This window comes from Ranitomeya imitator, chromosome 2 (genome assembly GCF_032444005.1).
Source record: "Ranitomeya imitator isolate aRanImi1 chromosome 2, aRanImi1.pri, whole genome shotgun sequence".
NCBI lineage: Eukaryota > Metazoa > Chordata > Amphibia > Anura > Dendrobatidae > Ranitomeya > Ranitomeya imitator.
In genome coordinates, this window is record NC_091283.1 from 521,788,645 (window position 1) to 522,365,360 (window position 576,716).

At 43.7% G+C, this 576,716-nt stretch overlaps 5 protein-coding genes across 8 annotated transcripts; 2 read left to right on the forward strand and 3 right to left on the reverse strand.

Annotated features, from left to right (window-relative positions):
* The first annotated feature begins 8,838 nt into the window (after positions 1-8,838).
* Positions 8,839-21,337, forward strand: CNP (2',3'-cyclic nucleotide 3' phosphodiesterase). Its single transcript, XM_069751787.1, has 4 exons — positions 8,839-8,961; positions 11,458-12,133; positions 13,429-13,559; positions 16,787-21,337. The coding sequence occupies exons 1-4, from the start codon at positions 8,860-8,862 to the stop codon at positions 17,246-17,248; spliced, it is 1,371 nt and encodes a 456-aa protein (XP_069607888.1). The 5' UTR covers positions 8,839-8,859; the 3' UTR covers positions 17,249-21,337.
* Positions 21,338-30,472: 9,135 nt separating this feature from the next.
* Positions 30,473-81,796, reverse strand: DNAJC7 (DnaJ heat shock protein family (Hsp40) member C7). Its single transcript, XM_069751788.1, has 14 exons — positions 81,656-81,796; positions 73,658-73,746; positions 65,654-65,778; positions 57,557-57,670; positions 57,393-57,467; positions 46,921-47,039; positions 45,125-45,278; positions 44,353-44,517; positions 42,454-42,545; positions 39,879-39,952; positions 38,012-38,158; positions 37,769-37,921; positions 37,575-37,637; positions 30,473-32,670 (listed from the first exon to the last, which is right to left on the reverse strand). Exons 1-14 carry the CDS (start codon positions 81,727-81,729, stop codon positions 32,633-32,635), a joined length of 1,482 nt encoding a protein of 493 aa, XP_069607889.1. The 5' UTR covers positions 81,730-81,796; the 3' UTR covers positions 30,473-32,632.
* A 155-nt stretch (positions 81,797-81,951) lies between these two features.
* Positions 81,952-148,583, forward strand: NKIRAS2 (NFKB inhibitor interacting Ras like 2). 3 transcript variants are annotated; one of them, XM_069751792.1, is made up of 4 exons: positions 81,952-81,970; positions 139,497-139,594; positions 140,079-140,320; positions 144,310-148,583. In XM_069751792.1, exons 2-4 carry the CDS (start codon positions 139,501-139,503, stop codon positions 144,547-144,549), a joined length of 576 nt encoding a protein of 191 aa, XP_069607893.1. In that variant the 5' UTR covers positions 81,952-81,970; positions 139,497-139,500; the 3' UTR covers positions 144,550-148,583. The 3 variants fall into 3 exon arrangements, with proteins under 3 accessions (XP_069607893.1, XP_069607891.1, XP_069607892.1); XM_069751790.1 differs by lacking the exon at positions 81,952-81,970 and adding an exon at positions 134,258-134,309; XM_069751791.1 differs by lacking the exon at positions 81,952-81,970 and adding an exon at positions 134,353-134,566.
* A 29,452-nt stretch (positions 148,584-178,035) lies between these two features.
* ZNF385C (zinc finger protein 385C) lies at positions 178,036-463,765 on the reverse strand. 2 transcript variants are annotated; one of them, XM_069751794.1, is made up of 8 exons: positions 463,516-463,765; positions 285,596-285,738; positions 269,945-270,055; positions 226,280-226,433; positions 195,017-195,334; positions 187,814-188,001; positions 181,033-181,131; positions 178,036-179,166 (listed from the first exon to the last, which is right to left on the reverse strand). In XM_069751794.1, exons 1-8 carry the CDS (start codon positions 463,763-463,765, stop codon positions 178,942-178,944), a joined length of 1,488 nt encoding a protein of 495 aa, XP_069607895.1. In that variant the 3' UTR covers positions 178,036-178,941. The 2 variants fall into 2 exon arrangements, with proteins under 2 accessions (XP_069607895.1, XP_069607896.1); XM_069751795.1 differs by lacking the exon at positions 463,516-463,765 and adding an exon at positions 406,552-406,805.
* Positions 350,859-378,830, reverse strand: C2H17orf113 (chromosome 2 C17orf113 homolog). The gene is made up of 3 exons (XM_069751793.1): positions 378,551-378,830; positions 375,570-376,169; positions 350,859-353,865 (listed from the first exon to the last, which is right to left on the reverse strand). The coding sequence occupies exons 2-3, from the start codon at positions 376,137-376,139 to the stop codon at positions 352,321-352,323; spliced, it is 2,115 nt and encodes a 704-aa protein (XP_069607894.1). The 5' UTR covers positions 376,140-376,169; positions 378,551-378,830; the 3' UTR covers positions 350,859-352,320.
* Positions 463,766-576,716: the final 112,951 nt, after the last annotated feature.

Here is a 576,716-nt window from a genome sequence, read left to right on the forward strand (position 1 = left end):
AAGAGGACACACACTGAGGCACACACTGAGGCTCTGGCTGCTCCAGTACAGACACAAAGTGCGCGTCGGGGCTCTAGCAGGAGCAGCCAGGGCCAACCAAGAACCTCGCAAAGGCTTGTGTTGCCTCCTCCCTCCTCTACAGAGGTGGCGGTTTCTTCCCCAGTATACCCTGCGGAGGGTTTGGACCTGCCATCGAGCCTCCTGGACTATAGGTCATCATCCTCCTCTTCGTCATCATCCTCCTCTTCCCCTCCCCATTCCAAACAAGAGACATACCATTCCCCCATGGTGGCAGAGGTTGATACCCCCTAAGTTTATTTCCCCCTTTTTTTTTTGTGTTTCCCCCCAATAAAAAAAAGTTTGTTTTAAAACAACAATATTTGTTCTTATTTTCCAGTATACTTCTCGGCAAGTCACGCCGTGCACTGTCTACACATATTTTGTGCTTCAAACACCTCATATATACAATGTCAGACACTATTTTTACAATTGTTATTTTGCCTTTTTTTGGGTGTCTCTCATTGCTGTATGAGGTGTTTACAAACACTAAAGTGTATGAGGTACAAACACTAAAGTGTATGAGGTGTTTTCAAACACTTAGGGTACCGTCACACAGTGCAATTTTCATCGCTACAACGGTACGATCCGTGACGCTCCAGCATCGTAACAATATCGCTCCAGCGTCGTAGACTGCTGTCACACTTCGCAATCTACGACGCTGGAGCGATAATTTCATGACGTATGTGCAATGTAGAAGCCGTTGGTTACTATGCGCACATCGTATACGATATATGTTACACCATGCGATCATGCCGCCACAGCGGGACACTAGACGACGAAAGAAAGTTTCAAACGATCTGCTACGACGTACGATTCTCAGCGGGGTCCCTGATCGCAGGAGCGTGTCAGACACTGCGATATCGTAACTATATCGCTCGAACGTCACGAATCGTGCCGTCGTAGCGATCAAAATTGCACTGTGTGACGGTACCCTAAGGGTATGTGTCCACGCTCAGGATTGCATCAGGATTTGGTCAGGATTTTACATAAGTATTTGTAACCCAAAACCAGGAGTGGGTGATAAATACAGAAGTGGAGCAGATGTTTATATTCTACTTTTCCTCTAATTGTTCCACTCCTGGTTTTGGCTTACAAATACTGATTAAAAATACTGACAAAATCCTGATGCAATCCTGAACGTGGACACATACCGTAAAGGTACCTTCACACTTAACAATGCTGCAGCGAAACAGACAATGATGCAGATCACTGCAGCATCGCTATTTGGTCGCTGGAGAGCTGTCTGTGTGACAGCTCTCCAGCGACCAACGATGCCGAGGTCCCCGGGTAACCAGGGTAAACATCAGGTTGCTAAGCGCAGGGCCACGCTTCCGATGTTTACCCTGGTTACCAGTGTTAAATATAAAAAAAAAAAAAACAGTACATATACTCCCAATCGCGTCCCCCGGCGTCCGCTTCCCTGCACTGACTGAGTGACGGCCCTAACAGCAGAGCGGTCACATCACCGCTGTGCTGTGCATTCACTTTACGGCCGGCGCTCAGTCAGTGCAGGAAGGACGGGGGACGCGAAGGTGAGTATATGTACGGTATTTTTTTTTTTTTTTTACATTTAACACTGGTAACCAGGGTAAATATCAGGTTACTAAGCGCCGCCCTACGCTTAGTAACCCGATATTTACCCTGGTTACCATTGTAAAACATCGCTGGTATCGTTGCTTTTGCTGTCAAACACAACGATACACGGCGATCTGACAAACAAATAAATATGTTATATGGTATGGTATAAAAATGTTATTTGAAGCAGGGTAGAAAAATTAGAAAAATGTTTTATTAAACAACAACATTTTAAAAACAAAGGGTTCCAATTTTTTATATAAGGCACATTACATTTGTGAACTATAGGTAGACGCCAAATTTGACATAACCAAACCAACCTAAACGGATAACATTTATTGCACATTTACTGGAGAATTAGTTTATCATATTATATTTTTAGCACAGTCACAGTAGAGGTATTTATTGGTGTAGTTAAAACCAGAATACAGTCCAACAGTAACATTATTACTACACCATTTGATCTTGCCATGACACACGGCCAACATCTGACACAAAATAGGCCGCAAAACGATCCCTCATCTGCGCAATTTCCACACTTGTCCTCAGAGGATGATCATGGTAATCGGGCAATGGGTTGGCTATGGGTTCATCGAGTTCCACATTCAGTCTCTCTGTGGCCATAATGTAATTGTGGAGAACCACACAAGCCTTCACCACCTCATCCACTGTTTCAATTTTAAGATTAATGGCGGATCCTAATATCCGCCATTTGGAGACAAGGATGCCAAAGGCGCACTCCACAGTCCTTCTGGCCCTGGACAGTCTGTAATTGAAATCCCTTTTTGTATGGTTCAAGCCCCGACTGGAGTATGGTTTCAATAGGTTGGCAGACATTTGGAATGCCTCATCCCCAACCACAACAAATGGCATCGCAGGGCCTTCGGTGTGGGGAAGAGGTTGTGGCTGCGGGAAATTAAAATTGTTGCCATATAATTTTTGGCCCATATCCGACTCTTTAAATGTGCGTGAGTCATTTGCACGCCCAAACGAACCAATGTCCACTGCGAGAAAACGGCAGTCCGCACCGGCAATTGCCATGAGCACAGTTGAAAAGTATTTTTTGTAATTGTAGAAAAGGGATCCACTTTTCGCAGGCTTGGTAATCCGAATGTGCTTTCCATCCACTGCGCCAATACAGTTTGGAAAAGAACACACTTGCTCAAATTTCTGTGCGTTGGCCTCCCAGATTTCGCTTGTAGGGATGGGTAAAAATTCCTCCCGGAGATTATCCCACAATGCGCGGCATGTCTCAGCAATAATTCCGGAAAGAGTGGAGACTCCAATCCGGAATTGAAAATGAAGTGATCTCAAGGTCTCTCCGGTAGCCAGGAAACTGCCAAGAAGATAAAGAAATTTACATTAAAGTACATTGTAATTTATAAAAGTACATTGACCATACCAAACCCAAAAAAAAAAAGGGAAGAACATATCACAGTCATTCAAACAGCTACGTACCGTAGAGTCACCAGCAGCCGTTCCTCTGCGGAAATAGCTCTCCGGAGCTGCGTGTCCTGCCTGCTAATGGATCCTTCCACCCGACGCAGAAGATAGCGGAAGCTGTCCTGAGACATCCTGGTATATTCGAAATATTTCTCCAGGTTGTCATTCAGTTCGCCAAACAAGCAATGGTATGCTCCACGGCTCTCCCGGACTTCCACAATAGGGTGTATCCAAAAGCGGCGACGACTCCATCTCCGTTTTTCCCTTTCCCTTTGATGAAAACAGGCGACAGCATAGGCATGAGCCAAGGCAAATTCCATCTCCATATCCATGTAGATACTGTCCATGGGACGCTCCATCATGAATACCAGCAAAATGGGAGGAATTCATCTCTGCCAGGGTATATACACAATTTTACATAACACCAACCCTCTTCTAGCCATTGGTGGTCCTTATCTATTGCGTAGACACTTTTTTTGGGGGGGGGGGGATGAAGAATGGCTCACTGCACAAAAAACGCATGCGTCAAAAAACGCTGCGTTTTTTGGTCAAAACGCAACTGCGTTTCCAAAAAACGCTGCGTTTTGCGCCGCATGCGTTGAACGCATGTGGCGCAAAACGCAGCGTTGTGCATGCGTTTTGCTGCGTTTTTGTTTGCGTTGTGCGTTGCGGCGACATCCAAAAACTGCATATTTAATCGTGACAAAACTAAAGTGAATTTAATTGTTTGATTTATTTCATTTACATATTGTTGGAAGTCCTCTATTTCCTCCTGAGTGCCTGTTCATAGAAGGAAGACATTGTCTATGTACCTCCACCACACCAATGCATGTCGGAAGTGGTTGGACACATAGACAAGGTCTTCCTCCAAGGCACCAGTAACCAGGTTTGTGTACACCGATGCCATATTGGCCCCCATATCGGTGCCACGCGTTGAAAATAATACTCATCTCCAAATAAGTAATTCTGTCTCAAAATTATATTTAGAATTTTTGTAATAAATTTCTTCCCCTCTACTGATATGTTTTCAGACCTCGTTTTTTCTCCACTGCTTCAAGGCCCCTATCATGGTCTTTTGATGTGTATAGGGAAACAACATCAAATAATGCTAATATTACTTCCCCATAAAGACGTACCCCTTGTAGTTTATTTATGAAATCGGTGGTATCTTGAATACATGATATCATATTTATTGCAATTGGATTCAGGATTTTGGCAAGGAATGTTCCCATTCTACTGAATATCGAATCCACCCCAGAAATTATTGAAGGTCCTGGTGGATTTTCCAAAGACTTGTGGATCTTTGGGATGGTATGCAGTACTGGTGTCCTAGGGGTCTCCACTAATAAGTAACCATAAAGATTTTGGTCTATGATTTGCATATTCAATGCTTCCTGTAAGCAGATTTTTATTTAGTTCATAATCCAAAATTTCGGATCCCCTTCCAGTTTGTGATAAACATCCCTGTCACATAATTGTCGGTTAATTTCTGAAATGTATTTGACCTTGTCCATGACGTTGACAGCCCCACCCTTATCAGCGGGTTTATTTATAATGTTGTCGTCATGGAGAAGTTCATTCAATACCATATATTCGATCTAAGTGATGTTAGGACTTTTGGAATTACTGGTAACATTTCAAGGTTCCTATATCCTGCCTAACAGCCTTTATAAATGCATCAGTAGATGCTTTTGTAGGGGGAACAAAATTACTCTTGGTTCTCAGTGCTACCTGTGACAGATTAAATTCACTGCTTTCTAACCTTCTCAACAGATTTAACATTATGAAACCATTCTTTGATCTTAATAGATCTGAATTTTTTTTCCAGATCAATTTGTAGTTGAAACCAGTCAACATGGGTACAAGGACTAAAAGAGACACCCTTGCGCAATATAGATATTTGTGAATCAGTCAGTACCTTTCTTGAAATGTTTACTACTAACTCTGTTCCTGTTTCTTCAATGTTGCTTGTCTCTGTGGCTGGGATCTGTTTTTCCCTTGCTTGGCTTTTCTGCTGCTGGTGGTGACGTCTGCCTCCTCTCCTTTTGCCTTCCCATGATCTTTTATTCGATTCTCCAAGTCTGTAATAAACAAAGTTATTAGCAACAGCTAATTTATCCTTTATATCCTTTTACTAGCCAGTCATATAACCTCTTCTCTTCCATATAGGTTTTGTACTTTCTTTCTAAGTATACACATGTCCATTCCTATAGTCCTCTTTGTTTCTGTTCCACTTTATCCTCCAGGTCACTACGCAATTTATTCACATTGACATTAAACCCTTCCCAACATGTGCCATACATATACTGCTCTGCGAGAGGTGCTTTCTCCCAAAGAGAAGTTTATGTACAGTGCAGAGATCGAGAGGCCTGACGCTGAGCACCGCGGCGATTGCGTGAGGGTGTCAGCACCGATCACAGGCATTTAACCCCTCTGATGCCGCTGTCAGTGGCATAGAGGAGCATCACGCAAGGAATCGGTTCCCTGCATGCTTCCATCAGGACAATGCGATGCGATTGCATTGTCCTGATGGTCTTCATGGAGACCTCGGCACCAAGGTAGCCGCGGGATCCTTTTGGGTCCTGCAGGTAAGGTGGTTTGTGAGCGCCTGCTGAGAGCAGGCACCGGCATGTCTCCTTCCCTGCCAGTCAGATTCTGATTTGATACTCTGAGGGGCATGAGCTGGGCATAATGTACTGGTGACTGCAATGTACTGGTCACTACAGCGTACTGGTCACTACAATTGCAGTTTGCAATTTTCACTTTACAACATCCACTGCTGCCTGTTTCTGGAAAACACCCATGGAGTCAAAATTGTCACTACATAAGTAGATAAATTCCCCAAGGGTTATAATTTCCAAAATGTGGAAGGGGGATTGAGGGGGATTCTGCTTTTCTAGCACTTAGGGGCTCTTTATATGGAATCCGCAAACTAGTCTAAGAAAATCTGCATTCCAGGAGGCAAATAGTGCTCCCAACTCTCTCCATATGGTGAAGTAGTACTGTACATCCACATATCGGGTATTTCTACATTCGACAGAAATTGTGGGATGAATTTTGGTGCCATTTTTACCCATTGCCCAGTGTGAAAATGTAAAACTTGGGGCTAACACACAATCTTGGTGGTAAAAATGTAAATTATTTTTTCTTCACTGCCCAATGGTATAAAATTCTATGACACACCTGTGGTGTCAATATACTCACTGCACCCCTAGATGAATTCATTGAAAGGTTTAATTGGTAAAATGGCGTCACTTATAGGGGTTCTGCTGCTCTGGCACCTCAGGGGCTCTGCCAATGTAACATGGCACCCTTAAACAAGTGCAGCCAAATCTGCACTGTAATATGGCGCTACTTCCTTTCTGAGCTTTTCACTGTGCTTCAAAAGTAGTTTTCAACCACATGTGGGGTACTCAAGAGAACTCAAGAGAAATTGCACAACAAACTTTGAGGTCCATTTTTTCCTTTTACCTTTGTGAAAATGCAAAATTTGTAGCTAAAAATTTTTTGTGTGAAAAATTAGATTTTTTTTTTTTCTCGGCTTAACATTATAAACTTCTGTGAAGCACCTGGGGGTTCAAGGTGCTCAATACACATCTAAATAAGGTCCCAAAAGGGGATAGTTTCCAAAATGGTGTCATTTGGGGGGGATTTCTCTTGTTTAGGCACATCAGGGGCTCTCCAAACACGACATGGCGTCCGCTAATTATCCATCAAATTTTGCATTCAAAAAGTCAAATGTGCTGCTTCCCTTTCAAGCCCAACCGTGGGCCCAAACTGTAGTATTCCCCCACATGTGAGGTATCGGTGTACTCAGGAGAAATTGCACAACAAATTGTATGGATCAATTTCTCCTGTTACCCTTATGAAATTGCAAAATTTGGTGCTAAAAAAGATTTAGCAAGAAATATGTGATTTTTTTTTTTTTTTTCACAGCTTAACATTATAAACTTCTGTGAAACACCTGTGGGTTCAAGGTGCTCAATACACATCTAGATAAGTTCCCTAAGGGTATGTGTCCACGGGCCAGATTACATCTGCATTAGCTTTGGATTGAACTCTACGGTCAACCGCAGCGTTAAACTCGCAGAGTCCAGATGATACACCATAGTGGAGGGGATTTTATGAAATGCCATCTCCACTATGCGTGCGAACACGCATCCGGCGGCCCTGCGTTTATGGACATGCGGCGTATCTTTTTAGAACACAGCATGTCTGTTTACCTTGTGTCGCCGCTCCGTCACTGCAAGGTAAATAACAGGGTCCTATGTATGGGGTGCGGAGATTCCGGATGTGTGCAGTGAACACATCCGGAATCACCGCGCGCACAGAGCGCGCACAGAAGGGGGCAGCGCTTTGGACGGAGCGAGTTTTCCGCTCCGTCTAAAGTGCCGGCAATCCGGACCGTGGACACGCACCCATAGGGGTCTAGTTTCCAAAATGGGGTCGCTTGTGGGAGTTTCCACTGTTTAGGTACATCAGGAGCTCTGCAAATGGGACATAATGTCCACTAATTATGCCAGCAAATTTTACATTCAAAAAGTGAAATTACGCTCCTTCCCTTTCGAGCCCTGCTGTGTGCCCAAACAGTAGAATTCCCCACATATGGGGTATCTGCATACTTAGGAGAAATCGCACGACAAATTGTATGGTCAATTTTCTATTGTTACCCTTGCGAAAGTAAAAAAACAAATTAAGTCTAAAGGAATTTTTTGTGAAAGAAAAGTTAAATGTTCATTTTTTCCTCCACATTCCAAAAATTCCTGTGAAGCACCTGAAGGGTTAATAAACTTCTTCAGTGTGGTTTTGAGCACCTTGAGGGGTGCAGTTTTTAGATTGCTGTCACTTTTGGGTATTTTCTTTCATACAGGCCCCTCAAAGTCACTTCAAATGTGATGTGGTCCCTAAAAAAATGGTTTTGCAAATTTTGTTGTAAAAATGAGAAATTTCTGGTCAACTTTTAACCCTTATAGCGATATAGAAGTGCGCATGCGCAGATAGGAATCATGCCACACAGATGCTATGATTGGCTGGCTGCTTGTGACAGATCTATGACGCGCAGTAAGGCAACGTTCACACTAGCGTTGTGCTAGTGCGCGTCGGGTTAGCGTCGGGCGACGCTGCGGCGACGCACGCGTCATGCGCCCCTTTGTTTAACATGGGGGACGCATGCGTTTTTCGCGTTGCGTTTTCCGACATGTGCGTCGTTTTTAACGCTAGCGTCGGACGCAAGAAAATGCAACAAGTTGCATTTTTCTTGCGTCCGATTTTCGTCAAAAAACGACGCACGCGTCGCAAAACGCAGCGTTTTTGCGTGCGTTTGCACGCGTTTTTGCGTGCGTCGTGCGTTGCGTCGCCGACGCAGCGGCGCGCAACGCTAATGTGAACGTAGCCTAAGCTCTCAGGGACGCCGGACAATGCGTTCTCGGTGTCCTCCATGTGGAATATAGCAATGCATAGCCGGTGAGGTCATCTAATAATTTTTTACACAGCTGTATCATCTAATCTTATCTACCTGTCTCGCCTTCTATCCTTTCTCTCTCTAGGTGTCTGTATGCATGCACACTGTATATTAATGGGTCTCTCCTGCATGTGTTATGTAACGCTATGGCAGCTCTTGGTATCACACGCTGCCTCTGCTGTGGTGATGCAGTGTATGAAGATGATAAGCAGCACATTGTGTGCCCAGTACAATGCCCAGTGTGAGTGTATGGGCTGTGCAGGGGGCGTGGATGGTGGCAGGAGAGGAGTGCCCATACAGGAGGGAGGAGCGGGACAGATATGGCCACCTCCCGGCAGCTCTTCACTGGCTCGCGCTTGCCATTCCAGTCATTTGGACTTCACAGCACGCTGTGGCAGCTGACAGGGGGCACCTGCTGGAAGGTAGGTTGTTCACTGCCCCGTGTGGTGCCCGGTGCTCGGGCAGTGCTGGCAGCAGCTTTTGTCATATCGATAAGAGAGTGAAAGCTTCATGTGTGGGAGGAAGAGGCGGGCAGTGGCGGCTGACGACCAGCAGGGATGAATTGGGCAGCTGGTGCCTGTCTGATGGGAAGGTGGCAGAGGCTGCAGTGTATTAGGAGAGGACTCGCATGTGCCCGGTGTCTGTGTATTAGGAGTAGACTGGCACATGCCCTGGTGTCTATGTATTAGAAGACTGGTACATGCTCCAGTGTCTGTGTATCAGAAGATTGGCTAATGCCCCTGTGTCTGTGTATTAGGAGAAGGCTGGCACATGCCTCTGTGTATTAGGAGAAGGCTGGCACATGCCCCTGTGTCTGTGTATTAGGAGAAGACTGCCTAATGCCCCGGTGTCTGTGTATTAGGAGAAGACTGCCTAATGCCCCGGTGTCTGTGTATTAGGAGAGGACTGGCACATGCCCCGGTGTCTGTGTATTAGGAGTAGACTGGCACATGCCCCGGTGTCTGTGTATTAGGAGTAGACTGGCACATGCCCCTGTGTTTGTGTATTAGGAGTAGACTGGCGTATGCCCCGGTGGTGTCTTTGTATTAGGAGAGGACTGGCACATGCCCCGGTGTCTGTGTATTAGAAGTAGACTGGCACATGCCCCAGTGTTTGTGTATTGGGAGAGGACTGGCACATGCCCCAGTGTCTGTGTATTAGGAGATGACTGGCACATACCCCAGTGCCTGTGTATTAGGATATTAGGAGATGACTGGCACATGCCCAGGTTTCTGTGTATTAGGAGATGACTGGCACTTACCCTGGTGTCTGTGTATTAGGAGAGGACTTGCATGTGCCCGGTGTCTGTGTATTAGGAGTAGACTGGCACATGCCCTGTATTAAGAGAGGACTCGCACTTACCCTGGTGTCTGTGTATTAGGAGAGGACTCGCATGTGCCCTGTGTCTGTGTATTAGGAGTAGACTGGCACATGCCCTGGTGTCTGTGTATTAGAAGACTGGCACATGCTCCAGTGTCTGTGTATCAGAAGATTGGCTAATGCCCCTGTGTCTGTCTATTAGGAGAAGGCTGGCACATGCCCCTGTGTCTGTGTATTAGGAGAAGACTGCCTAATGCCCCGGTGTCTGTGTATTAGGAGAAGGCTTGCACATGTCCTGGTGTCTGTGTATGAGGAGAAGACTGGCACATGCCCCGGTGTCTGTGTATTAGAAGGCTGGCACATGCCCTGGTGTCTGTGTATGAGGAGAAGACTGGCACATGCCCCGGTGTCTGTGTATTAGGAGAACGCTGGCACATGCCCCGGTGTCTGTGCATTAGGAGAGGACTCGCACGTGCCCGGTGTCTGTGTATTAGGAAAGGACTCGCATGTGCCCGGTGTCTGTGTATTAGGAGAAGTCTGGCACTTGCCCCGGTGTCTGTGTATTAGGAGAAGGCTGGCACATGCCCGGTGTCTGTGTATTAGGAGAAGACATGCCCTGGTGTCTGTGTATTAGGAGAAGACTGTCACGTGCCCCCGGGTCTGTGTATTAGGAAAGGACTCGCACGTGCCCGGTGTCTGTGTATTAGCAGAAGGCTGGCACATGCCCCGGTGTCTGTGTATTAGGAGAAGGCTAGCACATGCCCCGATGTCTGTGTATTAGGAGAAGACTGGCACATGCCCCCGGGTCTGTATATGCCTGGATGACTATATTTAGAGTTCTGGGGTGGTAAATGCCCTATTTGTGTTGTATTAGAAGACTGCCAGATGGTGTTTCCTCCTGCACCAACTGTGTATTAGCTGCAGACTGGCCAATCTTATGTACAGGAGGCAAATTCTGTATAATCCATTGTTTTATTGCAATGATATAAAGTATTATATGGTGCCATCTGTCCTGGAGCCAGTGGGCCTCACAATCTTATTTCCTTTAATCTTACATATTGGGGTTAGATAGACTATATACATCAAAGTAATCCCTTACTTTCCACCCTGGGGAATATTAGGGTTGAGTATTTATTTTATTGTATATCTGCTGCATAATGTGATATGACGAAGGATATCATTTGGAGGAAAGTCCAGGTTATTGTTATTTTTTAGTCATAATTTTGGGATGAGTCTTGTAGACTTGGGTTCTTTCCCATCTTCTCAACAAGAAGATAAAGTGTTAACTCTCCCGACAATGGGCAGCCTGTTGGTCTATGTGGAGATGTCAGTGGGTAGCAGTGAATGGTATTGACCATTGTGTGCCGCTGGGCTTACATACTACACTCATGTTTTGTTTATAGGGGGAAGCTACCGGTTGGGTTATTGGGCTGAACAATGGCCACTTTACTAAACAGAACTGATAACATTCCTCTGCCTCCCAAAAAGAATACAAGATAATATTAATATAGTAGTCGAGAGCTAAAAATGTGTTTAGTCAAATTAGAAATATGTACTGTACTGTAGATTAATAACACATCTTATATTATTCTCATTAGGTTGGATCCATTTTGAATAGGTTTATACCAGAAAGAGCCAAGGTTCTCCACCGCAGGATGTCCTCACAAGCCTCTAAAGATCATCCAGATAGCCAGAAGCCCCCACTTCTAGTGGATGACCACACCGTGGCTACAATTAGAGATTCCAAAATATTAGTTATTTTGAGGGGTCTTCCTGGGAGTGGTAAGACCACCCTAGCAAGAGATATTGAACAAAAATACAAGGACACCTCTCGACTGATCTCTGCTGACCAATATGAAATCAAGCCGGTGTTGAGGAGCTCTGGCGCAGCAGATTACTCTAAACTGGATGATGAGCTGTCAACTTGCTTAGATAAACGTGAAGCTAGGGTGGTCATCCTAGATGACACCCACCATGACCGGGAACGACTTGAAAAGCTCTTTGATATGGCCAACACCTATCATTTCGCAGTAGTTGTCCTGGAACCTAAGACACCATGGAGACTGGACTGTGCTCAGCTGAAAGACCGAAACCATTGGAAGCTATCATTGGAGGAGTTGAAGAACCTGAGGCCCACGCTGGAGAAGGAGCTCCTGCCTCTGTACTTTGGTTGGTTCCTTGCAAAGAGGGATGAGGATTTCCTGAGAAAGACCAGCCATGATTTCTTGGAGCAGCTGGGAAACCTTAAGGCCTTCAAGAAGCGTCTGCCAGCATGTATGTGTTACTTTTATAGTGTTGCAATGAGGTGGCTGTTGTTGTTTTTTCTCCTGGTGTGTTTGGTTGCAATAACAAGTCATGATGAAATGTAGTAACTGCTTCATTATCTGGACTATGATTCCAGATATTTCAACACTGCATTTAATATCTGTGAAGAGGCTTGACCTGGTGGCCCAATCTTTCCTGTAAAAGTAGATAGCTAGAAAAATATGGTCTTCGTTGTTTAGACTTGTCACCACAAGTTAACATTTGTGCTATTTGTACTTTTTTTTTCAGTTGTATTCTATCTGCTAAGAGTACTTAATTTTGTTTCCAATCTAGAAAACTAAGACCTTTATTCATCAAGCAGTTTTACCGAATTCTTCGGCAACGTGTAGACGTTTACAATTTTTGATGATATTAAGCCAGCTCCACCATCTTTTTTGGAAAGTCCTTAGTTGGTAGGGGGCATGGTCAAACATGACTGACAAATTCATCAAAATGTAAGCCCCCCCTAAAAAAAAAAATATTGTTAGTTATGACAGAAACATACAGAGGAACATGGCAGATGAAAGATTCGCCAAAGTTACACATGCCTCTCAATGAATGTGATCTTACTCCTGCGCACCATTTATCAAGGGGACAAAATATCAGTCTTGGTGTATAGTAGCCTAAGTCTGTTTCTGATCCCTAAAATGAAATTCATGAGTCCAAAAGTTTGTGAAATAGGTCTTCCTTTAGCTAGTTGGAGAGAATGTGTTTCTAGAAAAGACAACCACTAATCTTTTGTAGAAATGTGCTCTGGTTAATTGTTGAGTTCCTTCCTGCCCCTCAACAGCAGTAATGAAAACTGTAATCTTTCTGGTTGGGCAGGAGATACAGGAGATGTTTAATGTCAGTGCACGCCGTATAGTGTATATTGTAGCTTCAATAAGAACATAAGACTGTATAACAACCTATAGCACATGGTAATGAGTCCATCTTGCACATTCCATTTTTGTACAACTATAAAACTTGAATGGAACTTTGTAAAGTCCAATCAGTGAGGAACTCAAGAACAAGATGGTCCCATTCTTAGGAGAGACGGCCTTGCCAACAGTATTCTCCATTGCAGAATGGGAGTTATGGAGACCCTCCTGGAGAACAGTAAGATTTTAACCATCTTATCCTAAAGACATAACCTTCAACGGGTTCTACATCTGCCCGCTTCTCGTACAGTTTGCAGGCAATAGGGGGTAGCACCAGGAAGTGTAGAAGACATCTAATTTAGTTTTTGTACTTATACTTATTTTTGATACTATTTTCTCTTCCAGTTGGCTATGAAGACAAGCAAAAATTGGATCTTCTGAAGCATTTTGCCAAATCTCCCAACATTCTACACTGCACTGCCAAATTCTGTGATTATGGGAAGGTTTTGGGGTCAGAAGAATATGCCCAACAAGAGGTGAGTGGTTATTGGTTGCATCAGAGATATCAGCACTCCTATGCAAAAATTTTCAGTTTCAAGGTAAACTGTGAAATGCTGCTGATTTTCATGAAAAGTCATTAGTTCAAACTTATAAAACTATTTTTTTAAATCATTTTTTAAATAAAAACTGGTTTGTGCCAAGCAGAATGCAGGAATATTACTGTTTGACAACTACAGGTGCTTCTCACAAAATTAGAATATCATCAAAAAGATTTATTTCAGTTCTTCAATACAAAAAGTGAAACTCGTATATTAGATAGATCACTCTGTCTGCAATGACTTTATGTCAAGTGTTTATTTCTGTTAATGTTGATGATTGTGGCTTACAGCAAATGAAAACCCAAAAGTCATTATCTCAGTAAATTAGAATAATTAACAAAAAACACCTGCAAAGGCTTCCTAAGCGTTTAAAAAGGTCCCTTAGTCTGTTTCTGTAGGCTCCACAATCATGGGGAAGACTGCCGACTTGACAGATGTCCAGAAGGCAGTCATTGACACACTCCAAGGAAAGTAAATTTTGCATTTCATTTGGAAATCAAGGTCCCAGAGTCTGGAGGAAGAGTGGAGAGGCCACAATCCAAGCTACATGAGGTCTAGTGTGAAGTTTCCACAATCAGTGATGGTTTGGGGAACCATGTCATCTGCTGGTGTAGGTCCACTGTGTTTTATCAAAACCAAAGTCAGCGCAGCCGTCTACCAGGAAATTTTAGAGCACTTCATGCTTTCCTCTGTCGACAAGCTTTTTGGAGGTGGAAATTTCATTCTCCAGCAGGACTTGTCACCTGTCCACACTGCCAAAAGTACCAATGCCTGGTTTAAAAACATCAGTATCACTGTGCTTGATTGGCCAGCAAACTCGCCTGACCTTAACCCCATAGAGAATCTATGGGGTATTGTCAAGAGGAAGATGAGACACCAGACTCAACAACGCAGATGAGCTGAAGGCTGCTATCAAAGCAACCTGGGCTTCCATAACACCTCAGCAGTGCCACAGGCTGATCACCTCCACGCCACGCTGCCTTGATGCACTAAATGATGCAAAAGGAGCCCGACAAAGTATTCAGGGCATTTACTGAACATACATGTCAGTAGGCCAACATTTCGGATTTTATAATAATTTTTCAATCTGGTATTATAATTTACTGAGATAATGACTTTTGGGTTTTCATTGGTTGTAAGCCATAATCATCAACATTAGCAGAAATAACCACTTGAAATTGATAACTCTGTTTGTAATAACTCTATATAATGAGTTTCACTTTTTGTATTGAAGAACTGAAATAAATTAACTTTTTGATGATATTCTAATTTTATTAGAAGCACCTGTATCTGATGTATGTTGAAAGTTCTAAAGCGTAATTACAGTATTGCTTTAATTTTTTTCCATAAATCAGTAGTACTTGTGAAACTAAGAATCTATTGTAGTAATTCTTATTAGGGAAATCTGCTTCTTTCTCCTCTTGGACTGATCTTTTTGTTCTCAAAATTCTTAATTTTCAGATATACGGTAATCCATCTTCAGTGACTACAGACTTTCCCATTACTGAGATTAGAGATGACAATTGGTGCTAGTAAAGTTCTCACTGTCCTTTCAGGAGAACATGCAGTGGATTGTCTGTCTGCCTCTAGCATTTCCCCCTCATATATGATGACTAGATTGTGGCCCGATTCTAACGCATCGGGTATTCTAGAATATGCATGCCCCGTAGTATATGGACAATGATGATTCCAGAATTCTCGGCAGACTGTGCCCGTCGCTGATTGGTCGAAGCAACCTTTATGACATCATCGTCGCCATGGCAACCATTATGACATCAACGTCGATACTGTGCCCGTCGCTGATTGGTCGAGGTGAATTCGCGGCAGACTGTGCCCGTCGCTGATTGGTCGAGGCAACCTTTATGACATCATCATCGCCATGGCAACCATTATGACATCTACGTCGATACTGTGCCCGTTGCTGATTGGTCGAGGCCTGGCAGCATCGACCAATCAGACACGGGATGTCTACGTCTTTTATGACATCATCGTCGCTGTGCCCGTCGCTGGCGGCCTCGACCAATCAGAGGATTTCCAGGACAGACAGACAGACGGAAAAACCCTTAGGCAATTATATATATAGATAGTTGGTGCTGTTAAAATTTTATCTGTTCTGTGAAAATTTGTCTTTACTGAATACAGATTTTACAAATTCTACCCATGAATTGAATGAATGATCAATCCAGAAGCAGATTTTTTTGATAAGATATATTACAAAGTTGCTTCTTTTTATCTGTTCTGCTGATTTATGAAATGAAGGTTACTCTTTAAAGGGAACTTGACAGCTGATACATGCTGCCCGATCCATGAGCAGCATGTATCAGGCTGTGTGATCTCAGTAAAGTATGTGTGACTCTGAAACTTTGCGACATATCAGAGAAAAACATACTTAAAAAGCCACAGGAGACCTAACTTCTTGGGAGGCTAGTCAGGCAGGCAGATCCCTAACAGCTCCCTCCCACCAGCTACCCTGGAGTGATAGGTCCCTCCCTATACACTTGCGCAGGGACCCGACTGTCCGACTAGTCTCCTGTGCGGCTCGGCTCCTGACAGCTTATAAAGTACATTTTTCTTTAAACCGCCGCATCGTTTCAGAGTCAGACATACCTCGCTGAGATCATACAGCCAGTGCGTGATACATACTGCCTGGTTCACTTTGTTAGTGTTATACATTAGATCAATATTTGCCAAAGCTGGCGATTTTGTTGGAATGACCAAAGATGTAATGTGTTTGGAGGCCTCCAATAGTCCGCCGACGGCATTTGCTGCTGTAAAGGAATCCCGCATATTGGGTTCCAGTTGCCAAAGGCAGTGACTTATTCACCTATAAAATTGACATATGTGCAAATGGTGTAGCTGCTGGCTGATTACCTTTTTAATCATCACCTCTGCTCCCATGACATCGTGGCCTCATGACACGACTGCTGGGCCAGTGATTGGCTGCAGCCGCAATGTGACCTATGGATGTGATGTCATCACTGCAGTTCCTGTGGGTTGGCAACTTTTTTTAACACCTTGGCTACCCATCAGTCCTGGTTGGAGATGCTCAGCCTTTCTCCTATTCAGGAATTGTTTTCTGGTTCATTCAAGAACTTAAAATGTTTAATCCTGATATTGTGCCAGTGATACAACGAAGTCTGATGTGTCCTACATTGTCTTTACAGGCCGTGAAGAAGGCTTACTCCAGGGGCTACACTCTGCACATCTCCGCTTTATTCGCCACCCCCAGAACAGTTGGAGCACAAGTAGATCTCACAGCAGACCAACTGCTGGTATGGCCTCTGGATGCTGAGAAAGAAGTGATGCCCAGGGATAACTTACCTAGGGGAAGCCGTGCCCATATCACCCTGGGCACCGCAGCGGAGGTGCAGGATGTGCAAACTGGTATTGACCTTTTGGAGTTTGTAAAATTGCAGCAATCGAGGAGCGATGGGGAAAATTTGGGGGAGCTGACCGGACTGGTCGCTGGTAAAGTCTCTTACTGTGATAATGGTATGTGGATGCTGAACCTGTCTAGAAAGATTGAAGTGAAATCCATCTATTCAGGTTACTATGGGAAGCCTGGTGTTAACGTCCCTTTACGGGGCAGCAAAAAGGGTTTGTTAAATCAATGTCAAATTATGTGAGTGATGACAACAAAATAGTTGGTCCAAACTTTTTTTTTTCTTTGTAACTTTTTGAAGTAGCACTTATTTTTCTAACCTGTATCTAAATCCTCCATCTTGTGAAAATTGAAATGATGGCACAATTCACCAAAAATTGTGTTTTTGGACTTTCTTTCTCATATAGTATGTAAAACCTAACAGCAGTAACTGCTTTACACATACGTTATGTAGTATTAAGTCCCTTTCAGGGGCGTAACTATAGTAGGTGCAGGGGTTGCAATCACACCTGGACCCTGGAGCCAAGGGGGGTCCGAAAGGTCCTTTTAACCCATATGAAAAGACTATTGCTATTTATGACCTGTGATAGTTTGGGGCCCTGTTGGAGACTACGCATCGGCATCATGAGCTCCAAGTAATGCCACCGCTCCCTTTAGTGACTAGATTGTCTAGTAGGCACATGGCTTCTTGTCTTCACTTGTAGTACTCCAGTAGTAAGGAAAGTTTTATTTGCTATATAATACACTGCTTCTTCATGCTCCACAGACTTGTTTTAGACCCTCACCTTCAGTCAAGTGGAAACAAAATGATACCACAATGAATCAGGAGGCTTCAGAATGGTGGCAAGTGTGAAATGTGTAATAGGAAAGATTCTTGGTAATTTGCCCCTTTTTTTTCTACTATTATTGAGTTTTTGATGGTATATATTTTTGCAAATGAAAATTGGTTTTAAATATGTAATGTTAGAGTTGTTATAAATGGCCGCATTGAGATCAGTAGTAGTAGTACCAAGTTAAATATCTTGGTTGCTTACAGCATTTTATTGTCGTGTTTCTTTTTTTTTTTTCTGGTGGACGGTCTTGATCGTTTGGATAGTAAAGGTAGAAATCTGAAGCCAAACTTGTATTAGAAATCTACATCCTGGTATACTAGTGATGATACACACATAATATTGATTATTTTTGCTCTCGTGGGCAACTTCTGAGGTGTGTGGCTACCACTTCACTGTCTCTACCATGGGCCAAAAACTTGCTTCACAAATTAGAGGTACCGACTTCAGGGTAGAAGTTCTTTTTAGCTCCCTGGTCAAACACATTAGGTCAGCCCAAAGTATGGACTTTAATATTCTAGAGAACTGGAGTGCACCCAACATTTGTCTTGAGGAGGTGCTATGAGACCGGGGAACTATTCTCCCCCCACACCTCAAATAATCATAACAAATTAAGAAGGTTCAGTACACATTCTGGAATTGATGCAAGGGACCAATTGGGTCTACAGAGTTTTGACCCTCCTGGGTCGCACATATGGTTGAATGAAAGGAGTGGAGGTTGTTGGAACTGTCGTACATTGTCCCATCTCATTCTATTGGGATGTCGGGTGATGGAAATGACGTTCTTCTACTTGCTACTGAATGTCCTGTGTTCCTTGCACAATTGAGTTCTGGAAGCGTTTTCCATCATGGCTTAGTCCGATGTACCTATTTTGTATTCTTTAACTTTCATAACTAGACACTGCTTCATGACCAGAAGTAAAAAGTTTTTAGAACCTCATAAATTGTATTAGAGCCTTAAAATTACTCTTAATATAATATGGTCTACAGAGGTCACGAAGATAAAAAAAGACCGCTTCAGGAAAATATAAACAACTCAAAAACTCCCTCCCAAAAAGCATCTTTTGTACAGTAGCTTTAGCATAAAAAACCCTTGGTTTTGACCTCCTCAAAAAATCCTCCATCTGATTAAAGCCTGATGATTATCAGCTCATATATGGTATATAATTTCAGTGGTCATGTTAATAGTTTCTCACTATTTATAAAGTCTTACAAGCTATTTCTGGCGGTAAGCCCATTATAAAGCCCATGGGGCTGGAAAGTTTTGCATTACTTTTTGTAGGGAAAACTGGTTTCCATACCAGACAAGAAATAATGTTTTGCTATTTCTTATTTTTGATTCTTTTATTACTTTTTTGCTTTGTGTGCTACTGATTTATTACAAACATTAATTTACTTCTAAAATTGCCACCTCTTCATTTTTGTGCCTTAGAAAAAAAAACAATGCAAAAAGATATTTCCATCGATCACTGCAATGAAAATGTAAACAACTTTTCAGATAAAACAGTATGATCCAGTTAGCAATCATCTGTGCACAATGTGGAGGAGGGTTGTGGAGCGCCTACATGTTCCTGCCTTCTATTCCGGAATCGGAATGTGAGCAATGTAAATGCCTGGGAAGAAGGATTCACAGCGTTCCAGTACTTACCATAAACTTATACATTAACTTGGACATGACTATTTATAATGTGCCCATGTCAGACGCAGTTGGGCAGGCAGCTTATTTTAGGCGTAGTGAAAAGAAAAATGTAATGGGGCAATAGATGCAGTTGATTCACAGGAGACCAGCTTCACTCACTAATGGATCATTCTTCCTTTTATAAACTAAAAAGGTCCATACACAAGAACAAACTTGGCCAACCCCTCCCCCACCATCTAATGTGTATTTGGCCACCGAAAACTCTCCTGACTACAAATATAAGGGGAAAGAATCATCAGGCAAGGTAAAGGACCACTCCTGTAGTTTGTTAGCAATCAGTAATGTGAGCATAATGAGTGCATTAAAATACTTACTATTTGCTGTCTTCTGCCGTTCCCAGCTCAGCTCCAGTCCTCTCCTTGATCATGTGACCAACATCTTCTTTGTAGGCTTAAAGCTACTTTCGCAATGTAAGGCCGGGGTCACACTTACGAGTGTGATGTGAGAAACTCACATCAATACCCGGCACTGCCACCGACACTTGGGACCGGAGCGTTCAGCTGCATAGAAATACATGCAGCCGCATACTCCGTTCCCAAGTGCCGGCAGCAGTGCGAGGTACTGATGCGAGAGACTCATGCGAGTTTCTCGCATCACACTTGCAAGTGTGACCCCGGCCTGAGTCTGTGAGACTTAAAATACGGATCTACTAGGCTCACACTTAGGCCACATTCACACGGTCAGTATTTGGAAGCCAAAACCAGGAGTGGAACAATCAGAGGAAGAGTATAATCGAAACACGTCAGCACTTCTGTATTTATCACCCACTGCTGGTTTTGGCTTCCAAATACTGAACATGGCCTAAGACATGAACTGATGGTCCACGGTGTGAGCCGACAAGAGAGCTGCAGGAGAGGAATGGAGCAGCGCTGGAAACGGCAGAAAACAGCGATTGATAAGTGTTTAATTACACACAAATTCCTGGTGGATAATGGAGGGGGTAATCAAAAACTGCTTAAGTGGTCCTTTAATCTTTGACATACCCGATCCCTTGTTCTGACAGGAGATAGGTAACTGGAGTTGTCTGGCAATGGCTTATTGCTCTCTCCTCTTTAAGGGAACATGTAGGAGAGACCTGGGAAATAATGAGCTTGTTCAGGAGACATATTTAATGTGTATGACTGCCATTAGCGGCACTCCAAAACTGGTATTCTCCCATTAGAGTAAAAAACACATCTATACATTAAATGAACCTATTTTTCTTAACCACAAATGGATATTGTGGAGATTTTGTAGGACTAATCGATTTGTTTCAATCCTCTATGCTTGTATTGTTTTTGCTTTCTTTTGTCTTAAAGGGTACCTGTGATTGGACTTTCATTGAGCTATAATGTTATAATGCTTGATCAAACCTGTATTAAAAGAAATTGCAACACATTGTACTTTTTATGTAAACCGCTCATCAAGAATCATCTTGACGGTGTTGGTGTGGTGCAGTCACTGTGTCGAAAAAAGGCAGAATGGACGCGCTGACAGCAAGGACACTGCCTCCTTCATCACCACAATACCGCCATGATGACTCGAGGCGCTATATATGCACAGGGCACACTATTGTATAACTTCTTGCATAGTAAACTTTTTGATTATAAAATGGCCAGGTTTAGAAAGGACCAAGCACTAGAACAGTGGGATATTGGTTTGCCCAAAGAAACACTAGTGACAGGTTCCCTTTTTACTTATTGTTTACTTTCTGACTTACGACTGTTTAACTGTTAATAATAAATGTTTGTCAGAAACAAAAGAAATGTAAATTAAACATGTCTTATAAATATTACCAAGTTGTTTAATAAAAAATAAAAATAAATTGTAGTGTGTGATGAAATTCTGGGCACCAAAGGGAGATATACAACAATTCATATTGAAATATTGGAGGAAGAGCAACTTCTCAGGCAAAACTCACTAAACTAAAAACTTGCAAGAACGTAAGCAGAAATCAGCCAACATCATTGATGAAACTTTGGACCTCTCTAGATTCTTACAGAATGGTGGACAATGTCAGTTTTACAAATGAAGAACAAAACCTGGCACTTAAGACAGAATAGTAAGAAACCTTGTAAAATCTTGATATATTGGTGTTAGCAGAAGTGAAATAATGTGCAGCCATTTGTGAGAAATAAACAAAGCTTTTGAGTCATTGGAAAGTACCTCTCTCTATGGAGCTATGGTGGATTGTACAGCTGCCTGTCACCGACACTAAATCAGGCTACATGACATGGAGAGAAACTATTTTCCAGTCTCATATCTATCATACCCCTTCCTCCACCCCACCAAGGAGAGAGAAACAACTATATGCAGTAGAGTTGAGCAACGTTTACTTTTTTAGGATCGTTTCGGGTTTCGCAAAACCCGACTTTCTCAAAAGTTGGGTCGGGTGAAATTGGCCGATTATTGCGAAAAGTCGGGGGTCGGCCGAAACACGAAACCCAATGCAAGTCAATGGGGAATCAAAGTCGGCAGTGAGTGGAGGACAGGAAAACACCTACAGTGCCCATTTTAATGCCAAAAACATCAATTCGTATTACTGAAGCTTGTCAATCTTAATTTACTTTATAATAATAGTTAGGCATTGAAAACAGGGGCTCATTTGGCTAAAGTTGTAGGGGGGTAGGGCTGGCTCAAGATTTTCGTGGGCCCGGGAAACGCGGAATACGTCACGGCGGTGAAGCAGGGAGAGGTAAGTATTTCAACTTTGCAAGTGCTGCGATCCTGAGCAAGCAGGGGGGGCCCACTAATTGGCACTGGCACAGGGCCCCTCATAGTACGGTGGTGTGTTTGACGGTGGGCGGCGCCTCCCACTGCCAGATACCCTTTTGCGTACTATGAGGGGCCCTGTGCCAGTGCCAACGAGTATGCCCCCCCACCTGATGAAGGAACCTGCACTTTCATCTGCACCTTCCTCTTTGTCCCCGTGTAAGGTAGTATAGTATGCGGGAACGGGAACCTGACTTTCAGCAGGGTCAGATTCTGGCTGTGTAGAGTGCAAGGGGAATGTAGTGGTCTGGGTCAATGTACCAGCAGACTCATCTAGCAGTGGCTGGCCAATGGGCAGGATGAGGAGGAAACACAGATATAGGCCCAAATAAGAAAGTAGACTAAATGCAGTTCAAAATTGCTAACAGGACTAAACTGGCGGCATTGCTTTGTTCAGCAGAGGACAACTGTAATGAGGGGCAGACACAGTTAGTAGGCCCAAATAAGAAAGTAGGCTAAATGCAGTTCAAAATTGGTAACAGGAGTACACAGGCGGCATTGCTTTGTTCAGTGGAGGACAACTGTAATAAGTGGCTGAGACAGTTAGTAGGCCAAAATAATAAAGTGGGCTAAATGTCAGCCAAAAAAATGTTCATAAATAAACTGGTGGCATAGCTAGGTACAGGGGTGGGCTCCTCTGCTGAGTAGCAGACAGTGGTAGTTGGCGCAAAGTATTAACTGGTCTAAATGGAGGCCAGGGTCCCTGTATATTTTTACTATCATCTATCATTTCAACAAATTTGTATTGGCAGTGCCATTGAAGGATTTAACAGCACAGACTACACAGTGGTGGAGCAGGGAGAGGTAAGTTTTGCAAGTGGTAGAGCACTGTTCGAGCTGGGGGGAAACACTCTCTCGTGGGTGGCGGTACTGACACAGGGCCCCTCATATTACGATGGTGTGTCTGACGTTGGTTGTGCACCACAACCATCAGAGACACTTCATTGTACAATGAGGGACCCTGTGCCAGTGCCGTCAGTAAGAGAAGGCCAAAAGCAAGACATTTTTCAGGCAAGCTACGTGTCAGCAGGGGAGGGTGGGGCAAAATAATTTGAAATCCATGATTGGTTCATTTTAATGAAGGTTAGATCATCAACATTCTGGGTAGCCAGACGTGTCCTTTTTTCGGTCAGTATTGAACCAGCAGCACTGAAGACTCTTTCTGATAGCACACTAGCAGCTGGGCAAGCGAGCTCCTGTAATGCATATTCTGCCAATTCAGGCCAGGTGTCTATTTTAGATGCCCAGTAATCAAAGGGGAATGACCAGTGAGGGAGAACATCAATAAGGGAGGAAAAATAGTTGGTAACCATACTGGACAAATGCTGTCTCCTGTCACTTTGAATTGATGCAGCAGTACCTGTCGTGTCTGCGGTCATTGCGAAATCACTCCACAACCTGGTCATAAAACCCCTCTGTCCAACGCCACTTCTGATTTGTGCACCTCTAACACCTCTGCCACGTTGCCCCCTATAGCTCGTGTGAGAACCATCACCGCCTCTGTGTGCTGGGAATGCCTGAACCAAACGGTCTACAAGAGTTGCTTGTTTGGTAGCCAATATTTGCTCAAGGTTCTCATGTGGCATGATATTTTGTAATTTTCCTTTGTATCGTGGATCCAGGAGGCAGGTCAACCAGTAATCGTCATCGGTCAACATTTTGATAATGCGGGGGTCCCTTTTTAGGATACGCAAGCCATACTCTGCCATGTGGGCCAATGTTCCAGGTGTCAATTCACTGCTTGTGCTGGGTTGAGGAGCACTTTCTTGCAAATCAACATTACTTGTGGCCCGCAAAAACCCTGTACCTGACCTTGCAACGCCACCAGTTTCTATTGCCCCCTGAGAAGCATCCTCCTCCCATAAATATTCATCCCCATCATCCTCCTCTTCGTCCACCACCTCGTCCAGGAGACTTTCCTGACCAGACAATGGATGACTGTCATCAAGGCTTCCCTCCTCCTCGGCTGCAGACGCCTGCTCCTTGATGTGCGTCAAACTTTGCATCAGCAGACGCATTAGTGGGATGCTCATGCTTATGATGGCGTCATCTGCACTTACCAGCCGTGTGCATTCCTCAAAACACTGAAGGACTTGACAGAAGTTTTGGAGCTTCGACCACTGCACACCAGACAACTCCATGTCTGCCATCCAACTGCCTGCCCGTGTATGTGTATCCTCCCACAAATAAATGACAGCACGCCTCTGTTGGCACAGCCTCTGAAGCATGTGCAGTGTGGAGTTCCACCTTGTTGCAACGTCGATTATTAGGCGGTGCTGGGGAAGATTCAGCGATCGCTGATGGTTCTGCATACGGCTGGAGTGTACGGGCGACCGGCGGATGTGCGAGCAAAGTCTTCGCACTTTCAGGAGCAGGACTGGTAACTCAGGATAATTTTTGAGGAAGCATTGCACCCCCAGGTTCAAGGTGTGAGCCAGGCAAGAATGTGTTTCAGTTCTGAAAGGGCTATGGCAGCCATAAAATTCCTTCCGTTATCACTGACTACCTTGCCTGCCTCAAGATGTACACTGCCCAGCCATGACTGTGTTTCTTGCTGCAAGTACTCGGCCAGTACTTCCGCGGTGTGGCTGTTGTCGCCCAAACACTTCATTTGTAGCACAGCCTGCTGACGCTTACCACTAGCTGTTCCATAATGGGACACCTCGTGTGCAACACTGGCAGCTGCGGATGGAGTGGTCGTGCGACCGCTCTGTGGACGAGCTTTCACTTCTGGAGGAGGAGGGATGGCGAACGCCTACAGCAAACTGTTTCCTAGACCGTGGGCTAGGCAGAACTGTCCCACTATGGCTGTCCCCTGTGGACCCTGCATCCACCACATTAACCCAGTGCACCGTGATGGACACGTAACGTCCCTGGCCATGCCTACTGGTCCATGCATCTGTTGTGAGGTGCACCTTTCTACTGACTGATTGCCTCAGTGCATGGACAATGCAGTCTTTGACATGCTGGTGGAGGGCTGGGATGGCTTTTCTCGCAAAGAAGTGTCGTCTGGGTAGGTCAAAGCGTGGTACTGCATAGGCCATCAGGGTTCTGAAAGCTTCACTTTCAACCAACCGGTAGGGCATCATCTCTAACGAGATTAGTCTAGCAATGTGGGCGTTCAAACCCTGTGTACGCGGATGACAAGATGAGTACTTTCTTTTCCTAACGCGAGTATCTTGTAGGGTGAGCTGGACTGGAGAGCTGCATATGGTGGAACTAGCGGGGGTGGTAGTGGACATTGCAGATTAAGAGAGGGTTGGTGATGGTATTCTTGATGTTGGCCAACCTACAGTGTTTCCTACCAAGAACCTTGTGATTCCCTGACTGCTTTGGCCTTGCGACGATACCTCCACATTTGCTACTGGTGGTGTCCTAACCGGTGGGCTTACAGTGAGGGAAGCAATGTAGCTTTGCTGTCTACCTTCATTCTGAGCAGGTGCACCAATGGTACTGGACGTTTGGTAGTTAGTCCAGGCTTGCAAGTGCATGCTGGTTAAATGTCTACGCATGCACGTTGTATTTACATTTAGGAGCTTCTTCCCTCTGCTAAAGGTCTTTGAGCACTTCTTACAGATAACGTTGCACTGATCATTCGGATCTTGCTTACAAAAAATGCCCACACTGCACTCTTCCTACTATGGATTACCTTTTCAGGCATTGCACGCTGTGCTACTTTCACCGGATGGCCACGCTGTCCTAAAACCGTTTTTGGTTTTGACAAACATTTTTGGCCAGGTACGGGCCTGCCAGATGAAAGCTGTTGCGATGTAGATGGCTGCTGCAGATCATCCTCCACCGCTACTGGCAGCGGCACCCTCTTCCCCCAATCTGGGTCAATAACTGGGTCACCTATCACCTCCTCTTCAATTTCATGTGCACCTTCCTCTGTGTCACCGTGTAAGGTGTTATAGCATTCGTGACGGGGCACCATAGTCTCATCAGGGTCAGATTCTGGCTCAGTACACTGCGAGGGCAATGTAGTGATCTGAGTCAATAGAACAGCATAATAATCTAGCTGTGGCTTTGCATCTGTGCACTCCATGTCCGATTCATCTTGTAATGGGCTTTTAACAATTTCCATCTCTAACCCCGGCACAGTATCTGTAAAGAGCTCCATGGAATAAACTGTAGTTTCGCCAGCCACATCCTTCACTTTTGGTTTGGGTGAAGGACACAAGGAAGCGACTTGTTCCTGACCGGGAGCATCCACTGATGACTCGCTGCTTTTAGATTTTGAACTTTCTGAAGAGGAGGCGAAAGAGCTAGAGCCTGAGTCAGCAAGGAAAGCCAAAACTTTTTCCTGCTGCTCCGGCTTTAAAACCGGTTTTCCTACTCCCAGATAAGGGAGCCTTCGAGGCCTTGTGTAGCCAGACGATGACGCTGGCTCAACACCTCGAGCCTTTGGTGCTATTTTGCTTTTCCCACTACCACCAGATGCTCCACCACCATCAGTACCAGCTGGCAACGGCTGCCCATGGCCTATTCCACCAGACTTCCTCATTTTTGGAAAAATCTAACCAAAATAACAACCATTATATGGTACTGTGAAACAAGGTAGAAGGTGTATATAAACTTGTGGAGAATTTAAATCTCCCTTTTTTTTTTGGGGTGGGGGAAGAGACTGCAAAAAAAAAAAAAAACTCAGGCCCAGTGTATTACACTACACAATGTAAGTGGCAGAACGTGGCTGGAAGATGTACGACAAACCAACAGAACTGTGACGTAGATCCACTTAGTGCCAATTTAAATCTCCCTTTTTTTTGGGGGGGGGGATGGGAGGGGGGAGAGACGGCAACAAAACACAGGCCCTGTGTATTACACTACACAATGTAAGGCCGGTTTCACACGTCAGTGGCTCCGGTACATGAGGTGACAGTTTCCTCACATACCGGAGACACTGATTCACGTACACACATTAAAATCAATGTGTTTCTGCACATGTCAGCGTGTTTTCACGGACCATGTGTCCGTTTGGAAAACACGGAGACATGTCAGTGTTCGTGGAAGCGCACAGTGATGAATATGCGGCTCCACCTCCCATAAGGGTGGAGCCGCTTATTCATTACTGTAATAAGCGGCACCACGTGACCGCTCATACAGGAAGAGCTGCGACGCTGAGAGGATGTAAGTGCCAAGGGAGCTGGGTAAGTATTTTAATGCCAGCAGGATGGGGGCGCACAGGGGGCAGATTACCGGCAACTTTATTTTAAAAACAAAAATTAAAAAAAAAAGAAAAAAAAAAAAAAAGATTATTCATTCCTTTTTTCCAGCGAACGCTGCTGGGAAGAAGGGATGAATACCAGCTTCAGAACCACACGCAGGGGACAGCGCTTAACTCTAGCACTGTCTCCTGCACGGTCCGTGTGGTCCTCAGTTGGCACACGGGCGGCACACGGCTGCCGCATGTGTGCCACACTGATGTTCAACGTAAGCACATGGACACGGATAATTCCGTTAACGATTTTTCCGGTACCGGAATTATCTGGACGTGCGAGACTGGCCTAAGTGGCAGAACGTGGCTGGAAGATGTATAAAAAAAAATACAAGGACTGTAGTACAATTTCAATCTCCCTACAATGATCTCAGGACAAGTATGACAGCAATAAAAAGGACTGCTGCACACAAAAGTGTGGAAAATAAACAAGAGAACTGTGCAGAAAGGAGCAACAGGATTTTTGCTTTTTAAAAAGCAGTTGGTTTGCACAGCGGCGTACAAACAGCAATGCAGCTATCAGGGAGCCTTACAAGGCAGCCTAATAAGCTACAGAGCTGATGCACAAAAATATAAACTCCACTATCCGTGCAAAGAAAAGGTGGTGTTGGGACAGTGGAAAACGTTACAGCACAAGCAGTTTCGGGGGTTAATCTTCCCTCCCTAACTATATCCCTTCTGATAAAGCTGCAGCAACCTCTCCCTATGCTAAGATCGGCAGAAGATGGTGGTCGGCGTGCACGCCCCTTTATAGCCCCTGTGACGCCGCAGAAAGCAAGCCAATCACTGTCATGCCCTTCTCTAAGATGGTGGGGACCGAGAACTATGTCATCACGCTGCCCACACTCTGCGTCCTCCTTCATTGGCTGAGAAATGGCGCTTAAAGCGTCATACGAAACGCGACTTTGGCGCGCAGATTGCCGACCTCATGGCCGATCCCACAGTGGGATCGGGTTTCACGAAACCCGACTTTGCCAAAAGTCTGTGATTTTTGAATGTGCCCGATCCGTTTCGCTCAACCCTAATATGTAGATTACAAAATTGGCAGGTACTGAATATTGGGTGTATAAAATGGGCCACTCAACAAAGAAAATGCTCGGTTGTGTTAAGGGAATTGGTCCCCTCCAAAAAATACTAACTACCTGCAGATATAGGGGTAATGTGCAGGTAAATGGCGTTTGTATCCTGCTTCCCAGGATTCATGTATGCCAGCCAGATAATAGAGCACTACAGGCTCATGTAGCATTTCTGTTGGGGGCATTCCTGGCGTACTACACACTCGGCAGAAGGAGAGCCTTGCTCTGAACATGGCAGTGGTTATTTGTAAAATGTCATTCTTTTAGAATATTATCCCTGAGATTTCAAATGCGGTTTTTATTTTTTAATTGTAAGACTAAGCTTAATGCTGTTACAGGTCCTGCTCATATACACTAAATACTGAAAAGACAATTTAATCTACTCTTAAGTAATTCAATGGAACCATTTATTTAAAAGATCAACCATAAATCACTCAACTTCTTGCTGTTAGGCTGCGTTCACACCAGTGCATAAAAAAACATCCAGAGAACTTGGGAGGATTTTCATCCATAGTTATTCATATGAAATCTCTGTGCCATCCGTGTGTCTGTTTTTATACATCACTTTAAAACATACATATAAATACCGATATGTTAAAGGGGTTGTCCTCTCCTACGGGGTGACTGCAGATCTGTGAATCACGCACGCTGCGTGCTGTAAGCATTCCCTTGTGTCGGTAGTCATGTGACCACAAACACGCAATATGCATACTCCCGGCCACATTCCAACTAGATGATCGTGCCCGTAAACAGTCTAGTCAGAATGTGGCCGGGAGTATACATATCAGACTTGTCACATGACCACCATTTTCGGCTCAGACACCAGAGAACGCGTGCAATGTGAGGATTTACAAGTCTGCAGTCACCTAGGTATTACCATGAATATTGGCAACATATTCGTAAAAATCGGACGCTGCACAGATGATCCGTATGGAATCTGATTTTTTTTTGTGCACCCACAAATTTGAAGAAGATTCTCATATGGAAGAAACAATATACTCACCTGAACAGCCCAATTGAATAACATTGGTCATAGTGAGCCCATGCAATGTTGTTTCATGGACAGCACTTGGACCGAAATACAGTCATGTGAACATAGTCTTACAGGAGAGCTGCACAGGGAGAAATGTGCCCACTCAGGATTATACATGTGCCCCACCCACTGCTTTCTGTGCCAACATGTCAGACTCACCTCTACGAGGAAATGAAACTAAAGCAAAGACAGAAACAGAATAGCAGGTGTGAATACCCGAGAGGAAAGCATTGAGGCATGTCAGCAACAAGCGTTTTCGGCCGATCTAGAAGACAAGCTCTGTAAGGAAGACCCTTCAGCGGCAAACCAATTCTCCTGCTCTTCACATACCCCATAAAACGTAACTTTTGAACTCTAGAAACAAAACACAGAACATGGTCCGCAAAAGTTTTTTCTGAACACCACAAAGGCTGCGTTAAGTTTTTGTTGCCAGATGATGTTACTTGTGATCATCAGCCCAAAAATGTCCAACATACCCACTTGGTGTTCTAGCAGTCATTCATCAGTCAGGAATTAGTCATAGCAAATAATCAATAGTTTGACCGAAATATCGGAAAATCGTTCATTAAGGTGGAAGTCAGCCATTTAGGGCGATTTATAGTTTAGTAACAGACACTGTTATATGTTCTTCCCCCCCATAAAAAACAAATGTGGCTGCAATTTTGTAGGATGAGTCGACATCCTGACCTGGCAGAATATGCCGCAACCTTTTCCCGTTTCTGGCTTCAAAATGACTCCTGTTAAAAGACCCCCAACAATTACAAACCATCTTCTTTTTAACCTTTAGAATCAGCATTTTAGGTATAAAATGTATAAAAACACTAGAATAGTGGGATATTGTATGCACTACATGTAAGGCAAAGCTGTGGTTTAAAATGCTTTTTATTGAAATCCTTCATATTTACAATGGTAACTCTGCAGTGAATGGAGCTTTCAATGGATACACATTATGGCCCACATTGATCAAAAAAATTGGGTTATTTGCACCAAATCTTAAGTTCCAACTCTGCCACTCCATATTTATCAAAAGCGGCCCTTTAAAAGATAAATTGGAGCCAATTACGCCAATGAAAATGTAAACATGGTGGTATACTTCCCAATGTTACAGTATGGGGTAAACGTCACACTTCTATGCCGAAATTGTGTGTTAAAATAGTGCAATTCCCAATGATAAAATAAAAAAATCTGGAGACCCATGTGTGAGATGTCGAACGTTAATATATAAAAATCACAAACAAGTCACAAATTGCGATTTTGAACGCGTGTTTAAAATAGTTGCAATAAATGTATTTGCTTCACGTCTTTTTTAAAGACTGCTATACACTGTCTAGAATGTGTGACTTTTTTGCAACTTTTATATAGAAATGCAACCGTAGAAATGTTGCATTTCACACCAAAACTTTTTCAAGTCATTTTAAGCTTTGGCATAAGAACTTAAAAATTAATTCATAAATGGCATAAAAATCGATAAATTTAGGGTAGGCATTTATGAAAAGTCACAGTTTGCGTAAAATTTTTGTGCAAACGCAATGATTAATGTCCCATTATAAGTTTATTTATTAAAGTAGCACTCCGGGATTTTTCTGCACATATAATGCTTACTCATTAGCATCCATCACTCCACATCAAGACTGCTAGTCTTGGTGAATCGGGCTCATACTCTTCTCACTATGTTCAGTTTCCCTGCATGTCATTTCATGTAGCTGTCATAATTCCTGCTATATAAAAGGGAAGTAATAAAGTAGGGGAGTTCACACAGTGATTAGCTGCAGCTCCCCTAATACATACACCGACAGTCGATATCGGAATACTGTGTGAAGAATCTTTCCCCTGCCTCCAGATTGTTTGAGCTGACAGAGAAACTTATCACAAGCAGATGACAGGGGGTGACATTACTGACCTATAACTTACTGCTCTTAGATAGTACTTAGAGTAGAGCAGCTGCAGCGATGAGATACCGCCAGCGTTATCATGCAAAGAGTAGTTTGCATTAGGGGAACCACATCAGAGGAAAACAATGGATAAATATGGCAGCCAAAAATATACTGGAGTGCTGCTTTAAGTAGAACATATACTACTTCTTGCAGATTTGGGCCTTATCTACTAATTCACTACCCAAGTGTTGGCATTTCAAAGTACAAAGAAACGTGCAGCTATTTTAAAAAGTGTTTTTTTTCTTGCAGCCCACATACTTATGTTCAATTTATACATAGAACACAAAAAAACTAAGCCGAATAAAACATTGAAAGAGTCCAGGTTGGTTTACTTATTATCACTGTCTTATGCCGCAATGTGAACCAGCTGGATAACATGGCAACTGCATGGGCAAGGGCTAATGGAAACCAGGCTTACGATGTTCGGAACCATTCCAAATGTTGTGTGTCAAAACTCAAGTAGATTTCCAGCGATCCCATTCTGATCAGCAGCAGCAATAAGAGATCCAGTTCTGCTACAGGTAAAACCATATGCAACTTCCAAGTTTGTCTGAACTAGGATCAGATTAATCCAGAGACGTGTAGGTGGGGATAACAGAGTCTATACACGAGAGGTTCTGATGCATGATAAAGGAATCCAAATATACGTATACAGGCAATTCCGGAGAATTACAGAACCTTCCGCGTAGGAGCTTTGACGTAGGCAAAAGGGGATGAGGAACAAGTGTACTCCCCTACCCAAAGACACCAAACACTCTGCAGGCAGTGCGATGGACGAAGTTATACTTATTAGGCTCTGACATTTTATTTAAGAATTTCATTCATGCCTTGTTCAGTTTTTCCTTCACACATGAGCACACAAAGAGGTATTTAAACCGAGATGGAGTCAAAATAATATTAATTAAAAAAAAAATACACTTCTCTAATAAACAGAGACATAAGATGCTGCTGATGTTGAGAAGTCTGATTAAATATTGTCCTTATTCCAGGTTAAAACACTTGTACAGAGAAGGAAGGGATTGGAGGGCAGGAGGAAAGGCAGGTGGGATACAAGACTTTTTGAGAGTGGAGGTTCAGGGACGCGGGCTCGTTAACCGAACTGGAAAAAGAAGTTTCCGGGTCCAGATGCTGTAAGAGATAAGAGACTTTATTAATAAACCGCTTCTATTGTACACATGTATCAGACAGAAGAAGCATTACAGAGTATACAATATTCAGAGGGTCACAAGATTTTTAGCTACCCCATCTGAGGGCAGCATGATATAGAGGCAGAGACCCAGAATCCAGTCATTTGTTACTTACTTTACTGCGTGCTGCCGTTTTGATTAAGGCTATGTGCACACGTTGCGGAATTGCAGGGGAAGTTTCCGCGGCAATTCTGCAACTCCCTGCCGCGGGAAATACACATGCAGAATTGGCATGTGTATTCCCGCTAAACACTAGCGGTTTCCAAGCGATCTGTAGCTTGGAAAAATGATTGATAGGTTGGTCACACTTGTCAAACAGTGATTGAGAAGTGAGACCAACTTTTTACTATTGATGCTGCCTATGCAGCATCAATAGTAAAAGATAGAATGTTAAAAATAATAATAATAAAAAAAAAAAAAGAATCCTGATGGTTTCACCTTCCGGCGGCCCCACAGCCTTCCTGATCCTTCCGTTCCCAGTGATGCTTTGCGACAATGACCCCAGATGACGTAGCATCACGCGAGACCGCTACGTAAACACAGGTCATTGTCGCAAAGCATCACTGGGAACAGGAGCATCGCGAGGAGCGGGAAGGCTGCCGGAGACGCCGGAAGGTGAGAATCACGATTTTTTATTTTAATTCTTTTTTTTTTTTTTTTAACAGGGATATGGTACCCAGTCTCCTCTCCTCCACCCTGGGTACCAACTGCACATTATCTGCTTACTTCCCACACGGTGGGCATAGCCACATGCGGGAAGTAAGCGGATCAATGCATTCCTATGTGTGCGGAATCCCCGCGATTCTGCACAAAGAATGAACATGCTGCATATTTGTCCGCAATGTGATTCCGCCGCTAAAAAACACACAGCATTGCGGAATCCCATTGAATTCAATGGGCTGTGTTGTAGGTGCGATTTTGCGGTGAAAAAACGCGGCAAAAACGCATACAATCTGCAACGTGTGCACATAGCCTAAAAATGGTTTTGTGTGCTGCAGATCTCACAGTGTGCTGCAGATCTCACAGTTCTCGGATCACTGATTGGCAGCTTTCTGTTTACGCACAGCAGAGAAAGGAGTAAATCAATGGTGGGGTAAGGGTTGGACTACATGGTAACATGCCAAATAAGCCCTAGAGTGAATCTCCTGCTGATAACTTTATGAAAACTACACCAAGCAGCCCTGTAAGAGATACATCACTGGAATCAGGGTCTTTGTCTCTACATCATGCTACTCTGAGATGAGATGGCAAACACCTGGTGATAGATCAGTTAAAGCAGTCAGTATTTAAAAGGGATAGCCTCATGAGGACAGCCACAAACCATGTGTCTTATTAGGGTATACAACCAGAAGTCATGTATCTGAATGGCCACCAAGTAGAACAACAATGGCATTAAGTGACTAACCTCAACTTACTCCAGCTATATTATTTTGTCATAAGGTATGTGAACTTTTGCAACCAATTATCTTTCATTGTTCCAATGCGTCAAAGATGGCATCCTGCACAGGGGCTGCATGCAGTTTACGTGCTTTCACCATACTACTTCCAAAATTTGCTTTATTTGTATTTTTAATATGTTTGACCAATAAAATGGTTGCAAAAGTGTGCATTACCTTAAAGGGAACCTGTCATGCCCACCGGCATCAGGGGCTTATCTACAGCATTCTATAATGCTGTAGATAAGCCCCCGATGTATCCTGAAAGAGGAGAAAAAGAGGTTAGATTATACTCACCCAGGGGCGGTCCCGCTGCTGGTCCGGTCAGATGGGTGTCTCTGGTCCGCTGCGGCACCTCCCATCTTCATTACAAGACGTCCTCTTCTGATCTTCAGCCACGGCTCCGGTGCAGGCGTACTTTGCTCTGCCCTGTTGAGGGCAGACAAAGTACTGCAGTGCGCAGGCGCCGAGCCTCTGACCTTTCCGGCGCCTGCGCACTGCAGTACTATCCTCTGCCCTCAAGAGGGCAGAGCAAAGTACGCCTGCGCCGGAGCTGAAGATCAGAAGAGGACGTCTTGTAATGAAGATGGAAGGCGCCGCAGCGGACCGGAGACGCCCATCCGACCTGACCAGCAGCGGGACCGCCCCTGGGTGAGTATAATATAACGTCTTTTTCTCCTCTTTCAGGTAACATCGGGGGCTTATCTACAGCATTACAGAATGCTGTAGATAAGCCCCTGATGCCGGTGGGCTTACCTCACCCGCGATTTTCGGGGTGACAGGTTCCCTTTAAAGAAAAAAAAAAAACACACAAAAAAAAAACTAAATGCATCTATACACTGTTACCACTTTGGCTCGGCAGCATCAGCCCTACCCAGCTCTGTGCATATATGACAGCCGTGTATTTAACAAAGAATACAAGAGGCATAGGACAGGGCGAGCACAGCATGTGTATTGTCTATATAATGGTGTCAAGAGAAGGGTCTCCCGAGCAGCTGCACATTACATAGATAGATGTACAGTGTCCATTAGTGTACACTGAATCCCCTTCTCCTTACATAATGTGCACAATACGGTCAATTCACATCACATCGTTCTTAGCCATTCATTTGCATCAAGTCTCTATTGATATGAAGTGGAAGAAACGAGAGAACGTGAGACAAAACTGTGTGTTATCAGGGCCTCATAGAACGTTAAATAGTAGCAGCATTTTATCTTTTTCACCAGGATAAGAAACTGTGTAGTATATATTAAATATGCTTCTTTCAGCATCTAATCAACCACTTTTTCTCTGCAGTGGTCATTCATGCTAAAAACTGCTCAAATCTGTTTACAGATCTGTCTTCAGTGGGACAATCAAATTATACATTTGCCTGTAAATCCATAGTGAGGGAAGCTGGTGAGAGACAGGAACAGAGAGACGCAGAGGGGAGAACTGCTTAAAATAATACAAAATACAATTCATAAATTGGCCAGAATTAATGGTACACATCATGTACTCACTCGAAAGGTCATTCTGAAAAGTCATCGGAAAGTGCAATTACACTTTACCTGGTCAGAAAATAACCCTATAATCACATATATAATTTTTTGTTGTGGAGATTGTTTTAGGCAAATTTTAATTATTTAGAACAGGAAATATAAAAAGGACTGACAATTTCTACTTTTTCTTACTGCTGGATCAGAAAATGGCCCCAAAACACTGTTTCCAACCTTAAAAAGAGAAACTGTCAGTAGGTTCACCCTGCCTAAGGCTAGGTTCACATTGCGTTAGTGCAATCCGTTTAGCGCATACGTTAACGGAATGCGCTAACGCAATGTCCAAAAAGGGATTGCGTTTGGCGATCCCGCTAGCGCAGATGCCCGATCTGCACTAGCGAAGAACGTACCCTGAACGCTGCAAGCAGCGTCCGCGATCCGTCCGAATATAACGGGACATCGCTGACGCATGCCAAAAATGGCATACGTTAGCGATGCGTTAGCACATTGCGGTCAATGGGTGCGCTAACGGATCCATTACATAGGGTTAATTGCAACAATTGCACCATGTAACGGATTCCGTTAGCGGACACCCACTAACGCAATGTGAACCCAGCCCAAGCCATCTATATGGGCATGCAGGTCAAAGAGAGTTGAAAATTATACCTTGATATCTGCGATTTGATGTTTTATTCCTAAGAAATCTACATTTTTCTTAATAACTAAATGAGTTGTTAAGGTCTATGGGCCAGACTTAGCTCTCCCTGAGAATCTGCCTCCAGAGCTTTTTATAGATGTAAGGGAGTGTTACCAGTATAAAGCATGTAGATCAGACGAGAAGACTGTCAGTCATTAAATGTCTCATACTGGTGTCGCCCCCTTTCATTTTAAAATAAGCTCTGGAGGCAGATTCTCAAGGATATGTGTCCCGCCCATAGATCTTAACAGCTCATTTACATATTAGGAAAAGTGTGGATTTCTCTGGAATAAGACATCGGATCGCATATATCAAGGTATCATTTTACTGACCTTTCTATGATCTGCATGCCCATACAGACAGTTTAGGAGGATTGATCCTACTGACAAATTCCCTTTAAGGTCTCTATACACACACTAGAAATCCAATGGACTAATCTGCCAATTTTGGCGGATCAGCCTAGCATCTATTGTGTAGGGGGGGGAACTTCCAACTCTCGGATCAGCAAGCCGAATTCCAACAACTAGTCTCAATTTGCCTCCGGAGATATGCCCATGCCAGACGTGTCTGTCAGCAGATTTCTCCACCCTCCCCAGAAAAGACAAGTACTCAGCCTCACCAAACATTCATGTGTACAATGGAGTTGGGAGAGACAGATGCCGGCTGAGTGAGTGGTCAGGTGACCTAACATAAGATGAATGGGAACTTGAAGGGGTAAAAGGCCATATTAAGACACTAAGTAATAAGATAATGCAGCCATTACTGATGGCAATATGGATGTCATGTCCTACAACTGAATGGCTTACAAAATTAAATGCCACAGCTTGTAGATCCCCGCTTGGCATAGGAGGGAACCAGGTTTTTTTTTACCATCAAACCTGTAGATTTATAAATCGTGGTGGTGCTGGAGAATATTTGATTACATAAATTCCTAATAAGATGGAGATTCACTTATTAATAGCAGGTTATGTGTAGGGCGTCAACTTCCCGACAAGGCCCTGAATGTGGCCTGAGGAAGGTAGCCTGGAATACCAACGCTCCATAAGCGAATAACTGGCTTGACCATTCTGAAGAGAGTATCTACAGGAAGAGCAGACATCTTCTTAACATATCCTTTCCATATAGAGCAGATATCAGACATGTCCAATTACTGCTCAGGGGTCACTTATTAATGTATTAACCCTTCATACCCAAATGGCTGAATCTGTTTTTCTATGTTCTCCATAAACTCACCCTCAAAGCTGAAGCCTCCGGGACTACTGAAAAATGCCTTAAATATATTGTTGGCATCAAAATCTGAAAAAGAATAATAAAACATATTTTAATTTGATGAAGTAATGACTAGCTCCATAATTATAGTTGTAGATATCTTGTCTGTGCATGGATTGGGTAATGGTACATAGTTTGGCCACCATACAATGTCTCACCTCCCATGTTCATTCCATCCTCCTCCAAGTCCTGCCCACTGTCATAACGAGCTTTTTTCTTGGGGTCTGACAATATTGTAAAGGCCTCACCAACTTCTTTAAATTTCTTCTCCTCCTCCTTCTGAACTTCTGTCGCTGCACCACTGTGTCTGTCTGAAGAGGAAAAAAAAACAGAAGAAATGTAGGTAAAGATCTACGAAAAGTCAAGATCAGATCATTAGTGAAGGTGGAGAATCCCATCACCTGGATGATGCATAAGCGCTCGTTTTCTGTACGCTTTCTTGATCTCATCCTCTGACGCGCTCTTGTCCACCCCTAGAATCTTGTAGTAATCTTTCCGCTTGCTCTTCTTTAATTCCAGCTGTGCGTTCTTGAGGAATTGCTTGTGTTCTGGTGCGAAAAGGGTGGAAGGAGAAAAATGTCCAATGAAAGCCTCATTGTTTCCCCATACACTATTGTCTGCTCACAAACGTGGAGAACCCAGTGAGGGCTCTTCTTGGTACAGTGGCACGCCATCTGCCATTCCCACCCCCACAACACATAATGACACACAAACACTGGGGTATGTATTCGACAAATGTTGGGCTTCTGCCCAAACCACCAACTTCCCTGAAGTATGCGCTTACTATGGCATTGTCCATGGAAATCTAAGCTATGCGAACATGTGTACTGCCTGACTGCTATTATTCACCATGCATCTCAACTCCTCTGGCATGCCAAAGAAAATTATTTAATTTGTCATCATTTCATCAGGGCTGTGCAGGATATTAATAGGCTCAAAACAACGCAGAATATTATGAATTTAAAAAAAAAAAAAAAAGTCTTGTGCAACTTACTGATCTCACAATGCTCTGGTTCCAACGATTCCTTTTCTCCCCGTTACAGCTGAATCTGGCACAGGTGTTGTCTAGCCACATGACCGCTGTAGCCAGTGATTGGCTGCAGTAGTCATGTGACTACCCGGTACTTGATTAGTGTAGTGAAGCGTGAATACCAGAGGTGAATCGGTAAGGCAAATACGATCTCTTTTTGTGAATAAGCACTTTAAAAGATCTTTCACAAGACTTTTGCTACCCCATCTGAAAGCAGCATGATGTAGGGGCTGAGACCCTGATTCCCATAATGTATCACTTACTTGGCTGCTTGCTGCAGTTTTGATAAAATCATTGCCTAATCTGCAGCAGATTAACAAATTGTCTGGATGCTGAGCTGTGTATTACCCCACGCAAACCACCGATTTGCAGCTTTCTGTGTTCACTGTGCATAGGCAGAAAGCTGCCAATCAGTGGTGTGGACGGGATTATACAGAGCTCATGTCTACGGAATACTACGTGGCAGGATGTTTACTAGTCCTCTGGTGGTGATCTGCTGCTGATAAAACCACTGTGTTATCAAAACCGCAGCAAGCAGCCCCATAACTGACACATCGCTCTAATCAGGGTCTCTGTCTCTACATTATGCTACTCTCAGATGAAAACAGCAACTGAATTGATCACCAGGTTTTTAACAAACAGGTCTTTAAAAAAAAAATGTGTTCCGGGACTTTCAATTTCTTGGTACAAGCAAAAAGTCCATAATAAGCATCCAGCAACAGAGACAAGCAACGGAGCAAATGTATCATGGTTATTACCAGCTGAGGCGCAGTACAAGCTACATTTCAGTGGATGTCACTGTTCCAAAAAACAAAACAAAAAAAAAAACAAAAAACTGTGGACTGCTGCAGATCAATGGTGATCACAAGGTCGGATCAGAGTATCGCTGCCATAATACAAACACTAACATATGACTACATGCCGCCATCTTGAGTTCTTTCAAAAATTCTGAAGTGGCTATTCTCTGAAGAAAATCGGGGCACCGATGGCGCAGGACTGGACACTGGTGTAAAATATATTCAGGAAGGCTCCCCCATTACAGGCACCCGCTGCTTTACCCGGTCTTTCAGGTTTTTGCAGATGCATTCTATGACTACAATTGTGACAGCAGGTAAGAAAAATCCACAGTGGGGAAGGAAAGTAAAAGACGTAGATTCTAAAATTCTGTGTCAGAAATATTTCACACTGCACAGAGTAAGAACGTGCACGAGAGCTCTGCTGCACAACGGGGAACCCACCTTTTGTATTTTCTGTCTGGTAAACCTTCTCATAGTCTCGAACGGCTTCTTCATATTGTTCTGTGTCTGTGTAACTGAACACAAATACAAGGTTTGTTATGTCTGACGTTATCGAGGCTTGGGCTAAGAAAGATCACGAAAATGACGGATTTACAGCTGCTAACAGCCGGTCAGGTAAAAAATGGCAAAGACCATTCGTCCAATCATCTATGGCCTCGTCTTCGCGGAGCTCTTATCCCTTCAAAACCGACTGACTGGAGGAGAGTGATCGCATGGTCAGCATACTACATTAGATCAGGACAGGGGCGGTAGACTGGCACACTCATCCTACCTATGGCATTCTTACTCAGGTCACTTCTACATTAGATCAGGACAGGGGCGGTAGACTGGCACTCTCATCCTATCTATGGCATTCTTACTCAGGTCACTTCTACATTAGATCAGGACAGGGGCGGTAGACTGGCACTCTCATCCTATCTATGGCATTCTTACTCAGGTCACTTCTACATTAGATCAGGACAGGGGCGGTAGACTGGCACTCTCATCCTACCTATGGCATTCTTACTCAGGTCACTTCTACATTAGATCAGGACAGGGGTGGTAGACTGGCGCTCTCATCCTATCTATGGCATTCTTACTCAGGTCACTTCTACATTAGATCAGGACAGGGGCGGTAGACTGGCACTCTCATCCTACCTATGGCATTCTTACTCAGGTCACTTCTACATTAGATCAGGACAGGGGTGGTAGACTGGCGCTCTCATCCTACCTATGGCATTCTTACTCAGGTCACTTCTACATTAGATCAGGACAGGGGTGGTAGACTGGCGCTCTCATCCTACCTATGGCATTCTTACTCAGGTCACTTCTACATTAGATCAGGACAGGGGTGGTAGACTGGCACTCTCATCCTATCTATGGCATTCTTACTCAGGTCACTTCTACATTAGATCAGGACAGGGGCGGTAGACTGGCACTCTCATCCTACCTATGGCATTCTTACTCAGGTCACTTCTACATTAGATCAGGACAGGGGCGGTAGACTGGCACTCTCATCCTACCTATGGCATTCTTACTCAGGTCACTTCTACATTAGATCAGGACAGGGGTGGTAGACTGGCACTCTCATCCTATCTATGGCATTCTTACTCAGGTCACTTCTACATTAGATCAGGACAGGGGTGGTAGACTGGCACTCTCATCCTATCTATGGCATTCTTACTCAGGTCACTTCTACATTAGATCAGGACAGGGGCGGTAGACTGGCACTCTCATCCTACCTATGGCATTCTTACTCAGGTCACTTCTACATTAGATCAGGACAGGGGCGGTAGACTGGCGCTCTCATCCTATCTATGGCATTCTCACGCCGGTCACTTCTACATTAGATCAGGACAGGGGTGGTAGACTGGCACTCTCATCCTATCTATGGCATTCTTACTCAGGTCACTTCTACATTAGATCAGGACAGGGGCGGTAGACTGGCGCTCTCATCCTATCTATGGCATTCTCACGCCGGTCACTTCTACATTAGATCAGGACAGGGGCGGTAGACTGGCACTCTCATCCTATCTATGGCATTCTCACGCCGGTCACTTCTACATTAGATCAGGACAGGGGCGGTAGACTGGCACTCTCATCCTATCTATGGCATTCTCACGCCGGTCACTTCTACATTAGATCAGGACAGGGGCGGTAGACTGGCACTCTCATCCTATCTATGGCATTCTCACGCCGGTCACTTCTACATTAGATCAGGACAGGATAAGAGCGCCAGTCTACCACCCCTATCTATGGCATTTTTACTCCAGTCACTCTACATTAGATCAGGACAGGGGTGGTAGACTGGCACTCTCATCCTATCTATGGCATTCTCACGCCGGTCACTTCTACATTAGATCAGGACAGGGGCGGTAGACTGGCACTCTCATCCTATCTATGGCATTCTCACGCCGGTCACTTCTACATTAGATCAGGACAGGATAAGAGCGCCAGTCTACCACCCCTATCTATGGCATTTTTACTCCAGTCACTCTACATTAGATCAGGACAGGGGTGGTAGACTGGCGCTCTAATCCTATCTATGGCATTCTTACTCCCGCCACTTCTGCATTAGATCAGGACATTGGTGGTAGACTGGCGCTCTCATCCCATCTATGGCATTCTTACTCAGGTCACTTATACATTAGATCAGGACAGGGGTGGTAGACTGGCGCTCTAAATCCTACCTATGGCATTCTTACTCCGGTCACTTCAACATTAGATCAGGACAGGATGAGAGTGCCAGTCTACCACCCCTATCTGTGGCATTTTTACTCCGGTCACTCTACATTAGATCAGGACAGGGGTGGTAGACTGGCGCTCTAACCCAATCTATGGCATTCTTACTTCGGTCACTTCTGCATCAGATCAGGTGCCCAATACCTGCCACTCATGCACATGGCCCGGCAGTTACCTGTAGGCCTAATGTCACCAACCCAGCTACCCTCAATGCGAAGGGAGAGAACACAGTTCCCACATCAATACCAGAACCAGTCACATCAGTACGTTTACATAGCGCATTCTAGTTCCTTACCATTGTGCTCTCCGTAAATACGCCTTGATATACGTTTCGTCCAGTTTTATTGCATTTGTACAATCATCTATGGCCTCGTCCAGTTTCTTGAGCTGCAGAGATCACATCATATTGAATTATATTAGGTGTAATAATTGGATTTAGGATTAAACAATAAACGGGTATTTCCAATGTTAATTTTAATCAATAAATCTTGTAATAATAATAATTTCCACAATTGGATGTGTTAAAAAAATGTACCTGTGCTGAGATAATCTTATAAGTGTGCCCTTTCTGTGTACTGTGTAATGGCCGTGTCTGATCAAAAGACAGCTCCATGGGTGGAAGCAAAAGAGTACATAGACAGGACAGCATAGGATAACAGCTGTTTTTTATGTGAGGGAAAACATTTCACTACCTGTTTAAGCAATATTTTACCTCACACAATCAGCTGTGATCTCATGATGTCCTGATTTCTGTGTAATCTCTTTTCCCTCCTCCCCTGCCCAGACCGAGTTACTGTACAGTCAGACTCTGCCATTGCACAGTAGGGGCACATTTATAAGATTCTCTCAGCACAGGAACATTTAAAAAAAAAAAACACATCCAATCAGATTTTTTTTATCCAAAATCTATTAATAATAATAATAATTTTTATTTATATAGCGCCAACATATTCCGCAGCGCTTTACAAATTATAGAGGGGACTTGTACAGACAATAGACATTACAGCATAACAGAAATACAGTTCAAAACAGATACCAGGAGGAGTGAGGGCCCTGCTCGCAAGCTTACAGACTATGAGGAAAAGGGAAGACACGAGAGGTGGATGGTGGTTGATTTAAATGTATATTATTTTGTGGAACAGCCCCTTTACCTCCATCACCACTACTTAAAGGGGACCCCCTTGAGAAAGCAGTATTATTCAATAGGCAAAACGTGTCAGTTATTCTTCATGCGGTTAAGTCTGCGGTGTATTCTGGCACGATGGGTAGCAATTTATACCTTTGACTATACTTTTTTGGGAACAGGCTGTCAGTTGTTGAGGAACGCGTCTTTTTAGCGATATTAACATATACACCCACCTGTACATGTTTACCTCACCTTTATAGATGTATACACTGCTGGTTACCCCACTACATGTCTTTTTTATGTGATGTTTTCTAATTGTTCACTTAAATGTAACTAAAAAAAATGTACTCTTTAGCCATAAAACTCCAGTTTTCCTCCATTTTTATGCCATGCTTTAAGGAATGGCCTTTTCAATATATTTTTTGCATAGTTGAGGCCTAATTCCACGGCTGAACTTGCAATATCAAAAAAAAAAAAAAAAAAAAAAAAAAAAGAACCTGATTAAATGTTTTTTCCCCATTTAAAAGGGGATGTCCAGATGGGTGGGGGTCCAATATCGGGCACTCCAGTTATCAACTGCTTTAGGCTCCTATTGAATGGCTTCATGATGTTTTCCGGCTCTGTTAACCATTTACATCCAAGCCAGCACTGAAACTAGCTGATGGGTGGGAGTCCTGGGTGTCGGACCCCCCACCAATCTGATATTGATATCAGTATCATAACGCCAGACAACTTTGTAGGCAAAGGAACAGTGGCAGACAGAAGGAACACGGCATTTCCTTGGTTGGTTGCCTATGTAGTGTAGTGGCGTACTGTTATACACCGGTGGGATAATTGGGGTACTTTACCCAGTGCCCATAGCAAGGACAATGCAGCCAGAAGCAACACATCATTGCAGCAGCAGTGCTAACATACTAGCAGGTAATTAGGCAACTTTTCTGCTATTTTAACAGATATTTAGAAGAGATAATACCGAGTATATTCCTAGATATGTGGGCAGTTGTGCGTAATGACACAATCCAGCAGACATGGACCACGTTGGCAGCATGCGCCCGGTCTACATCTTACCTTCGCATTGACAGTGCCACGATTACAGTATAATTTGGCATTTGTTTTGATATTATTGGGGTCTATGCTGAGAGCTTCTGAGTAAAGTCTGTAGGCCATTTCATAGTTTCCTTCTTTAAACGCCTGGTTGCCTTCTTCTTTCTTGGCTTTTAAGGCCTTGGCATTCTGAAACAAGCAAAGACAACGCTACGTTACCACATGAAAAGCTTTTTGCAGAGCGCAGTCTCACGGCCGTGCTAATGGCCCACAACCCTGCTGGTATGCATTTTTCCCCTAAAACAGGCCGGGATCCCAAGAGGGGGCATCCAATGAGCAGTTCTCCTTCTCTACACCAACATCCAATCCACATAGACATGAACAAAGATCATGAATGCGGCCGTGTAATTCCTGACTCCGAAATGGCTGCAGATGGGCAGTGAAATGCATGCAGATTCTGGTGAGGATTTCACCCTTTGCATTGCAGAGGGTGAAATCAATTGTGAAAATCTATAAAACATCCAAAAATGACAAAGCAACTTAGTGAGCGCCCTCATTATAGGTTTGATTGAGTGGATTGTTCTATGAAAATCTACAGCATTCTGCAGCACACATACACACCCCCCCCCAAACAGAATTCTGTGTAGTCAGCTTAAAAATAAATATACACCGAGATTATATTTTTCTGCTTCTCCAATGTGAAGGCAACATTTGCATCCTGCCCAAGTAGAGAGGGTGCAACTGAAAGCAGAAGAATGTAAAGCCTAAAAAAAGTCTACATTATCCCCGCACATACCCTGCAGGCTAGTCGCGCTTTCTGGTGATCCGGGAACATCTTTAAAGCCTGCACAAAAAACTGTACAGCCTTCTCAATACAGTCTTCATAGTATAGACATAGACCCCGCACATACAGCGCATCCGCATTCGTAGAGTCCATCCGTAAGATGTCGCTAAAAAAGAAAAAAAAAGTAAAATTACTGGCTAACATGGTACCAAGATATATACCGTACCTTTCCTGTAATCTTAGAAATAATCATTTTACGGTACTTTGTGTTCAACTAAACCTACTGTAATTTGTGACATCAGATGCACTTTATTAAAGGGGTTGTTGGGTCCAAATCGATAAGTCTGCAGTCACTGTGTGCAGCAAGGAGTTGCCGGTTTCCGAGCGGAGACTGGAGGTGGCTCAGTGTTTAGCACAGCAGTCTTGCAGCGCTGGGGTCCTGGGTTCAAATCCCACCAAGGACACCATCTGCAAGCAGTTTGTATGTTCTCTCCGTGTTTGCGTGGGTTTCCTCTGGGCACTCCGGTTTCCTCCCACATTCCAAAGACATACTGATAGGCAATTTAGATTTTGAGCCCCAATGGGGACAGCGATGATAATGTGTGCAAACTGTAAAGCGCTGCGGAATATGTTAATCTTTATTTTTTATATAGCACTATTATTATTTATGAGTTCTACATACTCCTGACCAGTGGGTGTGGCCTCACTTCCATACACTAGTATTAAGTGAGGCCTTACCCTCTGGATGGCTGCATTACTAGACGGGGGAACGGCCTCACAACACAATGGATCAAGGCCATGCCCACTAGATGTGCTCTGGCTGGGAAAATGTATAACCTGCGTGCACTGGGGGGGGATTCATAAGTTCGAAGGCACGCAGAGTGGCTGCAGACTTATTGATTTGGACCGGACAACCCCTTTAAGGTAAAGATTTTGTAGAGGATTGGTGGTAGGACATGGTAAGTCACTTCAGTGAAGCCCAGTTGAATTCCTAACAATACACACACTTGCCCATTTGTATCTGTCTTTCTGTATAACTCCCTCTAATGTTGTCCTTTCACACTGCAGGTGGCCAGTGCAGCCTCCATGCATTCTAGTGATAAGCCTGGTCCTTCCGTTTACTACTGCAGTGCTAAAGTTGTGGTTTTAAAGAGTCTGTCAGTAGTGATACGAACAAGCTCAGATAACGTGTCAGCTGAGTATCTTGGGCGTGCTCAAATAATATGTTCCAGTCTCTGTGGCTGCATGTTTTGTGGCTGTTAGACAGCCTGAACACGTGGGGATTGCCTGCTTGTCTAACAGCCGCAAAACATGCAGCCACAGGGACTCAAACATATCTCAGCACGCCGAAGATACTCAGAAAACACGTTATCTGAACGTTCGCTCAGGACATCGTTGGGCTTTCAGTCACTCGCTGCCCAGGACACAGTGAGCGGCGGCTGTAACTGCGCCATCGCACTGACTGACAGCCGCTTCAGCACTGATGCAGTGTACAGCCGGCTGTCAGTCAGCGCCGGGGCGCAGCTACACTGCTCACTATGTACCTAGTGGTGCCTTAAGTCGCTCAGGTCGCACCTCTAAGACTGAAAGCCCGAGGCTGATGTGAGGATAACAGATGACCTCCGCCTGGCAGCCAGGTTTTCAGTATGGCAGACGCACGGTGACAGAACGCTATCCCCATATCTGCAAGTTAATAGGATTTATTGACATGACATGTTCCCTTTATCTTGCAATGATTGAAAACCAGTCTACACATGTAATTCAAGCTTAAAAAAAAAAAAAAGCAAAACTAAGAAGCATATACACACCTAGCAACGGACTGGGCATCTGGGTAGCGGCCAAGCAGCGCCAGGCACTCTGCTTTTAGGATTTTGAAGCGATGGCAGGCAGGGGCCAGATCTAAGGCTCGATCCATGCAGAACACAACCTAACATAAGACAGAGTGAGCAAATGACTAGAGTACAGCCGAGCTTGGAAAAAATACAAATTCGGCATTTTATGATGAGAACCCTGCAGAGAACTTTCCGTGTTCTCCTAGAACATATGTGAGCATTTTAGGAAGATAGAGTAACGGGAGGACTAAGAGAGCTCTGAACATAGACTTTCTAGATCACTGCAGTCTGGACACTTTCCGTCACTGCCTGATCTGTGCAATGTAAGAAAAGAGGAATGAGAAAACAGTGTATAGATTTAGGGCGCCTTCTAACACAATGTTTTTCAGTAAAACACTGCATTTTTAGTGGCGTTTTGTTTTTTTTTTAAGCAAAAACACTGCAGATCAATATTTGCAAGGGAATAGCGAAATATCAAGGGTAAGTTCACACTGAGCGTTTTTGCTGTTTTTTTCTGCAGCAAAACCTGATTCCTTGGCAGGAAGAAGCTGTGGCAAAAAAAAGCAGGTTTAGGTACTTTTTTGGTGCGGTTTTTGTGTCTCTTTGTCCATGCTAATGTCCATGACTTTTCAGCAGAAAAAAACGCTGCAAATGATACATGCGTTTAACACCCATTCAAGCCAATGGGTGAAAAACGCTGCAAAAACGCTGAAAGTAGTGACATGCTCTATGTCCAAAAACAAAAACGCTGGAAAGCACAAAATCCTGATGACACAAAAAACCAATGTGTGTGCGCATGTGATTTCTGAACTTTCATAGGCTTTGCTGGTACTGTAAAAAACAGCTGAAAACTAGCATAAAAAAGCAGCAAAAAAACGCAGCAAAAGCGCCCAGTGTGAACATACCCTTAAGGAGTTTTTCTGGTATCAGAAAATCCATTTTCCTTGCTACAATTTATTTATTTTTTTTTAAAACCACATAACTGGCTTTACTCACTTTTCCCTGGTCCAGTGCCAAGTCTCTGCCGCTGCACTTAATGTCTGCTACTGTCGACAGGGCTAATGTCACATTAACAGCGCTGCCGCCAATCAGTGAGCTCAGCGACTCATGCCATCAATGCGAGCAGAGCTGCCCAGTTCAGTGATTGTCTGCAGACCTGTTGATGTGACGTTAGTGCTGCAAACAATAGTTGACAACAAGAATAGGCACAAAAACTCAGCGTCAGACCCACAATAGCCAATATTCAATATATACACTGGGTAAGAAGAAAAGAGCACTAATATAACAGGATTTTTGGTAGCTTACAGTTTTTTGGAGCCTCCATTGGGGGACACAGGAACCATGGGGTGTATGCTGCTGCCACTAGGAGGCTGACACTATGCAAATAAAAAGATAGCTCCTCCTCTGCAGTGTACACCCCACCGCCTCGCATTATACTCTTCAGTTAGTGAGAAAGCAGTAGGAGATAAATAACGTTGAAAAACCATAACCACAAACATGAGAACTGTAAACGTGAGAACAGTCATAGAACATAAAACAACAGAAACTGAGAAACATTGGGAGGGAGCTGTGTTCCCCAATGGAGGCTCCAAGAAACAGATTTTACGGTAAGCAACCAAAAATCCTGCTTTCTTAATCGCCTCTCATTGGGGGACACAGGAACCATGGGACATCCCAAAGCAGTCCCTGGGGTGGAAAAAACAGACTTCCATCAGGTCAGAGGACTCACCACTGCCGCCTGCGAGATCCTTCTGCCTAGGCTGGCGTCCGCCGAAGCGGAGGTATGGACCTTGTAAAATTTGGCGAACGTGTGGATGGAAAACCAAGTTGCCGCTGTGGTGCACCGCCCAGGAGGCGCCAACTTCCCGGGTAGAGTGGGCCTTGATCCCAGGAGGGGGCACTCTGTTCTTGACCCGGTAAGCCTCCAGAATTGCCGTTCTGATCCAGCGAGCAATAGTCGCCTTAGAAGCCGGTTGGCCTCTGCGTGTGCCATCAGGAATGACGAAAAAAGAATCCGTCTTCCGGAAAGTGGACGTTCTATCCAGGTAGATCCTTACTGCCCTGACTAGGTCCAGCTTGTTCAACGATCGCTCCAGAGAATGAGTCGGAGCTAGCCAAAAGGAAGGTAGAACAATGTCCTCATTGAGGTGGAAGGTGGAAACCACCTTAGGAAGGAAGGAAGGCGGGGGTCTGAGGACCACCTTGTCCTGGTGAATGACCAAGAACGGAGGCCGGCAAGACAGGGCCGCCAACTCGGAAACGCGGTGGATAGACGTGATGGCCACAAGAAAGGCCACCTTCCAAGAAAGAACTGACAGGGGAATCTCCCTGAGAGGCTCAAAGGGGGAAACCCTCAGAACGTCTAGTACAAGATTTAAATCTCATGGATCCACAGGGGCCCTATATGGAGGGACAGCATGGGCTGCTCCTTGAAGGAAGGTCTTAACCTGTGGCCGAGAAGCTAAAGACTTCTGAAAAAGGATGGCAGAATTCGGGTGGCAGGTCGGACCCTCAGACAGCAGATCGGGCCTGTCAGGAAGGCGCCAGGGAGCGTCCGCGAGAAGGTTGACGAGCTCCACGAACCAAGCTCTCCTGGGCCAATCCGGGGCGATCAGGATGACCGGCACCCCTTCCGCTTTGATCTTTTTCAACAGTTTAGGAAGTAATGGAAGGGGTGGGAACAGGTAGGGTAGCGCGAACTGTGACCAAGGAATGGCCAAAGCGTCGACGCCCACTGCAAGAGGGTCGCGAGACCTGGAGACGAACTGCGGGACCTTCCTGTTCATTCGAGACGCCGTGAGGTCCACGACCGGAGTCCCCATCGAAGACAAATCTGATGGAAGACCTCCTGATGCAAGGACCATTCCCCTGCCGCGAGGCCCTCGCGGCTGAGGAAGTCGGAGGCCCAATTGTCTACGCCGGGGATATGCACCGCGGATATCACCTAAACCGTTGCCTCTTCCCAGAGGAGGATCTTGGATACCTCGGACAGGGCCAAGGAGCTCAGAGTTCCCCCTGATGGTTGACATACGCAACCGCCGTGGCGTTGTCCATCTGGATCCAGATTGGTAGGCCCCTGAGAATCCTTTCCCAGTGGCGGAGGGACAGGAAGATGGCCCAAATCTCGAGGACATTGATCGGCAGAGATGACTCCAGCGCCGACCAACGGCCCTGAACCGTCAGGTGGCGAAAGACCGCACCCCAGCCGAGCAGGCTGGCATCAGTCGTCACCACCTGCCAGTGAACTGGAAGGAAGGACCTGCCCTGGGAGATGAGAGGTGACGTCAGCCACCAGTTGAGAGACCGTTTGACCCGAGAAGAGAGTCGGTTCGGACAATCCAGGGAGAAGACAGACCTGTCCCACTGAGACAGAATGGCTTGCTGAAGGGGTCGCGAATGAAATTGGGCGAAGCGAATCGCTTCTAATGTTGCTACCATCCTCCCCAGAACCTTCATGTCCGATCGGAGGGATGGAGGCCGAGGACCCTGGAGCAAGTGTATGTCCCGACAGAGAGTGGATGTCTTGTCTTTGGGAAGGAAGGCCTCGGTCTGACGAGTGTCGAAGAGCATGCCCAGAAAGATGAGGCGCTGAGAGGGAATAAGGCAGGACTTCTTCCGGTTGACCAGCCACCCGAGCTGGAGGAACGCGGTGAAGCAAGGTGCTGGCTGCAGGTGCCGCAGGAAAGGTAGCGCGGCTGGCAGAAAAAGCTGCCGCGCCAGACAGGACCACCGCGCAGGGAACGGGGAAAGTGCTGCAAATGCAGCGATGACCCCGTGCTGAATCCTGGGAACCCCTTTAGGAATACTCACCTAGGAACATCCCACGTCGTCCGCTACTAACCCCTTGGGGAAGATATCAGACGTCCATAGGAGCTGGTGATGGACGTCCTCGTCTCCTCCGACCGACTGGCTCTGGTGGGCGAGTGGGTGAGGGACAGGGCCAGGACCGGACTTCTGAGCAAGCTTGTGTGCTAGGCTCTTGGCCTTGGAGAGGGATCTATGAGGTGGCAGTACACACCGTACTCATAGTCCGCCTTGTGGGAATACAGGTGTGACTGTTCACCCTGTATCCCTCCGGAAAAAACCTGAAAAGAAACGACGCACATTGAGGTAGATAATGGTCTAATGAAAGACCCGTTTCCACCTCCTACTGACACTAAGCTAAACTGAAGAGTATAATGCCAGTCGGTGGGGTGTACACTGCAGAGGAGGAGCTAACTTTTTATTTGCATAGTGTCAGCCTCCTAGTGGCAGCAGCATACACCCATGGTTCCTGTGTCCCCCAATGAGAGGCGATAAAGAAAATAGGATTTATTGCTGCAGTCGTCAAAACGTCAACTTTTGAAACTTTTAAGATAAAATTTACTTTATAATTTCATAGTAGTCAGATTAGTGTTTCTGATGCAGAACTTCATATTTAAAAGAATAAGTAAACTTTTGGTTAACTTTTTACATGCTCTAGGCCCTTTAAATTCTGTGCAGATCAGTGGAGGGTCCGGATTCTGAGACATTCAACTAATCGCCCAAAGATCTTTTAGACATGTACAGCTCAGAAGTCAGAACTACAGCTCCTACCACTCAAATTACTAAACTGATGGGAAAAAAATTATTTAGACGAATAGGAGGAAAAGAATTTGCAGATTAGAAATGAAAAATTGTCAGATCTGAAGGTATTACAATCCATGTCCATGAAGGAGCTCTGTGTGCTCTGAAGATCCTAGATATCACTGACTGAAATATTCCAGTTGCAAATCTTTATTCATTACATAGTGGAATTCGTTGAGAATATAAAAATGAGCTATGCAAGTCAAAATTAAAATCCCATGGAGGTCTGGATTTGGAATGATACTCAAAATCAAAGTGGAAAATAAAAATTACAGGCTGATCCGTCAGTGGAAATGCCACAAGACAAGGAAATGATGCTCAGTAGTGTGTGTGGCTTCCAAGTGCCTGTACGACCTCAATACAACGCTTGGGCATGCTCCTGATGAGGCGGCGGATGTTCTCCTGGGGGATCTCCTCCCAGACCTGGAGTAAAGCACCAGTCGACTCCTGGACAGTCTGTGGTGCAATGTAACGTTGGTGGATGGGATGAGACATGATGTCCCAGATGGGCTCAACTGGATTCAGGTCTGGGGAATGGGCAGGCCAGTCCACAGCATCAATGCCTTCATCATGCAGGATCTGCTGACACTTCAGAAACATGAGGACTAGCACTGTCATGCTTCAGAAGGAGCCCAGGGCCCAGTGCTCCTTTATATGGTCTCACAATGGGTCTGAGGTTCTCATCCAGTACCTAAGGGCAGTCAGGGTCCCTCTGGCTAGTACATGGAGGGCTGTGCGGCCCTCCAGAGAAATGCCTCCCCACACCATTACTGACCCACTGCCAAACTGGCAGTGCTGTAGGATGCTGCAAGCAGAAGAATGTTCTTCACGGTGTCTCCAGACTGTCACATGGGCTCAGTGTGAACCTACACTCACCTGTGAAGTGCACAGAGAGCCAATATTGAATCTACCAATCTTGATGTTCTATGGCAAATACCCAGCATGGTGTCAGGCTGTAAGCAAAACACCCACTTGGGGACATCGGGCCCTCATACCACCCTCATGGAGTCTATGTGACAGTTTGAGCAGACACATGGATGTTAGTGGCCTGCTGGAGGTCATTTTCAGGGCTCTGGAAATGCTCCTCCTGTTCCTCCTTGCGAAAAGGAGGAGATAATGGTTCTGCTGCTGGGTTGATACCCTCCTACGGCCCCCTCCACCTCTCCTGTTATCTGTTCAACGCTCTGGACACTGTTGACATACACCGCTATAGGTACCGTCACACTGAACGATATCGCTAGCAATCCATGATGTTGCAGCGTCCTGGATAGCGATATCGTTCAGTTTGACAGGCAGCAGCGATCTGGATCCTGCTGTGACATCGTTGGTCGGCGCAGAAAGTCCAGAACTTTATTTCGTCGCTGGACCTCCCACAGACATCGCTGAATCGGCGTGTGTGACGCCGATTCAGCGATGTCTTCACTGGTAACCAGGGTAAGCATCGGGTTACTATGCGCAGGGCCGCGCTTAGTAACCCAATGTTTACCCTGGTTACCAGTGTAAATGTAAAAAAACAAACAAAACAAAACACTTCATACTTACATTCCGGTGTCTGTCCCCCGAGTTGTGCTTCTCTGCACTGTGTAAGCGCAGCGGTCGGAAAGCACAGCGGCTCTGCTTTGCGGCCGGCGCTGAGTGCAGAGCAGCAGAGCGCCGGAGAGGACAGACGCCGGAATGTAAGTATGTAGTGTTTGTTTTTTTTTAACGTTTACGCTGGTAACCAGGGTAAACATCGGGTTTCTACGTGCGGCCCATACGCTTAGTAACCCGATGTTTACCCTGATTACCAGGGGACTTCGGCATCGTTGGTCGCTGGAGCTCCAGCGACCACACAGCGATGCTGCCGCGATCGGGATCGTTGTCTAGATCGCTGCAGCGTCGCTTAATGTGATTGTACCTTAACCTTCTTGCCACAGATCGCATTGAAGTGCCATCCTGGATGAGGTGCACTACCTGAGCTACCTGAACTACTGTTCCTCTTGGGGTGAGACCAATGACAAAATGCAAAAGTGACCAAAAGAATAGCCAAAAAGGATGAGAACAGAGAAATGGTTTGTGGTCACTACCTGCAGAACCACTACTTTATAGGGTGTGTCTTGATAATTGCCTATCATTTCTACCTATTGTCTGCTCCATTTACACAACAGCAGGAGAAATTGATTCACAATCAGTGTTGCTTCATAACTGGACAATTTGATTTCAGAGAAGTGTGATTGACATGGAGTTACATTGTGTTTAAGTGTTCCCTTTATTTTTTGTGTGCAGTGTTGTCAGGAAATATGAAGAATTTCTTATTATTTCAATTACACATACAGAGCTCTCAGCTGCAGTTTCCTCTGCCTGCATGTGCCTGTGTGCGATTTCACTCCCCCCTCCCTCTCCCCTGCTATACAGCTGTAATGTGAGACCAGCATGCCAGCAGCCCTCACTGAGGAGTTTTATGGCCTTAAACTGAAAGTACAAGTAAAAGCACATGGAAAAACCAAGGTTTCTTTGTCCTTGCAAACGTAAAATATCATAGCACTGATTAATGATAGAAGTGGGACAAATACATTTTTGGCACGTGCCTCGGTAGAACTACTAGCCAGTGAGTTTTCTAGGTTCCAGAACCAGCACAATTGGGAAACGGACTACTACTTAACCGGGTCACCCAGCTACCCCATGTTTATACTTAAATGAACACCCATGTCATGCTGAGCATAACCACACAGGTATCGTCTTTCTACGAGGTTCATGTGCTGAGATATGTGGGATGATGTTTTTTCATTTACTCAAGAAAGAGGAGTGCAATCCATTGCTCTGCCCACCCTATGAGGTCATCCGGGTGGGGGTGGGGGGTGTGTGTGTGTGGGGGGGGGGGGGTTGAGAGACCCTTAGATTTGGGCAAAGGTATAAAACTCAGAGGCCCAGACAAGGGGGGGTGGGGGGGGGGTCTTTTGCCGGGGGATTCATCTGACCTGATGATTTTGGGAGGGTGCCCTCCCCCGCCACCACATGGCGTACCATTGAATGATATGAAAGGACTGTAAGTTGATTTTCACCTTTAATCCCTGTAATTTTTGTAATGGTCTGTACATACGATACTTGTCTTTTATAATATCTTTTCACCCTTTTGTAAACACTGCCTATCTTTTGGAGTAAAATATATAAAATTACTAGCTTCATTTCTCCTTGCTCTATAACGTACTGTCATGTCCTCTGAAGTAAAATTACGGTACTAATTGGGTTGGCTCTTGACCCATTATTAAGAGATAGGAGCTGGTGGCAGCGGAATTGTCCTGTGCTTTTGGGGAAACTGGCAGCGACGGATGGCGTTGATAATTATTGCTGCCACCTGAGTGGGAGTAGTTTTATCGCCCTTGCTGCAGTGTGCCCATTAGCCAGTACATAGTAAGGCATCCTTTCTGGAAACTAATTATCTTAGGTGCAGTACCCTGTCTGACCAGAGGGTAAGGGGGCGCCAGAGAGCTGCAAGATCCAAACCGGAACTGGGAAGTGGGATATAGATAAAACCCCTTAAGAAAAGAATCGGGGCCAACCAAGCACCCCCGGTTCATGACTTATTGCTGTCAGCGGTGGGATAAAAATATCCCCCGTGATTCGTGACATTTTGGTGGCAGAGCGGTGGGATAATAGAGCATTAGTGATCTGGTTTGAGCAATCATTCCTCTCACTAAAAGCTTGCACAGTTCTAGGAAGGACTCTGCGCAAAAGTTTTGGAGAACGAACTAGTGTTTACTAGTCCTGACACAATAATGCATATAGCGATTACCCCCTAACCTTCTCTTCGTTTTTTTTTGTCCTATCTTTTATTTGGCAACCATGGCTATGCTGGGAGAGGCCTTTTATAAGAAGCAGACCAAGGACACTCTTACTGTCTTGTGCATGTTGAAGCAGATTGACTCTGCGGGCAAAAACAAAAGCCAACCGGTCACAGATCTGGTACAATGGGAAGCCACTCAAGACCGCTCTCAGAGCCCAGTGGATGCAGACGCCAGCACCTGCGCAGGTGGTGCTGCAGATTAGTTCCAGCCACTGAATGCTGGCCCTACTGGCAACCAGAGCGGAATGGACCCCCACCTGCCGATGGCCTTGGAACAACTCCCCACCGAAGACCGTGATGGACGTCTGAGGCTGATCCAGCAAATACCAAGTGAAAGCGGGGGCCCAGCGGGAGGCGGAGAGAGCCGAGCAGCAAGCGGGAGCACAAGCACCAGCTGGAGTTAGCCTGACTTCAGGGGCCGAGGTCGTCCCAGTCCAGCGGCGAGCCCAACAGCGCTCAGATCCCTAAACCCCGGCCGGAGCACTTTCCTGTGATGGAAAAGGACGGGAACTTGGACACTTTTCTACGGGCATTTGAGAAAGCCTGCAGACAGTACCGGCTGCCTGGAAACCAATGGGCCCGATACCTGACCCCAGGGCTAAAAGGCAAAGCTATGGAGGCGTTTGCTTCTCTCCCTCAAGACCAAGATGAAGACTGAGGCCATCAAGCAGGCCTTGATAAAAGTACCAGCTTACACCTGAGGTTTACCGTAGAAAGTTCCGGAACCTCCAACGTGGCCCACACGACAGTTACAGCGATGTGGCACATGGACTCAGGACCTAGTTTGTCCAGTGGACCCAAGGACTGTCAGTGACCACCTTTGCACAGCTGCAAGACCTGATGATCAAAGACCAGTTCCTACATCTTTGCCCTGCTGAGGAGCGACAGTTCGTCATGGACAGAAGCCTGTCTGACCTGAAGGTAAGGGGGCGCCAGAGAGCTGCAAGTTCCAAACCGGAACTGGGATATAGATTAATCCTCTTCAGAAAAGAACCGGGGCCAACCAAACACCCCCGATTCATGACATATTGGTGTCAGCGGTGGGATGATAAAAATATCCTCCCTGTGATTCATGACAAGTGTGCATTAAGGCTGCATTTACACATCAGTTTTTTGCAGTCAGGCACAATCCGTCAGATGGTGAAAAAAACGAATCCGTAGCAGATTGTGAAAAACTGATGCGACGGATCCGTTTTTTTTTTTACGGATCTGACTAGCTGATACAGCTAATTGGATAAAAAAAAAAATAAATAAAAATCGAAGCATGCTCAGGTAAAAAAAAAACCAGAATCTGTCACCGGATACCGGCATTTGACGGATCCGGTGCCATAGGGTTTCATTGTAGCAAACGACGGACGGCGACAGATCATAACAGCGCTGCAGCCAATCAATGAGCTCAGCAGCTCATGCTGTCTACTTGCCTGGGAGCTAAAGTTTTCTGAAACTTGTAAAACCCTTTTAAAGGGAAACTGTCACTTAATTTTGTCCCTATAAACTGCGGCCTCCACCATCAGGGGCCAAATGCGGTCCAAGGCCTCCTGTGCAGGCATAATTCTGCAGTGTGCAGGCCCCGGGAAAGGTCAGAGTGGCCTGACGCCTGCGCACTGCAGTACTTTGCAGGGCAGAGAATTACGCCTGCGCAGGAGCCGCAACAGAAGCAAGGAGGATGACAAAATCGTATGAAGATAGGAGGCACTGCCCCCCCCTCACCCCCAGGTGAGTATAATCTAACCTCTTTTACTCATCTTTCAGGATACTTCGGGGGCTTATCTACAGCATTACAGAAAGCTGTAGATAAGCCCCTGAAGGTGGTGGCCGAAGTTTATAGGGCCAAAATTAGGTGACAGATTCCCTTTAATTTGAAGCTGCCAAATACTGGACATTAGTAGCATTGCTAAAAATGTTGCAATTGTTCACAGTCATGAGTCATTACATGAGCAAGCCCACCCTTCTTTATACTGCAGGGTCCAGGCGAGCCTGTGCGGTTTTTATAGAAATACCCATACATAAGTCAGCTAACCTTCCGGAAATCCCGCTTTTCAAAGTCGGCTTCCCCAATCCTTTCATACTCTAATACAGCTGCTGCGTTCTTCAACTAAAAGGAAAAGACAAAAAAAGGGTGAAGATGTGGAGCAGTAGTTCTCTTCTGTGTGCACACACCTTCCATGAGGACATTACTCTTACCTCCTGCCGGGTCTGCTCGTTATTTGGCTCCAGTTCTAATACCTTCCGAAAACACCGGGTAGCAGCCATAGCATTTCCCAGGGTCAAGTGACACTTCCCCTCTCGTTGATGGCCCTAGAAAAGTATAAATTATGTAATCACTAGCGATGGGCGCAAGTGCTCGTTACTCGAGTTTGCCGCGGGTGCTCGTGTATGCACAGAGTATCGCGGGTGCTCGAGTGAAATGCTTGTGTCCCCGTGGCCGCATGTTTCGCGGATGTTAGACAGCCACAAAAGATGCAGGGATTGACTGGTTTGTCATGCAATCCCTGCATGTCTTGTGGCAGGTCACTCTAGCAGCCGCGACACTGTGCACACCAAAGCACCCTCAGCAAACTTGAGTAACGAGCACTTACACTCATCACTAGTAATCATTAGAGTACACTGCAAAGGGTGAAAAACAGGAAAAATTTGCAAAAAGTATATATAATATAATATATAATATCATTCCCCCCCTCCAATCAACATAGTAAAATGAATGGTGTCACTCACAAAGCTTTAAAAATTGTATAAAAAGAAAAGTAAAGTGAAACAGTGAAAAAAAAAAAGTGAAAAAAAAGAAGCAATTCCACTATTTTGGGGTTTTGGAATTCCAGCGCACATTATGAAGTCAAACAAACTGGCAATAGTATTTTGCAGATCGATACGATTACAGCGATATCAAACTTTCAAAGTCTTTTCTTTTATATTATAATAGTTTAAAAAATTGATGACTTTCCAGAAAAAAAACTAAATTTGGTTTACATTTGGAGATACCTACGACTTTTTTCTCTGTTTCTTCCTTTCTTGGGAAAGAGGAAGGGCAGTGATTAAAAAAAAAAAAAAAAAAAAAAGGGGATTTTTGTGTACCCGTAAAATCCTTTTCTCCGAGCCATTCATTGGGGGACACAGACCGTGGGGTGTATGCTGCTGCCAATAGGAGGCTGACACTAAGTGATACAAAAAAAGTTAGCTCCTCCCCTGCAGTATAAACCCTCCTGCTGGCTCTCAGCTAACCAGTTCGGTGCAAAAGCAGTAGGAGATCAATAACAATATATGAGCATATAGCATGTCATATTATATATGAGAGTATAGCATGTCAGATTATAAAAAACAATCATAAGCTAATAACAGGGTGGGAGCTGTGTCCCCCAATGAATGGCTCGGAGAAAAGGATTTTACGGTGAGTACACAAAAATCCCTATTTCTCCTTCGCCTCATTGGGGGACACAGACCGTGGGACGTCCCAAAGCAGTCCCTGGGTGGGGACAACAACAGATCAGGCCCTGTGTAACCGCTACTTACAAGTGCGCCACCGCGGCCTCCAGAGTCCGCCTGCCCAGACTCACATCTGTGGAAGTGTGGGAATTATAGTGCTTCAAGAATGCATGCGGACTGGACGAATCCACAAGCTTGCAGGCGTGCCTTGCTGACGCCTGGTGCCTAGAACCCTTGATAGACAGGGAGATAGGCTGACATCTAGCACGGAAGGACTCCTGGATGGTGAAAAGAATTCACCATGTTATCATGGTCGATGAAACGGCTAAACCCTTCCTGAAAATGTCAGGAAGCCTTCCTCTACCGTCAGGAAGCCCAAATAAAACGTCCAACCTTCAGAAGGACGCCGTCCTCAAGACGTACCTACTCAGAGCACTCACTTCGTCCAGAATATGGGGGATCTTATTCCATTTTGTGGACTGGAGCCAAAGGAGATGAGGGAAGAACTATGCCCTCATAACAGTGGTAATACAGTACCACCTTGGTAACAAGGGATGGAGATGGCCTGAGGACAACCTTGCCTCGAAGGAAATAAGGGAAAAAAGTCTGAAAGAGCAGAGAAGCTAGCTCCGAAGACTCGTCAGAGTGAGAATATCGCAGAGGAGAACGGGACGACTTTCCCTGATAGTAAAGTCTGCCCGGATGAAAAAGGAGCCTACTGTAAGGCTCCTAGGAATAATAAGGTCCCAATGATCTAACGGTATGCGATAGGGAAGAACTACGTGTGAAAACTCCCTGTGAGAAAGTCCCTACTTGCGGTTGTGCTGCGATAAGGCGAGAAGATACTAGCTCCGCAAACAAAAAAACGGACGTGGTCAGTGCGGATCTCTGAGGATCACTGGGGCCCCTTTCTGCTTCCGAAAGGCTTTCGGAAGCAGTGGAAGGGGAGTTATGGAAACTGGTACCACGGCAGAACCAGAGCATGGAGAGCGATGGCTCTTGGATCTCGAGGCCGAACCACGAACTCGAGTACATTGGCCTTCAGTCTGGATGTCATCCCACCTACAACTGGAGAGCTCCAGTAAGGACAGATCTGATGGAAGACTTCGGGGTGAAGTTTTCACTGATTTGAGGCGGAACCCTGACGGCTTAATTTGTTTGCCGTTCAGAGTTCTACTTCTGGGATATATACTGCCGAGATCACCGAATAATAGACTTCGGCCCATCAGAGAAAGTGAGGTACCTCGGTCATGGCGCCTGACCGTGGGTACCTGCTAGATGACTGACGTAAGGCACCGCCGTGGCATTATCCAATTGAATTCGGATAGGGAGACCCGCCAGAAGGCAGTGGACCTGCTGTAAGACTACCATTCGGATCTCCAGAACAATGATGGGGAGAAGAAGACTGGCATTGGAAGTTACTAATAACCATTGAACCGGGAGAAAGGCCCTGGATGAAGAAGGAGCTCAGAGACTATTGTCTGAAAGTCTGCTTTGACCGCTTCCATTGTCATCACCATTTTTGCTCAGAACTCTCTTAGCAAATCGAATGAAATGAGGGGGTGAGTAATCAAGTCCTCAGAACTCTCCTTGCGCGAGCTCCCTGTTGAAGGGCCATGACCTTGTCTCGAGGAAGAATTACCATCCTTCTAGAAGTGTGCAGGATCATCCTCAAAAAGGATATCTGCTGGGCTGGAAATGAGGAGAACTTGTCTAAGTGTAGCTGCCAGCCCAGGAGAGAAGGTATCGCAAGAGATATAGACGACTCAGCGTAGTCCTGGAAGGGCAGCTAGACAGACCAAACAGGGCAGGACGAGCACACCTCTAGAGTGCAAGAGAAACAGGACATCCGCCATGACCCGAGCGAACACTCTGGGTGCGGAAGCAAGGCCGAAGGACAAGGTTGTGACTTGAAAATGCTGTTGACGAATGGAAAGGCGAAGGAATTTTTGCAGAGGGCAAGCAACCCGAATGTCGATGGATGCCGGAAACTGCACCTTTTTCTGTTGAAGTAATGACTGAGCGGAGGGACTCCATCCAAAGAAGGAGGACCATGTCAAAGGTTGTTAGAAGTTTGAGGTCCAGGGTCGATCTTACTTTTCGTTCCCCTGTTTGGAACCAAGATCCCTTAGATCTAGACTGTGCTGGACAATCCTTATACAATCCTTTGTCAGTCTCCCGCTCAAAAGATTTGATTGGCCAGTTGTTGCTGGTGTGAATCAAGGCAGTTAAGGTCTCCAGCCAGGGGACCATTGCTCTAGCAATCCATGCGGCCGCTAGGGAGGATAGAGCGCTGGACCCGAAGCCGCAAGACGGAACGAACCAGATTTGCTATCTGACAGTCCGTGGTATTTTTAATTGATGACCCATCAGGTAGGGATACTGGTAGGTATACCACAGGAGATTCTACCCGGTTAAACTGCCCTATGGCAGAATGTGCGGCTGCATCCAGCAGGTCATAGTCTCTTGCCATCTCCTCTTTTCACGGTGCAGAGATAAAAATTAGGAACCCTCGATCCATCAACCTCTTAACAGGGAAGTGGAGAGGAATTGTCCGCCCTCTTGCATCATCCACTAAATAGTGGTGATGCAGAGGGGGGAGCTCGTACGCCAAAAAGGGTGCCTCTATATGTCCACAGAGTTCAGGTCTCCGGGTGGACAGGACAGGTTGTCTGGCGTTAGGCCTGGATGCAGAAGAGGAAACATGGAGACGACACTCCGTGTGCTCGTCTGTTGATGGTGTGGGGAGATCGGTGCCCTTTAAAGGACCCGTCGCCCTTAAAAAACAGGCCAGGCATGGCATCCCACGTAGAGGCTTCTGTCCAGTGAATCGCTTATCCGAATTGAATGGCAAATGCTCTCGAGGGAGTTTAGTCTCTGAAGCTCTGGCAAGCTCAGGCAATATCCAATCCATATTCAGAGCCTTGTTGTCATCAAATCATTGGTGAGGGAGCAGGAAACGAAAAACTTCCGTTTTCTAGATGCCTGTATGTTTCTAGACGCCTGCGCGTTTCTAGAATACTTGCGACCCCTGCTAGCCGATGGCTCCCATGTAGGATAGGGACCATGTATATTGGTCCTGCGAGCACTCCAAACACAGAGGGTACACAGAGGGATTCAATCTCTTGGTCCGAGAACCATGGACTGGTCAGTGAAGAAGTCCACTGAGGGGAACTAGAGGATAAAGCTGGGGTCGGCGGTGGAGGGCTCCTCGGACTGATCAAGCGCCTTTAAGACCAGGGAATACTGGTCATGCGCCTTTAAGACCAGGAAATACTGGTCATGCGCCTTTAAGACCGGGGAATACTGGTCATGCGCCTTTAAGACCAGAGAATACTGGTCATGCGCCTTTAAGACCAGAGAATACTGGTCATGCACCTTTAAGACCAGAGAATACTGGTCATGCGCCTTTAAGACCAGAGAATACTGGTCATGCACCTTTAAGACCAGAGAATACTGGTCATGCACCTTTAAGACCAGAGAATACTGGTCATGCACCTTTAAGACCAGAGAATACTGGTCATGCGCCTTTAAGACCAGAGAATACTGGTCATGCACCTTTAAGACCAGAGAATACTGGTCATGCACCTTTAAGACCAGAGAATACTGGTCATGCACCTTTAAGACCAGGGAATACTGGTCATGCGCCTTTAACACTGGGAATCCTGGCCACATGCCTTTAAGACCAGGGAATACTGGTCATGTGCTTTTAAGACCAGGAAATACTGGTCATGTGCCTTTAAGACCAGGTACTTCCTTACCCGGGTACTGATGTAGAGTGGATGTGCCCCTTTAATGCAAAAATACTGTCACCCCAGTGTGAGCTGGCCGGGTGGACCAAGATGGCCACCGGGAGCTGCAGAGTTGATAAAATCTCGCAGAGAGCGAGAAGCGCCAATTTGGGGGGCGGAGCCACAGACACGATGTTGAATAGGCCTAAGCCGGGGCCTAAATTTCTGTAGCCGGCGGACGTCACCAGTGGGTCGTTCCAGGCAAGACTTCCAGGATGCGGCCTACAAATCGGCCGAAGCCAGGGGCTAAATTTTTGCAGCCATCCAGAGCGTTACCTCAGAGAGGTGGGCCACAGGGAAGTGGCTGAGGCTGCCTGTCAGCATGTGGATATCCCTCTGCAGATGGATCCACTCACTATTGGTGCGCGTCCCGGCATGGAGCCGCTGCGGATGTGGGTTTCAGCGCTGTTCTGTGCAGCGTGGACAGTGCAGGGATAAACCTCAATCCATCATCCGTTTGTTAGGGAGGTGGAGAGGAACCGTCCGCCTCCTTGTGCCATCCGCTTTCACAGTGGTGGGACAGTGGGGGCTGCTCGGACGCCATAGAGAGGGGCCTCTGTACAGCCACGGAGTTCAGTCCGGGTGAACAGGGTCAGTTGTCCGGCATTAGGCCTGGCTCCAGGAGAGGAAACATGGAGGCGACACTCCATGTGGTCACCTGCTGCTGGTGTGGGGAGATCGGGACCATGAAAGGAACCGTCGCCCCTGAAGTGAGCTCAGGCATGGCTTCCCACGTCGCAGGAGAGGGTACGGGGAGGTATACTCGCCGTGCTCGCCTGTTGATGGTTCGGGGGAGATCGGAACCTTGAAAGGAACCGTCGCCCCCTTCACTCCGTTAATTAAAAAATAATAATTTACAGAAAAGTAAACAAAATAAAAACGTTGGGGTCTGAAACAGACCCATGTGCCTCCTACAGACACTAAGCAAGAACTGGTTAGCTGAGAGCCAGCAGGAGGGTGTATACTGCAGGGGAGGAGCTGAGAGCCAGCAGGAGGTGTATACTGCAGGGGAGGAGCCGAGAGCCAGCAGGAGGGTGTATACTGCAGGGGAGGAGCCGAGAGCCAGCAGGAGGTGTATACTGCAGGGGAGGAGCCGAGAGCCAGCAGGAGGTGTATACTGCAGGGGAGGAGCCGAGAGCCAGCAGGGGGGTGTATACTGCAGGGGAGGAGATCACTTTTTTGTATCACTTAGTGTCAGCCTCCTATTGGCAGCAGCATACACCCACGGTCTGTGTCCCCCAATGAGGCGAAGGAGAAATGCTAATTCTGGTGGTTTAATTTTTTTTTAAAGGGAACCTGTCACCCCGTTTTTTCAGTACGAGATAAAAATACCGTTAAATAGGGCCTGAGCTGTGCGTTACTATAGTGTATTTTGTGTACCCTGATTCCCCACCTATGCTGCCGAAATAACTTACCAAAGTCGCCGTTTTCGCCTGTCAATCAGGTTGGTCAGGTCATATGGGCGTGGCGACATCGCTGTTTCTTCCCCCACATCTTGCATATCTTTCCGTTGGTGGCGTAGTGGTTTGCGCATGCCCATCTTCTGAATCCACTGGGCAGGAGAAGAAAAAACGTGTGATCTGCGCCATTTCCCTGGTGATCTGTGGGGGCGGCCATCTTCCTGAGGCCGCGCGTGCGCATATAGAGTCCTCTGCTGCCCGGGGCTTCAGGAAAATGGCCGCGGGATGCCGCGCGTGCGCAGATGGAGATCGCGGAGGCCATTTTCCTGAAGCATAGGTGGGGAATCAGGGAACACAAAATACACTATAGCAACGCACAGCTCAGGCCCTATTTAACAGTATTTTTATCTCGTACTGAAAAAACGGGGTGACAGGTTCCCTTTAATTACATTTATCAGATAATGTTTTTTTTTTTACATTTTCATGTAAAGTCCCCTTAAGGGACCTGAACCTGCGATGCCTTGATTGCCTATTTAATACACTGCAATGGTGAAGTCTATTGTGAATTTGATGATCTCCTCTGATGTTCTTTAGCAGGCAACAGGCTGACGAGACCCCATGACCGCATCGTGCAGTGGACCAATGGCTGGCACCCTAACATACTGAAAGCCATTCATATGTCACCGACATGCCTGACAGTTGCACCTAAAGGTTAAATAAATAGGGCAGCACACTGCAGCGCTAGAACATACAAACTTGAAATACAAAATTTGAACTGCATTACTGCACTAGAAATATGAAAAATTAGAGCTTTTAGCGCATAAAAATGGCCAATTTTATGTGTACCTGGTAGCCACTTTACGGCATCTCTCTTATACCAGGTCCTACGCTTGCCTTACCTCGCTGAGAATAAACGTCTCCATCTGAATGGGTACATGTGAAACCTCTTCCTAGACTAAAATTCTCTTTCTGTGGAGGGGTATTGGACCTGTTGTAATTAAAACACCTGAAGTTGCACTTAAAGGGGTATTCCCATCTCCAAGATCCTATCCCAGTATGTAGTAGGTGTAATAATAATAATATTAGTAAATACCTCTAATTAGAAATGTTGTATATTTTTCCTGTTTCGCTAGGTCTTTCCTCATTTGCAGGCATTGCAGGATTTTAGATATCCATGGTCACGGCCACTAATATAGTGACAGTTAGTTAGTTGCTAGTGGTCATAACCATGGATACCTAAGGTCCTGCAATGCCTGCAACTGAGGGAAGAGACATAGCGAATCAGAAAAACTATTCCAATTCTAATTGGAGGCATTTGCTAATATTATTATTACTACACCTACTACATATTGGGATGGGAACTTGAAGATGGGACTACCCCTTTAAGAAGTTAAACTGATGCGATCGGAGTCAGTTGCTCAAGTGCCTGCAATGTAACACAGCCGGCACCCAACCTACAGTATATGTCACAGGCTCAGTTTTTGAGCCCGTTTTTAAATTAATAATGTATGGCAGCTGTTGCAAAAGGGGTTAAAATCCCCAGGTCATTTTAGGTACAGGTACATTTCTGCAGTGAGTGGATGAGATTTGCATCTGTATTCTCCTGCGAAGAGGTGTCCACAAACCCCAAAATAACTCCTCCAGAAAACAGCAGAGCCCGTAGGACCTACCTTCACGAAGGAGTCGTCTAGCCGAACAGCTTGCTGGGCGTCTTCCAGAGCCTCCCGAAACTTCCCGAGCATTATCAGTGTAGCTGCTCGATTTCCGTAGTAACTAGCATTTTTGCTTGAGCAATCTGTAAAAAAATAAAATCATAAAATCTGCATCAATAGAAAATAAAATTGGACTAACACAAACTAGAGAAAAGTCTGCAATTCCACTTAGCATCCTTAGATGGCGCCATTCTCCTGTCAGTGGAAGAAACACTTCCATGAAAATGAGCGCAGAATTTACCTTTGAGTAAAAAAAAAAAAAATATTCAGTTTTCAACCTTACAACTAGATTACAAAAAATGTTGTAATGACAGAAGCGGCCTATTAAGGACCCGATTATAGAGATTTTAGACGTTTGCAAGTAATTTTATATTACAACCCCTGAGGAATCTTCAATTCAATTTTCCTGTTGTAAATGGATATAAAATGGTTTAATCCGAGAGCACTTAAGAAAGCACTGAAAATTAAAGCTGGAAACAGTCATTATGTACATATACAATACTTAGGATAGTAGTAAATGGGCTGTCAGCAGTAGACAATCCTTTCATTAGCAGGTCATGCAATGATGAGCTGATCGGCGCCCCCAGCAGTCACGGAGAGGAATCTGCAGTAAGCGTTCGCTGTCCTATACTGCCTCTGCAGGGGAAACCAAGCATTACATGAAATGTAATGAAACCGATGGGCTGTCAAACTAATGTAGGGACCCCCGGCGCTTCACAGGAAGTGTCGTGAAAGGGGGATTGTACCATGTACAGCAAAGACACTCATTTTGTCACCTAGACCTTGTGACAGTACTAGGTCTGGGCTAAAAGGCGGCTTCTGCCCCATAATGATTGGCATAAAAGGGTCTAATGCGGAAAACAAGGAAGTTGGGCGAGTACTGTACTTGTAGAAAGCATGGAAGAAGCCAGTGTCACATGGTTTAGGACTAGCCGGTGTAGTAAGCGCAGGTCACCGGCCATCACACTACTGCGGAGGCCTCCTCTCCCCGCGGATCACTGCCAGGTAACCAGTATTGGTGATCGCACGTCTGCTCCCCGGCGAATAGATTCTACATTACACCCCTCTCCAGACCCGGGGCTACAACAAGCAGGAGCGGCAGCTGCTCGGTCATCCCGCCTGTTTGTAGAGATCATCCATATGAAGCAGCTGGAAGCCAGGACACCTGCTGACGTTACAGACTAGTGTGAGGTCAAAGAGGTGGGACAGGTCCAGGGTGTGTGACGGGGGCCGTGTACGGAAATCCATGCAATCAAAGGGCACAGAATGTGCAAGTATCAATCACATAGCACGGAGCTACATTTACAGACTCCCCTTGACACTAACCACTTAAGCACCAGGCCCAGTTTGTCATAAAATGTCAACAACCTGTCTGCAGTACAGTACCGAGAGGCAGAGACAGGAAGCAGCAGTGTCTCTACGGGAGTGTGGCTGCAGCGTTTATACAGAGCGAACACTGTCAGCTCTGCTGTGCCACCCCGGCTCTGACCTCACTGCAGCTGTGTCATTATAACAGACTGTCAGTCATTACATGTCTCACACTGGTTACACCCCCTTCATTTACAATAAGCTCTGGAGGCAGATTATCCGTGAGATCTATGCCCCGCCCACAGATCTTACCAGTTCATTTACATATAAAACGTGGATTTCTCTGGAATAAGACATTGGCTCACAGATATCAAGGTATCATTTTATTCAGACTCCTATTATCTACATGCCCATATAGACGGCTTATTATTTTATTTTTTGATAAGTAGAGATGCACTAAAACAACAGTTGTGACCTTTCTGGCGTTTACCAAGAAGGACAACAACAACAAAAAATACATATATAGTTCACAGAACAGGTTGATGATTAACCCCTTCTCGACCAGCAAATGTTTATCTTTCGGCGCTTTTGTCATTTCCAGCTCTTCTTTCAAGAGCCATAACTTTTATATCGTAACAACAGTCATATGAGAGCTTCATTTTTGCAGGATGAATACAATTTGGAGTCGCACAATTCATTTTAATATACTAAAAAAATGGGGGAAAATATTTAAGTGCGCGGTGAAGTTGTGAGGAAAAAAAAAAACTGCAATTGTTTTTTGGGGTTTTAATTAGTGATGAGCAAAAGTGCTCAGATAAGGCTACTTTCACACTAGCGTCGGATTCGGCCCGTCGCAATGCGTCGGGCAGAGATTCCGACGCTAGCGTTTAACGCACTGCACAACGGAGGCAGCGGATGCATTTCTCCGGCGCATCCGATGCCCCATTGTAAGGTGCGGGGAGGTGGGGGCGGAGTTCCGGCATGTAGCGTTTTTTGCTCCCGACGGTCCGCCAAAGCACGACGCATCAGTCACACGACGGATGCGACGTGTGGCAATCCGTCGCAATGCGTCGTCAATACAAGTCTATGGGGAAAAAACGCATCCTGCAAGCACTTTTGCAGGATGCGTTTTTTCTGCTAAACGACACATTGTGACGGATTGCAGTTAACGCTAGTGTGAAAGTAGCCTTAGGATGTTTTAATTATACAGCGTCTTTTCATGGTAAAAAGGAGCTCGTTATATGGTTTTCCGAGTCAGTTCAATTACAGCAATGTTAAAGTTATGTATATACGGTAGTTTAAATGGTGAAAAAAAAAACCGAACATTTGAAAAAAAACAAACAAACAAAAAACAAACAAACAGAAAAACAACAACAAAAGTAAAATTTGGTTGGTGTAGCCGTTCTCTCCAACTTGTGGTGTTTACTTTTTTTTTTAACATTGATAGAGCTGGGTGGGGGCTTTTTATTTTCGCCTAGCAAGCTGATTGTATACGTATGTGTATGTATATATATATATATATATATATATATATATATATATATATATATATATATATATATATATATATATATATATATATATATATATGTGTATATATATATATATATATATATATATATATATATGTGTATATATATATATATATATATATATATATATATGTGTATATATATATATATATATATATATATGTGTATATATATATATATATATATATATATATATATATATATATATATATATATATATATGTGTATATATATATATATATATATATATATATATATATATATATATATATATATATATATATATGTGTATATATATATATATATATATATATATATATATATATATATATATATATATATATATATATATATATATATATATATATATATATATATATATATATATATATATATATATATATATATATATATATATATATACACACACACACACACATCTGAAGCCCGCAGATAACGCTCTAAGTGCAGCGGCCAGATTGAGAAGCATGATGCACGGACAGAGACCATGATTCTAGTAGTGTATCCCTTAGGTCGGGGTCACACTAGCGAGTTTTACGGACGTATGAGCACATAAAATACGTCCGTAAAACTCGCCTAACAAACGTCCCAATTATTCTCTATGCCCCTGCTCCTATCTGCCGTATTTTACTGATCAGTATTATACGGCTTTCTACGGCTGTAGAAAATCGCAGCATGCTGCGTTTGTCACCGTATTGCGCAAAAAAAACGCCAATGAAAGTCTATGGAAGCCCAAAAAAGACGGATTACACACGGACCAGCAGTGTGACTTGCGAGAAATACGCAGCGGTGTTAGAGAGAAAAGCCGGTAATTCAGTGCGGTGTACAGTAAAATCACACTAACAATTGCCGGCTTTTGCTATCTCCTTCCTAATCCCGACATGATTTGAGACATGGTTTACATACAGTAAACCATCTCATATCCCCATTTTTTTTGCATATTCCACACTACTAATGTTAGTAGTGTGTATATGCAAAATTTGGCCGTTCTAGCTATTAAATTAAAGGGTTAAATGGCGGAAAAAATTGGCATGGGCTCCCGCGCAATTTTCTCCGCCAGAGTAGTAAAGCCAGTGACTGAGGGCAGATATTAATAGCCTGGAGAGGGTCCACGGTTATTGCCCCCCCCCCCCCCCTGGCTAAAAACATCTGCCCCCAGCCAACCCAGAAAAGGCACCCAGGCTTGAGTTCATATGAGGACAACCAGCAGAGGGCGCTGTCATATGAACTCGAGCCTGGGAGCTTTCTAGGAAAGTTCCCACGCTCCAGGAACAGCCAGCAGAGGGCGCCTCACCGCAAATGAAGGTAAATATAGGTCATTGACCTACTTTACCTTCATTCCCCGGGGTTTTGCAGCAAGGAGCAGCGCTGCATTAGCAGAGCTCCTGGCTGCAAAATTTTTTAACCCCTTCAGATGGATTTACATCGTGGGACCTTACAGATCTTCGGAAGGTATGTATATTGTTGGTTTATTATTTTTACTTTGTTACAGAGCGAGGGTCTTCGGGTGGATTGAGCGTAGAATAAATTATTACAACAACCTTTGTTTTTATTTCATTAAAATAATTTTTAATAATGTGTGTGTTTTTTTAACCCTTTACTAGTATTGGATTAATAATGGATAGGTGTCATAATTGACACCTATCCATTATTAATCTGGCTTAATGTCACCTTACAATAGCAAGGTGGCATTAACCCTTCATTACCCCATATCCCACCGCTACACGGGAATGGGAAGAGAGTGGCCAAGTGCCAGAATAGGCGCATCTTACAGGGGACTTTTCAGCGTATTACGGCCGTAATATACAGACCGTATGGTCTTACGCTGAGTGTGACTCCAGCCTTACTGGGCTGCCTGCTGCAGATTTGATCAAGTTTTATTTGCAGCAGATCTCTGAATCCAGAGTTACCCGCACCAATAGCCCTGATTGGCAGCTTTCTTTGTGAACGGTGCATACTGAGAAGAGAATGGTATGGAAAGATGGACCTTTTTTGCGCTGCCGAAGACACCAATAGTGAGTTCCACAGATAGTGATGGAAGAATCCAGGAGGCGAGATACAGAGAACTGAAGTTTTATTGACTACGTGTTTCAAAATTTACAGACTTCTTCATTAGGACAAACTCTCTGTATTTCACCTCCTGGATTCTTCCATCAGTCTGTGGAACCCAGTATTGGTGTCTTCAGCAGCGCAGAAAAGGTCCATCTTTCTGTGTTAGCCTCCTCCTAGAATTCACAAAGTGGATCTGCAGCAGACGTTGTTTTGATTTTTTATGTTGTTGTGTTCTCAATCACAACCCTGCCAGGTGAGCACATCCCTGCACCTCCTGTTTATCCATTATCTACCAGGTAAGATCATATATTGCACTATTGTTTTCCAGCTCGCCCATTGACTACACTGTGCATAGGCAGAAAGCTGCCAATCGGTGGGGGCGAGGTTATACAGAGCTAATGAATATGTAGGACTATGTTGCAGTAGGTTTACTAGTCTTCTACTGATAAAACAAGGATTTTATTAAAATTGCAACAAGCAGCTCGCTAAGTGACCCATGGCTGGAATCAGCTTCTCTAGCCCTACACCATGCTGTTCTCAGACACCTGCTGACAGATTTCATTTAAAGGGGGGTTACTAGCAGCAGAGCACAGCTACATTAGTTACTGTTCAAGGCAAATGCTGACACACACATCCATCTTACAGGGTAAGATGCAAGCTAGGCTCCTCAGCTCACATTATAGATATCAGTATGTCCAATGTCTGGAAGGGGTTAATATTATACCCAATTTGAAATATTTACACTTGTTACTTTTGCAAAAGAAAATTAAAAAAATCTTATTATAGTACTCTGGGAATTTTTTGATTTTTTCTTTCTTATGGAGCAAAGTGAGGGAAGCCTTTAAAGTGGCTGCCCAAGATTTTTGAAAAAAAAAACAAAAAAAAAACCCTGGCTAGAATGTAGGAAATGCATTAAGATAACCTTTAGGCTATGTGCACACGTTGCAGATTTGGGTGCAGAATTTTCTGCACAAAATCTGCATCTCCTGGCAGAAAACGCAGCTGCGTTTTTTATGCGTTTTTATGATGCTTTTTCATGCGATTTTGGATTTTTTAAATGCTTTTTTGTGCATTTTTTATGCATTTTTGTAAGCTAAATAAAGATGTATAATTGAACAAAAAAAGAAAAGATTTGTGATGTCATTTCTGTCCAACCTCCTCTTTTACATTTGTCCAACCCACACTCCATTACACACAGAGATAGATAGGATAGATAGATAGATAGATAAATAGATAGACAGATAGATATAAATATAGATAGATAGATATATAGATGGATAGAAGGAATGAAATGGATAGATAGAAGAAATTAGATAGATGGTAGACTAGACAGATAGAAGGAATGAGCTGAATAGATAGATCTATAGATATATACATAGATCGATATTATCTATCTATAGATCTATCATCTATCTATCTTATTCCTTCTATCTATCATCTATCTAATTCCTTCTATCTATCCATCTCATTCCTTCTATATCTATCTATAGATAGAAGGAATGAGATGGATACATAGATCTACATATACATAGATCTATAGATACATAGATCTATCTATTCATATATCCATCTATAGATATATCTGGATATATGTAGATAGATATATGGATAGATATGTATCTATAGATATCTCGGCCGATGTTTATTAATGAACATGTTAAAAAAAAAAAAAAAAAAAAAAACCACAGGAAAAAAATGGCGTGGGCTCCCGCGCAATTTTCTGCGTCAGAGGAGGAAAGCCGACAGCCGGGGGCTAATATTTGTAGCCTGGGAAGGGGGTAATATCCATGGCCCCTTCCCAGGCTATGAATATCAGCACACAGACAGATCCGGGCTGATATTCATAGCCTAGAGAGGGGCCATGGAAATTTACCCTCCCCCCCGGTACAAATACCAGCCCCCAGTGGCCCCAGAAATGGTGCACTTAGCCCCTCTCTTCCCACTCCCCTGTAGCCGTGGGATATGGGGAATAAGGGGTTAATGTCACCTTGTAAGGTGACATTTAGCCCGGTTAATAATGGAAAGGCGTCAATAAGAAGCCTATCCATTATTAATCGGACAGCCCACTCGCACACACATACACGCACACAGTCACCGCCCACACTTCCCTTCTCCCGATCTGCAGTGTTTCTCGCACCCACATCCACAGCAAAACTGCAGATCTTTTTTACATCTGCGGTTTTGCTGCGGATGTGCCCGACTCAATGCAAGTCTATAAGTGCAGAAACGCTGCAGTTCCGCACAAAAGTAGTGACGTGCTGCGGAAAAAAAAAAGCTGTGTTTCGTTGCGGATTTTTCTGCAGCATGTTCACATCAAGTCTGCGGTTACCATAGACTGACATTGGTTGTGCACTACACTGCGGATTTGATGCAATTCCGTGCGGCAAAAAAACGCTGGGGATCCGGAATCAAATCCGCAACGTGTGCACACAGCCTTAAATCAATGAGCAAATCCCCACCACCGCCGTTCTGTTGGCCCATCAGTCCTATAGTGGTGACGCTGTGTACCCTCAGCTGTGATGGATGAACATCACGCACGTGATTGCTGAGGATAGTGACTGACTGCAGCAGTCATGTGAGCGTAAACAGAAAGTCACACAAACGTACAGAACATGGAGGCGCCACGTTGTTGGCGCTGGAGTATATGGAAAGATACCACATGAGTATAATTTGTTATATTAATGCATCTGCTACTTTGTTGGCCTTAAAAAAATAAAAATGTAACCAACCCTTCAATGACTGGTGCGTAGCAGGAAGTAAGGAAGTGTACACGCAACTGAAATCAGTGGCTGAAATTAACAGCTGTAAAGGTTTTATTACAGATGTGGAATGATTAACGCCTTGTGATAAATCTGACTTTGAACTGTATGATTGAGTGCCGCAACTTTCTTCTGGATGTAATATACAGTATGTGATCTAGCAGGACAGGAAAAGACATGTATAAAGAAACTGGTACCTTCCATGCTTCTCAGTGCCACGGCTATCCTACAAGAGCGGGCAAGCTGGGCGATGGAATGGCAACAATCCTAAGCACGCCAGCAGTACTCACCAATGGCCTTCGTATAGTAGTTGCAAGCTTCAATGTACTCCTTCTGCACATAGAACGCATTGCCCTTCTCTTTGTAAGCCTCGGCCTCCCTGTAACAGCGAAAGAACAAAAAAATCAGGCTATCTTGTAATAATCCCTGCACATACTCATGGGAGAAATGGGTAACCAAAGTTATTTGCCCTAATCATGAACAACCCCTTTAAAAAGCTCTACGTAAACATGGAACGGTTCGAACATTGTCCTCTAAAGCTTGACTCTTTCTCTCAAAGGGTGTCAGAAACACTTGTCCGGCCGTAGGCTATTCCCAACAACTCCCCTTTTACAAGTGTTTTGTATGGGGAGAATAAAGACCCCAACATACATTAGATGGCTGTCGGCTGAATGATAGCTAGACGATAGTTCGGCAGGCAGCATCTCTCCAGATTCTTCCATACACAGGACGGCACCTTCTGCCGAGCGCTCCTAGGTTCTCTACGGAAGAGATGCTGCCAGACATCTCTGGCGGCTTATCTCAGGGAGAACAAAAGGATTGAGAGTTCGAAATCGGGCATGCTGGATCTTTAACAATCTCGACAATCATGTGTCCAGAGGCCTCATACACAGACTGTCTGCCAAACGCAACAATAATGGAAGGTTCGACCAATGTTAATCTATTGTGTATGGGGGGTTTAAAAGGCCAGACCCTCCGACAGTGGTTTATTTCCCCTGCTAGGAGGATTGAACACTAAAACGTAACATGTTCGGTCCTGCTTTCAAATTGTTGGATCTGGTTGGCCCAAGTCTAAATGTATATGGGCATCAAAGTTAAAGGGAAGGTGCCACCAGTCTTCTTGTAGTTTGTTTTTTTGTGAAATTAAGCTTAAAATAGTAATTAAAATGTATTAATGCAATGTATTCAAGCATTTCTATATGAAAAATATATATTTTTGTACAAATATATTTACCACTGGGGGAGCATTTTCCATTTTAGACCTCAAGCAGCTATAGTAAGACTTACCAGCTTTACTGTTAGCTGGAAAATTGGGGCAGTAACTGCTGACATCACCATTTCCCTCCCCTTTTGGGTGGTCTCATATCCCTGGGGCAGAATGAAAAGTAGCATCACAGGCAATGGCAGAGCCATTTTGTGGGTGACTGCCCTGTGATCTGCTATCACCAGCAGTTATGGTCTCTCTCTCACCCAGATTACATGATTCTCTCTCCCCCCTCCACAATGTCTGGCCATTCACTGCAGCTCCTTATCTTACTGAGGGATAAATCACAACTCCTGTGGGGCAGCTGACAGCCCCAATAATGCTAATGGTACACTGTTCCTCCTTGATGTCTCTGCTAATCTGCCAGTGCTTTTCTCCTGCATTTTACTCCCATCAGCCTTCAATTTAGGATCTGTTCTGCTTGAAGTTGTACTGCTTATGTTAGCAGATCCTAGGGCTCCATGAATATGGCAGCAGAACACTCCCACTACTGTGAGTTGTGCAGCCCACAGAGGTGTGCCCAGTTCACAGCAGTGACAGTTCTATTGCAATAGATAGGGTCGGTCTCCGTCTGTTATCTCCTATGACTATGAGGTGCCGTATTATGACACTGATAGTGTCGTGCTGCTACTGTGAAGCCAAGATGACTCACCTTCATCACCGCACTTCTCATGATGTTGCCTCATTCGCGCCACCAGGCCTTGCATCTCTTTGTTGCATCGTTTGCATTTTGCACGCATGCCTGCCTTACCGGTAGGCGAAGGAGCTTCATTAAAATATTCCCAAACTGGGTCTCTTTTACGGCCTGCTGCCATTATAAGGAAAGAATGTAATAAACCTCAGATCGTACACACAAACAGATCCAGACTTGTCTGTCTGTGGCTATGCTGCAGTATTGTGCTCAAAGTTTCACTTTCATTTTCTTGTCTGCTTGCCCTTCCTCCTCCTCACACTTAGATTCACATTCTTCTTGTGTTGTGCAGATCTATTCCACTCCAAACAATCAGAAACATATTGTCTAACTTCTTGGACTTGGCACTGAAGGGGTTGATTCTGTATTCATAGGTTTGTAGAACAATAGGTTTAAGGTCTTTTTCTCAACTCTGTTCATGTTGTAACATTTTTGCCGTGAAGAAGAGGCTGGGACCTCTGCGGAGTCAAATTCAGTTAGGTAGAAACTTTGATTTAAATCACCGATTCAAATCAAGCCTTACTGACTAGTGATTTAAATCAGTTAGATTTAAATCAAATCCACCCTGGTTATAACAGCATGTTATGCTACATTACATTGATTTATTAATGATTTACAAACGTGGTACCTTCCCTTTAAAAACCAAGTCAACTCCAAAAGTGTAAACCACAGGGACTTATGTTCCCCACGCTCTTTACGGCAATTTTTCCTGTCATATATTCCAACCTGGAAAGGTTTTGCTTTGTCACACTATTGATCTTACTCATGCTCCCGGTGAAAAAAATTTAAAAAAAGTATGAGATTTGGACCAGAGTTTAAGTACATTATAGATGTCTGAGGTTCTGATTTTTTTATTCTTTCTTTGGTTACTTACATAACTTTCTAATATATTATTGGAAATTATTCCTTTAATCACACGAGTAACAGGTTCCAAAGAACAACTATTGGGAATCAAAAACTACTCAGTTTATCATGAAAAAGTTCCCACTGCAATCGAAGAACATCCGAAAACTAAAGTGAATAACTAGAATAACACCAAGGATCATAAAGCAGACATCAATACAGAACAAAAAGATGGGCCCCAGCAGCATATTGTGTGCTCCGGCTACCCGGGACTTGTCTTGTCCTGTAAGGGGAATCCTTTATAATGTAACCGAGCAGTAAACAGTCGCCCCCCACCCCTGGCTGGTAACTAGGAGTTTTGTACCATGAGGGTGGGGGCTGAAATCATACTAACAGGACATGGGTGGGGGACGTCTTCACCCACAAATACCTGCAGTATGAGCTCATACATACAAGCTGCTTCCACGCTCCACTACAACAGGGGCTTACGGACCCCACTGGGCCTCAATGTAATGAAAGCTTGATATGAAATTGACACACAGACGGAGATGCTGCCCTCATGCTATAGAAAGGTCCATGGAGAAAGGGTTCAGCATGCACTGTTGACATGAATTACTACATATCCTAGCAGACCCTTCACTGCTCAGTGTAGGGGGCACAGGTGATGGAGAGCAGGACACACAACATTTATTATGAACATTTGCAATCTGACAAACCGCACTTCATCAAGAAGTCATCTCCTAGTTATCTATGGCCACCATGTGATGAGCTTAGTTTAGTAAGGTGATGGGGCTCTATCTTGGGAAACAGACTTCAATGGGCTAAAAAGAGCAAATATTGGATTACTGAGCAATGGAAGATAATTGCTGGGTCAGCTGAATCCAGATTCCTGTTGCGGCATCCTGATTTGAATCAATGAACTATTGGGTGTCAGTAGATCAGGATGATGGAGGTGGACAATGTTTTCTTGGCAAACGCTGGATTCTCTGATGGGCAGTAGGACTTACTGAAAACATTGGCTGACCGAGCCTATCCCTTAATAACAGTGACTTCCCCAACGACAGAAGGTAACTTTCAGCCTGGGCTGTGGAGTCGGTAAGCCAAACCTCTGACTCCTCAATTTCCATGACACCGACTTCACGACTGGACTCCACAGCCCTGCTTCCAGAAGGACAATGTTACTTGCTACAAGGGTCGTGGAGTTGTAAATTGGTTCCAGAAACAAGGCAGCTGGCTTTCCTTCCTTCCACAGTTTCTACAGTCCTCAGATCTTGATCATAAAGATCATCTCTGGGGCAAGGTAGACCAGGTTGTCCAGAATAAGTCAGTACCTCCATCTAATTTGAGTCGACCAATGTATACGGCCATGATTGTCCCATAAACATATTACCGACTCCTAAATCTACAGTTCTTTGTCCACCTCTGGTCTTTATTACCCGACTGCGGACTTGGCAATGTCTGTATCATGCAGTGACCTTGGAATATTTTTTGTCCTGCTGGCACCGGGCACCCTGCTAACAGGGTAAGCTGGGACTTCTAGCGTAATGCACATGCTATGCACAGACACTGCTCCAGCAGGGGTGCAAGGACAAATTCATGGAGCAGGGACTGAATGCAGCTCATCACCATCACAACTGTCAGGCCGGAATTAATCAATTTTATCTGCAGATGTAAACTGGCAGTGTGGGTGACATTTATTCAGCGGTGATAAGACTCTGCTGTAATCACCCTCGTGTGCCGGGCATCCGCTCCAGCAATCACTGCGCAGTGCAGGGGTGAATGAGCTGGAAATCCACAGCAAATCTGGGCTCTGCAGCGGGAAACGTGATGCCATCAGCGTGCAGAACGCCGGCCCTGCCATCTGAAGCCCGGGCTATAAATAAGAGCTGGTTACGTCGGAAGGAAAACTTTGCTGCGCTCCACACAGACGCACACGGCGGAGGAATCAGAGCTTTACTCAATCACATAACATCGTCCTACACATCCGAGAACGCTGTCAGAAAAACGGAGCGTGGGAAGATGCTACTTATAACACTCCTGTCATTTCCATCAGAACATCCTGAAAAAAGGGGACGGAGCGGCAGGAGAAACGCTAGGAAAATGCACTCAATTTATGTAGGATGGTGGGAACATGGAGGCCATAGCGCTCTCTTAAAGGGAAGGTTCATGCTCAGCTCCAGTGGACTGCAGACGTAACACGCTACCAGTTCCTCGCAGAGAGAAGAGCCATTTCCTTCTCTCTTTACTATAGTGTATGAATCTCTATGTCTACCGCTCATCCGGAGCGGAACCGTAGCCCCCCATGCTCAGCCGAGGTCACCGAGCCCAGCACTGCGGGCCACGATCACATCTAGGAGAAAGGTTTAACCCTTCAGGGCCCTATTCTGATTTGTCCTCTGTGTTAAAAGGGTTTTCGCACACGATAAATGGTTAAAATAGCAAAGTGCGTGTTAAAACAACTTTGCAGGTTACTGATCAAAACTCCTCTCTATTCTAAAGAGCAGGGGGATTTTTAATGATGGCGTTTACTGCTCATTGCCAAGGTTACTGGCCGTCTCTGCGGTCTATCAGCAGTGGCCGGTCTCCCAAGTAAGAAGAATAAACTTACAAAAGCTAGGGATAGCAAGTGCTGCTCTGAGCGCCCAGGGACTGGATCAGTCCCTGGGCTACTCTGATGCTGCAGAGGTAACGTTACCTCTGTCAGTAGCCTGCCAGCGTGCACAGCTCACGCCAGCGGCCTAAATAAGTCAGGAAGGCCTGACCCTTCAGCACAGGAGCAGTACACTCCTGAAGATTGAGCTCACGGAAACTCAGTTACAGCTACACTATGGGTCCCGTAGAAGCGCACACCTGTGCGAAACGGCCACCGTCCCGACGTTCTGTCCATATCGTTCCCTCCGGCCTCTGCGGTTTTACGTAAATCCAGAATAAGGCCATGTGCCCTTGTTGCAGAATCTAAGCAGAATTTTCCTCATCAAACCAGGACACCCTTGCCAGGAAATCCGCTTGCGCTTTTCGCCGAGTTTTTCATGCGTCCCAATACAATTCTATAGTGACAAAATCGCCACGATTCCGCAAAATTATTGAAGATGCTGCGTATTTTTCCGCAATGCGTTTCCGCTGCGGAAAAAAAACGCAGCATGGGCACAACTTCGGACTGCCATTAAAATGGGATGTGTTTTGTAAGCGTTCCCGCAGCGGAAAAATGCGGAAAAAAAGCAACGTGGGCACATAGCATAAAGGATTGCTTTAAAAGGGACGGTGAGTGAAGCCACTTTTCTGACTATATATTATGAATTTTAGGGCTTACGCTCATGAGCGTATAACTCGGATGAGTACGATCGGATGTTTTATCGGACGGCACTCGGACCAATGTTATACTTATGGGGCAGTGCAGATCTGTGTTTTTTTTCTACAGACTGAATCGGTCTATGGAGGGAGGGGAAAAAAAAGTAAAAAAAATAATCGCACCATGCTGCGAGTGGCTCCGCAAATCGGATCATGAACACCCATTCAAGTTTATAGGTGCGTGGAAAAGATAGGACTGCATTCAGATGTCATACAAGTGCAGTGTAATTTAAGTGGACCTGGACAATGGAGAAATTACTTTCTCCATCTCCTCCGCTGCGATTCTCTCATGCAAGAACAGACCACAGTGAACTCACACTCGGCTCTCTGACAGAGTCTGAGCAGAATGTCATTAGCAAAACCAGCCCCATTCTCTGGGAAGAGAAAAATCATGGCTCGTGTGACCCCGGCTGTCAGTCACTATTTTACAGGGGGATTTTGCAGCACAGAGACTGCAGGAAGCGTACATCGGTCCGCAGACATGGTTGCTGGTGGCAGACTGCACTCACTACAGGACGGGAAGCAGAATATAACCGACAACCTATTGCTCTGTCATTAGCCTAATATTGGGGTATGTGCCCTCAGGTGACCTCATGGGGGCACATAATGCCCTGTATACAATGTATGTCCATCTACATCAGTCCTGATGCTGAATAGCACCATCTGCCATGCTGAAGCCCCCAATGGGATATCCAGATGTGAGGACAAAACGCGCAGACTGAATCCACACTTCCGGGTCTTACAGGCCATTCACGGACCACCCGCGGGTCTCCTGAGGAAACAGCCTCACACATGCCGACAATGCTGCTAGTTCTGGTCAGCAGACCCCCGGTGGCTCCGAGCATTGTGGTCCATATACAATCCATTGGATGTGAATTCAGACTAAAGTGAATCGGTGATCCCCAACCTGTGACTTTCCAGCTGGTGCAAAACTACAGCTCCCAGCAAGTCTGCAGCCTGTGGACACATCTTAGGAGCTGTCATTCCGACTGAAGAGCACAGCCTTGATTAGTAGAGGTATGTAATGCCACGTACCTGTCCGCCCAAATAATGATCCATATTATTACAGAAGGACCATCCACAGCTCAGATACACTATGTAACTGCCATCATACAGTATCTGTCACCATAAATACAGTGTGTCCAGACAAGAGGTGCAGTCTGCTGAAACTAATGGGGCGACTGGCGCCTCAGTACCCGGGATCTGCCCCAACAATCAGACAATCCCTCCAAACTGATAGGAATGTGGACATTAAGCTGTAAGACATTAAAAATGGTCTCTCCAGAAAGGAAGACTAGAACTCTAGTGCCACCTAGAGGAAGTAACAATCCTAACAGTCACATGACTCAGGGTACAAGCCAAACCACAATCTCAATTTGCAGACAGTTTCGGGGTACTGCCCCTCATCAGTGCAAAGTGTGAGATCTGGTTTGGCTGGTCTTCTTCCTCTCTGAAGAGCAATTTCATTTCCCAGAGGAGTATGCCTGGCTCAAAAGTCTCCTCACTTTCCATAAGGAGAAAGATTACCCCTTAGAAACCCGTAAGACACAAACTATGTCCAGGCCGAGCGCCCTTATAGTAACATAAGGGGCACTGTTGCCATAGAAACCAGTATATGACTCTTATTTACTAGACTTTAGCTGATCGATGGCTCTGGGCAATGAGACGGAGTACACGACCTCACACCAGCGCTCTACCATCAATACAGGGGTGGTCTAGTGTGTACGGGGTCCGGTCCTGCTGGATGAAGCCCACATAGGCTCAGGTGGGCCTTTACTACACGGCTGCCACCAGGCAGGAACCAGTCCCCGGCATTTCTCCCCATGCAGCGCTGTTGGGATGTCTCCGCCCTAGTGGCCATTCTATACCATTGCACATCCCATTATGGATGGATGACACGAATGATTCCAGGACTGAGCCACCACACACAGCGCCATCAGCTTCCTATATCAGTGGGAGGAGCAGGTGGCATTCCCAGTAATGGGGGCTGCATGTGGCAGGGCACACAGATGCCCCCAGGACGGTCACACTGGCTGGTGAGGAGCCCCAGCGAGGCCTCCGGCTGCACGTCACCCCTCCCCCCATCCCCACAGCCGACACTATCAGCCCCATCCAAGAAGCAGACACATTCACCTCACATACCTATCCCGCTCCTCCGCACTCCTCTCCGGCTCTGCAGGCGCCATCATCACATCGCAGTCCGCGGTTGCCGCCATCTTACCGCCGGCTTAGAAGGGAAGGAGAAAGGGAAGCGACTTCCGGGTCCTCCACACCGACATGAGTGCCAATGAGACCCAGCATCTACCATAGAGATGCAGCAAGAAGTCAGTCAACCGCACCGGAAGTTTGTGAGCGTCCATCTTAGAAGAGGGCACCGGCAAAGAGGAAGTCATGTTGTCATGGAGACTGAGACGCCTTCAATGCACAAGCACCTGATTACACGGCTGCATTCATCAGGTAACTACCGCCTCATCAGGAGAGGCTGCGGTCACACTAACCGTATTTGGTCAGTATTTTACCTAAGTATTTGTAAGCCTAAACCAGGACTCCATATACACAACCCCCTAATTGCTAGAAGAGCAGAATCCCCCCTCAAGTGACCCCATTTTGGAAACTATACCCCTTGGGGAATTTATCTATAGGTGTAGTGATGATTTTGACTCCATGAGTATTTTCCAGAAACAGCAGCAATGAATGTTGCCGAGTGAAAATTGCAAACTGCTGCTGTAGTGACCAGTACGTTATGCCCAGCCCGTACTTCTGGAGGCATGCACCCTCTCTTATCACTGCAGAAATGCCAAATGTGGGCACTATATGTGGTTTAGGTACACTGTGGGGCTCAGATGGTGGAGGGGGCATTCGGAATTGGGAGCGGAGAATTTGCTGAATTTCGTTTGGAGGGTGAGTGCCATTTCGCTTTTCCAGAGCCTTTGCATAGCAGTAACGTGGAAGCCCCTTATATTTCCGTTAACAGTTGATGGACCTGAGTGGGGACTTGCTTTTTTTCTGGATTGAGTTGAAGCTTTTATTCGGGACATTTTACATGACGATTGGGATCACATTTATCCAGCGCTCTATGCTGAGCACTTACATTGGGGTTTCTAGCTAAATCTCTGCGTGACGTGATTCAGATGAAACCTCGAGGGATCCATTCACTATAATGAGGCAGCAGAGTTACTCTGGACTCCGTCTGGCCTCTGTTCGGCGGTGTCCTTTTCAGAAGTGCACAAAACTGTGGCCGACGGCACTTTTATGCAATCCTAAAAAGACGGACACAGCCGGATCACAGGTCCTATGGCGTCCACAGTGTCTCCATCTGCCTCATCATAGTTAATCTTCCGCCATGGGTTCTGTCTGAATCACGTACTTCAGAGATTTACACGGTAACCCAGATGTAAGCGCTCAGTCAGGATAAATGTGCTCCGAGCCTTACTTTTATCTTTGGGAAGCAGAATGAAAAAATCAACAGCATGTGAAGAATTGGTTTAAGTACGGTATAAGTGATTAGGAGACTTTATTCTTCGGGTTGGTGCAATCACAGCGATACCAGATTTATATTGGGTTTTTATGTTAGTTTTTGCATCATCATATTTTGAGAGCTGTAATATTTTGGCCAATAGTCATGTGAGGGCTTGTTTTTTGCGGGACGAGTTCTAATGTTTATTGGTTCCACATGACATTTTTTGATCGCTTTCTATTCCGATCTTTGGGAGGCAGGATGAACAAAAACCAGCCATTCAGGAATTTCTTTTGGGGGGTGCAGTGTTTTATGCCTTCCGTGTGTGATAAAATTGATAAGGCAGTTTTATTCTTCGGGTCAGTACGATTACAGCGATACCTCATTTATATCATTTTTTATGTTTTGTCGCTTTTATACAATAAAAACTATTTTATCGAAAAATAATTTATTGTTGCATTATTCTGAGAGCTATAACTTTTATTTTTCCGCTGATGATGCTGTATGGCGGCTCGTTTTTTGCAGGACAAGATGACGCTTTCAGTGATACCATGATTATTTATATCTGTCTTTTTGATCGCGTTTTATTCTACTTTTTGTTCGGCGGTATAAAGCATTGTTTTTTGCCTTATTTTTTTTTTTATGGTGTTCACTAAAGGGGTTATCTAGTGGGACAGTTTTACAGGTCCGGTCATTGTGGACCCGGAAATACTAAATATGTGTACTTACATTGTTTATATATTTTTTTCATACAAATGTTTATAGATGCAAAATTTTAGATTTTTTATTATATATATATATATATATACAGTGCCTACAAGTAGTATTCAACCCCCTGCAGATTTAGCAGGTTTAATAAGATGCAAATAAGTTAGAGCCTTCAAACTTCAAACAAGAGCAGGATTTATTAACAGATGCATAAATCTTACAAACCAAAAGGTTTTGTTGCTCAGTTAAATTTTTATAAATTTTAAACATAAAAGTGTGGGTCAATTATTATTCAACCCCTAGGTTTAATATTTTGTGGAATAACCTTTGTTTGCAATTACAGCTAATAATCGTCTTTTATAAGACCTGATCAGGCCGGCACAGGTGTCTGGAGTTATCTTGGCCCACTCCTCCATGCAGATCTTCTCCAAGTTATCTAGGTTCTTTGGGTGTCTCTTGTGGACTTTAATCTTGAGCTCCTTCCACAAGTTTTCAATTGGGTTAAGGTCAGGAGGCTGACTAGGCCACTGCAACACCTTGATTTTTTGCCTCTTGAACCAGGCCTTGGTTTTCTTGGCTGTGTGCTTTGGGTCGTTGTCTTGTTGGAAGATGAAATGACGACCCATCTTAAGATCCTTGATGGAGGAGCGGAGGTTCTTGGCCAAAATCTCCAGGTAGGCCGTGCTATCCATCTTCCCATGGATGCGGACCAGATGGCCAGGCCCCTTGGCTGAGAAACAGCCCCACAGCATGATGCTGCCACCACCATGCTTGACTGTAGGGATGGTATTCTTGGGGTCATATGCAGTGCCATCCAGTCTCCAAACGTCACGTGTGTGGTTGGCACCAAAGATCTCGATCTTGGTCTCATCAGACCAGAGAACCTTGAACCAGTCAGTCTCAGAGTCCTCCAAGTGATCATGAGCAAACTGTAGACGAGCCTTGACATGACGCTTTGAAAGTAAAGGTACCTTACGGGCTCGTCTGGAACGGAGACCATTGCGGTGGAGTATGTTACTTATGGTATTGACTGAAACCAATGTGCCCACTGCCATGAGATCTTCCCGGAGCTCCTTCCTTGTTGTCCTTGGGTTAGCCTTGACTCTTCGGACAAGCCTGGCCTCGGCACGGGAGGAAACTTTCAAAGGCTGTCCAGGCCGTGGAAGGCTAACAGTAGTTCCATAAGCCTTCCACTTCCGGATGATGCTCCCAACAGTGGAGACAGGTAGGCCCAACTCCTTGGAAAGGGTTTTGTACCCCTTGCCAGCCTTGTGACCCTCCACGATCTTGTCTCTGATGGCCTTGGAATGCTCCTTTGTCTTTCCTATGTTGACCATGTATGAGTGCTGTTCACAAGTTTGGGGAGGGTCTTAAATAGTCAGAAAAGGCTGGAAAAAGAGATAATTAATCCAAACATGTGAAGCTCATTGTTCTTTGTGCCTGAACTACTTCTTAATACTTTAGGGGAACCAAACAGAATTCTGGTGGGTTGAGGGGTTGAATAATAAATGACCCTCTGAAAAGACTTTTCACAATTTAAAAAAAAAAACAAAAACAAAGAAATAACATTCTTTTTTGCTGCAGTGCATTTCACACTTCCAGGCTGATCTACAGTCCAAATGTCACAATGCCAAGTTAATTCCAAATGTGTAAACCTGCTAAATCTGCAGGGGGTTGAATACTACTTGTAGGCACTGTATACCGTATATACTTGAGTATAAGCCGACCCGAGTATAAGCCGACCCCCCCTAATTTTGCCACAAAAAACTGGGAAAACTTATTGACTCGTGTATAAGCCTAGGGTGGAAAATGCAGCAGCTACTGGTGAATTTCAAAAATAAAAATAGATGCTCCATACTGTTCATTATGGCCCCATAGCTGTGCCATATAGTGCTCTGCAACGTTCATTGTTTCCCCATAGATGTACCATAGAAAGCTGTGCCATATAGTGCTCTGCACCGTTCATTATTGCCCCATAGCTGTGCCATATAGTGCTCTGCACCGTTCATTATTGCCCCATAGCTGTGCCATATAGTGCTCTGCACCGTTCATTATTGCCCCATAGCTGTGCCATATAGTGCTCTGCACCGTTCATTATTGCCCCATAGCTGTGCCATATAGTGCTCTGCACCGTTCATTATTGCCCCATAGCTGCCATATAGTGCTCTGCGCCGTTCATTATTGCCCCATAGCTGTGCCATATAGTGCTCTGCACCGTTCATTATTGCCCCATAGCTGTGCCATATAGTGCTCTGCGCCGTTCATTATTGCCCCATAGCTGTGCCATATAGTGCTCTGCGCCGTTCATTATTACCCCATAGCTGCCATATAGTGCTCTGCGCCGTTCATTATTGCCCCATAGCTGCCATATAGTGCTCTGCGCCGTTCATTGTTGCCCCATAGCTGTGCCATATAGTGCTCTGCACCGTTCATTATTGCCCCATAGCTGCCATATAGTACTCTGCGCCGTTCATTATTGCCCCATAGCTGCCATATAGTGCTCTGCGCCGTTCATTATTGCCCCATAGCTGCCATATAGTGCTCTGCACTGTTCATTATTGCCAAATCCTCCCAAAAAAATAGTGCAAAAAGACGGTATAAAATTAATTATTTTATTGAAAATAAAGTAAATATATATTTAATTATAAAAATTATTCAATATCACAGCTGATGGAAGCACATACAATAATAAGTATAAAGGTATAAGAACATATAACTAATGTATAATTATTGCCAGGCAATGCAGAAAATATATAAAACGTTATAGGTAGCAAAACACTAAGCCCTCAAGAACATATATTAAAAATAAAATATTCGATAAATTTATATATGTATATATCTCCACAGCAGCACAAAATTATTATTACCCAAAAATAGATATAAAACAAAGTGCATAAGTGCTGTGCAAAAACATCAGACATATAGCAATGAAGAATAAGTATATCCAGAAAAATCAATTAAAGTGCCACAAAAATAGAAAAAAATAAATAAATATATGAAAATTTATATAAGAAAAGATTTTTTGGACATAAAGTGCAATAGCATGTGCAATGTTGCAAAATCTAGAAAACCGCAAAACGATGCTAAAGTGCAAAAGGTGCTAAAAGCTATTCCATTGAAGGGAGATATATAAAATGTAACACAATCACTGTTACTTGTTGCATCACAGAGACCATCTATGTACGGTACTCCAAGGGGCTATATAAAGTGTTAAAATGCTAAGTGTGATAAAACTACAAGTGTCTGGCAAATAATAAAGTCACAAATATGTATAGTCACTCATACCTAAATGCTCCTCGTTCCCTACGTACGTTTCGGCGTTTAGCCTTCTTCCGGGGGCGTGTACAATTTGGCCCAGGGCGTGCGTATTTAAGATCATCTGACTAAGAGTTTTTATCCAGTCAATACCCAATCTACATTGTTTCCCTCTCTATTTCCCATCGTTTTGCGGTTTTCTAGATTTTGCAACATTGCACATGCTATTGCACTTTATGTCCAAAAAATCTTTTCTTATATAAATTTTCATATATTTATTTATTTTTTTCTATTTTTGTGGCACTTTAATTGATTTTTCTGGATATACTTATTCTTCATTGCTATATGTCTGATGTTTTTGCACAGCACTTATGCACTTTGTTTTATATCTATTTTTGGGTAATAATAATTTTGTGCTGCTGTGGAGATATATACATATATAAATTTATCGAATATTTTATTTTTAATATATGTTCTTGAGGGTTTAGTGTTTTGCTACCTATAACGTTTTATATATTTTCTGCATTGCCTGGCAATAATTATACATTAGTTATATGTTCTTATACCTTTATACTTATTATTGTATGTGCTTCCATCAGCTGTGATATTGAATAATTTTTATAATTAAATATATATTTACTTTATTTTCAATAAAATAATTAATTTTATACCGTCTTTTTGCACTATTTTTTTGGGAGGATTTGTTTGTCAACAGTGCTAGACAAAGTATATTTTGCATACAATTGGTTGCTTATCTGATTGAACTGTTCATTATTGCCCCATAGCTCTGCCATATAGTGCTCTGCGCCGTTCATTATTGCCCCATAGCTGCCATATAAAGCTGTGCCATTGCTGCTGCAATAAAAAAAAAAGGCCATACTCACCTCTCTTGCTTGCAGCTCCCGGCGTCCCGTCTCAGCGTCTCTCTGCACTGACTGATCAGGCAGAGGGCGGCGCGCACACTATATGCGTCATCGCGCCCTCTGACCTGAACAGTCAGAGCAAGAGGACGCGAAGACAGAGCGGCGCCCGGCGTGTGGAACGCAGACAGGTGAATATGACATACTTACCTGCTCCCTCTGCCTGTCACACGGTCTTCGGTGCCGCAGCCTCTTCCTCTATCAGCGGTCACCGGCACCGCTGATTAGAGAAATGAATATGCGGCTCCACCCCTATGGGAGGTGGAGCCGCATATTCATTTCTCTAATCAGCGGTCCCACGTGACCGCTGAACAGGGAAAGAGCTGCAGCACCGAAGACCGTGTGACAGGCAGGGGGAGCGTCAGGACCGCCGGGACTAGGTGAGTATGCCTCAGCGCCCTCACCCCCTCACCCGCCGACTCTGCCACCCACCGTGACTCAAGTATAAGCCGAGAGGGGCACTTTCAGCCCAAAATTTTGGGCTGAAAATCTCGGCTTATACTCGAGTATATACGGTATATATATAAAATTATGGAAAAAAAATGTTACTTTTTATTTTTTTACTTTGTCCCACTATGGGACTATCATTTTATGCAGACTGATCGCTTGTGAAGCATGGGGATGCAGCAGTGATCGCGGCATTTCGGTGGTTCAAGTGTCGGGTGTCAGTTGTCAAAATCAGCTGACACCCGGTGGGGATCGTGACAATGTAAAAATCCATCACTAGTCAATTAGGCCCAGGGCACATGGACGGATTATTACGTCAGATGCCAGAAAGGGGTTAATTCATTAATCACATCCTCATCTTCTAACAATCTTACATTCATCTTCCATACCCCCCACCATACACAGGGTCATCAATCGCACTAAAAACACCTCTCAAACTCTCATGATATGAAAAAGGTACAACATTTCGTTCAAAATTCATGCAGAACATATTTTTGGAAAATGACATTTAATCTATTCTGGATACAATACCACCCTTATCAGCATGGTATGTTGGCGGTGGTGGGATACCAAGATCAAGAACATCAGCAGCATCTATAAGGGAGAAATCAGAAATAAGATCAATAGTGACTTATGGGTTTGTTGTTTCCAACAAGAGGTGTTATAGAGTTCAAGTCTTCTTCTTCTTCTCTGAAGAGGCAATTTGCATATTTAATTTCCCAGAGGGGCATTGCACTGCAAATAAGCCTCCTTACCTTGGCATGCCAGAGCTGGTATGTCACTCTCCACAAGGAGAAACGTTACCCCTTAGACCAGGGATGGGGAACCTCAGGGCCGTAACCTCGATGACCTTTTATCAGGCCCCCCGAGCAGATTCTCAGGGTCCGCATTCTTGGGCAGGGAGGTGTATTTTGATTACAACCAGCTCATTAATTTCTTCTTGCTCTGTTAGCGCATACACAGAGTTCACTACTGAACAGTGAAGGGCATGCAATGAAAGATTACGTCCTGACACCAGTGCCAGAGTCAGAATGCACTTTGTGGGCCGAGTTTGTACGGTCCCCGCAGGATGGTATAAATATCCAAATGGTCCTTGGCAGAAAAAAGATTCCCCACCCTTGCCTTAGAGACCATAGAGGATGACATTCAAAAAGTCTGGGATGAAAGCTATCCACTTTTAACGTTGTATTGCCAGCACAAGGTTTTCCATAAATGGTGCCATGAATTTTATGCTATATAGTATGCCCCCCAATAAAAAAAACAACTCCTTTTTTTCTTTTAGTTTGCCTTAATTAATATAAATAAGATCATTCTGATAATTAAGACAGAAAGGTGACCTAGTGTTTCATTTCGTTATCTATGATGCCTAATTTTTTATTTCATTATTTTTTGTTTGCTATTTCAAACATTGTTTACATTTTGAAATATTGTGTACTAGCTATTGAACCCGTTCTACACCCGGGTGGCGAGCATTTCTATTGGTATATGGTCTCCATCCTGTCATGTGCTGCTCCATCCTGCACCCCCATCCTGTCATGTGCTGCTCCATCCTGCGTCCCCATCCTGTCATGTGCTGCTCCATCCTGCGTCCCCATCCTGTCATGAGCTGCTCCCATCTTGCGCCCCCGTTCTGTCATGTGCTGCTCCATCCTGCGTCCCCATCCTGTCATGTGCTGCTCCATCCTATGCCCCCATCCTGTCATGTGCTGCTCCCATCCTGCGCCCCCATTCTGACATGTGCTGCTCCATCCTGCATCCTCATCCTGTCATGTGCTGCTCCATCCTGCGTCCTCATCCTGTCATGTGCTGCTCCATCCTATGCCCCCATCCTGTCATGTGCTGCTCCCATCCTGCGCCCCCATTCTGACATGTGCTGCACCCATCCTGCGCCTCCATTCTGACATGTGCTGCACCCATCCTGCGCCTCCATTCTGACATGTGCTGCACCCATCCTGCGCCTCCATTCTGACATGTGCTGCACCCATCCTGCGCCTCCATTCTGACATGTGCTGCACCCATCCTGCGCCCCCATCCTGTCATGTGCTGCTCCCATCCTGCGCCCCCGTTCTGTCATGTGCTGCTCCCATCCTGCGCCCCCGTTCTGTCATGTGCTGCCCTATTCTGTCATGTGCTGCTCCCATCCTGCGCCCCCGTTCTGTCATGTGCTGCTCCCATCCTGCGCCACCATTCTTTAATTTGCTGCTCCCATCCATATGCCCCATACGCTGCTCCATAAAGGTTCCCACTGTCACTTTATGTGGTTACAACTCTGGAACGCTTCAACGGATCCCACTGATCCTGAGAATGTTTTTTCGCGACATATTGTACTTCATGTTTGTGGTAAAATTTCTTCAATATGACTTTAGGAAAAAAACGGAAACATGGTGAAAATTTAGCAATTTTCAAACTTTGAATTTTTATGCCCTTAAATGAGAGATATGTCACACAAAATACTTAATACATAACATTTCCCACAAGTCTACTTTACATCAGAACAATTTTGGAAACATTTTTTTTTTTTGTTAGGACGTTATAAGGGTTAAAAGTTGACCAGCGATTTCTAATTTTTCCAACAAAATTTACAAAACCATTTTTTTAGGGACCACCTCACAATTGAAGCGAGTTTGGGGGGGGTCAATATAACAGAAAATACCCAAAGTGACACCATTCTAAAAACTGCACCCCTCAAGGTGCGCAAAACAACATTCAAAAGGTTTATTAACCCTTCAGGTGCTTCACGAGAACTAAAGCAACGTGGAAGGAAACAATGAACATTTTACTTTTTTCACGAAAAAATTACTTTGGAACTTAATTTTTATTATTTTCACAAGGGTATAAGGAGAAAATGGACCACAAAATTTGTCGAGCAATTTCTCATGAGTACGCCGATACCCCGTATGTGGGGGAAAGCCACTGTTTGGGTGCATGTTAGGGCTCAGAAGGGAGGGAGCACCATTTGACATTTTGAACGCAAAATTGGCTGGAATCAATGATGGCGCCATGTCGTGTTTGGAGACCCCCTGATGTACCTAAACAGTGGAAACCCCCCAATTCTAACTCCAACCCTAACCCCAACACACCCCTAACCCTAATCCCAACCATAACCTTAACCACAAATCTAACCCTAACACATTCCTAACCCTAATCCCAACCCTAACCTTAGCCCTAACACTAACCCTAGCCCTAACTTTAGCCCAACTCGCTTTAGCCCAACTCTAACCCTAATGGAAAAATGGAAATGCATTTTTTTAATGTAGTTATTTTTCCCTATCTAAGGGGGTGATAAATGGGAGTTTTATTTACTATTTTTTCTTTGATCACTGTGATAGTGTCTATCACAGTGATCAAAATCAACCAATAGGAAAATTTTCCTATTGTTGCCGGGTGCCGATCGGCAGATGTCGGCAGGCGCACTACGCATGCGCCCGCCATTTTCACCCGATAGAAGATGCTGGGGGACATCATAGGGAGATTCCTGGACTCCAGAGGTACTGGGGGAAGGGACTGGGGGAGCCTATTTCTCTCTCCTCTGACCCCGGAGAAATTCTGACTCTGGGGGGCACTATACACTTTTTCCACAGCGTTGTTAATAAACGGTGCTGTGGTTTAACCCCTTTCTGCCATTGGACGTAATATTCCGTCCATGTGGGGTGGGCCTTAATTCCCAAGGACGGAATATTACCTCCAGCGCGATCGGCCGCGCTCACGGGGGAGCGCCGCCGATCGCGGCCGGGTGTCAGCTGCTTATCGCAGCTGACATCCGGCACTATGTGCCAGGAGCGGTCACGGACCGCCCCCGGCACATTAACCCCCGGCACACCGCGATCAAAGATGATCGCGATGTGCCGGCGGTGCAGGGAAGCACCGCGCAGGGAGGGGGCTCCCTGCGGGCTTCCCTGAGACCCCCGCAGCAACGCGATGTGATCGCGTTGCTCCGGGGGTCTCCCACCTCCTTCCTGCAGCAAGTCCTGGATCCAAAATGGCCGCGGATCCGGGTCCTGCAGGGAAGGAGTTGGCTTACCAAGTGCCTGCTCAGAGCTGCACTGCACGCTGCACTGCTCTCAGACAGATCGGTGATCTGTTCAGAGTGCTGTGCAAACTGGCAGATCACCGATCTGTATTGTCCCAAATTTCCAAGTGTGTAAAAAAAAAAAAAAATCCTAAATAATGAAAAAAAAATATATATTATTCCCATAAATACATTTCTTTATCTAAATAAAAAAAAAAACAATAAAAGTACACATATTTAGTATCGTCGCGTCCGTAACAACCCGACCTATAAAGCTGTCCCACTAGTTAACCCCTTCAGTAAACACCGTAAGAAAAAAAAAAAAAACGAGGCAAAAAACAACGCTTTATTATCGTACTGCCAAACAAAAAGTGGAATAACACGCGATCAAAAAGATGGATATAAATAAGCAAGGTACCGCTGAAAGCGTCATCTTGTCCCGCAAAAAACGAGCCGCCATACAGCAACATCAGCAAAAAAATAAAAAAGTTATAGTCCTCAGAATAAAGCGATGCAAAAATAATTATTTTTTCTATAAAATAGTTTTTATCGTATAAAAGCGCCAAAACATAAAAAAAATGATATAAATGAGGTGTCGCTGTAATTGTACTGACCCGAAGAATAAAACTGCTTTATCAATTTTACCAAACGCGGAGCGGTATAAACGCCTCCCCCAAAAGAAATTCATGAATAGCTGGTTTTTGGTCATTCTGCCTCACAAAAATCGGAATAAAAAGCGATCAAAAATGTCACGTGCCCGAAAATGTTACCAATTAAAACGTCAACTCGTGCCGCAAAAAACAAGACCTCACATGACTCTGTGGACCAAAATATGGAAAAATTATAGCTCTCAAAATGTGGTAACGCAAAAAATATTTTTTGCAATAAAAAGCGTCTTTCAGTGTGTGACGGCTGCTAATCATAAAAATCCGCTAAAAAACCCGCTATAAAAGTAAATCAAACCCCCCTTCATCACCCCCTTAGTTAGGGAAAAATTAAAAAATTAAAAAAATGTATTTATTTCCATTTTGCCATTAGGGTTAGGGCTAGGGTTAGGGCTAGGGTTAGGGCTAGGGTTAGGGCAAGGGTTAGGGCTAGGGTTAGGGTTGGGGCTAGGGTTAGGGCTAGGGTTAGGGCTAGGGTTAGGGTTAGGGCTAGGGTTAGGGTTAAGGCTAGGGTTAGGGTTGGGGCTAGGGTTAGGGTTAGGGCTAGGGTTGGGGCTAGGGTTAGGGTTAAGGCTACAGTTAGGGTTGGGGCTAAAGTTAGGGTTAGGGTTTGGATTACATTTGCGGTTGGGATTAGGATTAGGGGTGTGTCTGGGTTAGAGGTGTGGTTAGGGTTACCGTTGGGGTTAGGGTTAGGGGTGTGTTTGGATTAGGGTTTCAATTATAATTGGGGGGTTTCCACTGTTTAGACACATCAGGGGCTCTCCAAACGCGACATGGCGACCGATCTCAATTCCATCCAATTCTGCATTGAAAAAGTAAAACAGTGCTCCTTCCCTTCCGAGCTCTCCCGTGTGCCCAAACAGGAGTTTACCCCAACATATGGGGTATCAGCGTACTCAGGACATATTGGACAACAACTTTTGGGGTCCAATTTCTCCTGTTACCCTTGGGAAAATACAAAACTGGGGGCTAAAAAAATAATTTTTGTGGGAAAAAAAGAAATTTTTTATTTTCACGGCTCTGCGTTATAAACTGTAGTGAAATACTTGGGGGCTCAAAGTTCTCACAACACATCTAGATAAGTTCCTTGGGGGGTCTAGTTTCCAATATGGGGTCACTTGTGGGGGGTTTGTACTGTTTAGGTACATTAGGGGCTCTGCAAACACAATGTGACGCCTGCAGACCATTCCATCTAAGTCTGTATTCCAAATGGCGCTCCTTCCCTTCCGAGCCCTCCCATGCGCCCAAACGCTGGTTCTCCCCCACATATAGGGTATCAGCGCACTCAGGACAAATTGCACAACAACTTTTGGGGTCCAATTTCTCCTGTTACCCTCAGGAAAATACAAAACTGGGGGCTAAAAAATTATTTTTGTGGGAAAAAATTTTTGTTTTATTTTTACGGCTCTGCATTATAAACTTCTGTGAAGCTCTTATTGGGTCAAAGTGCTCACCACACATCCTTAGGGGGTCTACTTTTTAAAATGGTGTCACTTGTGGGGGGTTTCAATGTTTAGGCACATCAGTGGCTCTCCAAACGCAACATGGCGTCCCATCTCAATTCCTGTCAATTTTGCATTGAAAGGTCAAACGGCGCTCCTTCCCTTCCGAGCTCTCCCATGCGCCCAAACAATGGTTTACCCCCACATATGGGGTATCAGAGTACTCAGGACAAATTGTACCACAACTTTTGTCGTCCAATTTCTTCTCTTACCATTGGGAAAATAAAAAATTGGGGGCGAAAAGATAATTTTTGTGAAAAAAAAATGATTTTTTATTTTTACGGTTCTGCATTATAAACTTCTGTGAAGCACTTGGTGGGTCAAACTGCTCACCATACCTCTAGATAAGTTCCTTAGGGGGTCTACTTTCCAAAATGGTGTCACTTGTGGGGGGTTTCAATGTTTAGGCACATCAGTGGCTCTCCAAACGCAACATGGCGTCCCATCTCAATTCCAGTCAATTTTGCATTGAAAAGTCAAATGGCGCTCCTTCCCTTCCGAGCTCTGCCATGCGCCCAAACTGTGGTTAACCGCCACATATGGGGTATCAGCGTACTCAGGACAAATTGTACAACAACTTTTGGGGTCCATTTTCTCCTGTTACCCTTGGTAAAAAAAAACAAATTGGAGCTGAAGTAAATTTTTTGTTTAAACATTCCAAAAATTCCTGTGAAGCACCTGAAGGGTTAATAAACTTCTTAAATGTGGTTTTGAGAACCTTGACGGGTGCAGTTTTTAGAATGGTGTCACACTTGGGTATTTTCTATCATATAGACCCCTCAAAATGACTTCAAATGAGATGTGGTCCCTAAAATAAAATGGTGTTGTAAAAATTAGAAATTGCTGGTCAACTTTTAACCCTTATAACTCCCTAACACAAAAAAATTTGGGTTCCAAAATTGTGCTGATGTAAAGTAGACATGTGGGAAATGTTACTTATTAAGTATTTTGTGTGACATATCTCTGTGATTTAATTGCATAAAAATTCAAAGTTGGAAAATTGCGAAATTTTCAAAATTTTCGCCAAATTTCCGTTTTTTTCACAAATAAACGCAGGTGATATCAAAGAAATTTTACCACTATCATGAAGTACAATATGTCACGAGAAAACAATGTCAGAATCACCGGGATCCGTTGAAGCGTTCCAGAGTTATAACCTCATAAAGGGACAGTGGTCAGAATTGTAAAAATTGGCCCGGTCCATAACGTGCAAACCACCCTTGGGGGTAAAGGGGTTAAAGGGACACTGTCACCTGAATTTGGAGGGAACAATCTTCAGCCATGGAGGCGGGGTTTTCGGGTGTTTGATTCACCCTTTCATTTCCAGCTGGCTGCATGCTGGCTGCAATATTGGATTGAAGTTCATTCTCTGTCCTCCGTAGTACATCTCTGCACAAGACAAGATTGCACCTTGCGCAGGCATGTACTATGGAGGACAGAGAATGAACTTCAATCCAATATTGCAGCCAGCATGCAGCCAGCGGGTAAGGAAAGGGTGAATCAAACACCCAAAAACCCCGCCTCCATGGCTGAAGATTGTTCCCTCCAAATTCAGGTGACAGTGTCCCTTTAAGTACCCTTAATTGCCAACGTGAAAAGGCGTATCGACGGTCATTAAGGAGTTAATTCTAGTGATGTCACTGTGGAGGGAGAGTGTTAATGTTATTAAATAAAGAAAGCAATATACAAGGGACATGTTATGATTAAGTGGAAATCCGTCAACACCAGAACACTGTACTGTTTGTGACCTGATTTTATGAAAATGTAATAAAGCTGCCAAGATTTTATCGGAGACGCCAGCTTTTTTGTTGTTATATTGGACCACTTTAACCCCTTCACCCCGAAGCCTGTTTTCACCTTCCTGACCAGGCCAATTTTTATAATTCTGGCCACTGTCACTTTAAGTGATCATAACTCTGGAAGGCTTCAATGGATCCTGATGATTCTGAGAATGTTTTCACATGACATATTGTACTTTATGATAGTGGTAACATTTCTTTGATATGATTTGCGTTTATTTGTAATGAAAAATGGAAATTTGGCCAAATTTTGATAATTTCGCAATTTTCACATTTTTAATTTTTATGCCCTTAAATCAGAGAGTCATATCGCACAAAATAGTTAATAAATAACATTTCCCACATGTCTACTTTACATCATAATTTTGGAAACAAATTTTTTTTTGTTAAGAAAAGTTATAAGGTTAAAAGTTGACCAGGAATTTCTCATTTTTACAGCAAATTTGCAAAACCATTTTTTTGGGGACCACCTCACATTTGAGGTGACTTTGAGTGGCCTATATGACAGAAAATACCCAAAAATGACACCATTCTAAAAACTGCACCCCTCGAGGTACTCAAAACCACCTTCAAGAAGTTTATTAACCCTTCAGGTGCTTCACAGGAATTTTTGGAATGTGGAAGAAAAAAATAAACATTTACTTTACTTTACCAAAATTTTCCTTAAAGGTACCGTCACATTAAGCGACGCTGCAGCGATATAGACAACGATGCCGATCGCTGCAGCGTCGCTGTTTAGTCGTTGTGTGGTCGCTGGAGAGCTGTCACACAGACAGCTCTCCAGTGACCAACGATGCCGAAGTCCCCGGGTAACCAGGGTAAACATCAGGTTACTAAGCGCAGGGCCGCGCTAAGTAACCCGATGTTTACCCTGGTTACCATTGTAAATGTAAAAAAAAAACCACTACATACTTACATTCTGGTGTCTGTCGCATCCCCCGGCGTCAGCTTCCCTGCACTGTGTAAGCGCCGGCCCTAAAGCAGAGCGGTGACGTCACCGCTGTGCTCAGCTTTACGGCCGGCCGGCGCTGACACAGTGCAGGGAAGCTGACGCCGGGGGAAGCGACAGACACCGGAATGTAAGTATGTAGTGTTTTGGTTTTTTTACATTTACAATGGTAACCAGGGTAAATATCGGGTTACTAAGCGCGGCCCTGCGCTTAGTAACCCAATGTTTACCCTGGTTACAAGTGAACACATCGCTGGATCGGCGTCACACATGCCGATTCAGCGATGTCAGCGGGTGATCCAGCGACGAAATAAAGTTCTGGCCTTCTAGCTCCGACCAGCGATGTCACAGCAGGATCCTGATCGCTGCTGCGTGTCAAACACAACGATATCGCTATCCAGGACGCTGCAACGTCACGGATCGCTATCGTTATCATTCTAAAGTTGCTCAGTGTGAAGGTACCTTTAGACCTAATTTCTCTAGTCACCTTCCACGACAGCAGTATCGGAGGATGTCTCCCCGCCCTAAGGGGGGACAGGAAGCAAAGAGGTTAAATATCCCTCCCCTTCCTACAACCAGCAGTGTTTTCCTGTCCCCTATGGTTCATGAAGAGGTCTCCTGATGGTGCTGCCGTGGCCGTTGATCTAGAGCACCCAGAACTACTTACTGTTGGTCAAGTGAGGTCGGGGGCTCTGCTCTCCTCCATGTGCTGCTCCCGTCTCCATGCTCTACATGTGACTCTGGACCTTTTCCTGCCCCTCCTGCGCCTCCTCGGGGGGTAAAGCAGGGCGGCCGGGGTCCTCTTGCAGCTTCCCAGCGTCCTCCTCTCCTCATGCCAGCGGAATTCGGATGCCACATGTACCAGAAGTGACCAGAGCCCAGCGTCCACCCTCTTACTGTAAGTAGTGGATGAAGGTCCCTTGCTATCTGGAAATGTCCTAATGGGAGACTTAGTCCACCTTTCTCTCTCTTTTTAGGGAGATGGGGTCCCTGCCCCTAAGAAGGGTAAAGTGCCCAGCCGCAAGTGTGGTGTATGCGCTACCAAGCTTCCCTCAGCATATAGGAAGAAGTTTTGGCAGCCCTGAACTGGTGATGTGTTGCGTGCCGAACAGCCATCCCTGGTGGACAGCATGAAAACCCTCATTAAACAAGAGGTTCAGTCCTCTATGTCCACCTTTTTCCAGGCTCCAGTACTACAGCCCCCTCCTCGTAAGAAAAGGAAAATGGCATTTGTGGAGTCTGATCCTGACTCAGGCGTAGTCCGTCTGGTTCGGAGGATGGGAGAATGAGGGTTCCACTTCCACTCTAAGTCTGATAATAAAAAATATTATTTTTCCTCCGAGGTTATGGAGGAATTGATTAGTATGGTGAGAAGCACCATGGGGGTTGAGGAGGGGGAAGAGAAGCAGTCAGTACAGGACGAGATGTTTGGGGGCTGAAACCTAGAAAACACAAGGATTTCCCAATACAGGAATATGCAAATTGCCTCTTCTGAGAAAAAGAGGACTTAAACTCTATAGCGCCACCTGTTGGAAGTAGCGATCCTACAAGTCACAATCAACCCTTTAAAGAGTCGTGTGTCTGCGAATTGAGATACTGATTTGGCTTTTATCCTAAGTCATATTGCACGACTCGTTAAAGGGTTGATTGTGACTTGTAGGATCGCTACTTCCAACAGGTGGTGCTATATAGTTTAAGTCCTCTTTTTCTCACTAGAGGCAATTTGCATATTTAATTTCCCATTGGAGCATTGCACGGCGAATAAGCCTCTTTACCTTGACAAGCCAGCTGGTATGTCACTCTCCATAAGGAGAAACGTTACCCCTTAGACCCAGTCCAACACAGGAAAACATCCAGAGCTTTATCCTTCATGAATGGCACCTCCCTGAGAAAGGGCTTAGCGTCCTGTCCGATTTAAAAATTCAGTTTCCCCTAGACGGAGACTGTTCTCTATGGGAGACTCCCAAAGTAGATGTGCAGGTATCCAGGGTGGCAAAAAAGACGCCTCTCCCGTGTGAAGACTCTTCTCAGCTCAAAGATCCCATGGACCTCTTTATCAATAACAAACTCTCCTTCCTCGGTATCACTGAAACCTGGCTCACCCCCTCTGACTCAGCCTCTCTAGCTGCGCTTTCCTATGGTGGATTCCACCTCTCTCACACCCCTCACCCCAGCGGCAAGCATGGCGGAGGAGTTGGTTTTCTCCTGTCAGATAACTGCTCCTTCACCCCAATCCCACTGCCCCCCTCTGTTACCCTCCCTTCCTTTGAGGTGCATTCCGTGCGCATCTACTCCCCCTCCAACCTCCAACTGGCTGTCATCTACCGCCCCCCAGGGCCAGCCACCACCTTCTTTGACCACTTCACCACCTGGCTACTCCATTTCCTCACCGCTGACATCCCCACTATCATCATGGGCGACTTCAACATCCCCATTGACACTTCCCTCTCAGCTGCCACTAAACTTCTATCCCTCACTTCCTCCTTTGGCCTTGCTCAATGGTCTTCTACAGCCACCCACAAGGATGGTCACACATTGGACCTCATCTTCACCCGCCTCTGCTCCCTATCTAACCTCTCGAACTCACCTCTTCCTCTTTCCGACCACAACCTACTCACATTCTCTTCCCTCTCCACTCCTTGTCTACAACCCCCACCCCACAATCTCTCACACCCTCGCAGAAATCTTAAACACCTTGATCTTCACTCACTCTCGGAATCCCTCCTCCCTCTCGCAGACATAGGCTCCTTACACAATGCGGATGATGCTGCCGCTCTATATAACACCACAATAGCTGCAACTTTGGAATCTCTTGCCTCTCTCACACATACCAAAGCTCGCAAAATCAACAGACAGCCCTGGCACACCAGACTGACCAAAGAACTGAGGCGAGCTTCCAGGGCTGCTGAGCGCAGATGGAAAAGATCCCACTCCAATGAGCACTTCATCGCATTCAAACAGTCCCTCAATACTTTCAAAACCACACTCGCCACAGCAAAACAAACCTACTTCTCATCTCTCATATCCTCCCTGTCTCACAACCCCAAACAGTTATTCAACACCTTCAATTCTCTCCTCAGCCCCCCAGCACCTCCTCCCTCCCCACTCATCTCAGCTGAAGACTTTGCCTCATTTTTCAAGCAGAAGATTGAGAACATCAGAGACAGTTTTAGTAAACAACCCCTAGAACCCTTCCTCCCAACTACCCAGCCCTCCACCTCCAAAACCAACTTCTCCACCATTACAGAAGACGGACTCTCCACTCTACTCTCAAGATCGCATCTCACCACCTGTGCACTTGACCCACTCCCATCCCACTTCATCCCAAACCTCACCACAGTCTTCATCCCAACCCTAACCCATCTCTTCAACCTATCACTAACAACTGGTGTTTTCCCCTCAAGCTTTAAACATGCCTCCATCACACCTACCCTCAATAAGCCCTCCCCTGACCCATCCTCTGTATCTAGCTATCACCCTATATCACTTCTCCCCTTTGCCTCAAAACTACTGGAACAACATGTCCATCTCGAACTGTCCTCCTATCTATCTTCCCGCTCCTTCTTCGACCGCTTTCAATCAGGCTTCCGGTCACACCACTCCACTGAAACTGCCCTAACTAAGGTCACCAATGACCTATTAACTGCCAAGAGCAAGCGACACTACTCTATCCTCCTCCTCCTGGACTTGTCCTCTGCTTTTGACACAGTGGACCATTCCCTGCTGCTGCAGACCCTCTCATCCCTTGGCATCACAGACTTGGCCCTATCCTGGATCTCGTCATACCTAACTGACAGGACATTCAGCGTCTTCCACTCACACGCCGCCACCTCCTCACCTCGACCTCTATCTGTCGGAGTCCCTCAAGGTTCAGTTCTAGGACCCGTGCTCTTCTCCATTTACACCTTTGGCCTGGGACAGCTCATAGAATCTCACGGCTTTCAGTATCATCTCTATGCTGATGACACAGATCTACATCTCTGGACCAGATATCACCTCCCTACTAACCAGAATCCCTCAATGTCTGTCTGCTATTTCATCCTTCTTCTCCACTAGATTTCTAAAACCTAACATGGACAAAACAGAATTCATCATCTTTCCCCCATCTCACACGACCTCCCCAACGAACCTATCCATTGCAGTAAACGGCTGCCCACTCTCCCCAGTCCCACAAGCCCGCTGTCTTGGGGTAATCCTTGACACTGATCTCTCCTTCAAACCACATATCCAAACCCTTTCTACTTCCTGCCTCCTCCAACTTAAAAATATTTCACGGATCCGTACATTCCTAAACCAAGAATCTGCAAAAACCCTAGTCCATGCCCTCATCATCTCCCGCCTCGACTACTGTAACCTCCTGCTCTGTGGCCTCCCCTCTAACACTCTTGCACCCCTCCAATCTATTCTAAACTCTGCTGCCAGACTAATCCACCTGTCCCCCCGCTATTCCCCGGCCTCTCCCCTCTGTCAATCCTTGCACTGGCTCCCCATCACCCGGAGACTCCAGTACAAAAGCCTAACCATGACATACAAAGCCATCCACAACCTGTCTCCTCCATACATCTGTGACCTCGTCTCCCGGTACTCTCCTGCACGCAACCTCCGATCCTCACAAGATCTCCTTCTCTACTCCCCTCTTATCTCCTCTTCCCACAATCACATACAAGATTTCTCTCGTGCATCCCCCCTACTCTGGAACTCTCTACCACAACATATCAGACTCTCGCCTACCATCGAAACCTTCAAAAAGAACCTGAAGACGCACCTCTTCCGACAAGCCTACAACCTGCAGTAACCACCGATCGACCAAACCGCTGCATGACCAGCTCTACCCTCACCCACTGTATCCTCACCCATCCCTTGTAGATTGTGAGCCCTCGCGGGCAGGGTCCTCTCTCCTCCTGTACCAGTTGTGACTTGTATTGTTCAAGATTATTGTACTTGTTTTATTATGTATACCCCTCCTCACATGTAAAGCGCCATGGAATAAATGGCGCTATAATAATAAATAATAATAATCATAAAATCGAGGGCTTATTAAGAAATCCTGGGATACCTCCACTAATGTGCTTAGAGCAAACGTGGCTTCCACATCTGTTACCAGATCTCTATTTCGCGGGTTCCATAAATTAGAAGATAACCTCACTCATGGAATTTCTAGGGAGAAGATTCTTGATTCTCTTCCCCTCCTTCAGAAAGCAACAGGGTTCTTTGCCGATACTTCTGTGGAATCTGTACATGTAGCTTCTATGTCCGCAGTCCTCTCCAACTCATCTAGGAGGGCTCTGTGTTACTGAAATCATGGAGTGGTGACGTTACCTCTAAGACTAAGCTTTGCTCCATTCCCTCTCAGGGACACTACGTTTTCGGTGGCTCTCAATGAGACCTTGGAGAAAGCTATGGACAAATAGAGAGCGCTCCCTGAACAGAAAAACCCTAGGAAACGTTTTTTCATCCCTCCCGAGATCAGTATTCTCAGAGGGAATATAAGGGGAAAGGCAAATCAGGCCGTTGGAGCTATCCAAAAGGTGGTAAGGGCAAAAATATCCTTGTCCCCCACTACCAGCAGGCTCCTGACAAGCAATGACTGCTCCCCTGTCGGGAGTTGACTCTCGGGCCTCCTCACTCAGTGACCGTCCATCTCCATGAACCAGTGGGTCCTCCATACCATTCGGGACAGATTAAAACTAGAGTTCGAGAGTTTTCCAATAATGGCTGAGAATTTACACCTTCAAGACTCCTTACTGTTAGGTCTTCAAGGTTTGCTTAAAGCAAAGGCGATCTCTCGAGTACCCCGACAAGAGATAGGCAGGGGCCACTATTCTCTCCTCTTCTTATTCGAGAAACCCTCAAGGAAGCACGGATGTCATGATCCCAATGGCAGGGGATCACAAAAGGACAAGCACAAAAAACAAAACAAGCTCTAGGGTGATGGAAACTGAGCTGACCGCGATCCTGAACCTAACACACAACTAGCTGTAGCCGGGGAACGTGCCTACGATGATTCCTAGACGTCTCGCGCCAGCCGAAGGACTAACTTCCCCTATTAGAAGAAACACAGACCTCTCTTGCCTCCAGAGAAACACCCCACAGAAATAGCAGCCCCCCACATGTAATGACGGTGAAATGAGAGGAAAGCACATACGTAGTTATGAAAACAGATTCAGCAAAATGAGGCCCACTAAAGCTAGATAGCAGAGGATACAAAAGTGAACTGCGCGGTCAGCGAAAAACCCTACAAAAAAACCATCCTGAAATTACTTGAACTCATGTGCCAACTCATGGAACATGAGGAGTAATATCAGCCCACTAGAGCAACCAGCAAAAAGGAATCACATATCTGCAAGCTGGACTAAGACAAAAATTAAGCAAAACGTGGAACAGGAAAATCAAAAACTTAGCTTGTCCTGAAGATTACAGAAGCGGGAAGCAGAGGTAACAAGACACACTGATTACATTGATAGCCGGCGAGGAAATGACAAGAAAGCCAGGTTAAATAGGAAACTCCCATATCCTGATAGAACAGGTGGACACCAGAGACCGCAGAAAACACAAGTCACCCAGTACCATCTGTAACCACCAGAGGGAGCCCAAAAACAGAATCCACAACAGTAACCCCCCTTGAGGAGGGGTCACCGAACCCTCACGAGAACCACCAGGGCGACCAGGATGAGCCCTATGAAATGCACGGACCAAATCAGCAGCATGAACATCAGAGGCAACCACCCAAGAATTATCCTCCTGACCATAACCCTTCCACTTGACCAAATATTGGAGTTTCCATCTGGAAACACGAGAATCCAAGATCTTCTCCACAACATACTCCAATTCTCCCTCCACCAGCACCGGAGCAGGAGGTTCAAGCGAAGGAACAACAGGTACCTCATACCTCCGCAACAACGACCGATGGAACACATTATGAATAGCAAACGATGCCGGGAGATCCAAACGAAACGACACAGGGTTAAGAATTTCCAAGATCCTATAGGGACCGATGAACCGAGGCTTGAACTTAGGAGAAGAGACCTTCATAGGAACAAAACGAGAAGACAACCACACCAAGTCCCCAACATGAAGTCGAGGACCCACGCGGCGACGGCGATTAGCAAACTGCTGAGCCCTCTCCTGGGACAACTTCAAATTGTCCACCACATGACTCCAAATCTGATGCAACCTATCCACCACCATGTCCACTCCAGGACAATCAGAAGGCTCCACCTGACCAGAGGAAAAACGAAGATGAAACCCCGAATTACAAAAGAAAGGAGAAACCAAGGTAGCAGAACTAGCCCGATTATTAAGGGCAAATTCGGCAAGCGGCAAAAAGGTAACCCAGTCATCTTGATCAGCAGAAACAAAACACCTTAAATAAGTTTCCAAGGTCTGATTAGTTCGTTCCGTCTGGCCATTCGTCTGAGGATGGAATGCAGACGAAAAGGACAAATCAATGCCCATCTTAGCACAGAACGTCCGCCAAAATCTAGACACAAACTGGGATCCCCTGTCAGAAACAATGTTCTCCGGAATCCCATGCAAACGAACCACGTTCTGAAAAAACAGAGGGACCAACTCAGAGGAGGAAGGTAACTTAGGCAAGGGTACCAGATGAACCATCTTAGAAAAGCGGTCACACACAACCCAGATGACGGACATTTTTTGAGAGACAAGGAGATCCGAAATAAAGTCCATGGAAATGTGCGTCCAAGGCCTCTTCGGGATAGGCAAAGGTGACAACAATCCACTGGCCCGAGAACAGCAAGGCTTAGCCCGAGCGCAAACTTCACAAGACTGCACAAAAGAACGCACATCCCTCGACAAGGAAGGCCACCAAAAAGACCTGGCCACCAAGTCTCTAGTACCAAATATTCCAGGATGACCTGCCAACACAGAAGAATGGACCTCTGAGATGACTCTACTGGTCCAATTATCCGGAACAAACAGTCTTTCAGGCGGACAACGATCAGGTTTATCCGCCTGAAACTCCTGCAAAGCACGTCGCAAGTCTGGGGAGACAGCCGACAAAATCACCCCATCCCTAAGGATACCAGTGGGCTCAGAATTTCCAGGGGAGTCAGGCACAAAACTCCTAGAAAGAGCATCCGCCTTCACATTCTTTGAACCTGGCAGGTATGAAACCACAAAATCGAAACGGGAGAAAAACAGTGACCAACGAGCCTGTCTAGGATTCAGACGCTTGGCAGACTCAAGGTAAATCAGATTTTTGTGATCAGTCAAGACCACCACACGATGTCTAGCACCCTCAAGCCAATGACGCCACTCCTAAAATGCCCACTTCATGGCCAAAAGCTCCCGATTACCAACATCATAATTCCGCTCAGTGGGCGAAAACTTTCTAGAAAAGAACGCACATGGCTTCATCACTGAGCAATCGGAGCTTCTCTGCGACAAAACAGCCCCCGCTCCAATCTCGGAAGCATCAACCTCAACCTGAAAAGGAAGCGAAACATCTGGCTGACGCAACACAGGAGCAGAAGAAAACCGGCGCTTAAGTTCCTGAAAGGCCTCCACAGCCGCAGGAGTCCAATCAGTAACATCAGCACCCTTCTTAGTCAAATCCGTCAAAGGCTTAACAACACTAGAAAAATTAGTTATGAAACGACGATAAAAATTAGCAAAGCCCAAGAACTTCTGTAGACTCTTAAGAGATGTAGGCTGCGTCCAGTCACAAATAGCCTGAACCTTGACGGGATCCATCTCAATAGTAGAAGGGGAAAAAATATACCCCAAAAAAGAAATCTTCTGGACTCCAAAGAGACACTTTGAACCTTTTACAAACAAAGAATTGGCCCGCAGGACCTGAAACACCTTCCTGACCTGCTGAACATGGGACTCCCAGTCATCAGAAAAAACCAAAACATCATCCAAATACACAATCATAAATTTATCCAGATATTCACGGAAAATATTGTGCATAAAGGACTGGAAGACAGAAGGAGCATTAGAAAGTCCAAAAGGCATCACCAAATACTCAAAATGGCCCTCAGGCGTATTAAATGCGGTTTTCCACTCATCACCCTGCATTATCCGCACAAGATTATACGCACCCCGAAGATCAATCTTAGTGAACCATTTAGCCCCCTTAATGCGAGCAAACAAATCAGTCAACAATGGCAAAGGATACTGATATTTGACTGTAATCTTATTCAAAAGACGGTAATCTATACAAGGCCTCAAGGAACCATCTTTTTTTGGCCACGAAAAAAAAACCTGCTCCCAAAGGGGACGAAGATGGACGGATATGTCCCTTTTCCAAGGACTCCTTAACATAATCCCGCATAGCAGTATGCTCTGGCACTGACAGATTGAACAAACGTCCTTTAGGAAATTTACTGCCAGGAATCAAATCTATAGCACAATCGCAATCCCTGTGAGGAGGAAGCGAATTGAGCTTAGGCTCCTCAAAAACATCCCGATAATCAGACAAAAATACAGGAACCTCAGAAGGAGTAGATGAAGCGATAGAAATCGGAGGTGCATCATCATGAACCCCCTGACATCCCCAGCTTAACACAGACATTGTTTTCCAGTCCAAGACTGGGTTATGAGTTTGTAACCATGGCAGACCAAGCACTAAGACATCATGTAAATTATACAGTACCAGGAAGCGAATCACCTCCTGATGAACGGGAGTCATACGCATGGTCACTTGTGTCCAGTACTGAGGTTTGTTCATAGCCAAAGGTGTAGAGTCAATTCCTTTCAAAGGAATATGGACTTCCAGAGGCTCCAGACTAAACCCACAGCGGTTGGCAAATGACCAATCCATAAGACTCAGGGCAGCGCCTGAATCCACATAGGCATCGACGGAAATGGCTGATAATGAACAAATCAGAGTCACAGACAGAATGAACTTAGACTGTAAAGTACTAATGGCAACAGACTTATCAACCTTTTTTGTGCGTTTAGAGCATGCTGATATAACATGAGCTGAATCACCACAATAAAAACACAACCCATTTTTCCGCCTATAGTTTTGCCGTTCACTTCTGGACTGAATTCTATCACATTGCATTGTCTCAGGTGCCTGTTCAGAAGACACCGCCAAATGGTGCACAGGTTTGCGCTCCCGTAAACGCTGATCAATCTGAATAGCCATAGTCATAGACTCATTCAGACCTGTAGGCGCAGGGAACCCCACCATAACATCTTTAATGGCCTCAGAAAGGCCATCTCTGAATCTTGCAGCCAGGGCGCACTCATTCCACTGAGTAAGCACTGACCATTTCCGAAATTTCTGACAATATATTTCTGCTTCATCTTGCCCCTGAGAGAGAGCCAATAAAGCTTTTTCAGCCTGAATCTCTAGGTTAGGTTCCTCATAGAGCAAACCCAATGCCAGAAAAAACGCATCCACATTGAGCAACGCAGGATCCCCTGGTGCCAATGCAAATGCCCAATTCTGAGGGTCACCCCGCAGGAAAGATATAACAATTTTGACTTGCTGAGCAGGGTCTCCAGAGGAGCGAGATTTTAAAGAAAGAAACAACTTGCAATTGTTCCTTAAATTCAGAAAACTAGATCTATCTCCAGAAAAAAACTCTGGGATAGGAATTCTAGGTTCAGACATAGGAGCATGTACAACAAAATCTTGTATATTTTGAACCTTAGCAGCAAGATTATTCAGGCTGGAAGCCAAACTCTGGACGTCCATGATAAACAGCTGAGGTCAGAGCCATTCAGGGATTAAGAGGAGGTAAGACGCAGCCAGGCTGCAATTAAGGCTAGGCAGCAAACTCTGAGGGGAAAAAAAAAAAAACTTCCTCAGACTACTTTTCCTCCTACTTCAGCCAATACGATTACCACTTTTTGGGCCGGCTATACTGTCATGATCCCAATGGCAGGGGATCACAAAAGGACAAGCACATAAAACAAAACAAGCTCTAGGGTGATGGAAACTGAGCTGACCGCGATCCTGAACCTAACACACAACTAGCTGTAGCCGGGGAACGTGCCTACGATGATTCCTAGACGTCTCGCGCCAGCCGAAGGACTAACTTCCCCTATTAGAAGAAACACAGACCTCTCTTGCCTCCAGAGAAACACCCCACAGAAATAGCAGCCCCCCACATGTAATGACGGTGAAATGAGAGGAAAGCACATACGTAGTTATGAAAACAGATTCAGCAAAATGAGGCCCACTAAAGCTAGATAGCAGAGGATACAAAAGTGAACTGCGCGGTCAGCGAAAAACCCTACAAAAAAACCATCCTGAAATTACTTGAACTCATGTGCCAACTCATGGAACATGAGGAGTAATATCAGCCCACTAGAGCAACCAGCAAAAAGGAATCACATATCTGCAAGCTGGACTAAGACAAAAATTAAGCAAAACGTGGAACAGGAAAATCAAAAACTTAGCTTGTCCTGAAGATTACAGAAGCGGGAAGCAGAGGTAACAAGACACACTGATTACATTGATAGCCGGCGAGGAAATGACAAGAAAGCCAGGTTAAATAGGAAACTCCCATATCCTGATAGAACAGGTGGACACCAGAGACCGCAGAAAACACAAGTCACCCAGTACCATCTGTAACCACCAGAGGGAGCCCAAAAACAGAATCCACAACACACGGAATTATCAATCTGAAACCCCTGAATCGAGTGATCAAATACAGACTGTTCAAGATGGAATCGATCAAATCAGCAATCCCACTTATTGGACAGGATTGAGTAATGGCTACAGTAGATCTGAAGGATGCCTATTACCATGTGCCAATCCACCCATACCGTCGGAGGTTCCTCAAATTCGCAGTTTCCCATGGTCACCGGGTCAGCCATTACCAATTCAGTGTCCTCTTATTTGGCATTTCATCAGCACCGCGGGTATTCACCAAGAATATCACAGAAGCTGTAGTCTTCATTTGTCATCAGGGGATTTGCATCATTCCATATTTAGACAACGTCCTCATCGTCACACCATCTATTCCCCGTCTAAATCTAGATGTGGCGAAGACTTTGGAAATTCTGGAATGCCTGGGCTGGATGCCAAGTCTGGAGAAGTCGGATTTTCATCCTTCACCAAGGAATGAATCCTGGATTCAGAAAAAAGAGTATCCTTCTTGCCCAGAGACCATCAACTCGATCTTTTTCAGGGGATCTCAATGTTCAGAGACCAGAGGGCTCCCACCCTAAGGGACTCAATGTCCATCCTGGGATCGCTGACATTATGTATCCAGGCAGTGCCCTGGGCCCAAGCCCATACACGAGTCCTACAGACTTATGTTCTCTTGTCTTGGGACAGGCATCAAAATTCTCTGACCAGGAGAGTTCCCCCTCCCGGTCATGTGAAGTCTTCCCTTGCATGGTGGCTAAACTACCGGAACCTCCAGCGGGGGGTCTGCTGTTATCAGCTTCCCCTGAAGATACTCACTTCAGATGCCAGTCAGAGGGGCTGGGGCACTGTGGTAGAGGAAACCCACTTCTAAGGTTTATGGTCCCCAGACATAAGGTCTAGTTCACCTCAGAGAACTGAAAGCGCTAGAGGAAGTGTTGAAAGCCGCATCTGCCCTTGTCCAAGGTCATCATGTATGTGTCTATTCCGACAATATGACCACAGTGGCATACCTCTTTCACCAGGGGGTCACGACGAACATCAGATTGAAATGAGTCGCTGCAAGAATTTTTTCCTGGGCAGAGAAACATCTTCTGTCCATTAAAGCAGTCCATCTGAAGGGGTCCGCCAAAGCTCAGGCGGACTTCCTCAGCAGAAGGGACGTACATCCAGGGGAGTGGTGCCTCGATCAAGCAATCATTCTATCCCTAGTGACAAGGCGGGGAATTCCAGATGTGGATCTATTTGCCAATGGCCAGAACGCAAAGGTGAAGACGTTCTTCTCTCTGAATCCCGCAGACGGAGTATTGGGCATAGATGCCTTTTCTCACCCTTGGAGGCTCAACCTGGCCTATGCCTTCCCACCGATCCCGATTCTGGCAAAGACATTACAGAAGATACGGTTCGATCAGATCACCACAATTTTAATTGCTCCTATGTGGCCGGGAAGAAGTTGATACAGAGCTCTAATGGATATGGCCCAGGAAGGTCCGCTACCGATATCCCAGAAAGACGACCTCCTTCACCAAGGTCCCCCTGTTACATCCGGACCTTCACAGATTGAACCTTGCGGCCTGGCTACTGAAACCAGAATCCTAAGAGCAAAAGGGCTTTCAGATGAAGTGATACCAACTCTCCAGAAGAGCAGGAAGCCAGTGACCAACACCATTTATGGCAAGGTTTGGAAGAAATTCTTGTCCTGGTGTTCTCCAAACATTCTTGATCCCTTCCATCCTAACAGTGCTCAGATTCAGGACTTTCTTCAAAAGGGCTTGATCTAGGTCTTACGCCTAGTACCTTGAAGGTGCAGGTGTCAGCTCTTAGTTCTTTCTTTGACCAGAGCTTAGCTAATCATCCCTGGTTAAAGCGTTTCATGACCTCAGCAGCTAGAATCCGGCCTAAACTTCATAGCCATATTCCCACTTGGGATTTAAATCTCATGCTTATAGCTTAACCAGAGACCTTTTTTAACCTTTGTCATCTATCAGTTTAACCCTTTAACCCCCAAGGGTGGTTTGCACGTTAATGACCGGGCCAATTTTTACAATTCTGACCACTGTCCCTTTATGAGGTTATAACTCTGGAACGCTTCAACGGATCCTGATTATTCTGAGACGGTTTTCTTGGGACATATTGTGCTTCATGATAGTGGTAAAATTTCTTTGATATTACCTGCGTTTATTTGTGGAAAAAAAAGGAAATTTGGCGTAAATATTGAAAATTTCGCAATTTTTCAACTTTGAATTTTTATGCCCTTAAATCACAGAGTTATGTCACACAAAATACTTAATAAGTAACATTTCCCACATGTCTACTTTACATCAGCACAATTTTGGAACCCAAATTTTTTTGTTAGGGAGTTATAAGGGTTAAAAGTTGACCAGCAATTTCTCATTTTTACAACCACATTTTTTTTAGGGACTACATCACATTTGAAGTCACTTTGAGGGGTCTGTATGATAGAAAATACCCAAGTGTGACACCATTCTAAAAACTGCACCCCTCAATGTGCTCAAAACCACATTCAAGAAGTTTATTAACCCATCAGGTATTTCACAGGAATTTTTGGAATATTTAAAAAAAAATGAACATTTAACTTTTTTTCACAAAAAAATTACTTTACCTCCAATTTGTTTTATTTTACCAAGGGTAACAGGAGAAATTGGACCCCAAAAGTTGTTGTACAATTTGTTCTGAGTATGCTGATACCCCATATGTTGGGGTAAACCACTGTTTTGGCACATGGCAGATCTCGGAAGGGAAGGAGCGCCATTTGACTTTTTAATGCAAAATTGACTGGAATTGAAATGGGACGCCATGTCGCATTTGGAGAGCCCCTGATGTGCCTAAATATTGACCCCCCCACAAGTGACACCATTTTGGAAAGTAGACCCCCTAAGGAACTTATCTAGATGTGTGGTGAGCACTTTGACCCACCAAGTGCTTCACAGAAGTTTATAATGTAGAGCTGTAAAAATAAAAAATCATATTTTTTCACAAAAATGATTTTTTGCCCCCAATTATTTATTTTCCCAAGGGTAACAGAAGAAATTGGACAACAAAAGTTGTTGTCCAATTTGTCCTGAGTACGCTGATACCCCATTTGTTGGGGTAAACCCATGTTTTGGCGCACGGGAGAGCTCGAAAGGGAAGGAGCACTGTTTTACTTTTTCAACGCAGAATTGGCTAGAATTGAGATCGGACACCATGTCGCTTTGGAGAGCCCCTGATGTGCCTAAACAGTGGAAACCCCCCAATTCTAACTGAAACCATAACCCAAACACACCCCTAACCCTAATCCCAACCACGCCCCAAACCCCAACACACCCCTAATTCCAACCCTAACCACACCCCTAACCCTGACACACCCCTAACCCTAATCCCAACCCTAATCCCAACCGTAAATGTAGTCTAAATCCTAACCCTAACTTTATCCCCAACCCTAACTTTAGCCCCAACCCTATCCCTAACTTTAGCCCCAACCCTATATACTATGTGGGCTGTGTTATATGCTACGTGGGCTGTGAGACTCTTTCGCCCGGGGCCCTCAAAAACCTGGAGCCGGCCCTGGCTTCACTGATTGTCGCACCCGGCCGGACGTGAAAAATCAGTGACAGACGCAGTCCAGCCACGAATTGGTGCGGTATTTGAACCACGCTTCGCTAATTGGTCGCGCCCGGACGGCTGACTCGTATTCATTGCATTATTCTGAAATCTTCATAAATAAACTACATACATATTCTAGAATACCCGATGCGTTAGAATCGGGCCACCACCTAGTTAGTAATATATTCCATCTGGTACTTGGGGACGGGGACACCATGGGCCTCTGTGATTTCAAATGCCAGGGCTGAATTTCAGTCTCAGTCGATACCTGAACAATACTAATGTTTTAACTCAGGAAGAGTTCAGAAATCAATATTTTGTGGAATAACCATGATTTTTAATCACAGCTTTCATGCGTCTTGGCATGCTTTCCACCAGTCTTTCACACTTCACTAGCGCAAAAATGTAAGCAGTTCTTCTTTGATGGCTTGTGACTATCCATCATCCTCTTGATTACATGTCAGAGGTTTTTAATGGGGTTCAGGTCTGGAGATTGGGCTGCCCATGACAGGGTTTGATGTGGTGGGCTCTTAATTTTTGCCAGAGCTGCCAGAATGTTTTAAAAGCACAAACACTTCTATGTATTTTTTTTTACAAAATTCATAGTGCAGTTTGATAAATACAAGAGAATCTCAATCAATAAAAAAAATTTTTAATCAAGAATAGGATAGAGGGATAAAAGATGAACAGAATCAGTAGACAAAATCATAGTGAGGAAACAGCCAGAGTCAGATACCAGGTGATCAGTAAAAGCCAAGTCAGGCGAGCAGTATGGATACAGTGGAGCCTGGTGACGGAGGCATTACCGAAACATATCCAGGTAAAGAAATTACAGTCAGAAGGCCACAGATAGATGGTGATGGTTCTTCTATACAGGTCCAGCAGTGATGGTGGGTCAGCTGAACTTCAGGGTGCTAGATATTGAGGCTTTACGTCCTTTAGATGACACTAGGGCAACAGTGACAACATGCAAATAAGCGAGCAGCCCGATAAGATCCAGCAGAAGATGGAACCTAAGAGACGAGAAATAGATATAATGTAAGTGATGGGACTCCATATTACATGATTCTACTGGGAATCTTATTCACACAGATGTCAGGAACAACTGTCAGCCATCAGACGTGCGACAATCCCATCACTGACATGACAACTGCTCTATATGAATTATTCTCACTGACTGACATACATCATACAACATGGAGCTGATTCTCACACTTACCTTGTCTCTTTTTCCCCTTTTTTACATTTTCTGAGTATTCTTCCTTTATACTCAGATTTATTGCAGATTTTACTTCCTCCTCACCTGGAATTTCTGATTGGGAAGGAAAATAACTCCGTAAGAACATATTCTTATAGGATCTGCTTTGTCTCCTGTATATAGTAGACTTGTTCTAGTCCTGTCCCCTATAGTCCTGATAATCTGGCATTACATCATAATAGAGCAGAATAAATTCTATGTACCGTACATGACCTAATCTGAGGGGCATTAGATGTATCACTGATCTGGAGCAGTAAATGCCACGTGGTGCATCACTAATGAGCAATATTCTACTACAGGCCTTATAATGAGATAGATTCCAGGATGATAAATCATAACTCACAGAATCCATAAAAAAACCTCCTGGACAAAATTAGGACAATAGAGATTCAATATGGACCTATGGGCAACATAATTGGGATAAATGTATCACGGATAACATAGGAGTCCTATTACAGAAAAACCACGTGGCGATATTTGAGCATTACAGTTAACATTCACATGTTTGATGCTGTAGACATATACATACCTGACAATGAGGAGGAGAATGGCAAGCTGCTTATAGGATCGTCTCTCTCAGGTGCACAAAAAGATTCTTTCTGTCTGTTTGGGAGAAGAAAAACATGTAAATCACAAGAAAAGGTTGTTTCACTAGAAGAACCCCGACTATAGGGCCTAATAGGACATATGACAGTCACAGTGGGTAAGGTTTTGTGCTCATATCTACCTTCCATAGATCAGAGTGAAAGACAACTACCAATACTCTCTCCTACAGCGTGGACAGCTGTAAAAACGAATGACTGGCTGCTATTTTAGGTAGTTATCACCATGATTTTGGAAACCAAAAGCCCAATGAACGCCAATCATTGATTTTGTATTTTATGTTATGGTATTTCTGCCCTATATTTGGTGCTGTGCACATACATCAGCCTGGAACTCCCAGTTATGACCCCATATTCTACTCACGTTTCTGATATATTTTTGCTGGATGCTGGAGAACACTGTGGAGGGGACTTCATTGTTCTAGGAGTGATGGTACAGAGCTAAATAAGGACAAAAACAAAATATGATTTTTCTTTTTTACTTTTAAATGTTTATTTTTTACGTATTTTGGTTTTCTTGATCACATACTTTAGAAAGCCTTTCAGAAGATGATGTAATATTTTGAAACTCAAAACTCTTGTTGTCCTCATTTGTGCCCCATTCCTCATCCTCGGAGACCAGATGTTCTTCTATATCATGGCGATCTACACAGATAGTGAAGGTTGTCAGTATTAGGCTATGTGCACACGTACAGGTTTTTTCGCGCTAAAAACGCTATAAAAACGCATACATTATGCATTCTATCATTTAGAATGCATTCTGCATGTTTTGTGCACATGGATGCGTTTTTTTCCGCGAAAAAACGCATCGCGGTAAAAAAATGAGCATGTTCATTATTTTTGCGGATTTTCTGCATTTTTCCCGCAATTCTATGCATTTGGGAAAAAACGCAACAAAAACGCGTAAAAACGCATGAGGATTTCTGGCAGAAATGTCCGTTTTTTTTGTCAGGAAAATTTCTGCAAGAAATCTTGACGTGTGCACATACCGTAACACAGGAATGGATGACCTTTGATCTCAAATGCTCCTCCTTGAAAAAATTAAACAAAAGTGATGCGGACGTTGTCAGAGATTGCTTCATATCTGAACAGTTTAACTTAATCTGAACTAATGACACAACTGAGTCAACATGAAGGAACATGACTGAAACTCATAGGCCGGCCTCACACTCAGCATATAAAAATACAGTCCGTAATTTACGGCCGTAATACGCTGAAAAGTCCCCAAAATAGTGGTCCGTATCTCCTCCATAGGCAGAGTGTGTCAGCGTATTTTGCGCATGGCATCCTCCGTATGTAATCTGTATGGCATCCGTACTGCGAGATTTTCTCGCAGGCTTGCAAAACCGACATACGGATATACAAGGGATCCATGTGCTCAAAAAATAATAAAAACATATATACTGTGTATATATATATATATATATATATATATATATATATATATATGTTAGTGAGACACACATATTATATATATATATATATATATATATATATTAATATTTCATCCAGCGCGAGATAGCTTAAAAGCCGGTAATTCAATTGCCGGCTTTTCCTATCTCCTTCAAAAACCCGACATGATTTGAGACATGGTTTACATACAGTAAACCATGTCATATTCCCATTTTTTTTGCATATTCCACACTACTAATGTCAGTAGTGTGTATGTGCAAAATTTGGCCGTTCTAGCTATTAAATTAAAGGGTTAAATGGCGGAACAAATTGGCGTGGGCTCCCGCACAATTTTCTCCGCCAGAGTAGTAAAGCCAGTGACTGAGGGCAGATATTAATAGCCTGGAGAGGGTCCATGGTTATTGGCCCCCCCCTGGCTAAAAACGCCTGCCCCCAGCCACCCCAGAAAAGGCACATCTGGAAAATGTGCCTATTCTGGCACTTGGCCACTCTCTTTCCATTCCCGTGTAGCGGTGGGATATGGGGTAATGAAGGGTTAATGCCACCTTGCTATTGTAAGGTGACATTAAGCCAGATTAACAATGGAGAGGCGTCAATTCTGACACCTATCCATTATTAATCCAATTGTATGAAAGAGTTAAAAAAAAACACACACAATATTAAAAAGTATTTTAATGAAATGAACACACCGTTTGTTGTAATATTTTATTGTACGCTCAATCCACTGGCTAAAGACCCTCGCTCTGTGACATAGAAAAAATAAACCAACAATATACATACCTTCCGTTGATCTGTAACGTCCCACGTTGTAAATCCATCTGAAGGGGTTAATTTTTTTTACAGCCAGGAGCTCTGCTGTAATGGCCGCTAAACGGATTGCACTAACGCAATGTGAACCTAGCCTAACACGTGAATATTAATAGTATTATATTAGTTACCTGTCCCAAGTCTGTCTGCAGGATTTTTTCTGAGCAACTCAGTAATTAGGTTCTGCGCATCGAGGGGAGGAGCGAAATCGCAATCCCAAATTATGCCTCCTGTAATACAGAAAATGACAGAAAATACAGAAAATAAAACCTCTTTACAGGACTGTAAAATAAAGTACAGGAAATAATTAAGCCAATGTAACCAATAACAGCAATGGTCAGAATATTCTTCTTACCATTGGTAACACTTTCATAAAGCTCAGTTAGGGAATCTCCATCAAATGGCACGACTCCCACGAGAAATTCATATAAGATGATCCCCATTGACCACCAGTCAACGGGTCTTCCATATCCTTCTTTCAGGATGATCTCTGGGGTGAAGTAATACGGGGTCCCACACATCTGGAAACCGACAGAAGAAAGAGATGATATTAATTAAACGTTTATCACGCCAAGTTTTCGCCATAAACACACAATGACAGAAGATAAAATATCAGTGGAAAAGTTCTCTAGAAATGAAGAACATAGAGAAGAGACAATAGTGTGAAGAGATTGGTAAAGAGCAAGTTGAGTTCCTGTAAGTGCTACCAACCTCATGGTCCATGAACTCTCTGGTGATGTCCTCCGCTAATTCCTTGTATATGTTGCTTTTTGGTATCATGATACCAACTTTTGAAAGTCCGAAGTCGGTAACTTTAATGTATCCAGCAGATGTAATCAGGAGCCTGTGAAAGAGAAGATGCTTTTAGCCTCACAGACTGTGAATATAGTGATTACTTCCCCTCTTTATTATAGTAAGGGGCACTTTTCCGGCTTCAGGTCCCTGTGCACAACACCATAGCTATGGAGGTATTCTACAGCAAGAACCGCTTCTGCAAAGTACAAGCGGGCCAAGGGGACAGATAGAGGACCCATCTACTATATAATTGTCTAAAGGTCACTTCCGTCTGTCCTTCTGTCTGTCACGGTTATTCATTCGCTGATTGGTCTCGCCAGCTGCCTGTCATGGCTGCCGGGACCAATCAGCGACGGGCACAGTCCGGAAGAAAATGGCCGCTCCTTACTCCCCACAGTCAGTACCTGTCGCCCGCATACTCCCCTCCGGTCACCGCTAACACAGGGTTAATGCCGGCGGTATCGGACCGCGTTATGCCGTGGATAGCGCACTCCGTTACCGCCGCTATTAACCCTGTGTGTCACCAACTTTTTACTATTGGCGCTGCCTATGCGGCATCAATAGTAAAAAATGTAATGTTAAAAATAATTACAAAAAATAAACCTGCTATACTCACCCTCCGTAGTCCGCTGAGCCACTCCCGCCGGCTGCCATCTTCCGCTGCAGTTTCCGGTAGCAAAGATGGTATGGCAGAAGGACCTGCCATGACGTCACGGTCATGTGACCGCGACGTCATCACAGGCCCTGCGTGACAAGGACCTGCCATGACGTCAAGGTCATGTGACCGCGACGTCATCACAGGCCCTGCGCGCCTGCGCTAGAAAGACCTGCCATGACGTCATGGTCATGTGACCGTGACGTCATCACAGGTCCTGCGCCCATACCAACGCTGGGACCGGAAGCTGCCGTAGACTACAAGGGGCCTTCGGAAAGGTGAGTATATGTTTATTTTTTATTTTTTCACCTGTGACAAACCTGCCTGGGCAATATACTACGTAGCTGGGCAATATACTACGTGACTGGCCAATATACTACGTGGCTCTGTGCTGTATACTACTTTGTTGTGCAATATACTACGTGGCTCTGTGCTGTATACTACGTCACTGGGCAATATACTACGTGGCTCTGTGCTGTATACTACATCACTCAGCAATATACTACGTTACTGGCCAATATATTACGTGGCTCTGTGCTGTATAATACGTCGCTGGGCAATATACTACGTAACTGGGCAATGCAATATACTACGTGACTGGGCAATATACTATGTAACTGGGCAATATACTACCCCATAGCAAAAGTTCTAATTGCTCACCTCTTAAAAAAACAAAACCTTATTGTTCTCAACAGCAGCAATGTACTTTTCATCATCATTTTAGAGTATGATGCTCCCAAACATTCCCCAACCGATCACACAATGTGTTAGGTATCCCCACAGTTAATCCTCCTTTATACAGTTTCACCTTACACATACAGTGTAACACCTGTCAGTCTGATGCCCCCCTCAGTATGAGACCAGTCACAGCCACCTACTCAGTATAATGGTGCCCACAGCTTCCCCCACTCAATATAATGTCCCCCACAGGCCCTCACACAATATAATGGCCTCCACAACTCCCCACTCAGTATGATGGCCCCCACAGCCAATCAAACAATGAGGACCCCCACAACACATCACTCAATATGAGGACCACCACTCAGTGTAGGGGCATTCAGTCAGCAACTCAATATGGGGACATACATAGTCCATCATAGCCCCTCACGCAGCACACCATTCAATATTGTTGGCCCATCCATCCCCACCTTTCAGGAATTATGGCCTCTGCAAACCCCACTACTTAGTACTATGGCCCTCACCAACCCCACTACTTAGTACTATGGCCCCACCAGCCACATCTCTCAGCATTATGGCCCCCATAACCACCACTACTTAGTATTATGGCCACCACTAGCCTCACCACTCAGTATGATGGCACCTACCAGCCTCACCACTCAGTGTTATGGCCCCTACCAGTCTCACCCCACTCAGTATTATGGCCTACAGTCCCACAAATTAGTGTGATAACCCCATCAGTCCCTCCTGTGCAGTGTAAGTACAGAGGCTCCACACTACAGGTATAATTCAATAGTGTGATATTATCGCACCTGCAGTGCATGGAGTCTCGAACCCATCTGAGCAGGCTGAATCATGGATCAAGGAGCCTTTGGCTCTGAAATTGTGATGACAGGTGAAGAAATTGGGTCCAGTGCCCCTGCACACAGATCAATTAATTTCCAGTCATCTTGGTAATAGATAACCTCTAGTCAATGCTCTTTGGGGATGTAACCATCCTAATTATCCTAATTTTATAAGCAGTGATAAGATATAATTAGCCATAGGCTGAATACAATACAATATACCGTATATACTCGAGTATAAGCCGACCCGAGTATAAGCCGACCCCCCTAATTTTGCCACAAAAAACTGGGAAAACTTATTGACTCGAGTATAAGCCTAGGGTGGAAATGCAGCATTTACCGGTGAATTTCAAAAATAAAAATAGATCATTATTTCCCCATAGCTGTGCCATATAGTGCTCTACACCATTCATATTTCCCCATAGCTGTGCCCCATATAGTGCTCTGCACCGTTCACTGTGCCCCCTAGCTGTGCCATATACAGTGCTCTGCACCGTTCACTGTGCCCCATAGCTGTGCCATATACGGTGCTCTGCACCGTTCATTGTGCCCCCTAGCTGTGCCATATACAGTGCTCTGCACCGTTCATTGTGCCCCATAGATGTGCCATATACGGTGCTCTGCACCGTTCACTGTGCCCCCTAGCTGTGCCTTATACGGTGCTCTGCACCGTTCATTGTGCCCCCTAGCTGTGCCTTATACGGTGCTCTGCACCGTTCATTGTGCCCCCTAGCTGTGCCTTATACGGTGCTCTGCACCGTTCATTGTGCCCCCTAGCTGTGCCTTATACGGTGCTCTGCACCGTTCATTGTGCCCCCTAGCTGTGCCTTATACGGTGCTCTGCACCGTTCATTGTGCCCCCTAGCTGTGCCTTATACGGTGCTCTGCACCGTTCATTGTGCCCCCTAGCTGTGCCTTATACGGTGCTCTGCACCGTTCATTGTGCCCCCTAGCTGTGCCTTATACGGTGCTCTGCACCGTTCACTGTGCCCCATAGATGCTCCACATTAATCTGTGCTGCCGCTGCTACTGCTGCAATAAAAAAAAAAAAACACATACTCACCTCCCTTGATTGCAGCTCCCAGCGTCTCGTTCCGGCGCCTCCATCTTCCCGGCGTCTCTGCTCTGACTGATCAGGCAGAGGGCGCCGCGCACACTGTATGCGTCATCGCGCCCTCTGCCTGATCAGTCAGAGAGCGCAGACGCCGGGAAGATGGAGGCGCCGGCCGGGAAGATGGATCGGCGCCCGGCGGCTGGAACGAGGACAGGTGAATATAACATACTCACCTAGTCCTGGCGATCCTCGCGCTGTCCCCTCCTGTCTTCGGCGCTGCAGCTTCTTTCTCTATCAGCGGTCACCGGCACCGCTGATTAGAGAAATGAATAAGCGGCTCCGCCCCTATGGGAGGTGGAGCCGCTTATTCATTTCTGTAATGAGCGGTCCCACGTGACCGCTGAAGAGAGGAAGAAGCTGCAGCGCCGAAGCCCGTGGGACGGCAGGGACAGCGCGAGGATCGCTGGGACTAGGTAAGTATACCCCAGCGCCCTCAGCCCCTCACCTGCCGACCCCACCGCTACCGTGACTCGAGTATAAGCCGAGGGGGGCACTTTCAGCCCTAAAATTTGGGCTGAAAATCTCGGCTTATACTCGAGTATATACGGTACATATACTTAAGCGGCGATCCCGCACCCTGCTTGGTGTACGGGAGGCGCCGCTTAACAGTCTCAGCCACAACGCCACTAGCAGCTTCTGGATTCTAGACACCAAGGGTCCCTCTTTACATTCTTCACCCTCTACTCTTGCACCAAAAACCAAGTAACCCCATGACTAAGACCCGGGAAGGTCGAAACGTTGGGTTTTGAATCAGACTATATTACTTCACCGCTTGTGGCTTGTAATTTTATTTTTTTAAATTATCTTTGGAATAAATTTTGTAAACACGCTTGCAAACTATCAAAGAGAGTGTGCGGTGAATCTCTACTACTACTTTTTGGGACTATCATACTCCGTTCCACCTGCACCTCATATTCTAGACCAGAGTGCACACCATTTTCTCATATCGTTATACTATATAGAGTCTGCCTATGGGGAGTGCATTATATTACAGGTGCTTCTCACAAAATTAGAATATCATCAAAAAGTTAGTTTATTTCAGTTCTTTAATACAATAAGTGAAACTCGTATTATATAGAGTCATTACAAACAGAGTGATCTATTCCAAGTGTTTATTTCTGTTAATGTTGATGATTATGGCTTACAGCCAATGAAAACCCAAGTCATTATCTCAGTAAATTGGAATACTTTATAACACCAGCTTGAAAAAGGATTTTAAAATTCCAAATGTTGGCCTACTGAAATGTATGTTCAGTAAATGCACTCAATACTTGGTTGGGCTCCTTTTGCATCAACTACTGCATCAATGCGGCGTGGCATGGAGGTGATCAGCCTGTGGCACTGCTGAGATGTTATGGAAGCGCATAACATACGGAGGTCTAATTATATGGGGTCTAATGCTGGACATGGAGAGGCTATGGGGGTCTCTGTTATGATCTGGTGATTCAGAACCACAATGGACCTGGTGGTTAAGAGCACTGAAAATGACCTGATAGTTACTAATAACATAGGACGAGCTCTGAGACGTGGGAACTCTGCTGACTGCAATCCCTAATCCTATCATACCACACTAGAGGTAGCCGTGGAGCGCTCCTGACTAGACCTAGGCGCCTCTGGCACAGCCTGAGAAACTAGCTATCCCTGAAGATAGAAAAATAAGCCTACCTTGCCTCAGAGAAATTCCCCAAAGGAAAAGGCAGCCCCCCACATATAATGACTGTGAGTAAAGATGAAAATACAAACACAGAGATGAAATAGATTTTAGCAAAGTGAGGCCCGACTTACTGAATAGACCGAGGATAGGAAAGATAGCTTTGCGGTCAGCACAAAAACCTACAAACAACCACGCAGAGGGCGCAAAAAGACCCTCCGCACCGACTAACGGTACGGAGGTGCTCCCTCTGCGTCCCAGAACTTCCAGCAAGCAAGACAAACCAATATAGCAAGCTGGACAGAAAAAATAGCAAACAAAAGAAACACAAGCAGAACTTAGCTTATGCAGGGCAGACAGGCCACAAGAACGATCCAGGAGAGAGCAAGACCAATACTGGAACATTGACTGGAGGCTAGGAACAAAGAACTAGGTGGAGTTAAATAGAGCAGCACCTAACGACTTAACCTCGTCACCTGAGGAAGGAAACTCAGAAGCCGCAGCCCCAGTCACATCCACCAAAGGAAGCTCATGGACAGAACCAGCCGAAGTACCACTCATGACCACAAGAGGGAGCTTGACCACAGAATTCACAACAGTACCCCCCCCCCTTGAGGAGGGGTCACCGAACCCTCACCAGAGCCCCCAGGCCGACCAGGATGAGCCAAATGAAATAATAAACAAAACACGGCACTCTGCTAGTTGGTGAGAGATGGTGCTCAAGTAGGGTCTCCAACCCGTCAGTCAATGTATACAATAAACTTGGCACTCAAAACGGTAGTAAGGTGAAGTTAATTAGCTTTATTGCAAGTCCCAGATACAGTTTCGACAGTTAAACGTTGTCGGTCCCACCGGACCTTCTTCAGAACAATTTCCAATTTATCTGGTTAAGCTGGTTACAACGTGTGGAAGGAAAAATCACCTTCTTACGCGAAACTGTGGAGTAATGCAATAAATGAGAAAACGAAAGGGCTCTAGGCGAACTAAGTCGCTAATGGAGTCTGTGGCCCATAATCAGGGTGAGGAGCTCAGATATGCGTGGCACCGGATCGCCTGACTTAGTTCGCCTAGAGCCCTTTCGTTTTCTCATTTATTGCATTACTCCACAGTTTCGCGTAAGAAGGTGATTTTTCCTTCCACACGTTGTAACCAGCTTAACCAGATAAATTGGAAATTGTTCTGAAGAAGGTCCGGTGGGACTGAAAACGTTTAACTGTCGAAACTGTATCTGGGACTTGCAATAAAGCTGATTAACTTCACCTTACTACCGTTTTGAGTGCCAAGTTTATTGTATACAGAGCCAAATGAAAGGCACGAACCAGATCGGCAGCATGAACATCAGAGGCAAAGACCCAGGAATTATCTTCCTGACCATAACCCTTCCACTTAACCAGGTACTGGAGTTTCCATCTCGAAATACGAGAATCCAAAATCTTCTCCACTATATACTCCAACTCCCCCTCAACCAAAACCGGGGCAGGAGGATCAACGGATGGAACCACAGGTTCCACATATCTCCGCAACAATGACCTATGGAATACATTATGGATGAAAAAAGAAGCTGGAAGGGTCAAACGAAAAGACACAGGATTAAGAACCTCAGAAATCCTATACGGACCAATAAAACGAGGCTTAAACTTAGGAGAGGAAACTTTCATAGGAATATAACGAGACGACAACCAAACCAAATCCCCAACACAAAGTCGGGGACCCACACAGCGCCTGCGGTTAGCGAAACGTTGAGCCTTCTCCTGAGACAATGTCAAATTGTCCACTACATGAGTCCATATCTGCTGCAACCTATCCACCACAGTATCCACACCAGGACAGTCCGAAGACTCAACCTGCCCTGAAGAGAAACGAGGATGGAAACCAGAATTGCAGAAAAACGGAGAAACCAAAGTAGCCGAGCTGGCCCGATTATTAAGGGCGAACTCAGCCAAAGGCAAAAAGGACACCCAATCATCCTGATCAGCCGAAACAAAACATCTCAGATATGTTTCCAAGGTCTGATTGGTTCGTTCAGTTTGGCCATTTGTCTGAGGATGGAAAGCCGAGGAAAAAGACAAATCAATGCCCATCCTAGCACAAAAGGCTCGCCAAAACCTCGAAACAAACTGGGAACCTCTGTCCGAAACGATGTTCTCCGGAATGCCATGTAAGCGAACCACATGCTGGAAAAACAATGGCACCAAATCAGAGGAGGAAGGCAATTTAGACAAGGGTACCAAATGGACCATCTTAGAGAAGCGATCACAAACCACCCAAATGACCGACATCTTTTGCGAGACAGGGAGATCCGAAATAAAATCCATAGAGATATGTGTCCAGGGCCTCTTCGGAACCGGCAAGGGCAAAAGCAACCCACTGGCATGAGAACAGCAGGCCTTAGCCCGAGCACAAGTCCCACAGGACTGCACAAACGAACACACATCCCGCGACAGAGATGGCCACCAAAAGGATCTAGCCACCAAATCTCTGGTACCAAAGATTCCAGGATGACCAGCCAACACCGAACAATGAACCTCAGAGATAACTTTACTCGTCCATTTATCAGGGACAAACAGTTTCTCCACTGGGCAACGGTCAGGTCTATTAGCCTGAAATTTTTGCAGCACCTGCCGCAAATCAGGGGAAATGGCAGACAAAATTACCCCCTCTTTGAGAATACCCGCTGGCTCAGGCAAACCCGGAGAGTCGGGCACAAAACTCCTAGACAAGGCATGCGCCTTCACATTCTTAGAGCCCGGAAGGTACGAAACCACAAAGTCAAAACGGGAGAAAAACAGCGACCAACGAGCCTGTCTAGGATTCAACCGTTTGGCAGACTCGAGATAAGTCAAGTTCTTGTGATCAGTCAAGACCACCACGCGATTCTTAGCTCCTTCAAGCCAATAACGCCACTCCTCGAATGCCCACTTCATGGCCAGCAACTCTCGATTGCCAACATCATAATTACGCTCAGCAGGCGAAAACTTCCTGGAAAAGAAGGCACACGGTTTCATCACTGAGCCATCAGAACTTCTTTGCGACAAAACAGCCCCTGCTCCAATCTCAGAAGCATCAACCTCGACCTGGAACGGGAGCGAAACATCTGGCTGGCACAATACAGGGGCAGAAGAAAAACGACGCTTCAACTCCTGAAAAGCTTCCACAGCAGCAGAAGACCAATTGACCACATCAGCACCCTTCTTGGTTAAATCAGTCAACGGTTTAGCAATACTAGAAAAGTTATTGATGAAGCGACGATAAAAATTAGCAAAGCCCAGGAACTTTTGTAGACTCTTCAGAGATGTCGGCTGAGTCCAATCATAAATGGCCTGAACTTTAACAGGATCCATCTCGATAGTAGAAGGGGAAAAAATGAACCCCAAAAATGAAACCTTCTGAACACCAAAGAGACACTTTGACCCCTTCACAAACAAAGAATTCGCACGCAGGACCTGGAACACCATTCTGACCTGCTTCACGTGAGACTCCCAATCATCCGAGAAGACCAAAATATCATCCAAGTATACAATCAGGAATTTATCCAGGTACTCTCGGAAGATGTCATGCATAAAGGACTGAAATACTGATGGAGCATTGGAAAGCCCGAATGGCATAACCAGGTACTCAAAATGGCCCTCGGGCGTATTAAATGCTGTTTTCCATTCATCGCCCTGTTTAATACGCACAAGATTATACGCACCACGAAGATCTATCTTGGTGAACCAACTAGCCCCCTTAATCCGAGCAAACAAATCAGACAGCAGCGGCAAGGGGTACTGAAATTTGACCGTGATTTTATTTAGAAGGCGGTAATCAATACAAGGTCTCAACGAACCATCCTTCTTGGCCACAAAAAAGAACCCTGCTCCCAATGGCGACGATGACGGGCGAATATGACCCTTCTCCAAGGATTCCTTTACGTAACTCCGCATAGCGGCGTGCTCAGGCACAGACAAATTAAACAGTCGACCTTTAGGAAACTTACTACCAGGAATCAAATCGATAGCACAATCGCAATCCCTATGCGGAGGTAGGGCATTGGACTTGGGCTCATCAAATACATCCCGGTAATCCGACAAGAACTCTGGGACCTCAGAAGGGGTGGATGATGAAATAGACAGAAATGGAACATCACCATGTACCCCCTGACAACCCCAGCTGGACACAGACATAGATTTCCAATCCAATACTGGGTTATGGACTTGTAGCCATGGCAACCCCAACACGACCACATCATGCAGATTATGCAACACCAAAAAGCGAATATCCTCCTGATGCGCAGGAGCCATGCACATGGTCAATTGGGTCCAATACTGGGGCTTATTCTTGGCCAAAGGCGTAGCATCAATTCCTCTCAATGGAATAGGATACTGCAAGGGCTCCAAGAAAAACCCACAGTGCCTAGCAAACTCCAAGTCCATCAAATTCAGGGCAGCGCCTGAATCCACAAATGCCATGACAGAATAGGATGACAAAGAGCAGATCAAAGTAACGGACCAAAGAAATTTCGACTGTACCGTACCAATGGTGGCAGACCTAGCGAACCGCTTAGTGCGCTTAGGACAATCGGAGATAGCATGAGTGGAATCACCACAGTAAAAACACAGCCCATTCCGACGTCTGTGTTCTTGCCGTTCAGCTCTGGTCAAAGTCCTATCACATTGCATAGGTTCAGGTTTATGCTCAGATAATACCGCCAAACGGTGCACAGTTTTACGCTCACGTAAGTGTCGATCGATCTGAATGGCCAAAGACAGACTCATTCAGACCAGCAGGCATAGGAAATCCAACCATGACATCCTTAAGGGCTTCAGAGAGACCCTTTCTGAAAATTGCTGCCAGCGCACATTCATTCCATTGAGTGAGCACAGACCACTTCCTAAACTTCTGACAATATATCTCCACCTCATCCTGACCCTGACACAGAGCCAGCAGATTTTTCTCTGCCTGATCCACTGAATTAGGTTCATCATAAAGCAATCCGAGCGCCAGAAAAAACGCTTCAATATCACATAATGCAGGATCTCCTGGCGCAAGGGAAAATGCCCAGTCTTGAGGGTCGCCACGTAATAAAGAAATAATGATCTTAACTTGTTGAACTGGGTCACCAGAGGAGCGGGGTTTCAAAGCCAGAAACAGTCTGCAATTATTTTTGAAATTCAGAAACTTAGCTCTATCTCCAGAAAACAAATCAGGAATAGGAATTCTAGGTTCTAACATAGATTTCTGAACCACAATGTCTTGAATTTTCTGTACTCTTGCAGTGAGATGATCCACACAAGAAGACAGACCTTTAATGTCCATCACTACACCTGTGTCCTGAACCACCCAAATGTCTAGGGGAAAGGAAAGACAAAACACAGTGCAGAGAAAAAAAAATGGTCTCAGAACTTCTCCTTTCCCTCTATTGAGAAGCATTAGTACTTTTGGGCCTCCAGTACTGTTATGATCTGGTGATTCAGAACCACAATGGACCTGGTGGTTAAGAGCACTGAAAATGACCTGATAGTTACTAATAACATAGGACGAGCTCTGAGACGTGGGAACTCTGCTGACCGCAATCCCTAATCCTATCATACCACACTAGAGGTAGCCGTGGAGCGCTCCTGACCAGACCTAGGCGCCTCGGGCACAGCCTGAGAAACTAGCTATCCCTGAAGATAGAAAAATAAGCCTACCTTGCCTCAGAGAAATTCCCCAAAGGAAAAGGCAGCCCCCCACATATAATGACTGTGAGTAAAGATGAAAATACAAACACAGAGATGAAATAGATTTTAGCAAAGTGAGGCCCGACTTACTGAATAGACCGAGGATAGGAAAGATAGCTTTGCGGTCAGCACAAAAACCTACAAACAACCACGCAGAGGGCGCAAAAAGACCCTCCGCACCGACTAACGGTACGGAGGTGCTCCCTCTGCGTCCCAGAGGTTCCAGCAAGCAAGACAAACCAATATAGCAAGCTGGACAGAAAAAATAGCAAACAAAAGAAACACAAGCAGAACTTAGCTTATGCAGGGCAGACAGGCCACAAGAACGATCCAGGAGAGAGCAAGACCAATACTGGAACATTGACTGGAGGCTAGGAACAAAGAACTAGGTGGAGTTAAATAGAGCAGCACCTAACGACTTAACCTCGTCACCTGAGGAAGGAAACTCAGAAGCCGCAGCACCACTCACATCCACCAAAGGAAGCTCATAGACAGAACCAGCCGAAGTACCACTCATGACCACAAGAGGGAGCTTGACCACAGAATTCACAACAGGTCTCATGCTGGATATAGGGAGGCTATAGGGGTCTCATGCTGGATATTTGGAGGCTATGGGGGTCTCAGGCTGGATATAGGATGACTATGGGGGTCTCATGCTGGATATGGGGAGACTATGGGGGTCTCATGCTAGATATGGGGAGACTAGGGGGGTCTCATGCTGGATAAGGGGAGGCCAGTGAAAATTCATATTATAAGGTAAAGGAAGAAAATCAAAATGTGTAACATATAATCCCTTAAAAAATAATAAACTTTTAATGAAAACTTTTTAAAAAATACCTTCCCATTGCAGACATAACAATAAATTCATTAAGATATAGGTCTTATTACAATAACCTGTCAATTCCCTACGCTTGCCTGCTATCCCTTCCTAGCAGTGGGGGTTGGCACCCTATTAGGCACGATTGTTTGGCACCCCCACTCCACGACGGCTGTCCATGACTAGCCCTAGTACATACTATTATGCTAAAGGTTGGAAAACAATGAGCAATAAAAGAAATTAAGGGATAGAGCTTATCAATTTGCAGAGAACAGGTTATTTGAAGTGTTGTGCACCCTCATATAGTCACCCTGCAATAGTCAGGTTTATGTTAGCAAACATGTCCTGTTAAGACCATGTACAATGGAAGCCTGTGGCACTGCTGAGGTGTTATGGAAACCCATAACATACGGTGGTGTAATTATATGGGGGTCTAATGCTGGACATGGAGAGGCTATGGGGGTCTCATGCTGGATATAGGGAGGCTATAGGGGTCTCATGCTGGATATTTGGAGGCTATGGGGGTCTCATGCTGGATATAGGGAGACTATGGGGGTCTCATGCTGGATATGGGGAGACTATGGGGGGTCTCATGCTAGATATGGTGAGACTATGGGGGTCTCATGCTAGATATGGGGAGACTATGGGGGTCTCATGCTGGATATGGGGAGGCTATGCATGCCTCATGCAGTAGATGGGGTGTTTATGGGAGCTCTGTCTGTGGGGATCATGCTGTATATAGAGAAGCTGTGTAGGTCTCATGCTCTATATGGGGAGGCTGTGTGGGGGATCTTACAGTATATAAGAGGCTGTGGGGGGCTCATGCGATATAGAGAAGTGGCTGTCATGTGGTTCAAATGATATATAGGTGGATGTCAACATACTTAATTCTGCTCAATATTAAGTGATACAATTAATATTAACCCCTTCACCCCCGGACTTTTTTCCTTTTTCCAGAGCCATAACTTTTTTATTTTTCCATCAATATGACCATGTGAGGGCTTATTTTTTGCGGGACGGGTTGTACTTTTAAATGATACCATTGGTTTTACCATGTGGTGTAAAAGAAAATGGAAAACGGAAAAAAAATTCCAAGTACAATGAAATTACAAAAAAATGCAATCCCACACTTGTTTTTTGTTTGGCTTTTTTTTTTTGCTAGGTTCACTAAATGCTAAAACAGACCTTCCATTACGATTCTCCAGGTCATTATGAATTCATAGACACCAAATATGTCTAGGTTCTCTTTTATCTAAGTGGTAAAAAAAAAATCCAAAGTTTGTAAAAAAAAAAAATTGCGCAATTTTCCGATACCCGTATGGTCTCCATTTTTCAAGATATGGGGTTGGGTGGGGGCTTATTTTTTGCATGCGAAACTGATGTTTTTAATTATACCATGTTTGTGCTGATATGTTCTTTTGATCACCCGTTACTGCATTTTAATGCAATCTCGCGGCGACCAAAAAAACGTAATTTAGATTTTTTTATTTTTTTCTCGCTCAGTCATTTTGTGATCAGGTTAATCCTTTTTTTATTGATAGATCGGGCAATTCTGAACACGGCGATACCAAATATGTGTAGGTTTGATTTTTTTTTATTGTTTTATTTTGAATGGGGCGAAAGGGGGGTGAATTGAACTTTTATATTTTTTTTATTTATTTTATATTTTTTAAACACTTTTTTTTTTAATTTTGGCATGCTTCAATAGCCTCCATGCTCCATCACCTCTGCTACATAGAGGTGATGCACAGAACTTTTCAGAATATTTTCCCACACTCGAGTTCATATGAGGACATCCAGCAGAGGGCGCATCACCGCGACTGAAGGTAACTACAGGTCATTGACCTACATTCCATTCATTCCCCGGGATTTTTACAGGCAGGGGCGGCTGCATTAGCAGAGCTTCTGCTTGTCAAATTAGTTAACCCTTTCAGATGGATTTACATCGTGGGACATGACAGAACGACGGAAGGTATGGGATATTGTTGTTTTTTAATTTTACCTTTTTTACAGAATGAGGGTCTTCAGGTGGATTACCAGCATAATAAAATATGACAAAATCATGTGTATTTATTTCATTAAAATACTTTGTAATAATGTGTGTGTGTGTTTTTTAACCATTTCATACTATTGGATTAATAATGGGTAGGTGTCATAATTGACGCCTCTCCATTATTAACCTGGCTTAATGTCACCTTACAACAGCAAGGTGACATTAACCCTTCATTACCCCATATCCCACCACTACAGGGGAATGGAAGAGAGTGGCCAAGTGCCAGAATAGGCGCATCTTCCAGATGTGCCTTTTCTGGGGTGGCTGGAGGGCAGATGTTTTTAGCCAGGGGGGGGCCAATAACCATGGACCCTCTCCAGGCTATTAATATCTGCCCTCAGTCACTGGCTTTACCATTCTGGCTGAGAAAACTGCGCGGGAGCCCACGCCAATTTTTTCAGCGATTTAACCCTTTAATTTAATAGCTAGAGCGCCCAAATTTTGCACATACACACTACTAACATTAGTAGTGTGGAATATGCAAAAAAAAGGGATGTGAGATGGTTTACTGTATGTAAACCATATCTCATATCATGTCGGGTTTGGGAAGGAGATAGGAAAAGCCGGCAATTGAATTACCGGCTTTTAAGCTATCTAGCGCTGTATGATATATTAATATATATATGTGTGTGTCTCACTGACTATATATATATATATATATATATATATATATATATATATATATGTAGACAGTATATATGTTTTTACGATTTTTTGAGCACATGGATCCATTGTATGTCCGTATGTCGGTTTTGCAAGCCTGCGAGAAAATCTCGCAGTACGGATGCCATACGGATTACATACGGAGGATGCCATGCGCAAAATACGCTGACACACTCTGCCTACGGAGGAGATACGGATCACCATTTTTTGAATTTTGTGGCGTATTACGGACGTAAAATACGGACCGTATTTTTATACACTGAGTGTGAGGCCGGCCTTAGAGGACACACAGTAGGTGCAGTAATAGGGACACATACGGCATCATTGACTCCGCATTGGGGTATCAGCAGGATAAGGCGTTTGTGAAGGTTGGGAATAGATTGGGACGGTGCAGGAAATGTGAGAATTCAAATGTGTCTTTGTTGTAATCTCTGCAGCCAAGTCCTGGCAGGAGAAGTTGTTGTGTCGGTCTGGACTAGAGATGAGCGAATATGTTTGGAAAATGAACGCCAAACATAAATTCGGCACGAATATGGTGCATTCAGATTTGTGATTGGTAGCACAGGCATTTTTCTTAAAATCAGAAAAAGTCGGTAACATTCAGTAAAAGTGCAGGAAAATAATTGCGTTGCCACTAAAGTATTTTAAAGTAGATGATAGAATAAAAGTCGTCAATTCATTTGCTGAGTACAGTAATATCACAGCGTGACAGGTTAGAATACATTAGATAGAATAGATACCTACACATAGAATATATATATATAGATGTCAGTGACACGCATATGTACTGTATATGTATATATTTTACATACATAGATAGAAGAAAAGCTGGCAATTCGGCAGCCGTGTAGTGTAAAATTACAGCAGGAGCCGATGGTGTAGAAGAGACAAATTACATACAGTAAATACACAAAGAATAGGTAGATATACAGATGTATGTGATAAATACAATTAGCACAGTGTGTGTGTGTGCAGCTTACTTTAAATGTATTTAATTAATAAAAGATTATTTTTCTGAAAAAAATGGCATAGGCTCCCGCTTAATTTTCATAGCTAGCAGAGGGAAAGCTGATGGCTGTGGGCAAATGTTTATAGCCTTGGAAGGGGTAATACCCATGGAGCTTCCCACGCCATTAATATCACCTCACAACTGTATACTTAGCCTTTACTGGCTATTAAAATGGGGGACCCTAAAAAAATGGTGTGGGGTCCCCTATAATTAATAACTAGCTAAGGCTATGCAGACAGCTGTGGGCTCATATTAAGAGCCTAGGAAGGGGTCATGGATTCTGGCTCCTCCAGACTAAAAACATCAGCTCTCAGCCAGGCCCAAAAAGGTTCATCTCTTAGATGTACCAATTCTGGCACTTAGCGTCGCTCTTCCCACTTGCCTTGTAGCAGTGACAAGTGGAGTGATAGTTGGGGGGGTTGATGTCACCTTTGTATTGTCAGGTGACATCAAGCCCCGAAGTTAGTAATGGAGAGGCGTCAATAAGGCACCCCCATTACTAACCTCATAGTCATATTGTATAAAAATACAGACACCCAGAATAAAGTCCTTTAATTAAAAGAATGACACACTCCTTTACTAATCTTAATTAAACCATACTTACAATCTCACCCATTCCCCTGATGCCCTTATCATCTGCAAAAGAGGTAAAAAAAAACCAACAATATTCCGCACCTCAATTATCCATGTGGGCAATTTTCCATGTGGGCAATTTTCCGTGTTGGCATTTTTCTTGTGGGCAATTTTCCTGTAGACAGTTTTCCTGTGGGCAATTTTCTGGTCACCGCTTATTGAGGAACGGTGAATTCCTGGTGACCCCATCAGTGCACCGAGGGGCCTCACTTACATAGGTAATGTAACCGATCCACGGGCAGCATGTATCACACCGGAACTACATGATTTCAGCCACATATGTTTAATGCTGAAACGTTTCATAGAAAAAACCTAGTTTAATAGTCGTTGAGGACCGAGCCGCATGGGAGACCAGTCAGACAGGCGGGTCCCCGGCAGCTTCTCCGCCTGTTGTCCTGGAGTGACCGGTCTGTCTCTACAAGTGCACCCAGGGAGAGACCTCTCAGTCACTGGCAGCGGATGGCATAATCCCCCGGGGACCCGCCTGTCTGACTGATCTCCCATGCGGCTCGGTCCTCGGCGCCTATTAAACTATGTTCTTCTCTGAAACGCGACAGCGCGTGTGTCCATCACTGCACCAGCCTGGAGCTGAGACGTGTGGGGGGTCCTAGGGTCTACACCTACAGTCTGGCCCAGCTAGCCTCAGGGCTCACATAGCACTGCCAGCCACAGGATTTCCATAACTCTCATAGGAGGCAGTCAGAACAATGCTGAAGTTGGTTTCTTATTTGTCCAGTTTCTTATTATAGATGAGGAGCATCACTATCTGTGTGTCTGCAGTGTGAGAGCAGTGGCCCAAGGTCATTTAACCCTTTCACCCCTTCAGTGCCCACTTTGATGCCCATTTTTATGCCAGTTTTATAATTTTTGTAGCTGTTTTTAAGCATATTCACATCGGGGTACCTCAACGCATTGTATTTTATTTTTTTGTCATTAAACCTGTAAAAGGCAGAAAAAAAGAAATTGCCGAATAAGAAACCGACTTCAGTCATATGGCAATGCAGAAAGTGCCAGTTCTCTGTGCCTAGAGGGAGACCTATAATAGGAAATGGTGGTGGCCAGTAATGAATGAGGGAACCCAGCCACAGCCTGCACATGCACACCCCACTATCGGCACTAGGTGGCGCTGTGTCCGCCCCGCTCTCCTGTTTCCTCTGTTTGGCAGGAAGCAGGAAATGTCCGCTGCTTCCTCCTGATTATTACCGAGCGCAGGTACGTGACGCCTGTGGTGATGGCGATGTCCTCCGGTACTCCTGGCACCGAGCCGCGTGTGGTGACCTGTATCATCATGTGGAGGGGCAGATCTCAGGCTGCGGTTGTTCTCCCTGCTATATGAGGGAGTGGGGTAGTGCCGTTAGGAAAGTGTGTTGTCGTACAGGCGGATATTATTTAAGCCCCCATTAATTTGGTTGAGCCCCATGAGTGTGCAGTGCCCGCAGGGCGCCTGTAGTTCCTAATTTAATGCAATGGTAAGTTCTGCCTCCCCTGGGCCCCATAGATGTGATCCCTGCTGGGCCCCCATACTGCCTCAGAATCATTATGCAAAGTTCCACCTTCGCCAGTCCCCAAAGGTGCTGCGACTCCGCCGTTCCCCACAGGTGCTGCGCCCCCGCCGGTCCCCACAGGTGCTGGGCCCCCGCCAGTCCCCACAGGTGCTGCACCCCCGCCGATCCCCACAGGTGCTGCGCCCCCTCCGGTCCCCACAGGTGCTGCGCCCCCGCCGATCCCCACAGGTGCTGCGCCCCCGCCGATCCCCACAGGTGCTGCGCCCCCGCCGGTCCCCACAGGTGCTGCGCCCCCTCCGGTCCCCACAGGTGCTGCGCCCCCGCCGATCCCCACAGGTGCTGCGCCCCCTCCGGTCCCCACAGGTGCTGCGCCCCCTCCGGTCCCCACAGGTGCTGCGCCCCCTCCGGTCCCCACAGGTGCTGCGCCCCCGCCGATCCCCACAGGTGCTGCGCCCCCGCCGATCCCCACAGGTGCTGCGCCCCCTCCGATCCCCACAGGTGCTGCGCCCCCTCCGGTCCCCACAGGTGCTGCGCCCCCTCCGGTCCCCACAGGTGCTGCGCCCCCTCCGGTCCCCACAGGTGCTGCGCCCCCGCCGGTCCCCACAGGTGCTGCGCCCCCGCCGGTCCCCACAGGTGCTGCGCCCCCTCCGGTCCCCACAGGTGCTGCGCCCCCTCCGGTCCCCACAGGTGCTGCGCCCCCTCCGGTCCCCACAGGTGCTGCGCCCCCGCCGGTCCCCACAGGTGCTGCGCCCCCGCCGGTCCCCACAGGTGCTGCGCCCCCGCCGGTCCCCACAGGTGCTGCGCCGCCGCCGGTCCCCACAGGTGCTGCGCCCCCGCCGGTCCCCACAGGTGCTGCGCCCCCTCCGGTCCCCACAGGTGCTGCGCCCCCGCCGATCCCCACAGGTGCTGCGCCCCCTCCGGTCCCCACAGGTGCTGCGCCCCCTCCGGTCCCCACAGGTGCTGCGCCCCCTCCGGTCCCCACAGGTGCTGCGCCCCCGCCGATCCCCACAGGTGCTGCGCCCCCGCCGATCCCCACAGGTGCTGCGCCCCCTCCGATCCCCACAGGTGCTGCGCCCCCTCCGGTCCCCACAGGTGCTGCGCCCCCTCCGGTCCCCACAGGTGCTGCGCCCCCTCCGGTCCCCACAGGTGCTGCGCCCCCGCCGGTCCCCACAGGTGCTGCGCCCCCGCCGGTCCCCACAGGTGCTGCGCCCCCTCCGGTCCCCACAGGTGCTGCGCCCCCTCCGGTCCCCACAGGTGCTGCGCCCCCTCCGGTCCCCACAGGTGCTGCGCCCCCGCCGGTCCCCACAGGTGCTGCGCCCCCGCCGGTCCCCACAGGTGCTGCGCCCCCGCCGGTCCCCACAGGTGCTGCGCCCCCGCCGGTCCCCACAGGTGCTGCGCCCCCGCCGGTCCCCACAGGTGCTGCGCCCCCGCCGGTCCCCACAGGTGCTGCGCCCCCGCCGGTCCCCACAGGTGCTGCGCCCCCGCCGGTCCCCACAGGTGCTGCGCCCCCGCCGGTCCCCACAGGTGCTGCGCCCCCGCCGGTCCCCACAGGTGCTGCGCCCCCGCCGGTCCCCACAGGTGCTGCGCCCCCGCCGGTCCCCACAGGTGCTGCGCCCCCGCCGGTCCCCACAGGTGCTGCGCCCCCGCCGGTCCCCACAGGTGCTGCGCCCCCGCCGGTCCCCACAGGTGCTGCGCCCCCTCCGGTCCCCACAGGTGCTGCGCCCCCTCCGGTCCCCACAGGTGCTGCGCCCCCTCCGGTCCCCACAGGTGCTGCGCCCCCGCCGGTCCCCACAGGTGCTGCGCCCCCGCCGGTCCCCACAGGTGCTGCGCCCCCGCCGGTCCCCACAGGTGCTGCGCCCCCGCCGGTCCCCACAGGTGCTGCGCCCCCGCCGGTCCCCACAGGTGCTGCGCCCCCTCCGGTCCCCACAGGTGCTGCGCCCCCGCCGATCCCCACAGGTGCTGCGCCCCCTCCGGTCCCCACAGGTGCTGCGCCCCCTCCGGTCCCCACAGGTGCTGCGCCCCCTCCGGTCCCCACAGGTGCTGCGCCCCCGCCGATCCCCACAGGTGCTGCGCCCCCGCCGATCCCCACAGGTGCTGCGCCCCCTCCGATCCCCACAGGTGCTGCGCCCCCTCCGGTCCCCACAGGTGCTGCGCCCCCTCCGGTCCCCACAGGTGCTGCGCCCCCTCCGGTCCCCACAGGTGCTGCGCCCCCGCCGGTCCCCACAGGTGCTGCGCCCCCGCCGGTCCCCACAGGTGCTGCGCCCCCTCCGGTCCCCACAGGTGCTGCGCCCCCTCCGGTCCCCACAGGTGCTGCGCCCCCTCCGGTCCCCACAGGTGCTGCGCCCCCGCCGGTCCCCACAGGTGCTGCGCCCCCGCCGGTCCCCACAGGTGCTGCGCCCCCGCCGGTCCCCACAGGTGCTGCGCCCCCGCCGGTCCCCACAGGTGCTGCGCCCCCGCCGGTCCCCACAGGTGCTGCGCCCCCGCCGGTCCCCACAGGTGCTGCGCCCCCGCCGGTCCCCACAGGTGCTGCGCCCCCGCCGGTCCCCACAGGTGCTGCGCCCCCGCCGGTCCCCACAGGTGCTGCGCCCCCGCCGGTCCCCACAGGTGCTGCGCCCCCGCCGGTCCCCACAGGTGCTGCGCCCCCGCCGGTCCCCACAGGTGCTGCGCCCCCGCCGGTCCCCACAGGTGCTGCGCCCCCGCTGTGGTGCCTCATATACGTTATGGTCAGTTCTGCCTCTGCTGGGCCCCATAAGTGCACTGCCCATAGTGACACAGAGGTGGTAGCTATACCCATTATGCACCCCACATCACCCATCATCCTGCTTTGCCCAAAGCAGGAAGTTACTGTAAGCGGCAGTACACAGGTAACGTCCTCCTCCTGGGGCAGAGAGGGCAGCTGCCGGCACAGACTGCACTCCAGGAGTGTAATGTGGCGTCCCGGACCCTTGGTCACTGTAGGGCCGCCGCTAGTGGAGATGTTGGGACCCTCACTTGATCTCATGTATGATACAGCGGTGTGGATATGTTACCAATAGCAACCAATCTAATATCACGATGAACACACTATTTTTTTTGCAAAAGAAATGTGTTCTTATGATTGTTTCTTTGCAAGTTAATGTATTTGCATATTTTAAAGAGTTTGTCAAGTTTCAGGAATTTTTGGTCCTTGGCTGCAATTTGTTATAAAAAAACAAACCGCACTTTATTCATCATCGCCGAGTCTGGTAAAAGGGGGGTGATTTGAACTTTTATGTTTTTAAACACTTTTTACTTGCTTCATTAGTGTCCTTAGGAGACTTGAAGCTGCGATCCTCGGATCGCCTGTGGTACACATAAGGGCTTCAGCCTTGCTGTGTAGCAGAAATGATCATCTGCTATGAACTCCGGCCACCGGCGGCGCTCATAGCAGATAGGCAATGACAACAACAAGGGTCTCCTGCAGACCCCTATATGCGCTTCCTTTCTCATAGAAACAGTTTGTGCAGACCCCAGGTTGTAATCCTAACTCATAGGCGCCCCGTGATCATGTGACCGACACTGATGGGCGTGGTTGGTGACGCGCTTCTGGCGCACTCATTTTAAATGCCGCTGTCAAAGATTGACAGTGGAATTTAACATGTTAGGGGCACATGAAAGCCAATCAGTCCAGCTGTCGTGCTTGAAAAGGTGCGGGCTCAGCACCGGAGCCTACATCAAAAAGAGGTAACCTATGACGTACATATATGTCATGGGTCATAAAGGGGAGTAAAACTTCAAACAAAGATTACACAAGAAACTCAAAATGGATTTCTTCACCGCAGGTATCATTTTAATCAGTGCAACAGCGCGAACATGACAATGTCTGTAGTTTCCTTGACAACATCCTGCCTTCAGGTTCTCTTTAAAGGGGATGTAACTGCAGACTTATGAATCCCCCCCAGGTCACGCGCTGTGTGCTGCGAGGTTTCGTGGCTTCTGAGCTGGGACCAGAGGGTATGTATGCATTCACACAGAGTGACTGCAGGCTTATCAGTTTGGACCGGACAACCCCGGTGGAGTAGGGGAGGACCTCGGAATGGTTCACTGGTGTGTTCATAATTTTAGACCAATAGCAACCAGTCAGATGATTTTGATTTTCTAACCTGCCCTCACAGATGGCACCTGGTTGCTATGGTAAGAGCTCAGCGGGGGTGCCCCGCGTCGTACCCCAACAAATCAGATATTGATGGCCTGTACTAAGGCTAGGTCATGATTAAACAGAAAGAGTAGTGCCTAATTCCTTTAAATATTCCCATATTATGCTTATGTGAAAATGGTCTTTACTTTCAGTAAACCTTTATCTACATCAGTTGTCAATACTCTGTGTGCTATTAAAATCCCAACCTGATGTTCTCCTTCATCTGCCTATTACCCCTCACACCTCTTCCTGGGTGAGTGACTGTGGCCTGGACAGTGCACATGGTCAATACAGAAGCAAAACATGGCCCCGGAGCACACTATCAGGTCCGGGCATAATCCGGCCATGTGACGAAGGCTGAGGGTATGTGCACACGATGCGGAAATATGCTGCGGATCCGCAGCAGTTTCCCATGAGTTTACATTACAGTGTAAACCTATGGGAAACAAAAAACGCTGTACACATGCTGCAGAAAAAACCGCGCGGAAACGCAGCGGTTTACATTCCACAGCATGTCACTTTCTGCGGATTCTGCAGCGGTTTTACAGCTGCTCCTATAGAAAACCGCAGTTGTAAAACCGCAGCGGAATCCGCAGAAAAACCACGATAAATCTGCAGCAAAAACGCAGCGTTTCTGCCCTGCAGATTTATCAAATCCGCAGTGGACCATTATACATGTGCACATAGCCTTAGGGTTCTAGTACTGTGCTGTGATCCTTTTTCTACTTTCTCATTTAGAATAATGGGGAAAAGCTGCAAGGTCGTATTGTGTGGACAACAATCAGTAGGGAAAACCTCCATCTTGGAGCAGCTGCTCTACGGCAATCATGTGGTTGGTAAGTTCAGTTTGGCATGGCTGCTTCTGAAGTATGAGAGATGGCATTGATGCGGGCATAGTCACCGTTTATGAGAGTGGAGCTTCATGCTCTCCTTGTGATTCTCTCTGGTACATTCTCTTCCTTCCATCCTTCAAAGCTGGTAGAATAGTTGGCATTTGTGCACACCTGGCATTACATACCTATAGACATTAAGTTAGCTGCCATACACAGTGGGATCTACTGGTGGTCTAGTGGAGGATGAACATATAATTACAAAAGCGGGTTTCTGCAGAGTTAGAAAAGCATGGCTGCCTTCTTCCAGATGCCTCTGCTATCCACAGCGCCCGGGGTGTGTGATATTTCAGTTCAGCCCCATTGAAGTAAATGTGGCTGGCTTCCGGACAGCTTTCTGGAAGGAAGGCAGCCATTATTTTCCACTGTTGTCTTTTACATATGTTATCGTTCCTTTGTTTCAGGTAATGTATCTCTTAATGTCTTACAGGATCAGACATGATGGAGACGCAGGAGGATATATACATTGGATCCATTGAGACGGACCGGGGCGTGCGGGAGCAGGTTCGCTTCTATGATACACGAGGCCTAAGGGAAGGAGCTGAGCTCCCCAAACATTGCTTCTCAGGAACTGACGGATACGTTCTGGTGTACAGTGTGGATAACAAGGACTCCTTCAAACGGGTAGAGGCTCTGAAGAAGGAGATTGATAGATCCAAGGATAAGAAGGAGGTAAAGTGATTTCCGTCTGAGAAGATTCTTCTCGATGAAGCAGAAATTTGCAATAAAGTCTCTGAATGTTCTTTATTTTTATCAAAGGTGTTACCAACCTTTAGTACTGATCACCAGGGTAGATATGTGTTTGATCGTTGGAGGTTTAAAGGGGTTGACCAGGTTTGGGTTGGAAGTCTGAAGTTACTCTATGTGACTGCAGACTAATGAATCCATAAAGTCCGTGCATTGCACACTGTCAGGATTCTCCGGTGTTGGCGGTCACATGACTGCAAGTATGTTACATGAAGTCATGTGACGATTATATTTGCGTGGGCTTGCTCAATTCACTTGTATTGAGCGAATCAGTGTCCTCTAGTTGTAATGTGGCAGGAAGCATGCACATCGTATACTTGCGGTCATGGGATTGCCCATTCTTATCGCCAGCACCAGAGATTCCCGACGGCGTGCTGTGCGCACTGTAAGGATTCATGAGGCTGTGTGCACACGTTCAGGATTTTTTGCGTTTTTATTCACGGTTTTTCGCTATAAAAATGTGATAAAACCGCAAAAACGCATACATTAAGCATCTTATTATTAGAATGCAATCCGCAATTTTTGTGTACATGTTGCGTTTTTTCCCGCGGCTGAATCACATTCCAGAAAAAAAACAGCATGTTTATTCATTGTGCGGAATCGCGGGGATTCCGCACACATAGGAATGCATTGATCCGCTTACTTCCCGCATGTGGCTATGCCCACCATGCGGGAAGTAAGCAGATCGTGTGCGGATGGTACCCAGGGTGGAGGAGAGGAGACTTTCCTCCAGGCCCTGGGAACCATATACCTGTAAAAAGAAACACTACGTTTGACAAGTGTGACCAACCTGTCAATCAGTTTTCCAAGCGATGCTACAGATCGCATGGAAAACGCTAGCATTCTGCAAGTTAATTACACTTGTAAAACGCTAGTGTTTAGCGGGAAAACGCATGCCAATTCCGCATGTGATATACCCACGGCACAGTTGCGGAACTTTCAGCGGCAATTCCGGACGTGTGCACATAGCCTAAGTCTGTAATCACATAGTGACTGCAGACTCTCATCAGAAGACGGGACAAATCCTTTAACCACTGAGAATGCCATCGATCATGGCACTTTTACATTTTCTTTTGGGTTAACAGGAATCTCACTAGAATTTCACCTGAACTATTTATTTGTGCATGTAGCTCTTTCAAAGGTCAGTCCAGCAATATCTTTACATAGCCAGTCCGTTCCCCAGTTACTGAGAAATTGTTTGAATTGATATGTAAATGAGAATGTCGTTTTGAAGTCTCTGTCACTCCAGCTCTATTCTGTGCCTAGCACCGTGTCTTTTTATTTACTGACAGCTTCAGTGGTGTGTGATTTCAGACAAATGAGGCAGCGGTGCTTGGCGAAGAATAGAGCTGGAGTGACACAAGCTTCCTATTTACAAAGAGTTCTTCAGTTCATTTGTATATTAATTCAGATGCTGACTTCTCAGTAACTGAGGAACAAACTGGCAATGTAAAGATACTGCTGGACTCTTTGAGAGAGCTTCATCTGCATATAAATACTTTTGGGGCGTGAAATCCTGCTGACAGATTCCCTTTAATTGAAGCCAGAGTTGAGCCTGTGTCCTGCCTCTAGGGAGTAACCAGAATTAATCTGAGTTACTACAAGTTCACATTCTTTTCTGCTGCCTTACAGGTGATGTAAATGGCTGGTTGACATGGAAATACCTGTCTGTTCAGCAGTGGTAGCTACGATAACAGATTAAAACAGTGTCCATGTTTCCATAACTCCCATTCACTTGTATGGCAGATCCAGAAGCAGCATTGTGCAGCTATTTCTGTAGTCCTGACCACCTCTGGACGATAAATAAACATAGATTTTTCCATCAAAATTATAAACGGCTTAGATTACCACTTTAATACAGCAGCCTGTCAATGCCAGCAGACAGTCACATAACATTTTATGGAAAGGCCAACTGAGACTGATCTGTCAGTATTGGATCTTCCATACGGTGCTGAGACTGATCTGTCAGTATTGGATCTTCCATACGGTGCTGAGACTGATCTGTCAGTATTGGATCTTACATACGGTGCTGAGACTGATCTGTCAGTATTGGATCTTCCATACGATGCTAAGACTAATCTGTCAGTATTGGATCTTACATACGGTGCTGAGACTGATCTGTCAGTATTGGATCTTACATACGGTGCTGAGACTGATCTGTCAGTATTGGATCATAGATTTTTCCATCGAAATCATAAATGGCCTAGATTACCACTTTAATACAGCAGCCTGTCAATGCCAGCAGACAGTCACATAACATTTTATGGAAAGGCCAACTGAGACTGATCTGTCAGTATTGGATCTTCCATACGATACTGAGACTGATCTGTCGGTATTGGATCTTCCATACGATACTGAGACTGATCTGTCGGTATTGGATCTTACATACTGTGCTGAGACTGATCTGTCGGTATTGGATCTTACATACGGTGCTGAGACTGATCTGTCAGTATTGGATCTTCCATACGGTGCATAGACTGATCTGTCAGTATTGGATCTTACATACGGTGCTGAGACTGATCTGTCAGTATTGGATCTTACATACGGTGCATAGACTGATCTGTCAGTATTGGATCTTCCATACGGTGCTTAGACTGATCTGTCAGTATTGGATCTTACATACGGTGCATAGACTGATCTGTCAGTATTGGATCTTACATACGGTGCTGAGACTGATCTGTCAGTATTGGATCTTACATACGGTGCATAGACTGATCTGTCAGTATTGGATCTTCCATACGGTGCTTAGACTGATCTGTCAGTATTGGATCTTACATACGGTGCATAGACTGATCTGTCAGTATTGGATCTTACATACGGTGCTGAGACTGATCTGTCGGTATTGGATCTTACATACGGTGCTGAGACTGATCTGTCAGTATTGGATCTTACATACGGTGCATAGACTGATCTGTCAGTATTGGATCTTACATACGGTGCATAGACTGATCTGTCAGTATTGGATCTTACATACGGTGCATAGACTGATCTGTCAGTATTGGATCTTCCATACGGTGCTGAGACTGATCTGTCGGTATTGGATCTTACATACGGTGCTGAGACTGATCTGTCGGTATTGGATCTTACATACGGTGCTGAGACTGATCTGTCGGTATTGGATCTTACATACGGTGCATAGACTGATCTGTCAGTATTGGATCTTACATACGGTGCATAGACTGATCTGTCAGTATTGGATCTTACATACGGTGCTGAGACTGATCTGTCGGTATTGGATCTTACATACGGTGCTGAGACTGATCTGTCAGTATTGGATCTTACATACGGTGCATAGACTGATCTGTCAGTATTGGATCTTACATACGGTGCATAGACTGATCTGTCAGTATTGGATCTTACATACGGTGCATAGACTGATCTGTCAGTATTGGATCTTACATACGGTGCTGAGACTGATCTGTCGGTATTGGATCTTACATACGGTGCTGAGACTGATCTGTCAGTATTGGATCTTACATACGGTGCATAGACTGATCTGTCAGTATTGGATCTTACATACGGTGCATAGACTGATCTGTCAGTATTGGATCTTACATACGGTGCATAGACTGATCTGTCAGTATTGGATCTTACATACGGTGCTGAGACTGATCTGTCGGTATTGGATCTTACATACGGTGCATAGACTGATCTGTCAGTATTGGATCTTACATACGGTGCATAGACTGATCTGTCAGTATTGGATCTTACATACGGTGCATAGACTGATCTGTCAGTATTGGATCTTCCATACGGTGTTTCTTATGTACAGTTAGTGTGGTTACTGTTAGTGATCTCTTCGGGAGGATGAACAGCATGCAGGATATATAATGTTGTGGTGCCGTTAACATTTCCTCTCTATATGCCACTTTACATTTTACAGCGTGTTCACATATTTTCTTTTCTCTTGTTAGGTCACGATTGTAGTCTTGGGGAACAAATGTGACCTCCAGGAGCAGAGGGGCGTGGAGCATGATGCCGCTCAGCAATGGGCCAAGGGCGAAAAGGTGAAACTGTGGGAAGTGTCAGTGGGCGAGAGGCGTACCCTGATTGAGCCTTTTGTGTTCCTGGCTAGTAAAATGACACAGCCCCAGAACAAATCTGCCTTCCCTCTAAGCCGGAGGAACAAAGGCAGCGGCTCTTTGGACAACTAGCTGTGAATGGCCTCTTGGAGAGAAGGTTACACTGGAGACCCAGCATCACTGCATGCAGCACCGTCACACATTCACCTCCAGCCTCCATCTATTGTTGGGTGCAACATTGAGGATTTGCCCCAGATGGTTATCTCATTAGAGCATGTATGGCACGACTACTGATGGCTAATTTCTGGGAAGAATCCTTTAAGACTTGTGTGTAACATTTACTGACACGTGCTCTACCTTTGTGAACCTCGCTGTGTCAGTGCTTAGGATATAGAACAGAGCCAATCGTTTATGAATTGTGGCTAAAAGATCGATGTGAATGATCTTGAAAACTTGCGGTTTCAGTATAAAATGATTATAAAGAAGACATGCAGAAGTGGGCAACAGCCCTGATTCAATGCTATTTCTTATATTTCTTTACATTCTGTAATGCTTTTCAATATCTTTTACTTCACTTTTATATCTTCAATGACACTGCGATGGATAAGACTTAGGCTACGTTCACATTAGCGTTACGCTAATGTGCGTCGCTGTTGCGTCGGCGACGCAGCGGCGACGCGCCCCTATGTTTAACATAGGGGACGCGTGCGGTTTTTTGTTTGCGTTTTCCGACATGTGCGTCGTTTTCGACGCTAGCGTCGGACGCACGAAAATGCAACAAGTTGCATTTTTCGTGCGTCCGATTTTCGTCAAAAAACGACGCACGCGTCGCAAAACGCAGCGTTTTTGCGCGCGTTTTTGGTGCGTCGCGCGTTGCGTCGCCGACGCACCGGCGCGCAACGCTAATGTGAACGTAGCCTTACAGGGGTTCATTAGTCAGTTTTAAATAGTACACCCTTTAAATGGAATCTGTCACTGGATTTTTTGCTATGTAGTCTGAGAGCCCCATTATGTCACTTACCGGACTCCCATTTTTCTGTTTCCATACAATAAGTGTTTTATTAACATGAGATTATCACTACAGGACAAATGGCCTTGTGCCTACTAATCCAACCCAATCCCCAGCACTAATTAGATGCTGTTAGATGGGTGGGGTAATACACCCCTCAACAACTGAGCTCTACTAGATCTGCAGCATAGATAACTCTGATTCTTTCATAACTGCTGCACACCGTAAACTAAGTGACACATCACTGGAATCAGAGTCTCTGTACTACCTCATGCTGCTTCAGATTTCAAAGCAAAAGTCTGCTAAAAGATTCCGTTTAAACAGCCTATATGCTATTACAGAGCTGTAATCCCAATCGTGTTGTCGTGGAAAACATTGCATTTCCCTCCCTATTATATATATACACACACATACACACATATATATATGTATATATATATATATATTTTTTTTTTTTTAACCTGAACATTTTTCTTTAATATCTTGTTAATATTATTCCCGTTTTTTGAGGGGGGGGGGTTTTTAGCCTCTTCTAATTTTTTTTCTTGGACAGATTTCAGATGCTTTGACATGTGTTAGGCAATGAATATAACTCTAGCTCTTCTTTTTTTTTTTTTTTTTTTTAAAGTGAAAACCTTTACAAAATGCTTAAAAAAAATGCCCAGGCGTTATTGTGGTGGGAATCCTCAGCTACAAAAGGATATAGAGGGTATTGAGACGTCTGTAGTCTTTGGTCATGGGCAGACCATAACCCTCAATAGTTTGTGGATGCAATTTTTCTGGTTATTATTCAAGTCCCTAATGTATTTTCTTGTGCACAGCGCAGCCCGTAAATACATTTATTACTTGTCCACATTCCAGTATATACATTTCAGCTATTCCATGTATCTTTTTTTAAATTCTACAGAATGGACAAAATGAAGTAGATTTTAAAGCTATGTGCACACGTTGCGGATTTTGCAGCGGATCCGCAGCAGTTTTCCATGAGTTTGCAGTACCATGTAAACCTATGGAAAACCGAAACCGCTGTGCCCATGCTGCAGAAAAAACCACGCGGAAATGCAGCGGTGTACATTCCGCAGCATGTCAATTCTTTGTGCGGATTCCGCAGCGGTTTACACCTGCTCCATAATAGGAATCCGCAGGTGTAAAACCGCAGGTGGAATCCGCACAATATCCGCAGGTAAAACACAGTGCCTATTACCTGCGGATTTCTCAAATACGCTGCGGAAAAATCCGCAGACCTCAAGAATCCGTGTGCCCATAGCCTTAAAGTATATTATCCAGGTTTTTAGAACTTCTGGCCTCCAATTAGATGGTGTAGGTCTGATTCTCGTCATCGCTGCTCATCTGCTGTTTAAAGAGGCTTTGTCGAGCCTGCGAGTGCTGTGGACTATTATTGATGACCTATCATAAGGATAGGAAATACGTTTAACAAAAGCCTGGACCCGTGAAACCACCTATGTATGAAAGTATCAAGTATCATTGCATGTGTATGTAAAGAGACTGTTTAGTTGGCGCTCTGCTATTCCACTCTGTGCCTTACATGTGTTTTATTTTGTGATGTTCATGACTTCTGCTCTATAATGCATGACGGACTCTTGCAATATAATTCAAATAATATAAATAGTGCTTCCTTTAAAAGGTACCTGTCTTCATGTTTGAGCGATATGAGATACGGCCACCACCTTTCAGGGCTTATATACAATATTCTAAAATGCTGTGTATCTGCCCCGAACCCGACCTGCAAGACAAGAAAAAGAGCTTGTATTCTACTCACCTGCAGGGTGGTCCACTCTGAGCGATGTCGCTGGTCTTGGTCCGGCACCTTCCTCCTTCATTCAATGCCATCCTCCTTTTTGCTTCTTGTGGATGACGCCTCACATGTCATCCACACGGTCTCCCCGGCATCTTGCTCCTGTGCAGGCGTACTTCTTTGACCTGTTGAGAGCAGAGAAAAGTACTGCAGTGCTCAGGCGCGGAGACAGGTGAAAGAGCCCCGGCGCATGTGCACTGCAGTACTGTACTCTTCCCAGGGCGGAGAATACGCCTGCACAGGAGCGTAATGCCGGGAGAGTGTGTGGATGATGTAGACCGTGTCATCCACACGAAGCAAGGAGGACGACATCGAAAGAAGGGAGGCGCCGGATCAGCGACATCCCTCAGACCGCCCGTCCCGCAGGTGAGCATAATAAAAGCTCTATTTCTTCTCTTGCAGGTCGGGTTGGGGGCTTATATACAGCATTATAGAATCAGTATATCAGCCCTGAAAGGTGGAGGCTATATCGCATATCAGCCAAACCTTGAGACAAGTTCACTATAAAGAAAACCGCAATGCTTTCCTCAGCAGCTGTAGATTTAGATGTTGTTCCTAACCTGCATATTTTAATGATGCTGGTTTTCTTCTTTCTATGCTTGCCATATTTATTGAAGTGTTTCTTTCTTTTTGATAAATCTGTCTTGCATCACATTATTAGTTGGCTTACTTTGTGCCAAAAATGTCTAAAACAATTTTGGCTCATTTTTTTGTAACATTGTGTCGCACCATAAGCCACTTGACTTTGCTGGTAAGACAGTCTTTTTTATCAGCGAGGCCATGTCTTCTAGTCAGACAAGTCATAAGTGTCTAAAACACATCACAAATATGATTCAAGTCACGAAAGACAGGCAATGCCAAAATTCAGACTCATTTAGCTTGATAAAAATGCCCCGTTGTGAGAGACTGCAGCTACATCTCCCTCCTCTCTCACCATCTTTTCCTTTATTTACTGTTTTACGCTAAACTGTTTTTTGGGTCTTTGAGCAGGATTCTAAATATTACAGGGGTGCTAGAGGCTGCTGCAAGGTAAGAAAGATATATTACAAAGCTTGATGAATTCATGTGTATTCCTGATTTATGCAAAGTAACATTCAACAGCAGGTTCTCTGGCGAGTTGGGCTTGTTATGAAGACCATCAATTAATTAACTGATGTTAGTCGGTTGTGAGCACTCACTACCGATAATCGGCTTGTCTATGAGAATATGGAGAGATACACAAGACAGTGCTCTGCTGATTTTTGTCCATTTTACCTTTTTTTGTGTATAAATTTTACTGATGTTTTATTTTGAAACATATGTTATAGAAGATATATTGATAAAATCCATTCCACATACTGATTTTATTGTTCTGTTTTATTTTAACCCTACCCTGAATTGTGTATATGACAATCATATCCTGAGGAATTGAGTCCACTCCATACTGTGAGAGTTCCAACTGTATTACACACCTGGCATCTGTCTCTAACAGCAGCGACCGGAGCTAGGTCTGATTGCTGCAATTTAACCATTTTGAGGACACTGATGGCTGAATTTAAATGGCTTCTTATTTACCACCTGCCCAGGGGTATGGATAGTTTTGCTATGTTACAATATTGAAGTATTGCGGTATATAGCACAAATTCAGTTCTCCAAGGGGAACAAAAAACATAAGTGAATTGTATTTAAAAAGTTTATAAAAATTTTGCATAAGAAAAAAAAATTAAAATAACATTTAAATTACCCGTTTTTTCCAACCTGAGAATAAAGAGATTCAAAAATAAATGTATCTGGTATTGCCACACCTGCAAAAGTCTGATCTATGAAAATATAACATTAACCCATACAGTAAATTGTGTAAAAGAAAGAAAAGAAAATCAAAATTGCTGTTTGTCTATTATTTTCATGACTGCACTTCTTAGCTCATCTTCCATTTTGGGGGGGTGACAGGTTCCCTTTAAACAGGGTTTGTTTCCCCAGACTATTCAGCCCTTTTAGCATAACACATCCCTATGGGTGTGATAACATGATTTGCAATAGGCAGGCTCATTGCCAGCTCCCTGCAAATCTCCCATGGCTCTATTCGGCAGCGTCATTGAGCCTCTGAAGCCGGGTGTACGGTTCCCGTATTCATAGGTGCACTGCGCATGACCAGAGGTGCAGAAGACGGCTCGTGTATATTTTCTGCACTTTCGGTTAGTCGCAGTGCGCTTCTGAAGCTCAATGACCCTTAATAGAGCCGCACGCATGTGTGAGATTTGCAGGGAGCAGGCGATGACTAGTCTGGGGAAACAAACGCTCTGACTAGTTAAAGGCCTAATTTGCATTAGAAAAGCAGAGGTTATAAATACTTGGATGTAAGAAATATGAATATTATACAGGGCTGGTTAGGCAGGGAATTCAGTGATACATATGTGAAGTCTGCTGGATTGGAGTGCATGGGGGACCTGATAGGATCCCTTTAAAGAGAATATGTCATGAAAAACATTTGTTTTCAACTATTGAAAAAATGTAAAGCATTAGGCCGCCGTCACACATGCGAGTTTTACGGACGTAAGAGCGCAGAATCTACGTCCGTAAAACTCGCAAAAAATACGGCACAATTATTCTCTATGCCCCTGCTCCTATTTGCCGTATTTTACTGATCAGTATTATACGGCTTTCTACGGCCGTACAAAATCGCAGCATGCTGCGTTTGTCACCGTACTGCGCAAGAAATACGCCAATGAAAGTCTATGGAAGCGTGAAAAATACGGATTACACACGGACAAGCAGTGTGACTTGCGAGAAATACGCAGCGCTGTTAGAGAGAAAAGCCGGTAATTCAGTGCGGTGTACAGTAAAATCACACTGACAGCTTCCAGTCCAATAGATATAATAAATGTGTACACATAGAATAGGTATATATATATATATATATATGTCAGTGAGACACATATATGTATATATATTAATATTTATTCCAGCGCTATACAGCTTGAAAGCCGGTAATTCAATTACCGGCTTTTTCTTTCTCCTTCATAAAACCCGACATGATTTGAGACATGGTTTACATACAGTAAACCATGTCTTCTCTCCATTTTTTTTGCAGATTCCACACTACTAATGTCAGTAGTGTGTATCTGCAAAATTTGGCCGTTCTAGCTCTTAAAATAAAGGGTTAACTGGCGGAAAAAATTGGCGTGGGCTCCCGCGCAATTTTCTCCGCCAGAGTAGTAAAGCCAGTGACTGAGGGCAGATATTAATAGCCTGGAGAGGGTCCACGGTTATTGGCCCCCCCCTGGCTAAAAATATCTGCCCCCAGCCACCCCAGAACAGGCACATCTGGAAGATGCGCCTATTCTGGCACTTGGCCACTCTCTTCCCATTCCCGTGTAGCAGTGGGATATGGGGTAATGAAGGGTTAATGCCACCTTGCTATTGTAAGGTGACATTAAGCCTAATTAATAATGGAGAGGCGTCAATTATGACACCTATCCATTATTAATCCAATTGTAGTGAAGGGTTAAATAAAACACAAACACATTCTTTAAAATTATTTTAATGAAATAAAAACAATGGTTGTTGTAGTATTTTATTCAACGCCCAATCCAGTCACTGAAGACCCTCGTTCTGTGAGTAAAGAAACATAATAAACCAACAATATACTTACCCTCCGCAGATCTGTAACGTCCAACGATGTAAATCCTTCTGAAGGGGTTAAAACATTTTGCAGCAAGGAGCTGTGCTAATGCAGGCTGCTCCTCGCTGCAAAACCCCAGGGAATGAGGCTAAAAATAGATCAATGATCTATATTTAGCATCATTTGCGGTGAGGCGCCCTCTGCTGGCTGTTCATAGATCGTGGGAAATTACCTAGAAAGCCAGGGAGCCAGGGAGCTTTCTAGGTAATTTCCCACGATCTATGAACAGCCAGCAGAGGGCGCCTCACCGCAAATGATGCTAAATATAGATCATTGATCTATTTTTAGCCTCATTCCCTGGGGTTTTGCAGCGAGGAGCAGCCTGCATTAGCACAGCTCCTTGCTGCAAAATGTTTTAACCCCTTCAGAAGGATTTACATCGTTGGACGTTACAGATCTGCGGAGGGTAAGTATATTGTTGGTTTATTATGTTTCTTTACTCACAGAACGAGGGTCTTCAGTGACTGGATTGGGCGTTGAATAAAATACTACAACAACCATTGTTTTTATTTCATTAAAATAATTTTAAAGAATGTGTTTGTGTTTTATTTAACCCTTCACTACAATTGGATTAATAATGGATAGGTGTCATAATTGACGCCTCTCCATTATTAATTAGGCTTAATGTCACCTTACAATAGCAAGGTGGCATTAACCCTTCATTACCCCATATCCCACTGCTACACGGGAATGGGAAGAGAGTGGCCAAGTGCCAGAATAGGCGCATCTTCCAGATGTGCCTGTTCTGGGGTGGCTGGGGGCAGATATTTTTAGCCAGGGGGGGGCCAATAACCGTGGACCCTCTCCAGGCTATTAATATCTGCCCTCAGTCACTGGCTTTACTACTCTGGCGGAGAAAATTGCGCGGGAGCCCACGCCAATTTTTTCCGCCAGTTAACCCTTTATTTTAAGAGCTAGAACGGCCAAATTTTGCAGATACACACTACTGACATTAGTAGTGTGGAATCTGCAAAAAAAATGGAGAGAAGACATGGTTTACTGTATGTAAACCATGTCTCAAATCATGTCGGGTTTTATGAAGGAGAAAGAAAAAGCCGGTAATTGAATTACCGGCTTTCAAGCTGTATAGCGCTGGAATAAGTATTAATATATATACATATATGTGTCTACTGACATATATATATATATATATATATATATATTCTTTTCTTTTTGGGACACATGGATCACTTCTATAGCGGTATGTTGGTTTTGCAAGCCTGCGAGAAAACCACGCAGTTCGGATGCCATACGGATTACATACGGAGGATGCCATGCGCAAAAAACGCTGACACAGCCTGCCTACGGAGGAGCAACGGACCATTTTTTTGGGGACTTTTCAGCGTATTACGGCCGTAATATACGGACCGTATTGTTTTACGCTGTGTGTGACGCCGGCCTTACTGTTTTACATTTTATTTAACTAGTTCTAGATCGCTTATAGATATTAAACATCATGGTGATCCAGCTCAGAACGTGCCATGACATTATAGCAGTGCAAATACATGCATTTATGTAGTTGAGGCAGCAGAGACAATCAGATCCCCCCATAGAGAAGGCACAGACTGTTTTATTACCGTCTGTGTCTTGTTCATCACTGTATACGCAGTGCTAAAGGAGCTGATGGCGCTTCCTCCGCCATACACAGTGGTCATTTGAGCGCTATGTATGGGAGAGCTCAACAACTGCTGGGACATAGGAGACTTAGGCTTCTTTCACACTAGCGTCGGAATCTCCCCGTCGCAATGCGTCGGGGAGAGATTCCGATGCTAGCGTTTAGCGCATTGCACAATGGAGGCAGCGGATGCATTTCTCCGGCGCATCCGCTGCCCCATTGTAAGGTGCGGGGAGGTGGGGGTGGAGTTCCGGCCGCGCATGCGCGGTCGGAAAAAGCGGTCCGTCAGGAGCAAAAAACGTTACATGTATCGTTTTTTGCTCCCGACGGTCCGCAGAAGCACGACGCATCCGTCGCTCGACGGATGCGACATGTGGCAATCCGTCGCAAATGCGTCGTCAATGCAAGTCTATGGGGAAAAAACGCATCCTGCAAGCACTTTTGCAGGATGCGTTTTTTCTGCAAAATGACGCATTGTGACGGATTGCAGAAAACGCTAGTGTGAAAGTAGCCTTAGACAGCTTTGTTATGCAGCCAAGAAACTGCATTTCCTTTATATCTGGGGCTAATATACCAGACCCAGTTACAGGTGAAATAAGATGAAAATAAAAATATTTCAAGACTTAAATTCCCCACAGAGGTGTTTTATGACCTTATGAGGGGTACAATGTGTAAAATATAGAAAAAATAACAGGTAAAAAATAAATAAGGGAATTTAAAAAAAAAAGTGACACTGTCAATTCAAATCACTGTTACGAGCTTGCCCCCGGAAAAAAAAAAAAGTCTAGAAAGGAGAACATAATTTTAAGTGTATTGTAATGTTGAGATCATAAAAATGGGAAAGACACTTCTTTCCCTTTATTTTTCCTTCGATATCTGTCGATCTAAAAAAAAAAGTATGACCGTGGCCTAAAGGTAAGCCCCATATATTATGAGAAAATATGCAAAAATTACTTGAATATACAAAAGATATATATTTTTTCATAGATATTTAAACTGCATGTACAAAAAAAGCCTGAAACTGTGCCCTGTCATGAACGGGATTAAATGGTGCGGTCATGAAGTGGTTAAATATCTAAATATTTTTAATAATAGTAAAAATTTTAGAAGTTTAGATTTTTTTTTTTTTACTTTTATTGGCACTATGTAAGTAAAATACCGTATATACTCGTGTATAAGCTGAGTTTTTCAGCACCATTTTTTTTATGAAAAAGACCCCCCTCGGCTTATACACGAGTCACGGTCCCACTTATCTGTTCTCTGATGCAGTGCGGAGGTCCCTGGTGTCTCCGGATCGTCTGCACGCTCACCATTCTGTAATGTTGTAGATAAGCCCCCGATGTAACCTGAAAGATAAGAAAAACAAGTTAGGTTATACTCACCCAGGGGCGGTCCCGCTGCGGTCCGGTCCGATGGGCGTCGCAGGTCCGGGTCTGGCGCCTCCCATCTTCATGCGATGACGTCCTCTTATTTGCTTCCTGTCGTGGCTCCTGCGCAGGCGTACTTTATCTGTCCTGTTGAAGGCAGAGCAAAGTACTGCAGTGCGCAGGCGCTGGGCCTCTCTGACCTTTCCCGGCGCCTGCGCCCTGCAGTACTTTACACTGCCCTCAACAGGACAGATAAAGTACGCCTGCGCCGAAGCCGCGACAGGAAGCAAAGAAGAGGATGTCATCGTATGAAGATGGGAGGCGCCGGACCGGGACATGTGACGCCCATCGGATTGGACCGCCCCTGGGTGAGTATAATATAACCTGTTTTTCTTATCTTTCAGGTTACCCTGATAGCTGTGGCCATATTTTATAGGGCCAGAATGAGGTGACAGATTCCCTTTAAGGAGCATTATAGGGTCATATTTTCTATGGAGCATCTTATGGGGCCATCATCAACTTTATGGAGCATTATATTCGCTCTTATTCATTTTCGTCTGGACTACTGCAACTCTCTTCTGATCGGTCTCCCTCTTACCAAACTTTCTCCTCTCCAATCCATCTTGAATGCGGCAGCCAGGGTCGTATTTCTGTCCAGCCGCTTCACCGATGCCTCCATCTTGTGCCAGTCATTACACTGGCTACCCATTCGCTACAGCAGGCATGTCAAACTCAGGGTACCCCGAGGGCCACATGAGTAACAAGAGGTTGTTGCGAGGGCCGCACACAGCAGTTTTTAAATGCAAATGTGAAACCAGCCTGAGTTGGTGACTCTACAGGTCCTTCTCAAAAAATTAGCATATAGTGTTAAATTTCATTATTTACCATAATGTAATGATTACAATTAAACTTTCATATATTATAGATTCATTATCCACCAACTGAAATTTGTCAGGTCTTTTATTGTTTTAATACTGATGATTTTGGCATACAACTCCTGATAACCCAAAAAACCTGTCTCAATAAATTAGCATATCAAGAAAAGGTTCTCTAAACGACCTATTACCCTAATCTTCTGAATCAACTAATTAACTCTAAACACATGCAAAAGATACCTGAGGCTTTTATAAACTCCCTGCCTGGTTCATTACTCAAAACCCCCATCATGGGTAAGACTAGCGACCTGACAGATGTCAAGAAGGCCATCATTGACACCCTCAAGCAAGAGGGTAAGACCCAGAAAGAAATTTCTCAACAAATAGGCTGTTCCCAGAGTGCTGTATCAAGGCACCTCAATGGTAAGTCTGTTGGAAGGAAACAATGTGGCAGAAAACGCTGTACAACGAGAAGAGGAGACCGGACCCTGAGGAAGATTGTGGAGAAGGACCGATTCCAGACCTTGGGGAACCTGAGGAAGCAGTGGACTGAGTCTGGTGTGGAAACATCCAGAGCCACCGTGCACAGGCGTGTGCAGGAAATGGGCTACAGGTGCCGCATTCCCCAGGTAAAGCCACTTTTGAACCATAAACAGCGGCAGAGGCGCCTGACCTGGGCTACAGAGAAGCAGCACTGGACTGTTGCTAAGTGGTCCCAAGTACTTTTTTCTGATGAAAGCAAATTTTTCATGTCATTCGGAAATCAAGGTGCCAGAGTCTGGAGGAAGACTGGGGAGAAGGAAATGCCAAAATGCCTGAAGTCCAGTGTCAAGTACCCACAGTCAGTGATGGTGTGGGGTGCCATGTCAGCTGCTGGTGTTGGTCCACTGTGTTTCATCAAGGGCAGGGTCAATGCAGCTAGCTATCAGGAGATTTTGGAGCACTTTATGCTTCCATCGGCTGAAATGCTTTATGGAGATGAAGATTTCATTTTTCAGCACGGCCTGGCACCTGCTCACAGTGCCAAAACCACTGGTAAATGGTTTACTGACCATGGTATTACTGTGCTCAATTGGCCTGCCAACTCTCCTGACCTGAACCCCATAGAGAATCTGTGGGATATTGTGAAGAGAAAGTTGAGAGACGCAAGACCCAACACTCTGGATGAGCTTAAGGCCGCTATTGAAGCATCCTGGGCCTCCATAACATCTCAGCAGTGTCACAGGCTGATTGCCTCCATGCCACGCCGCATTGAAGCAGTCATTTCTGCCAAAGGATTCCCGACCAAGTATTGAGTGCATAACTGAACATTATTATTTGATGGTTTTTTTGTTTGTTATTAAAAAACACTTTTATTTGATTGGATGGGTGAAATATGCTAATTTATTGAGACAGGTTTTTTGGGTTATCAGGAGTTGTATGCCAAAATCATCAGTATTAAAACAATAAAAGACCTGACAAATTTCAGTTGGTGGATAATGAATCTATAATATATGAAAGTTTAATTGTAATCATTACATTATGGTAAATAATGAAATTTAACACTATATGCTAATTTTTTGAGAAGGACCTGTAGGTTCACACCTGTTGACACTTAGTCTGTTTGGATGTGACGTTCAGTTTTTTTGAAGTTTACTTATCCAAAGTGACTTGCAGGTGTAATTGCCGTAAAAGGAGGCTCTGCAAAATACTGACTTTAGGGGGGTGAATAGTTATGCACACTTGAAGTTTTCAGTTAGTTTGTTTTCTTGTTGTTTCCTTCATAATAAAAAGAAAACCAAATGTTCACAGTTGTAGGCATGTGCTTTACATGAACTGATACAAACCCTCAAAAAGAAAAAGTGAGATTCCAGGTTTTCAACAAGGAAAATGCCAAGGGGTGGGGGAAATATTTTCGCAAGCCACTGTAAATGTCGCTGTCAATTGTGAAAGCAACATTTAGGATGATGGGATTAAAGGGGAGAGGTGTCCCTTCTGGTACCTAACCTCCTCCCTTCCCCAGCAATGCAATTGCAGAGTACCAATAACACGCTTATGACAAATAGTGACCTACCTAAGACCCCCAACCTCTTGATTCTCTACTTCTAAGAAATTCTGCCGGTAGATCAGTACTTTTACAATGCACTGTAATATTACAGTATTGCAGTGCACTGTACTAGTGATTGCAGGGATTTAATACAAAAAAAAATATAAAAATGTTCATAATGACCTTTTCCCAGAACGTAAATTAAAAAAAACACAAAAAAAAATTGTGTTGCCATGTGCGTAACTAAACTAATAAAATATCAGAATATTAATCCCATACTGTGAATGCTGAAACACACAAAAAACCCTGAAAGCGCATTATCGCTGTTTTTATCATTTTGCAAAGCAAAAAAATGGAAGCAAAAGAAACAAGACAGTAATATGGATCACAAAGTTGTAATGATAAGCTACCTGGCACTGCCCACTGTTGCGGGAAAAAATCCTGGATCATTGGGATCAGAGATATTTCTAATATTTCAGATCTCACTTACTATGTTCTGCAGGATTCCGCATAGGGTGCTGCTGGGAAAGAGGAAGCTGTACAGCAGCAGGAATGGACGTACCGAACAGATCCACTACACTCGAGGGAACGAAGGAGGACTGAAAAAGAGTACAATAAAGTTACGATACATATCCCTGCATATGACCTGCTTACGTCATCAGCAGCCGACCAAAGTACACACATCATGGATTGACACGGAGCTAGTTGGTCGGCTGCTGATGACGTAAGCAGGTCATATGCAGGGATATCGGCCAATGAATGAAGAGCCGGAAGTGCTGATCGCACGTTTTGTACATCTGTGGCTTGCATGGCTGCTGATCTCCGTCGTAAGTCAGGAAGGCTGAGAGTGACTGAGAGCATCTGTGGCCCGCACAAAAGTCTCAAACTTTGTGTTTACAGACAAACTTTGAGACTTTTGTGCGGGCCGCAGATATGCCTGTAAAGGGCCGCATGCGGCCCGCGGGACGCGTGTTTGACATGCCTGCGCTACAGGGTCCAATATAAACTCATCTCTCTCACCCACAAAGCTCTCCACAGTTCTGCACCGCCTTATATCTCCTCTCTCATCTCTGTCTATCGCCCTACACGTGCCCTCCGTTCTCAAAATGACCTAAGACTAACATCCCCCGTAATCTGAACCTCGCACCTCCATTTCCAAGACTTCTCTCGTGCTGCGCCAGCTCTCTGGAATGCACTTCCCCAGACGATCAGACTGATACCTAGCCCCGACCTATTCAAGCACGATTTGAAAACCCATCTCTTCAAACAAGCCTACCAAATCAACTACTCATTAAACTGACTTTGTCCTGTTCCCTCCTTCCAAATGTTATCTGCATGTGAATCTGCACCCTACTACTCATCTGTCTCCACACCCTCCATGCACATGATAATTGCACTTGATACTTGACTATTGCACTTAAACACACGGGCTGATGACCGGATCATGCAGCTTTATATGAAAATCCCTATTTATTATAATTGCCAGACCTGAAATATCAAGCACTTTTCACCTATTGTGTCCCCCCATTTCCTTGTAGATTGTAAGCTTGCGAGCAGTGACCTCACCCCTAATGTCACTGTTTAAATTGTCTTAACGTGTATTCAATTTATTGTCTGTACATGTCCCCGCTTAATTGTAAACTGCTGCGGAATATGTTGGCGATATATAAATAAAAAATATTATTATTATATGGGGCATATATTTGTATGGAGCATCTTATGGGGCCCATCAACTGTATGGAGCATTATATGGGACATATTTTTGTATGGAGCATCTTATGGGGCCATCATCAATTTTATGGAGCATTATATGGGGCATATTTTTGTATAGCCCATAGCATAGTACATTGCCAGTAAGTATAAAAAAAAAACAATAGATATTGAAAGATGTAAACATGTATATTACTATGGCATGTATCAAAGCTGATAGATCACAACTAGTGCGGTCTGGATCTTTTGTCTAAGAATATATAATCTAAGCATTAAAAATATATAATCTAAGGAATATGGAAAGACTCTTAAAATACAATTTATAGTAAATAGTATAAAATAGGTATTTTCCCAGGGAAAGAAACACACAGAAAAGTACATATACTGCTACTGCAAGTGGATAAGGAACCTGTATTGGTAAGTAACATGTTGAGAAAAAAATCAGGTCAATGTAATATATAAGGTGCCATAGTGCATAAGAAGATGGTTTAGATCTCGCCCATTTCAAATGTGAAGATGTAGAAGTTCTTGGAGTTCCATGGTTAGCAGAGGTCAGGTGTAACACTTGTATACCCTGTCATGCCCCATGCATTATCTCCCGCCCTGACAAGGGCAGTACCGTAGTGTAGTACTGATTACAGTAAGTACCCCAAAATAAATAATTCCCTCCTGACTTCTTTCTCAATAATGAGGTGACATCAGGGGAGTGTATATTTAGGAGAAGAAAAAAATAAGGCATATATTGCCTAAGATACACTGATTGTGAATCACTGTCTCTTGTTGTTGTGCAAATGGAACAGACAACAGGTAGAAATTATAGGCAATTAGTAAGACAACTAGAAAGGAGTGGTTCTGTAGGAGTCAACCACAGACCATTTCTCTGTTCTCATCCTTTTTGGCTGTTTTTTGGTCACTTTTGCATTTTGTCATTGCTCTAACCCTTAGAGGTAGTGTAGCATGAGGAGGTATCTACTGTACAATCCACAGAAGTTGCTCTTGTGGTGCAGCTCATCCAGGATGGCACATTAATGCGAGCTATGGCAAAAAGGGTAGCTGTGTCTATCAGCACAGTGTCCAGGGCATGGAGCAGATACCAGGGGACAGGCCAGTACTCCAGGAGATGTGGAGGGGGCCGTAGGGAGGCAACAACCCAGCAGCAGGACCACTACCTCATTTGTACAAGAAGGAGCAGTGCCAAAGCCCTGCAGAAGTGGCCCGCTGGAGGTCATAAGATCAATGTGTCTGACTGACTGTCAGAAACAGGCTCCATGAGGGCCCCACGTCCACAAGCAGGTGTTATGCTTACAGCCCAGCACCATGCAGGGTGATTGGCATTTGCCAGAGAACACCAACATTGGCACATTTGACATTGGTGCCCTGTGCTCTTCATGGATGAGAGCAGGTTTACACTGAGCATATGTGACAGTCTGGAAACATCGTGGAGAACGTTCTGCTGCCTGCAACATCCTCCAGCATGACCGGATTTTATTATTATTTTTATAGCACCATTAGTTCCATGGTGCTGTACATGAGAAAGGGGTTACATACAGAGTTATAGATATTGTTTACAGTAAACTAATTTACAATGACAGGCTGGTACAGAAGGGAGAGGACCCTTTCCTTGTGGACTCACATTCTACGGGTTGGCTGTGGGTCAGTAATGGTGTGGAGAGGCAGTTGTTTGAAGGGCCGCAGGCCCCTCCATGTGCTAGCCAGAGGTACCCTGACTGCCATTAGGCATCGGGATGAGATCCTCAGACCCATTGTGAGACTATATGTAGTTGCACTGGGCCATGGGTTCCTTTTGTCAGTGCTAGGCCCCATGTGGTTGAAATGTCAGCGGTTCCTGCATGATGAAGACATTGATGCTATGGACTGGCCTGCCCGTTCCCCAGACCTGAATCCAATCGAGCAAATCTGGGACATCGTGTCTCATTTCATCCAACACCATGTTGCACCACAGACTGCCTAGGAGTTGACTGATGCTTCAATCCAGGTCTGGGAAGAGTTCCCTCAAACATCTACTGCCTTATCAGTACCATGCCCAGTCATTGTTGGGAGGTCATACAGGCACGTGGAGGCCACACACACTACTGAGCATCATTTCCTTGCCTTGAAGTTGGATCAGCCTGTAATTTGATTTTCCACTTTGATTTTCAGTATCATTCCAAATCCAGACCTCTGAGGGATATTAGTTGTGATTTTCATTGATCATTTTTATGTTTTATTGTTCTCAACACATTCCACTATGTAATGAATAAATATTTTTAACTGGGATATTTAATTCAGTGATATCTAGGATGTGGTATTTTAGTGTTCCCTTTATTTTTTTGAGCAGTGTATAAAGAATTGTATATCAGACTATGGCCTCTTCCCATTAAGAATGATTTACCTAATTTCCAGGGTTGGGGCTATGATCCTAGTCCCCATGTAGGTTTTATCCCCTGTAATGTAAGTTGTCACCCAATACAGTGCAAAGAACCAAGACAATTAAAATATGTTAGGAAGGCAAATATATAGCTCATGAAATCTATATTATACATAGAGCCTGGTGCAATGATACTGTTAGAGGTGCAAGTAGAGGGAACATGTCAAAATCTAAAGAAAAGGGGGGGGGTGTATTTTTCTTAGTTGAAAGTGAGGAGGTTGAGATAGGTCCATTTATGTGGCTCTATGTATAATACAGATTACATGAGCTATACATGTGTCTTCCTAGAGTATATTTTAACTAGCTATTGAACCCGTTCTACGCCCGGGTGGCGAGCATTTATATTGGTATATGGTCTCCATCCTGGTATGTGCTGCTCCATCCTGCGTCCCCATCCTGTCATGTGCTGCTCCATCCTGCGCCCCCATTCTGTCATGTGCTGCTCCATCCTGCATCCCCATCCTGTCATGTGCTGCTCCCATCCTGCGCCCCCGTTCTGTCATGTGCTGCTCCCATCCTGCGCCCCGTTCTGTCATGTGCTGCTCCCATCCTGCGCCTCCATTCTGTCATTTGCTGCTCCCATCCTGTCATGTGCTGCTCCCATCCTGCGCCCCCGTTCTGTCATGTGCTGCTCCCATCCTGCACCCCCGTTCTGTCATGTGCTGCTCCCATCCTGCGCCCCCGTTCTGTCATGTGCTGCTCCCATCCTGCTCCCCTGTTCTGTCATGTGCTGCTGCCATCCTGCGCCCGTTCTGTCATGTGCTGCTCCCATCCTGCTCCCCTGTTCTGTCATGTGCTGCTGCCATCCTGCGCCCGTTCTGTCATGTGCTGCTGCCATCCTGCGCCCGTTCTGTCATGTGCTGCTCCCATCCTGCTCCCCTGATCTGTCATGTGCTGCTCCCATCCTGCGCCCGTTCTGTCATGTGCTGCTGCCATCCTGCGCCCGTTCTGTCATGTGCTGCTGCCATCCTGCGCCCGTTCTGTCATGTGCTGCTGTCATCCTGCGCCCGTTCTGTCATGTGCTGCTGCCATCCTGCGCCCGTTCTGTCATGTGCTGCTCCCATCCTGCGCCCGTTCTGTCATGTGCTGCTGCCATCCTGCGCCCGTTCTGTCATGTGCTGCTGCCATCCTGCGCCCGTTTTGTCATGTGCTGCTGCCATCCTGCGCCACCATTGTATTATATGCCCCCCGTATGCTGCTGCCATATATATAAAAAAAAAATACCATACTCACCTATCGTCCGGCTCCACTGCAGGTGTGTCTTCAATAAAATGGCGCCGGAAAGCACGGACTGCGCAGGCGCCGATTCCGGCAGCAGGAATCGGCGCCTGCGCAGTCCGCGCTTTCCGTCGCCATTTTCTTGAAGACACACCTGCAGTGGAGCCGGAGTGTGTCTTCAAGAAAATGGCGCCGGAAAGCGCGGACTGCTCAGGCGCCGATTCCGGCAGCAGGAATCGGCGCCTGCGCAGTCCGCGCTTTCCGGCGCCGGCGTCACAGCAGAGGAGCCGGGAGCCGGAGCCGCACGCAGCGCTGGAACGGAGGACAGGTGAATATAATACTCACCCTCCTGGCGCGTCCACGGTCCCTGACTCTCCGGTGAAGATCGCGGTATGCGTTCAGTGTTTACGCATACCGCGATCTCCTGGGAGCGTCACTCTGTGGGGGCCAGACTGCGCCGGCGCTTGCGCCTGCGCAGTCTATATAGGCTTCGGACAGAGTGACGCTCCCAGCGTTATATTATAGATTTTCTTGGTTCACAATATTGGGTTCACTTTTTAGATTACTGCCCACAAATCTGGCTTCTCTATGACACGTCTGAGTGACGGTAAGTTTATATCAGTTGCTTCATCATTGGGACTCTACCTCTTTGACGAAGATCATTGCCGAAACTTGTGTTGGGGTGGATGCCACGCAGGAGTGGGAGTCTCCAGCTACCTTATTGTATTGCAGTATTATAAGTTCAGCCTTTACAGTTCCCATCGTGACTTTTGCACAGGCACTTTTTATGTGGCACTCTGCATTTTGGCACGTGATACATGAAGGGTTCATAGAAAAACAGCCGCACACAAATATTTGGAGTTTTTTTCAAATGCAAAGAAAGAGAGTAGTTTATTGAATTCACCACAGAAGTATAGTAGCGTAGAGGTAACGTTTCGGCCCCAAGGCGGGCCTTTGTCAAACCTCACTTGTTGTAGAGAAAGGTATGGTAAAGAAGGACCCCACAGAGACATGTACCCCTACAACCCGGACCCGCAGCCCTGACTGGGATCACTTTTCTTGCCTTAGCCTCCAAGCATTCCACGCATCGTCCAGTGTTCTCTCCTGTTGGAGCCTGCTTATCTCCATTGTCTGTCCCATCTCTGCGGGGTCCTTCTTTACCATACCTTTCTCTACAACAAGTGAGGTTTGACAAAGGCCCGTCTTGGGGCCGAAACGTTACCTCTACGCTACTATACTTCTGTGGTGAATTCAATAAACTACTCTCTTTCTTTGCATTGAAAAAAACTCCCAATATTTGTGTGCGGCTGTTTTTCTATGAATCGATTGGTCTACTGGATGGTATCCAGGTTCAGCCTGCACCTGTCTCTTTTGATTTAAGAGTGCACGCCATCTCTATTTATAATACATGAAGGGTTGACACCAGGAATTTCGGGGCCCCATACTGGCAAAATATTCAAGCCCCCTTGAGACTCCACCCAGGCTCCACTATAGCTCTGCCTCCACACCTGGAACCTTCCACTACAGTCCCACCGCCCACTCCTGCAGTTTCCATCGAAGACCATATCATGTACATAGCCATCGGCTTTTGTTTTCGCAAAAAGATTTTGTAGCCTGCCACCACCACAAGGTAGACTTTTTGGCAATGCCCTATTCTACTATAACCTATTAAACATTTAATAAACTACCCAATTGTCTTTTTACATATATCTCTCTTTAAGGGAATGTGTCACACACATTTTTTAAAATGACCAATAATACCACCTACAAGGGACAGATACCGTCACATGACCAGATCACATATTACCACCACATAGTAACCGAATACTACAACACTGATCATTTATAAAAAAAACCCACAATACTATTATTACCTTAAATGCCATTATACACATTAGCTCTTTCCTTAGATTACTCTTTCCTTAGTGTATAGCAGCTGTGGCAAACTTATGGCACGCGTGCCATCGCTGTTCCGCATCAGTGGACCAGAGTCAGTGGGTGAAGAGCCCCTTGACGCCAGGCCTTCAGCTAGATCTGCGTCTTCGGACACATATCCAGTTGACGTATATTGCAGCACACGAACTTGCTGGGTCTGTGCGCCGCAATACATATTGCTGGCCAATTAGAGGCCAGCAGCTGACGATGTACATGTGACTGGTCGCATAGCACTGATATTATGCGCCTCCCGTCACTTAGGCACTGAAATCAGCTGCTAGCTTCAAATACAAGGATGGGGGCATGTACCAGGATGGGGTGCATATACCAGGATGAGGGGCATATACCAGGATGAGGAGAGCATATTCCTTTATATCTGCAGTCTGGTACCCCTGCTCCTGTCTGTGGCTGCTCTCTTTTGCCCCGCCTCTTCCCTGCTGCCCCCGCCTGCTTACTGCTGCCCCGCCTGCTCTCTGCATGAGTTGTTTTTCTAAACAAACACTTCAGTATTCAGGTTAAATTGCTGGCTACTTGATGCAAATAAGTGGATTTTGGGGTGCAGTTTGAGCACTCGGTCTCTAAAGGGTTCGCCATCACTGGTGTATAGTTCAAGTATACAAGTTAATACAGTGACTCACCAGTGACTTTATACACAGGAGCTTTGTATATAGTGTCAGTGTACAGGTAACACACTGACTCAGTGTCATCTCTAGTTGAAGATATTCATGTTTGCATTTCTTCATCCAGCGCAGACCGCCATCACTTCTTCCTGCCAGGACTCATCTCTGCAGAAAATAACACAGTTATCTAGAGCATCACTTCCAGAGCACATTCCCCAATTTTTTCCCATCTTCTACACTACGCCAGATGAAGGAAAAAAGCGACTTAGTGTCACTCTGCACAGTAACAGCTTCCACTCCCCTCCACTGAAAACAGTGTCCTCAAAAATAAAATGCATCAATGCAGTAATATCTCTTAATTTGCCCCCTACAGTAATAGTGTCCCACGTCCTGGCCCCTTCCTGCAATAATGTCACCCTTCCTGGCCCCATGTACAGTATCTCATTCTTGGCCCATGTTTCTCCATCCTGCCCCTATATGTTATGCTATCCTGCCCACATATGTTCTCACATACTGCACCCATATGTCCTCATTTCCTGGCCCCATTTATTTCTCCCATCCTGGCTGCATGTGTATCCATCTTGCCCCCATAATTTCTCCCATTCTGCCCCCATGTTGCAGCTTTCAGTTAAGAAAAAAAGTTTCCTTACGTGACCGTGATTCAGTGGTGCCCTCTTCCCCATCCATTTGACAGTGACATCATACTTCGGCGACGTGCGTGCCGACGTCAGTTGCCTCTGATTGGCTAGCGGCCATGTAATGCATGGCTGATGTAAGTTCACGGGCAGCGCGCATGGCGAATGCCCGAGAAATGTTGGCAGAGCGCAGGTGTCGGGCATGTAACAGAAACACAGGAGGTGGCGCTCAGACTCCGGGGGAGAAGACACCTCCAGGACACAATAGAGGTATTGTGGGCAATTTATAAAAGTGATTATTTCAGCATTCCTAGGGATACTAAGCATAAGAGCCACCTTCACAGAATGCAGCCTTAGTGCTGCTGAAGGTGGCTCTTTTCCTTAAAAACGCCTTGGGGGGGTGACAGGTTCCCTGTAAGTCACACAGCATAGAGGCTGTCAGACAATCAGAGGAGATGGCTCTTGGGGGGAATAGAGCTGGAGTGGCAGAGTCTTTAGGTCTTCAAATACATCCATCAGCCTCATTTACATATAAATTCAAACTCTTATTTCTCAGTAACAGGGGAAGTAACTTGTCATGTAATGGTGTTACTGGATTTGTCTTTGATAGATATACATGTACACATAAATAGCATGGGGTGAAATCCTGCTGACGGTTTACCTTTAAATAACCCAACATGATGGGGACATTTTTTGTGGTTTAGTTTTTTCCTCCCATTTTCTCCAAAACCATCACTTTTTAACTTTGTCATACGAGAGCTTGATTTTTTAATTGTGAATGACATAATTTCTTTTGAAAACATCAAAATGATTTTCAGTAACAATTCAAAAAATATTCTACAGTTTTCCTGACCTTTGTAGTAGGATCATGTATGGGCACGTGCTGGGATTTGCAGTTATATAATGGCTCAAGAGCAGAACGCTTAAAGTTGATAGACCAATGCTATATAGAATGAAGGTGTCTGGGCAGGATGTGTGCACGAGAAACGAGGCAGATTATTTCAGTACTGAAGTGACCACCATATAGACTTGAATCTAAGAGCAGGAAGACAGAATGTGGGGGGAGGGGTACCTGACAGAGCAAATAAAGGATTCTCCAGCTTTCATCTAAGGAAATATTTTGCTTAGAACATTATTTATGGTGGAATAAAATCTAGAAGTAAAGGAGAAATAAAAACAGACTACAAGTAACTACTAAAGAGAGCAATTATTCACATAGATGATCAAGAAAAGCTCTGATATTCCATCACCACGGGAAGAAAATATTGGGGGTGGAAGACTATATCATAATAAAGGGAATCTGTGAGCAGGTTTTTGCTATGTAATCTGAGGACAGCATGGGGTAGGGGTTAAAGCACAGAATTGAACCATGTGTCACATGCCAAGCTGTGTGCGATTGTTTACTAACACTGAAGGTTTTATCACCTGGTGATTAACATTGCTGTGACTAGCTGTTGAGCGGGCACTGGTCCGACTCCGCCCCTCCTCTGATAAGCAGCTCACTGTCTGTAGACTACGTATATTCAGATTAAGACCAACACAAATGAGCATATTAGTGTACAGAATATTTCAACGTGAGACACACCTTATTACAATAATTACCAACAAAGAAAAAATATATATATGGTGCACCGCAGTCTCATAACAAAGCTTATATAAAGCTAGCTTATATTTAAATAATGAATTTCAAAATACTAAAGGTAAATAAGCAGAGTATCACAATGGAGGAGCACATGTATAGAAATAGATGTACACTAAAGAATATACAGTGGGGCAAAAAAGTATTTAGTCAGTCAGCAATAGTGCAAGTTCCACCACTTAAAAAGATGAGAGGCGTCTGTAATTTACATCATAGGTAGACCTCAACTATGGGAGACAAACTGAGAAAAAAAAATCCAGAAAATCACATTGTCTGTTTTTTAAACATTTTATTTGCATATTATGGTGGAAAATAAGTATTTGGTCAGAAACAAAATTTAATCTCAATACTTTGTAATATATCCTTTGTTGGCAATGACAGAGGTCAAACGTTTTCTGTAAGTCTTCACAAGATTGCCACACACTGTTGTTGGTATGTTGGCCCATTTCTCCATGCAGATCTCCTCTAGAGCAGTGATGTTTTTGGCTTTTCGCTTGGCAACATGGACTTTCAACTCCCTCCAAAGGTTTTCTATAGGGTTGAGATCTGGAGACTGGCTAGGCCACTCCAGGACCTTGAAATGCTTCTTACGAAGCCACTCCTTCGTTGCCCTTGCGGTGTGCTTTGGATCATTGTCATGTTGAAAGACCCAGCCACGTTTCATCTTCAATGCCCTTGCTGATGGAAGGAGGTTTGCACTCAAAATCTCACAATACATGGCCCCATTCATTCTTTCATGTACCCAGATCAGTCGTCCTGGCCCCTTTGCAGAGAAACAGCCCCAAAGCATGATGTTTCCACCACCATGCTTTACAGTAGGTATGGTGTTTGATGGATGCAACTCAGTATTCTTTTTCCTCCAAACACGACAAGTTGTGTTTCTACCAAACAGTTCCAGTTTGGTTTCATCAGACCATAGGACATTCTCCCAAAACTCCTCTGGATCATCCAAATGCTCTCTAGCAAACTTCAGACGGGCCCGGACATGTACTGGCTTAAGCAGTGGGACACGTCTGGCACTGCAGGATCTGAGTCCATGGTGGCGTAGTGTGTTACTTATGGTAGGCCTTGTTACATTGGTCCCAGCTCTCTACAGTTCATTCACTAGGTCCCCCCGCGTGGTTCTGGGATTTTTGCTCACCGTTCTTGTGATCATTCTGACCCCACGGGGTGGGATTTTGCGTGGAGCCCCAGATCGAGGGAGATTATCAGTGGTCTTGTATGTCTTCCATTTTCTAATTATTGCTCCCACTGTTGATTTTTTCACTCCAAGCTGGTTGGCTATTGCAGATTCAGTCTTCCCAGCATGGTGCAGGGCTACAATTTTGTTTCTGGTGTCCTTTGACAGCTCTTTGGTCTTCACCATAGTGGAGTTTGGAGTCAGACTGTTTGAGGGTGTGCACAGGTGTCTTTTTATACTGATAACAAGTTTAAACAGGTGCCATTACTACAGGTAATGAGTGGAGGAAAGAGGAGACTCTTAAAGAAGAAGTTACAGGTCTGTGAGAGCCTGAAATCTTGATTGTTTGTTTCTGACCAAATACTTATTTTCCACCATAATATGCAAATAAAATGTTAAAAAAACAGACAATGTGATTTTCTGGATTTTTTTTCTCAGTTTGTCTCCCATAGTTGAGGTCTACCTATGATGTAAATTACAGACGCCTCTCATCTTTTTAAGTGGTGGAACTTGCACTATTGCTGACTGACTAAATACTTTTTTGCCCCACTGTATATTGCTTGGGAACATAATATGCGTTCCAGTGCCTACACAATTGTATATCTATATATATAATTGTCTAAGGGGTACTTCCGTCTGTCTGTCTTTCTGTCTGTCGGCAACTTCTGTCACGGAAATCCCGCGTCGCTGATTGGTCCCGCCAGCTGCCTGTCATGGCTGCCGCGACCAATCAGAGACGGGCACAGTCCAATTAGTCCCTCCCTACTCCCCTGCAGTCAGTGCCCGGCGCCCGCATACGCCCCTTCCACTCACCGCTCACACAGGGTTAATGCCAGCGGTAACGGGCCGTGGGTACCGCACTCCGTAACCGCTGCTATTAACCCTGTGTGACCAAGTTTTTACTATTGATGCTGCGTATGCAGCATCAATAGTAAAAAGATCTAATGTTACAAAAAAAACCTTTATTCTAACCCTAATCCCAACCCTATTCCCAACCGTAAATGTAATCCAAACCCTAATCGTAACTTTAGCCCCAACCCTAACTTTAGCCCCAACCCTAACCCTAACCCTAACTTTAGCCCCAACCCTTACTGTAGCCCTAACCCCAACCCTAACCCTAGCCCTAATCCTAATGGGAAAATGGAAATAAATACATTTTTTACATTTTTTAATTTTCCCTTACTAAGTGGGTGATGAAAGGGGGTTTGATTTACTCTTTATAGCGGGTTTTCTAGCGGATTTTTATGATTGGCAGCGATACCTCATTTATATTTTTTTATGTTTTTGCGCTTTTATACGATAACTTATAGAAAAAAATTATTTTTGCATCGCTTTATTCTGAGGACTATAACTTTTTAATTTTTTTGCGGATGATGCTGTGGGACAAGATGATGTTTTCAGCGGTACCATGTTTATTTATATCCGTCTTTTTGATCGCGTGTTATTCCACTTTTTGTTTGGCGGTATGATAATAAAGCGTTTTTTGCCTCGTTTTTTTTTTTTTTTTTTTACGGTGTTCACTGAAGGGGTTAACCAGTGTGACAGTTTTTATAGGTCGGGTCGTTACGGATGCGGCGATACTAAATATGTGTACTTTTATTGTTTTGTTTTTTTTATTTAGATAAAGAAATGTATTTATGGGAACAATATATATATATTTTTTTAGGAATTTTTTTTACACATCTATATATATATATTTTTACACTATAACATTACCCCGGGGGGCATCATGTTATAGTGTAAGATCGCTGATCTGACACTTTGCTGTGCACTGTGTCAGATCAGCGATCTGACATGCACTCCTGGAGGCTTCCCGGTGCCTGCTATGAGCAGGCGCTGGTAAGCCACCTCCCTGCAGGACCCGGATGCAGCCCCGTGGCCATTTTGGATCCGGGCCTGCAGGGAGGAGGAGGTAAGAGACCCTTGTAGCAACGCGATCACATCGCGTTGCTCTGAGGGTCTCAGGGAAGCATGCAGGGAGCCCCGTCCCTGCGCGATGCTTCCCTATACCGCCGGAACACTGCGATCATGTTTGATCGCAGTGTGCCGGGGTTAATGTGCTGGGGGCAGTCCGTGACCGCACCTGGCACATAGTGCCGGATGTCAGCTGTGATAGTCAGCTGACACCCGGCCGCGATCGGCCGCGCTTCCCCCGTGAGCGCGGACGATCGCTATGATGTACTATCCCGTCAGTGGGCATACGGGCCTACCCCACCTCGACAGGATAGTACGTCTAATGTCAGAAAGGGATTAAAATTGTGGTGTCATTATGATCACTGCACCCTTAGATGAATTAATTGAGATGTGTAGTTTGTAAATGGGATCACTTATGGGGAGTTCTGCTATTCTGGCACCTCAGGGGCTCTCCCAGTGGGTCATGGCACCTGGAAACCATATGTCACATAGTGACTAGCGATGATAGGTGCCTACCTGATCCCTCAAACTAGGGGGCACCCTAGTCTATCCCTGTCTCCCTGATATACTCGGAAGGTGGAGATGCTCGTATCTTAAACCACTCCAAACGCGACATGGTGTCCACTCTTGATTCCAGCCATTTTTGCGTTCAAAAAGTTAAATGGTGCCCCTTCACTTCCGAGCCCAGCCATACATCCGAACAGTAGTTTCCTCCACATATGGAGTATAGGCATACTCAGGAGAATTTGCACAATACATTTTGGGGTCAATTTTCTCATGTTACTGTTGGGAAAATACAAAATTGGGGCTAAAGTAAAATTTTTGTGACAAAAAGTAAAATGTTTTTTTTTCCCTTTCCACATTGCATGAACTCCTGTGAAGCACCTGTAGGGCTAATAAACTTCTTGAATGTGGTTTTGAGGGATTCAATGGGTGCAGTTTTTAGAATGGTGTATTGTTTGGAATATTTTCTGTCATATAGGCCCTCCAAAGTCATTTTAAATATGATGTGGTCACTAAAAAAATGGTCCAACTTTTAATACCTTATAACTTCCTAAAAATAAAAATTCAGTTTCAAAAATTGTGTAGATGTAAAGTAGATATGTGGAAAATGTTATTTATTAACTATCTTATGTGACATAATTCTCTGGTTTAAGGGCATAGAAATTAAAAATTTGAAAATTGGGAAATTTTCTAACTTTTTGCCAAATGTTCATTTTTTTCACAATTAAATGCAGGTCATATCAAACAAATTTTACCACTATCATGACAATATGTCACAAAAAATAATCTCAGAATTAGTGGGATCCGTTGAAGTGTTACAGTTTTTACCACATACATTGACACCGGTCAGAATTGTAAAATTTGGCCTGGTCATGAAGGTGAAAACAGGGTTTGGGGTTGAAGGGGTTAAAGAAAAACTATAATTCTGAGCTATGCACAGAGTTTCGCTTTAATGGTTCTTGTAATTTGCAGTGTTACCCCTATGTCATGAATATGTTTGTTGCATATAGGAAAAATGTAATACAGAACATAACACAGACTTATTATATACTCCATTAACATATCAACTTCAATAGGAATGTTTTTATTTATTTTACTCACTTCATAGCGCCATTAGTTCCACAGAACTTTACAGACATTATCCCATCTGTCTAGCCTCAAAGTCCTATAAATGGCCAAGTGAATTCCCAATTATCACATTTAAACTTCATGTCAAGTTCAGGCGGTCCAGAACTGCAGTGGTCAAAATAAAACTGGGACTTAAAAGGAAGCCTTGATGAAGCTGCATTCGGTCCAAAGTATTATATTCTGTACATCAAGCAGTTTGAGTTGCAGATTTGCTTGTGCAAAATAATCTGCATGGAAGCATAGCCATTGCAGCTGCTAAATACAACATCCCACTGTGACTCAGCAGTCAGTCGTTGCCTACACTATAGGGTGACTTGATGACGTAGACAAAAGCCATCATTACCATTAATTCTGTCATTCCCACTGCAGGACACAGATGAAAGAGACAGCTGTTTCTTGTGGATGCTCATTCTTCCTTAAAGCCAAACTGAGTCATTCCGATAAAGTAGCAATCAAAAGTAAGAAGCTCACTTTCCAATATGAAAGCTGGCTGATTGACCAGCTGTGAAGGAACATCTCAAGCATCATGTTGACAGATTGTATCTTCTAGGAAATAATACTCTACCACAGATTTCTTATCAAATATTTATTTTATTTATATCTTCATTTGTCTGGGTACATCCAAAAATATTCAATAAACAGTCGCCTAAGTCTGGAAGGAAAAGGAGGAAAAATGGGTCTCTCATACAGCATTGCTGTATGATATAGACAGCAGAGCTAGGTAACCTTTCCATTGGGAACAACTGCTATGGATAGCCACCTGAAGCAAGACATGATGATATCATGACTCCCACTGTCCTAGTGCTGAGCAAAGCCCAAACCACCAGGAAGCCAATACTGGACTTACTGAGGCTCTACATTGTGATAGGTTTGGTTGATGAACATGACCCACACATCTTGGAAGCATTATTTACCCTACTGATAGTAGGTGTTACAGTTCAGGGACTCATTGTGCTTACATAGAACAATCTAGATCACAGACAAAACTACACAAAACCAAAAAATGCCCAGCGAAGTGTAGGGACGACCACTTGGCTCATGGAAAGGCTCTGAGGTGTGACATAAGCACAAGGGAAAGTCTACTTTCACGTTTTAGTCCACAACTTGACTTTCAAAGTTGATTGCATATAAACAAACCCTATTTGGTATCAGTGAACTAGTGATTTCACTGCTGGGCCATTTCAGGCGAAAACTCAACCAGTCAACTACAATACAGAACTTTTCCACATGTCGGAATATGTTTACATATATTCAATCTGTGAGACACCACACTATGAATAAACAGGACTGGACAATCTCCTGGATGACAATATCATGCTATAAAGTGCTCCACTTGGATCAACGACTTGCCTTATCCCATTTAGTATTAAAGCTAATAAAATGGCAATTAAATCGAAAATGGATTTTTATACTGTTGTGTGGCATGAAACCTATGGTTAAATGGACAACTATTTACCTTGGTGTGAAACAGGTTTTTTGCCAATCTTAGTTTATGTTCACATTGAGTTTTTACGAGTGAATTCTCTACAAAATCCTCCTTAAAAACTGGTTTTAAAAAGTACTTCATTTCTTTTGGGAAATTCATTTTGCTGTTCATATGAGAATTTTTTCCGGAACTGGTTTTGAAAAACACATGGTGGAAATAAGGGAACAAAAAAGAAGGAAATAGGTGGTATTCACCATTCCATAAAAGTCCTTTTATTTAATTAGGCATAAAAACATGGATGCGGGAGAATGTGAGCAACGTTGTGGATGACGGCCATTTTGCATAAAACCATGCTGATATAGGTCCTAGTAGTAGGAGTGCCACCTATTTCCTTCTTTTCTGACGTTACCTCTCGGCAGGTTGAGCACCACGATGTTCCTCTGACTTTGTGGTGCTCGTGTCTACCATCAGTGCTTTTTTCCTGGGAAGGTCTTTTGATGCTTCCGAGTTGACTTTTTCTTTGTGTTTTCATTGGAAAAAAAGGGAATGCATGACATTTGTTTGAAATTAATCCTTAATTCTTCATGTAGCAGCCACTTTAAATTTTTTAGTTTTTTCCTCCACTTCTTCCAAGAGCCATAGCTTTTTTATTTTTCCGTCCACATAGCCGTATGAGGGCTAGTTTTCCGTTCCACCTGTGGCTGTTAGAGAAACATGATGGCTGATTAAATCATCCATCATCTACTGGGAAATATGCAGGCTTGATTTGTGAGCCCGCATCAAAGGCAGGGACACAATATACAGTATGACGTAACTAAATGTCATATGTTATGAAGGGTTTAAGGAAACCTCTCCAAACGATGCACTGCCTAATCAAAAGGCTATAAAGACTGCTTCATGAAAAGAGACTCTTCCAAATCACTTTAAAACCTTTTCAAAAGCACTTTGTGAAAATAGATACTTTCCCAAAAATGAAGCAGTTTGTCATTGAAAAACTCTTAGATTTGAACACCTCAAAAAACTCAGTGTGAATAAAGCCTAAGTCTCTTGGATTGCTAAAATTGTAGTGTCTATTTAAAGTATAATTAAAGAGTAACCGTCATTTTATATTTTTTATACGTCAATAGTACAAGTGAAATAAGAAAATGTGTAATATATCTTATCAGAGAAATCTGCTTATTTCTCTTCCTAGACTGATCTTTCATTTCAAAATTCTCAATTCATAGGTAAGATCTATCTTTTGTGAATACAGACTTTCCCATTAATGAGCTAGTAGATGGCAGTTGGTATACATAAAGTTATATGGAAAATTGTAACTTGTTTATTGAGAATTTTCAGAAAAATGACTGCATTTAGCTCCTCCCTTCTCCTCCTCCCTCCCCTTTCCATAGAACCTTATAAGCACCAACTGCCATCTCCTATCTCAGTTATGGTACAATCGGACTTCACTAAGTACAGATTTTGCCCATGAATTTGGAGTGAAAGATCAGCCCAGGGAGGAAAAAGAAGTACGGTAGATTTCTCTGATAAGATATACCACAAAGTTGATTATTTTTATGGATACTATAGATTTATAAAATAAAAATTTGAATGGAGGTTACTTTTTAACACCTCCAGTTAAAATGCTAAGTTTTTGGATTGAATCAATTAAAAACTCCCTAACATTTCATGATAACTTATATTTGTATATATAGGCCCCAAATGAAGTCAATACATATTAGAATTCATAGGCTGTGTTCTAATGAATACCAGCCTATATCACAAAGTAAATGCCCATATGAATATGACATTTGTGCATAGCAGTAAACTTTTATTATGAGGCTTGCCTTATCTTTATCACAATAAAATGCACATAAAAACTGCAAAATCTGTCAAAACAAAAAGCAAGTCTTCTGGTGTGTATAGGTCTTTGACAACTGGCCTCTTGTCAGCAAATGTACCCAGACTGCATAGTGTCCTAAGTCAAAATGAGGTCTGGCATCTCTCCAAGCTGCCCTGGTGCTAGCTTAGATAGAGATAGGTTTGTACTGGACAATGAAGCAGCACAATAAAATGACACATAAAATAAAGACCATGCCATAAGGTACCTTCACACATAACGATATCGTTAACGATATCGTTGCAACGTCACGCTTTTTGAGACGTAGCAACGATCTCCCTAACGATCTCCTTATGTGTGACAGCGACCAACGATCAGGCCCCTGCTGGGAGATCGTTGGTCGTGGGGAATGATCAGGACCTTTTTTTGGTCGCTGATCACCTGCTGTCATCGCTGGATCAGCGTGTGTGACGCCGATCCAGCGATGTGTTCACTTGTAACCAGGGTAAATATCGGGTTACTAAGCGCAGGGCCGCGCTTAATAACCCGATATTTACCCTGGTTACCATTGTAAAGGTTAAAAAAAAAAAACACTACATACTCACATTCTGATGTCTTGTCACGTCCCCCGGCGTCAGCTTCCCTGCACTGACTGTGTCAGCGCCGGCCGTAAAGCAGAGCACAGAGGTGACGTCACCACTGTGCTCCGCTTTACGGCCGATGCCGCTGAGACAGTCTGCGGGAAGCTGACGGCGGGAGACGTGACAGACATCAGAATGTGAGTATGTACTGTTTTTTTTTTTTTAACTTTTACAATGGTAACCAGGGTAAATATCGGGTTACTAAGCACGGCCCTGCACTTAGTAACCCGATGTTTACCCTGGTTACCCGGGTGCTGCAGGGGGACTTCGTCATCGTTGAAGACAGTTTCAACGATGCCGAAGTCTTTCCCCTGATCGTTGGTCGCTGGAGAGAGCTGTCTGTGTGACAGCTCCCCAGCGACCACACAACGACTTACCAACGATCACGGCCAGGTCGTATCGCTGGTCGTGATCGTTGGTAAGTCGCTTAGTGTAACGGTACCTATAGTTTCTCTAGCTAGAATTTAAAAAAATTAATTAAATTATATAGAGCAATCTGAAAACTAGACGAAAAAAAGAGCTCAAAAACTAACACTTCAATCTTTATATCATCATTTGCTGCCAGAGCTTAAAGGGAACCTGTCACCCCCAAAAATCAAAGATGAGCTGCGGCCACCGGCATCAGGGGCTTATCTACATCATTCTGTCATGCTGTAGTTAAGCCCCTGATGTATGATGAAAGATACTCACCCAGGGATGGTCCCGCTGCGGTCCGGTCCGATGGGCGTCACGTCCGGTCCGGCGCCTCCTATCTTCTTACAATGACGTCCTCCTCTTGTCTTCACGCCTGCGCACTGCAGTACTATGCTCTGCCCTCAACAGGGCAGACAAAGTACACCTGCGCCAGAGCTGCGGCATGAAGACAAGAAGAGGATGACATCGTATGAAGATAGGAGGCATCGGACCGGACCACGACGCCCATCGGACCAGAACCGGACCTGGACCGACCCCTGGGTGAGTATAATATAACCACTTTTTCTCATCTTTCAGGTTACATCGGGGGCTTATCTACAGCATGACAGGTTCTCTTTAAAGAATCTCCATTACTATGGTGTGAAACAGATGGGTAACTTTTGGAATTTTGGATCAACATATTTTGCAGTTTTTGTCAATAAACCAATGGATTTTAAAAGCTTTTAATTCACCAGGACAAGAAAATATATAAATTTAAAGGGGTTTCATCAAGATATCAACTTTCTCGTATCAACAGTTTAGGACATAAGTATGTGATTGCTGGGGTCTGATTATTGGGACCTCAACCGATCACTAGTACAGGGTGATGCGGTGGTTGAGCTTTGCGCAATGCCACTTAATTCATTGTCTTAAAGACTGACTGAGACCTACTTGGGACCTCCTTTCTTGTAGTCAATTTGGCTCCCAGCTGTAGGAGCCCCAGTCAGACATTATTAACCTATTCAGTGGAGAGGTGATGAGTTGCAATCTTGGTACAATTCCTTTAATGTAAAATGGTGTTTTATGGTGTGTGGTACTACAAGCTTCTCCAAGAAGGTCCCCATACCTACACATATAATATACTTTATGATTCTTCTTAAATATTTGGAAATCCTCTATTTTATTACAGCATAAATATAACTCAGAATATTATATTGCACGCGTTTTCTGCTCCGGCCCTGAAACATTTGCAGAATTGTTGGGCCACCTAAAGAGATTAATTTGTCTTGGTTTAGATGTATAATTACTATAATCTGTACAGCAGCAAACCCAACAAAAGGTAAAATGATTGATCCCCATGGCTTGTGTTATAAACTTTTCACCCTCCCCCCAACCTCTACACACGGAGAGAGCCAAATGGCTTTCAGTAAAGCAGCTTATATTGTTCTACACAAAAGCACTTCGGACTTAAAATATGCAAAATTCTAAAACTAAGTGAGACTCCTGTTGGGAATCAATGTGAGGTACCCAAGACTAGTTTCTTATCAGAGTTAGAGGGCAGCAGAATCAATGGCACAAGAGAACAAGAATGAACTTCCCAATTCTGGACTTTTCCCCTATATAGTGTCGGGAAGGTTTTAGGGATCTACCATCCATTTTGTACTGTTGATAGATTGGACCTTTTTTTAATATAATTTATGTCAGAATGTAATTTTTTGCTTCCACCAGGCCTAGGCTGGTAATAGTTTTGGATAATTCTATATTATTATCTACGTTCGGTTCAGTAGAAACAAGGAAGGTCCGGTTGCTGCCGCTGTAATACGAGTTAAATTGGCCTTTTAGTTACTTTTATCCTTGTTCTTACGTTAGACATGAAAAGCTTGGATTTTTTTATTTACACCCTGTGTTTTCCACCAAAGCCTTTATATCATATCTTAGATCATTGCACAAATATGGAGGCACCATGATGAAACATAGGAAATGAAGAGTAGGTTTTCCTTCTTTCTTAGTTCCATGGCTTTGAAAGGTATGTGTTGTTAAATGACTCTATGAGACGAAATTAGTACTATGTTTAATACAATGAGCTTCGTCTTGTAATGACCTACATTGTGATAAACCATTTTTTATATCACACCATATGATGAATGAGCAAATACTGATATTTATTCAGGGTTTATCCTTATATTGATGACTTAGCTCATTTGGATCACAGTTTGGTATCAATCGAGGGCATAGTATTTGACTATATATAGAGCCTTTGAAGCTAGTGCAAAAGTGTTTACTATAAACTAAAATGAAAACCTTTCAAACCATTAATATTGGGCCTTTCTGCTGACATTTTGTACCTTTGACTTCTCTTAAATATGTAGTATTTAGTACAGAGTTATTAGATTTACCAAACTTATGGACTACTTTGAATGTGAAGGCAGTTCTGTTTATCTGCTATCTATATCTGGGTGTAAGGATGGTATGAGGCGCCCAACTTGGGAATACGTGAAAAAAATCACAGTGTGGGCCTTCTGGAACTGTGACATCTTCACCTTGGTTAAACTCCTATAAGTTTGTTCTAGGCCTTACTGGCAGATTAAATATTGACATCGTTAACCAAACCAATGTTATTGCTATTAGTTCCTAATGTGTTCACTCTTCTGACCCATCAGAGAGATTCAGGACGATTTCTCCCAAACAACTGCCTATTGGCCCCAGTGCAATGGAAGGTAGACCACTTCCTCTGCCACCATCAACAGAAACAGTCTGACATGGGCAACTATGGCTGTCCGTCCTAGTCTGTTAGCGGTATGGCTTGGATAGCTAACTCCAGTGTCCAAGATGGTGGATGTGCTTTGGATTATGAGCGAAGCAACAATGATATATATTTTGATGCCTCTTGGGAGAGGCCGACTTGCGATCATTACGGCTTCACGTTTGTAATGTTCTCTTTGTAGTCCTGCAAGTTTATGGCAGGTTAATAAGGAGCAAACATAATAGGTGCTGGAGAAGGCCGCAAAGCAGGTGGAGGGCTTCGGAAAAAAGCTGGTCCCAGAAAGGGGGTTTGGAAAAGAGCAGCAGCTGTGGCAGGACGAAGAGTAAGAGGGCTTGGAAGCGTGCAAACAGCTGTCGGTGTAAGGGGGCTTGGAAGAAATCGAGCAGCCAACGTCTTGGTCAACTGTTTATGTAGAGCAAGTCTTGTCTGTAAAAACATAAAACAATATTCTTAAGTGAAGCACAACTGCAATACTAAAGGTTACTTCTTATTTTACATTGTGACATGCCTAATATTGACATATTGATATTTAAATTTGATTATTGAGGTGAATGCTGCCCCTCTACTGCCCAAAAGCCAATTTGTCAAATGCAAGGGGCTCTTCATAGAAGGGTTTACTAGAAAAACAAAACGGAGTATTTCTATGTGCCAATATCTCTGAAGGGTTGCAGAACACCGGAAGAGCCATTGGAGCCACTAACATGTTTTTCATATTGTTTGAAAGGGAAGTATTAAGCATTTTAATTTCTTTCTAAGCTAGTGTTCTGTTCTCTCAACTTGAAGACCCCTGTGCAGCCTCATTGGGTGCGCATACAATATACAGTACAGACCAAAAGTTTGGACACACCTTCTCATTTAAAGATTTTCTGTATTTTCATGACTATGAAAATTGTAAATTCACACTGAAGGCATCAAAACTTTGAATTAACACATGAGGAATTATATACTTAACAAAAAAAGTTTGAAACAACTGAAATTATGTCTAATGTTCTAGGTTCTTCAAAGTAGCCACCTTTTGCTGTGATGACTGCTTTGCACACTCTTGGCATTCTCTTGATGAGCTTTAAGAGGTAGTCACCGGAAGTGGTTTTCACTTCACAGGTGTGTCAGGTTTATTAAGTGGGATTTCTTGCCTTATAAATGGGGTTGGAACAATCAGTTGTGTTGTGCAGAAGTCTGGTGGATACACAGCTGATAGTCCTACTGAATAGACTGTTAGAATTTGTATTATGGCAAGAAAAAGCAGCTAAGTAAAGAAAAATGAGTGGCCATCATTACTTTAAAAATGTAGGTAAGTCAGTCTGAAAAATTGGGAAAATTTTGAAAGTGTCCCCAAGTGCAGTGGCAAAAACCATCAAGCGCTACAAAGAAACTGGCTCACATGAGGACCGCCACAGGAAAGGAAGACCAAGAGTCACCTCTGCTTCTGAGGATAAGTTTATCCGAGTCACCAGCCTCAGAAATCGCAGGTTAACAGCAGCTCAGATTAGAGACCAGGTCAATGCCACACAGAGTTCTTGCAGCAGACACATCTCTACAACAACTGTTAATAGGAAACTTTGTGCAGCAGGCCTTCATGGTAAAATAGCTGCTATGAAACCACTGCTAAGGACAGGCAACAAGCAGAAGAGACTTGTTTGGGCTAAAGAACACAGGGAATGGACATTAGACCAGTGGAAATCTGTGCTTTGGTCTGATGAGTCCAAATTTGATATCTTTGGTTCCAACCACCGTGTTTTTGTGCGACACAGAAAAGGTGAATGGATGAACTCTACATGCCTGGATCCCACCGTGTAGCATGGAGGAGGAGGAGGTGTGATGGTGTGAGGGTGCTTTGCTGGTGACACTGTTGGGATGACCTGGTCTCCACAGTCACCAGACCTGAACCCAATCGAGATGGTTTGAGGTGAGCTGGACCGCAGAGTGAAGGCAAAAGGGCCAACAAGTGCTAAGCATCTCTGGGAACTCCTTCAAGATTGTTGGAAGACCATTCCTGATGACTACCTCTTGAAGCTCATCAAGAGAATGCCAAGAGTATGCAAAGAAGTCATCAAAGCAAAAGGTGGCTACTTTTAAGAACCTAGAATATAAGACATAATTTCAGTTGTTTCACACTTAAGTATATAATTCCACATGTGTTAATTCATAGTTTTGATGCCTTCAGTGTGAATGTACAATTTTCATAGTCATGAAAATACAGAAAGATCTTTAAATGAGAAGGTGTGTCCAAACTTTTAGTCTGTACTGTATTCTCATTATTCTATAATCTAGATTAACTTTAGCCATACTCACCACCAATGCAGCATTCTTCTGCAACTTGCTAAATGGGCTATATTTAGGTTTTGGAGGTTTTCCAGCTAGTCTGTCTTTATGTCGTCTGCTGCTCATGTGCTGAGAAAATATAAGAAAGGGCTTGTATGAGTCTAACACAAACTCCAAGAGATTACAACAATTAATGACTGTCCTTAAGAATCATAGCTGCAATTTAGCTGAAATGAATTGTCTGGTTTAGAAAATCCAATTTCACATATTTTTAAGGATTTCTACAATAATAAACAGTTATTAGTGATTCTCCACTTATCAGCTTGTAGTCACACAATCAGGTAGAAAATACAAACAAGACAAAGTAGAAAAAGCAAAGACAATACAATTGTTCAGTCACCATATCTTCTACTGTATGTCCCAATTGTGCAGACACCAAAACAATAGATGTAGGGGTGCTTTCACACTGCGTTTTGTCACACATTCGTTGGTTCTTACATCTGAATCCCCCAGCAGAATGGGATTTAGGCGTACGCGCCGACGGGGCCATAGACTATAATGGTAGAAAAAGATCATTAGTAGTGATGAGCGAATATACTCAATACTTGAGACTTCCCGAGAACACTCGGGTGTCCTCCGAGTATTTTTTAGTGCTCGGAGATTTAGTTTTCTTTGACGCAGCTGGATGATTTACAGCTACTAGCCAGCTTGATTACATGTGGGGAATCCCTAGCAACCAGGCAACCCCCACATGTACTTAGCCTGGCTAATAGCTGTAAATCATTCAGCTAAATCTCCGAGCACTAAAAAATACTCAGACGACACCCGAGCATGCTTGGGAAATCTCGAGTAACGAGTATATTCGCTCATCACTAATCATTAGCACAACTGAAAAAAAGGTGCACAAGTAGGTTCCCAAACCTTAATCTATACAATAGACTGTAATGGAGCTGACAGACGTATACTCCAGTACTAACCAGAAAAGAAGAAAAAGATCATGCCCACAAATATGGGAGCACCTCAACATATGGAAAACGCATAATTTTATTGATGAGCATTCAAAAGTACAAAAAACATATACAAGAGCAATTCACACAGAAAAAGATTAAAAACATTTAAAAGTGCAACATGCGGCACAAGCCTATGCATAAGTCATACCCTAATATGGGGGAAATGACATCCCACCCCCATATCCCCACAGAGATAATAGTAACATACAATGAATCAGAAGATATAGGATTCCTATAGTCAATATGGCAGCATATAGAGTTTTTCAACCAGAACAAAAAATGCAGTATACATATATAGCCTTACCAGTATCACAGTACCATATGGGCCTGAAAAAAGGGACCAAGATGAGTCTTAGTAAATAGCAAATAGACAGTCCCTAAAAGGCTACAAGGATTAGAGCCTTAGAGATCGAGAAGCCGAATATAATGAGGTCCATGCATACCCGGGACCAAAACCCACATGCGCCATTAGGCTACAAGTGCTGGTATTAGGCTAAAGCCTTATGTGTAATGGTAGGCTCCCACGCGTATCGCCGCGCAATTCGCGGCTAAAAGTAGCATGTTGTGTGAAGTACCCAATGAATATACAATATATACATATTTACAATAAACTAATAGTATTCACCTGTTAGGAGACAGCGGCACGGAAAATACATGGAACAGAACCGTCGCGGCCATTTTCTTAGTATCCTTAGTCGGCGTACTATCAAAGTTGTGCGCTAGCGAGACCCACGCATGCGCATTAGGGAGAGCAGTACAGCGCAAGCGCACAGACGGCTATTCGCAAGAGGCTGGTGCCACATACAGCTTCGCCTGCGCACAGGATAGAAGAGCGAATCATGAGCGAATCATAGGCGAATGATAGCGCCAGTGGCCACTGATGTGCGCTATACCACACAAAAGAGGGCGGGAGCAAGTCAGAGATAAAGCTAACAAATAATGAGTCCCAGATATGGCCGTATAAACAGAAAAAGGCGAAGCACGCAAAAGGACGATGGCCCGGAGCATCCCTATAGTAGCTGTTATAACATACTCCTTTTAGCACATAAACAACTACCCAGTGTGTATTGGCTGTACATGCATATTTATATACATACATACACCTATGCAAAGGTACATCCATAGAATATAGTTGTCCCAAATATAATATGAATATTCGCTCCAAAACCAAGTGCACGGATAGCTATTCTCAGAGGGCAAGTGCTACATACAAATGCTCTTGCGCACTGACTGAGAGAGCGCATAATAGGCAGATGATAACACCAGATGCCACTCATATGTGCTACGCCACACAGAGGAAGAAAGGCAACCAAAAAATGAAAAATAAAAAATGAATATATAGAGATAAAGCCACCAAAAGGTGAGGGGCAAACGTGTGTCCCAAATGTGCCTGCATAAGAAGAAATTTTTGCAGCACATAAATACACATACGGGCCACAGTCCATCCAGTGTAGAATGGAGGGTCCAAGCTTAAGTATGAGGGTCAATCTCCCAACATGGAAACTATGATGGTCTCAACATCATGCACAGACACACTATTGGTGACAGCTAGAGAAAGGCAAAAAAGAACAAAAAAGGGAAGATGTACTATGACAACCTGAGCAAAAAATTCCAGGTGTGCCCATGAGCACCATGTGATACACACAAAAGGTATATATATAGATATATGTCTAGTTGTGGCTACCTTTTGGTTCTATACTCTGTCTGCCGGTATATACACATTGTATCATGGCTCTGCTAATTCAAAAATCAATAACATCGGTAATTAAATGGATATATATGTATGACTTTATTTGAGCTTAGATCAAGAATACCAACCAAGTGTATTATAGTTCTTAAGGTATGTGTGTACATCATGCATGGTTTGTATAGTGTATTCTACTATCATAGTACCATTTGGTACATAATCGGCCGTCTCTTGGCATTGAATGTTTATGCCATATGACGGGCCTACACATCCATGTTGGACATTTGTTGGTGCATTTAGCACGGGGCCGTACATCACAGTACCATATTGGTGAATTCAGGTTCCCCCTTTGGCATTAAGTTTTTCATGCCGCATGATCAGGTATATATATACATATTTATCTATTTCGAATGCCTGCTTAGGCAGGGAGAAAAGGATCTCTCCTGCTCATTTTACCTTTTGTGTATATCACATGGTGCTCATGGGCACACCTGGAATTTTTTGCTCAGGTTGTCATAGTACATCTTCCCTTTTTTGTTCTTTTTTGCCTTTCTCTAGCTGTCACCAATAGTGTGTCTGTGCATGATGTTGAGACCATCATGGTTTCCATGTTGGGAGATTGACCCTCATACTTAAGCTTGGACCCTCCATTCTACACTGGATGGATTGTGGTCCATATGTGTATTTATGTGCTGCAAATATTTCTTTCTTCTTATGCAGGCGCATTTGGGACACACGTTTGCCCCTCACCTTTTGGTGGCTTTATCTCTATATATTCATTTTTTATTTTTATTTTTTGGTTGCCTTTCTTCCTCTGTGTGGCATAGCGCATATGAGTGGCATCTGGTGTTATCATCTGCCTATTATGCGCTCTCTCAGTCAGTGCGCAAGCGCATTTGTATGTAGCACTTGTCCTCTGAGAATAGCTGTCCGTGCGCTTGGTTTTGGAGCGAATATTCATATTATATTTAGGACAACTATATTCTATGGATGTACCTTTGCATAGGTGTATGTATGTATATAAATATGCATGTACAGCCAATACACACTGGGTAGTTGTTTATATGCTAAAAGGAGTATCTTATAACAGCTACTATTGGGATGCTCCGGGCCATCGTCCTTTTGCGTGCTTCACCTTTTTCTGTTTATACAGGCATATCTGGGACTCATTTGTTAGCTTTATCTCTGTGACTTGCTCCCGCCCTCTTTTGTGTGATATAGCGCACATCAGTGGCCACTGGTGCTATCATTCGCCTATGATTTGCTCATGATTCGCTCTTCTAGCCTGTGCACAGGCGCAGCTCCTTGCGAATAGCCATCTGTGCACTTGCGCTGTACTGCTCTCTCTAATGCGCATGCGTGGGTCTCGCTAGTGCCCAACTTTATTGATAGTACGCCGACTAAGGATACTAACAAAATGGCCGCGACGGTTCTGTTCCATGTGTTTTCTGTGCCACTGTCTCCTAACAGGTGAATACCATTAGTTTATTGTAAATATGTATATATATACTCATTGGGTACTTCACACAACATGCTACTTTTCCCTGAGGAAGCCGCGAATTCTGCGGCGATACGCGTGGGAGCCTATCCCACATCCTCTCCTTTTCCCCCTTCTTTTTCTACCATTGCACATATGGCTTTAGCCTAATACCAGCACTTGTAGCTTAATGGCGCATGTGGGTTTTGGTCCCAGCTATGCATGGACCTCATATTTGGCTTCTCGATCTCTAAGGCTCTAATCCTTGTAGCCTTTTAGGGACTGTCTATTTGCTGTTTACTAAGACTCATCTTGGTCCTTTTTTTCAGGCCCATATGGTACTGTGATACTGGTAAGGCTATATATGTATACTGCATTTTTTGTTCTGGTTGAAAAACTCTATATGCTGCCATATTGACTATAGGAATCATATATGGATATATTCTGATTCATTGTATCTTATAATTATCTCTGTGGGGATATGGGGGTGGGATGTCATTTCCCTTATATTAGGGTATGACTTATGCATAGGCTTGTGCCGCATGTTGCACTTTTAAATGTTTTTAATCTTTTTCTTTGTGAATTGCTCTTGTATATGTTTTTTGTACTTTTGAATGCTCGTCATCAATAAAATTATGCGTTTTCCATATGTTAAGGTGCTCCCATATTTGTGGGCATGATCTTTTTCTTCTTTTCTGGTTAGTATGTGGATTTTCAAGTCCATGGTGAGCCCTCATATTTCTGAACATTTAGCGGTGCCCTCCGCCTCTTTAAATCTATACGTATACTCCAGTAAGCATATATGTCAGAGAGCACTTTCACTCTGTCAGCCTGTACGCACGAATCCTGCTTTGCGTTTTTGAGAGGGGGTTTCGGACGAAAGCCCAGGCGGAATCAACAAAGAGTGTGTGACAAAGGGTGCATTCACATTGGCTAATTATCATGAATGTGCATTCCATATAATGATTTCCTGATAATCAAGACAGTTTGAGAAAAAAGACGATGATCTGACAAACTAGCGTCCGACACACTTGCTTGTTTGGTGAGTTTGTAGAGGGATGGGCATGTTGCTCATGCCCCTTGAGAAGCCTTTAGGTAATGTTGTACAGTGTAATGTGTAATGTCTACTGTGTGATTCTCAATGTTATGTGATGTTAAGGATAATGGCCACAAGATGGCAATAACGTTGTTATAGCCTGCCCAGCACCAGACAGTGAGTAGAGTAAAATAGAGTTAAGTCCAGAATTTTGCCCAGAGAGGGAGGGGCTTTGCAGCAGGATCACAAAGGACTATCTGGTAGTTATTCAGAAAGAGCCCAGAGTGTGCAGAATAAAGACCTCAGGTCTAGTGTGAGCAGTGCTGCATGCAGTGTGTGTCCCTGTGGCAAGGGAGGAACTAACAGAGCAGACAGTAAGAGCCTGAGAGAAGAGACAGCAGAGAAGAGAAGCTAGTAGCAGTCCGTAATCAGGACAGAGAGGGAAAGAACGAATATTGGGGCCTGGGGCAAGAAGCCCAGCAGGCCGGTACGGAGTCTTGGTCAGAGAGGTAATAGAAGGCAAAAGTATAGGGAAGCAAAAGAAAGAGAATACATACATCATTATAGCTATTAAGCGTCTACAGCAGGGGTCTCAAACTCTATTCCTCGAGGGCCGCAAACCGTGCGTGTTTTCAAGATTTCCTTAGCATTGCACAAGGTGCTGGAATCATTCTCTGCAGGTGATTAAACTATCACCTGTGCAGTACAGGGAAATCCGGAAAACATGACCTGTTCACGGCCCTTGAGGAATGCAGTTTGATACCTCTGGTCTACAGCAAAGAAAGTCAAGTATCACCATATTGGGACGCATCCTCTTCTACGGAGAAATCACAGGATGCGTTGCTACAGGATGGAGTCTATGACTCTTGTGTACTGCAGCTGTGAGGGGCTGTAGCATAACACCTCAACCAGTGCGGTCCCCACAGAGGAAAAGGAGCTATAGCGTTACACCTCGACCCAAGATAGTGTGCCGGGCTGTGCAAAAAGCAGAGGAAGTAAGCGAAGAAGAGTGTTTTCAGGGAAGAAAGATATGTGTGTGTTCATGTCGCTTGTGGTGAAATAAACATTAAAGATAAATTCCTACTAACTGCTTTATATAGTTCATGTCAAGTTATTCTTCAGTAAGAAGAAGTTTAATTTTAAATGATGGTCTTTTTTCCTTAACTGGTCAACATCTGGTACTGGCAAACCAGCGTCATTGGTTTCATAGAACATGCGGCCTGCACGGCCCCAAGTCCACACACGCAGCCAGGACCCTCACTTTCTTGAAACGTGTCGGGGCGGCAGGAGTAGAGTGCCTCACCCATGGCTAACGTCCAGTGCCCCATTAATGGTTAAATAACTTTTAAGCTTTCTTAAAAATCAACTTTCTTGGCAGCACATTATCCAGTGTAATCAGGATGTGCAGCCAAGAAGATTAACTGTCTATGTGCACAGAATTATCTATTAATGACGCACAGAACTATCTATTAATGATTGTTCTGTGCGCATCAGAAGTGTAGTCAGCTATTCAATTTGCTGAATTGAATCTTGGCTATTTATTGTTTTTAAAAATTACATGTATGTGATTTAGTCTCCAGAAGAAATACTGTGGACCTTACCTGTTTGAGCTGAGTTTCAGAGTTGACATGGATCTCACACACAGGACAGTGAAATGCTTTATTCTGGATGCCAATGCTGGTCTTGTTGCCAATCCGTTTAGGCTTTCGGGTAGCACGGCTCAGTGTTTTTCCTCTTCCTCTTCTCGGGTGAGTGCTCTGTCCTTCTAGGATGGATTTGTGCTTGGCACCTTCAAAGAGACATGTTATTTTATACGTATATATATATATATATATATATATATATACACACACACACACACACACACACACAGACAGAGAGACATATATTATGTATGCATATACAGCTCTCAGTAGGAGTACAGCGCTTTTGAAACGTAAGATTTTAATCACTATCTCACTGAACATAAGAGCAATTTCCAAAATTTTGACAAGATTGTGTTTCATAGAACAATTTTTTTAACCCATAAAATGAAAGCAAGGTTAATCATATGACTTTCATTATAGAATCTTTATTTTTATTTAAATGAACTGATGTAAAAATTATTACTAGAGATGGGCGAACCCAAACAGTAAAGTTCGGCATTCGCACAGAACACCTTTTATTCAGGCACGGACACCAAACACGTACATTACCAGGAAGTCTGTGTTACTTTTCGAGTTCTGCCCCCCCGAACACTGGGTGTTTGCTGAGCTGTCATGCGCAAGATAGTGCGGCAAACACTGCTTGTAATTGGTGGTAAAATCATTACCACCGGTCATACAGCAGCTGCTGTTCCCACGCTGTCAAATGACAGCATGAGCCCACAGCTGTGATTGGAGGTAAAAAAGTTTACCTCTGATCACTGGCGTCGGCTGATGGGACTACTGCTCCCATCAGCCTTTGCCTTTTGCCGCTAATAACAGCCAGACAGGAGGACCAGAGAATGGCGCTGTCTTTGCCACCAAGAGAAATCAAGGTGCAGAAATTTCATGTTGCTTATAGGTAAAATTGTATTCAAACTGATAAAAAAAACAAGGAAAAACTATATACACAACATGTTTCGGCTGTTTGTAGTATTCATCGGCCAGTGCCTACGCTCTAAATATATATATTTTTTTTAAATGGCATGGGTTTCCATGTATTTTTGATAACCAGCCAGGCAAAACTGACAGCTGGGGGCTGCAACCCTCAGCTCTCAGCATTAGAAAGGTTGGTTATCTAGAGTAGAGGGGTTCCCACTCTGCTATTTTTAAATTATTTAAATAAATTTAAGAAAACTACGTGGGGTCGCCCCCATTTTAGACAATGAGCACTGCTAAAGCAGACAGCTGGGAGCTGGTATTCTCAGACTGGTAAGGGGCCATTGATATTGCCCGACCCCCCAGCCTAAAAACAGCAGCCTGCAGCCACCCAGAAAAGGTGCATTAGATGCACCAATTCTGGTGCTTTACTTGGCTCTTCCCACTTGCCCTGTAGCGGTGGCAAGTGGGGTTAACACCTATCCATTACTATTCCTATAATGATATTGTAAAAAAACACACAGAATAAAGTCCCTTAAGTGAAAGAATGACACTGACTCCTTTAATGATTCTAAATTAAACCATACTCATGTCAACGCCCATTCCATTGAAGCCATTGTCTCCTGTAATAAAACAAAAATAAAAAACAACTATAGGCCTCACCTGTCTGTCATTATATCCCATGCCGTAATCTATATTTGGGAGATAAACAGTTTTCAACCTGGATGGTGCCAAGACGCGACTGTCCAGGCTGAGAACCACCGATGAATGAGCAGCATCAGTGAGCACCGGTGACGTTATTGAGGTTACCTCCAGTCACTGAGGCTGCGTTTCCAGCTGGGCCCATGAACTGGGGGGACCTCAGTGAGATCACTGCTCATACAGCGAGAAACAGTGGATGTTTGGGCCCCCCATTCAAGTGAATGGGTTCCGGTTTCAGGTGCGGGTACTGTTCTGGTACCCGAACCTAAACTTTTTTTTAAACTCTTTGGCTGAACCCGCAAGACCTAAACATCCAGAGGTCTGCCCATCTCGAATTACTACATGTCAGATCGAAAACGACTATATCTAGTATATTGTAGGAGCTCCAAGATTTTTAAGGACAGCACCAAGTCTTCTAGGCATGGAATAAACATGTTAGCTACAAATTGCAAACTCTTTTTTCAATCTTCGAGAACAACCTTTTAGAGCCTTTTTGATCATTATGTTGAAAAAGTGCACGCCTACCAAGGGAACGAAAGGGATGGTAGCAACTTTTCATTCAATATAGAGTAGTACACCTGCGAATTCGTGATACCATCAATGAAATGTGGCGGACCAAAACCAGGAGCACTCATGGTCTTTTCTTTAATTTTTCTCATCAGAAAACGCTCTTGTTTAGGTGTTAACTTTCCTGGTCAGCCTAGACGGTTGCTGTTCCATCTTTGAGTTCTGGCTAATAAGTACGGCCTTGCTTTTTGTAGCCTTCACCTTTCTTGTGTAAAGAAATTATTGTCTTTCATAGGTCTGGTGATATTTCTCTTCCATATGGTGCCATTCCTAATGCAATGAATGGGAAGGGGATTTCTTTTTTTAAGTAACGCTTTTTATAGTAAACGGTCTGATGAACACCTTTTTATTGAACAATTAACTGCGGTTGAATTCTTGTTAATTAGAACTTTGAAGTCTAAACTTTAGCTTTGCTCTTAAGGCTATACTCACACGATGCATTTTTGCTGCATTTTCTTGAATTTTTTTTATGCAAACTAAGAGTTGCTTTTTACAGTATGAGCATAAGCTATGAGTTTTCAGAAATATCATGCATACACGTTTTTTTCCTGATTGAATTAAAAAAACTGCTGCATTTTGAAAATTGCAGCATGTCAATTCTTTCAGCATTTTTGTACCCATAGAAAGCAATTAATAACTGTAAAAAGCAGCAAAAAAGCTGTCAGTTTTTGCAGAGTCTTTGGTGAAAAAAACACTTTTACAGCAGCATGTGAACCCATTTATTTTTGTGATTTTATTAAGTTTAAATTTTACCATAATGTCTTGGTATCCTCACATGAGCATGGATGTATTAATACAGTTTAATTAAATTTGTGATGTGTTAAAGTAAACAATGCCCTACCAATGTATAAAAGCAAACAATGTCCTACCAATGTGGGAAAGTAAACAATGCCCTACCAATGTGTTAAAGTGAACAATGCCCTTCCAACTCAATGCCCAACCAATGTGTTAAGTAAAGAATACCCTACTACCCTACTATTTCACCTTCTCCCACTGTGAACATAGCCTTATTGGGTAGTATTCATTCTTCCTACTTGGTCCTGAATTAATTTGTTAGGAAAATTACTTATCTGGGTGTGCAAAATAACAAATCTCATTTACAATCAATGACCCACACTTGTGAGAGTATTTTGCAGTATGGTATGCCACAGAAAATGTTGAATCTGAAAGGAAACCAAAAGTTTTCTGACAAATCTGTTGAGGTGTACTCATTTATGCTGAGCACTGTATGCAGTACTGGGCAAAAGTTTTATGTAGTTGTAGAAAAAATGCTGCAAGGTAAGAATGCATACAAACATAGAAGTGTTAATAGCTTATTTTTATCAATTAAAATGCAAAGTTAATGAACAAATGAGAAATCTAAATCAAAACAATTTGGTTTGAAGACCATTTGCCTTCAGAACAGCATCTGTTCTTATCGGTACACTTATACACAGCTTTAGAAGGAACTTGGCATAGAGGTTGTTCCATCCAGACATCTTGGGAGAGCTAATCACAGATCTGTGGATTTAGTAATGTGCAAATTCTTCTGTCTCTTCATGTAATTCCAGACAGACTCACGAGGTTGATATCCAAGCTTTTTGGTGGCCATATTATCACTTCAAGGTTCTTTACGCTAAAGACTTTACGCTTCTTTACGCTTAATACCATTGCTGCATGTTCACTGTGACCGTAATTGGGACAATGCTAACTCTAATATTAAAAACCTTACCTTTTGTCAAGTGACATGCATGTGTATAAGGGCTGAGACAGACTGGACCCAACTAGTGGACACATAGACATGGGACCCCACATCAATATAATGCCCATCTCAAAGGAAAGGCAGTCCACACATTTCTATGCACATGATGCAATCAGACAGCAAAAAACCCACAGGTATGAACTGGGATATAAAATGGCGTGCATGCAGCGTGTAAGAGCACGTTCACAGTTGGCCACTGAACAGAAAAAAAAAGATAGAAACATAATGATCAAATACTCTAGAGTAAATAAATACGTAGAATTGGGCATGAAAATAATATACGGTATTTGGTTAACATGTTTTTTGATAAAAAAAAAATGTGAAAGCCATCCCACCTCTTCACGATGACCGTAATTGGGACAGTCCTAACCCTAATATTAAAACCTTACCGTTTGTAAGGTGGGCGAAACGTGCGCATCGGGGCAGAGGGACTGTACTTTACCACCGCCAATACTTGCTGATAACTTGGGTGATAACTTCATTTATATCACCTTCTTTTCATCTTACAATTCTGAATGCTTCTTTTCTACCAATATCTTTATAATGGGTTTGTGATTAGGTCGGTTATGATCTGTACCTACAGCAACACCAGATACAAAATTTCCCCTGTCACTACCATATGAACTCCAACAGCACTCTATGCATTCAGCTATACACCTTAAGGCCGGGATCACACTCGCGAGAAACTCGCACGAGTTTTGCATCTCAATACCTGGCACTGCCGCCGGCACTTGGGACTGCATGTATTTGTATGCAGCTGAGTGCTCCGGTCCAAGTGCCGAGGGCAGAGCCAGGTATTGAGATGCGAGACTAGTGCGAGTTTCTCGCAAGTGTCATCCCGGCCTAATAGGTCAGATTTTCTTTCTGGATAAAAAATGGTGAAAAAAAGACAGACAATATAGTGCATATAATCACTTTATAGCGATATATTTATCTATTATAATAAGGTCTTGTGTAACATATACAATAGATTAGAAGTACTTCAATTTGTATTATACTTTTTTTGCACTATCTATGCACTTTAAACTTTGGACCTTTCTTTATAATATTATATATTCTTAATAAGATACTATTTTGTCTTAAAAATATGCCACTTCCACAGTTATTGAAGTCTATACTAATTACCATATTTTGCAATCTTCACTTTTAAGTCTCAGTCCCTCTTTTTTATTCTGCACCTTACTTATTTTAAAACATCTATTTTTTATCAATAATTTTCAACAAAAATATATATATTTTTAAAAATAAACATTTGCAACGCTCCTTTTCTACCCATGGCTAACACATGCCTGGGTTGTTGAATGATATGGTTTACTTTTGGGAAGTGTTTTACCCATTGAAATGGGTTCATTGAATCATTAGGACATTATGCTATATAAATAGGGTATTTAACGATTACCGTATGTTCCTGTCATTGTTTTTTTCTTTTCAGTGGAATAATGTGAGCGTGCGCTTACATGCTGCATGCACACCAGTTTATATCCCAGTTCATACCTTTAGGGTTATTCTCTGTCTGTTTGTATCATGTGCATGTAACGATGTGGCCTGCTTTTCTTTGAGCATTATATTGATCTCCCTCATCTGTGTTTCCGCTAGTTGGGCCCACCCAGTCCATCTCAGCCCTTATACACATGCATGTCACTTGACAAATAGTAAGGTTTTTAATATTGGAGTTAGGACTGTCCCAATTACGGTCACCGTGAACAGATGAGATGGTTTTCCCATTTTGTTGATCAAAAACATGTTAACTAAGTATCATAAATTATTTTCATGCACTATGCTATTTATTTATTTACTGCAGGGTATTTAATCACTATGTTCTTGTCTCTTTTTTTTGGGGTCAGTGGCCAAGTGTGAATGTGCGCTTCCACGCTGCATGCACACCGGGTTATATCCCAGTTTAACACATAGAAAGAAACCTTTGGGTTTCTTTCTATGTGTTAAAGGGGCCCAATGAGACTCTTTGTCCCATGGCCCACGAAAACCTGTAGCCATCCCTGGTCTCCAGTCACATCATCCATAAACACTAGTGACCCAGTGCCATCGGAAGCCATGCATTCCCATGCCATCACACAGCCTCCCCCATGTTTTAGGGAGGATGTGGTATGTATTGGCTCATGAACCGAGCCAAGCCTTCTCCATACTGTATTATTCAAATTATTTTGGTACAGGTTGATCTTCGTTTCATCTGTCTAAAGAATGCTTTTCAGGAACTGGTTTGGCTTCTTCATATGTTTTTTGGCACAGTCTAATCTGGCCTATTTTTAAGGCTGAGTAATGTTTGCACCTTGTGGTGAACACTCTGCATTTCATCTCATGAAGTTTTCTCTTTAGGGTAGACTTAGAAACTGAAGCACCTACTTCCTGGAGAGTGTTCTTCACTTAGGTGGATGTTATGAAGGGGTTTTTCTTCATCATGGAAAAGATTTTGCAATCATCCACCACTATTGTCTCCGAAGAACGTCCAGGCCTTTTTAAGTTCCCAAGCTCACAAGTGCACTCTTTTTTCCAAAATGTACAAAACTGTTGTTGTGGCCACTCCAAAACTTTCTGCCATCTCTCTGTTTGATTTCTTATTTTTTTTATATCAGCATAATGATGGTCTGTTTCTATGCCATTGAGAACTCTGTTTACTATGTGTCATGGGTTCACAGCAACAGCTTCTGAATGCAAATGCCACACCTGAAATCAGCTCCAGACCTTTTACTTGCTTAACTGATGATGGATTAATGAGGGAAAAGCCAGTGCAGTCCATTAAAGAGCTTTTTATATAATTGTCCAATTACTTTTGGTATCTTTAAAAAGAGGCGGCTACATATTAAAGAATTGTAATTCCTAAACCTGTACTCCAATTAGCACGTGAATACCGTCAAATTAAATCTGAGCTTCTGGGCTTTAAACCCATATTGAGTATATAACTATAACTTGAATGTTTTCATAAACAGCTAAAATTGCCAAAGCTTGTGTCCCTGTGTAAATATCTCTGGACCTAACTGTATATATACTTTTTTGTAAGAATAGCCAACTCTATCTTTATTTTGTGGCTAAAGTTGGGACTTAGGCTGTTAGAAACGTCTTTGACTTCAAAAGCCTAACACAGTGCCTTAAAGACATACGCCATTTTAGTCATGGACTGTAGGATGAAAGTCATGCTACTAAGGCAGTTCCCATTAATGTGGGATATCTGTAAACCTCTATAATAGAGCATATCACAATGTTATGAACCCACTCACCAGCATTATGAGCCTCAAGTTGAGATGCTGAGTTCACAGTAACTTTGCATGTGGCGCAGTACAAATGTTCCCGAGTCTTACGACCTTTCTCATTGTCTTGTGCCAAAGCACAGCTGTCCTCTGAACCCTTCTCAGAATTGTCTGGCACATCAGGGACCAAGGACCCAGCGTCCAATAGTTCAGTAGAGCTGTCCGAATTCTCGGGAGAGTCACATTCCTCCTCATGGTCTGCGCTGGTCGGCTCTCTGGTTGGTGTGTGTGGACGGTCTTCTGCTACAACTTCCCTGAGCCTGCCAATTTCACTCTGTGATTCTACATCTACAAAAACAAAGCAATAATTATGTGACTAATAATATAATATTATAATTAAAATTCAAATTGTATCTAAGATCTGATTGTTACTGTATCACACTATCGGTGATTAAAGTTAAAGACCTCTGGTGATAAATGAACAAGAAGTTGGATGTGGACATTGATTTGGATAGAGTTTTGGATCCAATTTGTCTCTGTGAGTTTTAAAATTGCAAAAGCACTGGAATAGAAGTGTTGTTAAGGGATTTTGTAGATACAAAATCCCTTCTGTATGACTGTGCAATACAATAGATGTCAATTACTAAGTCTGATCACTGGATTCTTTAGAATAGGAAGAGTAGGAAAAAAAATAAAAGTCATACAAAATAACTTTCCCACAAATGTACGCTGTTCAATGTTGAAATTGCAAATTTGTAAAGTCACGGCATTATGGAAATTACAGGATGCACAGACATATTAATGATATGCAAATGTTGAAAAGATGGAACAAAAATGTTCAAAGCATCTCAATTTATTTAGTATCGATCATGAGGTCCATGTGCAGAAACACACGAACTTACACGTCTTTGCTAATAAAGTTGTCTAAGAGGTTAAAGAAGCACTCATCCAATCAAACAAAGTTTTTATCCTCTTAATATATTGCAATTATCATATTATAGCACTGTGTACTTAAAATTTCTTATTTTGCCTTTCTACCAAGCTAATTCTTCTCTTTTCTCTGCTTTATGTAGAAACAGGAAGTCTCTTTTCCCTGCATAAACACTAGTGTCCTAATCGAGTATTTTTTAGTTGAGATACAATGTATAAAGCCCGAAGCTGCACTACTTGCAGATCCTGATGTAAATCCTTCTGTAAATTGAAATCCTAGAATTTGTCCATACCGTCACACATATAATAGCTTGCAAAAGTATTCACCCCCTTAGCATTTTTCATGTTTTGCTACCTCAGATCCTGGAATTTAATAAGGTTTTTTAGGGTTTACATAATTTCATGTATAGAACATGTCTACAACTGTGAAGATATGGTTTTCTTTTTTATTGTGAAGCAAACAACAAAAAGGACAAAATAACTGATAACTTCAGTATGCATAACTATTCGCCCTCCTAAAGTCAGTATTTGTAGAGCCTTCTTTTGCAGCAATTAAAGCTGCAAGTTGCATTGGATAAGTCTCTATGTGCTTTCCTAATCTTGCCACTGGGATTTGTGCCCATTTCTCAAGGTAAAACTGCTCCAGCTCCTTCAAGTTAGATGGTTTCCTCTGGTGAACAGCAATCTTCAAGTCTGACCATAGATTTTCAACTGGATTAACGTCTGGACTTTGAATAGGCCACTTCAAAACATTTTCACGTTTCCAGTTAAACGACTGTTGCTTTAGCTGGCAGACTGAAACAGGTTTTGCTCAATAATATCCCTGTATTTCGCCCCATCCATCTTCCCCTCAATTCAGACCATTTTCCCTGTCCCTACTACCGAAAAACATCCCAACATGATGCTGCCACCAACATGATTCACTGTGGGGATGATGTTCTTAGGGAGATGAGCTGTTTTCATTTGGTGCCAGACATTGCGTTTACCTTGGTGGCCAAAAAGTAGAATTTTGGTCTCATGGGACCGCAGTACCTTCCTCCTTACAGTGAGATAGTGCTTACTGAGTGTGATGGGGGATTCTCACTTGGTTGCGATATTCAGGCACACAGGAACAGGTTTCTCACACAAACAGTCCATGTGGTTTATTTTTATGCAGCATAAACCGGGTCATGCACAATTCATTATATACATTTTAACTCCGATACTTCATATATGGCTTCAACTCACAGTTCAGACACTACACCCGCCAGTCCTTCTTTGACTAGTTCCCGGGGGTGTCTGTGTGCCGTACTAATATCTAGTCACATAGCATCACGACATGAGATTGCAGTCTCTAAACACACTGATCCTCCTCTGACCAGTTACCGTGGGTGACCGCACAGTTCATAGAAAACCCCTTTATCTGGAGTTACCTTTCTGGAGCTCCTGCTCCACTCGCTGACTCCTTGTTAGTCCACAGTCCTAGGAAGCAGCCTAATGGGGAAAACTGTCCTTGTGACCAGGGCACTTATGACAGTCCAGACCCTCCGAAGGTCGGTAGCCCCCAACGCAGTGCAACGCTGACCCTGCACATTCGGCCTTTTCATGTGCTATTCAGGATGTCCGTCCCCACCTGGGACCGTCCAACACACAGGCCACGGCCTCTCCGTGTGCTATTCAGGACGTCCGTCCCCACTTAGGACCATCCATCACACAGGCCACCAGGCCTTAAAGCCTCACCACGTGCTCTTCAGGGATATAGCACTCCCGACACATAGGCTTTTTCAGGACCTTGCACACAGATCATACAGATCCAAACACTCTCCACCATGTGACCACACCATGGTCACATTATGTACCTGTTACCCCTCCCCTGGGTGGGCGGTGTGTGTGGTTAGTCAGACCCGCCCAGCTCTCCAACTAACCCTTTAAGGATCCCTTTACAACTATACAAACACTTGAGGGACTACAGGTCCCAGAACAACAACATTACTGGCTTACAGTGCACATTCCCTGTGCAACACATACCGGCCATTTAAAATCATGCCTGACACTGTTTCATTATCACCATTACAGTTATGCCTCCATGCGTATCCTGAGGAGCACATACAGCACCCCCTAGTTGTAACAGGGTCACTGCATCACATTACATTTGGGGAATCTGCCATGTCTTTTGGCAAACTCAAAACGAGCCTTACAATTTTTGTGTGTAAAGTAAAGGCTTTTTTCTGCCCACTCTTCCAGGGTCGCCTCTATGGAGTGTATGGCTTATTGTGATTGAATGGACAGATACTCCAGTCTCTGTTTGGGAACTCAGCAGTTCCTTCAGGGTTACCTTTGGTATCTGTGCTGCCTCTTTGATTAATGCCCACCTTGTCAGGGCTGAGAGTTTTGGTGGGCGGCCCTCTCTTTGCAGGTTTGTTGTGGTACTATGTTCTTTCCATTTGATGATAATTGATTTGATGGTGCTCTGGAGGATCATCAGAGATTGGGATATTTGGAGATCTCCTTGGTCTTCATGGTGTTTGGTTAGTGGTGCCTCTTGCTTAATGGTGTTGCAGCCTCCGTGGCCTTTCAGAAAGGGTGTGTGTGTGTATACTGACAGACCATGTGACACTTAGATTGCACACAGGTGGACTTCCTGTCACTAAGTATGTGACTTATGAAGGCAAATATTTGCACCACAATTTTTTAGGGGCTTCATAGCAAAAGGGGTGAATACATATGCACATGCCCATTTTTATATTTTTTATCCCATAAATTTAATTTTTGCCTATATTTTTCTCACATACTGTCACCAGCTTAGAGTATTTAGTGCTGATGCATCACACACAAATTGAATTACAAAAATATTTAAGCACAGGTTGCAATGTTACAAAATAGGTAAAAAGCCCAAAATAAATACTTTGCAGGCCACTGTACATACTAATTATTGTCATTTCAGCTGACTTACACCCATATAGGGCCTCCCCGTAGAATGAAAGTCCTAAAGGACAGGGTCCTCAACCCCCTGTACCAGTCTGTCATTGTAAATTTGTTTACTGTAAATGATATCTATAACCCTGTATGTAACCCCTTTCTCATGTACAGCACCATGGAATTAATGGTGCTATATAAATTATTAATAATAATAATAATAATAATAATAATGACAACAATGTGCCTGACCTGAATAGTATATTGAATTAGAGGGGGGTTTTGTAGTGTAAGTCCAAGTAATTTTATATCTGAGAACACAAAATATTTTTAATTTTGTTCTAGCACTCACTTAACTCAGTATTCATTTTACATGTTTTCTGGCCAAAGTCTCTATTATAGTGAACTTGTGGATGAGAGGGGGGTCACCATTAAATGGTTACATTTGCTCTCCTTTTACCTTTCGTCTGCAGCGACATTTACCAGTTCCGTTAGTAAAAGCCGAAGCTGGGAAAGAGAATTTGTGACATTTTCTGAAAGCTTCCTTCAAGTACGTAGAAACAACAGGGACTGGATCCCTGCTGGGACAATCAAGCAATTATCTCCACCACCAAGTTCAAAAGCAATTAACAAATACTTCTCTGGGCTAATCTCCATCCTCCGACATGGGGTATGTTAACTTCCATGACGGACATCAAAGAGGATTCTCTCCCTTGTATTACCATAAAGCTTGATATTTTTTATATTAGACTCACTGAATGAGCGAGAGGGAGAATTCAAGTTATGCAAGAAAGATTTGGAGATTGGAATTAATGTAACTGTTAAATATTCAGCAATTCTTTATTAAACCTCGTACAACCAGCTATGGCTGATTCTTCAGTGGTTTCCGCGCTGGAGGCTCTTTTTGTTTATTGTGTTTTGCGGACCATTTTTAGGGAATCTTGATATAAACTCCTAGCAATGAAGCATATAGAGCTTATTTGCTTTCAAAAGCCCCATTTCAGATTGCAGATGGCCAGGGGCGGACTGGGCCGGGTGGCAGGAATGCATATGCCCCCCGGGCCGGTGCCTGAGCAGCTGCACAGGGCCGCTGGAGGACTGGCAGCGATTTTAATACATAGCGCATCCCGCCAGCCGGCCCTTTAAACCTTGCAGTCACTAGTCAGGTCCTGTGTGTGCGTATTGCCCGCGCTAAGAAGTGCCGAGGTGGCCCGTGCTGGTGCACGAGCACGGCCGCGTTCCTAGGTCCTGCGCATGCTCGTCTGCTGCCTGTGCTGTGTGCTAGCGTGGGCAAGCAGGAGACCACGCGCGCACATGGAGAGATTTAATAAATCCGGTGCACAGGCTCCAGCTGACTGTCTGTATCTGACGCTGGCCGGCCTGCACCAGCGTCAGGGAAGAGCGCTCTCCTCACCAATGCCTGGGATGAATCTGACCAGCAGGCTCCAGCTGACTGTCTGTATCTGACGCTGGCCGGCCTGCACCAGCGTCAGAGAAGAGCGCTCTCCTCACCAATGCCTGGGATGAATCTGATCGTCTCCTCTTCACTGCCTATGCTGGCCAGGGCCCGACCCACTTCTGCTCTTCATTCTCCCGACCTCCCCCCAGCTCAGGGACCTGGGTGAGTCCCAAGATGAATTTTTTAATGTATATACAGCAGTTGCATCTATATAATGTGTATAGACTGCTATATATACATTATATAGGTGATACTGCTGTATATAATCACTATACCACCTATATAATGTACGTATAGCAGTCTATATGTTATATAGGTGACACGGCTACTGATGTGTATATACCTTATATAGGTGACACTTTGTTTATATCACACCACTGTATACACAGCAGTATCACCTATATAACGTATATACACATCAGTAGCAGTATTGCCCATATATATAAGATACAAACTGCTATACATACATTATATAGGTGATACTGGCTGCTACTGCTGTATATAATCACAGTATCACCTATATAATGTACAGTGGGGCAAAAAAGTATTTAGTCAGTCAGCAATAGTGCAAGTTCCACCACTTAAAAAGATGAGAGGTGTCTGTAATTTACATCATAGGTAGACCTCAACTATGGGAGACAAACTGAGAAAAAAAAATCCAGAAAATCACATTGTCTGTTTTTTTTAACATTTTATTTGCATATTATGGTGGAAAATAAGTATTTGGTCAGAAACAAAATTTCATCTCAATACTTTGTAATAAATCCTTTGTTGGCAATGACAGAGGTCAAACGTTTTCTGTAAGTCCTCACAAGGTTGCCACACACTGTTGTTGCTATGTTGGCCCATTCCTCCATGCAGATCTCCTCTAGAGCAGTGATGTTTTTGGCTTTTCGCTTGGCAACACGGACTTTCAACTCCCTCCAAAGGTTTTCTAAAGGGTTGAGATCTGGAGACTGGCTAGGCCACTCCAGGACCTTGAAATGCTTCTTACGAAGCCACTCCTTCGTTGCCCTGGCGGTGTGCTTTGGATCATTGTCATGTTGAAAGACCCAGCCACGTTTCATCTTCAATGCCCTTGCTGATGGAAGGAGGTTTGCACTCAAAATCTCACAATACATGGCCCCATTCATTCTTTCATGTACACGGATCAGTCGTCCTGGTCCCTTTGCAGAGAAACAGCCCAAAAGCATGATGTTTCCACCACCATGCTTTACAGTAGGTATGGTGTTTGATGGATGCAACTCAGTATTCTTTTTCCTCCAAACACGACAAGTTGTGTTTCTACCAAACAGTTCCAGTTTGGTTTCATCAGACCATAGGACATTCTCCCAAAACTCCTCTGGATCATCCAAATGCTCTCTAGCAAACTTCAGACGGACCCGGACATGTACTGGCTTAAGCAGTGGGACACGTCTGGCACTGCAGGATCTGAGTCCATGGTGGCCTAGTGTGTTACTTATGGTAGGCCTTGTTACATTGGTCCCAGCTCTCTGCAGTTCATTCACTAGGTCCCCCCGCGTGGTTCTGGGATTTTTGCTCACCGTTCTTGTGATCATTCTGACCCCACGGGGTGGGATTTTGCGTGGAGCCCCAGATCGAGGGAGATTATCAGTGGTCTTGTATGTCTTCCATTTTCTAATTATTGCTCCCACTGTTGATTTCTTCACTCTAAGCTGGTTGGCTATTGCAGATTCAGTCTTCCCAGCCTGGTGCAGGGCTACAATTTTGTTTCTGGTGTCCTTTGACAGCTCTTTGGTCTTCACCATAGTGGAGTTTGGAGTTAGACTGTTTGAGGGTGTGCACAGGTGTCTTTTTATACTGATAACAAGTTTAAACAGGTGCCATTACTACAGGTAATGAGTGGAGGAAAGAGGAGACTCTTAAAGAAGAAGTTACAGGTCTGTGAGAGCCAGAAATCTTGATTGTTTGTTTCTGACCAAATACTTATTTTCCACCATAATATGCAAATAAAATGTTAAAAAAACAGACAATGTGATTTTCTGGATTTTTTTTTCTCAGTTTGTCTCCCATAGTTGAGGTCTACCTATGATGTAAATTACGGACGCCTCTCATCTTTTTAAGTGGTGGAACTTGCACTATTGCTGACTGACTAAATACTTTTTTGCCCCACTGTATATACACACACATACATATACACAGCAGTATCACCTATATATAACGTATATACACACCAGTAGCAGTATTGCCTATATAATGTATATAGACTGATGTATATACACTGTATAGGTGATACTATCATATACAGCAGTATCGCCTATATAATGTGTATCCAACATTTGCAGTATCACCTGTATAATGTAGACTACTGCATATACGTTATATAGGTGATACTGCTATGTATAGTCGCACTATGTGTGTGTGTGTGTGTATGTATATATATATATATATATATATATATATATATACACACACACATATATACACACACATATATACACACACACATATATACATACACACACACATATATACACATATATACACCACGTCTCTGATTGGTCGGCGACGGGCACAGTCTGCCGCGAATTCTGGAATCATCATTGTCCATATACTACGGGGACATGCGTATTCTAGAATACCCGATGCGTAAGAATCGGGCCACAATCTAGTACTGTATATACTCGTGTATAAAGCAGAGTTTTTCAGCATATTTTTTTGTGTGCTGAAAACGCCCCCCTCGGCTTATACATGAGTCATTGTCACAGAAAGACGGAGGGGGAGCAGCGGGTCACATAGGCAGGAGCCGGCGGCTGAGGCTAAAGACTGTGCCGCTGCTAAAGAGAAATGAATATTCACTGCGCTGGCAGTGAATATTAATTTCTCTTACAGTGTGCACAGCCGCCGGCTTCCAGCACACATCCTACTTACCTTCCCTGCGTGCCCTCGCTGAATCTCGTTCCGGGGCCAGCAGCTCTTCAGGCCGAGCGATCACATGTCCTCCACTCATTAAGGTAATAAGTATTCACCCCTCTCCACTCCCATAGGTGTGGGTAAATATTCATTACCTTAATGAGTGGGGGACACGTGATCACGCAGCCATAGGAGCTGCTGGCACCAGAACGAGATGCTGCGAGGGCATGCTGGGAAGGTAAGTATGATGTGTTTTGTTTTTTTTAATAGCAACCATGCATACAAGAACAGGGATAAGGAGCCATGCATACAAGGACGGGGATAAGGAGCCATGCATACAAGGACGGGGATCAGGAGCCATGCATACAAGGATGGGGATAAAGAGCCATTCATACAAGGGCGGGGATAAGGAGCCATGCAGACAAGGATGGGGATAAGGAGCCATGCAAAGAAGGACAGGGTTAATTAGCCATGCATACAAGGACGGGGATAAGGAGCCATGCATACAAGAATGGTAATAAGAAGCCCATACATACAAGGACGGGGATGAGGAGCCATGCAGACAAGGATGGGGATGAGGAGCCATGCATACAAGGATGGGGATAAGGAGCAAGGTATACAAGGATGGGGATAAGGAGCAATGTATACAATGATGGGGATAAAGAGCCATGCATACAAGGACGGGGATAAGGAGCCATGCATACAAGAATGGTAATAAGAAGCCCATACATACAAGGACGGGGATGAGGAGCCATGCAGACAAGGATGGGGATGAGGAGCCATGCATACAAGGATGGGGATAAGGAGCAATGTATACAAGGATGGGGATAAAGAGCCATGCATACAAGGATGGGGATAAGGAGCCATGCATACAAGAATGGTAATAAGAAGCCCATACATACAAGGACGGGGATGAGGAGCCATGCAGACAAGGATGGGGATGAGGAGCCATGCATACAAGGACGGGGATGTGGGGACAATGTATACAAGGACGGGGATAAGGAGCCATGCATACAAGGACGGGGACGTGGGGACAATGTATACCCGGCTTATATTCGAGTCAATAAGTTTTCCCAGTTTTTTGTGGTCAAATTAGGTGCCTCTGCTTATACTCGGGTCGACTTATACTCGAGTATATACGGTATGTTGTGGAGCTGTGTATACTTCTACTGTCCTGCATAAATGGTGTAATTCTCAGTATCTATTCTTATTATGTATGTGTGTATCTATATATCTAGCTATCATTCCGATTAATTGTGAGAAAACTAGCGGACTCTTTATTAGTCCATGTGGCAACGTTTTCGATCCATAACTGAACATTTCTCTGATATGGAAGTGAAATGTTGCCACATGGGCTAATAAAGAGTATAAAAAAAAAATCTGTTCCATTTTCTTCCACAAAAGTGGTATGATTTTCTTCTCACATCCGATGCCATATTCTACTGTGATTCCACCCTAATGAGTACCTGTATTAAGCCCACGTTCACACGATCAATATTTGGTCAGTATTTTACATCAGTATTTGTAGCCAAAACCAGGAGTGGAACAATTAGAGGAAAAGTATATATATGCACCACTTCTGCATTTATCACCCACTCCTGGTTTTGGCTACAAATACTGATGTAAAATACTGACCGAATACTGAACATGTGACCGTGACCTTATTCTGCATATATACACTGCACAGTACCACTCCTCCTGTCCTGTATATATACACTGCACAGTATCACTCCTCCTGTCCTGTATATATACAATGCACAGTACCACTCCTCCTGTCCTGTATATATACACTGCACAGCACCACTCCTCCTGTCCTGTATATATACACTGCACAGCACCACTCCTCCTGTCCTGTATACAGTGGGGCAAAAAAGTATTTAGTCAGTCAGCAATAGTGCAAGTTCCACCACTTAAAAAGATGAGAGGCGTCTGTAATTTACATCATAGGTAGACCTCAACTATGGGAGACAAACTGAGAAAAAAAAATCCAGAAAATCACATTGTCTGTTTTTTTAACATTTTATTTGCATATTATGGTGGAAAATAAGTATTTGGTCAGAAACAAAATTTCATCTCAATACTTTGTAATATATTCTTTGTTGGCAATGACAGAGGTCAAACGTTTTCTGTAAGTCTTCACAAGGTTGCCACACACTGTTGTTGGTATGTTGGCCCATTCCTCCATGCAGATCTCCTCTAGAGCAGTGATGTTTTTGGCTTTTCGCTTGGCAACACGGACTTTCAACTCCCTCCAAAGGTTTTCTATAGGGTTGAGATCTGGAGACTGGCTAGGCCACTCCAGGACCTTGAAATGCTTCTTACGAAGCCAATCCTTCGTTGCCCTGGCGGTGTGCTTTGGATCATTGTCATGTTGAAAGACCCAGCCACGTTTCATCTTCAATGCCCTTGCTGATGGAAGGAGGTTTGCACTCAAAATCTCACGATACATGGCCCCATTCATTCTTTCATGTACCCGGATCAGTCGTCCTGGCCCCTTTGCAGAGAAACAGCCCCAAAGCATGATGTTTCCACCACCATGCTTTACAGTAGGTATGGTGTTTGATGGATGCAACTCAGTATTCTTTTTCCTCCAAACACGACAAGTTGTGTTTCTACCAAACAGTTCCAGTTTGGTTTCATCAGACCATAGGACATTCTCCCAAAACTCCTCTGGATCATCCAAATGCTCTCTAGCAAACTTCAGACAGGCCCGGACATGTACTGGCTTAAGCAGTGGGACACGTCTGGCACTGCAGGATCTGAGTCCATGGTGGCGTAGTGTGTTACTTATGGTAGGCCTTGTTACATTGGTCCCAGCTCTCTGCAGTTCATTCACTAGGCCCCCCCGCATGGTTCTGGGATTTTTGCTCACCGTTCTTGTGATCATTCTGACTCCACGGGGTGGGATTTTGCGTGGAGCCCCAGATCGAGGGAGATTATCAGTGGTCTTGTATGTCTTCCATTTTCTAATTATTGCTCCCACTTTTGATTTCTTCACTCCAAGCTGGTTGGCTATTGCAGATTCAGTCTTCCCTGCCTGGTGCAGGGCTACAATTTTGTTTCTGGTGTCCTTTGACAGCTCTTTGGTCTTCACCATAGTGGATTTTGGAGTCAGACTGTTTGAGGGTGTGCACAGGTGTCTTTTTATACTGATAACAAGTTTAAACAGGTGCCATTACTACAGGTAATGAGTGGAGGAAAGAGGAGACTCTTAAAGAAGAAGTTACAGGTCTGTGAGAGCCAGAAATCTTGATTGTTTGTTTCTGACCAAATACTTATTTTCCACCATAATATGCAAAAAAAATGATAAAAAAAACAGACAATGTGATTTTCTGGATTTTTTTTTCTCAGTTTGTCTCCCATAGTTGAGGCCTACCTATAATGTAAATTACAGACGCCTCTCATCTTTTTAAGTGGTGGAACTTGCACTATTGCTGACTGACTAAATACTTTTTTGCCCCACTGTATATACACTGCACAGTACCACTCCTCCTGTCCTGTATATATACACTGCACAGTACCACTCCTCCTGTCCTGTATATATACACTGCACAGTACCACTCCTCCTGTCCTGTATATATACACTGCACAGCACCACTGCTCCTGTCCTGTATATATACACTGCACAGCACCACTCCTCCTGTCCTGTATATATACACTGCACAGTACCACTCCTCCTGTCCTGTATATATACACTGCACAGTACCACTCCTCCTGTCCTGTATATATACACTGCACAGCACCACTGCTCCTGTCCTGTATATATACACTGCACAGTACCACTCCTCCTGTCCTGTATATATACACTGCACAGTACCACTCCCCCTGTCCTGTATATATACACTGCACAGTACCACTCCACCTGTCCTGTATATATACACTGCACAGTACCACTCCTCCTGTCCTGTATATACACTGCACAGTACCACTCCTCCTGTCCTGTATATATACACTGCACAGTACCACTCCTCCTGTTCTGTATATATACACTGCACAGTACCACTCCTCCTGTCCTGTGTATATACACTGCACAGTACCACTCCTCCTCTCCTGTATATATACACTGCACAGCACCGCTCCTCCTCTCCTGCATATATACACTGCACAGTACCACTCCTCCTGTCCTGTATATATACACTGCACAGTACCACTCCTCCTGTTCTGTATATACACTGCACAGTACCACTCCTCCTGTTCTGTATATATACACTGCACAGTACCACTCCTCCTGTCCTGTATATATACACTGCACAGTACCACTCCTCCTGTATATATACACTGCACAGTACCACTCCTCCTGTCCTGTATATATACACTGCACAGTACCACTGCTCCTGTCCTGTATATATACACTGCACAGTACCACTCCTCCTGTCCTGTATATATACACTGCACAGCACCACTGCTCCTGTCCTGTATATATACACTGCACAGTACCACTCCTCCTGTCCTGTATATATACACTGCACAGTACCACTCCTCCTGTCCTGTATATATACACTGCACAGCACCACTGCTCCTGTCCTGTATATATACACTGCACAGTACCACTCCTCCTGTCCTGTATATATACACTGCACAGCACCACTGCTCCTGTCCTGTATATATAGACTGCACAGTACCACTCCTCCTGTCCTGTATATATACACTGCACAGCACCACTGCTCCTGTCCTGTATATATACACTGCACAGTACCACTCCTCCTGTCCTGTATATATACACTGCACAGCACCACTGCTCCTGTCCTGTATATATACACTTCACAGCACCACTCCTCCTGTCCTGTATATATACACTGCACAGTACCACTCCTCCTGTCCTGTATATATACACTGCACAGCACCACTCCTACTGTCCTGTATATATACACTGCACAGCACCACTCCTCCTGTCCTGTATATATACACTACACAGTACCACTCCTCCTGTCCTGTATATATACACTGCACAGTACCACTCCTCCTGTCCTGTATATATACACTGCACAGCACCACTGCTCCTGTCCTGTATATATACACTTCACAGCACCACTGCTCCTGTCCTGTATATATACACTTCACAGTACCACTCCTCCTGTCCTGTATATATACACTGCACAGCACCACTGCTCCTGTCCTGTATATATACACTTCACAGCACCACTGCTCCTGTCCTGTATATATACAATGCACAGTACCACTCCTCCTGTCCTGTATATATACACTGCACAGCACCACTCCTCCTGTCCTGTATATATACACTGCACAGCACCACTCCTCCTGTCCTGTATATATACACTGCACAGTACCACTCCTCCTGTCCTGTATATATACACTGCACAGAACCACTGCTCCTGTCCTGTATATATACACTGCACAGTACCACTCCTCCTGTCCTGTATATATACACTGCACAGCACCACTGCTCCTGTCCTGTATATATACACTGCACAGTACCACTCCTCCTGTCCTGTATATATACACTGCACAGTACCGCTCCTCCTGTCCTCTATATATACACTGCACAGTACCACTCCTCCTGTCCTGTATATATACACTGCACAGTACCACTCCTCCTGTCCTGTATATATACACTGCACAGTACCACTCCTACTGTCCTGTATATATACACTGCACAGCACCACTCCTCCTGTCCTGTATATATACACTGCACAGTACCACTGCTCCTGTCCTGTATATATACACTGCACAGCACCACTGCTCCTGTCCTGTATATATACACTTCACAGCACCACTCCTCCTGTCCTGTATATATACACTGCACAGTACCACTCCTACTGTCCTGTATATATACACTGCACAGCACCACTCCTCCTGTCCTGTATATATACACTGCACAGCACCACTCCTCCTGTCCTGTATATATACACTGCACAGTACCACTCCTCCTGTCCTGTATATACACTGCACAGTACCACTCCTCCTGTCCTGTATATACACATTGCACAGCATCACTCCTCCTGTCCTGTATATATACACTGCACAGTACCACTCCTCCTGTATATATACACTGCACAGTACCACTCCTCCTGTCCTGTATATATACACTGCACAGTACCACTCCTCCTGTCCTGTATATATACACTGCACAGTACCACTCCTACTGTCCTGTATATATACACTGCACAGCACCACTCCTCCTGTCCTGTATATATACACTGCACAGCACCACTCCTCCTGTCCTGTATATATACACTGCACAGTACCACTCCTCCTGTCCTGTATATATACACTGCACAGCACCACTGCTCCTGTCCTGTATATATACACTTCACAGCACCACTCCTCCTGTCCTGTATATATACACTGCACAGTACCACTCCTCCTGTCCTGTATATATACACTGCACAGTACCACTCCTACTGTCCTGTATATATACACTGCACAGTACCGCTCCTCCTGTCCTGTATATATACACTGCACAGTACCACTCCTCCTGTCCTGTATATACACTGCACAGTACCACTCCTCCTGTCCTGTATATACACATTGCACAGCACCACTCCTCCTGTCCTGTATATATACACTGCACTTTACCACTCCTCCTGTATATATACACTGCACAGTACCACTCCTCCTGTCCTGTATATATACACTGCACAGTACCACTCCTCCTGTCCTGTATATATACACTGCACAGTACCACTCCTCCTGTCCTGTATATATACACTGCACAGCACCACTGCTCCTGTCCTGTATATATACACTGCACAGTACCACTCCTCCTGTCCTGTATATATACACTGCACAGAACCACTGCTCCTGTCCTGTATATATACACTCCACAGTACCACTCCTCCTGTCCTGTATATATACACTGCACAGCACGACTGCTCCTGTCCTGTATATATACACTGCACAGTACCGCTCCTCCTGTCCTGTATATATACACTGCACAGTACCACTCCTCTTGTCCTGTGTATATACACTGCACAGTACCACTCCTCCTGTCCTGTATATATACACTGCACAGTACCACTCCTCTTGTCCTGTATATACACTGCACAGTACCACTCCTCCTGTCCTGTATATATACACTGCACAGCACCACTCCTCCTGTCCTGTATATATACACTGCACAGCACCACTCCTCCTGTCCTGTATATATACACTGCACAGTACCACTCCTCCTGTCCTGTATATATACACTGCACAGCACCACTGCTCCTGTCCTGTATATATACACTGCACAGTACCACTCCTCCTGTCCTGTATATATACACTGCACAGTACCACTCCTCTTGTCCTGTATATACACTGCACAGTACCACTCCTCCTGTCCTGTATATATACACTGCACAGCACCACTCCTCCTGTCCTGTATATATACACTGCACAGCACCACTCCTCCTGTCCTGTATATATACACTGCACAGTACCACTCCTCCTGTCCTGTATATATACACTGCACAGCACCACTGCTCCTGTCCTGTATATATACACTGCACAGTACCACTGCTCCTGTCCTGTATATATACACTGCACAGTACCACTCCTCCTGTCCTGTATATATACACTGCACAGTACCACTCCTCCTGTCCTGTATATATACACTGCACAGCATCACTCCTCCTGTCCTGTATATATACACTGCACAGTACCACTCCTCCTGTCCTGTATATATACACTGCACAGCACCACTGCTCCTGTCCTGTATATAGACACTGCACAGTACCGCTTCTCCTGTCCTGTATACAGTGGGGCAAAAAAGTATTTAGTCAGTCAGCAATAGTGCAAGTTCCACCACTTAAAAAGATGAGAGGCGTCTGTAATTTACATCATAGGTAGACCTCAACTATGGGAGACAAACTGAGAAAAAAAATTCCAGAAAATCACATTGTCTGTTTTTTTATCATTTTTTTTGCATATTATGGTGGAAAATAAGTATTTGGTCAGAAACAAACAATCAAGATTTCAGGCTCTCACAGACCTGTAACTTCTTCTTTAACCCCTTCATGACCCAGCCTATTTTGACCTTAAAGACCTTGCCGTTTTTTGCAATTCTGACCAGTGTCCCTTTATGAGGTAATAACTCAGGAACGCTTCAATGGATCCTAGCGGTTCTGAGATTGTTTTTTCGTGACATATTGGGCTTCATGATAGTGGTAAATTTAGGTCAATAAATTCTGTGTTTATTTGTGATAAAAACGGAAATTTGGCGAAAATTTTGAAAATTTCGCAATTTTCACATTTTGAATTTTTATTCTGTTAAACCAGAGAGGTATGTGACACAAAATAGTTAATAAATAACATTTCCCACATGTTTACTTTACATCAGCACAATTTTGGAAACAAAATTTTTTTTTGCCAGGAAGTTATAAGGGTTAAAATTTGACCAGCGATTTCTCATTTTTACAACGAAATTTACAAAACCATTTTTTTTAGGGACCACCTCACATTTGAAGTCAGTTTGAGAGGTCTATATGGCTGAAAATACCCAAAAGTGACACCATTCTAAAAAATGCACCCCTCAAGGTGCTCAAAACCACATTCAAGAAGTTTATTAACCCTTCAGGTGCTTCACAGCAGCAGAAGCAACATGGAAGGAAAAAATGAACATTTAACTTTTTAGTCACAAAAATGATTTTTCAGCAACAATTTTTGTATTTTCCCAATGGTAAAAGGAGAAACTGAACCACGAAAGTTGTTGTCCAATTTGTCCTGAGTACGCTGATACCTCATATGTGGGGGTAAACCACTGTTTGGGCACACGGCAGGGCTTGGAAGGGAAGGAGCGCCATTTGACTTTTTGAATGAAAAATTGGCTGCACTCTTTAGCGGACACCATGTCAAGTTTGGAGAGCCCCCGTGTGCCTAAAAATTGGAGCTCCCCCACAAGTGACCCCATTTTGGAAACTAGACGCCCCAAGGAACTTATCTAGATGCATAGTGAGCGCTTTAAACCCCCAGCTGCTTCACAAATTGATCCGTAAAAATGAAAAAGTACTATTTTTTCACAAAAAAAATTCTTTTAGCCTCAATTTTTTCATTTTCACATGGACAACAGGATAAAATGGATCCTAAAATTTGTTTGGCAATTTCTCCTGAGCACACCGATACCTCACATGTGGGGGTAAACCACTGTTTGGGCACATGGTAAGGCTCGGAAGGGAAGGAGCGCCATTTGACTTTTTGAATGAAAAATTATCTCCATCGTTAGCGGACACCATGTCGCGTTTGGAGAGACCCTGTGTGCTTAAACATTGGAGCTCCCCCACAAGTGACCCCATTTTGGAAACTGGACCCCCCAAGGAACTTATCTAGATGCCTAGTGAGCACTTTAAACCCTCAGGTGCTTCACAAATTGTTCCGTAAAAATGAAAAAGTGCTTTTTTTTTCACAAAAAATTTCTTTTCGCCTCAATTTTTTCATTTTCACATGGGCAATAGGATAAAATGGATCCTAAAATTTGTTGAGCAATTTCTCCCGAGTACGCCGATACCTCATATGTGGGGGTAAACCACTGTTTGGGCACACGGCAGGGCTCGGAAGGGAAGGCGCGCCTTTTGACTTTTTGAATGGAGAATTAGCTCCATTTGTTAGCGGACACCATGTCGCATTTGGAGAGCCCCTGTGTGCCTATGCAATGGAGCTCCCCCACAAGTGACCCCATTTTGGAAACTAGACCCCCCAAGGAACTTATCTAGATGCATACTGAGCACTTTAAACCCCCAAGTGCTTCACAGAAGTTTATAATGCAGGGCCATGAAAATAAAAAATAATTTTTCTTTTCTCAAAAATGATTTTTTAGCCTGGAATTTCCTATTTTGCCAATGGTAATAGGAGAAATTGGACCACAAATGTTGTTGTCCAGTTTGTCCTGAGTATGCTGATACCCCATACGTGGGGGTAAACCACTGTTTGGGCGCACGGGAGGGCTCCGAAGGGAAGGCACGCCATTTGGCTTTTTAAATGGAAAATTAGCTCCAATCATTAGCGGACACCATGTCGCGTTTGGAGAGCCCCTGTGTGCCTAAACATTAGAGATCCCCCACAAATGACCCCATTTTGGAAACTAGACCCCCAAAGGAACTAATCTAGATGTGTGGTGAGCACTTTTAACCCTCAAGTGCTTCACAGAAGTTTATAACGCAGAGCCATGAAAAAAAAAAAATCTTTTCTCAAAAATGATTTTTTAGCCCGCAATTTTTTATTTTCCCAAGGGTAACAGGAGAAATTTGACCCCAAAAGTTGTTGTCCAGTTTCTCCTGAGTACGCTGATACCCAATATGTGGGGGTAAACCACTGTTTAGGCACATGTTGGGGCTCGGAAGTGAAGAAGTGACGTTATGAAATGCAGACTTTGATGGAATGCTCTTCGGGCGTCACGTTGCGTTTGCAGAGCCCCTGATGTTGCTAAACAGTAGAAACCCCCCACAAGTGACCCCATTTTGGAAACTAGACCCCGAAAGGAACTTATCTAGATATGTGGTGAGCACTTTCAACCCCCAAGTGCTTTACAGAAGTTTATAACACAGAGCCGTGAAAATAATAAATACGTTTTCTTTACTCAAAAATAATTTTTTAGCCCAGAATTTTTTATTTTCCTAAGGGTTACAGGAGAAATTGGACCCCAAAAGTTGTTGTCCAGTTTCTCCTGAGTACGCTGATACCCCATGTGTGGGGGTAAACCACTGTTTGGGCACACGTCGGGGCTCAGAAGGGAAGTAGTGACTTTTGAAATGCAGACTTTGATGGAATGGTCTGCGGGCGTCACGTTGCGTTTGCAGAGCCCCTGGTGTGCCTAAACAGTAGAAACCCCACACAAGTGACCCCATTTTGGAAACTAGACCCCCCAAGGAACTTATCTAGATATGTGGTGAGCACTTTGAACCCCCAAGTGCTTCACAGACGTTTACAACGCAGAGCCGTGAAAATAAAAAATCATTTTTCTTTCCTCAAAAATGATGTTTTAGCAAGCAATTTTTTATTTTCTCAAGGGTAACAGTAGAAATTGGACCCCAGTAATTGTTGCGCAGTTTGTCCTGAGTATGCTGGTACCCCATATGTGGGGGTGAACCACTGTTTGGGCACACGTCGGGGCTCGGAATTGAGGGAGCACCATTTGACTTTTTGAATACAAGATTGGCTGGAATCAATGGTGGCGCCATGTTGCGTTTGGAGACCCCTGATGTGCCTAAACAGTGGAAACCCCTCAATTCTAACTCCAACACACCCCTAACCCTTATCCCAACTGTAGCCGTAACCCTAATCACAACCCTAACCCCAACACACCCGTAACCCCAACACACCCCTAACCCTAACCACAACCCTAATTCCAACCCAACCCTAGCCCTAAGGCTATGTGCCCCCGTTGTGGATTCGTGTGAGATATTTCCGCACCATTTTTGAAAAATCCGCGGGTAAAAGGCACTGCGTTTTACCTGCGGATTTACCGCGGATTTACCGCGGATTTCCAGTGTTTTTTGTCCGGATTTCACCTGCGGATTCCTATTGAGGAACAGGTGTAAAACGCTGCGGAATCCGCACAAAGAATTGACATGCTGCGGGAAATACAACGCAGCGTTTCCGCGCGGTATTTTCCGCAACATGGGCACAGCGGATTTGGTTTTCCATATGTTTACATGGTACTGTAAACCTGATGGAACACTGCTGCGAATCCGCAGTGGCGAATCCGCAGCGGCCAATCCGCAGCCAAATCCGCACCGTGTGCACATGGCCTAATTCTAAAGGTATGTGCACACGCTGCGGAAAACGCTGCGGATCCGCAGCATTTTCCCATGAGTTTACAGTTCAATGCAAACCTACGGGAAACAAAAATCGCTGTACACATGCTGCAGAAAAACTGCACGGAAACGCAGCGGTTTACATTCCGCAGCATGTCGCTTCTTTCTGCGGATTCCGCAGCGGTTTTACAACTGCTCAAATAGAAAATCGCAGTTGTAAAACCGCATTGAAATGCGCAGAAAAAACATGGTAAATCCGCCATAAATCCGCAGCGGTTTAGCACTGCGGATTTATCAAATCCGCAGCGGAAAAATCCGCAGAGGACCAGAATACGTGTGCACATACCGAAACCCTAACCCTACCCCTACCCCTAACCCTAACCCTACCCCTAACCCTACCCCTAACCCTAACCCTACCCCTAACCCTACCCCTAACCCTACCCCTACCCCTACCCCTAGTTCTTACCCCAACCTTAGTGGAAAAAAAAAAAAAAAAAAAAATTTATTGTCCCTACCTATGGGGGTGACAAAGGGGATGGTGTCATTTACTTTTTTTTTTATTTTGATCACTGAGATAGATTATATCTCAGTGATCAAAATTCACTCTGGAATGAATCTGCCGGCCGGCAGATTCGGCGGGCGCACTGCACATGCGCCCGCCATTTTGGAAGATGACGGCGCCCAGGCAGAAGACGGACGGGACCCCGGCTGGATCGGTAAGTATGATGGGGTGGGGGGGGACCACGGGGGGGGCGTCGGAGCACGGGGGGGTGGATCGGAACACGGGGGGGGGGTGGATTGGAGCACGGACTGGGGGAACGCTGTGCGGGCAGGCGGATCGGAGCACGGGGGGGGGATCGCTGTGCGGGGGGGGTGATCGCTGTGCGGGGGGGGTGATCGGAGTGCGGGGGGGTTTGATTAGAGCACGGGGGGTGTGATTGGAGCACGGGGGGAGCGGGCAGGAGGACGGGGGAGCGGAGCACAGGACCGAGGAGAGCGGACCACAGATCGGGGGGCTGGGGGGGCGATCGGAGGAGTGGGGTGGGTGCACATTAGTGTGTCCAGCCATGGCCGATGATATTGCAGCATCGGCCATGGCTGGATTGTAATATTTCACCATTTTTTTAGGTGAAATATTACAAATCGCTCTGATTGGCAGTTTCACTTTCAACAGCCAATCAGAGCGATCGTAGCCACGAGGGGGTGAAGCCACCCCCCCTGGGCTAAACTACCACTCCCCCTGTCCCTGCAGATCGGGTGAAATGGGAGTTAACCCTTTCACCCGATCTGCAGGGACGCGATCATTCCATGACGCATATGCTGCGTCATGGGTCGGAATGGCACCGACTTTCATGACGCAGCGTATGCGTCAAAGGTCGGGAAGGGGTTAAGAGTCTCCTCTTTCCTCCACTCATTACTTGTAGTAATGGCACCTGTTTAAACTTGTTATCAGTATAAAAAGACACCTGTGCACACCCTCAAACATTCTGACTCCAAACTCCACTATGGTGAAGACCAAAGAGCTGTCAAAGGACACCAGAAACAAAATTGTAGCCCTGCACCAGGCTGGGAAGACTGAATCTGCAATAGCCAACCAGCTTGGAGTGAAGAAATCAACAGTGGGAGCAATAATTAGAAAATGGAAGACATACAAGACCACTGATAATCTCCCTCGATCTGGGGCTCCACGCAAAATCCCACCCCATGGGGTCAGAATGATCACAAGAACGGTGAGCAAAAATCCCAGAACCACGCGGGGGGACCTAGTGAATGAACTGCAGAGAGCTGGGACCAATGTAACAAGGCCTACCATAAGTAACACACTACGCCACCATGGACTCAGATCCTGCAGTGCCAGACGTGTCCCACTGCTTAAGCCAGTACATGTCCGGGCCCGTCTGAAGTTTGCTAGAGAGCATTTGGATGATCCAGAGGAGTTTTGGGAGAATGTCCTATGGTCTGATGAAACCAAACTGGAACTGTTTGGTAGAAACACAACTTGTCGTGTTTGGAGGAAAAAGAATACTGAGTTGCATCCATCAAACACCATACCTACTGTAAAGCATAGTGGTGGAAACATCATGCTTTGGGGCTGTTTCTCTGCAAAGGGGCCAGGACGACTGATCCGGTTACATGAAAGAATGAATGGGGCCATGTATCGTGAGATTTTGAGTGCAAACCTCCTTCCATCAGCAAGGGCATTGAAGATGAAACGTGGCTGGGTCTTTCAACATGACAATGATCCAAAGCACACCGCCAGGGCAACGAAGGAGTGGCTTCGTAAGAAGCATTTCAAGGTCCTGGAGTGGCCTAGCCAGTCTCCAGATCTCAACCCTATAGAAAACCTTTGGAGGGAGTTGAAAGTCCGTGTTGCCAAGCGAAAAGCCAAAAACATCACTGCTCAAGAGGAGATCTGCATGGAGGAATGGGCCAACATACCAACAACAGTGTGTGGCAACCTTGTGAAGACTTACAGAAAACGTTTGACCTCTGTCATTGCCAACAAAGGATATATTACAAAGTATTGAGATGAAATTTTGTTTCTGACCAAATACTTATTTTCCACCATAATATGCAAATAAAATGTTAAAAAAACAGACAATGTGATTTTCTGGATTTTTTTTCTCAGTTTGTCTCCCATAGTTGAGGTCTACCTATGATGTAAATTACAGACGCCTCTCATCTTTTTAAGTGGTGGAACCTGCACTATTGCTGACTGACTAAATACTTTTTTGCCCCACTGTATATACACTGCACAGCACCACTCCTCCTGTCCTGTGTATATATACACTGCACAGTACCACTCCTCCTGTCCTGTATATATACACTGCACAGTACCACTCCTCCTGTCCTGTATATATACACTGCACAGTACCACTCCTCTTGTCCTGTATATATACACTGCACAGTACCACTCCTCCTCTCCTGTATATATACACTGCACAGTACCACTCCTCCTGTCCTGTATATATACACTGCACAGTATCACTCCTCCTGTCCTGTATATATACACTGAACAGTACCACTCCTCCTGTCCTGTATATATACACTGCACAGCACCACTGCTCCTGTCCTGTATATATACACTGCACAGCACCACTCCTCCTGTCCTGTATATATACACTGCACAGTACCACTCCTCCTGTCCTGTATATATACACTGCACAGTACCACTCCTCCTGTCCTGTATATATACACTGCACAGTACCACTCCTCCTGTCCTGTATATATACACTGAACAGTACCACTCCTCCTGTCCTGTATATATACACTGCACAGCACCACTGCTCCTGTCCTGTATATATACACTGCACAGTACCACTCCTCCTGTCCTGTATATATACACTGCACAGTACCACTCCTCCTGTCCTGTATATATATATATACACTGCACAGTACCACTCCTCCTGTCCTGTATATATACACTGCACAGTACCACTCCTACTGTCCTGTATATATACACTGCACAGTACCACTCCTCCTGTCCTGTATATATACACTGCACAGTACCACTCCTCCTGTTCTGTATATATACACTGCACAGTACCACTCCTCCTGTCCTGTATATATACACTGCACAGCACCACTGCTCCTGTCCTGTATATATACACTGCACAGTACCACTCCTCCTGTCCTGTATATATACACTGCACAGAACCATTGCTCCTGTCCTGTATATATACACTGCACAGTACCACTCCTCCTGTCCTGTATATATACACTGCACAGTACCACTCCTCTTGTCCTGTATATACACTGCACAGTACCACTACTCCTGTCCTGTATATATACACTGCACAGTACCACTCCTCCTGTCCTGTATATATACACTGCACAGTACCACTCCTCCTGTCCTGTATATATATATATACACTGCACAGTACCACTGCTCCTGTCCTGTATATATACACTGCACAGTACCACTCCTCCTGTTCTGTATATATACACTGCACAGTACCACTCCTTCTGTCCTGTATATATACACTGCACAGTACCACTCCTCCTGTCCTGTATATATATATATACACTGCACAGTACCACTGCTCCTGTCCTGTATATATACACTGCACAGTACCACTCCTCCTGTCCTGTATATATACACTGCACAGTACCACTCCTCCTGTCCTGTATATATATATATATACACTGCACAGTACCACTGCTCCTGTCCTGTATATATACACTGCACAGTACCACTGCTCCTGTCCTGTATATATACACTGCACAGTACCACTCCTCCTGTTCTGTATATATACAGTGCACAGCACCACTCCTCCTGTCCTGTATATATACACTGCACAGTACCACTCCTCCTGTCCTGTATATATACACTGCACAGCACCTCTCCTATCCTGTATATACACACTGCACAGTACCACTCCTCCTGTCCTGTATATATACACTGCACAGCACCACTGCTCCTGTCCTGTATATATACACTGCACAGCACCACTCCTCCTGTCCTGTATATATACACTGCACAGCACCACTCCTCCTGTCCTGTATATATACACTGCACAGTACCACTCCTCCTGTCCTGTATATATACACTGCACAGCACCACTCCTCCTGTCCTGTATATATACTGTACACTGCACGGTACCATTTCTCCTGTTCTGTTGTCAGAGAGGCGACATTGGTCTTTGGGAAGGTCAATACTGGTTTATTGTTTTTAGTTTTTTTATGGGAAAATTTAAAAAAATATTGGAAAATCCGTTTAAATGGATTATCCCAAGTAATCTCCTATGCCGAGAACTTGGAATCGCCAGGGTCCAACCGCTGAGACCCCCCATGATCCCGAGAGCTGGAGCTCTAAAGAGCACCATGTAAATGGACCTGTGGTCGATCATGCGCACTTCGGCGCCATTCACATGTGGCTCTTCAAATAATGCCTTTAAGAGGAGTGTTGAAGGGCAGGACAAAGTATAGCAAATGCTTGCAGTCACAAGACCACCTGTTCCCGGCGCAGGCACTGGAGAATCCTCACAGCGCACAGTGCGTGCGATATGAGGATTCACACATAGTGACTGTAGACATGTATCTAAAGATCCGACAACCCCTTTAAGGATGGGCCGCTACTCATGGGCCACTGCTGTGTGCTTGCTCCCCAGGCTTAAATTTGCCAGTCAGCCCCTGCAGATGGCACACAATGGTACCAATGAAAACTGCATCTTGCCTTGAAAAAAAACTACACATTGACATAAAGCTGTTAAACGTATTACTTTCAGAACATGGCGACACATAAATGATTTTATTTTTCAAACAGTGTAATTAAAGTAAGAAAGGAATGAAACACAAATAAAACAATATAAATTTGGTATCACAATAACTGTACTTACCCACCTAATGGAGATAATATGTTGCATGTGCCACAATGTGTACAGTGTCAAATTTAATCTATAAAAAAAATGGTGCGGCTGATTTTTTCTATGCCTTCCCATACAGAATTAATAAAAGTTGAGTAATAAGTTATATTTAACCAAAATAACATCACTAGTAAATACAGCTTATTCCACACAAAAAAACCCTGATATACTGTAGTTACATCAAAGAAAAATTACCGTAAGTGTGTTCTTTGAATATATCACAGCAAAAAAAAAGTTTCATCCTGAAGATTCAGTGACGGTCAGTCCTGAAGGGGTGAATGTGCCTTGTGCTGTATGGTGATTACAGTCCGGCATTGCTATTCTAAATAGTCACACAGGCCGGTCTTCAGACCCTTGCCGCTTATGTGACTTCCCCTTTCCTCCTCTAGGTCTCAGATACGTTGTTGCTTTGTATTCCCCATCCGTTTAGTGCGTACTCTGCTCGCCTCTATTGCTGTATCTGTTTACATGTTATTTCTGTATGTTTCTGCTTATATTATTATTATTATTTATATAGCACCATTGATTCCATAGTGCTGTACATGAGACGGGGTTACATACAAATTACAGATATCACTTACAGTAAGCAAACTAACAATAACAGACTGATACAGAGGGGCGAGGACCCTGCCCTTGCGGGCTTACATTCTACAGGATGGTGGGGAAGGAGACAGTAGGTTGGGGGTTGTAGGAGCTCCGGTGGTGGTGAGGTGGCAGCGTGGTCATTGCAGGTTGTCACTTAAAAATCTACACTTTATGAAGCTGAACCAGGGACCATATTGTTGTATCTTAGTATGGATACATTAAAGGGAATCTGTCACCCCCAAAATCGAAGGTGAGCTAAGCTCGCCGGCATCAGGGGCTTATCTACAGCATTCTGTAATGCTGTAGCTAAGCCCCCAATGTACCCTGAAAGATGAGAAAAAGAGGTTAGATTATACTCACCCAGGGGCGGTCCCGCTGCGGTCCGGTCCGATGGGTGTCGCGGTCCGGTGCCTTCCATCTTTATACGATGACGTCCTCTTCTTGTATTCATGCTGCGGCACCGGCGCAGGCGTACTTTGTCTGCCCTGTTGAGGGCAGAGCAAAGTAGTGCAGTGCGCAGGCACCGAGAAAGGTCAGAGAGGCCCAGCACCTGCGTACTGCAGTACTTTGCTCTGCCCTCAACAGGGCAGACAAAGTACGCCTGCGCCGGAGCCGCAGCGTGAAGACAAGAAGAGGACGTCATCGTAAGAAGATGGGAGGCCCCGGACCGCGACGCCCATCGGATCGGACCGCCCCTGGGTGAGTATAATCTAACGTCTTTTTCTCATCTTTCAGGTTACATCGGTTACATCCAGAATGCTGTAGATAAGCCCCTGATGCCGGTGGGCTTAGCTTACCGTCAATTTTGGGGGTGACAGGTTCCCTTTAACTCCATGTATTACTAGTATTAGCAGCCATTTTGTTTTCTTTTTTTTTCATTCTTGTTTTCAGTGAGCCATCTTTTTTTATTTTTCCATCGACATGGGCAGTATGAGTTATCGTTTTTTGTTGGATCAGTTGTAGGTTTGGATGCCACAATTTAAAGGAATCTGGTGGTAGAGTTTACTCCTAGAAGGGGTTAGGATTGCCTTAAAGTGACCAGCTTAACAGCAATTACTGTACTAACAAAGTAAATATATGCCCAGAAAATGAACTTTAACCCCCAAAACACATTTCAACATCATTGCAGTCCTGCCTTAAAAGGAGCAGCTAACATCGTTTTAGTGATTGATCCATTAACACAGGTGTGGGTGTTGATGAGGACAGGGCTGGCGATCAATCAGTCATGATTAAGTAAGAATGACATCACTGGACACTTTAAAAGGAGGCTGGTGCTTGGTATCATTGTTTCTCTTCAGTTAACCATGGTTTTCTCTAAAGAAACACGTGCAGCCATCATTGCACTGCACAAAAATGGCCTAACAGGGAAGAGTATCGCAGCTACAAAGATTGCACCTCAGTCAACAATCCACCAGGATGGTGACCGGACTGCAATGTACATCCTGCAAGGAAAGGTTAAAGGATCTGGGAATGTTTAGCTTGCAAAAAAGAAGGCTAAGAGGAGACTTAATAGCTGTCTACAAATATCTGAAGGGATGTCAGTGTAGAGGGATCATCCTTTTTCTCATTTGCACATGGAAACACGAGAAGAAATGGAATGAAACTGAAAAGGAGAAGACACCGATTAGATATTAGAAAAAAAACTGACAGTGAGGGTGATCAATGTGTGGAACAGGCTGCCACGAGAAGTGGTGAGCTCTCCGTCAATGGAAGTCTTCAAACAGAGGCTGGACAGATATCTTTCTGAGATGTTTTAGTGAATCCTGCATTGAGCAGGGGGTTGGGCACAACGACCCATGACATTCTTTCCATTTATAACATTCTATGATCTATGTGGAAAGTGTTCTGGTCAGATGAGACTAAATGAGAACTTTTTGGGCTGAATGGGCTGACCACTTCACCACCTGGCTACTCCATTTCCTCGCCGCTGACATCCCCACTATCATCATGGGAGACTTCAACATCCCCATTGACACTTCCCTCTCAGCTGCCACTAAACTTCTATCCCTCACTTCCTCCTTTGGCCTCACTCAATGGTCTTCTACAGCCACCCACAAAGATGGTCACACACTGGACCTCATCTTCACCCGCCTCTGCTCCCTATATAACCTCTCAAACTCACCTCTTCCTCTTTCTGACCACAACCTACTCACATTCTCTTACCTTTCCTCTCCTTGTCTACAACCCCCACCCCACAAACTCTCACACCCTCGCAGAAATCTTAAACACCTTGATCTTCACTCACTCTCTGAATCCCTCCTCCCTCTCACAGACATAAGCTCCCTACACAATGTGGATGATGCTGCCGCTCTATATAACACCACAATAGCTGCAGCTTTGGAATCTCTTGCCCCTCTCACACATACCAAAGCTCGCAAAATCAACAGACAACCCTGACACACCAGCATGACCAAAGAACTGAGGCGAGCTTCCAGAGCTGCTGAGTGCAGATGGAAAAGATCCCACTCCAATGAGCACTTCATCGCATTCAAACAGTCCCTCACTACTTTCAAGACCACACTCACCACAGCTAAACAAACCTACTTCTCATCTCTCATATCCTCCCTGTCTCACAACCCCAAACAGTTATTCAACACCTTCAACTCTCTCCTCCGTCCCCCAGCACCTCCTCCCTCCCCACTCATCTCAGCTGAAGACTTTGCCTCATTTTTCAAGCAGAAAATTGAGAACATCAGAGACAGTTTTAGTAAACAACCCCCAGAACCCTTCCTCCCAACTACCCAACCCTCGACCTCCAAAACCAATTTCTCCACCATTACAGAAGACGGACTCTCCACTCTACTCTCAAGATCGCATCTCTCCACCTGTGCACTTGACCCACTCCCATCCCACTTCATCCCAAACCTCACCACAGTCTTCATCCCAACCCTAACCCATCTCTTCAACCTATCACTAACAACTGGCATTTTCCCCTCAAGCTTTAAACATGCCTCAATCACACCTATCCTCAAAAAGCCCTCTCTTGACCCATCCTCTGTATCTAGCTATCGCCCTATATCACTTCTCCCCTTTGCCTCAAAACTACTGGAACAACATGTCCATCTTGAACTGTCCTCCCATCTATCTTCCTGCTGCTTCGACCACTTTCAATCAGGCTTCCGGTCACACCACTCCACTGAAACTGCCCTAACTAAGGTCACCAATGACCTACTAACCGCCAAGAGCAAGCGACACTACTCTATCCTCCTCCTCCTGGACCTGTCCTCTGCCTTTGACACAGTGGACGATTCCCTGCTGCTGCAGACCCTCTCATCCCTTGGAATCACAGACTTGGCCCTATCCTGGATCTCGTCATACCTAACTGACCGTACATTCAGCGTCTCCCACTCACACACCACCTCCTCACCTCGCCCCCTATCTGTCGGAGTCCCGCAAGGTTCAGTTCTAGGACCCCTGCTCTTCTCCATTTACACCTTTGGCCTGGGACAGCTCATAGAATCTCATGGCTTTCAATATCATCTCTATGCTGACGACACACAGATCTACATCTCTGGACCAGATATTACCACCCTACTAACCAGAATCCCTCAATGTCTGTCTGCTATTTCATCCTTCTTCTCCACTAGATTTCTAAAACTTAACATGGACAAAACAGAATTCATCATCTTTCCCCCATCTCACACGACCTCCTTAACGAACCTATCCATTACAGTAAACGGCTGCCCACTCTCCCCAGTCCCACAAGCCCGCTGTCTTGGGGTAATCCTTGACACTGATCTCTCCTTCAAACCACATATCCAAACCCTTTCCACTTCCTGCCGCCTCCAACTCAAAAATATTTCACGGATCCGCACATTCCTAAACCAAGAATCCGCCAAGACCCTAGTCCATGCCCTCATCATCTCCCGCCTTGACTACTGTAACCTCCTGCTCTGTGGCCTCCCCTCTATCACTCTTGCACCCCTCCAATCTATTCTAAACTCTGCTGCCCGACTAATTCACCTGTCCCCCCGCTATTCCCTGGCCTCTCCCCTCTGTCAATCCCTGCACTGGCTCCCCATCACCCAGAGACTCCAGTACAAAAGCCTAACATACAAAGCCATCCACAACCTGACTCCTCCATACATCTGCGACCTCGTCTCCCGGTACTCTTCTGCACGCAACCTCCGATCCTCACAAGATCTCCTTCTCTACTCCCCTATTATCTCCTCTTCCCACAATCGCATACAAGATTTCTCTCGTGCATCCCCCCTACTCTGGAATTCTCTACCACAACATATCAGACTCTCGCCTACCATCGAAACCTTCAAAAAGAACCTGAAGACCCACCTCTTCCGACAAGCCTACAACCTGCAGTAACCACCGATCGACCAAACCGCTGCATGGCCAGCTCTACCCTACCTACTGTATCCTCACCCATCCCTTGTAGATTGTGAGCCCTCGCGGGCAGGGTCCTCTCTCCTCATGTACCAGTTGTGACTTGTATTGTTCAAGATTATTGTACTTGTTTTATTATGTATTGTATACCCCTCCTCACATGTAAAGCGCCATGGAATAAATGGCGCTATAATAATAAATAATAATAATAATAATAATAATAATAATAATGCAAAACACCATGTGTGGCGGAAAACAAACACTGCACATCACCCAAAAAAACACCAACACCACTGTCAAATATGGTGGTGACAGCATGATGTTGTGGGGATGCGTTTCTTCAGCAGGGACATGGAAGGTGGTCAAAGTTGATGGGAGAATGGATGTAGCTAAATATGGGGAAATCCAGGTGGAAAGCCTATTATTGGCTGTAAAAACTTGAAACTGGGACGAAGGTTAATCTTCCAGCAGGACAATAACCCTAACTTTCCTTCCAGAGTTACAATGGATGGTTTAGATCAAAGCATATTCATGTGTGTGAATGGCCCAGTAAAAGCCCAGACCTAAATCCCATTGATAATCTGTGACAAGACTTGAAAATTACTGTTCACAGACACCTCCATCCAATGTCACTGAGCTAGAGCTAGATTGCAAAGAAAAATATACAAAAAAAAAAATCAGACTACAGATGTGCAATGGTGATAGAGATATACCCCAAAACACTTGCTGCACTATCTGCAACGATATGTGGTCCTACAAAGTATTGATTCAGTGGGCTGAATACAAATGCATGTCATCATTTTCAGATTTCTATTTTTAAAATATTTAGAAAACCATGTATCATTTCCTTTACACTTCACAAATACTTGCAACTTTTGTGTTGGAATATCACATAAAATCAAATAAAATACATTTAAGTTTGTTGGTGTAACGTGAAAAAAATGTGGACAGGTTCACGGAGTATGAATATTTTTTCAAGGCACTGTAAATGACAGCAATCAGAAAGCACATTCAAAGTGGGGAAAACGAGAATCAGAGGGGGTAACTCATTTATTCATCTACAGTCTGCACTGATGGCAATCATATTTTAGAATTATTCATCATCAAAAAACAAAAATGCTAAAGAAGGGATGTGGATGAGCAAAAAAGAAAATCTTACTTTCATTGAGATGATCTGTGTTTCTTTTGCTGTCCACGGGAGGCAGTGCCGTCCTTTCTCGACTACCGTGCTGCTTCTGCTTGTGCCTTGCATTCTCTAAGGCTCTGAGCTTCCTTGCATGTTTGTGACCCTTGTAATGAGCTTCAGCTTGGTTCTGCGAGGCAGAAGATCAGAGAGACATGGTGATTACTGACTGCCGCTTGAATTATCCTCTTCAGAACTTCTGCTTAGTAGGAACATTTCACAGTGTTCTCTTTGATATAGTAAAGTATTTTTAGAAATAATAAACCTAGCTTCAGAGGAATCGCCATTTCAATATTAGGTAACCAGTGTGTGAACCTCTAATAAATTCATTAAATTATAACATGTGAACAGATGATATTGATGACATCTTCCATTTATGGAAAGAAAGGTCTGAGGAATCTTTTTACCCATGTTCAAGTTATTAATTTATGTGTTCATATGATTACATAGATTTATTATTCAGGAGAAAAGTGGTTTCTCATTATCTTTGGTAGTAGGTTCTAGACTCAGGGACCATCAAAGCCTACTAGAGAACCAGATAATCCTCTGGTGGGCCCAAGGATGAAATAGTAGTAAAGCCAGTTGCACAAATTAGATGGAGGTTGGTCAAACGATAGTTTGGCCGATCACTCAGTCGGCAGCCTTCTCAGTCATCTCTCCCATATACAGATGTGCTAGTATGGCTGAGAGTTCCAGACCTGTGGTCATGATGATTGACCCATCTGCAAACATGTTTGGCGGCAGCTCATCTCCAGGAGACAATAAGATTGGCAGTAAAAAATCATATGCCGGATCAATATTTTCCCCAACAATCAATTGTCTAGAGCTCCTATACATAAGACTGTTGGCCGAACCTGTCAATATTGGCTGGTTCGGCCGACATAAGTCTAATGAGTGCGCATGTTAGATGGGTAAGGCGTAAGACCGATGTGTAGCAGAGTATCTCTCCTACAAATGTAAAACACGATTTACACGGAGAGATTAATCCGATCACACTCGATTTCCTAGGAACGCTAGTCTCACGATAATCTTCTAGTGTAGACATACTGCCCAATGAACAATAAAAATACTCATTCGTAGGGTATAGCACCATCACCCCTATTGCATGTTAATCCAATGAGGTAGAGAGTTTTTTCCAAAATATCAATATTTTATTTATACAAAAAAATTGGTTTATACAAGATCAGAGTACCACAAACCAAACAGGTTAAGGGAATTATAACCAGGTCTGTTAACAAGTAACATTTATACCATAACACCAGGAGGCCTCCTGAAGAAGAGAAACAGCAAAACGCGCGTCGGGGCGACAGGTGGGGATACCAGGCTCCGAACTTTAAGTAAGTTACCTCTGACATGGGTCTCCCAAATTTAGGGTTAAATATATATATATTATTTTTTTGCTTCTGGTAGCACTGTTCTGTATGGCACTTGCCGATCTTGAGTAGATCTAATACCAGCCCTAATGACTATCCAGGATAAATTAGTGCCCTATATATTGGCCCTAGTCAGTCTTTACTTGCTCTCTGCTTAGAGGACCAGATACCGTTGTATAGTTTAGTATCTTATATACAGCAACTTTTTTAATGATTTGATATAATACAATTAGGATGTATTTGGTATCCGTTATGGCAGCTTGCACATTTATGTGGTGTTATGGTATAAATGTTACTTGTTAACAGACCTGGTTATAATTCCCTTAACCTGTTTGGTTTGCGGTACTCTGATCTTGTATAAACCAATTTTTTTGTATAAATAAAATATTGATATTTTGGAAAAAACTCTCTACCTCATTGGATTAACATGCAATAGGGGTGATGGTGTTATAGTGAATCTAGAGTTGTATTACTAAGTATTGGATCCTGTGGTGTTTAATTCATAGGGTAAAACGTTTTTTAAGCTTGCTTAACAATTATCATTCATGGCAGCGCATTGTCCTGTGTAAACAGCGCTTGCGATTTCTATAAAAATGGCTGCCGATGCACACTGAAAGATCTATTAAAGATCGTTCAGTCCATGTTGCTAAGTATGGTCTGCCTGTGTAAACAGGATATCAAGAAACTGTCAACTGATTCATGTAAACAGAGCCTTACATAGATGTCTCTCTAGTGCCCCCTATGGGAGGCATGTTACATGGCTCATTCATTGGTCAAGCACTTACTCACAGGATTGGTACCTCCAATGGGTGGCACTAGATAGACAACTTTTTTTCTGGTGAAGAGTTTAATTGCATATGTTTTTGTTCCCAGGGAACATTGCCTAGTCTTAAAGAAGAACCCAATTGCAATTTTTTTTAGCTAAAATACTAGACATAGCCCATGGATTGAAGTGGTGCTCCCATAAGCCTTTAGCAAGAATGGAGTTGAAGGTCAGGGATTCTATAATCTGATCACTACCTCTAGCAAGAAGCGCAATGAAAAGCACAAAAAGCTATACTAAAAGTCTCGTCATATTGGACGCATTCCCTAAATAGAGAGCACAACAAAAAAAATGACATCTTGAAGAAAGCTAGTGAAGCTTGTAAGGAAGCTATGAAAAGTCTATTTTTCCCCGATAATGACACAAATGGTTTGGCCAACGCCATTGTGGAGTGGTATAATCCATCCACAGAAAACAATAAACCTAAACGTGGTGTTTCTCAGTACAGGCAGCCGGTTCGCGAAAAAAAAACAGTCACGGTTATGTCCATACAGCTAACCAAGGAGATGAGTATGTCATTCTCGTTGGCGCTGGCTTTATCGTAGCTACTGGTGATGAATATATATTACAATGTGACAGATATTCTTATCTGAACAGTAAGGATCCGACAGTTAGACAACCCAAAAACCAAGCAGGTGCTTCAACAAAATCCTGTTTCCTAAACCAAGATAGAGGAACCCTATGAAAATCACACACAGATGCTGAACATGATCTACTACAGCAAGAACTAACTACAGGGAGGTGGGGGAATTAGAGAGAGCTGAGCATCAGGAAAATTTGTACATCCAGTCAACTGCATGGGGGGCTCCATGCCGGCTGCCGATCTATTTGCATTCAGAGGACATTATTGTAGGGATAATGAGGTGCATACTGATGGCAAGCCTGCGAGATGCTGATAAGACTCAGCCACAATGAGAGATGGGGAGGGGGAAATTCTCAGCCTGGGCAGAGACTGACAATGCAGTAGAGAAAAGCCAGTCTGGCAGTCCTGGGCGCTGCAGCATGCCTTCTGTAACCCCTGCTTTTAACCCATGACAAGCAAACGTTATTTTGAATACAAAAATGGAGTATGACCTTCAAATATGAACAAAGGACAAATATGTTTTACTAAATTACATATTTTAAACGATCATAAAAATTATAAAATACAATACAACTGTCTAGATGACATTTAGAAAGGTGACATCTGTCTTCTATACACAGATCTGAAAACGTTACAAGGTCCCACCATCACATCACATGACATTTGTCATCAGATCCTCTCAGTAGAGCAGCCCCAAGCTCTGAGACTCAATTACCGTATTTTGTAGCATGAAGAAGATAAGGAGGTGCATTTACGAATATAACGCGTATTTGTGCCAATTTTTGTCCCCCGCAATTTTTTGTGCCATAGTTTGTCCATTTTGTTTAGTTTAAATAGGCCTGGCTAAACATGACCTTCAAGAACTGCAACTTTTTATATAAAAAGAAGCAACTTTTTGCGTAATCAACTTTGGAACAAAAAACTATCAATAAGTGCAAAAATAGTTTTACAGAATAAAATAATTATTGATACATTTTGGCAACCGTTTTTAATGTACAATGTACAGTTTTAATGATTTTTTTAATATAATTTGCAAGAATGCTAAATTTTCTCCAGTACCTTGTGTACTACTAGCAACATTAATACAGAGTTGCTGATGTGACACTTGTTCAGATCATAAGGCCGAGGCAATAAATTTTTCAGCCTCCAGGTTTTGCTGAAACTAATGTTTAATCACAATATTTCAGTCATTGCTTACATCTTCATAGCTTTGCTATGGCAAGGGTCAGATGAAATAGCCTAAAGGTAGGGAGGGCAGAAGTACTGCAAAGAGGAGCAAACACGCAGTGGAAACACTTGACAATGGGTGTGAAGTTATGGGTCACATGACCATATTTTCTCTTATCCAGGAGAATCAAGCTGATTTAGCTAATGACATTCTGCAGAGGCGTATCTACAAGGGGACAGTTGGGGCATCTGCCATGGGCGCAGCTGGCAGGGGGAGAGTTTAGGCGGGGTCATACATTATACAGGGAATATAGTAAGGGACAATTATTTATTCAGGGGCTCAGTGTAGGGCAGATATTTTAATCAGAAGCATTATAATGACACTGCCATCTTTAAGGGCATCGTGTGGGGATGTGATGTAGAAGACCGGAGAAGATGGAAGTCTGCAGAGACAAGATGTGGATGGGAAAAGTCATCATGGAGTCTGAACAAGATGAAGACAAAAAGAAAGAGAATGACTACAGAGACAGCATCATCTATCAGGTACCTGGATGTAAATGTTTTTTGTGATACTGACTAATGCTCATGTTTTAATTTATGTTAGGAATATTAAAGTGGTAGTCCAAGTTTGTGATGAGTTTAGAGTCATTCTTTGTGACTGCAGACTTCTGAATTCTCACAGCGCGCACTGCCCGTTGTCAGGATTCTCTCGTGGTGGCGATTTGCATACATGCGGTCATGTTCCGATTAGACATGAGTGGCCTTACTCAATTAAAAGAATCTGAGTGAATCCGGACACGTCTAGTCGGAATGTGGCCAGAAGTATGCTGACTTGACTGTCCATTCTTGCCACTGGCAAGGTAGAATCCTAAGGCTATGTGCACACGTTGCAGATTTTGATGCATTTCCGCAGCATTTTTGGACTTGCAAAATTGCATCAAATCCGCAGTGTAGTGCACCACCAATGTTAGTCAATGGGAAATTGAGAATTGGTGTGCACATGCTGCAGAAAAATCCGTGCGGATTTGCAGCGTTTTATTTTCCCCAGCGTGTCAATTCTTTTTGTGGATCTGCAGCGTTTCTGCACCCATTGACTTCCATTGAGTCAGGTAAATCCGCAGCAAAACCACAGGTTTAAAAAGATCTGCAGTTTTGCTGCGGAGTTGGTGCAAGAAACACTGCAGATCGGGAGGAGGAAGAGTGTGTGGGCGGAGACTATGTGTGTGCAGTGAATATGTGCGGGTTTCTGTGCATCTGTGTGTGTGTATGTGCGGGTGTCTGCGGGGCTGTGTGTGTGTGTGTGTGCTGGTCTGTATGTAGGCAGGCATCGTCCGATGGGACTACTAGTCCCATCTGGCTATGCCTGTTACAGTGACAGCTAGCTGATGTCATCCGACTACTGTGTTCAAGTGTAAAAAAAATAAACCACATGCACACATATACACATACATTACATGTAACATACAGTATATACTCACCATACAGCTAATCACCGACGCCCTCGATCACCTGTAAAAACAATAATAATAAACCAACAGTATACTCCCTGTTCTGACGTTATCCATTTAATAACGAGTGTCCCACGACGATCTCCAGTGTAGAGCTGTCACAACGGCAGGGGCCTCCGGTGATACAATGATGGCAGGTATCCTCCCACAGTGGATCACTCCGCCTTTAGAGGTCACTGGAGTTCATGCTGTCACCGGCAACGCTGTGTGAGAAAATTGTCATGCGGCAGACAAGTAAAGTGAGAGCATGAACTCTAGAGAACCCTCAGTGATAACACTGCAGGAGCCATTATCTCCTGTCAATGTGTCACTGGAGCCCCTGTAGAGCGGTCACATCTCCTGATGTGGCAGATCTATAGGGGAGATCATCGTGGGACAGTCGTTATTAAATGGATTACGTCGGATCAGGGAGTATTTGTGTTGGTTTATTATTTTATTTTTTTTGCAGGAGATCGAGGGTGTCGCATGGATTAGGTGTATAATAAAGATGGCAAACTGTGTAGTGTTTTATTTCATTAAAATACTTTATTCTGGCTGTGTGTTTATATAACCTCTTAACAACTATAGGATTAGTAATGGATAGGTATCTTATTGATGCCTCTCCATTACTAAGCAGGCTTGATGTCACCTTACAATACAAAGGTGACATCAACTCCACAAATATTACCCCACATGCCACCGCTAAAGGGCAGTGGGAAGAGCAAGGGTAAGTGCCAGAATTGGAGCCATTTCTGGGGCGGCTGAGAGCTGGTGTTTGTAGCCGGGGGGAGCAATATCCATGGCCCCTTCCTAGGCTATTAATATCAGCCCGCAGCTGTCTGCATAGCCTTTTCTGGCTATTAATTATAGAGGACCCCACGTCATTTTATTTGGGGGGGTCCCCCTATTTTAATAGCCAGTAAAGGCTAAATATACAGCTGCGGGCTGATATTCATAGCCTGGGAAGATCCATGGGTATTAACCCCTTCCTAGGCTAACAACATTGGCCCTCAGTCACTGACTTTCCCTCTCTCCCTCTCTGGCGCAGAAAATTGAGCAGGAGCGCACGTCATTTTTTTTCAATTTTTTTTCAATTGAACAGATATAGCGTTTAAGGCAGAGGTCACACTTGCGAGAAACTCCCGATGGGATGTTCCATCTCATGTCACTATTTCGAGCTATTCAGCACCTTCCTAGATTGGGTAGTTCGATACGAGATGGGCAGTAAATCCCTAATTCACTACTTCGACGATTTCCTGTTCGTCGGCCCCAGAAATTCTAAACTCTGCTCCGATCTACTAGAAAAATTCAAATCTATCTCACTCAAATTCGGCGTGCCATTGTCACCGGAGAAAACGGAGGGACCATGTAATGTATTGCCCTTTTTGGGCATCGAAATAGATACCAACTTGGTGTTCCGCTTACCGGAGGATAAAATACAAAAAACCCTGCAAATGTTGAAAGGCTTCCGCGAAGTTAAAAAGGTAACCCTTCAGCAAATGCAGGCATTATTGGGTCTTCTGACGTTCGCCTGCCGCGTAATGCCGGTCAGCAGAGCATTCTCGCGCAGACTATCTCTGGCGACAAAAGGCGCTTCTCAGCCCGGCCATACAATTAGGCTCACTCGTTCGCCAAAAGCAGATCTGCTAGTATGGCAGACGTTCCTACAATCGTACAACGGCCACACGTGCGTCATGGCTAGAGAGATCACAAGCAAGGAATTAGGGCTGACAATAGGGTGGAACAAAAAAGAGGGTTTCGCAGCAATCTATAAAAACCAATGGTGCAAATCTGGTTGGCCAGAGAAATGGACGACAACAAAGTGGGGGCAAGACCCAGCCCTATGGGAATTGTTTGCGGTAGTAGCAGCGATAGAGTTATGGGCTAATCAGTTGAGGAACATGAACATTGGGTTTCCAAACTAAAAATACGAAAACAGCGAAGAGTTTAAATCACAGGTCTTCTTCATCCTTGCCCATAATCGCTCTCTTGCGACGGCTTGCGCTGATATGCCTAGGAAACAATATTTGGTATAGAGCCACCGTGGTGGCAGAAGTCGACGAGAATATCATTAACCCATTGTTATTTTCCAATTGGCAGGCTTTCAGAATCCAGCAGCCCAACGCGCAACCTCGGGGTATTCCGTGTCCACTGTCCCTGTGGGACACAGTGGCCAATCATTGATGCCCTTAATTAAAAAAAACAAACAAAAAAAACAAACATTTTTTTTCGGAGCACTGCGTATCAGCGAATTGCTACCGCGGTCAAAAAACGCGTCAGAAGGAGGCCTAATTAATAAGGACATAGTTATATGCAGCGACGCCCTGCGCATCAGGGTTAGAAAATCCAAATGCGATCCCACCGGTAGGCGCACATGGGTCCTGGTTAACTCCACAGATGGCCCAGCTTGCCCACTAAGAATGGTTAGAAGATACGCCGTGATAAGACACGCTGGTAGATTTTTCTTCACTCATCCAGACGGGTCCCCTCTGACCAAGTACCAATTCCAGGCAATGTTCAAGCTATGCTTGGAAAAAACCGGCGCAAATCCAAAGGAGTACGGGACACATTCGTTCCGGATAGGGGCGGCCACCGAAGCAGCTAGGGCAGGAGTGTCAGAGGCCGAAGTGCAGAGAATGGGTCGTTGGAAGTCCGCATGCTTCGCCAGATACATAAGACCTGACTTGCTTAATTAACATGTGTTGTCTCTTACAGGGGTTGAAGTTTGGGTTGTAGGAGATTCCTACATTTGCTGGGCCGAAAAGAGGGCCAAACTGCGACCAGGAGGAACAAATCTTTACCTCCCGGGCATAAAAGTTAACTGGAGGGGTATCAGAGGCCTCCAGTGGAAACAGGTGTTCAAAGAGATGGTTGGCATAGCAAGGATGGCGGAACACCCGGTGATAATGGTGGTACATGCAGGCGGCAATGACCTTGGCAAACAAAAGGTGGCCGAATTGTACAAATGGGTGACAACGGATATGGAAAGTTCAGCTGTCTATTCAGGAACATAATACTGGTGTGGTTGGATATAACACCATAGGCCGTTTGGCGAGGAGCAAGAGATAAAAAAGCCATAGAGCGGACAAGGGGTAAATTCAACACGCGGATTGGAAAATATGTGAGAGGAAGAGGCGGTATCGTGATTCGTCACCATCAGCTACAAGGGGATAACACGCCACAATTAAGACCGGACGGAGTTCACCTAATGGACATTGGCCTCGATATTTTTCTGTCTGGTTTACAGGATGGGGTTGAACAGGCCCTAACATTGAGGGGTGGGGTCGGAGTAGGTAATACACGGGATACTCCATGGCGGAAGAAGCGGAGGAGGGCAAAGGTCGTAACCGCTCGTTGGGCCAATTCCCCTGTCGATCACGGACAGGAGCTCGGCGCAAGCCGCTCGTTACGATATGTAATTGCCTTTCTCTGCTTATTTAATTAATAAACTGTGACCTACCTGTTCAACCCACCTAGGACTGTGTGTGTTTCATTACGGGATTGATGGGAGGGGGGAAGGCACTGGTTACGACACCCAGGTCTCCACAGTCTCAGGGTTCTGTTTGAAGCACAGAGAGCATCATGAAGACCAAGGAACGCAACAGGCAGATCCGTGATACTGTTGTGGAGAAGTTTAAAGCTGGATTTGGATACAAAATGATTTCCAAAACTTTAAACATCCCAAGGAGCACTGTGCAAGCAATCATATAGAAATGGAAGGAGTATCATACCACTGCAAATCTACCAAGACCCGGCCGTCCCTCTAAACTTTCATCTCAAAGAAGGAGAACACTGATCAGAGATGCAGCAAAGAGGCCTATGATCACTCTAGATGAACTGCAGAGATCTACAGCTGAGGTGGGACAGTCTGTCCATAGGACAACAATCAGTCGTACACTGCACAAATCTGACTTTTATGGAAGAGTGGCAAGAAGAAAGTAATTTCTCAAAGATATCCATAAAAAGTGTTGTTTAAAGTTTGCAACAAGCCACCTGGGAGACACACCAAGCCTGTGGAAGAAGGTGCTCTGGTCAGATGAAACCAAAATCGAACTTTTTGGTAACAATGCCAAACGATATGTTTGGCGTAAAGGCAACACAGCTCATCACCCTGAACACACCATCCCCACTGTCAAACATAGTGATGACAGCATCATGGTTTGGGCCTGCTTTTCTTCAGCAGGGACAGGGAAGATGGTTAAAATTGATGGGAAGATGGATGGAGCCAAATACAGGACTATTCTTGAAGAAAACCTGTTGGAGTCTGCAAAAGACCTGAGACTGGGATGGAGATTTGTCTTCCAACAAGACAATGATCCCAAAGCAAAATCTACAATGGAATGGTTCACAAATAAATATATCCAGGTGTTAGAATGGCCAAGTCAAAGTCCAGACCTCGATCTAATCGAGAACCTGTGGAAAGAGCTGAAAACTGCTGTTCACAAACGATCTCCATCAGACCTCACTGAGCTCGAGCTGTTTGCCAAGAAAGAATGGGCAAGAATTTCAGTCTCTCGATGTACAAATCTGATAGAGACATATAAGCAACTACCAGTTAGATAATTTCTGTAAGTTTCTCCTGTTTACTTTATACTGTTTTGCATAAGTTGTATGTCTTTTTATTATCATATTTTTATACATTTTTCTTATTGTAAGCACTGAACCTTTTTCGTATTAAAGTATAAAACTTTAACAAGTTGAACCTTGCATGGTCTAAAAGAATCCATAGCCTAAGGTGTGTGAGCCTTATGACTGATAGACAATATTATTATTAATAGTCCGGGACTCATCGCCCGTGTATTTGGTGAGTGGTGGCAACGTGTATGAGCGGGTGTGTGGCCTGGGTCGGTGTGTGATTTATGCTCCCATTACAGCATAGGATTTATAAACAATTGGTCTGCACTCTTTTAAGGAGTAGATTAGTGGTACTGGTATAGTGGATCAAAGTCCCAAATACTAGTAATTTTGAAAATACACCGCACTCACAAGTGGAATATCATGCAAAATTATGAACAATTTATTTTGTACAAACACAAATGAAGCATCTCCAAACAAATGTAACAAAAAGCGATATGAATAAAGACGTTTCGAACCCACCGGGTCCTTAATCATATATCGCTTTAATCAAAGAATGAGTGGTATACGTACACACCCAAAAGGGAGAAAATAATGTATTTAGTTCGTTTGCTAGAGAAGTGGTTTGCAGCGCTTGTATAAGGAATATGACACTAAGGCGGAACCTTTTGCTGCAGCCAGGAAAAGCGGCGCTCCCGCGCCCTGCTAGTGCTGTGTGTCACACATTATTTTCTCCCTTTTGGGTGTGTACGTATACCACTCATTCTCTGATTAAAGCGATATATGATTAAGGACCCGGTGGGTTCGAAACGTCTTTATTCATAACGCTTTTTGTTACATTTGTTTGGAGATGCTTCATTTGTGTTTGTACACAATAAATTGTTCATTATTTTGCATGATATTCCACTTGTGAGTGTGGTGTATTTTCAAAATTCCGATTACAGCATAGGACAGAGGTTGAATGCTGGACTGAGAGAGGGGAGATAGAAAACCCTTGCGGGCGCAACCCCAAGTCACGTGTGAGAGCGGACATGTGACGAATTAGTGACACCACGGAGTAGGGATCCGTGACAATTGGTGGCAGCGGTGGGATAAAATTATTTCTGTTAGATCATTAGTGCATGGTTTAAGCAATTATTCTCTGAACTAAACAATTGGTATACTTGCAAGGAGTGCACCAGTTCTACAAGGTTCAACTCAGTGCTTACTTAGACACACTTGCAAACAGTTTCCCCTCCCCGTTTTTCTTTTCTATCTTTTATTTGGCAGAGGCTGTTCACCGATATGGCAGCCCAGTACAACAAGCAGAGCAAAGAGGCTCTGACCGGCCTTTGTGAGCAGAGAGGAATAGAGACAGCCGACAGATCCAGCGAGTGGCTGATATATGTGCCTTGTTCGAGCAAAACATGGAGCAAAGTGCTGAAGCATCTGGCCAAGGAGAGAGTTCACCTCACAGAGAGCCAGCAATGCCAGCTCTTGCGCCGCAGATACCTGATGGAAATGCCAGTGCTGAGGAGCCTATGGACTATACTTTACAAATGGACTTACAACGGCTGGGAACAAGTGATCCCAATCTGTGCATGCAGCTTATTCTACAGTACCAACAGGCTGCAGAACGCCAGGCTGAGAAAGAGGGAGAGAGGCTGAAGAACGCCGGGACCGGTAGGTGAGAGAGGCTGCAGAACGCCGGGACCAGGCCGAGAGAGAGGCTGCAGAACGCCGGGAGGACAGAGGTTTCCAGCTTCAGATGGCTCAAATAGAGCAGGGTATCAGTCCTCAGATAATCCCCTCCCAGGACATAAATCCAAGGAGACCACGTCTGGAAAACTTCCCTGTGGTGGAGAAAGATACGGACTTAGATGCTTTCCTTCGGGGGTTTGAAAAAACCTGCAGGCAATACCATCTCTCCCGTGAGCAGTGGGCGCAGTATCTAACCCCAGGGTTGAGAGGAAAAGCCCTGGAAGTTTTTGCTGGCATCTCACCAGAGCTAGATGGGAACTATGAGGCCATAAAATAGGCCCTGATCAGGAAATACAACCTAACACCAGAAGTGTATCGGAGAAGGTTCCGGAACCTACAACGTGGATCAACTGACAGCTATGCAGATGCTGTGAGCACCTTGATGACCACATTCCACCAATGAATCAGGGGACTTTCTGCTAACAGTTTTGAGGACTTAACGGATCTTATGGTCAAGGATCAATATCTTCACATGTGCCCCACAGATGTACGACAATTTGTGTGTGATCGGGAGCCACAAACTGAGGATCAGGCTGCAAGGATTGTGGACTGCTATGTGGATAACAGGATGCCTGAGGTGCGGAAGCCATTGGGATTTAGCTGGAAGGGAGGAAAGCCAAATGGGGACACTTCTCCCTCTGCTGGCCGATCACCAGTGCTGTCCAAGCCCAACTTCTATGGGGCCCGGGTAATAGACATTCTCTAGGCGATGCATGCCGGTGCTTCTCCTGCCACAAAGTGGGACATGTTAGCGCTGTCTGCCCTGATAGGGAGAAACGCCCAACTACAACCACAAAGCTGTCTGTGTCCCCACCAACTGTCCTCTTTGTGGCCGGCTCTGATGCAAGGGCGAATGAGAATTGTCAATCTGTCACTGTTGGCAATAAAGTCACCATTGGTCTCAGGGACACTGGGGCAGAGATGACCCTGGTGCGTCCAGCCATGATAACCCTTGCCGATATCACTCCAGGAAAGACTATGTCTATAAACGGGATTGGAGGGGTCAACCCTGCCGTGCCCATGGCCCATATGTACCTGGACTGGGGAACAGGGAAAGGATTGAGGGAAGTGGGAGTATCAGAGGCTATTCCCACCAATGTGTTGCTAGGCACGGACCTGGGGAGGATGGTGTCCCACTATGTTCCTCCCTTGCAAGTAAATGATACAGAGAAGGTGGAAGAAAGTGACCCACCTGAGATCCCGTGCGAGGAAGGAAAATGTCCCAAAACACAGGACTGTAAATATGTGGCAGCTGTGACCCGGAGTCAGGCTACGGCTCAGACTCAGGCCCAGAGATTAGAGGATGAATCTCAGGCAGAACTGCCAGGACAGGAGGCCCATAATGTGTTCCCGGAGCCTCCTCACATGGCAGACCCAAAAAGGTCCCTAATAACAGACACTGAAGACTCAGCTTCAGACCAGGGCCTGGCAGTCACCCTAGGCCAGGGCCTACAAGCTGACAGTCAGAGCTTCCAGGAGGCCCTGCGGACAGATGTCAGTCTGGATGAGCTCAGATGTCTTGCAGACCAACCCCCTGCTGCTTCTGGAAAGGATAGAGTATACTGGGACCAGGGCAGACTGTATACAGAGACTATCCCCATGGATACTACAGAATCTTGGGACTCTGAAAGGTGGCTGATCGTCCCTTATCCATTTAGGGAACAATTATTGAGAATTGCCCATGAAATTCCTTTGGCCGGACACCTTGGAATACAAAACAATAAAGCTCGCCTGACACATAGCTTCCATTGGCCCAAGATTGGGACAGATATTGCCAATTACTGTCGATCATGTGTAGTTTGTCAGAGAGTTGGAAAGTCCGGGAATATACAGAAAGCGCCATTGATACCACTGCCTGTGATCGATGAGCCTTTCCAATGAGTGGCTGTGGATATCATAGGGCCACTTGCAATCCCTAGCAGCTCTGGTAAAAAGTACATCCTCACAGTGGCAGACTATGCTACACGATACCCGGAAGCTGTGGCACTGTCTTCCATCCGAGCAGACAAAGTGGCGGATGCTTTACTGACTGTGTTCTCTCATGTGGGTTTCCCCAGGGAAATGTTGAACGATCAGGGAACCCAGTTCATGTCCGAGCTGATGGAAAGCCTCTGTGAAAGAATATAAGTGCAGCATTTTGTGGCCAGCGCCTATCATCCCCAAACCAACGGACTCTGCGAGCGATTTAATGGAACATTAAAGCAAATGCATTTTGATGCTGGTGGAGACTGAAGCAGCGTCGGACTGGGGTGTCTGGGGCCCACAGGAGGAATTGACCCTAGGGGCCCATTCTACAGCTATATCCAAATACCTATATAGTTACAGATACAAGAAATGTCATAGGGATCTATGACTGGCACTACCTGGTCATCACGGCAGATAACTCATCACATATGTCGTTTTATGAGGTTGGCATCAGTTATGGAGCTGTTGTGATATCACAGCCCATTGTGGTCAGGGGAGATGCTGTAATATTTCGGGTGAGTGACATTACAAGGGGAGTCATTGAGACACACAGCTTCTGACAGTACAACCTTTCCAAACATGTAAAACGCTGTATAATCACAATTATGTATCACTCAGTTGAAAGGGATTGCCCAAGACCAAAGCCGCCCATCAGTGCTCATAACAATGAGATCCAGCCCCAACATCACTGGAAAGCTGCCAGTGCGGGAGGTGAATATATATTTACTAGATGGTGGCCCGATTCTAACGCATTGGGTATTCTGAATATGCATGTCCACGTAGTATATTGCCCAGCCACGTAGTATATTGCCCAGGCACGTAGTATATTGCCCAGCCACGTAGTATATTGCCCAGGCACGTAGTATATTGCCCAGCCACGTAGTATATTGCTCAGCCACGTAGTATATTGCCCAGTCACGTAGTATATTGCCCAGTCACGTAGTATATTGCCCAGCCAAGTAGTATATTGCCCAGCCAAATAGTATATTTCCCAGCCACGTAGTATATTGCCCAGCCACGTAGTATATTGCCCAGCCACATAGTATATAGCAGAGCCATGTAGTATATTGCCCAGTTACGGAGTATATTGTCCAGCCACATAGTATATTGCCCAGTCACGTAGTATATTGCCCAGTCACGTAGTATATTGCCCAGTCACATAGTATATTGCCTAGCCACATAGTATATTGCCCAGTCACATAGTATATTGCCCAGCCACGTAGTATATAGCAGAGGCACGTAGTACGGTAAATTGCTCAGTCACGTAGTATACTGCCCAGCCACATAGTATATAGCAGAGCCATGTAGTATATTGCCCAGTTACGGAGTATATTGTCCAGCCACATAGTATATTGCCCAGTCACGTAGTATATAGCAGAGGCACGTAGTACAGTATATTGCTCAGTCACGTAGTATACAGCACAGAGCCCCGTAGTATATTGCCCAGCCACGTAGTATATTGCCCAGTGACGTAGTATATTGCCCAGCCACGTTGTATACAGCACAGAGCCATGTAGTATATACAGCACAGAGCCACGTAGTATATACAGCACAGAGCCACATAGTATATTGCACAGCGACGTAGTATATTGCCCAGCTACGTAGTATACAGCACAGAGCCACGTAGTATATACAGCAGAGCCTCGTAGTATATACAGCACAGAGCCACGTAGTATATTGCACAGTGACGTAGTATATTGCACAGCGACGTAGTATATTGCCCAGCCACGTAGTATACAGCACAGAGCCACGTAGTATATACAGCACAGAGCCACGTTGTATATTGCACAGAGCCACATAGTATATTGCACAGCGACATAGTATATTGCCCAGCCACGTAGTATATACAGCACAGAGCCACGTAGTATATACAGCACAGAGCCACGTAGTATATACAGCACAGAGCCACGTTGTATATTGCGCAGCCACATAGTATATTGCCCAGCCACGTAGTATATACAGCACAGAGCCACGTTGTATATTGCACAGCCACATAGTATATTGCACAGCGACATAGTATATTGCCCAGCCACGTAGTATATACAGCACAGAGCCACGTAGTATATTGCCCAGTCACGTAGTATATTGCCTTCCCCACTGTGTCACCTAATTTCTTGAGGGCCCCCTGTGTGCCCCTTTGGGGCCCTTCCCCAGAGGTGAAATGGTGGGAGAGGTGACCGGGCCCCACAGCAAATTAGGAGACAGTGGGGAAGGGGGACCACAGAAAATTAGAAATTTTATATGGGGGCCCCCCAGACCCACACCTTGTGTCACCGCTTTAGATTGCAGGGGCCGGGGGGGGGCCTCCCATAACTGTCTCAGTGGCTGTCTACTGCTGCAGGCTGCAGGCATATTTTACTCACATACTGTCTTACATACATTAGTACATTGATTTATTACAATAGTAGTGACTCACTAACTAAGACAGGAAATTCCTGGACTGTCTCTGAACCATCAGTTACAGGCAGCACTGCAGCCTCTCCGACTCCGACTATGAATGATCGTGCAGGACTCAGTGCGCCTGTGCAGGCTCTGTGCTGCTTGGGCAGGAGGACAGTCGACCAATCACAGCACAGCTCACTCTGTGCTGTGACCTGTGAGGTCACACAAAGCAAAACTAATGCTGATTGGCTGCATGTCAGCCAGTCAGCATTAGAATACCGTAGTCCAACCAGACCACAGAACTAGAAGAGGAGGCGGAGTTGAGAAGATCATGAATGATGCTCATGCAAATCAAATGTATGCAATGGTATGTGACTGAGACTGAGTGACTCCTGACTGGTGCTGGTGGGGTGAGGAGGAGGGGTGGTGCCGTGGCCGGGTCTGCTGAGCGGCGAATCGCTGCGCACGGGCTGCCTGCTCTCTCAATAGCATGATAGCAGCCAGGCAGCCAGTAGCGCACAGTCGGCACTGCAGCGGCTGCAGACAGTACTAGCCACTGCACTGTCTGCACCAGCACTGAGCGCGGCGCGCGGTAATGAATGGTCCACTAGTGTGGTGATGTGATGTCATGTGATGTGGAGAAGGAGCTGCAGCGCGGCTGCACTTCTCACACAGGACATGAGATGATCACACTATGCGAGCGTGAATGAGGCAGCCTGGGTACTGCAGGGACAAATGAAGGAGGCAGGCAGGCAGGGCCAGGGGGCGGGGCCCACCGGAGGATTCTCCGGTGTCCCGGTGCCCCAGTCCGACGCTGAACTGAAGGGAAGGACTGGGAGCGGTACCTTCCCCATCTGTTGTTTGCATACAGAGAGGTACCCCAGGCGTCTACTGGATTCTCCCCCTTTGATCTGGTTTATGTGAGGAGGGTCAGGGGGCCACTTGATTTGATTAAGGACTGTTGTGAGGACAACCCCAGAACTACTGGAGTCTCAGTGGTCGAATATGTACTGCGGCTCAGAGAGAGAATGCAAAAACTGAGCAACCTGGCCCATGAGAACGTGACCCAGGCCCAAATCAACTAGAGGGTCTGGTACGACCGTAATGCCAGACTGAGGGCCTATGAGGAAGGACAGAAGGTTTGGGTGTTGGTTCCTATGTTACAGGCTAAATTGCAGGCCGCCTGAGTGGGACCATACACTGTACATAAGCGGCTAAATGATGTTAATTATGTGGTGACACTAGATGAGCATGCAAAGTGTCAGAAAGTGTTTCATGTGAATATGCTGAAGACTTATCATGCCAGGGAGATCTGTGTCTTACCTGTCTGTAGCCTGCCTGAAGAGGGGGAGGCTTATCTGTTACTAGATTTGGGGGCTGGGACTCAGTACATGGAGTCCCTGGAGTCAGCAGAGTTTAACCCTGAGCTATCCCACAGTCAGAGGTCTGAGCTGATGGGGGCGCTCAGTGAGCTCACCGAAGTCTTCACAGGGGAGCCCGGGAGGACGCACTTAGCAGCTCACCATGTGGACACTGGTACTATCTTCCCAGTACGGCAGTCTGCATACCGTGTGTCAGCAGAGGTGAAGACACACATGAGGGAACAGGTAGAGGAGATGCTAAACCTCAAGGTGATACAGAAATCCCAGAGTACCTGGGCCTCGCCTGTGGTTCTTGTCCCAAAAAAGGACCGTACTACCTGGTTCTGTGTATTCTACAGGAAATTAAATGTACTGACTACATGTGAGGTCTACCCCATGTCAAGGATAGATGAGCTGTTAGAGCAGCTAGCTAAAGCATCGTACCTCACCATCATGGACCTAAGTAGGGGATACTGGCAGATACCCCTGACCAGAGAAGCTCAGGAGAGGTCTGCCTTTATAACGCCATTTGGGCTGTTTGAGTTTCTGGTGATGCCATTTGGTATGAAGCATGCCCCTGCCACCTTCCAGAGGTTGGTCAACCGCTTATTAAAAGGATGTGATGGTTTTGCCGTCGCTTATCTTGATGATATAGCCATTTTTAGTGATTCTTGGGAGGAACACCTCGTACATCTTTCTCAGGTGTTGCAAAGGCTTAATTTTGCAAGTCTGACTGTTAAGCCAGGGAAATGTCAGGTAGCCATGCGGGAGGTAAAATACCTAGGACACCGGGTGGGGGGAGGACTGCTAAAACCTGAGCCAGGGAAGGTAGAAGCCATTACATCCTGGGCCACCCCACGAACCAAGAAGCAGGTACTGTCTTTCCTGGGTATGGCTGGCTACTATAGGAGGTTCGTACCAAACTACAGTGCTCTGGCCAAACCATTAACTGATCTGACCAGGAAGAAACTTCCCAAAATTGTCTCCTGGAGTCCTCCGTGTAAGGAATCATTTTCTGCCCTAAAGTCGGCATTGGTTAGTTCACCCGTCCTGCAGGCCCAGATTTCACTCGCCGGTTTGTAGTGCAGACAGATGCCACCCCATGAACCAAGAAGCAGGTACTGTCTTTCCTGGGTACAGCTGGCTACTATAGGAGGTTGGTACCAAACTACAGTGCTCTGGCCAAACCGTTAACTGATTTGACCATGAAGAAACTTCCCAAAATTGTCTCCTGGAATCCTCAGTGTGAGGAATCATTTTCTGCCATAAAGTTGGCATTGGTTAGTTCACCCTTTCTGCAGGCCCCAGATTTCACTCACCGGTTTGTAGTGCAGACAGATGCCAGCACCTATGGGCTAAGTGCGGTTCTCAGCCACGTGAACCAACAAGGAGAGAAGCACCCAATTCTTTACCTAAGCAGGAAACTTCTGCCCAGAGAAGTGGCTTATGCCATCATTGAAAAGGAATGTTTTGCAATTGTGTGGGCTCTGCAGAAGTGCAACTTCACTGTGATCACAGATCATAACCCATTGAGTTGGCTCAACAGAGTAGTTAGGGACAAAGGGAAATTATTTAGATGGAGTTTGATACTCAGCAATATGATTTCACAATTCAGCATAAGAAGGGAGTCGATCATGGCAATGCTGATGGCCTATCTCACCAAGGTGGGGCAGAACCAGATGCGTGCTCTGGAGTTGACCTGTAAGTCAACCCCCACGCATGTTCATAAGGAGGGAGGTGTGGTGAAATATGTGTATATATATATATATATGTGTGTGCAGTGGACTATGTATAGATTTATTGTGTCACTGGCAATAATGTAACATCTGTCTTGAAAAGTTGCATGTCACACCCAGGTGTTAATATGTACTTCCCTGGGACAAGTAGACCTCTGTCTCCAAATCTCACCAGGGGGTCTAGCTAGGGCCAAGAAGAAAGGGAACATTTGGCACCTCCTAGGTCTTGGACGGGAGATGTTAATTGCGGCCTGATGGTATATATCCGGGAGAACCTTTACACAGGGTGTCTCAAGAGAAAAATAATATATTCATTAGTAGCGCGGCCGTGGCCCATTCAAATAGCCAGCAATTATGATATTAACCTGAGGGGGTGGTCTAGAAACCTGACCTCCAGACCAAGCTATAAATTACGGCTGTATACAGAGAATTGTGTTCAAATAATGGGGCAGCCTGAGAAGCTGGTGTGATCCAATCTACATTCGTCCTACCCTCAGGGAGCAGAAAGCAACTACCAGTTAGATAATTTCTGTAAGTTTCTCCTGTTTACTTTATACTGATTTGCATAAGCTGCATGTCTTTTTAGTATCATATTTTTATACCTTTTTCTTATTGTAAGCACCGAACCTTTTTCGTATTAAAGTATAAAACTTTAACAAGTTGAACCTTGCGTGTTCTAAAAGAATCCTTAGCCCAAGGTGTGTGAGCCTTATGACTGATATTATGACAATATTATTAATAGTCCGGGACTCATCGCCCATGTATTCGGTGAGTGGTGGAAGCGTGTATGAGCGGATGTGTGGCCTAGGTCTGTGTGTGATTTATGCTCCCATTACAGAATAGGATAGAGGTTGAATGCTGGACTGAGAGAGGGAAGATAGATAACCCTTGCAGGCGCAACCCCAAGTCATGTGTGAGAGCGGACACGTGACGAATTAGTGACACCACGGAGTAGGGATCCGTGACAAGGCCCATTTCCAGCAACCATCATTCCAGTGTTCTTATGGTACTTTGTGTTTGCTAACTGTGTAAGAAGGCTAATGGATGGTTAGAATACCCTTGAAAACCCTTGTGCAAGTATGTTAGCACAGCTGAAAACAGTTTGGCTGATTAGAGAACCTATGAACTTGAACGTCCTTTGAGCTATTTGAGAATCTGGAGCATTACATTTGATGGTTCCATTAAACTCTCAAAATGGCCAGAAAAAAATAACTTTCATGTGAAACTCGACAGTCTATTCTTGTTCTTAGAAATGAGGGCTATCCCATGTGAGAAATTGCCAAGAAACTGAAGATTTCCTACAAAGGTGTGTACTACTCCCTTCAGAGGAGAATACAAACAGGCTCTAACCAGAATAGAAAGAGAAGTAGGAGGCCCCGCTGCACAACTGAGCAACAAGACAAGTACATTAGTGTCTGTAGTTTGAGAAATCGCCGCCTCACAGGTCCTCCACTGGCAGCTTCATTAATTAGTACCCCCAAAACGCCAGTGTCAAAGTCTACAGTGAAGAGGCGACTCCAGGATGAGGCCTTCAGGGCAGAGTGGAAAAAAAAAAACATATCTGAGACTGTCTAATAAAAGGAATAGATTACTATGGGCAAAAGAACACAGACATTGGACAGAGGAAGATTGGAAAAAAGTGTTATGGACAGACGGATCCAAGTTTGAGGTGTTTGGATCACACAGAAGAACATTTGTGAGAGGCAGAACAAATGAAAAGATGCTGGAAGAGTGCTTGATGCCATCTGTCAAGCATGGTGGAGGTAATGTGATGGTTTGGGTTTGCTTTGGTGCTGGTAAAGTGGGAGATTTGTAAAAGATAAAAATGATTTTGAATAAGGAAGGCTATCATTCCATTTTGCAACGCCATGCCATACCCTGTAGACAGCGATTGATTGGAACGAATTTCATCCTACAACAGGACAATGACCCAAAGCACACCTCCAAATTATGCAAGAACTATTTAGGGGAGAAGCAGGCAGCTGGTATTCTATCTGTAATGGAGTGGCCAGCGCAGTCACCAGATCTCAACCCCATTGAGATGTCATGGGAGCAGCTTGACCGTATGGTACGCAAAAAGTGCCCATCAAGCTAAACCAACTTGTCGGAGGGGCTTCTGGAAGCATGGGGTGAAATTTCTCCAGATTACCTCAGCAAATTAACTGCTAGAATGCCAAAGGTCTGCAATGCTGTGATTGCTGCAAAGGGAGCATTCTTTGACGAAAGCAAAGTTTGAAGGAGAAAATTATTATTTCAAATAAAACTCTTTTTTTCGAAACATTGTCAATGTCTGGATTAGATTTTTAATTCATTTGGCAATTCATTTGATTAATAAAAGTATGAGTTTTCATGGAAAACACAAAATTGTCTGGGTGACCCTAAACATTTTAATGGTTGTGTACATTTATGGAATACAATTTGTAAAAATTGTCATGTGCATATGTATTCACCTCTTTTGCTATGAAACCCCTAAACATTTCTGGTGCAAGCAATTACAGTGGGGAAATAAGTATTTAGTCAGCCACCAATTGTGCAAGTTCTCCCACTGAGAGAGGCATGTAATTGACATCATAGGTAGACCACAACTATGAGAGTCAAAATGAGAAAACAAATCCAGAAAATCACCTTGTCTGATTTGGCAAGATTTATTTTGAAAATTATAGTGGAAAATAAGTATTTGGTCATTAACAAAAGTTCATCTCAATATTTTGTTACATATCCTTTGTTGGCAATGACAGAGGTCAAACATTTTCTGTAAGTCTACACAAGATTGGCACACACTGTTGGTGGTATGTTGGCCCATTCCTCCATGCAGATCTCCTCTAGAGCAGTGATGTTTTGGGTCTATCGCTTGGCAACACAGACTTTCAACTCCCTCCAAAGGTTTTCTATGGGGTTGAGATCTGGAGACTGGCTAGGCCACTCCAGGGCCTTCATATGCTTCTCATGAAGCCACTCCTTTCTAGCTTGGAGGTGTGCTTGGGATCATTATCATGCTGAAAGACCCATCCACGTTTCATCTTCAATGCTCCTGCTGATGGAAGGAGGTTTACATTCAAAATCTCAAGATACATGGCCCCATTCATTCTTTCATGTACATGGATCAGTCATCCTGGTCCCTTTGGAGAGAAACAGCCTCAAAGCATGATGCTGCCACCCCCATGCTTCACAGTAGGTATGGTGTTCTTTAGATGCAACTCAGCATTCTGTCTCCTCCAAACACAACGAGTTTTGTTTCTACCAAACAGTTCTACTTTGGTTTCAGCAGACCATATGACATTCTTCCAATACTCTTCTTGATAATACAAATACTCTCTGGCAAACTTCAGACAGGCCCGGACATGTACTGGCTTAAGCAGGGGGACACGTCTGGCACTACAGGACCTGATTTCCTGGTGGCGTACTGTGTTACTGATCGCAGCCTTTGTTATGGTGGTCCCCCCATGTGGTTATCGGATATTTGCTCACCGTTCTTGTGATTATTTTGACCCCACGGGGTGAGATCTTGCTTGGAGCCTCAGATCGATGGAGATTATCAGTGGTCTTGTATGTCTTCCATTTTCTTATTATTGCTCCCACAGTTGATTTCATCACACCAAGCTGCTTGCCTATTGCAGATTCAGTCTTCCTAGCCTGGTGCAGGGCTACAATTTTGTTTCTGGTGTCCTTTTCCGGTGTCCTTCGACAGCTCTTTGGTCTTCACCATAGTGGAGTTTGGAGTGTGACTGTTTGAGGTTGTGGACAAGTGTCTTTTATACTGATAACAAGTTCAAACAGGTGCCATTACTACAAGTAATGAGTTGGCGACAGAGGAGTCTCTTAAAGAAGAAGTTACAAGTCTGTGAGAGCCAGAAATCTTGCATATTTTTAGGTGATCAAATACTTATTTTCCACCATAATTTGCAAAATAAATCTTGCCAAATCAGACAAGGTGATTTTCTGGATTTGTTTTCTCATAGTTGTGGTCTACCTATTATTATTATTTATAGAGAGGAGAGAGGACCCTGCCCACGAGGTACAAGGTACCTATGATGTCAATTACAGGCCTCTCTCATCTTTTTAAGTGGGAGAACTTGCAAAATTGATGGCTGACTAAATAATTGTTTACCGCATTGTACCTTTATAAGTCTCAAGTCTAGTTAAAGGAAGTCCACCTGTGTGCAATCTAAGTGTCACATGGTCAGTATATTCATACCTTTTTTGAAAGGCCACAGAGGCTGCATCACAATTAAGCAAGCAGTACCAATAACCAAACAAAATCATGAAGACCAAGAAGATCTCTAAACCAGTCAAGGACAAAGTTGTTGAGAAATAGAAGTCAGGGTTGGGTTATAAAAAATATCCCAATCTCTGATGATCCTTCAGAGCACCATCAAATCCATTATCCCCAAATGGAAAGAACATGGTACCACAACAAATCTTTTAAAGAGAGGGCCACCCACCAAAACTCTCAGCCTGGGCAAGGAGGGCATTAATCAGAGAGGCAGCACAGAGACCAAAGGTAACCCTGAAGGAGCTGCAGAGGTCTAAAACAGAGACTGGAGTATCTGTCCATGCAACTACAATAAGCCATACATTCTATAAAGGTAGTCTTTTTGGAAGAGTGAGCAGAAAAAGTCTTTACTTGCACACAATAAATGTAAGGCTCATTTTGAGTTTGCTAAGAGACATATGGAGACTCCCCAAATGTATGAATGAAGGTGCTGTGGTAAGATGAGACCAAAATGTAAATTTTTGTCTACCAAGATAAATGCTATGTCTATATAAAATGAGATTGTTAGCTCACCTCCTCCTCTGGTAAATATGTCCTCCAGGCTGCACGGATCCACTGGGTGAAGGTTGATATGCATCAAATGGTTAAAACATCTATTTATTTCTTCATATTGAAGGTCGATACATGTTGGTCTCTATGCCTTTTTTTTAATCATAAGTGTATCCAAACTGCCTGACCTTTTTTGTTACCTTTTTTTTGTATAAATCATGTTTATTGAGTGAAGCAAAAAGAATAAATGTGAAAGGTACAATCAAGTAAAGTAACAGAATACCAAATAGAATTACATATTAATCAAGATATGCGTTACAACAACACCATGCATCTTGCACTTGAACGTTCTGGTAAATAATATTACTGATTGGTATTATAAAATATTAACAATTAACAATTAAGAACAACTGGAGTGGTTAATAACCAATATAATTCTCATTATGATTATTCAACAATCACAATGTTTTTTCAGACTAAAGGAGGGGAGGGAGACAAACAAAAAGATTAAGATAGAGAAGAGAAAGGGGTGTAGAAAGAAGAGGATTGGGTAGGGTAATGGGGTAGGTTGGGGAGAAGTATGGCTATCGTCCCATCCCAGCAGTCAGAGCGCGAGCCGAAGAATGAACTAGTAATAAACGAGAGCGAGTCGTGCATTGCATCAGGCTCCAGAAATCCAGAGATCCAGGTCAGGGGTTTCCCTGAAAGCTATCCAGGGGGCCCATGTAGTATAGGTTTTATCTACACTACCTGGGGATTGGTTTATTAATTGTTCCATTCTATAGATGTCATTGAGTTCTGCCACGAACTCTGCACGTGAGGGAAATTTTTCTTGTTTCCAAAATCGTGGGATCAAGTTCCTAACCGCGGTAAGAAAGTGTCTGAGGATGCCCTTTTTATATCGAGAAATCGACAAATCACATAAGGATAGTAATGCTAGGCTTGAAGAGGGTTGAATCTGTGGAATAGACATCTTGTTGTGGAGCTCAAAGACGGCCAACCATAAGGCTTTTATGGGGGGGCAGTCCCACCAAATGTGGATATAAGAACCTGTCTCCTTTAAGCATCTCCAACAAGTGTCAGGAGTCGTGGGGAACACCGCATGCACCATAGAGGGACATCTGTACCATCTTGTCAAGATCTTGTAGCTCCTCTCCTGCGACACCGCACATAGTGACGATCTAAACGTGAAGAGAAGTATTTTTTCTCTATCCTCAGGCATTAGTTGCCTTCCCAGGTCGCCCTCCCACTTCGAAAAGAATGCTGGTGAACCCTGCAGTGGAGCCCTTCCCCCCTGGAATATTTTGTATAACAGCGAGACAGTATGATCCGGAGGGTTCGGTGATGTACAAAGCGTCTCAAAAGGGGTTAATGGTCTGCCAATATTGGTTTGTTTAGAGATCGTGTAAATAAAGCTTTTAAGTTGTTCATAGAAAAAACAATCGGCAGAGGGTGCTTCCTCCTCCGGAAATAGTTCCTGGAGGGATTTCATCCCGGTCTCTTTTAAATAATCATGAAGAATGGGTTTGGAATCTTTTCTTTTGTTTAAGTACATCTCTCTATTTATCCCTGCAGGGAAGGCGGGGTTGTCATAGATTGGGATCAATGGGCCTGGGAGAGTTGTGATCTTAAGGTCTGAGTTTCTATTTTTAATGAGAAGCAATATGTTTCGTGTGAGGAAGGGCAAGTCGGTGCCAGACCCCATCCTCCTACCCCCTGACCAGAGAACAACCTGAGAGTCACAACCATTCAGATCGTTCTCTAGCTTTACCCATTTCTTACTATTTTTGTTATGGCAGACGTCCAGTATGCATGTTCCAATTGATGCGTAACTATATATCGCAAGATCTGGGAGGCCTAGACCACCTGTCAGCTTTGATCTGCTTAATGACGTATAGGAAATGCGCGCCCGACTGCCAGACCATATGAACCGGGTGATTATCTGTTTGAGGCGGGAAAAGAAGGAGGCCGGCAGATATAGAGGTATTGTTTGGAATAAGTATAAAAGGCGCGGTAGGAGGTCCATTTAACTGCGTTGATCCTACTTAGCCACGACAACTGGAGCCTATGCCATTTCTCTAGGTCCAAATTGACCTTTCGTAGGGCTGTTGTAAAATTGGTCTCGAACAGTTTGGAAGTCTGGTTGGTAATTTTGATACCTAGGTAGGTGAGGAAGTCAAAGCGCCATTTAAATGGAAAGGTCGTCTTTAGTTGTTCGACCAAGGGGAGTTGTAATGAGATGTTTAAGATTTCGGATTTGTGGGAGTTCATTTTAAAATTACTTAGGAGGCCAAATGTGTGTAGTTCCGAAATAATGCTGGGCAGGCTTGTAGATGGAGACGTGATATATAGCAGAATATCATCTGCTAAAAGTGCTATCTTGTGTTCTTCGGAACGCAGTTTTATCCCTTTGATTGAGGGGTTATTTCTTAATGCCACGGCCAAATGCTCCATTGTTAGTATATATAAGAGGGGAGAGAGTGGGCACCCCTGCCTTGTACCATTTCTGACCGGGAACACATTTGACAGTGCGCCGTTGACCTTGACCTGAGCACTAGGAGAAGTATATAGAGCAGAGATCCTGCGTATCATATTTTCCTTTAAGCCAATTTCCTCTAGGGTTTGAAAAATAAATTCCCAATGAACCCGGTCAAAAGCTTTTTCGGCGTCAATTGACATGATACATAGGGGGTCCCCCTCCCCACTCGCCCTGTCCAGCAGAGAAATAGTTCTGATTGTGTTGTCCCTCGCCTCCCTTCCCGGAACAAATCCCACCTGGTCCTGATTTATTAGTTTAGGTAAGAGGGGGCATAACCTGTTTGCTAACATTTTAGCGTAAATTTTTATATCTACGTTTATCAGAGAAATCGGTCGATAATTGTTACATGTAGAAAGGTCTTTACCAGGTTTGGGATGTTACCTTTTTTTTAATATGAAGAAATAAATAGATGTTTCAAGAACTCTTGGATTTCCCGGGATCATTCATCCAAAGAGGCGCTGGATGTTAACCATAAAATGCTATGTCTGACGCCAAACCAACACGGCTGATCACCCCAAGAACACCATTCTCACACTGAAACATGGTGGTGGCAGCATCATGCTGTGGGGATGTTTTTAGGCAGCCGGGACAGGGAAATTGATCCAGGGCAAGGGGAAAATGGATGGCGCGAAATACAAGGGATATTCTTGAGCAAAACCTGTTTCAGTCCGTCAGTGATTTGTGAACTGGGACGGAGGTTCACCTTACAACTAGACAATGACCCAAAGCATACTGCTAAAGCAACACTCGTGTGGCTTAAGGGGAAATGTGTAAATGCTTTGGAGTGGCCTAGTCAAAGCCCAGATCTTAATCCAATTGAGAATCTGTGGTCAGACTTTAAGATTGCTGTATACCAGAGGAAACCATCTAACTTGAAGGAGCTGGAGCAGTTCATAGAGACTTATCCAAAGCGACTTGCTGCTGTAATTGCCACAAAAGGAGGCTCTAAAAAGTACTGACTTTAGGGTGGGGAATAGTTATGCACACTGAAGTTTTCTGTTATTTTGTCCTATTTGTTATTTGCTTCACAATAAAAAGAAAACCGAATGTTCACAGTTGTAGACATTTTCTTTATATGAACTGATGCAAACCCTAAACATAAAAAAACAGTGAAATTCCAGGTTGTGAGGTAACAAAACACGAAAAATACCAAGGTAGTGAATACTTTGGTAAGCCACTGTATATTTGTCCCAGTGTGACATTTATTTAACCGATTCTTTATGAAAACATATTATAGCTTGACTGCCACTTCCGACATAGAATTAGACCTTGATTACCAATATTTATTCTTGGACAGGCCTAACACATTTTGCTCTGACCATATTCATCTAAATCTCATAGGTAGGATGGCAGCAACGTTGTTGTACACTGAACTAAACAAGATGGCCAGTCCGCTGACACTTTGCAGATCAGTCCTCTGTTTTTAACCCTTAAAAATAGACTGTGTTTCTACAAGGCTACAAAGAACAGGAGTAAATGCCGCAGGGAAGAAAAGACACAGCTCTTCTCTGCGGGAGAGGTAGCCTGCGGGTAGACATCAAATCAGCATGTTGATTGGAGACCACGGGGAGTCGGGGTTCACACTGGGACAGAAGGAAAATGCCACCAACCATGGCTCTGAACACAACACCGAACACAGATAATCTGAGGTTGGAGAAGCATCTTCACTGCAGGGAAATCTATGAAGGGATCAGCCAGGAATCATGTATAGATGATGGGAAAGAAAGGGAAAAGTGATGACATTTTTGTGTGTACTACTCTTTCCATCATATTAATAGTATACATTTATGGCATCATCCAATTGCCGCCATTAGTACATAGTTACATGTCTGGCGAAATGAAAAATTATGCAGTTGCAGAACTGCCTATAACAACTTTGTCACTGTGGCACCATCCTGTAGGTTTGATGGCAATGTTTTTTCTTCACAGACCTATTAGGGCAAACAGAGGAAGGTCAGCCAACAATGCCGAGATGCTCAATGTAACAGTCAGCATCAGCAAGGGCAACAAGACAGAGAAGATTATGCTTCTCTCACTGCAAACCAATGATCTGCCAATATTGGAAAAGGATTAGAAATGAAAAAAAAGCTTGACCATCCATATATCTTGTTCTTGTTAGTCTGCTAAAATCTATTAAAGGGTTGGTACTGGCCAGCGTGGCCAAGCTCTTAATATTTCTCATCCTATTCATAATTTACAGATCTAGTGCTAAGTAGACAAATAACAGACCCTGCTTGTATCCAAATGTCTCCACAGGAGTCTAATGACTTCTGCTTCACTAAGAGCTTTTAACTGGCACAGTTAGTAATCTCAGACCAAATAAGAATTAGCCTGGAAAGTAAATGCCTATAGGTCCAGCATCTCTCAGATGTCCACATGATCACTGACCCATTGCCATCACAACTGGATGGTTAACTGCTACAAGAAAATTGCAGCCTAATACTATTAGTTTCATTTCCAGCTTTAGGCTTGATTTATGCAAATGCAACATAAAGAAAAACTGGAATATAGTGTCTGGATTTGCTTCTTATGGTGTTCTTAAAGTGTACCTGTCATTTCAGGTAAAATTCAGAATAACCAGTTGAGTGAAACAATACTATTTGTTGACAATCATAAGACTTGTATTCTACCTTTTTTATATCAGTTTTACCCTCTGCTGGTTCCTTCTTTATTTCTCAGTTCTCTCTGAACTAGTGGGTTGAAACTAGCTTTTATAATACCTCCCATACACAATACATAGAGAACGTAGCAGCGGCAGCATGGAAGACATTATACAGCAGTACTGAACTGTTTGGCTGTGAATCTAGCACTGAAGTGAAATACATTTGTGAAAGCTGCAGAATGATCTGTCTGTATACTGTACCTTCCAACTTTGAAAAATAAGAGAGAAATATACTGCGGCATTTATAGTGCAGTGCAGCACTTTTTATTTTATGCTAAACCACTTCCCTAAGCTCGCTCAGTTCAAAATGTGTACACAGAAATAGCATTCCTAGTTGAAGCCCCCACACAATATGCTGCCCCTACATTATGACACCCCTGCAACAGCATTTTCCTACAGACAGTAAGGTTGCTCCTTTTAGCCACCAAAACAATATGATGTCCAAGCAGGCACCCACACACAGTCCGACACCCACAATCAAACCCCACAAGATATGATGTCCCGACAGCTTCACACACAGTATGATGCCCACATTCCTCCCCACATAGTATAATACCTTCATTCTTCCCACACATGTTGATGCTCCCAATTAGATATGGACAAACCTGAACAGTAAAGTTCGGCGTCTGTACCGAACACCTACTGTTCGGGCACAGACACCGAACACGGATTTCATCAGGAAGCGGTGTTACTGTTCGGGTTCGGCTGCCAGAGCACCGTGTGTTTGTCATGCTGTAATGTGTATGACAGCACGGCAAACACCGCTTCTGATCAGCGGTGAAATCATCCCTGCCGGTCAGAGAGCCGCGATTCCCATGCTTTCAAAAGACAGCGTGAGCGCTCAACTGTGATCGGAGGTATAAAGTTTCAATGAACATGTGAATAAAGAAAAAAAATAAATCGACACTGCTGCACCCCTCTAGTCCATTATATGAAATTATACCAGGGGAGTTTTTTCATTTATGAATATACCTTCTCTGGGGTCCTGAGTGCCAACCCGTGCAGAAAATCACAGTAACAAAGTCTATATCCAGAAAATAGAAATGAGGGTGGCACTCACTGTCCCATTAAAACGTCCTTTATTTGGAATCACATTAAAAAACAGAGGCAGGAGAATCTTGTGTGGAAACACATTGGACAATGGCCGTTTCGTGCTTGTGTGCGCTTCTACGGGTCCAGAAACACAGACATATCAATCTTATCGTTGAATCCTGTTACACCCTGTGCTCATGTGGGCAGGATCCACTTAGCCTCTCTCCTGAGCAGCAACCTATGTAGATCCCCACCCTGGACAGGTAGCTTAACCTTGATTGGATTAACCCTTTCAACCCCTCCAAAGCCCAGGTCCAGACAGCCCCAGAGTACCCCTTACACACGTTTCAATAATCTCTTCCTCAAGGAAAAAAAAAGATGCACCCCTTCAGAGGTAGAGATTATTGAAATGCGCGCGTAAAGGGACCCATTACTTTGAGCTATAGTGTGCAAAGAAACCTTTTTTGTTTCTGGATTCTCCGATGAATTGAACTTTTTCACTCAGCTTCCTATACCTTTTGTTTAATTTTTTAAAGGAGTTTCAAGAAACAAATCCCAGCTATGTCCAGCTTATTTATTTATGTCCTTGTTTACATCTAGCTATTTGCACCTTTCACTTTATTCCTCTTTATTTAAGCATACCTGTCTTTATACACTAATTCAGGGTTTATTATTGCAAGCTGCTGTATTTTTTATACATAACTTTGGACATACTTTACTATTTGCTCAGTGTTGGCTTGTTTTCCATTCCTGTTCTGTGTGTTTGCATCTTCATTTTTTAAACCTTTTAATCATGTGTTTCAATAAAATGTTTTACTTTTCATATAAAATTTGATTGGAGGACTATTTCTTTGTATAGGTTGTCTCTTGTGTCATGGTCCTCCGTGTTTATTTTGTAGGGCACTTTTGTGTTCTAGATTTCTGGGAATTAAATCAGATTACTATCCGAGATCCATGCCCTCTTCCTCTGATTCCCGATCTGTTCAGCCAGGTTGTGGGAGCCAAGGTGTTCTCCAAGTTGGAATTAAAGGGGACTGTTACGTGTTACAGAACCACTCAGGACCCAGAATATGTTGTGCAGTTATATGTATGTATAATAGGTTCCATGTGAGATACATGTCCGTAATGCATCAGCCCACAGGCTGCGCCCCTGGGCAGAGGGGACATGATATTCCCCTTTTGTCCGCCCCCCACCTTTGTAATTCCCACAGTAAATATAGGCAGGCTCCGGCCACCTGCGGCTATTTTAATGTATGTCTGGCCTGCCGCTTTTCTATTGGCCTGCCCTCTGTATCTGTGTGATATATTCTGTGTCCTGTGAGTAAAGTGTTGTGAGACTGGAAATACTTGGAGAAGCAGTGATCTTTTTTGCCCATGTAACCAAGCAATTCCAGCCAGCGTCCTTCATTCAGACTCCAGCCAAAGCAGAGTGGACCTCCTGAAACACGGGGTCGTACTGAAAGAGGTACCCCAGCTTGGTAGACCCTGTTACAGGGACCTACAACCTCGTTAGATTCAGAGAACCCTGATTCTGAGAGACAACCCTGATACCCAAGGGTCATTTCGAGAGTCTGGTCATGTCTTTCAGTCTGACCAATACACCCGCGGTATTCCAACATTTCATTAATGATATTTTCCATCATTAGGTGGGCAGGTTTGTGGTGGTCTATCTGGATGATATTTTGGGTTACTCACCTGATTTTGAGACACATTGGGGGCATGTTAAACAGGTGCTACAATTATTAAGGGATAACAAACTATATGCCAAACTAGAAAAATGTGTTTTTGCCATCCAGGAGGTGCAGTTTTTGGGGCATCTGTTGTCATCTTCGGGTTTTCGGATGGATCCTGAGAAGGTCCGTGATGTCCTTGTTTGGGACCGTCCAGAGAACCTGAAGGCTCTACAATGTTTTCTGGGCTTTACTAATTTTTACCGGAAATTTATCCAAAATTATTCAATAATTGTGAAATCCCTTACTGACATGACAAGGAAGGGGTCTGTTTTTTCCAATTGGTCAGATGAAGCCCTGCAGGCTTTTTCCTCCCTAGATAGCTTTTTTGCCACGTCCCCTATACTCAGTCAACCCGATGGTTCCCAACCCTTTGTTGTGGTGGTTGATGTGTCGGAGGTAGGGGTTGTGTTCTGAATTCTGTTGTCGAACTCCCTCCTGTGGTCGTGAATGGTACTTCAGCGAGTTCTGTCTATGGGCTCCCTCTGGTGGCTATGAGTGAAGCTGCTGCTTCTGAGGTTTCTTACAGAGGTGACGTGGTTTATCCTTTGGTTGGCTGCTCTATTTAACTCCTCTCAGATCGTTACTCCATGCCAGCTGTCAATGTTTTTGCATTGGTTCAGTTCGCTCCTGGATCTCTCTGGTGACCTACCTTCTCCTGCAGAAGCTAAGTTCCTGATAGTCATTATTTGTTCACTGTTTTCTTGTCCAGCTGGTTATCATGATTTTGTCTTGCTAGCTGGAAGCTCTGGGATGCAGAGTGGCCCCTCCGCATCGTGAGTCGGTGCGGAGGTCCTTTTTGCACACTCTGCGTGGTCTTTTGTAGGTTTTTGTGCTGATCGCAAAGTTACCTTTCCTATCCTCTGTCTATTTAGTAAGTCTGGCCTCCCTTTGCTGAAACCTGTTTCATTTCTGCGTTTGTGACTTTCATCTTTACTCACAGTCAATATATGTGGGGGGCTTCCTTTACCTTTGGGGAATTTCTCTGAGGCAAGGTAGGCTTTATTTTATATCTCTAGGGCTAGATAGTTCTTAGGCTGTGACGAGGTGCCTAGGTCTGGTCAGGAGCGCTCCACGGCTATTTCTAGTGTGTGTGATAGGATTAGGGCTTGCGGTCAGCAAAGCTCCCACATCCCAGAGCTCGTCCTGTATGAGGTTTAACTATCAGGTCATTCCGGGTGCTCCTAACCACCAGGTCATAACAGGGTTGTGTCTGTGTTGTCTTAGAGTCCGTTACCTAGTAAATGGCATACATGCACTTTCTTTTCTAAAAAAATTGTCTTCAGCTGAGAGAAATTATTACGTGGGTAATAGGGAGCTTTGTCGATTAGATTGGCATTTGATAAATGGCGACACTGGTTGGAGGGGGCTGTCCATCCTGATACTATTATCACTGACCATAAGAACATCTCATGCCTTCAATCGGCTAAACATCTTAAAGGGAACCTGTCACCCCGTTTTTTGAGATTGAGATATAAATACTGTTAAATAGGGCCTGCGCTGTGTGTTACTATAGTTTATGTAGTGTACCCCGATTCCCCACCTATGCTGAGAAATAACTTACCAAAGTCGCCGTTTTTGCCTGTCAATCATGCTGGTCAGGTCGGGAGGGCGTGTTCACAGCGCTGTTTCTTCCTCAGCTTTACGTTGGTGGCATAGTGGTGGAGATGCAAACTCGGCTTTGGGAAAATGGCCGCCGCGATCTCTAATGCGCACGCGCGGCATCCCGCGGCCATTTTCCTGAAGCCCCGTGCAGCAGAGCACTCGATCTGCGCACGCGCGGCCCCAGGAAGATGGCCGCCCCCACCGACGAAAGGGATGACAGCGCAGATCGCGCGCTGCTTGTTCACGTGCCCACAGTGGATTAGTCACTTCAACAGGCGGACACCACTACGCCACCAACGTAAAGCTGAGGAAGAACCAGCGCTGTGAACACGCCCTCCCGACCTGACCAGCCTGATTGACAGGCGAAAACGGCGACTTTGGTAAGTTATTTCTCAGCATAGGTGGGGAATCGGGGTACACTACATACACTATAGTAACACACAGCGCAGGCCCTATTTAACAGTATTTATATCTCAATCTCAAAAAACGGGGTGACAGGTTCCCTTTAACCCTAGGCAAGCTAGATGGTCCCTGTTTATTACTAGGATCGATTTTGTTGTTACTTTCTGTCCAGGGGTCAAAATGTCAAGGCTGATGCTTTGTCCCAGAGCTTCCCTTGTGGTGGTGACCATGAGAGCCATGCTCCAAGATTGCAGAAGGGGGTAGTCATTTCGGCATTGTACCCTGAGCTGGAGGGTGAGGTATTGGAGGACCAGGGGGACACCCCGGCCTCCTGCCCTTCAGGAAGGCTATTTGTACCATCTAATCTGTGCCGCAAAGTAATTAAGGAACATCACAACTCTGTGCTTGCTTGTCATCTAGGTGGTAAGACAACTGCGGACCTCATTTCTCATTGTTTTTGGTGGCCTGGGTTGCATCAGGATGCGGTTGAACACATACTCACTTGTAGTATCTGCATCTGTATTGCATACCCATCCGTATGGTACTCTTCTTCTGCTACCTATTCCTAGCAGGCCATGGAAACACTTGTCCATGGATTTTATTATTCACCTACCGGTATCTGCAGGCAGGACTGTGGTTTTGGTGGTTGTAGATGTGAATAATTTATCTGAATCTTTCGTCACATTACTGGCACTTCCGAATGCCAAGGCTCTTGCTCAGGTGTTTATAAATGAGATTGTGAAGCTTCATGGGGTTCCCTCCGATGTGGTGTCAGATCAGGAGACTCAGTTTTTTTCCAAAACCAGAAAAGCCTTGGCACTCTGAAGGAAATTTTGGCGTGCAATGAAAATGTTTATTGATGTGCATCCATAAAGGCAAGTTGAACGTTTTCGGTCCATATCCGGACCTTCATCAGAACAAATATACTGGCTGACAGAAAGCACTTCCATGTCTGGACCTGAATGTGAATGACTTTGTGTGGTTGTCTACCAGGAATATCAGATTGAAGGTTCCTTCCTGGAAGTTGGGACCTTGATTTATTGGTCCCTATAAAACCGCCATCATTATCCCCGAAGTGTTTTGTCCTGAGCTACCTCAGGCCCTTAAGATCCACAATGTCTTTCACAGGACTCTGCTCAAGAAATATGTGGAACCTCTTAAGTCCCCACCCATACCGTCACCTCCAATAATGATTGATGGTAATCTGGAGTTTCAGATTTCAAGGATTGTAGATTCTCATCTCCAACATCGTTCCTTACAGTACTTGGTGCACTGGAAGGGTTATGGTTCAGAGGAGAGAATGTAAGTTTCAGCATCAGAGGTGAATGCCCCCAGGCTGGTTCGCCCACTCCACACCTCTTATCCTGAGAAACCTGGTCCCGAGTGTCCAGAGGCCACTCATAGAAGGGGGTACTGTCACGGGTGTGTCAGAGGCAACAGACTGTCTCTCTGCATCTTGCTACAGAAGGTCTCTTTGTTTAGCATCACAGATGCTTCCTTAATCCTTCTGACTCTTGGAACCAGCAGCAACCTCCCTCCTGTTCCAGTTGACACATCTGACCTGGGTGTTTATAAATCCCCAGTCTGCTGCAGAGAGCTTCCAGTGATATTCACATATTTCACATATATATATTGTGAAGGCTTGGAACTATAGCAGTCGGCTAACTTCCTCTCTGAAGCTGTTTGAGGACGTTTGGTGTTACCTCTCCGAGTCTGCTAAAGCTAAGTTCATTCCTCTTGTCTGTCTACCGTTTTGTCTTAAAGGGAACCTGTCACCCCGTTTTTTCAGATTGAGCTATAAATACTGTTAAATAGGGCCTGCGCTGTGCGTTACTATAGTGTATGTAGTGTACCCTGATTCCCCATGTATGCTGAGAAATACATTACCAAAGTCGCCGTTTTCGCCTGTCAATCAGGCTGGTCTGGTCAGGTGGGCATGTTCACAGCGCTCTTTTCTTCCCCAGCTTTCCGTTGGTGGCGTAGTGGTGTGCGCATGTCCAGAGTTCCGAATTCCCTGCGCCCACGTGAAGACACAGCGCGCGATCTGCGCTGTAATCCCTTGCATCGGTGGGGGCGGCCATCTTCCTGGGGCCGCGCGTGCGCAGATTTAGTACTCTGCTGCACGGGGCTTCAGGAAAATGGCCGCGGGATGCCGCGCGTCCGCATTAGAGATCGCGGCGGCCATTTTCCCAAAGCCGAGATGCAAACTCGGCTTTGGGAAAATGGCTGCCGCGATCTCTAATGTGCACGAGCGGCATCCCGCGGCCATTTTCCTGAAGCCCCGTACAGCAGAGCACTCCATCTGCGCACGCGCGGCCCCAGGAAGATGGCCGCCCCCACCGATGCAAGGGATTACAGCGCAGATCGCGCGCTGTGTCTTCACGTGGGCGCAGGGAATTCGGAACTCTGGACATGCGCACACCACTACGCCACCAACGGAAAGCTGGGGAAGAAAAGAGCGCTGTGAACACGCCTACCTGACCAGACCAGCCTGATTGACAGGCGAAAACGGCGACTTTGGTAATGTATTTCTCAGCATACATGGGGAATCAGGGTACACTACATACACTATAGTAACGCACAGCGCAGGCCCTATTTAACAGTATTTATAGCTCAATCTGAAAAAACGGGGTGACAGGTTCCCTTTAAGTTTACAGTGGGGATTGACCAGTGCTCATCCCCTCCCTCTCCCTATCTGGGGCTTAGCTCTAGGGAGATACAGGGCTTAGGTTCTTGCTCAGAACCAAATTAGGGATGGTAGGGCAGGTAGGGTGTTATCAGATCTGCCTAAGGGTCTCCACTCACCCTTTCCCTAGTGTCTGGACCTCCTTCTCTTCATCCCTTCGTGTTACACTTATTCTTTCCACACTGTGCATGACACTGAATCTAAAAATTGTGGAACAATTTCAGAAAAATGTTCCTTAATATAAAATTGCAAAGACGATAAATATCCAACCATCTATAGTATATCATATCATCAAAAGATTCAGAGATTCCAGAGAAATCCTTTTGCACTAGGGACAAGGCCGATGCTCAATATTGTATGCTCATGATCTACGGGTTCTCAAGTGGCACTGCATTAAAAACAAGCATGACTCAGTTGTGCAAATCACTGCAAGGGCTCATAAATACTTCCAGAAACCATCGTCTATGAACACAGTTCACGGTGCAATCCACAAATGCAAGAGAAAGCTCTTATTATGGAAAGAAGAAGCCGTATATCAACACAATCCATCTTCTCTGGGCTAAAGCTCATTTTAAATGGACTGAGGCAAAATAGAAAACAATTCTGTGGTCAGATGAGTCAAAACGTGAAATTCTTTATGGAAACTACAGATGTCATGTCCTGCAAATTTAAGAAGAGAGGGACCATCCAGCTTGTTATCAGCTCACAGTTCAAAAGCCAGCATCTCTGATGAAATAGGGCTGCATTAGTACCTATGGTATTGGCAGCTTACACATCTAGAAAGACACTATCAATGCAGAGCATTATATACTGTACAGGTTTTAGAACAACATATGGTCACATTCAGACAATGTCAATTTCAGGAAAGGTCTTGCATATTTAAGCAAGACAATGCTAAACCATATCCTGCATCCATCGTAACACCATGGCTTTGCAGAAGAGGTTGAGTGATGAACCGGCTGCCTGCAGTCCAGACCTTTCCCCAATAGAAAACATTTGGCACATTATGAAAGGAAAACTATGCCAAAGATGACCCAGGACTGTGGAGCAATTAGCATTCTACATCAGAAAAGAATGTGACAATATTGTTCTCCCGAACCTCAATAATAGACATGGACCAGTCTAAACTTTTTGATATGTGTTAACGTTATACATTTCTAAATTAGTTATTCTTTTCAAATGAAATGGAAAAATTTCTAACTTTCAACTGCTGATCTGTGTTCTGTTGTGAATAATATCTGGCTATAAGAGATTTACAATCTCTGAATTCTTGTTTTCTTTACATTCTACAGTGTCCCAACTTTTTTTTTAGGAATAAGGCTGTGTATATACAGTATATATAAAACTACCCCTAACATGACCCTGACTTCAGGGTATAAAATGGGTTCAGTCAAAGGGTTTCCATGGTAGACTGGGGCCTGCTGAAGGAGATTAGTAGATTGACAATATTCTGCGATACTAAAGTATAACAGGTTTAACCCCTTCCTGACACATATACTGCTCTGTAGGTGAGTTCCCGCAAAGAGAAGTATATGAATGGCGCTGCAATCGCGCTTCACGCTGAGCGCCGTGGCGATTTTGTGTGGGTGTCAGCTCTGTATGAGAGCCGACACCCTGCAGCAACACCCATGATCGGTGCTAGCACCGATCATGGGCATTTAACCCCTCTGATGCTGCTGTCATACCCTGGCACCAAGATGGCCACAGGGTCCTTGCAGGGTCCTGCTGGGAAGGTGGCTTATGAGCACCTGATGAGAGCAGGCGCTGGCATGCCTCCTTCCCTGCCTGTCAGATGCTGCTCTGATACTCTGTTCTTTTTTTTCTTTATTTAGGGATTTATTTATTTTTTTTTTTTAAAGGAAATAACTATTTTACCAATAAATACATTTATTTATGGAAAATAAATAAAAGTACATATCTTTGGTATCGCCGCGTCGGTAACGACCCGCTCTATAAAACTGTTCCACTAGTTAACCCCTTCAATGAACACCATAAAAAAAGCGGCAAAAAACAATGCTTTATCATCATACCGCCGAACAAAAAGTGCAATAAAATGCGATCAAGAAGACTTGCTAGCTGGAAGCTCTGGGATGCAGAGTGGCATCTCCGCACCGTTAGTCGGTGTGGAGTTCTTTTTGCACACTCTGCGTGGTCTTTTGTAGTTTTTTGTGCTGACCGCAAAGATACCTTTCCTATCCTCTGTCTGTTTAGTAAGTCTGGCCTCCCTTTGCTGAAACCTGTTTCATTTCTGCGTTTGTGACTTTCATCTTTACTCACAGTCAATATATGTGGGGGGCTGCCTTTTCCTTTGGGGAATTTCTCTGAGGCAAGGTAGGCTTTATTTTCTATCTCTAGGGCTAGCTAGCTCTTAGGCTGTGAAGAGGCGTCTAGGGAGAGTCAGGAACGCTCCACGGCTATTTCTAGTGTGTTGGATAGGATTAGGGTCTGCGGTCAGCAGAGCTCCCACATCCCAGAGCTTGTCCTGTGTGAGTTTAACTATCAGATCGTGCCGGGTGCTCCTAACCACCAGGTCCATAACACTAAACCACATTTAACGCCCACATGTTTGGCATTTCTGTAGTGATGAGAGCCTGCCTAATTTACAGGTGTGTGTATCCAGAAGCACGGGCTGGGCATAATGTACTGGTCAGTGCAATGCACTGGTCACTACAGCTTACTGGTCACTACAACGGCAGTTTACAGTTTTCACTCAGCAACATCCACTGCTGCCTGTTTCTGGAAAACACCCATGGAGTCAAAATCATCACTACATTTGTAGATAAAAAGGGTTATAATTTCCAAAATGTGGTCACTTGAGGGGGGATTCTGCTTTTCTAGCACTTAGTGGCTCTTTATATGGAATCCGCAAACTAGTCTAGGAAAATCTGTGCTCCAGGAGGCAAATAGCGCTCCGTCCCTCCCGACTCTCTCCATATGGCAAAGCAGTATTGTACATCCACATATGGGATATTTCCACATTCAGCAGAAATTGTTGGACAAATTTTGGTGCCATTTTTACCCATTTCCCAGTGTGAAAATATAAAACTTGGGGCTAACACACAATCTTGGTGGTAAAAATGTAAATTATTTTTTCTTCACTTCCCAATGATATAAAAGTCTGTGACACACCTGTGGTGTCAATATAATCACTGCACCCTTAGATGAATTAATTGAGAGGTTTAATTGGTAAAATGGGGTCACTTATGGGGGGACTCTGCTGTTCTGGCACCTCAGGGGCTCTGCCAATGTATCATAACATTCTGAAACAAATGCAGCAAATCTGCACTGTAATATGGAGCTACTTCTCTTCTGAGCTTTGCACTGTGCCTCAAAAGTAGTTTTCGACCACATGTGGGGTATCAGTGAACTCATGAGAAATTGCACAACAAACTTTGGGGTCCATTTTCTCCTTTTGCAATTGTGAAAAAACAAAATTTATAGCTATAAACGTTATAGACTTCTGGGGGTTCAAAGTGCTCAATACACATCTAAATAAAGTCCCAAGGGGGTCTAGTTTCCAAAATGGTGTCATTTATGGTAGGTTTCCACTGTTTAGGCACATCAGATGCTCTCCAAACACGAAATGGCTTCCGCTAATTATTCCGTCAAATTTGCATTCAAAAAGTCAAATGCGCTCCTTCCCTTCCAAGCCCTGCCATGCACCCAAACAGTAACATTTCCCCACATATGGGGTATCAGCAAACTCAGAAGAAATTGCACAACAAATTGTATGGAGCAATTTCTCCTGTTACCCTTCTGAAAATGCAAACTATGGAGCTAAAAAAGATTTTGGGGAAAATGTGATTTTTTTTTAATTTCCACTGCTCTACGTTATAAACTTCTGTGAAGCACATGTTGGTTCAAGTTGCTCAATACAAATCTAGATAAGTTCCCTAAGGGGTCTAGTTTCCAAAATGGGGTCACTTGTTGGGGGTTTCCACTGTTTAGGCACATCAGCGGCTCTCCAAACGTGACACGGCAACAGCTAATTATTCCAGCAAATTTTACATTCAAAAAGTCAAATGGCGCTCCTTTCCTTCCAAGCCCTGCCATGCACCCAAACAAATTTCCCCCACATGTGGGGCATCGGCATGCTCAGGAGAAATTTCACAACAAATTGTATGGTCTGTTTCCTCCTGTTAGCCTTGGAAAAGTTAAAAAAAAATGATGTCTACACAAAAATTTTTGTGAAAGAAGTATATGTTTGATATTTTCCATCATCATTCCAAAAGTTCCTGTGAAGCAACTGAAGGGTTAATAAGCTTCTTGAATGTGGTTTTGAGCACCTTAAGGGGTGCAGTTCTTAGAATGGTGTTACTTTTGTTATTTCTGTAATATAGGCCCCTCAAAGTCACTTCAAATGTGAGATGGTCCCTAAAAAAATGGTTTTGCAAATATTTTTGTAAAAATGAGAAATTGCTGATCAAATTTTAACCCTTATAACTTCCTAACTAAAAAAAAAAAAAAAAGTTTCAAAAATTGTGCTGGTGTAAAGTAGACATGTGGGAAATGTTGTTTATTAACTATTTTGTGCGATATGACTCTGATTTAAGGGCATACAAAGTAAACCTTTGAAAATTGAGACATTTTTAACATTTTCGCCAAATTTCCTTTTTTTTCACAAATAAACGCAAGCTATATCAAAGAAATCCAATCGAGATAAAGAAAGGCAGCACTCACCGATCCATCCGAGACAGGTATCTTTATTGTTACAGATTAAAAGTCTTCACGGCCGGGGGTACAGATTCAAAAGAGTGCGGCAGGCCTGACTCAGGCTTGCCGCACTCTTTTGAATCTGTACCCCCGGCCGTGAAGACTTTTAATCTGTAACAATAAAGATACCTGTCTCGGATGGATCGGTGAGTGCTGCCTTTCTTTATCTCGATTGGATTTATTGGCATGTGTTGTCGGCAGAAGCACCCGAGGTCCGGCGGCTACATCTCTGTTCACAGGCGTGAGAACTCAGCTGTGTCATTAGGAGGTGGTGCGGGCTACTGCGTTCCCGAGACTGACTTATATCAAAGAAATGTTACCACTATCATAAAGTACAATATGTCACGAGAAAACAGTCTCAGAATCAGTGGTATCCATTGAAGCATTCCAGAGTTATGACCTCAAAGTGACACTGGTCAGAATAGTAAAAATTGGCTTGGTCAGGAACGTAACAACAGGCTTCATGGGTGAAGGGGTTGAAGGGTTTTTTCCACAACCAAAGTTAATTTTAATCAACATTTGAATCAATAGATCTTGGAATAATAATAAGTTCCACAATTGGATGTGTTTAAATAAAATGTTTCTATGCTTACTGCATCAATGCAGTGTGGGATGGAGACGATCAGCCTGTGGCACTGCTGAGGTGTTATGGAAGCCCAGGTTGCTCTGATAGCAGCCTTCAGCTCATCTGCATTGTTGGCTCTGGTCTTCCTCTTTACAATACCCCAGAAAACCAGGTATTGGTACTTTTGGCAGTGTGGACAGGTGCCATATCCTGCTGGAGAATTAAATTTCCATCTCCAAAAAGCTTGTCGGCAGAGGAAAGCATGAAGTGCTCTAAAATTTCCTGGTAGACGGCTGCGCTGACTTTGGTCTTGATATAACACAGTGGACCTACACCAGCAGATGACATGGCTCCCCAAACCATCACTGATTGTGGAAACTTCACACTAGACCTCAAGCAGCTTGGATTGTGTGCCTCTTTCATCTGAAAACAACACCTTGGACCACTGAGGTAACAATTCAGTTATTTTTCTCCTTGGCCCAAATAAGACCCTTCTGGCGTTGTCTATTGGTCATGAGTGGCTTGACACAAGGAATGTGACACTTGTAGCCCATGTCCTGGATACATCTGTGTGTGGTGGCTCTTGAAGCAGACTCCAGTAGCAGACCACTCCTTGTGAATCTCCCCCAAATTTGTGAATGTCCTTTTCCTAACAATCATTTCAAGGCTGCGGTTGTCCCGGTTGCTTGTGCACCTTTTCCTACCACACGTTTTCCTTACACTCAACTTTCCATTAATATTCTTGGATACAGCACTCTGTGAACAGCCAGCTTCTTTAGCAATGACCTTTTGTGGCTTACCCATAGGATCAAAACACCAGAATTATGTTTTTTTGGCCCCCACAACATTGCAATTAAATGCAACAAAAGGAGATATAAACATAGTATCTACCTCAAAATGGTATCATTAAAAATGTCAGCTCAAGGCACAAAAAATAACTCCTCACACAGCCACAGATCCCGAAAAATTAAAACGCTATGGGTCTCAAAATATGGCAACAAAAGCAACAATTTTTTTTCTTTTTTACAAATTTCGACATTTTTTTCCACCATCTAAATAAACTATATATGCTTGGTATCTGCATAATTGTACTGACCTGGAGCATCATATTGTCAATCTTGTTATTAAGGGGAAACTGTCCGTAATTAACCATGCTAAGCCGTCTTTAGGGGCATGTGAATCATAGGAAGCTAAATAAAATGATATCATAATACCTGATATCTTATCTTATTCCAGAGAATTCTATGTTTTTTTTTTTAATATGTAAAAAAGCTGTTAGGATCTATGGGCAGGATATAGATCCTCTCTAGAATCTGCCTCCAGAGCTTATTTTAAATGAATAGGTGCTTTACTAGTGTGAGACATGTAGATCAGGGGAGCAGACTGTCAGTCATTACATATCACTCTGGTAAGGCCCCTTGTAATTTAAAATAAGCCCTGGAGGCATATTTCCTAGGAGATCTATGCCCCACCCATAGATCTTAACAGCTCATTTACATATTAAGAAAAAAGTTAATATCTCTGGAAGAAGACATCAGATCGCAGATATCAAACAATAAATTTATTGAGCTTCCTATGACCTGCATTCTTACATAGACGGCTTAGAAGGGTTGATCCTACTGACAGATTCCCTTTAAAATATATAACACACTATATTGTTAGTGACTGAGTGCTAGTATCAATAACTGGACGATGTGCATATGATTAAAATCCCAAATACTTTGCATTGAAAAAAATTGCAGTATGTTCTTACCAGAGAGTTGAACCTGAGATGGCAAATATTGCAGGATATGAAAGGTTTTCTCCTTGGAGGAGAAGGCCCACCAAAGGTATGATTAATGACTGCTTTTTGCACTGGGTCCATCTGAAAAAATAAAGTTTTACATTTAATCATTACTGTAAACCTTTTGTAGAATTAAAGAGTACTTACTGATGAGACATGTATCTATACTGAACAAAAATATAAATGTAACACTTTTGTTCTTGCTCCCATTTTTCATGAGCTGAACTCAAAGCTCTAAGACTTTTTCTATGTATGCAAAAGACCTTTTCGTCTCAACTACTGTTCATAAATGTGTCTAAATCTGTGTTAGGCTATGTGCACACGTTGCAGATTATTTGCGGTTTTTTAGCGTTTTTGCGTTATAAAAACGCTATAAAACCGCAAATAATCTGCATACATTAAGCATCCCATCATTTATAATGGAATCCGCAATTTCTGCGCACATGATGTGCGTTTATCCGCATGAAAAACGCATTGCGGAAAAATAATGAACCTGTTAATTAATTTAGCGTTTTTTTCGCGGTTTTCCCACTGTCTAATGCATTGGGAAATGTCCGGGAAAAAACGCGCAAAAATCGCGTCAAAACCGCGCAAAAAAAGCGCAAAAAAAACGCATGCGGATTTCATGCGGAAATCTGGCAGAAATGTCCGGATTTCCACAGGAATTTTCTGCATGAATTCCTGAACGTGTGCACATAGCCTAAATGAGCACTTCTCCTTTGCCAAGATAATTCATCCACCTCACAGGTGCGGCATATCAAGATGCTTATTAGATACTCTTTCTGCCCCTGACGAAGCTACCTGTGTGTAGCGATACGCGTTGGGCTTCGGCCCCCCTCCTCTCTCCTGACTGACACCCTGGCTTCAGCTCCGTCACACCTCCTGGCTGCCTGCGGCTCTGCAGCACCTGTGTAACGTATATACCCTCTGTATCTCTTATTTGTCTCCCACTTGCTCTGATTTAGACATTGGTCGTGCTCACTGTTCATTATTTATGTGTGCAGGTAGCAGACATTATACTATCAGTGTGAGATAGGGTTATTTACATTTCATTAGTCCGATGGACTCTCAGGTGGTATGTGTTTGACCGCTTCATGTTAGATTACTGCATATTGGGGATAGGAGCTTTAGTTTAGTGGTTATGCACTCAGCACCTGCATGTACAGGTCCTTCTCAAAAAATTAGCATATAGTGTTAAATTTCATTATTTACCATAATGTAATGATTACAATTAAACTTTCATATATTATAGATTCATTATCCACCAACTGAAATTTGTCAGGTCTTTTATTGTTTTAATACTGATGATTTTGGCATACAACTCCTGATAACCCAAAAAACCTGTCTCAATAAATTAGCATATCAAGAAAAGGTTCTCTAAACGACCTATTACCCTAATCTTCTGAATCAACTAATTAACTCTAAACACATGGAAAAGATACCTGAGGCTTTTATAAACTCCCTGCCTGGTTCATTACTCAAAACCCCCATCATGGGTAAGACTAGCGACCTGACAGATGTCAAGAAGGCCATCATTGACACCCTCAAGCAAGAGGGTAAGACCCAGAAAGAAATTTCTCAACAAATAGGCTGTTCCCAGAGTGCTGTATCAAGGCACCTCAATGGTAAGTCTGTTGGAAGGAAACAATGTGGCAGAAAACGCTGTACAACGAGAAGAGGAGACCGGACCCTGAGGAAGATTGTGGAGAAGGACCGATTCCAGACCTTGGGGAACCTGAGGAAGCAGTGGACTGAGTCTGGTGTGGAAACATCCAAAGCCACCGTGCACAGGCGTGTGCAGGAAATGGGCTACAGGTGCCGCATTCCCCAGGTAAAGCCACTTTTGAGCTACAGAGAAGCAGCACTGGACTGTTGCTAAGTGGTCCCAAGTACTTTTTTCTGATGAAAGCAAATTTTGCATGTCATTCGGAAATCAAGGTGCCAGAGTCTGGAGGAAGACTGGGGAGAAGGAAATGCCAAAATGCCTGAAGTCCAGTGTCAAGTACCCACAGTCAGTGATGGTGTGGGGTGCCATGTCAGCTGCTGGTGTTGGTCCACTGTGTTTCATCAAGGGCAGGGTCAATGCAGCTAGCTATCAGGAGATTTTGGAGCACTTCATGCTTCCATCGGCTGAAATGCTTTATGGAGATGAAGATTTCATTTTTCAGCACGACCTGGCACCTGCTCACAGTGCCAAAACCACTGGTAAATGGTTTACTGACCATGGTATTACTGTGCTCAATTGGCCTGCCAACTCTCCTGACCTGAACCCCATAGAGAATCTGTGAGATATTGTGAAGAGAAAGTTGAGAGACGCAAGACCCAACACTCTGGATGAGCTTAAGGCCGCTATTGAAGCATCCTGGGCCTCCATAACATCTCAGCAGTGTCACAGGCTGATTGCCTCCATGCCACGCCGCATTGAAGCAGTCATTTCTGCCAAAGGATTCCCGACCAAGTATTGAGTGCATAACTGAACATTATTATTTGTTGGTTTTTTTGTTTGTTATTAAAAAACACTTTTATTTGATTGGATGGGTGAAATATGCTAATTTATTGAGACAGGTTTTTTGGGTTATCAGGAGTTGTATGCCAAAATCATCAGTATTAAAACAATAAAAGACCTGACAAATTTCAGTTGGTGGATAATGAATCTATAATGTATGAAAGTTTAATTGTAATCATTACATTATGGTAAATAATTAAATTTAACACTATATGCTAATTTTTTGAGAAGGACCTGTATACCTTCCTGGGTTGTACCTTTTGCCAGATCAGCGGGAGTGTTCAGTTTGGATGGGGGGAGGAGGGGGAGTTCTTACTATCTACGGGGCATTGTTTTCATGTATGTGTTTTTTAAGTGGTTTTATTGTACTGTTTTTCTGTGTGCACTTTTCTAATAAAAGCCATATTTTGTAATTGTTTGGTGATCTCCCTATCAGCGTATTCTTTTCTCTTTGCGTATTGGTTTACTGTTTTTGTACGCTGTGGGATCGATCCCATTGTCTATATTTTTATATTTCTATGGTGCCCTCCATACTATTCATATAGATGCTTATTAGATACCGTTATTGTTGCCTCCGGTTGGCCACAATAAAAGGCTACTCGAAAATGTGCATTTTTACAGTATTAGTGGTCAGGGGGTGGAGGTTAGGCTCAGAAAACAAAACCAGTCAGCATCTGCGGTGACCTGACCACCATTTGCCTCATGCAGTGCAACACATCTCCTTCGTGTAGAGTTGATCAGGTTGTTGATTGTGGCCTGTGGAATGATGGTCCACTCCTCTTCAATAGCTGCAAAGTTTCTGGTTATTGGCAGGAACGTGAACACACTGTTATATATGCTGATCCAAAGCATCCTAAATATTGTAACGCTCGCGCCAAGACTGGTTGGCGCTGGCGCCTGGGGGTGTGGCCCCACTGGACCACAGACCGAACTTCCCTGGAAGGGGCGTAACTAAGTAGCTTCCTAGGTGTTCGCTGGAGCCTCTGATGGTGAGGTCAGACTTGTGCAATAGGAAGCTACCAGGTACCACTCCAGGGTGGAGTCGGACTGTGGATGCTGTACCCACCGGGGACAAGACATGGGCAGGCAGGCACGGCTGTGACAATGGCTGACAGACAGGTATGGTGGAGGCCCAGACGGGCGGACTGGCTTGATGGAGATACAGGCAGGCAGACGGGCGCGGCTGGCACTCAGGCAGACAGGCGGGCACTGGCAGACAGGACTGATACTCTGGTAGGAACTGGTATTCAGATGGATGTATGGAAACAGGTAAGAACCTGTTCAGACTGGAGAATATAAAGAAACAGGTAGAGACCAGTATGGAAGTTGCAGAGTGAAGATAGAGCAAGAGTAGAAGCAAAGCTGAATCACAGGAGGCGGAGTAAGAGTAGGAGGTGGAGCTATGAGCAAAGAAGGAGAAGGCAGAGCCAAGGACGGAGCCACAGGGGGCGGAGCCAAGAGCGGAGACGCTGGAGGCGGAGCCAAGAGCAGATACGCTGGAGGTGGAGCCAAGAGCGGAGACGCTGGAGGCGGAGCCAAGAGCGGACACGCTGGAGGCGGAGCCAAGAGCGGACACGCTGGAGGCGGAGCCAAGAGCGGACACGCTGGAGGCGGAGCCAAGAGCGGACACGCTGGAGGCGGAGCCAAGAGCGGACACGCTGGAGGCAGAGCCAAGAGCGGACATGCTGGAGGCGGAGCCAAGAGCGGACATGCTGGAGGCAGAGCCAGGAGCCAGAAGCACAGGAGGTAACGCCAAGAGCTAAAGATGTAGAACCGCAAGGAGCGGAGCCAGGTAGAACCGCAAGGAGCGGAGCCAGGTAGAACCGCAAGGAGCGGAGCCGCAGAGCGAGAGCAGGGCCGCAGAGCAAAGCCACAGAGTGCAGAGCAAGGTCAGAGTGCAGAGCTGAGAGCAAAGCCACAGAGTGTAAAGCAAGGTCAGAGTGCAGAGTAAAGTTACAGAGAGCAGAGCTGAGAGAAAAGCTGAAAGACACAGAACCACAGGTTGTGGTAGAACTGAGCAGAGAGAAGCAGAACCACAGACAGTGGCGAATAGAGCAGAAAGATAAGGCGGAGGTACACACAGCAGAGTGGGAAATGACAAATGGCAAAGGAGAAACAGGAACGGATATAGACCAGAGTTCAGACAGGAACGGACACGGATACGGATACACAAACAGAACACAGATGAAGGCCTGCAGTATTGCAGCCCTCTGAGACAGGAAACAGACACGACCTGGCAGCTCAGTAGCAAGTGCTAACTGAGGGGAATAGTTTGCTCAGGCATCCTCCAATGGGTGAGGATGCCTTAAGTATCAGAGGCCTCAAGGCTATTGGCCAGAAGTACCTTAGGGCGGTGCATACAGTCTCAATAAGAATCCGGAGTGGCTGACGCCGCCCCCCTATGCACACAGCCAGGAAGTGTACACAGAGCAAGCCGCCATGAAGCACATGGCATGGAACCGGCAGCAAACAGATCTCACAGCATGGTACTAGGTGAGTGAGTTGATGTAAAAGGCAGGTGGGGAATGGAAGGCCATGCAGTGATGCCGGCAGGGTTGTTACAAACATGTTCAATGCGTGACATGTTCGGTGAGTATGCTGCCATGCAAGACCTGGGATGTTTTGAGCTTCCAGGAATTGTGTACAGATCCTTGCAGCATGGGGCCTTGCATTATCATGCTGCAACATGAGGCAATGGTCGCTGATGAATGGCACTACCTGGGCCTGACTAATAATTGTGCACACAGTGTCTAGTATACATTTTTTTTTACATATAAATCCATTTGCATTGTACATTAAATTAACCTACATATTGTGCCAGTTGATACTCCTTCCATTGCATTCTGATATAAACCGCTATCAAGTGCAGTATTACTTGTTGTATGCCTTTTGTGCACAAACATGGAATAACTCATTTTGTGATGCATTGGTTGATGTGATGGTGGAAAAGTTGGAATTGTAGGCAGCCCATTAATCATCACATATTGTCATGTGGCTCACATCTCTGAATGGATTTTGGGGCCCTGATAACACCTCTCAGCCTCCCAGCTTTGTGCCTCGAAGACAGATGCACCTGTCTCCTTGGCTAAATAGTTTTGCAAAGAAATACGATCAGCCTTAAAATGCAGCCTCTTGCCTGACAGTCATACTAGAGATAAGATAATCTTGCTAAGCCTCGGGCCAGGAGCGAGGACAATGCTGGCATTATAGATTGGGAAAAGTCATCCAACAAAGACTTGATTCTCCGTCTATTTTTTTCTTTTAACAGAACTCTATCTCCAGAAATTATTTCTGTCCACGGGGCTTATAGATATACACTGTTTAGGGACTCTCAAAAAGTAGATTTACTTTTCTTCTTTCTAGACCAAAAATAACGAGCTTCAAGATCATTGTTAAATATGACGAAGAAGATGACCATACACCTAGCAACACTTAGATTGCATGACCGTGTATGGCCAATATAGCTCCTTCTTACCCATAAAAACCATCACCCACAACCCCGTGTACACAAAACACCACACTTTAAATAAAAACGAAACACAATAGCTTCTTTGGATAATTTTGGCCACAGCGGCCAGTTTATTAACAAACAATAACAAACATTTTCTTTAAGCATTAACATAATTTATGCAAAAATTCGAGGGGAGGGTTCTTGGAGCCCACCGGGAAAAATTCTGGCTTAAAATATTTTGGCAAAACCAAAAAACAGAACTTAAACACCTCAACTTACTCTCAGCCGTACCACCAGCTCTAGGGCACCATAATTCCCGTTTTGGGAAAAATTAACCACCACCAGCTGCCAGGGTAAAAACCCCGTCCAGAGCCTGTAACCAAAATGCCAGAACAACAAACCCATTTAACTGTCCGGAATTTCCTTCAAATTCCTTCGCCGCTGAATCTGCATCAACTCCAAGAACCCCACCCCCGCCAACAGCCACTGTGACAAATCAATCACCGACCCTCAAAAAACTGTCCACCACCATCTAGTCCTAAACCCAACCTATGGTTAACGCTGCCAACTAAATATGTATATCTACATATAAATACATCTAACCACATGACTTAAAGGGACACTGTCACCTGAATTTGGAGGGAACAATCTTCAGCCATGGAGGCGGGGTTTTTGGGTGTTTGATTCACCCTTTCCTTACCCGCTGGCTGCATGCTGGCTGCAATATTGGATTGAAGTTCATTCTCTGTTCTCCATAGTACACGCCTGCACAAGGCAAGATTGAACTACTTGAACCCAATCCACATTTCCTTTTATTTTGCCTTGTGATTCACAGGCATTCTGCTGTAAACACAAGGGGCTCCAGAGGGTTTAATATGACTCCGTCCCCATCCTGGGGCACACATATCGACCCTCGTATATGATCCCCCTCACTACCTCTCAGTCCTAAAAGGTCTTTCAGTAACTACTAGCTGGTAAAATCTCTGTTGGGGCTGGTATAACCTCTGGGTCTAGAAAGACCTCCTATTTCTCTCCTCTGCATACTTTCCCATACTTTGTGATTTGCTATCCCAACACATAAGACTTTCTTCGACCATCAAACGCTTTAAATACAATCTGAAAACCTTCCTCTTCAGAAAAGATAGATAACGTTGCTGCCATTACACTACCATGTGACCAGCTTCTTTCCTCACCTACTGCACACATAGGGCCATCCCTCGTTCTGTAAAGGGGATTCTAAACATAGTCAGTGATTTACTATCCTCAGTGTTAGGACACCAAGCGAACAAGATAACCCCAATGTGAATGGAACAGAGGATGAGCATGAACACTTCTGCTTTATTCATTGCATATGGGAATTGTTATGATCTGGTGGCCTAGGAGCAGCATGAGACGTACTCTGGAGAAGGTGGTACCTGTACTGACCGCAAACCCTGAACTTAGCAGCGCAACTAGAAGTAGCCGTGGGGGGGTACCTAACACTCCCTAGACCCCTCGACACAGCCTAAGGACTAACTTCCCCTAAAGACAGAAACGGGAAAACTATCTTGCCTCAGAGAAAATCCCCAAAGGATAGACAGCCCCCCACAAATATTGACTGTGAGAGGAGGGAAATAACATACGCAGACATGAAATCAGGATTTAGCATAGGAGGCCATACTAGCTAAAAAGAAAGAATAGGACAGAGTACTATGCGGTCAGTATTAAAACACTAGAAAATATCCACCACAGAAAATACAAATCACCACATCTGACTAAAGACATGGAGGGTATATCTGCATCTCAAGAGACACAGCTTGGCTGCAAAAATCCTTCACAGACAAAGCTGGACAAGACAAAACATGAAAATGCACTGAACTATAAGGCCCACAGCATGTGGACAGCAAAAACAAAGCCACGACTTATCTTTGTTGAAAAGCACAGCAAACAGGAGAGACCAGTAAGGGATGTGAATCCTACAAAAACAATGGGCAACTGGCACTGACTAAAGGATCAAGCAGGACTAAATAGCTGAGTCCAAATTGCAAAAAGTGAACACACCTGGTAAATGCTGCGATCCAAAGACAGCAGCACTACCACTCATAACCACCGGAGGGAGCCCAAGAGCAGAATTCACAACAGTACCCCCCCCCCTTGAGGAGGGGTCACCGAACCCTCACTAGAGCCCCCAGGCCGATCAGTACGAGCCAAATGAAAGGCACGAACCAAATCGTCAGCATGAACATCGGAGGCAGCAACCCAAGAATTATCCTCCTGGCCATAACCCTTCCTTTTGACCAGATACTGAAGCTTCCGCCTCGAAAAACGAGAATCCAAAATCTTTTCAACCACATACTCCAACTCCCCATCAATCAACACCGGGGCCGGAGGATCAACAGAGGGAACAACGGGCACCACATACTTCCGCAACAAAGATCTATGGAAAACATTATGGATGGAAAAAGAGGCTGGAAGGGCCAAACGAAAAGAAACTGGATTGATAATCTCAGAAATCCTATTAGGATCAATAAACCGAGGTTTGAACTTAGGGGAAGAAACCTTCATAGGAACATGACGGGAAGACAACCAGACCAAATCCCCAACCCGAAGCCGGGAACCAACACACCGGTTAGCAAAACGCTGAGCCTCCTCATGAGACAACACCAAATTGTCCACCACATGAGCCCAAATCCGCTGCAGCCTGTCAACCACAGAATCCACACCAGGACAATCAGAAGGCTCAACCTGCCCTGAAGAAAAACGAGGATGAAAACCAAAATTACAAAAAAAAGGCGAAACCAAGGTAGCAGAACTAGCCCGATTATTAAGGGCAAACTCGGCCAATGGCAAGAAAGCCACCCAATCATCCTGATCAGCAGACACAAAGCATCTCAAATAAGTTTACAAAGTCTGATTAGTTCGCTCGGTTTGGCCATTTGTCTGAGGATGAAATGCGGAAGAAAAAGACAAATCAATGCCCAGCCTAGCACAAAAGGCCCGCCAAAACCTAGAAACAAACTGGGAACCTCTATCGGACACAATATTCTCCGGAATGCCATGCAAACGAACCACATGCTGAAAAAACAACGGAACCAAATCAGAAGAGGAAGGCAATTTAGGCAAAGGTACCAAACGAACCATCTTAGAAAACCGGTCACAAACCACCCAGATAACAGACATCCTCTGGGAAACCGGAAGCTCTGAAATAAAATCTATAGAAATATGCATCCAAGGTCTCTCAGGGACCGGCAAAGGCAGAAGCAACCCACTAGTGCGGGAACAGCAAGGCTTAGCCCGCGCACAAATCCCACAGGGCTGCACAAAAGAACGCACATCCTGCGACAAAGAAGGCCACCAAAAGGACCTACCAACCAAATCTCTGGTACCAAAAATCTCAGGATGGCCAGCCAATACAGAACAATGAACCTCAGAAATCACTTTACTAGTCCATCTATCAGGAACAAACAGTTTCCCCACTGGACAGCGGTCAGGTTTATTAGCCTGAAATTCCTGAAGAACCCTTCGTAAATCAGGGGAGAAGGCAGAAAGAATCACCCCTTCCTTCAGAATGCCGACCGGCTCAAGAATCCCAGGGGAATCAGGAAAAAAACTCCTAGAGAGGGCATCCGCCTTAACATTCTTAGTACCAGGAATGTACGAGACCACAAAATCAAAACGGGAGAAAAACAGGGACCATCGAGCCTGTCTAGGATTCAGCCGTTTAGCAGACTCGAGGTAAATCAGATTCTTATGATCGGTCAGGACCACAATACGGTGCTTGGCCCCCTCAAGCCAATGTCGCCACTCCTCAAATGCCCACTTCATAGCCAACAACTCCCGATTGCCGACATCATAATTGCGTTCCGCAGGCAAAAACTTCCGAGAAAAGAAGGCACATGGTTTCATCAAGGAACCATCAGAATTCCTCTGAGACAAAACGGCCCCTGCCCCAATCTCAGACGCGTCAACCTCAACCTGAAATGGAAGAGAAACATCCGGCTGACGCAACACAGGGGCAGAAGTAAATCGGCGTTTAAGCTCCTGAAAGGCAGAAACAGCCGCGGAGGACCAATTCGTCACATCAGCGCCTTTCTTCGTCAAATCGGTCAGAGGTTTAACCACACTGGAGAAGTTGGCAATGAAACGACGATAAAAATTAGCAAAGCCCAAGAATTTCTGAAGGCTCTTCACAGATGTGGGCTGAATCCAATCATGAATGGCCTGAACCTTAACCGGATCCATTTCTATAGATGAGGGAGAAAAAATTAAGCCCAAAAATGAAACCTTCTGCACTCCAAAGAGGCACTTCGACCCCTTCACAAATAAAGGATTATTACGGAGGATCTGAAATACCCTCTTGACGTCTTTCACATGAGACTCCCAATCATCAGAAAAAATCAAAATATCATCCAAATATACAACCATGAATTTATCAAGATAACTCCAAAAGATATCATGCATGAAGGATTGGAACACAGATGGGGCATTAGAGAGTCCGAATGGCATCACAAGGTATTCAAAATGGCCTTCGGGCGTATTAAATGCAGTTTTCCATTCGTCACCCTGCTTAATATGAATAAGATTATATGCCCCTCGAAGGTCAATCTTAGTAAACCAGCTAGCCCCCTTAATCATAGCAAACAAATCAGTAAGCAAAGGCAAAGGGTATTAAAATTTGACCGTGATCTTATTCAAGAGGCGATAATCAATACAGGGTCTCAAGGAGCCATCCTTCTTGGCAACAAAAAAAAAAACCTGCTCCCAATGGTGAAGAAGATGGCCGAATATGACCCTTCTCCAAAGACTCCTTAATATAGCTCTGCATGGCGGCATGTTCTGGCACAGACAGGTTGAAAAGTCGGCCCTTAGGGAACTTACAACCTGGAATCAAGTCAATAGCACAATCAGAGTCCCTATGCGGTGGAAGGGAACTGGATTTGGGCTCATCGAATACATCCTGGAAATCTGACAAAAACTCAGGAATTTCAGGAGAGGGGGAAGAGGAAATTGACATCAAAGGAACGTGACCATGAACCCCCTGACAACCCCAACTAGTCACAGACATAGATCTCCAATCTAACACCGGATTATGTACCTGTAACCATGGAAAACCCAGCACAATATCATCATGCAAATTATGCAACACCAGAAAACGACAATCTTCCTGATGGGCTGGCGCCATGCGCATGGTCAGCTGTGTCCAAAACTGAGGTTTATTTATAGCCAACGGTGTAGCATCAATGCCCCTTAAAGGAATAGGGTTCTGCAAAGGCTGCAAGGGGAAACCACAACGTCTGGCAAATTCTAAGTCCATTAAGTTCAGAGCGGCGCCTGAATCCACAAATGCCATGACAGAAAATGATGATAATGAGCAGATCAAGGTCACAGACAATAGAAATTTAGGTTGTACAGTACTGATGGTAACAGAACTAGCGATTCTCTTTGTACACTTAGGGCAATCAGAAATAACATGAGCAGAATCGCCGCAGTAAAAACACAACCTATTCTGACGCCTGAATCTTTGACGTTCCGCTCTAGACAAAATCCTATCACACTGCATAGGCTCAGGGCTCCGCTCAGAGGACAACGCCACAGTGTGCACAACTCTGCGCTCGCGCAAGCGCCGATCAATCTGAATGGCCAGAGACATAGAATCACTCAGACCAGCAGGCGTGGGGAACCCCACCATAACATCTTTAACGGATTCAGAAAGACCCTTTCTGAAAATTGCTGCCAAGGCATCCTCATTCCATTTAGTCAGTACAGACCATTTTCTAAATTTCTGATAATACGATTCTGCCGCTTCTTGACCCTGACACAGGGCCAACAAGATCTTCTCAGCTTGATCCACAGAATTAGGCTCATCATACAATAACCCCAATGCTTGAAAGAAAGAATCGACATTAAGCAAAGCAAGATTGCCAGTTTCCAGGGAAAATGCCCAATCCTGTTGGTCACCACGCAGCAGGGATATGATGATTTTAACCTGCTGAATAGGATCACCAGAGGACCGGGGTCTCAATGCAAAAAAACAGTTTACAGTTATTTTTGAAACTCAAAAATTTGGATCTGTCACCAAAGAATAAATCAGGAGTGGGAATCTTAGGTTCTAAGGCAGGAGTCTGAACAATATAATCTGAAATACCCTGTACCCTAGCAGCAAGCTGATCCACACGAGAAACTAACTCCTAAACATTCATGTTATTACTAGGTTCCGTAGCCACCCAGAGATTAAGAGGGAGGAAAAGACAAAACAGGCTAAGGAAAAAAAATGGCTCAAAACCTTTCATCCCTTCTTCTGAGATGCAATTAACTCATTGTTGGCCAGTTGTACTGTTATGATCTGGTGGCCTGTACTGACCGCAAACCCTGAACTTAGCAGCGCAACTAGAAGTAGCCATGGGGGGTACCTAACACTCCCTAGACCTCTCGACACAGCCTAAGAACTAACTTCCCCTAAAGACAGAAACGGGAAAACTATCTTGCCTCAGAGAAAATCCCCAAAGGATAGACAAAACATGAAAATGCACTGAACTATAAGGCCCACAGCATGTGGAGAGCAAAAACAAAGCCACGACTTATCTTTGTTGAAAAGCACAGCAAACAGGAGAGACCAGTAAGGGATGTGAATCCTACAAAAACAATGGGCAACTGGCACTGACTAAAGGATCAAGCAGGACTAAATAGCTGAGTCCAAATTGCAAAAAGTGAACACACCTGATAAATGCTGCGATATAAAGACAGCAGCACTACCACTCATAACCACCGGAGGGAGCCCAAGAGCAGAATTCACAACAGGGAATGCCAGAAAACAGTCGTTGTACTGACTATCTCCAACAATGAATCTTCAATATAATTGTCTAAGGGTCACTTCCATCTGTCTGTCTGTCTTTCTGTCTGTCTGTCTGTCACGGATATTCATTGGTCGCGGCCTCTGTCTGTCATGGAAATCCAAGTCGCTGATTGGTTGCGGCAAAACAGCCACGACCAATCAGCGACGGGCACAGTCCGGAAGAAAATGGCGGCTCCTTACTCCCCGCAGTCAGTGCCTGGCGCCCGCATACTCCCCTCCGGTCACCGCTCACGCAGGGTTAATGCCGGTGGTAACGGACCGTGTTATGCCGCGGGTAACGCACTCCAGAACCGCTGCTATTAACCCTGTGTGTCCCCAACTTTTTACTATTGATGCTGCCTATGCGGCATCAATAGTAAAAAGATCTAATGTTAAAAAAAACAACCTGCTATACTCACCCTCTGTTGTCCGACGATCCGCTTGCGCCGGCCGCCATCTTCTGTTCCCGGCGATGCATTGCGAAATTACCCAGAAGACTTAGCGGTCTCGCGAGACCGCTAAGTCATCTGGGTAATTTCGCAATGCATCCTGGGAACGGAAGATGGCGTCAGCCACGTGTATATCGCCGGAGCTTCGGTGGATCCCATGGGTGAATATATGACTATTTTTTATTTTAATTATTTTTTTATATATAATATAAATATAATATGGTGCCCACACTGCTGTATACTACGTGGGCTGTGTTAGATACCGCGTGGCTGCTATATACTACATAGGCAGTGTTATATACTATGTGGGCTGTGTGATATACTGCGTGGGCAGTGTTATATACTATGTGGGCTGTGTGATTTACTCCGTGGGCTGTGCTATTTATTACGTTGCCAACGTTATATACTGCATGGGCAGTGTTATATACTACGTGACTAGGCAATATACTACGTGGCTGGGCAATATGCTATGTGACTGGGCAATATACTACGTGACTGAACAATATACTACGTGGCTGGGCAAGATACTACGTGACTGGGCAATATACTACGTGGGCTGTGCAATATACTACGTGGACATGCATATTCTAGAATACCCGATGCGTTAGAATCGGGCCACCATCTAGTAGAGCATAGGCACACATGCTTTAACCACACTTTATTCAGGTATGGCTCTGTATAGGCCTCTTCTTGAGATCACTGGGGTTAGGATATGATTGACTATCTTGCGAATACCTCTTAAAGAGCATGTGTTTTGTACTTGTATTTATTGGTTAGCACTGCAGCGCTGGAGTCCTGGGTTCAAATCCCAGCAAAGACAACATCTGCAAGGAGTTTGTATGTTCTCCCCATGTTTGCATGGGTTTCCTCTGGGCACTCCGTTTTCCTCCCACATTCCAAAGACATACAGATAAGGAATTTAGATTGTGAGCCCCTTCGGGGACGGCGATGATAATGTCTGTAACGCGCTGCGGAATATGTTAGCGCTATTTAAAAATAAACATTATTATTATTATTATTATTGTCTCTGGTTAGTAACCAGAACCCATTTTCATGTGTACAGCACCCTAGAGTTTATGTTGCTATAACATAAAAAAACAAAAGCTGTCCAATTGGAAGGTAACAAGGATTATAATACCTATCGAGAATACATGTTATACTAAAGAGATCTGTAAAATTGGTAAATTAAAGAGTCCAAATGTACAAATCTTAGGTATGTTTTATTCTCAGAGGGAAAAACAAATATCTTACTACTACATTACTTGTCATGCACATTGCTTTTTGCTCAGTCTCTTGTCTAAATCTACATAAACGGCATGACTAGCATGAGTGCAGATATTCTTCATCTCAAAAACATGGTGTTGGTAAATATGTAATGAGGATTTCCAGGGGAAAAAAATATTCATGGAATTTGATTCAAGGAGGAATAAATGCTACTTTTTTTTTATCATCAATGTATTGATGTGTAACCTTTCAGTACATCTCATGTTGTAACTGTGGGTGGCTATGTAGACAATTATATTACAGATCGGTGATTAGAAGGATATGTAATATGATACTCAGACTTAGGCTGCCGTCACACTCGCAGTGTTTGGTTTGTATTTTACCTCAGTATTTGTAAGCCAAAACCAGGAGTGGGTGATAAATACAGAAGTGGTTCATATGTTTCTATTATACTTTTCCTCTATTTGTTCCACTCCTGGTTTTGGCTTACAAATACTGATGTAAAATACTGACCAAATACTGCTAGTGTGACGGCAGCCTTAGATAAACCAATCCTGATCCTCCATATATCTGCACTTATACAGTATTGCCAGACTTCAGATGTACAGCTGCCTTCCATTGTGCACAGACATTTTAGGGGAAAATCATGTATATCTCTGACAATCAGAAGGATAGGTTTTAGGAAAAATACCTGACAGACTTAAAGCTAGCAGAAAATGAGCTGTTGTTTTAAATCAGGTGTTTATTTTTACTGTCTTTCATTTTATAGTTTTTTTTATCTTTTTTTCATGTTATTATCTGTATAAAAAAATTCATTAATATTTAAAATTTCACACTGGCCACAATGCATCAAACTTCCTGTCAAAAAAGATGACTTTTCAGCAGTCTCATTATCATCACAGACAGGATTAGTATGAAAAGTCACACTATTTTGATCCACCATTCACAATAGGTAATGGCACAGCTACCATCTTCCGTTCACAATGGCCTTTGCCCAGATTAAAGCATGCTTCGTTACAACCATAAAAATACATTTAACATAAAAACATGATTTAAACGATAGGTCATTTTCTGATGACACGTTCCCTTTAAGAGGAAGTTTTTTGGTGACAGAGATAGTAGCTTTGTGCTTTCATATATTTCAGAATGGAAAAAAGAGATGAACGAAGAATATACCTACAGCATTAAAGTTTGGGAAGAGGGTGAGTGGAGAGACCCCATTGATCCTGAATGTTAGAAGATGCTTGATGTCCAAATGTGTTTGGATTGGTCGGCTGGGTATCCCGAGAGATGCCAACAATGGACCACCAGGAGTATGGGTACCTAGAAAAGAAGAAGCTTATCACAAATTTGACTACAAAAAACTCTACTTACAGACTCATAATGGTTATGAGGTTTCTAAAGATGCAAGACATAACCAGGGAATATAGGTATAAACATGTAACATCTCAAGGACACCTCTTGTGGTTCCTCACAGCAGTAAAAACATGTGAGATGACAGTCCTGAATAAGGCTGCTTTGATGGTATTGCCGTATAGAGTGTTTTGACCCTGAACATGTGTCTTTGACCTGATGAAGTCCCTTGTTTGGGGTTGAAACGTGATATACATCAATACCAACAAAACATCTTGTGCTGCCATAGTCTTGGATGGTTGTACTGTTCTCTGGGCCCAGAAGTTATGACCACAAACACATTTCTGAAACAAACTTCTACAAGACAATTCATGAAATGTTTGAATGGATGTTGGTAACTGGGAACAAGGCTAGACACTCGTACATCCTTACCTGACTGCGCTGAAAGTCACGTGCACCACAGAGGTGTTCCTATTGTGTACACAACTTTTTCAGGTGAGAGATAATTGTTTATTGCTCGTGATAAATATGTAGACTAAATCCATGTCATCTAGATAGAACCCTCTTCTCTTAATTCTTGCAGGAAGGTTCGGATCAGATCTTCCAAGACATAATCAGGGACTACACATATTTCTTTTTTTTCCAAACTGTTCAAAGGATTCATGAGATTTCCTTTAATTTACACTGAATTCACAGATATTTATGTGTTTAACAAGCCACATTCAACTAATGGGAAAGTCGGACAACCAGTTTGCTGGACAGATACTGGTGGGTATAAACTTAAGTGGATTGTCCACTACTTAGACAATGACTATGTTCATAAGTGACATCCGGAGCAAGTGAGAACTGCAGCTGCTCTCTGGTTTCCTCTGGATTTTTGGCTTATCCGAAGTAGGGGAGAGTGAAGCGCAGGGATTGTGTGACATAACAATGTCACGAGAGCCCCGGAGAGCCAGTGTCTATACTGCTGTAACGGCGCCAGCAATGGAGGTGAATATAAGTGTTATTATTTTATAAGGGGCATACAGTGGTTGTCAGAGCAGTGGACACGTGCTTTCAAGGGAATCTGTCATCAGGTTGTTTTCTATGTAACCTGAGAGCAGCATAATCTAGGGGCAGAGAGCCTGATTCCAATGATGTGTCACTTACCTGGCTGTTGCAGTTTCAATAACATGAGTGTTTTATCAGCAGGAGATTAACATTACAGGACTAGTTGTCTTGTGCTTCCTAGTCCTTCTGCTCAGAGGAACCCTACCCTCACTACTGATTAGTACCTTTCTGTCAATGTACAGTGTACAGAGAAAGATGCCCATCAATGGTGTGGGCATGGTTATACTGAGCTCAGCATTCAGAGAACTGCTAGATCTGCATCAGAGAAAACAAGGATTGTATCTTAATGACAGCATGCAGACCAGTAAGGGACACTTTACTGGAATCAAGATCTCATCCCCTACACCCATCTATCCATACCCTGGTTGTAATAATTCTTGGGGGATCCTAACAGCTTTCAGTGATTTAACATTACATAGTAACATAGTAACATAGTTAGTAAGGCCGAAAAAAGACATTTGTCCATCCAGTTCAGCCTATATTCCATCATAATAAGTCCCCAGATCTACGTCCTTCTACAGAACCTAATTGTATGACACAATATTGTTCTGCTCCAGGAAGACATCCAGGCCTCTCTTGAACCCCCCGACTGAGTTCGCCATCACCACCTCCTCAGGCAAGCAATTCCAGATTCTCACTGCCCTAACAGTAAAGAATCCTCTTCTATGTTGGTGGAAAAACCTTCTCTCCTCCAGACGCAAAGAATGCCCCCTTGTGCCCGTCACCTTCCTTGGTATAAACAGATCCTCAGCGAGATATTTGTATTGTCCCCTTATATACTTATACATGGTTATTAGATCGCCCTCCAGTCGTCTTTTTTCTAGACTAAATAATCCTAATTTCGCTAATCTATCTGGGTATTGTAGTTCTCCCATCCCCTTTATTAATTTTGTTGCCCTCCTTTGTACTCTCTCTAGTTCCATTATATCCTTCCTGAGCACCGGTGCCCAAAACTGGACACAGTACTCCATGTGCGGTCTAACTAGGGATTTGTACAGAGGCAGTATAATGCTCTCATCATGTGTATCCAGACCTCTTTTAATGCACCCCATGATCCTGTTTGCCTTGGCAGCTGCTGCCTGGCACTGGCTGCTCCAGGTAAGTTTATCATTAACTAGGATCCCCAAGTCCTTCTCACTGTCAGATTTACCCAGTGGTTTCCCATTCAGTGTGTAATGGTGACATTGATTCCTTCTTCCCATGTGTATAACCTTACATTTATCATTGTTAAACCTCATCTGCCACCTTTCAGCCCAAGTTTCCAACTTATCCAGATCCATCTGTAGCAGAATACTATCTTCTCTTGTATTAACTGCTTTACATAGTTTTGTATCATCTGCAAATATCGATATTTTACTGTGTAAACCTTCTACCAGATCATTAATGAATATGTTGAAGAGAACAGGTCCCAATACTGACCCCTGCGGTACCCCACTGGTCACAGTGACCCAGTTGGAGACTATACCATTTATAACCACCCTCTGCTTTCTATCACTAAGCCAGTTACTAACCCATTTACACACATTTTCCCCCAGACCAAGCATTCTCATTTTGTGTACCAACCTCTTGTGCGGCACGGTATCAAACGCTTTGGAAAAATCGAGATATACCACGTCCAATGACTCACCGTGGTCCAGCCTATAGCTTACCTCTTCATAAAAACTGATTAGATTGGTTTGACAGGAGCGATTTCTCATAAACCCATGCTGATATGGAGTTAAACAGTTATTCTCATTGAGATAATCCAGAATAACATCCCTCAGAAACCCTTCAAATATTTTACCAACAATAGAGGTTAGACTTACTGGCCTATAATTTCCAGGTTCACTTTTAGAGCCCTTTTTGAATATTGGCACCACATTTGCTATGCGCCAATCCTGCGGAACAGACCCTGTCGCTATAGAGTTCCTAAAAATAAGAAATAATGGTTTATCTATTACATTACTTAGTTCTCTTATTTATATTTACATTTATAACCATTGTTCCAAGGTCTGAGTCAACAAACAAATCCTTCAAGTTTAACAACGCCTAGACTGCCTATTTCATAATATACTTGATAATACTGCTGATGGGTGAATCGATGCGCAGGGCTAAGGTTTTTCGACCAGGTCAGTAATCTGTGACTGCAGAATGAGAGGCCTGCGAATCTCCCAGCAGTCCCAACTCTTCTTTTGATTAGCCGGGCTGGTGAAACGTTATCATTGCAGCGTGATGCAGGCACAATATAGCGCCCGGCTAACCAAAAGAACAGCCAGTAATGCCAGCGGGTAATTGATTACAAGTCTCATAACCACAAGTCACTGGTCAAAAGAACAGATTCCTGTTGATTCTCCCATCTCTACAAAATACTGATTTTAAAAATCAATATTCAGGTTGTCACATAATATTACTTAAAAAAACAATATCAAAGATTTCAGTAGTTTCTAACTCATCCTTGTAATGTATTTGCATCTGACACTGACAGAAGACAACCTTTCTATTGGGGTATAAAGCCGGTGTGTTTGAAGAAAGGAAAGATCTTAAAAAACAACTTTGTCAGCAGCAGGTCTATCACCCAGATTCAATTACACTGATGTCCTATCCTCAGGGCAGTTCTGTACTTGGGTTTATACATTTCCATGAAATTTCATCCTCTGGGTATATAACGGACGTGGCAGAGGAAAATTGACTATGTTGCCTTTTTATTAGGTAAAGCCATAAATGCGACTTGCACCCATTATTTCACCCATTGCTTTCCTTTTTGTGGGTGCCTAACCCATCTCTCAGGCCTTTATGCTTTTCTTTTCTGGATCCTCGCTTTACACTAGTCAGAGTCATGTCTTCTCCTGATATTTTTCTATTGTCTAAGTGTTCTGGAGAACATAAAATAATGATTCAACATCAAGATGAGGGAAAAGGCATCTTTTCTGTCATAAAAACACAGAGTGCTGCATCCTGGCAGAGATAAAATGACCTCTTTCTGGGAAAAACGGCCCTATTGAAATCCTTATCAGTGTCCCCAAACTGCTTCTAACTACAGGCAGAGAAAATGCAGCAAGCCCTCTCAAGCGTGGCATTGTTCAAATTAATTCACAAATCCCCCCTGAGGGGAAATCTGGGAATCGTTTATAAAAAGAAAGACTAAATTAAATCTATATTTATAGAAAGAATAAAAAGGAAAAAAAAACAGGGAAGAAAATCAAATGGAGAACAATACAGATCAAGATTGGTGTATTCCTCTGGGGTTTTAGCGGTTTAGGGGGCAAAGATGGCCGGACACAGCCTGCTGAGTTGTGTTAATAGCTAATTAGGTGACATTCAATGGCTCCTGCTCCATATCAAGATCAACCCTTAAACTTATAGAGAAAAGATGAACAAAGGAAGCCTCAATAAAAATTAAAAAAGTAATCATGTAATGCTAAGAAATAAAAACAAATACACTGCTCAAAAAAGTAAGGGAAACACTAAAATCCCACATCCTAGATATCACTGAATTGAATATTCCAATTGCAAATCTTTATTCATTACATAGTGGAATGTGTTGAGAAGAATAAAACCTGAAAAAATGATCAATGTAAATCACAACTAATATCCCATGGAGGTCTGAATTTTGGAATGATACTGAAAATCAAAGTGGAAAATCAAATTGCAGGCTGATCCAACTTCAGTGGATATGCCTCAAGACAAGGAAATTATGCTCAGTAGTGTGTGTGCCCTCCACGTGCCTGTATGATCTCCCTACAACAACTGGACATGCTCCTGATGAGGCGGCAGATAGTCTCCTGAGGGATCTCCTCCCAGACCTGGACTAAAGCATCCGCCAACTCCTGGACAGTCTGTGGTGCAACATGACGTTGGTGGATGGTGCGAGACATGATGTCCCAGATGTGTTCAATCGGATTCAGGTATGGGGAACGGGCAGGCCAATCCATAGCTTCAATGCCTTCATCTTGCAGGAACTGCTGACACACTCCAGCCACATAAGGTCTGGCATTGTCCTGCATTAGGAGGAACCCAGGGCCAACCGCACCAGCATATGGTCTCACAAGGGGTCGGAGGATCTCATCTCGGTACCTAATGGCAGCCAGGCTACCTCTAGTGAGCACATGGAGGGTTATGCGGCCCTCCAAAGAAATGCCACCCCACACCATTACTGACCCACTGCCAAACTGGTCATGCTGAAGGATGTGGCAGGCAGCAGATTGCTCTCCACGGCGTCTCCAGACTCTGTCACATCTGTCTCATGTGCTCAGTGTGAACCTGCTTTCATCTGTGATGAGCACAGAGCGCCAGTGGTGAATTTGCCAATCCTGGTGTTCTGTGGCAAATGCCATGCATCCTCCACGGTGTTGGACGGTGAGCACATCCCCCGTCTGTGGACGTTGGGCACTCAGACCATCCTCATGGAGTCGGTTTCTAAAAATTTGTGTAGGCACATGCACATTTGTGGCCTGCTGGAGGTCATTTTGCAGGGCTCTGGCAGTGCTCCTCTTGTTCCTCCTTGCACAAAGGCTGAGGTAGCGGTCCTGCTGCTGGGTTGTTGCCCTCCTAAGGCCCCCTCCACATCTCCTATTATACTGGCCTGTCTCCTGGTAGTGCCTCCAGCCTCTGGACACTACGCTGACAGACACAGCACACCTTCTTGCCACAGCTCGCATTGATGTGCCATCCTGGATGAGCTGCACTACCTGAGCCACTTGTGTGGATTGTAGAGTATGTCTCATGCTACCACGAGTGTGAAAGCACAACCAACATTCAAGAGTGACCAAAACATCAGCCAGAAAGCATTGGTACTGAAATGTGGTCTGTGGTCCCCACCTGCAGAACCACTCCTTGATTGAGTGTGTCTTGATAATTTCCAATAATTTCCATCTGTTATCGATTCCATTAGCACAACAGGATGTGAAATTGATTGTCAAACAGTATTGCTTCCTCGCGAGACCGCTACGTCATCATCTCGCAAGACTGCAATGCATTCTTGGGACCAGAGCGTCGCGAGGAGCATCGCTAAGCGCCTCGCCTGGATCCGGGGGGCGAGTATATAACTATTTTTTATTTTAATTCTTTTTTTCAACAGGGATATGGTGCCCAAATTGCTATATACTACGTGGGCTGTGTTATATACTATGTGGGCTGTGCTATATACTGCGTGGGCTGTGTTATATACTACGTCTCTGTGCTATATACTACCTGGGCTATGCTATATACTACATCGCTGTGCTATACACTACGTGGGCTGTGTTATATACTGCGTGAGCTGTGTTATATACTGCGTCTCTGGGCAATATACATGGCTGGGCTATATACTACGTGGCTGTGTTATATACTATGTGGGCTGTGCTATATACTACATGGGCTGTGCTATACACTGCATGGGTTGTGCTATATGCTACGTGGGCTGTGTTATACACTGCGTGAGCTGTGTTATATACTATGTGGGCTGTGTTATACACTGCGTGAGCTGTGCTATATACTACGTGGGCTGTGTTATACACTGTGTGGGCTGTGCTATATACTACGTGGCTGCTTTACATACTATATGGCTGTGTTATATACTGCGTGAGCTGTGCTATATACTACGTGGGCTGTGTTATATACTACGTGGGCTGTGCTATATACTGCGTGGGCTGTGTTATACACTTCGTGGGCTGTGCTATATACTATGTGGGCTGTTATACAGTACACTGCGTGGGCTGTGTTATACAGTATACTACATGGGCTGTGCTATATACTACGTGGGCTGTGTTATACACTGCGTGGGCTGTGCTATATACTACGTGAGCTGTGCTATATACTACGTGGGCTGTGCTATATACTACATGGCTGTGCTATATGCTACGTGGCTGTGTTATATGCTACGTGGCTGTGCTATATGCTATGTGGCTGTGCTATATGCTACGTGGGCTGTGCTATATGTTACGTGGGCTGTGTTATATACTACATGGGTGTTGTGAATTCTGCTCTTGGGTTCCCTCCAGTGGTTGTAGGTGGGAATGCAGTTGTCTCTGAGTCACAGTCCTGGCCAGGTGTATCTGCTGATTGCTGTTATGACTGGGATATTTAAGTGTGCAGGATTCATTGCCCTTGCCAGTTGTCAATGTTTCTTCTGAAGTGTTGGATTACTTTCTGGCTTCTGCTGCTCAGCTGTCAATTCAGCAAAGATAAGTGTCTGGTTTTTGTTTCTGTGGCACACATGCAGTGTGCTTATATTCTGTGCTATTCATTTGTTTTTCTCTTGTCCAGCTTAGACTGTGTCAGTGTTTTCTCGGTCTTGTTGGATTCTCTGGAGATGCAGATATACGCTCCACATCTTTAGTTAGATGGTGGAGTTTTTGTATTTTCTGCTGTGGATATTTTGGAAGGATTTTTTGTATAAATCATTTTTATTGGTCACAGCAATAAAGAACAAAGGCAAACGTTACAAACTGGTAAATCTGTGCAATGATAGGCAGTAATTTTAAGTCGAACAAGGGGAGCATAGTTACAGCATTTATGTCTTATGATTTAACTTTTCTGATCAACAATGCTCCTGGCTATCACGAAATCATGAGCTGATAACAATAAAAACAGCTGGGATAATTGGTACCAATTGTTAGATTTCTTTGTGAATATTCAAAATACGATATGTATAATTGAACTAGTTATGAGGAGGACAAACATAGAAAGTAAGGAAGGGGAAAGAAAAGAGGGTGGGAAGAAGAAAAGAAGGATGGATGAGGGTGTGGGGGGTTCAGGGAAGGAGTGTGGCTGCCCCCATATCCCAGCGGACAGAACGCATGCCGAGGAACGGCTCGGAAGCATACGAGAATAGGCTATGTAGTGTGTCGGGTTCTGGAAACCCAGAGATCTAGTTGGAAGGATTTTTTAATACTGACCGCTTAGTATCCTGTCCTATCCTTTCCTATTTAGCTAGTGTGTGCCTCATTTGCTAAATCCTGTTTTCTGCCTACGTGTCTTTTCCTCTACTACTCACAGTCAATATTTGTGGGGGGCTGCCTATCCTTTGGGGTTCTGCTCTGAGGCAAGGTAGTAATTCCTATTTCCATCTATAGGGATATTTAGTCCTCCGGCTGTGTCGAGGTGTCTAGGTTTTGTTAGGCACACCCCACGGCTACTTCTAGTTGCGGTGATAAGATCAGGGTTTGCGGTCAGTATAGTTACCACCTACTCCAGTGAAAGTTTTCATGCTGCTCCAAGGTCACCTGATCATAACACATGGGCTGTGCTATATATTACGTGGCCTGTGCTATATGCTACTTGGCTGTGCTATATGCTACGTGGGCTGTGTAATATGCTACGTGGGCTGTGTTATATGCTACTTGGCTGTGGTTTATTTCTCTGCTGTATCTGTACATTATGAATCATGGTATGTGTTAAAGAGGGGGGCGCACTGAGACTCTTTCACTCGGGGCCCTGAAAAACCTGGAGCCGACCCTGGCTTCACTGATTGGTCACGCCCAGCCGAGAACAATCAGCGACAGGCGCAGTCCAGCTGCAAATTGGCGTGGAATTTGAAATCACACTTCGTTAATTGGTCGCGCCCGGCTGGCCAAATCCTGTGTATAAATTGCATTATTCCGAAAACTTCCTAAATAAACTACATACATATTCTAGAATACCTGATGCGTTAACCTCGGGCCACCATCTAGTGAGCATATAAACAGTTTTGGGGGAAAAATCCTGCTGATAGATTCCCTTTAACTCCTTCACAACATTTGATGTAATTTTATGTTATGATTGGGAAGGGGTTCCTGCAAAATGGTGTAAATTTACGCCATTTGGGGCTCATGCAAGCACAGGAGCAGTGCTCTCATGATTGCAGCTGCAGCGCTTGACTTAAAGGGTTTTCTCACAAACAAAGTTGAATTTAATCAATAGATCTTGGAATAATAATAATTTCCACAATTGGATGTATTTAAATAAAATGTTCCTGTGCTGAGATAATCTTATAAATGTGCCCCTGCTGTGTACTGTGTAATGGCTGTGTCTGATCATGCAGGAACATGGTCTGATCAAACCATCATATCATACTACAGCTCCTGGGTAGGGAAGGGGGGAATATACAGATATTACAGCACGGCATCGCAAATTATTCTTTTTTTTTAAGTAAAAGGTTGTTTACCACAAAAAAAGAATCAGTTGTGATGTCCTGCTGTAATGTCTGTATACACTTTTGCTTCCCTCTGCCCAGGAGAGGTGGTATGATCAGACCATATTCCTGCATGATCAGACACAGACATTACACAGTACAGAGCAGGGGCACATTTATAAGATTATCTCAGCACAGGAACATTTTATTTAATGACATCTAATTGTGGAAGTTATTATTATTCCAAGATCTATTGATTAAAATCAACTTTTGTACATGGGAAAACCACTTCAAGTGAAAGCTGAGCCTCGGCTGTAACTGTCAGCAGCGGTGCCTGCCCTGAGCCATTCCAAACCCTAAATGCCACGATTGATAGCGTTCACAGCACTTAGAAGGCAGGGAGAGGGAGCTGGCTCCCTCTCCCATCAGATTGGCGCCCCCACAATGTCCCAGTTGTGGCCATAGTAACCCGAGGTCGTCATGATGACAACCGGGTTAATCAGCTACGGCAAGCCTGTTAGACCATGTTCAGAGCATGGTCTAAGAGGCTTCTGTCAGTGCAGCACTGACATGCATAATGTATTGTAATGCTGATGCATTGTAATGCACTGTAACGTATTGTTGTAATGCATTATACCAGCAATCAGATTAATAAAAGTTAAAGTCCTATAGAGGGACTAAGAAACCAAGTTAAAATAAAGTAAACAAAATTGTAAAAATATTTTTAAAAAATCATAACATAAATGAATAAAAATGGAAAAAAATATTAAACTAATAAATAGTCATAGTTACTGTATGTACAAGAAAAAAACAAAAAAATTACACATATTTTGACCCAACACATAAAACTGTCACACCATTTAACCCCATCAGTAAACTCTGCAAAAAAACTATGATTTTTTATTGTACCGTCAAAAAAAGTGTAATAAAATGTGTCTTATCACTTTTACCATACGCTGTACTGCATAAAAAAAAAAAATAAATTCCTGAATTGCTTGTTTTTGTTAATTCTGCCACACAAAAATCAGAATAGAAATCGATCAAAAAATGTTATGTGCCCGAAAATGGTACCAATAAAAATGTCAACTCGTCCTGCAAAGAACAAGCCCTCACATGATTCAGGAAGCAGAAATAGAGAAAATTATAGCTCTCAAAATATGGCGATGCAAAAAAAAACGTTTTTAATGTGTGATAGAAGCTGTGAAGGAACAAATTATGAAAGATTCTCCATTTTGTGCTAGATTCTCCATTTTGTGCTTTGACTCCATTTTCTTGTTGGTTAAAGATAAATTCTGTTATTTACTTAGGTAGAAGGTTACAGCTGCTATGAAGTAACTCTGTCCTGTTTCTCACGAAGATAACATTTTGTTATTCAACTAGGCTATGATTTATAATTGGTATAAAGACCTTGAGTGTTCTAACTCGAGCCAGATAAGAGACTCGTGGGTGTATCACTATACAAGACTGAGGCATCTGTTAATATCTTTTTTATGCCAAAAAGACACGACCATATCTGTAGTTTCCATTTTTCCTGTATCCTCATGGGTTAAGTTTTTCCTGTATTCTTATAGGTTAAGAACTGTGAGCGTGTTCTTATGCTGATTGGTTGAAGTATAATTTCCATGACTATGAAAACTCATACACAATAAACGGGGGCCCAGAGATCTGCTCGATCCCCCATACAGAGGCACGAGTCTCCGTCTGGTCATTTTCAGTTGCCGGCAACACCCTGTAGATTAATCTGGAAATCACTGAGTCAACCGTGAAGGATCACTTTAGATCCTCCCTCAACAGCTTGGCGCCCATAACGTGGGGCCCCAAACAGGAACGCCTCTGCCCCCCGGAGGACAACCAGACAAAGGACCCTCGGAGCGGACATAGGCACTGGAAAATTGGGACTGATCATCCCCCACAACAACCACGGTAAGTTGGCAGTTATACTGTCCAGACTGACCGTTTGGTGTGGTTTTCCTGTGTTTGTGCTGCAAAGAGGATCTGAGGTTTGTCCCCGATGGTGGGTGATTTTTGGGTGGAATCATATAGAGGTGTAGTTCCGTTGGGAGCCCAGTGCTCGAACCGTACCTCAAAAGGCACGGACACCCCGGATTGACCAGTGATGTAATTCTCTTTATAGTATCCTGAATTCCTGATCATTGTTAGAATCAGGCATGGTGAGGTGATCGAAGATTGGGTAGAATACGTAACTCAGGAATATATAGAAGTATACAGTATATATATCCAGAGGTGTCCGGAGGGAAGTTTAAGACGCCCTCCTCCTTTCACTGAGTACCGCGTTTTTGGGTTGTCCCAGTGGGGGACAGAGAGACCCGTGAAACAAACCGTAAGGCCGCTCGGTATTGTGCACGACAAAGTAAGGAAATTTAGCTCTAAAGGAGAATCATGTTTCCATGGAAGTAAGAGAAGACTTTAAATTTGTGTGATGAATCTGATATTGTTAGAACAAGCGCAAGCTCATCTGCGAGTTGCGCGAGGCTTAAAGAACGAGGGATGGAAAGAGGTTGATGGAGAGGGAGGATCAGAGGATGCAGAGCCCGTGTTTGGTTATAAAATGCCTCAATCATTGGTTTTTCTAAGGTGTTCTGGCATATGAATTGTGTGAAGGTTTTGTAGAAATTAATTAAGTCTGAGAACTGCTGTATTCCGTTACTGTGTGTAGATTTCCAAGACACCCGATGGGAGGGGTAGGTCAAACAGCTGCGCTATTGTTTTTCTTCTTTCTGTGTTGAGGAATGCTGTGATGTTCTTATCTGTCTCTGTCTCTGGTATGGAGGGGGCACAATGCTGCGTTCTCTCGGAATTTTCTATCCTTGTGTAGTATGTGCTGGGAGATCTGTGTTTTGTTTAAAGCAATAGTACAATATTGTATTGAATTAGAAAGAATTATTGTAAGTTTAAAGTAAAATATGGTGTCTTGTTTTAGAAGAAAACTTGTAAGTGATAGTTTGGTTATCAGTGTAATTGAAAGATTGGTAAAAGATTCATCTGCTTCAAGTTGAGTGGTTAATATATAGCAAATTAAGGATTAACAGAGGACGTGAATTTGGATTTGTTTTTGTTACGTTGAAAAAGTTGTCTATTACTATGACAAAAACTGAATGTGGTGCAAGAAGGAACTGAGAAAGTGATTGACGGTAATGTGTTAGAAAGACAAATAATTAAAAAAATAATAATCTGGAACAGGGGGGCTCCCCTTTAGGTAATATTGTCCCTCCCCAGGAAATTAAGCCTCTTCTCCCGACTGTAAGCCCTATGCCCCTTAACCCCAAGGCACCAATATATCCTGGACTGCTGAGAAGTTCTATGGGCGTCTTATGGTAGTGTTTCAAGATTTGGGGTTTTCACTGTATAATAAAGCCCATTCACACCTTTTTGTGGCAGCTTTGATGTCCGAGCCTTAAATCTGAATTGAAAGAGGCAATAATGTCAGTCAGATCCGATATTGAGATTTCCATTCCGGACGATGCATTAAAAAAAGTAGTACAAAGTTTCCAGAAGAACTTAACCCGCTCTGTATCAACAGTGAGATCAAGGGTTAAATCAGTAGCTGCAGCGATTTCTGCTCCAATCTCAGCCCCCCCCCCCACAGCTGCAAGGACGCAGCTCCATTCCTTATCAGTGGCCCAGACTCCAGCTCCTGACCTCCTCCCACCTTACACAAATCCAGTCCCATACTCCAATATCCCTTTTTAACCCTTTGTCTGGGAATCTCCCTCCCAAGCCCCGCCATGTCAATTCTCAGATCAAGAGCTTGTTTTAATTAGAGTAGATGGCAGACCCAATAAACATACTCTCACAAAACCCATCCCTGTGGGACCTTTCCCTGAAGTTACTGCTCAGTTTGTAAGCTCTCCCTCATGTCCGGTAAATTTACTGGGGGCAGATTTATTATCACAGTTCCGCTCCAGAATATAATTCCAAGATGATGGTCAGATGGTATTTACGTTATATAACCCCTATGCAGATGAACATAATGAGATCTGTATTTTACACGTCCTTTCCACGGTTATGATGGCCCTGATAGGCCCAGATCCACCCCCAATAATGCCTGTAAAACCAGTAAAAGTGTTTCTCAAACCTGGTGCCCCTTTTCCCAAAGTCCATCAGTACCCTTTGAAATATGATCAGGAGCAGGGCCTCAAGGGGCAAATACAAACGTTACTCGATAATGGTGCCCTGGTACCCTGTGTTTCCCCATGTAACACGCCCTTGTTTCCCGTTAAGAAAAAGACCCCACCCGGCCAACCCCCTGTGTACCGGCTGGTACAAGACCTATGGGCAGTTAATGCAGCTACTGTTCTGGAAACTCCGGTGCCTAATCCATATACTCTCTTGTCACAGATATTTCAGGATGCTGCTTGGTTCACAGTCATCGATCTCGCCAATGCCTTCTTCAGCATTCCTTTACACCCAGATTGCCAGTTTCTGTTTACATTCACTTATCAGGGACGACAATTGATGTGGACAGTTATGCCACAAGGGGCCCAAAACAGTCCCAATCAGTTTGCAAAAAATATGGGCGAGTGTCTTTTACCCTGGCAGTTAGAATATCCTTATGTCACACTGCTTCAGTATGTGGCTAATCTTTTGTTGTGTGGACGAACAGAGCGGGAAGCCATTGTTGCCACTGTTAGCCTCCTCAAGTATCTGGCAGATCTGAACTGTCGGGTTTCGGCCTTGAAACTTCAGTTCTGCCTTGGTCAAGTGATATTTTTGGGTCACTGTCTCCTTCAGGGTGCCAGACACCTCACAGAAGAAAGAAAAATAGCAGTCAGCTCCCTTCCTTTCCCAAAAGATGAGACTGAACTCCAGCGTTTTATTGGACCATGTACTTATTGTCGTCAGTGAATACCGGACGCATCCCGCATAATGCTACCCCTCTACAATGCCCTGAAAGACGGTTCAAGATATGCTGATGATTTTGGCAGATTCCACACCGGATACACTGTTACTACGGAAGACACTGTAGTGCACGGAGCTGCACTCCCTCCCTCACAGTCAGTATAAGAAGCAGAACTTCAGGCTCTGTCTACTGCATGTGTTCTGGCCAAAGACAGGCGGGCTAATATATACACAGACTCACAGTACGCATTTGGTATTGCTCATGATTTTGGAGCTCTATGGGCCAATCGAGGGTTTATTACCACCGCCGGGACTCCAGTGAAGAATGCTGAAGCTGTTAAAACCCTCATGGACTCAATCAAATTACCTACCCAGGTGGCCATTATCAAAGTTAAGGAGCACGGTCCTAGGAACAGTCCACAGACTGTTGGTAACACCTTTGCGGATATGCAAGCAAAAGCTGCTGCTCTCCTACCCGTTGAACAGACCATACCAGCTATGGTGACCACACGCTCTCAGCGTAAATAGTTACAAGAAACACTGACTCTACAGGAACCTGATGATCTATGCCAGACTGAGGTTTTCTGCCGGACCCCGCGAGACCGCTTAATGACGATGCAGAGAATGTCTCCAAAGGAAGAAATGAAGCAGTGGAAAGCTGATGGGGCATGTATGGACAATTGTCTCTGAAAAAAGGACCAACTTGTGTGTTTCCCTAAGCGGATGTACCCTGCTATTGCCACGTGGGCATATGGGCCCACACATCGAGGAAAAAAAAAAAAGGCCCTAGCCCTGGTACAAATATACTACTGGGCTCCAGGTGTTTCTACAGTCCTGACAGCACTCAACCGTATATGTAATATCTGTCAGACCTGCAATCCCAGTCAACTTCAACGTGTACCCCCGAAGCACCTTGCTAAGCCCGACTATCCTTTCCAAAGGCTCCAGGTGGACCACATCACGTTGCCTAAGTCTGGAAGGTATGAATATTGTCTGGTGGTTGTCGACATGTTCTCCAGTTGGCCAGAAGCATTCCCCGTTACCAACATGACTGCAAAGACCACAGCGAAGAGTTATATGCAGATATGGTGTTCCAGAAGTTGTCGAAAGTGACCAAGGCCCGGCCTTTTCTTCTCATGTGTATCAGGAGGTTCTGACAATGCTTGGATCCACTGTAGCCCTCCATACTCCGTACCATCCACAATCCAGTGGGAAAGTTGAGAGGCTGAATGGCACACTGAGGGGACAATTGACCAAAATGATGTAGGAGACTACGGCTCCATGGCCAGAGCTCCTACCCATTGTACTGTACCACATTTGTACTGCCCCTATTGCAAAACATGGCCTGTCCCCATATGAGATATTGTTTGGTGCTAGGCCCTCAGTTACAAATTTCCAGCCTCAGTAGTTATCAGAAGAAACTGACCGTGCTGTTCAATATGTTATTCAGCTTAGTAAAAATTTTGCTAACACCTATGTTTTAGTTTATTCTTCCCTTCCAGATTCAGCAGAAACCGACACTTGTCACAATTTGAAGCCTGGTGGTTTTATGGTCGTGAAACGCTATGTCAGAAAACACAGACTAGAACCCTTGTATGACGGTCCCTACCAAGTCCTCCTCATTACTCCTATGTCAGTAAAGCTGGAAGGAAGGCCGATGTGGATCAACGTATCGCACTGCAAGCTGGTCAAACAGACTAGTAGCAAATAAGGGAATATAATGTTTTTTTTTTTTAACCCCTTCATGACCCAGCCTATTTTGACCTTAAAGACCTTGCCGTTTTTTGCAATTCTGACCAGTGTCCCTTCATGAGGTAATAACTCAGGAACGCTTCAATGGATCCTAGCGGTTCTGAGATTGTTTTTTCGTGACATATTGGGCTTCATGTTAGTGGTAAATTTAGGTCAATAAATTCTGTGTTTATTTGTGATAAAAACGGAAATTTGGCGAAAATTTTGAAAATTTCGCAATTTTCACATTTTGAATTTTTATTCTGTTAAACCAGAGAGTTATGTGACACAAAATAGTTAATAAATAACATTTCCCACACGTCTACTTTACATCAGCACAATTTTGGAAACAAAATTTTTTTTTGCTAGGAAGTTATAAGGGTTAAAATTTGACCAGCGATTTCTCATTTTTACAACGAAATTTACAAAACCATTTTTTTTAGGGACCACCTCACATTTGAAGTCAGTTTGAGGGGTCTATATGGCTGAAAATACCCAAAAGTGACACCATTCTAAAAACTGCACCCCTCAAGGTGCACAAAACCACATTCAAGAAGTTTATTAACCCTTCAGGTGCTTCACAGCAGCAGAAGCAACATGGAAGGAAAAAATGAACATTTAACTTTTTAGTCACAAAAATGATTTTTCAGCAACAATTTTTTTATTTTCCCAATGGTAAAAGGAGAAACTGAACCACGTACGTTGTTGTCCAATTTGTCCTGAGTACGCTGATACCTCATATGTGGGGGTAAACCACTGTTTGGGCGCACGGCAGGGCTTGGAAGGGAAGGAGCGCCATTTGACTTTTTGAATGAAAAATTGGCTGCACTCTTTAGCGGACACCATGTCACATTTGGAGAGCCCCCGTGTGCCTAAAAATTGGAGCTCCCCCACAAGTGACCCCATTTTGGAAACTAGACGCCCCAAGGAACTTATCTAGATGCATAGTGAGCCCTTTAAACCCCCAGGTGCTTCACAAATTGATCCGTAAAAATGAAAAAGTACTTTTTTTTCACAAAAAAATTCTTTTAGCCTCAATTTTTTCATTTTCACATGGACAACAGGATAAAATGGATCCTAAAATTTGTTTGGCAATTTATCCTGAGTACACCGATACTTCACATGTGGGGGTAAACCACTGTTTGGGCACATGGTAAGGCTCGGAAGGGAAGGAGCGCCATTTGACTTTTTGAATGAAAAATTATCTCCATCGATAGCGGACACCATGTCGCGTTTGGAGAGACCCTGTGTGCTTAAACATTGGAGCTCCCCCACAAGTGACCCCATTTTGGAAACTGGACCCCCCAAGGAACTTATCTAGATGCCTAGTGAGCACTTTAAACCCTCAGGTGCTTCACAAATTGATCCGTAAAAATGAAAAAGTACTTTTTTTTCACAAAAAATTTATTTTCGCCTCAATTTTTTCATTTTCACATGGGCAATAGGATAAAATGGATCCTAAAATTTGTTGAGCAATTTCTCCCGAGTACGCCGATACCTCATATGTGGGGGTAAACCACTGTTTGGGCACACGGCAGGGCTCGGAAGGGAAGGCGCGCCTTTTAACTTTTTGAATGGAAAATTAGCTCCAATTGTTAGCGGACACCATGTCGCATTTGGAGAGCCCCTGTGTGCCTATGCAATGGAGCTCCCCCACAAGTGACCCCATTTTGGAAACTAGACCCCCCAAGGAACTTATCTAGATGCATACTGAGCACTTTAAACCCCCAGGTGCTTCACAGAAGTTTATAATGCAGAGCCATGAAAATAAAAAATAATTTTTCTTTTCTCAAAAATGATTTTTTAGCCTGGAATTTCCTATTTTGCCAATGGTAATAGGAGAAATTGGACCACAAATGTTGTTGTCCAGTTTGTCCTGAGTATGCAGATACCCCATATGTGGGGGTAAACCACTGTTTGGGCGCACGGCAGGGCTCAGAAGGGAAGGCACGCCATTTGGCTTTTTAAATGGAAAATTATCTCCAATCATTAGCGGACACCATGTCGCGTTTGGAGAGCCACTGTGTGCCTAAACATTGGAGATCCCCCACAAATTACCCCATTTTGGAAACTAGACCCCCAAAGGAACTAATCTAGATGTGTGGTGAGCACTTTGAACCCTCAAGTGCTTCACAGAAGTTTATAACGCAGAGCCATGAAAATAAAAAAAAAAAATTATTTTCTCAAAAATGAATTTTAGCCCGCAATTTTTTATTTTCCCAAGGGTAACAGGAGAAATTTGACCCCAAAAGTTGTTGTCCAGTTTCTCCTGAGTACGCTGATACCCCATATGTGGGGGTAAACCACTGTTTAGGCACATGCTGGGGCTCGGAAGTGAAGTAGTGACGTTTTGAAATGCAGACTTTGATGGAATGCTCTGCGGGCGTCACGTTGCGTTTGCAGAGCCCCTGATGTGGCTAAACAGTAGAAACCCCCCACAAGTGACCCCATTTTGGAAACTAGACCCCGAAAGGAACTTATCTAGATGTGAGGTGAGCACTTTGAACCCCCAAGTGCTTCACAGAAGTTCATAACACAGAGCAGTGAAAATAATAAATACGTTTTCTTTCCTCAAAAATAATTTTTTAGCCCAGAATTTTTTATTTTACCAAGGGTTACAGGAGAAATTGGACCACAAAAGTTGTTGTCCAGTTTCTCCTGAGTACGCTGATACCCCATGTGTGGGGGTAAACCACTGTTTGGGCACACGTGGGGGCTCAGAAGGGAAGTAGTGACTTTTGAAATGCAGACTTTGATGGAATGGTCTGCGGGCGTCACGTTGCGTTTGCAGAGCCCCTGGTGTGCCTAAACAGTAGAAACCCCCCACAAGTGAGCCCATTTTGGAAACTAGACCCCCCAAGGAACTTATCTAGATATGTGGTGAGCACTTTGAACCCCCAAGTGCTTCACAGACGTTTACAACGCAGAGCCGTGAAAATAAAAAATCATTTTTCTTTCCTCAAAAATGATGTTTTAGCAAGCAATTTTTTATTTTCTCAAGGGTAACAGGAGAAATTGGACCCCAGTAATTGTTGCGCAGTTTGTCCTGAGTATGCTGGTACCCCATATGTGGGGGTAAACCACTGTTTGGGCACACGTCGGGGTTCGGAAGTGAGGGAGCACCATTTGAATTTTTGAATACAAGATTGGCTGGAATCAATGGTGGCGCCATGTTGCGTTTGGAGACCCCCTGAAGTGCCTAAACAGTGGAAACCCCTCAATTCTACCTCCAACACACCCCTAACCCTTATCCCAACTGTAGCCGTAACCCTAATCACAACCCTAACCCCAACACACCCCTAACCACAACCCTAACCCCAACACACCCCTAACCCTAACCACAACCCTAATTCCAACCCAACTCTAAGGCTATGTGCCAACGTTGCGGATTCGTATGAGATTTTTCAGCATCATTTTTGAAAAATCCGCGGGTAAAAGGCACTGCGTTTTACCTGTGGATTTACCGTGGATTTCCAGTGTTTTTTGTGCGGATTTCACCTGTGGATTCCTATTGAGGAACAGGTGTAAAACGCTGCGGAATCCGCACAAAGAATTGGCATGCTGCGGAAAATACAACGCAGCGTTCCCGCGCGGTATTTTCTGCACCATGGGCACAGCGGATTTGGTTTTCCATATGTTTACATGGTACTGTAAACCCGATGGAACACTGCTGCGAATCCGCAGCGGCCAATCCGCACCGTGTGCACATAGCCTAATTCTAAAGGTATGTGCACACGCTGCGGAAAACGCTGCGGATCCGCAGCAGTTTCCCATGAGTGTACAGTTCAATGTGAACCTATGGGAACCAAAAATCGCTGTACACATGCTGCGGAAAAACTGCACGGAAACGCAGCGGTTTACATTCCGCAGCATGTCACTTCTTTCTGCGGATTCCGCAGCGGTTTTAGAACTGCTCCAATAGAAAATCGCAGTTGTAAAACCGCAGTGAAATGCGCAGAAAAACCGCGGTAAATCCACGATAAATCGGCAGCGGTTTAGCACTGTGGATTTTTCAAATCCGCTGCGGAAAAATCCGCATAGGACCAGAATACGTGTGCACATACCGAAACCCTAACCCTAGCCCTAACCCTACCCCTAACCCTAGCCCTAACCCTACCCCTACCCCTAACCCTAGCCCTAACCCTACCCCTAACCCTAACCCTACCCCTAACCCTAACCCTACCCCTAACCCTACCCCTAACCCTAACCCTAGTTCTTACCCCAACCTTAGTGAAAAAAAAAAAAATTCTTTATTTTTTTTATTGTCCCTATCTATGGGGGTGACAAAGGGGGGGGTCATTTACTATTTTTTTTATTTTGATCACTGAGATAGGATATATCTCAGTGATCAAAATTCACTCTGGAACGAATCTGCCGGCCGGCAGATTCGGCGGGCGCACTGCACATGCGCCCGCCATTTTGGAAGATGGCGGCGCCCAGGAAAGAAGACGGACGGACCTCGGGCGGCCAGGTAAGTATAAGGGGGGGGAGATCAGGGCACGGGGGGGGCGTCGGAGCACGGGGGGGTGGATCGGATCATGGGGGGGGGTGGATCGGAACACGGGAGGGAGGATTGGAGCAAGGGGAAGGATTGGAGCACGGGGTGAGGGATCGCTGTGCGGGGGGGGTGGATCGGAGCACGGGGGGGGGGGTCGCTGTGTGCGGGGGGGGGATCGGAGTGCGGGGGGGTTTGATTGCAGCACAGGGGGTGTGATTGGTGCACGGGGAAGCGGACAGGAGGACGGGGGAGCGGAGCACAGGACGGAGGGGAGCGGACCACAGATCGGGGGGCTGGGGGGGCGATCGGAGGGGTGGGGTGGGTGCACATAAGTGTTTCCAGCCATGGCCGATGATATTGCAGCATCGGCCATGGCTGGATTGTAATATTTCACCAGTTTTTTAGGTGAAATATTACAAATCGCTCTGATTGGCAGTTTCACTTTCAACAGCCAATCAGAGCGATCGTAGCCACGAGGGGGTGAAGCCACCCCCCCTGGGCTAAACTACCACTCCCCCTGTCCCTGCAGATCGGGTGAAATGGGAGTTAACCCTTTCACCCGGCCTGCAGGGACGCGATCTTTCCATGACGCATATGCTGCGTCATGGGTCGGAATGGCACCGACTTTCATGACGCAGCGTATGCGTCAAAGGTCGGGAAGGGGTTAATCAAATGTTTTTATTAAACAGTGAGAAAAATATATGCAGATTACATTACTGCAAACAGTACACATCTATGTTTTGCATTTTCAATAAACTTTCAGCCCCAAACCAACCTCCCTCCCCCCCCTCACCCCCACCCCTGGAGACCTAACAAGAACCACTCCGATCTACCCGAATGTCCATTATTAACCAGGAACAAGAAGGCGTCGTATCAATACTGCTCCCACGGGGATATATGTTCCAAAAGCACGAGCAAGGTCTCCAGATCACGTCGACTCGATCCAGGGATTCCATAACCTGTTGAAAAGGTCCATCTTGTTTCTTTTAGAATAGATGCTCCTCTCCAATGCAACAATATGGTCTACTTGCATCATGAAATCTCTTCTCGTTGGTGGCTCAACCCTAATCCAGAACTTAGCGATCAACTTTCGTGCAATAAACAGCAATCTAGCAATAACTGTTTTATACAAGTTATCAGTTACAATTTCCTCCACGTAACCTAATATGCATACCAGAGGGTCCCGTGGTACCGAACAATTGTATGTTAGTCCCACTTTGTTTATCACTACAATCCAAAACGAGGCCAGCCTAGGGCACTGCCACATCATATAGAAGATACCCGCCTCGGATTGCGAGCACCTAGGGCACTCAGAATTAGGTCTTAAACCTGCCCTGAACAGCATATCCGGAGTTCTATAGGCCCTATGAATAACAAACAATTGTGACAACCTCCCAGGCTCACTCATCGAGATCTTGGGCACGTATTCCAATATTGAGTCCCACCGATCGCCGTCAATCGCCCCCAAATCGGCCTCCCACTTCGCCCTGGCTCTGATAGGATGTTTCTCTAAAAAGGAAAATAGCAGGAACTCATATATTCCCGAGATCACCCCCCTTGTGCTTTCCCCCATAAGGATAAAGTCTAGCATCAGGTCCACCTGAATCTCTATAAGCCCCCTCCTACATTGTGCCCGATATGCATGAGAGATGCGATTATACTGATACAGTTCAGAGCTTGGCAGCAGAAATTCCTCCTGTAATGTCTTGAAATCCTTAATTCTACCTTGGTGCAAAACCTGGCTCATCCGAGAGATTCCCGCTCCCTTCCAAACCTGAAATCCCTCCATCTGTCTAAACTCCTGTAGGAGACAATTATTCCACAAGGGCGAGAACCTAGTAAGTGCCCTCACTCCCCTAATTCCCTTAACTTTGTCCCAAACCTTTTGGATAAGCCTAATAGTGCAGAATTTAGTACCCTTCTCTCGAAAATGCCCACCCTCCAGGCCCTCACTCAGTACCCTTGACCCAATCAAATTCCTCAGACTGCAGGGTGTCCGCTCCCAACCCGATTCCTCACCCCATCCCCTAAAATGTTGACATTGTGCAGCCAAAAAGTATAACCATGGGTTGGGCAATGCCACTCCTCCTTCCGTCTTTGGTCTTTGTAGAATTTCTTGTTTAAATCTAGAACTTTTCCCATCCCAAATCAGCTCGCCAAATAGAGATTTAATCCTCCTAAATCTATTCTGCGATATCCACATAGGGGAGTTGTGTAGCACGTAAAGAAGTTGCGGCATCACAATCATCTTTATTAGATTTATTCTACCAATAACCGATAAATGTAGCTTTTTCCACGCCTGAACCTTAGTGCGTATCTTCCGCAAAAGTGGCGCCAAATTTAGTTCCTCAAAGCTAGTCAGAGGCAACGCGATCTGGATCCCCAGGTATTTAAATTTATCTACTAACCTCAGCTTTGTAGGAGAGTCCCGTATTTCACTATTCTCATAGTCCCCATCTACTAACATCATATTGGACTTTTCCCAGTTGATTCTCAAACCAGAGTAACTCCCAAATTCCTTAATAATGGCCTCCGCCCCTGCCAGGGTCTCCCCCGAATCCTCCAAGAATAGCAAAATATCATCTGCGTATAACGCAATCTTTTCTTCCGAAACCCCATACATAAATCCTTTCACCTCCCGGGAGCCTCTAATTTTCGCAGCAAGGGGCTCCACCGCCAGGGCAAATAGCAGTGGGGACAAAGGACATCCCTGTCTAGTTCCCCTAGACAGAGAGAAAGTCTCAGAAAGGACATTATTCACTCTAATTTTGGCCACTGGGGAAGAGTACAACAGCCGCACCCATGACATGAATTTAGGTCCAAATCCCAAACGTTCCAACACTGACCACAAATAGCCCCACTCCACACAGTCAAAGGCCTTGTGGGCGTCCAATGATACCACAACCCTTTTGCCAACATTGTCCGAAGGGATTTGTAAATTTAAAAACAGCCTTCTCAGATTGAGTGCCGTTGATTTGTTTGGCATGAAGCCTGACTGATCAGGGTGTACCAATTTGTCTATCACCCTACTTAACCTATTTGCCAAGGTTTTTGCCAAAATCTTAATATCGGCAGTCAGGAGTGAAATTGGTCTATAGGATTCTGGCATCAGTGGATCTTTGTCGGCCTTAGGGATAACCACCACAATAGCCTCTCTCATCGACAAAGGCAACTCCCCTCTTTCCAACGAGCTATTATACACCCCTACCAATTTGGCCAACAGAGTTTCTTTCAGGGTCTTATAAATCTCAGCTGGAATGCCGTCCGCTCCCGGAGCCTTACCCCCCGCAACGCCCGCCAATGCAGCCCCCAATTCTTCCTCCCCAATCGGTTCTTCCAACAATTCACACTCCTCTCTACTCAACCGGGGCAAATCAATTTCTTCCAAATATTTTGCCATATCTTCGGGTCCCCTCTCCACACTGGACGCGTATAATTTGTCATAGAATTTCCTGAACACTTCCAAGATCTGCACCCCCTGAGTGACCACCGTTCCCTCCTCCGTCTTAATAGAGTAGACATGTGAAGATTCTCTTTGCGCGGACGCCACTACCGAGAGCAAGTGCCCCACTTTTTCCCCCTCTGAGTAAAAGGTTTCTTTCTGGAAGGCCCTCAACCTCTCCGCCTTTTTCAAAAATAGCTGGTCAACCTCCCTCTGAGCTGCCCTCATACGATTCCGAGATTCCACAGTACGATGTTCCCCCAATGCCGCCTCTGCTGCCTTCAATTCCTCTAGGACACCCTGATCCCGCTCTCTGGTCCTTGTCTTATGTCTTGAGATGTCCCTAAACAAAATTCCCCTTAGATACGCTTTCATGGTGTCCCACACTACATGGCATTCTGCGCTCCCTTCATTGATCTTAAAAAACTCCTCTATCTCTGCCCCCACCTTTTCCATGTCCAAAATTTGTAACCAAACTGGGTGAATTTTCCATCCCGCCTTCCCCAAACCATCCTGACTTGACAACTTTAAAGAGACCTGAACAGGGCTGTGATCTGATAAAATCCTAGGATTATATTCCACCCCGTTTAACAGTTCGTTCATCCTATCGTTTCCCAAGGTGACATCAATTCTTGACATCGAGCCATATGTAGTCGAGTAACAGGAATAGGAATATGTGTTGACATTGCGGACCCTCCACAGATCAGCCCAGCCTATTTCTCTGAGATAATTACCAAAGGGAGTGTCATTACCGTCCCTACGCTTAGGTGCATGGTTACTCTTGTCCCAGTGGTCATTTGCTATATTATTTACATCCCCCACCACCAAAAGAGGGATCCCATCCCAACCTCTTATAGACTCCAATATGTCCTGGATCTTCCTTCCAGAGTATGGCGGAGGTATATACAATGATACTATGCATATTAAACGATTAAAGAGTTTACACACCAACAAAACATATTGACCATCCGTGTCAATTTTGACCTCAACTTCCTCAAATGGGGTATTAGTATGAATCAATACTGACACACCTCTCGCATAACTAGAGAACGTCGAATGATACGCCTTGCGCACCCATCTTTTCTGTAACATATCAACTTTTTCCTTCACTAGATGGGTCTCTTGCAGGCAAATCACCGAGGGCCTCTGTTTCAGTAAATACTGAAATATTGCTGCGCGTTTAGTGGCGTCCGCTAATCCCCTAACATTCCAGCTTATAATGTTAACATCCCCTCCCATTTCCTAGAAACAAAATGATTAGTTAGAGCAGTCTCCTTCAGGTCTCCCCCGATACCCACCTCCCCCCTCCCCGCCCCTTTCCTCGACTCCCCCATCTAAAACTCAATGGAGTTCAACTAGAACAAACTTTCTTTCTCTGTATGAGAACTGAGAGCTCTTGATACAACCTAGAACTAAGCCCTTTGCAGTCCATCTCTCCCCCTCCCACCGCTAACAGCATGAAGTATTCTTTACGCCGCCGAGCACACTGTTTTATCCTTTTGAGAACATTCTGTCTAAAGACACAAGACAATTTCAAAAATCACAGTCATGGGGTATAACCAGATGAGTGGCGAAGTCACAGCGTCAGTCTCATCGGTTCCGATCCACGCCAGTTTTCTTGGTATTGGTATCCAGCCACTGCATAGCCTCCTCCGGGTTCTGGAAAAAATGAACCCGGTCCAGCGCTACCACCCTGAGCTTAGCCGGGTATAGCATTGAATATTTTAGATCCAGGTCTCGGAGCCGCCGCTTGACTTCCCCGAACTTCATTCTCAGTTTTTGCACCGATGCCGAATAGTCCGGATAAATGGAGATCCGATTTCCGTCTATACTCAGTCCATCACTGATCCTGGCCTTCCTTAGTAGGGTTTCCCGATCCCGATAGTCCAAAATTTTTGCCATCAAGGCTCGAGGGGGGGATCCAGGCGGCAGGGGTCGGGTGGGGACTCTATGGGCCCTTTCCACGGAGAAGTGGTTAGTAAGATCTGCTCCTCCCACCGAGTTTTTAAGCCATGCCTCAATGTATTCAGCAGGATTATTCCCCTCCACCTTCTCCGGCACCCCAATTATTCTTAGATTGTTCCTTCGGGAACGGTTTTCCAGGTCATCTGTTTTAAATTCCAGTTCCGCAATGCGCTGAATGTATCTCTTTTCTCTTTTTAACAGTTCATTTGTCTGATCCTCCACACTGCCCACGCGCTCCTCCACTCTTTTCTCCACTTTACGCATAGCAGAATTAACGGACTTCATTTCAACTGTTAAATCGTCCACTCTTAGATTCAGTGCGGCCAGGGCAGATTTACAGTGTATAACGACTGAGAAAATGTCCTGCAGTGTAGGCTCCCCCACATTTGATTGCTGCGCACCCTCAGAGTCCTTAGCCTGTACTGGGCTGGCGGCAGGTGTCATGTTATTTGCACCATGCATCTCCTGCATCCTCCCTGGAGAAAGCTGCTCCTCCACCACACTGAGGGTATCTTCCCCCCCTCTCTTCTGCCTCTGCAGGGGTTCCCTCTCTTCCGGCCCTTCTGGGCCCAGCAGCAGGGCACCCCCCTCTTCCGTTCGAGCAAACCTTTCCAGCCGGGAGATTACCTCCAGCCTCCGGCGGTATTCAGTACTGGCTCTGGCCACCTCCTCCTCTGCCACGGCGCCATCTTGGATTTTCGCGCCAGTCGCGGGCGCCGACTGTTTTCGGCGCGGCATCGCCGCTTTACTCCTCTCCCTGCCTCCGGCCCTCTCCCCCGTGCCCAGGGGTCTTGCGGAGCGTCTCCGTCCGGTTTTCGGCGCTCGGCGACGCCTTCAAAGGTCGAATATAATGTTTTAGTTTTTTGTATTTCCATTTAATAATATTGGTAACAGCATGGGACAGCCTAAATTCCCGAACATCCTTGAATAATAAGTTTGTACAATATCATGAAAGATTAGTAGTACAGATGGGTATAGCCAATAAAATTGTCAGTTCTATTTTCATTTACCCTATGATTACACAAATGTGGGATAAATTGCTTAGGGCCACAGACTATCTAGATGATCAAATTTGGGATATATTGGATATACTATACTTAATACTACTGTCGCTGTCCAAAACCAACTTATCATAGTCGCTAATCAACACACTGTAGTACTGGATTACTTAACAGCAGCACAGGGTGGTATGTGTCAGATTATTGGAGCCGCATGCTGTCATTATACAGATCCCAATAGTACTTTAAAGTTAAAGTTAGAAGATAATAAAAAACTCAGATCAATATGATAAAGACAATGACTGTAATAAGGACAGTTGGTGGGCAGACACCTTCTCCTTTCTTAATCCAGCCAATTGGTTTGAGGGACTTGTGGCTGGATAGCTGGAATCTTGCAAAGTTGGTTACATATCGCTGCCTTTATCCTTGTCATGTATGTAATACTAAAACTTGTTCTTTGGTGTATTTCTGTATGTATTAGGAAATTCTGCACTAAGACAACCAATGATGAAACCAAAAGCGTTGCCACCCCTGCTCTTCTCTACACCGATTTCACAAAGTTACCAGATGAAGATGTTGAAGCCAAGCGTATGGCTATCTTCAAAAGATCCACCACTGTTATCAATAATTGTTATTCGTAAATTCTAGTATACAGGGGGGACGGGTACGCCGCAACAGCCATGGCTGGTAACATGGCACCAGTCATGTGAAGACCAGTACCCCTAGAGCTTATAGCTTGGGATAGTACCTCTGATGCTGGACATTAATTAACAAAATTTATCTAGGGGGGAATATGAAGGAACAAATTATGAAAGATTCTCCATTTTGTGCTAGATTCTCCATTTTGTGCTTTGACTCCATTTTCTTGTTGGTTAAAGATAAATTTTGTTATTTACTTAGGTAGAAGGTTACAGCTGCTAAGAAGTAACTCTGTCCTGTTTCTCACGAAGATAACATTTTGTTATTCAACTAGGCTATGATTTATAATTGGTATAAAGACCTTGAGTGTTCTAACTCGAGCCAGATAAGAGACTCATGGGTGTATCGCTATACAAGACTGAGGCATCTGTTAATATCTTTTTTATGCCAAAAAGACACGACCATATCTGTAGTTTCCATTTTTCCTGTATCCTCATGGGTTAAGTTTTTCCTGTATTCTTATAGGTTAAGAACTGTGAGCGTGTTCTTATGCTGATTGGTTGAAGTATAATTTCTATGACTATGAAAACTCATACACAATAAACGGGGGCCCAGAGATCTGCTCGATTCCCCATACAGAGGCACGAGTCTCCGTCTGGTCATTTTCAGTTGCCGGCAACGCCCTGTAGATTAATCTGGAAATCACTGAGTCAACCGTGAAGGATCACTTTAGATCCTCTCTCAACAAAGCCACATACAGTACAGACCAAAAGTTTGGACACATGTTCTCATTTAAGGATTTTTCTGTATTTTCATCACTTTGAAAATTGTACATTCACACTGAAGGCATCAAAACTATGAATTACCACATGTGGAATTATATACTTAACAGCAAAGTGTGAAACAACTGAAATTATGTCTTATATTCTAGGTTCTTCAAAGTAGCCACCTTTTGCTTTTATGACTGCTTTGCACACTCTTGGCATTCTCTTGATGAGATTCAAGAGGTAGTCACCGGAAATGGTTTTCACTTCACAGGTGTGCCCTGTCAGGTTTAATAAGTGGGATTTCTTGCCTTATAAATGGGGTTGGGACCATCAGTTGTATTGTACAGAAGTCTGGTGGATACACAGCTGATAGTCCTACTGAATAGGCTGTTAGAATTTGTATTACGGCAAGAAAAAAGCAGCTAAGTAAAGAAAAACGAGTGGCCATCATTACTTTAAGAAATTAAGGTCAGTGAATCCGAAAAAATTGGGAAAACTTTGAAAGTGTCCCCAAGTGCAGTTGCAAAAACCATCAAGCACTACAAAGAAACTGGCTCACATGAGGACCGCCCCAGGAAAGGAAGAACAACAGTCACCTGTGCTTCTGAGGATAAGTTTATCCGAGTCACCAGCCTCAGAAATCGCAGGTTAACAGCAGCTCAGATTAGAGACCAGGTCAATGCCACACAGAGTTCTAGTAGCAGACACATCTCTACAACAACTGTTAAGAGGAGACTTTGTGCAGCAGGCCTTTATGGTAAAATAGCTGCTAGGAAACCACTGCTAAGGACAGGCAACAAGCAGAAGAGACTTATTTTGGCTAAAGAACACAAGGAATGGACATTAGACCAGTGGAAATCTGTGCTTTGGTCTGATGAGTCCAAATTTGAGATCTTTGGTTCCAACCACCATGTCTTTGTGTGATGTAGAAAAGGTGAACGGATGGACTCTATATGCCTGGTTCCCACCTTGAAGCATGGATGAGGAGGTGTGATGGTGTGGGGGTGCTTTGCTGGTGACACTGTTGGGGATTTATTCAAAATTGAAGGCATACTGAACAGCATGGCTACCACAGCATCTTGCAGCGGCATGCTATTCCATCCAGTTTGCATTTAGTTGGACCATCATTTATTTATTAACAGGACAATGACCACAAACACACCTCCAGGCTGTGTAAGGGCTATTTGACCAAGAAGGAGAGTAATGGGGTGCTACGCCAGATGACCTGGCCTCCACAGTCACCAGACCTGAACCCAATCGAGATGGTTTGGTGTGAGCTGGACCGCAGAGTCAAGGCAAAAGGGCCAACAAGTGCTAAGCATCTCTGGGAACTCCTTCAAGATTGTTGAAAGACCATTCCCAGTGAAGCCCATCAAGAGAATGCCAAGAGTGTGCAAAGCAGTCATCAAAGCAAAAGGTGGCTACCTTGAAGAACCTAAAAGATAAGACATAATTTCAGTTGTTTCACACTTTTTTGTTAAGTATATAATTCCACATGTGTTAATTCATAGTTTTGATGCCTTCAGTGTGAATGTACAATTTTCATAGTCATGAAAATACAGAAAAATCTTTAAATGAAAAGATGTGTCCAAACTTTTGGTCTGTACTGTATAAATAACCGATATAAATTTAGTATTGCTGTAATCACACCAACTCGAAGAATAAAATTGTCTAATCACTTGTACCTCATGAGAAATGGTGTAAAACAATAAATAAAACCAATTCTTGACCTTCTATCTCCCAAAGAGTGAGGCTCGTCTAACATTTATCCTGCACTCTACGCTGAGCGCTTACACTGGGCTTTCTGTATAAATGTCTGAAATATGTCATTCAGAAGGAACCCCTGGAGAAAGATTCCTTATGAGGCAAATGGAGACCCTGTGGACGTTGTCTGGCCTATGAACAAGTGGATAATATCTTTTTAAGCGTGCAAAAAAAGTTGACGGCCACAGTTTTATGCACCTCTGAAAATAAGGACACCACTGAACAGAGGCTAGATGGACGTGAGAGAAACTCTGCTGCCTCATTATAGTGGCTGGATCCCTTGGGGGTTTCGTGTGAATCATGACATTCGAAGATTTAGATAGAAACCCGATGTAAGTGCAGAGCATTGAGCACATGATAAATGTGATCCAAAATTTTATGTAAAATGTACCCAATAAAAGATTCATCTCAATCCACAAAAAAAGCAAGTTCTCTTTCAGGTCTGTCATCTGTCAATAGAAATATTGGGGGCTTCCACGTTACTGGTAGCACAAAGGCTCTGGAAAAGTGCTGTGGCTCCTTGCTCCCCAAAAGAAATCTAGGGAATTCTGCTCTTCCAAATTCAAATGCCCTTCTCCCTAATGAGCCCCAGTGTACCTAAACCACATATAGCATCCACATGTTTGACATGTCTATAGCGATGAGAGCCTGCTAAATTTATGGGTGAATGTCTCAAGAAGCACGATCTGGGCATAATGTATGGGTAATACAATGTACTTGCGCACTATAGTATACTGGAAACTACACTGGCAGATTTTCAATTTTCACTCGACAACATCTGCTGCTGCTTGTTTCTGGAAAACACCATGGAATCAAAATTGTCACTACACCTGTAGATAAATTCCTAGAGGGGTGTAATATCCAAAATGGAATCATTAGAGAGGGGATTCCTTCTGGCATTTAAGAGGCTCTGTATATGGAGTCCGCAAAGTTTTGTATGATAATTTGTTCTCCAAGAGTCAAATCGTGCTCCTTCCTGCCCTATTCTCGCCGGGTAGATAAGCAGTACTGTACAGCCACAAATGGGGTATTGCCACGTTCAGCAGTGACAACTTTTGGTGCCATTTTCACAATTTTCCCTTGGGCCTAAAACAACATTTTTGTGGTACAAATATGATTATTGTTTTTTACTGCCCAATGTTCTAAAACTTTGTGACATACTAGTGTCAATACAATCACTGCACCCCTAGATGAATTAATTGAGAAGTTTAGTTTGTAAAATGTAACTTATGCCCAAAAAACTGTGACGTGCATTTTTTCCTATTAGCCCATATAAAAATTAAACACTTGCGGCTAAAACAACATTTTAGTGGTAAAAATGTAAGTATTCTTTCTTCATCACCCAATGGTATAAAATTCTGTTAGGCACATGTGGTATTATATGATCACTAGTGTTGAGCACTCCGATACCGCAAGTATCGGGTATCGGCCGATACTTGCGGTATCGGAATTCCGATACCGAGATCAGATACTTTTGTGGTATCGGGTATCGGTATCGGATCAATAGGGATGTGTAAAATAAAGAATTAAAATAAAAAATATTGATATGCTCACCTCTCCGGCGGCCCCTGGACATCACGCTGGTAACCGGCTGGCTTCTTTGTTTAAAATGAGCGTGTTTAGGACCTGCGAATGACGTCGCGGCTTCTGATTGGTCGCGTGCCGCTCATGTGACTGCCACGCGACCAATCAGAAGCCGCGACGTCATTCTCATTCACTAAATTCCTAATTCTAGGAATTAAGGACCTGCGAATGACGTCACGGCTTCTGATTGGTCGCATGGCGGTCACATGAGCGGCACGCGACCAATCAGAAGCCGCGACGTCATTCGCAGGTCCTAAAGGCGCTCATTTTAAACAAAGAAGCCGGCCGGTTACCAGCGTGATGTCCAGGGGCCGCCGGAGAGGTGAGCATATCAATATTTTTTATTTTAATTCTTTATTTTACACCTCACTATGGATCCCAGGGCCTGAAGGAGAGTTTCCTCTCCTTCAGACCCTGGGAACCATCAGGATACATTCCAATACTTGATGTCCCATTGACTTGTATTGGTATCGGATATCGGTATCGGCGATATCCGATATTTTTCAGGTATCGGCCGATACTATCCGATACCGATACTTTCAAGTATCGGACGGTATCGCTCAACACTAATGATCACTGCACCCCTAGATGTAGTTTGTAAAATTGGGTCTCTTATGGGGATTTTTGCTTTTCTGGTACCTCAGGGTCTCTGCATGGCACGCTCAAACCATCTCAGAAAAATCTGAACATCAATATGGTGTTTCTTCCCTTCTGAGCGTTGCACTGTCCCACAAAAGTAGTTTGTCAACCATATATGGTGTATTGGTGTGTACTCTAGATTAATTGTCTAACAAATTGTACCATTGGTTATCTCAAAATATCCTTTTTGAAAATAAAAAATTTGGGGCCAAAGCATCATTTTAGTGCAAAAAAAAAAGGCGATTTTCCATTTACTCAGCCTAATATTAAATAATTCTGTGAACCACCTGAAAGTTAAAAATGCTCACTACATCCCTAGGTGAATTCCTCAAGAGGTGTAGTTTCCAAAATGAGGTCACTTGTGGGGGTTTCTGCTGTTTGACATGTTAGGGACTCTTCAAATGTGACATGGCATCCACAATCTATTTCAGCCAAAATTGAGCTCCAGAATTAAATTGGCGCTCCTTCCGTTCCGAGCCCTACCGTGTGCACAAACAGTAGTTTTCCACCATTTATGGTGTATCCGTGTACTCAGGAGAAATTGCACATCAAATTGTGATCCATTTTCTCCTGTTACCTTTGTGAACATGAAAATTTATTTTTTCATTTTCACGGCTCAACGTTAAAAAATTCTGTGAAGCACTTGTATGTCCAGGTGCTCAAGACACCTCTAGATAAGCTCCTTGAGTGTTATACTTTCCAAAATGGGGTTACTTCTGGGGGTTTCTTTCCACTGTTTAGGCACATCAGGGACTTTGCAAATGCAACATGGTATCCATTATCCATTTAACCCTGCTGTTCTGTTGGTCAAAAATGACCGACTTTGAACTTCAATATTCTTTAAAATATTCAAGATGCGGCTCTGAAACCCGTGGCCGACCGACCCATCCTCATTTAAGTCAATCAACCACAAGTTTCAGAACCGCATCTTGAACACCCCAAAAAATACCAAAGTTCAAAATAGGTCTCCCCAGACCGAACAGAACAGCAGGGTTAAGCCAATTTTGTGCTCCAAAAGTCAATTGTCTCTCTTCCCCTTCTGAGCCCTCTTGTGCATCCAAACAGTATTTTTCCACCACAAATGGGGTATCGGCACACTAAGAAGAAATTGCTCAACAAATTATACAGTCCATTTTTCCTGTTACCCTTGTAAAAATTAAGCAGTTTGTGCAAAAGCAACATTTTTGGGGGGAAAATTAATTTTTTTAATTTTCACGGCTCAATGTTACAAAATTCTGTGAAGCATCTGCAGGTTCAATGTGCTCACTACATGTCTAAATAAGTTCCTTGAGGGGTGTAATTTCAAAATGGGGTCAATTGGGGGGATTTCCCTTGTTTAAGCACTTCAGGGACTCTGCAAATGGTATCTATTCTAGCAAATTTTGCGCTGCAAACGTCAAGTGGCGCTCCTTCCTTTTTGAGCCCTGCCATGTGCCTAAACTATAGTTTTCCACCACATTTATGATATAGGTGTACTCAGAAGAACTTGTACAGTCCATTTCTCCTGTTAGCCTTGTGAAAATGCAAAACCAAAACTTGGGGCCCATTCACATTTTTGAGGGAAAAAGTCAAATTTTCATTTTTTCCTTACTCGTTGCTTTAATTCCTGTGAAGAACCTGAAGGGTTGATAAACCTCTTGAATGTGGTGTTGAGAACTTTGAGGGGCGCAGTTTTTAAAATTGTGTCACGATTGGGTATTTTCTGCAATACAGGCCCCTGATTTAGTACATTTTTTGAGAAAATTTAGAAATTGCTGATCAAATTTTTACCCTTCTAAATTCCTAACTAAAAAAAATAATGTTTCAAAAATGACGCAGATATAAAGAAGACATGTGCTAAATGGTATTTATTAACTATTTTGTGTGGTATAACTATCTGGTTTATGGGCATAAATTTTCAAACATTCTGCCAAAATTCCGATATTTTCTCAAATAAAAACATAAAATATCGGCCTAAATTTACCACCAACATGAAGTACAATATGTCACAAAAAAATCTCAGAATCTCTGGGGTACATTAAAGCTAGAGTTATTACCACATAAACTGACACTGGTCAATATTGTAACATTTGGCCTGGTCAGGAAGGTGAAAACAGTCTTGGGGTGAAGAAGTTAAAGGAAGTAACACGTGACAAATGTAGGTGATTCCCTATGTAACAAGAATAACTAACTAAAAATGGTAAGAGAACAGTTAAGAGGTCAAAAAGTAACTCAGTAATTTCTCAATATGACTTATAAGATCACATCATGAATATAGAGAACAGTTATGGACACCAATGCAACAATATTTTAGGGTGCAAAATGCAAATAAAAATAGACTGAAAATGGGACTGGATGTTATTACAAAGTGAGGCTGAGAAAACTGTTTAATTTGATATATATAAGTGTAAAATGTAATATGTAAAGGATTTGTAAAAAAAAAACCCTTGTCCATTTGGACAATTGGGGCATATGGATGTTATAGAACAGGACCCTAATCAAGACTTAGAGCAAAGACTGGCTCCTACTATAAGGCTACTTTCCGACTATGAGCTTTTGGCGAGTTTTTGATGTTGTAGATTTTCTGCAGTATTTCTGCACCCATTAAGTAAAATAGGTTACTTGCAATTTTTTGGAAAATATGCAGTGTCAAAAACTCATCAAAAGCTCATTGTGGGACCATAGCCTAAGGGTCTCAAAGCAACCAGAAATTACATGTTTCAATTAAATCATTCCCAATGGATTCCTATTCATTTATCTTTTAAAATTACATGTTTTGAGGGTGAATTTATTTTTAAACTAATTGAACACTTTATTCAAATTGTAGTAAAATTATTCTTATTAAATTAGTTGTCCCAAATTTAATAGCCAACGTAATACTTAGACTCCGATTCATCAAAGCAACTATGCCGGAATTCTAGTGTAAAATGCTCTTTAAATTTGCAAAAATTTTGAGTAAGGCTGAGTTCCGCAACAACCTTGTGACTTTTAGCATTTTCCTTCTCAGTTTTTCTCAACACCACCAAAATGGACGAAGATGGGGCAAAACACCATAGCTTATTTAATTCTTGATGAGCTGTGGCATTTCTTAAGCTATAAATCTTACGACTGGAGTGAGCTTTGTGGCAAGGTACACAGAGGAGCCACTTTTCAGACACTCCTATGTTCCTCTTAATGAATCAGGAGGGTGTCATGATCCGTTCCAGGGTTTATTAGTGTCTGCCATTTTTTGGACGGATCATATCAAGGGTTAACTTTGCTCTGCCTCATTCTGGGTTCGGGTTTGCTATTTAGCTCCCATGAATCTTGCTGGCAGTGTCAGTTATAGTTTGTCTTCAGGTTGTGAACCTGACTCAGGAAACCCTTTGTTTGTCCTGCTGTGAACCCTGACTTGTCCTGTGTTTGTTATCCCCCTCTGTCTGCCCTTTCCCTGCGTTGGTCTGTGCTGATTGATTCTTTGATTCTGATCTCCTGGCTTGGCTATTGACTCTGTCTTGATTTGTCCCTATTGTACCGTATTTTGCTCGCCCTGGTTTACTGATCTCTTGCTACGTCCTGACTATCCTTTCTGTTTTAATCCTTTTTGTACTGACGTGTTATCTTGTGCCCTGACTCGGCTTTTTCTGACTACTCTCTTGCCACTAGGTGGCATCTGTTCAGCTGCTCGGTGTGTGCAGTCTCGCGTCCCTATTAAACTCCCCCTGGTGAAGGTTGCGCTGTATTGCACTGCAGCTTCATGACAGAGGGTCTCACTTCAACATGCCTGCTTCACACCAGTCTTGATGAATTGGGGCCTTTTTGTCTATTTCTAAAAAATAAGTATTTTTACAATTAGCAAGAATTAAAAATTTACGGCTATTCCCTCTACGATTATTTCCTGATTTTACACTTCCAATGACTTTTCAGTTGAGTTATGTAATCCTTCTGATCTCTTTTGTTAATTGATGATACTTAGAAAAATCATTAATCTGGGGCTGCCCACTCTTATCAAATACAAAGGCAGCCCCAGATTGATTATAGGTAATTTCTAAAGTCACTGTAAACATCAGACTAAAGTAGGCCAAATCTGCTGCTATTGGAGGGGTCTATAAGCAGTCTAATATATAGGGGCCTCCTGAGAGATGCTGTAGGAGGTGAGAATCCTGGCTCGGGGATTCTAACAGCTGATCTTTTTGTTCTGACAGAAGAGTGTGGCAGTAGGTCTCTCGTAGTAAACATAGGAGTGATCAGCAAAGCTGAGAGTAACTTCAGCGGGGAAAATAAGTATTTGAAACACTTCCGAATCAGCAAGTTTTCCAATCTACAAAGAATGGAGAGATCTGTAAGTTTTATCATAGATACACATCAAATCAACAGAAAATCACATTATATGATTTTTAAATAAATTAATTGCATTTTATTGAAAGAAATAAGTATGTCATCACCTACCAACCAGCAGTAATACTGGCTCTTCCAAATCTGTTAGTTTTTCTTTAAGAAGCCCTCCTACTCTGAACTCATTATCTGTATTAATTGCACATGTTTGAACTCATTACCTGTATAAAAGAAATCTGCCCATACATTAAATCTATCACACTCCAACCTCTCCACCATGGCCAAGACTAAAGCGATGTCTAAGAACACCAGGGAAATGATTGTAGACCTGCACAAGGCTGAGATGGGCTATAGGACAATAGGCAAGCAGGATGATTCCGAGAAAGATCAGGAATCAGCCCATAACTACATGGGAGGACCTGGTCAATGACCTTAAGAGAGCTGAGACCACATTCTCAAACATTATCATTAGTAATACACTATGCCATCATGGATTAAAATCCTGCAGGGCATGCAAGGTCCCCCTTCTCACGCCAGCACATGTCCAGGCCTGTTTGAACTTCGCCAATAACCATCTGGATGATCCAGAGGCTTTTCTGCAAAGGGGACAGGACAACTGCACCGTATTGAAGGGAGGATGGATGGGGTCATGTATAGCGAGATTTTGGTCAACAACCTCTTTCCCTCAGTAAGAGTATTGAAGATGGGTCGTGGTTGGGTTTCCCAGCTTGATAATAATTCGAAACACACAGGAACTAAGGAGTGGCTCAGTAAGAAGCACTTCAAGGTCCTGGAATGGTCTAGCCAGTTTCCAGACCTGAACCCAGTAGAAAATCTTTGGAGGGAACTGAAAGTCAATGTTGCTCAGTGACAGCCCTGAAACCTGAAACATCTGGAGGAGGAGTGGGCCAAAATCCCTGCTGCAGTATGTGCAAACTTGGTCAAGAACTACAGGAAACATCTGACCTCTGTAATTGCAAACAAAGGTTTCTGTACCAAATATTAAGTTCTGTTTTTCCATTGTATCAAATACTTTTTTCATGCAATGAAATGCAAATTAGTTATGTAAAAATAATTCAATGTGATTTTCTGGATTTTATTTTTAGGCTATGTCTCTTACAAACAAATGAAAAAGAAAAAGGGAAGTCCACCGGCACATCCAACAGGAAATAACTAAAATAACTTTTTATTGTAAAAACTTTTAAAACATGTTAAAATTGATGAAACCTCAGAAACCTAGAATTTGTTCGTCCGACTCTGAGTTTGAGAAACAAGAGACTGAACTCAAAGATTTTATGATCGGAGGTACAGTTGCCGTATGAGGAAATGTAGGGTTTTGGGTTGTCATTATGATTTAAAAAGAGAAAACACAGTAGTTTGACAATAAATGGCTTCACCCAACCACTAACCATAAGTGGAGAAAAAGTTTTGGTGTTATCATTCATATTCTCTGAAAAAAGGCCAAGAAAGCAAAAATTCTGCTGGGGTATGTAAACTTTTGAGCACAACTGTGTGTGTGTGTGTGTGTATATATATATATATATATATATATATATATATATATACAGTTAGGTCCATATATAATTGGACAGAGACAACATTTTTCTAATTTTGGTTATAGACATTACCACAATGAATTTTAAACAAAACAATTCAGATGCAGTTGAAGTTCAGACTTTCAGCTTTCATTTGAGGATATCCACATTAAAATTGGATGAAGGGTTTAGGAGTTTCAGCTCCTTAACATGTGCCACTCTGTTTTTAAAGGGACCAAAAGTAATTGGACAATTGACTCCAAGGCTATTTCATGGACAGGTGTGGACAATCCCTTCCTTATGTCATTCTTAATTAATCAGATAAAAGGCCTAGAGTTGATTTGAGGTGTGGTGCTTGCATTTGGAAGGTTTTGCTGTGAAGTAAACATGCGGTCAAAGAAGTTCTCCATGCAGGTGAAACAAGCCATCCTTAAGCTGCAAAAACAGAAAAAACCCATCCGAGAAATTGCTACAATATTAGGAGTGGCAAAATCTACAGTTTGGTACATCCTGAGAAAGAAAGAAAGCACTGGTGAACTCATCAATGCAAAAAGACCTGGGCGCCCACGGAAGACAACAGTGATGGATGATCGCAGAATAATCTCCATGGTGAAGAGAAACCCCTTCACAACAGCCAACCAAGTGAACAACACTCTCCTGGAGGTCGGCATATCAATATTCAAATCTACCATAAAGAGAAGACTGCATGAAAGTTAATACAGAGGGTTCACTGCACGGTGCAAGCCACTCATAAGCATCAAGAATAAAAAGGTTAGACTGGACTTTGCTAAAAAAAAAAATCTAAAAAAGCCAGCACAGTTCTGGAAGAACATTCTTTGGACAGATGAAACCAAGATCAACCTCTATGACAATGATGGAAAGAGAAAAGTATGGTGAAGGCGTGGTACAGCTCATGATCCAAAGCATACCACATCATCTGTAGAACACGGCGGAGGCAGTGTGATGGCTTGGGCATGCATGGCTGCCAGTGGCACTGGGTCACTAGTGTTTATTGATGATGTGACACAGGACAGAAGTAGCCGAATTAATTCTGAGGTATTCAGAGCCATACTGTGTGCTCAGATCCAGCCAAATGCAGCCAAACTGATTGGTCGTCATTTCATACTACAGATGGACAATGACCCAAAACATAAAGCCAAAGCGACCCAGGAGTTCATTAAAGCAAAGAAGTGGAATATTCTTGAATGGCCAAGTCAGTCACCTGATCTCAACCCAATTGAGCAGCATTTCACTTGTTAAAGACTAAACTTCAGACAGAAAGGCCCACGAACAAACAGCAACCGAAAACCACCGCAGTGAAGGCCTGGAAGAGCATCAAAAAGGAGTAAACACAGGGTCTAGTGATGTCCATGAGTTCAAGACTTCAGGCAGTCATTGCCAACAAAGGGTTTTCAACCAAGTACTAAAAATGAACATTTTATTTAAAATTATTGAATCTGTCCAATTACTTTTGGTCCCTTTAATAACAGGCTGGCACATGTTAAGGAGCTGAAACTCCTAAACCCTTCATCCAATTTTAATGTGGATACCCTCAAATGAAAGCTGAAAGTCTGAACTTCAACCGCATCTGAATTGTTTTGTTTAAAATTCATTGTGGTAATGTCTATAACCAAAATTAGAAAAATGTTGTCTCTGTCCAAATATATATGGACCTAACTGTATATACTGCTCAAAAAAATAAAGGGAACACTAAAATAGATGTCACTGAATGAAATATTCCAGTTGCAATTCTTTATTCATTGCATAGTTTAATGTGTTTAGAATAATAAAACATAAAAAGGATCAATGTAAATCATAACTAATATCCCATGGAGGTCTGGATTTGGAATGATGCTCAAAATCAAAGTGAAAAATCAAATTACAGGCTGACCCAACTTCAGTAGAAATGCCTCAAGACAATGAAATGACGCTCAGTAGTGTGTGTGTGGCCTCCACATGCCTGTATGACCTCCCTACAACACCTGGGCATGCTCCTGAAGAGACGGTGGATGTCTCCTGAGGGATCTCCTTCACGACCTGGTTTAAAACATCAGTGAACTCTTGGCCAGTCTGTGGTGCAATGTGGCATTGGTGGATGGAATGAGATATGGTCTCCCAGATGTGCTCGATTGGATTCAGGTTTGGGGAACGGGCAGGCCAGTCCATAGCATCAATGCCTTCATCATACAGGAACTGCTGACACACTTCGGCCACATAAGGTCTAGCATTGTCATGTATCAGAAGGAACCCAGGGCCCAGTGCTCCTACATATGGTCTCACAATAGGTCTGATGATCTCATCCCGATACCTAATGGCAGTCAGGATACCTTTGGTTAGCACACGGATGGCTGTGCGGCCCTCCAAAGAAATGCCACTCCACATCATTACTGACCCACTGCCAAACCGGTCATGCTGAAGGATGATGCAGGCAGCAGATTGCTCTCCACGGCATCTCCAGACTCTGTCACGTCTGTCACATGTGCTCATTGTGAACCTGCTTTCATCTGTGAAGAGCACCGGGTGCCAGTGGTGAATTTGCCAATCCTGGTGTTCTGCGGCAAATGCCAAGCATCCTGCATGGTGTTGGGCTGTGAGCACAACCCCCATCTGTGGACGTCGGGCACTCATGCCATCCTCATGGAGTCGGTTTCTAACCGTTTTGCAGACACATGCACATTTGTGGCCTGCTGGAGGTCATTTTGCAGGGTTCTGGCAGTGCTCCTTCTGTCCCTCCTCACAAAGGCTGAGGTAGCGGCCCTGCTGCTGTGTTGTTGCCCTCCTACAGCCCCCTTCACATTTCTTGGTGTATGTACTGGCCTATCTCCTGGCAGCACCTCCAGCCTCTGGACACTACACTGACAGACACAGCAAACCTTCTTGCAACAGATCGCATTGATGTACCATCCTGGATGAGTTGCACTTCCTGAGCCACTTGTGTGGGTTGTAGAGCCCGTCTTGTGCTACCGCGAGTGTGAAAGCACAACCAACATTCTAAAGTGACCAAAATATCAGCCAGAAAGCATTGGTACTGAGAGGTGGACTGCTGTCCCCACCTGCAGAACCACTCCTTTATTGAGTTGATAATTTCCAATAATTTCCATCTGTTGCCTATTCCATTTGTACAACAGCATGTGAAATTGTCAAACAGTGTTGCTTCCTAAGTGGACAGTTTGATTTCACAAAAGTTTGATTTAATTGGAGTTATATTCTGTTGTTTAAGTGTCCACTTTATTTTTTTGAGCATTGTGTGTATATATATTGAGCATTGTGTATATATATATATATATATATATATATATATTGTAGGGATTTCACTCACTCAGCTGCGACGGCTGACACTCAGGAGACGTGTTCCTTTAAAGTTCACTGGGTTTATTGCTTCATAAACCATGTGGCAAACAACAGAAAACAAATAGCCTTTGGTTCAGGTAAAGAAAAACAAGTGTCCAGTTCATCCGGCTCAGTCCTGAAGCCGTAACACACTCAGGAGGGTTTCACCTCCACACATACCTACCTGTGTTAAGCATTAGGCTTTCTTTTATATGTCTAACCACACCCAGAACCCATCACATGACCAGACATGTGGTTGTGACATCACCACAGGTCCTGAAACACATATAGGTAGCCATGGTTACATCACAGCAACAAGCCATCTATAAGACACATATCTCCCATCGACTAGACATCCTTTAGCCACGCTACAATATATATATATACATATATATATATACACAGTCATGGCCAAAAGTATTGACATCCCTGCAGTTCTGTCAGCTAATACTCATTTTCTTCCTGAAAATGATTGCAATCACAAATTCTTTGGTATTATTATCTTCATTTAATTTGTCTTAAATGAAAAAACACAAAAGAGAATGAAGCAAAAGCAAAACATTGATCATTTCACACAAAACTCCAAAAATGGGCCAGACAAAAGTATTGGCTCCCTCAGCCTAATACTTGGTTGCACAACCTTTAGCCAAAATAACTGCGACCAACCGCTTCCGGTAACCATCAATGAGTTTCTTATTCTTATCCATTTTTAGATCTCTCCACAGGTGTTCTATGGGATTCAGGTCTGGACTCATTGCTGGCCACCTTAGAAGTCTCCAGTGCTTTCTCTCAAACCATTTTCTAGTGCTTTTTGAAGTGTGTTTTGGGTCATTGTCCTGCTGGAAGACCCATGATCTCTGAGGGAGACCCAGCTTTCTCACACTGGGCCCTACATTATGCTGCAAAATTTGTTGGTAGTCTTCAGGGTATGTGCACATGTCAGGATTTCTTGCAGAAATTTTCCAGACAAAAACCGGACATTTCTGCCAGAAATCCGCATCCGTTTTTACCGTGAATTTACCGCGATTTTGACGCGTTTTTTGTGCGTTTTTTGTGCGTTTTTTCCCAAATGCATAGAATTGCGGGAAAAAAGCAGAAAATGCTCATTTTTTTACCGCGATGCGTTTTGTTTCGCGGAAAAAAACGCATCCATGTGCACAAAACATGCAGAATGCATTCTAAATGATAGAATGCATAATGTATGCGTTTTTAATGAGTTTTTATAGCGTTTTTAGCGCGAAAAAACCTGAACATGTGCACATGGCCTCAGATTTCATAATTCCATGCACATGGTCAAGCAGTCCAGTGCCAGAGGCAGCAAAGCAACCCCAAAACATCAGGGAACCTCCGCCATGTTTGACTGTAGGGACCGTGTTCTTTTCTTTGAATGCCTCTTTTTTTCTCCTGTAAACTCTATGTTGATGCCTTTGCCCAAAAAGCTCTACTTTTGTCTCATCTGACCAGAGAACATTCTTCCAAAACGTTTTAGGCTTTTTCAGGTAATTTTTGCAAAATCCAGCCTGGCTTTTTTATGTCTCGGGGTAAGAAGTGGGGTCTTCCTGGGTCTCCTACCATACAGTCCCTTTTCATTCAGATGCCAACAGATAGTACGGGTTGACACTGTTGTACCCTCGGACTGCAGGGCAGCTTGAACTTGTTTGGATGTTAGTCAAGGTTCTTTATCCAACATCCGCACAATCTTGCGTTGAAATCTCTTGTCAATTTTTCTTTTCCGTCCACATCTAGGGAAGTTAGCCACAGTGCCATGGGCTTTAAACTTCTTGATGACACTGCGCACGGTAGACACAGAAACATTCAGGTCTTTGGAGATGGACTTGTAGCCTTGAGATTGCTCATGCTTCCTCACAATTTGGTTTATCAAGTCCTCAGACAGTTCTTTGGTCTTCTTTCTTTTCTCCATGCTCAATGTGGTACACACAAGGACATAGGACAGAGGTTGAGTCAACTTTAATCCATGTCAACTGGCTGCAAGTGTGATTTAGTTATTGCCAACACCTGTTAGGTGCCATAGGTAAGCTAATGGTGCTGTTAATTACACAAATTAGAGAAGCATCCCATGATTTTTTGAACAGTGCCAATACTTTTGTCTACCCCCTTTTTTATGTTTGGTGTGGAATTATATCCAATTTTGCTTTAAGACAATACTTTTTGTGTTTTTTCATTTAAGACAAATTAAATGAAGATAATAATACCAAATAATTTGCGTTTGCAATCATTTTCAGGAAGAAAATGAGTATTATCTGACAGAATTGCAGGGGTGTCAATACTTTTGGCCATGACTGTATATACAGTACAGTAAGAATACGAAGAAGGACAGCGCCACACCAGGAAGTGACAAGCAGTAACACACTTTATTCTGCCTCCTGCGGCGACGTTTCGGTCCGTGGACCTTTATCAATCGTGCTTGATAAAGGTCCACGGACCGAAACGTCGCCGCAGGAGGCAGAATAAAGTGTGTTACTGCTTGTCACTTCCTGGTATGGCGCTGTCCTTCTTCGTATTCTTACTGTGGATTCTTCTACTGGGATGGACCCCCTGGTGTGGACGAGCGCCCTGATGTCCATAGAGACAATGTCAGTATTGGGTGCGGTCTAACTTATTTTTTGTTGGATATTTGTATATACAGTACAGACCAAAAGTTTGGACACACCTAATGACAGCCAATATGTCTTTTAACTGACCTGAGATATAAGAGAATAGCCTCCCCATACAGGTGACAATCCAGCAGCTGTCTGCTGTACACTATAGCTGACACCTTGCTGTATCACCCACGATCAGTGTTTGCACCGACCAAATCTGTTTAACCCCTTAGATGCTGCTGTCAATAGTGACTACATCATTATAAATGGCTAACAGAGTGCGGGGGCTTCTTCTTTATCCCAATTGGTGCCCTCAGATCACGATTTTGTGGTCCTGATGTTTGCCATGGCAATTCACGACCAAATAGCGGCCTTCGAGTCTGTCGGCTGTTGTAATCTGTTTAGAAGTTAGCGACATTTAGGTGGTAAAAATACACTTCTTCATTTCTGTCATGCCACATTGCATTAATTCCTGAAAAGCACCTGAAGGGTTAATAAACTACCCGACAGCAGTTTTCAGTATGTCAGGAGGTGCTGTTTTTAAAATGGTATAACTTTTGGGGGTTTCCCAATATATGGAACCCCTAAAGGCACTTCAAATATGGATAAGTCCTAAAAAAATAAATTTTGTACATTTTCTTGAAAAAATGAAAAATTACTGCTACATTTTTAAACCTCCTAAAATGCTAACAAAATAAAATAACATTTTACAAATGATGCTGATGTAAAGCAGACATGTGGGAAATGTTATTTTGCTGTGGTATGACTATCTAGATTAAAGGGATAATCATCCAAAGTTTAAAAACTGCTATTTTTTAACATTTTTCTCAAATTTCTGATATTTTTTATAAATAAACACAAGACATATCGACCTAACTTTACCATTATCATAAAGTATGATGTGTCCTGTAAAAACAATCTCAAAATCACTGGGATTTGTTGAAGCGTTACAGAGTTATTACCACATAAAGTGACACTGGTCAGATTTCAAAAATTTGGCTCCGTCACTAAGGGGTTAAAGATTTTTCTGTATTTTCATGACTATGAAAATTGTAAATTCACGCTGAAGGCATCAAAACTATGAATTAACACATGTGGAATTTTATACTTAACAAAAAAGTGTGAAATAACTGAAAATAATATTTTTGGTGTTAGGGCTAGCGGAACGCACCAAATAAGTAAATAGATATAATAAGGTGCATTCGCAGCCCGGGGTCCACCGTGCAGAGAAAAACCTGCTGCTAAGTAATGACGGACTATATGGCGGTACTGTGATAGAAATATGTATATCATGTAGATCTCACTTGCATGTATACTCCTTTAAATCATATATATATTCCTTTAAACCACATATACTTACACAAAAACAAATATATATCTATCTACTCAGCTACTTTATAATCAATTGCTCAATTTTACCACATGAGCTAGGCCAGATTGTGCTCGGTACTTTCCGCTATGTCTCAAACACCTTAAAAAATGGGAAGTTGGACCAGATGTTCGGGACTGATACCGCTGAGTTTTCTGAAATGGCAGATCAACAGTGCCAAATGTACTAAGTCCTGGTCAGATGCCTCAACTTTGCCCTACATACCGAGAGCTACATTTTAGTTGCATAATCAGCAGTCATATGTGCATTAATCACAATATTCCATATATATCAGATAACCAATAACTGAATTGTATGTTAATTAACTAACCGCCCCAACCACACCTTTCTATATGCTATTATAAAAACTATGTATCAGGAAATAAATGGCCAGTCTTTGATTGAATGTCAAGCTGTCACCACGTGTCAGACTCATTCTTTAAGGGCTCAGAAATAATAATTGGGAGCGGCCGCAGCACACACAGGTAGATTTATCCAACCCAAATTTCCATAACAAGTGGCGCCCAACGTGGGGCCGGACGAAGATATCACAGGAGGGGATCCGGCTGACCGCACAGACGAGGGTGCGGGCCACGGCCTTGGCCCACGGGACGGAGACTGCAGCTCCATCAGAGTAAGGTAAGAAAATTCTATCATCTTACCTGAATGTCCCCTGTGCCTAGTCCGGGTCTGTACCTTTAGCCGGTCAGGTGTGGTCACCACCGCATTCCCAGGTAGTGTAAAAAGTCCGAGCCTGAACCTAAACCCTGGGATATAAGTCAAGGTGTCTGCTGTGTGCCGTGTATATGTTCTGTGTTTGTGTAACATCCGGGAGAAGCAAGGAACAGTGACTGTTTGTGGTTTCTGGGTAACAGACTGCAGGAAGTCAAATCGCTCGATAAGTTATTGCAGGATTCCCGTGCATAGGAGGGACAGGTAGTCCCGGAGCAGGTGGTCCCAGGCTCCAGGCACGGGTAGTGATAACTTAGAGGGCTACTGCAGATTCCCGTAGTGACGACTATCTAGTTAGATAGGTCGGACCGGGGTGGTAGAATTCCCACCTGTTGTGTTTCTCACTCAGGTGGCCCGGGCATAGGTGTGCTCAGTGCGATTGGCAGTAGTCTGTTTCCCAGCGCTTCTTGCACCTGTCACAAAATAATAAAGAGGGTGTCAAATCTCCTAGATGTCAATGTTCTTTGTCTGTTAATGTCATGTATTGTTGCTTAGCTGCGTAGAATTGAAAAAGAAGTTTTTTTTTTCTTCTCTCTCCCCGTCTGTTCTCTATTTAGAACTTCCCCTCCTCCATGCAGTTAGGAGAAATATATGCATTGTAAATCACACGGTCACCACCGTTTTTTTGTCTTTTTTTCCCTCTTCTTTTTGTTGCTAAGTTTTCTGTTTTTGTATATATATGACATTTATTTGAAGAGGTGAAACTAAATGATATCTATCATTTTTGCTGTGACATACGTGATTTTTGGGTAAAACTGCAGCTGCTGATTAAAAGGGGGAAGTGTGTCTCTGACTGCATTTGAGCGCAGAGTACGGAGAAAAAGGAAAAAAGGGGGGGGGGAGAGGAGAAGCCGTTTTAATTTAATTTTATTTTCTGTTGTTTTGTTGCATTTTTTTAAGTTTTTAGACTTTTAAGTTTTTCAAAGTTTCTTTTCTTTTCTGCCTCTTCATTTTTTTTTGCTTAAAAGGGGTTTTTATTTATTTATTTTTCTTCCTTCTCTGTGAAAATCCTGAGTTTTGGATCGTGTACCCAGTTTTTTTATGGTTCTTTTATGTTTTGATTTCAACATCTTGCATCAATTTTTTGAAAGCTCCCTTTTTCTTCTACTTTTCGTGTTTTTATATACTTACCTACTTGAGATTTTTATTGTTGTGTTTTTTATTTCTCTTTTTGCAATGGGGAATAATTTGGCCAAGCAACAGGAGAGCCTTTTGCTTCCTGATGAGAAAACGGCTACTCAAATAGTAGCAGAGCACGAAGGTGTCAGATATGTGAAGAATTACAGGCAGCTCATGAAAGTATGTGAAATCCATCAGGGAGGTAGGCTTAGAGCTGCAGAGTGGCATGATGTCTTAAAAAGAAAGAAAGGAAAGCTAGTTGATACTAACTTGCTGCCCACTGCAACAGCATGGTATAAGGTGGCTACAGACTTACAACGTTTAGGGAGCACCGAAAGATATGTGAAGGAGTCAGGAAGTGATTTTTATGTGTACAAAGTAGGGAAAGGTGTTAAACCATCAGCACCTCCCCCATATGGAGATGAAAAATATTGGGTGTGTGCAGTCTGCACCCAGCAGAATCCATTGTACAGGGAGACTTGCTCAGCATGTGGTGCGCCGCGTCCAAACTTGGTACAGGGAGATGGCACTGTTACTCTGACGATGCCGGCACGGGCTGCATCAAAGAAGAAGGAATTCTCTTCTTGTCTTTCTCCTCCATCTTTTTCCTCTATGTCTTCTGCACTGCCCTCTCCTCCTCCTCTTTCTTCTCCACCTCTTTCTCCTCCTCTTTCTCTTCCTCACCCTTCTCATTATTCCGCACCTCCTCCTCCTACACCACCCACCTCCTTCTTCTTCTTCACCTCCTCCTCCTACACCACACCCACCTCCTTCTTCTTCTTCATCTCCTCCTCCTATACCACACCCACCTCCTTCACACTTTTCATCTCCTCCTCTCTCTCTCTCTCTGAAGCACTCTCCCCCTCCTCTAAATCACCCCTCTTTTCCTCACTCAGTTAATCCCTCCCACCCTTCATCTCCGCTTTCTGCACACCTCATATCTCATTCTGTGCCACACTCTCCTTCTCCTGATCTGCTGCCTGTCAGGCAGGTGCCGAGTCCAGGCAGTGTGGTGTCTCTGTATCCAGTGCTCACAGCACAAGGCACATTCTATGTTCCCAATACAGCCCAGCCTCTGACAGTCATGGTATCGGGGGAGGAAGGTGGAGATCCCCCAGTAGAAGGCACCCCCCAAGCCGCGGCAGGCTTCCCCCAGGCAAACCCAGCAGCAGGCAGCTCAGGTCCGGGGACAGGGGGGGGGAGACAGGCATCACCATCAGATGGTGATCAGTATCCCTGGTCAGAGCAGCCAACATTCACACCACAATGGAACTATAATCCTCCACAGCCTCAGCAGGGTGGGGACACATCCTCTCACAAAAAGACAATATCCAAGACCGCTTATCAGCCACTGCATGACCCCAGTGCACTCTATCACAACTATTCCTCTGATGAGGATGAAGAGGGGACTTCATACATGCTACCCAGTACTAGAAAGAAAAACCCACGGGCACCTAGGAGACAGGGGCAGATAGAAGCACCACCATTACACTATGTGCACTTCACCCCAAGTCAGGTGACCAGTATCCTCAACAATCTTCCAGATCCAGAGATGCACCCCATGCCATTCTACAGAAGAATGCAGCAGAACCAGCGCACATATGCAGCCATCTGGAATGATCTGTGGGCAGTGATGGAGATAAAGGCAGGTGATGCCTTCTGACCAATCATGAAAGAACACTTCAAGCTTTCAGCAGACTTAGACGTACATGCCTGGGAGTCAGGGCCGAAGCTGATTGAACAACTCAGAGAGTGGGCCAAAGGCAGGCTGGCCGGACAGGCCCTCAGCTTACATGACATGAGTCAGGAGAAGACAGAGACTGTGGAGAAGTTTCATGGCAGAGTAATGCAGGTTTTCCAGGACCTGGACTTCACCATTCATGATCAGATACACAGGCAGATGTTGGCACAGGCCTTTGTGCATGGACTCAGAGAACCAATCAAGAAGCCACTGATAGTGGCTAGACCCGAGTACAGGTCAATAGCAATGGACACCCTGCTCACCGTAGCCAAAGGGATCGAGTCCCAACCAGGAGTGCGGAAGACAACACCCCTTATGGCGGCCATAGACTCTGAAGAGCCACCGCAATACCGAGACAGAAGGAACGTCAGATGTTTCAACTGCGGCAAATTGGGTCATTACCAGAGCCGGTGCAGAGCTCCATCACAACCCAAGACCCTGCCCAGAGGAACAAGCCGAGGAGCAGACAAGGTGGACAGTGAAGCGCCCCATCCATAGGACAGGGGCAAGCCAGGTCCGCAAGACACCACGCTCCTGACATGCAAAACCCCTTCAGCAGGACCAACCCCTCAAATTACCCTGAAAGTGGATGGCGTTGTCAGGTCTTTTCTTTTGGACACTGGTGCAGCCAGAAGTGTGATGAGACATGTGGAACTCCCTGACCCTACCTGCCTATCAGAATCCTCTGTGTCTTGCGTAGGCATCGACGGTCAAGTCAGAAATTCTCAGCTTACAAAGCCTCTGAGCGTGTGCACTCAGCCAGGACACTCTATCCTGTCCCAGTTTGTGGTGTCAAGAACCTGGGGGCAGACCTTCTACAGAAACTAAAAGCAACCATAGTGTTCCAGGAAGATGGGACCGTGACCCTTTCTTCACCTCTGACCCAGGAAGAGTCAGTCATGCTGGCAGCCTTACAGGAACCTCAAACAACCCATGAAGGCCTACCCAAGGAGGTACTGGACGTAGTACCAGAAAGTCTATTGTCTAAGGGACCCCAAGATGTGGGAAAACTCCAGGTTGCCCCGGTGCGGGTATCGCTCAAGCCAGGTACTCCATATCCTCGTAAGGCCCAGTATCCCTCGTCCATTGCACAGAGTCAAGCCGTCTCAGACCAATTGAAGGTGTTCCTGGAAATAGGGGTCGTTGTCCCCTGCACCTCTCCTTGCAATACCCCGCTTTTCCCTGTCAAGAAAAAGACTGTAAAAGGAGAGCCAGCCAAGTTCAGAATGGTACATGACCTAAGAGCGGTGAATGACACTACAGTATTTGAAACTCCAATTGTGCCGAATCCACACACCCTGCTCTCAAATGTGCCTTCCACAGCAACAGTGTTCATGGTGATCGACCTGGCAAATGCTTTCTTCAGTGTTCCCCTCCATCCAGACGACCAATTCCTGTTTGCCTTCACGCATCAGGGGGCACAGTACACATGGGCAGTGATGCCCCAGGGGGCCCAGAACAGCCCCTCGCAATTCACCAAAGCAATGTCCACAGTTCTCACCAACTGGATCACAGAACATGCAGAATTGACCCTGCTACAATACGTGGACGATCTACTCCTTTGTGCAGTTGACTTTGACACGTGTAAAGCACATTCCGTGTCTCTCCTACTCTACCTGGCGAAACAACACTGCAAGGTCTCAAAGAACAAAGTCCAGTGGTGTCTGAAGCGAGTTACATTCCTTGGGCACTGCATTGCTCACCAGACTAAACACCTGACAGATGACCGGAAGACCACAGTGGAGAAGATGGCTCCCCCAACAACTCCAAAGGCACTACAAGCTTTTCTTGGTCTAGTTTCGTATTGCAGAGCCTGGATCCCTGATGCCTCAGTCCTAATGCAACCTCTGTATGACTGCGTTAACGTAACCCCGTTCCTGCTAACAGATGTGGCCTTCAGTTCGTTCAAGAAGCTAAAAGACTCAGTAGTCTCAGCGCCAGCGCTAGGCCTACCTGACTACGGGAAGCCATTCCGTCTCTACCTGATGGAGAAAGAAGGCCATGCTACTGGAGTCCTGACACAGACTCACGGGGGAAGACAGAGACCTCTAGGCTATTTTTCAGCTCGCCTGGATCCAGTTGCAAGGGGAGCCCCTTCCTGCATGAGAGCAGTATTTGCAGCACACGCCCTCCTGGACAAAACAGCTGACATCATTCTTGGACATCCACTGGAAATCCTGGCTCCACATGACATCTCAGCAATTCTCAATCAAACCCAGCCAAAACATCTCTCCACAGCAAGACATCTTCGTCTACAGTGCTCCCTACTACTGCCTGACAACGTCACCATCTCCAGATGTACAGTCCTCAATCCAGCCACTCTACTCCCACTTCCAAGGGGGGATACAGATATGGACCCTCCAGATCAAAATCTGCATGATACCTTCCACAAGGATCTGGATTTGCTCCGACCAGATGATCATGATTGCTTCAGCATCATGCAACAGGAAACAGCAGGACTACCCAATGTGGCAGAAGAGCCACTGGCCAACCCAGAGTTGATCCTCTATGTAGATGGCTCCAGATTTGCAGATGATGAAGGAAGATTTCACACGGGATGTGCAGTGACCAGCAATCAAGAAATCCTGTGGTCCAGGAGTCTGCCACCTAGCCTGTCAGCCCAAGAAGCAGAACTGATAGCGCTGACGAAGGCTTGCCAGATTGCAGAAGGCAAAACTGCGACCATTTACACCGATTCAAGGTATTCGCATGGCATAGCACACGACTTTGGACCCATCTGGGCTGCAAGAGACTTCATCACAGCAAGCGGAACAACCATAAAGCATCATGGAGCTATTAAAGACCTACTGAGCGCACTCCAACTCCCAAAAATGGTGGCAGTACTGAAGGTCAAAGCACATGGAAAACTGAACACAGTAGAGGCACGGGGCAACAACATGGCAGATATGGCAGCCAAAGAAGCCGCCAAAGGAAGACAGTATGGAGAAATGGGAGAGGTCGTAGAGCCGGACGGCTACCAGGACTGTTTTTTCTGGTCTTATGTGACTGAGTGCAGTAGATTTGCTGTGTCCACATATAAACATTGGTGGCACAGCTTTGTCATATTCACTGCCTCAGCAATCAGGATTCTGGCTGTTGTTATTGCAGTCGAGTTCTGTTTTATCCTATAGAGGGCTCACTAGTCTCTATGGACCATCACGTTATATGGTAGAGACATAGCCCCTGTTATGGTTTATTTTTCACATGGGTGATTTGTGTTTTTTTTTTTTTTAGGTTACTTTTTGAGTATTAAAAGTTACGTTTTATTAGTCCTTTTTGCTGTATTGGGATTATTTATAGGATTATTTATTGTATTTATTACACAGATTTTGCTTTGTTATCATTTATTTTGGCTTGGGACATGGCTGGCTTCTTGACTGTGGGTCTAAATACTGAGAGTTGGCTATCGGAGGCCAAGGAAGTATTTTCGGATCAGGCATTTGTTCAAAAAAAGTATCTCCCTACCTTCAATGTGGCCTTCAAGGAACTCCAACAGGTTTACCGTGACCAAATTACTTCCTGGTGGGAAGTTCAGAGTTTAGAAAGTTACCTGAAGGCCAAAATTGTTCCCCGTGGTTTACGCATTAATCTTTCAGCGGGTAATCGCCACAAAAGTCCTTCCTTTACACATAAATGGGAGAAAGAGGCAACAGATAGTTCTCTTCGCTTTATGCAGTTATTACTCGAGGAAGAAAAACTAGCTCTTGCCTCATTAAATGAGAAATTAAAGGAGCAGTTGGAAATTACGAGAAAATTTTCCTCTGAGACTGATTTTGCATTAAAAGAGACCAAATTACAGACACATATCGAGAGGTTTCAGTACCACTTAAAGGAAAGGAAACATCGTCAGTACATGCGTGACATACAGGACTTCAAAGACAATAAGGCTTATCTTGTTTTGACTCCTAGACCAACCCCTTCTGACCGGGACGTAGATTTATCTTCCACAGATACTGATTTTTCTGAGTCTGAAGGTAGATATAAAACCAATAGAAGTAGAAATCGGGGGAGAGGAAGAGGTCGAGGGGCACGGGGTGCTTCAGCTAGAACAGACATCACCCCTAGTGGGAGTTTTTTGGACCAGGTCTATACTCTCAGAAACAGACCAGTCCAACCGAGGAAATAATAATGGAGTCCCCCATGACTGGAGTAAGAGATGGCCCTTCTGTATCTGGGACTAACCAGAACATCCAAATTGTTAATCTTTCAACCAGGAATATAGATTCTGATGAGATGTCGGTCCTTAAAAAGGGGCTCTCTTTTGTGCCCAATAGTGATTTTGACCTGTTTAGGACAGTTAAGGACCTTAACCTTTTCCTGCGTAAAATCAGATGGAAGAAATTCTTCCATAAGCAAGACTCACGCACTTGTGCTGAACTGGGTATTCCAACTGATATGTTGGCTGATGTTAGGTTGTTACACAGTATTGGTGATTTGGACCCTAATCTACAAGGTTTAGGCCCATTCACCGATTTAAAGAGCAAGAGCCATAGAATGCCACCCTCTACTGGTGACCTTTCGGCCATTGATATTTTTTCCAACTTGGTTACATCTGATTTGATTGGTCTCTCACAGTCCCATGTGTCTTGCAAATTTAATTGTACCAAAAAGGAAATGGAAGCGATTAACCGTTTGGAACGTGACGACACCATTGTCATTAAGCCCTCAGACAAGGGTGGCAATGTTGTCGTCCTTGACGTTGCCCACTATCAACAGTTATGTGAAACTATACTGGCAGATAGGAATTCTTATGAGGTTCTTGCACATGATCCCTTGACAGAATATCGGGAGGACCTCCGTTTGATTTTACAGGAAGGTCTGGAGAGTGGTGTAATCAATAAAACTGAGTTTGATTTTATCTTTCCTCAGAATCTGATTACAGCCACCTTCTACTGCCTCCCCAAGGTACATAAGGGCCTTAGCCCACTCAAGGGCAGGCCCATTGTATCGGGGGTGGGCAGTCTCTGCCAAAATGCTGGGGTCTATCTGGATCGTATTCTATGTCAATTTGTGTCCTCATTACAATCTTTCGTTAAGGACACCCCAGACTTGCTTCGACGTCTGGAGGGCCTCACCATCGAACCAGAGGCATATTTGGCTAGTATCGATGTGGAGGCCCTGTATTCCTCCATTCCTCACGACAAAGGTCTGGAGGCAATTGACTACTTTTTACAAATGCGAGGATGCCAGTTCCAGGAACACAATCAGTTTGTTCTCAAACTGCTCCGATTCTGTCTCACGCATAACTCCTTTGTCTTCAACCGCAGGATCTACCACCAGCTGAGGGGGACGGCCATGGGGAGTCCGTGTGCCCCGGCCTATGCAAACCTCTTCCTCGGCTGGTGGGAGGAGACTGTGGTTTGGAAAGATGAGCCTGATGGCAGTGATTTTTCTATGTTTCGTGTCTCAGAGATCTGGACACGTTACATAGATGATGTTTTCTTGGTTTGGAATAGTTCTGTGGGGAATTTTGAGAACTTTGTTAACAAGCTCAATCACAATAATATTGGGCTCTTTTTTACATCTGTGATAGATTTCTCTTCTCTGCCTTTCTTGGACATACTTATCACCAAGGGAGCTGACGGAGGTCTAGTCACATGTAATTACAAAAAGCCTACAGCTACTAATGCTCTCCTTCATTGGAGTAGTCACCATCCGGAGCATCTCAAAAGAGGGATTCCTAAGGGGCAGTACCTCAGGATCCGGAGAAATTGCTCGGATGAAGAAACCTTTGAATCTCATGCTAAGGAACTAAGGAAAAACTTCCAAGATAGAGGATATCCGTCTCAAATTTTGAAACAAGCATATCAGGATGCTAAAAGCAGAGACAGAACAACATTGCTGAACCCCACGGCGAAAATAAAGGAGCAGGATTCAGTACGTTTCATCACCACTTTTGATAATGGGGCCTCCTATGTTAGACAAATCATTCAAAAACACTGGGCCGTCTTGCAGATGGACTCAGATGTCTCTCAATATCTGAATGATATCCCTGCCATCACTTATAGAAAGTCCCGTTCACTGCAGGATAGATTGGTACATAGCCATTTTGTCAGTCCCACAAATGACACTTGGCTGAGAAGTAATGTCACTGGCTGCCACAAATGTGGACATTGCTCTGTGTGCCAATATGTTGACACAGGGAACAATTTTGTGAGTGGTGTAACTGGTAAAAATTACAGTATTAAACAATTTATGAACTGTAGTACCAAAGGGGTAATCTACAGAGCCTCGTGTTCCTGTGGTATTGAATATATTGGAAAGACCATCAGAGAATTCAAGCGGAGAATTGGGGAACACATTGGTGATGTACAACATAGGAGAGACACTTCGATCTCTCGTCATATTCATCAAATGCATGATGGCCAACCCAAACATCTAAAGTTTATTGCCATCGAAAAAGTTAATAAACCACCACGAGGAGGTGACTGGGACCAACTGCTACTCCAGCGGGAAGCCAAATGGATTTTCTATCTCAACACCACTAGTCCAAATGGCTTGAATGACCAAATAAATTACAGTTGCTTTATCTGAGGGTCCCTTTGGCTTTTCCCTTTTCTAGTCATAGTCCGGTATAACACAGTCTTTTTTGATTAATATCTGCCTAAGTCCTTTTATTTTGTCACCCAATTCTTGGGATTTGCTAAGACCTATGAGTATTTATATACTTGGCTTTTTCAAGTGATATATATTTCCTTTGGGCATTTTATCTGCATTGTCATATGTAATGCTGTTACATTTCTACCTTGCAGTAATGATATTTGTGTGGGTTATAGTCTACATGGATTTATACTAGTATGTTATGGTCTTCTGTCATTTTTAACCATTTACATCACGTCCGTCTTCCCATGTAGTTTTTCTTTCATCATTAACCTTTTCTTTATGTTAGAGCGCTGGATTTGTTTGCCTGTTATTATACATAGTCTTATTGGTTTACAGCCATGGCCTTTTTTTTTTTTTTTTTTTTTTTTTTTTTCCCCCCCTGTACAAGCGCTATATGAGAGGTTATGACATTAGATACACTCTATTTGTTATGGTATTTCCCGGGTGTGTTTTTCCTGCTAAATGTGGATGATCCTTCCTGGTAAATTTGTGTTTGCTATCATACGTATATCTATAGCTCAGGCTTCCACAGAGATCACCTTTAGTGCTATTCAAGCATTGTTAGGGCTGCTTAGTTATGGTCATTTTTGGTGCAGCATTCCTGTTTATCTACGCTGTTAGACATGTACGGTGATAATTCCCTTTATTTATGATAGGTGGGGTTTGACTCATTGAATCCAGCTATTTGCCGGCGCCGCTGTCTGTTTATTTATAGCCACAACCATTCAGCCGTTCATGCATCTCCCTGGCATTATAGGGTTGCTGGGTTACAGACATTTCCGGTACAGCGTCAGGTCACTAAGTTAATGGGCAGTATTGTGCTGTGCTATTTAAGCCATTATATATGTTTAGTCATCCCTTATCACTGTTCAGCTGTCATTCTGGTGATGTATGCCGGACTTTGTTTATCTAAGGCTGAGCGTTTATCTAAGGCTGAGCATTCATCTCGCTTTGTGGTTTCCTGACAGCGGCAACCTCCTGTTTCACTGCGCAAGACAGGAAGCTCTTGTATTGTTTCTGGAATCAGGCGTCCCACGTGGAGTCTGGCATACGCTATGGTGTCTGAGTAAGTGTTACCCCTCCTCTGTATTTTTATACCAACATGGCATTATCTACCTTTGCATTATGCATTATACAGAGTGTATCTGCAGTGTGTATTCGCTGCCTTCCGTAACAGTTTGTTATGCTAATGTGGACTAATTGTCTGCCCTATGGGAGGTCAGTAGATGCTTTTTTTCACATCCTGGCTCCTTTAATAAGGCCCTTCTCTCGCCCCACTCTCTGCTTGACAGCATAGAGGGCGGCAGGACTTTATGTCCCTCTACTTTAATATTTAGGCACTCCTTCTCTACAAGCAAGCATGTCCCCTGAAGAGTTGTCTTGGACGAAACGCGTAGGGACGAATTTATAAGGGAGAGTGCAGGGCTTCTTATGTATAGGGGTAGTTGTGGACTGCCCTTGTAAGGGCAGGAGCTTTGGGGGATAGACTATTTATAGCCCCATAGGGATTGATATAGGGACTGTCATCCCTTCGTATCCTGGATGTCTACCTAACAGGGGATTATCTGGTGCTCCGTTGCCCTCGCTTTGGAATTGGTGAGACCGTTCCTTATTTATTTATATGTACATTTATTAAACACCAGCAAGTATTTTTTTATAATATAAGCTAGGACTGTTTTTTCTGGTCTTATGTGACTGAGTGCAGTAGATTTGCTGTGTCCACATATAAACATTGGTGGCACAGCTTTGTCATATTCACTGCCTCAGCAATCAGGATTCTGGCTGTTGTTATTGCAGTCGAGTTCTGTTTTATCCTATAGAGGGCTCACTAGTCTCTATGGACCATCACGTTATATGGTAGAGACATAGCCCCTGTTATGGTTTATTTTTCACATGGGTGATTTGTGTTTTTTTTTTTTTTAGGTTACTTTTTGAGTATTAAAAGTTACGTTTTATTAGTCCTTTTTGCTGTATTGGCAGTACTGAAGGTCAAAGCACATGGAAAACTGAACACAGTAGAGGCACGGGGCAACAACATGGCAGATATGGCAGCCAAAGAAGCCGCCAAAGGAAGACAGTATGGAGAAATGGGAGAGGTCGTAGAGCCGGACGGCTACCACGTGGCAACTGAGGACAAGACACCAGATGAGATGACGTCTTGGGATCTATTCAAGAAGTTGCAAGAACAAGCCCCAAAGGAGGAGAAGGAGAATTGGATGCGGAAGGGTGCAACACATCAAGAAGGAAGAGTATACTCAATGGACTACAAACCCTGTTTACCCCGAAGCATGTACCCTATGGTGGTCCAGTGGGCACATGGGCCCACGCACAGATCAAAGACACAGATGAATTATCTGATTGGTGCTTACTGGTTCGCTCCAGGGATCTCCACCCTAACAGCCAAGTTCACTAGCAGCTGTCTGACCTGCGGCAAATGCAACCCTGGAAGAATGGAGAAAGTTCCCACACATCATCTCGCCAGACCGCTGTACCCCTTCCAGAGGATCCAGATAGACCACATCCAGATACCGCCAAGTGGAGGATTCGAATATGCCCTTGTGGTCGTGGACGTATTTTCAGGATGGCCAGAAGCTTTCCCAGTGAGGAATTAGTCAGCAAAGACTACTGCAAAGAAGCTACTCTCAGAGATCGTGTGCAGATACGGGGTCCCAGAAGTGATAGAGAGTGATCAGGGGCCCGCATTCACAGCAAACCTCACAAGGGAGATCTGGTCAGCAGTAGGGTCAGACTTAGGCCTACACACTCCCTACCACCCCCAGAGTAGCGGGAAAGTAGAAAGACTGAATGGGACACTCAAAAACAGGATGTTAAAAGTTGCCCAAGAGACACGCAAACCATGGCATGAAACACTCCCCATCGCACTGTTTAGTGTCAGGCCCAGAAAAGTTGTCACCTCATGAGATTCTGTTTGGGTCCAGCCCTCGGTTAGGGGTATTCTTCCCCCAGCAGTTGACAATGCAATATGATACTTTGTCTGCTTACGTAATTCAGTTGACCAAAAAACTAGCTGATGTCCATTCTCGAGTTTTCTCTTCATTACCAGATCCAGGATCGGTACTCGGTTCGCACTCCCTGAAACCAGGAGACTGGGTGTTGGTGAAGAAGTTTGTGAGGAGAACGCTCGACCCCAGATTTGACGGTCCCTTCCAAGTGCTGCTGACGACACCCTCTGTGAAACTAGAGGGAAGGCCCACTTGGATCCACGCATCACACTGCAAGAAGGCTCCCGTACCAGAAGATACGCCTAAGCCAGAATGATCCTGTACATCCTCTGTGTGATACATATTCTGGGGGCAGAAGCTCCACGTGCCCCCCCCCCCTGGGAGGGGAGATCACCAAAGATGGGGACTACACCATTTTCTGGTTCGATACATCAGCCCACATAATTACATACCTGTTTGATTACTGCGATGTGGTACACTGCCCATCCGCACTGCTGGACAGCTTGGGGCGTGGGACTCAGTATATTTGTGTTGCAGATGAATATTGGGGGGACAAATGTGAATATTGGGGAGCAGCAGCCTGGAACACTGGTGACAGTTGGGGATACAAACCCTCATTAGCCCTAAACAAGAAAGATAAAGATGGCAAATCACTAATTGACCGTATGCGCCTTACAAAGCAGGCTTTCAGGAAGGGGTGCATCACCAGGGGAGAATGCAATAGACTCATACTTAGCATTGAAAACCCCTCCCCAGGTGATGCCGGTACTTATATAATGAGCAGCACACCCCCAAGTGGTGAGCGCAAACCCCCCGTACAGTACACAGGAAAATTCAAACTGGCAAATGTAGCTGACAAGCCCAATGTGACTCAGGAGATCCCTAGTAACTTAATGGTACTGACAGACCCAACCTATGAGGAGACTTTAGCAGTAGAGACTGGGTTTTCTGAAACCAATTACTGGCTGGAATGGGTAAGATACACAGCCCAACAGCATAATGGGAGTGGCTGTTATGCATGTGCCGGAGCCAGACCCCACCTGGGCACAGTGCCACTCGACATCCCAGAATCCCAGCGGGCCTGTTTCCTCAGCATATACACTAACTCATCTCATTCCGCATCCTGTGAAGATTGGAAGTCTAAATACCCACTCATGACTAAAGACACACCCTCAGGGACTGGAATAACAATATACCCTGGTAATTACACCTGTTACACACGCACAGGGACTGGCAGGGATGTAAAAAACTTCACCGAGGGGTTCTGCTCAGAGTACAGTACCATCACTGACAACCTAGTTAATCATGTGGTTTCCCTGGGTGACATATACTGGATCTGTGGTGACATGAAAATACGTAGTAGACTGGAAGGTGTTTGGGTAGGCCAATGTGCTCTGGCAAAAGTTCTGATGCCCTTCCACCTTTTTCCCTACACCCATGAGTTCACACCCAGTACTGCAAAGAACAGGACAAAAAGGGCAAGTTCTCCAAAAGGCAGCTTCGATCCACATGTTTATATAGACACCATAGGTGTACCTAGGGGGGTACCTGATGAATTCAAGGCCAGAGACCAGGTTAAGGCAGGATTTGAATCATTATTGCCAATAATAACTGTGAACAAAAATGTTGATTGGATAAATTATGTGTATTACAACCAGCAGAGATTTGTTAACTACACCCGAGATGCTCTGAAAGGTCTGGCAGACCAGTTGGGCACCACTTCCATCATGGCATTCCAGAATAGAATGGCCTTAGACATGATACTAGCTGAAAAAGGAGGTGTTTGTAAGATGATCAAAGACACCTGTTGCACCTACATCCCAGACAATACTGGCCCCAATGGTAAAGTCACAGTGGCAATACAGAAGCTCACTGAGCTGTCTGAGGAATTGAAACAGAATTCAGGAGTGAAAGATCCTTGGGACCAGTACTTTGGGTGGATGAGTGGGTGGCAAAGGATGCTAGCACAGATTGGGGCAGCCATACTTGTTATTTTTGTTCTTGTGATAATTTCTGGTTGCTGCGTAATCCCTTGTATCCGCAGGATGATGGAAAAGACAGTAAAGGAAACAAACCTGATGCCGCATCTCCTCCTGGATGAACCTATCCGAATTCAGATTCACCCACCTGATGGCTCCTCCAATCCTGATGACAACGAATATGTGGAACTGATCGCACAGAGTCGCCAATATGAGACCATGCATGTTTCTACCCCCGTTTAGGGACAGATCTCCTGATCGCCCATTGCGAAAGTCTGTACGGTGTAGGGCGTAAGCATTAGGCTTTCGTTAGTTCGCCGGCAGCACAAAAGAGTTGCAGCGCTTTGGGACAGGAGGCTAGGCTTAGGGCAAGTGATATCTAAGGGGGGCTTGTGATAGAAATATGTATATCATGTAGATCTCACTTGCATGTATACTCCTTTAAATCATATATATATTCCTTTAAATCACATATACTTACACAAAAGCAAATATATATCTATCTACTCAGCTACTTTATAATCAATTGCTCAATTTTACCACATGAGCTAGGCCAGATTGTGCTCGGTACTTTCCGCTATGTCTCAAACACCTTAAAAAACGGGAAGTTGGACCAGATGTTCGGGACTGATACCGCTGAGTCTTCTGAAATGGCAGATCAACAGTGCCAAATGTACTAAGTCCTGGTCAGATGCCTCAACTTTGCCCTACATACCGAGAGCTACATTTTAGTTGCATAATCAGCAGTCATATGCGCATTAATCACAATATTCCAAATATATCAGATAACCAATAACTGAATTGTATGTTAATTAACTAACCGCCCCAACCACACCTTTCTATATGCTATTATAAAAACTATGTATCAGGAAATAAATGGCCAGTCTTTGATTGAATGTCAAGCTGTCACCACGTGTCAGACTCATTCTTTAAGGGCTCAGAAATAATAATTGGGAGCGGCCGCAGCACACACGGGTAGATTTATCCAACCCAAATTTCCATAACAGTACAATGAGGATACACACATGGGTTAACTTCAACCTGTATGAAGAAAGCGATCCCTGTTAAGTCACAGGGTCGCGGTACCGCACAGAGAGCGCAAGCAAGGAACCACAGAACTCTATCCCAGGACACAGGATTAGAGTTAGTCTAGACCTCTTGCGATCGACACAAATGGGGTATCAGAGGTAACTAATATGCACAGAAGTGCATGCTGTGCCACAGTAGCGGACACCACTAACCACCCAGACTTGGGTAAGGTAAGCGCTCTAATAGCGCACGGCGCTGCACTGGCGGTCACACCAGTTAGACGCAGTTTCATGTGTTAAAGCTGGGGAACAGTGCTAACTGTACCGCTGCTTCTCAGGCACCGATGCGTGTGGAACTGATGTGGCACGCGGTTGCCACATGGGTACCACAAGTATTACACTCATGGACACATGCACACTGACTTCTCCGGTATCTTTTTTCCAGTACCTGAAATATCAGGACATATGAAACTGGCCTTATATTGTATCTATTATACAATTTGTGATAAAGTCACTGTCAGGGTGCTGGAGGCTTCGCTGAGGCTAATGGCTTCAGTGATGCAAAACTCAGAAGCTTTTCCTCCAGTACATTAAGTGGTGTGAGGGGTTAAGTAGCCATTTTGTAAAGGGCTGCGTTTTTGTGACCAACCCTAGAGCGGGTGGGAGGTTGTCCACCTTGTCTCCACCTCAGGGTGTGGTTTGGAGCTTAAATAGTTGGCCTCCAGAAGAATTCAGTGTGACTGGAGAGGCCAACTCCAGAGAAGTGTTTGTGCTGGGATTAACCTGAACCATATGTGTTTTGCTAACTGTGAGTGGGATGATCCCTGCTACCATAAGGACTGTGCTTTGTGCTACCATTTTGTTTTGTTTTCCTGTTTTACCCAGAGGGCCGCATTTGTTTTTACTTCACCTTGGTTTGTGCCACACATAATAAGCCAAAGGAAGTTCTTAAAGAGACAGTGTTCTCGTGTGTGGAGACACAGCATTTTAACATAATTAGCCAGATGGTTATGTTTAGCAAAACAAGAAGCATAGACTGTTATCTGTATGTTGACTTTTGAATTTATGTGTTGGACAAGAACACAGACTTTTGCTTGTGTAAGTCTATAATACTGACATTTCATATAACATATTGTGCTCTTATCCTTGATGACTAGTGATGTTTACTGAAATGCTATTTAAGAATTGTGCAGGCCAGATAGTTTGGTGACTTCGAAACAGAGGAAAAACTATGCAAATAGATTAAATAATCAAGTAATGCTTCTTGATCTCGTCTCCATTCTTACCCTTTATGTAAATACTTAATGAAGGACACGTTAAGTATAAAATAGGTTACATGCCCCCTGTATAGAGAGACAGAGAGAGAAAGCCAGAGATTCTGCCAAGACATCCAAACATCCAGGGAACCCTACAGGACTGCTGTCAATACATCAATGCTCCATCAGGAGGGAAACAGATATATCATTCTACAGGAAACAACCTAGGGGACCTTCGCCCTTGTTGGAAAAATACAGATCTGTTCCATTGACCATCGCTGAACTATGGATACGTTTGGAGAAAGCCAGGATTGAGACCCGCCAGTCGCCTGGTTCCATGGACATGATTAAAGAAGCCAGGTTGTGACCCACGGGTCAACTGGCCTTGTACCTCAATGGACGGTCATCTTGCTGAGCTTGTCGTTACCTCCTCTCTGTGTGTGTGCCACAAGTGGAGTAGTTGACCCTGGAAGATGAAGCCAGGTTGTGACCCCCCGGTCAACTGGCCTTGTACCTCAATGGATGGTCATCTTCCTACACTTGTCATTACCTTCTCTCTGTGTGTGTGCCACAGGTGTGGTAGTTGACCCTGGGAGATCTGAAGTAACAGCTGCCATTATGCTGACGAGACAGCAGAAGGGTGAGACTCTGTAATTGTGCATCATCTTGGGATATTTTGCTGGGACTGTTTGTGTTATCTGCCTGCCTTGTGATTCAATAAAGCATTTCCACATGGTTTTACCCCCACCCTGTTGGCTGAGTAGCGTTATGCCCACGTTAAAAGGAGAGCGGACATCGGCGGGAAGATCCCTGGTCCATGCGGTTCCAGCTAGCAGACTGGGCGCTCCCCCCCTCGTGTCTCCACACCATGTCTACCTCTGTGTACCACTGAGTGAGCCGATCTGCCTCAAATTATATATAGGAATTTTGGTCAATTGCTGGTGTCACTATGATACTAACACAGGTGCTTCTTACAAAATTAGAATATCATCAAAAAGTTAGTTTATTTCAGTTCTTCAATACAAAAAGTGAAACTCTTGTATTATATAGAGTCATTACAAAGAGAGTGATCTATTTCAAGTGTTTATTTCTGTTAATGTTGATGATTATGGCTTACAGCCAATGAAAACTCAAAAGTCATTATCTCAGTAAATTAGAATAATTAACAAAAACGTCTGCAAAGGCAACCTATGCGTTTAAAAACATCCCTTAGTCTGTTTCAGTAGGCTCCACAATCATAGACAAGACTGCTGACTTGACAGATGTCCAGAAGGCATTGTCATTGACATCCTCCACAAGGAAAGTAAATTTTGCATTTCATTTGGAAATAAATGTCCCAGAGTCTGGAGGAAGAGTAGAGAGGCACACAATCCAAGCTACATGAGGTCTAGTGTGAAGTTTCCACAATCAGTGATGTTTGGGGAGCCATGTCATCAGCTAGTGTAGGTCCACTTTGTTTTATCTAGACCAAAGTCAGCGCAGCCATCTTCCAGTATATTTTTTTGGAGCACTTCACGCTTCCTTTGCCGACAAGCTTTTTGGAGACAGAAATTTCATTCTCCAGCAGGACTTGGCACCTGTCCACACTGGCAAAAGTACCAATACCTGGTTTAAAAACAACAGTATCACTGTGCTTGATTGGCCAACAAACTCGCCTAACCTTAACCCCATAGAGAACCTATGGGGTATTGTCAAGAGGAAGATGAGAGACACCAGACCCAACAATGCAGATGAGCTGAAGGCTGCTACCAAAGCAACCTGGCCTTCCATAACACATCAGCAGTGCCACAGGCTGATCGCCTCCATGCCATGCCGCATTTATGTAGTAATTGATGCAAAAGGAGACTCGACCAAGTATTGAGTGCATTTACTGAACATACATTTCAGTAGACCAACATTTCGGATTTTAAAATTATTTTTCAAGCTGGTGTTATAAAGTATTCTAATTTACTGAGATAATGACGTTTGAGTTTTCATTGGCTGTAAGCCATAATCATCAACATTAACAGAAATAAACACTTAAAATAGATCACTGTTTGTAATGACTCTATATATGTTTTACTTTTTGCATTTAAGAACTGAAATAAATTAACTTTTTGATGATATTCTAATTTTGTGTGAAGCACCTGTATGTCCATATATTTTGTATAAAGTCACACTATCACCCTATATCCTACATAAGTGACCAGTATGTGTGCTTATCTGTATACAGTCTTATATGTACCTGCAGGTATCTATTTTTTTGTGGTCCCAGCTTCTCAATACAATAATTGTGATTCAAATAATGATATGAGTTTCATCTTGGGTGGCAGTCTTTTTTCTTTTATATACCTATCACATTTTGGTTGTTTTTTTATTTCTTCTTTTACAACATATAATCACAAATGTTCCTAATGTACCAAATTATCAATGATCACTAATTGCAATAGAGGCAATATTCCTTCTATACAAAAAAGTCTGAAGAATAAAGGACAATTATAGGAACTTTATCTTTATTGTAAAATACTTTTCAGATCAGCAGCATTTTGGGGATATCTGTAAATCCCCTCTCACATATAACAGTCTCCAGGCGCTGTTGCAGCAGAGCTAAGTAAGTGCTTGATGTTCTGTTAGACCCTAGTACCCTGTAAACTCAGCACTTTGGTAGGTTTTGGAATAAACATGTTGCATCTTCATTTTTTCTACAATCCATCTTGTTTTAAGCTAATACCTAAGAGTTAACAACCATGTGTGTAAGAAACCTCCTTTCATTGCATATATTCATGCCTTAACGAGTGGAAGTTGCCATGTTGTATGTGTTCTGTTGGTGCATCGCTTTATAAGACGCAGTGCACCTATTGTACCAGTATGTCTATTGGACAGGTTAATTTTCTCAAACTGGTGGCATTAACTTTGACATTGTAGAAAATCAATTTACTGATATGAATGGGTCAAAATTTGATAAACCCACTTCTTATGAATATTGATTTCCCAAAGAAATCATTTGTAGTTTACACAGACAGAAACATGTTATGAAAGCCTTTTATTTTAATGTTTCCACTCTTCTAGAGTATATGGACACAGGCTAAGATTGTCAAAGTTGGAATTGAATACTGTAAAATGATATCATGAATTCTATTCTAATCTGTATGGTGATAAAGCGGATTTAAAAACTGTAATAAAAAGTGGAAAGACGTTTAGTGGAGAAAGGATACCTTGGCGCTTTATGCCCAACCAGGATATGGTTATGACAAGAACTAGGAACTAACTGACTTAAGTCATACAAACTTTGGTAAGAACATCAACTTATTAGTAAATTATATGTAAAGAAGAACATGTCCATGTGAATATAAAAAAAAGTTCACGTGATTGGAAATATATAACATACTCAGGTTTTCTTTTCACTTTCTGAGTTTTCTAAAAAATTAAGTTGGTCACATCTCACACCACAACATAATAACATGGAAATGGACATTATATTACAGATGTTAAAGATAATTTCCATAAAGCAAATTTGGAGTATAACGTCAGATCCTTATCAGGATAAGAGTCTTGCTTTTTGGAATGTTGAATAAAAATACTGAAACCAATATAGAATGTTTCCTATTTTTAAAGGGAACCTGTCAGCAAAATTTTACTAGTCAAGCTAGTGGTACGGATGTACATGTCCTAGCAGAACAAAGGGGATCCCTGCTTTGTAATAATACAATATGCCAGCATGGAGAAACCAGGCTTTGAAACCAAATGCAAATTAGCCTGCAATTTGCATGTGGTATCAAAGTTTGTTTTTTCATTGTCTTACTACAAATGGGTATCGTTTTTATCCCTGTGCTAGGTCATATAGAGCCATCTTGGTACAATCATCCTTCAAGTTCTCTCAACCTCTAGGATAAAAATCAAATAAAAGTTATAACCCGTTTTTTTTCTAGAAACGTGTGTAATCACATTGTGACTACTACTTCATACACTTTGGGCTCCCCACCTTCCATCTGAGACAAAGGACTCCGATTCCCTTCTTTTTTCAAAGTAATGAATTGCTTTAGAAACGTCTAGCTCATTAAGTACTGGTCCATCAATAGCAATTTTAAGAACATTGTTAAGGTCACCAGCCATTATTTCCCAATCACGTCTTTGCTTCTGCAGCTCTTTCACCTGACTTATTTTATCGAAGAGTACAGTCCCAAGAGGCATGACTAGAACAACAGCAGCTAAGACAGTAAAGTCAGGAAAAAGTTCATGCATCTCAGAGCTGGAATAGACCAGCTTCACACAAAGATCTCGAAAACTCAAGTGGCTAAGGCTGAACACAATACGCTTGAAGAGGGCAAAGTCATTTGATGCTCTTTCAGGAACCAAAACATGGGAGAAATACTGTAGAAGGAGCCGTAATTCCATTTCACCATAAGAACCAATGTCATCCAGGGAGGATGGGTAACTCTCTGGGTTGAAGACAACTGAAAAAGAGCTGATAACCTTCAGTACACTACTAGGAAATCGGTCCTGTAGGTTCTTGCACACGTTTTCAAGACAAGATTCTTTTATAAGTTCAAAGTCTTTCAATTGGGCTTGGGAGCAGTCAATCAATTCTACTCCTTTGTAGTAAAACCTGCTCTCACTGTCTTCATCAGGATACTCATTCAGCTCATTAAGGAACTCTTGAAAGTTCTGTCCATTTGTAGATTTTTGAGCTTGCAGGGTTGCATGTGATGCTGTTACTATTGGATTTATCATGGAGATATCAAGATCCTCGATCTGGAATAGCTGGTTCAGTTTTTGGAAGATGGGAAGTATATCAAGTAAAACCTTGGTAAAAGCCACAAACCAGAACTTTCTTAGCTCAAAGCACAGTCCACTGGCTATGGGAGACTTGGCAGATTCACTTTCAAGTAAAAGAACAAGAGTTGGCCAAGAAGAGTCAATGGCTTCGACAGCAGGCAATATGGACATCCATTGAACCATTCTTGCACTATTTAAGTCTATGCCACAGATGTTGAGAATATTATGCAACTCATTAAAGCTTTGATTTTCCCCATTTTTATTTCCATACAGTCTGTATACTGCATCTATAACACTTTCATATTTTCTTGCATATTCTACACTGGTAAAACTCTCACTCGGAAGCAAAGACCTTCTGTGTGAAATATTGTGAAACTCTGATACAAGTGGACAAAAAGATTTCAGCTGTTCACCAATACCATTTTGGCTATCTGCCATTAATGATGTACCATCAGTACTAAACCACGATACTTTCTTAGGTGGGATCTGAAAATCATTCAATATGTCTTTCACTTTGTCTAATATAGAAATGGCATTTCCTGAACGCAGCTCAAACTTGCCCAGGAATGAGATATACAGTTTTCCATCACATGGCGAGATGGATGTAGTGAGCACTACAAGACTTCGATGTTCTGTGATATCCATGGTCTCATCAAACACAAGCCCAATGAATGGAGAGTCTTTCAATCTCTTTCGATCTTCACTGTGCAGAACTTTAACAATGGCTGCCTGAATTGATCAAACATAAGAGTACGTCAATTTTAACCACTCAAACATCTACATGCTAAAAGTTAGAAACTTCACCAATTACAACACACATCTGTGTAATTACTATGTTAGGTACACATCCCTTTTTATATATAGTAATATAGGGCATCAAAAAGAATATGTACGGTACTTGTTGCGTTCTTTCTGGTTGCACATAAGTCACTAAGTAATATATCTCCCATTTATAGTCTTTATATAACTGATCATGCAATTTCATTTTAGTAAGGTTTCTTTTCATTAAACTTTAACCCCTTATTGACCAGGCCAAATTTTTTCAATCTGACCAGTGTCACTTTATGAGGTAATAACTCTGGATCGCTCCAATAAATCTCAGTGATTCTGAGACAGTTATTTCATGGCATATTATAATTTATGATAATGGTAAATTTAGGTCGATATGTTTTGTGTTTATTTGTGAAAAATGTCAGAAGTTTGACAAAAATGTAAAACATTTGACATTTTCAAACTGAATGATTATCCCTTTACACCAGATAGTCATACCACACAAAAACATTAATGAATAACATTTCCTACATGTCTGCTTTACATCAGCACCATTTGTAAAATGTTATTTTATTTCATTAGCATTTTAGGAGGTTTAAAAATGTAGCAGTAATATTTCATTTTTTCAAGGAAACTTTAAAAATTTATTTTTTTAGGGACCTATCCAGGTTTGAAGTGTCTTTGGGGGTCTTATATATTAGAAATCCTCCAAAAGTGATGCCATTTTAAAAACAGCACCCCCTAACATATTGAAAACTGCTGTCAGGTAGATTAACCCTTCAGGTGATTTTCAGGAATTAATGCAAAGTGACATGACAGGAATTAAAAAGTGTATTTTTACCTTCTAAATGTTGCTAACTTATGAACAGGTCCACATGATTAGCGACAGACTCTAAGGCCGCTGTTTGGTCGTGAATTGCAATGGCAAACATCAGGACCACACAGTCATGATTTAAGGGTACCGATGGAGATAAAGAAGAAGCCCCCACACTCTTAACCATTTATATGATGTAGTCACTATTGACAGCAGCATCTAAGGGGTTAAACAGATGTGGACGGTGCCAACAGTGATCGTGGCTGATGCAGCAAGTTGTCAGCTATAGTGTACAGCCGACAGCTACTGGATTGTCACCTGTATGGGGAGGCTATTCTCTTATATCTCAGATCAGTAAAACAATGTATTGGTGGTCACTAATTAATGGACCAGACCCAACCCGATCATATTCAATACTGTGCAAAAGTTTTAAGCAAGTGTGGAAAAGTGCTGCAAAGAAAAAATGCTTTAAAAATAGAATTGTTAATTGTTTATTTTTATTAATTAGCAAAATGCTAAGTGAATGAACAAAACAGACATTTAGATCACACATTTTGGCATAACCATTCTTTGCTTTCAAAACAGTATCAATTCTTCTATTTACACTTGTACAATGTCAGAGATTTTGCAGAATTTTAATACAGAATAAATTTGTAGCCAATCAGATGCCTCCATGATGGTATTGCATGAAGGGTGAGTATCTGCCTTTATTTCTCAGCATTGAGAACACCATTAATCCTGAACAAATCCCCAGGTCAATTGGCTTAAATACAGCATCAAATGAGCTAGGGCTTCACTGCTGCCTGTAGACACTTATAACTGTAAAACTCTCCAGACATTCGGGTGAACCAACTTGAAATCGTTTATAGCCAATTATTTCAAATTATGAATCCATCAGTCCAGAGCACCAGCTGCCATGTTTTTTTTTCTTCCATGAAGACCATATTTGGCCAGACTTTTCTGAAAAGTAGATGGGTATAATTAAGTCCCACCGGTTGTGACAGTTCTAAGGTGATGGCACTGCTGGACATCTTGTGATTTCAAAGGGAAGTAAGCATGTTTCCATGGTTGACCACTGTATCTACGGTCCTCAACGTTGCCCATTTCAAAAGAGCTTGAACAACGCATCTTGAACGCCCCAGTCTGCTTTGAAATCTTTGCTTGGGACTTTGATGATACAGTATAACTAGTTTGCCTCTTGTTGCTGTGCTCAGTCTTCACATGGTGTACGAACTGTGACATGAAACTGTCTCCCAAAACCTACCCTTTATTGAACAGACTCAGGGTATGTGCACACGTCAGGATTTCTTGCAGGAATTTTCCTGACAAAAACCGGACATTTCTGCCAGAAATCCGCATGCGTTTTTACCGCGATTTTACTGCGATTTTGATGCGGTTCTGACGCGTTTTTGGTGCGTTTTTCCCAAATGCATAGAATTGCGGGAAAAACGCAGAAAATCCGCAAAAATAATGAACATGCTCATTTTTTTACCGCAATGCGTTTTTTTTGCGGAAAAAAATGCATCCATGTGCACAAAACATGCAGAATGCATTCTAAATGATAGAATGCATAATGTATGCGTTTTTAATGAGTTTTTATAGCGTTTTTAGCGCGCAAAAAATGCGGAAAAAAACGCGAAAAAACCTGTACGTGTGCACATAGCCTCACCCAACTTTAAACCTCTTACATAGTGGTTTTTATTTCAGTTAATTACTGTGATGATCATTATCAACTATTTGGTACAATTAGTTAATTATACACCTAACTAAAATCCTGACTTTGTACAAGTGTACCTAGAAGAATTGATGCTGCTATGAAGAGAAACAGCGATCACACCAAATATTGATTTAATTATGATTTCTCTTTTGCTCATTCACTTTGCACTTTATTCTTTGATAAAAATAAACTACCAAAACTTCTATTTTTCAAAGCATTCTTACTGTGGAGCATTTTTCTACATCTCCCTAAAACTTTTGCACATTACCGTACATTTCCTATAGATAAAACCAGCCATACATACTACACTGCAGAATGAATTCTAGCAACTCTGACTATAATCACTAAGATAAGAAGAGCATTTCAAATAGATTTTTTAGTTAAATGAGAACTTCATTCCTTTATCTCTGCTCTTGCAAAAAAATTTTTTTTTCTTTTTAACTATTGACAACAAATCAACACTGTACTTGACCTATTTAAAGCCGCAGAGACGAGAGGAGTCTCAGATCTTTGCCTTGTTCTCTTTCCCATTACTGGGCATGCAAATCTCCAGCTGGCTGCCAGATTTAACTGGGCTCAGACAATGGCTCATGGCATCAGTACTGTTCTTTTTCATTTTGGTGCATGTGCTTTTCCTACAGAAAAAAAACCTGTCGGCAATGATGTGTGCTATGGCTTGAGGTGGCTTAGTGAGCTGGGCAATGATTAATTAAAGGCTATGGCCATTCCAAGAGAGTTTTCTTTTCTTTTATATAAAGGGCAAACATCCAAAACCCAATGACCTTTGAATTTGCCCTTCATTTTTATTGCATTACTGTGTCTTTCAGATATGTCCTGCGGAAAATTTATCTGAGCAGATGAGAGCTAGGCTACTGTACAAAATATAACCTTCCCAATGAATCCAATAATGACTTAGATAACCGGACCAATAAATCAAAATCTCTGAAAATGGAAGCCAATCGGGCTCAGATTGAATGTGAACACTCTAAAACGATCATATAGCTATACGCTCAACCCAGTGTTTAATGATTCCATATCTAGGGAAGACCAAAGTGTTTTTGTATGCTTTCTTAAATATAGGATAGCCCCATATTTATATAGGTTGTAGGGTCTTAAGGTACCGTCACACATAACGATATCGTTAACGATATCGTTGCTTTTTGTGACGTAGCAACAATATCGTTAAGGAAATCGTTATGTGTGACAGCGACCAACGATCAGGCCCCTGCTGGGAGATCGTTGGTCGCTGGGGAAAGTCCAGAGCTTTATTTTGTCGCTTGACCTCCCGCAGACATCGCTGAATCGGCGTGTGTGACGCCGATCCAGCGATGTCTTCACTGGTAACCAGGGTAAACATCGGGTTACTAAGCGCAGGGCCGCGCTTAGTAACCCGATGTTTACCCTGGTTACCAGCATAAACGTAAAAAAACAAACATAACATACTTACCTTCCGTGTCTGTCCCCGGCGCTGTGCTTCCCTGCACTGGCTGTGAACGCCGGCCAGCCGGAAAGCACAGCGGTGACGTCACCGCTCTGCTTTCCGGCTGGCCGGCGCTGACAGTGCAGAGGAAAGCAGAGCGCTGGAGGACAGACACGGAAGGTAAGTATGTAGTGTTTGTTTTTTTACGTTTACGCTGGTAACCAGGGTAAACATCGGGTTACTAAGCGCGGCCCTGCGCTTAGTAACCCGATGTTTACCCTGGTTACCCGGGGACTTCGGCATCGTTGGTCGCTGTAGAGCTGTCTGTGTGACAGCTCTCCAGCGACCAAACAGCGATGCTGCAGCGATCGACATCGTTGTCGGTATCGCTGCAGCGTCGCTTAGTGTGACGGTACCTTTAAGCTACAAGTCTGCAGTCACTTACTGTGCACTGTTAGGATTCTCCTGAGCTAGAAGCGGGTGGTAATGTGACTGCAAGTATGTGATATGCATACTCTCGGCCACATTCCAACTAGCCTGTTCCCAGCCTCGCTTAATACACATGCATTGAGTCGGAATGTGGTCGGGACTATGCATATTGTATACTTCCAGTCACATGATGTCCCGCTCCCGGCACCAGCGAATCCCCACAGCGTGCAATATACATGATGTGAGCATTCACAAGTCTGCAGTCACTTGTAGTTTAAGACCGGACAGCCCATTTGAGGCTGCTTTCACACATCAGTTTTTTGGTTTCAGGCTAAAACCGGCAAATTTGCAAAAAAACCGGATCCGGCGTAAATTGTGAAAAACTGATGCACCGGATCCGTTTTTTAGCTGGATCCGACTCTCTTTACTGGAGAGAGAGAGAGAGAGAGAGAGATTGATTTTCCCATGCCATAATCAAAAACAAAGCTTCTGGGCATGCTCAATATGTAAAAAACGGATTCAGAAGCCGGAAACGTTCATTCACACATCCGTTCCATGCGTTTATTGCCGGAAACGTCCCTTCAGGCTTTTTCGCCGCACAGAAAAAATGTTGCAGTGAACGTTTTTTGTGTCCGGCAAAAAAGCCTGAAGGGACGGATCCGGCACAAAACGGATGAAACGCATGTCCTTCAGGCACAATCCGGCCCTAATACAACTCTATGGGGAAAAAAATGGATCCGGCGTAAGAAAAAAAACGGATCCGTTTTTTTCAAAAACTGCCAGATTGTGCCTGAAACAAAAAACCTGATGTGTGAAAGCAGCCTAAGAATCTCATCAATAAATCAAAGCAGGGAGGAGATACAAAAAGCATCTCCCACTCTAGAAGAACTTGAATATCCATCTGCATTATGGTCACAGGCCAGTGATTTCAATGGAAACTCTTCTGCTAAGGTGATGCTTGAAAGAAACTGCCTGATTTGTCTACAGATGCTTGATGGGGCTGGGAGTGCTCTGGCAGTGGCCCCTCCACCCGCCCTGCCCTGTGTTTAGCTCAATGTTGGCAGACCCCTCAAACAAAACAGGATTTTAGTACCGTAAGTTGCAAACCATTTAAATTTGACACTTGGAAAACATGGAGTACATTTTAATAGCGGTTGCATGGGCATCAAACAATAAAGTGGAAGTTTGCATAAAAGTATAATTTCCATAATGAGGGCTGGAGAATACACATTTAAAGGACCTATTACTTGCCATAAATATGTCATTTTTTACCATGTGTAAATGCCGCTGTTCTCTCTAACATAGTTTTTCTTTTTTTACGGCGCCTCTCCCTTCCAGAGTTACAGAGAATACTGAGATTTGTATGATCTCACCCACACCACGGATTGTCAGCTTTCCCTGTATAAACTCACCCACATCACTGATTGGCAAATTTCTCTACATAAACCTGTTTACATCCATCTGCCAATGTATAGTGTACACAGAAAGTGACCAATCAGTGGTGGGGGCGGGGTTATGAATATACTTGACTACCTGGCAGCAGTTTACTACTCCTCTCATGATAATCTCCTGCTGATAAAACTGTGATTTTATAAAAACTACATCAAGCAGCACAGTAAGTAATATATATGATATACATTGTGCTGTTACTGGTGACATAGCACAAACCTGTTGACAGAGTCTCTTTAAACTCATGTTAAATAGTAGTCAGTACGCAGCCGTGATCATTCTGATTAACCCCATATAACGTTTAGCTGTTCTAGGAGGATGGCAAAAGCCATTGTCTGAAAACAGTTTACAACACAGCAAAGAAATCTCATTGTTGAAAATTTAATCGGGGGAAGGGTAAAAAAAAATTCTAAGACGTTAGCTATATCATGGAGAACTGTGAAGACAGACATCAAAAAGTGGCTTAAATTTGACACAACAGTGATATTACCTAGATGTGGACGTCCCTCAAAAATTGGAAAAAATGAAAAGACAAGAAGGAAATTGGTATTGGAGGCTACAAAAAGCCCATAGCAACATTAAATGAGTTGCAGGAATTTTTGGCAAGTATTCGTTGTGTACGGCTTGTGACAACAATCTCTAGTATTCTTCATAAGTCTGGCCTGAGGAGTAGGGTGGAAGACAGAAGGCTTAACTTAATAAGATAAACATCCAAGGCCTGCTATGTTTTGCCAAAACCTACATCAAGTCTGTCAAATGCATGTGGAAAAATGTGTTATGGTCTGATAAGAGCAAGAGTTTTGGGTATAATTCCAAAAGGTATGTTTGGCGTGAAAAAGAACAAAAACCCCCCCAAAAGAACACTATGCCCATAGTGAAGAATGCTGGACATGTAGCATTATGCTTTGGGGATGTTTTTCGACAGCTGGAACTGGGACTTTAGTCAAGCTGGAGGGATTTATGAACGGTTCCAAATATCAGGCAATTTTGCAACAAAACCTTCAGGCCACTGCTGAAAAGCGGAAGATGAATACAAATTTCACCTTTCAGTGATACAACGATCCTAAGAATGCCTCCAAATCAGCAAAAGAATGGCTTCACCAGAAGAGGATCAAAGTTGTGGAATGGTCAAGCCAGAGCCCAGATCGATATCCAATAGAAAATCTATGGTTGACCTGAATAGGGCGCTGTACACAAGGGTTTGCCTTGTCATCTGACAGATTTGGACAGCTACTGCAAGGAAGAATCGGCCAAGATTGCCAATTCTAGATGTGCCATGCTAATGAACTTCTATCCAAGAAGACTGAGTGCGGTAATAAATTCAAAGGGCAGTTCAAGAAAGTATTAGTTTATGGGTGTGCATATTTATGCAACCACATTATTTTAGTTCTTTATTTTTCTTTTCCCACTCGAAAAGATTTCAGTTTATTTTTCAATGGATTTGTACAGGTTATGGGTGACATTAAAGGTGGAAAAAGTTCTAAAATGATTCCCTTTGTATGATTTTCTTTACATGAGAAAAAGCTGGTGTTTTAACAGAGGTGTGTAGGATTTTTATATCCACTGTATACACAGGATAGCGGGGCCATAAATCAAGAACGGCTGAGGAACCCCTAAAAAATTGATACAATCAGGATAACAGAAGGAATTACATCAGATATGAAAACCTACATGTTTATGGCAAGTGACATCACTGGTCTTTCTGGGAGGCCTGACACTTAGGCCAGTCTCACACGTCCAGATAATTCCGGTACCGGAAAAATCGGTACCGGAATTATCCGTGTCTGTGTGTCAGTGTGCTTACGTTGAACATCAGTGTGGCACACGTGCGGCAGCCGTGTGCCGACTGAGGACCACACGGACCGTGCAGGAGACAGCGCTAGAGTTAAGCGCTGTCCCCTGCGTGCGGTACTGAAGCCGGTATTCATCCCTTCTTCCCAGCAGCGTTTGCTGGAAAGAAGGAATGAATAATCTTTTTTTTAAATTTATTTTTGTTTTTAAAATAAAGTTGCCGGTAATCTGTCCCCTCCCACCCCCTGTGCGCCCCCCCCGCTGGCATTAAAATACTTACCCAGCTCCCTCGGCGCTTACTTATTACAGTAATGAATATGCGGCTCCACCACTATGGGAGGTGGAGCCGCATATTCATCACTGTAATGTGCGGCACCACATGACCGCTCATACAGGACAAGCAGCGACGCTGAGAGGATGTAAGCGCCGAGGGAGCTGGGTAAGTATGTTAATGCCAGCGGGAGCGCACGGATCACACGGGCACTGACTGCGGGGAGTAAGGAGCGGCCATTTTCTTCCAGACTGTGCCCGTCGCTGATTGGTCGTGGCTGTTTTGCCGCGACCAATCAGCGACTTGGATTTCCATGACAGACAGAGGCCGCGACCAATGAATATCCGTGACAGAAGGACAGACAGAAAGACGGAAGTGACCCTTAGACAATTATATACAGTAGTAGATGTATATGTTTTGAAGAATACTTGGTTTTAAAACGATGTGTACAGTTGTATATTACAATGTGATTTTAACATGAGCTTTTACATAGAGAGACCTGCTGTATATAAAAGCTTATGTTAAAATCGCATTGCATATGGATGCCATACGGATGTCACACGGTTACTTGATGCGAGGAAATTGCATCATCCCTTAGCAAACGGATTACATATGGATCACTGGTCAGAGAACATTGGTGCAATTCTTGTCCATCAAAATGGGACCAATTTTTTTATACGTTAAGTGTGACCCCAGTCTTATAAGAACGTCTGTTCACCTAACCCCTTAATGACCAGGGATATTTCAGTTTTTGAATTTCCATTTTTTCTCCCCTTCTTCCCAGAGCCATAACTTTTTTATCTTTCAATCTATATGGCCATGTGAGGGTTTGTTTTTTACGGGACAAGTTGTACTTTTGAGCGACACCATTGGTTTTAACATATCGTGTTCTGGAAAAGTGCTGTGAAATTGCAAAAAAAAGTGCAATTGTACAGTTGCTTTTTGTTTTGCTTTACCATGTTCACAAAACTGACCTGCCATTATGATTCTCCAGGTCATTACAAGTTCATAGACACCAAACATACATGGGTTCTTTTTTATTTAAGTGATGAAAAAAAATTCCAAAATTTGCTAAAAAAAAATTTGCGCCATTTTCCGAGACCTGTAGAACCTCCTTTTCAGGATATCAGATTGGGTGAGGGCTTACTTTTTGTGCGACGAGCTGACGTTTTATTGATACCACTTCGGTGGAGATACGATCATTTTATTGCAATGTAACAGCGACCCCCAAAAATGTAATTTTGGCATTTTTAACTTTTTTCTCCTTACGCCATTTAGCGATCAGGTTATTTATCAGATCGGGCGATTCTGAACGCAGCGATACCAAATATGTGTAAATTATTTTTTTATTGTTTCATTTTGAATGGGGCGAAAGGGGAGTGATTTGAACTTTTATTTATTTGTAAAAACATTTTTTTTTACTTTTTGAATGCTTCAATAGTCTCTATGGGAGACTAGAAGCTGCAGTACTTTGATGGCCTCTGCTACACACAGGCGATGATCAGATCACCTGTGTGTAGATGAAATGCACACTTATTACGAGCACCGACCATGGGGCGGCGCTCATAGCAATCTGGCAATAACAACCATAGAGGTCTGCTGCAGACCTTTGGTTCTCATGCCAACCCATCGATCATGTGACGGCGTCACCGATGGGCGGGATTAGTGACACGTTTCCTGTAAGCACAAGTTAAATGCCGCTGTGAGAGATTGACGGTGGCATTTAGTTACCAGCTGCAGGTGGATTGCGATTCCACCCGCGGCTGTTGCGGCACATTTCAGTTATATAGATCAGTTGTCATATGTCCGGCGCTGAGCCCGCACCTTTCCAAACAGGGGGATTCCGACATGCACGCACTATTACGCCACGTGTCGGAAAGGGGTGAAAGAGAAGCTGTCATCAGCTTTTTGCTACCCCATCTGAGAGCAATATGAAGTATGGACAGATTCCATACCGATTCAAGTGATGTATACCTTAATTGGATTCTTGCTGTAATTTTGATAAAATCACTTTTTTATCTGCTGTAGATCTAATGAACTCTGTATAACCCCAACCACATCACTGACAGCTTTCCGTGAACACTGTGCATAGGCAGAAATCTTACAATCAGTTGTGTGGTTGCACAAAGCTCATGAATATGAAGGACTACATGACAGCAGGTTTACTAGTCCTCTTCTGATAATCTCCTGCTAATAAAACAGTGATTTTATCAAAAGTACAGCAAGCAGACCAGTAAGTGACACATCACAGAAATCAGGGACTCTGTCTCTACATTATCTCTACATTATCCTGCTCTTAGATTATGTGGCAAAAATTAGTGACAGATTCACTTTAAAGCAAAAAATGCCCTTCGTCTACTAGGTCTCACCGTAATTTTTCCTTTAGAGACGTCCTTTGAAGGTAATAAATTCTGCAGACTGCCTTTTTATGGAGATTTACTTTATGACTCTCCATGGGGAGCTAATTTATATCCCACAAGCTGTGATAAATAGCAAATCAAGATAGCATTTCATTTCTCTCAACACTTAAGGTAAGAATCTTATAATACCATCTTAACTCTTCAAGTATTTTCAGGAGACTCCTTAAAATTTAAAGCCTTATTCCTCCAGGTGGCTTGAATAGTAGTAATGCACATTAACCAACAAAGCCCGAGTGGAAATGAGCTTTATTACTATTACAGAGGCTAAAACTCAGATTGTATGATTGGAAAGCGCAGAAAATTTGCGCTAACACTATTCACATACATTTTAATGCTGCGGCCAATTTCTGTTTTTGTGTTTCCGGTTTTTCCTCCCCTTATTCCCAGAGCCATAACGCTTTTATTTTTCTGTTCATATAGACATATGAGGGCTTGTTTTTTGCTAAACGAGTTGTACTTTTGAATGACACCATTCATTTTACCACATAGCGTAGTGGCAAAATGAGAAAAATAAATCTAAGTGCAGAAAAATTGTGAAAAAAAAATGCAATTCTGACATTGTTTTTTGGGAATTGTTTCTATGATGTACATTTTGTGGGAAAAGTGACCTTGCAGTATGATTCTCCTCATCTCTACAATTAGGGTGATACCCAACTTTCCAATTTTTGCATTATTTTAGTGGTGAAAAAATATCAGAATTCACCTTCAAATTTTTTTTTTGTTGTTTCGCCATTTTCAGAGACCCGTAACTTTTTTTATTTTTCAGCCAAAGGAGCTCTGTGATGGCTTATTTTTTTGTGGAGCGAGACAGTGTTTTTATTAATACCATTTTGGGTAGATGTCACATTTTGATCGCTTGCCACAGGCTTTTTTGTGAAATTGCGGAGACCAAAAAAGGTGACTATGGCGCTTTATTTTTTTTTTTATAGTTTACGGTGGTTACAGATCGGGTTAATTGTTTTTATATTTTTATAGATTGGACATTTCTGAACACAGCGACACCACACATGATTGTATTATTTTTCCCCTTTTCCTCATAGTTTGTAAGCTTACGAGCAGGGCCCTCACTCCTCTTGGTATCTGTTTTGAACTGTATTTCTGTTATGCTGTAATGTCTATTGTATGTACAAGTCCCCTCTATAATTTGTAAAGCGCTGCGGAATATGTTGGCGCTATATAAATAAAAATTATTATTATTATTATTATTATTATTATTTTTATAATATCAGTATTTTCAATGGGGAAAACAATGGGGTGATTTGAACTTTCAGGTTTATTTTTTTTTTATATTTCTTAAAACTTTTTTTTACTAAATACTAAATGATGCGATTGTCCGATCGCGTGTGCATTGCTGCATAAAGCAGAAATCATGGTCTACTTTGAAGCCTGGCCACAGGTAGGATTTCATAAGAAATGGAAATGTTAGCAGCAGGTCCTGGCTGTAATACACACCCAGTTCCATACACCAGCTTCCGACATGCGCTGTACATGTACGGAAGATGAAGTGAAGGGGTTTTCATCTTTAAACTTTTACTTTTTTTCTGCCTTTGATTTGAAATATAACCTTGGTGGACACACTGCTGCAGTTTCTTAAAACACTGCTCCAGGGTTTCTTTTTATTTCAGAGCTGGAGTGGTGCCCCTATTATACTTACCAGCTGCTACTATAGGTTATCAGCGCCGCTCCGATTCCGTGCCGCCATCTTGTGACTGTAACTTCTGGCTGACAGCAAGTCAGAGGTAACAGTCACAAGCTCTCAATGTCAGTCTATGGGAACCTCATTCTGTCCTTGTTCTGGCTCTCATAGACTGACAGTAGGTATGGAAAGTATTCGGACCCCTTTAAATTTTTCACTCTGTTTCATTGAGCCATTTGGTAAATTCAAAAAAGTTCATTTTTTTCTCATTAATGTACACTCTGCACCCCATCTTGACTGAAAAAAAAACAGAAATTTAGAAATTTTTGAAAATTTAATAAAAGAGAAAAACTGAAATATCACATGGTCATAAGTATTCACACCCTTTGCTCAGACACTCATATTTAAGTCACATGCTGTCCATTTCCTTGTGATCCTCCATGAGATGGTTTGACTCCTTCATTGGAGTCCAGCTGTGTTTAATTAAACTGATAGGACTTAATTTGGAAAGGCATACACCTGTTTATACACTGTGTTCCAAATTATTATGCAAATTGGATTTAAGTGTCATAAAGATTTAATTGTTTTGTTTTTTGTTTGTCAAATAAACTCATGGATGGTATTGTGTCTCAGGGCTCAAGGGATCACTGAAATCAATCCTAAACACATGTGATAATTAGTTTTCCAGGTGATTCTAATTAAAAGAAAACTACTTAAAAATGATGAACCACATTACTAAATCAGGCCACAGTTCCCAAGTAACATGGGAAAGAAAAAGGATCTCTCTGCTGCCAAAAAGCATAAAATAGCGCAATGCGTTGGTCAAGGGATTAAAACATTAGATATGTCCGGATAACGTAAGCGTGATCATCATACTGTTAAGAGATTTGTGGCTGAATCTGAGCACAGATGTGTTCGTGCTGATAAAGGCATAATGAGGAAGGTTTCTGCCAGGCAAGTTGATCGGATTAAGAGAGCAGCTGCTAAAAATCCATTACAAACCAGCAAACAGATATTTGAAGCTGCTGGTGCCTCTGGAGTCCCTCGAACCTCAAGTGTAGGATCCTTCAAAAGCTTGCATTGGTTCATAAACCTACTATTCGGCCACCCCTAAACAGTGTTCACAAACAGAAATGGTTGCAGTGGGCCCAGACATACATGAAGACTAATTTTCAAACAGTCTTGTTTACTGATGAGTGTCGAGCAACCCTGGATGATCCACATGGATGGAGTAGTGGATGGTTGGTGTATGGCCACCATGTCCCATCAAGGCTGCGACATCAGCAAGGAGGTGGAGGAGTCAGGTTTTGGGCCGGAATCATGGGAAAACAGCTGGTAGGGCCCATTAAGGTTCCTGAAGGTGTGAAAATGACCTCTGCAAAGTATATAGATTTTCTGACTGGCAACTTTCTTCAATGGTATAAAAAAACAGAAACGTGCCTTCAGGAGCAAAATCATCTTCATGCATGACAATGCACCATCTCATGCTGCAAAGAATACCTCTGAGTCATTGGCTGCTATGGGGATAAAAGGAGATAAACTCATGGTGTGGCCACCATCTTCCCCTGACCTCAACCCTATAGAGAACCTTTGGCGTACAATCAAGCAAAAGATCTATGAGGGTGGGAGGCAGTTCACATCAAAACAGCGGCTCTGGGAGGCTATTCTGACTTCATGCAAAGAGATACAAGCAGGAACTCTCCAAAAACTCACAAGTTCAATGGATGCGAGAATTGTGAAGGTGATATCAAAGAAGAGTTCCTATATTGTAACTTGGCCTGTTAGGATGTTTGGGAGTTAAATAGGTTTTTTGTTCAGTGAATGTGACTTCCTAAGGCTTCTTTCACGTTTCTGTCTTTCTGCTACCGTCGCAATACGTCAATTTTTGAAAATGCAGGATCTTGCAAAAAAATTTGCAGGATCCTGCATTTTCCCATAGACTTGTATTGCCGACAGATCGCGCCATATGGCCACACGTTGCGTCCCTCGTGCACTGGTTGGGTCGGGTTTTGGCGGACCGTTGTCACAGAAAAATGTTCAAGGGAACGTTTTTCTGTACGTCACATCCAGTGTTTCAGACTGCGCATGCCCAGCAGGAAATATCGCTCTCACAATCTTTCCTCACCCTGCAGTCTGACGGGAATGTGAAAGCACACACTTCCGTCAGTACATCACGCCGACACTTTGTGACGGCCCCGTACCGACGGAAATGTGAAAGAAGCCTAACGCTGCAAATTCCACAAATGAGCATTTTCAGTTCTTTAAAACATATCAAATGTTTAGAAATTCTACTGTGCCTAATAATTTGGAACAGTGCATTTTGAGTTTTTATTCATTTTGGAGATTATACTATTATCATAGGGAGGTTTCTTAAATAAAATTTGATGTATACTCTAACGGGTGATGACTTTTATTAGACTGACTGTCATTTGCACCAACCATTTAGGAAAATCCGAGAAAAATGTCATTTGCATAATAATTTAAGACATGGTGTATAAGACCACTCAGCTCACAGTGCATATCAGACCAAACGAGGATCATGAAGTCAAAGGAACTGGCCAAGGAGCTCAGAGACAGAAATGTGGCCAAGACAGATCTGGCCAAGGTTGCAACAGAATTTCAGCAGTACTTAAGGTTCCTAAGAGCACAGTGGCCTCCATAATCCTTAAATGGAAGAAGTTTGGGACCACCAGAGGTCTTCCTAGACCCAACCGTCCAGCCAAACTGAGCAATCGTGGGAGAAGAGCATTGGTGAGAAAGGTAAAGAAGAACCCCAAGATCACTGTGGCTGAGCTCCAGAGATGAAGTAGGGAGATGGGAGAAAGTTCCACAAAGTAAACTATCACTGAAGCCCTCCACCAGTCAGACATTTATGCAGAGTGAAAACACAAAAATTGAGCTTGACTTAAGTTGGTACACATGCAGCACATAAACGCATGTTCACAGTGGCCACAAAACATATAAAACCTACAAGAGAAAAAATTAGCAAAAACCCTGCTGTAAATAAGTAAAAAGCAAAAAGTGCATCTAAATAACAGTTCTAAAAAAAGCAGTGTTTTTGCTCATTTTTTCTCTTGTAGGTCTTTATGGCAGAGTGGCCCGACAGAAGCCTCTCCTCAGTGCAAGACATGAAAGCCTGCATAGAGTTTGCTAGAAAACACTTGAAGGACTCTCAGACTGGGAGAAATAAGATTCACTGGTCTGGTGAGACGAAGTTAGACCTTTTTTGTGATAATTCTAAGTGGTATGTGTGGAGAAAACCGGGCACTGCTCATCAGCTGTCCAATACAATCCCAACAGTGAAACATGATGGTGGCAGCATCATGCTATGGGGTGTTTTTCAGCTGCAGGAACAGGATGACTGGTTTTTATTGAAGGAGACATGAATGAGGCCAAGTACAGAGATATCCTTGATGAAAACCTCTTCCAGGGTGCTCTGGACCTCAGACTTGGCCACAATGACCCTAAGCACACAGCTAAAATAACAAAGGAGTGGCTTCAGAACAACTCTGTGACTATTCTTGCCTGGCCCAGCCAGAGCCCTGACCTAAACCCAATTGAGCATCTCTGGAGAGACCTGAAAATGGCTGTCCACCAACTTTCACCATCCAACCTGACGGAACTGGAGAGGATCTGCAAGGAAGAATGGCAGAGGATCCCCAAATCCAGGGGTGAAAACTTGTTGCATCATTCCCAAGAAGACTCATGGCTGTACTAGCTCAAAAGGTGCTTCTACTCAATACTGAGCAAATGGTCTGAATACTTATGACCATGTGATATTTCAGTTTATCTTTTTTAATAAATTTGCAAAAATTTCTACATTTCTGTTTTATTCAGTCAAGATGGGGTGCAGAGTGTACATTAATGAGAAAAAAATTAACTTTTTTTGTATTTACCAAATGGCTGCAATGAAATAAAGAGTGAAAAATGTAAAGGAGTCTGAATATTTTCCATACCCACTGTACATTGAATAGTAATCTCCGGCTCACCCAGCAAACACTGGAGGGATCCGGCAGGTCACAACCTGCAGAAGACGGAAGTAGCGCTGATAAAAAGATCAAGATGGTGGCTTGTAAATATATTACTAGGGGCAGGGAACTTACATTTGTGACACTACTCCACCATAAAAACATACATAAATAAAAAGCTGGAGTGGTGCTTTGAAGTGTACATCTTTGCAACCAACTGTTAAAGGCATTGTCCAGGACTGAAGTATGGATGGCCTACCTACGAGCTCACTGCCAAAAACTGCGCTTTAACTTGCATTCAACTGAATGTGAGATAAAGAGTAAGGCCTCTTTCACATTTCCGTTTTTTACAATAAGTCACAATCCGTCAAAATGTTGAAAAGACGGATCCTGTGCAGATTGTAAAAAACTGATGCACTGGATCTGTCTTCTTGACGGATCTGTAGCGTTTTCCCAGCGATCTGTAGCATAGCTTGGAAAACTGATTGACAGGTTGGTCACACTTGTCAAACATAGTGTTTGACAAGTGTGATCAACATTTTACTATTGATGCTGCCTATGCAGTAAAAAGATATAATGTTAAAAATAATAAAAAAAATTAAAAATCTTGATATTCTCACCTTCCGGCAGCCCCCGCAGCGTTCCCGATGCTCGCGATGCTCCCGTTCCCAGAAATGCCTTGCGAGAATGACCCGATGATGTAGCGGTCTCGCAGCATCAATAGTAAAAAGAGAGAGAGCGAGAGAGAATTTCCCTGACGGGAAATTCTTCCACGCATGCTCAGTTTCAAAAGACGGAACCCGTCGCTGGATTCCTGCTTTTGACACACAGCGACGGATCCTGCATCCATAGGCTTCCATTATAGCCAATGACGGACGGTGCAGTGCGATTTTCTGACGTGCACAACAAACTTTTCTATGTGCGTTGTCTCCGCCCGACGAACAGCAATTTTACGACGGATCCAGTGCACGACGGATGAAAAGTGTGGCCACCCGTCACAATCCGTCGCTAATACAAGTCTATGAGAAAAAAACGGATCCAGCAGAAACATTTGCTGGATCCGTTTTTTTTTTTCACAAAACGACGCATTGTGACGGAAAAAGAAAGACGGAAATGTGAAAGAGGCCTAATACTTAGCGGTAGCCATTAAGCAATGTAAGGAGCCACTATGATCCTCCATGTACATTGCTCAGTTCCAGCTGCTATTGCTGCACTTTTCAGCTGATCTGTGGGGGCGCTGAGTGGTGAACCCCCATCGATCTTATAAAAGTGACCTATGCATTGGAATGGAGAGATCATCAGTACTTCAGTCCTGGACAACCCCTTTAATATTCCAGAGCATTCTGCTAATTTGTGTCTGGTTACAGGTTACAAACACATGTAGTCTCATCCTGCAATCATAAGCTCTTTTCCATCATCTACAATCTCTAGGTTAGAAAAATAGTGGTTAGAGTGATTAGAGTACATACAGGTTGGTTTGCAGTCTGTTACCATACAGACCCTCACGTCGGTATAGGAGGGGTCGACACAAACTGATAGGATATTTTTAAAATGAAAATTATTTACCATGTTGATTTTTTTTTTATTTTAGATGGCTGCAAAAGTATACACCTTTTTACTAGAGCAAAAATGTCCTCTGGTCATTGAACGAGGGCCTAAAAGGTACAACAACCACTTATCTGGGAAGATCCAAACAAATGTTTCTTGCAAGACAATGAACAACCAGATTGCATATACATTATTTGCACAATTTGGCTGTCCACTGAAGGGAACCAGTCAGCACATTTTAGTACCCCACACTGATCTAATCTGTGTCAGGTCGCTTAAACGCAGATCATTTCCGTACCTTTGTTGTTTACAATCTTTGACTTCATTCCCGTGCAATCACTTTTCCAATTTTTGTGTAAATACGCTGCAAGTGCAGATGACATTGCCATACACCTACAATTCTTCAGCCTCTCTTTTTCCCCACCCACCACCGTCATCTGGTCACTGAATGATAGGTCACTCTTATCTGGGTGACCTGCCACCTCCGCTGACAAACTTGCGCAGCCACTGTCATGCCATGAGGTGACGTATGCACAGCCAAATCCTGGTTTTCAAGTCCAGACTATGCATTATTCAGACAAGAGTGACTTGACATTCAGTGAAAGGAGACCGGTGGCGGACGAGGAAAGAGGGAGAGGCCGGTGAGCTATAAGTGCAGGGCCAACCCACCCGCACCTGTAGCTCATTTACATAAATATTAGAAAAGTTATTAATCAGCAATGGAACAAAGGACTGAAGAAACAAAGGTATGGAAATAATCTGCATTGTAGCGACCTAACACATAATTAATCAGTTGGGGTACTAAAACATGCGGACTGGTCCCCTATGTGTTATAGTGGCAACGCTACGCAATGAGTACCATGGTATGTAATCAACCTTGGTTTAGCACAACTAACATTAATGTGGTGCTTATTACATCTGTATAAGCTGTCATGTTATGCGTCTGTAGAGATGATCACTCCTCTTATCCTAGATTAGGAGTCAATTGTAGGAAGAGAGCGCCTGGCCTTTTACAATTCTTTCCAATGCCAGTTGTTTAAAACTGATATCTTGCCAAACTAATGCTACTTCCCTGGTGTGGGATCGTTAGATTACTCGAAAAATAGTTATCAAGAGTGTGGAAAAGCTTTACACCTTAAGGCCTCTTTCAGAGGTCAATGTGTCAGGTGTGTGTGTTGACAGGTTTCATACGTAGTGGAAACATTTACACATACAATTGAATGGGTCTGTGCACATGTCAGTGTGTTTCCACGGACCGTGTGTCCGTGGGCAAAATACAATGACATGTCAGTTTTTTTACAGCAGCACAGGCCGCAAAACGTCACACACACATATGACACACAGGGATGTCATCAGTGACACATATCGGTGCCTGAGAAACGGCGGTACAGTCAGTGCTGTTCCCCGATGTCGGGTGCAGAACAGTCAGCCCGTTCTGCTGGTGAACTTTGCGAGCAGGGGAGAATGTTAAGCGTTATATTCAACTAATAACAGCAAGAGCAGGCGGCAGCTGAAGGGACTACTACTCCCATCAGCCTAGATCTGCTGCCGCTAATAACAGTGAGAGCAGGCGGCGGTATTCATCAGCCACCGCTTGCGCTATAAGTAAATAAAAAAACTGGTTGGGTAACCCTGTATTTTTGATAACCAGCCAGGCAAAACTGAAAGCTGCGGGTTGTAACCCTCAACGGTCAGCTTTAGCAAAACTGTTAATCAAGAATAGAGGGGTCCCTCATGCTGTTTTTTTTTTAATTATTTAAATAAATAATTTAAAAGAATTGCATGGGGTCCCCCCCTCACCTTAGTATTGTCTGGTGACATCAAGCCCATGGCTTAGTAATGGAGAGACAGAGGTGAACTCACTGAGCTGAAATGTGGTGAACTCAAGTGACTTTCTCACGGTGCTGAGGTTACCGTAGTTCAGCTCGGCTGGGAACGCAGCCTCAGTGACCCGCGGTAACCTTGATGAGGTCACCGCTGTTCACTGATACTACTCGCAGCAGTTCATTCATCAGTGGTTCTAAGCCTGGAGGGTCGCATCTTGGCACTGTCCAGGTTGAAAACTATTTATCCCCAGACATGGGTTACAACGTGGGGCAGAACGTCGAACAGTTGAGGGATATTGTTGTTTTTTTATTTTTGTTTTATTACAGGAGACGTTGGCTTCAATGGAATGGGTGTTAGGTGAGTATAACTGTGTTTGCTATTTGTGATTTCAAATAAAAAACTTTATTCTGGCTGTGTCTTTATTTACTATGTAACGATAGGATTACTAATGGATAGGTGTTTTATAGACGTCTCTTCATTACGAAGTCGTGGGCTTGATGTCACCAGACAATACAAAGGTAACATCAACCCCACAAATATTACCCCACTTGCCACCGCTACAGGGCAAGTGGGAAGAGCCGGGTAAAGCACCAGAATTGGCACATCTAATAAATGTTTCTGGACAGCTGCGGGTTGTTCCTGTTTTTAGGCTGAGGGGGGCAATATCCATGGCCCCTTGCCAGCCTGCGAATACCAGTCCCCAGCTGTCTGCTCTAGCAAGGCTAGTTGTCAAAAATGGAAACCCCAAGCCATTTATTTTATTATTTAATTAAAAAAACAGCGTGGGGACCCCTCTCTTCTTGATATGCAACATTCCTGAAGCTGACTGCTGAGAGTTGCAGCATGCAGCTGTGAGTTTTGCCTGGCTGGTTATACAAAATACAGGGGAACTCATGCCGTTTTTTAAATTTATTAAAAGAGCAGGCGGCAGCTGATGAATACTTCCACCAACCACTGCCTGCTGTCACTTATGAGCAACAGCAAGTGTAGGCTGATGGGTGTAGAAGTCCCATCACCCGCCACCTGCTATCAGTTGAATATAACTAACATTCTCACCTGCTAGTTTTGATCGCAGCGAGGGCAGGGGAGAATGATGAGAGCCATCTTCAGCACCCGGCGCCAGGGAACAGCGCTAAGTGTACTGCTGCTTCCCAGGCATGTACATGTGCCTCAAGTATTACATACACGTACACACAGACACAGATCTCCGGTACTGGAAATATCTGGATGTGTGAAACCGGCCTAAAGCAGTGTTCCCCAATTCCAGTCCTCAAGAGCCACCCACAAATCATGTTTTCAGGATTTTCTTAGAAATTGCAGGTGTAATAAGGAAATCCTGAAAACATGATCTTTTGGTCGCTCTTGAGGACTGGAGTTGGAGGACACTGTCTTAAAGAAAGCCTTGTCACCAGGTTTTCCTACCTCATCTGAGAGCTGCATAATGTAGGGGCGGAGACCCTAATTCCAGCAATGTATTACTTACTGGACTGCTTAATGTCATTTTTATAAAATCCCTGTTATGTGAATGTTGAGCTCTGTATAACCCAACCCTATCACTGATTGGCAGATTTCTATGCAATATACACAATGCCACCAATCAGTGGTGGGGTGGGATTATACAGAGCTCATAAAAAATAATGCTCGACTACCTGGCATCAGGTTTACTAGTCCTCCAGTGATAATCTCCTGCTGATAAAGCAGTGAGTTTGTCAAAACTACCACAAGCAGCCCAGTACGTCGCACATTGCTGTGATCAGGATCTCTGCCTCTACATTATGCTGCTCTCAGATTAGGTGACAAAAGCTTAGTGACAGATTTCAGTTAATATTATTAGTTCCTGATAAATTGTATTGTCACTGATAATGGATATCTATTTTTCAAATTATTTGGGTATGTTCACATGGGGCGTAAGTGCAGGGCAATTGCTGCAGAAGAGTATTCGGGGCAAAATTGGTGGATTTTTCAGTGGATCATGCAATGGAAATGATGTGACTTCTCTCTTTGCATTGGGTCAAAAATTTGAATTTGAGCATAACAGTTTTATATACCCGAAAATGAATGTTCTAGTTTAATTGCCACTGTAAGAGCTCAAGCACTGGCAGACACAGATAGGAGATGGCCCCTGTGTAAGAACAATGAGTGGGCCCTTTGCAGTCCAATAGCCCATCATAATGCACATTTCCACCTGCTTTGGAGGTGGAAATGGGTCCAGTTTTCTCTTTGGCCCCTGTACGGTTGCACAGGTTGCACCAATGATTGCCCCCGAATTCAAGCCTTCTATGCAATTATGTGTGGATACATCATTTTTAACAGGCCAACTAGTCCTGGAGACTTCTACTATGCTAACATGCTGTGGATCTAACTGTACACACCTGCATTTCTCTTACACTGCTTGGATGGTAATATTCATTTTGCTCAGAAGACAACAGAGCCTCACAAAGATTAAATTTCTGCAGCTCCAGCAGGGACGGAAGCTTATCACTCGAGATACCATCCTTTGCCATGGTGTAGACAGTGGTCAGAATAGATATCTTAGACGGATCCATCTCAGCTTTGATGACGGACTTTAATTCTTGGTGGTACTGCATTTCCATGGCTAGCTGCTCACTGTTCACAGCGAGCGCCTGTCTATGGGCACCGGACGTCACATGACGTAGAAGTGCATGCCTCTGGAAATTGTCCGTTCCTACAGTGAAGGCATTCTCTGCTTTGCCATGCTTGTTCTTTACAAGAGCCTGTCGACACTCCATACAAAACATTAACTTTCGTTCATAATCAAATTCCAGCCATGTGAACTCTTCCTTCCAGTGCTCGTTGAAATACCTTTTACATTTCTTATTGGAGTTTGAAGTCTCCCCTGCTGGCTTTTTTCCAGGGGTCACCATGCTCCCGCCGCTGCCCATTGTGAAATCAAACATTAAGGGAGGGTTGAGGTTGTCCATTCTGCATTACACTTAGCAAGTAGCTCAAGACTGGTGGATGAAAGAGATAAGGGGAAAGATATTAGGGATCGAGTATAACGGTCTCCTACAGCAGGTGTTGATGGACATTTTGCTCTACATTATTTTGACCTGCTTTGAAAAGGTCAACATTCTCCTCCAGAAATGCCGGTAATCCTGATTCTACCACTAATGCATTCAAGTAGACGTTCTCATTAATTCCTTCGAATATTGAGGCAAATCTTAGCACTAACGAACCTGATCTATGAGGATCTACAAAATGGTTCCTCACTTGTTCACAAATTACATTATTATCTTAGTCTAGCACATACCCTTGCCTAGTACAAACCATTTCTATAAGTGTGGTCATATACAGTAGACAAATGACCGTAGAACATATAAGTATGAAAGTGTTCTGACTCTCCCCCGACAGTAGATGTCATGGCACAGAAGAGATGGGCATGTTGGATTTTAACATGCCCAATCCTTTTCTTCCCAGAGGAAATATGCTGCTGTCAGGTGTGTAGCAGCAGCTTACAAATGAGAACACATGCACGCTCAGACAATTCCAATGTTAGGAGGAACAGCTATTGGCTGAATGATTGCTTGACCAAAAGCTATGTTCGGGGTATGTGCACATGACGTCTTTTATATGTGGGTGAACCCGTTGTGTTTTCCAAAAGGGAGGCGCATCAGGAAACGCTCACTTTTTTTTCTCCTAAAGTGCCTTTTTTTTCATTGTTGTTGTTTCTTGAGTGCTTTTATTTATTTTTTTGCTTTAGGCTTTTTTTTTAGCTATTCTATTGCTTTGTATTAAAAATAAGGTTGAGCGGACACTTGGAAGTTCGGGTTCTGGTAAGCACTGGACCCGAACTTTATTCCAAAGTTTGGATCGGGTACCAGAGCTGTACCCAAAGTTTTGATTTGTCTAGTCCGCGTTCGGCGATTAGCACTGGACAGAACCCCTAACGTTTAAGTTTGGGTTCGCTCATCTCTAAGTGTAAACTATAGAGTGTCCACAGTCTAAAAAACGCCTGACGAATGGCTAGCCCACAACATTTAATCAATTGACATCTTTGGAAATGTTAAGTGGTTAAAAGATGTTGAAAATACTGAACATATAAACAGCAACTCTTTACATATAATATGCATTTGTTCATTCTTTTGAGTGTTTTTTTCAGGCGGGTTTTGGAGCAGTCCCACCAGAAAAAGACGTTGTCTGCACATATCCAAATGTGTTTGCGCATCTTAACATCTGACTAAACTATTATATTAAACGTTACAAATTATCAGCACATTATATACACAATCCAATTACGTGCCTACAATTCCAGTCTGCACTTCTAGCGAGTAGCAACTTATTACAGGACTAATTTACTCTTCTCAATGTCACTTACGGCAATTCTATACAGAGACGACACACTCACTATATATGGTCAATAGTAGAATGGGATATACGGAGAAATCTGCTGAACTGCTGGCCAAGGAGATAGTCATTGGATAGTGTTTTTTTCCTGATGTAGTTTGTTCAACTCTGCAAAGTGTAGATGAATAAAACTACTCTTTGCTCATCACCATCATCGCCATTGGATATCTTCTCGACCAGCAGATTTATCCCTATATCCCTTTCTACTATTTCATTTACTGCTGGTTTTATTCCAGCATATGGAACAGCAGCAGCCTGTATCTATAGCTACATAGGATTTGTGCCAGGTGGGCAATACCATACTAACTATGCTTATTGCCCAGGTCATGCCCTATTGTGCGCTTTCTGTTACTTTTTAGCTATACAAGTACGTATGGTCGGCATTGTAAGCTTCTACGTGGAAATGTGAAGTATTTAGGGTCCCTAGCGACAAGACTAATGCTACAGACATTATCAAAACTCCAGACCCTTAACAGCTATACAATATGAACCTAAATAATAAAAACCCATCCCTTTTCTCTATTGTCTCAAGAATCGGGTCGATGTTTTGATGATTTGTGCCACCTATTGCCCGACATCAAAGGTCGATATTTGGTGGCACCGAGAATGACCGTTGATAGACGAGATCAGGTTGTACAGTGAGTGGCACCAATTGGGGCATATTACAATGCAATTGTGTTAATTTCTACAAAATGTGGGCTGAGTGGCTCATTTATCACTTGTGAACGGTCAGAGATAGGGAGTGAGGCATGCAACTGCATCAAACTCAGTAGCCGCAGCACCCTATTTATTAAGACGGGTGCTACTGTTGGGATATTTAGTCGCCTGGCATCTCCTATTTGCCCCGTTATGTGTTCTCATGAGATGGAACAGCTGTCCTACAGACATCATGCAAAATACCCATTAATCTAGTAATGTCAGAAGCCATTCATCCTGCAGATTGTAGACAAGTGCACGATGCTGCCATATTCCTGCTGCACATACGTACCCTGCTGACAGAGCTGATGCTGGAGGAACTTTGCAGGCGGCAGCAGATTACTGAGCACACTGTCCGCTACTCCATCTCACACACAAAGAGGTCATGTCTCTGCCAGCCACAGCTGCTCCTCTTCCCTCACAGCCCCAGAGCCACTGTTCAGCAAGCACAGACGCTTTACCACTACACACAGCAGCCAGCATTGGGGAAACAATGCTCTACAGGCGCTGCAGGGAGACCCAGAGACATGGGAGCAGCCATGATGTCTGTGTCCGTCTGTGCCCACTATTACTATGCGTCATTGTCAGTGCTGCCACCTACTGTCTGGAGATGTGCGCGGTTCTGCTCGCCATCCCTCACCACTGACTAGAGATGAATGTAATAATTTGTGACGGACTCTATGATACCGTACTTGGTTCCCAACTAAGGCCACATTCACACATTCAGTATTTGGTCAGTATTTTACCTCAGTATTTGTAAGCCAAAACCAGGAGTGAGACAATCGGAGGGAAAGTGGCGAGGCTGTACCCAGCTCAGCCTTCTTACACAGAGAAAACAGGAATTCTATCCAAACTGCACCAAGCAGGCCAGGAAGCGATACATTGCTGGAATCAGGGTCCCTGCCCCTACTTCATGCAGCGCTCAGAATAAATAGCAAAAACCTGCTGGCAGATTCCATTAAGTGGTAACTTTGAAAACAGGGTTATATCTGTATCGCACAAGTCCTGGTGAGGGTGATTTCATGTAAAACTGGGTGAGCTGCCTAACAGATGTATTATTCTGTTTATCTCCTACTTTTCATTCTTCCTGACGGCTGTTGCGCCAAATCTAACTTTAGACAATGAAAGTCAAGAGCGAGAGATGAGGCATAATTAAGGAAATATTCAAGTGAAATAAGAGACAGCAGCCAATTTGATTTTTTTTTTCTGGAAGAAATACATTATTCAAAACTCCTGAACAGCCAGCACTTTTTATTGAAAAATTGGAAATAGTGTTTGGCTTCCACTTTTTTAATGATGGCCCATCCTTAGGAGTTCTGGGATGTTGCCGGAACACAGCAGCTCGGACATTTCTATGGTGTGCCATCATTTCTATGAATAAGGGGTGGATCTGCAGAACCTGGAGGTGGCTACTATAGTTTTGACAGCACTGTTGTGTTCCGGTGGCATCCGAGAACTTCTGGCCAACACTGGCACCTGTAACAGATAATCGGCGGTGGTGCCAGGCATCGCACACCCACTTTATCAGATATTAATAGCCTACCCTAAGTGAAGGCCAACCTCTTTAATGACAAAGATTATAAATTATACCAATAGCTCAATGTACTAATATAACCATTAACAATACTTTCTGTAAGTTATAAAATGAAGAAATTATTATCATAATGCCCTAAACTATCGCACCCAATTTTGTCTTCTTGAAAAATGGAAAAAAATGTCAACTATTTTATGGATGTTAACAACCCTAGTATAGGTAACCAGGGTACACATACACTATATGGACAAATGTAGTTTGACCCCTCGAGTTCATTGAAATCAGGTTCTTCATTCAGTCCCATTGTGTATAAAGTCTTGCCCCTCACAATCAGTCTGTGATACCAGTGTGGTACTGTAATGGGACGGTACCAAATCAGTTCATGAAATTTTTTCCCGCTTACATTTTCCACCTTTAACTGTGAGTGTTACTATTGAAAAACGGAAATGTTTAGGAACCACAGTTTCTCAGCTACAAAGTGGAGTCTATGTAAAGTTACAGAACCGGGTCGGAGAAGTCAGCCACGCAGTGCTAAGAATCAGTGCCACCTGGGGCACAGAGCTATGTAAGCGTCCCTCGCTTCAGCCAGCAGCAGCGCCAGGGATGCCCAACCTCCATTGTCATTAGCCTCCCTCAGTGCCCTTGGGTTAATGAATACAATAAAAAGAGGGAGTTTCTGAAGGAAAACCCACTGCAGTCTGACGGGAAATGTTAACCTCCTGATATATCTTCTAGCAACTCCATATTCCATTGTGGACGTACAATCTCAGAAAACCCAGTTATTGTTATTTATGCATTTCAATATTTTGCTTCTAAGGATTATAATTAATAAAATTCACCTTGTCAATACTGTGAAAGGGAATTTTAAGAATTAGCATATCTTTCCCATCCACAGGACAGGTGATAAATATCTGGTCACCTGCAGGGCCACACTCTTTGGCCTCCACAATCACTAGATCCCAGTGCATCTTGAGCCCCCTATTTGAATGGATCAGTGTTTGAACATGCACCCTGATGTTCAAGTACGGACTAGGACTGAAATTCAGCCCTGGCATTTGAAATCACACAAGGCCCATGCTGTCCCCGTCCCCAAGCACCAGATGTGATATATTACTAGTATTACCCTGGATGGAGGAAAGGAAGATTTACTACAAGACCAATATTTCTAATGATACTGGAGTCAGCGACTTTGTGTTTCATCACAACTCTTAACAGTATGGGTGCTTTGAGAACACCAATTTTGTTAACAACGTAGCAGACAAAGCAGCCCACAATCAGACAGGCCTTTCTGGCAATTGCCAGAATTGCCAGATGGCCACTCCGGCCATGCTGATGTTCCATTTCATATCTAGAGGAGGGAAGAAGATAGTGGAGCAATGTCTTAATCTCTTTCCATCAACCCTCATAGCCGCTGATTACCATGGCAGGGGGCATGTTTGAATGTCACTGTCTTTAAGCTTCACCTTTCTGTGGTTGTGCAGTGAAAAGAAATGGGGGTTTCAGGGTCCACCACATTCATGAATTTATCAACTATCTTGAGACAGGTGATAAATGTTTATGATTAAAAATTCCATTTAGATTGGTTGATGGACAAGCCCTTTATGTTAGAAGGGTCTTGAACAATAAGCAGGCCACAAAGTGTTCTATATTTGAGAATTCTAGAAATCAGAGGTAATTTGTGGGGAAACCAAGTCTCTACAGGGGAGATAAAGCATGGCACTATTCTTATTCAAATAGGTGAATACATAAATGCGTGGATGGTCCTCCACCATGAAAGACAATCTTTGTAGCTGCTTTCTAGTCTGAAAAATAATGATACATGGGGCATTCCTCAAGTGAGGATACCCTAAAGGGAATAAAAAGAAAAAAACAGATTGTCTATTAAAGGGAACCTGTCACCCCCAAAATCGATGGTGGTAAGCTCACCGTCATCAGGGCCTTATCTATAGCATTCTGTAATGCTGTAGATAAGCCCCCGATGTAACCTGAAAGATGAGAAAAAGAGGTTAGATTATACTCACCCAGGGGCGGTCCCGCTCCGATGGGTGTCTCAGGTCCGGTACAGCACCTCCCATCTTCATTCCATGACGTCCTCTTCTGGTCTTCACGCCGCGGCTCCGGCGCAGGCGTACTTTGTCTGCCCTGTTGAGGGCAAAGCAAAGTACTGCAGTGCGCAGGCGCTGGGCCTCTCTGACCTTTCCGGCGCCTGTGCACTGCAGTACTTTCCTCTGCCCTCAACAGGGCAGACAAAGTACGCCTGCGCCGTAGCCGCGGTGTGAAGACCAGAAGAGGACGTCATGGAATGAAGATGGGAGGCGCCGGAGCGGACCTGAGACACCTATTTGACCAGACCGCAGTGGGACTGCCCCTGGGTGAGTATAATATAACGTCTTTTTCTCCTCTTTCAGGTAACATTGGCAGCTTATCTACAGCATTACAGAATGCTGTAGATAAGCCCCTGATGCCGGTGGGCTTACCTCACCATCGATTTTGGTTTAATATTGTTTAAAGAGGCACTCCAATCAAAATGTTGATCCTCTTAAAATATTGCAGTCATCATATTATATGTTACTGAGTACTTACAGTACAATTACACATTTTGCCTTTCTACCCAGCCCTTCTACTGTATATTTTCCATTAGGTATATGACATCATGTGGTTAGAGACAGAGTAGCTGAATCCTTCTAAGCTCTATTTAGAAATAGTAGGCCTTTTTTTCTGCATGGGTCATCACTGCAAAGGTCCCTGACAGGGAGGAGGAGGATGACTCATGCAGGAAAGAGAGACTTTCTGATCCTACATAGAGCAGAGAAAAGAGAAGAATTAACTGGGTAGAGAAAACTGGGGAGAAACTGAGCAATTGTAAGCACAATTAATTGTGCTAACAATTGTATAATATGATGATTGCGCTATAATAAGAAGACAAAAACATAGATGGGAGGACTTCTTTATGTTGCCTCCAAAAAACAGACAGACATTCTCAAGCTTAAGTGGGTTATAAAAAAGAAACAGTGCCAATCCTGATTTTAAATTTTAAGTAAAAGAGTAGCATTTCTAACCATTCAGGGGTTGTGCAAGGCAAGACAAAATAATTACAAAATGTTTGGATATACAGTGTTTAAACTATACAAAAATCTTATGATTTTTCCCTTAATGCTTTAGCAGCATTGAATGACAGTAGGTTATGAAGTGAAAGGACATGCAGGAATACACTATGAATAAAGCTGAGGTATCAGACATAGCAGATGAGGAGCATTGAATGAAAGCTTTAAAATGTTAGAGACAGCTATAGGTATTTTGTAACCAACTCACGTAATCTATACAACCACCCAATCTATACAACCATTATCCACCACCCTCGGATCCTTCAGACGGAACCTGAAAACCCATCTCTTCAGGAAAGCGTACAGCATGAAATAACCGTTCTGCCACCTCACCACCCCCCAAGGTGCCGCTTCACCACCACCCGAGGTGCCGCCTCACCACAACCAGAGCTGCCGCATCACCACCACCAGAGGTGCCGCCTCACCACCACCAGAGCTGCCGCCTCACTACCACCCGAGCTGCCGCCTCACCACCAGAGCTGCCGCGTCACCACCACCAATGCTGCCGCCTCACCACCACCAGAGCTGCCGCGCCCCCGACCTTCTGTCTCTTCCCCCATTACCCCATAGAATGTAAGTCCGCAAGGACAGGGTCCTCTTCCCTCTATACCAGCCTGTCATTGTAAATTTGTTTACTGTAAATGATGTCTATAACTCTGTACGTAACCCTTTCTCATGTACAGCACCATGGAATTAATGGTGCTGTATAAATAATAGTAATAATAACCATAATAAACCATAATAAAAGATTACTTGCTGCAGCATTACTTTGACATTCGGAATAACCCTTAACAAACGCATTTATGTAATGCAGCCCCATTAATAAGCTACATTCCTGCAGTGCGCACATCCCAAACAAGGTGACATGAGGTAGAAGCTAACAATTTTGCTCCAAGGCTTTGATTAAACTGGAAGCTGACCTCAATATGGCGAGAAAGATTTGTCTCCAACAGCCTCGGGACTAGAGATGACATTTGGAATAACCTACTGCTGAGTGTTATCAAAGCAAGAATAGTCAATAGGAAATTAGCTTAAAAGATCCTCAAGTCACAACATTTGAGTCTGAAGAGAAAACCGCTAAACCTCAGAGAAAGGAAGTTGTACGCGTGGCCATAACACAAAGACCTTTCTGGCTTGGAAAGGGTGAACAGAACCACAAGGCTCAGGGCCATGTACTTTCTTCGTCCTGTGATAGGTCAACAAGAAAGCTTTAACACAAGGTGACAGAGCCGGAGAAAGTGGAGAAGGGGGGGCTGCGTGAAGGAGTTTGGGTAACATTGCGCACTCATGATGGATTATCAGATGATCGCTGACATACTGCATCAGCTTTGACATTTGCTAGAGGAAACCACAGAAATGTCAGGTCTCGATGAAAGAGCCTCACTCATTTATTTCAACTGAATCCCAATAATTAAAGTCTATCCTACAAACATTGCAAACATACTGTTCATGGACTTCCCCACTACCCATATGAACAGCTTATTAATTTAATGAGACCTTGTGATGTTATTATGAAATGGAGTAACTATGGCTTACACATGGGTGATTGGCTCATAATGAGAAGAAGCTAAATGTTTCCTACATGTACAAATCCATAAGTACATTGTACTTACAAATCAAGTTAATGGTGGAGAAGTTGGGATACTATGAATGATTCCTTGATTAAATCAAGCCTAACTTACTAGTTAGCAAAATAATAAATTGCTGTGACGTGGTCCCCAAGTTATAGACTTTAAAAATATGTGCGGCTAATGGCGCTGTAGAACATTTGTAAGAACAGCATAGGGCCTGTCACATAGATATGTCGTAGCATGTAGGGATGAGCGAATAGCTTCGGATAACTCCTTATACGAGTAGCAATAGCGCTTACCGAATAGCTGCATCTGGAGCAGGAGCTGGAGCGCTCTCGATAATCAGGTGTCCGGCGCTGCAGCTGCATGTGTCACGGCTGTGTGACAGTCCCAACACATACATGGAGAGCCTGTTTGTAGTGACTGTCACACAGATGCGACACATGCAGCTGCCGCGCCGGACACCTGATTATCGGGAGCGCTCCAGGTTCCCAGGTTCCCGATGCAGCTATTCGATAAGCGCTATAGCTATTCATTCAAGGAGTTATCTGAAGCTATTCGCTCATCCCTAGTAGAATGCACATGTCTAAATGTGTGAAGGGATTTGAAAAATATGCATTGTAAATGCAAACATCCTACAGAGTTGACCTTCAAGAATCTTGATTGTAGAGATGGTGATTATGGGTACATTTGGAAAATCCTGCCTCGGGTGACGAAAGAGCTTTCCCCAAACCTAAGCCTAATCTTCTACTTACAAGTGACTCAGACCCCAACTATATCTTGCCTTGGACACATTAGAAGACATCCAGTTGAAAAGACAGTTATACTGAGCAGAGTTTTTGGAACAGATGAGTGGTTATAATTCTTACCACATCAGCAAAGAGCCTGGAGAGAATATTAGGTTCAGAATAGAAGCCCTTTGCATATGGTTGACAAAAACAAATCTGATCAGTTGAAAATTGCTGCTACTATTACTACTTCTAGTAATAGTTGTGCACGTAAAAGAGGTGGTGCAATATAAAAGGGAAACTGTCACCAAGTTTTTCCCAAATAAAGTAGGACCAGCAACTGTAAATGCATAACACACAAATTAACTTTTACTATACTCACCTACGGCGTAGTCCGGTCTGATGAGCGCTGCTGGTCTTGATCCCCTCTTCTTACAATCGCCGTTCTCCTTCTTGCTTTGCTTTGCCACACAGTGTTCTCCATCATGCTTCTTCGCAGGCGTACTTTTCTCTACCTCTGTACTTCTCTCTGCCCTGTACAGTAATGCGCATGTACTGACCTTTCTTCACACGTGCATTACAGTACTTTGCTCTGCCCTCTAAGGGAGGAGCACAGTACGCCTGTGCAGGAGAACGATGGAGGACACTGTGTGGATGGCGTAGGATGCGTCATCCACACTAAGCAAGGAGGACAGTGTTCGCAATATTACAGTTGGCACTGGATTAAGACCAGGGACTGCCGGACAGTGCAGTATATGAGAATGATAAAATGATAAAAGTTCTTTTTTCTGTTATGCAGAGTGCATTGGGGACATATATACTGTATTTTACAATTCTGTATATGAGGGCTTACAGGTGCTGGCCCTATTTTATATGGGAAAAAGCCAGTGATAGATTCCCTTTAAGTTGACCCCCCACCTAATTATGGTGCTGGGTTTTACCACTAAGGACAAAAGGAACATTTGTCTCCCCATTTCTCAACATCTCCTTGGTTGTTGAGGTTCTAATCTGCCCTTTGCGAACAATGTGGTTCCTCTGGAGAAGGAAGTCCTATTCAAGTGGCAAGAGAGATATGACCAACCAGGGCTAGACGCCCTCTCTATGACATGGTCTGCCTCTATGATGTGAACATAGTAAGATATAATATACTGTACAGTAAAACCTCTTTGAGACCAACTGAAATTGCATCAAAATTTGTCTTCTCAGAGGGTGGTCCTCTCAAGAAACATACAATATATATATGGAAGAACTAAAAATCTGTCACAGGATATCCAGTCTGCATAAAGTGATGGTCTGTTGGGGAGATTTTACTGTATAATATGATCTATTCAACATATTACTGTGTGGACTTTGCCAAACACTTTAAAAATAAGATTGACCAGACAAGGCAAGTCTTCGTTGTTCAACCACCACAACCCCTTTGTATACCAGACCAATGCCCAAACCCCATAACCTCCCTATCCAACATCACTGAAGGGGGGCTTAATTGTCTCCTCTCCAAATCGCACCTCATCACCTGTGTGCTCGACCCCATCCCATCCCACCTCCTCCCCAACCTCACCACCACACTTATCCCATCCCTAACCCACCTCTTCAACCTATCACTAACTTCTGGCACCTTCCCTTCTGCTTTCAAACATGCCACAAAAACGCCTATCCTTAAAAAGCCAACCCTCGATTCAACTGCTATGTCCAGCTATCGCCCAATATCGCTGCTCCCATTCGCTTCCAAACTCCTGGAGCAGCACATCCACGCTGAACTTTCCTCCCACCTCTCATCTAACTTGCTCTTTGACAATCTACAATCTGGTTTCCGCCCCCATCACTCAACTGAGACAGCCCTGACCAAAATCACTAGCGACCTACTTACCGCCAAAGCTAATAGACAATACTCTGTACTCCTTCTTCTAGACGTGTCCTCTGCTTTCGACACAGTTGAACACTGCCTCCTACTACAGATCCTCACCTCCTTTGGCATCAAAGACCTCGCCCTATCCTGGATCTCCTCGTACCTTTCCAATCGCACATTCAGCGCCTCCCACACTACCTCCTCATCCCACCCTCTCTCTGTTGGAGTCCCTCAAGGCTCTGTTCTAGGACCCCTACTCTTCTCAATCTATACACTTGGCTTGGGACAACTCATAAAGTCCCATGGATTCCAGTACCACCTCTATGCTGATGACACTCAGATCTACCTCTCTGGCCCAGACGTCACCGCTCTGCTGTCCAGAATCCCAGAGTGTCTATCAGCCATATCCTCCTTCTTCTCCTCTCGCTTCCTCAAACTCAATGTGTACAAATCTGAACTCCTCATCTTTCCTCCATCCTATAGATCTTCCTTACCTGACCTATCTATCGCAATCAATGACATCATGCTTTCCCCGTACCGGAAGTCCGCTGCCTCGGAGTAACCTTCGACTCTGCCCTGTCCTTCAAACCGCACGTCCAAGCCCTTTCCACCTCCTGTGGCCTCCAGCTCAAAAATATCTCCAGAATCCGTCCTTTCCTCCACCGTCAATCTACTAAAATGCTTGTGCATGCCCTCATCATCTCCCGCCTTGACTACTGCGACATCCTTTTCTGCGGCCTCCCTGCTAACACCCTTGCACCTCTCCAGTCCATCCTTAACTCTGCTGCCCGACTAATTCATCTCTCTCCTCCGCTTCCCCCTCTGCAAGTCACTTCACCAGCTCCCATTCCCTCAGCATATCCAGTTCAAATTACTAATACTAACCTACAAAGCCATCCATAACCTGTCCCCTCCACATATCTCTGAACTAATCTCCCGATATCTTCCCTCATGTAATCTCCGGTCCTCCCAAGACCTCCTTCTCTCCTCCACACTTATTCGCTCCTCATCCAATCCCCTCCAAGACTTCTCCCGAATATCCCCCATCCTCTGGAATTCTCTGCCCCAACACATCTGACTATCTACCACATTCGGATCCTTCAGATGGAACCTGAAAACCACCTCTTCAGGAAAGCCTACAGCCTGCAATGACCCCGCTGCATCCTCACCACTACCGAAGCTACCGCCTCACCAACACCGGAGCTCCTGCAACCCTCAACCTACAGTCTCCTTCCCCATAATCCTGTAGAATGTAAGCCCGCAAGGTCAGGGTCCTCGCCCCTCTGTATCAGTCTGTCATTGTTAGTTTGTTTACTGTAAGTGATATCTGTAACTTGTATGTAAAGCACCATGGAATCAATGGTGCTATACAAATAATACAAATAAATAATATTACACATACATAACAAAAAAGGATAATACCATCATCACTATCATCAGAGTCTATAGCTATACTATAGATTTTCCTAGAGAAATATCTCGAGGTTCACATGTCACAGAATAAGGTCAGTGGTCTGTGAATTTACTCAATTTATTTTCTCAATTGAATAGATTTATTGAGCTGTCAAAAGCGAGATTAAAGCCGATCTACGGCACTACACACTACTTGCCTACACAACTGTTTTTACATTCAGAAATATATATATTTTTCATTTTGGCTAATTATTTCTAATTTTACATACTCCACTGTGCTCGCCGCCATTTACATTTGGTTCATTTGTAAGACCACAGCTTAACAATATCTTATGCTTTCACTCTACATTTTAGAAAATTTCCAAGAAAAAACGTTAATAATGGGAATTAGGAAAATGTGACAACAATGATTTCAATCTAATTACTATTAGGACCTGGGGAAATCTTCTGGAGAAATGACTGAATTAATGGGTCTACCTTCACGGCTGAGAATAGAAACCCATCAGAGCACGAAAGCAGTAATAATGGCACAGTGGTTCGCACATAAACACGGCTGTATATTACAGTGGACATGTAGATGTAGTAAAGGAATCCATTTTATATGCTGAAAAACAATACACTCTCTTTCTATGGCTTTACTGTATATAGGATCGCCACCTTCACGATAGTACATATTTACTGATCTGATAAGATGCAAACTCATATTGTCTGTATGTAGCTGGTAAGTGCGGAAAATGTGGAAAAATGTATCCTTTGTTGTCTACTGAAAGAACATCGGGAAGAACTGGTACATGGAGAAAAAGGAGCAATAGCCTGTAGCAACCAAGCCAATTGGTAGCCATGGACAACTGCTCTACTTTTCTCACTAACCCTCATTTATAAACTATTGTAAATAAACGTGAAGCGGTTGTATGTTTCAGACCCCACCAACCAGAGTCAATTTTATTTTATTCTAGGAGCTGTAATCTGGTTATGGGTACATGTTCTGCTTTTTGAGGACTATTACAATTTCTTAAAGTTATACTCAACAGCGCACTAGGAGGATGACTGTCTGATTGTTGGGCATTCCTGACTGACCAACGACATTGCTGACCGATGCTGATCTATGAGATAACTTTGTCTCAGCAGCACTGGAAGCACAGTGGCACTGTAAAGAGCTTGTAAGCACTGTTCGGAAGCATGTTTGGACACTGTGGATAGACTGCAGCGGTGACCAGTCACCTAGGTAACAGGCTGTAAATGATAAAAAAAGAAAAAGGGAAAAGAGCAAATTTGTAGCACATTTTAAATTACAAAAGTGCTCATATTCAAAAGACCTATTCAAAAATATCTATCAATTAAGACACTGGCAGACACAGACTTTAGAAAAGGGCCCCTCTGCATGAACAACATATGGGCCCTTTGCAGCCCAACAGCTCCTAAAAATGCAAAATTTCACATCCTTTGAGGTATAAATGGGCCCACTTACCTCTTGGGCCCCTGTGCGGCCACAGAGGTTGCATCAATTATATATCCGCCCCTGAATTAACAAGGTTAAAACCCTTTAACCCCTTCATGACCGGGGGATTTTTCATTTTTCCGTGTTCGTTTTTCACTCCCCTCCTTCCCAGAGCCATAACTTTTTTATTTTTCCGTCAATTTGGCCATGTGAGGGCTTATTTTTTGCGGGACGAGTTGTACTTTTGAACGACATCATTGGTTTTAGCATGTCGTGTACTAGAAAACGGGAAAAAAATTCCAAGTGCGGTGAAATTGCAAAAAAAGTGCAATCCCACATTGGTTTTTTGTTTGGCTTTTTTGCTAGGTTCAATAAATGCTAAAACTGACCTGCCATTATGATTCTCCAGGACAGTACGAGTTCATAGACACCAAACATGACTAGGTTATTTTTTATCTAAGTGGTGAAAAAAAATTCCAAACTTTGCTAAAAAAAAAAAAAAATTGCGCCATTTTCCGATACTCGTAGCGTCTCCATTTTTCGTGCTCTGGGGTCGGTTGAGGGCTTATTTTTTGCGTGCCGAGATGACGTTTTTAATGATAGCATTTCGGTGCAGATAAGTTCTTTTGATCGCCCGTTATTGCATTTTAATGCAATGTCGCGGTGACCAAAAAAACGTAATTCTGGCGTTTCGAGTTTTTTTCCCGCTACGCTGTTTAGCGATCAGGTTAATACTTTTTTTTATTTGATAGATCGGGCGATTCTGAGCGCGGCGATACCAAATATGCGTACATTTGATATTTTTTTTATTGATTTATTTTGATTGGGGCGAAAGGGGGGTGATTTAAACTTTTATGTTTTTTTTATTTTTTTCACATTTTTTTAAACTTTTTTTTTTAACTTTTGCCATGCTTCAATAGCCTCCATGAGAGGCTAGAAGGAGGCACAACCCGATCGGCTCTGCTACATAGCAGCGATCTGCTGATCGCTGCTATGTAGCAGAATTGCACGTGTGCTGTGAGCGCCGACCACAGGGTGGCGCTCACAGCGACGGGCAATCAGTAACCATAGAGATCTCAAGGACCTCTATGGTTACAATATACAAGCATCGCCGACCCCCGATCATGTGACGGGGGTCGGCGATGACGTCATTTCCGGCCGCCCGGCCGGAAGCGGTAGTTAAATGCCGCTGTCTGCGTTTGACAGCGGCATTTAACTAGTTAATAGGTGCGGGCAGATCACGATTCTGCCCGCGCCTATTACGGGCACATGTCAGCTGTTCAAAACAGCTGACATGTCCCGGCTTTGGTGCGGGCTCACCGCGGAGCCCTGCATCAAAGCAGGGGAGCCGGCATCGGACGGTATAGTACGTCCGATGCCGGTAAGGGGTTAAAGAATCATTTTGACAAATCTACTGTGTAGTACTATGTAGAACATGAATAAGGAAATGTTGGATGATAATACTTCATATTAAATCTAACAGAGGAAGCATTCGACTATAGTTTATTATTATTATTATTATTTATTTATATAGCACCATTAATTCCATGGTGCTGTACATGAGAAAGGAGTTACATACAGGGTTATAGATATCGATTACAGTAAGCAGGTTTACAGTGACAGACTGGTACAGAGGGTAGAGGACCCGGTCCTTGCGGACTTACATTCTATGGGATAGTGGGGAAGAGACAGAAGGTAGGGGCGAGGCGGCGGCTCTGGCGATGGCGAGGCGGTGGCTCTGGCGATGGTGAGGCGGCAGAATGGTTATTGCAGGCTGTAGGTTTATTACTGCATTAACTTAAATAGACGGAGTTTTCTGATATTTGGGCATGCGGAATGTACAGTGGGTACGGAAAATATTCAGACCCCTTTAAATTTGAACACTTTGTTTCATTGTAGCCATTTGGTAAATTCAAAAAAGTTCATTTTTTCACCTTAATGTACATTCTGCACCCCATCTTGACTGGAAAAAAAAACAGAAATGTAGAAATTTTTGCAAATTTATTAAAAAAAGAAAAACTGAAATATCACATGGTCATAAGTATTCAGACCCTTTGCTCACTCATATTTAAGTCACATGCTGTCCATTTCCTTGTGATCCTCCTTGAGATGGTTCTACTCCTTCATTGGAGTCCAGTTTTATTTAATTAAACTGATAGGACTTGATTTGGAAAGGCACACACTTGTCTATATAAGACCTCAAAGCTCACAGTGCATGTCAGACCAACTGAGAATCATGAGGTCAAAGGAACTGGCCAAGGAGCTCAGAGACAAAATTGTGGCAAGGCACAGATCTTGCCAAGGTTGCAACACAATTTTTGCAGTACTCAAGGTTCCTAAGAGCCCAGTGGCCTCCATAATCCTTAAATGGAAGACGTTTGGGACCACCTGAAGTCTTCCTAGACTTGGCTGTCCAGCCAAACTGAGCAATCATGGGAAAAGAGCCTTGGTGACAGAGGTAAAGAAGAACCCCAAGATCACTGTGGCTGAGCTCCAGAGATGCAGTAGAGAGATGGGAGAAAGTTCTACAAAGTCAATTATCACTTTATGGGCGAGTGGCCTGATGGAAGCCTCTCCTCAGTGCAAGACATATGAAAGCCCGCATAGAGTTTGCTAAAAAAAAACACATGAAGGACTCCCAGACTATGAGAAATAAGATTCTCTGGTCTGATGAGATGAAGATAGACCTTTTTGGTAATAATTCTAAGTGGTATGTGTGGAGAAAACCAGGCACTGCTCATCACCTGCCCAATACAATCCCAACAGTGAAACATGGTGGTGGCAGCATCATGCTATGGGGGTGTTTTTTAGCTACAGGGAGAGGATGACTGGTTGTCATTGAAGGAAACATGAATGCGGCCAAGTACAGAGATATCCTGGATGAAAACCTCTTCCAGAGTGCTCTGCACCTCAGACTTGGCTGAAGATTCACCTTCCAAATAGACAATGACCCTAAGCACACAGTTAAAATAACAAAGGAGTGGCTTCAGAACAACTCTGTGACTATTCTTGACTGGCCCAGCCAGAGCCCTGACCTAAACCCAATTGAGCATCTTTGGAGAGACCGTAAAATGGCTGTCCACCAACTGTCATCTTCCAACCTGATGGAACTGGAGAGGATCTGCAAGGAAGAATGGCAGCGGATCCCCAAATCCAGGTGTGAAAAATTTGTTACATCATTCCCAAGAAGACTCATGGCTGTACTAGCTCAAAAGGTTGCTTCTACTCAATACTGAGCAAAGGGTCTGAATACTTATGACCATGTGATATTTCAGTTTTTATTTTTTAATAAATTTGCAAAAATTACTACATTTCTGGGGTTTTTTTCAGTCAAGATGGGGTGCCGAGTGTACATTAATGAGAAAAAAATGAACTTTTTTGAATTTAACAAATGGCTTCAATGAAACAAAAGTGAAAAATTTAAAGGGGTATGAATACTTTCCGTATCCACTGTATCATGGGATAAAGACAATAATTGTTATCACGTAATGTAAAACAGACTGAACACCTTTAGATTTACACTTTTATTTGCTTTATATAATGCCAAAATTGTTAATGTACAAATACATTACAGAAAAATTTCATGTAGCGTTTTTCTGTTTTGAGGATAAACAGGAAAAATCTTGTAATGAACGTCCATATCACATCCTCGTAGTAATAGTATACCAGTTACAACCAGCATAGACTCACACCATTACAGGCTTTATGGGCATCATTAAAAAAGCAGTAACACAGGTTGAAGTCTTTGCGTGAACATCGCGATTAGTAACATATGTACAATATACCCTACGAAGATTTCTATATCTATCCTATCCATGCCTGCTGACATGATATGCCTCTTTTTATATGGCTTTTTATATACCGTAATTGTGATCTATGTTTTATGCTAAAATTCAGTGCCCAAAAACTACATAAAGACTAAAGTCCCCCACATACACATAGAAAAATCACTCAGCCAACAACTATCTCTGCCGACTAGTGATGAGCGAGTGAACTCGTTGCTCGGGTTTTCCCAAGCACGCTCAGGGGTCCTCCCAGTATTTGTTAGTACTCGGAGATTTAGTTTGCATCGCCTCAGCTGAATGATTTATAGCTATTAGCCAGGCTGAGTACATGTGGGGGTTGCCTGGTTGCTAGGGAATCCCCACATGTAATCAAGCAGGCTAGTAGCTGTAAATCATTCAGCTGCCGCGATGAAAATGTAATCTCCGAACACTAACAAATACTCGGAGATCACCCGAGCGTGCTGAGGAAAACCCGAGCACCGAGTATACTCGCTCATCACTACTGCCGACTTCTCCATACACGGGAATGCTTAGCAGAGGGCTACTGTGGGGGAGTCGTCACTAGTCTCGTTTTGCTGTGGCTAATTTTCCAGAAAACAATAAGATTCTAAGTAAGAAATTTAACAGGCCGGATCCTTCTCTCCCCCAATATTATCTTTTGGGGTAGAGTTGGGAGACCCCCAAACGTGTGTTTGGGAGTCTTAGAAAGCCAGTATTATCTTGTGTATTGGGGTCTTTTGACTCTTTCCCCATAGATGATGTTGAAGAAAAGAAGGATCAATCATGTTAAATTTCAATGTCAGTACTTATGGAAGTTAATGCCATCACCAGAGGTGTCTCAAAGCAACAGTATGAGCGAGTGAGGAGGAGTAGATTTTGGCCAACCACTGGTTGAAGGTGTATGGGTGTCTTAAATTTTGCCACTATTAGCAAGATAACAACATGACCCCCACAGCTGTTGGCAGAATGTTGGTTGAAGACAGGGCCGGCTCCAGGTTTTCGAGGGCCCCGGGCGAAAGAGTCTCAGTGGCCCCCCCCCTTTAACACATACCCCGATTTATGATGCACAGATACGGCAGAGAAATGTATAGTACAATGCCAGATTTCACTCTTACATGAGTGACAGCTATTGTAAATTCTGCAGTGTATATATACAGGACAGGAGGAGTGGTACTGTGCAGTGTATATATACAGGAGGAAAGGTGCTGTGCAGTGTATATATACAGGAGAGGTGCTGTGCAGTGTATACATACAGGAGGAAATGTACTGGGCAGTGTATAAATAGGACAGGAGGAAAGGTGCAGTGTATATATACAGGAGAGGTGCTGTGCAGTGTATATATACAGGAGGAAAGGTGCTGTGCAGTGTATATATACAGGGGGAGAGGTGCTGTGCAGTGTATATATACAGGAGGAGTGGTACTGTGCAGTGTATATATACAGGAGGAGCTGTACTGTGCAGTGTATATATACAGGGGGAGAGGTGCTGTGCAGTGTATATATACAGGAGGAAAGGTGCTGTGCAGTGTATATATACAGGAGGAAAGGTGCTGTGCAGTGTATATATACAGGAGGAAAGGTGCTGTGCAGTGTAAATATACAGGAGGAAAGGTGCTGTACAGTATACATATACAGGAGGAGCAGTTCTATGCAGTGTATATATACAGGGGGAGAGGTGCTGTGCAGTGTATATATACAGGAGAGGTGCTGTGCAGTGTCGTGAGCAGGGCGTTGTTGTATCAGAAAATCTTTTCTGTTTTGAGTTTTTCTATGAAACAAAGACTTTTCTACATAAACAACGTTGTTTGGTTTTGCGGCCCTAACAGATCTGTGCTACAAAGTAACAGGCAGCTCGGCATTAATGAGGGACCTGATGCTGAATCCTTTCCACAAACCCTAATGACCCAATTAGTGCCCCGCCATTAGAAGCTCATTAAACGCCTCCCTGTCCCGAGCAGTCATGTACAGTATGGGGGGATCCTGCAGCCCACCCTGACTGCTCCATACCATACACTGCCCTCTGTCGCGCTCACTATTATCCTGTGCATTTCTCCTTCATCGTTACCCCATGTTACACTTGTCACCCCCCACTACAGAGTAGCAGGGCAGCCAATGTCACAGGTCACCCCCTCCCGGACCCTAATGGCAGCAGGAAATGTCTGCTCCTCTATTGGGTTGGAACCTGATTTAATCAAGGAATAATGTGGATTTGTTGCCGGTGGCTGCAGGGGAAGGGTTAAGTGATGCCATGTCCGTGGTGGGAGCAGTGGCAGCTGCTGGGACCTGGACAGAGACAACCAATGTTGCTGTGACTGCACAGTGTGACCTGGAGGAGAGAAGCTGAGACGCAGAAATCACCCACATGCCAGCACTGGGCAGAGTCCCTCCAGTCTCCAGCCTGGGGCCACAGGGCCCCAACATACAGCCCACAGCTCAGTTTTATCCATGGCAGCAGCTCCCCTTCCTCCTGGCATCTGGTTAACCCCATTTATGCGGGTCAGATTGTTATCTTTAAGGTTTAGCAATAACCTTCATACAAATGGGAAGGGGTTAAGCTTCTTCCTACCCCACTGGTGCAGGTTTGGTGCAGCATGCATGTATTCTGGGAGAGCTGGGTGGCTGCAGGTTGCAGGCTGCACCCCACCAGCTGCTCCTCCAGACATCACCCACATTTTTAGGCAGCGGAGACAGACAGCAGCAGACTGAGCCATAAGACCAACTGCAACCACTGCTGGATACCTTTGCACTCACTCAGGCACTGATAGGAGCTCCTCCAGAATCTGCCTGATAAGTTCAGCTCAGCACTGCAGCCAGCCAGGGGCGGAGATCAGAGCAGAGAACGCGCTCTCTCCGCCCACAAACAGTCACACTGGCTGCCTTCTCTTAACCCCTATGTGTGCCTGCCTGGCTGCACTGACTGAGTGAGAAGATGCTTGTGTCAGAGCTGGCACATAGGGGTTAAGAGAACGCAGCCAGCAGTGACTTTGTGGGCAGAGAGAGCATGTTCTCCTGCTCTGCTCTCCCAGCTGTATCTATGACAGCGTGAGTGGGCCCCCCTCTCTCTCTAGGGCCCCGGCATTTGCCCAGGTGCGCCGGGTGCTGACGCCGGCCCTGGTTGAAGATATATGGGCAACTTAAGTTTTTCCTCTATGGACAGGATAGCAATATAAACCTCGATTAAGACATTTTACTTCCATAAAAAAGAAGATGTAAAATAGCAAGCATTGACTATTAAGTGTTCTACTATTACGTCAAAGCAAGACATACAGGGAATAATAATTGAGATTCAACTTTGTTCTGTCCCCCTGTATAATCCACCATACTAATATTTTTGAAAAAGGGAATACAATGGAGAAATTTACTATGAAAAATGTGCAAGGCCAGGGGTATAACCTAATCTGCTATACCATGTGCCAATAATATATGTGTGTAAATTTCCACGCAAAGTAAGCCAACTAATAGGTAGCGTAACCGTAGACAAAACAAAGATGCATCACATTTAGCAACCAGCACAATGTGATGAATCTAAAATTCTAAAACTGACTGTGTTAATAGCTATATCCACTAATGGTCAAATTTTTTTTTCAATAAAAGAAAATAATTTACTGGTGTTTTTACTAATTTACTCCAGATAGGTGGCGCTATGCAATCAATGAACAAGCCATTCACTAATTGATGATATTTCTGTTCTTTCAGTAGACTACAAGACTACAGCCATTTGTAGATAATAATGGTTGAAAAATAAACCACGTGAATGGGATACAGTTTATATCTGACCAGCAAGGTTCTTCATGGCCTTGTTCTGCTAAACACCTGTCCCTCCTATTCCTTCCATATAAAAACCTACAGCATATTAATGACTTCTTTATGATGTGAAATGATTGAGAAGACAATGTGGATAGAGCTTCTGTGAATGGCTTATGCTATAAACCAAGTTCCACCTCTATTGCTCGGCTATTACACAGACAGGCACTATGCGGAAAATGGGCTCTGCAACCTCCAATTATGTACAATTTATTTAAATGGTGTCTAATAACAAAGTATCAACATCTGCCAGAATCAAAAGAACCAGACAGTGTGTTGTTTCATGTATGCAAACATGAGGCTGCCCAAACACAGATTTATTTCATCCATTTTATTATTGTATCTATAGATTTCAATTATTGCACAATGTCACATTCAAAGTCAAATCATTCATCATTCAAAATCCAATTCACATGTACAATAAGAAGTAAGCGGTTCATATTACCATTGTGTATGCTGGGAAAGCCGAAAGTATGACCCGTGTACACATTTTATTTCTGTATGTCGATAGATAGAACATAGATAGAAATGAGATAGATAGATAGATAGATAATAGATAGATAGATATGAGATAGACAGATAGATAATAGATAGATAAACAGACAGAGATAGATAGATAGATAGATAGATAGATAGAGAGAGGATAGATAGATAGATAGATAGATAGATAGATAGATAGATAGATAGATGGATAGAGGATAGATAGATAGATAGATAGATAGATAGATAGATATGGGATAGATAGAGAGATAGATAGATAGATAGATAGATAGATAGATAGATAGATAGATAGATAGATATGGGATAGATAGAGAGATAGATAGATAGATAGATAGATGGATGATACATATATGGGTTGTTATTTGCTGTGACGATGTGAGTTCTCTCAGTGCGAGCTTTCCAGCAACCAACATGGTGCTGGTTCTGTAAATTGTCTTCCACGCATGCGCGGGCTGATGGTGATTTCCTGTAGCACATTTTTGTTTTTTTTTCCTTTTGGACATGCGCAGTTCAGGCAGCAGGACGCCGAACACGGCGTGTACACATGATTACAGAATGGGGTGAGCCATGAAATGATTTATGAAATCCCGCTGTGTGTAGATTAACGTTGAAACAGCTATTGCATGTTGTTTTTATGTATATATGTCACTGTACTGCACTTTATTATACTTGCACCTATATTGTTCACTGTATGCACTTTATATATATTGCCTCTTAAGATTTGTTATATCTTTTTTGCACAAATGACATTAAGTATGTTTAATTGGTTGTATAACATAAATACCATGTCTGTACACTGTCACTTTGCTTGAGAAGGGCTCTCCACGGGCCGAAACGTTGCCATGATGGGCTATTAAATTTGAATACCTTCATAACCTTATCCAGAATGGTGTGCTGCCTCTGATTTTTGGACTTCTATGACAAGGTTTGGTACATGCCTGAGGGGCCCTGCACCCTGATTTTTGTTTTTCTTTTCTGCGCTGCTCTCGCTTTTTTTGCGATAGACAGATGGATAGATAGATAGATAGATAGATAGATAGATAGATAGATAGATAGATAGATAGATAGATAGATATGGGATAGACAGATGGATAGATAGATAAATATGGGATAGATAGATAGATCGGTAGATAGCTAAAGTACATTAACAAGGAAAATTGAAGAAAAAGGATAAAGTAAAAGATATAGATTTCAGAAAGAAATCAAAAAGATATACATTTGAACCTGTAGAGATAAATACATGTATGTATATTTCAACTCCATGGAGGAAGAGAAAACATCTATTTTGCTGGCAGAAGACAAGAGGGCAGTGGAGTTAGCAGCACAGTATGTGAGCGCATGCCATAAGCTGCGAGAAAGACAACTATGATATGTCATGGACTTCCTTAGCCCCTCCTTGGATGTGCCCCCATCCATCGTTCCTACAGTCCCTACTCATCATCCCCACAGTCCCTATCCCTATTCCCTACTATACACGTGCTTTGGCAAAACTAATGTTTATTTGGTCCTGCCAATAAAGATCATTTTAATATCTATATATATATAATTGTCTAAGGGGCACTTCCGTCTTTCTGTCTCGGATATTCATTGGTATAGGCCAGCCAGTGGGCGTAGACAAAAGGGCAGGGGAAGCCAGGAAGTATGCAGAGCGAGTCCCCGCCCACTCTGTACAGGCCCGGCCAAAAGCGCTGTAAAGGGGGCGGAGTCGGCTGGGACCATGGGCGCTGTTGGGCCCACCGTGGCAAAAAGCCGGGGACTAAATTAGCGGCTGCGGGTCGCGGCCAGCCAATACAGGCCCGGCCAGAAGTGCTGCAAAGGGGGCGGAGTCGCTGTGAGGAAGACGAAGCCGCCCAGGACCATGGGCGCCGATATGCCTACCGCCGCCAAAAGCCGGGGACTAAATTTGCGGCCGCGGTCAGTGATGATGGCCGCGGTTATCCATGACGACTGCGACTGCAGGAAACAGCGCAGCACATGCGGTGGTGACAGCTGCGGACGGAAGGTGAACATATACTCTGTGCCTGTGTTATATACTACATCGCTGTGCAATATACTACTTGGCTGTTCAATATACTACATGTCTGTGCTATATACTACGTGGCTCTGTGCTGTATACTATGTGGCTGTGCAATATACTACATGTCTGTGCTATATACTACGTGGGCTGTGCTGTATACTATGTGGCTGGGCAATATACTACATGTCTGTGATATATACTTCGTGGGCTGTGCTGTATACTATGTGGCTGGGCAATATACTACATGTCTGTGCTATATACTACGTGGGCTGTGCTGTATACTATGTGGCTGGGCAATATACTACGTGACTGGGCAATATACTATGTGGCTGGGCAATATACTACGTGGCTGGGCAATATACTACGTGGCTCTGTGCTGTATACTACGTGGCTGGGCAATATACTACGTGGCTGGGCAATATACCAAGTGGCTGGGCAATATATATATATATATATATATATATATATACAGTGGGGCAAAAAAGTATTTAGTCAGTCAGCAATAGTGCAAGTTCCACCACTTAAAAAGATGAGAGGCGTCTGTAATTTACATCATAGGTAGACCTCAACTATGGGAGACAAACTGAGAAAAAAAAATCCAGAAAATCACATTGTCTGTTTTTTTATCATTTTTTTTGCATATTATGGTGGAAAATAAGTATTTGGTCAGAAACAAACAATCAAGATTTCTGGCTCTCACAGACCTGTAACTTCTTCTTTAAGAGTCTCCTGTTTCCTCCACTCATTACCTGTAGTAATGGCACCTGTTTAAACTTGTTATCAGTATAAAAAGACACCTGTGCACACCCTCAAACAGTCTGACTCCAAACTCCACTATGGTGAAGACCAAAGAGCTGTCAAAGGACACCAGAAACAAAATTGTAGCCCTGCACCAGGCTGGGAAGACTGAATCTGCAATAGCCAACCAGCTTGGAGTGAAGAAATCAACAGTGGGAGCAATAATTAGAAAATGGAAGACATATAAGACCACTGATAATCTCCCTCGATCTGGGGTTCCACGCAAAATCCCACTCCGTGGGGTCAGAATGATCACAAGAACGGTGAGCAAAAATCCCAGAACCACGCGGGGGGACCTAGTGAATGAACTGCAGAGAGCTGGGACCAATGTAACAAGGCCTACCATAAGTAACACACTACGCCACCATGGACTCAGATCCTGCAGTGCCAGACATGTCCCACTGCTTAAGCCAGTACATGTCCGGGCCCATCTGAAGTTTGCTAGAGAGCATTTGGATGATCCAGAGGAGTTTTGGGAGAATGTCCTATGGTCTGATGAAACCAAACTGGAACTGTTTGGTAGAAACACAACTTGTCGTGTTTGGAGGATAAAGAATACTGAGTTGCATCCATCAAACACCATACCTACTGTAAAGCATGGTGGTGGAAACATCATGCTTTGGGGCTGTTTCTCTGCAAAGGGGCCAGGACGACTGATCCGGGTACATGAAAGAATGAATGGGGCCATGTATTGTGAGATTTTGAGTGCAAACCTCCTTCCATCAGCGAGGGCATTGAAGATGAAACGTGGCTGGGTCTTTCAACATGACAATGATCCAAAGCACACCGCCAGGGCAACGAAGGAGTGCCTTCGTAAGAAGCATTTCAAGGTCCTGGAGTGGCCTAGCCAGTCTCCAGATCTCAACCCTATAGAAAACCTTTGGAGGGAGTTGAAAGTCCGTGTTGCCAAGCGAAAAGCCAAAAACATCACTGCTCTAGAGGAGATCTGCATGGAGAAATGGGCCAACATACCAACAACAGTGTGTGGCAACCTTGTGAAGACTTACAGAAAACATTTGACCTCTGTCATTGCCAACAAAGGATATATTACAAAGTATTGAGATGAAATTTTGTTTCTGACCAAATACTTATTTTCCACCATAATATGCAAATAAAATGTTAAAAAAACAGACAATGTGATTTTCTGGATTTTTTTTTTCTCAGTTTGTCTTCCATAGTTGAGGTCTACCTATGATGTAAATTACAGACGCCTCTCACCTTTTTAAGTGGTGGAACTTGCACTATTGCTGACTGACTAAATACTTTTTTGCCCCACTGTATATACACACACACACACACATATATATATATATATTTATATATATATATATATATAGTGAGTAGATACATGGATAGCTCAGAGAGAAAAAAAATAGAATGAAGAAAGATACAAATACGATAGACAGATATGAGACAGTGAGACAGCTAGATAGATAGAGACATAAACAGATATCAGATACATAGATGATAGATACGAGAGAAGAAAAAGAACAATGAAAAAAGTGAAGAAAAATGATACATTAAAAGATATATAGATTTCAGAAATAAATCAGAAATATATACACTTGAAGTTGTATAGATAAATACACACATATATAAATATATATATATATGTATATATATATATATATATATATATATATATATATATATATATATATATGATACATGGATATTTCTGAGAGAAAAAGAAAGAGAATGAATAAATAAATGCAACAAATAGATATGAGATATATTTCAACTAGATAGATCATTAAGAATCAATCAAGACGTAGTGTAATTTGTAGAAATTGGCAGTGCTCAGCAGTCAGCACCACTCACATTGCTCTCTCTATTCATGTCAAATAAGTTAATCTGCTATTTTTTAGGCCCTTTAAAGAAACACAGGTTACACCTCTTTTATACGATCACTTGTTTAGTAACAGAAGAGAAGAACAATGTTTGATCTGTGGTATTTATTACATTGTGAATTGCCTGAGGTATATTTCTTAATTAAATTTGCAATAATCACATAACTCTATAATCTGTCCTATCTATATCTATCTATGTCTGTCTATATCTATATATACACATATATACATACACACAGTAAGGCTCCTTTATTCACCATCACCAGCTACGTTTCGGTATTTCAGCTCTCTTTATGGAGCCTTTCTCAAGCTGGAGAAAGGCTTCATAGAGAGAGCAGAAATATAGCAGTGCTGGTGAATAAGGGAGACTTACTGTTTCACTATTCTGGATATGCTGCCTCTGTTTTTGTATAAATATATATATACACACTGCTCAAAAAAATAAAGAGAACACTAAAATCCCACATCCTAGATTTCACTGAATGAAATTTTCCAGTTGTAAATCTTTATTCATTACATAGTGGAATGTGTTGAGAACAATAAAACCTAAAAATGATCAACGTAAATCACAACTAATATCCCACGGAGGTCTGGAGCTGGAATGATGCTCAAAATCAAAGTGTAAAATGAAGTTACAGGCTGATCCAACTTCAGTGGAAATGCCTCAAGACAAGGAAATGATGCTCAGTAGTGTGTGTGGCCTCCACGTGCCTGTATGATCTCCCTACAATGGCTGGGCATGCTCCTAATGAGGCGGTGGATGTTATCCTGAGAGATCTCCTCTCAGACCTGGAATAAAGCATCAGTCAACTCCTGGACAGTCTGTGGTGCAACGTGGCATTGGTGGATGGTGCGAGACATGATGTCCCAGATGTGTTCAATCGGATTCAGGTCTGGGGAATGGGAGGAACAGTCCATAGCTTCAATACCTTCATCTTGCAGGAACTGCTGATGTACCCCAGCCACATGAGGTCTATCATTGTCATGCATCAGAGGGAACTCAGGGCCTACTGCACCTGCATATGGTCTCACAAGGGGTCTGAAGATCTCATCTCTGAACCTTATGGCAGTCAGGCTAACTCTGGGAGCACATGGAGGGCTGTGTGGCCCTCCAAAGAAATGCCACCCCACACCATTACTGACCCACTGCCAAACTGGTCATGCTGAAGGATGCTGCAGGCAGCAGATCGCTCTCCACGGCGTCTCCAGACTCTGTCACGTCTGTCACATGTGCTCAGCGTGAACCTGCTTTCATCTATGAAGAGGACGCCAGTGGCGAATTTGCCAATCCTATGGCAAATGCCAAGCGTCCTGCACGATGTTGGGCTGTGAGCACAACCCTCATCTGTGGACGTCAAGCACTAAGACCATCCTCATGGAGTCGGTTTCTAACCGTTTGTGCAGACACATACACATTTGTGGCCTGCTGGAGGTCATTTTGCAGGGCTCTGGCAGTGCTCCTCCTGTTCTTCCTTGCACAAAGGCTGAGGTAGCGGTCCTGCTGCAGGGTTGTTGCCCTCCTACGGCCCCCTCCACATCTCCTGGTGTACTGGCCTGTCTCCTGGTAGCGCCTCCAGCCTCTGGACACTATGCTGACAGACACAGCAAACCTTCTTGCCACAGCTCACATTGATGTGACATCGTGGATGAGCTGCACTACCTGAGCCACTTGTGTGGGTTATAGAGTCCGCCTCATGCTACCACGAGTGTGAAAGCACAACCAACATTCAAAAGTGACCAAAACATCAGCCAGAAAACATTGGTACTGAGATGTGGTCTGTGGTCCCCACCTGCAGAACCACTCCTTTATTGAGGGTGTCTTGATAATTGCCAAAAATTTCCATCTGTTGTCTATTCCATTTGCACAACAGCATGTGAAATTGATTGTCAAACAGTGTTGCTTCCTAAGTGGACAGTTTCCCATTATTTTTCTGAACACTGTATTATATATATATATATATATATATATATATATATATATATATATATATATATATATATATATATAAAAATAAATAATATGTCTGTTTATCTCTTTATCTATCTATCCATCTACTTAGTATCTTCGAAAATTTATCGTAATTTATTGTTAGTCTACTTAAAACCTGACCGTCCAACTCCACCCATGTCACCATGTTGTTCCAGGAAGATAATCTCTGCTGCCCACCTTCGGTCCAGTGTTACGGCTCTGCCATGCAGCGCTTTATCCCTTGCTTCCTAGACCATCATGAATGTTTTATGGCTGATACTGGAGTTTACTGAAATCGTACCTGAACTGTTTAGTTTTGAGAAGAGTTATACAGTCATGGTTTATTAACAAATATTTTCATAATTAAACAATGTTATATCTATATATTATATCTATATATCCTATTTATCTATCTGTCCAATATATAGAGAATATTTATCAATATATCTACCTTGCTATCCATATAATATTTATTTATCTATCCATCTATCTATTTTGCTATCCATTTAATATTTATTAATCTATCCATCCATCTATTTATCTATCTATCCTGCTGGATCAGTAACTGGGGATGACATAAAACCTATAATTATGTTTTTGATAAGGTGGAGTGTATTGTAATTGAGGGGTGTCACCAATAAGGCAACTACATACTGGTATAGGTACAGGATAATGACCTTCCATGAAGCTTCTCCTGATGACCTTGTCACGCATTCCAAATTCAGCTGATTACCCATATGCACCGATATCAGATCTTACATCTTCAAATAAAAGGATGCAAGCTTACAACATTATATATCTGTATTTGAGTTTTTTCCTCTTTGTCCTTCACCAACTGTAACCTTCATTCCCAAGAAACCAGTGAGACTGCAAGCTCTTGAGCACTAGAAAATCTATTGAAGGTGATTTGGTCCTGACACAGCATCTTTCAACGTATGTTGTATGTTCAATGTATATCCAATATATCTGAAATAGAAGTGCCCTCAGTGGCTAATCCCATTGCCCAAGCCACCCGTTACTAGTCTTTAACAGTCTTCATGTTTTTTTGGCAATGGAAATATATGGTCTCTTGAAAAGACACAAGGACAGAATAGAGGATTCTCTGAATCATAGTCTGAGAGCGTACAGCCCCCCGGTATGCCATCACAGTGATCATCATTTATCGTGCACTTTGTCCGTTGTTGGATTTCTAATGAAGAATATTTCATGCATTTTACCTTTCACCTCATCAGCATTGTGTCATGTGATATACGAGGCGCTCCTTATTCCAACGCCAAGTCACCTTGGAACCATATGTAAACATCTGAGACACTAATGTGGCATTATTATCTCCCACTTGTATACATAACACATAAACATATATGATAATCTTGTCCAATCTTGTCCAACTAACGTTTCCAAAGAAAAACAGGTCTTGTTAATTGACATACCAAGGGTACACATTGATAAGCCGCTATAACCATGGTGATATAAACCCCTTTCCTCTTTTGAAGACCTTCCAAACCGAGCATCTTCCTTCAACCATTTTGGATATATACCTCTCATTTCCATTCTTCTGCAAAAACATCGACCCTATACATTATCCAAAAACGTACCAAGGTCACACGTCCGATCTACCACCAGCCACACATATCAATAGTCATTGTCGAGCTGAGCACCAACCTTCAAAATGATAGGTGACCACCATAAGAAATGAAAGCCAATAATAATTAAAAAAGACTATAAGATTGTCCAAGCGTTCAGGCTCAGCAATTTTTATTCAGCGTCCTAACCTTCTTGTCATCCATTTCCACAGCATTCCAGTCCTCCACACTGGCATTATGCGCTTAGCCAGAAACCTCATCTTGGCAGCAGAAACCAAGGATTTCGCGAACATTTAGACACGCAGAGAGGGTGAGTACGATGGCATTACACCAAAGTTGCGTTCACTTACCTAGCAGCATTCTTGATTACGTCTTATTGTTCCGTCTTCCCTTTCGAAATCGCTATCAGATTTTGCAGAGCGGCTGCATTCGCACGCAGATCTTTCTGGCTGCCCCTGATAGAGAGGCGACTGGCCTCCAATTTGTTCACCTTCCCAAATGATACACTTATACCTCAATTAAAAGCTTAATGCTCCACTGATCTCTGCCTGTAGGAGGTAAACAAGCGGCACTCTCTCCGCAGCCACTGGCCCTCGCTTTAACCCAATCACCAAGCACAGATGCAGAAATTACCTAGTGTAGCCTCTCCCAACTGAGAGCTCTGCAAACCAAAAGATACTGTATTAACATACAAATCGGATGGGAGGTCTAAGGAGTTGGTAAGGAGGGGTGGGTAGAGGGAGAGAAGTCAGAATGTACTTCTCATCTCCTCTCACATTGAGGACATGCCAGTCTCCATCACACACATTTCCTTGGCACACTTTAGAAGATGGGTTACCACCGCATCATGCGCCATTCTGTGTCCTAGGAGCTAGGGATGCAAAGGTGAGAGAACTTCAACCCATCCATAGACTGTCAGCTTGGCCGATCGCTGGTAGACTTCTGCTATTGACTTTTTGTATATTTATCTGTATGAAACATATCCATCTTTTGTAAACTGTTATGCAAACACAGAGTTAAAAGAAAGGAACAAAGTGTGTTTCAGGCAAAGGCTGTTTGAAGTCTGATAAGATCCAATTATCTCGTCAGTCGAGCTTTTCGCTATCAATAGAGAAAGCTCAGGTTTTATCTGATCATCATCCTCCGGGATAATAAAGTGTACAGATTAGCTTTGAAATATTTTACATATTATAGCCGTTACCACTTTTGCTGGGGGGATCTGTCCTGTAATCCACTACTCATTCTGTCAAATGTGATCAAACAAATCCCTCTGCAGACTGTGACGCTCGCCTCTTAGATTACAAGATCCTCCTAAAATAGTTTGCTGCCGTTAATATATGTAAAAATCCAATTTCTATGCTGGATGTTGTATATATGGAATGGAAAAGGTCTAGAAATGTCTGCCACAGGGCGTAAATGTAAATTGAGTGCAGACATATATTTGTATGGTCCCTGGAGCAGCAGAAGTAGTGATAAAAGGTTAGAAGTTAAGGGTCAGACGACAGTATAGACTGAAAAATAACTGGGTATATTATAGATTACATTCCACTGTGAATATTTGTCTATGGTGGTAAAAATGACATATTTTCATCTCTTCCTCTACGTAGCTCATAATTCGTCTTAGATAGCGGCAAATGCATTATTCACCTTATATGTGTGGTACCTTAGAACAGGGGTCCCCAACTCCAGTCCTCAAGGCCCACCAACAGGTCATGTTTTCAGGATTTCCTTTGCATTGCACAGGTGATGCAATTATTACCTGGGCAAGACTAAGGAAATCCTGAAAACATGACATGTCGGTGGGCCTTGAGGACTGGAGTTGGGGACCCCTGCCTTAGAAGGTTATGATATTTCCTGTACTATGTTTAAAAAAAATCAATACATCTATCCGTTTCACTGAAAAAAAAATCTTAATGCTCACTTTCACAGTTTCTCGTAGTTTCCAAGATCTCTGCTTGCTGTCATTCAAAAGAAACCCTTATTCGGTATGATATTTTCTATGTTTGGAAAAAAAATCTTTATTTTGATATAAAAAGAAATAGTCAAATCTTTATGCTTTCATTTTTCTGCTTTCTGTCATTTAAAAGAAATCCTCATTGTTCACGTCCTGGTGATGTACTGGACGTAGATTGGCTTCCATTCATTTATCTGAGCTGTTTCTTGCTATGAGCCGGGGCATCAGTATGATTATTACATAGCGCGAACAGTTTTTATTTGCAGAAATAAACAGTCAAGGTCCGTACTGAATGACAGCAAGCAGAGATCTTGAAAACACAAGAAAATTAATTAGAAGATTCTATGATTCTTCAGTAAAGAATAGATGGGCTTTATTTGCAGAAAGGGTTAGCATCTAGGGATTCCCATAACTTACAATACACTCCACGATTAACTAAAAAACATAATAAGCAAATGCCATTGTTAATTTACTAGCATTGCACCACTAGAAACTGGGATAAAATGCAAAAAAAATAAAATTAAATAAAAACACTGCCCTATGTGTCCCTTGCCAAACAGACAAATACATGTTTAACAGATAAAACTTTACATTGAGAGAATCTGGTTTAACACAACATAACATAAATTGGTTTAACATAATAATTTTAATGTAATAATTTATTCTTTATAAAGATAAAAGCTGCTGAACACTTTCCTAGGACTTTCCTTCTTCTCTATCTGAAGCTCTGCGTCCAATGAGATACTACTTTTCTTTATTCTAGTAAAACTTGGCACCTGTATGAGACGTGTCCACTGATTTGCTGCTTGTGAGCCTATCACTGTGAATATCCATGCGCGCGATTTATAAAAAAATCAAATCTACATTTTTGGGGGTTTTTTTTAAATGAAAACCAATTTACCCAATGGAATAGGATAAACTGTAAATAATACTTTTTAATCCTTAAGAAAAAATATATGAATAAAATATATTACAGAATGTGTAATAAATAATATGTAAGAGAAAAATATGATTTATATTCTATATATTATTGCAATAAATTTATAACGAATCCAATTTTCAATCCACATTTTGTACATTTTAGGAAAACATTTGGTTTGCAAATCGTTGTTAATATCTAAAATATTTAGTATGATATATAGAATATTTGAATGTACAAAAATAGGATTAGAGGAAAAACCAGGAAAAAAATACATATAGGATTTTTGTTTTGCTTTTTTTTAATAAACACAAGAAAGATCTACCTGATTTTTTTTTCCTTTCTCCCTTTAAGAAAAAAAATACAAAACGAACCGTACATCTGTCCCCATCTTTCTAGCAATAATTAATTGTAATAACCCCTCATCATCGCCACGACTGGGAGGCAATTCAGTCTATTCAGTCTCCTGTCTGTGTTCTCCAGCCTTCCTTCATCCCGTATTATCTTTTCCCCCCTCCCCAAAGTGCCTGATTGATATCATTTTCTAAAATGATGGTCATTAATAACATGTGACAAAACTTACGGAAAAAAAAGGGGAAATAAACATCAGATTTGTGAGATTTTTCTTAATAAAAAGAAGTAATCTCTTACATTGTAATGTATTGTGTGTAGGCAAGGAAAGCCATGATTGTCATAAGGGGATATGAAATGTAATGTGCATCATACATTTTAGTAATCATTTATCTTACCAGGATCTGGAGAGAATAGGAATATTTTTTGTTTATATATATATATATATATATATATATATATATATATATATATATATATAGTAATGTGGCAGTATTATCTCCCACTTGTATGTATATATATATATATATATACTGTATATATATATATATATATATATATATATATATATATATATAAATAAATAAGGTTATTTTATTACCATTGTCACAATATGCTATCTTGATTTTATTTTGCAGATAGATATCATGATACTATATATTTCATGTAAATTACCAATGTATATCTGTCTGGACTCTATCTCGTCACTTTAGACCATTCTGATGGCATGAGATCGGATGTAGGCATCGCTTGCAGCCCTCATCTACTGAGAGATGCACCCAGGTGCCAAGTGCATCCAGCATGTAGTAAACCCTTTAAATTGACTCCATCCCATGCATGTTACCCTCATTTCCATAAGAATGACCCCATTCACATGGCCCTGTCCCAGCAGACTACTGCTGGGGTCACCTTGCAAAGCGTCATGATCATCCTATTATATGCACCACTTGTTTTCACAGGATCCCATTCACTATGGGACAATGGACATTACAGATCATTAAATACTATTAAAGTGAATCATTGGACTATAATGGATTTCGCAGCTTGATGAGTAAACCCCTAAGATGAAGGAGAAAGTCTAGGGGAGAAGTGGAATCTACCGGTTCCTATACATAAAGCCACATCAGCCCCGTTTTGGCACCTAGCTGCTGCTCATTTTGCTTTTACATACACCATGGAAGCAATTATTTTCACGTTGTGGGTTTTTGGTCACAAATTCTGTTTTCGTTGTAATACTTCCATCTAGTTAGAGTTTCCCCCCAGCCTGTAATGGCAGATAACAGGGAACAATAGAATGGAATCAGCTGGAGACAAATTAGCAATAGATGTAACATTTTCTCCAGTAATTTGTTAGTCGCTGCAGGATTGTTACAAATCGTCCGAGCATGCTGAAAACTGAAAAATTAACTAGAACAATGCAAATTGTTTTGTGCTGCTCCACCGTGGATTTCGGCTCCATAGTCTTGGTCTCCATATATGTGCTACCAAATACATGTCATAATTACACAATTAAATGGATTATCCAAGTTCTAAACAAAATATAAAAATGCTACAAATGTTATAAAAACTAAAAAAAGAAACAAAACTCAACTTCTCCTTAATCTTTCCCCCAGCAATCCAGCATGCTTTGGTCGTCCCCCAGTTTGTTATTTAAAGGGAACCTGTCACCATGAAAATGCAGTCCAATCGGTAGGTGCCATGTTACAGAGCAGGTGAGCTAAGCAGATACATATATATATATATCTATCTATCTATCTATCTATCTATCTATCTATATATATATATATATATATACTGTATATATACATATATATATATAATAGTTTTGTGAGACAAGATTCAATATTACCTGTGTTGTTACCATTTAAGCCTTTGCTTCTGAGTTTCTGGTCCAGTGGGCGGTCCCATCAGTTATTGTAACTACCTCTGTATGCGGTCAGTCACTGCTAGCACCGCCCACTGGACCAGAAACCCAGAAGAAAAGGCTTAAATGATTAAAACACAAATTATATTGAATCTTGTCTCACAAAATGTTATATAATTCTACTCAACCCCCCCTGCTCTGTAACACAATGCCTGAAGATTGAACTGCATTTTCATTTTGATTGGCTCCCTTTAAGCGACAAGTATGTGACTGCTGCAGCCAATCATTGCCCACAGCAGTCACATGCCATACTGTTTCCTTTTCATCTTGAAGCTTGTTTTTCCAAATAAGTTGGATAACCATAAAAGGTAACCTGTGATGTTCTGAAATACAATGTACCTAAAGATATAGGATTAATAGCATTAAAATAATGTCTACCTGACTTACTGGAGCAGCAGCTGTAGGGTGAAAATGAACTTATATCCTCCCAGTGGCTGCTCTCTTCCACTCATAGAGGTGATGCAGGCAACAGATATGGTTATAGTCACTGCTAACCCAATCATTCCCCCGACTCATTGATTGACAGCCCGCTTTGTACACACACGCTGCAAAGTGCGCTGTCAATTAATGTGCAGGGGAGTGATTATAGCCATACCCACATTACAGTCAGTGGTAACTGATCCCTGTACTATGCCTATAACTAAAAGCTAGTGGCTGCAGGAAAGTAGGATTTTATCACTAATTACCAGAAGATTAACCCTATATTTGAAGGTAAAAAGCATTTCCGGCTATAACAAGTTCCCTTTTTGATATATATCATAGCAGTATAAAGTTTCTTAACAATGCAATTATTTTAATAGATAGTAAAAAATCATTTGACTTAGAGCTTACATTTTGTTTCAGATGAATTTTCAGAATAGCTGTCCTATGTGTGTATGTGAGCAATTGCACTATATTTGGCCTTTACATAACTTGTGACTTGCTTTTTCTCCGGATTTCCTCTCTGTAGGCTTTATCTGTGATTTTCAGTTGTCTCAGAGCTAGTGGGTGTAGACTAGGTGCTATGAGGTCTGCCATACACAGTACACAGTTTCGTGAGGGATTGCTACTCTCCTGTCCCTATGTAGCACATGTTCAAAAGAAGCAGCAGCATAGAGAATCTTATACAGCAGTACTGAGCAGTGTAGCTGTTAATCTACCACTTCTCAGAAGCTGCAGCACTGTGTGTCAGTATCTCACTCTGCTCGCTTGATAAACTCCAATAAGCATCTGTAATCTGATTTCCCAGTGTAATGACAGTCTGTCTTGAACAATATGTACTTTAGTTATATTTCTAGCTGTTTTCTAACTTCAGGCACCGATAAAGCAATAAGGAAAATGTTACGCAAACCAAATATTTGTTTTCATTACAACTATGTAAAAAAGCATGCCAGTGGGTATTTATTATATTTATACATAAGAGTCCAGTAGGTGGTCTTAGTAGTGACTGACAGCTATGCCTGAATGCAGTCATACAGGGAAGGTTGTCAATCATTGAATAGGACCGCCCACTGGACTCATGTACAAACAAACACCAAGGATTTCAATGAATAAAATGCAAGGTTTGCTGAAAAAATTTCCCCAAAAATTTATAATTTGGACACACCTTCTCATTTAAAGATTTTTCTGTATTTTCATCACTATGAAAATTGTAAATTCACACTGAAGGCATCAAAACTATGAATTAACACATGTGGAATTATATACTTAACAAAAAAGTGTGAAACAACTGAAATTATGTCTTATATTCTAGGTTCTTCAAAGTATCCACCTTTTGCTTTGATGACTGCTTTGCACACTCTTGGCATTCTCTTGATGAGCTTCAAAAGGTAGTAACCGGAAATGGTCTTCCAACAATCTTGAAGGAGTTCCCAGAGATGCTTAGCACTTGTTGGCCCTTTTACCTTCACTCTGCGGTCCAGCTCACCTCAAACCATCTCGATTGGGTTCAGGCAGGTACGGACTGGGAATGAAATTCAGTCCTGGCATTTGAAATCACACAGGCCCACGGTGTCCCCGTCCCCAATAACCAGATGGGATATACAGTATTACTAATATTACCCTGGATGGAGGAAAGGAAGATTTACTACAAGACTAATATTTCTAATTATACCCACGGCATGCTGGGGTAAGTGACGGAGTGACCGGCTTTGTGCTCCATCACAACTTTTAACAGTATGGGTGTCTTGAGTACAATGATTCTGTTAACAACGTAGCATACAAGGCAGCCCACAACCAGACCGGCCCTTCTGGCATTTGTCAGAATAGCCAAATGGCCAGTCCGGCCCTGGGTTCAGGTTTGGTGACTGGAGGCCAGGTCATCTGGCATAGCACCCCATCACTCTCCTTCTTGGTCAAATAACCCTTACACAGTCTGCAGGTGTGTTTGGGGTCATTGCCCTGTTGAAAAATAAATGATGGTCCAACTAAACGCCAACCGGATGGAATAGCATTCCGCTGCAAGATGCTGTGGTAGCCATGCTGGTTCAGTATGCCTTCAATTTTGAATAAATCCCGAACAGTGTCACCAGCAAAGCACCCCCACACCATCACACCTCCTCCATGCTTCATGGTGGGAACCAGGCATGTAGAGTGCATCCGTTCACCTATTCTGCTTCGGACAAAGACACGGTGGTTGGAACCAATGATCTCAAATTTGGACTCATCAGACCAAAGCACAGATTTCCACTGGTCCAATTTCCATTCCTTGTGTTCTTTAGCCCAAACAAGTCTCTTTTGCTTGTTGCCTGTCCTTAGCAGTGGTTTTCTAGCAGCTATTTTACCATGAAGGCCTGCTGCACAAAGTCTCCTCTTAACAGTTGTTGTAGAGATGTGTCTGCTGCTAGAACTCTGTTTGGTATTGACCTGGTCTCTAATCTGAGCTGCTGTTAACCTGCGATTTCTGAGGCTGGTGACTCAGATAAACTTATCCTCAGAAGCAGAGGTGACTCTTGGTCTTCCTTTCCTGGGGCGGTACTCATGTGAGCCAGTTTCTTTGTAGCGCTTGATGGTTTTTGCAACTGCACTTGGGGACACTTTCAAAGTTTTCCCAATTTTTCGGACTGACTGACCTTCATTTCTTAAAGTAATGATGGTCACTCGTTTTGCTTTACTTAGCTGCTTTTCTCTTGCCATAATACAAATTCTAACAGTCTATTCAGTAGGACTATCGGCTGTGTATCCACCAGACTTCTGCACAACACAACTGATGGTCCCAACACCATTTATAAGACAAGAAATCCCACTTATTAAACCGGGCACAGGGGACAGGGCACACATGTGAAGTGAAAACCATTCCCGGTGACTACCTCTTGAAGCTCATCAAGAGAATGGCAAGAGTGTGCAAATACAAATTCTAAAAGTCTATTCAGAAGGACTATCAGCTGTGTATCCACCAGACTTCTGCTCAACACAACTGATGGTCCTAACCCCATTTATAAGGCAAGAAATCCCACTTATTAAACCTGACAGGGCACTCCTGTGAAGTGAAAACCATTTCTGGTGACTACCTCTTGAAGCTCATCAAGAGAATGCCAAGAGTGTGCAAAGCAGTCATTAAAGCAAAAGGTGGCTACTTTGAAGAACCTAGAATATAAGACATATTTTCAGTTGTTTCACACTTTTTTGTTAAGTATATATTCCCACATGTGTTAACCCATTATTTACCAATGTCCTTTTATTGGGACGCCTAATCTTTAGCTTCTAGCAACTAAGATTTTATAATTTTTATAATTAGGCCCAATTTTTTGTGTTGTGTTTGTAAAATTAATGTTTTCAAAATAGGAAATCATATCATTGTCATTTTTAATTGAATATTGGGACGCCCTTTCCTGAAAAATATGTAGTTGTAAAAATTTTAATTTGGCAAGTAATGGGTTAATTCATAGCTTTGATGCCTTCAATGTGAATGTACAATTTTCATAGTCATGGAAATACAGAAAAATCTTTAAATGAGAAGGTGTGTCCAAAATTTTGGTCTGTATTGTATATCAATCTGATCAGCTACTCCTGCTCTATAACAGCCTGCTTGTAGATCAGTTACCATTTTCATCATGACAGGTTCCCTTTAGGCAATCTACGTTCAGCATTTGGTCACTATTTTACACCAGTATTTGTAAGCCAAAACCAGGAGTGGGGTGAAAAATACAGAAGTGGTGACGTGTTTCTATTATACTGATCCTCTGACTGTTCCCCTTCTGGTTTTGGATTACACATACTGTAGTAAAACACTGACCAAATACTGAACGTGTGACATTGGCCTTACGGTACTGTTAAATCTATACTGTGATGTACACTGAGGACTGCATTTGGGCTTTCCCTATAAATCCCAGAAACACAAGCTTTAGGTGGAGCAGGACGGAACTATTCAGTATTATGAGGCCTATGGAATTTAAAACTTTAGACGCTGTCTGGGCTCTGTTCTTAAAGCTAAAATCTATTTAGACAGTCTACTACACTTTTGTATCTCCCCACAAAAGAGGGTCCTTCCTCTCCAAACTTCCACTCCCACTCAAACATGTGACTTAACAGAAAAGATCTTAACAGCTCTCAAAAACCAAAAGTATTCTGAACTTGGTCAAAAGTTTGAATGGAGAAGTATAAATTATGTGAACACAAATTATGATAGTATGTATTCCAGCTTTGCTCACTTCCGCATTTGGAGGTGATTGTTCCTGCAAATTCACATAATAACAATATACACAGAGTTCCTGTTGCAATGCCCAAGATCTTTGAAAACTATGATCCCAGGGATAAGAACTTAGAGAGAGTAGGTTAACCTACTGCTAGGCAATTGAAGCGATGATGTAGTGCTTATGGGCTATAAAAATGGCTCCCAGGCAGGGGTGTAACTACAACAGGTGCAGGGGTTGCAATCGCACCCGGGCCCTGGAGCCTAGGGGGCCCTAAAAGTCCCTTTGGCCTATAGGAAAAGACTATCGCTATTAAAGATTTAAAATATTTGGGGGCCCCGTTGGAGCTTTTGCTTTGGGGCCCATGAGTTTCACGTTTTGCCACTGCTCCTAGGTCTGCCATCTGGTTAGACCTGTTAAGTACTGTTAAGGGCTGGGCAAAAAAAAGTGCTCGGCATTGACTGCAATGCAAAAATAACTTAGAATTTTAAAGGAGCAGACTCATACATGTTCACATAAATAAAAAAAACTGTGTAAAAATCATTTTCATAATATTAAAAATGGCAAAATATAAAAAGTACACTTTGTTTGTATAGTGCTGGGTCTGTAAGGCTCTACAAAAAAATATAAAGAAGAGTGGCACTATTTTTGTTCACCCCTTCTTCCAAAACATGACAGCCAAAAAATCTTATATATCCCAAAATGCTACTAAAAGAAAATGTCAAGTTATCCCACAAAAACAAACCCTCACATATGTATAAAATGCATTATATGTAATACAAAATGATGTCAAAAGCAATCTATATTTAAAAAAAAAGTCCTCCTACAGTTATGTCAAGGAAAAATAAGAACTTTATGGCTCTCTTGTATGGGTGATAAAAAATATATTGTTGCATCCTGATAAATAAAATGTCCTTATTGGGTTGAGCGACTTTAGATATATCACTCAAAAATCTTAGATGTCTCGGTTGTGGCCTATGCCTCACTAAATGTTAGAAAAATCTGATTACCATGCCCCTGCACTTTCTGACTGCAAGATTTTTAGATCTTAGAACCTGTGACTGGAATTGTCCCATTCACTTCAAAGGGACTGTAACACATACCTATTCTTAATATGTTCATACTTGCTAAATACAGAATTTTCTCACCACGTTGGAGGAGTGAGGACTTCAGTATTACAATAGGAATGTTTTAATGGTTAATAAAGAAAATGAAAAGCTGGTATGGTTAGATCTGGCCACAGAAAGTCGGATGTGGCAGCAGATGGATGAGCAGCTATCTCTGAAAGGCATCCATGTGCTTAGCACTATGATGGTGATGGAGCTGTCCTGTGTGATTGTCCACAGGGGAGCTATCTACACTCATTTACCCGAGAGAGATCTATTGACTGCTCCCTGTGCTTTCTCAGATTTCATTTTCAATTAGCCACAAGGCAATCTCACCGTGAAACAATGCTAATATTGTTTAAGCCACCCTGGCTGAAAAATCAATGCAACTTTCAAAGATGCTGCCACGATGAGGTCCCTCAAAAAGAAATCTGATGGAAGAGATTTCTTCAGGACCTTATGCTTATCACAGAAACAAAGATATAAATGTCTGTTATTGAGTTTTTATGGCACCCTTACTATGGGTATAAAAAGTTAAGGGGGACCAAAACCGTACATGTACATGTCTTAAACCCTAATATTTGATTGCAAAATCAGTGAGCTCACCATTCTTTCTTCTGTTCTGTCCACCAGAACTCAAAACATGAGTAATCTGCAGCTAGCTGGTAGACATTTCTAAGAGACCAACCTTCCAAGATGTAAAACCAAAGGAAAGTAATGGAAGCAGTATCCATATACACGGTCCATTAATGCACACATTGCAACGTTTCAGCCATAATAAGAGAGCTGGAACGTTCCCATGAATTCATAAATGGATTGTTTACACCGAGTGCTGCTTTCGTTAACCATTCAGCCTTGTCTCTGTAAAAAGTTGAAGGATTACTATTATTTACTAGTTACAATTTAATGAGCAATCAATTTTTATTTTATGCCGATGATTGATTTACATGGTTTATTATTGTTATTAGAGACAAGAGATAATCCCATCTAACATTTAGCTAATGAGCACATTTTGTATTATGCAGTCATAGATATTTGATGCATATAAAACAGAAGAGACAGATACACAGATTCATATTTTAATGATTTTGAGGGTTTAGGAGAGATTATTAGGGTATGACATGTGCTCAATAGAACATACACACATAGCACACAAACCAATTTTAGTCTATGTGCAAATGCACATGGGAGATTTTCTACACAGATCCCAGGTTCACGTTGAAAAAATCTCAGCATATGCTAATCAAGGTCTGGTTTACAGACCAAACCAGTGCATATAAATAGTAGCCAGCTCCTGTATTGTCTATCATATGGACAAATGCATGCAGCTGCATTCGTGTGTGCAATTTGCAGACGTGATTGGTCTGTGGCATTCAGTGTTTGTGTAAGAGGAAGCAGTGATACCCCTGAAGAGCCCTTGAGGGATGTGACCATAGTGAGGAAAGATAGCCATCTGCTGACCGGATGCAATCAGATGGAACCAATTTGCACTGGAAAAATTGCAGGAGGATTCGCTCCGTGTGCTGGACCTGGTCAGGTGACTCACAGGACAGAGTCAAGGGATATAAAAGCCATGCGTGCCAAACCGCAGTCAGATTTGGCGCAGAGAGAGAGAAGATCAAATGAAGACCACGCTATGTCTGGGAAGACTGCGCCGGTCAAGACCAGGACCTGTGCACTATGCCGGCAAGACCTAGAGACCAGACGTTGTTAGTCAAGAACCAAGCCCCAGTCCTCGCCACTCCACGCCCAGCAGACTTTCGTCGACGGTCAAGCAGCGAAGATCCATGAGGAGACGACAACTAGACATTGCAGAGGGACACCGTGAGAGAGCAAGGCCGCCGCTTCCAGTTTTAACATACGGTACCGAAGTTGGTCGGGATCAGGACAACAGGTTAGGAGGGGGCTGGTTAGTTGCATGGAAGGCTCAACATGCTTTAATAGACTTCGTCAGAATGACTTGTGGCTTAGCGGCAAACCCGGTGACCCCCCGCTAGGGTCAGAGTTAAAGAGAGAGCCTACATGTAACTCCCGCCAATTGACGTACCATTGTCGTGAAGAGGACATTAGTATTATAAAATGAAGAACTTTTGTTGCTATTTTACTCATATTGTTATTTGGTTATTGTTTGATTTGCCTTGTTATTATCAACAACTGTTTAGGATTACTGTAAATTACTATTGCATTTAAACAGAATTATATCATTCACTGACTGTTGTTGCCTTTTCGCGGCATCCAGTCAGCTGCATTACACTTGTCTGAATTCAACATTAGTTTGGAGCGTTAAATTCATGATGCTGAAACAGTCAGTCTTGTAGAGGTCCTGCAGAAAACAAAGGTGTTATTCTGCTGCTGAAGATTTCCATCTTCAGCTCCTGACATGCAGAAGCTGCCTCCAACTCACCACCCACTAAGTAAAGCAAGCAGATCTTAGCAAACTTTTGTCCTATTGCAGACACAGTAGAGTAGTCTTCTGGTGTAGCCAGTCGTATTACAGCCGCACATATAGAGTGAGGAGGCAGAGGGGGCATGACTGAGTTCTGGAGACACACAGACAAGATGTCTTAAGTTTAATTGTAGTATAAGACAAATCATCATCAAATAAGATGAAGGAGGGATGTCTGGGATGTTTTTATACTTTTCTTCTGTTTGGAATGCTTTAAAATGGCCACAGCTGTTTTAAAAACCTATGCCCAAATTAATAGTACAGGTAAATATATAAAACAGAGAAATATGCTCTTTCTGCACTTATGAGCTGCTTCTTCCCCTCCCTCCTTTACTTCCGAATTCATCATCAGTTCTCATCAGTAGTGATGAGCGAATATACTCGTTACTCGAGATTTCCGGAGCACGCACGGGTGTCCTCCGAGTGCTTGGAAATTTAGTTTTTATTGCCGCAGCTGAATGATTTACATCTGTTAGCCAGCACAAGTACATGTGGGGGTTGCCTGGTAGCTAGGGAATCCCCACATGTACTTATGCTGGCTAACAGATGTAAATCATTCAGCTGCGGCAATAAAAACTACATTTCCGAGCACTAAAAAAGGCTCAGAGGACACCCGAGCATGCTCGAGAAATCTCAAGTAATGAGTATATTCGCTCATCACTAATAACGAACACTCAGGTCAGTGAGAGGCCAAGTAGACACAAGCAGATTGTGCTGCAGCTTTTAGCACATCTATTTCAGTTCAGTGCTGAATTTACAGTCGCATAGCTCAGTATTGCCGTATAATGTCCTCCATGCTGCTGCTGGTTTTATCTATGTGCTACTGGAGAAATAAAAGCAGTATGGAAGACATAGCATCTAGTCTTCACATACTAATAGGGATGAGCGAATATACTCGTTACTCGAGATTTCACGAGCACGCTCGGGTGTCCTCCGAGTATTTTTTAGTGTCTCGAAGATTTAGTTTTCATCGCCTCAGCTGAATGATTTACAGCTATTAGCCAGGCTAAGTATATGTGGAGGTTGCCTGGTTTCTAGGGAATCCCCACATGTAATCAAGCAGGCTAGTAGCTGTAAATCATTCAGCAGGGGCGAAGAAAACTAAATCTCCGAGCACTAAAAAATAATCGGAGGACACGAGAGGAAAGCTTGAGTAACAAGTATATTCGCTCATCACTACATACTAACTTACAATCACACTTCTGTGAAATCAATCTATCCAGTTATGAAGCAACACCGATTGTGAATCAATTTCTCTTGCTGTTGTGCAAGACAACCGCTATAATGGAGTGGTTCTGCAGGAGGTGACCACAGACCATTTCTCTGTTCTCATTCTTTTTTGCTGTTGTTTTGGTCACTTTGCTCTCACCCCTAGAGATACTGTACAGTAGCATAAGGCGGTGACTACAACCCACAGAAGTTGCTCAGGTAGTGCAGCTCATCCAGGATGGTACATCAATGCAAGCTGTGGCAAGAAGGGTAGCTCTGTCTGTCAGTAGAGTGTCCAGAGAATGGAGCAGATGCCAGGAGACAAGCCAGTACATCAAGAGAGTTGGAGTGGCCGTAGGAGGGCCACAATCCAGCAGAAGGACCGCTACCCCCTCCTTTGTGCAAGAAGGAACAGGAGGAGCAGTGCCAGACCCCGGCAAAATGACCTCCAGTAGGCCATTAACCCCTTCATGACCGTGGGATTTTTTGTTTTTCCGTGTTCGTTTTTCACTCCCCTCCTTCCCAGAGCCATAACTTTTTTATTTTTCCGTCAGTTTGGCCATGTGAGGGCTTATTTTTTGCGGAACGAGTTGTACTTTTGAACGACATCATTGGTTTTACCATGTCGTGTATTAGAAAACGGGAAAAAAATTCCAAGTGCGGTGAAATTGCAAAAAAAGTGCAATCCCACACTTGTTTTTTGCTTGGCTTTTTTGCTAGGTTCACTAAATGCTAAAACTGACCTGCCATTATGATTCTCCAGGTCATTAAGAGATCATAGACACCTAACATGACTAGGTTATTTTTTACCTAAGTGGTGAAAAAAAATTCCAAACTTTGCTAAAAAAAAAAAAATTGCGCCATTTTCCAATACTCGTAGCGTCTCCATTTTTCATGATCTGGGGTCGGTTGAGGGCTTATTTTTTGCGTGCCGAGCTGGCGTTTTTAATGATTCCAATTCGGTGCAGATACGTGCTTTTGATCGCCCGTTATTGCATTTTAATGCAATGTCGCGGCGACCAAAAAAACGTAATTCTGGCGTTTCGATTTTTTTTTTCATTACGCCGTTTAGCGATCAGGTTAATGCTTTTTTTTTATTGATAGATCGGGCGATTCTGAACGTGGCGATACCAAATATGTGTAGATTTGATTTTTTTTTAATTGATTTATTTTGATTGGGGCGAAAGGGGGGTGATTTAAACTTTTATATATTTTTTATTTTTTTCACATTTTTTTTAACTTTTTTTTTTTTTAGTTTTGCCATGCTTCAATAGCCTCCATGGGAGGCTAGAAGCAGGCACAGCACGATCGCCTCTGCTACATAGCAGCGATCTGCTGATCGTTGCTATGTAGCAGAAATGGAGGTGTGCTGTGAGCGCCGACCACAGGGTGGCGCTCACAGCCACCGGTGATCAGTAACCATAGAGGTCTCTAAGACCTCTATGGTTACCATCCTGACGCATCGCCGACCCCCGATCATGTGACGGGGGTCGGCGATGACGTCATTTCCGGCCGCCCGGCCGGATGCGGTAGTTAAATGCCGCTGTCTGCATTTGACAGCGGCATTTAACTAGTTAATAGCGACGGGTGAATCACGATTTCACCCGCCGCTATTGCGGGCACATGTCAGCTGTTCAAAACAGCTGACATGTCCCGGCTTTGATGCGGGCTCACCGCGGAGCCCTGCATCAAAGCAGGGGAGCTGACATCGGACGTACTATACCGTCCGATGTCAGTAAGGGGTTAATATCCATGGGTCTGCTCAAACTGTCAGATAAAGACTCCATGAGGGTGGTATGAGGGCCCGACATCCACAAGTGGATGTTCTGCTAACAGCCCAACACCATGCAGGGTGATTGGCATTTGCAGGGAGCACTAAGATTGACAGATTGAACATTGGTACCCTGTGTTCTTCACAGCTGAGAGCAGATTCACACTGAGAACATGTGACAGACGTGATAGAGTTTGGAGACACCGTGGAGAACGTTCTGCTGCAGGCAACATACTCCAGCATGACCAGTTTGCCAGTGGGTCAGTAATGGGGTGGGGAGGCATTTCTTTAGAGGGCCACAGCGCCCTCCATGTGCTAGCCTTGGGTACCCTGACTGCCATTAGGTACCGGGATGAGATCCTCAGATCCATTGTGAGACAATATGAAGGTGCACTGTGCCCTTCGTTCCTTCTGATGCATGACAATGCAAGGCCTCATGTGGCTGAAGTGTCAGCAGTTCCTGCATGAAGAAGGCAATGATGCTATGACCTCTTTCTGCCCATTTCCCAGGTCCTGCAGAAAACAAAGGTGTTATTCTCCTGCTCAAGAGTTCCATCTTCAGCTCCTGACATGCAGAAGCTGCCTCCTATTCAAGTAAAGGAGGCAGATCTTAGCAAACTGAATCCAACTGAGCACATCTGGAACATCATGTCCCGTTCCATCCACCAATGCAATATTTCATCACAGGCTGTCCAGGAGTTGATTGATGTTTTAATCCAGATCTGGGAGGAAATCCCTCAGGAAAACATCAGCCGCCTCATCAGGATTATGCCAAGCATTGTAGGGAGTTCATACAGGCATGTGGAGGCCACACACACTATTGAGCATCATTTCTTTGTCTTGAGGCATTTCCACTGAAGTTGGATCAGCCTGTAATTTGATTTTTCACTTTGATTTTGAGCATCATTCCAAATCCAGAGCTTCATGGGATATTTGATTTACATTGATCATTTTCATGTTTGATTGTTCTCAATGCATTCCTCTATGTAATGAATAAAGATTTGCAGCTGGAATATTTCATTCAGTGATATCTAGGAAGTGGTATTTCATTGTTCTCTTTATTTTTTGAGCAGTATAGAACCTACCAATGCGAAAAATGATTAAAAAAAGTATGATTTTTTTAAAATCTTAACCAGAAATTGTGTTATTCCCCAGGTACACACACAACAGCTTATTTGAGAGGTACCTAATATGTACACTTTAGATTCAAACTGATGAAATGATAGATGTCTTTAGTGTTGTAGCTTTAATATGGTCACTAAAATGTGTTATACTTCCAACAGACCAAAATGGATCTTCATTTAGTAAAAATAGAAAGATTCACGCTTCCATTTTTTTACGGAACTCAGCTATGAATGCAAAATAAGGAGCAAATTTGCAGTGTCACAGCAGACTTGGCATGTAAGTGAATTCCACTAAGTTTCCACACCTTAAACAAACACTGTGGCTAATCCAATCAATAACACCCTCTTCGTATAGAAAATGAATTACCAAGAGCCTCTCTATTTGTCTTCTAGTGAACGGTAACATTATTTAGATAATAGTGAACCACTTTGACAGCGGACTCCCGCAGAAGTTATGCATGCGAACTATGGAAAGATATGACTTTTACAGACCATCAGGAACAAGCACTGGATCTTACAACCCACAAATTCACCAGAAGAAAATGATTCCCCATTTCATGACACAATAAATAGCACAGATCAACTTCTTACAAGACATGCTTATATTGCTTATGATTTACTGTCTTTGTGCATAAGATAGCTTAGCTGAGCAAGAGCAAATCAAGATGACAGGTCTCTGCCAGACGAACAGATATATCCACCCAATCCAAACTAATTCACTGTCTGTAGACGATATTTATAAAACACCTTTACCTTTCTGCCTATCTATTCAAAGGAATATATCATACAGGCAATAGCATGGAGTCCGGGGAGCATAGGAGCTGACGTGTAAATGTGTCATTATGGCATGTACTAGAAGGTAAAGATAGATATGTGCAGCAATTACGTAAATGAATGAAAAACATTTTAATTACATCTTGTGATGTTTATTATATTAAGGGCTCAAACTCATTTGTTTGAGAAATGGACGAGTGCAATTTGATAAAAAAATCAGATTGCACTCGGACCAATGTTATTCTATAGGTGACATATCATTTGCAAGTTTTCTCTCAGCTGAAATCGGACTGAGAAAAAAAATCACAGCATGCTGCGAATTGCTGTGATTCTCGGACGAGACTCGCCAATATAAGTCAATGGGTGCGAGAAAAAAAAAAATCGCACAGCACTCGCACCGGTGTCCCCATATGCCACCACTACAGGGCAGTGGGAAGAAAAAGGCTAAGTGCCAGAATAGGCGCATCTTACAGATGCGCCTTTTCTGGGGTGGCTGGGGGCAGATGTTTTTAGCCAGGGGGGCCAATAACCATGGTCCCTCTCTAGGCTATTATTTGCCCTCAGTCACTGGCTTTCCCTCTCTGGCGGAGAAAATTGCGCGGGGCCCATGCCAGTTTTTCCCGTGAATTAATCCTTTAATTTAAAAGCTACAGCTCCCAAATTTTACACACAGACATACACACACACACTACTAACATTATTAGAGAGGCACATATAAAAATCTAATGGATATGCAATGGTTTACTGTATGTAAACCATGTCTCATATCCTGTCGGCTTCTGCAATGATTATGCAGAAGCGACTATTGAATTACTTCTAACTCTCTATGAAATATTAAGATATTATACAGTGCCTTGCGAAAGTATTCGGCCCCCTGGAACTTTTCAACCTTTTCCCACATATCATGCTTCAAAGATAAAGATACCAAATGTAAATTTTTGGTGACCAATCAACAAGTGGAACACAATTATGAAGTTGAATGAAATGTATTGGTTATTTTAAATTTTTGAGGAAATTCAAAAACTGAAAATTGGGGCGTGCAATATTATTCGGCCTCTTTAACTTTATACTTTGTTGCGCCACCTTTTGCTGCGATTACTGCAAGTCGCTTGGGGTATGTCTCTATCAGTTTTGTACATCGAGAGACTGAAGTTCTTGCCCATTCTACCTTGGCAAACATCTCGAGCTCAGTGAGGTTTGATGGAGATTGTTTGTGAACAGCAGTTTTCAGCTCTTTCCACAAATTCTCGATTGGATTGAGGTCTGGACTTTGACTTAAGGTACCTTCACACTGAACAACTTAACAACGATAACGATAGCGATCCGTGACATTGCAGCGTCCTGGATAGCGATATCGTTGTGTTTGACACGCAGCAGCGATCAGGATCCTGCTGTGACATCGCTGGTCGGATCTAGAAGGCCAGCACCTTATTTCGTCGCTGGATCACCCGCTGACATCGCTGAATCGGCGTGTGTGACGCCGATCCAGCGATGTCTTCACTGGTAACCAGGGTAAACATCGGGTTACTAAGTGCAGGGCCACGCTTAGAAACCCGATATTTACCCTGGTTACCTAAAAAAAAAACACTACAAACTTACATTCCGGTGTCTGTCGCGTCCCTCGCAGTCAGCTTCCTGCACTGACTGTGAGCACTGGCCATAAAGCACAACGGTGACGTCACCGCTGTGCTCTGCTTTACGGTCGGCCCTGCGCTTAGTAACCCGATGTTTACCCTAGTTACCCGGGGACCTCGGCATCGTTGGTCGCTGGAGAGCTGTCTGTGTGACAGCTCTCCAGTGACCACACAGCGTCGCTGCTGCGATCGGCATTGTTGTCTATATCGCTGCAGCGTTGCTTAATGTGACAGTACCCTTAGCCATTCTAACACCTGGATACGTTTATTTGTGAACCATTCCATTGTAGATTTTGCTTTATGTTTGGGATCATTGTCTTGTTGGAAGACAAATCTCTGTCCCAGTCTCAGGTCTTTTACAGACTCCAACAGGTTTTCTTCAAGAATAGTCCTGTATTTGGCTCCATCCATCTTCCCATCAATTTAAACCATCTTCCCTGTCCCTGCTGAAGAAAAGCAGGCCAAACCATGATGCAGCCACCACCATGTTTGACAGTGGGGATGCTGTGTTCAGGGTGATGAGCTGTGTTGCCTTTACGCCAAACATATCATTTGGCATTGTTGCCAAAAAGATCGATTTTGGTTTCATCTGACCAGAGCACCTTCTTCCACATGTTTGGTGTGTCTCCCAGGTGGCTTGTTGGAAACTTTAAATAACACTTTTTATGGATATCTTTGAGAAATGGCTTTCTTTTTGCCACTCTTCCATAAAGGCCAGATTTGTGCAGTGTACGACTGATTGTTGTCATATGGACAGACTGTCCCACCTCAGCTGTAGATCTCTACAGTTCATCCAGAGTGTTCATGGGCCTCTTGGCTGCATCTCTGATCAGTCTTCTCCTTGTTTGAGATGAAGGTTTAGAGGGACGGCCGGGTCTTGGTAGATTTGCAGTGGTATGATACTCCTTCCATTTCAATATCATCGCTTGCACAGTGCTCCTTGGGATTTTTAAAGTTTTGGAAATCATTTTGTATAAAGTTCTGGCTTTAAACTTCTCCACAACAGTATCACGGACCTGCCTGTTGTGTTCCTTGGTCTTCATGATGCTCTCTGTGCTTCAAATAGAACCCTGAGACTATCACAGAGCAGGTGCATTTATACGGAGGCTTGATTACACACAGGTGGATTATATTTATCATCATTATGCATTTAGGACAACATTGGATCATTCAGAGATCCACAAAAAACTTCTGGAGTGAGTTTGCTGCACTAAAAGTAAAGGGGCCGAATAATATTGCACGCCCCACTTTTCAGTTTTTGAATTTCCACAAAAATGTAAAATAACCAATAAATTTCATTCAACTTCACAATTGTGTTCCACTTGTTGTTGATTCTTCACCAAAAATGTACATTTGGTATCTTTATGTTTGAAGCATGATATGTGGGAAAAGTTTGAAAAGTTCCAGGGGCCGAATACTTTCGCAAGGCACTGTATATGTGTGTCACTAATATATATATATATACTAAATGGTGGCCCGATTCTAACGCATCGGGTATTCTAGAATATGTATGTATGTATGTACGTCGCGCTTAGCACAGCCACGTAGTATATAACACAGCCATGCAGTAAATAACACAAACAGCCACGTAGTATATAGCACAGCCACGTAGTATATAGCAGCCACATAGTATATAACACAGCCCACGTAATATATAGCACAGCCTACGTAATATATAGCACAGCCCACGCAGTATATAAAACAGCCCACATAATATATAGCACAGTTCACATAGTATATAACACAGCCCACATAGTATATAACACAGGCCACGTAGTATATAACACAGCCCACGCAGCATATAACACAGCCCTCGTAGTATATAGCAGCCAGGCAGTATATAACACAGCCCACGTAATATATAACACAGCCCACGCAGTATATAACACAGCCCATGTAGTATATAGCAGTGTGGGCACCATATCCCTGTTAAAAAAAATTAAAATAAAAAATAGTTATATACTCACCCTACGGCGTCCAGCGAAGCAGTCCGGATGCGCGCGGTGCTGCCGCCAGCTTGCGTTCCCAGTGATGCATTGTGAAATTACCCAGATGACTTAGCGGTCTCGCGAGACCGTTAAGTCATCTGGGTAATTTCGCAATGCATCACTGGGAACGGAAGCTGGCGGCAGCATCGCGAGCATCGGTGGACGGCGGAAGGTGAGAATAGCACAATTTTTTGTTTTTTTAATTATTTTTAACATTATATCTTTTTACTATTGATGCTGCATGGGCAGCATCAAAAGTAAAAAGTTGGTCTGGGATGGGGCGACACACTGGCACTGACTGGAGGGAAGTAGGGAGTGGGCACTGACTGGAGGAGAGTAGGGAGAGGCCAATTCGCGGCCAGACTAAGCATGTTGCCGCGACCAATCAGCGATGCGGGATTTCCGTTACAGACAGACAGACAAACAGACGGAAGTACCCCTTAGACGATTATATAGATAGATAGATATATACACCTATACTATGTGTATATTTCAATTCTATCTATTCTATTCTAACCTATTCTATTCTATACTGCACGCGGCATCTGCTGGCTTTTAAAATGGCATTGCATATGCATGCCATACGGATGTTCAAGGGAAAAATTGCACGGAAATCACATTATACTCACATGAAAATTGCATGATACTCACATAGTACTCGTCCGTTTTTTCTGTCCAGAAATCAGACCATTTTTTTTCTCACAAATGAGTATGAGCCCTAAGGGTGAAGAACATACTTAGAATGTATGTGCTTAACATTGTCTTCGGGTCCAATTCATCAAGACCAGCGTTGATGAGATGTGTTGGACTCAGACACTCCTGATTCATGAAGAAGTGCATGAATCAGGAGCATCAGACAAATGTCATACAACTCTTTGTGCGCCTTGCCACAAATCCTACGCCAGTCCATGCTGGAGTAAGATTTGCCGCTTGTCATGAATTTAACGAGTAGCTGTCACCACTCCCACTTCTTGCCAAGCTGGGCGAAAATGGTGTGAGAATGTCAAAAGTCGTATAATTTTAGCATAACTGCTAGTTGCGCCAAAATTATGTGACATTTCAAAGCTTTTTATGCAGCTTTGAAGTATCGGGCACTTACATTTTTCTAAAGATGGCACAGATCTGGGTTTGCCAAAATTACACACAGACTACATGGGCTTGTTAATCTATTCTTGTACCACTGCCTTCTCCAGGATCACCACTCTTTAAACTATCTGGCTCTCTATGCATGAGCCGGAAGCCTCATTCTGAGGTTCCATAGACTTACATTGTAAAAGCCACATCCAGGTTACGCAGAGCGCAGCATGACCCAGTGGTGACGTCACTAAGATACCGGAGAAGGCAGCGGTAGTGAAGTATAATAACACAATGATAAATGATACTACACTACATACAGATATTCATAGGTTTATAAAACAAATCTTAATGGGACGGCTTCTTTTAACATGCGTATTCTATATATAAAATAACAAATGTAGCACGTTCTGCATTTAAAAAAACAGACTTATAAAAAGCTTGCGAGCCTTTTTGGATTCCATTTACAATTGCACCATATTTCAATTGTAAAAAAAATGGATGAAATATGGATTACAAATATACTCATAAGATAGAGGACGTAAGTCAATCACTTGCTGATATTTGTACATGTACTGCTTTGTATATTAGCACAGCATCACCTTCTGCACCAGATTAACAATACATCAACAAATAAATGTCTTCATTTTCAATGAAGTTTACAGACATCATTTTCCTACAAGTACAGAATTAACATTGTCAAGGTCATAGTTATACTGATGGTATATTGGATATTGTGGGGTGTCAGTCATGAATCAGTCCAAACGTTCAGCTGTAGCAAATTCACTGGTGTAACGCCTGATACACAAGACCGTATTCCTGTTCCCTACAACCTTTGATTTCTGTAGAGAAAAGATACGGCCCACTTGAAAGACACTACACAGCGGCTCCTAGAGTCCTTTTATATCTGTACTACTCTACGCAATATTTTACTGGCTGCCAATAAAACCTGTGTTCTAGGCTACTATGGTAATAGTTCCTGTCTTGCTTCCTATTATGCCATGTTTGTCTTTCATACACTGCTCAAAAAAATAAAGGGAACACTTAAACAACAGAATATAACTCCAAGTAAATCAAACGTATGTGAAATCAAACTTTCCACTTAGGAAGCAACACTGTTTGACAATCAATTTCACATGCTGTTGTGCAAATGGAATAGACAACAGATGGAAATTATTGGCAATTATCAAGACACACTCAATAAAGGAGTGGTTCTGCAGGTGGAGACCACAGACCACATCTCAGTACCAATGCTTTCTGGCTGATGTTTTGGTTACTTTTGAAATTTGGTTGTGCTTTCACCCTCGTGGTAGCATGAGACGGACTCTACAACCCACACAAGTGGCTCAGGTAGTACAGCTCATCCAGGATGGCACATCAAGGCGAGCTGTGGCAAGGAGGTTTGCTGTGTCTGTCAGCATAGTGTCCAGAGGCTGGAGGTGCTACCAGGAGACAGGCCAGTACACCAGGAGACGTGGAGGGGGCCATAGGAGGGCAACAACCCAGCAGCAGGACCGTTACTTCAGCCTTTGTGCAAGGAAGAACATGAGGAGCACTGCCAGAGCCCTTCAAAATGAGTCTGCACAAATGGTTAGAAACAGACTCCATGAGGATGGTATGAGTGCCCGATGTCCACAGATGGGGATTGTGCTCACAGCCCAACACCGAGCAGGACAATTGGCATTTGCCACAGAACACAAGCATTGGCAAATTCGCCACTGGTGCCCTGTGTTCTTCACAGATGAAAGCAGGTTCACACTGAGCACATGTGACAGAGTCTGGAGACGCCATGGAGAGCGATCTGCTGCCTGCAACATCCTTCAGTATGACCGGTTTGGCAGTGGGTCAGTAATGGTGTGGGGTGACATTTCTTTGGAGGGCCGCACAGCCCTCCATGTGCTCACCAGAGGTGGCCTGACTGCCATTAGGTACCGAGATGAGATCCTCAGACCCCTTGTGAGACCATATGCTGGTGCCGTTGGCCCTGCGTTCCTCCTAATGCAGAACAATGCCAGACCTCATGTGGCTGGAGTGTGTCAGCAGTTCCTGCAAGATGAAGGCATTGAAGCTATGGACTGGCCCGCCCGTTCCCCAGACCTGAATCCGATGGAACATATCTGGGACATCATGTCTCGCACCATCCACCAACGTCACGTTGCACCACAGACTGTCCAGGAGTTGGCGGATGCTTTAGTCCAGGTCTGAGAGGAGATCCCGCAGGAGACCATCCGAAGCCTCATCAGGAGCATGCCCAAGCATTGTAGGGAAGTCATACAGACATGTGGAGGCCAAACACACTACTGAGCATCATTTAATTGTCTTGAAGCATTTCCACTGAAGTTGGATCAGCCTGTAACTTCATTTTCCACTTTGATTTTGAGCATAATTCCAACTCCAGACCTCCATGGGATATTAGTTGTGAATTACGTTGATCATTTTTAGGTTTTATTGTTCTCAACACATTCCACTATGTAATGAATAAATAAAGATTTACAACTGGAATATTTCATTCAGTGATATCTAGGATGTGGGATTTTAGTGTTCCCTTTTTTTTTTTGAGCAGTGTAAATAAACTACCTCTTGCACCATGTTGGCAGCACAATCTCTTGCACCAACCATGGCCAAGCAATAATTCTGTGTCACTGGATAATGAAAATCATTATTGATTGCTCCTGTCTTCGGCCTAGGTTCAATCTGGTGAGTTTTAGAAACGATTGGCAAGTAGAAGTAATAGCACTCTGTAACATAGTAACATAGTTAGTAAGGCCGAAAAAAGACATTTGTCCATCCAGTTCAGCCTATATTCCATCATAATAAATCCCCAGATCTACGTCCTTCTACAGAACCTAATAATTGTATGATACAATATTGTTCTGCTCCAGGAAGACATCCAGGCCTCTCTTGAACCCCTCGATTGAGTTCGCCATCACCAACTCCTCAGGCAAGCAATTCCAGATTCTCACTGCCCTAACAGTAAAGAATCCTCTTCTCTGTTGGTGAAAAAACCTTCTCTCCTCCAGACGCAAAGAATGCCCCCTTGTGCCCGTCACCTTCCTTGGCATAAACAGATCCTCAGCGAGATATTTGTATTGTCCCCTTATATACTTATACATGGTTATTAGATCGCTCCTCAGTCGTCTTTTTTCTAGACTAAATAATCCTAATTTCGCTAATCTATCTGGGTATTGTAGATCTCCCATCCCCTTTATTAATTTTGTTGCCCTCCTTTGTACTCTCTCTAGTTCCATTATATCCTTCCTGAGTACCGGTGCCCAAAACTGGACACAGTACTCCATGTGCGGTCTAACTAGGGATTTGTACAGAGGCAGTATAATGCTCTCATCATGTGTATCCAGACCTCTTTTAATGCACCCCATGATCCTGTTTGCCTTGGCAGCTGCTGCCTGGCACTGGCTGCTCCAGGTAAGTTTATCATTAACTAGGATCCCCAAGTCCTTCTCCCTGTCAGATTTACCCAGTGGTTTCCCGTTCAGTGTGTAATGGTGATATTGATTCCTTCTTCCCATGTGTATAACCTTACATTTATCATTGTTAAACCTCATCTGCCACCTTTCAGCCCAAGTTTCCAACTTATCCAGATCCATCTGTAGCAGAATACTATCTTCTCTTGTATTAACTGCTTTACATAGTTTTGTATCATCTGCAAATATCGATATTTTACTGTGTAAACCTTCTACCAGATCATTAATGAATATGTTGAAGAGAACAGGTCCCAATACTGACCCCTGCGGTACCCCACTGGTCACAGCGACCCAGTTAGAGACTATACCATTTATAACCACCCTCTGCTTTCTATCACTAAGCCAGTTACTAACCCATTTACACACATTTTCCCCCAAACCAAGCATTCTCATTTTGTGTACCAACCTCTTGTGCGGCACGGTATCAAACGCTTTGGAAAAATCGAGATATACCACGTCCAATGACTCACCGTGGTCCAGCCTATAGCTTACCTCTTCATAAAAACTGATTAGATAGGTTTGACAGGAGCGATTTCTCATAAACTCATGCTGATATGGAATTAAACAGTTATTCTCATTGAGATAATCCAGAATAACATCCCTCAGAAACCCTTCAAATATTTTACCAACAATAGAGGTTAGACTTACTGGCCTATAATTTCCAGGTTCACTTTTAGAGCCCTTTTTGAATATTGGCACCACATTTGCTCTGCGCCAGTCCTGCGGAACAGACCCCGTCGCTATAGAGTCCCTAAAAATAAGAAATAATGGTTTATCTATTACATTACTTAGTTCTCTTAGTACTCGTGGGTGTATGCCATCCGGACCCGGAGATTTATCTATTTTAATCTTATTTAGCCGGTTTCGCACCTCTTCTTGGGTTAGATTGGTGACCCTTAATATAGGGTTTTCATTGTTTCTTGGGATTTCACCTAGCATTTCATTTTCCACCGTGAATACCGTGGAGAAGAAGGTGTTTAATATGTTAGCTTTTTCCTCGTCATCTACAACCATTCTTTCCTCACTATTTTTAAGGGGCCTACATTTTCAGTTTTTATTCTTTTACTATTGATATAGTTGAAGAACAGTTTGGGATTAGTTTTACTCTCCTTAGCAATGTGCTTCTCTGTTTCCTTTTTGGCAGCTTTAATTAGTTTTTTAGATAAAGTATTTTTCTCCCTATAGTTTTTTAGAGCTTCAATGGTGCCACACACACACATATATATATATATATATATACATATATATATATACACACTGTATACTGCACGTGTGTAAATGTCACCATATACTTGGCAACACAGCAGTTGTGGACAATGAGAAGAAAAATGAATGACGGGAAGAGGAAAAAAGGAAAAAAAATAGCTTGGAAGCCATGATCTAAAATCAATACCTTTTATTTAAACACAGAACAGCCGCTACCAGTTAATTTGAGACCAGAACAAGCAGCTTAAATGGGAATTCGTGAATTCGTGAAATTAATGCAAAGAAGAATGAGACACAAAGCAAGTTGCACTTCACAGGTTATATGTCATACAGACAGGGAGAGAATCACACAAATCAAGATTAACACTGAGCAGGTAACATCTCCTTGCAGATACATAAGCAACTATCCCTGGACAAATTAAAATGAAACAGGGATTAACGATTTAATTAAAGATTTACTTTATGGAAAACATCCGAAAATTACAATTACTCAGCCGTTCTCTACTATATTGTTAAAAACAAAGTATCTCCTGTTACTTGTGGAAATAATGTGAAATCATAGCAAGAAAGTCTTAAGTATTAAAGTGTGACAGAAATCATTACAGAAGATTTACTAAACTAAATGTAGAATAATTCTGGTGCAATCAGTCCTAAACAACTGTCTAATGTTCCTTGTACTAGATTTATTACATGTTAGGCTACTGTTAGGACTGGCGGAACGCACCGAGTAAAAAGTAATATGTTATTAGGCGCGTTCGCAGTGCGGGGTCCACCGTGCAGGTGAGAACCTGCTGCTAGCAAATGGCAGCGCTATATGGCGGTAGACGCAAACCCTGTTAAGTCACAGGGCCGCGGTACCGCACAAAAGAGCGCAAGCAAGGAGTCACCAAACTCAGTCCCAAGACTCGGGATTTGAGTCCGTCTAGACTACTTGGGCTCAGCACCGCTACTGGGTGTAAGAGGTAAACGGAAATAATAATTTTGAGCACAAGAGTGCGAGCTGTGCCGTACTGGCGGATGCCACTAACCACCCAGACTTGGGCTAAAGAAGCGCTCTAATGGCGCGTGGCGCCGTACTGGTGGTCACAGCAGTAGACGCTGTTTCGTGTGTTAACGCTGTGAGTTCAGCCAGGCGCTAGATAGCAGCCATACACCTTACGCGAACAGTCATACACAAGGGATGGGTTATTTAAGGAACGACTTGCACTCATCAACACACACACGACTACAAATGTACACTAGCGCATGGTCGTGCGGTCATGCGAACCTTTTATAGCTGCAGCATGTACATGACCTTCCCAGAAGGACCAATGGGAGGCTGCCACAGAAGTTGAGCACCTTCAGGACCTTCCTGGAGGACCAATGGAATCTGCTGCAGTATCTGAGCATGTGACCCTTGATCTCCAATGGGAGATCTTGCCCTGAGCATGCTCAGAAGAGGAAAAGCAGGACATAGTCCCAAAAGCGTCTGCTTGCCGCTGCCCAGCATTGGCCTCAATAGCAGAAGCTGGAAAAGCAACAGTAACCGTTTGCACAGAGTGAGACTGAGCAAGACGCTGGGACCGACGTATCCGCTGAGCAGGCTCCACTGCGGCAGAAGAAGAATGGGAGATGTGTTGTGAATTCTGTGGCAGAGCTCCCTCCTGTGGTCACAAGTGGTACTTCGGCTGATTCTCTCTGGGAGCTTCCGTTTGTGGAGGAAAGTGGTACTGCGGCTTCTGAGTTTCCTCCCTCAGGTGATCTGGTGAGGTCGTTAGGTGCTTCTCTACTTAACTCCACCTAATGCTTTGATCCATGCTTCCTGTCAATGTTCCAGTGTTGGACTTGTTTTTCCCTGGATCATTCCTGTGGCCTGCTGCTCTGCATAGCTAAGTTCTTCTTTGCTATTTGTTTGCTATTTTTTCTGTCCAGCTTGTCTAATTGTTTTGCTGGAAGCTCTGGGACGCAAAGGGTGTACCTCCGTGCCGTTAGTTCGGTACGGAGGGTCTTTTTGCCCCCTTTGCGTGGTTTTCTTTAGGGTTTTGTGTAGACCGCAAAGTTATCTTTCCTATCCTCGCTCTGTTAAGAAAGTCGGGCCTCACTTTGCTGAATCTATTTCATCCCTACGTTTGTCTTTTCATCTTAACTCACAGTCATTATATGTGGGGGGCTGCCTTTTCCTTTGGGGTATTTCTCTGAGGCAAGGTAGGCTTATTTTCTATCTTCAGGCTAGTTAGTTTCTCAGGCTGTGCCGAGTTGCATAGGCAGAGTTAGGCGCAATCCACGGCTGCCTCTAGTGTTGTTTGGAGAGGATTAGGGATTGCGGTCTGCAGAGTTCCCACGTCTCAGAGCTCGTTCTATTATTTTGGGTTATTGTCAGATCACTGTATGTGCTCTGACCGCTATGTCCATTGTGATACTGAATTGCCTATCACAACAGAGATGGCCCGAGATTCCCCCTGTGCAGAGGCGGGAACTCGACCCCTAACATTATTTTCACATGAGGAAAATCCTCTGAATTTCACAGTACTATCAATACTTATAGTATTATCAAAGTTTGTGGGATTTAAAAAAACATCTCATACACATGGTACGAAAAGTACATGCAGCGTAAATTGACAAGAGCTGCGGGCATAGGATCTGCAGAATTTGAATTTATGTTGCAGATGTTAGGGCTCATTCCCACTTGCGATGAAATCGGGCTAATGCAATCTGATTAAAAAAAAAATCGGATTGCATTCGGACCAATGTTATTCTATCATCATATGTTCATCTGCATTTTTTCTCCAGCTTGGATCAGATCACGATTAGAGTGGAAAAAAGTCACAGCATGCTGCGATTGTAATCGGAAATCGGATTGCATCCCGCGATAGACGTCAACGGGTGCGAGAAAAAAATCACAGCACTCGGACCATGCGAGTGCTGTCCGATTTTTACACACTGATCGCATTTGACACACATATATAGTTAGGTCCATATATATTTGGACAGAGACAACATTTTTCTAATTTTGGTTATAGAAATTACCACAATGAATTTTAAACAAAACAATTCAGATGCAGTTGAAGTTCAGATTTTCAGCATTCATTTGAGGGTATCCACATTAAAATTGGATGAAAGGTTTAGGAGTTTCAGCGCCTTAACATGTGTCACCCTGTTTTTAAAGGGACCAAAAGTAATTGGACAATTGACTCCAAGGCTATTTCATGGACAGGTGTGTGCAATCCCTTCCTTATGTCATTCTCAATTAAGCAGATAAAAGGCCTGGAGTTGATTTGAGGTGTGGTGCTTGCATTTGGAAGGTTTTGCTGTGAAGTAAACATGCGGTCAAAGGAGCTCTCCATGCAGGTGAAACAAGCCATCCTTAAGCTGCGAAAACAGAAAAAAACCCATCCGAGAAATTGCTACAATATTAGGAGTAGCAAAATCTACAGTTTATTACATCCTGAGAAAGAAAGCACTGGTGAACTCATCAATGAAAAAAGACCTGGGCACCCACGGAAGACAACAGTGGTGGATGATCGCAGAATAATCTCCATGGTGAAGAGAAGCCCCTTCACAACAGCCAACCATGTGAACAACACTCTCCAGGAGGTAGGCATATCAATATCCAAATCTACCATAAAGAGAAGACTGCATGAAAGTAAATACAGAGGGTTCACTGCACGGTGCAAGCCACTCATAAGCATCAAGAATAAAAAGGCTAGACTGGACTTTGCTAAAAAACATCTAAAAAAGCCAGCACAGTTCTGGAAGAACATTCTTTGGACAGATGAAACCAATATCAACCTCTACCAGAATGATGGAAAGAGAAAAGTATGGTGAAGGCGTGGTACAGCTCATGATCCAAAGCATACCACATCATCTGTAAAACACGGCGGAGGCCCTGTGATGGCTTGGGCATGCATGGTTGCCAGTGGCACTGGGTCACTAGTGTTTATTGATGATGTGACACAGGACAGAAGCAGCCGAATGAATTCTGAGGTATTCAGAGACATACTGTGTACTCAGATCCAGCCAAATGCAGCAAAACTGATTGGTCGTCGTTTCATACTACAGATGGACAATGACCGAAAACATAAAGCCAAAGCAACCCAGGAGTTTATTAAGGCAAAGAAGTGGAATATTTTTGAATTGCCAAGTCAGTCACCTGATCTCAACCCAATTGAGCATGCATTTCACTTGTTAAAGACTAAACTGCAGACAGAAAGGCCCACAAACAAACAGCAACTGAAAACCACCGCAGTGAAGGCCTGGCACAGCGCCAAAAAGGAGGAAACACAGCGTCTGGTGATGTTCATGAGTTCAAGACTTCAGACAGTCATTGCCAACAAAGGGTTTTCAACCAAGTACTAGAAATGAACATTTTATTTAAAATTATTTAATCTGTCCAATTACTTTTGGTCCCTTTACCAACAGGGTTGCACATGTTAAGGAGCTGAAACTCCTAAACCCTTCATCCAATTTTAATGTGGATACCCTCAAATGAAAGCTGAAAGTCTGAACTTCAACTTCATCTGAATTGTTTTGTTAAAAATTCATTGTGGTAATGTCTATAACCAAAATTAGAAAAATGTTGTCTCTGTCCAAATATATATGGACCTAACTGTATATATGTATTTATATTACATAGATAGATAGAAAAAAAGCCGGCAACTCATCTGCTATGTAATGTAAAATCACTGCAGGAGCCGACAGGATAGAAGAGATGGATTACATATATGTCATTATGATTTAAAAAGAGAAAACACAGTAGTTTGACAATAAATGGCTTCACTCAACCACTAACCATGAGTGGAGAAAAAGTTTGGTGTTATCATTCATATTCTCTGAAAAAAAGGCCAAGAAAGCAAAAATGCTGCCGGGGTATGTAAACTTTTGAGCACAACTGTAGAATAGATAAATATATAGATGTCAGTGACATATACAATTAGTACAGTGTGTTCAGCTTACTGTACATGTATTTAATAAAAAAAATTTCTGAAAAAATGGCATGGGCTCCCACGCAATTTTCTTAACCAGCCGCGGGAAAGCCGATAGCTGGAGCCAGATGTTTATAGCCTGGGAAGGGGGTAGTACCCATTGAGCTTCCCAGGCTATTAATATCAGCTCACAACTGTATACTTAGCCTTTACTGGCTATTAAAATGGGGTACCCTAAAAAAAAGATGACGTAGGGTCTCCCTATATTTAATAACCAGCAAAGGCTATGCAGACAGCTGCGGGCTGATATTAATAGCCTAGGAAGGGGCCTAATCATCAACTACAAAAACCATCTGACTGCTGTGTTTGCCGACAACAGTTTTGCCACCAAGTATTAAGTCTTGCTTGCCAGAGGAATCAAATACTTACTTCTCACTGCAAAATGCAAATAAATTTATATAATTTATACAATGTGATTTTCTGGATTTTATTTTTGATATCCTATCTCTCAATGTTAAAAATAACCAACCCTTAAAATTATAGACTGTTCATGTCTCTGTCGAATCATGACAGCATGACACTTGCATTACACTCGTCCAACTTTGCAGGAACAAAATCGGACTGATTTTAAAATTGCTAGTGTGACTCCAACCTTAGTGTGAATTTCACCGTTTGCAGCACAAAGGGTGAAGTGTGCAGCTTCCTTGCATCATCATCATTGTGATATGCAGGTATCATTGTGGGACCTCTAGCTGCAGGAGGTGTAGAGTACATATATTCCATGGGAACATAGACTTAGTCCAAGTTTTATAAAATGTGTTGCAAAGTTAGACATCTGAATGCCGGCTATTTAGGAAATCATTTTTTTATTTAAGAAATCAAAATTGTTTTCATTCTTTTTGGTGCATTTAGCTTAAACACATGTCTAAAACTGCTTAAATAAAGGCACAATTTAGGCACAAAGACAATAATTAATTTGTCCCATTATGTGTAACGCCAAGAAATACCTTTCTGGGAAGGAATAATATTTATACTCTCAACTGTAAATGTCATCAGCTGACCTAAAGATCACTATCTAGTTTGACTCAAGAAGGTAAGGTAAAGAGGACCTATCACTTACTGAAAAAAATGCATTATATACCTAGTAAAAATCTCCAAGTCCTCTTTTGTTACTTTTGTTTTTTTAGTTGTGTAGCTCTATCTATTGCATCACATTTGTTTCTTCTGGAGCGCACTGTGAGATCTCTGCTTGTTGTGTAAATGGGCATTTCTTCAGAGCCTTTTCTGGGGTAAGCATATGCTTTCACCCCTCCCTCCGAGATACAGTCACAAGTCAGCAGTTTGTCAACCAGTCTTAGATGCCGTGATTGGTAGCATTAGGGAGGAAGGGATGAAAGTGAACAATCCCATAAAAGACTGAACAAACACTAATTACATTACAAGCAGAGATTTCACATACTGCTCCAAAAGAAACAAATGTGAACACCTCTGCAATTAAACAATGCAGTGCAAAAAGGAGAAAAGCGGCAGAATCAGGAGGACTAAGGGATTTTATAAAGCATTAAACTCGATTTTTTGGAGCAAGTGACGGGTTCTCTTTAAGGGTTTGTTCTCTTTATTGATGTTCAGGAGCGCACTGCTTCATGCCTCTCATCTTCCTGCTTATTTCAGAGTAGTGCACGACTGAATGATGAACAGTTCAGAGCAGTGGCTGGCTACACCATTGCCTAAACTGGGTATGCTCCAATGCCGCAAGAGGCACTCAAGCTTGCAGTTGTCAATTTCTGACTGAAGCATTTAAATTACATAATTGCGTGGGCACACTGGCTCCCATCAGCTACACGTGGCGCGATCAAGGGTAACCGATGGATGCAGCCATTCTCCATAACTGCCATGCTAGCCCTCTTGTGAAACTCAGCCACAGGCTAGGCTTCATAGAACCGTGATTTTACTATATACTACAATTCTGTGTTATTGCAATATATTGTATTAGCGAACAAGAAATCACTGGTTCAAGAATAAAAAATAAAGTAAAGATAACAAAAGTTTAAAAAAAATACAAAAATGTATATAAACATTTTAATTATCCCACCTTTTTCTCCTTTAACCCCTTCGCGACACGCGCCGTACTAGTACTGCGCTGCCGGCACTGCATTAGTGCCAGCAGCAGTACTAGTACGGCGCACCGTTCACCGCGGTCTCGCGCTGAGCACCGCGGTAATCGGGTGCGGGTGTCAGCTGTATATGACAGCTGACACCCCGCAGCAATGCCCACGATCGGCGCTATCGCCGATCGCGGGCATTTAACCCCTCTGATGCCGCTGTCAGTAGTGACAGCGGCATAGAGGGGGATCGCGCAGGGATGGGGGCTCCCTGCGCTCTCCCACCGGAGCAACGCAATGAGATCGCGTTGCTCCGGTGACCCGGAAGGAGTCCCCGGATCCAAGATGGCCGCCGGACTCCTTCCGGGTCATGAAGTGACCTGGCTAGCCGGCGCCTGCTGAGAGCAGGCGCTGGAAAGCCAGCTAAGCTGCCTGTCAGATCGTTGATCTGACAGTGTGCTATGCACAGTGTCAGATCAACGATCTGATCTAATACAGTGATGTCCCACCCTGGGACAATGTTAGAAAGTAAAAAAAAAAAAATAGAATGTGTAAAAAAAAAAAAAAAATCCCCAAATTAAAAAAAAAACATTTCCCAATAAATCCATTTATTTATGTAAAAAAAAAAAAAAACAATAAGTGTACACATATTTGGTATCACCGCGTCCGTAACGACCCGCTCTATAAAACTATCCCACTAGTTAACCCCTTCAGTGAACACCGCAAAAAAAAAAAAAAAACAAGGCAAAAAACAACGCTTTATTATCATACAGGCGAACAAAAAGTGGAATAACACGCGATCAAAACGACGGATATAAATAACCATGGTACCGCTGAAAACGTCATCTTGTCCCGCAAAAAAAAAGCCGCCATACAGCATCATCAGCAGAAAAATAAAAAAGTTATAGCTCTCAGAATAATGCGATGCAAAAACAATTATTTTTTTATATAAAATAGTTTTTATTGTGTAAAAGCGCCAAAACATAAAAAAATTACATAAATGAGGTATCGCTGTAATCGTACTGACCCGAAGAATAAAACTGCTTTATCCATTTTACCACACGTGGAACGGTATAAACGCCCCCCCTAAAAGAAATTCAGGAATTGCTGGTTTTTGTTCATTCCGCCTCCCAAAAATCGGAATAAAAAGCGATCAAAAAATGTCATCTGCCCGAAAATGTTACCAATAAAAACGACAACTCGTCCCGCAAAAAACAAGATCTCACATGACTCTGTGGGCCAAAATATGGATAAATTATAGCTCTCAAAATGTGGTGATGCAAAAACTATTTTTTGCAATAAAAAGCGTCTTTTAGTGTGTGACGGCTGCCAATCATAAAAATCCGCCAAAAAAACGCTATAAAAGTAAATCAAACCCCCCTTCATCACCCCCTTAGTTAGGGAAAAATAATAAAATGTAAAAAAATGTATTTATTTCCATTTTCCCATTAGTACTAGGGTTAGGGCTAGGGTTAGGGCTAGGGTTAGGGCTAGGGCTAGGGTTAGGGCTAGGGTTAGGGCTAGGGTTAGGGCTAGGGCTAGGGTTAGGGTTAGGGTTAGGGTTGGGGTTAGGGTTTCAGTTATAATTGGGGGTTTCCACTGTTTAGGCACATCAGGGGCTCTCCAAACGCGACATGGCGTCCGATCTCAATTCCAGCCAATTCTGCTTTGAAAAAGTAAAACAGGGCTCCTTCCCTTCCGAGTTCTCCTGTGTGCCCAAACAGTGGTTCCCCCCAACATATGGGGTATCAGCGTTCTCAGGACAAATTGGACAACAACTTTTGGGGTCCAATTTGTCCTGTTACCCTTGGGAAAATAAGAACATAGGGGATAAAATATCATTTTCGTGGAAAAAAAAATATTTTTTATTTTCACGACTCTGCGTTATAAACTGTAGTGAAACACTTGTTGGTTCAAAGCTCTCACAACACATCTAGATAAGTTCCTTGGGGGGTCTAGTTTCCAATATGGGGTCACTTGTGGTGGGTTTCTACTGTTTAGGTACATCAGGGGCTCTGCAAATGCAACATGACACCTGCAGTCCATTCCATCTAAGTCTGCATTTCAAACGGTGCTCCTTCCCTTCCGAGCTCTGCCATGCACTCAAACGGTGGTTCCCCCCCCACATGTGGGGTATCAGCGTACTCAGGACAAATTGGACAATAACATTTGTGGTCCAATTTCTCCTGTTACCCTTGGGAAAAAAAATTGCGGGCTAAAACATCATTTTGTGGAAAGAAAAAATGATTTTTTAATTTTCACAATGCTACATTCTAAACTTTAGTGAAACAATTGGGGGTTAAAAGTGCTCACCACATATCTAGATAAGTTCCTTAGGGGGTCTTCTTTCCAAAATGGGGTCACTTGTGGGGGGTTTCCACTGTTAAGGCACGTCTCCAAATGCGACATGGCGTCCGATCTCAATTCCAGCCAATTTTGCATTGAAAAGTCAAATGGCACTCCTTCCCTTCCGAGCTCTGCCATGCGCTCAAACAGTGGTTTATCCCCATATATGAAGTATCGACGTACTCAGGACAAATTGCACAACAACTTTTGGGGTACAATTTATCCTTTTACCCTTGGGAAAATAAAAAATTTGGGGCAAAAAGATCATTTTTTGTGAAAATTAATAAAAAATTTTTTTTTACGGCTCTACATTATAAACTTCTGTGAAGCACTTGGAGGTTCAAAGTGCTCACCACACATCTAGATTAGTTCCTTAGGGGGTCTACTTTCCAAAATTGTGTCACCTGTGGGGGTTTCCACTGTTTAGGCACATCAGGGGCTCTCCAATCGTGACGTGGGCTCCGATCTCAATTCCAGCAAATCTTGCATTGAAAAGTCAAATAGCGCTCCTTCCCTTCCGAGCTCTGCCATGTGCCCAAACAGTGGTTTACCCCCACATATGGGGTATCGGCGTACTCAGGACAAATTGTACAACGACTTTTGTGGTCCAATTTCTCCTGTTACCCTTGGTAAAATGAAACAAATTGGACCTGAAGTAAAAATTTTGTGAAAAAAAAGTTAAATGTTCAATTTTTTTAAACATTCAAAAAATTCCTGTGAAGCACCTGAAGGGTTAATAAACTTTTTGAATGTGGTTTTGAGTACCTTGAGGGGTGCAGTTTTTAGAATGGTGTCACTTTTGGGCATTTTCTGTCATATAGACCCCTCAAAGTCACTTCAAGTGTGAGGTGGTCCGTAAAAAAATGGTTTTGCAAATTTTGTTGCAAAAATGAGAAATCGCTGGTCAACTTTTAACCCTTATAACGTCCTAACAAAAAAAAATTATGTTTCCAAAATTGTGCTGATGTAAAGCAGACATGTGGGAAATGTTGTTTATTAACTATTTTATGTGATATAACTCTCTAATTTAAGGGCATAAAAACTAAGTTTGAAAATTGCTAAATTTTCATAATTTCCGACAAATTTTTGTTTTTTTCACAAATAAATGCAAGTCATATGGAAGAAGTTTTACCACTATCATGAAGTACAATATGTCACGAGAAAACAGTGTCAGAATCACCAGGATCCGTTGAAGCGTTTCAGAGTTATAACCTCATAAAGTGACAGTGGTCAGAATTGTAAAAATTGGCCCTGTCACTTAGGTGAAAACAGGCTTTGGGGTGAAGGGGTTAAACATAAATTAAAAAATAAACATATTTGGTATCGTTGTGTCCAAAAAGCCTGAGCTAAGAAAATATAAATGTATTCAATTTGCACTTTAAGTGGCAAAAAGAAAAAAATTTAATTCCAGAAATGAAAAAAATCCAAAATAAATGCAATAAGAAACTATCAAAATGTGATATGCAACCCAAAATAGTATCAATAAAAATGTCAGATTACGGCCTAAGAAACAAATTCTCACACTAAAATAACAAGGGCTCGCTCGCAGGCGTATATTCTCTAGTGCAAGAGAATCGGGGCCGACTATGCTAATGACCCTCGGCTCAAACTCTGTTAGAATTTGATCCGACATCCTAGTAGGATCCGATTCTCTCGCATGAGAGAATCGTATCATAGGTGCGGAGAAGATGTAAAACTTAATTTCTCCATCGACTCTGTGCAAGAACATCGGACTGCACTCAGATATACCCATAGTCTTGTACGGGTGCGTGTGAGCCTAGTCTCGCAGCTACTTGCAGCATGCTGTGTTTGCTTTCTCCTGTTGAATCGGCATGAGAAAATCGCAGGTCTGCACTGCCCCATAGTATAACACTGGACTGAGTGCTTTCCAACAAAACATCTGATAGCATTCGGCTATGTTATACGGCAGTGTGAGTGAGCCCTAAAAGTTACAGGTCCCAGAAAATGGCAACATAAACTATTTTTTTCAGGTTTCAGAATATGTTGCACCCCTTTATGTGCAGGGCCACCATCAGGGCATGACGGCCGTGACTGGCGTATGGGGCCCGGTGAGCAGAGGGGGCCCGCATCGGGCCCCGTCTTATCTGCTCACCGGGCCCCTACCGGCAGCCGCAGGCTAAACCGGGCCCTTAGCGCCGCCGCCGAGTCGCCGACGCTGCAGCTGTTTAAAGCTATTGACGTGCGGGCGCTTCACAACTATTAGTCTTCTTGTTTTGATGCTTAGCAGGACTAAACATGGATGGTGTGATGAAAAGCACTTTGTACGCGTGGTATACCTCAGGCAAGAGATGGTGACAGCAAGATTGTTCACTGCCATGTGCAGCCTTATAGATGTATCCGCCATGTACAAGGATAATGTGCTGCTGTTCTGATAAATTATTAATATCATACATAGATATGATTAGAGATGGTCAGGACAAGCAGCATCTCAATGATTGCACCATCTGGTTTAGGTGCTGTCTTGTGTAAGAGCTGCTCATATGATCTTTCTAATAAATCCATGACCTTCTTCACTTGTATGATCTACTACCCATGCCAGGCATTCACATGGCCACTCTGGGTAGTTTAGTAGAGAAAAAGTGTCTTTTTAAAACCTCAGAAAACAGAAAGTAATACCAATGAGAATTTAAAAAAACAGAATTCCAACCTACAGAAGTTATTTTGCTTATGGACTGGATAGCTGATATTTTTTAGTTGGTGTGAGACTCCTACTGATGACCACAATGTGGACTTATGTCCACTGTTCTCTGGTCTTCGATAGCTGTACTTCTGCAGCCTGAAGTTGTTGTATGGAGTGACCATTTGCACATGCTCCCTGACTCTACATACAGTACATTGCCTATGGGAATGACAATGAAAGTTAAGGGCAATATGATGTAACCACTGAGAATCTAAAAATTACCACCTCACCAGTGCATGGGTGATCAGTTTGCAATCCTGGAATACCACTCCATTGCTCTTCATAAACTATAAACACTGCACCTTTACCTCTTGGACTCTTGTAATTCATCTGATCACAGCACTATGTACCTCTGCAGTCAAGTGAGATTGGTATGCAATGAATACCAATGTGATGTAATAGTAAAGGTTGCAGCTGATCAAAGGCTGCTGATTGGTCATGCGACACAATGCTGTGATGGGAGAAATGCTGCTGGAATGAGAGATGAGTATGAAGTGTTTTTGTTATACGTCCAGTAGTGGACAACTCCTTTAATGTTATCAAAGCCTAGGAATCTCTAGCTTTTGGAATATTACAATTTTCATCATCCCTATGTGAAGAATATCTGAGCATTTATTGGCAGCTTACAATTCTCCTTCAGCATGTGTAGCTGCAACAGGACACCTGACTCAGCAGGTGGTCCAACCACACCAGCTAGTATCCAAGTTCATACAGGATAACCACCTGTGGAGTCCACGCTGTGTGGCTGCTTCATTAAAACTTCCTCCAGTCAGAGGGGAATTTTACAAGGCGATCTAAGGAGAATATGGAGTTATTGTACATCCTAGCCACACACTGGTTACATTTTCGAGATCTCTGGAACAGGCAGAACACCTTCCAGTGTCTCAATCCATTCTAGCACCCCAGGGTGGGGAGATACGCACAATGGCTATTAGAAGCCAGGTAGCGAAGCCGTGTTTGGTCTCCAAGTGTTCTGTTTCACTAGTGCTAGTGAAGAGCACCTCTTAGCCTGTCAGCGTTGTGAGCGAGTGTGGTGCCACGTCAGCGACTGTGTGGGCCACATCCTCTCACTCCCCGTGCCTCCCTATGCCTGTGTGGACAGGGGCTTGTCTGTATAAAACTGTGCCAAGCTGACCTTATGTGCTCCCGGGTGGATGCAGAACATTGCGTTGGTGAAAGTGAGGAGACTGTACCACGTGATCCCTACGATGTAATAGTGACATCAGGTGGAGTGGCGAGGTGCAGGTTAATCACACCCTATACTTTTAGATTACATTTTCCCACTTGCATCCTGACCAAATAATTTATATTTTGTATTTGTATTATTGAACTACTGCATTATATTTACACCAAAGCATGAAATATATGATTTCCCTCATACTTGATATTCCACTTTACATATATTAAATGCCAATATGGATTTTACGTAAATTGTCAATATGGATTGTAATTTTATTTGTTTTATCCTGAGGTTTCCTGATGTGATTAGGTTTGTGACTAGAGGCAGATGACATCTGCATTCACTTACAACACAATTCATCACCCAGGGTCACATTCAATGTGTTTGCTGCAAGGCAGCAGCCAAAAGAGACTGCAAGTTGTGTGTTATCTGACACTGACATGATAACAGCTGCACCTTATAGGCATATGTCCAACTACTATAATCATGCAAGTATGCTACGAGCAGAAAAAGAATAATTTTGTCATAAGAAAAGCTATATCCAAGTAGCCGGAATAATACACATTAATAATATGAAACCATAAGGAGTTTGTGCACCTGTATATGATCCCTCCTTACTGCATCATGTTAGAGCGCTGTTCTCAGGGATAATACCTGCTCCATCAAATGGCATCTCATGGACAATGCGATGGCGTACAAATGTATATAAAGATACTGATGGCTCTAGACCAGGGATGTACATAGTAATCATGGGGCCCTAAAGTTCTAGATGAACAACCTTAAAAAATATATAGATATATTTGTCAAAGTAGGCAGGATCATGGAATACCTTCCATCTTTTATAGACAGGAGAGTGACATGTCTTGGGGCACGTACATATAAATTGTGCCCTAACTGAAGCCCTTTAATGTTTTACCGGCTGCCATACCACTTTCATGGCCCCCATAGGAGTATGGTGTCCCCTAAAAAACTTAATTCCAGCTCACCCAGTTGCTCTATGCTCATCCACCGGCCTCGCCCTGGCCTCATATCAAGGATAATAGAAAAAATTGGAGTCTGGCTCAAGAGGACTGGATTTTCCTTTTCTTTTTATTTTTTCCAAAAGAAATTATAGTGCATACAAAAGAAAAATGTACATGGTCGACCTGACCCAGTCGATGCGTTTAGATTGCACTAAGCAGTCTTACTCATGACTATTACTTTCTTTTGTATGCATTATAATTTCTTTTGAAAAATAAAAAGAAAAGGAAAATCCAGTCCTGTTGAGCCGGACTCCAATTTTTTCAAATAACCACTCAAGTAACTGCTTTCCTCTGATGCACTGTTCTGCTATGTTCAGTACATGACCTTAGGCTTTAGCAGGAGGCACAAGTTAATGACAGTCTTTGACACACAGGCTGAATTGTGGAGGAGGGAGCTATAGGCCCTCTCCTACACCATTGTATTCCACTGTATCTGCATCCATTCGGCATCGGACACCGAGACTCATGTGGATCCAGAGTGCTGCACAGTCTGCCACTATAGATGTTACAACCCTACTCTAGACACATATAGTAGTGCTGTATTGTGTCTCAGTACAAAGTGGGAATAGATTCATGTGATGCCGTATTTTTGCAATTGTATTATACTTTTGTTCTTTCCAATTCATAAATAGAAACTGTGAAGACAAATAACACAATGACACAGTACTCCATGTGCGGTCTAACTAGGGATTTGTACAGAGGCAGTATAATGCTCTCATCATGTGTATCCAGACCTCTTTTAATGCACCCCATGATCCTGTTTGCCTTGGCAGCTGCTGCCTGGCACTGGCTGCTCCAGGTAAGTTTATCATTAACTAGGATCCCCAGTAGTAATAGAGACCGCGCCAGGGCCGGCTCCAGGTTTTTGAGGGCCCCAGGCGAAAGAGTCTCAGTGGGCCCCCCCTTTAACACATTCATGATCGCATATAAACACAGCCATGTAGTATATAGCAGCCCATGTAGTATATAGCAGCCCACGTAGCATATAGCAGCCCACGTAGCATATAGCAGCCCATGTAGTATATAGCACAGCCCACGTAGTATATAGCAGCGCAGCCCACGTAGTATATAGCAGCCCACGTAGTATATAGCAGCGCAGCCCACGTAGTATATAGCAGCGCAGCCCACATAGTATATAGCAGTGCAGCCCACGTAGTATATAGCAGCCCATGTAGTATATAGCAGCCCACGTAGCATATAGCAGCCCATGTAGTATATAGCACAGCCCACGCAGTATATAGCAGCGCAGCCCACGTAGTATATAGCAGCCCACGTAGTATATAGCAGCGCAGCCCACGTAGTATATAGCAGCGCAGCCCACGTAGTATATAGCAGCGCAGCCCACGTAGTATATAGCAGCGCAGCCCACGTAGTATATAGCAGCACAGCCCACGTAGTATATAGCAGCGCAGCCCACGTAGTATATAGCAGCGCAGCCCACGTAGTATATAGCAGCGCCACTCACTCAGGCACTGGTAGGACTAGGAGCTCCTCCTGAATCTGCCTCATAACTTCAGCAGCACTGCAGCCAGCCAGGGGCGGAGATCAGAGCAGGAGAACGTGCTCTCTCCTCCCACAAACAATATCACACTGGCTGCCTTCTCTTAACCCCTATGTGTGCCTGCCTGGCTGCACTGACTGAGTGAGAAGATGCTTGTGTCAGAGCTGGCACATAGGGGTTAAGAGAACGCAGCCAGCAGTGACTTTGTGGGCGGAGAGAGCATGTTATCTCCTGCTCTGCTCTTCCAGCTGTATCTATGACAGCATGAGTGGGCCCCCTTATTCCAGCCTATTATACAGCTGCATTGCTCGGCACAGTTCCTTTACGCAGTTACCCATAAGTTACAAGTACGATCACCATATATGCCGAGGGACACAGCCCATCTCTTTGGGGTACTATATACAGTGGGGCAAAAAAGTATTTAGTCAGTCAGCAATAGTGCAAGTTCCACCACTTAAAAAGATGAGAGGCGTCTGTAATTTACATCATAGGTAGACCTCAACTATGGGAGACAAACTGAGAAAAAAAAATCCAGAAAATCACATTGTCTGTTTTTTTAACATTTTATTTGCATATTATGGTGGAAAATAAGTATTTGGTCAGAAACAAAATTTCATCTCAATGCTTTGTAATATATCCTTTGTTGGCAATGACAGAGGTCAAACGTTTTCTGTAAGTCTTCACAAGGTTGCCACACACTGTTGTTGGTATGTTGGCCCATTCCTCCATGCAGATCTCCTCTAGAGCAGTGATGTTTTTGGCTTTTCGCTTGGAAACACGGACTTTCAACTCCCTCCAAAGGTTTTCTATAGGGTTGAGATCTGGAGACTGGCTAGGCCACTCCAGGACCTTGAAATGCTTCTTACGAAGCCACTCCTTCGTTGCCCTGGCGGTGTGCTTTGGATCATTGTCATGTTGAAAGACCCAGCCACGTTTCATCTTCAATGCCCTTGCTGATGGAAGGAGGTTTGCACTCAAAATCTCACGATACATGGCCCCATTCATTCTTTCATGTACCCGGATCAGTCGTCCTGGCCCCTTTGCAGAGAAACAGCCCCAAAGCATGATGTTTCCACCACCATGCTTTACAGTAGGTATGGTGTTTGATGGATGCAACTCAGTATTCTTTTTCCTCCAAACACGACAAGTTGTGTTTCTACCAAACAGTTCCAGTTTGGTTTCATCGGACCATAGGACATTCTCCCAAAACTCCTCTGGATCATCCAAATGCTCTCTAGCAAACTTCAGACGGGCCCGGACATGTACTGGCTTAAGCAGTGGAACACGTCTGGCACTGCAGGATCTGAGTCCATGGTGGCGTAGTGTGTTACTTATGGTAGGCCTTGTTACATTGGTCCCAGCTCTCTGCAGTTCATTCACTAGGTCCCCCCGCGTGGTTCTGGGATTTTTGCTCACCGTTCTTGTGATCATTCTGACCCCACGGGGTGGGATTTTGCGTGGAGCCCCAGATCGAGGGAGATTATCAGTGGTCTTGTATGTCTTCCATTTTCTAATTATTGCTCCCACTGTTGATTTCTTCACTCCAAGCTGGTTGGCTATTGCAGATTCAGTCTTCCCAGCCTGGTGCAGGGCTACAATTTTGTTTCTGGTGTCCTTTGACAGCTCTTTGGTCTTCACCATAGTGGAGTTTGGAGTCAGACTGTTTGAGGGTGTGCACAGGTGTCTTTTTATACTGATAACAAGTTTAAACAGGTGCCATTACTACAGGTAATGAGTGGAGGAAAGAGGAGACTCTTAAAGAAGAAGTTACAGGTCTGTGAGAGCCAGAAATCTTGATTGTTTGTTTCTGACCAAATACTTATTTTCCACCATAATATGCAAATAAAATGTTAACAAAACAGACAATGTGATTTTCTGGATTTTTTTTTCTCAGTTTGTCTCCCATAGTTGAGGTCTACCTATGATGTAAATTACAGACGCCTGTCATCTTTTTAAGTGGTGGAACTTGCACTATTGCTGACTGACTAAATACTTTTTTGCCCCACTGTATGTATTTATTTTGGTTTTAGTGTTTTTTGCCCGGGCCTATGTAGTATTGCTGTTTGTTGATTGTATTGGTCCACAGTAATTTAGGGACCTTTCAGTTCCATTATATACCATTTAGTGCCGTGGTATTGCATATTTTTTCTTGTTCTATTTTACTCCCTTATGCACGGTCTCTATTACTACTTTTTTCCCATATATATTTATGCTCATTGTTTTGATCCAAAAATGACTTGACACAAGGGAAAATTATGTTTGTTATTGAGGGATAAATACATATTACTTTCATACAAATTATCCTACTGTGCTTTGGAGAAAGAAGAGTTAATACATTAGTATAAGCAAAGTGGCTTCATGTGTCTTCTCCTCAGATACAACACATGGATGAGGATAATGACCACAACCTGGATATATCTAGATCTACACAGCCTGCTGAATAAAAGCTGGAAAACCCATAATAAATATGGCATCCCAAGGTCTGATTATGTTGTGTTTAGATCCAAGACACTAATACCCACATACATGTCTGAATGGAGGGAGCACTATATTTGTTTGTAGTATATTATCTAGTACATGCTGATTCTCTAGTCGTCATGGTCTTTGCTTGTCCTCCCCTCCATTGCATTTCCTTGGGTAAAGAATCTATCTATAACCCTGTCTATGAACGTCAGCCTCATAAAGTCACTCGACCATGCCAGGCAAATGAAGCCTACAAGTTCTGTCTCGAAGGCCAGCTGTGCCCTGTGGTGAGAGCTGCCAGGATTTGGCCTTAGGAGATTGACAGCGGAATAGCCCTGGGTTTATCTCATTACTAAAATACCAAAAGGAGTCAACAAAAGATGCTAGCTCTATCTGGTACTGCTCTTGACCACATATAAATGTTCTAAAATACAGCATAGTATACAATATTGCAAAGTTAAGCACAATGTATAAAGCTGCCTTGTGTGGTTTTATACAGCTACTAAAATCTTCAATAGGATGACAAATGTTTCCAAAATTGGAAAAAAATGCAGTACTAATCAGCAGCCACATAGAGAGACAAAGAACTAAAATCATCTGGTAACCATTACGCCAACATCATAGAGTTACATGTTTTGGTTTTGAAAGAGATCTAGTATCCCATTTAAATATGGCTAGGTCTACATAGTGACCATGGCCACATGACAATAAGATTGTAATGTTGCACTGCTTATTCACTAATGATAGTGAATGTGGTCGTAACACAACCGCAACATTGTAGTCACCGAGAATCCAAATCTGCTAGATTTCAACACAAGCACATTCACTGCAAGGTTGTGTGCAGTTTTAGCCAACACATTGTTGTTTCACCCATGTCTGGAGTAGAAACTAACCTAAATGGCCCACTGCCACCAGTCAATTTTGACTTGCTTTAAGGAGATTGAATTGGTCAATGTACTGCCATTATCAGTTATAGAAGAGTAAAAAAAGAGTAGAGAAATGGAGGTGGAGAAATTAGATGTTAGGCCTGTTTTGGTTATTCTAGTTTCTCTGTAAACAACTTGTCAGCAATTATACCTATGAATGAGGCATGGACCCAAGTACCCTAGTTATTCTTACTTAGTTATTCTTAGTTATTCTTACTGTGTTCAAAAGAATTTATCTACCTGATCCAGCAATTCGGTGCAAACTTCTCCAACTTGTATTCCTTTGGCATTAAAAACATATCAGTTCAGAGATACTAACACTTAGGAGTGTGGGTCACAGGGGCCTACTTGTTGGAATCGGGTCTTCTTGATGACCAGATGTGAACACAATTTTTCTCTTGTAAGCTGGCAGGACTTTGATAAATGAAGAAAGTTCATCGTGAGCAACAGGAAGGCAAATTGTAAGCCTAGCTTAATTTTTTTTTGTTCCCAGCTATTCTTACGACTGTTTCTTTATAAACTCAACTCCAGTCATCTATAGGATTACCATGTCCCTTCAAAGTACTATGCATATCAGATTACACACAATATAAAAGTCACAGCTGGGCATTCAGCCACCTATGCATTAAGTTAGAGTTACTATTATTATTATACATTTTTATAGTGCCATTTATTCCATGGCGCTTTACATGTGAAAAAGGGGGCAGATATGGACAAATACATTAAACATGAGCAAAAACAAGGCACCCTGGTTACATAAGGAGGGAGGGCCCTGCCCGCGAGGGCTCACAGTCTGCAGGGGAAGGGTGAGGATACACTAGGAGAGGGTAGAGCTGGTCGTGCGGCGGTTCAGTAGGTTGAGGATCACTGCAGGCTTGTCGGAAGAGGTGAGTCTTCAGGTTCTATAAACCTTTCACTTATGACAGACATTGAAATAAGATCTTTATCTTTCCAGATCAGTTGTTGTTCTTCTATCCTAATACACAGTAAGATTTAGCCTTTCCACAAGCCATTACGTCAGGTGTAATCTGTGATTTCTAAGGTGTAGTACTAATGAACTGTCCTTCCATGACAAGACTGGGTATCAGAGATATGACTTTATATCATATTTCCTATTGTAAAGCCTAGGATAAACCACAGGAAAATAAATACACCAAAAGTGTGAAAACATGCCTTAAAATGCTACTCTATTTAGTGCATTTAAATATGGTAAAATGCAGTTTCATGTAATGCTTCCTCAAAAGGGCACTGCCAGGAGGTAATCATAGCAGGAAACATTGATTTAAAAAAAAAGGCTTTTTCGTAAAAGATAACAGAGACATATATGAATGCATAAAATGCTTGCTCTTAATGTTGATCAACACTTGGGATCTGCTAATTTAGTTCAGACTGGATCATGTATTATGGAGGTACCCATGTCCATTGCCTATATATCTTCTCCAATCCCACAACTGAACTTCATGCCCTTTTTTTTTCTACCAAACTATTTAGCTGTGTAATATTTTAGAATTCACTTACAACTAACCCCAGTATTTTTTTACTCCAGAAAAATCCTAGTCCAGGTGATTCAAAGATGCTCTATGTCCATACCCTAGGTTCACCTTTGGATGCATATCTCACTGTACACAGTATGCGTTCTGGCTAATTGTCGTTTCCCTTCTTTCCCATTATACAGTAGAGGTGATGTCAACGACTTGAATATTTGCAGGATAGATTTATTACAGCGAACTCCTAACATATGAATGTAATTTTTGTAGATGCATTCTTTAGGATATCTAACTCCAAGGTTCAGTTCTGTACATCTACAGCAAGTTCAATAGTATGCTTCATCTTTACAACATCACATTATACCCCAATCTCCCCAGTCCCATAAGCTCGCTGCCTCAGTGTAATCCTTGACGCTGATCTCTCCTTCAAAACCACATATCCAGGCCCTTTTCACTTCCTGACGACTTCAACTCAAAAACATCTCCTGGATCCGTACATTCCTCAACCTAGAATCTGCAAAAACTTTAGTGCATGCCCTCATCATCTCCCGTCTTGACTACTGCAACCTCCTGCTGTGTGGCCTCCCCTCTAACACTCTCACGCCCCTACAATCTATCTTAAACTCTGCTGCCCGACTAATCCACCTGTCCCCCAGCTATTCCCCGGCCTCTCCCCTCTGTCAATCCCTTCACTGGCTCCCCATTACCCAGAGACTCCAGTTCAAAACCCTAACCATGACGCACAAAGCCATCCACAACCTATCTCCTCCATACATCTGGGACCTTGTCTCCTGGTACCTACCAGCACACAACCTCCGATCCTCACAAGATCTCCTTCTCGACTCCCTCTTATCTCTTCTTCTCACAATCGCACACAATATTTCTCCCGCGCATCCCCCCTCCTCTGGAACTCTCTACCCCAACATATCAGACTCTCGCCTGTGGAAACCTTCAAAAGGAACCTGAAGACCTACCTCTTCTGACAAGCCTACAGCCTGCAGTAACCACTGATCCACCAAACCACTACACGACCAGCTCTGCCCTCACCTACTGTATCCTCACCCATCCCTTGTAGATTGTGAGCCCTCGCGGGCAGGGTCCTCTCTCCTCCTGTACCAGTCGTTACTTGTATTGATTAAGATTATTGTACCTGTTTTTTACTATGTATACCCTCCTCACATGTAAAGCTCCATGGAATAAATGGCGCTATATTAATAAATAATGAATAATAATTATATTGTCTGATGGAAAACAATTTGGTTATATTAATAGAAAAACTGGTAATAACCCATTCCCATGCTTCAGTAAAGTAAAATGGATGGTATATGCATCTACTCGAGAGAAGAAAATATAATGTTAAAAAAGCAATTATATTCTTTCAAGCCTTTGTACTTTTCATAATGAGGGCCGTCAGGGCGAACACAGTGCAATCAATGATGGCGTTCCCTTTAGTTAAAGAATGTCTTATCTAATCTCAGGCTAACTCCCCAGCTGCCGGTCTAGTAAATCTACTTCAAAGATTTAATAAGTTAATGGTACCAAGCACTTTAAATCTGTAGTCCCCATTTTTTTGGAATATTGTTCATCAGTGGATTGGAGAATCAGTATAGAATCAGCAAAAGGCTAAACCAATATACAAAAGAGTGCCCTGCCAAATAATCAACATACTGTATGTTTTGCTTCTAGAAATGGTTTCCATCATTTCCCAACCTGATGTTGAATATCCTACAAACAAATCAATAGGAAACTCCATAGGACCGAATGTTAAAGCGTTGTCTGCGCTCATGATATTGATGATATCTTCAGGATAGGTCATCAATATTAGATGGGTGGGGGTCAAACTCCCATCACCCTCATTGATCCAGATTTTAACAGTAAATGAAGCTGAACAGCACTACTTCGTTCATTATGTGGTGATCGCTACGGAAAACTACAGCTCAGCTCCTATTCAAGAGAATACTAATCCTCTGTCCAAAGCCACCGTGGATGCCTACATTAATTCCTATACTGCTCTGGTCACAAGGGCTTTTGGCATTGACCAGTTAGTTCACCAGTTTAATGGACTAGACAACCCACAAGGGATTCTGGCATTAACTTCTTCAATATACAGTACTACAACCCTGTCAATGGTGCCATTGATCTCTTCAGTGCCTAGGCGGCCACAGTAACGCTGGCATTAACTCTTGTAGAAAAGACCATTAGGACAGGGTTAAAACCTAGCACTGGGTGTCCTGACTATGTGCACCTGGCTAGCTATGTCTAGAGCCAGACCCTGTGTTCACTGTTAGTCAGTCAGCTGTAGAAGCTGAGCTGTCTCTGTGTTGGAGCTGGTGAGTGACCAGCAAATATGAGCTGTCTGGGAGGTGAACACTTCTCTGTAGTAGTGAAGCTGAAGAGAAGCCAGTGTTGATTTACAGAGACTTTACCTGTGACAACTAATGTGTCAACTGCTGAGTGTCAATCCTTACACCCTTCAATAGCACTAAGCCAGTGAGAGATTGGATAGTAAAAGAGAAGTATTGAGAAAGCTAATAGGTCACCAAAAACAGTCCATATAAAACAATTCCATTGTAATCGTGGGTGCCAGATCCATTACAGACCAGCAACATTTAACAATTGGAGACAAAGCAAATGACGGCACAACCACAGAACATAGAAAAGCTTTGCTTCTTCTTTATTATGCATTATAAAGGGTATAAAAATGTAAGCACTATTGGATAGAGACTCATGCGTTTTTGGTGTACACAGTGCCCTAAGTCATAGTCTAACACACTGAACACACAGATTAACCCCTTAAATAACAAAATATAATATATACAAAATAGATACAGAATTAGTTACACAAATATGGATACATATAAAAAGTGGAAAAAAAAAGTGTAGAAAAGCAACGTGAAATTCAATAAATAAAAGATAAATTATGCTTGTAATTCATGCCATTCAGTGTAGAATTTAAATGTAACATCCATCCATGACGCCTCCCTAATTAGTGTCCAATCTGACTGGATGCTCCACTCTCAATTCTGAAAAATCTTACATTCATGCATCTGTAAAAAATGTTTAACACAGTTCTCTATGCCAAAAGTTGTCATGATATACACATGGTTTTCTAATATAGAAGCAGCAAAGTTTTCATATTTTCAGTGGTTCTGCTGTTAATTCCTTTTTCTTCAATTGTTAAATGTAGATACTAAGAGGTCTTTGCATAAAGTTCAAAATAAATATGCCTGCGCAAAGGATGTTGTGCGGCCCAAGGAGCTGTTTGGGATGTGCCTGCTCCTTCTTCCCATATTCAAATGTATTTGCATCTTTCAGACACAAATACATTTGAACACTGTGGTGCCGGGACAGAGGCAGAGGAGCGTCCATCAGCCCCTGCTCCGACGAGCAGCGACGTGATGAGGTCAGCAGGCTGCCAACATCATCACAGTGCTGCCGGCGCCGCACAGGCAGAGAAGACGTCGGGCACTGGTAAGTATTCCATGGTGGAGCTGAAAATTAAATGTCATGTTATTTTAGATGAGAGGGCCAAGGGAGTGGAGGGTTGTGTTACTACAAGGGCATATATTGTGGCAATTTGGGACATTATTGAGCAATTTAGGACATTATGGGGGACATTAAGGGGCAACTAGGGGGGACTGTGAAAGGGAATCTGGTATAGCAAGGGGCATTGAGGTTAGGGGGAACTTGGAAAAGGGCAGTTTGAGAGAGATATGGAAAGGGGCTGTGTGTGATATGTGGGGGATATTATACAGAGGGGCAGTGTGGGATTATGTTTTGGAGAAGGGCAATATCAGGGGGTATTTAGAGAGGGGCAGTTTGGGGCATATTATACAAGGGGAAGTGTGTGGGGGATATGTTGGAGAAGAGCAGTGTTGGGGGGTATTTTGGAGAGGGGTAGTGTGGGGGAATATTATACAGAGGGATAGCATGGGGTGATATTTTGGAGAAGGGCAGTGTGGTGGGGTATTTTGGAAAGGGGCAGTGTGTGGGCGAGCTATTTTGGAGAAGGGCAGTGGCGAGGTATTTTGTGCAGGAAGCACAGTGAGGGGCAATTATTCAAGGGCAGAACATAGGAAATATTTTTATTTATGGGACAGTATAATTATGCTTTTATTTTTAAGGGCATTGTGTCAGGAATTGCTGCTGAAGACGGAGAAAAGGGAAGTCTGGAGAGATAGAGATGAGCTTTGGGCATAAATTCTCATCATGGCATCAATGCTACATGGAGACAAAAGGGGATGGAGTGACTCCAATCAGAGAAGATGTCACATATAAGGTACCTGGATGCCAATGTTTATACTCATGGGACATCAGTGCTATGGTTTGTGCATGGTCTGCAGTCTGATGATGGCTGGTAACAACAATGCCCAGCATCTCCTTACCATTGTTAAGGACATTGTAGGTTCATGCAATACAAATGTATATGGAGCTGACCTGATATTACAATTGATCGCTGTACTAAGCTTGGTGCTGTATACATGTACTGATTTTGTTCACTGCATTGATGTACTGATGGTATTTCTGGTGCTGCATTCATGTACTGATGGTATTTCTGGTGCTACACTCGTGCTGTTCGTATGTCTGGTGTTGCACTCATGTACTGACGGTGTTCTGGCACTGCATTCATGTACTCACGGTGGTTCTGGTGATGCATTCATGCACTGATGGTGGCTCTGACACTGCATTCGTGTTCGGATGCTGTTTTTATGTACTGGTGCTGACTCATGCTGCATTCATGTACTTACATTGTTTCTGGTGCTCCATTCATGGACTGACAGTATTTCTGGCACTGAATTGATGAACTGAGCGAAGAAATTCCAGAAAATTAAGAGACATTTCGGTCAATACTTGACCTTCATCAGTCATCTGAATAGAGGAGATCTGTGTGGCAGCACACTTTGTGAGGGTCTGCAGTGTCCACTGCTAAGACAGGAAGCGCTTCCTATTTTATCAGTGGACACTGCAGACCCTCACACAGCGCGCTGCCACACAGATCTCCTCTATCCAGATGACTGAGGAGCGTCAGGTATTGACCAAAACGTCTCTTAATTTTCTGGAATTTCTTCACTCAAAAAATAAGTTCTTGAATACACCTATAAGGGTGCCAAGTATTTCTACATCGCAGCAGATTTGGTTATCCTACTTGTGCACCATCAGAGATCCAGAAGTGCCGTGTTTTCCTAATTACCTGAATTGATGTACTGACTGTGTTTTTGGTGCTCTATTCATGTAGAAAAAATATACAAAAAAGTCAGCTCACCCATCTATTGGTCCCAGTATCCAAGCACGGAAGCTGCAGTGTAGCAGGAACAAATAAATCATGAAGGTATAATCCAGCTAAGAAAGGTCCGTTAAAATTTTTTTAAAATTCTTTATTACAAAAATATCTTTCATAAAAAATTAAATATCTTAAAAAGTCACAACCTCCATATGGGAATGTAATGTGGGCAGACGTATTTCAAACAACAGTTCTTAGTCTTTGAATGTGCATGCGGCGATTTTTTTTCCTCACGTACAGTTGGACCGAGAGAAAAATTGTACTTCAGAGCAGCACTATTAAATAACATGGGTCAGTGTGTAAAAATCAGACTGCACATGTCCAGTCTATACACTTGTCTGCATGAGCCCATAAACCCAGACCTGTCTACGTTTTTTTCTGGACAATTGATAAGAAAAAAAATACAGACATGTGAACATGCCCCTAGACTATAATGGGTACATGTTCTATCTGTGAAAAACACGGAAGGAACACATATGTGAAAAATGGATTTCTGAATGAGCCCAAAAATACTTGGTTTGTAGGTTATACAGGTCCTTCTCAAAAAATTAGCATATAGTGTTAAATTTCATTATTTACCATAATGTAATGATTACAATTAAACTTTCATATATTATAGATTCATTATCCACCAACTGAAATTTGTCAGGTCTTTTATTGTTTTAATACTGATGATTTTGGCATACAACTCCTGATAACCCAAAAAACCTGTCTCAATAAATTAGCATATTTCACCCATCCAATCAAATAAAAGTGTTTTTTAATAACAAACAAAAAAACCAACAAATAATAATGTTCAGTTATGCACTCAATACTTGGTCGGGAATCCTTTGGCAGAAATGACTGCTTCAATGCGGCGTGGCATGGAGGCAATCAGCCTGTGACACTGCTGAGATGTTATGGAGGCCCAGGATGCTTCAATAGCGGCCTTAAGCTCATCCAGAGTGTTGGGTCTTGTGTCTCTCAACTTTCTCTTCACAATATCCCACAGATTCTCTATGGGGTTCAGGTCAGGAGAGTTGGCAGGCCAATTGAGCACAGTAATACCATGGTCAGTAAACCATTTACCAGTGGTTTTGGCACTGTGAGCAGGTGCCAGGTCGTGCTGAAAAATGAAATCTTCATCTCCATAAAGCATTTCAGCCGATGGAAGCATGAAGTGCTCCAAAATCTCCTGATAGTTAGCTGCATTGACCCTGCCCTTGATGAAACACAGTGGACCAACACCAGCAGCTGACATGGCACCCCACACCATCACTGACTGTGGGTACTTGACACTGGACTTCAGGCATTTTGGCATTTCCTTCTCCCCAGTCTTCCTCCAGACTCTGGCACCTTGATTTCCGAATGACATGCAAAATTTGCTTTCATCAGAAAAAAGTACTTGGGACCACTTAGCAACAGTCCAGTGCTGCTTCTCTGTAGCCCAGGTCAGGCGCCTCTGCCGCTGTTTATGGTTCAAAAGTGGCTTTACCTGGGGAATGCGGCACCTGTAGCCCATTTCCTGCACACGCCTGTGCACGGTGGCTCTGGATGTTTCCACACCAGACTCAGTCCACTGCTTCCTCAGGTTCCCCAAGGTCTGGAATCGGTCCTTCTCCACAATCTTCCTCAGGGTCCGGTCTCCTCTTCTCGTTGTACAGCGTTTTCTGCCACATTGTTTCCTTCCAACAGACTTACCATTGAGGTGCCTTGATACAGCACTCTGGGAACAGCCTATTTGTTGAGAAATTTCTTTCTGGGTCTTACCCTCTTGCTTGAGGGTGTCAATGATGGCCTTCTTGACATCTGTCAGGTCGCTAGTCTTACCCATGATGGGGGTTTTGAGTAATGAACCAGGCAGGGAGTTTATAAAAGCCTCAGGTATCTTTTGCATGTGTTTAGAGTTAATTAGTTGATTCAGAAGATTAGGGTAATAGGTCGTTTAGAGAACCTTTTCTTGATATGCTAATTTATTGAGACAGGTTTTTTGGGTTATCAGGAGTTGTATGCCAAAATCATCAGTATTAAAACAATAAAAGACCTGACAAATTTCAGTTGGTGGATAATGAATCTATAATATATGAAAGTTTAATTGTAATCATTACATTATGGTAAATAATGAAATTTAACACTATATGCTAATTTTTTGAGAAGGACCTGTATAGTAATAAATGCTATGGCTTCACAGGGAAGTGTGTGAGTTCAATTCCCAAACATGGCAGGGTCTGACTGCAATCCCTTAGTCCTACTCATGATTTTCTTTTCTTTCTTTCACACTCCAAGAAATCTACTGGTACATTTACAATGTGGCACTATAGATTGTATTAAAATATTGCAAAAAGTAGTAAAAAATTATCAGTACGCTCAAAACATCCTTCTTCTGAAAGACAAAGATCCCATTTTTGGTTTTCAATCGTAATGCTAACAAATTAGAGATATTAATAAATATTTAGAATAAAAGCTCATTTGGTTCCTGCACAACCCACAGGCAGAGCAGAGGACAAATTAGCATAATTACATTTACATAATTCCTCATCCAGAGAAATGAACTGCTCTCATGCTCGGCTGCACAGAAGAAGTGGGGTAACTGTCTGTGTAAGCTGCCATATGGGAACTCGCTGCCTAGAGAGGACTTTTTTCCCAAGTGCCTCATTCACTAAACAGTACGTCTCTGCAGATTTGGGAAAGGGCTGACTTCATCTCACACACCTACAGTGGAATGGATTTTCTCCCCCTCTATATATACTGTACATGTCATAGGGTTAATGAAGCTAGTGTTGTAAAACTAAACTCAGCAAGTTCTGAAGTCGACACCTCCGGGCAATTTATATTGATTCTAAGAAACATATTCATCAAAAATATGCACAATGACACAAAGTTAAAAAAAATATAATCGTATTTCGGTAGCATGGTGTACTTTTATGGCACATTGGTTTCCAAATAACACAATAAAAGCAATGCAATGAGTAAAGATGTTGTCTGAAACCCGTCGGATTTGAATGGATTTACAACAAACGTCAAATTTGAAGGATCCTTTTTGCAGGTTTTTTTTTACAGGATGTGGGTGAGCTGATGGATTACATTTGATCAGTGTAGGTTCCAGAAGCTGAACCCCAGGTTTTTGGTTCATATGATATACATATAGTTAGACCGCACATGGAGTACTGTGTCCAGTTTTGGGCACCGGTGCTCAGGAAGGATATAATGGAACTAGAGAGAGTACAAAGGAGGGCAACAAAATTAATAAAGGGGATGGGAGAACTACAATACCCAGATAGATTAGCGAAATTAGGATTATTTAGTCTAGAAAAAAGACGACTGATGGGCGATCTAATAACCATGTATAAGTATATAAGGGGACAATACAAATATCTCGCTGAGGATCTGTTTATACCAAGGAAGGTGACGGGCACAAGGGGGCATTCTTTGCGTCTGGAGGAGAGAAGGTTTTTCCACCAACATAGAAGAGGATTCTTTACTGTTAGGGCAGTGAGAATCTGGAATTGCTTGCCTGAGGAGGTGGTGATGGCGAACTCAGTCGAGGGGTTCAAGAGAGGCCTGGATATCTTCCTGGAGCAGAACAATATTGTATCATACAATTATTAGGTTCTGTAGAAGGACGTAGATCTGGGGATTTATTATGATGGAATATAGGCTGAACTGGATGGACAAATGTCTTTTTTCGGCCTTACTAACTATGTTACTATGTTACTATACATATTATTATGGCTATAGACTCTAAATGCGACAGAACTAGCCTCAAATAGACCATGAGACTACAATGAAAAGCAATAGCATTAGTTTGGTCATAGCTCATGAGGAAACATGATGCCACCTGTGGCACACTTACCATAGATGGTTGGGTTCTTGCCCTTGTTCATCTGTTTTAGCCTTTTTTGATGAGATTTGCCATTATAATGTATTTGGGCTTGGGCAGCAGAGTTGAGCTGGATGTTGCAGACATCACACAGAGTATAGGATGGTAGTCTCTTCTGCTTGGATTGCAGGTCCATTGTTAGGCCGTTCGGCTGGCCATCCGCACATAAGGGAATGGACAGCAAGGAGTCTGTGGAGTAAGCAGGACTCACAGGGCGCTTCATGACTGCATAGAAAAAAATAGAGGAGAAAAGCCATACTTTAATCAAATGTGCCCACCAATGATGACATACATCTGTTGACCAATAGTGCTAGAATATGGCTCCTGAAGTGAGTAGTCCAAGGGTTAGTCTACAATAACACTGCTGGATATTTAGGATTAATTTGTAAAACACAGCAGGATGTAAATGTATGAGGGTTTCACTATATTCTTAATTGTGGATGTAAAAAGATGGTAATGTAAAACACAACTATCCACATACCAGAGGCAAGATACCTATTGTATTTCCACTGAACTTAGATTTCCTTCGAATCAAAATGATTAATATATTTCTGTTATTCTGAGATTAGCATGATACAGGGTCAGGCAAAAACCTGGTGACATTCCCTTTAAAGGGTTTTCTGGAAAGTATAATTTTTGACAAAATGTTCTGACTGGTTTAAAGAAAAAATACTTACCTCGCTGCAGTGGTCACATGTCCCTATGATGGGACATCATCACCAGCAGTAGGAAGTGGCTTTAAAATGTCCTTGTGGCACCGAGTTTGCAAAATGGGACGTTTAGTTTAATTAAAACCTTTACTTATAGATCTTTAGGTAGTTCTGAGGTAATAGAGCACGGGAGGTCCTTGATATGCATTCTGTCACAGTATAGACACTTTGCTTGGGTGTGGACACACAAAAAGGTTCATCTGCAGTGGCATGTAAAAGTTTGGGCACCCCTGGTTAAAGATGACACATTTCCTTTGTACTTTAGGCAAAAATAAAATTATTTCCATTTTATACATTTTAAAAATGAAAAAAAGGAAAATGGGACAATGCATAGTTAGTACCTAGTAGCACCCCCTTTTGAAAGTATCACAGCTTGTAAACATACAAACATATACAGCTCTGGCAAAAATTAAGAGACCACTGCAAAATCTTCAGTTTGTCTGAATTATCTCTTTATAGGTATATTTTTGAGTAAAATGTAAATTTTATTTTATTCTATAAACTTCTGACAACATGTCTCCGAATTTCCAAGCAATAAATTTTGTTTTTTTCTTTCTGAAAAGGAGAAATGGTAAAAAAAAAAAAAACAGACCTCAACTAATGCAAATAAAACAAGTTCATAATCATTTAGAAACAACAATACTAATGTTTTAACTCAGAAATCAATATTTGGTGGAATAACCATGATTTTTAATCACAGCTTTCATGAGTCTTGGCATGCTTTCCACCAGTCTTTCACACTGCTTCTGGAGCAAAAATGTAAGCAGTTCATCTTTGTTTGATGGTTTGTGACTATCCATCATCCTCTTGATTACATTCCAGAGGTTTTCAATGGGGTTCAGGTCTGGAGATTGGGCTGCCCATGACAGGGTTTGATGTGGTGGTCTCTTAATTTTTTGCCAGAGCTGTATATGGGAGGCTCTTGAATAATACCAGTGATGGTGGAGCATTCCTGTCTTGGCTGTTATATCCCCCTATAGGGTTGAAACGTGTAGGAAGGTGGCCCACGCCTGGACGACACATTGAACTCTATTTTCAGGCACTGATATTTGCTCTTATGGGTTCCTGTCCACTATTTCATGGGAGGTCCTTTCTATGATATTAGAGAATTTATCGCCTACGGATGTGATGAGAGTGTTCCAAACTTTTCTATATGGATCTCCTATGGTTGTTCTGAGACACAGAGGGGTAAAGGTGTCAGTTGCACTGATGAATTCACTAGTTCCCCGGTGTCTGAATCTAACCACGATGTTTTTGGTATTATATTGCCAGTTGTACTGGTAGCTCTTTTTGGATTATAATCAGCCCCAGACCCCAAACTTTCACAGAATTATATCTGGTTGTTTCTTGTTTTGGGTTTCTGATTTTTATGTGTGCTGTGTCGTGACATTTTAATGGTAATATTAAACGTTAAGTTTTAAGTCCCTAATTTTTTGCTTTTTTTTCTATGACTGTGAAGGATCCATTGTTATTGATTTATTTTGAAACTGCTAGAATTTTTCAAACAAATACAATATACTTTTTTGGCCTAAAATGCAAAGGAAATGTGTCATCTTTAACTTTAGGACTTTTATAGATCATTTCACATTAACAGTAATTTTGACCAGGGGTTCACAAAGTTTTATATGCCACTGTACATGTACCTTGGCATAGTGTCAGGTATTTAAGACACTTCAACCAGATGTAGGATGGGGGCTCTCTATGTGTTTCATAGACCTATACTTTATATTAGTATAGCATGTAATACTTGAAAGATGTTATCAAATTAGTACTTGATCTAGAACACACTTTTGTCTTTTAATTCTCAGAAATCATGCAATACCTTAAATAAGTCACAAGATGGCATGACTACCTTATAACTAACCACTGTACCACACCTTTCATGGTTCATGCACTATACCCAAAGTGGTAAGGAGAAACAATTGGTAATTATATTAGGCATAGTTTAAAAAAACAGAATGCCCTGGATCGAGGAATGTTTGTCCCCAGTGCTATCTATCAGTAGTGTGCATAGTACATTCAGGATGGCATGGGACCAAGTCCGATGTGATTTTACAGTTAAATATCATATTGAAGAGTTAACTCAAGGATAAGTCTCTGAGTCGTCCTCCTTTTTGTCTACCTGCTTTAGCAGTTACCTAGTTTAGCTCATCTGGGTAAGCTGTGATAGATCCCGCCACTGCGTCTATTAAAGGAGATGTCTCACAGCTTTCCTTTAGTCCTGATACATAACATGTCTCCTACTGATGATCCCCTATGTCTCCCCTATTGAAGATCCATAAGGAGGACTCCTGCACGCGACTGTATTTTCGGTGTGATCCAACAAAACATCAGATCATACTGAGACCAATGCTATTCTATGGGGCCATTCATGTGCCCGATTTTATCCTCGGACTAAGTGAGTCAGAGGAAAAAAATTGTGGCATGCGCAATTTGCATCCATAAATTGAATCGCACTCAGCCATGCAAGTCAATTCGTTTATGAAAAAAATCGGACTGCAGACAGAGCGCGGTCCGATTTTCAGTTTGACAAAATGGAGAAGATAGGGGCATTTTTTCCCCATCTCCTTCATCTGGGAGAATCTGATCAGAGAGCACGTAGCATAATCTGACCAACTTTCTCAAATGTGAGAAAATACGGTAGTGTGATCCAAGCCTTAGGAAGATATGTTATTCTTTGACACCTGGTTTGCATCTAGGTGAGAGCAGTAATGGTGCCCGTAATGGCTGCCACCCAGCTTTTCTACATGTAGCTGAGGAACAAGAGGAAAGAAAGAAGCCACAAAGAGAGAACTCAAAAGAGGTTCTGCAGCAAGTTTGTCCTTCCACTACCCTGGACAACAAGGATGTTAAAATGAATCATTTCACTAACCTAGATCTCCATAGATGTTGCTATTAAATCCTTTATTACCCAAGTTGACCATGGATGTAAGAATTAGCCCATACACAACCCTACACCACCAGGAATGTTAGCATTAAGGATTTCCCTGTTCTAGATCCCTAGTGGGTATTAGCGGGAGCCCCTTCACAACCCTAGACCTTCAGGGATGTTAGCGTTCATACTGAAATGTTGGCATCAACACTTTATTTTTCCAATAATAACATTAACCCCTTCTTTAGTCTATTCCAACAGGAAAGTTGGCATTAGGCACTTTAATTCAAGAATTAACCATAGTCAGCTATTTGTGTTATTTTAGTTGAGAGGGAGGGGAGAAGCCAACGGGGTCTGCATCTTGGACCATTCACAATGCCCCCGGTCGCACTTTCAACGGTGTTTTTTTTTTTTTTTTTCAGAAAAGCTGCACTTTGAAATGCAGAAGATGGTCTGTGATACATGACGCCCCTGGTTTGGACAACATAAATCAGCTGACAGGTTCCCTTAATTGTAGGTAACTGGGATATCAGAGTGGTTTGCTGTAAGCTGCATTCACACATTGCCCAATTTTTGTAAATTGGCATCCTTTTTTACATTTATTTTCCAATGTTATGGCAAAAACACTGTGGCTTTAAAGTAATTTTTGGAAATTATAGTGAACAAAAAGTCACTATATGGGCTTGGCCTTTCCTGGTGGGTAGGTCAGAGATAGGCAGGACACCTACCCACCATATCTCCACCTCCAGGGTGTGGCTGGAGGGAGTTAAATGTCCAGTTAGTTTTTTTTCTCTGTCTGTATTTGGAGGAAAGGAAGCCTCCTGACTGCCAGTTCCTGCAAGAGCTCCCACCGATGTTGTCCCAGAGGAACTGGGCAGGAACTTTTTATTTTCATTTGAGCCGGACAGGCTGTTTTTCTGTTACCAGTTTGAGTTTTTGGTTTCTGATGCAATAAACCACCCACAGACTTTAACCACACATGTGCCTGTGTCTAACTCGAGGGCCAGCCAAGTGAGCCGACCTTTCACATACCCTTTTAGGGAATATGAGTGGGTTTCCCTGCGTTATATCTATCAGCATCAGTTCATCACAGCTCCCACATAACCCCTTAAAAATACCAAATTGTACATTAATGAGTGATGTGTGTGTGTCTTTGCAGGCATGCCAAGAGATGGAGGGTCCATACACTGTTTTTGCACAGGGAACGTCAGCTTTCACTGTCTTCTGGTAACATCTATATGTCAATGTATCCATTTACTTCCAGAAGGAATGCTGTAATGCTCCAGAAAATGATCCAGAATTGTTATTTCATGGAGATGTAAGTATAGAAGAATATACTGAAGCAGCCATAAAACACTGGAGTTGCAGTGACAGAGCTGTACTAATTTGGGTATAATGTGATATGATGTCATTGTACATTTTTTTCTACATAAGTTTCCTCAATTTCCTCCTGAATTTGCTCAAACATTGCCTGGTTTACATGATCTGTTCCCACTGTGTAATACTGTGACATAATGCAGTTATAGTGGTCCCATGCAGCCAACATATACCTAATGTGAAGGCCATATGGATGTCAGGGGGATACGACTGTTACGAATCACAAAGACAAAATTTTTTTTTAAAAATGCATTAAAGGTATTAATAGTATCCATAAATCTTAAAAGTAAATAAGTATCAAGTGATCCACCTCTTATTCAAAGCATAAAAAGCATTCAAAATGTGTAAACCAGGTCATATCACTTGCTCAAAAAGCTTTACTTAAATATTTATTAAAAAAATTTGAGCTCCCGATTCTGCTTTTTTTCTGTTTTGCACTGAATGGCTCCATTGCAGATATATTCATTTATATTGCTTTTGGAGTGCAGTATGGGAAATCTTTGCTTGCAGTTAAACTGTGCATTTTGTCATCCTTATACATGGTTATTTGATCGCCCCTCAGTCATCTTTTTTCTAGACTAAATAATCCTGATTTTGCTAATCTCTCTGGGTATTGTAGTTCCCCCATCCCCTTTATTAATTTTGTTGCCCTCCTTTGTACTCGCTCTAGTTCCATTATATCCTTCCTGAGCACCTGTGCCCAAAACTAGACACAGTACTCCATGTGCGGTCTAACCAGGGATTTGTACAGAGGCAGTATAATGCTCTCATCATCTGTATCCAGACATCTTTTAATGCACCCCATGATCCTGTTTGCCTTGGCAGCTCCAAATAATACCAAACAAAGAGAAACATGGAGTAGCCATAAACCACCAGATGAAGTAAAAGCAAAAAATATTATTCACAAATCATTTTTAAAATATGGAGTACACAGTATTGTTTAGGTCATGAGGACAGACTAGATAGCGACGGGTGGCTTTACCGCAACAGCGCGATCATCATCGGGCATACGCTGCTTAAATGGCTCCACCTGGGACTCCATATAGTCCCACAGACTCAGGGTGACATCACAGGTTAGAGAGGACACATAGTGTATATAGCAAAATGGAACACACAATAAGGTGTATATGGTGAATATAATTTGTCACAACTGAATACACTATGACAGTACACTATGACAGTCACTATCCAACTATAGTTTAAAATTCAATAAGATAAATATTGGTTTTGACAAAATACAGAGACATGTACTCACCCTTGAAATGCCGCCATACCTTTCACAAGTTTTGGCAAAAGCCTTCGTCAGGGAGCAATTCAGTAAATGTACTTTGTACTATTTATTTTTACTCTAGACTTATAATCCAATACACGATCCAGCACCTTTGTTTAAAATATGAAACTTCTTTATTATAAATCCATAAAAAGCAAAGTGTACAGAGCAGCAGATATTTCAGCGCTAGGGTGATGTAAATTTTCAAACCATTGTCTTGGTTTGAGTATCGTGACTGAAAACCTAAGGTTTGAAATGTGAAGGTTACATCACCATAATTCTTAACTATGTGCCTGACTGTAAGTTATGCTTTTTACTGAAGAAGTCTTGTATTTATTATAGAGGTGCTGGATGGCATTTTGGATTATATCACAAGTCTAGAGACAAAATAATTAGTACAAACGCACATCGGGGTGAAAACAGTTTTGTCTTTCAAGCCCTGATGGCCAGTAGATTCCTTTGAACTCAATTGAGATAAGTGGTTTGCTGATGCCTACATAGGAAGGTGGAAAAATCTCTTAACTTCTTACTTTTTATATGTTTTTATATGTTCATTTATCTGCCAGTCTCTCTATTCACTGCACTGTTGGACATACCAAAAATACAACTGTTGATCAGTCAACATTTCTCTTCACTATCTTGGATAGCATGCATGTTGAGTGCCACTCTTATGACCAAGTAGAGATCTAACATGCCCCATCATTATTTCCAACCACAGGCATTACATTGATAATGTATCCAACAAGAAAACAATAGGATAATGCCAACATTAATGTAATTTGTAACAGAAGATTAAGATACTGTTGGCTATGTTCATACACAAGGTTTTTGCATCTTTTTTTCTGCAGTCAAAACCTACTCTCTTGGAAGTAAAAAATGCTGTGATCAAATTGCAGGTTTTGCTCTGTTTTTGCTGCTTTTTTTATATATGTCCTTGGTACATTTTTTGGTGTGATTTACAGGCTACAACCAGTTTTTTGCACTCTCATTGTGTTCTATGGGTGAAAAAATGCTGCAATGCCAGTGAAAAAATTGACATACTGCAGATTTCGAAAACACTGCAGTGCTCAAATTCAGTCAAGAAAAAAAAAAACAGGCGTGAGCATGAGATTTTTGAGATATCATAGTTTTTGTAGTTTTTTCTGGTGACAATTTCCACACGTACCGGAGATATTTACACACGTAGACGCATTCAAATGAATGGGTATGCGCATATATCAGTGTGTTTCCATGGACACACAGTCCGTGGCAACCGTTTCCACGGACTGTGAGTCTGCATGCAAAACACGTTGACAAGTCTGTTTTTTGCTCGCAGAATGGTCTGCAAAACGTCCCACACACGTGCACACTGATGACATATGGATGACATCTGTGTGTCATCACTGTGACACGTACCGGCGCCTGGGAAAAGCAGTACAGTTAGCGCTATTTCCAGGCACTGGGTGCTGAATGCAGCTCTCATCGTTGTCACCTGGTCTCCCTGTGATCAGTGAGACCAGGCGACGCTGATGAAACTTGTAGCCAGCCCTGCCGTCTGTGTATCTCTAGTCATAAATACTTAAATCAAAAAAATTTTTTGCCTGGGGATCACCTTAATTTTCCTAACCAGCTGAGGGAAAGCCAACAGATGGGGGCTGGTGTTAATATTCTGGGAAGGGGCCAATATCCATAATGGTTCCCAGCATAATAATATCAGCCCACAGCTGTTTGCTTAGCCTTTACTAGCTATTATAGGGGGGACTCCAAAAAAAATGATGTGAGTCCCCCCTGTATTTACTAATCAGCAAAGGCTAAACAGAGAGCTGCAGGCTGACATTATTAGGCTGGGACAGGGCCATGGATATTAGCCCAAACCCAGATTAAGAACATCATCCCTCAGATACCCCCAAAAGGCACATCCATTAGATGTGCCAATTCTGGTGCTTAGGCCCTGTTCTTCCCCTGGTTTGGTGGCAAGTTGGGTAAGAGTTGTGGGGTTGATGTCAGCTGTTTTATGTTTGCTGACACCAAGTCCAGTTAGTAATGGAGAGGTGTCTATCAGACACCCCTATTACTAACCGCATGTAATAAAGACACACACAGAGTAAAATACTTTAATTAAAAGAAACACTCCATGACCCTGTTTTACCCATTTAGTTACCAAAAAAAAATCAAAATCAAAGCTATCCTCACCTTTTCACTGATAATCCACACTACATATGTCCCACAACAATCTCCAGTTCAGCTACATCCGCATGGTGTGGTGATCAGTGACATCAGTAATGTGACAGCTCACCACACAAGCCGAAACACACTGAGCTCCGTCTGGGAACACACGGCTGCTTGTGACTGTCGGTGACACCATTAAGGGTAGAGTGGGCAAGTGGGAAGAGCAGAGGCTAAGTACCAGAATTGGTGCATCTAATGGATGCGCCATTTCTGGGGCAGCTGAGGGCTGAAGTTCCTAGTCTGGAAAGGGGCCAATATCCATGTCCCCATCCCAGCCTAATAATATCAGCCCATGGCTCTCTGTTTAGCCATTGCTAGTTAGCAAATAAAGGGAGGACCACACGTTATTTCTTTGGGGGGCCCCCTATAATAACCAGTAAATGCTAAGCAAACAGCTGTGAGCTTATATTAATATGCTTAGAACCTTTATTGCAATTGACCCCTTCCCAGAATATTAACACCAGCCCCCAGCTGTAGGCCTATCCTCAGATGGTTAGGAAAATGACGAGGGGCCCCACACCGCTTTTTAGTTTAATTATTTATTAAAGATGTGTGATACATAGGCGGTGGTGCTGACTACAAGTCTCATCAACATCGCCTGGTCTCATTGATCGCAGGGAGACCAGGCGACAATGGTGAGAGCTGCTTTTAGCCCACAGCGCCTGGGAACAGTGCTAACTGTATTGATTTTTCCCAGGTGCCCTAAGTGTCACACCAGTATGGCACCCGGACAGCACAGGGATGCCACATGGATTATACACATGGACACGGATAGCACCAGTACTGTTTTTTCTTGTACCGGTAATATCAAGATGTGTAAATTGGACCTTAGACTGTGTGACCTTGAACTCAGACTTTTAATTTCACTTTAATTTGAGCCACATTATTTTTCCCAACTAAAGTCAAACTTTAAAAGACTTAAATCCAAAAGTAACACAACAGTGTGGTCAGTGTCGGACTGGGGTGCCAAGGGCTCACCAGAAACCACCTCCAGGGCCTCATTTTTCACCTGCATGCACATGTGACATTATCCTCAATCACAAATTTATATATCAATTATCTGGCTATATTGTTAGATGAATAAGATGCCAGTAGAGTGTAGTGACTACCTTGTTCTTTAATTGTTTCTGGAGCGTCAACTTCTCATCTTAATGTGTCAAATGCAACTTTAGCCTCGTTCAGTAACAACGAGTCACCAAAATTATTAAACTTAAGTGCAGTTACCACATGGCTTCAAAGTAGCACCACACTGGATAGCAAACATGATTGTCCAAACCAGGTCCTATTTTACAATTCTACATAATATATTGATATGCTAACTAAATAAGTTTAAAAAATGAGCAAAATAAGTAAAAAACAATAAAATTTTTAAACAATTGATTCTCTATTCATAATACAGGTGCCTATGAGAAGATGACGTTGACTATGTCTAGAAGGATCCTGAGATGATGGCTCCTACCTTTGGGACTCCAGAAGGTCTGGTCCCATTCATTTCTTGCTCCTGAGCTCCCCTTTCGCTTGGCTCTTGGCTCCTCTCCGTGACAGATAAGAGTGATGACTGAAGTGTTAGCTATGCAGCACAAGTTCTGCAATAAGGAGGAATTAAATCAGTTGTTCTGATGCTGGACCAATATTTCATTATCATTGTCGTCTGTTTTTTTTTCTCTGCTGTCACAGCTCTGTGTGCGAGGACGGCTGTAGGTGCGACTGCTATAGCAGAAGGGTGACAAGTGCCAATTGGCACTGTTTATAGTGTACTTGCCTGCCAAGTCATGCCACCGAGTAAGGGACATAAGGCAGCACAGGGGTTTAAGGTTTCTAAAGCACTTCAGCACAGATATCGCTCTTAACCCCTTCTAGGCTGTAGGGGGAGTACATTTTTTTTCCTTTGATACACCTGATCCTGAAATGATCTGAAGCTTAATCTATTTCCTTCTATCCCCACTGAGGAGAGACAAAATTCAGCTGTTTGCTCTGTAATTTTTCCTGCTCTGAGTACTGGCAGTAAGTAGGAAATGAAGGCAATTGACTTTATTATATTGTGATGAGTAGTGATTATTGAAAGCGAATGATAACAGATGTACAGTTAAGTCCATATATATTTGGACAGAGACATTTTTCTAATTTTTGTTACATACATTACCACAATGAATTTTTAAACAAAACAATTCAGAAGTTCAGACTTTCAGCTTTGATTTGAGGGTATCCACGTTAAAATTGGATGAAGGGTTTAGGAGTTTCAGCTCCTTAACCGGTGCCACCCTGTTTTTAAAGGGACTAAAAGTAATTGGACAGATTAAATAATTTTAAATAAAATGTTCATTTCTAGTACTTGGTTGAAAACCCTTTGTTGTCAATGATTGACTGAAGTCTTGAACTCATGGACATCACCAGACGCTGTGTTTCCTCCTTTTTGATGCTCTGCCAGACCTTCACTGCGGTGGTTTTCAGTTGCTGTTTGTTTGTGGGCCTTTCTGTCCGAAGTTTAGTCTTTAACAAGTGAAATGCATGCTCAATTGGGTTGAGATCAGGTGACTGACTTGGCCATTCAAGAATATTCCACTTCTTTGCTCTAATACACTCCTGGGTTGCTTTGGCTTTATGTTTTGGGTCATTGTCCATCTGTAGTATGAAACGACGACCAATCAGTTTGGCTGCATTTGGCTGGATCTGAGCACACAGTATGGCTCTGAATACCTCAGAATTCATTCGGCTGCTTCTGTCCTGTGTCACATCATCAATAAACACTAGTGACCCAGTGCCACTGGCAGCCATGCATGCCCAAGCCATCACAGGGCCTCCGCCGTGTTTTACAGATGATGTGGTATGCTTTGGATCATGAGCTGTACCACGCCTTCACCATACTTTTCTCTTTCCATCATTCTGGTAGAGGTTGATCTTGGTTTCATCTGTCCAAAGAATGTTCTTCCAGAACTGTGCTGGCTTTTTTAGATGTTTTTTAGCAAAGTCCAGTCTAGCCTTTTGATTCTTGATGCTTATGAGTGGCTTGCACCGTGCAGTGAACCTTCTGTATTTACTTTCATGCAGTCTTCTCTTTATGGTAGATTTGGATATTGATTACGCCTACCTCCTGGAGAGTGTTGTTCACTTGGTTGGCTGTTGTGAAGGTGTTTCTCTTCACCAGATTATTCTGCGATCATCCACCACTGTTGTCTTCCGTGGGCGCCCAGGTCCTTTTGCATTGATGAGTTCACCAGTGCTTTCTTTCTTTCTCAGGATGTACCAAACTGTAGATTTTGCCACTCCTAATATTGTACCAATTTCTCGGATGGGTTTTTTCTGTTTTCGCAGCTTAAGAACGGCTTGTTTCACCTGCATGGAGAGCTCCTTTGACAGAATGTTTACTTCACCGCAAAACTTCCAAATGCAAGCACCACACCTCATATCAACTCCAGGCCTTTTATCTGCTTAATTGAGAATGACATAACCAAGGGATTGTCCACACCTGTCCATGAAATAGCCTTGGAGTCAATTGTCCAATTACTTTTGGTCCCTTTAAAAATAGGGTGGCACATGTTAAGTAGCTGAAACTCCTAAACCCTTCATCCAATTTTAATGTGGATACCCTCACATGAAAGCTGAACGTCTGAACTTCAACTGCATCTGAATTGTTTTGTTTAAAATTCATTGTGGTAATGTCTATAACTAAAATTAGAAAAATGTTGTCTCTGTCCAAATATATATGAACTTAACTGTATTTAGTAATTACCCCTTTCTTCTATAGCAGAGGTCCCCAACTACAGTCCTCAAGGCCCACCAACAGGTCATGTTTTCAGGATTTCCTTTGCATTGCACAGGTGATGCAATTATTACCTGGGCAAGACTAAGGAAATCCTGAAAACATGACATGTTGGTGGGCCTTGAGGACTGGAGTTGGGGACCTCTGTTCTATAGCACCAACATATTCTGCAGTATTGTACTGAAAATGTTTTTTTTTTAGCATTTTAAAAACACCTAGTATATCTGGTATATGGCTAAGAATATTAGTTGAATTGCTTATTAATGGCTTAGGCTACTTTCACACTTGCGTAGGTATGGGTCCGTCGCTAAGCGTCAGCGCGACGTACCGATGCACATTGTGAAAATTTGGCACGACGTGGCAGCGGATGCAGTTTTTCAACGCATCCGCTGCCCATTCTAAAGTCCAGAGAGGAGGGGGCGGAGTTCTGGCCGTGCATGCGCGGTTGGAAATGGCGTATCCGACGTACGAAAAAACGTTACATGGAACGTTTCTTCGTGATGATGGTCCGCCAAAACACGATGGATCCAGTGCACGACCGACGTGACGTATGGCCATACGTTGTGATCCGTCGGCAATACAAGTCTATGAGGAAAAAACGCATCCTGCAGGCACATTTGCAGGATCCGTTTTTTCCCCAAAACTACGCATTGCGACGGATCTACCAGGACGCAAGTGTGAAAGAGGCCTAAGACTTAATTGTATTGTGACAAGGTAGAAGGTTTTTTATCAGGTCAGAGTAGACTACATGATACCATTAGTTCTGATGGCTGTATGAAAAATCATGGCCAAACACATCTGCAAATTGTGAACGCAACTGGCTCCATAGGCAGCCTCATTCACCAGGAGCTGCCATCTATCACATACACTAAATCGGACCAGAATAATTCCCAAGCGGTACTCTGGTGTGTGTCAATGAAACCCCCTGGCGCACAAGCACCCTGGCTACACTCGCTCCATGTGCGCTTGGTAGTGCACAGGGGTAGCACATTTACTGAAAACACTTGATCGAATGAGTCCTAAAAGGTGAGAAAAAAGGAGAAGAGCAGCATGGGACAAAGAAAAAGGGCAGTGGACATTGGATAATAGACCAAACTTGAGATTTTTGATTACAATTGTTGTATTTGTATTACAATTGTTGATCGTATTTACTATTGTTTGATTACAATAGTAAATATGATCATTCTGTGTGCATAGAATATCATTGCTCTCGGAAGCATATGTTCTGTTTACACAGGAGTATGTGCTGTCGAGTATGATGTGCATTTTCCTAATTTATCAGGTAATGGTGGCCTGTTTACACGGTCCAATAATCAGAAATGCTTGTTTCCCAATTATCGGCTAGAGAAAAGGCACCTTAAGGGTATGTGCACATGTTGTGGATTTGCTTGAGGATCCGCAGCGGATTGGCTGCTGCGGATTCGCAGCAGTTTTCCATCTGGTTTACAGTACCATGTAAACCTATGGAAAACAAAATCCGCAGTGCACATGCTGCGGGAAATACCGTGCGGAAAAGCTGCGGTTTATTTTCTGCAGCATATCAATTCTTTGTGCGGATTCCACTTCGTTTTACCTGTGGATTTTTCAAAAACTGAGAGGAAAAATCCGCACAGAAATCCACAACGTGGGCACATAGCCCTAAGACTTACTGTAAGGGTTCAAGCGGACAACTAAAATAATGGTGCAAGTGCTAACCATCGTTTTGTCAGATGGCACTCATACCCATGTTTTTCTATGGGGCTATACACATGCCCAATTTTTTCTACAAACTGAGTAGTCTGGGGAAAAAAAATTGCAATATGCATGATGGGTCTGTGAAAAAAATCAAACCGCACTCGGAAGACATCCAGGTCTGGTGTGATTTTCATGGACTGACATAATGGAGACGATGGATGAAATTTTTTTCTCCACCTCTGAGAAAATCGGATCCCACTATGATCAGAGTGTAATTAGCATAATCGGATATTCTCAGATAGGCTGGCGTCACACACAACGTCTAAAAAAATCGGTCCGTTTTACATGGACAAGAATCGCACAAATGTTTCATGAACAGTGATCCGTGTGCAGTGCGAGGATGTGATTTTTTTTCTCCAAAAAATATCCGTATGACATCTGTATGGTGAGATTTTATCGCTGGCTTGCAAAATGGACATATAATGGATCCATGGGCTCAAATATTCTTCAAAACATATATGTATATAGTCTATATATATATATATATATATATATATATATATATACAGTATATCTACTATATAATTGTCTAAGGGTCACTTCCGTCTTTCTGTCTGTCCCGGATATTCATTGGTCGCGGCCTCTGTCTGTCATGGAATCCAAGTCGCTGATTGGTCGTGGCAAAACACCCACAACCATTGCCACGACCAATCAGCGACGGCCACAGTTCGGCGGCAATATGGCCGCTCTTTCCTCCCCGCAGTCAGTGCCTACTCCATACTCCCCTCCAGTCATCCAATCAGCCCTCACACAGGGTTAATGCCAGCGTTACCGGAGTGCGGTGTAACGCACTCCGGTTACGCAGCCATTAACCCTGTGTGACCAACTTTTTACTATTGATGCTGCGCATGCAGCATCAATAGTAAAAAGATCTAATGTTACAAATAATAATAATTAAAAAAACACCTTATTCTCACCCTCCGAAGTCCCGCCCTGTCCTCAGCAGTGCAAGCGGCAGGTTCCGGTGCTAAGGATGCTATGCGAGAAGGACCTGCCATGACGTCACGGTCATGTGACCGTGACGTCATCACAGGTCCTGCGCTCATACCAACCCTGGGACCGGAAGCTGCCGCGTGCACCGCACACAGGCGACAGGACTACAAGGGGCCCTCGGAAGGTGAGTATATGTTTCTTGTTTATTTTTTAACCTGTTACATACGTGGCTGGGCAATATACTACGTGGCTGGGCAATATACTACGTGTCTGTGCTGTAAACTACGTGGCTCTGTGCTGTATACTACGTCGCTGTGCAGTATACTACGTCGCTGTGCAATATACTACGTAACTGGGCAATATACATTTACCAGACCTGAACCCAATCGAGATGGTTTGGGGTGAGCTGGACCGCAGAGTGAAGGCAAAAGGGCCAACAAGTGCTAAGCATCTCTGGGAACTCCTTCAAGATTGTTGGAAGACCATTCCCGGTGACTACCTCTTGAAGCTCATCAAGAGAATGCCAAGAGTGTGCAAAGCAGTCATCAAAGCAAAAGGTTGCTACTTTGAAGAACCTAGAATATAACACAAAATTTCAGTTGCTTCACACTTTTTTGTTAAGTATATAATTCCACATGTGTCAATTCATAGTTTTTATGCCTTCAGTGTGAATGTACAATTTTCATAGTCATGAAAATACAGAAAAATCTTTAAATGAGAAGGTCCAAACTTTTGGTCTGTACTGTATATATGTGTCTCAATGACATTTACATATATATCTACCTATACTATGAGTACACATTTATTCTATCTATTCTATTCTAACCTGTCAGTGTGATTTTACTGTACACCACACTGAATTATCGGCTTTTCTATAGGACACCGGTGCGTATTTCTCTTAAGTCACACTGATGGTCCGCGTGGTGTGCGATATACGGTGACAATCACAGCATGCTGCGATTTCTCTAGCACGTATAATACGGCCAAGAAAATAACGGATGATGGGAGCTGTCCCATAGATTAACATTGGTCCGAGTGCTATGCGATTTTTTTTATCGCATAGCACTCGTCCGTATTATGGTCTAGTGCGACTCCAGCCATAGAGAGAAAATGGTTGTCTGCACCTAACCTAAAAGAAACTGAAAACTCAGATGAAAATCTCGCATTGCACTCTGACCAGTGTTATTTAATGATAAAACTATTAAACTGTAAAGCGCTGCGGAATATGTTGGCGCTATATAAATAAAGATTATTATTATTATTTATTATTAATGATGCAGAGCAGATCTGCCGACTCGAAAAAAATTGCAGCATGCTGCAATGGGCAGTGTGTCTCGCGTACCTATTCAAGTCAATTGGTGCATGCCAAACATTGGACTGCACTCGAATGTCATCCAAGTGCAGTCCAATATATAAGCCGAGACAGGCAATGGAGAAGATGGATAGATTAGTCTCTCCTCTTTACCTGTGATCCAATTCTCGCATGCATGAGAATTGGAGCACAGTAGCATGACATTCCTTCTAATTGGATGAAAGAATGCTGCTTATATGTGGAGCTATTATCAAGTTAATGTTAAAATACTTTTTAAAGGGTTATTCCTAAAATTAGAAATTTAAATTTCACAGTGCTTTAAAAAATAAGTAATACACTTATTACAGATCATTCCTTTTCTAGAGGGATTTTTTTTTTGTACTTTTCATCTCCCAAATTTACATCAATGATGGCCAATCTCCTAGAAAATGAGCCCTGCACCAATTAATATAAAACTCCAAAAATATATCAAATTAAGCTTCCATTCTTATCACATGCGGGATGCGTGGGACAGTTTAGTTCAGCGCATTTTTACGGACCTCCTTAAGAGTTACAGCGCTTTTGTCTTGCCTGATCATTATTCCATAGGTGACATCCTTTTTATCATAAAATATGATTCTTATTTGACTTTGCTTGAAAATCTCTGCTTTGTTTTAGAGCAACAGGATACTGAACAGCTCTTGGAGCTTTTGGAGCATGGAAGTGGGCAGCCATGACTATCGGATGAGTGGTAAAATGATATTAGAATAAGCTCTTGGAAAGTACCTTAAGCCCATAGGATATAATGACTGGTGTAATAAGACATTTAAATAAAGCACATTTCCCCATGTGTGGCAGAGTCAGCATGGAGTAATGTATGAATGAAGAGCTCCAGCCGTGCATGTGTTAAAGCTTGCTATCTGCCTCTATAGACCTTAATGTCCTGCTCTAGGACTATTTACAAGCTTGCCTCAGTATTTATAGCTGTGATCATATTTATGAAGCATTTATTTCTCTTTAAGCTTACCTAATAAGCTGTAAATAATGAATGAGCTACTACTTAACGAATGAGATTAGGCTCAGAGTCTCTGCAAATGCAGGTTCACTCAGTCATAAATAGCCCCACGTGTCTAAGGCTACTTTCACACTAGCGTTTTTTGCAATACGTCGCAATGCGTCGTTTATGGGCAAAAACGCATCCTGCAAAGTTGTTTGCAGGATGCGTTTTTGCCCCATAGATTAACATTAGCGACGCATTGACACACGTTGCAACCGTCATGCGACGGTTGCGCCGTGTTGTGGCGGACCGCCAGTAGCAAAAAACGTTACATGTAACATTTTTTGCTGCCGACGGACCGCTTTTTCCGACCGCGCAGGCGCGTCCGGAACTCCGCCCCCACCTCCCCACACCTCACAATGGGGCAGTGGATGCGCAGGAAAAATGCATCCGCTGCCTCCGTTGTGCGGCGCCTTCACTGCTAGCTTCGGAACATGACGCTGGTGTGAAAGAAGCCTAAAGTACAGGGAGGACGGGCAAAAGATGGCCCCAAAATACAAAATATAGAGGAAAGATTGTATACAAAATTATACTGCCTTCAAAATTTATGCCCTAACTCAGGAATGTATGGTGGGCGCAGACATTGCATACTGTGGCCTAAGGGTCCCTTTGACCCATATGATATATGAGGTAATGAACACCTGTGATAGTTGGAACCCTTGTTGGGAATTTTGCCTTGGAACCCACGAACTTCAAGTTACATTATCGGCATTACTATAACATTTTAGAGAAATTTGCTCGACATGGATACACAGGTAAGTCGGTCAGTACAAGTGATACGTGTTGTATTCTGATGCACCATGATTTTCAATACCCCATACTGGCAAAATTTTGGGGCCTCCTTGAGACTTTCTCCCAGGTTTCACCCCAGCTCCGTCCTTTTGTTTTGGCCAAAAGATTTTTTTAAGCCTCCCACCACGACAAGGTAAGGCTACGTTCACATTTGCGTTGTTGGGCGCAGCGTCGGCGACGCAACGCAACCAACAACGCATCTACACAATGCAGCGTTTTGCGATGCATGCGTTGTCATAAGATACTACAGATCAGGAATTTCGGCGCAGGGGAAACCCTACAAGTAGCGTCTTGTGCGTCTATATGATGCATGCATCGTAAAACGCAGTACAACGCATGTCCATCCGCCCTCCATGTTAAAGATAGGGGCGCATGACGTATGCGTCGCCGACGCTGCGCCCAACAACGTAAATATGAACGTAGCCTAAACTCTATTCTAACCTATTACTAAATTAGGAAAATATCCAATACTCTCATTAGGTATATTTTTCTTCATTTTTCTTTAAGGGAATATGTCACATAATTTTTTTCAAAAATGACTAATAATACCACATTCAAGAAAAATACCGTCACATCATGACTGGACCACATATCACCACCACATAGTGACTGAATAATACCACATACAAAGAGCAAATACAGTACCACCACACCAAGACCATATCACATACTACCACCACATAGTGACCAAATACACCAATACTGATCATTAATTAAAAAAAAGCACAACACTATTATTACCATAAGGGCCATTATACACAGGAGCTCTGTACACAGTATACAGTGTATAGTATTATTGTACAGGTAACTGTCACACACACAGTGTAGGAAAGACTAAGTGCAACATGAAGGGATGAGGGGAAGGGAGCCCAACACAAGGGAAGGGGGAAGTGGAGATCCCTAGGCAGAACTAAAGTCACCCTGTCTACCCTAAAACATCTCTATATAGGTTCTGCACCTATCACCGAGCAGGAACCTAATCCCTGCCTGGCCCTGGCAATAAGCTCTGCTAAGGGAAGGATGGTATGACCACTACTCAATCCCCACTAAAAACAGCTGTGATAGACAAACAAGGGGAACACTTATCTTGAGTCAGAGTGGTAACACAGATGTCCCCTAGCAGAACCAAAGAGCAAGATAACCAACTGCTATAGCTCCAAGCCTCGACAGGGGAAAATGGAAATATCACCAGCGATTCCCAGATGCAGACAGGAAGTCTATAAACACCCAGTCCAGGTGTGTTAATTAAAGCCAATGGAGGTTGCCACTGGGTCCAAGAGTCAGAAGGATTAGAAAGGCGTCTGCAAAGCCAACAACAGAGACCTTCTACATCCAGATGTGGTGCGACTATCTGCAGCCTCTGACACCTCTATTTGAAGGCCTTCGTCTTTGCTTTCTTTCTTCAACCAGAGCAGATGGCCATCACTTGTACATTTCAAAAACCTGACCTGCACATCCAAACATAGACTAAGTGTGAACAGGTGCTGAACCTAGAGTCGCCAACTCGTATATAGTTAAGTAAATAAGGCAGCACACTGCAGCGCTAAAACATGTAAACTTGAAAACACGAAATTTGAACTGCATTACTGCACTAGAAATATGAAAAATGAGAGCGTTTAGCGCATAAAAATGGCCAATTTTATGTGTACCTGGTAGCCCCTTTACGGCATCTCTCTTATACCAGGTCCTAAACTTGCCTTACCTCGCTGAGAATAAACGTCTCCATCTGAACGGGTACATGTGAAACCTCTTCCTAGACTAAAATTCTCTCTCTCTGTGGAGGGGTATTGGACCTGCTGTAATTAAAACACCTGAAGCTAGGAGGCGGAGTGCATGATCAGAAGGCTAAAGAATACATTTCAAAAACCTGACCTGCACATCCAAACATAGACTAAGTGTGAACAGGTGCTGAACCTAGAGTCGCCAACTCGTATATAGTTAAGTAAATAAGGCAGCACACTGCAGCGCTAAAACATGTAAACTTGAAAACACGAAATTTGAACTGCATTACTGCACTAGAAATACAGGTACACATAAAATTGGCCATTTTTATGCGCTAAACGCTCTCATTTTTCATATTTCTAGTGCAGTAATGCAGTTCAAATTTCGTGTTTTCAAGTTTACATGTTTTAGCGCTGCAGTGTGCTGCCTTATTTACTTAACTATAGTGATGGTACGTCTCATGGCACTGGAGGAATTCTACTGACCAGGTATCACCAGCACACATTACACTTCACACTCCGGCCACTAGGGGGAGAAAAAGGCTTTATTTATTGGGCCACTCCTCACACTGGTAAAACTAGGGGTTGGATAGGAAGTTAGTCAGAAGCTGACTGGGTTGGATTCAGGCAACATCCTGTGGCAGGGGGTGTTGCAGGGAGAAGACACAGAGGGGTCCCTGTCAGGCGTGGGAACCTGGCAGGTGCCTAGCGAACAGAGCAGAACGATACGGAACCGCGACTGCACACCCCGCGGCGGTATCCTAAGAGAGAGACACGAAGGGAAGGATATTGTGGAACAGTGAGAAACGAGATCAAGCACAAAGGAGAACCAGTAGGAGTCGTACTGTGAGACCAAGGCAACATCCTACTGAGGCACGTAGCCGGTGGCCGGAACACCGCGGGAGTAACTGACTCTAGGCCTTAATTCGAACTCCGCAGGACAGTTAATTATAGGTTGGCTGTCTACCTTAAATTTCCTACGAAGACATAGGGGGCAACGCGTGGAGAGGGGCGTCTCTAGGGTCCCGGAAGAGCTCCGAGCCTTCCCGTCATACGGGTGCATCCTAGCCATAACATACCTGGAGGACGAGAAACTAGTAACATCTGGAACAAGCGAGAGAGAATTAGAAAGAACGAACAAACGAGAACAGCAGTTGTGAGGACTATTCCGAATGCTCAGCAGGGTAGCACTACAACACACAGGCGCTAGTGGTAGGCACTGATTTCCACCTGCAAAGGGAACTCTGGAAGTGCCCATCGGACCGGCCGGTCTCAGATAGCCCTGTTAAGCGTGCTCTGGATTGAGGATCCTGAAGTCTTCGGTAAAGAGACTGCAACCTTGTGTCCTCGTTATTGACTGCACCTCACACCATCACCATCCACCTTACTGGGAAGCCCTGGGGACATACTTCACCTGTGGGAAGGTATACCATCCAGCTGCCATTCCATCACCCCAGCGGACCCCACAGCAGCGTCGGTCACCCTGACCGAACACCACAGGTGGCGTCACGAATCCCCGCTAGACTGTACCACCTTTATTGGACGCCCCTTAGCAGGGTCGCGGACCGGGTCTAGCCACCGTGACAGCCTCAGAACCGAACCAGAGAGGCCCGGTACCGAGAACTCGTGGCCCTGTGTCTAGGGGCGCTCCACCCCCACCTTCAATTCACAGTTTGCTCTCTCCACCTCCCCTTCAATCCATTATTTACTCTGCCCACCGTCCACTTTCGATTCATCATTTGTTGTCCCCACCCCTAATTCATTATTATTTGCGCTCCCCCATGTCAATACATCATCATTCTCTGTCCTCTACCCTCAATTCATCATCATTTACTCCCCCAATGCCCATTTAATTCATATTATTAACTTAAAAATATATAAGTTTTTCATGCTCATACTTCATTCCTCTTACACGATCCCCTGCATGTGCAGCTCCTCTTCTGGTATCCTGGCGAGTGGCGCATGTACATGCTGGCGCATATGTGATGACGTCATCATGTATGTGCTGTCACCAGAGCATCACAGAAGAGGCAGAGGGAGCCCTGAAGCTGTGCTGGTGTTCTGCTTTGACAACTGTGCAGCACCAGGAAAGATCCCTGTGCCGGCACACAATACATTGTTATACCCTGGGGCCCTGTGAGCAGAAGCAAAAGATGGGGTCCCGGACTGGTTCTGGGCCCCCCTCTTTGTCTCTGCTCACCAAGCCCTATATGCCATGGGCAAATATGGATAAGTAGGGAGCCTGTGTACAACTCTACAGCCTCCATGCATAGGACTATTTGAAAAATACCCCCAAATAAGTTAGAGCACCACTTCAGGGTTTCAGAGTGCAGCTTTAATTTGTTACTAATTCAAGTTCCCTGACCCTAGTATTTTACTTATCAGCCACCGTTTTTGCTGTTCCCGGTTTGCTTCAATTTTACACCATCATCTTTTGACAGCAACTTCTGACAGACCGGAAGTAAGAGGTAACAGTCACAAGCTCTCAATGTAAGACTATGAGAACCTCGTTCTGGCTCTCATAGACTTACATTGAGTGGCTCACCAGCAAACACTTCAGCGATACGGCAGGTCACAACCTACAAAAGACCAATCGGAGCAGCGCCAATAACAGATGAAGATGGGTGAGTATAATAATAGGGACAGGAACTTAGATTAGTGACACTCATCTAGCAGTAAAGAAAAAAAATCGTGAAGTGGCGGTTTAAGAATTTTTTTTATTTCTTTTGCCAACTACTTGAAGATTATCAAGTAATCTTGCCTGAAGAAGGAGCCACTGTTCTCTGAAAGCTTGCAAACATACTATTTTCTGGTTAGCCAATAAAGGTATCACTCCTAGAATACTTCTGTCATCATTGGGCAGAAAAATATTCACAGCGATTTTTCTGGCTAACACGGTACCACAATACAATTTGTTATTCAACTTGTGTTTAAATATTTTTGTAATCCAATTTATCTGTGATGCATCAGCACTTAATAGTCTAAGTTGGTGAAGTGATAAAAATATAGGTATAAATTAAATTTATGGGCAAAAATAGCTAAAAATTGGCATATGCATATGTATTCACCCCTTTTGCGATGAAGCCACTTACATTTTTTAGTGCAAGCAATTTCCTTCATAAGTCACGCTTAGTGACAGAAAGTCCACCTGTGTACAATCTACGGTAAGTGTCACATGGTCTGTCAGTGTATACACCTTTTCTAAAGGGTCACAGAGGCTGCAACACCATTAATCAAGAGGCACCACCAACCAAACAACACCATGAAGACCAAGGAGTTCCACAATCAAGTCATGGACAAAGTTGGTGAGAAGTACAAGTCAGGGTTGGTTTATAAAAAGAAAAATTCCAATCTCTGATGAACCCCCAGAGCACCAGCAAATCCATTATCATCAAATGGAAAGAACAAGGTACCTCAACAAATCTGCCAAGTGAGGGCCGCCCACCAAAACTCTCAGCCCGGGCAAGGTGGGCATTAATCAGAGAGGCAGCACAGTGACCATAGGTAACTGAAGGAGCTGCAGAGTTCCCAAGCAGAGACTGGATTAACTGTTTATATGACCACAATAAGCCGTACACTCCATGGAGGTGGCCTTTATGGAAGAGTGGGCAGAAAAAAGTGTCTACTTACACATCAAATTTATAAGACTCATTTTGAGTTTGCAGAACTCCATGTCTATGGATTAATAGTTTTCAACCTGGATGGTGCCAAGATGTGACCGTCCAGTCTGAGAACCACTGATGAATGAGCTGCTGCAAGCGCAGCACCACTGAGCAGTGGTGATCTCATTGAGGTTAGCGCTGGTCATTGAAGCTACGTTCCCAGCCGGGCTGAATTGCGGTGATCTCAGCACTAGCACCTGGAGAAAAAGTCACTGAGTTCACCGCAGTTTAGCAGTTCAGCTCAGTGAGTTCACTGAGCTCATTGAGCTGAACTTCTGTGAACTCAGTGACTTTTTCTCAGTGACTCAGTGACTTTTTGCTCAGTGAGTTCACTGAACTCACTGAGCTGAACTTCTGTGAACTCAGTGACTTTTTCTCCAGGTGCAAAGGTCACCGCAGTTAGCCCGGCTGGGAACACAGCCTCTGTAACCCAAGGTAACCTCAGTAAGGTCACCGCTGCTCAGTGATGCTGCGCTTGCAGCAGCTCATTCATCCTTATCTATCTGTCTCCGATACATGTGAAAACTGTCACAACACATACTGGACACACTAAAGTGTAAAAAAGCCCCAACAGTGTTTTTCCTTGTTCTGTAATACAATTGAGGACTTGAGTTCTTCACTTTTCCACTCCAGAGCACAATGAGTTCGCCTTTTAATATATGCAAGTATCTGAACTAAAGACCAAAGGTCAGAAACCAATTAATTTAATAATACACTTTTACTGTACTGTATGATTTCCTTTAAAAAAATATTGAATGAAATGTTTGATTAATACCAATTTAACCGCTGTTACATTAATGAGAATTTGGTAAGATTTATTTCCTTTTCTATTACTTTCCCTCATGGACTATTCAGTTGCATATTATTAATAAAACGTAGGAGACGTTTTTAGGGGACAGGTATTTAAATTGTCCTTCATACATATATATATATATACACACACACACACACACACACACACACACACACACACACACACACACACGTATATGTATACAGTCATGGCCAAAAGTATTGCTACCTTTAAAATTGTTCCAGAAAATTATTGCAATTACACATGTTTTCTTATATATACGTTTATTTCCTTTGTGTGTAAAAAAGTCAAATTTCACATAATTTCACACAAAACCACAAAAATGAGCCAGACAAAATTGTTGGCACCTTTCCACATTTAGTGTAAACAACTTTGTTTCAAGCATGCGATGCTTGTACAAACTTACTTGTGGCAAGTAACAGGCATGTCAATACAAAAGTCACACTTGAAACCAGACAAAAACAGAAATGGGAGAAAAGAACTGTTTGCGGACTTGAGAACCAAAATTGTTCAAAAATATTAGCAATCTCAAGATTACAAATCCATCTCCAGAGATCTTGATGTTTTTTTGTCTACAGTGAGCAACATAATCAAGAAGTTTACAACCCATGGCACGGTAGCTAATCTCCATAGACATGGATAGCAGACAAAAAATGATGAAAGATTGTAACGCAGTATAGTACGGATGGTGGATAAGCATTCCAGAGTACCTGGAAGAAAACCACTCAAACGCAGAGAGAACATACAAACTCCTTGCAGATGCTGTCCTTGGTTGGATTTGAACCCAGGACCCCACTGGGCCCCCCATGCTTCGCATAATTCTACTGTTTACAGAAAACAGAATGAGGGCTACAAAGAAAAGAGCACAGTGCCGGCAGTCAAATATGGTGTAGGTTCAAAAATGTTTTGGGGTTGTTTTGCTACCTATAGCACTGGGTGCCTTGACTGTGTGCAAGGAATCATGAAATCTGAAGATTACCAAAGAATTTTGGGTCTCAATGTAGTGCCCAGTGTCAGAAAGCTGGGATTGTGTCCTAAGTCATGGGTTTTCCAGCAGGACAAGGACTCCAAACATGCATCAAGAAGCACAAAGAAATAGATGGAAACAAAGCATGGAGAAAAGGCACCCTTCAAATATGAGTGACCTGGAGCAGTTTACAAAAGATAAGTGGCCCAAGACTCCAGTTGAGAGGTGTAAGAAGCTTGTTATTGGTTATACTGTAGGAAGTGATTGATTGTAGTTATTTATTCCAAAGTGTGTGCAACCAAATATAAGTTAATGGTGCCAATAATTTTGTCGGAACTAATTTTGGGGTTCTATGCAAAATGATGTCCAATTTGACTCTTTTTCTTTGTTTTTTTGTTGTTGTCCCAATACACACAAAGAAAATAAACATGTGTATAACAAAACATGTGCAATTGTAACAATTTTCTGGGAGAAATACTTCATTTTCTTTACCAATTACAAGGTCGCCAACATTTTCTGCCATGACTTGTCTACATATTTATGCGTTTGATTATATATAATGTGAGGTAGTGAGGGAATCCTATATGATGGCCGTTACATGTCACCCAGGATGTGCATAGAAACATACTGAACCTGCTGAAGAGCATTGTAATTACAGCCACAGCTGTGGTTACAATGCAAAATGAAAGAAACTGTGGACTTGGTCAAATTATTTGACCAGGTCAGATCTTGGAAAACCTGGCGTGGGCTTTTATTTTTGGAGAGATCTGTAGGAAGGTAATGGGATGGGTTTCTCTCTCCACTCTGGATCTTGGGAGTGGCCCATGTCCATGATTCCCATTTAAATTTTCAATTAAGGGTTGGGTGTGTCAGTATTGGGTTTTGCAAATACTGTGTGTCAGGTCTGTGTGAGACTGAATGCTGAACTCTTAGGCTGGGATCACACATACGGCCGAGTCTCGCATGTTAATACTCGGCATTGCTGCCGTCACTCAAGAGCGGAGCGTGCAGCTGCATGTATTACTATGCGGCCACACGCTCTGCTCCTGAGTGACGGCGGCAATGCCAGGTATTAACATGCGAGACTCGGCCGTATTTCTCACATGTGTGATGCCGGCCTTACTACGAAACAGGTAAGCGTGTTCCTTCGCATCATTGGGTATTACTGACGATTTATATCTAATTTTGCCAGGAGATCGGCACCTTTGACCAATCTCATAAAGGGAAGGATATTGGTCATGCTTGTTATATATACTTATTTTGTATATTTATTTATACAGGACATCTTGCTAGATGCAATACTACAAATTAATTCTTATAATCATAATAATTCTTATAAAAAATGTAGTGGTTTATGGGATTATCCACCAAAAAGCATCATTGCAGTAAAACATAAAATAGGTGATGTAGTTAATGAGATTGTCAATTTGTCCATAATTAGCTCATTAGATTAACGGTTGTTCCCTCTCTTTCCCGGGATCCTGAATGGTAGTTTGAATCTGTCTGTGTCCATACCAAGAGGAGCACGTGTCAGCTGTTAAAAGTAGCCTCTTCCAATAAATGAAGTGAGATAAGTGAGAATAAATTAAACAACCAGAAGGCAGATTTAATCAACCCAGGTATCATTTTAATCAGTAAAACGACGCCGACCTGACACTGTGTATAGTTAACTGTCCACAATTCTGATGAGAGGTTCGATTTAAGCACATTGTTGCCCTTTTTGCATTGATAAAGCTTTTGTATTGGCCAGTCCAATTATGCCATAAATTTAGTGGCTTTGGCTTAGCATCCAAAAACCTCTTTATTCCCTGGCCTACCTCTCCATATAATGGCTGACCAAATGTGACAGAATTCTCATATTTGGCTTGTATGGAGCCTGTCAGGGCATAAGTAAAATAAGTGCTGTTGCCAAAGCTGTTGGAATTCAACATCAGATAGCATTCTCCACCTGTGCCTATTACCATCTCAGTTTTTCAGACAAATATATTATTGAGTTTGTTTTCTGTCTACTATATGGTCATCTAAAAGTCATAAATTCTGCAATGTAGGACAGGTTCACACATCCCCTTGAGAAAGCGGCGCTCAGTACCCATGAAACACGCATCGGGGCTCTGTCATCCGGTCCACGGTCACCCTCCAATACCACTGGTACGCTTCTGGTATTATTTATTGCTGTGTCACTGGTTGTTATATGCTTCTTTCAGAAGGCTCTAGTCTGAGCTTACCTTGTGGTTTATGGTTTTTTATACCTGATTATTTGATATACTTAGTAGCATTTGACCTTTTTACCCTTTTTGGGTGACCTTGGCTTATTTGTGTTGTCTTGGTGTTTTGTTACTTTATTATTTGTAGTTTTCCTTTTCAATTTTATATGGTGTTCAATAAAGTTTATACTTGATTTTACCTTATTTCATCTGTTACTCCTATTCCTCCTTTTCGTTCTCATGACTTTTGGAGTTGGTGTTGCTTTTTTCAGGGTGGGCCATGATTTATGTCACCACTCTGGCAAATAGTATACAGAAGGGATCTTTGCTATTACTAATGTAGGACAGGTTGCCCACTATATGCTAGGAATATCTGGACACATATTTTCCAACTTATATGCATGCAGTCAGTGGCGTAGGAATGGGGGTGCGGGGGGGCGGGCCACCCCGGGCGGCACACTGCGGGGGGCGGGTCACCGGGCCGCGGCCGGCGCTGCAGGAGGAGGGAAAAAAAAAAAAAAGATGTGTGCCCTTTAAATCTTCGGGCGCCCCCCCCCCCCCGTGCCAGCGCTAATACTCACCTCTCCTAGTTCCTGCGGCTGCGCGGTAGCTGCAGCGTCTTCAGCGCTCTCTGACTCTGCGACGTCTCAGGGCAGGGGGCGCGATGACGTCATCACTGCGCGCTCAGCCTCTTTGTCCTGAGCGTTGCAGAGCCGGAGAGACGTTGAGTGCACCGGACCTGCGCTGGGAACGGGAGAGGTGAGGATTTTATTTTTTTTTTTTGCTTTGTCTGACTCTGTCTGTCTGGGGGCAATGCTGGAGACCCTGGGGCAGATTTCTGGACAGACTGGGGCAGATTTCTGGACAGACTGGGGCAGATTTCTGGACAGACTGGGGCAGATTTCTGGACAAACTGGGGCAGATTTCTGGACAGACTGGGGTAGATTTCTGGACAGACTGGGGCAATGCTGGACACTGGGGCAGATCGCTGGACACACTGGGGGCAATGCTGGACGCACTGGGGCAATGCTGGAGACCCTGGGGCAGAATTCTGGACACACTGGGGGCAATGCTGGACACACTGGGGGCAATGCAGGACACACTGGGGGCAATGCAGGACACACTGGGGCAGATTGCTGGACACACTGGGGGTAATATGCTGGACACACTGGGGCAGATTGCTGGACAACCTGGGGGTAATATGCTGGACACACTGGGGGTAATATGCTGGACACACTGGGGCAGATTGCTGGACACACTGGGGGCAATATGCTGGACACACTGGGGCAATGCTGGAGACCCTGGGGCAGATTTCTGGACACACTGGGGGCAATGCAGGACACACTGGGGCAATGCTGGACACACTGGGGCAGATTGCTGGACATACTGGGGCAGATTGCTGGACACACTGGGGGTAATATGCTGGACACACTGGGGCAGATTGCTGGACAAACTGGGGGTAATATGCTGGACACACTGGGGGTAATATGCTGGACACACTGGGGCAGATTGCTGGACAACCTGGGGGTAATATGCTGGACACACTGGGGGTAATATGCTGGACACCCTGGGGCAGATTGCTGGACAACCTGGGGGTAATATGCTGGACACACTGGGGGTAATATGCTGGACACACTGGGGCAGATTGCTGGACACACTGGGGCAGATTGCTGGACACACTGGGGGCAGGACTTGAGGCATGGGCAGAATGTAGATACGGGGCATGATTGGAGACACGGGGCAGAATGAAAGACATGGGGCAGGATTGGATCATGGGACAGGATGGATACGATGGAGACTGATGGGGCAGGATGGGGAGATCATATGGTGTAGAATGGATACTCATGAGGGCAGGATGGGAGAACATATGGCTGGAGCCAGGAATGAGATAAACGGGGCCAGGGTGGGGAATAGTATTACCATAGGGGCTAATTAAGGGATGTTATTACTGCAGTGATGTATTTAATTTATTTTTTGAGTATACTGTTTTAAATGGGGGGGGTCGGTCCTGTTACTGTGCAGAGTGACACTATATCGCCTTTTTTTCTTCATGTGGTGTAATGTAGAAGTTGTTAAAAACTAAGTAATGTGTTCTGCAAGCGGAGCTCAAGATAACTGTGTTATTTCCTGCAGAAACGAGTGCTGGATGCGGGGAAATGATGGTGGTCTGTGCTGGATGAAAGATGAATGAAGGACTTCATCTAGAGACGTCACTGGTGAGTCAGTGTTACCTATACACTGACACTATACACTATATACAGCGGTCCTGTGTACAATGTCACCAGTGATCACTGTATTACCTATACATTATATACAGAGCTCCTGTGTATAATACCACCAGTGATCTTTTGTATTACCTCTACACAGACACTGCATACTAAGTACAGATCTCCTGTGACTACTGGCACTTATGGTGATAGTATTGTGTTTTTTTTATTACTGATCAGTATTGTAGTATTCAGTCACTATGTGGTGGTAATATGTGGTCTGGAAATGGTGTTGTGGTATTTGTCCCTTGTATGTGCTATTTGGTCACCAAGTGGTGGTAATATGTGATCTGGTCATGGTGAGGCGGTATTTGTCCCTTGTATATAGTATTATTCGGTCACTATGTGGTCTGGTCATGGTGTGGTGGTGTTTCTTCCTGTATGTGATATTATTGGTCTTGGTATAGTGGATTCTGTTGTGTATGGCGGTCATTTGTTCTCTCTGATATTAATTAATTAAAAGTCACAGGTTTGGCATGTGGGGGTGACACCATTAGGCCCGGTTTAAGTTCTACAAAACAGGAAAACTATTTTTGGTAAACTTTGTGTGTATTGAGGGGGTAGGGGGGTTGGGGGGGTGGCGGGGGTGCTCGGGAGCAGCCCCGGGCGGCAAAAGCTCTAGCTACGCCTCTGCATGCAGTCCACCAAAACAAACAATTCTGGGAGGAAGGGGTGCACAAATATTCTACCGAGAAAAAGCACATCTACCCTTAATTATATTAAGCAACACTGGGCACCCATGAAAAAGATGTCTCAGAAGCAACATTGGTCTACTAGAAATCCTCAAGCCACTGGCAGAATGGCTATTATTTGAACTGGTAGTGTCCCTATGACCCAAGATGTTGGAAAAAGTAGAAGAAAGTTATCAGGCAGAAAACACAATTTAGGTTATTTGCGCTACCCAGTATTCTATGATCCGTGTAATACCTTGGCATACATTATGACAAATTGTTCATGGCAAAACATATGACACCATAAGGGTGGTCTACTTTATAAAATACCATAGTTGCATAGGAGGGGGAAGAAAATCTTGCCGTAACAAGATAACAAAGTCTTAAGATGCAGACAGCTTATCTGCTACTCATTACAACTCATCCGATATTACAGATCCCCATTGAAACAGAACCCTGCTATTAACAGTTATACAGGGGTCATAAAGATACTTTGAGCCTCCTCCTCTGCTTATCTGATATTTATATGTGTCCTTCAATCTGACTTTTACATAATTAACTCTTTCATACTAAAGTTAATTGGCCACTGACTCAATATTGGACACCACTGTTGAAACACTTTCTATTACAAATTATAGCACATTTCTGAATCCAGCATGGTTGGATTTCTATTTGATGTATTGTCTCATGTTCTCTGTGATTGACCTTCTTTTAGCAGCTGAGCCTGACAACCCGTGCCTAAAAGAATACTATTATTCTGGGTAACATGCAAAATCTCCTGTTAATGGCTGTATGACTACCATAATGGTGCATCCCCAGAATACTGAACATCAACAGGAGACTGGAATATAGTTTTGTGATGAAATATTTAGCATAATATGGAATGTGGTGATCTAAATCATGGCCATTTTTGACTAGGAGTCCATGAGGCAGTCCTAATAACTGACAGAAAGCATCTATAGAGAGAAGGCTGTAAAATATTGAGAGACACCTCCTACTGGTCTACTCAGCCGAGAATGAGCAAGTGTTTAGATCAATCAGTTATGATTTGTGCTGAATCTTTTCTAACAAACCTCTAATTCAATCTAAATTACTCTAAATTTAAACTGGTCAGGCTTTTAGCCCTAAAATTAAATCTTGACCAAGACACAACAATGTTTCTGATATTGCAAAATCGCAAAAACGTGTTCACAATTAGCCAACCTCTTTAATATAATAGTTGTGGACAGGACTGAACCCGTGAATTGAGAATTTTGAAAATGAATGCTCAATCTTGTTGCAGAAAGAAGTAGATTTCTTTGATAAGATACATTACAAAGTTTTTTTTTGTTTTTTTTTCTTATATAGTATTGATTTATGAAATAAAAATTAAAGAGACTGCTAATCTTTAAGAGGGGGGCACTAATAGAATATGGAGGTACTAATACTATATGGAAGAGCAGAGGGGACACTATTACTATATGGAGACAGAGAGGGAGTACCATTACTATACCGGGGCAATATTACTATATGTGGCACAGAGGGGGGAACAGTGGGGGTACTAGCACTATATGGAGACATAGAGGGGTAATGCTATGACTGCCAAGCACATTCACATAGGTAACATGCAAACCAGGAAAACAAAAATCTGAACCTGACAGGTCCCTGTTCAGACTAGGAAAAGCTCTTTTCTGACCCTGGTCTGTCCCTGCCTGTCCACAGAGGTTGGCACCCTAAACTAATGTAATGGCTCCCCACTAGGATCGCTATATTAGCAGTTCCCTAAAGAGAAAAGGAATCACACACAAAGCAAATGCAACCAACACAAACTGCAGCACAATGAATAAATTCAACAAAGTCCATCACCAGCAGGAAACTCCAGTAGGGGATTGTATTTAAAGCTGCACCCAAAAGATGATAGGACAAACAGAGTAAATGCAAATCGCCTGCTATCCAAAACAAAAAGAAACAAGATAACAGAAATAAAATACCCAAAGAAAAGGTGTATCAGTTATGGCTTAGCAGAAAGAGATGCCGACCACAGAACACAGAATCAAGGTCTCGAATCCAGAACCACGACATGTAACAATTACTCTATGGAGGAACAGAGGGAAACACGAAAACAGTATGGAGGCATATTATGGGCATTAACACTGTAAGATGGCAGATAAAGGTCACTGTACGACTCAGAGAGGAGCACTATTGTTATGTGAGACACCAAAGGAGATACTATTATTGTGTGGGAAATTGGCCGGGCATTATTACGGACTATGGCATTATGGATGGTTATAGGGTAACATAATTACGGTATATAATGTAACTGCCTCCAGAGCCAATGCTAATGGTTGGCCCTTGGCACCACAGTCAGACACAATACACATATACTATCTACAGAACACTAGTGTAGAACTGGTATATATGACTATATGGTGGGAAAATTTGTTTTAGTACAGTGTTTTATGTTAATGATCAGTATGATGGTATTATCACTACCATACAGTATATGCTGGTATTCATGAAGCAGTGATGCAAACAGAAGACAATAGAAGAACAGTTATGGGAAAATCAACAATGATGTCACTGGACAAGGTCTTCAACTAGAGGAACATGTCACTGGCTGCGAAGATACTCATACATACTATGGTCTTTTCTGTGGTAACATACAGATGTGAAACCTGGACATAAAGAATCAAGGCAGAAAAAGAATAGACAGAAGACACCTTCGAAATGTGGTACTGGAGAAGGATGTGATCAATACCATAAATGGCAAGGAGAACAAATAAATCAATTTTGGAACAAATCAAGCCAGACATGTCACTTGAAGCAAGGATCACCAAGTTATGCCTTGCCTACTTAGAACACATCCTACGAAAAAAGCAATCATTTGAGAAGGACATCATGGTTGGAAGAATAGAAGGAACAAGATGAAGAGAAAGACCAGCAACCTTATGGCTTGATGCCATAAAGAAAACAGCGGAGAAGACCCTGGTGGACCTACAGTATATAGGGTTGCACAAGATCAATCTTCTCACAGATTGTTCATCCATCAAGTCGCCATGGCCCAAAAATGAGCTGAGGGAGGTTAAAGAATATAATTGTGCTGGTCATGTATTGTTATGGTCCGGCAGCATTATTTATCTCTTATATTGTAAATATTCATGATCATATTGGTCTTGGCATAGTTTTTGGTTACTGATGTCATTATTGATGGTTAATGGTGGTATTTTTGCTCAATATGTGGTGATTATACTTGTAACATGATATTATTTAGTGACTGTAAAATTATTTAGTGACTGACTGTTGGTAGCTTGTAAATGTTATGTACACCATGCTCAGTCACATCCCACAAGAGCACAAATATATTTCTCATTCACTTCACAGCAAGTGGTCATGTGTGTCTCCAAATGCCAGGGATGAATTTCAGTCCCAGTGCAGCGGTGGCTGTTGATACATGTTCAGTTTTACTGCCAAACCTGGAATAAGTTAATAAACAAATAAATTAGCAGCTATATCCGTGTCCCTTTCAACATCCTACAATGAAACTCGAGACTCTTTCAGCACACGGATTCTAATAAAGTCGTTGATTAGAAAACACAAAGCCCTGCCAATTAGATGTGGTTGGTCGGAAAAAGTGACACAATTCGGGAAGAGACTACAAGCACATTTCGATACTCAGTGTCACTTTGCTTGCAGCTTATTATTAAAACAGGCGGATTCCCACCTCACTTGCTCTGATATGACAAGAAACATCACACTGAGCATCTCGTTCACACTGCTACCGAGTTTCTGCCACCTGTGAGATGCTCTCATAAAGTAAGCATAACGGAGAGTGTGACAAGTTGTGTTTATGAGCCAAGAGTCATCGCCTTGCCAAATCCTAAGCAGCTGCCTCTCTGTCTTTTGTAACTCAATCAGCAGTAATTGCCATGTGCCAGTCTAGCCCAATGTATACAGAGACAGGCAATTCTGCCATCTGGATCACTAACTAGTTGCGGAACAATCTTAGAACCATATTGGCTTTTAATAAACAGTTTAGGCTATCATTAGCTCACTATGAATAGAGATGACGTAAGAACTGAATTTCGGCAGTCGTGAGGTTCAGAAAACTGCTTTAAAGAATTCAATGAAGCAACCTTTACATGAAGGATGGCTACCATACAGCTTTAAGTGTTTTCTGGTCCATGTCCGAGAAGATGAAAAAAGCTAAATATCAGGGCTTTGCTTGACGGAACAATGCAAGTCGATAACATAGATTACTGTTCTTAACAGCAAATAAAAAATGTTCCGAATTTGAATATTCACATGGTTGTCTACATAGAAAATACTGGACTTAATGGAAAACTAGAAGCCTGTCTGTTCAGATTGTCCGAGTATCAGGATTAAAGCATTGATTAGTTTTCTGGATTTACAGTCAAGCCTGAAAGATCTGATTAGACATTTTGCTTGCTTACAGTAATACTAATGCAATGCTATGATCACTGCTGAATGTGTGGCTACTAACTTGATGGCTCGTTCAGTCATGAATGCAATAAAAGTAAATCCGCCATCACAAAACAAAGAATTTCTAGTCAATTTTGTGCAAACTTGCAAATATCCAAGAAGCAAGAAAAAATGTGTGGGGTAACCTGTGCAAAGAGAGTGTTGAATAAGCTCTGCCTACCTAGAACGCATCTGAATGAGAAGAAGCCAGATCTTGGACAAGGGTTTTTAGGGTCAATGGTCAATGTGGTGTAAGGGGGTTATGTTTACCGTATGTGATCCAATCCATTCTCTTTACAACAGTATGCCCAATAAGTAACATTTTTCACATGACCTCCAAAAGGTTCTTTGGAGATTGTAATCTACAACTTAGGCTATCAACTCTAAGGGTACCGTCACAATATACGATTTACCTACGATCACGACCAGCGATATGACCTGGCCGTGATCGTAGGTAAATCGTAGTGTGGTCGCTGGGGAGCTGTCACACAGACAGCTCTCCAGCGACCAACGATGCCGAGGTCCCTGGGTAACCAGGGTAAACATCGGGTTACTAAGCGCAGGACCGCGCTTAGTAGCCCGATGTTTACCCTGGTTACAAGCGTAAAACTAAAAAAAAACAAACAGCACATACTTACATTCTGGTGTCCGTCAGGTCCCTTGCCGTCTGCTTCCTGCACTGTGACTGCCGGCCGTAAAGTGAAAGTGAAAGCACAGCCGCTGTGCTCTGCTTTCACTTTACGGCCGGCAGTCACAGTGCGGGAAGCAGACGGCAAGGGACCTGACGGACACCAGAATATAAGTATGTGCTGTTTGTTTTTTTTTAGTTTTACGCTTGTAACCAGGGTAAACATCGGGTTACTAAGCGCGGTCCTGCTCTTAGTTACCCGATGTTTACCCTGGTTACAAGCGAACGCATCGCTGGATCGCATCGCTAGATCGCTAGATCGGTGTCACACACACCGATCTAGCGATAACAGCGGGAGATCCAGCGATGAAAGAAAGTTCTAAACAATCTGCTACGACGTACGATTCTCAGCAGGATCCCTGATCGCTGCTGCGTGTCAGACACAGCGATATCGTAACGATATCGCTGGAACGTCACGAATCGTACCTTCGTAGCGATCGAAATGGTATAGTGTGACGGTATTCTAAGGGTGACATGTCATGTCCCTAGGGAGCTCTCACACGCATGCATACTAGGTTTTTAGTAAGAGCTGCACAGTATACGGTCCTGTCTTGGGATGTTTTGATCAGCTTTTTTGGAGTCATAAATACTTGGCTTAGAAACTATATAGAAAAATATTAGTCTAAAACAGGGTTTCTCACTCTGATTCTCAATCACCCTCAGCAGTAGACACATGGCCAGGCTCTTAGTAGTGCCTCACAGTCACTAATGAATGATGCCTCCTTAATGCCCCCTAGCGTTTTCCTCTCAGTCGTGATACCTTCTTAATACCCACACTCACTAATAATGACCCTTTGTGCCCCCCACTTTGTAATGGTGTAATTTCAGTCTTCAGCTTAGTAATGCTGGCCTAATAATTAGCAAAACTCATACTCCACTAGCCCCATTCCCATGAAAAATGGAGCAGCACAGCTTGTTGGTCACTTTAGGATTTCTGCCTATGAGATACCAGAACTGCAAAATTGGTGCAATACAATTATTTCATTGCATCTCACTATTTAATGGATCGTTGCTATCCTGGAGTCTTATAGGGTGAAGGTACAAAGTGGCAAGAAAGCAACCAGAACAAATGGTAAACAACCCACTGCCCCGCCATAGTATTCAACTGTATCTGTGTCCTAAGACTGCACACACAGTTTCACATACAGTTGCCAACACACCTATAGATGATTGATTTGCACATATTTTTTCCCTCCTGGCACATTTATAATTTTGTGATTTATAACTGTAGTGACTGGTAGCTGATTCAATGTGATAAAAGAGTATGGTACCACGAAAGTTGGGCACTGAATGCACTGTAGCTCTGTCTTTCTTCCTCTCTCCTCTGTAGTGCTGGTATCAGCATGTCTCTTAAACAAATGCCTCAGTGAAGGTCCGCCCACTACAACTGGCCACCCTAGGCACTGGACCTCAGGTGCCTGGTGGCAAATATGGGCCTTTTTGCATCACCTGACGTGCCAGTAAAGCCAGGCTAGTGCACGCCGTGACTTCAATCTGTATTTTGCCAGGGAAGCTTGCCTTTTCTTTTAGACCCCCTAACTACAGCCTTGCTCAGCAAGTCATGTTTTAAGGATTTAATTAGCCATGGTCATACTATTTTCAGGGTATTAGGAATGGTCACAGTTGTTCTCAATGGGATATACAGTATATTTACATAATGACATCTTGGATGTGCTTCATGGCTGGACAAGTGAAACACTGGTCTAGCATCATAAGGTCTGACTTAGCAATCCTGTGACTCAGTTGTAAACCACTGTGATAAGTGTTGACATAACAGACTACATCTCTATGTACTTCAAGATTAGTTTCTACAATAGTCCCACAGAAAGTGAATTTATAGTTCTGAATCTAAAGCAACAAAGTATATTCATGCATATGCTGCCACTAAATAATTCAGAAATATTAACAACTAGCAGGCAAATGCTTAATAATTAGACCAATCATGTAAACAACTATAAAACACTTACAGGTTTATTAACTGAAATTACATTAGTAAGCCACAGAAAACATTAATACTCATATTGAAAAACGCTGACAAAATACTCCACAAATAATCTATTTAACAACTCATTTAGCACGTTTAGCAGTGTGAGAAAATTATCTGTATAAGGATAACGGCTCTCGTACACATTACAAAAATGTTGGCTGAACCTGTCGATATCGTCAGGTTTGGACGGTGGTCTTAAATGTATGGGGGTGTAGGGTAAATGTATAATTTAAGAGAAATGTAGAACTGCAGTAAAGTTACATTGATATGAGTTTGACATCCACAGGATCGTGTCCACACAAAAGGAATAACTTCTAAGTATTTTGATTATAGGAATTCACAATAAAGGGGGCTTTTGCTGAGATTACAGAGGTGTCAACCATCACACCTCAGCTTGGTTAGTTTGAGCTCCAAAAAGTAAGCAGGTGGTCACTGTAGTTAGCTATATTCCACAAAGAAAGAGGTTCACATGTGATGGTTAGCTAATGCTAGTTGTGACCCATAATTCACTTCTCCTCTCTTCAAGGAAACAGAATAACAACTAGGTATTTCTGTTATTTCTCCCTTTTTATTTCATAACGGTTTAAATATTTGTCATGTGTCATTTTATTTCTCTCTTTTTATACCCTTTTTTTGTAAGCACGTTATTGTTTACATTAAAACTTAAAACTTGAATAAGTTTTGTCCTTGTGTGCTCTACAGAATCCATAGCGTTTCAGAGAGTGTGTGACCTTTTTTGATTGTTATGGGCAGCACAGTGGCGCAGTGGTTAGCACAGCAGTGCAGCGCTGGAGTCCTGGGTTCAAACCCCACCAAGGACAACATCTGCAAAGAGTTTGTATGTTCTCTCCATGTTTGCGTGGGTTTCCTCCGGGTTCTCCGGTTTCCTCCCACATTCAAAAAGACATACTGATAGGCAATTTAGATTGTGAGCCCCATTGGGGACAGTGGAAAGACATACTGATAGTCAATTTAGATTGTGAGCCCCATTGGGGACAGTGATGATAATGTGTGCAAACTGTAAAGCGCTGCGTAATATGTTAGCGCTAAATAAAGATTATTATCATTATTGTCTGACAGCATATCTTTTGGAGACTCATCATCCTATTTGTGGTGTGTAGTCTGTGTCGGGGTGTGATTTATGCTCATGTTATAACCTTTTAACAGAGGTTTAGTGTTGGATTGAGTGAGAGGAGGTAAATTAACCCCTGCAGGCGCACCCCATGTCACGTGCTGAGAAGTGTCAGGAGGTCCAGCTGACTGATTGCGTATGTCCAATTTCAGACTGCTGATTGTATTGTTCTCCCGGAAATAAGCCAGCAGTGTTGTGTCACCCGGCAGTTTTCTTATAGAAAGCACAGTGGTACTTGCCCAAAAGAGTGCTCCTGTATATGGGAGCGTTGGCTGAGATGGCCGTCAGCTGAACAATTGGCCAAAGCATTGGTTATCCGAAAGCAATCTAACGTGTATGGTCAGCTTAAAGGGAACCTGTCACCCCCAAAATGGAAGTTGAGCTAAGCCCACCAGCATCAGGGGCTTATCTACAGCAGGGGTGTCAAACTGCATTCCTCGAGGGCTGCAAACAGGTCATGTTTTCAGGATTTCCTTGTACTGCACAGGTGATAATTTAATCACCAACTCATTATTTTTGTAGGTGATTAAATTATCACCTGTGCAGTACAAGGAAATCCTGAAAACATGACCTGTTTGCAGGAGGAGGTTGGAGGTGAGCTATGTCCAGATCCTAATGTGACTGTGGATTCTGTGTTGCCTATTTGTAAGGGCTCATGCAGATGTCCATGCAACATGGTCCGAGTACGGACTACAATGCACGGACTCCCGACCTGTGCATGAGATATAATTCTATGAGGCTGTCCCGCTTAGGTCAGGAGACCCGTGTCCAGTCTGTGCATTGCAGTCCATGCTCGGATCGTGTTGCATGGATGTCTGTATGAGCCCTAAGGATTATATTTGATTGTAATCCTGCCTTTTATGATCACGAGATGGCTTCTGAGAAGTGAGCATACAGAATAGGAAGTATTAGCTAATATTAGGCTTTCTGGTTAGAGCGAAAGATGCAAGTAAAAAAAAGTTTAAAGGGAGTCTGTCTCCCCCAAAACTGAAATGAAACCATATATACGGTACATATAGATAGTACTGTGCTGGTGCACAACTGGTTGACAAGTCATTATATTTATACATTGACTTCAGGTGGCCACAGTAGGAAGAGCAATCCATTCTTCTATGAAACTTGTTTCTGTACTAACGGGTCTATGATCTGTCATCAGAAAATTACCTATTCTGTAAATCAAGTTTTTATGTAAAACGGAGTTTGTGACCCCCCAAAATTAAATTAAACAATGTTTATATTCATATAAGGGAGCTTCAGTGTACTCTTGGTGTGATCAAGTGCACGGTGTACCATTCCATGCCATCAATTACCACCTTCCCCTTTAGGTTGATTGACAGTGCTCAAAGGAGTGCTGTCTATATTAAATCCTCAACACTGCACACAATGACATTGCAAAAGCCAATAGCTCTGTCAGTGTGTGAGGAAACCCTCTGGTCCCCCTGTCCTGTTTGCAGTGGCCGCTCCCTGCACACAGGTTTGCTCAGCAGCAGGTGTCTGATGCTCACAGGACAGTATATGAGAGTATGCAGACACTGACACTTCAAGAGCCGAGTAGGCACAATGTCAGAATGAGTTCCCATCCCTATGTCCTATCAGCATTAGCTATCCTCTGCTCTGTGATCCTGTGTGTAATGAGCGGCCGGTGCAGATAGGACAGGGGTTTCACATAGCTCCTGCAAACAATGACAGAGCTCCTGTAATGCGAAAGTGTGCATGGCTGAGATACAGGCAGCACTGTCAATCATCATAAGGGGAGGGTGCAAGAAGGTAATTGAGGAGGTAATGCACATCACAAAAAGCTAAATAATTAAGTATATGACAAGTATGATTTTTATACGGGGCTATATGAATGTAAATATTTTTATTTCAGTTTTGGGGTGACAGACTCCCTATGACATAAAAACTTAACAACAGATCATCTCCTAATGACAGAATACAGTCCCCATAGTACAATAACAAGCAGTGTCGGACTGGGTTACCAACGGGCCACCAGTAACCAACTCCAGGGCCCCATTTTTCAGTTACATGCAAATGTGACTGTCACGATTCATTCCTGGATTCGTGTCAGCTCTGGTTCTGCTATAATTTAAATGTAACTTTTTTGTTTTTGGGCCAGCAAGGGTTCATGTCAGTTTCCCTTGCTGGCAGCTGCTTTGTTGCTAGTCAGCTGATGTGGGTGGTGACCACTTCCACCATACTTTAAAAAAATCACATGACTTATCAGCTGACTGTTGGTGAGAGAGTAATCTATGTTGATCAAGCCTGGAATAAAGAGCTCTCTGGTTGCAGTAGTGAGTCCGCTGTTTTAGTGGAGTTCATGGTCCTGGTGCCTTACCCTCTGCTGTATGGTGCTTTGCAGCAGAGACAGTAGTTAAGTATAAGTTCCCCCCTGTCTGTCTTGTGTTTTGTCACTATCCCTGTGTTGTTCATCATCTGCAGTGGTGAGGCTAGCATTAGCCAGGGATTAGTGAGGTGACAATCAGGGACTAGGCATGTGATGGCGGTGGGGGGAAAGACTCGCTTAGATTGTTAGGGGAGTTTAGGAACAGGGTCAGGTTGGAGTTCAGAAGGTGCTCCCATCCCTCGTTCCCTACGGTTAGGGCCTTCCTCACCAGATTCCATCTCGTTGTAGGTATAAGTTGGTTTATCCGCTCGACTTTACCTTGTCGGTCATGACAGTGACATTATCCTCAATCACAAATTTATCTAATCATGAACTGGGCAGATTGTTAAATGAATAAGATGCTGCCTTTTTCTGTACATAGTGACTCATGTATATAGTGCCAACTACTGCTCATGTAAGAGGGTGGTGGCCCAATACAAGGAGCCCTCCGGAGGAATCTCCTGTTCTCCTGTGGGTCAGTCAAAGCCTGATAACAAGACTCAAAGAGGGATGGATCGCTCTTCCCACTGCTGCCATGTGAACAGGGCCAGCGTTGGGGCAGGCAGACCAGGCAGCTGCCTGGGGCCCCCGCTCCACCAGGGGCCCCCAGCTAGCGGCAAGTCACGCAGCCGCTATGGGGCCCCCGCCGCATTGAACTATACCGGCGTCTGCAGGTACAGTTCAATGCAATGATGGAGGAGAGAACATCACCTGACACTCCCTCTCCCATCATTTCCTGCTCTGCCTCTGACACTGCAGTTGTGCGTGCACTCTGTTATGATGCGGTGGTTTAGGAGCAACATGGAACGAGCTCTGAAGGAAGTAGTATCTGTACTGACCGCAGTCCCTAAGCTCAACACAACACTAGAAGTAGCCGTGGGATGCTCCTAACTCTCCCTAGGCACCTCGTCACAGCCTTAGAGCTAACTACCCCTAAAGATAGAAGCAGGAAAACTATCTTGCCTCAGAGAAAATCCCCAAAGGATAGATTAGCCCCCCACAAATAATGACTGTGAGTGGAGAGGGAAAAGACATACACAGAATGAAACCAGGATGAGCACAGGAGGCCAGTCTAGCTTGATAGAAAGGACAGGATGGAATACTGTGCGGTCAGTATAAAACACTACAAAAATCCACGCAGAGTTTACAAAAATCTCCACACTTGACTAAAGGTGTGGAGGGTAAATCTGCTTCCCAGAGCTTCCAGCAAGACAGAATTAATTCATACTAATAAGCTGGACAAACATAGAAAGCACAGAACGGATAAGTCCAGAAACTGTGGACAGAAAAGAGCAAGCAAGAACTTAGCTTTGCTGAACTGGTCAGGATAACAGGGAAATCCAAAGAGATGTGAATCCAACCAGGAACCATTTACAAGTGGCACTGGTTGAAGGAAAGAGCCAGACATAAATAGCCGAGCAGAAAAGACAATGAGTGGAAGCAGCTGCTGACAGCTAAATCCAAGGAGCAGCCATACCACTTGAAACCACAAGAGGGAGCCCAAGAGCAGAAGTCACAAAAGTGCCACTTACAACCCCCGGAGGGAGCCCAAGAGCGGAATTCACAACAGTACCCCCCCCCCCCTTGAGGAGGGGTCACCGAACCCTCACCAGAGCCCCCAGGCCGATCAGGGCGAGCCAGGTGAAAAGCACGAACCAAATCGGTGGCATGGACATCGGAGGCAACCACCCAAGAATTATCCTCCTGGCCATAACCCTTCCACTTGACAAGATACTGAAGCCTCCGCCTCGAAAAACGAGAATCCAAAATCTTCTCAACCTCATATTCCAACTCTCCCTCAACCAACACCGGGGCAGGAGGGTCAACCGAGGGAACAACGGGCACCACATATCTCCGCAACAAAGATCTATGGAAAACATTATGAATGGCAAAAGAGGCTGGAAGAGCCAAACGAAAAGACACCGGATTAATAATTTCAGAAATTTTATAAGGACCAATAAACCGAGGCTTAAATTTAGGGGAAGAAACCTTCATAGGAACATGACGAGAAGACAACCAAACCAAATCCCCCACTCGAAGCCGGGGACCAACACGCTGACGGCGGTTAGCAAAACGTTGAGCCCTTTCCTGAGACAACGTCAAATTGTCCACCACATGAGTCCAAATCTGCTGCAACATGTCCACCACAGAATCAACACCAGGACAATCAGAAGGCTCAACCTGCCCAGAAGAAAAACGAGGATGAAAACCAAAATTACAAAAGAAAGGTGAAACCAAAGTAGCCGAACTAGCCCGATTATTAAGGGCAAACTCGGCCAACGGCAAGAAAGACACCCAATCATCCTGATCAGCAGACACAAAGCATCTCAAATAGGTCTCCAAGGTCTGATTAGTTCGCTCAGTTTGGCCATTAGTCTGAGGATGAAACGCCGAAGAAAAAGACAAATCAATGCCCATCCTAGCACAAAAGGCCCGCCAAAACCTAGAGACAAACTGAGAACCTCTGTCAGACACAATATTCTCCGGAATGCCATGCAAACGAACCACATGCTGAACAAACAATGGAACCAGATCTGAGGAGGAAGGCAACTTAGGCAAAGGTACCAGATGGACCATTTTAGAGAACCGGTCACAAACAACCCAGATAACAGACATCTTCTGGGAAACAGGAAGATCCGAAATAAAATCCATGGAAATATGCGTCCAGGGCCTCTCAGGGACCGGCAAAGGCAAAAGCAACCCACTAGCGCGGGAACAGCAAGGCTTGGCTCGGGCGCAAGTCCCACAGGACTGCACAAAAGCACGGACATCGCGCGACAAGGAAGGCCACCAAAAGGACCTAGCAACCAAATCTCTGGTACCAAAAATCCCAGGATGACCAGCCAACACTGAACAATGAACCTCAGAAATCACCTTACTTGTCCATCCATCAGGAACAAACAGCTTCCCCACAGGACAGCGGTCAGGCCTATCAGCCTGAAATTCCTGAAGCACCCGCCGCAAATCAGGGGAGATGGCAGAAAGAATCACCCCTTCCTTAAGAATGCCAACCGGCTCAAGGACTCCAGGAGAATCAGACGAAAAACTCCTAGAGCGGGCATCAGCCTTAACATTCTTAGATCCCGGAAGATACGAGACCACAAGATCAAAACGGGAGAAAAACAGGGACCATCGAGCCTGTCTAGGATTCAGCCGCTTGGCCGACTCGAGCTAAATCAGATTCTTATGATCGGTCAGGACCACAACGCGGTGCTTAGCTCCCTCAAGACAATGTCGCCACTCCTCAAACGCCCACTTCATAGCCAACAACTCCCGATTGCCGACATCATAATTGCGTTCCGCAGGCGAAAACTTTCTGGAAAAAAAGCACACGGTTTCATCAAAGAACCATCAGACTCCCTCTGAGACAAAACGGCCCCTGCTCCAATCTCAGAAGCGTCGACCTCAACCTGAAAAGGAAGAGAAACATCCGGCTGACGCAACACAGGGGCAGAAGTAAATCGGCGTTTAAGCTCCTGAAAGGCCTCAACAGCCGCAGAGGACCAATTCGTCACATCAGCGCCTTTCTTTGTCAAATCAGTAAGGGGCTTAACCACACTGGAAAAGTTGGCAATGAAACGGCGATAGAAATTAGCAAAGCCCAAAAATTTTTGAAGGCCCTTCACATATGTGGGTTGAATCCAGTCATGAATAGCTTGGACCTTAACAGGATCCATTTCTATAGACGAGGGAGAAAAAATAAAACCCAAAAAAGAGACCTTCTGAACTCCGAATAGGCACTTAGACCCCTTCACAAACAAAGCATTATCACGAAGGATCTGGAACACCATCCTGACCTGCTTCACATGAGACTCCCAATCATCGGAAAAAATCAAAATATCATCCAAATATATGACCATGAATTTATCAAGATAATTGCGGAAAATATCATGCATGAAGGACTGGAACACAGATGGAGCATTAGAGAGCCCAAATGGCATCACTAGGTATTCAAAATGGCCTTCGGGCGTATTAAATGCAGTTTTCCATTCGTCACCCTGTTTAATACGAACAAGATTATATGCCCCTCGGAGGTCAATCTTAGTAAACCAACAAGCCCCCTTAATCTGAGCAAACAAATCAGTAAGCAAAGGCAAGGGTTATTGGAATTTGACAGTGATCTTATTAAGAAGACGATAATCTATGCAGGGTCTCAAGGAGCCATCCTTCTTAGCAACAAAAAAGAAACCCGCTCCCAATGGTGACGAAGAGGGCTGAATATGCCCCTTCTCCAAAGACTCCTTAACATAACTCCGCATGGCGGCATGCTCTGGCACAGACAGATTGAAAAGTCGGCCCTTAGGGAACTTGCAACCAGGAATCAAGTTAATAGCACAATCACAGTCCCTGTGCGGTGGAAGGGAACTGGACTTGGGCTCATCAAATACATCCTGGAAATCCGACAAAAACTCAGGGACCTCAGAAGAGGGGGAAGAGGAAATTGACATCAAAGGAACGTCACTATGTACCCCTTGACAACCCCAACTAGTCACAGACATAGTTTTCCAATCCAGCACCGGATTATGTTCCTGTAACCATGGAAAACCCAGTACAACAACATCATGCAGGCTATGCAACACCAGAAAACGGCAATCTTCCTGATGTGCTGGAGCCATGTACATAGTCATCTGCGTCCAGTACTGAGGTTTATCCTTGGCCAAGGGAGTAGCATCAATACCCCTCAAAGGAATAGGGCTCTGCAAAGGCTGCAAGGAAAAACCACAGCGCCTGGCGAATTCTAAGTCCATTAAGTTCAGGGCAGCGCCTGAATCCACAAATGCCATGACAGAAATCAGAGTCACAGATAAGAGAAATTTAGGCTGTATAGTACTAATGGTAACAGACCTAGCGACTCTCTTAGTACACTTAGGGCAATCAGAGATAACATGAGCAGAATCACCACAGTAGAAACACAGCCTATTCTGACGTCTGAATTCCTGCCGTTCTGTTCTAGTCAAAATCCTATCACATTGCATAGGTTCAGGACTCTGCTCAGAGGACACTGCCATATGGTGCACATCTTTGCGCTCGCGCAGATGCCGATCAATCTGAATGGCTAGAGACATAGAGTCGCTCAAACCGGCAGGCGTTGGAAAGCCCACCATAACATCTTTAAGGGTTTCAGAAAGACCTTTTCTGAAAATTGCAGCCAGAGCCTCCTCATTCCATTTAGTGAGCACAGACCATTTTCTAAATTTCTGGCAGTATAATTCTGCCGCTTCCTGACCTTGACAAGGCCAACAGAGTTTTTTCTGCATGATCCACAGAATTAGGTTCGTCATACAATAATCCGAGCGCTTGAAAAAATGCGTCTACATTCAATAATGCCGGATCCCCTGTTTCAAGAGAAAAAGCCCAGTCTTGAGGGTCACCACGCAGCAAGGATATGATGATTTTTACTTGCTGAATGGGATCACCAGAAGAACGGGGTTTCAAAGCAAAAAACAATTTGCAGTTATTTTTAAAGTTCAAAAACTTGGATCTGTCCCCAAAAAACAAATCAGGAGTAGGAATTCTAGGCTCTAAAGCCGGAGTCCGGACAACATAATCTTGGATACTCTGTACTCTTGCAGCAAGTTGATCCACATGAGAAAACAAACCCTGAACATCCATGCCAGAGCATATATCCCGAACCACCCAGAGATCAAGAGGAAAAGAAAAAGAAAAAAAAAGACAAACCAGAGCACAGAAAAAAAAATGGTTCAGAACTTTCTTTTCCTTCTTTTGAGATGCGTTTAATTCATTTTTGGCCACGTGTACTGTTATGATGCGGTGGTTTAGGAGCAACATGGAACGAGCTCTGAAGGAAGTGGTATCTGTACTGACCGGAGTCCCTAAGCTCAACACAACACTAGAAGTAGCCGTGGGATGCTCCTAACTCTCCCTAGGCACCTCGTCACAGCCTTAGAGCTAACTACCCCTAAAGATAGAAGCAGGAAAACTATCTTGCCTCAGAGAAAATCCCCAAAGGATAGATTAGCCCCCCACAAATAATGACTGTGAGTGGAGAGGGAAAATACATACACAGAATGAAACCAGGATGAGCACAGGAGGCCAGTCTAGCTTGATAGAAAGGACAGGATGGAATACTGTGCGGTCAGTATAAAACACTACAAAAATCCACGCAGAGTTTACAAAAGTCTCCACACCTGACTAAAGGTGTGGAGGGTAAATCTGCTTCCCAGAGCTTCCAGCAAGACAGAATTAATTCATACTGATAAGCTGGACAAACATAGAAAGCACAGAATGGATAAGTCCACAAACTGTGGACAGAAAAGAGCAAGCAAGAACTTAGCTTTGCTGAACTGGTCAGGATAACAGGGAAATCCAAAGAGATGTGAATCCAACCAGGAACCATTTACAAGTGGCACTGGTTGAAGGAAAGAGCCAGACATAAATAGCCGAGCAGAAAAGACAATGAGTGGAAGCAGCTGCTGACAGCTAAATCCAAGGAGCAGCCATACCACTTGAAACCACAAGAGGGAGCCCAAGAGCAGAACTCACAAAAGTGCCACTTACAACCACCGGAGGGAGCCCAAGAGCGGAATTCACAACAGCACTCACTGTGTCCCAGGCAGTGCAGAGGCAGCCGAGCAGGGAGCACCGCAGGCACGGGGGGAGGTGAGGAGCTTGTGTTTTTTTATTTTATTTACTGGACTGTGGGGCCATTCTCGGGAGGGGAGAGGAGGGGAGGGAAGGGGGGATGTGGGCAGTGCTATATGCTACTGTGTGGGCAGTGCTATATACTACTGTGTGGGCTCTGCTGTATACTGCTGTGTGGGCTCTGCTGTGTACTACTTTGTGGGCAGTGCTGTATACTACTGTGTGGGCTCTGCTGTATACTATGTTGTGGGCAGTGCTGTATACTACTGTGTGGGCAGTGCTATATACTACTGTGTGGGCTCTGCTGTATACTACTGTGTGGGCAGTGCTGTATACTACAATGTGGGCTGTGCTATATACTACTGTGTGGGCTGTGCTATATACTACTGTGTGGGCAGTGCTATATACTATTGTGTGGGCTCTGCTGTATACTACTGTGTGGGCAGTGCTGTATACTACTGTGTGGGCTCTGCTGTATACTACGTTGTGGGCAGTGCTATATACTACTGTGTGGGCTCTGATGTATACTACTGTGTGGGCTGTGCTATATACTACTGTGTGGGGTCTGCTGTTTACTACTTTGTGGGCAGTGCTGCATACTACTGTGTGGGATCTGCTGTATACTACGTTGTGGGCAGTGCTGTATACTACTGTGTGGGCGGTGCTGTATACTACTGTGTGGGCTCTGCTGTATACTACTGTGTGGGCAGTGCTGTATACTACTTTGTGGGCAGTGCTGTATACTACTGTGTGGACTGTGCTGTATACTACTGCGTGGGCAGTGCTATATACTACTTTGTGGGCAGTGCTGTATACTACTGTGTGGGCAGTGTTATATACTACTGTGTGGGCAGTGTTGTATACTACTGTGTGGGCTGTGCTATATACTACTGTGTGGGCAATGCTATATGCTACTGTGTGGGCTGTGCTGTATACTACTGTGTGGGCTGTGCTATATACTACTGTGTGGGCAGTGCTATATACTACTGTGTGGGCTGTGCTATATACTACTGTGTGGGCAGTGCTATATACTACTCTGTGGGCTGTGCTGTATACTACTGTGTGGGCTGTTCTATATACTACTGTGCGGGCTGTGCTATATACTACGTGGCAGTGCTATATATTACTATGTGGGCTGTGCTATATACTATGTGACTGTTATATTTGGGGGGTACATTATACATTATATTCTATGGAGGAGGCTGTGTTATATACTATGGGGGCTGCATTATATTCTGTGGGGGGCTTTATTAGATTTTATGAGTGATGACTGCATACTCTTTGATGGGGCTACATTATATTCTATGGGGAGGTGGGCTGTATTATATCCTGTTCAGGGCTACCTTACATTCTATGAGAGGCTGTATTATATTTATATTCCATGAGGGGTGATTGCATCATACTCTATGAGGGGGCTACATTATTCTATATCGGGGGGCTGCATTATATTCTATGGGGAGGTTACATTATACTCTGTGGGGGGCTGCATTATACTCTGTGGGGTGGCTGCATTATACTCTGTGGGGTGGTGGCTGCATTATACTATATGTGGGCTGCATTATACTGTATTGAGGACTATGGGGAATACATTACACTATATGAAGAACTATGGGGTGCATTATACTATGGGAAGTGAATTGTACTACATGGATGACTATGGCGGTGCATTATGCTTTTTGCAACAATGTGAGGAGTGTATTATGCTATATGGAGGACTGAGGAGTATATTTTAATATATGGAGGACTATGAGGAGTGTATTATACTATATGGAGGACTATGGGAAGTGTATAATACTATATGGAGGATTATGAGAAGTGTATTATACACTAGATTGTGGCCCGATTCTAACGCATCGGGTATTCTAGAATATGCATGTCCCCCGTAGTATATGGACAATGATGATTCCAAAATTCGCGGCAGACTGTGCCCATCGCTGATTGGTCGAGGCAACCTTTATGACATCATCGTCGCCATGGCAACCATTATGACATCATCGTCGCTGTGCCCGTTACTGATTGGTCGAGGCAACCTTTATGACATCATCGTCGCCATGGCAACCATTATGACATCATCGTCGCTGTGCCCGTCGCTGATTGGTCGAGGCAACCTTTATGACATCATTGTCGCCATGGCAACCATTATGACATCATCGTCGCTGTGCCCGTTGCTGATTGGTCGAGGCCTGGCGGCCGCGACCAATCAGAGACGCGGGATTTCTACGTCGATGCTGTGCCGGTCTCTGATTGGTCGAGGCCGGGATTTCCAGGACAGACAGACAGACAGAAAGACAGACAGACAGACAGAAAGACAGACAGACAGACAGAAAGACAGACAGACGGAAAAACCCTTAGACAATTATATATATAGATTTTACAATATGGAGGACTGTGGTGCACATTATATTATATGGAGGAGTATGGGGTGTATTATACTAAACAAGCAAAATGCAGCATATTCATTGAGTGATTGGATTGTTTATGCCGGAATTAAAATCCTTGTTCTCAGCAGCACATCGCCGGTGTAAGCTGTAGATGTGCTGCTGATAACATGATACTGTATGGTGATCTGTTAGTGATCTATTAGTGATGGTTCTGTCCCCATCATTCTTTCTCAGACGGTGGAAAGAGGACGGGAAACAAGCGTCCAACGACTTCAGTATTGTCGATCACACTCGTTTAGCGGCCTGAGGTCAGTGCTTGTAAGTACAACCGAAATGCTTCTGTGTGATGTGCAATATGTTAGGATTTGGGGCCCCATTTTAAACTTTGCCTAGGGCCCCACTTTGCCTAAAACCGGCCTTGCACGTGAAGGCAATGTATAAACATAATAACTGACATCAGTGGTGCACTACCTACACAGAGGCGCAGATAGTGCCTGCTGTATACATTACACCATCACAAAAGTGCAATTTACACAAGAACATCGTAATATACAGGAGTATATTACCGGTAATAGCTATGGGCTGAACAAACTTCAGTAATGTACTTTTTATTACGTTCTATTTGAAGTATTTGCAAACATGCAGTATATAGACCTGCGAAACCACACAGTGACCCAGAACAAAATGCAAACACCAAGTTAATTGTCCTTACATCCAGCATAGCCTGTTAAAAGGGCTACAATACTGTCAATATTTCAGAGCACTGCTTAACCCTGAAGCTTTTATCAACCACAGTGTGGAAGTGTTTAGTCATTTAGAAGGATGATGATGGGCACTTATGGGAGCAGGTGTGAGACAAGGGGAGCTGGACACTATCACGCTTGTATACATCAACACCGTTAATGTATGGTTATGTACTAGAGGCTCCCTGGAGTGGGATTAGTTTACGACAGCCAGTTATATGTGTTCTGGAAATTGATGAATCCATTCTTTCGTGAACTACCGTTAAGAGTAAATGCTTTTTATACTGAGGAAAATATACTGCTGATATAGAATCGTCAGGAGAAAACCCACGCAAACACAGAAAGAAAATATAAACGCCTTGCAGATGTTGTCTTTAGGGGATTTGAACCGAGGACCACAGCACCGCGAAGCAAAAGTACTAACTACTGAGCCACCATGCTACCTTACCATCTTGAGAATGAAGTATGGAAATTACACATGGATTCCAGCCTGCACTTCAGAACTGCCATTCTGGACCAGAAGAAAAGACATCATGACCACCAGTGACCTGGCTATTGAGGCCACTGATTAGCTGCAGGGTCAGATGTGTCTAGTGGTTGGGACTTACTTTCTTCTGGACCAGCAGTGGCAGAGAAAGTGGCAACAGTGAAGCTGTGTAGAGATAAGTAAGGTTTCTCTTTTTCTTTCATAAGCAGGCTAGGTATGGACTGGGGCTGAAATTCAGCCCTGGCATGTGACATCATACAGGCCCATGTTATCCCCGTCCCCATGAACCAGCTGGGATATATTACTAATATTACCCTGGATGCAGGAAAGGAAGATTTACTACAAGACCAATATTTCTAACGATACTCGTGGCCTGCTGGGGTAAGTGACGGAGTCAGCAACTTTGTGCTCCATCACAACTCTTAACAGTATGAGTGTCTTGAGAACACCGATTCTGTTAACAATGTAGCAGATAAGACAGCCCATGACCAGACAGGCCCTTCTGGCATTTGCCAGAATTGCCAGATGGCCAGTCCGGCCCTGAGCAGGACTAACCATGGATAGGTTTTAAACCCATGTAAAAGAAAATGATGACTCAAAGATTTATTAAAGGGATTGCCCACTACTTGGTCAACCCATTAACTAAAATAGTAGCCCATGTAAAATAAAAACAGTATATACTCTTGGTGCTCGCATGACATTGCTATATCACTTGAACACTGCAGCCAATCAAGGCCAAAGATGGACTGCAGCGCTTACACTTCCCTCGTCTGACACTGTTTTGTCCAATCAGCAGCCGCTGATGGATTGTAGCGCTCATGTGAAAGTACAATGTCAAGCAAGCGCCCGATGACACAACAATGACATTGCTGGAAGGACAGAGGTGCCTATATGCTGTTTTTACATTACATGGGGCAGTGTTATATTTAAAAAGGGGTTGTCCATGTAGTGGACAACCACTTCAACACATACCTTAGTTACTGTTTCCAGATCTCATACCTATCTGGTTACTATCAGGAACAGTAAGCATGTATGAACAGTGACAATAATATTCACATGAAATCTGTGACCCTGAGCCACTAGATAAAATTGATAGGGAAAACATGTGTTTTATTACCAACCAGTGTAAAATCTTATCAACGACGTGAACAAATATCAGCTGAAGACAAACCTAAAAGGCAGCATTTGTAACAAGATGTCCACTGTACGCACTGATCTACTTCATAAAAACCTTTCTTTCACACAGTCAGGGCCAGAGCCAAGAGGCGTATAAGAGAGCTTGTCTTATACTGGGAGAGAGCCATAAAGGCGTATTTATACAGCAAACTCATTTCAGGGATGGTAAACTCAGCTCCTTATAGGTTTCCTCATAATAAAGCCCTTTTATTTTTTCTTTGCCAGCATTTACCTCTATTCCGTGTTTATTTTCCTTCAATTAGGCCATTGGCTTCCCAGGGGAGGTTACTTTTTCCGTCCTGTTTTGAACAGGCCTAGAGTTAGGCCTCCCGTAATTACTTGTCCTAGTAAATTAGGCAAGACTAGTGAAAATAATAACAAGGACATTACTTCCAGCACCCAGAAGGTACATTCATCATCGCCACTAAGATAGAGTAGAAAAAACTTTTTTTTTAAATGCCTTTTTTTGCAGATATATATATAAACCTGATGAAAGTAATTTTGAAAGTGGAAAAATCTGATTACATAGAAGTATGAAACTTGAAAACGCTCAGAATTTTAGTGAGCACTTTTTGGGGGAAGATACCCATAAACCTTCTATTAAATGTAAGTCTCTCACAGAAATCAAATGAATGGAGAACTTGTGACCATACACTCTTACAAATGAGACTCAAATAGACATGGCATCATCTGTTAAAGGGGTTTTTCCACAAACAAAGTACACACATGGTCAAAATTGTTGGTACCCCTCATATGACAGAAAAACCCACAATGGTCACATAAATAACTTGAACCTGACAAAAGCAATAATAAAAGATATATGAAAATGAACAAATTAAAGTCAGATACTGCTTTCCAACCATGCTTCCACAGAATTAGCACAAAAAAAAAACTCATGAAATAGGCCTGGACAGAAATGATTGTACCCTTAACTTAATATTTTGTTGCACAACCTGTTGAGGCAATCACTGCAATGAAATGATTCCTGTACCTCTTGACAGGTATTTTGGCCCACTCAGTAGCGTAGCTACCAGGGGGGCAGAGGGTGTGGTGGCCCCAGGCCCGGTGCTCTGAGGGGGCCCACCCGGAGCTACGCTACTGATCTCCCTGCTCTGCCGCTATGGGGCAACTGAGCAGGCGGGGGGGGCCCGGTGCCAGCAGTGGGCCTCCCGCCGTCATCGGAAGATCAGCTGTACCGGTATTTAGCCGATACAGCTGATCGCATTGATAGGAGAAGGAGCACTGCGCTCCTTCTCCCATCATCTCCCTGTCAGTGTCGGCGTCTGACGTCGCCGACACTGACAGCGGGCGCGAAGACGTCACTGCCCGTTGCCCACTGTCAGGAGATTAGCAGGAGCAGCGCAGGAACCAGGAAGAAGAGAGGTGAGTATTTATTTATTTTTTAATGGGTGCTGCTGCCTTATTACAGGGTGTACCTATGGGGGGCTGCCTTATTACAGGGTCTGACTGTGGGGGGCTGCCTTATTACAGGGTCTGACTATGGGGGGTGCTGCCTTATTACAGGGTCTGCCTATAGGTATTACAGGATCTGCCTATAGGGGTGCTGCCTTATTACAGGGTCTGAGTGTGGGGGCTGCCTTATTACAGGGTCTGCCTATGGGGGGTTGCCTTATTACAGGGTCTGACTATGGGGGTGCTGCCTTATTACAGGGTCTGACTATGGGGGTGCTGCCTTATTACAGGGTGTACCGATGGGGGGCTGCCTTATTACAGGGTCTGACTATGGGGGTGCTGCCTTATTACAGGGTCTGACTATGGGGGTGCTGCCTTATTACAGGATCTGCCTATAGGGGTGCTGCCTTATTACAGGGTCTGAGTGTGGGGGCTGCCTTATTACAGGGTCTGACTATGGGGGTGCTGCCTTATTACAGGGTCTGACTATGGGGGTGCTGCCTTATTACAGGGTCTAACTGTGGGGGCTGCCTTATTACAAGGTCTGACTATGGGGGTGCTGCCTTATTACAGGGTCTGACTATGGGGGTGCTGCCTTATTACAGGGTGTACCTATGGGGGGGCTGCCTTATTACAGGGTCTGACTATGGGGGTGCTGCCTTATTACAGGGTCTGCCTATAGGGGTGGTGCCTTATTACAGGATCTGCCTATAGGGGTGCTGCCTTATTACAGGGTCTAACTGTGGGGGCTGCCTTATTACAAGGTCTGACTATGGGGGTGCTGCCTTATTACAGGGTCTGACTATGGGGTGCTGCCTTATTACAGGGTCTGACTATGGGGGCTGCCTTATTACAGGGTCTGACTATGGGGGTGCTGCCTTATTACAGGGTCTGACTATAGGGGTGCTGCCTTATTACAGGGTCTGCCTATAGGGGTGCTGCTTTATTACAGGTTCTGCCTATAGGGGTGCTGCCTTATTACAGGGTCTGACTATGGGGGTGCTGCCTTATTACAGGGTCTGACTATGGGGGTGCTGCCTTATTACAGGGTCTGACTATGGGGGTGCTGCCTTATTACAGGGTCTGACTATGGGGGTACTGCCTTATTACAGGGTCTGCCTATAGGGGGTGCTGCCTTATTACAGGGTCTGACTATAGGGGTGCTGCCTTATTAGAGGGTCTGACTATGGGGGTACTGCCTTATTACAGGGTCTTACTATGGGGGTGCTGCCTTATTACAGGGTCTGAATATGGGGGTGCTGCCTTATTACAGGATCTGCCTATAGGGGTGCTGCCTTATTACAGGGTCTGACTAAGGGGGCTGCCTTATTACAGGGTCTGACTATGGGGGCTGCCTCATTACAGGGTCTGACTATAGGGGTGCTGCCTCATTACAGGGTCTGACTATGGGGGCTGCCTTATTACAGGATCTGACTATGGGGGTGCTGCCTTATTACAGGGTCTGCCACCTTATCACAGGGTCTGCCTAGGGTGCTGCCTTATACTACAGAGTCTGCCTATAGGGGCTGCCTTATGACAGGGTCTGCCTATATGGGGGTGCTGCCTTATTACAGTGTCTGCCTATGGGGGCTGCCATATGCTATAGAGTCTGCCTATGGGGAGTGCATTATACTATATTGTGGACTATTTGGTGCGTTATGCTACTGTATATGGAGGCTATCTAGGGGGCCATCATACAGTATGGAGATTACAGTGTGGGGGTCATTATACATTGTTGGAGCCATCAAACAGTTTGGGGCCTACTAAGGAGTCAGTATACTGTGTGGGTGCATTATACTGTGTATAAGAGAGCATCATGCTGTGTAAAGGTGAGCTGTACAGGGGGAGACTTGGTACTTTATTAAATGTAAAGTGGGCACTTATTGTTATAGGTGAACTCAAGTTACTGTGGTTATCAAAGGGGCACACAGGGCATTATTACTTTCGAGGGGCAAAATATGGGCACTGTTTTCTAGGGCACTTGCACCCGGCATTACTATATTGTAGAGAGTTGCTTTAGAATTTAGAGAGGGCACACAGAACCAAACAGCAGGTGCAGTAATAGGGGCACATATGGCAGCAGCGGCTCAGTATTGGGGTATCAGATGCAGTAATAGGGACACATACGGCAGCAGCGGCTCAGTATTGGGGTATCAGGTGCAGTAATAGGGACACATACGGCAGCAGCTGCTCAGTATTGGGGTATCAGGTGCAGTAATAGGGACACATACGGCAGCAGCGGCTCAGTATTGGGGTATCAGGGGCAGTAATAAGGACACACATGGCAGCAGTGGCTCAGTATTGGGGTATCAGGTGCAGTAATAGGGTCAGATACGGCAGCAGCGGCTCAGTATTGGGGTATCAGGTATAGTAATAGGGACACATAAGGCAGCAGCGGTTCAGTATTGGGGTATCAGGGGCAGTAATAGGGACACATACGGCAGCAGCGGCTCAGTATTGGGGTATCAGGGGCAGTAATAGAGTCACATACGGCAGCAGTGGCTCAGTATTGGGGTATCAGGGACAGTAATAGGGACACATACAGCAGCAGCGGCTCAGTATTGGGGTATCAGGGGCAGTAACAGGGTCACATACGGCAGCAGTGGCTCAGTATTGGGGTATCAGGGACAGTAATAGGGACACATACGGTAGCAGCGGCTCAGTATTGGGGTAGCAGGTGCAGTAATAGGGACACATACGGCAGCAGTGGCTCAGTATTGGGGTATTAGGGGCAGTAGTAGGGACACATACGGCAGCAGCGGCTCAGTATTGAGGTATCAGGTGTAGTAATAGGGTCAGATACGGCAGCAGCAGCTCAGTATTGGGGTAGCAGGTGGAGTAATAGGGACACATACGGCAGCAGGGGATCAGTATTGGGGTATCAGGGGCAGCAATATGGACACATGGACACATACGGTAGCAGCGGCTCAGTATTGGGGTATCAGGTGCAGTAATAATGACACATACGGCAGCAGTGGCTCAGTATTGGGGTGTCAGGTGCAGTGATAGGGACGCATACAGCAGCAGCGGCTCAGTTTTGGGGTATCAGAGGCAGTAATAGGGACACATACGGCAGCAGCGGCTCAGTATTGGGGTATCAGGTGCAGTAATAGGGACACATACGGCAGCAGCGGCTCAGTATTGGGGTATCAGGTGCAGTAATAGGGACACATACGGCAGCAGCGACTCAGTATTGGGGTATCAGGTGCAGTAATAGGGACACATACGCAGCAGCGGCTCAGTATTGGGGTATCAGGGGCAGTAATAGGGTCACATACGGCAGCAGTGGCTCAGTATTGGGGTATCAGGGACAGTAATAGGGACACATATGGCAGCAGTGGCTCAGTATTGGGGTATCAGGGGCAGTAAAAGGGTCACATACGGCAGCAGTGGCTCAGAAAGGGTCACATACGGCAGCAGTGGCTCAGTATTGGGGTATCAGGGACAGTAATATGGACACATACGGCAGCAGCGGCTCAGTATTGGGGTAGCAGGTGCAGTAATAGGGACACATACGGCAGCAGTGGCTCAGTATTGGGGTATCAGGTGTAGTAATAGGGTCAGATACGGCAGCAGCAGCTCAGTATTGGGGTAGCAGGTTCAGTAATAGGGACACATACGGCAGCAGGGGCTCAGTATTGGGGTATCTGGGACAGTAATATGGACACATACGGTAGCAGCGGCTCAGTATTGGGGTATCAGGTGCAGTAATAATGACACATACGGCAGCAGTGGCTCAGTATTGGGGTGTCAGGTGCAGTAATAGGGACGCATACAGCAGCAGCGGCTCAGTTTTGGGGTATCAGAGGCAGTAATAGGGACACATACGGCAGCAGCGGCTCAGTATTGGGGTATCAGGTGCAGTAATAGGGACACATATGGAAGCAGCGGCTCAGTATTGGGGTATCAGGTGCAGTAATAGGGACACATACGGCAGCAGCGACTCAGTATTGGGGTATCAGGTGCAGTAATAGGGACACATACGGCAGCAGCGGCTCAGTATTGGGGTATCAGGGACAGTAATAGGGACACATACGGCAGCAGCGGATCAGTATTGGGGTATCAGGGGCAGTAAAAAGGTCACATACGGCAGCAGTGGCTCAGAAAGGGTCACATACGGCAGCAGTGGCTCAGTATTGGGGTATCAGGGACAGTAATAGGGACACATAAGGCAGCAGCGGCTCAGTATTGGGGTATCAGGTGCAGTAATAGGGTCACATACGGCAGCAGTGGCTCAGTATTTGGGTATCAGGGACAGTAATAGGGACACATACGGCAGCAGCGGCTCAGTATTGGGGTATCAGGGGCAGTAAAAGGGTCACATACGGCAGCAGTGGCTCAGTATTGGGGTATCAGGGACAGTAATAGGGACACGTACGGCAGCAGCGGCTCAGTATTGGGGTATCAGGTGCAGTAATAGGGACACATATGGAAGCAGCGGCTCAGTATTGGGGTATCAGGTGCAGTAATAGGGACACATATGGCAGCAGCGACTCAGTATTGGGGTATCAGGTGCAGTAATAGGGACACATATGGCAGCAGCGGCTCAGTATTGGGGTATCAGGTGCAGTAATAGGGACACATACGGCAGCAGCGACTCAGTATTGGGGTATCAGGGGCAGTAATAGGGACACATAACGCAGCAGTGGCTTAGTATTGGGGTATCAGGGACAGTAATAGGGACATATACAGCAGCAGGGGCTCAGTATCGGGGTACCAGGTGCAGTAATAGGGACACATACGGCAGCAGCGGCTCAGTATTGGGGTATCAGGAACAGTAATAGGGACACATACGGCAGCAGTGGCTCAGTATTGGGGTATCAGGGGCAGTAATAGGGACACATAACGCAGCAGTGGCTTAGTATTGGGGTATCAGGGACAGTAATAGGGACACATACAGCAGCAGAGGCTCAGTATCGGGGTATCAGGTGCAGTAATAGGGACACATACGGCAGCAGCGGCTCAGTATTGGGGTATCAGAAGCAGTAATAGGGACACATACGACAGCAGCGACTCAGTATTGAGATATCAGCAGGATGAGGAGTTTGTGCAGGTTGGTAGTAGATGGTGATGGTTGGAATTTGAGAAGTGAAACGTGTCTTTGTTGTATTCTCTGCAAGTGAGTCGTTGCTGGAAGAAGTTGTCATGTCTGTCTGGGCCAGATGGAAAAGACGGGAAAAATGAATGATTACATCAGAAAGGACGTCAGCAGTAAGACATTATCTGTAACTGTGCAGTGATCTGTTATATGTTCTGTAGGGCTGGTATCTACCACTGACCATATGGCGGTAATATCCATGTTGGTCGTTATATAGAGATTATCTTAGTAACAGCATGGTCATCTGCTGAGATTCTCTTCCAGTATTAGGGTTACCTGGTTAGGGGACCACTGAGAAGCTTCGCCCCCCTGGACCAAAACCCTACCTTCGCCTCTGGGCCCACTCCTCAAGAACAAACTGCTCCAGTTGTCTCGTGTTTGAAGGTTGCCTTTCCCAGACGGCATGTTTCAGCTCTTTCCAAAGATGCTCAATAGGATTTAGGTCAGGGCTCATAGAAGGCCGCTTCAGAAAAGTCCGATGTTTTCCTCTTAGCCATTCTTGGGTGTTTTTAGCTGTGTGTTTTGGGTCATTATCCTGTTGCAAGACCCATGACTGAGACCAAGCTTTCTGACACTGGGCAGCACATTTCTCTCTAGAATCCATTGATAGTCTTGAGATTTCATTGTACCCTTCACAGAATCTAGACACCCAGTGCCAGATGCAGAAAAGCAGCTCCAGGACCTAACAGAGCCTCCTCCATGTTTCACAGCAGGGACAGTGTTCTTTTCTTGATATACGGTACTTCATTTTTCTGTGAACATAGACCCGATGTGCCATGCCAAAAAGTTCAATTTTTGTCTCATCTGTCGATAGGACATTCTCCCAGAAGCTTTATGGCTTGTCAAGATGTAGTTTGGCAAATTCCAGTCTGGCTTTTTAATTATTTTTTTTTTAACAATGGTATCCTCCTTGGATGTCCCCATGAAGTCCACTTTGGCGCATACAACGACGGATGGTGCAATTATCTGACACTGATGTTCCTTGAGCTTGAAGTTCACCTTTAATCTGTTTAGAAATTTTTCTGGGCTCTTTTGTTACCATTCGTATTATCCATCTCTTTGATTTGTCATCAATTTTCCTCCTGCGGCCACATCCATAATATGTGCAAATATAGGTCTCAAGTCACAGGAACATCAAGCTGCTTGGAGATGGTCGTATAACTTTTACCTTTAACATGTTTGTTAAAACATTTCCAATCTCCTGAGACAACTCTTTCCTTTGCTTCCTCTGGTCCATGTTGAGTGTGATACACACCATGTCACCAAACAGCACAGTGAGTATCTGTAGCCCTATATACAGGCCCACTCACTGATTCCAAGATTGTAGACACCTGTGATGGTAATTAGTGTACACACACACACACCTTGATTTAACATGTCCCTTTTGTCACATTATTTTCAGAGGTACCATCATTTCAGTCCAGGCCTATTTCATGAATGTTATTTTTTTTTATTCTGAGGAAGCAATGTCTGATTTTCCTTTGTTCCTTTTCATAGATTTTTTTTATTTTTTATTACTTTTGTCAGATTCAAGTTATTTCTGTAATTATTGTGGAGTTTTCTGTCATTAAACGAGGGTACCAACATTTTTGACCATGTATGTACATTTTAATCATTAGATCTTGAAATAATAAGTTCCACAACTGGATGTGTTAATTTTTTTCCCTGTGCTGAGAAAATCTTATAAATGTGACCCTGCTGTGTACTGTGTAATGGCTGTGTATGACTGTGCAGGAACATGGTCTGATAATACCACATCTCCTGGGCAGGGGAGGAAGCGAAAGTGAATATCCAGCCTTCCGACAATATATGTCAGGAAAGTTAATGGCAAGAACATTTGAATTTTTGAATTTGATTGACCCTTTTGTTAATCAGGACATAAGCTGTTGTCAGAGCTGTCCGGCAGCAGATTTCTTCCCTCGCCTGATGAAAGCAGATATATATGTACATACTGTGACTTGCCGCAATCTTTCTGAACTAAATTCAACAACCTCATATGTGCCTATAAGGCTGTTGGGCTGGGGTCAGGCTACAGCTGGTCTGGAAATCATGGTTTGTGCTCAGACCGTGAAACATTGAATCTGACCTTGTTGCACAACTATTACAAAATCTGCTCATTATCTGATCATTGATCCAATCAAAATTGCTCTGTCTTTGGCCAACCATAAACTACCAAAATAGTGTAGATTTGCAGATATTATCACTATTCTCTACAACTACTAGGATTGTGACTGGCTGTGTAGAAATCCCATTGCTCACATGAGGTTATGAAGCTTTTCTTTTGATCTTAATAGGGTATAAAATATATTTTCTATTGAATAAACTCAGCAGCAAGTAGCAATAAAAATAAAGCAGGTGTGCCTAGGGAAAGATGATGATATGGTTTCAAAACAGCTTCTCATCGGAAAATCCCTGCCTGCTTATGAACTACAGGGGGCATACTCGGTTTCACTGTAATTAAAACTCAAGAAACTGATACCCAAGAGTTGTTCCTCTTAACTGCTGCTATGTCACAAAGCCAGAAAGAACATTTAACTGCTTGCTGCACACTGGAGTGTCAAACCCTCTGTGTGTGTCTTTATTTAATGTTCACAATGGGGTTAGTAATGGGGGTGTCTTATAGAGATTTCTCCATTACTAACCCCTGGGCTTGATGTCAGCTGACATTACAAAGTTGACAACAACTCCACAAATATAACTCCACTTGCCACAACACCAGGGCAGATGTGCCTATTCTGGGATGGCTGTGGGCTGCTATTTTTTTTTTCATGCATTCCTGTATTATGCATTTCTGTATTATGCACCCTGTATCATTCAGTTGTTCTGTGACATGCCAATACTGTTTATTCTTTGTAGTTTTTACCACTATCATCAACTATCATCCATTATCGTCCACCGTTATCAAGTTCACATCATCTTCTCAATAAATAAAGACTTAAGAATCCAAAGTCTGTTTACTGGGAAGTGGATGAGGGTTAAGCTGTATGCTGAAATCCTCACAGCATCATTCGTGGAGGAAGGCAGAACAGTGTGACAATGTGGGAACCGCAGTGCTCTGAGCACCAGTAACAAAATTACCGCCGATCATAGCAAATGTTTCTCGCGCTGTCACACATGACAGCATAGGAAACACAGGATATTGGGGCCCCCAATTCATTTGAATGGGTTCCGGGTTCAGGTACCGTTCTGGTACCCAAACCAAGCTTTTTTAAAAATGTTCAGACGAACCCGACAGACCTTAACATCCACGGGTCTGCCCATCACTATTTGCTACCAATCCTAAAATAAAATACTGTACGATAAATGTGTGATCCTAAAAACACAGGGCCCAAAGTCACCTGTGTGCATGGAGCACTAGTCACCATGTGTGAACACCACTTCAATAAACAGTAAATTGAACTTTGGTCACACATGCTCACCAATATTTAGGAAAACTCTGAGCAGCAAAAAGCAAAAGAGGGTTTTATCTGATGCTAAAGCACAATAAGGGCAGGGAATTGCTCACCTGGTAAAATTGTGTATGACACAACAAGATCAAGCTTAAATTTGTCATCTGCTGCAGTCCCACTGGTTAAGAAAACGTTGACATGCCAGAGGAAAAACAATAGGTGGGTCATCTACGCTGATGAGGAAAACAAAAAGAAAGGCCCAGCATACAAGGTAGAAAGGTAGATTTGTTGCTGCTTTATTATCATGCGTTTCGAAATTTTCAGATTTCTACCCACCTATTGTTTCTATTCTGACATGCTTACCAATATAAAATGCACACACGGGACTTTTGGGCTTCTGTTCGTGTTATTGGTGGGGGTCCCTGCAGTCGGATCTCCAGACATGGATATGTGATCAAAAATCAGTTCCATTTAACTATATGGCACTGTTTTGGCATCAAACACATGGAGTTTTGCAAGACCAATTCAGCTGAATGGGACAGTTCCATAAACCTCTACAACCAATCCGTCTAAATACACCTGCTACACACCAATCCTGAGTATCCTGGGACTGGTGTGCCTGTAAGTACATTGGGACCATGATAATGCACTTACAGCTTCTCAGCCTTTTCTGTATTCCTGAACCTGGAGGATTGACATGTTAATTGATATGATACACTGCAATTACCTGTCAGTTAGGGGAGGCTGCTGCTTCTACAGGAAAACAGCCCATGATGAGAAGCTGTAAGTGCATCACCACAGCCCCCATGCACTTCCAGACATTTCACATGATTTCTCACTGCTGAAACAGCACTTTAGGGTCAGAAAGGGATTGACTGGCTTATTTTATATAAAGATAGTCATTTGTTTCTGTATGGAGGAGTTTCCAACAGGTTCCCTTTAAAATAATGATAAAGAGAACAACCCCTTTAATTAAAAAAAAATGTTGATTGTACTCTATGCTATTAAAAAGACTGAAAAATAATTGAAATCAACAAAAAGATTGAGGGAAAAATTTCTGCTTACGCTACTGTTTATTTCTAAGTATTACATTATTTTTCCAAAACACAAGTCTTATTTTCTCAGAGGTCTCATACATCATGGAGCAAAACTATCTAACACAATAATTAGAAGAATATTTCACCTTGTACCCCACAAAAAATAGAGTACATTTTAAACCCAGTAATATCTCCTCGGCGTGCCTTGGCAGGTGTACAACATACATTTATTTCCTGTGCCAAATCCTGCCTCAGTGTAGGACTAGTGTTAGTGTCACACGGATGATTGATTATTGCATTGCAAGTGGCTTGGAAAAGGCTTATAGGGAAAAATATCTTCAGCTGGACTCATAATATGATCATTTTAATAAAATTTGATATTAAGGTGGGTCTGTGGTGGCACAAATTTATCAATTGGGCCTACGAGTTTAATGTTATAGATATCTGGTACAACATAGGACCCTTAGTTTTACGCGACCTTCACAGCACAATATGGCGTCTCCAGGTCACGGCATCCCATATTTATGAAGTGATAGATCTATAGTCTCTGACATCCATGTTGATATGTTTATGTCACATACTTTATATGTTGGTGGATAAGTGTATAGATCAGACAAGCTACAGGAAATTTTCACTTGAGTGAGAGGAATATACATAATTATTGGTATTCAGCTATAATATATTTATAGCTAATAATGTAAGCAGGTAGATCTTAATGAGATCTATTAGAGGCTAAGTAGACTATTTCTTCCCTATGTAACTTTAAATTGGCCAGAGACAAGGCTGACATGTGGTTGTGAATCAATGTTTCAGGAGTGGGGGGATAGTCAGGAATGCCTACTGCAGCCAGATACATACTGTAAATGTCATATGTCTGATATTTCTAGGGGCAGTCCCTGGTTTTCCATTTGTCCCACATGAATGTGTCCCTGTTTGACACATAAATAACCTTTTTTGATACGTTAGATGCAATCATTCCTGACTCTGTATACATATGGCTCAGCCATAACAGTAAGGCTATGTTCACACAAAGCGTTTTGGCTGCATTGTTTGTTGAGGTTTTTGGATACGGATCACATGTGTGCTTTGTCTACAGTACATCTTTAATAAATTTGGCTTCATTCGCTAAAAATGCTGCAAAAAAAAAAGTTTGTTGCATTTTTTGCAGCTTTTTCCTTTTTCTTGTTGCTTTCTATGGGTGAAAAAAACACTGAAAAAATGCAGAAGGAATTGACATGCTGCAGTTTTCAAAAACGATGCAATTCCCAAATTCAATTAGGAAAAAAACAGACGTGCATGTGATTTCTAAAATTTTGCAGCTTTTGGTGGTACTGTAAAAATTAATGCTGCATGTGAACATGGCCTAAAAGGAATCTGTCACCTCCAAAACGCTAACAAAATCACTTACACAGGTTTGTAGGTGACTTAGTCCAAATAAAGAGGCATATCTTTTATAGTTTTCGTGGCAAAAAATTCCCCAAACTATTAATTTTGTATGTAAATGAGGGGGCTTCAGTGTATCCTTTATATGATCGAGGGCTCAATAGACTTCTACTGCCCCTCAATATCTATACTACCACTTTTTTAGCTTGATTGACAGTGAACTCTGCAGCAACACTTACAGTGTTATTGTCATCTCTCATCGCTGGCTCCTGTCTACAGCACAGTACTCAGGCGGTAGCAGCAGACAGGAGCCAGCGATGAGATCCCTCAATCAGGGCCGGCTCCAGGTTTTTGAGGGCTCCGGGCGAAAGAGTCTCAGTGGGCCCCCCCTTTAACACATACCACGATTCATGATCGCATATAAACACAGCCATGTAGTATATAACACAGCCCACGTAGTATATAACACAGCCATGTAGTATATAACAGCCCACGTAGCATATAACGCAGCCACGTAGTATATAGCACAGCCCACGTATCATATAACAGCCCATATAGTATATAGCACAGCCACATAGTATATAACACGGCCCACGTAGTTTATAGGACAGCCATGTAGTATACAGCACAGCCCACATAGTAGTATACAGCACTGCCCACACAGTAGTATACAGCACAGCCCATACAGTAGTATATAGCACAGCCCACACAGTAGTATATAGCACAGCCCACACAGTAGTATATAGCACAGCCCACAATAGTGTATAGCACAGCCCACACAGTAGTATATAGCACAGTCCACACAGTAGTATACAGCACTGCCCACATAGTAGTATACAGCACTGCCGACATAGTAGTATATAGCACAGCCACACAGTAGTATAAAGCTCTGCCCACGTAGTATATAGCAGCCCACGTAGTATATAACACTGCCAACGCAGTATATAACACTGCCCACGTAGTATATAACACAGCCCACGTAGTATATAGCAGCCCAGCCCATGTAGTATATAGCAGCCTGGCCCACGTAGTATATAGCAGCCCATGTAGTATATAGCAGCCCACGTAGTATATAGCAGCCCAGCCCACGTAATATATAGCAGCCCACGTAGTATATAGCAGCCCACGTAGTATATAGCAGCCCATGTAGTATATAGCAGCCCACGTAGTATATAGCAGCGCAGCCCATGTAGTATATAGCAGCCCACGTAGTATATAGCAGCCCAGCCCACGTAGTATATAGCAGCCCAGCTGCCCATGTAGTATATAGCAGCGCCACTCACTCAGGCACTGGTAGGAGCTCCTCTGGAATCTGCCTGATAAGTTCAGCAGCACTGCAGCCAGCCAGGGGTGGAGATCAGAGCAGGAGAACGTGCTCTCTCCGCCCACAAACAATGTCACACTGGCTGCCTTCTCTTAACCCCTATGTGTGCCTGCCTGGCTGCACTGACTGAGTGAGAAGATCCTTGTGTCAGAGCTGGCACGTAGGGGTTAAGAGAAGGCAGCCAGCAGTGACTTTGTGGGCGGAGAGAGCATGTTCTCCTGCTCTGCTCTCCCAGCTGTATCTATGACAGCGTGAGTGGGCCCCCCTCTCTCGCTAGGGCCCCGGCATTTGCCCAGGTGCGCCGGGTGCTGACGCCGGCCCTGCCCTCAATGACACTTTGTGCAGTGTCCGTGTGGAGGCACACAGCTGCTGATTGAGTCCAGTGCTGTCAATCAAAATATCATAATCATTAGATTTCCTCTTCTGCACAGGCATTGCAGGTGTGCTCACATAATGCTGACTGTCATCAATGGCTCCTGTCTGCGACGGCCACTCGGTACTGCACTGCAGGCGGTAGCCAGCAATGAGATCCGGCAATAACAACGTGACTTCAATCAGCACTCCATCATAATATGTCAGTGCGGAGTATGCAAATTGAGGGGGCGTAACGTTACACTGAACCCTTGGCTATAGCAAGGGGGCATCTAAACCCCCTCATTTACATACGAAATAAATTGCTCTTTTTGCCACTAAACCAGTAAAAGCTATATTCTAACAGGCATGATTTTATAGGCGCTAAGTCCCTGGGACATGCTTAAATTAATTTTTGTGGAAGTATACAGTGCAATATACAGTGGGTACATGAAATGCCTATAGCTAAATAATAAGTCATTTCCATGGACCCTTTAAGGGGTTATTAAGGCTGAAATGAAAAGTTTGCAGTAACACTATGTGACTGCAGTCTGTTGAATCATGACCATTGCGACATACACACTTTCACATTTACTATGTATTACCTGTGCTGATGGAAGGCCACATGACTGCATGTATGTGATTTTGCATAATTGTGGTCATGTGCCGACCAGTCTCACTCAGCTTCTCACAATAGAAGGGAACTCCAGGTGAGTCTAGTGCATGTGGCCACAAGCATGCAAATTGCACCACCTGCATTAACAGAAACCATGGAAAGTCTACTTCTAAAGCAGATAGATGAAGCTGCAACCCATAATGAGGTCCTGGTTATGGGGGACTTTAACTACCCGGATATTAACTGGGAAACAGAAACCTGTGAAACCCATAAAGGCAACAGGTTTCTGCTAATAATCAAGAAAAATTATCTTTCACAATTGGTGCAGAATCCAACCAGAGGAGCAGCACTTTTAGACCTAATACTATCTAATAGACCTGACAGAATAACAAATCTGCAGGTGGTCCGGCATCTAGGAAATAGCGACCACTAGGGTTGAGCGACCTTGACCTTTTTAGAGTCGAGCCGTGTTTCGCGAAACCCGACTATCTTAGAAGTCGAGTCGAGTGGAATCGGCCGATTATCGCGAAAAGTCGGGTATCGCCCGAAACACGAAACCCAATGCAAGTCAATGGGGGAGCATAGTCGGCAGTGAGTGGAGGCCAGGAAAACACCTACACTGCCCATTTTAATGGCAAAAACATCCATTCTTGTTAAAGAAGCTTGTCAATCGTAATTTACCTTATAATAATTGGAAGGCATTTGAAATTGGGGGTCATTTGGCTAAAGTTGTGGGGGGTAGGGCTGGTTCAAGTAATTAGTGGGCCCAGTAAATCTGGACCACGTCACGGCAGTGGAGCAGGGAGAGGTAAGTATTTAAACTTTGCAAGTGCTGTGATCCTGAGCAAGCAGGGGGGGCCCACTCGTTGGCATTGGCACTGGCACAGGGCTCCTCAAAGTACAGCGGTGTGTTTGCACGGCGGGGGCGCCTCCCACCGGCAGCAACACTTTTGCGTACTATGAGAGGCCCTGTGCCAGTGACGTCGCCAACTAGTATTCCTCCCCCCACCTGATGAAGGAACCTGCACTTTCATCTGCACCTTCCTCTTTGTCCCCGTGTAAGGTGGTATGGTATGCGGGAAGAGGAACCTGACTTTCAGCAGGGTCACAATCTTGCTGTGTAGCGTGCACGGGGAATTTTGCGTTATGGGTCAATGTACCAGCAGACTCATCTATCACTGGCTGGGCAATGGGCAGGATGAGGAGGAAACACAGATACAGGCCCAAAGAATAAAGTGGGCTAAATGCAGTTCAAGATTGGTAACACAGGACTAACCAGGGGGCATTGCAGTGGAGGACAACTGGAATGAGAGGCTGACACAGAGAGTAGGCCCAAATCAGTAAGTAGTCGACATGCAGTTCAAAATTGGCAACCGTAGTAAACAGGCGGCCCAGCTTTGTTCAGTTGAGGAGAACAGCAAGGAGTGGCAGACACCGATAGTAGGCCCCAACCCAACTAGTAGGCCAAATGCAGTCTAACATTAACAATGTGGCACCCCTAGGGGTATTTGCCACAAAAATAGTTACTGACACTAGACACAAATACTAAAATAGCAAAACTGCACTACCACCTCCGGCCAGAAGGGGGAGCTCCAGAGACTCCCCTTAATCCATTCTGGTCTGAGAGAAGAAATGGCAGTTGGGCTAAGGAGCTGATAGTGAGAGGTCATACAGCTGAATTTCTAACAGCCCTATGACGGTTTCCAGGCCCAAATCACCGGCCTGAGGAGAAGAGGGATAGAGAAAAAGGACATTGTGAGAACCGGGTAGCATTAATCACTACCCAGAACAGGCGCAAAGACGGATACCGGATCCGTGGCTGTATTCATTACATATAATACCGGAAAAACGTGAGGTGATATCAGCTTCACTAGGGTCGGACGCAGCAACAGACACAGAGTTCAGCGGTACTCCCAGAGGGGGTAAGCCGATAAAAGGACTCGGGTTGCCCGTCGAACCAGGACCCGGAGGGGACAGATTGGGCCGGCAGCCAGTTCACATACAGCAGCAGGGCCACACAGAAATTGCGTACTATAAGAGGCGAAGACCCCTGCAGGGTCAAAGTAACTCAGAGTTCCCATACAGACTCCGGTGACAGGACTGGTTGTAAATCCTTATATGTTAAAGTAAACTGGTTAAACGTTTCAGTGCCTCAGTCTTTAATTTGGACAATAGCCATCTATCCAGGATCGGGATCATTGCCGCTGGGAGAACCTGCTGCTGATCAAGTAAGTGCCTGTCCCCTCACGATACCCCTTACACTGTGCATTGCCTGAGGCCACAGCACCGGGTCAAGCCACCCGTGACATCCCCCTCAAGAGACAGACCCCATTGGTCCGGTGCTGGGTATCCCGGTCTCTTGGGCGTCACAACAACTACTTAACAAGAGCCTGAAAATGGAATTTCAGGACAGGAAACCAGGAGAACAGCAAGGAGTGGCAGACACCGATAGTAGGCCCCAAACCAACTAGTATGCCAAATGCAGTTGTTCCATTTAACTACAATTTAATGAGAGCCTGAAGATAGAAGTTCAGGAAAGGCAACCTGGAGAACACCTTGGAGTGGAACACACCATCTCTCTACACCCCATACCCAATTTGTAGGCCTAATGCAGTGTAGTTTTCAACAACTACTAAACGAGAGTCGGAAGATCGAAGCAATGTGGACGAAACCTGGGGAACACCTTGGAGTGTAACACACCGTCTCTCTACACCCCATACCCAATTTGTAGGCCTAATGCAGTGTAGTTTTCTACAACTACTAAACGAGAGTCGGAAGACCGAAGCAATGTGGACGAAACCTGGGGAACACCTTGGAGTGGAACACACCATCTCTCTACACCCCATACCCAATTTGTAGGCCTAATGCAGTGTAGTTTTCTACAACTACTAAACGAGAGCATGAAGATCGAAGCAATGGAGAGGAAACCTGGGGAACACCTTGGAGTGGAACACACCATCTCTCTACACCCCATACCCAATTTGTAGGCCTAATGCAGCGTAGTTTCCAACAACTACTAAACGAGAGCATGAAGATCGAAGCTCAGGAAAGGCAACCTGGAGAACACCTTGGAGTGGAACACACCATCTCTCTACACCCCATACCCAATTTGTAGGCCTAATGCAGCGTAGTTTCCAACAACTACTAAACGAGAGCATGAAGATTGAAGCAATGGAGAGGAAACCTGGGGAACACCTTGGGGAGGCAGACACCGTTAGTAGGCCCTACCAAAGTTGTACACCCAATGCAGTTTTAAAATTCCTAAAGGCTGAAAACAAGACTATTGACGCTCAGCTTTTTTCAAAGGAACACAGCTGAATTTAGTGGCGCAGACAGACACAGGTAGTAGGACTCAAACCAAAAATGTGGCTCACTGCAGCAGAAAAAAGTTACAGGGGTACACAAGCTGCAGTGCTCTGGGCAGTGGAGGACAATTTCAATAGTGAACCGCAGACAGACTTTGTACGCCTACTATTAAAAAAAGGATGCTCTATGCAATTATAAATAGGTTCCAGGGGTACACGGGCAGCAGTGGTGTGGTCAGTGGAGGCCTAGTGGAAGGAGTGACCGCAGACAGGCATCGAAGGCCTAAAATAATAACACATGGCTGTAGGCAATTTTCAATTGGTTCCAGGGGTACACGGGCAGCGGTGGCCTGGTCAGTGTAGTAGTAGTAGAAAGAACGGACCGCAGACAGGCATCGAAGGCCTAAAATAAAAAAATTGGGCTGGCTGTAGGCAATTTTAAATTGGTTCCAGGGGTACACGGGCAGCAGTGGTGTGGTCAGTGGAGGCATAGTGGAAGGAGTGACCGCAGACAGGCTTCGAAGGCCTAACATAACAAAAATGTCAATACAATGGTATTGTCAGTGGCAGGCATTGAAGGATGTCAGCGCATAGACTAAACATTGGTGGAGCTGTGAGATAATTTTGCAAGTGGTAGAGCACTGTTTGAGCTGGGGGGGGGGGGGGAACTGTCTTGTGGCCGGCGGTACAGGCCCAGGGCCCCTCATATTACAACTGTGTGTCTGACGTTGGGTGCGCACCACCACCGCCAGAGACACTTTATTGTACTAGGAGGGACCCAGTGGCAGTGCCGTCGACCAAAAGCGGGCACACCCACCTCTTCAGACAAACAGCACTCTCACGGGTGCTGTCGCCAAGTGTCGATACCACGGCCCCGTGTGGGGAGCTTGGCCATTTAGTGAGGTGTAAACATGTCGTATGCTGGACAATCAGGTGCAGAAAATTACGAGATTGGAAAAGGCATTCAGAATAGTCCACAGGCAAGACCTTTTCATAGGAAAGCTAGGTGTCAGCCGGGCAAGGTGGGGCAAAAGATTTCGAAATCCAGTTGTGGTTCATTTTAATGAAGGTTAGATCATCTACATTTTGGGTAGCCAGACGAGTCCTTTTTTCTGTTAGTATTGAACCTGCAGCACTGAATACTCTTTCTGATAGGACACTAGCTGCCGGGCAAGCAAGCTCCTGCAATGCATATTCTGCCAATTCTGGCCAGGTGTCTAATTTTGATGCCCAGTAATCAAATGGGAATGACGGTTGAGGGAGAACATCGATAAGGGATGAAAAATAGTTTGTAACCATACTGGACAAATGTTGTCTCCTGTCACTTTGAATTGATGCTGCAGTACCTGTCCTGTCTGCGGTCATAGCAAAATCACTCCACAACCTGGTCAGAAAACCCCTCTGGCCAACGCCACTTCTGACTTCTGCCCCTCTAACTCCTCTGGTCTGCTGGCCCCTGCAGCTCGTGTGAGAACGATCACGGGTGCTGTGTGCAGGGAATGCCAGAAGCAAACGGTCAACAAGAGTTGATTGTTTGGTTGCTAATATTAGTTCCAAGTTCTCATGTGGCATTATATTTTGCAATTTGCCTTTATAGCGAGGATCAAGGAGGCAGGCCAACCAGTAATCGTCATCGTTCATCATTTTAGTTATGCGTGTGTCCCTTTTGAGGATACGTAAGGCATAATCCGCCATGTGGGCCAAAGTTCCAGTTCTCAAATCTGCGGTTGTGCTTGGTTGAGGGGCAGTTTCAGGCAAATCCACGTCACTTGTGTCCCTCCAAAAACCAGAACCCGGCCTTGCCGCGCCATCAATTTCCAGTGGCCCCGGAAAAGCTTCCTCATTAAAAATATAATCATCCCCATCATCCTCCTCGTCCTCCTCCTCCTCTTCGCCCGCTAACTCGTCCTGTACACTGCCCTGGCCAGACAATGGCTGACTGTCATCAAGGCTTTCCTCTTCCTCAGCTGCAGACGCCTGATCCTTTATGTGCGTCAAACTTTGCATCAGCAGACGCATTAGGGGGATGCTCATGCTTATTATGGCGTTGTCTGCACTAACCAGCCATGTGCATTCCTCAAAACACTGAAGGACTTGACACATGTCTTGAATCTTCGACCACTGCACACCTGACAACTCCATGTCTGCCATCCTACTGCCTGCCCGTGTATGTGTATCCTCCCACAAAAACATAACAGCCCGCCTCTGTTCGCACAGTCTCTGAAGCATGTGCAGTGTTGAGTTCCACCTTGTTGCAACGTCTATGATTAGGCGATGCTGGGGAAGGTTCAAAGAACGCTGATAGGTCTGCATACGGCTGGAGTGTACGGGCGAACGGCGGATATGTGAGCAAAGTCCACGCACTTTGAGGAGCAGGTCGGATAACCCCGGATAATTTTTCAGGAAGCACTGCACCACCAGGTTTAAGGTGTGAGCCAGGCAAGGAATGTGTTTCAGTTGGGAAAGGGAGATGGCAGCCATGAAATTCCTTCCGTTATCACTCACTACCTTGCCTGCCTCAAGATCTACAGTGCCCAGCCACGACTGCGTTTCTTTCTGCAAGAACTCGGACAGAACTTTCGCGGTGTGTCTGTTGTCGCCCAAACACTTCATAGCCAATACAGCCTGCTGATGTTTGCCAGTAGCTGCCCCATAATGGGAGACCTGGTGTGCAACAGTGGCAGCTGCGGATGGAGTGGTTGTGCGACTGCGGTCTGTGGACGAGCTCTCGCTTCTGCAGGAGGACGAAGAGGAGGAGGAGGGGGTGCGAACGGCTACAGCCAACTGTTTCCTAGACCGTGGGCTAGGCAGAACTGTCCCAAACTTGCTGTCCCCTGTGGACCCTGCATCCACAACATTCACCCAGTGTGCCGTGATGGACATGGCCATGCCTACTGGTCCATGCATCTGTTGTCAGGTGCACCTTTGTGCTCACAGATTGCCTGAGTGCATGGACGATGCGCTCTTTAACATGCTGGTGGAGGGCTGGGATGGCTTTTCTGGAAAAAAAGTGTCGACTGGGTAGCTCGTAGCGTGGTACAGCGTAGTCCATCAGGGCTTTGAAAGCTTCGCTTTCAACTAACCGGTAGGGCATAATCTCTAACGAGATTAGTCTAGCTATGTGGGCGTTCAAACCCTGTGTACGCGGATGCGAGGCTAAGTACTTCCTTTTTCTAACCATAGTCTCATGTAGGGTGAGCTGGACTGGAGAGCTGGAGATCGTGGAACTAGCGGGGGTGCCGGTGGACATGGCAGACTGAGAGACGGTGGGAGATGGTATTGTTGCCTCCGGTGCCCTAGATGCAGTGTTTCCTACTACGAAACTGGTGATTCCCTGACCCTGACTGCTTTGGCCTGGCAAAGAAACCTGCACAGATACTGCAGGTGGTGCGGAAAATGGTGGCCCTACACTGCCGGAAGGGATGTTGCGTTGCTGACTAGCTTCATTGGCCGAGGGTGCTACAACCTTAAGGGACGTTTGGTAGTTAGTCCAGGCTTGCAAATGCATGGTGGTTAAATGTCTATGCATGCAACTTGTATTGAGACTTTTCAGATTCTGTCCTCTGCTTAAGGTAGTTGAACATTTTTGACAGATGACTTTGCGCTGATCAATTGGATGTTGTTTAAAAAAATGCCAGACTGCACTCTTTCTAGCATCGGATACCTTTTCAGGCATTGCAGACTGAGCTTTAACCGGATGGCCACGCTGTCCTCCAACAGGTTTTGGCTTTGCCACGCGTTTTGGGCAAGATACGGGCCCGGCAGATGGAACCTGTTGCGATGTTGATGCCTGCTGCGGCCCCTCCTCCTCCGCTTCAGAACTGCTGCTGCCTGCACCCTGTTCCCCCAATGGCTGCCAATCGGGGTCAAGAACTGGGTCATCTATTACCTCTTCTTGTAGCTCGTGTGCAACTTCGTCTGTGTCACCGTGTCGGTCGGTGGTATAGCGTTTGTGATGGGGCAACATAGTCTCATCAGGGTCTGATTCTTGATCATTACCCTGCGAGGGCAATGTTGTGGTCTGAGTCAAAGGACCAGCATAGTAGTCTGGCTGTGGCTGTGCATCAGTGCACTCCATGTCAGATTCAACTTGTAATGGGCATGGACTGTTAACTTCTTCACTTTCTAAGCCAGGGACGGTATGTGTAAAGAGCTCCATGGAGTAACCCATTGTGTCGCCTGCTGCATTCTTCTCTGTTGTTGTTTTTGCTGAAGAGGACAAGGAAGCGACTTGTCCCTGACCGTGAACATCCACTAACGACGCGCTGCTTTGACATTTACCAGTTTCACGAGAGGAGGCAAAAGAGCTAGAGGCTGAGTCAGCAAGATAAGCCAAAACTTGCTCTTGCTGCTCCGGCTTTAAAAGCGGTTTTCCTACTCCCAGAAAAGGGAGCGTTCGAGGCCTTGTGTAGCCAGACGACGAACCTGGCTCCACAGCTCCAGACATAGGTGCAATATTTTTTTTCCCACGACCAGCTGATGCTCCACCACTACCACTACCCTCATTACCAGCTGACAATGAACGCCCCCGGCCACGACCTCTTCCACCAGACTTCCTCATTGTTTTAAAAACGTAACCAAACTAACGGTATTTGTTGCTGTCACACAACTTACACGGTGAGCTATAACTTCAGTATGATTTAGCTACCCCTTTACAGGTGAGTGAGACCACAACGAAAATCAGGCACAATGTTACACACTCTGTTGTTGGTGGCAACAAATGAGAGAGATGCCACACACGCAGGACTGTCACTGAAGCACAAATGTAAATATTAATCTCCCACTGATTTGATTTTTTTTTTTTTTTCAGGGAGACTTTAGGAAAAAAAAAAATAGAATAAAATGATTTTTTCAGGAAGAATTTAGAAACCAAATAAAATAAAATGATTTTTTCAGGGAGAATTTAGAAAACAAATAAAAGAAAAAATAGGCTTTCTATGGCCCACGGAGTGAGAGATGACGCACACAGGAGTCAGGAGTGGCACACAAGCCCAGAGGCCAATATTAATCTCCCACTTTTTTTTTTTTTTCAGGGAAAATTTATAAACCCAATAAAAAAAATAATAAATAGGCTTTCTATGGCCCACTATCTGAGAGAGAGAGATGGCACGCTTAGGACTGGCACACAAGCCCAAAGGCCAATATTAATCTCCCACTGATTGATTTATTGATTTTTTCAGGTAGAATTTAGAACCCAAATAAAGCAAAAAAAAAAAAAATAGGCTTTCTATGGCCCACTGAGTGAGTGATGATGCACACAGGAGTCAGGAGTGGCACACAAGCCCAGAGGCCAATATTTATCTCCCACTGATTGATTTATTGATTTTTTCAGGTAGAATTTAGAACCCAAATCAACCAAAAAAATAAATAGGCTTTCTATGGCCCACTATTTGTGAGAGAGATGGCACGCTCAGGACTGGCACACAAGCCCAGAGGCCAATATTAATCTCCCACTTTTTTTTTTGTTCCAGGGAAAATTTATAAACCCAATAAAAAAAATAATAAATAGGCTTTCTATGGCCCACTATCTGAGAGAGAGAGATGGCACGCTTAGGACTGGCACACAAGCCCAAAGGCCAATATTAATCTCCCACTGATTGATTTATTGATTTTTTCAGGTAGAATTTAGAACCCAAATAAAGCAAAAAAAAAAAAAATAGGCTTTCTATGGCCCACTGAGTGAGTGATGATGCACACAGGAGTCAGGAGTGGCACACAAGCCCTGAGGCCAATATTTTTCTCCCACTGATTGATGTAGTGATTTTTTCAGGTAGATTTTAGAACCCAAATCAAGCAAAAAAATAAATAGGCTTTCTATGGCCCACTGACTGAGAGATGGCACACACAGGAGTCAAGAGTGGCACACAAGCCCTGAGGCCAATATTTTTCTCCCACTGATTGATGTAGTGATTTTTTCAGGTAGATTTTATAACCCAAATCAAGCAAAAAAATAAATAGGCTTTCTATGGCCCACTGAGTGAGAGATGGCACACACAGGGATGGCACTCTAGCAGAAATGTCAATCTTAATCTCCCACAAAAAAAAAAAAAAAAAAAAACAGGGAGTGTCCAACAATTACTATCTCCCTGCAGTAATCTCAGCCAGGTATGGCAGGCAGCAATAAAGAGTGGACTGATGCACAAATTAAATAAAAAGTGTGGACAAACAAAAAAGATAGCTGTGCAGAAAGGAAGGAACAAGAGGATTTGTGCTTTGAAAAAAGCAGTTGGTTTGCACAGCGGCGTACACACAGCAATGCAGCTATCAGGGAGCCTTCTAGGGCAGCCCAATGAGCTACAGCGCTGAGGGAAAAAAAAAAAAATGTAGCTTCCACTGTCCCTGCACACCGAAGGTGGTGTTGGGCAGTGGAAATCGCTACAGCACAAGCGGTTTGGTGGTTAATGGACCCTGCCTAACGCTATCCCTGCTTCTGACGAAGCGGCAGCAACCTCTCCCTAAGCTCAGATCAGCAGCAGTAACATGGCGGTCGGCGGGAACGCCCCTTTATAGCCCCTGTGACGCCGCAGACAGCAAGCCAATCACTGCAATGCCCTTCTCTAAGATGGTGGGGACCAGGACCTATGTCATCACGCTGCCCACACTCTGCGTTTACCTTCATTGGCTGAGAAATGGCGCTTTTCGCGTCATTGAAACGCGACTTTGGCGCGAAAGTCGCGTACCGCATGGCCGACCCCGCACAGGGGTCGGATCGGGTTTCATGAAACCCGACTTTGCCAAAAGTCGGCGACTTTTGAAAATGAACGACCCGTTTCGCTCAACCCTAGCGACCACAATATTGTACAGTTTCACCTGTCTTTCACTAGGGGGACTTGTCAGGGAGTCACAAAAACACTGAACTTTAGGAAGGCAAAGTTTGACCAGCTTAGAGATGCCCTTAATCTGGTAGACTGGGACAATATCCTCAGAAATAAGAATACAGATAATAAATGGAAAATGTTTAAGAACATCCTAAATAGGCAGTGTAAGCGGTTTATACCTTGTGGGAATAAAAGGACTGGAAATAGGAAAAACCCAATGTGGCTAAACAAAGAAGTAAGACAGGCAATTAACAGTAAAAAGAAAGCATTTGCACTACTAAAGCAGGATGCACCATTGAAGCTCTAAAAAACTATAGGGAGAAAAATACTTTATCTAAAAAACTAATTAAAGCTGCCAATAAGAAAACAGAGAAGCACATTGCTAAGGAGAGTAAAACGAATCCCAAACTGTTCTTCAACTATATCAATAGTAAAAGAATAAAAACTGAAAATGTAGGCCCCTTAAAAAATAGTGAGGAAAGAATGGTTGTAGATGACGAGGAAAAAGCTAACATATTAAACACCTTCTTCTCCACGGTATTCACGGTGGAAAATGAAATGCTAGGTGAAATCCCAAGAAACAATGAAAACCCTATATTAAGGGTCACCAATCTAACCCAAGAAGAGGTGCGAAACCGGCTAAATAAGATTAAAATAGATAAATCTCCGGGTCCGGATGGCATACACCCACGAGTACTAAGAGAACTAAGTAATGTAGTAGATAAACCATTATTTCTTATTTTTAGGGACTCTATAGCGACAGGGTCTGTTCCGCAGGACTGGCGCATAGCAAATGTGGTGCCAATATTCAAAAAGGGCTCTAAAAGTGAACCTGGAAATTATAGGCCAGTAAGTCTAACCTCTATTGTTGGTAAAATATTTGAAGGGTTTCTGAGGGATGTTATTCTGGATTATCTCAATGAGAATAACTGTTTAACTCCATATCAGCATGGGTTTATGAGAAATCGCTCCTGTCAAACCAATCTAATCAGTTTTTATGAAGAGGTAAGCTATAGGCTGGACCACGGTGAGTCATTGGACGTGGTATATCTCGATTTTTCCAAAGCGTTTGATACCGTGCCGCACAAGAGGTTGGTACACAAAATGAGAATGCTTGGTCTGGGGGAAAATGTGTGTAAATGGGTTAGTAACTGGCTTAGTGATAGAAAGCAGAGGGTGGTTATAAATGGTATAGTCTCTAACTGGGTCGCTTCAACATATTCATTAATGATCTGGTAGAAGGTTTACACAGTAAAATATCGATATTTGCAGATGATACAAAACTATGTAAAGCAGTTAATACAAGAGAAGATACTATTCTGCTACAGATGGATCTGGATAAGTTGGAAACTTGGGCTGAAAGGTGGCAGATGAGGTTTAACAATGATAAATGTAAGGTTATACACATGGGAAGAAGGAATCAATATCACCATTACACACTGAATGGGAAACCACTGGGTAAATCTGATAGGGAGAAGGACTTGGGGATCCTAGTTAATTATAAACTTACCTGGAGCAGCCAGTGCCAGGCAGCAGCTGCCAAGGCAAACAGGATCATGGGGTGCATTAAAAGAGGTCTGGATACACATGATGAGAACATTATACTGCCTCTGTACAAATCCCTAGTTAGACCGCACATGGAGTACTGTGTCCAGTTTTGGGCACCGGTGCTCAGGAAGGATATAATGGAACTAGAGAGAGTACAAAGGAGGGCAACAAAATTAATAAAGGGGATGGGAAAACTACAATACCCAGATAGATTAGCGAAATTAGGATTATTTAGTCTAGAAAAAAGACGACTGAGGGGCGATCTAATAACCATGTATAAGTATATAAGGGGACAATACAAATATCTCGCTGAGGATCTGTTTATACCAAGGAAGGTGACGGGCACAAGAAGGCATTCTTTGCGTCTGGAGGAGAGAAGGTTTTTCCACCAACATAGAAGAGGATTCTTTACTGTTAGGGCAGTGAGAATCTGGAATTGCTTGCCTGAGGAGGTGGTGATGGCGAACTCAGTCGAGGGGTTCAAGAGAGGCCTGGATGTCTTCCTGGAGCGGAACAATATTGTATCATACAATTAGGTTCTGTAGAAGGACGTAGATCTGGGGATTTATTATGATGGAATATTGGCTGAACTGGATGGACAAATGTCTTTTTTCGGCCTTACTAACTATGTTACTATGTTACTATGTTACTATGCATGGGAAATCGAGACAGCGTGCACATTCCACATTGTTGCGATTCAGCAGTCTACAGTCATATAAGGTGCACTTTTCATTTCAGCCTGGACAACCCCTTTATGTCCCGCGTATATAAAAGACTAAAGTTGGCCAAATTCGCCAATTTCATTGGGATCACACTGACTCTCCCCAAATGGATAATTTTGGGGAGATAAGTTGAATTTAATTCAGCACTGCAATCTGCATACTACCAGGTTGGCAGGGAAGTAGGGGGCAGGCACTCCTCCTTGAGTGACAGTTCTGGTCACTAACTTCTCCTGCTACTGTGACACATTAATAGTCTGTCATTGTTCTGGTATACACTTTTATCACTATATTTACATAAAGTAATAAAAAACAGGAACAGCACAGCATTCTACTTATCTTCGGGTGCAAGGCCCCCAGGCAATCTGTCCAACGATTGTCCAACTTCACATAAATTCAAAAATGACGGCAGAACTCCATTTTCTTAGTGAAAAACGTGCAGTATTTAATCAAAGCACATGTCTGGGCGACGTTTCGGCTCTGAATTAGCTTTTCTCAAGTGCTGCCCTCTTTTTGAATGTATATTTACATAAAGAGATAACAGGGCATTTGAACAAGCACATGAGTTGGAAAGTGAGAACAGTAATATGCAAAACTGCTCTGAAAACCACCAATGAAGGGGGCCGGAGGCTAGTGGCTATGCAGGATTGATAACAGATCAGTTACTGACAGGGAGGTGAGCAGAAAACTGTTATTTGGCTGGATAGAGGTGGCTGGTATATCAGGAGTTAACTCCATAACCTGCTCAGAATATAGCTACTGCGCATACTTTGCCAGGGATTGGTGGTCAATCTCTTTGGAAAGTAGCTGTACACTATGCAAGATGAAAGCTTTCACAGCAGGAGATTGACAGCAGATAGAAAAATCAAGTCAATTGCAAACTCGCCTATTTTCATGAGGTCTAACTAGTAACATAGTAACATAGTTAGTAAGGCCAAAAAAAGACATTTGTCCATCCAGTTCAGCCTATATTCCATCATAATAAATCCCCAGATCTACGTCCTTCTACAGAACCTAATAATTGTATGATACAATATTGTTCTGCTCCAGGAAGACATCCAGGCCTCTCTTGAACCCCTCGACTGAGTTCGCCATCACCACCTCCTCAGGCAAGCAATTCCAGATTCTCACTGCCCTAACAGTAAAGAATCCTCTTCTATGTTGGTGGAAAAACCTTTTCTCCTCCAGACGCAAAGAATGCCCCCTTGTGCCCGTCACCTTCCTTGGTATAAACAGATCCTCAGCGAGATATTTGTATTGTCCCCTTATATACTTATACATGGTTATTAGATCGCCCCTCAGTCGTCTTTTTTCTAGACTAAATAATCCTAATTTCGCTAATCTATCTGGGTATTGTAGTTCTCCCATCCCCTTTATTAATTTTGTTGCCCTCCTTTGTACTCTCTCTAGTTCCATTATATCCTTCCTGAGCACCGGTGCCCAAAACTGGACACAGTACTCCATGTGCGGTCTAACTAGGGATTTGTACAGAGGCAGTATAATGCTCTCATCATGTGTATCCAGACCTCTTTTAATGCACCCCATGATCCTGTTTGCCTTGGCAGCTGCTGCCTGGCACTGGCTGCTCCAGGTAAGTTTATCATTAACTAGGATCCCCAAGTCCTTCTCCCTGTCAGATTTACCCAGTGGTTTCCCGTTCAGTGTGTAATGGTGATATTGATTCCCTCTTCCCATGTGTATAACCTTACATTTATCATTGTTAAACCTCATCTGCCACCTTTCAGCCCAAGTTTCCAACTTATCCAGATCCAACTAAAACAATTAAATAACATAAAAATACCACTTTAAGAGAAATCTCTAGGACTTTAATATTTCTACTTCCAGATTTTTCCCTGACTCATTTTCTACATTTCTCATGAAGATTACATTGAGTTAAAGATTCTGTTGTAAAGGTAAGAAAAAGTTGGTAATAACAGCTTTAAAACACTAATTTACTTATATATTTACAGTAAATGTTAGATTTCTGGCATATAGAAATCCAGGTTTCTATGTTATAGATGTTCACCCAACATTTGCTGTGAATTCTTTCGAAAATAGAAGCTCGTTATATATGGTTCTTAAATTACATCCCATTAATTTACAAGCAATTCTGAATACTGGACTAAGCGTTAATTTACCATTAGGCACCATAGAGTGTATAGAATCCTGAAAGTGTAAATTGAATGGAGCCTTATACTGTACAGTATATATGCTGACACTGCTGCTCTGTGTACACACAATGGGTGTTGAGGACCCGGCCAGTCTTCATATCCTGCTCTCCAAACACTCAGCGGACTAGTGATGGAAAAGCCTTTCAGATCAGTCTCAACCACAGAAAGTGCGGCCCTTGCTGCATATTTTATGGCCTTGTATATGAATAAGTAAAGAATGAAAAGAGTAGAAGGGGCCAGACACAGAGAGCTAACTGTTACATGAAGTTTTATTACTTACAAGCTGGCACCATTTCACCTAAAAGGCTTTGTAAGTGAGGTGATAGATTCTCCCATCTTTGTTTAACTCTGTGTCTGCCAGGTTGCTAAGGCTACGTTCACATTAGCGTTATGCTAGTTTGCGTCGGGTTTGCGTCGGGCAACGCAGCGGCGACGCATGCGTCATGCGCCTTTATATTTAACATGGGGGACGCATGCGTTTTTGTTTGTTGCGTTGTGCGATGCATGCGTCTTTTTTGCCGCAAGCGTCAGACCAAGAAAACGCAACAAGTTGCATTTTTCTTGCATCCAAATTTTGGCAAAAAACGACGCATGCGTCGCAAAACACAGCGTTTTTGCGTGCGTTTTGGTGCGTACAACGCAAATGTGAACGTAGCCTAAGCCATACATATAATGGACTCTGAGACCTATTTCTATATCTGTTGTATGGTCTTCATCTAACATATACCATTTATAATACTGAAGCTTACGTGGCACTTTTACTTTTGAACACCCCAGTAGCGAAGCTACCAGGGGGCAGAGGGGGCGGTGGCCCAGGGCCTCGCGCTCTGAGGGGCCCACCCAGAGATAAGCTACTGTTACTGTATCGGCGTGCACAGCGCGCCACTACAGTTACATTCTGCGGCAGAGCAGGGAGACAAGATCTCCCTGCTCTGCCGCCTGGCCGCTGTGTGGCCCCTGAGGAGGCGGTGGGGGGGGGGGGCCCATGCCAGCAGTGGGCCCCCCACCTGCCATCGCATGGTCAGCTTGATGAGAGTGGGAGCGTTACGCTCCTTCGCCCATTATCCCCCTGTCAGCGTCTGACATCACTGACACTGACAGGGGGTAGCAATGACGTCAGTACCCGGCGCCCGGTGTCAGGAGATGAGTGGACGCTCAGAGCACCACGGGAACAAGGAGGAAGAAAGGTGAGTATTGTTTTTTTTTTTTTTTATCAGGTGCATTATACTATGCAGGCTGCCTAATGGGGATGCATTATACTATACAGACTGCCTAATGGGGTGCATTATAATATAAATGCTGCCTAATGGGGGTGCATTATACTATACAGGCTGGCTAATGGGGGTGCATTATATTGTACTGGCTGCTTAATGGGGGTGCATTATACTATACAGGCTGCCTAATGGGGGTGCATTATACTGTACTTGCTGCCTAATGGGGGTGCATTATACTATATAGGCTGCCTAATGGAAGTGCATTATACTATACAGGCTGCCTAATGGGGGTGCATTATACTATACAGACTGCCTAATGGGGTGCATTATAATATACATGCTGCCTAATGGGGGTGCATTATACTATACAGGCTGGCTAATGGGGGTGCATTATACTATACAGGCTGCCTAATGGGGTGCATTATAATATACATGCTGCCTAATGGGGGTGCATTATACTATACAGGCTGCCTAATGGGGGTGCATTATACTATACAGGCTGGCTAATGGGGGTGCATTATATTGTACTGGTTGCTTAATGGGGGTGCATTATACTATGCAGGCTGCCTAATGGGGGTGCATTATACTGTACTGGCTGCCTAATGGGGGTGCATTATACTATATAGGCTGCCTAATGGGAGTGCATTATACTATACAGGCTGCCTAATGGGGGTGCATTATACTGTACAGGCTGCCTAATGGGGGTGCATTATACTATATAGGCTGCCTAATGGGGGTGCATTATACTATACAGGCTGCCTAATGGGGGTGAATTATACTATATGGGATGCCTAATGGGGGTGCATTATACTATACAGACTGCCTAATGGTGGTGCATTATACAGTACTGGCTTCCTAATGGGGGTGCATTATACTAATTCAAATTCAAAGAAGCTTTATTGGCAGGACCAAATAAACATTAGTTTTGCCAAAGCACGTGTATAGTAGGGAATAGGGAGTAGGGACTGTGGGGATAATGGGTGGGGACTGTGGGAACGATGGATGGGTGGGGATAAGGAAGTCCATGACATATCATGGTAGTCTTTCTCGCAGCCTATGGCACGCGCTCACATACTGCACTGCTATCTCCACTGCACTCTCTTCTACTATACAGACTGCCTAATGGGGGTGCATTATACTATACAGGCTACCTAATGGGGGTGCATTATACTATACAGACTTCCTAATGGGAGTGCATTATACTATACAGGCCTATGGGGCTGCAGTATACTATACAGGCCTATGGGGAGTGCATTATACTATACAGGCCTATGGGGAGTGCATTATACTATACAGGCCTATGGGGAGTGCATTATACTATGCCGACTTATGGGGAATGCATTATACTATGCCAACCTATGGGGCTGCATTATACTATACAGGCCTATGGGGAGTGCATTATACTATACAGGCCTATGGGGAGTGCATTATACTATACAGGCCTATGGGAAATGCATTATTCTATATTGAGGACTATTTGACACATTATACTATATGGAGGCTATCTAGGATGCCATCATACACAGTGTGGGGATTACAGTGAAGGGGCCATCACACAGTGTTGGGGCCATCAAGCAGTTTGGGGGCTACTAAGGGGTCAGTATACTGTGTGTGGGGGTACATTACAGTGAGGAGGCATCATGTTATGTATAAGAGAGCATCATACTGTGTATAGGGGAGTTGTACAGGGGGGAGACTCGGGACATTGGTAAATGTAAAGAGGGCACTTACTGTTATAGGGGAACTCAGGTAAGGCTTCTTTCACACTTCCGTTGTTTGGCGTCAGTCACTTCCGACATAGTGACGGATCGACGGATCCGTCACAATTGTTGAGAAAACTGTTTTAACGGATCCATTTTTTTAACGGATCCGTTACTTGGGGGTTGTCTGGGAAAAGTATCTACTTTTTGAGCATGCACAATGGAAAAAGTGGATTGGGGCGACGGATCCGCCGAAATGACGGTCGCGACGGATCCGTCGCCCATAGGCGGCCATTCTATGGAATGGCGGACGCGACGGATCCGTCGCGATCCGCCATTTCGGCATTGACAAAAAACGTTATAATGTCCATCTATGTCTAGATGACGTCCGCCAAATTTTGACAGATCTGTCGCATGGCGGATGGACCGGACGACCATCCGTCACAATCCGTCGCTAATGCAAGTCTATGGGAAAATAACGGATCCGTCAAAAAAAAAGACGGATCCGTTATTTGAGGAAAATGGCGGTTTTAGACTGACGCCAAACAACTGAAGTGTGAAAGAGGCCTTACTGTGAGTATCAAAGGGGCACACAGGGCAATACTACTTTCTAGGGGACAAAATGTGGACACTGTTTTCTAGGGCACTTGCACCCGGCATTACTATAATCTATTGAGTTGCTTTAGAATTTAGAGAGCACAGAGAACCACAGCGTAGGTGCAGTAACAGCGACACATACGGCAGCAGCAATGGGGTACTAGTAGGATGAGGAGTTTGTGCAGGTTGGGAATAGATGGTGACATGCTGAAAGTATGAGGAGTGAAATGTGTCTTTGTTGCATTCTCTGTAGATGAGTTCTGGGTGAAAAAGTTGTGTCGGTCTGGGCCAGATGGAAAAGACTGGAAAAGTTAACAACTCCATCAGAAAGAGCGTCAGTGGTAAGTCATTATCTGTAACTGTGCTGTGATCTCTTATATGTTTATTAGGGCTGGTATCTATCACTGACCATATGGCAGTAGTATCAATATTAGTCTTTATATAGAGATTATCTTCAGTAACAGCTCGGTCATCTGCTGAGGTTCTCCTCCACTATTAGGATGCGTCACTCAGTTGTAATCAAGGTTACCTGGTTAAGGGCCCACTCAGAAGCTTTGCCCCCTCTGAACCAAAACCCTAGCTATGCCTCTGTCCCTCGTGCAATTTGTTGTGAAAGCCATCAGGCAATTCCTGCACGTGTTCAGGCTGTCTAACAGCCGCAAAATGTGCAGTTTCAGGGACCCAAACATATTATTCGAGTACGCCCAAGATGCTCGGATAACACCTGAGTGTGCTCGAATAACATGTTATCAGAGCATGTTTACTCATCATTAGTAACTATTCTCTTCTGTTTCTTCTAGATCTCTCTGCAGCACTTGACACCATTAACCAACAATTCCTGCTCACTATGTTCTGCTCTATTGGCCTTAATATCAAGCTGTTTTGTTTTTTTGCACTTCCGTTTTTTTCCCCTTCATCCAAGAGCTAAAATATTTTAATATTGTCACTGACATAACAATATATGGACTTGTTTTCTATGGGACGAGATGTAGTTTTAAATGACACCATTCATTTTACAGTATAGCATACATAAAAATCTGAAATGAATTCCAAGTGTGATGAAATAGTGAATGCAGGGCAGGGACAAATTATTTAGTTGCCCTAGGGAGATGAAGCCAATGGCGGCCTCCCCCACACCTGTTTAACTCTCAGCCCCAAGTAAAGGAATGGGTCAGAGACTAAGGGCTCTTTTCCATTTGCAAGAAACACGTCTGTGTCTCGCATGTGAAAGCCAAGCTCTGGCGCCGGCACTCCAGAGCAGAGAGTGCGGCCGCATAGCAACACATGGAGCCGCACGCTCCGCTCCCAAGTGCCGGCGCCAGAGCTGGGTTTTCAAATGCGAGACACGGACGTGTTTCTCGCAAGTGGAAAAGAGCCCTAAGGTAAAAGGACCCCTAACATACCTTCTCGCCATCTCTGATTGGTCAGTTAACAAGCTCTGTCTTCCACTTCAATTGTTATCTTTTTCACCAAAACATTCCATTAAATGTAAAAAAAGAAGTGATCTACTTTAGGGATGAGGTTTAAAAGGGAGTATGTTTTCAAAGTTAGATATAGAATCACTCATTGTTCGCAAACCATTTACATAATAACAGGGACAAGTAGTGATATTAATCTCTGACATCCTATATTTTATGTCAGACACAATGACAGTTATGAAAACTAATATAGCTTAGCAATAACTGAGGCCGATTGGTTTCAATTAAGGTGTCTAGCATTTGGTGGATAACATAATGGAAACTAAATTGTTCTGGTGTCTATATTCATGTATTACTTATGGTTGTGGTGATGTATTCATGAAGTGATGATGGTTCTGATGCTATGTTCATAACCAGAACAATCATCAGTACATGAATACGAAACCAAAATCATAAGCATCAGTGCATAAATAGAACATCAGAGCCATCAACAGTGCATAAATACATCACCAAAACCATAATCAGTAAATAAATTGGTCACTAGAACCACCATCAGTACATGAATACATCACCAGAACCACCGTCAGTACATTAATGAGTCACCAGAACTTCAATCAGTACATGAATACATCACGAGAACCACTGTCAGTAAATACATCAGTACCATCATCAGTACATGGCATCAGATCCACCATCAATAAATAAATGCATCACCAAGCGTAGTACAACGAGCAATTGCAATGTCAAGTCAGGCCCATCTACATCTGTATCTAATGAATCTACACCTCCCATTTTGTCCTTAACAATGGAAAGGAGATGCTGGGAGGTGTTAATATCAGTCTTTATCAGACTGCAGACCATACAGGAACCAGAGTACTAATGATAATGTTTGAGACTGTGGTCCCCGCTCTCTTCAAGTCATTGACCAGGTCCTCACGTGTAGTTCTGGGATGATTCCTGACCTTTCTCAGAATCATCTTTACCCCATGAGGCGAGATCTTGCATGGAGCCCCAGATCGAGGAAGATTGACAGTCATCTTGCTTTTCTTCCATTATCTAATAATTGTGCCAACAGTCGTTGCCTTCTCATCAACCTGCTTGCGTTTTGTCTTGTAGCCCATTCCACCCTTGTGCAGGTCTAAAATTTTGTACCTCGTGTCCTTAAACAGCTCTTTGGTCTTGGCCATGATTTAGAGGTTGCAGTGTGATTGAGTGTATGGACAGGTGTCTTTTATATAGATAGCAAGTTCAAACAGGTGCAATTCGTGCAATAAAATTAGTGATGAGCGAATGTGCTCGGATATGGTGTTATTGAGCATGCTCATGTGCTAACTGAGTGTCTTTGGCATGCTCGAATATGTTTGAGTCCCCGCGGCTGCATGCCTCTAAGCTGTTCGACAGCCTCACGTAGATTCCTACAGCCAGCCCCCATATACTGCATGACCCCACAGTCAGTCCCACATATGTCTCCACAGTAAGCTTGACGTATTTCTCCATGCCCAGACCAATGTCTTCACACCAAGCCCAATATATATCCCCACAGCCAACACCACATAGATCCCTACAGCCAGTCCCATATAAGTCCCCACAGCTAGCCCCATGTATTTCCTCACAGCAAGCTCCACGTAGATCCCTACAGAAAGCCCCACGAATATCCCTACAGCAAGTCCCACGTATTTTCCCCACAGCCAGTCCCACATAGGACCCCACAGCTAGCCACACTTAAGTCACCACAGCTGTGGATGCACATGAAAGGGCTCACATTTTTGCTTGGTGAGCTAACATTTTAAATTGAATCCACTTAAGGCTAAGTTCACACTTTGCGGATTCCACTGCGAATTTTTCCGCAGCAGAATTCCAAAATCCACAGTGAAAACCCGTCGCGGTTCTTACTGCGGATTTATCGCGGTTTTTACTGCGGTTTCTTCTGCGGATTTTCATCTGCAGTTTCCTATTGGAGCAGGTGAAAATCCGCAGAAAAGAACTGACATGCTGCGGAATGTAATCCGCTGCATTTCCGCGCGTTTTTTTCCGCAGCATGTGCACAGCGTTTTTTGTTTCCCATAGGTTTACATTGTACTGTAAACTCATGGGAAACTGCTGCAGATCCGCAGCGGTCAAATCCGCTGCGGATCCGCAGCAAAATCCGCAAAGTGTGAACATAGCCTTAGGGTACATATGATGTTCTAATCACTTTTTATTGCATGTTATGGAGAATTGTGGTGATCAAAAATTCCAGTTCTGGCGTTTTGATTTCTTTAATGCTTTGGCATTCATATTATTGGATAGATATTTTTATATTTTTTTTAATTCAGTTGATTACTCAAGCAGCAATACCAAATAGGTTTTATTTATTTTTGTATTTGTACTTTTATTTTTTTCATTTGGAGACATGGTTGATTTAAAACTTATATAGTTTTTACAAGAAAGGTCAGAAAATTATATTTTTCTATACGAGCTTGATCGAAAGCAAATTATTAAAATCCAGAAACTAGAGTGTACGACGTTTTTTTTTATCAAGTATCCCTCCAACCTTCCTGAATTTGGCTGGATTTCCCTTTAGATTTATTACAATACACAAATCCCACTTTCTTAGAGCACTTTCATTGGTTTGATATTCTAGATATATCTATGAGAATAGACTCAGACATTTGGTTCACAAGGATCTCGAATTTCATGATCTTGATGAGGAAAATCAAGGCCATTTGTGACTGTATAGTAATTGTAATACCTGAACAGATCAGTTTACAGCTAAACGAGTGAGAGACAAGTCATTTTCATTGTATGTAAAGTTAGAAAAGTGAAAGTAATATTAATATCTATGCTGATACAAATCAAAGTCCCACAAAAAGACATAAGAGGTTTTTCGAATCTTTACAAAGCCAACCACCTATCAACAACCATTAATGAAATCTGATAGAAAGGAAATCACCCTGACGATACATTACCAGGGAATATCTTTATGTAAGTCATTGCAGTAAACAGCTTGTGAAATGTGTGTCGTTGTCACTAGAGTTGAGCGACCTTGACCTTTTTAGAGTCGAGCCGGGTTTTGCGAAACCCGACTATGTCCAAAGTCGGGTCGAGTGAAATCGGCCGATTATGACGTAAAGTCGGGATCGACCGAAACACGAAACCCAATGCAAGTCAATGGGGCAGCATAGTCGGCAGTGAGTGGGGGCCAGGAAAACACCTAGAGTACCCATTTTAATGTCAAAACCATCCATTCTTCTTAATGAAGCTTGTCAAGCGTAATTTACCTTATAATAATTGGAAGGCATTTGAAATTGGGGGTCATTTGGCTAAAGTTGTGGGGGGTAGGGCTGGTTCAAGTAATTAATGGGCCCAGGAAATCTGGACCACGTCACGGCAGTGGAGCAGGGAGAGGTAAGTATTTCAACTTTGCAAGTGCTGTGAACCTGAGCAAGCAGGGGGGGCCCACTCGTTGGCATTGGCACTGGCACAGGGCCCCTCAAAGTACAGCGGTGTGTTTGCACGGCGGGGGCGCCTCCCACCGGCAGCAACACTTTTGCGTACTATGAGAGGCCCTGTGCCAGTGACGTCGCCAACTAGTATTCCTCCCCCCACCTGATGAAGGAACCTGCACTTTCATCTGCACCTTCCTCTTTGTCCCCGTGTAAGGTGGTATGGTATGCAGGAAGAGCAACCTGACTTTCAGCAGGGTCACAATGTTGTTGTGTAGCGTGCACGGGGAATGTTGCGTTATGGGTCAATGTACCAGCAGACTCATCTATCACTGGCTGGGCAATGGGCACGATGAAGTGGAAACACAGATATAGGCCCAAAGAAGAAAGTGGGCTAAATGCAGTTCAAAATTGGTAACACAGGAATAACCAGGGGGCATTGCAGTGGAGGACAACTGGAATGAGAGGCTGACACAGAGAGTAGGGCCAAATCAGTAAGTAGTCGAAATGCAGTTCAAAATTGGCAACCGTAGTAAACAGGCGGCACAGCTTTGTTCAGTGGAGGAGAACAGTAAGGAGTGGCAGACACCGATAGTAGGCCCCAACCCAACTAGTAGGCCAAATGCAGTCTAACATTAACAACTACTTAACGAGAGGCTGAAAATGGAATTTCAGGACAGGAAACCAGGAGAACAGCAAGGAGTGGCAGACACCGATAGTAGGCCCCAAACCAACTAGTACGCCAAATGCAGTTGTTCCATTTAACCACAATTTAATGAGAGCCTGAAGATAGAAGCTCAGGAAAGGCAACCTGGGGAACACCTTGGAGTGTAACACACCATCTCTCTCCACCCCATACCCATTTTGTAGGCCTAATGCTGTGTACTTTTCTACAACTACTAAACGAGAGTCGGAAGACCGAAGCAATGGCAAGGAAACCTGGGGAACACCTTGGAGTGTAACACACCATCTCTCTCCACCCCATACCCAATTTGTAGGCCTAATGCAGCCTACTTTCCGACACCTACTAAACGAGAGCATGAAGATCGAAGCTCAGGAAAGGCAACCTGGGGAACACCTTGGAGTGTAACACACCATCTCTCTCCACCCCATACCCATTTTTTAGGCCTAATGCAGTGTACTTTTCTACAACTACTAAACGAGAGTCGGAAGACCGAAGCAATGGCAAGGAAACCTGGGGAACACCTTGGAGTGTAACACACCATCTCTCTCCACCCCATTCCCCATTTTTTAGGCCTAATGCAGCCTACTTTCCGACACCTACTAAACGAGAGCATGAAGATCGAAGCTCAGGAAAGGCAACCTGGGGAACACCTTGGAGTGTAACACACCATCTCTCTCCACCCCATACCCATTTTTTAGGCCTAATGCAGTGTACTTTTCTACAACTACTAAACGAGAGTCGGAAGACCGAAGCAATGGCAAGGAAACCTGGGGAACACCTTGGAGTGTAACACACCATCTCTCTCCACCCCATTCCCCATTTTTTAGGCCTAATGCAGCCTACTTTCCGACACCTACTAAACGAGAGCATGAAGATCGAAGCTCAGGAAAGGCAACCTGGGGAACACCTTGGAGTGTAACACACCATCTCTCTCCACCCCATACCCATTTTGTAGGCCTAATGCTGTGTACTTTTCTACAACTACTAAACGAGAGTCGGAAGACCGAAGCAATGGCAAGGAAACCTGGGGAACACCTTGGAGTGTAACACACCATCTCTCTCCACCCCATACCCAATTTGTAGGCCTAATGCAGCCTACTTTCCGACACCTACTAAACGAGAGCATGAAGATCGAAGCTCAGGAAAGGCAACCTGGGGAACACCTTGGAGTGTAACACACCATCTCTCTCCACCCCATACCCAATTTGTAGGCCTAATGCAGCCTACTTTCCGACACCTACTAAACGAGAGCATGAAGATCGAAGCTCAGGAAAGGCAACCTGGGGAACACCTTGGAGTGTAACACACCATCTCTCTCCACCCCATACCCATTTTTTAGGCCTAATGCAGTGTACTTTACTACAACTACTAAACGAGAGTCGGAAGACCGAAGCAATGGCAAGGAAACCTGGGGAACACCTTGGAGTGTAACACACCATCTCTCTCCACCCCATTCCCCATTTTTTAGGCCTAATGCAGCCTACTTTCCGACACCTACTAAACGAGAGCATGAAGATCGAAGCTCAGGAAAGGCAACCTGGGGAACACCTTGGAGTGTAACACACCATCTCTCTCCACCCCATACCCATTTTGTAGGCCTAATGCAGCGTACTTTTCTACAACTACTAAACGAGAGCATGAAGATCGAAGCTCAGGAAAGGCAACCTGGTGAAAACCTTGGAGTGTAACACAACCTGTCTCTACACCCCATACCAAATTTGTAGGCCTAATGCAGCGTAGTTTCCACCAACTACTAAACGAGAGCCGGAAGATCGAAGCTCATGAAAGGCAACCCGGGGAACACCTTGGAGTGTAACACAACCTCTCTCTACACCACGAAAGGGCTGATTCTTAGGAAGGAAGGCTGTTGTAAATAAGCATTGCGCGTCCGAGGGTGATTATATTCTTATTCGGTATCTACTCACCCTCGGACGCGCCATGCTTCTTGATTTGTAATTAATGTTTATTTGCAATGTGCTTTTGACTTACTCAATTATTTTTTTAATTATTGATTTTATTAAATTAATAGTTTAACATCTTATTGGAAATAATTTAAAGGAGACGCGACAGGACAACACTCGGTGGATGCCATATCTGTGTTAACAACTCCAAAAAACTTTCAGTTAACTTCTTGCAGGAGAAAGAAATTGTAGCTGTTGGACCTTTGTAGTACAGTTCCAGATATTTGTTGTGTGTTTGTTTTGATTGTTAAAATGTCTGCATTTGAGATCTCAACACGATCTTATTTTTTATAATCAAATTAATTTTTTAAATATTTTATTAGGTTGGTTCAAGGGGTACACGGGCCGCAGTAGACAGGTCAGTGGAGGCCTAGTGGAAGGAGGGACCGCAGATGCGCCACTGTTTCACCCATACACAATTAGTAGGCCTAATGCAGCGTAGTTTCCAACAGCTACTAAACGAGAGCCGGAAGATCGAAGCTCAGGAAAGGCAACCTGGGGAACACCTTGGAGTGTAACACAACCTCTCTCTACACCACGGAAGGGCTGATTCTTAGGAAGGAAGGCTGTTTTAAATAAGCATTGCGCGTCCGAGGGTGATTATATTCTTATTCGGTATCTACTCACCCTTGGACGCGCCATGCTTCTTGATTTGTAATTAATGTTTATTTGCAATGTGCTTTTGACTTACTCAATTATTTTTTTAATTATTGATTTTATTAAATTAATAGTTTAACATCTTATTGGAAATAATTTAAAGGAGACGCGACAGGACAACACTCGGTGGATGCCATATCTGTGTTAACAACTCCAAAAAACTTTCAGTTAACTTCTTGCAGGAGAAAGAAATTGTAGCTGTTGGACCTTTGTAGTACAGTTCCAGATATTTGTTGTGTGTTTGTTTTGATTGTTAAAATGTCTGCATTTGAGATCTCAACACGATCTTATTTTTTATAATCAAATTAATTTTTTAAATATTTTATTAGGTTGGTTCAAGGGGTACACGGGCCGCAGTAGACAGGTCAGTGGAGGCCTAGTGGAAGGAGGGACCGCAGATGCGCCACTGTTTCACCCATACACAATTAGTAGGCCTAATGCAGCGTAGTTTCCAACAGCTACTAAACGAGAGCCGGAAGATCGAAACTCAGGAAAGGCAACCTGGGGAACACCTTGGAGTGTAACACAACCTCTCTCTACACCACGGAAGGGCTGATTCTTAGGAAGGAAGGCTGTTTTAAATAAGCATTGCGCGTCCGAGGGTGATTATATTCTTATTCAGTATCTACTCACCCTCGGACGCGCCATGCTTCTTGATTTGTAATTAATGTTTATTTGCAATGTGCTTTTGACTTACTCAATTATTTTTTTAATTATTGATTTTATTAAATTAATAGTTTAACATCTTATTGGAAATAATTTAAAGGAGACGCGACAGGACAACACTCGGTGGATGCCATATCTGTGTTAACAACTCCAAAAAACTTTCAGTTAACTTCTTGCAGGAGAAAGAAATTGTAGCTGTTGGACCTTTGTAGTACAGTTCCAGATATTTGTTGTGTGTTTGTTTTGATTGTTAAAATGTCTGCATTTGAGATCTCAACACGATCTTATTTTTTATAATCAAATTAATTTTTTTTATATTTAATGATGTTGGTTCAAGGGGTACACGGGCAGCAATAGACAGGTCAGTGGAGGCCTAGTGGAAGGAGTGACGGCAGACAGGCATCAAAGGCCTAACATTGGGCTGGCTGTAGGCAAGTTAAAATTGGTTCCAGGGGAACACGGCCATCAGTGGCCTGGTCAGTGTAGTTGTAGTTGAAAGAACGGGACGCAGACAGGCTTCGAAGGCCTAACATAATAACATAGGGCTGGCTGTAGGCAAGTTAAAATTGGTTCCAGGGGAACACGGCCATCAGTGGCCTGGTCAGTGTAGTTGTAGTTGAAAGAACGGGACGCAGACAGGCTTCGAAGGCCTAACATAACAAACTTGGGCTGGCTGTAGGCACTTTTAAATTGGTTCCAGGGGTACACGGGCAGCAGTGGTCTGGTCAGTGGAAGTCTAGTGGAAGGAGTGACCGCAGACAGGCTTCCAAGGCCTAACATAACAAACTTGGGCTGGCTGTAGGCACTTTTAAATTGGTTCCAGGGGTACATGGGCAGCAGTGGTCTGGTCAGTGGAAGTCTAGTGGAAGGAGTGACCGCAGACAGACTTCCAAGGCCTAACATAACAAACTTGGGCTGGCTGTAGGCACTTTTAAATTGGTTCCAGGGGTACACGGGCAGCAGTGGTCTGGTCTGTGGAAGTCTAGTGGAAGGAGTGACCGCAGACAGGCTTCGAAGGCCTAACATAACAAACTTGGGCTGGCTGTAGGCACTTTTAAATTGGTTCCAGGGGTACACGGGCAGCAGTGGTCTGGTCAGTGGAAGTCTAGTGGAAGGAGTGACCGCAGACAGGCTTCCAAGGCCTAACATAACAAACTTGGGCTGGCTGTAGGCACTTTTAAATTGGTTCCAGGGGTACACGGGCAGCAGTGGTCTGGTCTGTGGAAGTCTAGTGGAAGGAGTGACCGCAGACAGGCTTCGAAGGCCTAACATAACAAACTTGGGCTGGCTGTAGGCACTTTTAAATTGGTTCCAGGGGTACACGGGCAGCAGTGGTCTGGTCAGTGGAAGTCTAGTGGAAGGAGTGACCGCAGACAGGCTTCCAAGGCCTAACATAACAAACTTGGGCTGGCTGTAGGCACTTTTAAATTGGTTCCAGGGGTACATGGGCAGCAGTGGTCTGGTCAGTGGAAGTCTAGTGGAAGGAGTGACCGCAGACAGGCTTCCAAGGCCTAACATAACAAACTTGGGCTGGCTGTAGGCACTTTTAAATTGGTTCCAGGGGTACACGGGCAGCAGTGGTCTGGTCTGTGGAAGTCTAGTGGAAGGAGTGACCGCAGACAGGCTTCGAAGGCCTAACATAACAAACTTGGGCTGGCTGTAGGCACTTTTAAATTGGTTCCAGGGGTACACGGGCAGCAGTGGTCTGGTCAGTGGAAGTCTAGTGGAAGGAGTGACGGCAGACAGTCTTCGAAGGCCTAACATAACAAAATTGGGCTGACTGTAGGCACTTTTAAATTGGTTCCAGGGTAACACGGCCAGCAGTGGCCTGGTCAGTGTAGTAGTTGTAGAAAGAAGGGACCGCAGACAGGCTTCGAAGGCCTAACATAACAAAAATGTCAAAACAATGGTATTGTCAGTGCCAGGCATTGAAGGATGTCAGCGCCTAGACTACACATTGGTGAAGCTGTGAGAGATAATTTTGCTAGTGGTAGAGCACTGTTTGAGCTGGGGGGGGGGAACTGTCTTGTGGCCGGCGGTACAGGCACAGGGCCCCTCATATTACAACGGTGTGTCTGACGTTGGGTGCGCACCACCACCGCCAGAGACACTTTATTGTACTATGAGGGACCCAGTGGCAGTGCCGTCGACCAAAAGCGGCCACACCCACCTCTTCAGACAAACAGCACTCTCAAGGGTTCAAGCACAAAGTGGCGATAGCACGGCCCCGTGTGGGGAGTTTGGCCATTTCGTGAGGTGGAAACATGTCGTATGCTGGACAATCAGGTGAAGAAAATTACGAGATTGGAAAAGTCATTCAGAATAGTCCACAGGCAAGACCTTTTCATAGGAAAGCTAGGTGTCAGCCGGGCAGGGTGGGGCAAAAGATTTTGAAATCCAGTTGTGGTTCATTTTAATGAAGGTTAGATCATCTACATTTTGGGTAGCCAGACGAGTCCTTTTTTCTGTTAGTATTGAACCTGCAGCACTGAATACTCTTTCTGATAGGACACTAGCTGCTGGGCAAGCAAGCTCCTGCAATGCATATTCTGCCAATTCTGGCCAGGTGTCTAATTTGGATGCCCAGTAATCAAATGGGAATGACGGTTGAGGGAGAACGTCGATAAGGGATGAAAAATAGTTTGTAACCATACTGGACAAATGTTGTCTCCTGTCACTTTGAATTGATGCTGCAGTACCTGTCCTGTCTGCGGTCATAGAAAAATCACTCCACAACCTGGTCAGAAAACCCCTCTGGCCAACGCCACTTCTGATTTCTGCCCCTCTAACACCTCTGGTCTGCTGGCCCCTGGAGCTCGTGTGAGAACGATCACGGGCGCTGTGTGCAGGGAATGCCAGAAGCAAACGGTCAACAAGAGTTGATTGTTTTGTTGCTAATATTAGTTCCAAGTTCTCATGTGGCATAATATTTTGCAATTTGCCTTTATAGCGAGGATCAAGGAGGCAGGCCAACCAGTAATCGTCATCGTTCATCATTTTTGTAATGCGTGTGTCCCTTTTGAGGATACGCAAGGCATAATCCGCCATGTGGGCCAAAGTTCCCGTTGTCAAATCTGCGGTTGTGCTTGGTTGAGGGGCAGTTGCAGGCAAATCTACGTCACTTGTGTCCCTCAAAAAACCAGAACCCGGCCTTGCCACGCCACCAATTTCCCGTGCCCCCGGGAAAGCTTCCTCATTAAAAATATACTCATCCCCATCATCCTCCTCATCCTCCACCTCCTCTTCGCCCGGTACCTCGTCATGTACACTGCCCTGACCAGACAATCGCTGACTGTCATCAAGGCTTTCCTCTTCCTCTGGTGCAGACGCCTGATCCTTTATGTGCGTCAAACTTTGCATCAGCAGACGCATTAGGGGGATGCTCATGCTTATTATGGCGTTGTTTGCACTAACCAGCCGTGTGCACTCCGCAAAACACTGAAGGACTTGACACATGTCTTGAATCTTCGACCACTGCACACCTGACAACTCCATGTCTGCCATCCTACTGCCTGCCCGTGTATGTGTATCCTCCCACAAAAACATAACAGCCCGCCTCTGTTCGCACAGTCTCTGAAGCATGTGCAGTGTTGAGTTCCACCTTGTTGCAACGTCTATGATTAGGCGATGCTGGGGAAGGTTCAAAGAACGCTGATAGGTCTGCATACGGCTGGAGTGTACAGGCGAACGGCGGATATGTGCGCAAAGTCCACGCACTTTGAGGAGCAGGTCGGATAACCCCGGATAACTTTTCAGGAAGCACTGCACCACCAGGTTTAAGGTGTGAGCCAGGCAAGGAATGTGTTTCAGTTGGGAAAGGGAGATGGCAGCCATGAAATTCCTTCCGTTATCACTCACTACCTTGCCTGCCTCAAGATCTACAGTGCCCAGCCACGACTGCGTTTCTTGCTGCAAGAACTCGGACAGAACTTCCGCGGTGTGTCTATTGTCGCCCAAACACTTCATAGCCAATACAGCCTGCTGACGTATGCCAGTAGCTGCCCCATAATGGGAGACCTGGTGTGCAACAGTGGCAGGTGCGGATGGAGTGTTTGTGCGACTGCGGTCTGTGGACGAGCTCTTGCTTCTGCAGGAGGAGGAGGAGGAGGAGGAGGGGGTGCGAACGGCTACAGACAACTGTTTACTAGACCGTGGGCTAGGCAGAACTGTCCCAAACTTGCTGTCCCCTGTGGACCCTGAATCCACCACATTTACCCAGTGTGCCGTGATGGACACGTAACGTCCCTGGCCATGCCTACTGGTCCATGCATCTGTTGTCAGGTGCACCTTTGTGCTCACAGATTGCCTGAGTGCATGGACGATGCGCTCTTTAACATGCTGGTGGAGGGCTGGGATGGCTTTTCTGGAAAAAAAGTGTCGACTGGGTAGCTCGTAGCGTGGTACAGCGTAGTCCATCAGGTCTTTGAAAGCTTCGCTTTCAACTAACCGGTAGGGCATCATCTCTAACGAGATTAGTCTAGCTATGTGGGCGTTCAAACCCTGTGTACGCGGATGCGAGGCTAAGTATTTCCTTTTTCTAACCATAGTCTCATGTAGGGTGAGCTGGACTGGAGAGCTGGAGATCGTGGAACTAGCGGGGGTGCCGGTGGACATGGCAGACTGAGAGACGGTGGGAGATGGTATTGTTGCCGCCGGTGCCCTAGATGCAGTGTTTCCTACTACGAAACTGGTGATTCCCTGACCCTGACTGCTTTGGCCTGGCAAAGATACCTGCACAGATACAGCAGGTGGTGCGCTAAATGGTGGTCCTACACTGCCGGAAGGGATGTTGCGTTGATGACTAGCTTCATTGGCCGAGGGTGCAACAACCTTAAGGGACGTTTGGTAGTTAGTCCAAGCTTTCAAATGCATGGTGGTTAAATGTCTATGCATGCAACTAGTATTGAGACTTTTCAGATTCTGACCTCTGCTTAAGGAAGTAGAACATTTTTGACAGATGACTTTGCGCTGATCAATTGGATGTTGTTTAAAAAAATGCCAGACTGCACTCTTTCTAGCATCGGATACCTTTTCAGGCATTGCAGACTGAGCTTTAACCGGATGGCCACGCTGTCCTCCACCAGGTTTTGGCTTTGCCACGCGTTTTGGGCAAGATACGGGCCCGGCAGATGGAACCTGTGGCGATGTTGATGCCTGCTGCGGCCCCTCCTCCTCCTCTGCTTCAGAACTGCTGCCGCCTGCACCCTGTTCCCCCAATGGCTGCCAATCGGGGTCAAGAACTGGGTCATCTAATAACTCTTCTTGTACCTCCTGCGCAACTTCGTCTGTGTCACCGTGTCGTTCGGTGGTATAGCGTTCGTGATGGGGCAACATAGTCTCATCAGGGTCTGATTCTTGATCAGCACCCTGCGAGGGCAATGTTGTGGTCTGAGTCAAAGGACCAGCATAGTAGTCTGGCTGTGGCTGTGCGTCAGTGCACTCCATGTCAGATTCAATTTGTAATGGGCATGGACTGTTAACTGCTTCACTTTCTAAGCCAGGGACGGTATGTGTAAAGAGCTCCATGGAGTAACCCGTTGTGTCGCCTGCTGCATTCTTCTCTGTTGTTGTTTTTGCTGAAGAGGACAAGGAAGTGACTTGTCCCTGACCGTGAACATCCACTAACGACGCGCTGCTTTTACTTTTACCAGTTTCACGAGAGGAGGCAAAAGAGCTAGAGGCTGAGTCAGCAAGATAAGCCAAAACTTGCTCTTGCTGCTCCGGCTTTAAAAGCGGTTTTCCTAATCCCAGAAAAGGGAGCGTTCGAGGCCTTGTGTAGCCGGACGACGAACCTGGCTCCACAGCTCCAGACTTAGGTGCAATATTTTTTTCCCCACGACCACCTGATGCTCCACCACTACCACTACCCTCATTACCAGCTGACAATGAACGCCCCCGGCCACGACCTCTTCCACTAGACTTCCTCATTGTTTTAAAAACGTAACCAAACTAACAGTCACACAACTTACACGGTGAGCTATAACTTCAGTATGATTTAGCTACCCCTTTACAGGTTGGTGAGACCACAGCGAAAATCAGGCCCAATGTTACACACTCTTTTTTTGGTGGCTGCAAATTAGAGAGATGCCCCACACGCAGGACTGTCACTGAAGCACAAATGTTAATATTAATGTCACACTATTATTTTTTTTTTATTTTTATTTTTTTCAGGAACACTTTAGAAACCCCCCCCAAAAAAAAAAATAGATTTTTGCAGGGAGAATTTAGAAAACAAATGTAACAAACTATATGCTTTCTATGGGCCACTGAGTGAGAGATGACGCACACAGGAATCAGGAGTGGCACACAAGCCCAGAGGCCAATATTTTTCTACCAATGATTGATGGAGTTATTTTCTCTGGTAGATTTTGGAACCCAAATCAAGGAAAAAAAATATAGGCTTTCTATGGACCACAATTGGAGAGAGAGAGAGAGAGAGAGAGAGAGAGATGGCACACCCAGGAGTCAAGACTGGCACACAAGCAGAAAGGCCAATATTAATCTCCCACTGTTTTTTTTGTTTTTTTTTTGTTTTTTTCAGGGAGACTTTAGAAAAAAAAATAATAAAAAAAATATGATTTTATCAGGAAGAATTTAGAAACCAAATAAAATAAAATGATTTTTTCAGGGAGAATTTATAAAACAAATAAAACCAAAAATAGGCGTTCTATGGCCCACTGACTGAGAGATGACGCACACAGGAGTCAGGAGTGGCACACAAGCCCAGAGGCCAATATTTTTCTACCAATGATTGATGTAGTTATTTTCTCTGGTAGATTTTGGAACCCAAATCAAGGAAAAAAAATATAGGCTTTCTATGGACCACAATTGGAGAGAGAGAGAGAGAGAGAGAGAGAGATGGCACACCCAGGAGTCAAGACTGGCACACAAGCAGAAAGGCCAATATTAATCTCCCACTGTTTTTTTTGGTTGTTTTTTTTTTTTTTTTTTCAGGGAGACTTTAGAAAAAAAAATAATAAAAAAAATATGATTTTATCAGGAAGAATTTAGAAACCAAATAAAATAAAATGATTTTTTCAGGGAGAATTTATAAAACAAATAAAAACAAAAATAGGCGTTCTATGGCCCACTGACTGAGAGATGACGCACACAGGAGTCAGGAGTGGCACACAAGCCCAGAGGCCAATATTTTTCTACCAATGATTGATGTAGTTATTTTCTCTGGTAGATTTTGGAACCCAAATCAAGGAAAAAAAATATAGGCTTTCTATGGACCACAATTGGAGAGAGAGAGAGAGAGAGAGAGAGAGATGGCACACCCAGGAGTCAAGACTGGCACACAAGCAGAAAGGCCAATATTAATCTCCCACTGTTTTTTTTGGTTGTTTTTTTTTTTTTTTTTCAGGGAGACTTTAGAAAAAAAAATAATAAAAAAAATATGATTTTATCAGGAAGAATTTAGAAACCAAATAAAATAAAATGATTTTTTCAGGGAGAATTTATAAAACAAATAAAACCAAAAATAGGCGTTCTATGGCCCACTGACTGAGAGATGACGCACCCAGGAGTCAAGACTGGCACACAAGCAGAAAGGCCAATATTAATCTCCCACTGTTTTTTTTTTTTTTTTTTTTTTTCAGGGAGACTTTAGAAAAAAAAATAATAAAAAAAATATGATTTTATCAGGAAGAATTTAGAAACCAAATAAAATAAAATGATTTTTTTCAGGGAGAATTTAGAAAACAAATAAAACCAAAAATAGGCGTTCTATGGCCCACTGACTGAGAGAGAGAGAGAGATGGAACGCTTAGTACTGGCACACAAGCCCAAAGGGCAATATTAATCTCCCTTTTTTTTTCAGGGAGAATTTCTAAAACCCAAAAAAAAAAAAAAATAGGCTTTCTATGGCCCACTATTTGTGAGAGAGATGGGACGCTCAGGACTGGCACAGATGGCACGCTCAGGACTGGCACAGAAGCCCAGAGGCCAATATTAATCTCCCTTTTTTTCTGGGAGAATTTATAAAACCAAAAAAATATTTAAATAGGCTTTCTATGGCCCACTATTTGTGAGAGAGATGGCACGCTCAGGACTGGCACAGATGGCACGCTCACAACTGGCACACAAGCCCAGAGGCCAATATTAATCTCCCTTTTTTCAGGGAAAATTTATAAAACCAAAAAAAAAATTAAATAGGCTTTCTATGGCCCACTATTTGTGAGAGAGATGGCACGCTCAGGACTGGCACAGATGGCACGCTCACAACTGGCACACAAGCCCAGAGGCCAATATTAATCTCCCTTTTTTCAGGGAAAATTTATAAAACAAAAAAAAAAATTAAATAGGCTTTCTATGGCCCACTATTTGTGAGAGAGATGGCACGCTCAGGACTGGCACAGATGGCACGCTCACAACTGGCACACAAGCCCAGAGGCCAATATTAATCTCCCTTTTTTTCAGGGAGAATTTATAAAACCAAAAAAAAAATTAAATAGGCTTTCTATGGCCCACTATTTGTGAGAGAGATGGCACGCTCAGGGCTGGCACAGATGGCACGCTCAGGACTGGCACACAAGCCCAGAGGCCAATATTAATCTCCCTTTTTTTCAGGGAGAATTTATAAAACCCAAAAAAAAATAAAATAGGCTTTCTATGGCCCACTATTTGTGAGAGAGATGGCACACTCAGGACTGGCACACAAGCCCAAAGGCCAATATTAATCTCCCACTGTATTTTTATCAGGGAGAATTTATACACCCCACAAAAAAAAATACAGAAAAATGAAAAGGCTTTCTATGGCCCACTATGTGAGAGAGATGGCACACACAGGGATGGCACTCTAGCAGAAATGCCAAATTGCCAATCTTAATCTCCCACCAAAAAAAAAAAAAAAAAAAAAAAACAGGAAATGTCCTACAATTACTATCTCCCTGCCTGCAGTAATCTCAGCCAGGTATGGCAGGCAGCTACTATCTCCCTGCCTGCAGTAATCTCAGCCAGGTATGGCAGGCAGCAATAAGGAGTGGACTGATGCACAAATGAAATAAAAAGTGTGGACAAACAAAAAAGATAGCTGTGCAGAAAGGAAGGAACAAGAGGATTTGTGCTTTGAAAAAAGCAGTTGGTTTGCACAGCGGCGTACACACAGCAATGCAGCTATCAGGGAGCCTTCTAGGGCAGCCCAATGAGCTACAGCGCTGAGGGGAAAAAAAAAAAAAAAAAAACTTCCACTGTCCCTGCACACCGAGGGTGGTGTTGGACAGTGCAAATCGCTGCAGCACAAGCGGTTTTGTGGTTAATGGACCCTGCCTAACGCTATCCCTGCTTCTGACAAAGCGGCAGCAACCTCTCCCTAAGCTCAGATCAGCAGCAGTAAGATGGCGGTCGGCGGGAACGCCTCTTTATAGCCCCTGTGACGTCGCAGACAGCAAGCCAATCACTGCAATGCCCTTCTCTAAGATGGTGGGGACCAGGACCTATGTCATCACGCTGCCCACACTCTGCGTTTACCTTCATTGGCTGAGAAATGGCGCTTTTCGCGTCATTGAAACGCGACTTTGGCGCGAAAGTCGCGTACCGCATGGCCGACCCCGCACAGGGGTCGGATCGGGTTTCATGAAACCCCGACTTAGCCAAAAGTCGGCGACTTTTGAAAATGTTCGACCCGTTTCGCTCAACCCTAGTTGTCACCGCAGCCGTCTGACACCACAAAGATCTGGCAGGAGGAAGAGAGCAACATTAGTATCTCACCAGGCGTTCACCCTGCTACTGAATTCTGTGGTTTGGGAAATTGGCCACTCCATTCCTCAGCTAGATGCTACTACACATCATTTCCAGTTAGTCTCAGAAACATATCCGCACAGGATCAACTAAAACAATATGGATTGTGCGCTGTTACCTGATTGTAACCAAGGCCACCTCTCAATTTGTGAGCTTAGCCCTAAAGAATTCACCAATATGTGAACATAGGAGAACCAAGTCAAGAATCAGATATTCCACAAAGGTTGTGCTTACACCCTACGTGGCAAAAATGAGAACAAGAACTGGGAAGTTCTTAGGTACTCATTCAGTATGGTCCACTCTTTTTGACAGTTGTTTAGTCTTATCTATTCAGCAGGGTGGTAAATCTTGAATTCTTCCCAGTCAGCTACTTCTACATCCTTCCCTTAGATTACTTCCACCATAGATTACTTCCTCTTCTACTGTGTATTGTAAATGACAAAAGAATGGCCGCACCTAGGGAAGTATTGATTCAATAAAGGAATTTACAGCCTACCTCAACCTTGGAATCATTAAAGGGATTCGGTCAGCACAGCAGAATGCCTGTTCAAACCGATGCTTCATGTCGGAGCCAATTGTCTAAGGGTCACTTCCGTCTGTCTGTCTGTCCTTCTGTCACGGTTATTCATTCGCTGATGGGTCTCGCCAGCTGCCTGTCATGGCTGCCGCGACCAATCAGCGGCGGGCACAGTGCGGAAGAAAATGTCCGCTCCTTACTCCCCGCAGTCAGTGCCTGTCACCCGCATACTCCCCTCCGGTCACCGCTAACAGGGTTAATGCCGGCGGTAACGGACCGCGTTATGCCGCGGGTAACGCACTCCATTACTGCCGCTATTAACCCTGTGTGTCCCCAACGATCTCCCAGCAGGGGCCTGATCGTTGGTCGCTGTCACACATAACGAGATCGTTAGCGGGATCGTTGCTACGTCACAAAAAGCGTGACGTTGCAACGATATCGTTAACGATATCGTTATGTGTGAAGGTACCTTTACACTAGTGTTTTAGTTTTTTAACTCATTTCAACAATCAACAAACCGCTAGAGGTTTGTCAAGCAAAAACACTAACAATACGCTGAAAGAGACGTCTGGGCGCCTTTCGGGTGTCTTCTAAGCCTTCCCATTAACTTGCATAGTAAAGTATACAGTGTCTTCAAAGCGTAAAATGCCTGAAGAATGGTCAGCTCACTTCTTTTAACCACTTGGCTTCCTTGGAAACCAGAAGCAGTTAACAGTCACTCAAAAGACGTATATATGAACCACAGCTAATTTTAGCAGTGTATATGTTCATTGCTTTGAACGTTTAGCATTTTTTCAGGTGGGTTTCGGAGCAGAATCCTCCTGGAAAAGACATTGTGTGCACTTGCCCTTACTGTGCTATTGCAACTAGTCTTCACAGCTTGGAGCCACCATTAGGAATATAAATGCAGGGAATCCTGTCGGCCAGCATAAAATGAATGATATTTGCCAATTTATTCCTATACAGTGCCACATAAACACCGCAGAAAACTTGAATCAGGACGGAACTAGATGTGAACAAAGTTTTATGTGTGTTGAATAATAAACAATGCCTGTATTCTGAATATTACACAATAAAAACTTAATTTCCATGATATTTTTACATGCAAATAACCATTTAGAAAATAAGGAAGCAGAAGTCACCTTTGATCCTAAGGAAGGGGACCCATTTGTCTGAATGGGTTGTTGAAATATTTAAGTAAAGTATTACGGACATGAAAATTCACTGTATTTATCTTTCATTGACTTTCAGACAAAAAATCCATTTGGCGGTGGAGAAATCTTTCCCCATAGAGTCCAATATCGATTTTTAACAGTGCTCTCACCATGCCAAACTTTTATTTTATGTTTACTCATCTATTAAGTAGTCATCTACAGCTTTAAAATTAACACCTAGCTTTAGGATAGGCAGTGAACGACCCGTCACTGGGGATCTGAATTTCTGCACCCCCTCTCTGATTAATTTTTTAGTGGTTTGTGGTTCTTGGACTGTGGCCTGTTTATTATTTTCCCCAGGTTTTACATCCGTTCATATATACACACCCCATACTTTATGTACAGGCTACACGGGATTGTTTGATTGAAAAGAATCAGAGCCTTACTGATCTAATACATAACGTTATACAGGTCCTTCTCAAAAAATTAGCATATAGTGTTAAATTTCATTATTTACCATAATGTAATGATTACAATTAAACTTTCATATATTATAGATTCATTATCCACCAACTGAAATTTGTCAGGTCTTTTATTGTTTTAATACTGATGATTTTGGCATACAACTCCTGATAACCCAAAAAACCTGTCTCAATAAATTAGCATATCAAGAAAAGGTTCTCTAAACGACCTATTACCCTAATCTTCTGAATCAACTAATTAACTCTAAACACATGCAAAAGATACCTGAGGCTTTTATAAACTCCCTGCCTGGTTCATTACTCAAAACCCCCATCATGGGTAAGACTAGCGACCTGACAGATGTCAAGAAGGCCATCATTGACACCCTCAAGCAAGAGGGTAAGACCCAGAAAGAAATTTCTCAACAAATAGGCTGTTCCCAGAGTGCTGTATCAAGGCACCTCAATGGTAAGTCTGTTGGAAGGAAACAATGTGGCAGAAAACGCTGTACAACGAGAAGAGGAGACCGGACCCTGAGGAAGATTGTGGAGAAGGACCGATTCCAGACCTTGGGGAACCTGAGGAAGCAGTGGACTGAGTCTGGTGTGGAAACATCCAGAGCCATCGTGCACAGGCGTGTGCAGGAAATGGGCTACAGGTGCCGCATTCCCCAGGTAAAGCCACTTTTGAACCATAAACAGCGGCAGAGGCGCCTGACCTGGGCTACAGAGAAGCAGCACTGGACTGTTGCTAAGTGGTCCCAAGTACTTTTTTCTGATGAAAGCAAATTTTGCATGTCATTCGGAAATCAAGGTGCCAGAGTCTGGAGGAAGACTGGGGAGAAGGAAATGCCAAAATGCCTGAAGTCCAGTGTCAAGTACCCACAGTCAGTGATGGTGTGGGGTGCCATGTCAGCTGCTGGTGTTGGTCCACTGTGTTTCATCAAGGGCAGGGTCAATGCAGCTAGCTATCAGGAGATTTTGGAGCACTTCATGCTTCCATCGGCTGAAATGCTTTATGGAGATGAAGATTTCATTTTTCAGCACGACCTGGCACCTGCTCACAGTGCCAAAACCACTGGTAAATGGTTTACTGACCATGGTATTACTGTGCTCAATTGGCCTGCCAACTCTCCTGACCTGAACCCCATAGAGAATCTGTGGGATATTGTGAAGAGAAAGTTGAGAGACGCAAGACCCAACACTCTGGATGAGCTTAAGGCTGCTATTGAAGCATCCTGGGCCTCCATAACATCTCAGCAGTGTCACAGGCTGATTGCCTCCATGCCACGCCGCATTGAAGCAGTCATTTCTGCCAAAGGATTCCCGACCAAGTATTGAGTGCATAACTGAACATTATTATTTGATGGTTTTTTTGTTTGTTATTAAAAAACACTTTTATTTGATTGGATGGGTGAAATATGCTAATTTATTGAGACAGGTTTTTTGGGTTATCAGGAGTTGTATGCCAAAATCATCAGTATTAAAACAATAAAAGACCTGACAAATTTCATTTGGTGGATAATGAATCTATAATATATGAAAGTTTAATTGTAATCATTACATTATGGTAAATAATGAAATTTAACACTATATGCTAATTTTTTGAGACGGACCTGTATAAAGGCCTGAGGAGCCTCTTGAAAATCTAGCAATTAAAGAGAATGAATAATCAGAAAACGCCATATTGTTTAAATTAGGTGCTGAATTACATTACTAGGAAACACCTCTATAAACAGCTGATAACACAGAACCCACCATTCACAAACAATAGGTGATGTTGCAGCTGACCCTGCTCCTCCTTCATTCACAATGACCTTTGCACATGCTGATTAGATGCTCCAATGGAAAAAACAGGGTCTGAGATTCTATGGTCACTAATGTACATGTCAATTTCCTGGGGGGAAAAAAAACAGCAAATATGAGTATAGAATTCTAAAAAAAAATCTGTATGTAATACGAAAAAAGAAGTATTGCCAAAAAAAATAACGCAAAAATCTGATTTGAAAAGTAGGTCAGATTCTTATGACACCTTCCCTTTAAGAGATATTCTGACCAATCGCGCATGTGCATTCAGCGTAGTGTGGGAAGAAAGCAATTGTGAAACGCCTGAACTAATGTTTCCTACACAACAAATGGCCCTGCCAAATAGAGTCAAATTAGTATGGCCACCTACCTAAGACCCATATTATACAATAGCAGTGGTCACATCTGATAACAGGTATACAGAACCTCAGGTTTGGAAAAGTATAGGTTATTATAAATAAAAAGATAAAAGGAGCAAAACAAAAGAAAACACTTTTTTTTTGCGTTCTTCTATTAGCTTATTTTATGTTATTGAACAATCTGCTTAGCTAAATACCCGAGCAGCAGCCACATCGGTAGTGCCACCCTAAGCTTGCATTGCCCTCATTATCACCTCACACCTCATATAGTTCTGCAGTGACGAAGGGTAAAAAACGTACAGGAAACTGAAATCGGCGATTACTGGTAATTCAGGTCCATCGGCTGTCGGAATTATGGGAAAACAAACACTGTCAGTGAAGTATTTCCCTCATCTTGTATTACATGGAGATGTCATTACATTTTCCATGTCCATTATGCAAGTGAGGTATTTTAGACAGAAATAATATATAGGAAAGCAAGTCTGGGGAAGAGCGTGCCTTAAAACATATGGTTGAAACCAGAAGTTTACATACACTATATAAAAAGACACATATGCATGTTTTCCTCAATATTTGACATGAAATCAGAATAAACATTTGCCGTTTTAGGTCAATTAGGATTACCATAACTATTAATATTTGCCAAATGCCAGAATAATGAGAGAGAGAGAGAGAGAGAGAGAATGTTTTAAGGCACTATTATTACTTACTGCAGAGTCAAAAGTTTACATACACTAAAATTACTATGTCTTTAAACAATTCTGGACTGCCCATATGAGGATGTAATGTGTTTGGAAGCTTCTAATAGTTTTTTTTGCAACATCTGCGTTATTTAAAGACACACCTGTGGATGTATTTTAATGCACACCTGAAACACACTGCTTCTTTAATATAGCCTCCTGAGGAAGCCAACGTGAAACGTGCGTTGGGGCTCTGCGTCGTGGCACCTTAAAGCACCAGACAATGGGTAAGAACGTGGAGGGCATGGGAAGTGTATATGTTTTGGGGAGTATGCACTTTGCACTTTATTTACATTTTATAATAATGGTTACCGTCCTACTACCCCAGGAGACCCCCAGATATACAAATTGCACTATGCACTTTACCACATAATTGTCTGATGTTTTGAGTACACATGTCACCACTCACTTGATCTAAATCCGTGAGTGTCTCTTGTATTTTTTTGCTAAATCTGATGACATGTAAATTTAATTTGCTGATGTTAATATCATTTTCTGTAATAAACTTATACAATTTTTATGATTGTTTTGGACATTGTGCTCAAATTTTTTCCCTATTATACTGTGTCCCGGAGCGTCCCCTATCTCATGTTCTGCATACGGTACCACCACAGTAGGTGCAACCCTTGGTGCAAACCAATATTTATGGTTCATTGTTTGGTGTTGGTACATGCTTTGTGTAGCATCATGGGTAAGTCTAAAGAAATCAGCAAAGATATCAGGAAAAGAATTGTGGAGTTGCATAAATGTGGCTCATCCTTGAGTACAATTTCAAGATACCTGAAGGTGCCTTGTTCATCTGTGCAAACAATTATGTGCAAGTACAAACAAGATGGGAATGTCCAGCCATTATACTGCTCAGAAAAGGAGATGGGTTCTGTGTCCCAGAGATGAACGTGATTTGGTCCGACATGTGCATAGCAACCCACGGAAAAAAGCAAAAGACCTTGTGAAGATGATGGGGGAAGCTGGTAATGTGTCAATGTCCACAATGAAACGAGTACTGTATCAACATGGGCTGAAATTCCACTCTGCTCGGAAGAAGCCATTTCTCCAAAAAGAAACATAAAAAAGCCAGATTAATGTTTGCAAATGCACACAGGAACAAAGACCTTATTTTTGAGACATATCCTGTGGTCTGATGAAACTAAAATTTAACTTTTGGGGCATAATGATCATTGTTACAATTGGAGGAAAAAGGGAGAAGCTTGGAAGCCTAAGAACACCATCCCAACTGTGAAACATGGGGGTGGCAGCATCATATTTTGGGGTTGTTTTGCTGCAGGTGGGGCTGGTGCACTTCACAAAATAGATGGCATCATGATAAAAGGAGATTATGTGGCAATACTGAAGCAACATCTCAAGACATCAGCCAGGAAGTTAAAGCTTGGACGGAAATGGGTCTTCTAAATGGACAATGACCTGAAGCATACTGCCAAAATGTTAACAAAATGGCTTAAGGATAACTAAGTCAATGTTTTGGGGTTGCCATCCAAAGGCCTGATCTCAATCTTATTAAAAATGTATAGGCAAAGCTGAAAAGGCCGGAGTGAGCAAGGCGACTTACAAGCCTGGATCAGTTACACCAGTTTTGTCAGGAGGAATTGGCCCAAATTCCGACCAACTATTGTGAGAAGCTTATGGAAGGAGATCCCAAAAGTTTGACCCAAGTCATTCAGTTTAAGGGTAATGTACCAAATACTAATGAAATGTATGTAAACCTTTGACTTTGCAGTAAGTAATAAAAAATCCTTAAAACATTATCTCTCTCATATTATTCTGGCATTTGGCAAATATTAATAATTATGGTAATCTTAATTGGCCTAAAGTGGGAAAGGTTTATTCTGATTTCATGTCAGATATTGAGAAAAACATGCCTATGTGTCTATTTATATAGTGTATGTAAACTTCTGGTTTCAACTATATTCATGGTTAAAATGTTACAGGGTTTGACCCAAATTAAAAAAAAAAAAGTCTGTGTCTGATTCATCAAGTGTTTTCACCAATTTTCTGGTTAGCAGCAGCGGGAAATGTCACAAAATATTTGTGACTTGACACTTTTATGCCAGTACAGGACAGCTTCGCCAAAGTGGGTTTACCTGGGTGGGACAAAAAGTTGCAAAGTGCATCAAAATATAAGCCACTTTAGTGATGTAAATTACACCAGAAGTGTACTCCAGTTCCAGACTGGAGTAACATTTCTGGCAATGGTGCATGGCAGGTGTAAGATGTGCCTAATTCATAAAGAAGCAAGCAACTCTTAATCAATAAGCGACTCTTAATCAATAAAGGGAACCTGTATATATGGGGTCATTCTGCAGGTTAATAGGGTTCTAAAGCTATGCAGCTACCGGACTGAAAGTGGATCGCCCCCAGACACAGGGCCACGCGTTCTCGGTACCGGGCCTCTCTGGTTCGGTTCCGAGGCTGTCACGGTGGCTAGACCCGGTCCGTGACCCTGCTAAGGGGCGTCCAATAAAGGTGGGAATGGTCTGTCAGGGGTTCGTGACACCACCTGTGGTGTTCGGTCAGGGTGACCGACGCTGCTGCGGGGTCCGCTGGGGTGATGGAATTGCAGCTGGATGGTATACCTCCCCACAGGTGAAGTATGTCCCCAGGGCTTCCCAGTAAGGTGGATGGTGATGGTGTGAGGTGCAGGCAATAACGAGGACACAAGGTTGCAGTCTCTTTACCTCTTTACTGAAGACTTCAAGATCCTCAATCCAGAGCACGTTTAACAGGGCTATCAGAGACAGGCCGGTCTGATGGGCACTTCCAGAGTTTCCCTCGCAGATGGAAATCGTTGCCCACCACTAGCGCCTGTGTGTTGTAGTTCTACCCTGCTGAGCATTCAGAATAGTCCTCACAACTGCTGTTCTCGTTTCGTTCGTTCTCTACAGCTCTCTCTCTCTCTTCAGTTCCAGATGTTGCTAGTTTCTCGTCCCCCAGTATGCTTTGGCTAGGATGCACCCGTATGACGGGAAGGCTTGGAGGTCTTCCGGGACCCTAGAGACGCCCCTCTCCACACGTTGCCCCCTATGTCTTCTTAGGAAATTTAAGGTAGACAGCCAACCTATAATTAACTGTCCTGCGGAGTTTGAAGGAAGGCCTGAAGTCAGTTACTCCCGCGGTGTTCCGGCCACCGGCTACCCGCCTCAGTAGGATGTTGCCTCGGTCTCACGGCACGACTCCTACTGGTACTCCTTTTTGCTAGATCTCGTTTACACTGTTCCACAATATCCTTCCTTTCTTGTCTCTTTCTTAGGATACCGCTGCAAGGAGGTGCAGGTGCGGTTCCGTAACGTTCTGTTCTGGTCGCTAGGTACCTGCCAGGTTCCCATGCCTGACAGGGACCCCCCTGTGTCTTCTCCCTGCAACATTCCCTGCCACGGGATGTTGCCTGAATCCAACCCAGTCAGCTTCTGACTAACTTCCTCCCCAACCCCTAGTTTTACCAGTGTGAGGAGTGGCCCAATAAATAAAGCCTTTTTCTCCCCCTAGTGGCCGGAGTGTGAAGTGTAATGTGTGCTGGTGATACCTGGTCAGGAGAATTCCTTCAGTGCCATCAGACATACCATCACTCCCCTTGGTGGCAGAGTGTCATACTGCAACGACCAGATCTCTGGGGCACTGCAAAAGCCTGGCTACCTGGAGATTACTTACCTTTATTTCTCCCAGTAGCACCCCCCTCGGTTTTCAGATTTTGAAGCGTGGCCAGGATGGCTTCAGTCACCGCTCAGTACATAGTAAGCAGCGGCTGTAACCGAGCCCCCGGCGCTGACTGACAGTCAGCTCTACCGGCTTTCAGTTAGTGTCGGGGCATGGTTATAGCTGCAGCTTACTATGTACTGAGCAGTTTCTGAGGCCGCGCCGGCCCACCCCATGACGGGGTGAGAGGCTACGAAGAGAAATTAAGTTAGTTTCCTCCCATTAGCCAGGCTTTCAGTGAAATGTCTGTAAAATGTGCCCCCAGTGTTTCTGAAGCCTCGAGAACTCCCCCCATGTGATATGAGGATGGGATACCACAGTTGAGACACAGCTCATGCTCACTTTTCGGCAGCTTGTCCATGTACCCCTTTTCTGCGCTATGCAAGTAATTCAGGGCAACCTGTTCTCTGGGAACATAAATTGAAAACAAAAAAAGTACCTAGGGGGCAAGAAAATACAATAGGTCTTGTGTATATATTTTATAATATTAAAGAATCTCTTTCGCTATAATGAAAAATGTATTCTCTTCTGTTCAGCTACTTTTTATTTGGGCCAGGTCCATTTATCATCCAGAAAAATTAACTCTTTTTTATCCTTATAGTTTTTATGTCAGATTATCATGTTCGTCTATCACCAAGTTTTGACACCTGTCCAATATCTGTTAGACCTCGATTTTCCACAGTTAAATTAAATACTAAAAGCCCAAATACTGTTTCAGTAATCAATGAAATTAATGTGCAAAAAAATACATGCCACACAGATATTGTCCATATTGTATCCATTTTTAACACGCCTACTAAATTTAATGGGCAACTCTGATCCAAAAAATAGATTGGAATAGTGAA

Bases quoted from the DNA above. Each gene is read 5' to 3' on its own strand.
- CNP (XM_069751787.1), top strand. From the start codon at position 8,860: ATGGCCACCTCCCGGCAGCTCTTCACTGGCTCGCGCTTGCCATTCCAG. The intron at 8,962-11,457 runs GTAGGTTGTTCA...TATTCTCATTAG, and splicing joins CAGGGGGCACCTGCTGGAAG to GTTGGATCCATTTTGAATAG. The intron at 13,560-16,786 runs GTGAGTGGTTAT...TTGTCTTTACAG, and splicing joins AAGAATATGCCCAACAAGAG to GCCGTGAAGAAGGCTTACTC.
- DNAJC7 (XM_069751788.1), bottom strand. From the start codon at position 81,729: ATGGCGGCAACCGCGGACTGCGATGTGATGATGGCGCCTGCAGAGCCG. The intron at 57,671-65,653 runs GTAGGTCCTACG...ATACTTTTCTAG, and splicing joins TAGACGACTCCTTCGTGAAG to GGCCATCAACGAGAGGGGAA. The intron at 47,040-57,392 runs GTTAGCTGACTT...GTCTTATGTTAG, and splicing joins AAAAGCGGGATTTCCGGAAG to GTTGTGTTCTGCATGGATCG.
- NKIRAS2 (XM_069751792.1), top strand. From the start codon at position 139,501: ATGGGGAAAAGCTGCAAGGTCGTATTGTGTGGACAACAATCAGTAGGG. The intron at 139,595-140,078 runs GTAAGTTCAGTT...AATGTCTTACAG, and splicing joins CTACGGCAATCATGTGGTTG to GATCAGACATGATGGAGACG. The intron at 140,321-144,309 runs GTAAAGTGATTT...TTCTCTTGTTAG, and splicing joins GATCCAAGGATAAGAAGGAG to GTCACGATTGTAGTCTTGGG.
- C2H17orf113 (XM_069751793.1), bottom strand. From the start codon at position 376,139: ATGGACAACCTCAACCCTCCCTTAATGTTTGATTTCACAATGGGCAGC. The intron at 353,866-375,569 runs GTGTGTACAGTT...TGATCAATTCAG, and splicing joins GCAGTGTAAGAGAAATGCAG to GCAGCCATTGTTAAAGTTCT.
- ZNF385C (XM_069751794.1), bottom strand. From the start codon at position 463,765: ATGAAGCGCCCTGTGAGTCCTGCTTACTCCACAGACTCCTTGCTGTCC. The intron at 285,739-463,515 runs GTAAGTGTGCCA...CTTCTTTTCTAG, and splicing joins CAAGAACCCAACCATCTATG to GTACCCATACTCCTGGTGGT. The intron at 179,167-181,032 runs GTGAGTATGGCT...ATGTTTTTACAG, and splicing joins AGAAGAATGCTGCATTGGTG to ACAAGACTTGCTCTACATAA.